This window comes from Lissotriton helveticus, chromosome 12, assembly GCF_964261635.1.
Source record: "Lissotriton helveticus chromosome 12, aLisHel1.1, whole genome shotgun sequence".
Lineage (NCBI taxonomy): Eukaryota > Metazoa > Chordata > Amphibia > Caudata > Salamandridae > Lissotriton > Lissotriton helveticus.
The window spans coordinates 33,383,514-33,960,229 of NC_136073.1; the positions used below are offsets into that span (position 1 = coordinate 33,383,514).

General features: G+C 46.7%; 1 protein-coding gene and 1 pseudogene across 1 annotated transcript; one reads left to right on the forward strand and one right to left on the reverse strand.

The window, feature by feature from the left end:
• The first annotated feature begins 10,675 nt into the window (after positions 1 to 10,675).
• On the forward strand, positions 10,676 to 340,975 carry LOC144797795 (cysteinyl leukotriene receptor 2-like). Its single transcript, XM_078668578.1, has 2 exons — positions 10,676 to 10,780; positions 339,765 to 340,975. Exon 2 carries the CDS (start codon positions 339,786 to 339,788, stop codon positions 340,836 to 340,838), a length of 1,053 nt encoding a protein of 350 aa, XP_078524704.1. The 5' UTR covers positions 10,676 to 10,780; positions 339,765 to 339,785; the 3' UTR covers positions 340,839 to 340,975.
• Positions 340,976 to 500,253: 159,278 nt separating this feature from the next.
• Positions 500,254 to 522,388, reverse strand: LOC144799323 (beta-1,3-galactosyltransferase 5-like; annotated as a pseudogene).
• Between the last annotated feature and the right edge of the window lie 54,328 nt (positions 522,389 to 576,716).

Sequence of the window (576,716 nt, forward strand, 5' to 3'; positions counted from 1 at the left end):
GTTCACACTCTGCACCCGAGCCCCGAGCCTGGGTTCACACTCTGCACCCGAGCCCCCCAGCCTGGGTTCACACTCTGCACCCGAGCCCCGCAGCCTGGGTTCACACTCTGCACCCGAGCCCCGCAGCCTGGGTTCACACTCTGCACCCGAGCCCACAGCCTGGGTTCACACTCTGCACCCGAGCCCTCCAGCCTGGGTTCACACTCTGCACCCGAACACCTCAGCCTGGGTTCACACTCTGCACCCGAGCCCCACAGCCTGGGTTCACACTCTGCACCCGAGCCCCCCAGCCTGGGTTCACACTCTGCACCCGAGCCCCCAGCCTGGGTTCACACTCTGCACCCGAGCCCCGCAGCCTGGGTTCACACTCTGCACCCGAGCCCCCCAGCCTGGGTTCACACTCTGCACCCGAGCTCCGCAGCCTGGGTTCACACTCTGCACCCGAGCCCCCCAGACTGGGTTCACACTCTGCACCCGAGCCCCCAGCCTGGGTTCACACTCTGCACCCGAGCCCCGCAGCCTGGGTTCACACTCTGCACCCGAACACCTCAGCCTGGGTTCACACTCTGCACCCGAACACCTCAGCCTGGGTTCACACTCTGCACCCGAGCCCCCCGCAGCCTGGGTTCACACTCTGCACCCGAGCCCCCAGCCTGGGTTCACACTCTGCACCCGAGCCCCGCAGCCTGGGTTCACACTCTGCACCCAAGCCCCGCAGCCTGGGTTCACACTCTGCACCCGAGCCTCGCAGCCTGGGTTCACACTCTGCACCCGAGCCCCGCAGCCTGGGTTCACACTCTGCACCCGAGCCTCGCAGCCTGGGTTCACACTCTGCACCAGAGCCCCGCAGCCTGGGTTCACACTCTGCACCCGAGCCCCGCAGCCTGGGTTCACACTCTGCACCCGAACCTCGCAGCCTGGGTTCACACTCTGCACCCGAGCCCCGCAGCCTGGGTTCACACTTTGCATCCGAGCCCCCCAGCCTGGGTTCACATTCTGCACTCGAGCCCCCCATCCTGGGTTCACACTCTGCACCCGAGCCCCGCAGCCTGGGTTCACACTCTGCACCCGAGCCCCCAGCCTGGGTTCACACTCTGCACCCGAGCCCCGCAGCCTGGGTTCACACTCTGCACCCGAGCCCCGCAGCCTGGGTTCACACTCTGCACCCGAGCCCCCAGCCTGGGTTCACACTCTGCACCCGAGCCCCGCAGCCTGGGTTCACACTCTGCACCCGAACACCTCAGCCTGGGTTCACACTCTGCACCCGAGCCCCCAGCCTGGGTTCACACTCTGCACCCGAGCCCCGCAGCCTGGGTTCACACTCTGCACCCGAGCCTCGCAGCCTGGGTTCACACTCTGCACCCGAGCCCCGCAGCCTGGGTTCACACTCTGCACCCGAGCCTCGCAGCCTGGGTTCACACTCTGCACCCGAGCCCCGCAGCCTGGGTTCACACTCTGCACCCGAGCCCCGCAGCCTGGGTTCACACTCTGCACCCGAACACCTCAGCCTGGGTTCACACTCTGCACCCGAACACCTCAGCCTGGGTTCACACTCTGCACCCGAGCCCCCCGCAGCCTGGGTTCACACTCTGCACCCGAGCCCCCAGCCTGGGTTCACACTCTGCACCCAAGCCCCGCAGCCTGGGTTCACACTCTGCACCCGAACACCTTAGCCTGGGTTCACACTCTGCACCCGAGCCCCGCAGCCTGGGTTCACACTCTGCACCCGAGCCCCGCAGCCTGGGTTCACACTCTGCACCCGAGCCCCGCAGCCTGGGTTCACACTCTGCACCCGAGCCCCCCGCAGCCTGGGTTCACACTCTGCACCCGAGCCCCGCAGCCTGGGTTCACACTCTGCACCCCAGCACCCCAGCCTGGGTTCACACTCTGCACCCGAGCCCCGCAGCCTGGGTTCACACTCTGCACCCGAACACCTCAGACTGGGTTCACACTCTGCACCCGAGCCTCGCAGCCTGGGTTCACACTCTGCACCCGAGCCCCGCAGCCTGGGTTCACACTCTGCACCCGAGCCCCGCAGCCTGGGTTCACACTCTGCACCCGAGCCCCGCAGCCTGGGTTCACACTCTGCACCCGAGCCCGCAGCCTGGGTTCACACTCTGCACCCGAGCCCCGCAGCCTGGGTTCACACTCTGCACCCGAGCCCTGCAGCCTGGGTTCACACTCTGCACCCGAGCCCCCCAGCCTGGGTTCACACTCTGCACCCGAGCCCCGCAGCCTGGGTTCACACTCTGCACCCGAGCCCCCAGCCTGGGTTCACACTCTGCACCCGAGCCCCCCAGCCTGGGTTCACACTCTGCACCCAAGCCCCGCAGCCTGGGTTCACACTCTGCACCCGAGCCCCCAGCCTGGGTTCACACTCTGCACCCGAGCCCCGCAGCCTGGGTTCACACTCTGCACCCGAACACCTCAGCCTGGGTTCACACTCTGCACCCGAGCCCCCCGCAGCCTGGGTTCACACTCTGCACCCGAGCCCCGCAGCCTGGGTTCACACTCTGCACCCGAGCCCCGCAGCCTGGGTTCACACTCTGCACCCGAGCCCGCAGCCTGGGTTCACACTCTGCACCCGAGCCCCGCAGCCTGGGTTCACACTCTGCACCCGAGCCCCCCGCAGCCTGGGTTCACACTCTGCACCCGAGCCCCCAGCCTGGGTACACACTCTGCACCCGAGCCCCGCAGCCTGGGTTCACACTCTGCACCCGAACACCTCAGCCTGGGTTCACACTCTGCACCAGAGCCCCCCGCAGCCTGGGTTCACACTCTGCACCCGAGCCCCGCAGCCTGGGTTCACACTCTGCACCCGAGCCCCGCAGCCTGGGTTCACACTCTGCACCCGAGCCCCCCGCAGCCTGGGTTCACACTCTGCACCCGAGCCCCGCAGCCTGGGTTCACACTCTGCACCCGAACACCTCAGCCTGGGTTCACACTCTGCACCCGAGCCTCGCAGCCTGGGTTCACACTCTGCACCCGAGCCCCGCAGCCTGGGTTCACACTCTGCACCCGAGCCCCGCAGCCTGGGTTCACACTCTGCACCCGAGCCCCCAGCCTAGGTTCACACTCTGCACCCGAGCCCCGCAGCCTGGGTTCACACTCTGCACCCGAACACCTCAGCCTGGGTGCACACTCTGCACCCGAGCCCCCCGCAGCCTGGGTTCACACTCTGCACTGAGCCCCGCAGCCTGGGTTCACACTCTGCACCTGAGCCCCACAGCCTGGGTTCACACTCTGCACCCGAGCCCCGCAGCCTGGGTTCACACTCTGCACCCGAGCCCCCCGCAGCCTGGGTTCACACTCTGCACCCGAGCCCCGCAGCCTGGGTTCACACTCTGCACCCGAACACCTCAGCCTGGGTTCACACTCTGCACCCGAGCCCCCAGCCTGGGTTCACACTCTGCACCCGAGCCCCGCAGCCTGGGTTCACACTCTGCACCCGAGCCCCCAGTCTGGGTTCACACTCTGCACCCGAGCCCCCAGCCTGGGTTCACACTCTGCACCCGAACAGCTCAGCCTGGGTTCACACTCTGCACCCGAGCCCCCCACAGCCTGGGTTCACACTCTGCACCCGAGCCCCGCAGCCTGGGTTCACACTCTGCACCCGAGCGCCCCAGCCTGGGTTCACACTCTGCACCCGAGCCCCCCGCAGCCTGGGTTCACACTCTGCACCCGAGCCCCGCAGCCTGGGTTCACACTCTGCACCCGAGCCCCGCAGCCTGGGTTCACACTCTGCACCCGAGCCCCGCAGCCTGGGTTCACACTCTGCACCCGACCACCTCAGCCTGGGTTCACACTCTGCACCCGAGCCTCGCAGCCTGGGTTCACACTCTGCACCCGAGCCCCGCAGCCTGGGTTCACACTCTGCACCCAAACACCTCAGCCTGGGTTCACACTCTGCACCCGAGCCCCGCAGCCTGGGTTCACACTCTGCACCCAAGCCCCGCAGCCTGGGTTCACACTCTGCACCCGAGCCCCCCGCAGCCTGGGTTCACACTCTGCACCCGAGCGCCCCAGCCTGGGTTCACACTCTGCACCCGAGCCCCCCGCAGCCTGGGTTCACACTCTGCACCCGAGCCCCGCAGCCTGGGTTCACACTCTGCACCCGAGCCCCGCAGCCTGGGTTCACACTCTGCACCCGAGCCCCGCAGCCTGGGTTCACACTCTGCACCCGAGCCCCCCAGCCTGGGTTCACACTCTGCACCCGAGCCCCGCAGCCTGGGTTCACACTCTGCACCCAAACACCTCAGCCTGGGTTCACACTCTGCACCCGAGCCTCGCAGCCTGGGTTCACACTCTGCACCCGAGCCCCGCAGCCTGGGTTCACACTCTGCACCCGAGCCCCGCAGCCTGGGTTCACACTCTGCACCCGAGCCCCCAGCCTGGGTTCACACTCTGCACCCGAGCCCCGCAGCCTGAGTTCACACTCTGCACCCGAGCCCCGCAGCCTGGGTTCACACTCTGCACCCGAGCCCCCCAGCCTGGGTTCACACTCTGCACCCGAGCCCCGCAGCCTGGGTTCACACTCTGCACCCGAGCCCCCAGCCTGGGTTCACACTCTGCACCCGAGCCCCGCAGCCTGGGTTCACACTCTGCACCCGAACACCTCAGCCTGGGTTCACACTCTGCACCCGAGCCCCCCGCAGCCTGGGTTCACACTCTGCACCCGAGCCCCGCAGCCTGGGTTCACACTCTGCACCCGAGCCCCGCAGCCTGGGTTCACACTCTGCACCCGAGCCCGCAGCCTGGGTTCACACTCTGCACCCGAGCCCCGCAGCCTGGGTTCACACTCTGCACCCGAGCCCCCCGCAGCCTGGGTTCACACTCTGCACCCGAGCCCCCAGCCTGGGTTCACACTCTGCACCCGAGCCCCGCAGCCTGGGTTCACACTCTGCACCCGAACACCTCAGCCTGGGTTCACACTCTGCACCCGAGCCCCCCGCAGCCTGGGTTCACACTCTGCACCCGAGCCCCGCAGCCTGGGTTCACACTCTGCACCCGAGCCCCCCGCAGCCTGGGTTCACACTCTGCACCCGAGCCCCGCAGCCTGGGTTCACACTCTGCACCCGAACACCTCAGCCTGGGTGCACACTCTGCACCCGAGCCCCCCGCAGCCTGGGTTCACACTCTGCACCCGAGCCCCGCAGCCTGGGTTCACACTCTGCACCCGAGCCCCGCAGCCTGGGTTCACACTCTGCACCCGAGCCCCGCAGCCTGGGTTCACACTCTGCACCCGAGCCCCCCGCAGCCTGGGTTCACACTCTGCACCCGAGCCCCGCAGCCTGGGTTCACACTCTGCACCCGAGCCCCGCAGCCTGAGTTCACACTCTGCACCCGAGCCCCGCAGCCTGGGTTCACACTCTGCACCCGAACACCTCAGCCTGGGTTCACACTCTGCACCCGAGCCCCCAGCCTGGGTTCACACTCTGCACCCGAGCCCCGCAGCCTGGGTTCACACTCTGCACCCGAGCCCCCAGTCTGGGTTCACACTCTGCACCCGAGCCCCCAGCCTGGGTTCACACTCTGCACCCGAACAGCTCAGCCTGGGTTCACACTCTGCACCCGAGCCCCCCGCAGCCTGGGTTCACACTCTGCACCCGAGCCCCGCAGCCTGGGTTCACACTCTGCACCCGAGCCCCCCAGACTGGGTTCACACTCTGCACCCGAGCCTCGCAGCCTGGGTTCACACTCTGCACCCGAGCCCCGCAGCCTGGGTTCACACTCTGCACCCAAGCCCCGCAGCCTGGGTTCACACTCTGCACCCGAGCCCCCAGCCTGGGTTCACACTCTGCACCCGAGCCCCGCAGCCTGGGTTCACACTCTGCACCCGAGCCCCCCGCAGCCTGGGTTCACACTCTGCACCCGAGCCCCCAGCCTGGGTACACACTCTGCACCCGAGCCCCCCGCAGCCTGGGTTCACACTCTGCACCCGAGCCCCGCAGCCTGGGTTCACACTCTGCACCCGAGCCCCCCGCAGCCTGGGTTCACACTCTGCACCCGAGCCCCGCAGCCTGGGTTCACACTCTGCACCCGAACACCTCAGCCTGGGTGCACACTCTGCACCCGAGCCCCCCGCAGCCTGGGTTCACACTCTGCACCCGAGCCCCGCAGCCTGGGTTCACACTCTGCACCCGAGCCCCGCAGCCTGGGTTCACACTCTGCACCCGAGCCCCGCAGCCTGGGTTCACACTCTGCACCCGAGCCCCCCGCAGCCTGGGTTCACACTCTGCACCCGAGCCCCGCAGCCTGGGTTCACACTCTGCACCCGAGCCCCGCAGCCTGAGTTCACACTCTGCACCCGAGCCCCGCAGCCTGGGTTCACACTCTGCACCCGAACACCTCAGCCTGGGTTCACACTCTGCACCCGAGCCCCCAGCCTGGGTTCACACTCTGCACCCGAGCCCCGCAGCCTGGGTTCACACTCTGCACCCGAGCCCCCAGTCTGGGTTCACACTCTGCACCCGAGCCCCCAGCCTGGGTTCACACTCTGCACCCGAACAGCTCAGCCTGGGTTCACACTCTGCACCCGAGCCCCCCGCAGCCTGGGTTCACACTCTGCACCCGAGCCCCGCAGCCTGGGTTCACACTCTGCACCCGAGCCCCCCAGACTGGGTTCACATAAACCAACTGTGCCCCTGTGCTCCAGAGACCCTAAAGAACCGAGCCCCCCTTAAGGTTCTGGCAGATTTGTCCCAAGTCCTCCCTTACAACTGTTTTTCCAGGTATTTCTCCCATAGACTTTACCATGTAGTGCTCGAGGCTACCAACACGACCAGCACCTCTGTACCCGGACACACCTGGGCAGGTAAAACCGAACTGCTGGAGGTTTCTTGGAGCACCTGAAGTCCCAAAATCCGCCCTTTAAGAACCGCTTGCAAGTCTATGTATGCAGTATACGTTTCTCCCATAGGATAACAATACCGCGTTCGAGGCTCATACATCAAAACCCTTGTTCAACTGTAATTTTCTATTTCTACAAAAACCTATAACTCTGAAACTACTTACCTGATTCCGGTGATCTTGGTGTCTAAAACTCTATAAAAATCTTTGTTCTTTTTTTAATTTGGTCTCCATTATCTTCTTGAGTGTGTGTCTCATTTATTGCCTCTGTGTGTATAGCAAATGCTCAACACTCCCCTATGATAAAGCTAAGCTGCTCGACCACACTACCACTAAGAGAGCACTTGGAGTTATTCATTTAAGCCCTGTAAATAATAAAGGTCGTTTGAACTTCGGATGGTCCGCCCTTACATTGGCACTGCCACACAAAAAGTCATCTTCCTTCACGTGAAATTTGTCATTTGCTTAATATAAGCATGCTATGATATGCAGCTGAAAATCTAAATATTTAAATAGCCACGTGAGTCTGAGTCCCAAAATGATGCCAAGAAGAAGGGTGTCGGAGCACGAGCAGCAGCCAGACTCCGCCCAGCGGGTGGGGAGAGAGGGAGAGTCACCTCTCCGAGGTCTGGAAACTGAAGGTGAACACAGCTGTGGCGGTCGCACGCATACGTTTCTTATTTCTTCCCAGATTCCGACCCTTCCTCTCTCCTCCTATTCCCCTCTCTCCTTCTCTTCCTTCTCTCTCTCCTCCTCTTTCTCCTCTCTACTCCTTTTCCTCCTTCCTCCCCCTCTTCCTCCTCGCTCCTTCTCTTCCTTCCTCCCCCTCTCTACCTCCTCTCTCCTTGTCCTCTTCCCAGATCTAAACGTTTACATTGACACAATGCCAAGGCACCCCTGGGCATTCGTGTGCTCTACAAATTTGCAAATCAAATTAAATCAAATCAAATCTTATCTCCTTTTCTTCTCTCCTTCTCTTCCTCTTCTTCCTCCTCTCTCCTCCTTTTCCTCCTGTTCTTCCTCTCTCCTTCTATTCCTTCTTTTTCTGTTCCTCTTTCACTCTCCTCCTCTTCTTCCTCTCTCCTCCTCTTCCTCCTCTCTCCTCCTCGCCTCCCTCTTCTCCTCTTCCTCCTCCTTCCTCCTCTTCCCCCTCTCCACTCCTCGTCCCCCTCTCTCCTTCTATTCTGTTCTCTCCCTCCTTCTCTTCTCTCTCTCCTTCCCTCCCCTCCTCTCTCCTTCTCTTCTTTCCTTCTCTTCCCCTCTCTCCTTCTCTTCTCTCTTTCCTTCTCTTCCCCTCTCTCCTTCTCTTCTTCCTCTCTCCTTCTCTTCTTTCCTTCTCTTCCCCTCTCTCCTTCTCTTCTCTCTTTCCTTCTCTTCCCCTCTCTCCTTCTCTTCTTCCTCTCTCCTTCTCTTCCCCCTCTCTCCTTCTCTCCCCTCTTCTCGCCTTCTCTTCCCACCTCTCCTTCTCTCCCCATCTCTCCTTCTTTTCCTCCGCCCTCCTTCTCTTTCTCCTCCCTTCTTCTTCCCCTCCTCTCTCCTTCTCTCCTTCTCCTCTCCTCTCTCATCCTTCCTCCTTCTATTCCTCCTCCATCCTCCTTTTCCTCCTCTCCTTCTCTCCCTCCTCTCTCCTTCTCCCTCTCTCCTTCTCCCTCTCTCCTTCTCTTCCTCCTCTCTCCTTCTCTCCCCTCCTCTCCCTCCTCTCTCCGTCTCTCTCTCCGTCTCTCCCTCCTCTCTCCTCCTCTCTCCGTCTCTCCCCCTCTCCACTCCTCTCTCCGTCTCTCCCCCTCTCCACTCCTCTCTCCGTCTCTCCCCTCCTCTCTCCGTCTCTCCCCCTCTCCACTCCTCTCTCCGTCTCTCCCCTCCTCTCTCCGTCTCTCCCCCTCTCCACTCCTCTCTCCGTCTCTCCCCTCCTCTCTCCGTCTCTCCCCCTCTCCACTCCTCTCTCCGTCTCTCCCCTCCTCTCTCCGTCTCTCCCCCTCTCCACTCCTCTCTCCGTCTCTCCCCTCCTCTCTCCGTCTCTCCCCCTCTCCACTCCTCTCTCCGTCTCTCCCCTCCTCTCTCCGTCTCTCCCCCTCTCCACTCCTCTCTCCGTCTCTCCCCTCCTCTCTCCGTCTCTCCCCTCCTCTCTCCGTCTCTCCCCCTCTCCACTCCTCTCTCCGTCTCTCCACTCCTCTCTCCGTCTCTCCCCTCCTCTCTCCGTCTCTCCCCTCCTCTCTCCGTCTCTCCCCCTCTCCACTCCTCTCTCCGTCTCTCCACTCCTCTCTCCGTCTCTCCCCTCCTCTCTCCGTCTCTCCCCCTCTCCACTCCTCTCTCCGTCTCTCCCTCCTCTCTCCGTCTTCCTCACCTTTCCCATCCACTTTCCACCTCTTCTTTTTTTCTTATCGCCCCCCCCCTTCCTTTGCCTCTTCCGTTCGCTCTCTCCCCCCTCTGCCCCCTCCTCTTCTTCCTCCACGCTCCCCGCCCCCCCTCTCATCCACCTGTGATCCTCTGCATACCTGTGTGCAGGGTACCGAGCCCGCTGCCTGGCGCGGCTCCACGCTCCTCGAGGGTGTGTGCCGAGGATCAGCGCCGCGCATATAAATGCAGCTCCTCCCGAGGGAGCCGCAGACCAGCGCCGGGATCGGTGGCTGACGGCTCGGACTCCTCCAGCTCCAGGGAGCCTGACCGTCTATACCGCGTGGGTGTCTTTGCATTTCAGCTGATGGCTCGAGCCCCGTGGCTGCCCGACCCCCAGGACTGAAGTCTGGGCTCCCAGGGTGTCTGACCCCCCCTACCGCTGAAGCGTCAGGCCCTTTGGGTGTCTGTCCCTATACCCCTTGGGTGTCTGTCTCTGTACCCCTTTGGGTGTCTCAGCACTTCAGCTGACGGCTCGAGCTCCCGGGCTGTCCGACACACAGGACTGAAGTCTGGGATCCCAGGGTGTCTGACACCGCACCCCCTCCCCCCCTACCGCTGAAGCGTCAGGTCCTTTGGGTGTCTGTCTCTATGCCCCTTGGGTGTCTTAGAACTACAGAGGGCGGCTCGAGCTCCCGGGCTGTCTGACACCCAGGGTTGGGGTCTGGGCTCCCAGGGTGTCTGACCCCCCTTCCGTGGCAGCGTGAGGAACTTTGGGTGTCTGCCTCTATACCCCGTGGGTGTCTCAGCACTTCAGCTGACGGCTCGAGCTCCCGGGCTGTCTGACACCCAGGACTGAAGTCTGGGCTTCCTGGGTGTCTGACCCCCCCTACCACTGAAGCGTCAGCTCTTTTGGAGTCTGTCTGTATACCCCTTGAGTGTCTTAGCACTTTAGCGGGCGGCCGGGGTGTCAGACACCCAGGGCTGAAGTCTGGGCTCCCTGGGTGTCTGACCCCCCTACCACTGACGCGTCAGCTCTTTTGGAGTCTGTCTGTATACCCCTTGAGTGTCTTAGGGGCGGCCGGGGGTGTCAGACACCCAGGGCTGAGGTCTGGGCTCCCTGGATGTCTGACCCCTCCACCGCTGAAGGCTCAGATTCTTTGGATGTCTGTCCATGTCTGTCAGTGTCTGACCCTACTGCTGCGGTGTCTGCTCCTGGGTGTCTGTCCTTAAGGTTAAGGCCTCGGGGTTATTCGGCGCCTGACCCCTGCAGCACAGGTCTATAGCGCCTTGGGTGTCTGTCTCCTTTGGGTGAGGTCTTGGGGTTATTCGGCGTCTGACCCCTGCAGCAGAGGTCTATAGCGCCTTGGGTGTCTGTCTCCTTTGGGTGAGGTCTCGAGGTTATTCAGCGTCTCACCCCTGCAGCACAAGTCTCGACAGCCTTGGGTGTCTGACCCCTACGTATGTGGCCACGCCCCTTCGGATGTATATATCCCAGCTGATGAGGACGCGCACAGAAGAGCCCGTGGTGTGTAGGGAGGTCTGAGCAGCGCCTCCCCGCGGAGATGTCTGACCCGCGGACCCGGACGAGTCTCAGGTGAGGGGCTGCACTTTGATATCTTACCTGTCCTCTGAACTTGCGTCACCTCCGTCACTGCACACAAGCGACCGGAGCCCACGGTACACTGCACACAAGTCACCTGTCCGTAGCTAATTTATCCATAAATACATCTAAATATATGGGGGCAGATTTACAAGCCCCTTGCGCCACTTTTGCGTCGCTTTTCCCCATGTTAAAAGTGACGCAAAAGTGGCGCATATCGCCACTTTTGCGTCACTTTTAACATGGGGAAAAGCGACGCAAATGTGGCGCAAGGGGCTTGTAAATCTGCCCCATGGAGTGAAATATATCGGAGCCGGATGTGAGGTGTGTATGTCGATGAATGCTCATGGATGAAATTCTGTCAGTGATAAAAGGGGGGTCCCCTCCCATGCTCTGCATACGATGCGATACGTTATTTGTGAGAAAGGCAGGCTAGGACGGCTTTACTGTAGTGCACGGTGCACACAAGTGTCACTCCCGAGAAGTAAATGAAACCACCTTTTAGTGCAGTGGAAAAAACTGTTCAGTGCTGCAGGTTGCTTGGGGCAAACTTCCTTCACTGTACCCGGGCCACTGGACTTATGCGGTTTAGCAGACACAGGCTTTTCTGCGAATGCATTGCTATAACCGCGCCGCGCCTGTCGCATAATCTCGAGTCTGCAGCATTATTTGCACATTTCAACCAAAAATAGCTCAAAGGGATCAAAAGCTCATGAAAAGCGCTACAAGCGGTGTAGCTCAGTATAGACTTTAGAAAGGTCCACTGTCTGCTGTCAGGTGCTGGTTTCTGTGTTCACGTGTTATGGCGTGAGACCTGCCCAGCCTCTATTAATATGTGTTAAAATTAAAATTTGGAAAAGAAAATAATAATGCTGTCACAGGCCATGCCATGTTATGCCATTTAATTTTGCCTTTTCTTGCCACATAATTTAGTCAATCTTGCCATAATCTGATTATCAATAACTGCACAGTTGTGGTGTCCCCGACTATGTCTTTCAACACCCTTTGGGTGGGGGTAACCTTCCAGGCCTTATTGTTGGTAACCCGGCCGTACCCTTCAGTTATTCAATGTCAGCCACTCCTTTTCTTTAGTCTCACACTATGTAACCTCTCCTGACGAGGCCGGCTCTAGTAGCCTCAGTTGCAGTCTCTGTACTTTAGACTCCGGGGCAGATTTACAAGCCCCTTGCAACACATTTACACCGCCGTTGCGGAGCAGCTGCGTAAACCATGTGCCACGTTGCTCCTTATTTACAAGGTGACGCATCTAGCGAGATGCGTCCCGTTGGAAAGCCCTGCGCCACATGAAACCTGCGTTAGGTTTCATGTGGGCGTTCCGGCGCATCGTGGGCATTCCGTCGCAGGAACACCTCGTAAAAGTGATGCAGTGAAATCTAAAAGATTTCACTGAGTCACTTTTACGTCCATGCTGTGTCAAAACCCTGCGCCTGTTAGCAGCAGGCGTAAGGAGTGACGCACCATGTTAGGCATAGGGCACCCACGAGCCTTGCTGGAGCTGCGTTGCGTTTATGACACGATTCCAGCATTGCGCCGCCCTTACGCCACAGATTGCGGCACAAATCGCCCTATCCTTGCGCCACGGTGCGCCGCATCGTAAATGTGCCGCATTCGTGGTGGCGCAGGGAGGGAATTACGTGTCGCATCTGTTCTGGCGCATCCCTGCTGATTTGCAGAGATGCGCCAGAACTCGTGGATCTGCCCCACCGTTCCAATGTGTTCCATTTTATGCCTCAGCTCCTAGAAGCAACACATTCTAGCAGTGTGCGCAGTACAAGCATATGAACCTTACACATACCAGGGCCGGCTTTAGCGCTGCTGGCGCCCTGTGCGACAATGTTTGTTGGCTTGGCACCCACTCATTAGCCACCTCTGGCACGGATTCCCTCACGAGCACCCTTCAACAGTGCCCCTCAAGTCCCCATAACCACTCTCTCTCTCTCTCTCAGATTCCATTTAGCTTTATAGCGCCACTCAGACCAGTGTGAGGTGTCAGAGCACTTTACATCACACACACGGCAGGAACACGGCAGCGGGCACTGTTAAACCCATAATATACGTGCAAACATGGCGCCCCCATGGAGTGTGTGTGTGTGGGTGTGGGGGGGGGGGGGGTGGAGACCTGCCCGACTCGTGCTTGTGATGTATGACTCAGCAGAACAAACGTTGGTACATTTCAAGTCTTTTTGCAATTTTGTTCATTCTTTATCTCGGCATTTTCTCAAATCACTATTAATTCATTTGGGTCACCGCAGATGCAGAGACGCGTTATTCCATCTGCACGTGTCGCGCAGCCCGGGCTGGGGGTCGGCTCGCTTCTGAAGGCCGCAGTGAGATGCAGAGGCCAGTGGAAGGCTCTCTGTCCGGCGGCCACACCCTCGTCAGTTCTCACATAGAATGGTCCCACCTTTACTAGCAGCACTTGCGGGTGGTCTTTCGTCCCCAGGCTCTTTTAAAACCCTTTCTGATTTATGAACAAAAAAGCACGGTACAGATTACATATCGATTCTGTAATACTTCTCATCCGCACGCGCCTTATGATTGTTATTTTAAATTTGCCATTGCAATGCTCGGAGTGACCGGTCGGTTGTTCTTTCTTCACGTGTTTACTTGTTAACAATGCTGCTATACCAGCTCGACCGGACCCTGTGGTTTATTCCTGATTTTAGTATTTATTTGCACTACTCGTATGTTTTTATCAAGTTTTGCATTTTCGTTCCTGGTCGTATAAAGATCTATTGGATTGAATCGAATTAAATACCGTTCAGAGTGGATTTTAAAATGAAAGGCGGGGTCCTTTATCAATGAGATGACATCACAAATATGAATGAAGCCAGGTGAAGTCACACACATCTGCACACATCTGCAAACAGTGAGATTTAAATCATGGATTTGATTTGGGTGAAATGTTTGCCATCAATCAGATTCGAATTGTGCACTTTACCAAAATCAAGGGTATTTATGTTGTAAACAACGGAAGCATGACAGTGAAACAGGGCAGGAAAGTGAGGAGAGCTATCTGTGTTCGCTTATTTACACACGCTTGTGACGGTGATACAGAGCATGCAAGTGTGAGCTGCTTGTGCTCACCTATGTACACACGCTCGTCACTGTGATAAAGAACATGTAAGTGTGAGCTGCTTGTGCTCACCTATGTACACACGCTTGTGACGGTGATACAGAGCATGCAAGTGTGAGCTGCTTGTGCTCACCTATGTACACACGCTCGTCACTGTGATACAGAACATGTAAGTGTGAGCTGCTTGAGCTCACCTATGTACACACGCTCGTCACTGTGATACAGGACATTTAAGTGTGAGCTGCTTGTGCTCACCTATGTACACACGCTCATCACTGTGATACAGAACATGTAAGTGTGAGCTGCTTGTGCTCACCTATGTACACACGCTCGTCACTGTGATACAGGACATTTAAGTGTGAGCTGCTTGTCTTCACCTATGTGCACACACTCAACACTGTGATACAGAACATGTAAGTGTGAGCTGCTTGTGCTCACCTATGTACACACGCTCATCACTGTGATACAGAACATGTAAGTGTGAGCTGCTTGTGCTCACCTATGTACACACGCTCATCACTGTGATACAGAACATGTAAGTGTGAGCTGCTTGTGCTCACCTATGTACACACGCTCGTCACTGTGATACAGGACATTTAAGTGTGAGCTGCTTGTCTTCACCTATGTGCACACACTCAACACTGTGATACAGAACATGTAAGTGTGAGCTGCTTGTGCTCACCTATGTACACACGCTCATCACTGTGATACAGAACATGTAAGTGTGAGCTGCTTGTGCTCACCTATGTACACACGCTCGTCACTGTGATACAGGACATTTAAGTGTGAGCTGCTTGTCTTCACCTATGTGCACACACTCAACACTGTGATACAGAACATGTAAGTGTGAGCTTCTTGTGCTCACCTAAGTACACGCACTTGTCACTGTGATACAGAACATGTAAGTGTGAGCTGCTTGTGCTCACCTATGTGCACACACTCGCCACTGCGATACAGAGCATGCAAGTGTGAGCAGCTTGTGTTCACATATGTACATACACTCGCCACTGCGATACAGAACATGTAAGTGTGAGCTGCTTGTGCTCACCTATGTACACACACTCGTCACTGTGATACAGAACATGTAAGTGTGAGCTGCTTGTGCTCACCTATGTACACACGCTCATCACTGTGATACAGAACATGTAAGTGTGAGCTGCTTGTGCTCACCTATGTACATGCAGTTGTCACTGAGATACAGAACATGTAAGTGTGAGCTGCTTGTCTTCACCTATGTGCACACACTCAACACTGTGATACAGAACATGTAAGTGTGAGCAGCTTGTGCTCACCTATGTACACACACTTGTCACTGTGATACAGGACATGTAAGTGTGAGCTGCTTGTCTTCACCTATGTGCACACACTCAACACTGTGATACAGAACATGTAAGTGTGAGCTGCTTGTGTTCACCTATGTACACGCACACTCGCCACTGTGATACAGGACATTTAAGTGTGAGCTGCATGTGTTCACGTATGTACATACACTCGTCAGTGTGATACAGGACATTTAAGTGTGAGCTGCTTATGTTCACGTATGTACATACACTCGCCACTGCGATACAGAGCATGTAAGTGTGAGCTGCTTGTGCTCACCTATGTACACACGCTCATCACTGTGATACAGAACATGTAAGTGTGAGCTGCTTGTGCTCACCTATGTACACACGCTCGTCACTGTGATACAGGACATTTAAGTGTGAGCTGCTTGTCTTCACCTATGTGCACACACTCAACACTGTGATACAGAACATGTAAGTGTGAGCTGCTTGTGCTCACCTATGTACACACGCTCATCACTGTGATACAGAACATGTAAGTGTGAGCTGCTTGTGCTCACCTATGTACACACGCTCGTCACTGTGATACAGGACATTTAAGTGTGAGCTGCTTGTCTTCACCTATGTGCACACACTCAACACTGTGATACAGAACATGTAAGTGTGAGCTTCTTGTGCTCACCTAAGTACACGCACTTGTCACTGTGATACAGAACATGTAAGTGTGAGCTGCTTGTGCTCACCTATGTACACACGCTTGTGACGGTGATACAGAGCATGCAAGTGTGAGCTGCTTGTGCTCACCTATGTTCACACACTCGCCACTGCGATACAGAACATGTAAGTGTGAGCTGCTTGTGCTCACCTATGTACACACACTCGTCACTGTGATACAGAACATGTAAGTGTGAGCTGCTTGTGCTCACCTATGTACACACGCTCATCACTGTGATACAGAACATGTAAGTGTGAGCTGCTTGTGCTCACCTATGTACACACGCTCATCACTGTGATACAGAACATGTAAGTGTGAGCTGCTTGAGCTCACCTATGTACACACGCTCGTCACTGTGATACAGGACATTTAAGTGTGAGCTGCTTGTGCTCACCTATGTACACACGCTCATCACTGTGATACAGAACATGTAAGTGTGAGCTGCTTGTGCTCACCTATGTCCACACGCTCATCACTGTGATACAGAACATGTAAGTGTGAGCTGCTTGTGCTCACCTATGTACACACGCTCATCAATGTGATACAGAACATGTAAGTGTGAGCTGCTTGAGCTCACCTATGTACACACGCTCGTCACTGTGATACAGGACATTTAAGTGTGAGTTGCTTGTGCTCACCTATGTACACACGCTCATCACTGTGATACAGAACATGTAAGTGTGAGCTGCTTGTGCTCACCTATGTACACACGCTCGTCACTGTGATACAGGACATTTAAGTGTGAGCTGCTTGTCTTCACCTATGTGCACACACTCAACACTGTGATACAGAACATGTAAGTGTGAGCTGCTTGTGCTCACCTATGTACACACGCTCATCACTGTGATACAGAACATGTAAGTGTGAGCTGCTTGTGCTCACCTATGTACACACGCTCATCACTGTGATACAGAACATGTAAGTGTGAGCTGCTTGTGCTCACCTATGTACACACGCTCGTCACTGTGATACAGGACATTTAAGTGTGAGCTGCTTGTCTTCACCTATGTGCACACACTCAACACTGTGATACAGAACATGTAAGTGTGAGCTGCTTGTGCTCACCTATGTACACACGCTCATCACTGTGATACAGAACATGTAAGTGTGAGCTGCTTGTGCTCACCTATGTACACACGCTCGTCACTGTGATACAGGACATTTAAGTGTGAGCTGCTTGTCTTCACCTATGTGCACACACTCAACACTGTGATACAGAACATGTAAGTGTGAGCTTCTTGTGCTCACCTAAGTACACGCACTTGTCACTGTGATACAGAACATGTAAGTGTGAGCTGCTTGTGCTCACCTATGTGCACACACTCGCCACTGCGATACAGAGCATGCAAGTGTGAGCAGCTTGTGTTCACATATGTACATACACTCGCCACTGCGATACAGAACATGTAAGTGTGAGCTGCTTGTGCTCACCTATGTACACACACTCGTCACTGTGATACAGAACATGTAAGTGTGAGCTGCTTGTGCTCACCTATGTACACACGCTCGTCACTGTGATACAGAACATGTAAGTGTGAGCTGCTTGTGCTCACCTATGTACATGCAGTTGTCACTGTGATACAGAACATGTAAGTGTGAGCTGCTTGTCTTCACCTATGTGCACACACTCAACACTGTGATACAGAACATGTAAGTGTGAGCAGCTTGTGCTCACCTATGTACACGCACTTGTCACTGTGATACAGGACATGTAAGTGTGAGCTGCTTGTCTTCACCTATGTGCACACACTCAACACTGTGATACAGAACATGTAAGTGTGAGCTGCTTGTGTTCACCTATGTACACGCACACTCGCCACTGTGATACAGGACATTTAAGTGTGAGCTGCATGTGTTCACGTATGTACATACACTCGTCAGTGTGATACAGGACATTTAAGTGTGAGCTGCTTATGTTCACGTATGTACATACACTCGCCACTGCGATACAGAGCATGTAAGTGTGAGCTGCTTGTGCTCACCTATGTACACACGCTCATCACTGTGATACAGAACATGTAAGTGTGAGCTGCTTGTGCTCACCTATGTACACACGCTCGTCACTGTGATACAGGACATTTAAGTGTGAGCTGCTTGTCTTCACCTATGTGCACACACTCAACACTGTGATACAGAACATGTAAGTGTGAGCTGCTTGTGCTCACCTATGTACACACGCTCATCACTGTGATACAGAACATGTAAGTGTGAGCTGCTTGTGCTCACCTATGTACACACGCTCGTCACTGTGATACAGGACATTTAAGTGTGAGCTGCTTGTCTTCACCTATGTGCACACACTCAACACTGTGATACAGAACATGTAAGTGTGAGCTTCTTGTGCTCACCTAAGTACACGCACTTGTCACTGTGATACAGAACATGTAAGTGTGAGCTGCTTGTGCTCACCTATGTACACACGCTTGTGACGGTGATACAGAGCATGCAAGTGTGAGCTGCTTGTGCTCACCTATGTACACACACTCGCCACTGCGATACAGAACATGTAAGTGTGAGCTGCTTGTGCTCACCTATGTACACACACTCGTCACTGTGATACAGAACATGTAAGTGTGAGCTGCTTGTGCTCACCTATGTACACACGCTCATCACTGTGATACAGAACATGTAAGTGTGAGCTGCTTGTGCTCACCTATGTACACACGCTCATCACTGTGATACAGAACATGTAAGTGTGAGCTGCTTGAGCTCACCTATGTACACACGCTCGTCACTGTGATACAGGACATTTAAGTGTGAGCTGCTTGTGCTCACCTATGTACACACGCTCATCACTGTGATACAGAACATGTAAGTGTGAGCTGCTTGTGCTCACCTATGTCCACACGCTCATCACTGTGATACAGAACATGTAAGTGTGAGCTGCTTGTGCTCACCTATGTACACACGCTCATCACTGTGATACAGAACATGTAAGTGTGAGCTGCTTGAGCTCACCTATGTACACACGCTCGTCACTGTGATACAGGACATTTAAGTGTGAGCTGCTTGTGCTCACCTATGTACACACGCTCATCACTGTGATACAGAACATGTAAGTGTGAGCTGCTTGTGCTCACCTATGTACACACGCTCGTCACTGTGATACATGACATTTAAGTGTGAGCTGCTTATCTTCACCTATGTGCACACACTCAACACTGTGATACAGAACATGTAAGTGTGAGCTGCTTGTGCTCACCTATGTACACACGCTCATCACTGTGATACAGAACATGTAAGTGTGAGCTACTTGTGCTCACCTATGTACACACGCTCGTCACTGTGTTACAGAACATGTAAGTGTGAGCTGCTTGTGCTCACCTATGTACACACGCTCGTCACTGTGATACAGGACATTTAAGTGTGAGCTGCTTGTCTTCACCTATGTGCACACACTCAACACTGTGATACAGAACATGTAAGTGTGAGCTGCTTGTGCTCACCTATGTACACATGCTCATCACTGTGATACAGAACATGTAAGTGTGAGCTGCTTGTGCTCACCTATGTACACACGCTCGTCACTGTGATACAGGACATTTAAGTGTGAGCTGCTTGTCTTCACCTATGTGCACACACTCAACACTGTGATACAGAACATGTAAGTGTGAGCTTCTTGTGCTCACCTAAGTACACGCACTTGTCACTGTGATACAGAACATGTAAGTGTGAGCTGCTTGTGCTCACCTATGTGCACACACTCGCCACTGCGATACAGAGCATGCAAGTGTGAGCAGCTTGTGTTCACATATGTACATACACTCGCCACTGCGATACAGAACATGTAAGTGTGAGCTGCTTGTGCTCACCTATGTACACACACTCGTCACTGTGATAAAGAACATGTAAGTGTGAGCTGCTTGTGCTCACCTATGTACACACGCTCGTCACTGTGATACAGAACATGTAAGTGTGAGCTGCTTGTGCTCACCTATGTACATGCAGTTGTCACTGTGATACAGAACATGTAAGTGTGAGCTGCTTGTCTTCACCTATGTGCACACACTCAACACTGTGATACAGAACATGTAAGTGTGAGCAGCTCGTGCTCACCTATGTACACGCACTTGTCACTGTGATACAGGACATGTAAGTGTGAGCTGCTTGTCTTCACCTATGTGCACACACTCAACACTGTGATACAGAACATGTAAGTGTGAGCTGCTTGTGTTCACCTATGTACAGCACACTCGCCACTGTGATACAGGACATTTAAGTGTAAGCTGCATGTGTTCACGTATGTACATACACTCGTCAGTGTGATACAGGACATTTAAGTGTGAGCTGCTTATGTTCACGTATGTACATACACTCGCCACTGCGATACAGAGCATGTAAGTGTGAGCTGCTTGTGCTCACCTACGTACACGCACACTCGCCACTGTGATACAGGACATGTAAGTGTGAGCTGCTTGTGCTCACCTATGTACATACACTCGTCAGTGTGATACAGGACATTTAAGTGTGAGCTGCTTGTGTTCACATATGTACATACACTCGCCACTGCGATACAGAGCATGTAAGTGTGAGCTGCTTGTGCTCACCTATGTACACGCACACTCGCCACTGTGATACAGGACATGTAAGTGTGAGCTGCTTGTCTTCACCTATGTGCACACACTCAACACTGTGATACAGAACATGTAAGTGTGAGCTTCTTGTGCTCACCTAAGTACACGCACTTGTCACTGTGATACAGAAAATGTAAGTGTGAGCTGCTTGTGCTCACCTATGTACACACACTCGTCACTGCTATACAGGACATGCAAGTGAGAGATGCTTGTGCTCACTTATGTACATACACTCGTCAGTGCGATACAGAACATGTAAGTGTGAGCTGCTTGTGCTCACCTATGTACACACACTCGTCACTGTGATACAGAACATGTAAGTGTGAGCTGCTTGTGCTCACCTATGTACACACGCTCGTCACTGTGATACAGAACATGTAAGTGTGAGCTGCTTGTGCTCACCTATGTACACGCAGTTGTCACTGTGATACAGAACATGTAAGTGTGAGCTGCTTGTCTTCACCTATGTGCACACACTCAACACTGTGATACAGAACATGTAAGTGTGAGCAGCTTGTGCTCACCTATGTACACGCACTTGTCACTGTGATACAGAACATGTAAGTGTGAGCTGCTTGTGCTCACCTATGTACACACACTCGTCACTGCTATACAGGACATGCAAGTGAGAGATGCTTGTGCTCACTTATGTACACACACTCGTCAGTGTGTTACAGGACATTTAAGTGTGAGCTGCTTATGTTCACGTATGTACATACACTCGTCAGTGTGATACAGGACATTTAAGTGTGAGCTGCTTGTATTCACATATGTACATACACTCGCCACTGCGATACAGAGCATGTAAGTGTGAGCTGCTTGTGCTCACCTATGTACACACGCTCGTCACTGTGATACAGAACATGTAAGTGTGAGCTGCTTGTGCTCACCTATGTACACACGCTCGTCACTGTGATACAGAACATGTAAGTGTGAGCTGCTTGTGTTCACATATGTACATACACTCACCACTGCGATACAGAACATGTAAGTGTGAGCTGCTTGTGCTCACCTATGTACACACACTCGTCACTGTGATACAGAACATGTAAGTGTGAGCTGCTTGTGCTCACCTATGTACACACGCTCGTCACTGTGATACAGAACATGTAAGTGTGAGCTGCTTGTGCTCACCTATGTACTCGCAGTTGTCACTGTGATACAGAACATGTAAGTGTGAGCTGCTTGTGCTCACCTATGTACACACGCTCGTCACTGTGATACAGAACATGTATGGGTGAGCTCCTTGTGCTCACCTATGTACACACACTCGTCACTGTGATACAGAACATGTAAGTGTGAGCTGCTTGTGCTCACCTATGTACACACGCTCATCACTGTGATACAGAACATGTAAGTGTGAGCTGCTTGTGCTCACCTATGTACACGCAGTCGTCACTTTGATACAGAACATGTAAGTGTGAGCTGCTTGTGCTCACCTATATGTACACACACTCGTCACTGTGATACAGAACATGTAAGTGTGAGCTGCTTGTGCTCACCTATGTACACACGCTCATCACTGTGATACAGAACATGTAAGTGTGAGCTGCTTGTGCTCACCTATGTACACACGCTCGTCACTGTGATACAGGACATTTAAGTGTGAGCTGCTTGTCTTCACCTATGTGCACACACTCAACACTGTGATACAGAACATGTAAGTGTGAGCTGCTTGTGCTCACCTATGTACACACGCTCATCACTGTGATACAGAACATGTAAGTGTGAGCTGCTTGTGCTCACCTATGTACACACGCTCGTCACTGTGATACAGGACATTTAAGTGTGAGCTGCTTGTCTTCACCTATGTGCACACACTCAACACTGTGATACAGAACATGTAAGTGTGAGCTTCTTGTGCTCACCTAAGTACACGCACTTGTCACTGTGATACAGAACATGTAAGTGTGAGCTGCTTGTGCTCACCTATGTGCACACACTCGCCACTGCGATACAGAGCATGCAAGTGTGAGCAGCTTGTGTTCACATATGTACATACACTCGCCACTGCGATACAGAACATGTAAGTGTGAGCTGCTTGTGCTCACCTATGTACACACACTCGTCACTGTGATACAGAACATGTAAGTGTGAGCTGCTTGTGCTCACCTATGTACACACGCTCATCACTGTGATACAGAACATGTAAGTGTGAGCTGCTTGTGCTCACCTATGTACATGCAGTTGTCACTGAGATACAGAACATGTAAGTGTGAGCTGCTTGTCTTCACCTATGTGCACACACTCAACACTGTGATACAGAACATGTAAGTGTGAGCAGCTTGTGCTCACCTATGTACACACACTTGTCACTGTGATACAGGACATGTAAGTGTGAGCTGCTTGTCTTCACCTATGTGCACACACTCAACACTGTGATACAGAACATGTAAGTGTGAGCTGCTTGTGTTCACCTATGTACACGCACACTCGCCACTGTGATACAGGACATTTAAGTGTGAGCTGCATGTGTTCACGTATGTACATACACTCGTCAGTGTGATACAGGACATTTAAGTGTGAGCTGCTTATGTTCACGTATGTACATACACTCGCCACTGCGATACAGAGCATGTAAGTGTGAGCTGCTTGTGCTCACCTATGTACACACGCTCATCACTGTGATACAGAACATGTAAGTGTGAGCTGCTTGTGCTCACCTATGTACACACGCTCGTCACTGTGATACAGGACATTTAAGTGTGAGCTGCTTGTCTTCACCTATGTGCACACACTCAACACTGTGATACAGAACATGTAAGTGTGAGCTGCTTGTGCTCACCTATGTACACACGCTCATCACTGTGATACAGAACATGTAAGTGTGAGCTGCTTGTGCTCACCTATGTACACACGCTCGTCACTGTGATACAGGACATTTAAGTGTGAGCTGCTTGTCTTCACCTATGTGCACACACTCAACACTGTGATACAGAACATGTAAGTGTGAGCTTCTTGTGCTCACCTAAGTACACGCACTTGTCACTGTGATACAGAACATGTAAGTGTGAGCTGCTTGTGCTCACCTATGTACACACGCTTGTGACGGTGATACAGAGCATGCAAGTGTGAGCTGCTTGTGCTCACCTATGTTCACACACTCGCCACTGCGATACAGAACATGTAAGTGTGAGCTGCTTGTGCTCACCTATGTACACACACTCGTCACTGTGATACAGAACATGTAAGTGTGAGCTGCTTGTGCTCACCTATGTACACACGCTCATCACTGTGATACAGAACATGTAAGTGTGAGCTGCTTGTGCTCACCTATGTACACACGCTCATCACTGTGATACAGAACATGTAAGTGTGAGCTGCTTGAGCTCACCTATGTACACACGCTCGTCACTGTGATACAGGACATTTAAGTGTGAGCTGCTTGTGCTCACCTATGTACACACGCTCATCACTGTGATACAGAACATGTAAGTGTGAGCTGCTTGTGCTCACCTATGTCCACACGCTCATCACTGTGATACAGAACATGTAAGTGTGAGCTGCTTGTGCTCACCTATGTACACACGCTCATCAATGTGATACAGAACATGTAAGTGTGAGCTGCTTGAGCTCACCTATGTACACACGCTCGTCACTGTGATACAGGACATTTAAGTGTGAGTTGCTTGTGCTCACCTATGTACACACGCTCATCACTGTGATACAGAACATGTAAGTGTGAGCTGCTTGTGCTCACCTATGTACACACGCTCGTCACTGTGATACAGGACATTTAAGTGTGAGCTGCTTGTCTTCACCTATGTGCACACACTCAACACTGTGATACAGAACATGTAAGTGTGAGCTGCTTGTGCTCACCTATGTACACACGCTCATCACTGTGATACAGAACATGTAAGTGTGAGCTGCTTGTGCTCACCTATGTACACACGCTCATCACTGTGATACAGAACATGTAAGTGTGAGCTGCTTGTGCTCACCTATGTACACACGCTCGTCACTGTGATACAGGACATTTAAGTGTGAGCTGCTTGTCTTCACCTATGTGCACACACTCAACACTGTGATACAGAACATGTAAGTGTGAGCTGCTTGTGCTCACCTATGTACACACGCTCATCACTGTGATACAGAACATGTAAGTGTGAGCTGCTTGTGCTCACCTATGTACACACGCTCGTCACTGTGATACAGGACATTTAAGTGTGAGCTGCTTGTCTTCACCTATGTGCACACACTCAACACTGTGATACAGAACATGTAAGTGTGAGCTTCTTGTGCTCACCTAAGTACACGCACTTGTCACTGTGATACAGAACATGTAAGTGTGAGCTGCTTGTGCTCACCTATGTGCACACACTCGCCACTGCGATACAGAGCATGCAAGTGTGAGCAGCTTGTGTTCACATATGTACATACACTCGCCACTGCGATACAGAACATGTAAGTGTGAGCTGCTTGTGCTCACCTATGTACACACACTCGTCACTGTGATACAGAACATGTAAGTGTGAGCTGCTTGTGCTCACCTATGTACACACGCTCGTCACTGTGATACAGAACATGTAAGTGTGAGCTGCTTGTGCTCACCTATGTACATGCAGTTGTCACTGTGATACAGAACATGTAAGTGTGAGCTGCTTGTCTTCACCTATGTGCACACACTCAACACTGTGATACAGAACATGTAAGTGTGAGCAGCTTGTGCTCACCTATGTACACGCACTTGTCACTGTGATACAGGACATGTAAGTGTGAGCTGCTTGTCTTCACCTATGTGCACACACTCAACACTGTGATACAGAACATGTAAGTGTGAGCTGCTTGTGTTCACCTATGTACACGCACACTCGCCACTGTGATACAGGACATTTAAGTGTGAGCTGCATGTGTTCACGTATGTACATACACTCGTCAGTGTGATACAGGACATTTAAGTGTGAGCTGCTTATGTTCACGTATGTACATACACTCGCCACTGCGATACAGAGCATGTAAGTGTGAGCTGCTTGTGCTCACCTATGTACACACGCTCATCACTGTGATACAGAACATGTAAGTGTGAGCTGCTTGTGCTCACCTATGTACACACGCTCGTCACTGTGATACAGGACATTTAAGTGTGAGCTGCTTGTCTTCACCTATGTGCACACACTCAACACTGTGATACAGAACATGTAAGTGTGAGCTGCTTGTGCTCACCTATGTACACACGCTCATCACTGTGATACAGAACATGTAAGTGTGAGCTGCTTGTGCTCACCTATGTACACACGCTCGTCACTGTGATACAGGACATTTAAGTGTGAGCTGCTTGTCTTCACCTATGTGCACACACTCAACACTGTGATACAGAACATGTAAGTGTGAGCTTCTTGTGCTCACCTAAGTACACGCACTTGTCACTGTGATACAGAACATGTAAGTGTGAGCTGCTTGTGCTCACCTATGTACACACGCTTGTGACGGTGATACAGAGCATGCAAGTGTGAGCTGCTTGTGCTCACCTATGTACACACACTCGCCACTGCGATACAGAACATGTAAGTGTGAGCTGCTTGTGCTCACCTATGTACACACACTCGTCACTGTGATACAGAACATGTAAGTGTGAGCTGCTTGTGCTCACCTATGTACACACGCTCATCACTGTGATACAGAACATGTAAGTGTGAGCTGCTTGTGCTCACCTATGTACACACGCTCATCACTGTGATACAGAACATGTAAGTGTGAGCTGCTTGAGCTCACCTATGTACACACGCTCGTCACTGTGATACAGGACATTTAAGTGTGAGCTGCTTGTGCTCACCTATGTACACACGCTCATCACTGTGATACAGAACATGTAAGTGTGAGCTGCTTGTGCTCACCTATGTCCACACGCTCATCACTGTGATACAGAACATGTAAGTGTGAGCTGCTTGTGCTCACCTATGTACACACGCTCATCACTGTGATACAGAACATGTAAGTGTGAGCTGCTTGAGCTCACCTATGTACACACGCTCGTCACTGTGATACAGGACATTTAAGTGTGAGCTGCTTGTGCTCACCTATGTACACACGCTCATCACTGTGATACAGAACATGTAAGTGTGAGCTGCTTGTGCTCACCTATGTACACACGCTCGTCACTGTGATACATGACATTTAAGTGTGAGCTGCTTATCTTCACCTATGTGCACACACTCAACACTGTGATACAGAACATGTAAGTGTGAGCTGCTTGTGCTCACCTATGTACACACGCTCATCACTGTGATACAGAACATGTAAGTGTGAGCTACTTGTGCTCACCTATGTACACACGCTCGTCACTGTGTTACAGAACATGTAAGTGTGAGCTGCTTGTGCTCACCTATGTACACACGCTCGTCACTGTGATACAGGACATTTAAGTGTGAGCTGCTTGTCTTCACCTATGTGCACACACTCAACACTGTGATACAGAACATGTAAGTGTGAGCTGCTTGTGCTCACCTATGTACACATGCTCATCACTGTGATACAGAACATGTAAGTGTGAGCTGCTTGTGCTCACCTATGTACACACGCTCGTCACTGTGATACAGGACATTTAAGTGTGAGCTGCTTGTCTTCACCTATGTGCACACACTCAACACTGTGATACAGAACATGTAAGTGTGAGCTTCTTGTGCTCACCTAAGTACACGCACTTGTCACTGTGATACAGAACATGTAAGTGTGAGCTGCTTGTGCTCACCTATGTGCACACACTCGCCACTGCGATACAGAGCATGCAAGTGTGAGCAGCTTGTGTTCACATATGTACATACACTCGCCACTGCGATACAGAACATGTAAGTGTGAGCTGCTTGTGCTCACCTATGTACACACACTCGTCACTGTGATAAAGAACATGTAAGTGTGAGCTGCTTGTGCTCACCTATGTACACACGCTCGTCACTGTGATACAGAACATGTAAGTGTGAGCTGCTTGTGCTCACCTATGTACATGCAGTTGTCACTGTGATACAGAACATGTAAGTGTGAGCTGCTTGTCTTCACCTATGTGCACACACTCAACACTGTGATACAGAACATGTAAGTGTGAGCAGCTCGTGCTCACCTATGTACACGCACTTGTCACTGTGATACAGGACATGTAAGTGTGAGCTGCTTGTCTTCACCTATGTGCACACACTCAACACTGTGATACAGAACATGTAAGTGTGAGCTGCTTGTGTTCACCTATGTACACGCACACTCGCCACTGTGATACAGGACATTTAAGTGTAAGCTGCATGTGTTCACGTATGTACATACACTCGTCAGTGTGATACAGGACATTTAAGTGTGAGCTGCTTATGTTCACGTATGTACATACACTCGCCACTGCGATACAGAGCATGTAAGTGTGAGCTGCTTGTGCTCACCTACGTACACGCACACTCGCCACTGTGATACAGGACATGTAAGTGTGAGCTGCTTGTGCTCACCTATGTACATACACTCGTCAGTGTGATACAGGACATTTAAGTGTGAGCTGCTTGTGTTCACATATGTACATACACTCGCCACTGCGATACAGAGCATGTAAGTGTGAGCTGCTTGTGCTCACCTATGTACACGCACACTCGCCACTGTGATACAGGACATGTAAGTGTGAGCTGCTTGTCTTCACCTATGTGCACACACTCAACACTGTGATACAGAACATGTAAGTGTGAGCTTCTTGTGCTCACCTAAGTACACGCACTTGTCACTGTGATACAGAAAATGTAAGTGTGAGCTGCTTGTGCTCACCTATGTACACACACTCGTCACTGCTATACAGGACATGCAAGTGAGAGATGCTTGTGCTCACTTATGTACATACACTCGTCAGTGCGATACAGAACATGTAAGTGTGAGCTGCTTGTGCTCACCTATGTACACACACTCGTCACTGTGATACAGAACATGTAAGTGTGAGCTGCTTGTGCTCACCTATGTACACACGCTCGTCACTGTGATACAGAACATGTAAGTGTGAGCTGCTTGTGCTCACCTATGTACACGCAGTTGTCACTGTGATACAGAACATGTAAGTGTGAGCTGCTTGTCTTCACCTATGTGCACACACTCAACACTGTGATACAGAACATGTAAGTGTGAGCAGCTTGTGCTCACCTATGTACACGCACTTGTCACTGTGATACAGAACATGTAAGTGTGAGCTGCTTGTGCTCACCTATGTACACACACTCGTCACTGCTATACAGGACATGCAAGTGAGAGATGCTTGTGCTCACTTATGTACACACACTCGTCAGTGTGTTACAGGACATTTAAGTGTGAGCTGCTTATGTTCACGTATGTACATACACTCGTCAGTGTGATACAGGACATTTAAGTGTGAGCTGCTTGTATTCACATATGTACATACACTCGCCACTGCGATACAGAGCATGTAAGTGTGAGCTGCTTGTGCTCACCTATGTACACACGCTCGTCACTGTGATACAGAACATGTAAGTGTGAGCTGCTTGTGCTCACCTATGTACACACGCTCGTCACTGTGATACAGAACATGTAAGTGTGAGCTGCTTGTGTTCACATATGTACATACACTCACCACTGCGATACAGAACATGTAAGTGTGAGCTGCTTGTGCTCACCTATGTACACACACTCGTCACTGTGATACAGAACATGTAAGTGTGAGCTGCTTGTGCTCACCTATGTACACACGCTCGTCACTGTGATACAGAACATGTAAGTGTGAGCTGCTTGTGCTCACCTATGTACTCGCAGTTGTCACTGTGATACAGAACATGTAAGTGTGAGCTGCTTGTGCTCACCTATGTACACACGCTCGTCACTGTGATACAGAACATGTATGGGTGAGCTCCTTGTGCTCACCTATGTACACACACTCGTCACTGTGATACAGAACATGTAAGTGTGAGCTGCTTGTGCTCACCTATGTACACACGCTCATCACTGTGATACAGAACATGTAAGTGTGAGCTGCTTGTGCTCACCTATGTACACGCAGTCGTCACTTTGATACAGAACATGTAAGTGTGAGCTGCTTGTGCTCACCTATATGTACACACACTCGTCACTGTGATACAGAACATGTAAGTGTGAGCTGCTTGTGCTCACCTATGTACACACGCTCGTCACTGTGATACAGAACATGTAAGGGTGAGCTCCTTGTGCTCACCTATGCACACACACTTGTCACTGCGATACAGAACATGTAAGTGTGAGCTGCTTGTGCTCACCTATGGACACACACTTGCCACTGCGATACAGAACATGTAAGTGTGAGCTGCTTGTGCTCACTTGTTTACACACACACTTGTCCTTGTGACACCGGATATGTAAGTTCAAAGTGCTTCTGCTCAAATATTTAAACACTCTTTTCAAAACACTTCTATGTTATGTTAATGAGATTAAATCACAACTACTAATTAAAATAGTGATTGTCGGAAGCTGGCTCTTTATATATTATACCAAAAAGAGGTACACTGGGCAGAAAGTCCAGATATCCCTTACGAGGGGACAGGGGCTTCCCCTAGCAATCCCAAGGTGCTCTTCTAGGGGGTACTGTGGTCGAGTAGCCCGAGGCTTATCAGAGAGGAGTGTTTGGCACTTGTTGCACACACAGGGTCAATAAATGATGCACACATTCAAAAAGGAGATCCACACCCATTTAGAAAAATAACAGTTATTTTAAAATATATTTAGAACATAGAACTTCATAATCAGGTAAGCCCTTTTTCGTAATTGCCTTTTTGCAGTTTTAGCAATGTTAAACAACAGTGCCTTTTTAAGTGTAATGCTTTCCTCTGGGAGAAAGGATAACATTCACTGCATACATATACTTGCAATACATTTCCCTGGGACCCCTTTCAGTCGTGAAGTGGTTGAGGGACCAGGGACAAAGTTCCACCAGCAGCGGGGTCATATCGGCCCTGGTGAGTCCGGGTGCAGAGGTGCTGGGCAGGTTGGTAGCCTTGCACGCTATGCTGTAGAAAAGAGGGTGGGATATGTTAAAAGGGGGCATTTTCGTACCCACCAGGGGTACCATTTACTAGGGACTTACAGGGGTGCTAAAGGTATTGCCAATTGGGGGAACAATTGTACAGTCTGAGGTAAAGAGATCTGGCCCTGGAGACCTGGATAGCAAGAACCCAGTGCACTTCTATCAAAATTGCGTCAACTCAATTACCAGGCAAAAAAGGGGGGGGAAGACCATGTCAAAAAGGAGCATTTTCCTACAGTGATAGAGAACGATAAGGTGAACCACTTCTGTTCACCAGTTCATACACACTTGTGACTTTGACACTGGACGGTAAGTGTGAGATGCTTGTGTTGACCCGTTCATATGTAGTCGTAACAGTTGTGTATGACGGTGTGAGTGAAAAGCTCACCTATTTACACACTGTGTTAACAGTGATACAGAACAGTAGTAGTAATATTTATTGTTTAGATTACTTAAAATCACATACAACGAAAGAGTACAGAACAAGATCCATATCCATCTATTAAAATATGGATATGTGTACTGTAAATCATCATTTACAGTACACAATAATAGTAATAAATATAGATCAAATGACATACTTAAAACGTTCATAATAAATATACATTTCACCACACATCCAATTGCTTTTCCACGACATCTTCGTAAAACAAAATCTACATAGCTTCTTTTCTTGAATGACACTAACGACATAACATAGACTGATTCATTATTTTATTCCATACACCCTCGGATTGAATCAGTGATATATTTAAAACATATATATATAACATAGCGCCTTTACTCTCCTCCTGAAACCGATCATCCTTAGCAAAAAGAGAGCTTGTCACTGAGCCTTCTCTGGTGCTGCCCCAAAAATATGGAACTCTCTGCCTCCGGAGAAGTACGCAGACTCTCCTCGGCGACGGCTTTCAAACTGGAAGACAAAAAAATTCTTAATGAGCAAAGTCTTACCATAAGGGACGGAGGCACTCATAATGCGGTTGTTCTTGGTTTCTATCTCTATGGTACACCTAACAGTCACGGATCGTCTCTTCTGCATAATAATCTATTCTATACGTGTACCACTGTTACTGTTTATTGTATTTTCACAATTGATGCGTATATTTCATTTTTGTCCTCCCTTCCAACCTATTGTAAAGTGCTCTGATATCCTTCGGGATCTTGTTCGCTCTATATAAAAATTTATAAATAAATATATATATATATATATATATATATATTACCTACTGGCGGTCGCCAGTAGGTATATATAGTTAGGATTTTTTCTCTATGGGATTTTTGAAAATTCTATGTCTAATAACTTTGCCGTTTGTGGACGGAATTGGCTGAAATTTTCAGGAAAATGGCACATTTTGTTTCTGAGCAGCCTTTGAAAATTTGGGGGGGGTTCGTCAAGGGGGGGCCGAGAAAAAAGGGGGGTCCCAAAACGCGTTTTTCCCATGTTAATTTCCATAGGGCGGTTGGCCTCACTTTTAGCCCGAACGGCTGAATGGATTTGCACGAAACTTGGCAAAATTGTAGGGACTGGTAGCCCGATGTGCCTTTTGTAGGTCTCAATATATGTGCTCCAGTGGATTTTGAGAAATTAACGTTTAAAAAAAGATATATATCTGTAAGCGCGGACCGGGCAGCGGCCTAGGACGCGTACTTTTCGCGCAACGGAGCTTTGTGAAGCGAAGCTGATTGGTTCTCCGGCGTCTGTCAACATTCCAAACAGTCCGTAGTGGCCGCAAACAGTCCGTAGTGGCCGCCATCTTGTCTCTCGGTAGGATCGAGAGACAAGAGGAGGCCAAAGCGAAGGGGCAAATGACCATAAGGGGGAATAGTAGATCCTCGCTGACCCCCTAGGTTTGATGTGGAGGTTTTAAAAGGGCCCCGCGGGGCAAAAAAAAAAAATTATAATAATAATCTTACGGCTGAATGGATTTGCACGAAACTTGGCAAAATTGTAGGGACTGGTAGCCCGATGTGCCTTTGCTAGGTCTCAATATATGTGCTTCAGTGGATTTTGAGAAATTAACGTTCAAAAAAAGATATATATCTGTAACAGCGCACCGCTTCGCGTACTTTTCGCGTTACGGAGCTTTGCGAAGCGAAGCTGATTGGCTCTCCGGTGTCTGTAAACATTCCAAACAGTCCGTAGCGGCCGCCATCTTGTCTCTCGGTAGGATCGAGAGACAAGAGGAGGCCAAAGCGAAGGGGCAAATGACCATAAGGGGGCATAGTAGATCCTCGCTGATCCCCTAGGTTTGATGTGGAGGTTTTAAAAGGGCCCCGCGGGGCAAAAAAAATAAATAATAATAATAATCGAACGGCTGAATGGATTTGCACGAAACTTGGTAAAATTGTAGGGACTGGTAGCCCGATGTGCCTTTGCTAGGTCTCAATATATGTGCTTCAGTGCATTTTGAGAAATTAACGTTCAAAAACAAGATATATATCTGTAACAGCGCTCCGCTTCGCGGAGATAAAATTATATCTGTATTACCTAGCTGTTGCTAACACCAGTTAGCGACGGCTAGTAGGAGATAGCGACCATCTTGGGCCCCACTTTGCATGTGAGTGATATTTATCACTAATGACATGCAAAGTGGGCATGCCAAGATGTTAGCGACTGGAAACAGTCGCTAACATCGCTATCTCCTATTATCAACTTTTGGAAATATTCGAGATAAGCGCGAATATCTCCAAAAAGTAACAGCTGCCCTGAGCAGTTCTTAGCCATGTTATCCTATGGGAGGTGGATAACATGGCTAAGAGGATTAGCTCGGTAATGCATGAATATCGCTGAGTTTTCAGCGATATTAATGCATTGCGGTCGGTTTTTATCGTATTTGCGATAAACTTTGATAATAGCAAGGTTTATCTGCGATAATTTCTGACGGTAAAAAAATCTTTGCAATGCATCGTTAGGGATAAATATCGCTTAACTTTGGTAATATGCCCCAACGTCTGTTAACGTTCGATTCGAAGGAAATCAGGAAGTGTTGAAAAACATTGTCTGCGCCATCTTGTCTTTTTTCAAATGCCACACTTTTGTCGTGCACGGCAGCCATTTTAGATGCCTTGACCAGACCCACTCTGTGCACGCTGTCGATCCTTAGCATGGCTCCCCACCCTCGCAAGCATCTCCCCCAGGCAGTGGTCACCCCCGCTCTCTGTCTTATGCATGGGTAATAAACCTCCCCCCATCTGCGCTGCTCTTTCCTGAGAATCACACCCTGTGCCCGCCCGACACCTCCCTTTCGCTCTATTCACTACTGCACCCTCTGACACTCCTTTTCCTCTGTGTCCGATTGTCCAGGCTGGTCCTAGGGTATCAGCTAGCCCTGCAGATGTAGTTTATGGCCACAGCTGTAAAGATTCACCCCTCTTCAAAGGAGTTATAGTAGATCAAGGCCCACACTCGATGAGATCCGTCACAGCAGAAGCGTTGCTATTATCTGAAAACCATCCTGTATTGTGATTGGGGAGGGGACCGAGCGTGAAGCGGAAGATTCCAGGGATGACTCTTTGTACATCAAAGTTTTTACAATTATGTGTCACATTAAAAATATATAGCACTCCGACAAAGTAGTAAGATTATAAAACTTTAATAATTTATAAATATATACAAGAAAACAAAAATAGTAATAACATATAAACATTTTTAGGGAAAAACAACGAAGTAGCGGTCGGCTGTGCGAATAGTCCCAACGCAGCACAACGTCCAGATTTCCGGCGTGGGGCGGGTCATCAGTAGCAAACTGTTGTGCGAATAGTTCCAAGGCAGCAGAACGCGCTGAAATCTAGATGACACGAAAGTGATGTCTAGTAAGTTGCCGCCCAGCAAAAAACGGCGTGGGGCGTCGCGGGGGGTGGGTCTTCAGTAGCAAACTGTTGTGCGAATAGTTCCAAGGCAGCAGAACGATGGCACCAAGGTGATGTCCAGTAAGTTGCCGCACTGGTTTTGGTATCCTACAATGCTGCTCCGAATAACGGCGTGGGGCGCCCCGGGGGAGGCGGCGTGAACGGGCCTCTCCAGGTGGAGTGTCATCTGTTGTAGTGGGGCGCCCCTTTACCGTTTCAGTTGCCATTCCGTCCGTTTTTGGTCCACTGTGTCAAAAGCCGCAATTCAGCTGAGTTGCGCCCACTCTTGCGGTGCAGCGATAGGCGGCTGTCACAGGACTCTCAAAATGGCGGCAGGCTCTTTCCTTTTTGGGCCTGGTCCACTGAAATGGCCCTGGGACACCTTGGAAATCGGATGCTTGTCTGCTAGGTCTTGGACCCCATTCTCGAAAGCGTCCCCTCCGCCTTGAGAATTCATCAAAAGTTTTGGGGGCCCCGACTCCTGCAGGCTTCTGGTGGGGAGCGGCTGCCATGATTGCTCGCGGAATGACTACGACGGAGCTACGAGATGGTGGTGCTCTCATGCTGACGCCAGCTTCAGTCTGAAAGATCCAGAAACAAGGTGGGGCTTTCATCGTTTGGAAAAAAAAAAAGTTTTCATCCAATGAAAAGTGTTGTTTTTAGGTCATATGATCAAGCCTTCCATCATTAGGAAACCAAAAGTAAAATGAACCAATGAAAAGTTTTATAAACAAGTCACATGACCTGTTATGCGGCATAGGGTATAAAATGCGGAGAAAATACGTTGGCACGTGAGGCGGCGTCAGTAGCGGACCGATGTGCGAATAGGCCGAAGGCAACACAGCGCGCCAAGATCCGGATGGCACCGAGGTGGTGTCCAGCAAGTTGCAGCACTGGTGTGGCCATCCTACAATCTTGAAAGTCGGCGTGGGGCGCCTCGTTGGCCTGTGAGTTTGCGTCAGTAGCGGACCGATGTGCGAATAGGCCGAAGGCAGCACAACGCGCCAAGATCCGGATGGCACCGAGGTGGTGTCTAGTAAGTTGCCGCACTGGTGTGGCCATCCTACAATGCTGAAAGTCGGCGTGGGGCGCCCTGTTGGCCTGTGAGATGGTGTCAGTAGCGGACTGATGTGCGAATGGGGCCAAAGGCAGCGCAACAATATTTTCTGACTGACACCACAAGGCGCTGAGATGCCAAGATCCGGATGGCACCGAGGTGATGTCTAAGTTGCGGACTGATGTGCGAATGGGGCCAAAGGTAGCGTAACAATATTTTCTGTATGGAAGATACCACTAGGCGTTGAGATGCCAAGATTCGGATGGCACCGAGGTGATGTCTAGCAAGTTGCTGCACTGGTGTGGTCATCCTACAATGCTGAAACTCGGCGTGGGTCGCCCCATTAGCCTGTGAGATGGCGTCAGTAGCGGACCGATGTGCGAATAGGCCGAAGGCAGCACAACGCGCCAAGATCCGGATGTCACAGTGGTGGTTTCATAGTTGAGAGGCACTTCATCTGCAGTGGGGCGCCGAGATCCGGATGGCACCGAGGTGATGTCTAGCAAGTTGCTGTACTGGTGTGGTCATCCTACAATGCTGAAAGTCGGCGTGGGGCGCCCCATTAGCCTGTGAGATGGCGTCAGTAGCGGACTGATGTGCGAATGGGGCCAAAGGCAGCACAACGCGCCAAGATCCGGATGGCACCGAGGTGGTGTCCAGCAACTTGCCGCACTGGTGTGGCCATCCTACAATGCTGCGCCGAAAGTCGGCGTGGGGCGCCCCGTTGGCCTGTGAGTTCGCGTCAGTCAGTGGGGGCTGTTTGAGGATCTGACTGCATTGGAAAGCAATGTGATGCTGTGCGTCGCCCCCAAGATGGAGGTTCCTCGGCTGCAGTGGGGCGCCCCTTGGTGTTTCACTCGCTATGCAGCTGAGTTGCGTGCGCACTTGTGGCGAATAGGCCGAAGGCAGCACAACGCGCCGAGATCTGGATGGCACCGAGGTGGTGTCCAGCAATTTGCCGCACTGGTGTGGCCATCCTACAATGCTGCGCCGAAAGTCGGCGTGGGGTGCCCCGTTGGCCTGTGAGGTGGCGTCAGTAGCGGACCGATGTGTGAATAGGCCGGAACCAGCACAAGGCGCCAAGATCCGGATGGCACCGAGGTGGTGTCATAGTTGAGAGTTCTGAGCAGCGCTTGTAACACTGTCTGAAGCTTATTTGCACCTGCTGCAGCTTCACTATTGCCCTGGTGTGGCCTAAGATCGCCCATGACATAGGCGGCCACCTCCCGGGGTCCGGCGGAACTTTTTTCCTTTTCCTTTCTGCATCTTGTCCCAAATTCGTTTGACCTGAAGACACGACCAGGTCCCTGAATGTGTGCAGGGGGACGCTATTGATTGAATCAAAATGGCGGCTTTACACAAAGCTGACTCAAGCGTTTTCTGGTGGTTTCATAGTTGAGAGGCACTTCATCTGCAGTGGGGCGCCGAGATCCGGATGGCACCGAGGTGATGTCTAGCAAGTTGCTGCACTGGTGTGGTCATCCTACAATGCTGAAACTCGGCGTGGGTCGCCCCATTAGCCTGTGAGATGGCGTCAGTAGCGGACCGATGTGCGAATAGGCCGAAGGCAGCACAACGCGCCAAGATCCGGATGTCACAGTGGTGGTTTCATAGTTGAGAGGCACTTCATCTGCAGTGGGGCGCCGAGATCCGGATGGCACCGAGGTGATGTCTAGCAAGTTGCTGTACTGGTGTGGTCATCCTACAATGCTGAAAGTCGGCGTGGGGCGCCCCATTAGCCTGTGAGATGGCGTCAGTAGCGGACTGATGTGCGAATGGGGCCAAAGGCAGCACAACGCGCCGAGATCTGGATGGCACCGAGGTGGTGTCCAGCAATTTGCCGCACTGGTGTGGCCATCCTAAAATGCTGCGCCGAAAGTCGGCGTGGGGTGCCCCGTTGGCCTGTGAGGTGGCGTCAGTAGCGGACCGATGTGTGAATAGGCCGGAACCAGCACAAGGCGCCAAGATCCGGATGGCACCGAGGTGGTGTCATAGTTGAGAGTTCTGAGCAGCGCTTGTAACACTGTCTGAAGCTTATTTGCACCTGCTGCAGCTTCACTATTGCCCTGGTGTGGCCTAAGATCGCCCATGACATAGGCGGCCACCTCCCGGGGTCCGGCGGAACTTTTTTCCTTTTCCTTTGTGCATCTTGTCCCACAATCCGTTTGACCTGAAGACACGACCAGGTCCCTGAATGTGTGCAGGGGGACGCTATTGATTGAATCAAAATGGCGGCTTCACACAAAGCTGACTCAAGCGTTGCTGCTGATGCTATACAGAGAAAAACTGGTTTTCAGTTTGTACATTCTTCAGGATTTTTCCATCCAAGGCTGGTTGAGAGTTTGTATAACAATGGCTTCAGATTTTCAACATACTACTCTTCAACATTCTTCCTAAATGTAACAATGTGAGACTCACTAGGAGAACGGTGTAGTGAGGGCCACAAACGGCTGTTTGTCTTTCCTTTCAAAATGCTGCCAACAATATTTTCGGAATGGAAGACAACACAAGGCGCTGAGATTCGGTTGGCACCGAGGTGGTGTCCAGCAAGTTGCCGCACTGGTGTGGCCATCCTACAATGCTGCGCCGAAAGTCGGCGTGGGGTGCCCGAAGGGGGGGGGGGGAGGCGGCGCAAACGAGCCTCTCCCGCTTCTCCATGTGGAGGCAGTTCATCTGCAGTGGGGCGCCGAGATCCGGATGGCACCGAGGTGGTGTCTAGCAAGTTGCCGCACTGGTGTGGCCATCCTACAATGCTGCGCCGAAAGACGGCGTGGGGTGCCCGAAGGAAGTGTCCTTATCCAGGGCATTATCGCTGTATCATGTCCTCCACTAAAATGGCCCTGGGACACCTTAGAACTCGGACGCTCGATTTTTTTTTCCTTTCCTGTACATGCAAAAAAAGGTAAATGCCCGGTACGTTACACGCTTCATCTGCCACGATGAACTCTCCAGAGGAACCGAAAAAAAATATAGTTGTGGTAACTATACCATGCATCGTCATATGGAGAGGTGGCACCAATTAATTATAGTGCTGCATAAAAGAGAGATTTGGAGGAGAACCCCTGACCTGCTAGTACATTCATCAAAGAAGTGGCACTGAGAGCTTCAGAGGCAAGGGAAACGGTCCCAAATTTTTAGAAGAACTTTGGAAAGATTAAAATGACATGTTTAGATTGTGGCAAATTAATTTCATGTGGACAGATGAGTGTTACTCTAATAAATACAGCATATGAACATCATCATAGTCGATGGTTGGTAGAGACATTTTGACTATATCCTGGACCTGCCCGTCCTCGCCCAAAATGGCGCCGGAATAAATGGGACTCGTAACTCCTTGTTGTGTACTGGTTGCAGAACCTTGAAATCACGAGATACGTATGCAGTTTTGAAGCACATGGCGGGCGGGGACGAGAATTGATTGAATATTTCGACATCCCTATTGATATTAAGTTCTGATGTGTTATTGATTACTGTACTGTTGAAAGTTCGAATTAACGTCACCCATGGTACTTGCCCGCAAATGTATATCTAGATAATTTTATTGTAACTGGCCCTGTCGTATTTTAATTATAAAATGTACGTCCACCGATTCCGTAACTGTTAGACACCTTAGTTCTTGCAACCTAATGGCCCGCCCGTTACGTTCCTCTACAGTGTAAATGTCTACTCATCACATACGATTACAGTTTGCTCCGTGGCCGGCCCACGTGGTTATAGGCTCGTATTTGTATAATGAAATTTTCACAATAAAGGTTTTTAAAAGAAAACATGGTAGTAGTATATACATTGGTAAAGTTTGTAATAATAGTCACTGTTTTAGAATCATTAAAAGGCAAGTGAAATAAAGAAGACCAATTACATGAAGGGTAAAAGGTATAATACGAAGGAACGCAGTAAAGATAAATGGTCAAGGGCTGTTGTGTTTTCTATTCCTGCAACATAAAGTGATCGATAAGAATCTCATATTCAGGCGTATCGGCGACTAAGACAGCAGGTCGACCCTCTTTTGCTCAACGGCTCCATCATGGGACGAAGAAACGCTCTTTTTCTCGAAAAAAGAATATATTTTACTTGCAGGACAGTTGTAAAATTTCCGGGAAAGTACATTAGTCTGGAACATTATAACATATATTTAAGAAAAAATAATGTTCGGAAGTAATGAAAAGCGTAATTTTTAGGTCATATGACCAAGCCTTTCATCATTACAATAAGAAAAGTAAAATGAACCAATGAAAAGTTTTATTAACAAGTCACATGACTTGTTATGCTTACGTTACGCGCTGCGCGCCCCGGATGACTTCCGGATGCGCTAACGCGGCGCGTCATATGACGCATTACGCGACAACGCAGGTCCAGAATATAGTCAAAATGTCTCCACCAACCAGCGGTCGGAACACAACCCCTTTCAGCAGGCTAAATAGTTCTGTTAAATGAGAACAGAGGGGACAGGCAACAAGAACCATCAGTCAAAGAGGGGAGGGCTAGTTCTTCTCTACCGGGTTACATTGGGGCGCTACCGGAACTGATCGAATTGGTAGTCTACAGTGTTTCTGGATGTTTCAGACTGAAGCTGGGGTTAGCATGAGAGCAGCATCATTTCGTAGCTCCGTCGTGGCCATTCCGCAACCAATCATGGCAGCCGCTCTTTATCGTTATTTTGGGCGGGGTGGGTGGCGGAGCCGAGCTGTTTTGCAGCCATCATTGTGTGGAGTTCAGTTCATCTCACTAGTTTTGTATTTGTCATGAGGGGTTGTTCCTAATGTTTCTATTTTAGCGAGGTCAAAAAGAGATCCCATTAGTGGCCTACTGATTTTGCTCGATTCCTTTTCTTTTTTTTACACGATTTTTCGTTATCTGCAAAGACTAAACAGAGTATTGCGACTCTGTGTTTGTTTGTAAATAGAGAATGAACCAAAGAGAACTAATTCTAAAACAGTAAATACTTGGATAACAATCAATCAAATGGAGAGAGAAGCAGGCACGACGGATTACAACGGGGGCAAAGGCCTGCGTTAACTACCTTTCACTATCTGCAAAGAGAGAGTACTCCTAATAGAAATGAGGGGGGGGGTACCATTCAAAGCAGATCAGTGTGCATAAACACGAAAATGTTTTCACTTACCACGTACTTGACATTCGACAGCTTATGATATTTGCTATTAAAAAACCATTGAAATTCACTGAAAAAACCATAGGTTATAGACCATATATAGTTAGGAATTAGCATTTACAAAACCTTGAAAATTCACTGAAAAAACCATAGGTTATAGACCATATATAGTTAGGAATTAGCATTTAAAAAACCTTATTTTACTCACACAAAACCATTGAAATTCCATATATAGTTAGTTGCACTAACTATATATTGCGCACCCGCAATCCACTGCTGATCATGTCACATATTACATCATTCATGACATGGTCAGTGACATCACTGATGACATCACTGATGACATCTCAAATGACATCACTGATGACATCACTGATGACATCTCATTTGACATCAATGACCACATCACTGATGATATTATTCATGTGACAATACAATGCATCTCTTCACATTTTAATATAACCTCTGTTTCACCCAGTGTTAAAAACAGAGTATAATTTTTGAAACCATTGACACACCAATACTAGTTACTACATACGTACTCACTGATTCCTACGTCTACACACACATTCACTCATTCACCCATACAATCATTCATACATACAATCACTCATGTTTACAACACAATCATATGCACTCATACACCTATACAGACACTCACACTCTGCCACTCATCCATGGAGTTACTCACACACCTAGTCAGTCCTGTAAAGAATCAATCACACTTCCATTTTCTACTCTATACAGTTAAACATAGAGCACCTTACGTTTTCAACCATATACTAACACATACTTACTCTCTTATACAATCATTGATACAAGTACACATTGATCTGTACAGAGTCACACACCTCCCATCCAGCCACACACACACTCAGTCTCCCATGCAAATACTTGGGCAATCAATCAATAACCCATATAGTTACTCATATAGCTACTGATCAACACATGCAGCAGTTTACAGAACAACAGACATAATGATGCACAAATTAAGACAGTTTAGTCACTAACCCATGCACTCAGTGAGACACATTTAATCACTCACTCATACATTCAGTCATGCACCTACTAAATCCTTCGTCCAGACACTTATACATCCACTCATTCTTCAATATGTAAGACATATTTTAACTTTATAGAAACATACAGTCACTGGATGTTGTCATCAGTGATGTCATCAGTGATGTCATTTGAGATGTCATCAGTGATGTCATCAGTGATGTCACTGACCATGTCATGAATGATGTAATATGTGACATGATCAGCAGTGGATTGCGGGTGCGCAATATATAGTTAGTGCAACTAACTATATATGGAATTTCAATGGTTTTGTGTGAGTAAAATAAGGTTTTTTAAATGCTAATTCCTAACTATATATGGTCTATAACCTATGGTTTTTTCAGTGAATTTTCAAGGTTTTGTAAATGCTAATTCCTAACTATATATGGTCTATAACCTATGGTTTTTTCAGTGAATATATATATATATATCCAAAGAATCCTCTCGTTTTCGATCAAGGATGACAAGCCACACCATCAGGTACTTCAGAAGGTTGTTTATTTGGGCATAAACGACGCGTTTCGAGCTCACGGGCTCTTGGTCACATGTATATATATATATAAAGATGTTTTCATCCTCAAGGAATCAATTGATAAATCCAGATAATCGTACCTTGGTAAATTTGTAAGAGTCATGAACATAACTACTATTTTTGTGCCATGAATAAACCTCCATATCAGCTTCAAATTGAGATAATGAAATCACCTGCTTTATTACCGTGTTACGCGGCAACCTTTTTATATCAACAAGAACATTTAATGAAGTGAGATTATAGTTTGTCAATAAAGTGGATACATAAGAGTTCGAAAACTGATCTTTCCACAAAGTGTTTGAGGATAATTCTAACCAAATAAAATGTTTCACAGAATTTCCTTCAGCGGACACACAACCACAAATGTAAGTTAGCACATGAATATTATTCTGAGACAAAATAGAGGGTAGAACGAATTCCAGTCTCATCCTAGTGTGAGGAGTAGATTGTATAAGGTTGAGCGTCTTCCTCATACAATTGTACCTAATAATCTCTAATTTACTTAAAGACAGAGGTCATTAGCATACATCCCATAGGATGTATGACATTACAACGCATGTTTTTACATCGCATGCCTTTACAACGCAAGTATTACAACGCAGTCCATTACAACGCATAGTGCTTTGGGGTGATGGATAGTGAATAGTTTAATTTACTATTCCAACTCCAGTCCCCGTGGACACTAGGGAAGGTTATTGGATAGTAAATTAACCTATTCCCTATCCTAGAGCGCCCCCCAGAGCAATGCGTTGTAATAGTTTGCATTGTAATGGTTGCGTTGTAAAGGCTCTGTGATGTAAAAGTTGCGTTGTAAAGGTTGTTTACCCATCTCATACTATTTTCAATGTAACTGCAGTAATGGTTGAACCTACAGCCCCCTCCATATCTAGAATCGAAACATTGATTGCCATAGCTGATTTATTACATTTACTTTTCAAATTCTAAATCTGCTATGACTATGGTAGCTTGTCCTGTATAATTATGCCTAGAAAGGGACAACCTTTAACAACCTCGTTTTTTTGCTCATCTATGATCCACTTAAAACAGTCTTTAGATTTTCCAGACCATAATTGTGGCCTTATAATACATGTTTTATGTTGTTCACTCGATTGTAATCTTGCAAGCTTATTAACTGACGTTGAAGGCCCATCTGGGTTTTGGAGAATAACACAGCAAAGGCCAGACATGGTATACTGGGCTGCCCCAGTTTTGGACAGCGCCCCTCCTTATTATCCAAAGTTTTAGAAAGATTAGCAAGATGTAGAGTGAATAATAAAGAGATGAACACACATCTTGTTTTAATTAATTTATAGTTTTAATCCATGGAGTCAAATCTCTTTTATCACCTTCTTTGAGCTGAACCCAGGTATGCAAATAATGCTCTTGAATTAAATTAATTGTCTTCAAAAGGCAGATCTGCATCTTCAAGTTTTCCCCAAACCCTACCCACTCCTTCAATGAACTAGATCACATTGTGTAACTTATTGAGCTCGTGGTTACACCAAGGCTTCGTGGTGGTAAAACGCTACAGTCCAAAACTTCAGCCAGATGCGAACCAGACAACTCGATCCAAGGAATTGAGGGGCTTTCTAGGGTAAAATCAAGGGGTAGCTTTACCAAAATATGCTTAGCTCTGGAGGCACAGAGCAGTGCAAAGCCATATTTACAAAATGTGACCTGCTGCTCCTCTCTACCCATGGCAAAAACAACAGATGATGGACAGAATGCAGAACATTGTCATACATTCACCCCAGTACAGAGATCTGGGCCTAAATCCATCGTTTTTTTGCACTCCACACCACCCCAGGTCAGACATGGCCATATGCAAATCAGCCTTGACCCTGTGCCTCATGGGAACAGTCCAACCCAAACTGCCAAGCCATGCCTTCCCTGGACCGGAATCAAGCATCCAAGGACCGGATTTTGGCTATCAGCCGTCATCAGCCTGAATAGATTCTGGTCCAGGAAAGACATGGCTTGGCAGTTCGGGCAGGACTGCTCCCATGAGGCACAGGGTCAAGACTGATTTGCATATGGCCATGTCTGAACTGGGGTGCCTTGGTGAGCAAAATAACGATGTATTAAACCCAGATCTGTGACTGGGGGCGAATGTTTTGCCATTGTGCAACATTCCGTCCATCATCTTGTGTGTTTTGCTCTTCACCCTATGTGGGAAGGGTATGCTCAGACGTGGGTCCCTTGCTCACTAAGCCACTGGAGTCAAGCTATCTTGGCTGAAGATGGCTGATAGCCAGAAACCGGTTCTAGGATGCTTGATTCCGGTCCAGGAAAAAAATGGCTTGGCAGTTCGGGCTGGACTGTTCCCATGAGGCACAGGGTCAAGACTGATTTGCATATGCCATGTCTGAACTGGGGTGGCTTGGTGAGCAAAATAACGATGGATTAAACCCAGATCTGTGACTGGGGGTGAATGTTTTGCCATTGTGCAACATTCCGTCCATCCTCTTGTGTGTTTTGTTGTTCACCCTATGTGGGAACGGTATGCCCAGATGTGGGTCCCTTTCTCACTAAGCCACTGGAGTCAAGCTATCTTGGCTAAAGATGGCTGATAGCCAGAAACCGATCCTAGGATGCTTGATTCCGGTCCAGGAAAGACATGGCTTGGCAGTTCGGGCTGGACTGTTCCCATGAGGCACAGGGTCAAGACTGATTTGCATATGGCCATGTCTGAACTGGGGTGGCTTGGTGAGCAAAATAACGATGGATTAAACCCAGATCTGTGACTGGGGGTGAATGTTTTGCCATTGTGCAACATTCCGTCCATCATCTTGTGTGTTTTGCTGTTCACCCTATGTGGGAAGGGTATGCCCAGACGTGGGTCCCGTGCTCACTAGGCCACTAGAGTCAAGCTATCCTTGCTGAAGATGGCTGATAGCCAGAAACCGGTCCTAGGATGCTTGATTCTGGTCCAGGAAAGACATGGCTTGGCAGTTCGGGCTGGACTGTTCCCATGAGGCACAGGGTCAAGACTGATTTGCATATGGCCATGTCTGAACTGGGGTGGCTTGGTGAGCAAAATAACGATGGATTAAACCCAGATCTGTGACTGGGGGTGAATGTTTTTCCATTGTGCAACATTCCGTCCATCATCTTGTGTGTTTTGCTGTTCACCCTATGTGGGAAGGGTATGCCCAGACGTGGGTCCCGTGCTCACTAGGCCACTGGAGTCAAGCTATCCTTGCTGAAGATGGCTGATAGCCAGAAACCGGTCCTAGGATGCTTGATTCCGGTCCAGGAAAAAAATGGCTTGGCAGTTCGGGCTGGACTGTTCCCATGAGGCACAGGGTCAAGACTGATTTGCATATGGCCATGTCTGAACTGGGGTGGCTTGGTGAGCAAAATAACGATAGATTAAACCCAGATCTGTGACTGGGGGTGAATGTTTTGCCATTGTGCAACATTCCGTCCATCATCTTGTGTGTTTTGCTGTTCACCCTATGTGGGAAGGGTATGCCCAGATGTGGGTCCCTTGCTCACTAAGCCACTGGAGTCAAGCTATCCTTGCTGAAGATGGCTGATAGCCAGAAACCGGTCCTAGGATGCTTGATTCCGGTCCAGGAAAGACATGGCTTGGCAGTTCGGGCTGGACTGTTCCCATGAGGCACAGGTTCAAGACTGATTTGCATATGGCCATGTCTGAACTGGGGTGCCTTGGTGAGCAAAATAACGATGTATTAAACCCAGATCTGTGACTGGGGGCGAATGTTTTGCCATTGTGCAACATTCCGTCCATCATCTTGTGTGTTTTGCTCTTCACCCTATGTGGGAAGGGTATGCTCAGACGTGGGTCCCTTGCTCACTAAGCCACTGGAGTCAAGCTATCTTGGCTGAAGATGGCTGATAGCCAGAAACCGGTTCTAGGATGCTTGATTCCGGTCCAGGAAAAAAATGGCTTGGCAGTTCGGGCTGGACTGTTCCCATGAGGCACAGGGTCAAGACTGATTTGCATATGCCATGTCTGAACTGGGGTGGCTTGGTGAGCAAAATAACGATGGATTAAACCCAGATCTGTGACTGGGGGTGAATGTTTTGCCATTGTGCAACATTCCGTCCATCCTCTTGTGTGTTTTGTTGTTCACCCTATGTGGGAACGGTATGCCCAGATGTGGGTCCCTTTCTCACTAAGCCACTGGAGTCAAGCTATCTTGGCTAAAGATGGCTGATAGCCAGAAACCGATCCTAGGATGCTTGATTCCGGTCCAGGAAAGACATGGCTTGGCAGTTCGGGCTGGACTGTTCCCATGAGGCACAGGGTCAAGACTGATTTGCATATGGCCATGTCTGAACTGGGGTGGCTTGGTGAGCAAAATAACGATGGATTAAACCCAGATCTGTGACTGGGGGTGAATGTTTTGCCATTGTGCAACATTCCGTCCATCATCTTGTGTGTTTTGCTGTTCACCCTATGTGGGAAGGGTATGCCCAGACGTGGGTCCCGTGCTCACTAGGCCACTAGAGTAAAGCTATCCTTGCTGAAGATGGCTGATAGCCAGAAACCGGTCCTAGGATGCTTGATTCTGGTCCAGGAAAGACATGGCTTGGCAGTTCGGGCTGGACTGTTCCCATGAGGCACAGGGTCAAGACTGATTTGCATATGGCCATGTCTGAACTGGGGTGGCTTGGTGAGCAAAATAACGATGGATTAAACCCAGATCTGTGACTGGGGGTGAATGTTTTTCCATTGTGCAACATTCCGTCCATCATCTTGTGTGTTTTGCTGTTCACCCTATGTGGGAAGGGTATGCCCAGACGTGGGTCCCGTGCTCACTAGGCCACTGGAGTCAAGCTATCCTGGCTGAAGATGGCTGATAGCCAGAAACCGGTCCTAGGATGCTTGATTCCGGTCCAGGAAAAAAATGGCTTGGCAGTTCGGTCTGGACTGTTCCCATGAGGCACAGGGTCAAGACTGATTTGCATATGGCCATGTCTGAACTGGGGTGGCTTGGTGAGCAAAATAACGATAGATTAAACCCAGATCTGTGACTGGGGGTGAATGTTTTGCCATTGTGCAACATTCCGTCCATCATCTTGTGTGTTTTGCTGTTCACCCTATGTGGGAAGGGTATGCTCAGACGTGGGTCCCTTGCTCACTAAGCCACTGGAGTCAAGCTATCCTTGCTGAAGATGGCTGATAGCCAGAAACCGGTCCTAGGATGCTTGATTCCGGTCCAGGAAAGACATGGCTTGGCAGTTCGGGCTGGACTGTTCCCATGAGGCACAGGTTCAAGACTGATTTGCATATGGCCATGTCTGAACTGGGGTGGCTTGGTGAGCAAAATAACGATAGATTAAACCCAGATCTGTGACTGGGAGTGAATGTTTTGCCATTGTGCAACATTCCGTCCATCATCTTGTGTGTTTTGCCTCTCTACCCATGAGCTGGCACACAAACAGGCTGCCTAGCGCCACACACACACACGCACGCACGCACACACGCACACGCACACACACACACACACACACCCTTTGCACCACTTTGCAAAGGTGTGCACGCACTGCCTAGCATAGGTTTTTGTTGGAAATGGGATCCCCGGCTGACCAGGGCTTTCGCCAAAGTCAGTCAGAGACCACCACACCCAAGTCAGGGCAAGGGAGTTACACGCCAAGATAACCCCTACTCACCCTCTAGGTAACGTGGCGCGAGCAGCAAGGCTAAACTTGGAGGCGATGTAGGCTAAGTATTTGCGCACGCACCCCAGCAACAACAACCAAAGGCCCACCACAAAGGAAACTCCACACAAGGTTATATAAAAATAGCCTTTGTATTACACCAAAACACATTAGATAAAACACACACTTTACAATGTGCCAGAGGCACGGGCAGAATTTACAAGGGATTATTTACAAGACAGGGCCACCTGGACCACTGTCAGGAATCAGAAGTAACACTTTCAGAAATAGCACTTAGTACATAGAATATAGCACAAAATAGCACACAACCAGTAATTACTGGTAACCAGGACCTCACTAGCACCACCTGTACTAGGGAGAAAACAACCACCTATGTATCACAATACCTGTAGGGGTGTAAGAACATAACACATGATGCAATGCATAACATTCATTCAGAGGTGTAAGGAGGAAAACACATGATGCATCACAATACATTCAGAGGTGTAAGGCACATGACGCATAATCAATACATTCAGAGGTGCAGAACAAATACCAATTTCCCCAAACTCACCAGTCACCACCTGTGACTGTCCCGGTGTCCCAATGTCAGGGCCTAAACGTGGCAGTTGCCCACAAAGTGCTGGGCAACTGGAGCAGGGAAAGTTAGCGCAAAGTTGGAGCCTCTCTTAGGCTCTCTCACCAGCAAGGGGGGGGGGCTGCTGAGCCTCTCAGGGCTCCAGCAACAGAAAGGTACAGCCTCGCTGGGCTGGGGGGGTCCCTCGCTCTGGGGACCCAAAGCAATAATGCTGGCCAAGAGCCTCGCTGGGCTCTAACGCTACTGGTGCCCCCGGGGCACCTCGTGGCTCCACAAACGCGGAGGTGCTTTCTCTCGGTGGAGCCTCTCTGGCTCGGGTTGGAGTCCCCCTCTTGGGGACTCGGGTCGCTCACAAGTGCCCCCTGAGCCCTCAGGCTCAAAACACAAAGGCGCGAGGTCGCGCTACAGAGAGGGGGCGGGGCGGACACCGGCAATGTGTCCCGACGCTCCCCCCTCTTCTGCAGGCACCTACCGGGTTCGCGCTGGGCTCTCCAGCGGAGGCGGGTCTCTCCCGCTGGTCCCGGTGCTCTCCTGGGCGGCGGGGCTCTCCACACCGCGACGGAGCCTTGCCGGCACCTTTTCTCTGCTCTCCTCGCTGCTGGGCTCTCCTCTCCCGGCGGCGAGGCGGAATTTCCGGTTGCTTCTCCCGGGGCCGTGCTCTGATTGGCCGGCCGGCCGGAACACTTCCGGGTCGTCGCGGGCAGCGCGGCGGCCCGTTTTAGGCAGGCAGGCGGGCTCCCAGATGATCCGAGGAGTGGGCTCCCTCGTAGATCAATAAATCGGCACAACACCACAGCAATAAGCGGGGTGGCACCCGCGCTGTCAACTCGCCACACGGGGCGATCGGATGCCGGGTGGGCACCGGCCTCTGTAGACCACAGCGCTCCCAAGCGCTGCAGGCACAAATAAGCGCTCGTAAGCGCTAAACAGCAGCAAAAAGCGCTCCCAGGCGCTAGGGGTAAAATCCAGCGTTTCCAAGCGCTAGGCAGGCAATCTCAGCGCTCCTAGCGCTGAAGGGCAGAGAGCAGCGCTTTCAGGCTGCAGGCAACGAAGTCCTCAGTGCTCCCCAGCACTGGAGGACAGGACAGGGCTCCAGCAGGGGCTGGAGGCAGGCAGGGGGGGCAAGGCTGGGCCAGAGCCAGCACACTGGGTCTCCAGGCAGGGAGACAGTCCAAGTGGCGGTCCTCCTGGCCCCAGCAGCAGCAACAGCCCCCTCTGGCAGGATCCAAAAGCAGAACAACTTCAGTGGGGACACAGCCCCATTTTTATACAGTGCACTCCTTTGTTCAAGGGTGCAGAGTGGGGGCGGAACCAGTCGCAGCTGGTTCTTGAGTACTCTGTTTACCTCAACCACCCTCTCTATTCACTGGCAGGGCTTGGGTCATTAGACACACCACAGGGGGGCGGAGCCAGCATTGTGTGGGGAAAACCCAGCCCATCCAGGACACAGGTACACTCCTCCCACACATCACTCATGCTAATCTCCCACTCACCACCGGGCAGACCCATCCAGACTTCCTGGAGCCTGGCATGCCAGCCAGCTCCAGCCAATCACACGCCAGCACCCTCACAGCACACGTACAACCATGTCTAGAAATGGCGCTTCGCTACTAGACACATACATGCTGCATACACCGTTGCGCAGCATTCACTCACACGAGTTCACACATACCAGACTCAAGCCTGTACACCCCACGCATCAGGAACTACCAGGGACACATACATTCCCCATGCATTCCTATGGGCGGGCAGGCCTAGCTCAGCACATGCACTCAGAGTGCGCACGCACTTTCCACTGGGACACAGTGAAAGTGCGCAGAATCCCAAAATCACCATCTCCAGGTCACCATTTCAAGCAAAAAGTCTCGGGGTGAACCTGCCCTAAGGGCCAACGTCCAACAGTTTTGTACTGGAAGAGCACCATTCCAGTGCGAAACCCTGCAACAATTTTTATTGTCACACATTAGACGTGTGCTGCCCAGTGTGGTACACATCTAGCACATGAAATGTTTAGATACATTTAAGCATTTCTCCTACTTAATGCCTCCTAAAGTTGTGCACTGAAAAGTAAATACTTTATCAACCCTTTGCATCACTTTGTATGACCCTGCCACAGCACAAAGAGTGGCTAATTCTGCCTCCAAGGCGCTAGGTTTCACCAAATATCCAGTTGTGACTGCTGTTGTGGAAGAGAAAGCAGCAGGGAGTTTGAGTTCCACTCCTGGCATCCCAAAAATGTGTGGCCTCCTAATTGGACCAATGACATCTAATGGTGAATTTTAAAGGGTCCCGAACATATATGTTTATGTGTAAACTCGCACTCACACACCACACACACTAGCAATGCCCAATTTAAACACTTAAAGCAAACTAAAAACTTAAAAGGGTTTATTCAGGTGGGATGCAGCACTGTCAGATTTAAACGTTTGGGCCTCCTGGACTTCTATTTGAAGACCATCACTCTGTGCCTTTAAAACACATTTACATGGTTGCTGGTATTAAGTTACACCTACATGTCCTTCTTGTTCGTCTCGACCTTTCATGTAACTATGTCGCCATGCTCTAATAACTGTGTAACCTTTGTAACGATGTAACCTGCAACTATGGTCTGATACTCATGTAAAGCGCTCTGATACCTCCGGGTCTAGCCAGCCGTATATAAAACCTTTAAAATAAAATAAAGAAATCTTTTCCGTTGGCTTACTTGGAGCAATGTTGTTTTCCCCCTTATTTCTTAAATGAGTAATCTTTCTTTAACCCCTTGCATGCTCGTGACGGAACCATTCCGTCACGAGCCACGGTGGTGCTGTGCTGGTGACGGAATGGTTCCATCACGGCCCGGCCGCCGCGCTTGCGCAGCGCGTTCTATTGAGCGGGCGGGGCCGCGATGGAACCATTCGGTCACAAGCACAGCGCCACCGCGGCTCGTGACGGAGTGGTTCCGTCACGAGCATGGCGGCGCCGCGCGGCCCCCCCTCTCCCCTATCGCCGCGGCGGAATTACCGTGGCGGCAAAGGGTGTTAAGTAGGGATACACTGTTTCAATGTTGAAAGACTTTGTGTCCTTTTCAAACTTGCTGGTTTTGAAATTTATAGTATTGTCCTTAAATGTTTGGATTTCTTTATCAATTTTCTCAAGTAAAGCCTTTGCTTCAGATGTAGAGTGATTGTTTTTGATGGTTTGAGTCAGACTTTCAAGTTCTTCTAGTTCTTTTTGGCAAATTCGTGCAGCAGTTTCTAGGGTGTGGAACATAAGGTCGCGACTGCATTTGGTGCTTATAAAGCTAAACCTTTTCTTGTATTGTGGGTCCTCAGTAAAAATCACTGGAACATTTTTAACCTGAAGGCCCCAGGGGATTGTGCCCGCTTTTAAGTGTTCAAGCAAGAAATGTCCGAGGAGTTCCGTCCTAATATGTTTTTTATTTAAATGGATGAGTTTCTCTGACTCGTATCCCGCCTGGATAAACCCTTTTGGGAACATTCAACAGCCCAAGTAAGCAATTTAAACATACACGAGACATTAAATACACCTACTATTAGAGAGTACAGAATTAGATGATTTATATCAATTCCCCTTTCCAAAGGTACCTGAAATATCAAGGCTTCCTTTGAAGAAAAGTCCAGTCAAACCCATTGGATAACTGCTTCTAGATACAGGTATAATAATTTCCACGTATGAAGAAAAAAATAACAGAAGAGAAGCCCATTAATGATTCTAAAGAATCTTCCTTTTTAATTTTCAGATTACATCGTGGTTCAGCCCTGATGATAATCCCCAAAGTAACATGGGGATTGGAAACGCGTCGGCTTTTTCCGTTTGCCCTATGAGGGATTGTTACTAAATAGGACTCTTGAGAGGGTAGGTAGGACAAATTAACCCCGGGAGGGACCTCCAAACTCCTTTTCCCCATAGGCAGCTCGCCTTTAGTGAGTAATAAAGCACAAGGACTTATTTAGAGAGAGCTCATGTATAAACAACATCGACTGGTGTAATTGTTTCGTAATGTTATATACACAAAAATTGTAATGTTATGGACATATTTGTTACATTTTCACATTAATGTTCATATGTTTGTTCTATTTAGATCTGTATAATGAATAATGTATCTTTTGAATGTTCCATTGAAAAGTAAAATGGTTATATAGTATGTTCAAAATAATTCCAACTAATGAAGTAAGGTACAGCGACAAAATGCATTGCACCTTAGTCTGCTGAAATAAACAGCAGCCAGGGCCGGACTGGGAACCACAACCGGCCCTGGCTAAGTGCTCGGCGGGGGGGGGGGGGTTGGAGTTACCGCCGAGCTCTTTGTCGGCGTCGGTCGATTTTGGTACAGGGCCGATGCTGCAAAAACGGCCCTGTAACAAAAACGGCCCCCAGGGGCCCAAAACCGGCCCAACCAGTGTAGCGCACCGGGGGATTGCCCGGTGCCCGCTATGGCCAGTCCGGGCCTGCCTTGAAAACTGGTGGCAGGTTCTATTTTTTATAAACTTTTTCACGTCTTGCCGGGCCACCGAGATGGACGTAACCCCCTTTGGTTTAAACTTCATAGGAACAAAGGGGTGGAGTTACTGTCTGAGATGCGCTATTTAGATGTGGCAGTTGGGATTGCTCGGTTTTTACGATCTGTCAAACAGAATTTTAAAGATGAAATGTAATGGGTCAGGGGTGGGGTAGCAAGTTGTGGGCTCTTTTAAAGGTTTTACTGGTCAAATGTGTTTTAGAAGTTTTATGGACAAATGTCTAAATAAACTAGTCTCTGAACCTTGCCTGGAGCAGGACCTTCCACCCGCCCGCCCCCCATCCAACCCTTCTGCTTTCTTGCAGTGTGAGAAGCAGAAACATAAAATGGTATTTATAATACCATTTTATGTTTCTGCTCCTCGCACTGCGAGAAAGCAGTGGGGCGACGCTCCTCCGTCCACATGGAGGAGCCGCCCCTGAATATAAGCACATTTATCAGTTTTGAGATTGGATCACGCTGTTCTTGATTGTATTGGCTACTGCCACCTCTGAATCTACACTGTCCCCTCTGGTCACACACTGCCCTCTCTGCTCTCGCCACATCTGCAGACACACTGCCCTATGGTCACACACTGCCCTCTCTGTTCCCACCCCATCTGCACACACACTGCCCATATGGTAATACACTGGCCTCTCTGCCCCTGCCACCTCTTCACCCACACTGCCCCTATGGTCATAGACTGCCCTCTTTGCTCCCAATGCCTCTGAATATGCACTGCCCCCTCTGGTCACACACTGCCCTCTCTGCTCCTGCCACCTCTGCACCCACACTGCCCCAATGGTCATAGACTGCCCTCTTTGCTCCCAATGCCTCTGAATATGCACTGTCCCCACTAGTCACACACTGCCCTCTCTGCTCCAACCCCATCTGCACACGCATTGCCCCCTCTGCTCCTGCCGCCTCTGAATATGCACTGTCCCCTCTGGTCACACACTGCCCTCTCTGCTCCTGCCACCTCTGCACCCACACTGCCCCAATGGTCAGAGACTGCCCTTTTTGTATCCACTGCATCTGACTATGCACTGTCCTCTCTGGTCAGACACTTCCCTCTCTGCTCCTGCCCCGTCTGCACCCACCCTGCCCCAATGGTCATAGACTGCCCTCTTTGCTCCCACCACCTCTGAATATGCACTGTCCCCTCCGGTCACACACTGCCCTCTCTGCTCCAACCCCATCTGCACACGCATTGCCCCCTCTGATCCTGCCGCCTCTAATTATGCACTGTCCCCTCTGGTTGCACACTGCCCACTCTGCTCCTGCCACATCTGCTCATGCACTCCCCCCTCTGGCATCATTCTGCTTTTTCTGCTCCCGCCACCTCTGCGCACTCACTGCCCCCCTCTGGTCACACTCTACCCTCTCTGCTTTGCTCCCACCACCTCTACACATGCACTGTCCCCTCTGGTCACACACTGCCCTCTCTGCTCCCGCCACCTCTGCGCACTCACTGCCCCCTCAGGTCACATCCTGCCCTCTCTGCTTCTGCCCCCTCTGCGCACTCACTGTCCCCTCTGGTCACACACTGCCCTCTCTGCGCCCACCACTTCTGTGCATGCACTGCCCCCTATGGTCACACACTGCCCTCTCTGCTCCCACCACCTCTGCGCACTCACTGCCCCCTCAGGCCACATCCTGCCCTCTCTGCTTCTGCCCCCTCTGTGCACTCACTGTCCCCTCTGGTCACATTCTGCCCTCTCTGCTCTTGTCACCTTTCCACTTGCACTGCACCTCTTCACTTTGCGCCTCTCCACTCTGCGCCTCCCCACTCTGCACCTCTCCACTCTGCACCTCTCCACTTTGCGCCTCTTCACTCTGCGCCTCTCCAATCTGCGCCTCTCCACTCTGCGCCTCTCCACTTTGCGCCTCTCCACTTTGCGCCTCTCCAATCTGCGCCTCGCCACTTTGCGCCTCTCCACTCTGCGCTTCTCCATTTTGCGCCTCTCCACTCTGCACCACTCCACTTTGCGCCTCTCCACTCTGCACCACTCCACTTTGCTCCTCTCCACTCTGCGCCTCTCCACTCTGCACCACTCCACTCTGCACCACTCCACTTTGCTCCTCTCCACACTGCTCCTCTCCACTCTGCTCCTCTCCACTCTGCGCCTCTCCACTCTGCGCCTCTCCACTCTGCGCCTCTCCACTCTGCGCCTCTCCACTCTGCACCACTCCACTTTGCTCCTCTCCACTCTGCGCCTCTTCACTCTGCGCCTCTCCACTCTGCACCACTCCACTTTGCTCCTCTCCACTCTGCGCCTCTCCAATCTGCGCCTCGCCACTTTGCGCCTCTCCACTCTGCGCTTCTCCATTTTGCGCCTCTCCACTCTGCGCCTCTCCACTTTGCGCCTCTCCACTCTGCACCACTCCACTCTGCACCACTCCACTTTGCTCCTCTCCACTTTGCGCCTCTCCAATCTGCGCCTCGCCACTTTGCGGCTCTCCAATCTGCGCCTCGCCACTTTGCGCCTCTCCACTCTGCGCTTCTCCATTTTGCGCCTCTCCACTCTGCGCCTCTCCACTTTGCGCCTCTCCACTCTGCACCACTCCACTCTGCACCACTCCACTTTGCTCCTCTCCACTTTGCGCCTCTCCAATCTGCGCCTCGCCACTTTGCGCCTCTCCACTCTGCGCTTCTCCACTTTGCTCCTCTCCACTCTGCGCCTCTCCACTCTGCACCACTCCACTTTGCTCCTCTCCACACTGCTCCTCTCCACTCTGCACCACTCCACACTGCTCCTCTCCACTCTGCGCCTCTCCACTCTGTGCCTCTCCACTTTGCGCCTTTCCACTTTGCCCCTCTCCACTTTGCGCCTCTCCACTCTGCGCCTCTCCACTTTGCACCTCTCCACTCTGCACCACTCCACTTTGCTCCTCTCCACTCTGCACCTCTCCACTCTGCGCCTCTCCACTCTGCGCCTCCCCACTCTGCGCCTCTCCACTCTGCGCCTCTCCACACTGCTCCTCTCCACTTTGCGCCTCTCCACACTGCTCTTCTCCACTCTGCACCACTCCACTCTGCACCACTCCACTCTGCACCACTCCACACTGTTCCTCTCCACTCTGCTCCTCTCCACTTTGCGCCTCTCCACTCTGCACCTCTCCACTCTGCGCCTCTCCACTTTGCGCCTATCCACGCTGCGCCTCTCCACTCTGCACCACTCCACACTGCTCCTCTCCACTCTGCGCCTCTCCACTCTGCGCCTCTCCACTTTGCGCCTTTCCACTTTGCCCCTCTCCACTTTGCGCCTCTCCACTCTGCACCACTCCACTTTGCACCTCTCCACTCTGCACCACTCCACTTTGCTCCTCTCCACTCTGCACCTCTCCACTCTGCGCCTCTCCACTTTGCACCTCTCCACTCTGCACCACTCCACTTTGCTCCTCTCCACTCTGCACCTCTCCACTCTGCGCCTCTCCACTCTGCGCCTCCCCACTCTGCGCCTCTCCACTCTGCGCCTCTCCACACTGCTCCTCTCCACTCTGCGCCTCTCCACACTGCTCCTCTCCACTCTGCGCCTCTCCACTCTGCGCCTCCCCACTCTGCGCCTCTCCACTCTGCGCCTCTCCACTCTGCGCCTCTCCACTTTGCACCTCTCCACTCTGCACCACTCCACTTTGCTCCTCTCCACTCTGCACCTCTCCACTCTGCGCCTCTCCACTCTGCGCCTCCCCACTCTGCGCCTCTCCACTCTGCGCCTCTCCACACTGCTCCTCTCCACTCTGCGCCTCTCCACACTGCTCCTCTCCACTTTGCGCCTCTCCACTCTGCGCCTCCCCACTCTGCGCCTCCCCACTCTGCGCCTCTCCACTCTGCGCCTCTCCACTCTGCGCCTCTCCACTTTGCGCCTTTCCACTTTGCCCCTCTCCACTTTGCGCCTCTCCACTCTGCGCCTCTCCACTTTGCTCCTCTCCACTCTGCACCTCTCCACTCTGCGCCTCTCCACTCTGCGCCTCCCCACTCTGCGCCTCTCCACTCTGCGCCTCTCCACACTGCTCCTCTCCACTTTGCGCCTCTCCACACTGCTCTTCTCCACTCTGCACCACTCCACTCTGCACCACTCCACACTGTTCCTCTCCACTCGGCTCCTCTCCACTTTGCGCCTCTCCACTCTGCACCTCTCCACTCTGCGCCTCTCCACTTTGCGCCTATCCACGCTGCGCCTCTCCACTCGGCTCCTCTCTGCGCTGCAGACAACGTACACACTTGTGAAATATAAGCAGTAGCGGCCGGCATGACTCATGGGTGGGGAGTCGGACGATCACGCAGGAAGAGAGTCACGCGGGGGTGTTCATTTTAATTACATTTTAAATGTAACTTGCCTTCGTGGCCCGCCCCGGTTTGGTCCGGCATTGTACCGCGTCCTCTCCACACAGGAAGCAGCCATGCAGGCAGCGCCTTTTATCTCGCAAATCGAATCAAGTTTTTAAGACCTCGGTTTTTTAAGTATGATGCTCTTTACAGGAACAAGGCGTGGAGTTATTGTCTGAGATGTGGCAGCTGGGATTGCTCGGTTTTTACGATCTGTCAAACTGGATTGTAAAGATGAAATGTAATGGGGTGGGGTAGCTAGGAGGGGGGCTCTTTTAAATGTTTTACTTGTCAAATGTGTTTTTAGAATGTTTTATGGACAAATGTCTAAATAAACTTGTCTCTGAACCTGAAACCTGAACCTTGCCTGGAGCAGGACCTCCGACCCCCCACCCCCCATCCAACCCTTCTGCTCTCTGGCAGCGCGAGACGCAGAAACATAAAGTGGTATTCATAATACCATTTTACGTTTCTGCTCCTCGCACTGCGAGAAAGCAGTAGGGCGACGCTCCTCCGCCCACATGGAGGAGCCGCCCCTGAATATAAGTAGATTTATCAGTTTTGAGATTGGATCACGAGGTTGTTGATTGTATTGGCTACTGCCACCTCTGAATCTACACTGCCCCCTCTGGTCACACACTGACCACGCTGTTCCCACCTCATCTGCAAACACACTGCCCCTCTGGTCATACACTGGCATCTCTGCTTCCGCTACCTCTGAGTATGCACTGCCCCCTCTGGTCACACACTACGCTCTCTGCTCCCGCCACCTCTGCACACGCACTGCGCCTCTCCACTCTGCCCCTCTCCACTCCACTCTGCCCCTCTCCACTCTGCCCCTCTCCACTCTGCCCCTCTCCACTCTGCACCTCTCCACTCTGCGCCTCTCCACGCTGCGCCTCTCCACGCTGAGCCTCTCCACTCTGCGCCTCTTCACTCTGCGCCTCTCCAATCTGCCCCTCTCCACTCTGCGCCTCTGCGCCTCTCCACTCTGTGCCTCTCCCCTCTGCGCCTCTCCACTCTGCGCCTCTCCACGCTGCACCTCTCCACGCTGCGCCTCTCCACGCTGCATCTCTCCACTCTGCGCCTCTCCACTCTGCACCTCTCCACTCTGCGCCTCTCCACTCTGCGCCTCTCCACTCTGCGCCTCTCCACTCTGCGCCTCTCCACTCTGCGCCTCTCCACTCTGCGCCTCTCCACTCTGCGCCACTCCACTCTTCCCCTCTCCACTCTGCGCCTCTCCACTCTGCGCCTCTCCACTCTGCGCCTATCCACTCTGCGCCACTCCACTCTTCCCCTCTCCACTCTGCGCTTCTTCACTCTGCGCTTCTTCACTCTGCCCCTCTCCACTCTGCCCCTCTCCACTCTGCCCCTCTCCACTCTGCCCCTCTCCACTCTGCGCCTGTCCACTCTGCGCCTGTCCACTCTGCGCCTCTCCACGCTGCGCCTCTCCACTCCGCGCCACTCTGCGCCTCTCCACTCTGCGCCTCTCCACTCTGCGCCTCTCCACTCTGCGCCTCTCCACTCTGCGCTTCTCCACTTTGCGCCTCTCCACTCTGCGCCTCTCCACTCTGCGCCACTCCACCTGGTGCCTCTCAACTCTGCGCCTCTCAACTCTGCGCCTCTCCACTCTGCACCTCTCCACTCTGCGCCTCTCCACTCTGCACCTCTCCACTCTGTGCCTCTCCACTCTGCGCCTCTCCATGCTGCGCCACTCCACTCTGCGCCACTCCACCTGGTGCCTCCCCACTCTGCGCCTCTCCACTCTGCGCCTCTCCACTCTGCGCCACTCCACTCTTCCCCTCTCCACTCTGCGCCTCTTCACTCTGCACCTCTCCACTCTGCCCCTCTCCACTCTGCGCCTCTCGACTCTGCGCCTCTCCCCTCTGCGCCTCTCCACTCAGCGCCTCTCCACTCTGCACCACTCCACTCTGCGCTTCTGCACTCTGCACCACTCCACTCCGCGCCTCTGCACTCTGCGCCTCTCCCCTCTGCACCACTCCACTCCGCGCCTCTGCACTCTGCGCCTCTCCCCTCTGCGCCTCTCCACTCTGCGCCTCTGCACTCTGCGCCTCTGCACTCTGCGCCTCTCCCCTCTGCACCACTCCACTCTGCGCCTCTCCACTCTGCGCCTCTCCACTCTGCGCCTCTGCACTCTGCGCCTCTCCCCTCTGCGCCTCTCCACTCTGCGCCTCTCCACTCTGCGCCTCTGCACTCTGCGCCTCTCCCCTCTGCGCCTCTCCACTCTGCGCCTCTCCACTCTGCGCCTCTCCACTCTGCGCCTCTCTACTCTGTGCCACTCCACTCTGCACCGCTCCATGCTGCGCATCTCCACTCTGCGCCTCTCCACTCTGCGCCTCTCCACTCTGCGCCTCTCCACTCTGCTGCACTCCAGTCTGCCCCTCCTCACTCTGCGCCACTCCACTCTGCACCTCTCCACTCTGCGCCTCTCCACGTTGCGCCTCTCCATGCTGCGCCTCTCCACGCTACGCCTCTCCACTCCTCTCCACTCTGCGCCTCTCCACGTTGCGCCTCTCCATGCTGCGCCTCTCCACGCTACGCCTCTCCACTCTGCACCTCTCCACTCTGCGCCTCTCCACGTTGCGCCTCTCCATGCTGCGCCTCTCCACTCTGCGCCTCTGCACGCTGCGTCTCTCCACTCTGCGCTTCTCCACTCTGCGCCTCTCAATGCTGCACCTCCCCACTCTGTGTGTCTCCACTCTGCGTGTCTCCGCTGTGCACGTCTCCACTCTACGCCTCTCCACTCTACTTCATATTACTCTATGACACTCTGAAACTCCACAACACTCTATCCTACTCCAAGATACTCTATGCCACTCTAGTCCACTCTACGCCTCTCCACTCAGTCATTCTCCTCTACGCCACCCACTTGTAGCCAGCTGAACAGCCACATTGGTGTACAACATGACTAAAACACATTGGCAAAGCCAATAGCTTTTGCATAGGCGAGACCTAGTGACTTTGCCATTGCTTGTTTTCTGTGTTGCCACCTGGCATGAGGCGACATTCAGCATCTGTGGTGCTGATGCCCAAAGGGGGCAGACGGGGCCCTATCTGCCCCCTAAACCCTTAGATTCCTGTACTTTGGACTTTTTGAAAAAGTCATCCTTGGAGGCAGCTTTGTCTTGCAGGCATGGGAGCCCTGCTCCCAAATGTATTTGTGTGGCCCAGGTCACGTGAATTAATTTTGAATGACATTAGTTAGAATTGCAAGGGTTGGCCAGGAATGCAGACAACTTACACACTTGTGAAATATAAAAAGTCGTGGCCGTCATGACTCGCGGGTGGGGGGTCGGGCGATTGCGCAGGAAGGGAGTCATGTGTGGGTGTTAAGTTTTAAATACATTTTAAATGTAACTTACCTTCGTGGCACGCTCCGGTTCTGTCCGGCACCGTCCCGCGTCCTCTCCAGACAGGAAGCAGCCAAGCAGGCCGTGTCATTTATCGTGCAAATCAAATCAAGTTTTTAAGACCTCGGTTTTTTAAGTATGATGCTCTACACTAGGAACAAAGCGGTGGAGTTACTGTCTGAGATGCGCTATTTAGATGTGGCAGTTGGGATTGCTCGGTTTTTACGATCTGTCAAACAGAATTTTGATGATGAAATGTAATGGGTCGGGGTGGGATAGCTAGGAGGGGGCTCTTTTAAAGGTTTTACTTGTCAAATGTGTTTTTAGAATGTTTTATGGACAAATGTCTAAATAAACTTGTCTCTGAACCTGAAACCTGAACCTTGCCTGGAGCAGGACCTTCCACCCGCCCGCCCCCATCCAACCCTTCTGCTCTCTGGCAGCGCGAGACGCAGAAACATACAGTGGTATTTATAGTACCATTTTATGTTTCTGCTCCTCGCACTGCCAGAAAGCAGTGGGGCGACGCTCCTCCGCCCACGTGGAGGAGCCGCCCCTGAATATAAGCAAATGGATCCGTTTTAAAATTGGATCACGCTGTTGTTGATTGTATTGGCTAAAGCCACCTCTCTATCTACACTGCCCCCTCTGGTCACACACTGCCCTCTCTGTTCTCACCTCATCTGCACACACACTGCCCCTCCGGTCATACACTGGCATCTCTGCTCCCGCCATCTCTGAGTATGCACTGCCCTTCTGGTCATGTACTTCCCCCTTCTGGTCAAGCACTGCCCTCTTCTGGTCATGCACTGCCCCCTTCTGGTCATGCACTGACCTGTCTGGTCATGCACTGCCCCCTTCTGGTCATGCACTGCCCCTCTGGTCATGTACTTCCCCTTCTGGTCAAGCACTGCCCTCTTCTGGTCATGCACTGCCCCTCTGGTCATGCACTGCCCTGTCTGGTCATGCACTGCCCCCTTCTGGTCATGCACTGCCCTGTCTGGTCATGCACTGCCCCCTTCTGGTCATGCACTGCCCCTCTGGTCATGTACTTCCCCCTTCTGGTCATGCACTGCCCCCTTCTGGTCATGCACTGCCCTGTCTGGTCATGCACTGCCCCCTTCTGGTCATGCACTGCCCTGTCTGGTCATGCACTGCCCCTCTGGTCATGTACTTCCCCCTTCTGGTCAAGCACTGCCCCCTTCTGGTCATGCACTGCCCTGTCTGGTCATGCACTGCCCTGTCTGGTCATGCACTGCCCCTCTGGTCATGCACTGCCCTGTCTGGTCATGCACTGCCCCCTTCTGGTCATGCACTGCCCCCTTCTGGTCATGCACTGCCCTGTCTGGTCATGCACTGCCCCCTCTGGTCATGCACTGCCCCCTTCTGGTCATGCACTGCCCCCTTTGGTCATGCATTTCCCCCTTCTGGTCATGCACTGCCCTGTCTGGTCATGCACTGCCCCCTCTGGTCATGCACTGCCCCCTTCTGGTCATGCACTGCCCCCTTTGGTCATGCATTTCCCCCTTCTGGTCATGCACTGCCCCCTTCTGGTCATGCACTACCCCCCTCTGGTCATGCACTGCCCCCTCTGGTCATGCACTGCCCCCTCTGGTCATGCACTGCCCCCTTCTGGTCATGCACTGCCCCCTCTGGTCATGCATTTCCCCCTTCTGGTCATGCACTGCCCACTCTGGTCATGCATTTCCCCCTTCTGGTCATGCACTGCCCTGTCTGGTCATGCACTGCCCCCTTCTGGTCATGCACTGTCCTGTCTGGTCATGCACTGCCCCCTTCTGGTCATGCACTGCCCTGTCTGGTCATGCACTGCCCCCTTCTGGGCATGCACTGCCCTGTCTGGTCATGCACTGCCCCCTTCTGGTCATGCACTGCCCCCTTTGGTCATGCACTGCCCCCTCTGGTCATGCACTGCACCCTCTGGTCATGCACTGCCCCCTTCTGGTCATGCACTGCCCCCTCTGGTCATGCACTGCCCCCTCTGGTCATGCACTGCCCTGTCTGGTCATGCACTGCCCCCTCTGGTCATGCACTGCTCCCTTCTGGTCATGCACTGCCCCCTTTGGTCATGCATTTCCCCCCTTCTGGTCATGCACTGCCCCCTTCTGGTCATGCACTGCCCCCTCTGGTCATGCATTTCCCCCTTCTGGTCATGCACTGCCCCCTCTGGTCATGCACTGCCCCTCTGGTCATGCACTGCCCCCTCTGGTCATGCACTGCCCCCTTCTGGTCATGCACTGCCCCCTCTGGTCATGCATTTCCCCCTTCTGGTCATGCACTGCCCCCTCTGGTCATGCACTGCCCCCTTCTGGTCATGCACTGCCCCCTTCTGGTCATGCATTTCCCCCTTCTGGTCATGCATTTCCCCCTTCTGGTCATGCATTTCCCCCTTCTGGTCATGCATTTCCCCCTTCTGGTCATGCACTGCCCTGTCTGGTCATGCACTGCCCCCTCTGGTCATGCACTGCCCCCTTCTGGTCATGCACTGCCCCCTTTGGTCATGCATTTCCCCCTTCTGGTCATGCACTGCCCCCTTCTGGTCATGCACTGCCCCCCTCTGGTCATGCACTGCCCCCTTCTGGTCATGCACTGCCCCCTTCTGGTCATGCACTGCCCCCTCTGGTCATGCACTGCCCCCTTCTGGTCATGCATTTCCCCCTTCTGGTCATGCACTGCCCCCTTCTGGTCATGCACTGCCCCCTTCTGGTCATGCATTTCCCCCTTCTGGTCATGCCTTTCCCCCTTCTGGTCATGCACTGCCCCTCCGGTCATACACTGCCCACTCTGCTCCCGCCACCTCTGGTCATGCCCTGCCCCCTCTGGCCGCATTCCGCTTTCTGCAAGCAAGCGTGTAACTCACTGAGCTACCTTCTTTATGTAACGCCACCTCGATGTAATATCCGGGCCCCTTTGCTCCTTTCTTGGACAGGGCTTGTGCGTGCAAAATCCAAATATTTTTGGAGAACAAAGCGGTGCTCACCTACTGTTGGCACAGCTCTTTTTGATTGCAGTCTCCTCACCCTGGAGTTATGTTTCCAGCGCTTGGACTTCTCAGCTCATGAAAGAAAAGGCGGACAAAACAGCGGCCGGTGGTACTTAAGGGTCATTGTTAAAACTGGTAGAACGAAGCTAGGAGCTTTACCACATCCGGCTGTTTCTCAAGAATTAAATGTATGACATTTCAGTTCCTTATCAGTCAAATCAAATCAAGCTTTATTCGGGTGTAAATAAAAACAACCATAAAAGCACAATATAATGCATTCCAATTTGAAAATTTGGTTAAAAAAGATAATAGCCAACGCAGATAAAATGCTAAAACAAATAACACTCTTATGTTTACATGTTAATTCTTTGCACATTGTGCGATCCCACCCGTATGCAAGCTAATAAAAAAAGATAAACTCAAAAGCTAAAAAAAGAATACAGAATTGACACAATTTAATAACCGCTGGTCTAACATTCATTCATTGATCTGAAATTCATAGGGTAACACAGCGCAGGCTATTTTAACATTGGCAGTTTAGCCCAAATTCTGCCTATGTTTAATAACTATTTTCAGAAATATTGCTATCAATCTGACAAAAGGTTCAGCGTCTAAAAATTGTAATGCCAGATAAGCTGGTCGGCACCTGCGTAAACCCATTACTTTAAGGATAGGCAAAAGCCAATGATACCTCAATTCATTGTCAAACTTACAGAACAATGTAATATGTATTGTCGTTTGGGGTGAGCTGTCGTCACAAGGACAAATCTGAAGAGGTTTTTTCCAAGAGTTGGTTTTCGGGAAAGTAACCAGATGGTGAAAAATGTCCAGTCTAAACCTGGTTTGCAAGAATCTCTCGTAGCCCGTCGAGTTGTAAGTTAGATAGGGCTGGATTTTAAGAGATGTTTGTATCTGTAGTGAGTGCTGGACCGTAACTTTTGAAACCTCACTAACAAGTCGAAGAGATTCTAAATGAGCCACGCAGATCTTTTTAAATTTCTTTCTCGGGATGACAGCTATTGAGGTGGGTGAAAGATAGTACTGAATCATGTCAAGGTCGGCAAAGAATTTTCTAACGTAAGCGATCCAGCCAATCTTTTGAGCCATAGCTAGGGAGAGACACTCCTCTATGATTCCCCGGCAAAGGGTGGTCTCACGTTATGTTATGTTATGTTATGTTATATATTTCTTATAACGCGCACTGCTAGTCGAGACTGTCCTGGCGCGAGAGAAGATTCGAGTGTCAGAAAAAAGAAAAAAGAAAGCATGTGGATTACGTGACTTGCCTGAATAAAAAGGTTTTTAAGTGTTTTTTAAAGTAAGCAAGGTTTGTCGTGTGTCTCAGATGGTCAGGGAGGCTGTTCCATAACTGGGCGGCTCTAACCGTCATGGATTTTCCCCCGAGGCGAGCTCTCTTAAATCTGGGAGTGACCAGATGTCTGAGGGAGGCAGATCTCAATTGTCGCGGGGGATGGTAAAAGGCAAACCTAACACTGAGGTAGGGTGGGCATGGGCCGTGTAAGGCCTTAAAGGCCAGTGTCAGGATTTTGAAACGCACTCTGAGAACAACTGGGAGCCAATGAAGTTCCACAAGTTGTCTTCGTACACTATGACATCTGGGGATGTTAAATAGAAGCCTCGCTGTCGCGTTCTGGACTACTTGAAGTTTGCAAAGCAGGAAATCAGGGGCGCCCACATATAATGCGTTGACGTAGTCCAGACGCGAAAGGATGAGTGCTCTGGGCACTGTTTCTTTCGCTTCCTGGGGTAGAAGTGGAAAAAAAATGCCGTCCAAATGCGATGCCACAAAAGAAGAGGCTGGATCCGTATCAGATCTACTACATAAGACATACCTACTTCCAAGTGGGTAGCATAACTTGATGTACCCTGAAGCACTGCCAGAAGAAAACGTAGAAAGGTGTTTTCCACTTTTTGCAGCTCCTCGACCTTGGCATGACCCCAAACCCCCGCCCCATAGAGTGCACTTGATATGCATTTAGCTCTGTATATTTCTGATAGTTCCACAATGGGCCGCCTGCCCAATTTGTTCGCAAACTTGCATAAAGCAGCAGTTGTTCTAATAAAGGACAGTTTTCTTGATTCTACGGCCGGTTTCCAAGAGCCTTTGTGATCAAATGTAATACCCAAGTAAGGATACGTAGGGGTTGTCTCTAGTTTTTGTGAATCTAGGTACATAGGCTTTATATTGTTAATTCTTGGCCCTGCAACCATCACAAAGGTTTTCTTAATATTCACCTTTAGGTCAAGAGTAGCCATAAATGTGTGTTATCTTGTGAGGGCGCGCTGTAACTCCATGGGTGTACGGGCCAGTATAACGGCATCGTCCGCGTAGAGTAACAGAGGGATTGGACGCTTATTTATTATGGGGAGGTCCTGGCTACCCGACAACATGGCTTTTTCCAGGCCATTAGTATAGCAATTAAATAAAAACGGGGCCAGGACGCAACCCTGTCTTACTCCTCGCTCAACTTTAAATTACTTTGTTAGTTCAACCCCCATGCCGTATCTAACTTTAGCTATGGCATCTGAGTATAGTTCCCGCAGAAAGATTAAAGGAGAGGGATCTATACCCATGTCTGCTAAAATAGTCCACAGCTCGTTATGGTTAACGCAGTCAAATGCTGCAGAGAGGTCGACGTATGTCATGTAAAGGGCCCCGCCCTTAGCACTTACATATTTTTCCTATCAGTAAGGACAAATTGAGTGCTTGCTCAGTGGTTCCCATACCCTCCCGGAACCCAAATTGTAAATCAGAAAGGACTTTATTATCAGAAGCCCATAGTTGAAGGCGCTCTAAAATAACACGACCGGCCACTTTCCCCGGTGAATCTAAAAGGGATATTGGGCGGTAGCAAGATGGAAGTTGGCGGTCCCCTTTCTTGAAAATGGGAACAAGGATTGACTGGGACTATGATTCAATAAGCCCGAGATCACATGTTGCCTGAAGGACCCTCGTTAAAATTGGGGACCATAGATCCATACTGTACTTAAAAAGATCAACAGGGACCCCGTGAGGGCCTGGCGCCTTGCCGTTCTTGCTAGCTTTTAGTGCGTGTTCTACCTCCTCGTGGTCAATGTAGATTGGCAACGGGAAGTGTCCTTGTTCTAGCCCAGTTGGAGCTGGTCGGTTTACAGCTAAGGGAAGGCTGTATATTCACTCGAAATACTCAACCCCCGCCTGCTCATCACCGCGACTTCAATACTAGGGTTATCCGATGTGACTAATAGGAAGGGAGACTTCACGACTCTCCAGAACGCGGTACTATCTCTTAAAGTACACGATCTGTGGAGTTGTGACCAAAGTTCTTGTTTAAGGCTATTCTTCCTAATTTTTATTGCCTGGTTATAAGTCCTTCTGAGAGCTGCGATTTCCTTTGGATTTTTGTCCTTACTGCTTAAGGCTACTTTCAAATTCCGGTGGGCTTTGGTGCAGGGACCGTCAAACCACCCCTTAACGCTAGGTTTACCGGCTTTCTTTTTAATAAAAAGATTATTCTTAATTGCTATCAGCAATTTAGAAAAGTTATCCTGTATTCCCTCGCTTGTAGTTGTTGGGTCTAAACAATTGGTGAACTCTTGCCTAAAGGTTGTAATCAAGGTTCTTGTAATGGCCTGTGGGTCCACTTTCTCCCATCTCAATGAATAGCCATTTAATCTGTCCATTGTAAGATTATTCTGGTTCAGATGAATTTCAATGTTAGGCCTCTCGTGGTTCTTGGGAGATTTTAAAATGATACTATTCGGGTAGTGGTCGCTGATAGCTATGGCATGTGTTTTACAGTTTAAAAGGACCGTTCCCACGGTCCCAGAAATGAATATAAAATCTATTCCTTATCGGTCATTCCATAACTCCGAGTACCTTTACTGCTTTCAGGAAGGGACTCTTCGACTGAATCACACAGCACAGCGCCTAGATCCCCTCTCGCTGATTAGTAGCGCTTTATAAGTACCGCCTGATTGATTGGTTGACCTTTTCACCTGGATGACATACTGAGGTCTCCACGGCTCTGAGACACACAGGGGCAGATTTACAAGCCCCCTTGCGCCATTTCTGCGTTACTTTTAACATGGGAAAAGTGACGCAAAAGTGGCGCAAGGGGTTTGTAAATAAGCCCCACACTATTCAAATAAAAAAACAGTGTACAATCTCCTCCCACCCTCACCACTTCCTCTTTTAGTTGGCTCAACTAAAACTAAGATCTCCCTTGAAACTAACTTTAGTTGGTTTCAAGGGAGATCGCTTCCTGACATCCAGGGCCAAAGGGAGATCCCAAGAAGGGTAGGCTGGTCCAGACAAAGGTCTCAGGTTAGGGAACACCTTAAATAACCTCTCAACCAATCAATCAGGATTTGTATAGCACGTCTGATTCACCTGTAAGGGTCTCAATGCACTAAACGAGGTCTGCCTCATTGTGAAGTTTACCCCAAGAGGTTCTAAAGTCCATTGAGTCTTAAGGGTAGAAACCTTCAGCCCTAAAGAAAACCCTTCCTGAGAATATTCAACACCCTAACCCATTCTCTTGCAGTGGGATTGGCTGTCAGTATGAGTGGCTGCTGAGGTGACTGAGAGAGCACAAGTTTGAAAAAAATGTATAAGTACGCCATATTTACAAGCACGTAGTTAGTTTAAACATGTTTTGCACACGAGTGTTTTATATTCAGTAGTGAAATGTATAGAATGTTAAGTAGAGTAACTATAATTATAACGGTGTGAGATTAAGGTAGAAATGTTGGAATATATGTGAAAACCTCATGTTCTCATGTTAAAAGAGTCATGTCCGAATTAAATGTAACTTTGAAAATCCAGTATAATGTGTAGGCCTTAGGGCAATTCACAGCAAACCTGAACGTGCTGCTAAATTAATGTGAGATAAGGTTGACATGGTTCTTCCAAATGTACTATTGAACTTAGGGTTAAAAGTATATGCTTTATAGATGTGTTATTTTAGAAACGTATGCTAGTTAAGAATGTTTGCTGTTTAAATCAAGTTAACGTTTTAAGAGTGCAGGGACCTGCTGCATGTAAATCAAGTAGGCCAGAGCCGATAATGTCATGTAGTTTAAATTGTCATGTGCTCGTTAGGGAAGAGGTCGAGAGGTGTCCAGCACAGAGCTTTGAGAGTGTTTTATGACTAAAGATATGGTGGAGTCTGGAATTTGAGGCCCACTGCAGGATGAGCTGTATGCAGGTGCGAGGGTCCTAATCAGCTCGAATGAAAGGGACTTTGTTCAGTGGCGCCTTGCGCAGGCCTGTAGGAGTTTCCAGGAATTTCAGGGGGTACCAGCGCACTGAAGAAGAAGCCTGGGAACCAAGGTCAACTATAACGAGGGTCTTCAAGAGTACCATCATGGAGTTTACCGCGCAAAGATGTACCACGTGAGGGGCGTCCCAAGGGGCGTTCCTATCAGAAATGTGATTTGGTATTAGGGAAAGAGACCCGGGAGGAGAGCAGAGCAGATGATTTTGGGAGCCTAAGGAAGCGGATGGGTAGGCAGATAGGCTGATCAGGAGAGACCCATTATCAGAGAAGAGACAAAGAGAAGTGCGTGATCTTCTTAGGAAGTCACCACGGCTGACACCTAGAGGGTTAAGATCTTGCTAAGTAGGGATGTCATTTAAAATAGTGTAGGGACAGACTAACCTAAATTTTCTTTTCTGTAATGACTTTGAGATTGCAACTTATATCTATTTTGACAACCCTTATGGTCTTTGAGCTTGTACTTATTATTTTGTTCTTCAGACTTAGATTATTCAAGAAGTTCATGTTTATAGTGATACCAATTTACCTTTTGAATCTCATTTTGAGAAGTTTGTATCTTCAGTTATCTTTGACTTTATATTAAAACTTTAAAACTTAAATTTGGTCAGTGGTCATTTAGAGTGGTGTAAGTTCTTAAATTGATTGACTTATTGCGAGATTACCTTTTACTCAAAGACAGGTACCAACGATTCAGTCGACATAGTTTGGGATTTGGTAAGATAATTAGTAACCAGTAATCCCGCGTTAGCAGTTGGTAGCAGAGTGAGGATGGTTATCTTCTTGAGGAAGGTAATCTAGAGAGGTTAGTTTACCCCAAGGCCCGAGACGCCGAGAGACGAGCAGCGGAAGAATCGTGTGCCGAAAGGTGCAGACGGTGCGAGAAAAGCAGCAGTATCGGAGAGTGAGTATAAAAAGGGTCACGCGTGAACAGATTGCGGTGTTTTGTGTTGTATTTGTATTGTAATGTCTTGCGGAGTTGAATGCCTGTAGTGTGAATGAGAGAAGGTTGTGAGCGCGCGCAACCTGGTAAGCTGGTAACCTGGTAAACGGGTGAACTGGTGAAATCTTAAGTTCAGGCCAGAGCTTAAGTGGTTTTGGGTGTATCGAACATCCAGGGTAGTTGTCGACCATAGTACGGAGGTCACGAGGTACCATTGACCGCCGTGGATCCAAGATAGGGGGAGTGTAAGAGTGAATGTATGAGTAACGGACGCTGGTCGAAAGTTACTGCGTGTGAGTAACCTATCGGAGAAGGCGATTGTCTGGAAGTAAACGGAAAGACATCTTGCCAAGTTAAGGTGACAACTACAGAAAGACTGTGGGCGTACAGTCAAGAAAGGTGATCGCTTGGACGGAAGTAAACATTTTTCAGAGTATGAATGGGATGCGTGCATGACCGAGGAGACGAGCTGAGAAAGGAGGGGAACTGCTGCGAAGGGGGACGGGTGACGTCGGCTAGAGCCGCGCTGTGATTGAGCGGTTGGTGTGACGTTAGCTAGAGCCGCGCTCTGGTTGGGCGGCTAGCGTGACGTCGGAGGAAAGTCGCGTACGGATAGGCCAGTTAGTGAGAACGGCGCTGAGATTGGTGGAGTGTCATCAGGAAGTAAACAAACGCGGAGAAAAGAGAAATCATGAAGTGTTTTAAGTGTTTGAAAGGGATTTTTAAACGTAAACGAAGTGAACATTATTACGGGGAAGAGGCTCCCCCAGAGGGTACGCCAGCTCATTATATGGCAACGAATGTTGGGCTGCATACCATATTATGGATTGGGGCTTGGAATAAGCTTACGGAAGGGAATGAGGAAATGCAGTTCCCGAGGTACGGGACGTTTAAATTAGAGGTGTTACATCGGCTAAAAGCAACCATGTCCTCATTGAAACCCTCGCCCAGACCAACACAGTTTGAGGCTCTTAATGCATGGATTAAGGCTGCACACGACCGAAATTTGAACAGGCGTCAACAAAGACTGACGCGATCGGTAAGGGCAGTGCGAGATTCCAAATGGGATGAGGAGGAAAAGCGTTAGAGGGTACAGACTATTGAGGTGGAGAAAATGTATCCGATGAGGGAGGTGTCAGGAGGAGGAAATCTCATGGAAGAAGACGAGGAAAGCGAGTCGGAGGACAATCTAATAAACAGATTGTTAATGGATAGACCACCTCCGAGAGTGGGGTTAATAGAAGATAGAGGGCTCGCAAGGGAAGATGGAAATGACATAGAGGGATATACACCACTCCCTATATCGGAATGGACACCTATCAAAGGCGGAGAAACACCTCCAAACAACACTGTACAGAGTGTAGTGGGAAGGTTTGTGGTGCAGAAAACGCCAACCACAGAAAGGGTTGAGTCTGTGGGATTGCCAGACGCTCTTCAAGTGCCTGTTACCATAGGACCCATAGTTTCGATCTATAACTCTGAGAGAGATAGAGGGGAACAACAAAGGCAATTGGATAGGGAAAGGATTGAGATGGAAAGGAGGAATAATGTGACAAATGCATGGAAACAATTGCCAGGTTCGGTAACATGGAACACCCCATTAGACACAACTGTCGGTCCCAATTCAGAACAGGGAGGTCCGAGAGGACCAATGGATCTAAGGGGACCACGGCCAAGATCTTTTTCAGAGTTAAGAGCTGATTTGAGGGAATGGGACGGGTCCATAGTATCCCCGAGTAACAGGACAAGGACGGAACCAGAGTGGGATACCAGGGGCAATGGGACAGTATCTCATTGTGGGGCCAGCGAGAGTAGTCAGGGCCGGGAAGGCCAAAGTCAGGAGAATAGAGGGGATGCATGTCCTACAAATCAGAGAGAACAGCCGGAACAAAATACTAGGATTGTAGAATGTGAGGAAATGTCCCGTCTCTGGGGGAAAGGAGGAGATGAGGCGGTACGGGCTTTTCAGAATAGGTTTAGGTGCCTTCATCATACACTCGGGGAAGATGTCCAACATTGGAGGAAGGAGAATAGTGACAGGTCCCGCCATGCTTCGAGTAACCAAGAATCACAGGGAATCAGTGAAGAGAGGGGGAGCAATGGGATGCCTTACTATGCACCTGGAGAAAACAGGCAGATCGGGGAAGGCGGAAAAATGAGAAACAAGGAAGTATTTCATCATCCACCCCGAGAAGATGGAAAGGCATGGGACCTAGAGAGATGGGAACAGGGGAGGACTCCCTTTAACTCACCAGTGCCTAGGCGCAGGGCTAGGAGCTGGGACGGGAGGGAGGCAGAAGGTACTTCTGGACCAGAGGTGCTGAAAGCTGCGATAAAGGTTAAAAGGCTTGATGTCTCCAGCCTAAAATCCGATCTTGACGAGATTATAGAAGGAACGGTGCCTTTAGAAAGGATCGATTTGTACGAACAAGATGAGTTGCTGTTCATAGCGAAGGATACTACCAGGAGAGCTAGAGCATTCCACGAGAAACTGTCTAATTTGGCCGACAGATATGCTGTAGATTTATCTAGGACAAGGGCACTACAGAGTAACCATAGGTTACAATACTCAGATCAAGATCTAGATGAGAAAAGGACTACTGGATTGAAAACTCACATAAGGGAGTTGATAGCTGGGATACGAGTGTGGAGAGATCTGGATAAATGGGAAGAAAGGTGGTCGAAAAAGGGCACGGTTAGGCGAAGTACAAATGTGATGACCCCTGAGGGAAGGGTAATGCAGATGGAGGCATTCCCTTTGCGAAAAATATCAAATGGAAATTATGTACATGTGCCCTGGAGTAGAGGAGACTTAGCCGCATTTACCAACTCATTTCCGAAGTTGCGGGACAATCCAGTAGAGTGGTATAAGCAGGTAGAGAGGTTTGTTAAAATTTCGAAGGTATTGTGGATTGATTTGAACACGTTGTTTGACATCGTGGTCCCATCTGATCTGTGGACCCCTTGTAAGACTAGTGTCGAATGGCCAAATGCTGAACCATTGAGGGATGCTCGGACTAATGGACCGTCTGAGATTGTCATGCGAAAGTATGAAAGGGTAATAGCATGGCTGAAAGATAAGGTACCACCACAGGACATAGATTGGGTAAAAATAGACCGAACAAGGCAGGAACCCAAGGAGACAGTTCACGAGTTTTATGAAAGATTATTGAAAACATTCAAGCAATACAGTGGACTAGATGTAATGGATCCCAAAGATATAGGGCAGTTTGTGTCAAAGTTTGTCTTGGGGTTGAGACCTGATATTTGTTTGATGATACAGCAACATTTAATCTGTTGGCAGAACAAACCACTAGATGAGATTTTACGATATGCGAGGTACTGCAGTGACGAGATAGATTCTAAAGCCAAGAATCTAAAGGAGAAATTGATGGTGGTGCAAATGCAGTCCGCTGGGAAGGGTGGCCAGCAGAAGCAGGGGATGGGACGAAAACCAAATGGTCAGAGCAAAGATAATGAAGAAGGGCAGAGACCTAGGATAGACTTTGCCACTTTAAAGAAAACGACAAAGTGTCATCAGTGTCACCAGGTGGGGCATTGGCGACGCGAGTGTCCCTTTAACCCTGAAAATGAAGAGCTAGAAGTAGAAGAGCAGGTCCAAGAAGTCCCAGTGCAAAAGGTGACAGTCCCAAGTAGTAAGGTGGCCAAAGGGGGGACTTCGGCTCCACGGGCCCAATTCCCACAGCCACCGAAGATAGCGACAGGGGGAAAGGTCTTTAAACAAATGCCTCTGTTTATCGAGGAAGAAAAATGTTATTACATTGATCCATTGACAGGACAACGGGTGAGCAGTGAAGAGGACTGTACCCTCGGGGCAGTTCTAGAAGTGGATCAGAGAGGGCCATTTGTTGAGGCAGAAGTGGCAGGGTGTCCCACTACGTTCTTAGTGGACACTGGGGCTACTCGTTCGACTCTGAGATCAGCGGTAGTTCCAGACTTGCCAATGTCAGGGGAAACAATTCAAGTGGTAGGAGTCGCAAATAAAAGAATGACTAGTCCCTTGACAGAACCAGTGTCTGTGAAAATTGGAAACCACATGAACGAACATCAGTTTGTGGTTTGTGACTCGAGTCCGGTATGTCTGTTAGGAAGGGATTTGTTGTGCAAATTGAACTGCACCATATACTGCACCCCGCAAGGAGTGGAGGTACAGACTACCGACGAAGATGCTACTTTTAAGGTGGCCAATTCCAAATCTTGTGTAGAACTATATCCTACTCTGACAATAGAAGATCTTCCCCAAGACCTACGAGATGCAGTGGCGTCAGAGGTATGGGATTTCACAGGAGAAGAAATAGGATTGATTAAGGGGGTAGAACCGGTAAAAATATTGGTAAAACCAAATGTTGAGTTTCCAAGAACGCCTCAATACAAATTGTCCCAGGAAACGATTGCGGGAATAAAACCTGTGATCGAGTCAATGATACAGCAGGGAATACTGAAAGAAATCGTGGGTAGTCCTTGTAACTCCCCGATTATGGGTTTGCAGAAACCTAGTGGGAAATTCAGGATAGTACAGGATTTACGAAAGATTAACAACATAGTCGTTTCATGTTGTCCCGTGGTACCGAATCCATCAGTGATATTGTTTCAAATACCATGTCAAGCAGAATGGTTCACAGTGATAGATCTTTGTCAGGCTTTCTTTTCAATCCCATTGGATGAAGAGAGCAGGTATCTTTTTGCTTTTAAAATGGAAGATCGCGTTTTAACATGGTGTCGAATCCCACAAGGATTCACAGATAGCCCATCCATCTTTAATCAGTTGCTGAAGAAGAATCTTGAGAATCTAGTACTGCCACAGAACTCGGTTCTGGTACAGTACATAGATGACCTACTTGTTGCGTCAGAAACAGAGGAAGCTTGTAAAGCAGATTCAATTGCCTTACTGAATCATTTAGCTGAAAATGGACATAAGGTATCTCCGAGCAAGTTGCAGTATTGTTTGACAGAAGTACAGTATCTAGGGCACAGGTTAGAAAAAGGGAAACGTAAGGTGTCCCCGGAGAGGATTGAGGCGATAATGAAAATGAATGCGCCTACAACACAGAGAGAAGTTAGAATGTTCCTAGGAATGGTGGGTTACTGCCGACAGTGGATAGTTAACTTCTCACTGAAAGCAAAGCCCTTACAGAAACTGACGCACAAGGAGGTGAGTGATCCGGTACCATGGGATGAAGAATGTCTGGTGGCGTTTTTACAGCTGAGAGACGATTTATGTCGTGCTCCGGCTCTGGGAATGCCCGATTACGAAAAGTCATTTTCACTCTATTGCTGTGAGAGAGAGGGATGTGCTTTGTCAGTCTTGGCACAGACCCACGGTAATGCCCGTAGACCAGTTGCATACTTTTCGGTTACATTAGATCCAGTAGCCGCAGCGTTGCCCGGATGTCTCAAATCCGTTGCTGCAACGGGTGTCAGCATTGAAAGGAGCGAGAGTATTGTGATGGGACATCCAGTAGTGGTGTATGTACCACATTCAGTTGAATTGTTAATGACCAGGACGAAGACGCAGCATCTGACCAATAGCAGGCTCACGCGTTACGAGCAAGTTATACTTGCCGCAGAAAACGTGACTCTCAGGAGATGCTCTGTCTTGAATCCTGCTACTTTGATGCCATTACCTACTGTAATAGAAGGCGAAGGATGTGAAGACCACGATTGCCTTGATGTGACTGAACTATGCACGAAACCCAGACCAGATATTGTGGATGAGCCATTGTCTGACCCCGATGAAATTTACTTTGTTGATGGCTCATGTTTAAGAGACGATACTGGTCGGTTGAGAGCAGCTTATGCTGTTTGTACCATTACTGGAGTTGTGGAAGCCGCTTGCCTGGAAGGAGTACATTCCGCACAGGTAGCAGAAATTATTGCCCTAACTCGTGCCTGCATAGCAGGAAACGGAAAAAGAGTCACCATCTACACGGACAGCCAATATGGTTTCGGTGTGGTTCATGATTTCGGGCAGTTGTGGTCTCAGAGGGGTTACATGACCTCCTCTGGTTCGCCCATTCGAAATGGAGAATTTGTGCGATTGCTGATAGAAGCATTACAAGGTCCTGTTGACATCGCGGTAGTGAAGTGTGTAGCTCATACTAAGAATACAGATTTTGTGTCACAAGGTAATAGATATGCTGATGAAGTCGCACGCTATTGTGCGGAACAAAGTTATTCTTTCTCAAAGGTGGAAATAGAAGGTGCAGAAGAAAAGACTGAATTAAGTATGATGTTAGAAACTGTAGACACTTGGGAGGATTTAAGAATAATGCAGGAGAACGCACCTGAAACAGAGAAAAAGGCATGGGAAATAGCAGGTTGTGTGCGAAGTGAAATGGATTTTTGGGTTTCAGCAGATGGGAGAGCCGTGTTACCTGAAGAATTAGCTAATCCCATGGCGAGAGAAATACATGGTCCAGTACATCTAGGAAGGGATGCTATGATGAGAGTTTTTAGGCAGACTTGGTATTGCCCGAAATTCAGAATAGCAGCAGAATCAGTATGTAAGCGATGTGTTACTTGCCAACAGCTGAACGTAGGCAAACGAACACCAGTCACACTGAGTCACATTGGGAGGTCGGGGGGGCCTTTCAATAGAATGCAACTAGATTTCATCGAAATGCCAAGAGTCAATCGCCTTCGGTATGTGTTGGTGATTGTATGCGTATTTTCCAGATGGGTTGAAGCGTACCCTACACGTAGGTGCGATACACTCACAGTGGCTAAATTGTTGCTCAGGGAGTTGATACCGCGCTTCGGGGTGCCTGCCTCTTTGGAATCTGACAGAGGAAAACATTTTAACAGCGAAATAGTGAAGATGTTGTGCTCCACACTGAATATCGATCAAAAGCTGCATTGTAGTTATCGACCAGAAGCTTCAGGAATTGTGGAACAAGTGAATGGCACTTTGAAGAATAGATTGGCTAAAGTAGTGGCATCCACATCCTTGAGTTGGCCAGATGCTCTTCCTTTAGTGCTCATGAGCATGCGCAGCACACCTGATAGGAGGACAGGTCTCTCTCCCCACGAGATCCTGATGGGGAGGGCCATGAGACTTCCTACAGTTCCAACTACTGCTCTATTGAATATTACAGATGATCTGATCTTGGATTATTGTAAAGGACTGTCTGACGCCATCCATTCTGTGTCCCTTCAGGTGCATGCGGCTGAAGTTCCAGCAGCGAGGAACCTGTGTCATGACCTGAACCCAGGGGACTGGGTCTTAGTTAAAAAACACGTCCGGAAGAACTGCCTAGATGTTCGCTGGCGTGGGCCCTTTCAGGTAATCCTGATAACGAACACCGCGGTGAAGTGCGGGGGGCTGCCAAATTGGATCCATGCTTCCCATACTCGAAGAGTTCCAGCACCTCTAGAAGGAACAGCTCCCATCCCAGACGAAAGCCCTGAAGTGGAAGAAGAGTCGCAAGAAGGGATTGAGGCAGCTGAGGGGGTGTCAGAAGAAGTTGGGAACGCAACGGATTCAGAAGAAGAGCAAAGGCAGGACGGCAGTGAGACGGAAGACGCAACTGAAGGAGAGAGCAGAAGTGAATACGACTCAGACTCAGATCCGTATCGGAGCGACCAAGAACCAAGTGAGAGGACAAGAAATAGGAGAATAAGGCTTGGAGCTGCCACTTGGCCAGCAAGGAGAAGAAGGCTAAGTTTGAGGTCGGCCCAGGAAGAAACGCTTGCTCCTATATCCGAAGACTCAGATCCAGAAGAAGATATCCAGGATCAAGCCGAGGAGGGTCTTAGAAGATCAAGAAGGGTGCGAGTGCCTAGCAGAAGATACTCTACTCCCGACTGGACCTACCTTGTTGCAGATGTCTGGGAGACACAGAACAGGGAGGATCAGGGAAGTGGAACTGATCAGAACTGACCCGATCATCACAGTGCAAATAAGGTTTCTACTACCAGGAGCGGAGACCGAAAGGTTGCTGACACTCAACATCGTTCATCCTGCTCTCCTGAGTGGAATAAGAAAATTGATTTTAGAGACAGTTGAGTTTCCAGTTTGCTGTTCACGATATCCAATATTGGAGGGAACTCTTCTTCGTTTGGAAATGCTTGAGCGAGTAGTAGAAATGCTAGGAGCGCTTATTGTTGTGGATTAATACCATATTGTGAATGTCTTCAAAGGGGCGCAGAACTGGAAAGGTGAAGAAAGTGATCTTGATTAGAACGGACCCCTTTGTAATTGTGGATGTAGAACTGATAGTACCAGGAGTGGAAATTGAAAAAACGCTAACTCTCAATTTTGTCCGTCCACTTGTCTTGAGCGAAATAAGGAGAATAATCCTAGAAAAAGTTGACTTTCCATGTTGTGGGACGAACTGCCCAGAACCTGAGGGAATGATACTTCGGATGGACATTTATGAAGACGTAGTGTCACTCCTTGAGTCATACATAACTTCAGACGAAAATAAGACTGTTGAAAAGAAATTGTAAAAACTTGTTGCAAGATAACCTAGCGCCGAGTGGAAGAAGAAAAGTGATAGGGGTTTCATTTTAGTGGATGGAGAAGGGCTAGGGTTGTCTATTTTCTACGGGACTTTGAACTGTTTTGCGGAAACAAATTGTCAAGCTTCCAAGTGTTCAAAGAAAGACATTGCAAGAGAGAAAGACTTTGTTTGAAAAGAAGAGGAAGTGAATGCTGGAAGAAAGTCAAAAACTACACTGTTTGAGAACATGGAGGCTGGCAACCCGAACCGCAGGGCAAAATGTATAGCTGTTACACTTTTAGGAGTAGTGGTTTCTCTTATAATTTTAGTGGTAACTGTTTCATTCCTAGCGGGACACGAAGGGGATGAAACCGCAGTTAAGGAGGATAAGGGAGTATCAACACCGAAAACTACCATTATTAAAGAGAAGGGAAACATCAATGAGAAAGACAAAGCATTGTTAGATGCAGAAATAAAAAGGCTTCACACCGACGAGTCACAGGGAAATTACAAGTCAAATGCTTATGCTAAATTGCTTTATGAATATGTTGATGCCATGGAAGTAAAGGATTGTTACGTTTGTATGCAATTACCAGCTTCAGTGGAGGAGGGTATCAGATACCATCATCTTCCGTTGACATATGGAATAACGTGCAGTTTATTGTTGAGCATGTTTTATGGACGAGAAGGATTCGAGTATTATTTCTCGAATTTCGACTCGACATTGCCAGAGGTTCCGAATTTCAAGCATTTGAACAAATGGGACTACTACAAAAGCGAAGACAGACTACACAAATGGTTTATTCCATGGAAAACGTTAGATACTTCACATGCTCGAAGGAACAATCTGACTTGTCAAATATCAGAAGTTGAGAAAAAGTTTATAGCACAGGTAGATACTAGATATAGGAGGCAGAAGATTTTGAAAGCATCAGGACAATGGGAAACAGATTGGACCAAGGAGGAAAGGGCACATCAAAGAAAGGGTAGTATTGGTCCAATTGCTTTGGATAAGGAGAAAAGGGGGAAACTGTGTATTCACAGGAGTCACTCCTATTATGAGAACTTTTATGTAGGTCAAGTCAATTGTGAACATGCCTTTCAATTGGAGTATTACTCTAAGAACTTTTTGAAAGGGATGCAAGCAATACCAAATGTATATTTTGTATGTGGAAGAAATGCCTATGTGAAGTTACCAGATAATTGGTATGGATCATGCTATCTGGCTGTTGTCTTTCCTAAAATATATCATGTTGAGAATTTAGACACGCCTAAGAAGGAAATATCAACTAGATGGAAACGAGGGCTGGGTGCAGCAGAGGTAGTTGGAGATGTACTAGGTGCTGCATTCCCTTTCTTAGGATTGATAATGACTGACATTAAGATCAGGAGGTTAGCTACAGTCGTAGATAGGCTATCTGCCAGTACTGCAAGATCCTTGATGCTGATAGAAGGGGAGATGCAATCGATTAGGGCGATGGTTCTTCAGAACCGACTTGCTTTAGACGTTCTGTTAGCAAAAGAGGGAGGAGTCTGTAAGGCTTTGAAGGTCCAGGAATGCTGTACTTACATTCCAGACAATTCAAAACCTCTAGAGAAGTATATACAAAACATCACTGCCATACACTACGAAATTGAGGACCTGGCAAAGGTAAATGTGTGGGAAAAAGTAGGCCATGGAATGGGTAAAGTTGGAAGTTGGTTTGCCAACTTAGGAAAGGGTATCGTTTGGTACATACTGAAACCCATCATCATAATAGTGATTTGTGTAATCACTTTGTGGGGATTGGTGCGTTTGTATCAATGTTATAGAGCAAATAGGTTGCAGAGAACTATGAGGAAACAGGAGGAAGAGTTGACAGCAATGCAGGATTCTCAATACAAGAGTCTGAAAGCATTGGAGAGTATGAAAAGAGGTGGCACAACCATGACTTCACTTTGAAGGGTTCTACATTTTTAGTGTCTTGGTGATGATGACCCCTGAAGGTCATCAAAGGGGGGACTGAGAGAGCACAAGTTTGAAAAAAATGTATAAGTACGCCATATTTACAAGCACGTAGTTAGTTTAAACATGTTTTGCACACGAGTGTTTTATATTCAGTAGTGAAATGTATAGAATGTTAAGTAGAGTAACTATAATTATAACGGTGTGAGATTAAGGTAGAAATGTTGGAATATATGTGAAAACCTCATGTTCTCATGTTAAAAGAATCATGTCCGAATTAAATGTAACTTTGAAAATCCAGTATAATGTGTAGGCCTTAGGGCAATTCACAGCAAACCTGAACGTGCTGCTAAATTAATGTGAGATAAGGTTGACATGGTTCTTCCAAATGTACTATTGAACTTAGGGTTAAAAGTATATGCTTTATAGATGTGTTATTTTAGAAACGTATGCTAGTTAAGAATGTTTGCTGTTTAAATCAAGTTAACGTTTTAAGAGTGCAGGGACCTGCTGCATGTAAATCAAGTAGGCCAGAGCCGATAATGTCATGTAGTTTAAATTGTCATGTGCTCGTTAGGGAAGAGGTCGAGAGGTGTCCAGCACAGAGCTTTGAGAGTGTTTTATGACTAAAGATATGGTGGAGTCTGGAATTTGAGGCCCACTGCAGGATGAGCTGTATGCAGGTGCGAGGGTCCTAATCAGCTCGAATGAAAGGGACTTTGTTCAGTGGCGCCTTGCGCAGGCCTGTAGGAGTTTCCAGGAATTTCAGGGGGTATCAGCGCACTGAAGAAGAAGCCTGGGAACCAAGGTCAACTATAACGAGGGTCTTCAAGAGTACCATCATGGAGTTTACCGCGCAAAGATGTACCACGTGAGGGGCGTCCCAAGGGGCGTTCCTATCAGAAATGTGATTTGGTATTAGGGAAAGAGACCCGGGAGGAGAGCAGAGCAGATGATTTTGGGAGCCTAAGGAAGCGGATGGGTAGGCAGATAGGCTGATCAGGAGAGACCCATTATCAGAGAAGAGACAAAGAGAAGTGCGTGATCTTCTTAGGAAGTCACCACGGCTGACACCTAGAGGGTTAAGATCTTGCTAAGTAGGGATGTCATTTAAAATAGTGTAGGGACAGACTAACCTAAATTTTCTTTTCTGTAATGACTTTGAGATTGCAACTTATATCTATTTTGACAACCCTTATGGTCTTTGAGCTTGTACTTATTATTTTGTTCTTCAGACTTAGATTATTCAAGAAGTTCATGTTTATAGTGATACCAATTTACCTTTTGAATCTCATTTTGAGAAGTTTGTATCTTCAGTTATCTTTGACTTTATATTAAAACTTTAAAACTTAAATTTGGTCAGTGGTCATTTAGAGTGGTGTAAGTTCTTAAATTGATTGACTTATTGCGAGATTACCTTTTACTCAAAGACAGGTACCAACGATTCAGTCGACATAGTTTGGGATTTGGTAAGATAATTAGTAACCAGTAATCCCGCGTTAGCATGACGATTGTACTCCCCTACGGCTGTTCAATGATTGCACCCACCACGACACTTCCTTTCTCAAGTCTGCTGTCATGGGAATTTTAATTCTGAAAATTAAATATATAATAAATGTAAGGTTGAGTCACCACTCGGTTGTGACCCAAATAGGGTGCTTGTAAGACACAAAAGAGGCAGTGCTGAGGTTGTGAGGAGCTTTAATACTTTTAAATTTGAATATGGTATGTCTTTGTGGTGCAGCTGTCTTAGAATGTAATTAACTGTGGTGAAAATGCTACAAGGATGTGTATGTGTGTATATCTCTTTCTCACTGCAAAGGACCAATGGTGGGCTTGCCAAGACCTTCCAGTGGACTTGTAGCTTTCCCGTTGCTTCCTATCCGTTGGCCTTGTCACTCTCGTTTTCTTGCTTCTCATTGGACAGTCTGCCTTCCTCTCCTTGTGTTTGTCCCTCCCGTGCAGCATGGCCTCTTTACCATCCTTTTGATTACCTGACTTGTATCCTTCCACGGCTCACTTTTAGGGAACTCCTTGTGCATTTGTTTTCCCGCTCTCTCCCCCTCATGTGATTCTCCCCCCTGCTCCATGATGCTATCTCCCTCCTGTGCTTGTTCCCTAGGGTTTCGTGTCATTCATGTGCTGCTTTTGGGGAACAGCGTTTACAACGCAACTTTTACCACGCAACTTTTACAACGCAAGTCGTTACAACGACTTGCGCTGGGGGGCGCTCTAGGATAGGGAATAGTTTATTTACTATCCAAAACCTTCCCTACTGTCCACGGGGACTGGAGTTGGAATAGTAAATTAAACTATTCACTATCCAGCGCCCCCCAACGCAAGTCGTTGTAATGACTTGCGTTGTAAAAGTTGCGTGGTAAAGGCATGCGTTGTAAAAACATACATCCGCTGCTTTTCCCCGCCTCAGCTTTATTTTGATTTTATTATCCACCGCTCCAGTATGTTTTACAATATGTAATTCTTTTGGAGGGACAAGCAGTAAGTTGCTGCAAACCCTCTCTCTGCCTTGCATTTAGTGAAGCGCTTATGTGCTGGTCACATTAAAAACATTTTTGTGGATCCATTTAGGATCGGTGAATTAAAAAGAAAAAATGGTGCCCATGTCATCGCGTAAGCACACAGCTGGGTGATGCATGCGAGCGCATACATCCTTAATGTATGTCCCTATGAAGAGAAAAGGTGATATCACAACTTTTTTTTCAAAAATGTGCCTGATGCTGAACAGCATTAGTAAAAAATGTTGATGCTGAGAAGTATTGTTAAACATGACTGGCTAAGCCAATAGTTCCAAATGGTTAGCCCTTTTTGGCTTTGCCAATGCTTGTGTTTACAACAGGCTTCACCTCCCTCATACCTAATGTTTTATGTATAATTCCCCACCTGCTATTGTTTCATCTGGAGGTGAAGTGCAGGTGAGGAATTTTCTGGTTGCACGTGGAAGGCGCTGGCAAGGCCATGTACCCAGATCACTGCAGCATACCCCCAACCACCTGAGCTTTCTTATTGGATATGGAGCTGTATCCTGCAGATGTTACCAGTTCTGTTGCATGATCTCACCCCAGGACTCAATTTATTTTCAGCTTTTTCAGGCTCTTGTTTTTTTTTACAATCATGTAGAGACCTCCATGTTTGGCTATATTTGTTCCTAGTGTTTGTTCCTACCGCATCCCAGTCCATTGTTGTTATGCACACCATGCCACCTCAGTGTGGTCCCAGCTATATGCAAATCAGCCTTGGCCCTGCTCCAATGGGAACAGTCCAGCCCACACTGCCAGGCCAGGTCCTCCCTGAACTGGAACACAAGCCAGCCAGGACCGGTTTTGCCCTGATTAGAGCTCCTCAGCCAGGTACAGCTTGGCTTCAGTGACACAGTGTGTATGGAACCCACATCTGGACAAAACTCATCCCATCTAGGGCGACTCACTGAAGTATACAAAAAGTCATGGATGGAATGTTTGAATTAATCTCAGCCACTGGCAATTACACGTACCACACCCCAGTCTATCGTTATTTTGCACACCATGCCACCTCAGTTTGGACCCAGCCTTATGCAAAACAGTCGTTGCTGTGCTCCAATAGGAACAGTGCAGGCTTCCAAATACTTAAGCCTTCCCAAATAATACGCTTCCACCTGCCCATCCCCAACTCGCCTCCCACTTCAGCTTCTTAACAAAATTTAGCTGCTTGAGTGTTTGCACTGCAGCTCCAGACCTTGCTGCCTGCAGTTTAAGAAACTCTAAATCTGAACTCGCTACCCCTGGGCTCAGCAGTAGGGGCTCCAAGCTGTGATGTGCAGGCCCCACACAGCCTCCTGCAGTAGGCAACCTGTGGCCCTGGGCCAGCCCTCTGGGGTCCTAACCTGTCAGCTACAGGTGCTTTAGCCCCCTGGGCTATCTTGCTAGGATGGGACCCCTGCCCTTTGAGCTACACACAACTTCAGAACAGGGGTGTTGTGAACACCCCCACCCCACAATTCAGCAGCTGAAATGGGGGTGGGTTTGTTTATGGGCCTCTTCTGTCCTCAACTGGCAACTGCTCATTATTAAGGTTGGGATACGAGGGTCTCAAGGCTATGGGGTTTGGGGGTGCACAGTTCCGTTAAGTTGAACAGCCATGTCTTGCATTAAGAGAAGAGCACCCCAAGCAAGGCAAGCAGCAGATGGGTAAATAGAACAAGGAGAGAAAAAATATATATTGGAAGGTATAATGGATGAATGAGTGAGTGGGTGGCTAAATGAGTATCTGGAAGAATGAGTGGGTGAAGGGATGACTGAATGACTCGTGGGTGGACAGGTGAAAGGATGGCAAAGGGATGTCTGCATGGATGAGTGAATGAATGGATAAATAGATGGAGAGGTGAATGGATGGTAGAGTAGATGGCTGGATGAGTAAATGGATAGATGGATAAACAGGATGCCAGAATAATGGGATGATAGATAGGTGAATGGCAAGTGAAAGAATGGCAGAGTGAAGGGATGGATGGATAGATGAAGGACAGGTAAAAGGAAGGCAGAGTAAAGTGATGATGGGAGTGAGTAGATAGATGTATGGACAGGTTAAAGGATGGAACAGTAAAGGGATGGATGGATAGAAGGAAGGACAGGTGAACGAATGGCTGAGCAAAGGGAGGGATGGATGAGTGGGTGAAAAGATTAGTAAATGGATGGTAGGATGGATGGATGACGGATAGGAGGGTGGGTGAATAGATGGCAGAGATGAATGCATGGATGGATGGCAGAGTGGATGGATGGAGAGATGGATGAATGGTAGAGTGGATTGATGTATGGAAGAGTCGGTGAATAGATATGGATGGATATATGAGTGAGGGTAGAGGGGATGATTGTCAGGGTGAATGGATAAATAGCAGAATGGATTGATGGATGGCAGAGTGGAGAATGGATGGGCGGCAGAATGAGTGTATTGATGCATGAATGGCCGGTTGGATGAATGGTAGAGTGGGAGGGTGGGTGTATGGTAGAGTGAATGGATAAAACGCAGACTGAATGAATAGATGGCAGAGAGGGTGATTGGATGACAGAGTGGATGGGTGGATGGATGATGGATGGATGATGGATGGCACAATAGATTGATGGATGACAGAGCAGATGAATGGGTGGATGGTTGACCGAGTGGATGGATGGCAAAGTGGATGGATGGATTGATGGCAGAGTGGATGGATGGCAGAGTGGATGGATGGATGGCAGAATGTAGGGATGGATGGCAGAGTGTCTAGATGGATGGATTGCAGTGGGTGGATGGATAGCAGATTGGATGGATGGCTGGGTGGATGGATGAATGGATGGCAAAGTGGATGGATGGTAGAGTTGTTGGATGGCAGAGTGGATGGATGGATGGCAGAATGTAGGGATGGATGGCAGAGTGTCTAGATGGATGGATTGCAGTGGGTGGATGGATAGCAGATTGGATGGATGGCTGGGTGGATGGATGAATGGATGGCAAAGTGGATGGATGGTAGAGTTGTTGGATGGCAGAGTGGATGGATGGGTGATGGATGTCAGAGTGAATGGATGGGTGGCAGATTAGGTTAATGGATGAATGGATGGAATAGGAAAAGATTGAATGAAGGATGAAAGAATGAATGGATAGCAGAATGTAAATGTCAGATTGTGAATCTCAGCCAGTAGATGGAAGGGTGAAAGAATGAATGGATATACGTCTGGATGGAAGAGACAAGGGATCTGTTGGTGAAAGGGTTCGGCTCCCTTGCTTGTTTTGCATGGTCAAATCAGCGCTATAGTTCAAAGTGAGGGCTATTTCAATTTTCTGGCTACTCCCATGCTTCAGACCTTTTTGACTGAGATGGACACAAGTGACATACAGTTCACGCAGAAGTGCCCTGTGTTCCCTTTCTGTCACTGGGTACTGTGCAGTCTGAATGCCCTGGAAGGACTTAGGAGAGAGAGGTACATAAGGAGGAAGAGAAACAAGAAACAAAAAATGCAGGATTCAGGGGGGGGGCGGGATTCACTAGAGGGGGCAGATGCGGCCAGTGCCCCAGCTTAATTTGTCGTGAACCCTGTTCCCCATCTCTACAGCTCTTGACTGCTGCTCTGCGCTAGGACAACAAAGGGAGAAAAACAAGCACTGCACCTTGTAACACACATTAATATGCCCAACTACCTGTCACTGCACAGCAGCAAGTGTTAAATGTGAGTGTACCTGCTGCTTATCTAAACACATATATATGCAAAATTACATTTTAATATTTTAAGCAAGAACATTGATATATGTATGCATATATGTAAATGTGCATATACATGTATGCACACACACACACCCACGCAAGCACACACACACGCACACACACGCACACACACACACACACTTACCACAGTGCGATTTGTAGGTACCTCACTAGTTTCATCTGTGGCCCAATGTGTGCCCCCCAAAAATTACTCCTGGATGTCACGGCCGGGATTAGTTGCAGACCCACCACCCACCAGCATGCTCTGTGGACGAAAAAACAGTAAAGCACTATGTTATACTATGCATGTAAAATACTAATCCCGAACAGCAAATCTTCTCAATCAAAAAAAGCTGAGAGGGTGGGCTGCTCTGAGCCAAGAGCTCAGCATGTCTCGAGGCTCACACCAGGCAAGGTTTACACTGGTGTCCATACCTCAAGCACTCACTCACCCATTCATCCATGTATGCCCTCAGTCACTAACCTGCTTATCCATAAGAGCTCAGCACGTCTCGTGGCTCACGCATGCAAGGTTTACTCTGGTGTCCATACCTCAAGCACTCACTCACTCACCCATTCATCCATCCACGGCCCCAGTCACCAACCTGTTTATCCGTAAGACCTCAGCATGTCTTGTGGCTCAGGCATGCAAGGTTTGCTCTGGTGTCCATACCTCAAGCACTCACTCACCCATTCATCCAACCACAACCCCGTCACGCACCTGCTTATCTAAATTCAACCACCTATCGTCGAATTCTTGCATTTGTTCGCTCACCAGAACTGACACAAAATGTTATGTTAGTGGTGATTTATAACGCGCACGGCTACTCGGAAGAGTGTCCTGGCGCGAGCCCAGAGAGAACATGAACAGGGTACAGAAATAGAGGCAGAAGGAAACAAGCTTAATTGAATAGGAATGTTTTGAGTTTTTTCCTAAACTGAGTAGGGTTTTGCAGGCAACGGAGCTCCGGGAGAAGAGAGTTCCAAGACTTAGCAGCCAGATAGGACAGGGAACTGCCCCCCTTTCTTTTCAGACGACTTCTGGGTGTGCAAGCCAGGCACATGTTCGATGGGCGCAAGAGTCTGCCAGGGACATAAAACGAGAAACGTTTCCTCAGATACGCCGGGCCATACTCATAGAGCGCTGCGTGGGCCGTAACCAGAGCTTTGAACATGACCCTAGCTTTTATCGGCAGCCAATGCAAGTTGCGTAGATGTTGCCTCACACTAGTGTGTTTGGGGAAGTCCAGCAGCAGCCGCACAACGTCATTCTGCACAACCTGCAACCAGGGCCGGACTGAGAACCAAAACCGGTCCCGGCAAAGTTCCGGCCGGGCCCCCTGGGGGTGCGAACGTGCACTTTCCCGGGGCCGGTTTTCGGCCGATTTTGTTACAGGGCCGATTTAGCAGCTATGCTGCAAAATCGGCCCTGTAACAAAAACGGCCCCTAGGGCCCAAAACCGGCCCCCACCCTTGCGGCGCACCGGGGGATTGCCCGGTACCCGCAGCGGCCAGTCCGGGCCTGCCTGCAACTTATCCGCTAGGTAGCCCGGAAGGGCCACATACAATGCATTAGTATAATCGAGACGGGAGGTGACTAAGGCCCGGACTACCGTTTCTTTGGTGGGGAGAGGCAGTAAGGTAAAGAATTTTTTAAGAAGCTTCAAAATACCGAAGCAGGTGCCTGTCAGTTTACGGATCTGGTTGACAAAGCTGAGTTTTTCGTCAAGCCAGATCCCAAGGTTTTTCCCTGGAAGACCCGAAGGGGATGGACGAGGGGCATCAGCAGGCCAGCAGTCATGCCAAAACAACGAAGGGAACTCCCCAAAGAACAGGATCTCTGTTTTGTCTTCGTTGCATTTCAGCTGGGCAGACGTAAACCAGCTGCACACAGCAGACAGGCAGGTTCGGACATGAGAAGCAGTAGTCTCGTGCTTTTACCAGGTGAATAAAAGCTGAGTATCATCAGCGTAAGCTACCACTTTAGCGCCAAGATCCTCGGCTAGCTGGATTAGAGGGGTCATATACAAATTGAATAACAAAGGGCTCAGTACGGATCCCTGAGGGACCCCTGTTGGGGATCCAAACTTTTGGGTTCTACCATCAAAGAAGGACTCTAACTAACTAGTGGAGAAGCGTGGCTCAGTGGTTAGAGGCGGCAGACCCGGAAGCTGAGATCGGCCGTGGACCAGGGTTCGATTCCCCGCCTCGGTGGGTCTCGGGCTCAAAATTCCACGGACTCGACAATTCTCGCTCCGGTGCCTACTCGACTCACAGGTTCACACTCTGCGACTCTGGGCAATAGCTTGCTTAATCTCCACTACGGCCCCTCGCGGCGGGATGCCTGGCTTTCACCTTGTGGATACCCTGCCGGGGTATCTCACAGGGGAATACCAGGACGGGTTCCCTAAGCAAGCGCCTTGATACCTTCGGGTGATACGTGCGCTATATAAGTCGCAATACATACATTTACATTTCCAAGCGGCCCCACCAATACCTAGCCCCTGTAATCGGGCCAGGAGAAGAGCGTGGGGGGACAGTTTCAAAGGCGGCAGATAGGGCCAATAGGATCAGACCTGCCCTGCCCCCAGCATCTGACGTCTCCCGGGTGGCCTCCGTCGTTTCCACCGAGGCACACTCAGGGCTGTACGAGGCGCGGAATCCAGATTGAGCTGGATGCAGCAAACCCTACTGTTCAATGTAGGAAGTCAGCTGTTTATTAACCAGTTTCTCACATACACTGGCCACTCCCGGAAGTAAAGGGATAGGACGATAGCTGGACGGGATGTAGGGATCTAAAGTTGGCTTTTTTATGAGAGGCACCAGCATGTACATGTACATGTATTTATATAGCGCAAATCACCGACACGGTATCTAAGCGCTTGCTTAGGGAACCCGTCCTGGTATTCCCCTGTGAGATACCCCAGCAAGGTATCCACAAGGTGAAAGCCAGGCATCCCGCCGCGAGGGGCCGTAGTGGAGATTAAGCAAGCTATTGCCCAGAGTCAGAGTGTGACCCCGTGAGTCGAGGAGGCACCGGAGCGAGAATTATCGAGTCCGTGGAATTTTAGAGCCCAAGACCCGCCGAGGCGGGGCAGGGCCTGCTTCCAAGCGGTAGGATAAGAGGCCGAACCCAAAGATGCGTTAATCAGCTGGTTCACCGGAGGGTTGATGGCTACAGCTGCGTGAATTAGCACTTTCACTAATAAACAGGCAGCTCTGTTGGCTTTTTCAACTCTTGTTAATGATCCCTTATTGAAAGTACTGTTGTTCTTTGGAGTTATGGCACTGGCTGGGCATTATCTGTTCTATTGTTTGCTATAGCGCCTTGATGTCCAGCTTTGCTCCTGATAGAGAGACAGGCGCCTAGAATGAGTAACTGGGTCATCCTATGCTGGTGCACCAGGTTTGTGGCCTTGGGGCATCAGTGCCAGCATCCACACAAGATACTGCCCAGTACCATCTGCAGCCCCAAGAGAATTGGGCACTGGTGGCACCCGATGAATGTAGCTCCTCTGCAACGGATTGCAGTCATGTAGCGCAGCAGCAATCCCCACAAACGCATATCTGATGCGATTTATTACACGGGTTGCAGATATCTGGCTGGATGCCTCAGTGAGATGAACACTTCCAGCTGAAACATCAGAGCCAGGAGAAAGCCACCTGATCCTTTCATCCTTTTGAAGTAGATACACTGAATATAATGAAATGATGTAATGGTAGCACGTTAATTACAGCGCATAGAAACCACTGAAGTGTAGCATGGAGCACTATATATTGAAGCAGCATCTTTTTGAATGAACACGTCACGCGCCAGCTCTTAACCCCCTGGTTCTTGGCAGAAGACACAAAGGAAGAACGTAAAAACTGCCATTTGCTAAATATAAACTCGATCAAAGGATAAAGACAGCACAAAGAGGAGGAGAGAAAGCGCTAGCAGGAGGAACGGGAGTGTAAGAGACGCGAGGCAAGAAGAGAGACAGCCAGTGGGGGAGAGTCTGAAGAAAAGGTAAATACCAGGGGGGGTGGGGGGAGGGGGGTGCTCAAAGATGGGTGGGAAATGAAGACACATGAAAGTGGCGACGAGGAGTGACGTGAAAAGAGGATGCCAGCTTTTGGTGAGAGCGTGAGACAACATCCATGAACTAACAGTGGGGAGAGAGACATGAAGGGGTATGGCAACGAGGCGAGATGAAAGAGAAGTGAGGGGTAAGAGGCGGAGTTGTCCTAGAGATGCAGGGGCAGATTCACAAGCCCCTTGCGCCACTTTTGCGTCACTTTTAACCAGGGCTCGAGTCGGGATACCACGTGGGTGGACGCCGTCCACCCACTTATTTTACCAAATAGAGCCACACATTCACTCTTTGGCCTCTCTGGGGCGAGATCGGAGCCATTCAGAACGCTGCATCTAAGGGGTGAGTGAGAGGAGGCAATGAGTCTGATGGTGCAAGCCACCTTTCGTGACGTCACTTCCTGTCGTGATGTCAGCGTCCCCCACTTCTTTTTTTAGGACTTGTGCCCTGCTTTTAACATGGGAAAAGTGACGCAAAATTGGCGCACAGGGCTTGTAAATCTGCCCCATAGTGAGAGGGTAAATGAGGTGCTGATCCCAGAGAAAGGTGAGGTGCAGACAGAAAACAAGAGGGGGCTAGGAACCGGGCCGGGGGTCCTGTGTGCGTGCTTGATATAGGGGATCCGTGTCCCCTCTAGTTAAAATTTGCCAGCGTGGGCCGCTCGAGACATGTTCAAAGTTTGTATTGGTATTAACTACAATGGCGCCCTGCAGAGCGAGGGCTGGAAGGAGTCCTGCTTAGAACCGCAGGGGAAAGCTATGGTCTGCACTGGAACCTCCAGCTCTTACTCCATGGGACCAAGGTGTGTCGGATTTTTAGGTGCCGTCTCACGGGGCTAAGGGCGTTACTTCCTGCAAGTTAAACGGATTACAGACCTTGAGCCTTATAATATGTGCCGGTGGCAGCAACACTTAGGGGCTCATATACAAACCCAATGCGCCACTTTTACATAATTTTTCCTATGTTAAAAATGACACAAAAGTGGCGCAAGTGGCTTATAAATCTACCCCTTACTGTTTCGAGTCTGCAGCGGGCCCCCACATGGGCGACACCAACGTGCTGGCTTCGTTAGGTCACTAGTATTTATAGTGGTTGGGTTGTAGACACTTCTTTGGCACCGATGCCAGATCTTGGGTAACACAAATGCCTGGAAACTCTAGAATGTGCCGGGGTTGGCTGACCTCCCAGGCGGCGGGGAGGCTCATTAAGTATTCGAGGGCGAGGTGTGCAATAGGTAGAGCAATTATTCGAGTTTGAGCTATTGACATTGCAAATAACAATGCCTTTTTTTTTTTTTAAACATGAATAAAAGGCGTTGTCATTTACAATGCCAATAGCTTAAACTTGCGTAAATACGAGAGCTATTGCATTGCAAATGTTTGTTCACTGTACCCTTCCGGGATCTCACTTTCTGTAAACATGCCTTTAAATCTTGTTACATTTGCTGTGCTTTTAAACATAAAGGTCAAATGTCAGGCCCTGTTTACCAAAGAACTTGGAGCCAGATTTATGACAGTGTTGCGTCAATCTTGTGCCACACAAGGGGATGCAGAGGTGACTCAACGCACAATAATGATTTATTATTGAATTATCACTGGACCACAGCAGCATATTTAGTTACTTCAAATCAAATGAAATCAAATCAAATCAGGATTATTTATTGAGCGCACATATCACCCAAAGGTCTCATGGCACTGATGGACAGCTCTGACTTTCCGGCTAGAGAGAAAATATTACTAATTTTAATGATCGAACAGCCATGTTTTTAGCTCGCTACGGAAGCAATTGTGATGAGTTGCAGTGCGTAGGTGGGGGGGGGCAATTTGTTCCAGAGGGTGGGCGCCAAGAAGGAAAATTATTTTCCGCCATTTTTAGCAGTGCGGACTCTAAGAGGGGTAAGGAGACATTTGTTGCTGGACCTTAATAGCCTGAAAGGCTGGTACCAGCTAAGTATCTTTGCCAAGTAGCTGGGGCACCTACCGTACATAATCTTATGTGCTTGGCAAAGAGTTTTGAACCTGGTTCTCTTCCTTACAGGAGGCCAGTGAAGGAGTTTTAAGCTGGGTGCTGAGGGCGATCTAGACGGAAGATTCAGCACTAGCCTGGCCGCAGTGTTTTGCGGAACTTGTAGCCTAGACAGCAGATCTGCATTTATTGGTGTCAACAAGGCATTCCCATAGTCCATCCGGCTGATGATCAATCCCTGTTCCAAAGGTCTCCTTGCCTCTATCGGGATCCATTTAAAGATTGTGCGTAAACTGCGCATGATGCCAAAGCAGGTGCCTATTGTTTGTTTTACCTGGTTCTTCATTGATAGTTGCTCATCAATTAGAATACCAAGATTGTGCACTACTGGCCTGGGAATTGGACAGAGGCCCAGTTTGGGGGACCACCAGTCTTTTGTCCATTGCTCATGCGCCTTCCCACAGAGTATCACCTCGGTCTTGTTATCGTTTAGTTGCAGATGATTCGTGCTCATCCATCTTTCAAAGTGCAGCATGCAATTAATAAAGTGTGTTTTTGTGTCCATGGGGTCAGGACCCAGTTGAGGACCCAAAGTCACCAACTAAACTTTAACACACACTACGTACGCCACAGCACACTTAAAATATATTTCACTTTCTTGCATTATCACCTCAAACGTACCCCAATGTGTCCTTCGGAATGAACAACAAACCATCATTAGTACTACTCTATAGTCTATCCCTAGGCTTAGCGCTCTCCAATGCACACTTTTTGCTACCGTAATTCCGTGACGATAAATTTGGCAGCTGGGCAGTCGCTTATACACACTTTGGCCTCAAGGACCCATTGCAAATAAAATAATGCTTAATTTTGGAGTACACACAGGACACAAGGCACATGGGGCATATGTATGTAATTTACATTTTGCGATTCTCAAATAGCGATTTTTAAGGAATCTCTAAAATTCCTTAATTACGATTAGCAAAAATGCGAATCGCAATTAAGGAACGAGTGTCCCATTCCTTCCTGTGGGCCAAGAGGCCCATAGGAATGAATGGGGATACATTCTCAAATTGCGATTTTCTATGAGAAATTCGCAATTTGAGAATCGCAATTCCAAGGGTGCCAAGGTGACCAAAGGACATCTGTTGCACCCCTGGAATGTGCATGTAAGTACATGTGGTGCACATACATGCCCTAAGGGCATGTCTTGAAGAACTGGGATTTCAAGTACCCAGCGGCGCCAGGGACACGGCCAAAGTCCTCCTGGTTCCCTTGCCTTGGTATACAGAGACACAGAATACTTCTAGGTGGCGTCAGAGATCAAATTTATTAGCTGCAGCTAGTAGCAGAAATCCCAGTAATACAACACGGTATACAACTCAAGAAACTGCTCAATTTTACTAGGGCGAGACATCCCTATTTATACACAAAAAGGTACATTTAAAATGCACGCCCCTGCACCAAAATTCAACCAATAGAAAATACATGACATCACACAGCATCATATAGTAAAGCTCATTTTACAGTGTCCCAACCCACAAGTTAATATTTAGGCATATCTAAATAATAATCTGGAAGGCCCGGACAAACCCTTAATTGAAAGCGTAACCCATGAAATGAAGAAACAGTAAAAAAAAGTAGTTTCAGATAATGTGCAAGATAACAGAAACGTAAAGAAACTTAAAAGTTAACAAATGTCTTGAATGGTGATTGGGAAAGTGGATAACGATCTTGCAGGGAAATTGGCTTGGCAGGGTCAATTCCAGGTGAAAGGCCAGCTTCTGAAATTAACTCCAGCGCACGAAGGAAACCTTAGTTAATGTACACATGACCCACAAAAGGTCAGACTGCTTTGCTCGCAGACTAACTTCTGAGGCCTACGTAAAAGGCAACACCAGATGGCAGTCACGACGCATGGCAAAAACCCATGTTTAGAAAAGAAAGTCGTGCACTTTAAAAGCACGCAAAATCACAGAACCTCAGTCTGTGCACCACATGGCATTTTGATTTTTTTTTTTTTAAATGCATTTTAACAGGAAATCGCAAAATACCATCTACTTGGAGTAGGCGGTATTTTGCCATTCCTTAAGCCAAAATCGCAATTTGCAAGGCACCCCTACATAGCATTTAAGGAATCGCAAAATTGCGATTCCTTAAATGCTTGAGCAAAATAAGGAATCGCAATTTATGCGATTCCTTATTTTGCTATGTGGCCTATACATACCAAAACGCCGTTTGCGATTCGCAAACACCGGAATTTCGGCGTTTGCGAATCGCAAACGGCTTCTTACATATGACCCCATAGTTCCATCCATGCATTACGAAACGTCACACAGTGCCTAATGCAATGCACAAAACAAAGCATTTGGAAACTCACTCCACTGTTGAGTAACAAAGATCCTCTCTGGTGCCTGTGCTCTTATAGCAGCACTGCCCTCCTGTCCCCTTTGGTGCACACATACTCCCCCTCCCCACTAATCTCAGTATTTCTCTCCAGCCCATTGACAATATTTACTAGCCCAATGCTTCTTTCTGTGCAAACACTGCACCACCAATGTACCACACACAACCCATCAAACGCACACTGCAACATTAATCACCCACCTACATATTCATCTCTTATCCATACAGTGTGCTCCTACATATTCAAGGGTGTATCTTCCATTGGTGCAGCAGGTGTAGTGACACCGGAACCATTTTCCTGGTAACGTACACTTTTAATCTGTACGGAAGTTGTGTGTTTTTTTGCACCTGTGTTACTTTTAAACAATCACAAAATACCATCATTCTCCTTCTGTAATCCTTAAACCACTTCTCAACTTACCTTCATTTTCTTTTGACTCTATTATATACATGTGAAGTTTCAGCCTCCTTTTCAAGACAAAAATATAGGAAATGCTGTTTTCACACCCCCTTCCACTACACATACTCAAACAGGACTATCCGTCTTCCTTGCAAATCACTTAATCTCCCCGTGCCTAACAAAAATAAATGTGTTCTCATGTAATGCAATTGGTGTTATGCAAAGCGCTCTGATACCCGATTCGGGTTCGTGCTGTATAAAACTCTGTTAAAATTTTTTTTAAAAAAAGGGAAACACATTCTTCAAAAACAACAACGCCCCATCACTGCTCTTCTAAGCACATCAAACCACCTGTTTCTTTTCGATTGTTTGTACACGCACTTCCAGGAACTCCTGGAAACCTTAAACCTACGCTAATGCTTCAGGTTACTGTTGGAAATGGGATCCCCGGCTGGCCAGGGCTTTCGCCAAAGTCAGTCAGAGACCACCACACCCAAGTCAGGGCAAGGGAGTTACACGCCAAGATAACCCCTACTCACCCTCTAGGTAACGTGGCGCGAGCAGCAAGGCTAAACTTGGAGGCGATGTAAGTTAAGTATTTGCGCACGCACCCCAGCAACAACAACCAAAGGCCCACCACAAAGGAAACTCCACACAAGGTTATATAAAAATAGCCTTTGTATTACACCAAAACACATTAGATAAAACACACACTTCACAATGTACCATAGGCACGGGCAGAATTTACAAGGGATATGTACAAGACAGGGCCACCTGGACCACTGTCAGGAATCAGAAGTAGCACTTTCAGAAATAGCACTTAGTACATAGAATATAGCACAAAATAGCACACAACCAGTAATCACTGGTAACCAGGATCTCACTAGCACCACCTGTACTAGGGAGAAAACAACCACCTATGTATTACAATACCTGTAGGGGTGTAAGAGGAAAACACATGATGCAATGCATAACATTCATTCAGAGGTGTAAGGGGGAAAACACATGATGCATCACAATACATTCAGAGGTGTAAGGCACATGACGCATAATCAATACATTCAGAGGTGCAGAACAAATACCAACTTCCCCAAACTCACCAGTCACCACCTGTGACTGTCCCGGTGTCCCAATGTCAGGGCCTAAACGTGGCAGTTGCCCCCAAAGTGCTGGGCAACTGGAGCAGGGAAAGTTAGCGCAAAGTTGGAGCCTCTCTGGGCTCAAAGAACCACCACTGTGGCACTGGTGAGCCTCTCTTAGGCTTTCTCACCAGCAAGGGGGGCTGCTGAGCCTCTCAGGGCTCCAGCAACAGAAAGGTACAGCCTCGCTGGGCTGGGGGGTCCCTCGCTCTGGGGACCCAAAGCAATAATGCTGGCCAAGAGCCTCGCAGGCTCTACGTAAAGAAATGCCCCACTGGTTGGGGCGAGCACACAGGGGGGGGCGGGCACCGACAATATGCCCCGACGCCCCCCTCTCTCGCAAATGGCCGCCGGAGCCCTTCGTGGACTCAATCCAGAATGCCCCCCAAGAGCCCTGCAGGCTCTAAGAACAAATGCCCCCTTCTGGAGCCCTCGTGGCTCAAAGAAAGACTGCCCCTCTTTGTTGGAGTCCCACTCGGGGGACTCTAGAGACACCAATGCCCCCAAGGCGAAGCCCCACTCACCGGGACTCACGAGGCAGCTCCTCTCGGTGGCGGTCTCCTCTCCACCCGGTCCTGCTTCTGGGGGCCGGGTGCTGGTAGTGGCAGCGGGCGGGGCTCTCTTCCTCACACGGGAGCCTCGCTCCCTGAAGCACTTCTCCCTCTCTCCTGGGCTCTCCCTCGCTTTGGGAGCCCGGGGGGTGGGGGAACAAGGGAAGACGCCGGCTTCTTCCTTCCTTGGCCTGAAGTCCCGCCTACAACCAGGCGAGTCGCGGGCACTTCCGGGTCGCGCTGCTGAGGGCAGCCAGTAGTAGCGCGGCCCTGGAGACGTGGAGGCGGCACTTCCGGGTCGCACAAGGCAGCGGCCCGGCAACGATTCAAATGCCCCTGGGCTGCGGCGGTGATCTTCGAGGGGCAATGCCGGGTGGGCACCGGCTCTTCAAACACAGCGCTAGGTGGCACTCGTTATGGCGGCCAGGTCCCTGGCGAGGTGGGCACTCGCCAGGGGACTTCAAAAATCGGCCAATCAAGCGGGCACACGCCGGGTGGGCACCGGCTGAAAACAACAGCGCTCCCAAGCGCTAGGGGGTCGCAATAAAGCGCGCTCAGCGCTATAAGCAAAACGAAGCGCTCCCAGGCGCTAGGGAAATCAGAAAGCGCTCCCCAGCGCTAGAAGTAATAAAAAGGTCCAGCAAAGTCCCTTCAGGGGGGGCAGGGGGCAAGGCTGGGCCCAGAGCCAGCACACTGGGTCTCCAGGCAGGGAGACACCCCAAGTGGCGGTCCTCTGGCCCAGCAGCAGCAACAACAGCCCCCTCAGGATCCTGGAACAAGAACAACTTCAGTGGGGACACAGCCCCATTTTTATACAGTGCATTCCTTTGTTCAAGGGTGTAGAGTGGGGGCGGAACCAGTCGCAGCTGGTTCTTGAGTACTCTGTTTACCTCAACCACCCTCTCTATTCACTGGCAGGGCTTGGGTCATTAGACAAACCACAGGGGGGCGGAGCCAGCATTGTGTGGGGAAAACCCAGCCCATCCAGGACACAGGTACACTCCTCCCACACATTACTCATGCAGATCTCCCACTCACCACCGGGCAGACCCATCCAGACTTCCTGGAGCCTGGCATGCCAGCCAGCTCCAGCCAATCACACGCCAGCACCCTCACAGCACATGTACAGCCATGTCTAGAAATGGCGCTTCGCTACTAGACACATACATGCTGCATACACCATCTCGCAGCATTCACTCTCACGAGTTCACACATACCAGACTCAAGCCTGTACACCCCACGCATCAGGAACTACCAGGGACACATACATTCCCCATGCATTCCTATGGGCGGGCAGGCCTAGCTCAGCACATGCACTCAGAGTGCGCACGCACTTTCCACTGGGACACAGTGAAAGTGCGCAGAATCCCAAAATCACCATCTCCAGGTCACCATTTCAAGCAAAAAGTCTAGGGGTGAACCTGCCCTAAGGGCCAAAGTCCAACATAACCCCCTTCCAGCCAAAACGCAGGGGAGACCAATCACCACCGTGATGGACTTCCCTGCTTGGGGCGATAGAACACGGACGCGGGCCCACAACTGCAGGGACACCCTCCTGTTCTATGCCATGGTGAACCCAGGGGATTCCTTCTAAACACACTGTCTGGACCAACTGGGCTACCCCACTGGTACTCCCAAGTTGTCCGCGGCCAGGACCAGGCCCTGGGCCACCCAGGTGCCACTGGTCCATGCCAATTCGCAGAGCGGGGGGTAGTAACCCCTGGCACATAGGAGCCATTCTCCACTCTTCCTGTCTGCAAGACAGGACTAGACTGCCACTGGTTCTCCAGCCTGGGGCCTACAACCTCAGGCGGACCAGGAGTCTCAGGGAAGGCTCTCCTCCCCTTACCTCTTCTCCTAGGGTTCCTCCTCCTCCGATGAGGGGTACACCTAGAACGCCATTCCAACCCAGGGCTTATCCACTCAGGTTGCACCGGGGTCAGAGGTGGGCTCTCCCACCCTCTGCACCCCCTTCCAGAGGTCTGCCCTCTCCCACCTGGAGAAGTTCCTCTGGAAGAAGAACCGGTCAGGACACTGGTTACAGTCGTCCTACCCTTCAGGTCAGGCTGACCCTGAACCTGGCCTTCCAACCTCTGGTCTAAAACCTTCGGTGGAACAGTTGCCTGGCACTCCAGGACTTCTGGGGACTCACACACAATCCCCCTGAGGCTGACACATGGCCCATGTGTCGTGTGACTGTCTGTCTGGCGCAGATCTCCCGCTCCCTGTCCACCTGACAGTGCGCGAAGATCCCCCAGACCAGAAGTGGTGTCACCATGGTCACTACACGGGAACCTAGCCCAACTGGGTAGTCCCTGACCCACTGGTCCAGCCACTGGGGAACTCCCCCAATCACTCCTCACTCTGGACTCCTGTACCCTCCCTACCGGAGCGGTACTGCCAGCATCTAGAACCACAGGAGCTCTGGTTACAGACACTCCAGGTCCTCTACTCACTAGGAGATCTTCCTCAAGTGGACTAACAGGACAGCCTAGGTCCCCAACCTGGTGTTCCCTCAAGAAACCATCCAAGTCCTGAGGCAGGGCTTCGGGCGTCTGGGGAACCTCGGTCTCCCCCTCACTCCTGCTCCACTGAGCCAGGCAGTGAGCCCCTACACCCTCCTCGCTATCCTGGGACCTAGCTGGGCTACACTGAGCCTCCTCCACCACGCTGGGCTGGAGGATACCTGAACCACTACTTTTGGAGTCACTCACTAGGGACTCTAGAGAACCTCTAGCCTTCTCCCAGCGGTCTGCTTCCCTTGCCAGTAACTCTGGATCAGTAAATCCAATTTGCAACAGGTGTTGGCGCAACTCTGGCGAACAACCACTGAGCACCTGCTCTTTGACAATAAGATCAAACAAGACTTCAAAATCAGAGTCAGTGTGAACCTCTACCCAAGCCCACAGTGTATCACCACATTCATCCTCAAAATCTACCCAAGACTGGTGTGAGAGTTTCCTACTGTCCCTGAACTTCACCCTTAACTCTTCCTCTGGGAAAACAGGTACCAGACTGGGGGAACTGGGACTGGGATTTCCTACACTGAAATCTAAATAGCTGCCACCACTGGACTCAACCCTCCCTGGGGGATCCAGAAACTCAACACTGCGCGCAGGGGATAGTCTACCCTCCAGAGCTACTTTGCCTCTGGTGGCGGCCCTCTCAGCCTCCTCTATCCTGTCCTGCGCTAAGACCCTCTCGGTCTCCAGCTGTTGCTTCTTAACCTCCAGCTGTTGCTTTCTAATGCCCAGCTGTGCCATAGCCTGGGCATGCTCCAACCTGAGCTTTTCTAAAGCCAGCTGGTGCTCCCTTTCTCTCCTCCTATCTTCCAGCTCCTCTGGGGACAGGAAAAGGGATGAGGCGCTGCCTCCTACACTGGACCCAGCAAGGGACTCCCTATCTATGGGGTCCTCACTATCTGCTGGCGTCCCTGTGCTATCATCTTCTTCCTCCTCAGACTCTTCAGGGCTCCCCTCTGACCCACCACCCTCATGGTGTGAGACCCGGGCCCTCTCCGCACTGTGCTCACGCTCCCAGTCATCCTTCTGCCATTGGATCAGGTTACCCCTAAGTTGGGACTGGGTGTCTGACTCATTCACTTCAATGTCTCTCTCTTCGCAAAACTCTCTCAGTTCATGCAAAAACAGACCCCAGACATTAAAAGCAGACTCCATCTTGGCAAGATGCTCACAGACACGTGCAACACAGGGGACTTAACAATCTGAAGTAAGAGGACACAATTCCAAAACTTCAACAATCTCCTTATCAAAGAGAACTCATACTCATGCGTCCAGGAAAACACACCATTCATCCACACACACCCTCCCCTCGGATCGGTAAGGCAGTTTCTACCACCCCTGACTTCTCAACCTGACCAAAAGCGACACAGGTACCAAACTCTGGAAGCAGGGCGGGGGACAAATGTACTGAACACAATCAAATGACACTCTTCAGGAGAAGAAACAATGGAATTTCAAAGACAATCCCCTAAAATGTGGTCATCTAAAATGCAGAGTTTTGTGGTGCAGCCAGCTGCTACTAAGGTACAAGGCAAACACAAATCCTTATCCCACCGCTTGCCGCCAATGTTGGAAATGGGATCCCCGGCTGGCCAGGGCTTTCGCCAAAGTCAGTCAGAGACCACCACACCCAAGTCAGGGCAAGGGAGTTACACGCCAAGATAACCCCTACTCACCCTCTAGGTAACGTGGCGCGAGCAGCAAGGCTAAACTTGGAGGCGATGTAAGTTAAGTATTTGCGCACGCACCCCAGCAACAACAACCAAAGGCCCACCACAAAGGAAACTCCACACAAGGTTATATAAAAATAGCCTTTGTATTACACCAAAACACATTAGATAAAACACACACTTCACAATGTGCCATAGGCACGGGCAGAATTTACAAGGGATATGTACAAGACAGGGCCACCTGGACCACTGTCAGGAATCAGAAGTAGCACTTTCAGAAATAGCACTTAGTACATAGAATATAGCACAAAATAGCACACAACCAGTAATCACTGGTAACCAGGATCTCACTAGCACCACCTGTACTAGGGAGAAAACAACCACCTATGTATTACAATACCTGTAGGGGTGTAAGAGGAAAACACATGATGCAATGCATAACATTCATTCAGAGGTGTAAGGGGGAAAACACATGATGCATCACAATACATTCAGAGGTGTAAGGCACATGACGCATAATCAATACATTCAGAGGTGCAGAACAAATACCAACTTCCCCAAACTCACCAGTCACCACCTGTGACTGTCCCGGTGTCCCAATGTCAGGGCCTAAACGTGGCAGTTGCCCCCAAAGTGCTGGGCAACTGGAGCAGGGAAAGTTAGCGCAAAGTTGGAGCCTCTCTGGGCTCAAAGAACCACCACTGTGGCACTGGTGAGCCTCTCTTAGGCTTTCTCACCAGCAAGGGGGGCTGCTGAGCCTCTCAGGGCTCCAGCAACAGAAAGGTACAGCCTCGCTGGGCTGGGGGGTCCCTCGCTCTGGGGACCCAAAGCAATAATGCTGGCCAAGAGCCTCGCAGGCTCTACGTAAAGAAATGCCCCACTGGTTGGGGCGAGCACACAGGGGGGGGGCGGGCACCGACAATATGCCCCGACGCCCCCCTCTCTCGCAAATGGCCGCCGGAGCCCTTCGTGGACTCAATCCAGAATGCCCCCCAAGAGCCCTGCAGGCTCTAAGAACAAATGCCCCCTTCTGGAGCCCTCGTGGCTCAAAGAAAGACTGCCCCTCTTTGTTGGAGTCCCACTCGGGGGACTCTAGAGACACCAATGCCCCCAAGGCGAAGCCCCACTCACCGGGACTCACGAGGCAGCTCCTCTCGGTGGCGGTCTCCTCTCCATCCGGTCCTGCTTCTGGGGGCCGGGTGCTGGTAGTGGCAGCGGGCGGGGCTCTCTTCCTCACACGGGAGCCTCGCTCCCTGAAGCACTTCTCCCTCTCTCCTGGGCTCTCCCTCGCTTTGGGAGCCCGGGGGGGGGGGGGAACAAGGGAAGACGCCGGCTTCTTCCTTCCTTGGCCTGAAGTCCCGCCTACAACCAGGCGAGTCGCGGGCACTTCCGGGTCGCGCTGCTGAGGGCAGCCAGTAGTAGCGCGGCCCTGGAGACGTGGAGGCGGCACTTCCGGGTCGCACAAGGCAGCGGCCCGGCAACGATTCAAATGCCCCTGGGCAGCGGCGGTGATCTTCGAGGGGCAATGCCGGGTGGGCACCGGCTCTTCAAACACAGCGCTAGGTGGCACTCGTTATGGCGGCCAGGTCCCTGGCGAGGTGGGCACTCGCCAGGGGACTTCAAAAATCGGCCAATCAAGCGGGCACACGCCGGGTGGGCACCGGCTGAAAACAACAGCGCTCCCAAGCGCTAGGGGGTCGCAATAAAGCGCGCTCAGCGCTATAAGCAAAACGAAGCGCTCCCAGGCGCTAGGGAAATCAGAAAGCGCTCCCCAGCGCTAGAAGTAATAAAAAGGTCCAGCAAAGTCCCTTCAGGGGGGGCAGGGGGCAAGGCTGGGCCCAGAGCCAGCACACTGGGTCTCCAGGCAGGGAGACACCCCAAGTGGCGGTCCTCTGGCCCAGCAGCAGCAACAACAGCCCCCTCAGGATCCTGGAACAAGAACAACTTCAGTGGGGACACAGCCCCATTTTTATACAGTGCATTCCTTTGTTCAAGGGTGTAGAGTGGGGGCGGAACCAGTCGCAGCTGGTTCTTGAGTACTCTGTTTACCTCAACCACCCTCTCTATTCACTGGCAGGGCTTGGGTCATTAGACAAACCACAGGGGGGCGGAGCCAGCATTGTGTGGGGAAAACCCAGCCCATCCAGGACACAGGTACACTCCTCCCACACATTACTCATGCAGATCTCCCACTCACCACCGGGCAGACCCATCCAGACTTCCTGGAGCCTGGCATGCCAGCCAGCTCCAGCCAATCACACGCCAGCACCCTCACAGCACATGTACAGCCATGTCTAGAAATGGCGCTTCGCTACTAGACACATACATGCTGCATACACCATCTCGCAGCATTCACTCTCACGAGTTCACACATACCAGACTCAAGCCTGTACACCCCACGCATCAGGAACTACCAGGGACACATACATTCCCCATGCATTCCTATGGGCGGGCAGGCCTAGCTCAGCACATGCACTCAGAGTGCGCACGCACTTTCCACTGGGACACAGTGAAAGTGCGCAGAATCCCAAAATCACCATCTCCAGGTCACCATTTCAAGCAAAAAGTCTAGGGGTGAACCTGCCCTAAGGGCCAAAGTCCAACAGTTACTTTGTAAACAGGCAAGAAGGACACAATTCCTTTACTTGACCCTGGCTTCATGTTAAAATACAAAATATGCTCTTTCATGGCTATTGTTTACTAACACCACAATTTACCACCTTTCTTCGGGGCACACCCACCAGTAACACACCTCTGTCCTTATCTGATATTTTGAACTACACTTAACAGACCATACATTATGTTTGTGCAGCAGGTACAGTGGCACCATGTCCAACACGAACACAATGAACCTAAGCCAGCAATTCATTTCACCCCTCTACATATTCCTCTTCTGTCCCTAGCCTCACCTCTTTTATGCACAAGTGTGTAAACTGTTACATTTAACTTCCTGCTACTTGTAAACAGACACCCCAATATTAGAGCCACTGTGAGAATCCCCCCTCCACCCACTCTCCATTCTAATCACCCCCAACGCTCCTCTCCCTCTTCCTTTCCACAATCCACCTTTAGGTTCTTTTAACACATTGGCGACACGAGGCCATATGTATCAAAAAGTCATTTTGCGATTCTCAAATAGCAATTTTTTGAGAATCGCTATTTGAGAATCGCAAAATGCTATGTATGTAGGATTTGCAATACATTTTGCGAATCCTACATAGTCCTTAATTGCGAACCGCAAATTGCGATTCGCAATTAAGGAATACCTCCGCAATTAGCGAATTACAAATTGAGAATGCAATTTCAAGGGAGCAGGTGTGTCAAAAGGACACTCTGTTGCACCCCTGAAATAAGCATGGGTGCACATGTGGTGCACACACATGCCCTAAGGGCATCTATGTGCTTGATAGTGCACTTTGAAAACTGCAAAAAAGTGCATTTTTCAAATAAATCGCAAATTAACACTAACTTGAAGTTGGTGGTAATTTGCGATTCTTTAAGGCCAATTTGCACTTTTTTGGTGCTTCTTACATTGCATTTAAGGAATCGCAAATTTTGCGATTCCTTATTTTGCCTTAATACATACCATTTGGCAAATTTTCATTCGCAAACGCCGATATTCTGTGAATTTCGGCGTTTTCAAATGCAATTTTGCTTGATACATATGGCCCACTGTGTCTCCTTACACCTCTTTTGATCACTACACCCTCTAATAACAATTAAGCTGCCCTTCCACACTGGACAGTGTAAAACATATGCTCTTTCAGGCCCTGTCCTTCACTTACTAAATCACATAAGTAAAATCTTGGTGGCATTCAGAAAGCTTCCCTGGGAATGCATTCCGCCTCTGCTTAAAATTGGCTTTGTGGTTAGTAACTCACATTTCTTCTCTTCCTTATTGCTGCCTCTATTTGTTTTAGGCGGTGGAGCTTCAGTTACTCCCTTCTGTTGCCCAAACCCTATTTATTATGGGGCATATTAACAGTGATAATTATATTATCGCAGGCTATCTCTGGTATTTATCGCCCTGGTAGCGCGTAATCAACAACGCGTTACTCCAGGGTGACAAAAATTCCAGAGATGGTAAGGTCTTCGGCCTTTTGCAGGGGACATCACTGGTTTTCCAGCGATATTCCCTGCAAAAGGGCGATAACCTTGCTGATATGACCCACAGGGTCGTATCAGCATAATCCACACCCATTGTTAGGGATTGCTAAATCAGGATTTTAGCAGACGTTACATTTTGGCGAAAACTGCCGTTTTTGCCAAAATCGAATGTGTGCTAAAATCATGTGGGCTGCGATGTGAACATCAACGATATTTGCAAGGTTGTCCATCCGGAGTACGCCCAGTGACGCCCACTTTGCATCTCATTGGAGATGCAAAGGGAGGCGTTGGGGAGAAGGGCGCTAACATGAGATTATGCATGTTAGCACCCTCTTGTAAATAGGGTGCTGGTTTCATCTCCGCAATTTTGGCTTTGTAACCTAAAAAGCAGAGATAAAGCCCTTGTAAATATGCCCCTGGGTTCTTACACAGCCCTGGCACTGCCCCAGGTACCCACAGCCCTGGCACCGCTCCCAGGTCCCGTTTGAATCAATATCACATATAACCGGAAACAGAGCAACAAATCTGGCTTACACGACGGGTCAAGCCTCAGAGATCTGTGCACTTATACAAGAGGTCAAATTAATGATATACCAGGGGGGTCATTTTCCCAACCATCGGATGTTTGATCTACCCCTATACTTCATGAAATTGTTTTTAAAGGAATGTTTTTTGTGTTTTAGGATTGACCCTGAAGAAGGGACTTAATTGTCCCGAAATGCATTGGGCATTAATCACCCAGGTTGATAATTTAGATGTTGGATTGCGAAAGATAAATTGTATAATTGCAATGTAAAATAACCTGATGAAAATTCATGAACGTTAATGACTTTTATGGACTGGTACATTATGTATTGAAAGTAAATCGAATTCATAAAAAAACAAACATCAAAACAGAGATTAAAAAAGTGATGTAAAATAAAATGATTGGAGTATTGTGATTAATAATTATACATTTATGCATGTGAACAGTGCACACTGCATTCGAGTCGAATGGCCTGATATATTATTGATGTACATGATTGACATGTGCTGACAGCACACGTAGCAGGGTAGCAGCTTTGGTTAATAGTGTTAAAAAGTACTTTTATTGTAGAAAAAACAGGAGTGCTGTGCACCCCTGATTGAACTATTATCACTAATAAAAGAGAGGGATGCTTTTTCGAGGCTCGGACACCCACATATCCCGCTGTACCACATATACAAGCAGACTGCGGGCGGTCTAGCTCCTTATGGGAGTTCCATACTACCCTTTATCTCAGGTGTTCTCGGACGTAGGAGGCATTATTGCAACGTAGTTTTACGTGTAACGTCCGCAAACTTCGCTTTTTAGAAACACAAGGGTCCGAAGTGGCTTTACTATCGAGTTTCCCTGTGATGAATTTTAATTAACACATAATAGAGTGCTACTCAGTGCGGCCAACCTACTAAGGAGGTTTGGACCAAGTTTTAGAAGATTCGGGAGTACCATTTGTCCCGAGAGAGAATTACCGTAAAATGTGGGAATTTATATTTTAATCCTGAGGAAGGTGTTGGCTTTTAAATCAAGTTGCCAAAACCGAAACGCGTCGATGCCAGTTTGAATTGTGACACGCTAAGTCATTGGACTAATTAACTTCTCCATCTCAGAAGATATATGTACAATTTGGAGTTTGATTTAACTATGTCTGACTATTGTATCCTTTTCTATTTTAATTAGAAATATTTTCTATGTATTATTCCCATGTTGTCATTATTGTCTGTATACTGATTCCTTTTTGTATAGATCTTCATTTTACTGTAGCTTTGTTCTTATGAGTGTTATAATACATTGTATACATATTTTTAATATCATTTTCACTTTTCATCATCTTTGCTCTTTGCTAGACTGTATTGATTTAATGAATTTTGTTTGATGAGGTTGTATATGTAGTATCCAGTTTGTAATTTGTCCAAAGGGGATTTTGTGTTTGACTGAACTATTATCACTCCCAGGTGCCCACAACCCTGGATTTGCTCCAAGTACCCGCAACCTTGGCACTGCTCCCAGTACCCTCGCTGCCGGCACTGCACCAAGTACCCGCACCCCTGGCACTGCTCCAAGTACCTGCACCCCTGGCACTTCTCCCAGTACCCACACCCCGGCACACTGCTCCAAGCACCCGCACCCTGGCAATGCTCTAAGTACCCGCCCCCCGGCACTGCTCCAAGTACCCGCACCCCTGGCACTGCTCCAAGTACCCGCACCCCTGGCACGGCTCTTAGTACCCACATCCCTGGCACTTCTCCCAGTACCCGCACCCCTGGCACTTCTCCCGGTACCCGCACCCCTGGCACTGCTCCAAGTACTCGCACCCCTGGCACTGCTCCAAGTACCCGCACCCAGGCACTGCTCCAAGTACTTGCATCCCTGGCACTGCTCCAAGTACCCGCACCCTGGCACTGCTCCAAGCACCCACACCCCGGCACTGCTCCAAGCACCCGCACCCCAGCACTGCTCCAAGTACACGCACCCCTGGCACTGCTCCAAGTACCCGCACCCCTGGCACGTCTCCAAATACCGACACCCCTGGCACTTCTCCCAGTACCCGCCCCCCTGGCACTGCTCCAAGTACCCGTAGCCTTGGCACTTCTCCAAGTACCCGCAGCCTTGGCACTGCTCCAAGTACTCGCACCCCCGGCACTGCTCCAAGTGCCTGCACCCCTGGCAATGCTCTAAGTACCCGCACCCCTGGCACTGCTCCAAGTACCTGCATCCCTGGCACTGCTCCAAGTACCCGCACCCCTGCACTGCTCCAAGTACCTGCACCCCTGGCAATGCTCTAAGTACCCGCACCGCTGGCACTGCTCCAAGTACTCGCACCCCTGGCACTGCTCCAAGTACCTGCATCCCTGGCACTGCTCCAAGTACTCGCACCCCTGGCACTGCTCCTAGTACTCGCACCCCTGGCACTGCTCCAAGTACCTGCATCCCTGGCACTGCTCCAAGTACTCGCACCCCTGGCACTGCTCCAAGTACCTGCACCCCTGGCAATGCTCTAAGTACCCGCACCGCTGGCACTGCTCCAAGTACTCGCACCCCCTGGCACTGCTCCAAGTACCTGCATCCCTGGCACTGCTCCAAGTACCCGCACCCCTGCACTGCTTCAAGTACCCACACCCCTGGCACTGCTCCAGGTACCCACACCCGGCACTGCTCCAAGTACCCGCACCCCATCACTACTTCAAGTACCTGCACCCCGGGCACTGCTCCAAGTACCCGCACCCCTGCACTGCTCCAAGTACCCGCACTGCTGGCACTGCTCCAAGTACCCACACCCCTGGCACTTCTCCCAGTACCCGCACCCCTGGCACTGCTCCAAGTACCCGCACCCCTGGCAGGGCTCTTAGTACCCACATCCCTGGCACTTCTCCCAGTACCCGCACCCCTGGCACTTCTCCCGGTACCCGCACCCCTGGCACTGCTCCAAGTACTCGCACCCCTGGCACTGCTCCAAGTACCCGCACCCAGGCACTGCTCCAAGTACTTGCATCCCTGGCACTGCTCCAAGTACCCGCACCCTGGCACTGCTCCAAGCACCCACACCCCGGCACTGCTCCAAGCACCCGCACCCCAGCACTGCTCCAAGTACACGCACCCCTGGCACTGCTCCAAGTACCCGCACCCCTGGCACGTCTCCAAATACCGACACCCCTGGCACTTCTCCCAGTACCCGCCCCCCTGGCACTGCTCCAAGTACCCGTAGCCTTGGCACTTCTCCAAGTACCCGCAGCCTTGGCACTGCTCCAAGTACTCGCACCCCCGGCACTGCTCCAAGTGCCTGCACCCCTGGCAATGCTCTAAGTACCCGCACCCCTGGCACTGCTCCAAGTACCTGCATCCCTGGCACTGCTCCAAGTACCCGCACCCCTGCACTGCTCCAAGTACCTGCACCCCTGGCAATGCTCTAAGTACCCGCACCGCTGGCACTGCTCCAAGTACTCGCACCCCCTGGCACTGCTCCAAGTACCTGCATCCCTGGCACTGCTCCAAGTACCCGCACCCCTGCACTGCTTCAAGTACCCACACCCCTGGCACTGCTCCAGGTACCCACACCCGGCACTGCTCCAAGTACCCGCACCCCATCACTACTTCAAGTACCTGCACCCCGGGCACTGCTCCAAGTACCCGCACCCCTGCACTGCTCCAAGTACCCGCACTGCTGGCACTGCTCCAAGTACCCACACCCGGCACTGCTCCAAGTACCCGCCCCTGGCACTGCTCCAAGTACCCGCATCCTGGCACTGCTCCAAGTACTTGCACCCCGGCACTGCTCCAAGTACCCGCACCCTGGCACTGCTCCAAGTACCCGCACCCCGGCACTGCTCCAAGTGCCCACACCCCAGCACTGCTCCAAGCACCCGCCCCCCAGCACTGCTCCAAGTACCCGCACCCCTGGCACTGCTCCAAGTACCCGCACCCCTGGCACAGCTCCAAGTACCGACACCCCTGGCACTTCTCCCAGTACCCGCACCCCTGGCACTGCTCCAAGTACCCACAGCCTTGGCACTGCTCTAAGTACCCGCAGCCTTGGCACTGCTCCAAGTACTCGCACCCCTGGCACTGCTCCAAGTACCCACACCCCTGGCACTGCTCCAAGTACCAGCACCCCTGGCACTGCTCCCAATACCCGCACCCCTGGCACTGCTCCAAGTACCCCCACCCCGGCACTGCTCCAAGTACCCGCACCGCGGCACTGCTCCAAGTACCCGCATCCCGGCACTGCTCCAAGTGCCCACACCCCTGCACTGCTCCAAGTACCCGCACCCCTGGCACTTCTCCCAGTACCCGCACCCCTGGCACTGCACCAAGTAGCCGCACCCCTGCACTACTCCAAGTACCTGCACCCCTGGACTGCTCCAAGTACCCGCACCCCTGGCACTTCTCTCAGTACCCGCACCCCTGGCACTGCACCAAGTACCCGCACCCCTGGCACTGCTCCAGATACTCGCACCCCTGCACTGCACCAAGTACCCGCACCCCTGGCACTGCTCCAAGTACCCACACCACTGCTGTTAGAGATGGGATTTCCGGTTAGCTAAGGCTTGCGCCAAAGCCAGGCAGAAACCACCACTCTAGTCAGGGCAAGGGAGTTACACGCCAAAGATAACCCCTGCTCACCCTCTAGGTAACGTGACGCGAGCAGTAAGGCTTATCCCGGAGGCAATGTAGGTTAAGTGTTTGCGCGCGCACCCAACAACAACACCCAAGGCCCACCACAAAAGAAACTCCACACAAGGTTATATATAAAAATAGCCTTTGTATTATACCAAACACATTAGATAAGAAACACACACTTTACAATGTGCCAGAGGCACGGGCAGAATTTCCAGGGGATTATATACATGGGACAGGGCCTCATGGACCACTATCAGGAATATGCACTTTTAGAACTAGCACTTGTTAGGATTAGCACTTTGTAGAACATAGAATACTTGTAGGAATAGCGCTTAGAACATAGCACATATAAGAACTGTAGCACCAAATAACAAATGTAGCACACAACCAGTAATCACTGGTAAAAGGTAAGTACCACCTACACAACCCTAACCACCTTAAGTAAATATCACCCAGGGAACCATGAACTCACTAGTATCACCTATACTAGGCAAAACAACCTCCTAAGCATCACAATACATTCAGAGGTATAGGCACAAAGATATTACACATGATGCAGCAATGACATTAGGCAGGCATCACATTTGCGCAAAATATCACAGAGGGCATGAATACGTAACCCACTCAAGGGCACAACACTAGAACTGTCCCCCAGGCCAATTGGCCTCTCAGGGCTGAAACGCCCTTTGTCCAGCAAAGTCGGGGCAGACTGCACAGGCAGCCAACAGAAGAAATGTGCAAAGGGGCAAGCCTAAACGAAGCAGCTGCCCACTTAGTGCTGGGCAGCTGGGGATCTCCTCTGGGCTCTGAATACCACTGGTGCCCAAAACAATCGTGGGAGGTGGGGAGCCTCGTGGGCTCTCAGCAATAGAATGCCCCCAATCACGTGGAGTCCCGCACTGGGGACTCGGGAAAACAATGCCCCTCTTGGAGCCTCGTGGGCTCTGAAGAAATGTGCCACCACTGGGTGAGCGGCCCGCTGCCAACCGGGGCTGCTATACCCTCGAGAATGCCCCCAAGACGTTGGAATCCCCCCTCTGGGGACTCGTGATCACAAAATGCCCCCTAGAGCCTCTCGTGGGCTCTCAGCAAAATGTCCCCTTTCGTCGTAGGAGTCCCGCTCGGGGGACTCAAGCTACAATTATGCCCAGGAGCCTCTCGGGCTCTAATTAAGAAGGTGCCCCGCGGTTGGAGTCCCCCTCTCTGGGGACTCGAAATTAGCAACTGCCCCCGGAGCCCTCGTGGGCTCTAAGTAAACAACTGCCCCCAGGACTGCCAAAACGGAGCCCCACTCACCGGGCTCTCCTTCCAATGCGGCCGGCAGCGGGGCTCTCTCTCACGCTGGGGAGCCCCGCTTCTCCCGGTCGCGCTGCGGCTGCCAACTTCCTCCTGGGGTCGCAGGGGCTCTCTCCCTCACCCGGTCCTGTGGCGGCAGCTGTGGGCTACAGCGTGGGGCTTGCCGGTGAGAGACACACGCAGGGCTCACACCGCCGATGCGGGAGCCCTGCTTCCTGTCTCCTCCACCGGCCGGACTTCCTGCTCCTTGCTCGGGCCCCGCCCTCGTCTCAGCGAGGGCTGCTTGACTTCCGGGGGCCGCGGCGGTGATTTCCACACGGCAAAGGATGAGGGGTGGGCTCCCTCGAATTAACCCCTACAGCGGGGTAGGCACACTATGCAGGGTGGGCACCTGCCAGTGATAAAAACGCACAGCCAATAAACGAGGTGAGCACCCGTGGCTAAAATCAAAAGGGAGGGGATCCCCACACCGGTGGAATCCCTCAGGACAGGAAGCACAAAATTGGAGGGCACTTCAGAAATAAGGGTACAGCGCTCACAGGGCGTTTAGAGGCACAAAAGTTTAGGAAAGTCCTTAGGCAGGCAGGGGGGGGCAAGGCTGGGCCCAGGGCTCAGCTCACAGGGCCCTCCAGGGCAGGGAGGCAGTCTCCAGTGGTGGTCCTCCTGGCACCCAGCAGCAGCAGCCCCCCTCAAGAAAGGATCCAGGAAGAGAACACATTCATTGGGACACACCTCCTTTTTATACAGTAAATCCCTTTGTCTGTGTTTGTAGGGTGGGGGAAAAACCAGTTGTAGCTGGTTTTGGAGCACTTTGTTTTTCTCAGCCCCTCTCCCTATTCACTGGCCAGGCTAGGGTCATCAGTCGCTCCACAGGGGGCGGAGCCAGTATTGTGTGGGGAAAGCCCAGCCCTATTCAGGTCCCAGGTGCACTCCTCCCTCACATCACTCATGCAGATCTCTCCACTCACCACCGAGGCAGACCCATCCTGACTCCTGGAGCCAGGCTCACCAGCCAGCTATAGCCAATCACAAGCCAGACAGCCAATTCACGTAAATTACACCTACATGCCAACTTCTAGAAGTGGCACTTCCACAATGGACACATGAACGCCGCACACATCATCGCGCAGCATTTAATCACACGAGTCCGCACATACCGAACTCGAGCCTGCACTCCCCTAGCATCAGGAACTACCAGGGATACATACATTCCCCATGCATTCCTATGGGAGGGCAGACCAACCTCACTACACGCACGCACTTTACTAAGCATGGGCGTAAAATCCGTTCCGCTCGCGGATTTTTTGGATTTTTGGCAAATTCGCAATCCGCGAACTTGCCGAAAATTCGCAAATCCGCGCGAAGCGGATTTTTTGCTTGGTCGCACTTGCCAACTAGAATACTATACAATTTTGCGGCGCGCAGCGTTCACTTACCGTCATTCAGCGTTTGCAGAGTTGTTTTTCTCCATGTTTGCGAGTGCTGCGCCATTTTGGATCTTGCTGCGGGATCCCGCGGGAGTTTGTCGACGTCATCGCGGCTTGCCACCTTGCACAGCGAGAGTTTGGCAACGCGAGTACATCATAAAGGCCCGTGATCACGCATCGCGGGAGTAAACACTTGCGAACACGTAGATGCGGCGGGAAGCGACAATCTCGCAATTGCGAGATTGCAAAATTTGCAATTTCGCACAAGAAATCCACCAGCAGGCAGCATAAACCTTGAAAATTATGATTTTTATCAGAATAACTCCTCAGGTTGACATTTGCCTGCACTTTTTTTTGCAAGGAGTCCATTTGTGGGGGGAGGGGGGAGAAAGGAAGTGCCCCACAGTCTCCAACTTCCTGTTCCTGTCCAGCAGGCTCCTCCCAGTGCTTTCTTCATGTGCTGGTCACTTTGATTTGGATCTTGACCTGGAAGGATTACTTTTTGTGGATGCTGCTGGATATTTGGATTTTTGCAAAACTGAAAGCACTCAGCACGTGCAAAAGTTCAATCTTATCATTAGTAACCATTCCCTGTAGTGCTTCCTGAGGGGCCCCTTCAGAGTTCAGTTGCCTACTTGCAACTATTCTATGACCCTGCTCTGACCCTCACAGCAGGCTCAGAGGATAGCTACAAGTATGCCACAAAGGTCCTGCTAAAAAAATTACACTGCAACAGAAAGCAATTACAGATAAGGAAGCAGGTGCCAGACTGGAAGTTCAAATTCAGTGACACATTAATCAATCAGCTCCTAATTCATTCATGTCAGTTGAGGCAGGGCAGGTGTGCTTTTCCCCCCATAATCTACAGTGATGAAACAGAGGGTGGTATGGGTAAGCCAGAGGGTGGCATGGGTGAGCCAGAGGGTGGCATGGGTGAAACAGAGGGTGGCAGTGGTGAAACAGAGGGTGCTGTGATGAACCAGACGTACAAACAACATAGTCGCGACCGTTGCTACTCAACAAGTAAGTTCGCGTTTGCGAACTGGTAAAAAACCCTTGCGAAATGGCAGAAACACTTGCGAACACAAAAAAAAAAGAATCCGCAAAATTCGCAAGAGTTCGCGGATTTTGCGGATTGCGAATCCGTAAATAAGCAATTTCGCGGATTGCCAATTCGCAAAATCCACCCATGCTTATACTTTACCCTCGGACACAGTAAAAAAGTACGCAGAAACCAAAAATCACGATCACCAGGTCACCATTAAAAAGCAAAAAGTTTAGGGGTGAACCTGCCAGAGGGGCCAAGTCCAGCAACTGCACTGCTCCAAGTACCCGCACCCCGGCACTGCTCCAAGTACCCGCACCCCTGGCACTGCTCTAAGTACCCACACCCCTGGCACTGCTCCAAGTACCAGCACCCCGGCACTGCTCCAAGTACCCACAGCCTTGGCACTGCATCAAGTACCCGCACCCCCGGCACTGCCCCAAGTACCCGCACCCCTGGCACTGCTCTAAGTACCCTCACCCCTGGCACTGCTTAAAGTACCAGCACCCCGGCATTGCTCCAAGTACCCACAGCCTTGGCACTGCACCAAGTACCCGCACCCCCGGCACTGCTACAAGTACCCGCACCCCCGGCACTGCTCCAAGTACCAGCACCCCGGCACTGCTCCAAGTACCCACAGCCTTGGCACTGCACCAAGTACCCACACCCCGGCACTGCTCCAAGTACCCACAGCCTTGGCACTGCTCCAGTTACTCACACCCCCGGCACTGCTCCAAGTACCCGCACCCCTGGCACTGCTCCAAGTATCCGCACCCCTGCACTGCTCCAAGTACCCGCACCCCTGCACTGCTCCAAGTACCCGCACCCCTGCACTGCTCCAAGCACCCGCACCCCTGCACTGCTCCAAGTACCCGCACCCCTGGCATTGCTCCCAGTACCCGCACCCATGGCACTGCTCCAAGTACCTGCATCCCCGGCACTGCTCCAAGTACCCAGAGCCTTGGCACTGCACCAAGTACCCGCACCCCCAGCACTGCCCCAAGTACCCGCATCCCTGGCACTGCTCTAAGTACCTGCACCCCTGGCACTGCTCCAAGTACCAGCACCCCGGCACTGCTCCAAGTACCCACAGCCTTGGCACTGCACCAAGTACCCGCACCCCCGGCACTGCTACAAGTACCAGCACCCCGGCACTGCTCCAAGTACTCACAGCCTTGGCACTGCACCAAGTACCCACACCCCGGCACTGCTACAAGTACCCGCACCCCTGGCACTGCTCCAGGTACTCGCACCCCCGGCACTGCTCCAAGTACCCGCACCCCTGGCACTGCTCCAAGTACCCGCACCCCTGGCACTGCTCCAAGTACCCGCACCCCTGCACTGCTCCAAGTACCCGCACCCCTGCACTGCTCCAAGTACCCGCACCCCTGCACTGCTCCAAGTACCCGCACCCCTGCACTACTCCAAGTACCCGCACCCCTGCACTGCTCCAAGTACCCGCACCCCTGGCATTGCTCCCAGTACCCGCACCCATGGTACTGCTCCAAGTACCCGCACCCCTGGCACTGCTCCAAGTCCCCGCACTCCTGGCACTGCTCCAAGTACCCACAGCCTTGGCACTTCTCCAAGTCCCCGCACCCCTGGCACTGCTCCAAGTACCCGCACCCCCGGCACTGCACCAAGTACCCGCACCCCTGGCACTGCTCCAAGTACCCGCACCCCTGCACTGCTCCAAATACCCGCACCACGGCACTGCTCCAAGTACCCGCACCCCTGCAGTGCTCCAAATACCCGCACCACGGCACTGCTCCAAGTACCCGCACCCCTGCAGTGCTCCAAATACCCGCACCACGGCACTGCTCCAAGTACCCGCACCCCGGCACTGCTCCAAGTACCCGCACCACTGGCACTGCTCCAAATACCCGCACCACTGGCACTGCTCCAAGTACCTGCACCCCTGGCACTGCTCCAAGTACCCGCACCCCTGGCACTGCTCCAAGTACCCGCACCCCCGGCACTGCTCCAAGTACCCGCACCCCGGCACTGCTCCAAGTACCCGCACCCCCGGCACTGCTCCAGGTACCCGCACCCCCGGCACTGCTCCAAGTGCCCCACCCCTGGCACTGCACCAAGTACCCGCACCCCGGCCCTGCTCCAGGTACTCACACCCCCGGCACTGCTCCAGGTACTCGCACCCCCGGCACTGCTCCAAGTACCCCCACCCCCGGCACTGCTGCAAGTACCTGCACCACTGGCACTGCTCCAAGTACCCCCACGCCCGGCACTGCTCCAAGTACCCCCACCCCTTGCACTGCTGCAAGTACCTGCACCCCTGGCACTGCTCCAAGTACCCCCACCCCTGGCACTGCTCCAAGTACCTGCATCCCTGACACTGCTCCCAGTACCCGCACCCCTGGCACTGCTCCAAGTACCTGCACCCCTGGCACTGCTCCAAGTAATCAATCATTAATCAATCATAGGCATTTATACCGCGCACTACTCACCCGGAGGGTCTCAAGGCGCAAGTACCCGCACCCCTGGCACTGCTCCAAGTACCCGCACTCCTGGCACTGCTCCAAGTACCCGCACCCCTGGCACTGCTCCAGGTATCCGCACCCCTGGCACTGCTCCAAGTACCCGCACCCCCGGCACTGCTGCAAGAACCCGCACCCCCGGCACTGCTCCAAGTACTCGCACCCCTGGCACTGCTCCAAGTACCCGCACCCTGGCACTGCTCCAGGTACCTGCACCCCTGGCACTGCTCCAAGTACCCGCACCCCGGCACTGCTCCAAGTACCCGCACCCCGGCACTGCTCCAAGTACCCGCACCACTGGCACTGCTCCAAATACCTGCACCACTGGCACTGCTCCAAGTACCTGCACCCCTGGCACTGCTCCAAGTACCCGAACCCCTGGCACTGCTCCAAGTACCCGCACCCCCGGCACTGCTCCAAGTACCCGCACCCCGGCACTGCTCCAAGTACCCGCACCCCCGGCACTGCTCCAGGTACCCGCACCCCCGGCACTGCTCCAAGTACCCCACCCCTGGCACTGCACCAAGTACCCGCACCCCGGCCCTGCTCCAGGTACTCACACCCCCGGCCCTGCTCCAGGTACTCGCACCCCCGGCACTGCTCCAAGTACCCCCACCCCCGGCACTGCTGCAAGTACCTGCACCCCTGGCACTGCTCCAAGTACCCCCACGCCCGGCACTGCTCCAAGTACCCCCACCCCTTGCACTGCTGCAAGTACCTGCACCCCTGGCACTGCTCCAAGTACCCCCACCCCTGGCACTGCTCCAAGTACCTGCATCCCTGACACTGCTCCCAGTACCCGCACCCCTGGCACTGCTCCAAGTACCTGCACCCCTGGCACTGCTCCAAGTAATCAATCATTAATCAATCATAGGCATTTATACCGCGCACTACTCACCCGGAGGGTCTCAAGGCGCAAGTACCCGCACCCCTGGCACTGCTCCAAGTACCCGCACTCCTGGCACTGCTCCAAGTACCCGCACCCCTGGCACTGCTCCAGGTATCCGCACCCCTGGCACTGCTCCAAGTACCCGCACCCCCGGCACTGCTGCAAGAACCCGCACCCCCGGCACTGCTCCAAGTACTCGCACCCCTGGCACTGCTCCAAGTACCCGCACCCTGGCACTGCTCCAGGTACCTGCACCCCTGGCACTGCTCCAAGTACCCGCACCCCGGCACTGCTGCAAGTACCGGCACCCGCGGCACTGCTCCAAGTACCTGCACCCCCAGCACTGCTGCAAGTACCCGCACCCCTGGCACTGCTCCAAGTACCCGCACCCCTGCACTGCTCCAAATACCCGCACCACGGCACTGCTCCAAGTACCCGCATCACTGCACTGCTCCAAATACCCGCACAACGGCACTGCTCCAAGTACCCGCACCCCTGGCACTGTTCCAAGTACCAGCACCCCTGGCACTGCTCCAGGTACTCGCACCCCCGGCACTGCTCCAAGTACCCGCACCCCTGGCACTGCTCCAAGTACCCCCACCCCCGGCACTGCTGCAAGTACCTGCACCCCGCCACTGCTCCAAGTACCCGCACCCCCGGCACTGCTCCAAGTACCCGCACCGCGGCACTGCTTTAAGTACCCGCACCCTGGCACTGCTCCAAGTACCCGCACCCCTGACACTGCTCCTAGTACCCGCACCACTGGCACTGCTCCAAGTACCTGCACCCCTGGCACTGCTCCAAGTACCCGCACCCCCGGCACTGCTCCAAGTACCCGCACCCTGGCACTGCTCCAAGTACCCGCACCACTGGCACTGCTCCAAATACCCGCACCACTGGCACTGCTCCAGGTACCTCCACCCCTGAAACTGCTCCAAGTACCCACACCCCCTGCACTGCTCCAGGTACCCGCACCCCCGGCACTGCTCCAGGTACCCGCACCCCGGCACTGCTCCAAGTACCCGTACCCCGGCACTGCTCCAAGTACCCGCACTCCTGACACTGCTCCAAGTACCCGCCCCCTGGCACTGCTCCAGGTACTCGCACCCCCGGCACTGCTCCAGGTACTCGCACCACTGGCACTGCTCCAGGTACTCGCACCCATGGCACTGCTCCAGGTACTCACACCCCCAGCACTGCTCCAAGTACCCCCACCCCTGGCACTGCTGCAAGTACCTGCACCCCTGGCACTGCTCCAAGTACCCCCACGCCCGGCACTGCTCCAAGTACCCCCACCCCCGGCACTGCTGCAAGTACCTGCACCCCTGACACTGCTCCAAGTACCCCCACCCCTGGCACTGCTCCAAGTACCCGCATCCCTGACACTGCTCCCAGTACCCGCACCCCTGGCACTGCTCCAAGTACCCGCACCCCTGGCACTGCTCCAAGTACCCGCACCCCCGGCACTGCTCCAAGTACCCGCACCCCCGGCACTGCTCCAAGTACCCGCACCCCTGGCACTGCTCCAGGTACCCGCACCCCTGGCACTGCTCCAAGTACCCACACCCCTGGCACTGCTGCAAGTACCCGCACCCCCGGCACTGCTCCAAGTACCCGCACCCCTGGCACTGCTCCAAATACCCACACCACTGGCACTGCTCCAGGTACCTCCACCCCTGGCACTGCTCCAAGTACCCGCACCCCCGGCACTGCTCCAGGTACCCGCACCCCGGCACTGCTCCAGGTACCCGCACCCTGGCACTGCTCCAAGTACCCGCACCCCGGCACTGCTCCAAGTACCCGCACTCCTGACACTGCTCCAAGTACCCGCACCCCCGGCACTGCTCCAGGTACTCGCACCACTGGCACTGCTCCAGGTACTCGCACCCACGGCACTGCTCCAGGTACTCACACCCCCAGCACTGCTCCAAGTACCCCCACCCCCGGCACTGCTGCAAGTACCTGCACCCCTGGCACTGCTCCAAGTACCCCCACGCCCGGCACTGCTCCAAGTACCCCCACCCCCGGTACTGCTGCAAGTACCTGCACCCCTGGCACTGCTCCAAGTACCCCCACCCCTGGCACTGCTCCAAGTACCCGCATCCCTGACACTGCTCCCAGTACCCGCACCCCTGGCACTGCTCCAAGTACCCGCACCCCTGGCACTGCTCCAAGTACCCGCACCCCCGGCACTGCTCCAAGTACCCACACCCCCGGCACTGCTCCAAGTACCCGAACCCCTGGCACTGCTCCAAGTACCCGCACCCCTGGCACTGCTCCAGGTACCCGCACCCCTGGCACTGCTCCAAGTACCCACACCCCCGGCACTGCTGCAAGTACCCGCACCCCCGGCACTGCTCCAAGTACCCGCACCCCTGGCACTGCTCCAGGTACCAGCACCCCTGACACTGCTCCCAGTACCCGTGAGGAAAGTCAGGAAACTGGTCAGGCGATTTAGTCGATGATTCTTAAGTAATTTTGCCCGGCGTTAAACGCCTCTAATACCATACGAAGATTATCAATAAAGAGGCAGGCGCTGGAGACAGGAAGACAGGAAACACGTTTTATTCCGACGGAGCAGAACACATCAGATCGGACAACAAAGTATCGTCTCGAGGTGCTCTCTAACAGCCTCTCTGAGACCTAGCCTTTTATACACTGGTTTGTGACTTGTGACCGTTCTTTATTACAATAAAGACATTGTGAAGTAGCGAAAGATGACATCCCCGGTACCCCCCCCGCCCCAGTTCCGTCTCACTCCAACACGTGGCTACAGAAGAGGTCCTCACCCCCCATACAATAAGAGGAGGCTATCACGCAGCTGAGTGTTCCGCCGATTCCTTTGGAATGTGTGCGCCTGATCGAATCTCAAGGGGTGGGGAAGCCATGATTAATAGTAGCGTCTTTTGAAAAGGGTCGAGTGCATACAGTAGTGGGCAATAAACTGTATCCTCAGGCCAAGGGATGACTAGCGGTCCGTACAGACAATCGGGCTCAGAGGAAGGGGTCATCAAAGGAGAGGTATTCATGAAAGAAAGGATCAGTGTGGATAATCGAGCGTAGAGGGAGGGTTTATCAAAAGAGGGGTATTCATGGAAGGAAAGGAGGTGTTGGTCAGGCGCGAGGTGTGATTCCCAAAGACAGAGTCATGCGGAAGAGGAGGGTTCATGACTTGCGCATGTGAGTGCGGGGTCAGCCAGAGTGCATGGGGGAGGCTTGCAGGGTCAGGGAAGTGCGCTGATGATCGATCGTGAACAGGGAGACCATGGTACCTAAAATGGCTATCGTGTATGTTCATACGTGGGTCTGAGGAATGGACAAGATGGCGCAGATGATGTTCAGTTCACGAACTAAAATTCCACAGTCCTCCCTTTTAACATGTCTCGCCAGTTTGTCAATTCGGATCTATCCCCATAAGACCACGTATTTCTATCTCATAGCGGGGGCTCATGTGCTCAGTTCTAAAGTCCAAAGTCTTGGGGCACACACAATTAGAGATGAGTGAACACAAAGGTGGCAAACATTGAATACCTAAGCAACACCCACACAGTATCACAACTGGTATCAGTATAAATGTAAACAATCTCCATCCCCAGTCCTTCAAAATGTCCCAAAACCAGCTTCCAAGCGACCATCCTTCTTGCTCCTGGTGAACCTCTGAGGATAGTCTGTGAAGGTGTTCGATTGCTTTGTAGACTGAAGGTGAGTTATCTGGCACGTAGGTGCAACAGCTGGAGCCGATGATGCGACATGCTCCTCCACGGTCGGCCAGAACCACATCTAGGACAAGGCGGTTCTGAAGAGCCACCAGGCGGACTGCCTGGAGCTCAGCCGTGTTGTTAGCGAGGATGCCAGCCGTGATGTTAATGGTTGTTTCTACTGCCTCAGTCAGGTGTCGGATAGCACGGCTATTTGCCATTGGGCCCCACAGAGGAACAAGTCCCTTCACTGCATCCAGGAACTGTGCTCTGGTGGAGTCGGCTTGTCCAATGTCTCCGGCACGCTTTTGCCGGTGGTGGTAGGCTTGGGCCACATACGTGGGGGGAAGGATGAAGGCGATGTAGCACGTACCCCTCCAACCTTTCGGGAGCCAAGTGTAAGCTTTGATGCCACAAACAAAGTACATATTCGGAGAAGCAACAAAGGAGGGGGGATCCACTGAGACCAATGTTCTGGTGATGCGGCAAGAACTGTGACCCACCAGCTGTGTTCCCTGGCCTTGGAGGCACACGAGACCTGTGACATTGATGACAGACAGGGCCACAGTCAGAGTGGCAGCCGTTCGCTTCCGTAGGTGGGAGAAGGTGGGTCTAGCTGGATTGTGGAGCACTTGCACCTCGACTCGTTCTTTGGCAGGGATGTTCATAGGAAAGGCGGAACCTAAGGTCACAGGACAAAAGGGGGCAGATGTCCTTCCTGTTTTGTTCAGCCAGAACCCATAGTAGAAATGTGACACTGTTTGACCAGAAGCGGCGTTGACCTTGTGGCTTTCCTGCAGGAGGATCAACCAGGCGAGGCAGGAGCCGTGAACTGAGAAAGGAGAAGGGATGAAGGGGATGGAGTGTCCAGTGGCATGCGGGAGCAACCCGCAGATCCAGCAGTTCGTGGCATTTGCAGCAAGGTTGTGCTGGTGCAATAGTTGCACGAAGGAATTGTTCCAGAACTCCCTACGCCTTTCTCGGAGCTGAGGCGAAAGGGAAATCAGGTGATGCTCTTTCATGGTGGTTGGCTGTGCAGTGGCCAGCGATATCTGATGAGCGGCTGTGCTGTCCTCCAAGATCCAGAAGGAAGTCATGAGGAGGAGGCAAACGAGGAAAAGAATGAAGAAGGCGATTCTCTTTGATTTGTGCAAATTGTCAGTCTTTGGGTTCCTGTAGTGGGTATTTCCTGTTGCTTTCATCATCTTCTTATCTGGCGCTTCCATCATCTTCTTATCTGGCGCTTCCATCATCTTCAAGGTGCTCGGTAGTGGGCAGAACCACAGACTTTGTTTAGCTTCTCTCCGGGTAACCCTTGGTTGTTTTAGGTCACCGTTCTGAGATTTTAACTTAGTCCGTGGTCTACTTAGCCGAAGCTCCCTCCTTTCGACGCAGGAAATAACCTTCCCGGGATGGCACAGTGGGATCAGAGAATTTTGCAAGTTCAAGTGCCTCGGTATCAGGATGAAACCAAAAAACAATGTTGTCCCCCGGAAATAATTTTCTCTCGCAACTTTGAGATTACAAACAAGGGAAAAAAACCTATTGTTTGTATGGGTTATTTTATTCAAACCCTTTTAGAAATTTTTATTAAACCATTTTGAAAGGCATTTTGAAGTTGAGAAAAACACTACTTACAAACATTTACACTATTTACAACTATCATACAAACAGTTCTAAACACCAAACAATAACTATGTACAAATGAATCCACAGTTATAAACAAGCTTCTTTTACAATAAGAAAAAACAACAATTATGTTTGCACAAATAATCAATCTTTGTGACAAATACAACTTATTAGAAAGCCCAACCAGGGTCAAAACAACAGGAAGAGGCAACAGAAAAATCACTTTGTACTCAACAATCAGTTACAGTTAACAAATGACTGTTACTTTTGCTCAATCGATAGTGCCTATTCGCCGTTATGCCGACGCGTTTCAAATCTGGATGGAATCACAGATTCTCTTCAGGGCTCTGTCAGTGTGATATTCTATAAAATAAAGGAAGCTTGATTTAGCCACTATTTGCAAGGTTAAGACCCCCTAGAACACAGGGACAGAAGTCACAGATTTTTACCTTTTCACATGGATAACGCGATCCCGCGGTCCAATCATTCGAAATAGAGAGGGGCCTTTTATTATGCAGAGGTTCTGTTTTAAAAGATTGTGAGAAAGGATTTTTAATACCAAGCCTATCAGAGACATGCAGGTCGGTGGTCACATAACTTCAAAACAAACGTATCGTACCTTATCTTATTTGAAACGGAGGCGCCGCTAGCTATTTTCTCCACACATGGTTCATACGCTGTATGCTCATGAATGCTGCCGCCTGAAAAGCCACAAACATGTGCTGTACTTAATGGATGATCGTTAACTTAGCTAGCTCGGTCTAAAACCGCGGATATCAAACCCTTTAGCGTACCTGGATTTCTTTCTGAGGGGCAGTGGGTGGGTTAGCTGTTATCCCGGACTCTCGCTGGTAGGCGGGGGTGCCTCCGCAGTGTAACGCTGCGTGCTTCAATCTTGCTTCAATCTGCAATAGTTATGTTAAAGTTGTGAAGCGCGAAGAAGCTACTTGTCTGCTGTCTGCAGGAGACTCGCCGACACTCACCTCTCTTTCCAACCACGTGTCAGGAAATGCGAACTCATTGGTGGAAAACCACCATGTGAGGTAACTACTTCATAGCCAATCCGCCGCTAAGCATTATGGGCTTTGTAGTTAAACAGATACTTCGGGTTTATAGGCGGGAAATCTCAGATAAAGAGTTTAGCCCCGTTTGGGTACTATTAAATTTGAGTATCAGATACGCTTCTTTTCTCAGAAGCATTTCATCGCTGTTTCCACCCAAATTAGTTTGATTCAAGTTAAACAGCACAGTCCACTTGAACTCATTCTCCCCATGATTTTGATCAATAAAGTGTTGGACAAGGGGCGCTGTGAGCACTCTATTCTTGATGCGTGACCTATGTTGCGTCATGCGTGTATTGGCCTGTTGGTTTGTTTTGCCTATATAAATTTTAGGGCAAGGGCAGATGATGGCGTACACCACGTTTTTAGTTCGACAATTCGTGAAGTTCGAATGAGTCCACGTTGTAATGGAATGGCAGAAAGTTTTCCCTTCAATCGTTGTATCGCAAGCGATACAATTCCCACATCTATGGTGGCCCTCAATAGGTTTCAGTCCCCATTGCGACAATAAGTCGCTTTTTGGTTTTGGTATTCTAATATCTGCGCGAACTAATTGCTGTCCAATATTCTGGCTTTTTTTAAAGGCAAATATTGGACGGGGAAATGGCATTTCCAATTGTTCTAACAAATGCCAATGTTTCAAAACCATCTGTCGAATTTTGTGAGTTTCCGCACAAAACGTGGTAACGCAAACCAAGCTTTCAAGTTCACGCTTCTGTTTTTTCTCAAAGAGACAATCTCTTGGTGTATAACGGGCCCTCTTAAACGAATGCTTAAGTAGTTTACCTGGATAGCCTCGTTTGACCAAATCATTGCAAAACTGTTGGCCATGTTTCTCGAACTGGTCAACTTCTGAACAATTTCGCCGAATTCTGAGCAGTTGTCCATAAGGCAAGTTCGCCCTCAAATTTCTTGGGTGCGAGCTGCCATAATGAAGGATGGTGTTTTTATCCGTTTTCTTCCTAAAAAGTGATGATTTCAAGATACCTCCCACATTACTCATTTCAACATCAAGAAAGGTCATTTTAACATTACTTGAATCTAAAGAGAATTGTATGTCACGATGTCTCGAATTTATCCATTGGTGAAAGTTACTCAAGTCGGCGGTGCTCCCCTGCCACAGGAGCCACACGTCGTCGATGTAACGATACCAATGGATAATATTTTGTGAGTAGGGGTTATTTGTCTCTATGAATCTTTTTTCATAAGCCGCCATAAAAAGGACGGCCATCTCAGGAGCATAAGGGCACCCCATCGCGGTGCCCTTGACTTGCATGTAAAAATCGTCATTGAAACGAAAATAATTCTTTTTCAGAGTAATCTCTGCCAATCGCAGTATAAAGGATGTGGGGACTTTGTGGGGTCTCTCTCTAGAGTCCAAATAAAGTTCAATCACTTCTAATGCCTCCTCCTGCGGTATTTGGGTGTAGAGGGACGTGACGTCCATTGTCACCATTAATTGTGCTGTGTCATCAAATACAGTACCCTCTACTTTTAACAGAAAATCCGTTGTGTCCCGTAGATATGCCTTAACCTCCATAACAAATGGCTTCAAAAAGAAGTCAACAAATTTGGACAAGGGCTCAAGACACGAGTCACAGCCCGAAACAATTGGTCGCCCGGGGGGATCCGACGAGTTTTTGTGAATTTTCGGCAGAAAGTATGCCACTGGAGTTCTGGGAAATTTTTTGATTAAAAAATCAGTTTCCTTGGGGCCTAAGAACCCACTATCTTTGCCATTTTGTACAGCATCTGCAATCAAAGATTGAATTTGCTGTAAAGGGTCTTCCGACAATTTTCGATACCAATCTTGATTGTTTACATGCGAACAACCTTCAGCTAAGTATTTGTCTCTTGGCCAAATGACAACGGCACCGCCCTTGTCAGCCTGCTTTATCACTAACGATGAGTCTTCCTTAAGATTTTTTATTGCTGTCAATTGTCCCTTCGTGATATTGGGTTTTACAAATTTCTGCTGATATTCCAATTTATTTATTGATGACAAGAGAATTTGTTCGAATGCAAGTACTTGCTTAGGTACATTCTGGGTGGGTATGAAAGTGGATTTATTCCTAAGCCCCGTTGTCTCCATGTTGCTACTTGAAGGTTGATTGGCAAAAAATGCCTTTAGACGAATTTTGCGACAAAATTCTAATGTCTCAAGTTTTAATTTGGTGAAGTCTGTACGTCTCGTTGGGACAAATTTTAGCCCCAAGTTCAACACAGATTCTTCATCTTTTGACAATACCCGAGTTGATAAATTAACTACGGTGGACGGATTTTCTATGACTTGTAATAATTCCTCCGGGTTCGCATTTCCCATTGTGGTTTGAACCTTACCTTTTGCTGCTGGCCTTTGTCTAAAAAAGGAGTTTGTTTCTTGTTATTCCCTCCTCTTGAGTCCGAACCAGATGACTCAGAGGACGAAGTTTCGGAAAAAGTCTTATATCTATTTCTCGATCTACCTTGAAAATTTGAAAGTGCTCCTCTAGATTCTGGTTGGGAGTAGAAGTCGTCTTTGAGGAAGGGGTAAGCTCTTTCCAATGTGAAGGATTTTGAGTCCCTTTCGTACTGTGCTGTCTTATTGTTGATTGTGTTGTCTTTGAAAGATTGGATCTCTTTATCGATTTTCTCTAAAAGAGCTTTGGAATCAGTGACCACCTGGTTATCTCTGATGGCTGTGGTGAGTTCTTCAATCTCTTGTAGTTCTTTCGCGCATATTCTTTGGGCAGTTTCAATGGTATGGACCATGAGGTCCCTGCTGCACTTAGTATTTATGCAGCTGAAGCCCTTTTTATAATCTGCATCCTCAGTAAAAATGACTGGGACATTTTTAACCTGGAGCCCCCACGGGATGGTCCCACCCCTTAGGTGCTTCAGGAGAAAATGGCCGTGAAGTTCCGTACGGATCTGTTTCTTTCGGAGTCTGGTAAGTTTTTCGGTTTCGTTCTGCTGCTGAGCTGAAGAGCTCAGAGTGACTTCTGAAAAGGGGGATGTGGCTAATAAATTCTTAATATGATTTTCAGAAAAAGACAAAGTGTCCTTCTCACCCATTACTCGGGAAAGACGGGGTAGTCTTTCCGGGTAACGAACCAAAAAATCACTTAAGACACATAAAAAATTTCAATGCCCTTGAAACTCTCGCGAGTGTGCACTCGCTCTAAGATTTACAAAAAAACGGAGTTTGGTCCTGGGACAGGGGGTCAACTGGACCTAATATAATGAAACCAAAAAACAATGTTGTCCCCCGGAAATAATTTTCTCTCGCAACTTTGAGATTACAAACAAGGGAAAAAAACCTATTGTTTGTATGGGTTATTTTATTCAAACCCTTTTAGAAATTTTTATTAAACCATTTTGAAAGGCATTTTGAAGTTGAGAAAAACACTACTTACAAACATTTACACTATTTACAACTATCATACAAACAGTTCTAAACACCAAACAATAACTATGTACAAATGAATCCACAGTTATAAACAAGCTTCTTTTACAATAAGAAAAAACAACAATTATGTTCGCACAAATAATCAATCTTTGTGACAAATACAACTTATTAGAAAGCCCAACCAGGGTCAAAACAACAGGAAGAGGCAACAGAAAAATCACTTTGTACTCAACAATCAGTTACAGTTAACAAATGACTGTTACTTTTGCTCAATCGATAGTGCCTATTCGCCGTTATGCCGACGCGTTTCAAATCTGGATGGAATCACAGATTCTCTTCAGGGCTCTGTCAGTGTGATATTCTATAAAATAAAGGAAGCTTGATTTAGCCACTATTTACAAGGTTAAGACCCCCTAGAACACAGGGACAGAAGTCACAGATTTTTACCTTTTCACATGGATAACGCGATCCCGCGGTCCAATCATTCGAAATAGAGAGGGGCCTTTTATTATGCAGAGGTTCTGTTTTAAAAGATTGTGAGAAAGGATTTTTAATACCAAGCCTATCAGAGACATGCAGGTCGGTGGTCACATAACTTCAAAACAAACGTATCGTACCTTATCTTATTTGAAACGGAGGCGCCGCTAGCTATTTTCTCCACACATGGTTCATACGCTGTATGCTCATGAATGCTGCCGCCTGAAAAGCCACAAACATGTGCTGTACTTAATGGATGATCGTTAACTTAGCTAGCTCGGTCTAAAACCGCGGATATCAAACCCTTTAGCGTACCTGGATTTCTTTCTGAGGGGCAGTGGGTGGGTTAGCTGTTATCCCGGACTCTCGCTGGTAGGCGGGGGTGCCTCCGCAGTGTAACGCTGCGTGCTTCAATCTTGCTTCAATCTGCAATAGTTATGTTAAAGTTGTGAAGCGCGAAGAAGCTACTTGTCTGCTGTCTGCAGGAGACTCGCCGACACTCACCTCTCTTTCCAACCACGTGTCAGGAAATGCGAACTCATTGGTGGAAAACCACCATGTGAGGTAACTACTTCATAGCCAATCCGCCGCTAAGCATTATGGGCTTTGTAGTTAAACAGATACTTCGGGTTTATAGGCGGGAAATCTCAGATAAAGAGTTTAGCCCCGTTTGGGTACTATTAAATTTGAGTATCAGATACGCTTCTTTTCTCAGAAGCATTTCATCGCTGTTTCCACCCAAATTAGTTTGATTCAAGTTAAACAGCACAGTCCACTTGAACTCATTCTCCCCATGATTTTGATCAATAAAGTGTTGGACAAGGGGCGCTGTGAGCACTCTATTCTTGATGCGTGACCTATGTTGCGTCATGCGTGTATTGGCCTGTTGGTTTGTTTTGCCTATATAAATTTTGGACTCTAGAGAGAGACCCCACAAAGTCCCCACATCCTTTATACTGCGATTGGCAGAGATTACTCTGAAAAAGAATTATTTTCGTTTCAATGACGATTTTTACATGCAAGTCAAGGGCACCGCGATGGGGTGCCCTTATGCTCCTGAGATGGCCGTCCTTTTTATGGCGGCTTATGAAAAAAGATTCATAGAGACAAATAACCCCTACTCACAAAATATTATCCATTGGTATCGTTACATCGACGACGTGTGGCTCCTGTGGCAGGGGAGCACCGCCGACTTGAGTAACTTTCACCAATGGATAAATTCGAGACATCGTGACATACAATTCTCTTTAGATTCTGTTGGAAATGGGATCCCCGGCTGGCCAGGGCTTTCGCCAAAGTCAGTCAGAGACCACCACACCCAAGTCAGGGCAAGGGAGTTACACGCCAAGATAACCCCTACTCACCCTCTAGGTAACGTGGCGCGAGCAGCAAGGCTAAACTTGGAGGCGATGTAGGCTAAGTATTTGCGCACGCACCCCAGCAACAACACCCAAAGGCCCACCACAAAGGAAACTCCACACAAGGTTATATAAAAATAGCCTTTGTATTACACCAAAAACACATTAGATAAAACACACACTTTACAATGTGCCAGAGGCACGGGCAGAATTTACAAGGGATTATTTACAAGACAGGGCCACCTGGACCACTGTCAGGAATCAGAAGTAGCACTTTCAGAAATAGCACTTAGTACATAGAATATAGCACAAAATAGCACACAACCAGTAATCACTGGTAACAGGACCTCACTAGCACCACCTGTACTAGGGAGAAAACAACCACCTATGTATCACAATACCTGTAGGGGTGTAAGAGGAAAACACATGATGCATCACAATACATTCAGAGGTGTAAGGCACATGACGCATAATCAATACATTCAGAGGTGCAGAACAAATACCAACTGCGCCAAACTCACGTAAGTCACCACCTGTGACTGTCCCTAGGCCAACTGGCCTCTCTGGGGCTAGGACGCCCTGTGTCCAAAGTCAGGGTCCTAAACGTAGCAGTTGCCCACAAAGTGCTGGGCAACTGGTGCAATTGAGGAGGATGTGGCCACCCACTTGAGCCTCGTAGGCTCTGGCAAATAGAATTTCCCCTAGAACCTCTCTGGGCTCAAAAGGAATCACAGATGCAGCCTCACTGGGCTGTGGGGGTCCCTCACGGGGGACCCGGAACACTGGTAGTGCCTCAAGCCTCTCTTAGGCTCATCGAACACTAAATGCCCTTCTTGAGCCTCTCTGGGCTCAAAACACAAAGGGGGGGGGGGGCTCACGAGCCTCTCTGGGCTCTGCAAAACAACTGGTGCCCCCGGGGCACCTCGTGGCTCCAAGAAAAATGCCCCTGAGCCTCGCAGGCTCCAACAAACAAATGCCGCCGTTATGAGCCTTTCTGGGCTCTTGAAGCAAGACAGAGGCCCCCGTGAGCCTCCTCTGGGCTCAGAGAACAAAGAGCGAGGTCGCGCTAATGAGAGGGGGCGGGGCGGACACCGGCAATGTGTCCCGACGCCCCCCTCTCCTTTCCCAAGCACCAGCACTCACCGGCTGCTTCTTAGACGCTCTCTCCGCTCCCCGGTCAGCTTCTGGGGCGGCGGTTCCTCTCACCGGCTCCTCTCTCCACCGGCGGGACTCGTCTTGAGTCGTGGTGCTCTTCTCTCGTCCCGGGGCTCTCCTCTCCACTCGGGGAGCCTCGGGAACCCGGCCGGCAGCTTCTCTGCTGCGGGGGGTGGGACTTCCGGGTTGCCTGTCTCGGGCCGCGCTGCGATTGGTCAGCCGGCCCAGTGCTTCCGGGTCGCCGCGGGCAGCGCGGCGGCTCGCTTTTTAGGCAGGCAGGCGGCTTCCCAGGATCCGAGGAGTGGGCTCCCTCGTGAATCCAATAAATCAAACAAATAGGCGGCGTGGGCAGCCGCTCGAGCCGCGAAGTGCAGGGTGGGCACCTGCCTTACAGAAGCGCTCCCAGGCGCAAGGACGAAATAAAGCGCTCCCAGGCGCTAGGAGGGATCTGCAAGCGCTTCCAAGCGCTAAGAGGCAATTCCAGCGCTCCCAGCGCTAGAGGACAGCCCAAAGTCCAGCAAAAGTCCTTTCAAGGGGCAGGGGGCAAGGCTGGGCCCAGAGCCAGCACACTGGGTCTCCAGGCAGGGAGACACCCCAAGTGGCGGTCCTCTGGCCCAGCAGCAGCAGCAACAGCCCCCTCAGGATCCTGGAAGAGAACAACTTCAGTGGGGACACAGCCCCATTTTTATACAGTGCATTCCTTTGTTCAAGGGTGCAGAGTGGGGGCGGAACCAGTCGCAGCTGGTTCTTGAGTACTCTGTTTACCTCAGCCACCCTCTCTATTCACTGGCAGGGCTTGGGTCATTAGACACACCACAGGGGGGCGGAGCCAGCATTGTGTGGGGAAAACCCAGCCCATCCAGGACACAGGTACACTCCTCCCACACATCACTCATGCTAATCTCCCACTCACCACCGGGCAGACCCACCCAGACTTCCTGGAGCCTGGCATGCCAGCCAGCTCCAGCCAATCACACGCCAGCACCCTCACAGCACACGTACAGCCATGTCTAGAAATGATACTTCCCCACTAGACACATACAAGCCGCACATACCGTTGCGCAGCATTCATTCTCACGAGTTCACACATACCAGACTCAAGCCTGTACACCACACGCATCAGGAACTACCAGGGACACATACCTTCCCCATGCATTCCTATGGGCGGGCAGGCCTAGCTCAGCACATGCACTCAGAGTGCGCACGCACTTTCCACTGGGACACAGTGAAAGTGCGCAGAATCCAAAAATCACCATCTCCAGGTCACCATTTCAAGCAAAAAGTCTAGGGGTGAACCTGCCCTAAGGGCCAAAGTCCAACATAACCCCCTTCCAGCCAAAACGCAGGGGAGACCAATCACCACCGTGATGGACTTCCCTGCTTGGGGCGATAGAACACGGACGCGGGCCCACAACTGCAGGGACACCCTCCTGTTCTACGCCATCGTGAACCCAGGGGATTCCTTCTAAACACTCTGTCTGGACCAACTGGGCTACCCCACTGGTACTCCCAAGTTGTCCGCGGCCAGGACCAGGCCCTGGGCCACCCAGGTGCCACTGGTCCATGCCAATTCGCAGAGCGGGGGGTAGTAACCCCTGGCACATAGGAGCCATTTTCCACTCTTCCTGTCTGCAAGACAGGACTAGACTGCCACTGGTACTCCAGCCTAGGGCCTACAACCTCAGGCGGACCTGGAGTCTCAGGGAAGGCTCTCCTCCCCCTACCTCTTCTTCTAGGGTTCCTCCTCCCTCTGCGAGGGGTACACCTAGAACGCCATTCCAACCCAGGACTTATCCACTCAGGTTGCACCGGGGTCAGAGGTGGGCTCTCCCACCCTCTGCACCCCCTTCCAGAGGTCTGCCCTCTCCCACCTGGAGAAGTTCCTCTGGAAGAAGAACCGGTCAGGACACTGGTTACAGTCGTCCTACCCTTCAGGTCAGGCTGATCCTGAACCTGGCCTTCCAACCTCTGGTCTAAAACCTTCGGTGGAACAATTGCCTGGCACTCCAGGACTTCTGGGGACTTACACTCCATCCCCCTGAGGCTAACAAATGTCACATCTGTTGTGTGACTGTCTGTCTGGCGCAGATCTCCCGCCCTCTGTCCACCTGACAGTGCGTGACGATCCCCCAGACCAGAAGTGTTGTTACCATGGTCACTACACGGGAACCTAGCCCAATTGGGTAGTCCCTGACCCACTGGTCCTTCCACTGGGGAACTCCCCCAATCACTCCTCACTTTGGACTCCTGTACCCTCCCTACCGGAGCGGTACTGCCAGACTCTAGAACCACAGGAGCTCTGGTTACAGACACTCCAGGTCCTCTACTCACTAGGAGATCCTCCTCAAGTGGACTAACAGGACAGCCTAGGTCCCCAACCTGGTGTTCCCTCAAGAAACCACCCAGGTTCTGAGACAGGGCTTCGGGCCTCTGGGGGCTCTCAGCCACCCACTGACTCCTGCTCCACTGAGCCAGGCAGTCAGCCCCTACACCCTTCTCACTAACCAGGGACCTAGCTGGGCTACACTGAGCCTCTTCCACCACGCTGGGCTGGAAGATCCCTGACCCACTACTTTTGGAGTCACTCACCAATGACTCTACAGAACCTCTGGTCCCTTCCCAGCGGTCTGCTTCCTCTGCCAGCTCACATGGTTCAGACAATCCACACCCTAACAGGTGTTGGCGCAACCCTGGTGAACAACAACTGAGCAACTGCTCTCTGAGAAACATATCGAGCAATAGGTCCCAATCACATTTCGTGGGCTCCCGTACCCAATCACACAGGGCTCTACAACAGTCATCCTCAAAGTCTTCCCAAGACTGATGAGACGGTTTCCTAAGGTTCCTAAACCTCAACCTATTCTCCTCCTCTGGGGAAACAGGAACCATACTCTGGGAACTGGGACTTTCTAGACTGAGATTTAAATAGCTGCCACCACTGGACCCAACCCTCCCTGGGGGATCCAGACACTCAACACTGCGCGCAGGGGATAGTCTACCCTCCAGAGCTACTTTGCCTCTGGTGGCGGCCCTCTCAGCCTCCTCTATCCTGTCCTGCCCTAAGACCCTCTCGGTCTCCAGCTGTTGCTTCTTAACCTCCAGCTGTTGCCTTCTAATGCCCAGCTGTGCCATAGCCTGGGCATGCTCCAACCTGAGCTTTTCTAAAGCCAGCTGGTGCTCCCTTTCTCTCCTCCTATCTTCCAGCTCCTCTGGGGACAGGGAAAGGGATGAGGCGCTGCCTCCTAAACTGGACCCAGCAAGGGACTCCCTATCTATGGGGTCCTCACTATCTGCTGGCGTCCCTGTGCTATCATCTTCTTCCTCCTCAGACTCTTCAGGGCTCCCCTCTGACCCACCACCCTCATGGTGTGAGACCCGGGCCCTCTCCGCACTGTGCTCACGCTCCCAGTCATCCTTCTGCCATTGGATCAGGTTACCCCTAAGTTGGGACTGGGTGTCTGGCTCATTCACTGCAATGTCTCTCTCTTCGCAAAACTCTCTCAGTTCATGCAAAAACAGACCCCAGACATTAAAAGCAGACTCCATCTTGGCAAGATGCTCACAGACACGTGCAACACAGGGGACTTAACAATCTGAAGTAAGAGGACACAATTCCAAAACTTCAACAATCTCCTTATCAAAGAGAACTCATACTCATGCGTCCAGGAAAACACACCATTCATCCACACACACCCTCCCCTCGGATCGGTAAGGCAGTTTCTACCACCCCTGACTTCTCAACCTGACCAAAAGCGACACAGGTACCAAACTCTGGAAGCAGGGCGGGGGACAAATGTACTGAACACAATCAAATGACACTCTTCAGGAGAAGAAACAATGGAATTTCAAAAACACAATCCCCTTAAAATGTGGTCATCTAAATGCAGAGTTTTGTGGTATGGCCAGTTACTACTAAGGTACAACGCAAACACAAATCCTTATCCCACCGCTTGCCGCCAATGTTGGAAATGGGATCCCCGGCTGGCCAGGGCTTTCGCCAAAGTCAGTCAGAGACCACCACACCCAAGTCAGGGCAAGGGAGTTACACGCCAAGATAACCCCTACTCACCCTCTAGGTAACGTGGCGCGAGCAGCAAGGCTAAACTTGGAGGCGATGTAGGCTAAGTATTTGCGCACGCACCCCAGCAACAACACCCAAAGGCCCACCACAAAGGAAACTCCACACAAGGTTATATAAAAATAGCCTTTGTATTACACCAAAAACACATTAGATAAAACACACACTTTACAATGTGCCAGAGGCACGGGCAGAATTTACAAGGGATTATTTACAAGACAGGGCCACCTGGACCACTGTCAGGAATCAGAAGTAGCACTTTCAGAAATAGCACTTAGTACATAGAATATAGCACAAAATAGCACACAACCAGTAATCACTGGTAACAGGACCTCACTAGCACCACCTGTACTAGGGAGAAAACAACCACCTATGTATCACAATACCTGTAGGGGTGTAAGAGGAAAACACATGATGCATCACAATACATTCAGAGGTGTAAGGCACATGACGCATAATCAATACATTCAGAGGTGCAGAACAAATACCAACTGCGCCAAACTCACGTAAGTCACCACCTGTGACTGTCCCTAGGCCAACTGGCCTCTCTGGGGCTAGGACGCCCTGTGTCCAAAGTCAGGGTCCTAAACGTAGCAGTTGCCCACAAAGTGCTGGGCAACTGGTGCAATTGAGGAGGATGTGGCCACCCACTTGAGCCTCGTAGGCTCTGGCAAATAGAATTTCCCCTAGAACCTCTCTGGGCTCAAAAGGAATCACAGATGCAGCCTCACTGGGCTGTGGGGGTCCCTCACGGGGGACCCGGAACACTGGTAGTGCCTCAAGCCTCTCTTAGGCTCATCGAACACTAAATGCCCTTCTTGAGCCTCTCTGGGCTCAAAACACAAAGGGGGGGGGGGGCTCACGAGCCTCTCTGGGCTCTGCAAAACAACTGGTGCCCCCGGGGCACCTCGTGGCTCCAAGAAAAATGCCCCTGAGCCTCGCAGGCTCCAACAAACAAATGCCGCCGTTATGAGCCTTTCTGGGCTCTTGAAGCAAGACAGAGGCCCCCGTGAGCCTCCTCTGGGCTCAGAGAACAAAGAGCGAGGTCGCGCTAATGAGAGGGGGCGGGGCGGACACCGGCAATGTGTCCCGACGCCCCCCTCTCCTTTCCCAAGCACCAGCACTCACCGGCTGCTTCTTAGACGCTCTCTCCGCTCCCCGGTCAGCTTCTGGGGCGGCGGTTCCTCTCACCGGCTCCTCTCTCCACCGGCGGGACTCGTCTTGAGTCGTGGTGCTCTTCTCTCGTCCCGGGGCTCTCCTCTCCACTCGGGGAGCCTCGGGAACCCGGCCGGCAGCTTCTCTGCTGCGGGGGGTGGGACTTCCGGGTTGCCTGTCTCGGGCCGCGCTGCGATTGGTCAGCCGGCCCAGTGCTTCCGGGTCGCCGCGGGCAGCGCGGCGGCTCGCTTTTTAGGCAGGCAGGCGGCTTCCCAGGATCCGAGGAGTGGGCTCCCTCGTGAATCCAATAAATCAAACAAATAGGCGGCGTGGGCAGCCGCTCGAGCCGCGAAGTGCAGGGTGGGCACCTGCCTTACAGAAGCGCTCCCAGGCGCAAGGACGAAATAAAGCGCTCCCAGGCGCTAGGAGGGATCTGCAAGCGCTTCCAAGCGCTAAGAGGCAATTCCAGCGCTCCCAGCGCTAGAGGACAGCCCAAAGTCCAGCAAAAGTCCTTTCAAGGGGCAGGGGGCAAGGCTGGGCCCAGAGCCAGCACACTGGGTCTCCAGGCAGGGAGACACCCCAAGTGGCGGTCCTCTGGCCCAGCAGCAGCAGCAACAGCCCCCTCAGGATCCTGGAAGAGAACAACTTCAGTGGGGACACAGCCCCATTTTTATACAGTGCATTCCTTTGTTCAAGGGTGCAGAGTGGGGGCGGAACCAGTCGCAGCTGGTTCTTGAGTACTCTGTTTACCTCAGCCACCCTCTCTATTCACTGGCAGGGCTTGGGTCATTAGACACACCACAGGGGGGCGGAGCCAGCATTGTGTGGGGAAAACCCAGCCCATCCAGGACACAGGTACACTCCTCCCACACATCACTCATGCTAATCTCCCACTCACCACCGGGCAGACCCACCCAGACTTCCTGGAGCCTGGCATGCCAGCCAGCTCCAGCCAATCACACGCCAGCACCCTCACAGCACACGTACAGCCATGTCTAGAAATGATACTTCCCCACTAGACACATACAAGCCGCACATACCGTTGCGCAGCATTCATTCTCACGAGTTCACACATACCAGACTCAAGCCTGTACACCACACGCATCAGGAACTACCAGGGACACATACCTTCCCCATGCATTCCTATGGGCGGGCAGGCCTAGCTCAGCACATGCACTCAGAGTGCGCACGCACTTTCCACTGGGACACAGTGAAAGTGCGCAGAATCCAAAAATCACCATCTCCAGGTCACCATTTCAAGCAAAAAGTCTAGGGGTGAACCTGCCCTAAGGGCCAAAGTCCAACAGATTCAAGTAATGTTAAAATGACCTTTCTTGATGTTGAAATGAGTAATGTGGGAGGTATCTTGAAATCATCACTTTTTAGGAAGAAAACGGATAAAAACACCATCCTTCATTATGGCAGCTCGCACCCAAGAAATTTGAGGGCGAACTTGCCTTATGGACAACTGCTCAGAATTCGGCGAAATTGTTCAGAAGTTGACCAGTTCGAGAAACATGGCCAACAGTTTTGCAATGATTTGGTCAAACGAGGCTATCCAGGTAAACTACTTAAGCATTCGTTTAAGAGGGCCCGTTATACACCAAGAGATTGTCTCTTTGAGAAAAAACAGAAGCGTGAACTTGAAAGCTTGGTTTGCGTTACCACGTTTTGTGCGGAAACTCACAAAATTCGACAGATGGTTTTGAAACATTGGCATTTGTTAGAACAATTGGAAATGCCATTTCCCCGTCCAATATTTGCCTTTAAAAAAAGCCAGAATATTGGACAGCAATTAGTTCGCGCAGATATTAGAATACCAAAACCAAAAAGCGACTTATTGTCGCAATGGGGACTGAAACCTATTGAGGGCCACCATAGATGTGGGAATTGTATCGCTTGCGATACAACGATTGAAGGGAAAACTTTCTGCCATTCCATTACAACGTGGACTCATTCGAACTTCACGAATTGTCGAACTAAAAACGTGGTGTACGCCATCATCTGCCCTTGCCCTAAAATTTATATAGGCAAAACAAACCAACAGGCCAATACACGCATGACGCAACATAGGTCACGCATCAAGAATAGAGTGCTCACAGCGCCCCTTGTCCAACACTATATTGATCAAAATCATGGGGAGAATGAGTTCAAGTGGACTGTGCTGTTTAACTTGAATCAAACTAATTTGGGTGGAAACAGCGATGAAATGCTTCTGAGAAAAGAAGCGTATCTGATACTCAAATTTAATAGTACCCAAACGGGGCTAAACTCTTTATCTGAGATTTCCCGCCTATAAACCCGAAGTATCTGTTTAACTACAAAGCCCATAATGCTTAGCGGCGGATTGGCTATGAAGTAGTTACCTCACATGGTGGTTTTCCACCAATGAGTTCGCATTTCCTGACACGTGGTTGGAAAGAGAGGTGAGTGTCGGCGAGTCTCCTGCAGACAGCAGACAAGTAGCTTCTTCGCGCTTCACAACTTTAACATAACTATTGCAGATTGAAGCAAGATTGAAGCACGCAGCGTTACACTGCGGAGGCACCCCCGCCTACCAGCGAGAGTCCGGGATAACAGCTAACCCACCCACTGCCCCTCAGAAAGAAATCCAGGTACGCTAAAGGGTTTGATATCCGCGGTTTTAGACCGAGCTAGCTAAGTTAACGATCATCCATTAAGTACAGCACATGTTTGTGGCTTTTCAGGCGGCAGCATTCATGAGCATACAGCGTATGAACCATGTGTGGAGAAAATAGCTAGCGGCGCCTCCGTTTCAAATAAGATAAGGTACGATACGTTTGTTTTGAAGTTATGTGACCACCGACCTGCATGTCTCTGATAGGCTTGGTATTAAAAATCCTTTCTCACAATCTTTTAAAACAGAACCTCTGCATAATAAAAGGCCCCTCTCTATTTCGAATGATTGGACCGCGGGATCGCGTTATCCATGTGAAAAGGTAAAAATCTGTGACTTCTGTCCCTGTGTTCTAGGGGGTCTTAACCTTGTAAATAGTGGCTAAATCAAGCTTCCTTTATTTTATAGAATATCACACTGACAGAGCCCTGAAGAGAATCTGTGATTCCATCCAGATTTGAAACGCGTCGGCATAACGGCGAATAGGCACTATCGATTGAGCAAAAGTAACAGTCATTTGTTAACTGTAACTGATTGTTGAGTACAAAGTGATTTTTCTGTTGCCTCTTCCTGTTGTTTTGACCCTGGTTGGGCTTTCTAATAAGTTGTATTTGTCACAAAGATTGATTATTTGTGCGAACATAATTGTTGTTTTTTCTTATTGTAAAAGAAGCTTGTTTATAACTGTGGATTCATTTGTACATAGTTATTGTTTGGTGTTTAGAACTGTTTGTATGATAGTTGTAAATAGTGTAAATGTTTGTAAGTAGTGTTTTTCTCAACTTCAAAATGCCTTTCAAAATGGTTTAATAAAAATTTCTAAAAGGGTTTGAATAAAATAACCCATACAAACAATAGGTTTTTTTCCCTTGTTTGTAATCTCAAAGTTGCGAGAGAAAATTATTTCCGGGGGACAACATTGTTTTTTGGTTTCATTATATTAGGTCCAGTTGACCCCCTGTCCCAGGACCAAACTCCGTTTTTTCGGTATCAGGATAGCAGTTCAATGATGGTCGGTCTTTGTTCAGGAGCTCTTCTTGGGTGTAGACGTTTTCTGTCGTGGCCAGGGTCGAGGAGATTTTCTTGCAATGGTGGGCGTGCAGCCAGTGCCTTTTTCCCTCCACTCGAAGAGCCGTCCGAGTGGTGATCAGTACTTGCCAGGGGCCCGTCCACCGGGGTTCCAGACTCTTTGCCCGTTGAAAGTTCCGGACTAAAACATAATCTCCCGGTTGGATATCGTGACCGGGGCCCCTGGAAGCATCGGGGATGGCCTGCTGCACCTGTTGATGAATGACAGACAACGTTTTAGTTAATTTGCACAAATAATCTGACAGCAGGACGTCGGGGACGTCGTGAATGGAGGTTGGTTTGGGGGCAGTCCAGAGGTTCATTGGTCGCCCAAACACCACCTCGTAGGGGGTCAAGTGGTGCTTAGTGGAAGTGGAGCGCATCGATAGCAATGCCAGTGTGACGGCATCTGGCCACTTGAGTCCTGTGGTGGCCACTATCTTTGACAGTTTCAGTTTCAGTGTAGCATTGTGTCGTTCAACTAGGCCAGCGGATTGGGGGTGGAAGACCGCATGGAACCTTTGCTTTACCCCTAGCCCCTTCAAGATTAGTTGGATAACTTCAGCTATGAAGTGGGGGCCATTGTCGCTCCATAAAATTCGACAAAGGCCGTAGCGAGGGAAAAACTCTTTTAGTAGTACTTTGGCAGTAGTCATGGCAGTGTTATCACGGGTTGGATAGGCTTCCACCCATTTGCTGAAGGCACATACAATGACTAATACGTACTTCAAGCCATGGCATCTCTCCAGCTGGATATAATCCATCTGGAGGATCTCAAAGGGGTGATCGGGGATCCCAAACCCTCCCCGGGGTACCACAGTTCCTTTCCCGGGGTTGTGTTGTAGGCAGATAAGGCACTGCTGGACCAGGCGTTTGGCTGAGTCGGGGATTTTGTTGTTGGGCCAGACTTTGGAAATGAGTTCAATCATGGGGGCAGAACCTATGTGTGCAGGGGAGTGTACCATAGTCAGCATGGGAATCAAGTATGAGTCAGGCAGCAACCTTTTTTTAGAGTGTTTTGTCCGCCAGCAGCCTTCATCGTCCTTCAGACCCACCCGTGCCCATTCAGTCAGTTCGTGAGGTGTGCTGGCCGACTGGATGTCCCTAATCGTTTCCCTAGCGTCAGTCCATTTTTCTGCTTGTGACCTGGTCACATATATGCGTGTCGTTGTCCTATTTTCAGCTGTGGTTCGGGCAGTGATGTCGGCCAGTGTGTTTCCCTGTCCAACTAAGTCCGTCACCTTCTTGTGTGCCTGACATTTGATCACTGCTAATCGTTTGGGGAGGAGAACTGCTTCAATCAGGGTGGAGACTAGATCTCCGTGAAGGATGGGCGTGCCGTGGGACGTCAGGAATCCCCTTTCCCTCCACAAGAGCCCAAAATGATGAACCACCCCGAAGGCATACTGGCTGTCCGTGTAAATGTTCGCCGTGGTTCCTGCTGCTATGATACATGCTCGTGTGAGGGCAATTAGCTCTGCCGCCTGTGCGGATCGTTGCGTGATGCGGGCTGTTTCAACTACTGTTTGGGCTGTTGTCACCGCATAGGCAGCTGAAGTGGAACCGTCTGGGAGTTTGATACAAGAGCCGTCTACCCATAGCTCTCCATCAGGGTCTGTAAAAGCAGTGTCTCTAAGGTCAATTCTACTTCTGGTCTGTTCGTCCGTGAGGGTCACACAGTCGTGTATAGGGGGCACATCGGGGTCATTTTCAGGCAAGGGCAACAGTGTAGCAGGATTCAAAGTCGTGCACCTCTTCAGAGTGATGTGGGGTGCAAGTAGAGTCAATTCGTACCCCGTCAGTCGCGCACTAGTCAGGTGTTGGGTCTTGGTCTGGTTCAAAAGGGTGTCAACTGCGTGGGGTACTAACACCGTGAGAGAGTTCGAAAGTACAATTCCCTCACTCTGACGGATAGAGACAGCAGCGGCGGCTACTGCTCGAAGGCAGGCAGGTAAAGCTCTGGCGACTGGGTCAAGAGTGGCAGAGAAGTAGGCACAAGGGCGTTGTTTGGAGCCGATGGGCTGAGTTAGAACAGACAATGCGCATCCCTCCCTGTCGTGAGTGAAGAGAGAGAAGGGCTTGGAATAATCTGGCGTTCCTAGGACAGGTGCCGAGCAAAGGGCATCCCGCAACTCCTTAAAGGACGCTTGGCATTCGGGGGTCCAAGGGAGTGGGAAGGGAACATCTTTGGCCAACAGGGAGAGCAGGGGCTTTATAATGAGACTGAAATTAGGTAACCATTGTCGGCAAAAGGAGGTAAGGCCCACCAATGAACGGACTTGCTTCTGTGTTTTTGGGATGGGGGTGTCTAGGATGGTTTGGATTCGGTCGGGTGTAAGTTTCCTCCCTTCTTTGGACAGGAGATGGCCTAGGTATGTCACTTGAGGTTGGCAGAACTGCAGTTTCTTTTTGGAGACTTTGTGGCCATTCTCCGCAAGAAAGTGCAAGAGTTGGATAGTGGCTGTGATTGCGAGAGGAGTGGTGTCGGCCGCCAAAAGGATATCATTGACATATTGGATCAACACCACTCCATCTGGTAGCTGGACGGCGTCCAGCTGTCTTTTGAGGGCCTGGCTGTAGATGCTGGGACTTTCAGTGTAGCCCTGGGGAGCTCTACAAAATCGATACGAACGGTTTTTTAAGGTGAAGCCAAAGAGATAACGGCTGTCTGGATGGATGGGGATAGAGAAAAATGCATTTTTGAGATCAATAACGGTGAAGGTGGTGGCAGTGGATGGGATGAGGGTCAGAATGGTGGTGATGTCTGAGACTACGGGGTACTGTGGAATTACCACTTTGTTGACTTCTCGCAGGTCGATGATGAAGCGGTACGCTTTTTCATCCCCCTCACCTTGCTTCTTAACAATGGGTAGGATAGGGCTGTTGCAAACATTACTAACCACTTCCTCTACCACTCCTGCATCTACCAGGGACTGAATAATCGCTACCAATACCTTCTCGCCTTCGGGCGATATCCGGTACTGTGGGAGTTTCGGGAGTATGGCGTCTGGTCGAACAGTTATGTGCACAGGATCGATCATCATTCGTCCTACATCCGAGTCGTTTCTGGCCCACAGGTACAGGGGTAGGGTGTCGAGCAAGGTTAGGTCAGCATCAGTGATAGAGTACATATGTCGTGCAGGGCAGGATCTGGACATGCTCGGGTTGTCGTACAGGATGACTCGGACTCCATCTGGGGATCACCTAATAGTAGCTCGGAAATGTTTTAGTAGATCGATACCCATAATGGCGTCAGGGGAGTTGGAGGAGAGCAGAAATGTTGTGTCCGTGGGGTTGTTTCCTAGGTCAAAGGAGATAGGTACAGACAGGGGATTAGTGGAGGGCGTTCCATCGAAACCTATCGATGTAATGTGTGAGCCAGACAAGGGTGCCCTTGGAATCAGTCGCTTTGATAATACACTACGTGTTGCTCCAGTGTCTACCAAGAATGGAGACTTTGTACCCAGGACCTTAGCGGTGACGTAAGGACCTTGCTGGTCAACACAGAGCTCGACTGGATCCCTCCCTTGCCCCTGGCAGTCCTATGCGAAGTCGGGGGTGTTCTCACTGTCAGATAGTTGGTACTGGTTTTGTCGGGGACGGTCAAATGTGTTCGATCTTCCTGGTCTGTCGCTGTTGGTGTCGTTTGTGTACCCCCGTCCCTGTCCTCTAGTCCTGGGACCATTTGTCATGTCCCTCGTTTCTTTATTTTTAATTAGTTCCAGAAGAGCCGGACATTGAGACTTCCAATGCCCGAATCCTCTGCAAAATGCACACTGATTATCTTCTATGTCCCTACGTCCAGAGTAGGGAGTGGATGTGCGGTCCTTTGGGGGTGGATTTCTAGGGGCAATTGATTGATAGCTACCCCTGTGTAGTTCTTTCCCGACTGCCACCCCTTGGATCTGGGCTATCATTACCCTTTCTTTCAAATCTTTCTTCTTTCTCTCGGTTGCCCTATCATTCTCATTCTTTTGGTGCTCATAGTACTGAGCCATTTGGAGGATAGCGGCGGGTTTGGAGGCCCCCCAACTACTCTCGCTTGTTTGTAACTTTTGAGAAACCTCTTGTGTCAGACCCTTTACGTAGTTTTGCACAAATAGGTGTTGTCCGGTTGCGGTGGTCATGTCTTGGCCACTGTAGTCGGAGAACACTGTTTCAAATCGGGAGAAGTATTCTGATACGTCTTCCTGGGGTTTCTGACGGCAAGCCGTGACTATTGACCAATCTACCTTTTTCTCTGGGATGAAGGTTTTTAGCTTCTGAACTATTTTGTCCGGAAGTTCCAGTATGTCTTTTATCGGTTTCCTTCCGGGCTCTTGTCGTCTATCTAGCTCACTGAGTTGATTCCAGGTATGTCCGAACAGATCTGTGTGTTCGGCTTTCCGGATTTGCTTCCACACGTCAGCTGGCAAACATAACCCGAAAAACAAATCAATGTCTGCTAGAGTCATTATCGTCGAGCCCAAGGCTGTGCCTAATTCGGTGTAAAATGCTGTCGGGTTCTTCCTTAAATCAGGCAAGGTTTGCCTAAAGGTTAAAATATCTTGTCGATCCCATGGTTGGTAAACCCAATTGTACACAACCCTTCCTTTTGCGTCTGCGTGGTTGATATCGTCATTTGTTCCCTGACCTCTTGGGGGAACCCAGTAGGGGGCGGCTTCTCTGATAGGCATCATAGTGTTGGCTACTTCTAATGGGGGCTCAGCCGTTTCAGAGACTGTGATCTTGACCTCTGGTTTCTGTTCAGTGAGATGGCGGAAGACCTCAAGCGTTTGCATGAAGAGGTCCGTCACATCATGCTCAGTCCCATCGCCAACATCGATCTTTCTATATAGAGCCGTCAGCTTAGCAGGACCCTTAGTTTGATACCTATCCTCATATGCGTTCAGGGTGTGGAAGCTGAACCGTAAAATGAAATGCCGTCTGTGGCTACCGGCATGTGAATTGTACATATCCATCGCATATTCCTCGCTCTCTTTCCGTTCTACCAGTGTCTTTGCTATCTTATCAATCCCATCCCGCTCGTCTTTGCTCAACCTATTTGGTCTTGCCGTTAGCTGCTTGCTAGTCTCGAGTTCATCTGATGTTGTTACCAATGTGGCTGGTGCGGAGGCCGTAAGAGCCGGGGCACTAGCGCTAGGGTCTCCCTCGCCCGCACTCAGGACTGGTAGGTGCTGTGCCAGTGGCTGGCAGGGGGCGTAAGGAGGGGGCATGTAGATGATCGGAGGACCTAGCAGTAACTCGTCGTTTGCCCGTTGTTTGGAGGGCATCTCTGGGTAGAGCGTAGAGGGGGTCCTAACAGGGCATTGGCCTGTCGACCCCGATTCTTGCGTTTGTCTAACTTCCTCTCTCCTTTTTATCTCTTCATCTAGTTCCTTCGCTGCCAGGTGGGCTGCCTTTCGCAACTCTTTCCCTATTCTTACTTCCTCTCTTTTCCTTCGTTGCTCTGCTTCTTTGCGCCACATGCCGATACTATCCAGCATGGTGGGTGTTACTTTATTTATTCTAACAGCTGCTTCTAGTGCTTTTATTTTATGATCATCAAAGGAACCTATCAGTGGCCACTGACTTTCGGGGTCCTTTTTTGTATATTTATGCCATAACTTACTATAAGCTATAGCGACTAGTCCTTGTTTAATGAACATGTCTTTATTAGGGGTGCCCTCCAATGGAGCTGGATGGTTCATCTCTAATAAGCGGTCCGGGTTGTTCCAACTACCAATCAGTGGGGAGAAGACAGGCATGACAGATTACAACGGGGGACTAGTATTTCAATCAATCAAACAATCAATCAATTCGCAATTCGTCGTGTGTCACGACCTTACCCGGACCGCATGGACAGTTTCTTGTCTTCCGCTTCCAGCGCCCGATCGTCCTCTACTCTCTGCTGCTACCGTGGCACTCCTGATGGTTCCCAGTCAGGACCGTAGATCACTCGGGGGAGGTCTGCTTGGAACCAGTGAAGTTCAGATGATCGGCTGTCAGACGAGGGTCTATCGGAAGGAGCTCTTCCGATCGTTGCAGTCGTTCACTGTGTCGTTGGGACCTCTCCCACTGGATCCACGTGTCGCTGATGGGCCCCACACGTTGGGACGCCACTTGAGGAAAGTCAGGAAACTGGTCAGGCAATTTAGTCGATGATTCTTAAGTAATTTTGCCCGGCGTTAAACGCCTCTAATACCATACGAAGATTATCAATAAAGAGGCAGGCGCTGGAGACAGGAAGACAGGAAACACGTTTTATTCCGACGGAGCAGAACACATCAGATCGGACAACAAAGTATCGTCTCGAGGTGCTCTCTAACAGCCTCTCTGAGACCTAGCCTTTTATACACTGGTTTGTGACTTGTGACCGTTCTTTATTACAATAAAGACATTGTGAAGTAGCGAAAGATGACATCCCCGGTACCCCACCCCCCCCAGTTCCGGCTCACTCCAACACGTGGCTACAGAAGAGGTCCTCACCCCCCATACAATAAGAGGAGGCTATCACGCAGCTGAGTGTTCCGCCGATTCCTTTGGAATGTGTGCGCCTGATCGAATCTCAAGGGGTGGGGAAGCCATGATTAATAGTAGCGTCTTTTGAAAAGGGTCGAGTGCATACAGTAGTGGGCAATAAACTGTATCCTCAGGCCAAGGGATGACCAGCGGTCCGTACAGACAATCGGGCTCAGAGGAAGGGGTCATCAAAGGAGAGGTATTCATGAAAGAAAGGATCAGTGTGGATAATCGAGCGTAGAGGGAGGGTTTATCAAAAGAGGGGTATTCATGGAAGGAAAGGAGGTGTTGGTCAGGCGCGAGGTGTGATTCCCAAAGACAGAGTCATGCGGAAGAGGAGGGTTCATGACTTGCGCATGTGAGTGCGGGGTCAGCCAGAGTGCATGGGGGAGGCTTGCAGGGTCAGGGAAGTGCGCTGATGATCGATCGTGAACAGGGAGACCATGGTACCTAAAATGGCTATCGTGTATGTTCCTACGTGGGTCTGAGGAATGGACAAGATGGCGCAGATGATGTTCAGTTCACGAACTAAAATTCCACACCCGCACCCCTGACACTGCTCTAAGTACCCGCACCCCTGGCACTGCTTCCAGTACTCGCACCCCTGGCACTGCTCCAAGTACCGCACCCCCGGTATTGATTCTCGGTGCCCTCAGCCCGGGCACTTCTCCCAGGCCCCTCTCGGGACGATTCCAGAACCCTCCACTCCGAGCACATTGAGGCAGCAGCCGCCGAGGGAGAGTTGAGCTGGAGGGCAGCGCTGGGCTCGGTGGCTGACGCCTCGAGCTCCTACGGGTGTCTGAAGTGAACCCGGGGCTGATGGCTCGAGCTTTTGGGATGTCTGACCTCATAATCGATGTCTCGATCTCTTAGGCTGCCTTACCCCTGCCTGATGTCTGACCCCATGGCTGATGTCTGACCCCATGGCTGATGTCTGACCCCATGGCTGATGTCCGACCCCTGACCCCCTGGCTGATGTCTGACCCCCTGGCTGATGTCTGACCCCCTGGCTGATGTCTGACCCCCTGGCTGATGTCTGACCCCCATGGCTGATGTCTGACCCCATGGCTGATGTCTGACCCCCTGGCTGATGTCTGACCCCCTGGCTGATGTCAGACCCCCTGGCTGATGTCGGACCCCCTGGCTGATGTCGGACCCCCTGGCTGATGTCTGACCCCCTGGCTGATGTCTGACCCCCTGGCTGATGTCTGACCCCATGGCTGATGTGTGACCCCCTGGTTGATGTCTCGTCCTCTTAGTATGTCTGAGCCCCACTGTTGCTGAGATCTCGCTCTCTATGGATGTCTGATCCTTGCGGCTGAGGCCCCCGCCTCGGTTCTTTGGGTGTCTGACCCTTACTGTTGAGATCTCGGGCTCCTCGGGAGTCTGACCTCAAGGGCTAAGCACTCGGCTCTTGCGTGTTTGCACCTGAGGACATGCGCTCACGTCACGTGTAAAAGGTGTATTAGAAGAGCTCAGCAGAGCCCGGCCTGGTGCAGATGTCTGACGCCCGGCTCAAGAGTCTGCCAACGCCACAGCGGAGTCTCAGGTGAGCCACTTACAGAACAGCAGTCGAACCTTGAAATGGTGTAGGTTTGCCCACTTCACTCACAGTTATGTTATCATAGACTTATATGACGTGCCTTAAGCACTCGGGGCCTCATTTATGAGAAGTGACGCGCCTGCTTAGATGCGTTACTTTGTAAATAGGGTGCAACAGGGGGCATGTTTCACGCCGCCGATGCGTCACAATAAGTGATGCAATGGAAGTGCAAAACTATCGCAAAGGCCTCATACATAAGGCCCTTGGAGAACGCTTCAAAGCGCATTCGTGGAGGGCGTCTTCCACACTCTGTTGTTTAGCCTTAAGCTCTCTTAAAGAGCCAACTTTACACCAATTTCTAAAGCTTTGGAAGTTTTCAGTAGCCTTGATGCCAGAACCTTTCACAGTACAGCGCCTTGAGAGACTACCCTAGCGCTGCCCGAGCAACCGCAAAGACCCTTTGTCGGTCCAGAGGGCCGGGCCCCTGAGCCTCTCTGTGGCCTGGCCATGCGAGCTTCTGATTGGCGGAGCTCAGAGTGGCTAGTGCCACAAGCTGGGGGATGTTCTTTGCAGATTGAACCTTAAAGTTGCAGCTATTGCCTCCCACAGTAATCTGTGAACACATCACTAGTTAGTGTTCCTGATAAGCTCCCAGGTTCTTTGCACCAGGACTAGTTAAAGGCAGTGATCCTAGCCCCCCGCTTAGGGAATATCCCCTCTGAGGTGGGAAATGTCTCTTGTTTGTCACCGTTGAGGGCTAGCGGGAGGACTAGCTTGATAGCTAGCTTGAGGGCTACCTTAAAGTCAAGCATGAGGGCCGGCTCCACAGATATCTTGAGGACTGGCTCCAGGGCTAGGTTGAGGGCCACTTTGAGGGCTAGCATGAGAGCTAACTTGATGGATAGCTTGAAGGCTGTCCAGAGGATATCTTGAGGGCTAACTGGAGGTTCAGCTTGTGGGATACCTGAGGCTAGCTTGAGGACTAGGGTGCTTGTGGGATACCTTAAGGGCCAGCCTGAGGGGTACCTTAAGGGCCATCTTGGGGGCCGGCTTAAGGGCCAGTTTGAAGGCCAAATTGAGGTCTAGCCGGAGGGCCAGCTTGTGGGATACCTAAGGCTAGCTTGAGGACTAGTTTGCCGGGCAGCTTGAGGGTTATCTTGAGGGCTAATTTAATGGCCAACGTCAGGGATAATTTGAGGGCTATTTTGAGACCTTAGGCGAGGGCCAGCTTGACGGCTACCTTGTAGGCAAGCTTGAAGGCAACATTAAAGTCTGGCTGGAGGGCCAGCTTTTGGGGTACCTTAAGGGCCAGCTTGTGGGGTACCTTAAGGGCCAGCTTGGGGGCCGGCTTGAGGGCCAGTTTGAAGGCCATATTGAGGTCTAGCCAGAGGGCTAGCTTGCCGGGTACCTTAAGGGCTAACTTGAGGACTAGCTTGCAGGCCAGGTTGAGGGCCAGCTAAGGGTCAGTGTGAGGGCGAGCTTGAGGGCGAGCTTAAGGGCCAGCTTGATGGCTGGCTTGAGGACCAGCTTAAGTGTCAGTGTATGGGTGAGCTTAAGGGCCAGCTTGAGGAGTAGCTTGAGGGCCTGCTCGCGGGAAAGCTTGTGGACTAGCTTGCAGACCAGCTTGAGCGCAAGCTTGAAGGTTAGTTTGAGGGCCAGGTTGAGGTTCAGCGTGCTCTCATGCACCCAGCAATAAATCTCCTGTACATGGGGCCGAAAGCGATAGTTAGCCTTGTAGCCTCCTGGCTAGAGCTGAGGCTCACCTGATAGGTCCTAATTGCATCTGTTAACAGGGGCGTAGCTTTCAATAGTGCAGCAGGTGCAGTGGCACCGCGGTCTAGGGGTTTGAGGGGCCCACTGCCCTCCATTATAGCGTGTTTTTTGACCCAAAGAAGGGGATGGTAGTCACATTTTGCTTGTTTCCACCAGGCCCATGACACCCTTGCTACACCCCTGTCTGATGAGGGAAATTTACTAGGTTGCTCTCTCGGGGTCACAGCTAAGGTCCCTGGCTTGAAGAGGGAATGTTCAGCCCCACGTTTTCCAGGTGCCTGTCAGGTCCTGGCTTCTCCTGGTAGCCCCAGCCTCTGCCCTGCTCTTTCCCTGGGGTAAAGTGCCCCCCCCCCCCACCTCTAGTCCTGTGTGGTCCCCAGAGAGGGAGATGAACTGTGGTAAACATGGCACATTTATATATAAATACAACCATTTACAAATGGAGGTAAAAATAATTGTGTATAACATGAGTAGTCGGTCTGGCAGATACCTAAAGATTAGATCTCAGAGCGATAAAAGGCGCCCCCACCCGGTCATGGGAGGTCACTTCTAGAGAAGCACAGCTGGCACACTGTTCATCTATTTTTAAACTCCTTCCTGGTAAGCCTGCGCCTGGCTGACCCGATTAGTCTTCCAGACACGGGTACAGGACCATGTAGTGGCTGCCCGCCAGACTCTGAAATAGGAGTGGCATCGCTTGCGTTATGTCGGGTAGTGTAATTCGGCAACATTACTGGAAAATTACACAAAGTGATGCATAATTCCACCCTGCAGCAGTCCATTCGGGTAAAAATTCAATCCGAAAGTGTAATTTCGAGTTGCTTTGTAGTTGCTCACATTCAAAACATTGCCTCTCACTTTTGTATTTGCAGTTTTGTAATGTGAGCGCAGGAGAGAGGGAGAGATAGAGAGAGAGGGATATATATATATATATATGTATATATATATATATATATATATATATATATATATATATATATATATATATATATATATATATATATATATATATATATATATATATATACGTGTGTGTGCGTGTGTATATATATATATATATATACAATTGAAGTACAATAAGGTGATTGATTGCTTGTGCAAAAATGTATTACTCAGTTGCTACGCGTTTCGACAGTGCAACTGTCATGATCACACCTGAAGAAACCGGTCCTAGGATGCTTGTTTCTAGTCCAAGGAGGACCTTGCCTGGCAGTTCGGGCTGGACTGTTCCCATTGGGCGCAGGGTCAAGACTGATTTGCATATGGCTGCGTCTAAACTGGAATGGCATTTGTCACTCTGAGTGGGACGGGTATGCTCAGACGTGAGTCCTGTGCTCTCCATGCCACTGGAGTCAAGCTATCCTGGCTGATCAGGGCTGAAAGCCCAAAACTGGTCCTAGGATGCTTGTTTCCAGTCCAGGGAGGACCTGGCTTGGCAGTTCGGGCTGGACTGGTCCCGTGGGGCACAGGGTCAAGACTGATTTGCATATGGCTGGATTCAAACTTGAATGGCATGGTGAGCAAAAAAACGATGGATTTAGGCCCAGATCTCTTTACTGGGGTGAATGTATGACATTGTTCTGCATTCTGTCCATCATTTGTTGTTTTTTCATTGATCACACCTTTGACATACATTTTGTTAATTAGCCACCCCCCACCCCCCACAGAGAACAGACCTTGAAGTGCTTGTTTTCAGAAGCCACCTTCTTCCTACAAATACGTTTTGACCTACCCAATAGAAGCTTAAAGGTAGCACTGCAATCACCGGCCAATAATACCTTGGCTGCTTTAAATGACTCAACTACTACATGTAGATACCCCAAGAAATTATCTTATGAGTCATTGGGGGACTACACGTACATAAGAAGATGACCAATTACACAGGATTAATTTTTAGTTCTTACATACTGCCTTGGCACCTCCAAGGACATATCCACTAGTCTGCAGCAATTACATTAAAGGTGCCAGAGGCCTATAAGAAAGTTAATCTAGATGCAAGACAGTGAATAGAGCATTCCAATATGCATGGGGCATCAGGTCATGCACCACTGCAAGCACACAATTCAACAAACCTTGCATCTGTGGTATGCAAAAAAAAAATAGAAGGATCACTAACTCTAAGATGAGAGCTTATGTCTTGTGTATCCTGAAAAGCTGTCAAGTTGATTGCAGATGTGTATGTCTCCCCCATCACCTTTCCCATACTGTCTCAAAGACACAGTTGTCTGTGATGTATGCATCAAATCCTGCAGCGAAGACAAAGAAGTGATGGGTGGATTGCTTGATTTAATCGCATCCCCTGTATTTACTTGAAACTCGTCAGGTCTGGAAATAAGAGAACAGGCTTTGGGTGAGCACCCTTCACCCTATTGGCTGTTTGGGTGAGCACCCTTCACCCTATTGGCTGTTTGAGCGAGAACCCTTCACCCTATTGGCTGTTTGGGTGAGCACCCTTCACCCTATTGGCTGGTTGGGTGAGCACTTTTCACCCTATTGGCTGTTTGTGTGAGCCCCCTTCAGCTATTGGTTTAAAACATTGTCAATTTCTTTTTATGTTAGCTCAGAGGATTGTTCTAGTCTCATCAACATACCACTGACTGCTTCTGTGTAACCTCCAGCCTCCTAGAAAGTGCTTCAAAAGAATTAAACAAGGAGGCTAGTATTTACATTTGAAAAATACACTGAGTCATCACATTATATTTTTGGATCTGACTTAGCTGTGTAGACCTCTGCATGACCTATTTTTACTAATACTATAAAATATACAAAGAGTGGGCTTTGGTTCAGACCTGAGGAGTATTTCTGTCTCACCTCATGCTATTGGCTGTTGGGTGTGTGTATCATTCAGCCATATAGGGAGTGGAGCCTGGACCAAGTACTCCTTCCTGTTGCAGGGTTCATCTGCCATATTCGAGCTTCTTTTTTCTTTGTCATGCCTCAGCCATTTAATGACACACCTTACAAAAGAATTTGCGTTGGGCATTTTCTAAACAACCAATGTTGTCATAGCAGTATTCCACATAGCGCTGCAGCATGAAAACGTCTTCTTAGCTCGGGCCTGGGGAGCGTATGCGCTGCTCTGCGAGGTATGGTGTAAGTGAGTATGGAATACAAGTCCCGCCCACTCTCCACCTACATTTGTCATTGGCTTGTGTCATTGTCCTTGGTAAAATGTTGACTTCTGATTCATTAATAGGCTTGTTAGTCCCTCCTTATTACCACCTTGTCTTCATTCGTAAACTCCCATGAGGACCGGACCTTTTACGTCGATAGTTACACGGTGTGTCTTTATTTAGTCTGTAAGCACTCTTTTCTTTCAAGAGTTTTTCTCATTCTGTAGGCATGACATGCTTTCCTACAGCATGCGCTGTGCGCGGCTTGAGATGGTAGGTTTTTGTGAACTGTTGTTATTGTTGTTATTGTTATATGTACTTCTAAAGCGCAACACTCATCCAACAAGGATATCACGGCGCTAAAATTAAACAGTAAACCATAAGCAAATTTCCAGGGACTACTATCATTCTATTTAGGGAATAATGCAGTTTTTAGTTTTTTTCTGAAAGTGAGGTAACAATCAGTACATCGTAGATCGATAGGCAAGTCATTCCAACACTTAGCGGCAAGGTGCGAAAAGGCACGTCCACCCATCCTGGATAATTTTATTCGTGTGGTGACTGCTTTAGCTGTGGCTTGTGAACGTAAGTTCCGAACTGGGGCATAGAGCTTGATTCTGTTCCGCAGGATGTAAGGACCAGTATTATGCAAAGTTTTATGGGCAATGCACAGCATTTTGAAAGATGCTCTTTGCCTCATAGGCAGCCAGTGTAACGCTCTCAGGCAATTTGTGGCCGAATCGTACTTTTTCTTATCGCAGACAGCTTTGGCTGCCGCGTTCTGGACCAGCTGTAGTTTTGAAAATAAATAATCCGCCACACCAACAAACAGCGAGTTGCCGTAGTCCAGCCTACTAATCAGTAAAGATTGAACTAAAATCTGTCTACATTCCATCGGGATCCAGGGAAAGACACGTTTCAGCATTTTTAGTATGGCGAATCCTTTGCCACATATTGTGGTAACATGGTGCTTCATGGATAAAGTAGTGTCCATATGGATTCCCAGGTTTCTAGCGGTCAGGGTTGGGTTTGGTGGGGTGCCTAAAGTATTTAGCCACCAAGAGTTGTCCCACAGCTGTTTGGATCCGCCGAATAGAAGAATTTCTGACTTGTCAGCATTTAATTTCAGGTAGTGACCATGCATCCAGTTGGATAGCTCTGACAAGCAGTTATGTAACCTATTTTTGGCGTCCTCTTCACCTTTGAGGGTTACCATCAGCTGAGTATCATCAGCGTAGGAGCAGATATTAATACCCCATTTTTTGCCTATAGACGCCAAAGAAGAAACATAAACATTGAACAATGTAGGGTTCAATGTTGCTCCCTGCGGCACCCCATATTTGATCTTCCGAGGAGTGGAGGTGAAGTTTCCTAAACAGATGGACTGGGATCTATTCGAAAGAAAAGACTCCAGCCAGTTCAGGGCTTTACCTTGTATTCCTTTAGCAGCTAGCATATTTATTAGCAGTTTGTGGGAAACGGTATCAAACGCCGCTGATAAATCAAGTAATATCAGGACGACCGTTTTGCCTTTATCAATCAGCATTCGAATATCGTCCATCACAGCCAGGAGCGTTGTCTCAGTACTGTTGTTCGATCTAAAACCAGTCTGAGAAACGTCCAGCAGGTTATTAATTTCCAGAAAGCTTGACAACTGTTTAGTTACCAATCGTTCTAAAAGCTTTGCTAGGTATGGAAGCTGTGAGATAGGACGGTAATTGGCTGGATCGTTTATATCCGCGCCGGCTTTTTTTAGTAGTGGGATTACAGCTGCGTTTTTCCAGACTTCTGGAAATTCGGCTTGCTCCAAGGAAAGATTAAGAACTTTTGTAACTGCTGGACAAATTACGGGAGTAAGTTGGGAAAAGATATAGTGTGGACAGACATCCCATGGTGATCCTGATTTAATGTCTGACATAGCCTTGCTAACTTCTTCTTCAGAAAAAGGGCCGAAAGTAGAGCAACTGGCCTGCAGAGTGGGATCATCATGGTACTCTACATGGTCCTGGCTATTATTTACAAAGGAAGCATAGATTTTATCAATTTTATCACTAAAAAAATCACTAATTTTGGAGCAGTTTTCATGTGAAGGAGTCAGGTTTGAGGTGAGACTCGGAGGGTTACAGAGTTCTTTTACTATTTTAAAAAGCTCCTTCGAAGAGTTTTTGTTGTCTAGTATTCTTAGGGAAAAATAGTCTTTCTTTGCTTTACGTATAGCTGTGTTGTATACTTTCAGCTGATGTTTATAAGTAGCTCTGTCTTCGGGCGTTTTACTTAGTCTCCATTTGTGTTCCAGTGTGGTACATTTTCTTTTTTCAACTTTTAGGTCTGAGCCGTACCATTTCTCTGAGATTTTTCGTTTAGGTCGATCTATTGTACGGGACAATGAACAAATGATCCAACGCTTTCTCAATGCTAAGCAATTGACGAATTTCTTCCTCATTGGAAGTTCCAGGACTAAAATTATGATCGAAATCTTCTTTACATTTTTCCACAGAGAAGTTTTTCCAGCATTTTGTGGAATTTGTCGACTGAACAAAAGGTCTTTTATTCTTTATGGGTAGGTTCAAATTAAATTCGATCCTATAGTGATCATTGTGGAAAAGTCAGCCCATAACGCACCTGATGCCCAGGCTGCTGGCGCAGGACGCCTCTTAGTTTCCATCTTGAACAATTACCAGATCAAGAGACGGGCGCTGGAAGCAGGAAGACAAGAATAGAGTTTTATTTCTCATGAGGAGAGCCTGTCATTTCGGACACTCGCATAGTGTCTTCAGGAGGTGCTCTAACAAGTTCTCTGAGGCTTCGTCTTTTATACACATGTTTATGATGCACAAACATTCCTTATTACAATAAAGACGCTTTGAAGTAGAAAAAGGCATGCTTGGAATCCCAGCTTCAGGCCTATTCCCATACCAGTCGCTCAGATGTCATCCTCCCCTCCTGAATGTAACAAGAGAGATTGTGATCTCTCAGCCGGACATTCCTACAGGACACGAGGGCAGGAGGGGATGATCAGGTCAAAGGTTGGTCAGGTGATAAGGTCGGACACTTCGGTTGGTGTATCACGGTTTTGTTATGCTGGGCAGAGAAAAGGGGGATGTACATCCACAAGGCTTGGTCTTAAGACTTGGGACCGGGTCGAGAGGCCAAGTGCAGCCGGGGGGGTTGTCAGCTGAGGGGAAGGGTGTTCTTGGGAGGAAATGGGGGGGTGTGGGTCAAGCAGGAGTGCTACTTCTAGAGCAGGGTCACGCAGAGGGAGAGGGTCTTGTGGCTGATGCATGAGCAGTGCGCGCGGGGAGGGGTGCCGGGGACAGATGGGCAGAGAGGCCATGGTGTCTAAAATGGCTGTCATGTACGTGTGTGCATGGGTCTATGCTGGCGGGATAACACAGTAAGTGTTTAGCGATATCCGTTCTGCTTACAACAAGGGGTACAGTGAACACAAATGAACGCCGCTTATGTACATATATATTGCCATTTTCAACAGTCGCCGCTTTTTTACATAAGCAAGTTCAGTTCTAAACAGTCGATACGATTGGCGGAATGCGGTACATATCATTTTACATTTGTTGGGTTATTCATACAAGTCTAGAGATCGGCATAATACTTAGTTGGAGTCAATCAGGAAAAATGTTCCGAAACATTATAGAATCAAGTTCAGACTTTCTCTCCGGTGACATCAACATACAGTAAAAGTACTCTGATACCTTCGGGTCTTATTAGTGCTATAAGAAACTTTTGGAAAACTAGATACGTGAGTGACCGATGAAACATTTTAGAAAGCAATACAAAAAATGGTTGAGGGAGGAATTCAATTCGATACAAGCACTTAGTCAAGGGGTGGGTAGAAAGTTCAGGAAGGGGGTTTTCGTCACAATGTCTTTTTAACAGAGTCCGTCTTCTTTTGTTGGCGCTGTTGAGCACCGGCGGTGGAGCTATAGGTCCAGCTCGGATTCATCCTTACGCGTTGCAGGGTGCGATCAGTCCTCTGCTGTTAGATCACAGTCCTGTTTCCTAACTGATTTTCTTAGGGGTGCCTCATGCTGGGCACCTGCGCGTCTTTCTTTTTCCGTGGCAAAAACCTTATTCTATAGTCAAAAGTTATGCGAAAAGGGTGATGTTGTTGAATAATCAAGGGAAGAGAGGGCGGAGTGGGATCAGATCTTTGAGCACACCAAGGGACCACAAGGAGCAAAGGATGGCGAGCAGGCAGGCCCATCAGTCGGGCTAAGAGGGACGGGGACTTCAGGCACGAGTGGGTCAGCAAACCGAGGGCTTCAAGGTAGCCCTTCATTCCTTAATCTGCCGAGTTTGAGAGTGGTGCCTCGTCCCGCGTCTCGTTGCTCTGTGACTCCACCTTTGGTCGCGGTCACACGTGCTTCATGATCTGTGGCCAGGCTGTGCGTCACGTCCAGCTCCTCTCCTCCGGTGCTTGTATCTTTGAATGGGTACGAAACAAGAATTAGAAAAACTGACAGGAGAAGACATTTATATATTTCAATTCCGTCCCCACTCCTAAGTAGGTGGGGGATAAGTTCATCGGTCACAGTCAGAAGTCATCACTTATGGAGTATGTAGGAGGGCATTATCATTGAGGTCATAAACCTGTTTGGCGTTCATTCGTGATGTATGTGGAGAGAAATTGGACTTTTATACACAGTGTATTATATCAAACTCAAAATCGAGTCCTTATGTAGAGACTCGCCCTTTTTCTTTTTAACCCAAGTACCGACAATCTTACATTTCCCTTTGGGGTCGGCTAACTCTTGCAAGCAGGAGCGTTATCGTCAGGAAGAAGGAGGAGGGGGGGGCAGATGTTAAACATGCCTTTCTTGGGGAATGACCGTTAATCAAGGTCATCAATTACGCTTCGAGGGTAGCTGACATGGAGCTGGGGTTAATCGGGGGAAGCGGGGACGCTTTGGACAGGGAGCTGGGGTCAATCGGGAGAATCGGGGGGGCACTTTGAACATCCGCACTTAAGTGCAGAGGGGTGAGGTAATCTGGGCGGTTGGAATTGTATTTCTAACGAGCTGGAAAACAGAAGACCATTGACGTTATAGTCCCCCTATGAAAAGGCCAGATTAGGGGACATCAGTCGTTTTACCTGTCCTTTCCTTCATTACCAACTCGGGTTCTATCGTTTTGCAGAAAGGAGAGGTAGTAATATGGCAAGTCACAATCGTTTTAGTTCCTGTCAATTTTGCCGAACACCTTTGTGTTCGAGGAGACCCAATTACGTTGGTGCCGGAGGGGCACAACGCTACCATACAAGGGAGGAGGGACCAGGGGGGCTTTTAGAGAGAGAGAGAGAGAAAGTGAGAGAGAGAGTGAGAGAGAGAGAGAGAGAGAGAGAGAGAGAGAGAGAGAGAGAGAGAGAGAGAGCGAGAGAGAGAGAGAGAGAGAGAGAGAGAGAGAGAGAGAGAGAGAGACCGCACTCTAAATGGTCCATTTGGTACACGTATGACATGGAGAGAGAAAGAGAGAGAGAGAGAGAGAGAGAGAGAGACGTGTACAATAATGGGTCATTCAGTGCGCGCACAACACAGAACAACAGGGGTTAAGTAATACGGAAACACAGGCAGAGGGATGACGTAGATCCATACATTACGTACACACATACTCAGGTGAGGGAGACAGTACATGTATTATATACAAAAATCCAAGACAAGACATATAACCGTTATTGGACATAATGATCTCTTCCTGTATGCTGCGCATCCTTAGCATCCTAAGCTCTTTTTACCCTTTTCTTTCCTTTTATTGTCGGCTGCCTTTACTGGTCTTTGTGGTTGTACACACTTACGCCTTTGGCAACCAGTCAAGAACTAACCTGGTCGGGCTAATGTGTTTCCAGACTGAGGCAACAGTGGGCGTCAGTTGGGAGAACAATAGGGCAGCTCTGAGTTTCCGGTCCATGAGGGTGTGGAAAGGATGTAGTAATTTCTAAACACTGACAACATTCCTAGTCCTCCAAACGGAGGGTTCTAGAGTAAACCTCACCTCAGAATATTCTTTTAAACTTTCCCTATTTAGTTAAGTGTAGAATGCTTAATCATAAGTGCACGTCATTTTTGGTTGTATTATTCGGGGTGCCAAGCGAAGTCACATTTTGTATTTTTTCGCTTCAAGCTGTCCTTTCAAGCGCTAAGTTCAGGGTATTGTTCGCTCATCGTGTGTAGGTACCATAATCAAACGCCTTTTTCCCGTCTCTTCGTCCGCTAGATCACCATTTTCTTTTTCGTATTTTAATCGACGTTTCAATGTGACCTGCAGAAAGAGGAAAAAGAAGGGAGCGGGGGCAGCATTTAAAAAACACATCAGCGCGCATAAACCCGAAAAGGCTTTTACTTACTACATACTCGGCCTATCTCCACGGAACGCAGTCCTTGCCAACTCGGCATTTAAGCCCAGATGGACCTTTTAGTGTAGGAGAGATGATTATCGGAAGCTGATGGATAGCATAGGTCACCCAAGTGTGGTATTACGGATCGTATGTAGGGAGGCCAGGTGGCACTCCTTCGGGGCGACTTAGGGGTATTTTTAGCACAATTTTCCTGATACAGGTAGCATATAAAGTATAGGCTGAATTCCAGGGTCTTTTAGCGGTTGCTTTAGGCTGTACAAAAATGTGCAAAGTACATACAACAAAAACCTGGACCATTCATATTTGCAGTATTTCTGCGTACTATACTTTTTAAGCCTTAACTAATCGAGCTGAGCCATTTCACTTGTAATTCAGTTATATCGGAAACAGTGGTCATTTATTCGAAACTTACCAATTTACACCTGACAACTACGTACGTTTTTCTCCAAAAATCTTTAATAAAAAATGTCGGTGCATAAATACAGGCCTACAACCCCGTGGGCCGGCCAGAACTGTACAGGTGGGGATACTTATTAGTGGAAAACCTAATGGAGTCGGTGGTCGTTGATTTCATAATAAAAGTGCGACAAGTGCAATAAAATCATATCGAAACTTCAGTGTGAGCAAGTATCATAAGTGTTGAAATTCGAACTTTCAATAATCATGATGCGCCAAATTTAACAATTATTTATTGTCCGAATGTTCAATCAGCACCCATCTCACTTCAATTCATTGTCCAAACACATAATCAGTACCCATCCCATATCAATTCATTGTGTTTAAAAACTGTATACATATTTCATGACATCAAGGCTGAGCAATCGGGGTACAACAAGGAGTTGAAAGTTTCATTTGTACCAGCGCCATTTTGGGTGCAGCCAGTCAGATCCAGGCATAGTCAAAACCTCTACCAACTCGTGGTTGGCCCAGAGCCTCTTTCGGCAGTCAAAAAGGTTCCGTTAAAGGGCAACAGAAAGGATCGGCAGTATGAACCATCAGTCAAAAGAGGGGGGAGGGAGGCAAAATTTTTCCCTACCGGGTTTTTCACCGGAACTGATCCGAACTGTAGTCTGCAGGATTTTAGTCATTCAAATTGAGGCTGGCGTCAGCATGGGAGCGCCGACGTCCCGCGGCTACATTTTCATCGTTCCGCGGGCAATCATGGCAGTCATTCCCCATCGGGGGTATCTGCGGGAGTCGGGGACCCCCGCGGCTCCTATAGAATCTTCAAGGTCGAGGAGAACTTTTATGATGGTGGGACTCGTTTCTTAATCAACAAGCAACCGGGCCATTCCTTCATGCTGGGCCCGCTCTTGCAGGGTCGACCGCCATTTTGAGAGTTCGGCAGCTATCGGCAATCGCGGGGTCAAATGAGCAGACGGGCTCCAACCTGTCGGGCGAGGCGTCGCAGCACCGCCACAGTGGACGAGACCCTGCTGGGTGAGTGGAGCGTCGCTGCACCGTAAGAGTGGACGAACCCTTTGCCGGGTGCGAGGAGCGTTGGGGGTGCAGCTGGGGAGCCTTCACCTGGGGAGGTGGGAGAGGCTTGTTCGTGCCGCCTCTCCCTCCCGGTGCACCCCACGGCGTCTCGCTTGACATTTGTTATGGCCGGACCAGGCGATGAGGACGAGGGGGGGGTCGGAGGCATGTGCAAGACATCCCCCCCCCAGTGTTGTCGCAGCCATTATTGAAGAAGTGGGGACGCCTGGCACGTTTCGGGCCGGGCCTACAGCCGATGGCGGCCGGACGCTTCTTCGCCCTGGCCCCAGGAACGGGTCCCTTCGTTCATCCGGGGGACAGGCCTTGGCGCGTGGTGCCGCCTTCGGGCTATTCGCGTAGTGGTCCTTCCACCCCAGGCCGCCCCTGACGGTTTTTGTAGACTTTAAAACGCCCAAAAACTACTAGAAAGTAGCCCAAAGTAGCCCAACATTGCTACTTTGGGGAAGGAAGGACTGGAACGGCGTCAGGCAGACGGCGAAATGCATTGTGGGTTTCGTTTGTCGATGCAGCCGTGTGTCATGTAAATAGTTGCTTAAATGTTTTTTTTGTTTGTTAAAAAAAATAAAACGTGTTCACCTGTTACTTCGCTATAGTGTTGTATATTTTCTATTATTCGCCTAAGGTTTGTCGTTAATTGGGCGGGGTGGGTGGTGGAGCCAAGCTGTCTCAAAGTCATAGCGTTGAGTTCGGCTTTCCTCACCAGTTTCATATTTCCTGAGGGGTTGTTCCCTATGTTTCCATTTCAGCGAGGTTGAAAAGAGATCTCATCAGCGGCCTACTGATTTCACTCGATTCCTTTTCTTTTCCCTAACGATTTTTATATATATATATTTTTCTCTCTTCCTTTTTTTTATTTGCTAGCACGATGCAGCGGCTAATCCGCATTTTTTTTCTTTATATTTGTCCTTTTGTATTAGGGGTGCCCTCCTGGCCGAGCCAGATGACCTACCTCTAATAAATGGTCCGGGTGGAACTAGTTTACCAATCAGTGGGGAGTAGATAGGCATGACAGATTACAACGGGGGACAAAGGTCCGCATTACCTACCCTTCATTACTTGCAAAGACTAGACAGAACATTTCTATTCCACGTTATTTGCAAACAGAGAATGCCTCAAAAGAACTATTCCTTGAACAATAAATGTCCAGACAATCAATCAATCAGTGGGGAGAAAAACAGGCATGACGGATTACAACGGGGACAAAAGTCTGCGTTACCTATCCTTCACTATCTGCAAAGGGGGTGGCAGAATATTTCTATTCCTCCCTGTTTGTAGGCAGGGAATATCTCAAAGAACAATAATCGATAAAAATCGATGACAAACAATCAATGGGGAGAAAGATAGGCATGACGGATTACAACGGGGACAAAAGTCTGCATTACCTACCCTTCACTATCTGCAAAGGGAGACAGAATATTCCTATTCTGCCCCGTTTGTAGACAGCGAATGTCTCAAAGAGCAACAGAGCAACCAATCAATCAGTGGGGAGAAAAATAGGCATGGCGGATTACAACGGGGGACAAAAGTCCGCATTACCTATCCTTCACTATTTGCAAAGAGAGAGGAACGTTCCTATTCGTCGCTGTTTGCAAACAGAGAATGTCTCAAAGAGAATCAATACTTCAAGTAGCAACCGAGGCTAAATGAACCAATCAATGAACAATACCAGTATTTTAAATACTGATTCCAAAACAATCAATCAATCAATCAATCAGATGGATAAAGCCATCCTACCAATCGGACGTAAAGACGTCCTTCTTAACCTTACCCGGACCGGACCATGTGGGCAATTCTTCGCCTTCCTTTTTCCAGCGCCCCATCGTTCTCTTTCTCCATGTTTCTACCGCAGCATTCCTGTGGGATTCCAGTCAGGACAGTAGGTCACTTGAGAGAGGTCCGTTCAGAATTGGTGAAGTTCATTCAATCGGCAGCCGGACGAGGGCCCTCTCAAGGCAGGTATACTCCAATCGTTTAGATGTTCACCCCATCATCTGGACCTCTCTTACCGGACCTTATGTCGCTGATGGACCCCGCGTTGGGGCGCCAATTGTGGAAAAGTCAGCCCATAACGCACCTGATGCCCAGGCTGCTGGCGCAGGACGCCTCTTAGTTTCCATCTTGAACAATTACCAAATCAAGAGACGGGCGCTGGAAGCAGGAAGACAAGAATAGAGTTTTATTTCTCATGAGGAGAGCCTGTCATTTCGGACACTCGCATAGTGTCTTCAGGAGGTGCTCTAACAAGTTCTCTGAGGCTTCGTCTTTTATACACATGTTTATGATGCACAAACATTCCTTATTACAATAAAGACGCTTTGAAGTAGAAAAAGGCATGCTTGGAATCCCAGCTTCAGGCCTATTCCCATACCAGTCGCTCAGATGTCATCCTCCCCTCCTGAATGTAACAAGAGAGATTGTGATCTCTCAGCCGGACATTCCTACAGGACACGAGGGCAGGAGGGGATGATCAGGTCAAAGGTTGGTCAGGTGATAAGGTTGGACACTTCGGTTGGTGTATCACGGTTTTGTTATGCTGGGCAGGGAAAAGGGGGATGTACATCCACGAGGCTTGGTCTTAAGACTTGGGACCGGGTCGAGAGGCCAAGTGCAGCCGGGGGGGTTGTCAGCTGAGGGGAAGGGTGTTCTTGGGAGGAAATGGGGGGGTGTGGGTCAAGCAGGAGTGCTACTTCTAGAGCAGGGTCACGCAGAGGGAGAGGGTCTCGTGTCTGATGCATGAGCAGTGCGCGCGGGGAGAGGTGCCGGGACAGATGGGCAGAGAGGCCATGGTGTCTAAAATGGCTGTCGTGTACGTGTGTGCATGGGTCTATGCTGGCGGGATAACACAGTAAGTGTTTATCCGTTCTGCTTACAACAAAGGGTACAGTGAACACAAATGAACGCCGCTTATGTACATATATATTGCCATTTTCAACATCCGTCTAAGTCAAAGGAGTTATATTTGTAATAGTAATATTAGATATATTAGTAAAGATAAGATCTAGCATATGCCCCGCTCTGTGTGTGGGGTATGCTATTTTCTGCGTCAGTTGCATAATTTCCATATCGGTTGCAAGGCGTTTAGTTAGGGGATTGTCATGGAGATCAAAATGAACATTAAAGTCACCGAGGACTATAATGTTTTTATGTTTGAGACAAACAGGAAGAATTTGTTCCAGGAGTTGGGTGCTAAAATCAATCGTACTACTAGGGGGGTTATAAATAAGTGTGAGAGAACAAAAACATTTGGTATATGAAACATCATATATATTTTAAAAAGATGTAGGTTAATATTTTTTTGGGTATTTGTTGTTCTCATTCGATATTTACATTTCTTCTGCACCCTCACTTTTAATGTTATGCTCTTTTTTTAACAGTTTGTTCCTTAGTTTCGTCAGAAACCTTTTTTGGTTCATCATAGTGTTCGTTCCCGACACTTTTCGGGTATGGTTAGTCCCTCATTTATTTCAATGTCTTAATTTAATGGTTCTTGGCTGCTTGTAAACTTTTATTTTGGTAGTCTTTCACAATCAGCTCGATTTTCTGTGACTTCAGCTTACCAGTGTGTAGGCGAGTAGGATCTGCTTACTATGGTTACCCCCACTTTTTGCTGATGTTTCACTGTTTTTCGACTTTAGTCTGGCAGGGGCCCTGCTATCCAGGACCCCAGCCAAGCTGCTTCCTCTCTAAATTGATTCCATGTACTATAGGTACACTCCTGTTTGGTTACTGGGGTACCCTTGTGAGTACCTAGTATATAGTACACTAGGTACTAAGGGCATAGGTACCCAAGAGGCCTACCAGGGGCTGCAGCATGTATTATGCCACCCCTGGGAAGCCTTCCAAAATGACACCACAGGACTGCTACTGCAGCCTGGGTAAAGTGGTGCATGCACCCCATACTGAGATATAGGCTACCTATATCTACCTTAAATCACTACACATAGAGACCTATCAATCACCCCTACAGCAGGCCTTATCAATCCTGAAGACAGGGTGCTTGGTTTTGTGTGATAGGGTGCCCATGCATGAGCAGAGCCCCTCTGCAGCCTTCTGAACCTATTCTCTGGGGCTGTTCTGTGATGCAGTCAGACCATATACGCTTAAGTGCATTATATCCTCGTGGTAAATGCTAACTTTGGGATGGCTTCACAGAAACATGTCGTGTTTGGTGTCAAACACTTTGGAATCCTACCCCTCCCCCCTACCTATCCTGGCGGCGAGGGGTAGAATTCCACCCTTCTAGAGGGAGAGACATGTACACACCGGTCTGCCCGGTAACTGTTTACATGAGCACTGGCATCACAAAATGGATGCTGCAGCCACAGACACGAGTCTGGCCTCCAGCTGCTGACCGAAACTCCGGCAGGGGAGGCCTGGACAATAGGATTCCTGTCACAGGGAGGTGTAACCACCTCCCAGAAAGGCCTTAGTGGATTAGGGCTCGGTGGATGCACTCCAGGAGTGCTTAGAAGTCTGCACTTGGAGCACATTTGGTGTCCCTGTGCATAGCACAGTTCAAACTGGTTGCAGGGGCTACCAGTCCCTGCTCTGGATTGAAACTGGACAAAGGAAATGGGTGTAGCCATCCCTCTTTCCAAACCTTCCCATAGGTGGGTCCCCAAAGTTAGTCCAACCCCTTTCTTAGGTATTAGTAAGGAAACCCTGGCAACAGGACTTTAGATATCCCTGGACAAAACTCTGCACCTGAATCCTGGAACTTCAACGCTGTACTAAAGACTAGAGGATGGAAGAAATCTCCCTTTGGTTGAAGGGGTGACACCCCTGCTTGGCAGGCATCAACAAAGCAGTTGCCGGTCTGCATCTCCCAAGCTCCTGACGGACTACAAAGTACCTGCAGCCAAGGAAGAGGATTTTCAGACTATTCAGAGGTCGACCCGAGTTCCCAGCAAAGCTGAGACTCGCAGCCCTTGTGAGTGATGTGGAACTGGAACTCCTGGACACCGTACACATTTGCTAGTGCAATGACTTCTCTTGAAGGTGTGCCTTGGGTTACTTGTAGCCCAAGCCCAGAGCACCGTCTGCACCGAAGATTGTGGGCCTACACTCCACGAGTGTTCCGTGAGCTGGCTTCTTGCATTTCAGCTTGAAGCTCCTTTGCGAACCCTGGTCAGTCGACTGGTGGGTTCCTGTGAAGGCAACGCTGATTTTCCTCGGATTTTCCTGATTGCGCCAGACGTGCCCTGACTTCCTACTAAGGGGTGAGTCCCTCGGACCTTGCTGGTCCACACCAAAGCATTTCTTTACTTTTTGCATAGGTTGCTGTTGCTAAGGCATGTTGGATCCAATCTAGGCACCGACACATCAGCACTGGACATCCTTTGTGGGCAGTTCGATTCCAGATTCTGGTTGTCATTGACGCCTCCTGGTCCTCGTGGCTGAAGAGTTAAGCTTCACCTTCTCCACCTGAAATCACCCGACATTGGTGAACATTCATCTACCGTGCCCCTGGTCACTGGCTAGTGACCCAGACTCTGTCCCCTCTGCTCTCAGGTTCTTCTCATCTTCGATCCAAGCTTCGATCACCCAGGACACTTTCCTCAACGACGGCAGCAGCACTTTGAAGCAGATCGCCATTGGAAACAATGACGATTCCCGACACCAAAAGTCACCTATACACGCGGTTTCCCTGGGTGAGGTAACTCGAGTACTCCAGTGCTCCCGTGGGTGTTGGCCCTAGAACCCCTTAAGTCTAAAGGAGTTTGCTCAAAGTCCTCCTCTAGGTGTCCCTTTTTAAATTTCCGACCGCGACTTTCTTCATTGAATTTAACAGCGATACGCGTCTGTGTTTAGACACTGCACGCTTCCCCTGTGGGTCCCCTGTGTCACTACCTTGAGTGGTTCCTTGTGGCCGCAGCACTTCTACAGGCTCTAGGCCTTGTGTCTAGTCAAGTGGTGGTTCTTATACCATTTTCTTAATATATGATTTGGTACGCCCCTAGGCCTCAACGTATATTGTGCTAATTTACTGTGTGCTGTTCAGTTTACTGTGTGTACTTTTGCCTCTAGCCTCATAAGGAGACTAGTGGGATGCGTTTAGAATAAATACATATATTTTATATATATACATGGTGTGGTTCTCCTTTCATTTGGTCATTCACAAGATTATAGACTGGTAAAACAAGCTGCTTTACATTCATTCAAGACTTAGCCTGAAGGCTGCTCTCCATGGCTACCACTAGGATAGTTTTCAATAAAGGTTGTCCTTAACCTATCATCAGTAAGGGTTGTTTGGACTGGTGCAAGGTGCCCACTAGAATAGTGGACAGCATATGCCAGGCCAACTTCTCACATTGGTGTGCAGCATTTAGGATTCCAGCTTGCTATTGTTTTATCAGATAATCTCAAGTGATAGACTAACTGAAAACCACTAAAGGTACCAGAGGTACATATAATACAAGCTTCAAATACAGTAAGTTCTACTGAACTTAGAGTTGTGTGTCAAAGGCTTAGCACACTCTTTCTACAATTCAAGAGAGTTTAGTAGGCCGCACTAGACTAGGTAGCTGCATACACCACACCTCACTAGTAATGTCTTCAAAGTCAGGAACCAGTGGGTCCCTGCCAGATGTCGGTATATTACAGGCATCCAAGTATGCCACATTCCCATTCTTAGAAATGAGGGCCTTGTGTACTATGAGGAAATTGAAGACAGGCAAAATTGCCAACACCCAATGCTTCAAGGAGGTACTACTTCTGGATGATCTTAGAAAGGCTTCAGAGCCGGAAGGGGAAGGCAGTGGGGTTGGAGCAGCAGAAGAGGAAGAGCCCATTGGTGAAAACCACCAGGACCAAGACTCTAATGCTGGCCAGGAAGGTGACAATGATCTTGACCTGGACAATGCAGCCCCTGTTGGAAATGAGGATGAAGGCCAGGAAGGCCCCATCTTTGTGTCCCAGGAAGGGTTGGGGGTAGGCCTAGAAGGCCCAGACCTCCTTCTGTGGAGTCTAACCATTCTGGTGTATCTAATGGGACCTCTGTCTCTACTCACAGGAGGGACACCTCCCAGGACAGGAGAGAAAGGCAGCTGAAGTATGAGGAAGCTCAGGTTAGAACCAGAAGACAGCAAGTAGCCTTAGAAAGAGAGGCCCTAGAACTAGAGTCCCATGGTGGCAGCAACTTCCCTAGTGGTAGAGAGAGATCTCATGACCATAGGACTTTAAACAAGATTGTCCCTCCCTATCAGAATGGGGATGACATATACAAATGGATTACTGCACTGGAAAGGGTATGTAAAGTTCAGAAGGTCCCCCAAGAGCAGTTGGCAGCAATCTTGTGGCTCTCCTTGGCAGACAAAGGTAGAGACAAGCTCCTCACTGTTAGAGAAGAGGATGCTGATGATTATACGGTCATGAAGAGTGCTCTGATTGAAGGGTTTGGCCTAACTACTGAACAATACAGGATAAAGTTCAGAGATACCCAAAAGGCTCAAACTCAGGACTGGGTTGACTTTGTTGATTGTGCTACTAATGCTCTGGAGGGCTGGTTACTTGGCAGTAAGGTGTGTGATTACACAGGATTGTACAACTTTGTTATGAGGGAGCAGATCCTTTATAATTGTCAAAATAAGCTGTTGCATCAGCACCTGGTAGACTCTGATCTGACCTCTCCCCAAGAATTAGGAAAGAAGGCAGACCCATGGGTCAGAACCAGGGTAAAGCAGAAGGTTCAGAAGTTCCAAGGTGGTGACCAGAAGAAGCAAGATTCTAATAACTCTAATAAGGGGAAGGGTAAAGACCAGAAGTCTTCTTAAGGCCCCTAAAAGTCTTCAACTGGTGGGGAATCCCAATCTTCCAAAGGAAAATGCCAAAAGAAGCCATGGTGTAAAATCTGTAAACAGAAAGGCTATTGGACCAGTGATTGTACTAAGTCCAAAGACTGAACTCCAGCCACCATTGCCCCTAAGGCAACTGTTTCCCCTAGTTCAGCTCATAATGGTGGCACACAGAATAAGGGTGTGATAGGGTTAACCCTGGGTTCTGAGATGGACTCTGGCCTAGTCAGAGTTCCAACTCAGGCTGTCCTGATCTGTGATGGAGGCATGGATATGTCCTTCTTTGTGAGTCCCAGTAATATGGGCAAATACAGACAGCAGCCCTTAATCAATGGAAAAGAGACGTTGGCATACAGGGACACAGGGGCAATGTCACAATGGTGACATAAGACCTTGTGGCTCCTGAGCAGCTCCTACTTGGTGAAATGTACCAAGTGACCAATGCTAGCAATGTCAGGACCAACCATGCCCTGGCAATTTTTAATTTCTCCTGGGGAGGGGTAACTGGCCTCAAGAAGGTTGTAGAAAGTGCAGACCTCCCTATTGAATGCTTGCTTGCAAGTGATTTGGAAACTTCAGCCTGGGCTGAAGTGGAGCTCAGGACCCAAGCAGAAATGTTAGGAATCTCTGCACATGTGTTTGCTGTGACTAGGTCACAGGCCAACATGTCAAAAACTGAACAGGCCCTGGATTCTGGAAAAATAGACCAGGTCCCTTTCAAGAAAAGGAGCAGTAGGGTTAAGGCTGAGCCTTCCTCCCTGACTCAGAAGGAAGATCAGTCTCTTGAGGGGGATGATCTCAGTCATGATGAAGGAACTGTCCCAGATGAGCGTGAGCCTGACCAGGTTGACTTATTGTGGACAGGAGCAGCTGAGGTGCCCTTCTCTTGAACCCCTCAGAGAATGTATGATGATACAACCCATACCATCAAAACCCGGTATTTTACATTGCGGTTTTGACAATGCAGGTCTTTACATCGACTTGTGTTGGAGGGAGCTGGACTTAGGAATAGTGTAAATTACTATTCCAACTCCAGTCTATGTACAGTATGGAAGGTGTTGGAATAGTAATTCACACTATTCCTTAGTCTAGAGCGCCCTCCAGTGCAAGTCGATGTAACGACTTGCGTTGTTAAAACCACGATGTAACCATTACTCGTTGTAAAGGTTGCTAGGTAAAGGATTCTTTCCCCCCTCAGACAGCAAGCTACTGCTGAGGTTGCTGGGAATGCTAGTGGTGCCCATAAGATCTATTGGGATGATGGACTCCTTTACTCAGAGAATAGAGACCCCAAGTCTGGTGCAGCCAGGAGGTTGGTTATACATCTGATGTTCAGGGGCTTCCTATTAGCACTAGCCCATGATATTCCCTTAGCAGGTCATCTGGGCCAAAACAAGTCTTGTGACAGATGTGTCCCTCACTTTTATTGGCCCCACATGTCTGAAGACACCAAAGAGTTTTGTCGCTCCTGTCTCACCTGTCAAGCCAGTGGTAAGGCAGGTGGTACTGCAAAGGCCCCCCTGATACCACTACATTTGGTGGGGGTTCCGTTTGAGAGGGTTGGGATTGACATAGTTGGTCTCATGGATCCTCAGACAGCATCTGGGTACAGATTTATCCTGGTGGTGGTGGACCATGCCACTAGGTACCCAGAAGCCATTCCCCTTAGGTCTACTACAGCACCTGTGGTGGCAAGGGCCCTCTTGGGAGTATTCTCAAGGGTGGGCTTCCCTAAGGGAGTAGTTTCAGACAGAGATACCAACTTCATGTCTAGTTACTTGACTGCAATGTGGAAGGATTGTAAATTGAACTACAAATTCACCACACCCTATCACCCACAATGCAATGGTTTAGTTGAAAGGTGCAACAAAACCTTAAAGGGCATGATCAAGGTTCTCCCAGAAAAGCTTAGGCATAGACAGGATATCCTATTGCTCTGCCTTTTGTTTGCATACAGAGAGATTCCTCAGAAGGGGGTTGGTTACAGCCGTTTTGAACTTCTGTTTGGGCATCCTGTAAGAGGTCCTTTGTATTTGGTGAAGAAGGGATGGGAGTTACCTCTCAAACCCCCTAAACAGGACATAGTGGACTATGTATTTGGTTTCCGCTCCAGGAAGGCAGAGTACATGAGAAAGACAACCAAAAAACTTGCGGCTAGACTGGTATTGCAAAAGGCCTGGCATGACCAAAAGGCTGTGCTGACTGTTTACCATCCAGGACAGAAAGGGTGGGTTTTGGAGTCTGTGGCCCCCTCAGCTCTCCAAGGCAAGTGGATTGGCCCCCATACAATTGTTGAATAGAGGGGAGAGGTTACCTACTTGGTGGACCTTGGAACTCCCAGGAGCCCCCATAGGGTGCTTCATGTCAACAGAGTGAAACCTTATGTTGACAGGGCAGACATGGGCTTACTGATGGCTACTGATGAGGGACAGGAGGAAGAGAGTGATCCACGACCTGACCTGCTCTCACAGAACCGTGATGATGGGCCAGTTGATGGTGTAGCCTTGGCAGGCAGCCTCACTGCTCAGCAACAAGCTGATTGTAGACAGGTGCTCAATCAGTACAGGAACATGTTCTCGCTGACTCCAAGTCAGACTACCTGGTACACTCATGAAGTGGACACTGGGGACAGTCTGCCTGTTAAAAATAAGATTTACAGGCAACCTGATCATGTCAGTGACTGTATCAGGACTGAAGTCCTGAAAATGTTGGATTTGGGAGTTATTGAACCCTCAGATGGCCCTTGGGCTAGTCCAGTGGTCTTGGTATCAAAACCTCACACCCAGGGTGGTAAGAGAGAGATGAGCTATTGTGTTGACTATAGGGGTCTCAATGCAGTCACTAGGACTGATGCCCATTCAATCCCAAGAGCAGAAGAGCTTATAGATACTTAGGCCTCAGCTAAGTTTCTGAGCACCTTTGATCTTACAGCTGGCTACTGACAGATCAGGTAAGCTGATGATGCAAAGCCCAAATCAGCATTCTCTACCCCTAGTGGGCACTACCAATTTGTGGTGATGCCCTTTGGTTTGAAGAATGCACCTGACACTCTTTAAAGTTGATGAACAAAGTCTTAACAGGCCTGGAAGCCTATAGTGCAGCATATCTAGATGATATTGCTGTCTTTAGCTCCACCTGGGATCATCACCTGGTCCACCTGAGAAATGTTTTGGAGGCCCTGCAGAAAGCAAGTCTAACTATCAAGGCTACTAAGTGGCAGAAAGGGCAGAGTCAGGTAGTGTACATGGGCCACCTTGTGGGTGGAGGCCAGGTTCAACCATTGTAGAGCAAAATCCAGGCCATCATGGACTGGGTTGCTCCAACCACCCAGACTCAGGTCAGAGCTTTCTTGGGCCTGACTGGGTATTACAGAAGATTTATCAGGGGGTATGGATACATTGTGACACCCCTGAATGACTTAACTTCAAAAAGTATGCCTAAGAAAGTTCAGTTGAGTCAGGTGTCAAAAAGCATTTAATGGCTAGCTTTGGACAGAGGCCAATCATCTATTCTCATCCTGCTAGACCTATCCGCTGCCATCGACACCATCTCCCACAGCATTTTAGATCTAAGACTCTGGGAGATTGGTGTCTGTGGGAAAGCCCTTAAATGGCTGAAGAGCTATCTACCTGACCAAGTCACAGCTATCAAGATCAATGACATTGTTTCCAACAATAGGCCAGTAAAGATGGGAGTGCCACAAAGCTCTATCTTGAGCCCAACGCTTTTTAATCTTTACGTAACTCCACTGACCAAAGTGATCAGATCCTACGGTTTGACGTAGTGTCATACGCCGATGATACTCAGATTCTGATCCCCTTGGGCCCAGATATAGCCAACACTTAGTTACGTTTTCAGAACTGCATGAGCCACATTGACAGGTGGATGAATTTAAATCATCTGCAACTAAATGGAGGTAAATTTGAAATAGTCTTCTTTGGCAAAGCACATGAACACTGGTCAAAAGACTGGTGGCCTCAAACCCTGGGACTTTGCCCAGTGCCAATAAAATCAGTTTGGAATTTAGGCATCCAAATAGACAATCAATTGTCTATGAAAGATCAGGTCAACCACCTAATTGGCTCCTGTTTTGGCATTATGCGAAATCTGCGTAAAGTTTTTAAATGGCTCCCGATGGAAGCCAGGGAGCCACTATTCCAAGGCTTGATCATTAACCGTATGGAGTACGGTAACGCTCTGCTGTCCTCAATAAATGAAGATCTTCTTACTAGACTCCAGGTCCTGCAGAATACTGTCACCAGATTGGTGTTGAACCTCCCCCATGAGCCCCACTGGCTGTTAGCTTGAGACTGGCTTCCTGTCAGGAAATGGACCCATTTCAAGATTCTTTGCCTAGCCCACAAGAATTTACATGGCAAGGGTCCTAGATACTGGAAAAAGAAACTCATCCGGTACCACTCATGCAGGACTCTAAGATCCAGCAGCAAACTCCTTCTAACATCTATTAAAATGTGTGCCACGAGAATGGGAGGGAGATCTTTTTCTTTTCTTGCCCCCGCTCTCTGGAATAAATAACCCTTACGCAGCGCCATCTCAGATCACAACTGTTTCCTCAGGGAACTAAAAACCTGGCTGTTCGAGTCTTAAATGGCTTATGTCTAAACCAAACTCCTGAGCTTTCGCAAAGCGCCATGAGACTTTCAGGTGATATGTTACGCTAAATAAATATTCCTGATTTGATTTGATTTGATTTAGAGTGTGTGTAAGAGTGGCATATAAATCATGTACAAATTTGATACACTTTTTTTTTATTTCAAAGGGTTTGTATTTTTTCAACATGCAGTAGCTTTTCCCCACATTACATCGCAATGTAATCCTGGGCTGAGAGTGGCATTTATTGAAAGTGGTTGTTTTCGAACATGAACTTAGAGAAGTTCCTGACACCCCGTCCTGACTACAATGCCATTTGTGAACTAAGAGGGTCGTCATTTGTCATGTGTACCTGATATGTGGCCTAAGTTGCTAGTGAACATGGAGTAACATTGTAGTCTATCAAATCAAAAACAAAAGTTTTTTGTCCAGCACTCTACTGAGCTCAAGTATTTGAAGGTGCTTTCATATGTGATAACGAAGAGAAAGGTGGCTCAGTGAAATAAAATATCTGCCTAGGATTACACAATGCGGTCAAGTGGGGTAGCCATGGTTGATTCCAGGTTTTCTGGTTCAATGTTATACAATTTATCCTCTTCTTACCTATCTCTTTCTCTCATTTTTAACATCAAACGTTTATGCTTTGTTTTTCATTCTTGGTGTATGAGGGTGCAGTGTGGGTGGTTAGGAAAAACTGCACGAAAGCTCATCACATTTGGGCTCAAGGGTCCAAGAGTTCCTTGAGCTGCTCCAGGGGCTTGAACCAGGCTTGAGGCTTCAGTGGCAAGCCCACATCTAATGCACATACATCTGACATACTTACAATGCATGTATATTTCTTGCATGCTAAGTTTAGAAAACTCAGGGGCATATTATCAAGAAAGGGCAATACATTATCGCCGCTTTTATCGGCAGTTTCCTGTCGATAAAAGCGGCGATAATGTATCGCACTTTCTTGATAATATGGCCCTCAGACCTGCCTACAATCATATTTTTTCTTTTAAAGAGTTGCAAAGTGACAGCAAGCTGAGCGTCTTTGTTTCCTGTCATAAAGGTGTTAAGCTCAAGCTAGCACCCAGCCAGGAGGCAACTCAAACTAAACAAGTACTGATGGCCATTTAAGTGAGGCACTTGTGTTGAACCCCGCTGGAACCGAAAATAAAAGGCGTATCCCACCCAAATAAAAACATACAAATTGTGAGGTTGCTGAATGTGCCTTGGATTTGGCCTTGGAACAAACTTATCACATTTCACCGTGGCTTGCAGAATTCTGCCAGATCCTCGGGCCAAGATAGAGCTCCCACATTTCCTGCACTGGTGGCAGCAGTGATATTTTGCAGTATTTTACAGTTATCCCATGATGTGTGTGGCTCCTTCAACCAGTTATTGCTTTGCAGTCAGCCTCAGTTTCCACTCTGCAATTTTGCTTTTAGAAAAGTAAGCACTCAAAGTCCCAGGAAGCAAAGTGCACAGCCAGGACTTGCTAAAAGTGTTCCCAAGACATGGGGGTAATTTTGATGAGGCATGCAATTTGCGAACCCATTGAGAATCTCTAACATTGTCTCTGACACTGTTGTACATGTCATTTAGCAACTCGCAATCGAGCGCAATTTGCGACTCGCAAAATGACACGGCCGTACATCTGGCCCTTGGAGATATTGGCCTTGTAAATGACAATGTCTTTTACCTATGTGTTATGGTTTCGAATGTAGTGGATGTTTCCAGGGTGTTGAATCAGATCAATCCGGTTAAGACCAAACCTGCTGAGATCCTTACACTGTCCACTATGCTCCTGACCCTGATCTGGAGGCGATTCTTCAAAGACAACCATGCTGTTCGAGAGTTCAGATAGGCACAGTACAAAGGTTTTCCTCACAACAAAACACAAGCAAGCATTGGCATAGCCAATAGGTCCCGCCTTTGGGACCTTATAAGTATTTAGCTCTCAAAAATGCGAGATCCATTGTATTGCAAATCCTTGTTTACTAGAGGAAGATAGCGATCCTCCTGTTTTATTAGCCCTAAGGAAGAACTGGTGAAAAGTTTAATGAAAATCATACTGAAAATGAAACATCATTTTAACAGTCCATGTTTTAATATAGTAACTAACTCCAGTTGTTTTTGCAGTAGATGGAGGTGCTACTGCTAACATGACTCGTATTATTTGAAGGATGAAAGCCTGAGTCTTCTCTGTCCAAATTCACACCTGTGACTTGCAAGTTCAAAACATGTTTAAACAATAAATGATTAAGCACTAATAGACTTAAGTCTGGAATGGCTGATTGACTCGGTGCTGAGTGACTCAGAACCCACTGACCAGTGCTTAATTTGAGCCGGTGGCTTCCAGTGCTCAGCACCGGCACTTAATCATCAATACTGGCAATTTTCATGAGCACCAGAAATGGACACATTCATTTAAGCAAGGCACAGGGAGATTATGGGCCATATGTAGGCGGCCCAATACCGGTCGGTAATGGCCGAAATTACAGAATTTCGGCCGTTACCGACCGGTATTGGGCATTTGAGATGTAGGGGCTAAATTAAAGGATTCGGTAATTTACCGAATCAGTAATTTAAGGAATTGGTAAATTACAGATTCCTTAAAATACCGATTTGGTAAATTACCGAATCCTTAATGTAGGGAGCACTCAAGTGAGTGCATTTCTGAGTTTAGGATTCGGTATTTACCACCAACTAAAAGTTGGTGGTAAATATCGAAAACCTTAGAAAAAGCAAATTTGTGCTTTTCCAAGAGTGCCATGTGGCAGACATACATGCCCTTAGGGCATGTATGTGTGCCACATGTGCACCCATGCACTATTCAGGGGTGCAACAGGGTGTCAATGTGACACCCTGCCACCCTTGTAAGTCTTTCCCCTATTACTGATTCGGTATTTACCGATTTGTTAATTCCCATTCATTCCTATGGGCTTCCAGGCCCATAGGAATGAATGGGAATTAACAAATCGGTAAATACCGAATCAGTAATGACCGAATTTTACTGATTCGGTAAAATTTACCGAATTATTATCTACATCCCATTTACCGATTCTAAAATACCGAATCAGTAAAATTCAGTATTTTAGAATCGGTAAAAATGGATTACCTACATATAGCCCCAAGTGATTTGCCCAGAATCATAGGTTGTTGAGCCGACACCGAGACTTAAACGTAATTCCCCAGCTCTGAAATCAGCAGCTCTGACCATTATGCCACATCATCTCCCCACTTACATGGTTAGGAGTTGGTTCTGTTTTAGGCGGCACCACCAGGAGAAATCGGCTGGTGCAAGCTGTGTCCATGCGAGAGGCCCAGCACTTTAATTTTTTTAACCAAATTAACTACTGCCACTGACTAACTCTCAGAGCCCGTAAATTACGCATCAACCCTCAGAACCTGTAAATCACACATCAATAACCAGCTATGGGTTTCTGGGCATTAAGCTGTTTTCCTGGGCTTGTACATTGCTATCTCTGAAACTGAAAAAGACCAACAGTGTATTTCTAGGAAACAGTGTGATGTAGACAACACAGAGAACATGTCTATGAAAGACACAAGGGATTTGCCACGAACATTTAACAATTTACATCATTGTCATGAAAAGGTTACACGAAGGACTTGCTTTTGGTACACACTCGATGCCCCTGCAATCTTAACGTGCTCTTGAAACCAATGTAAGTCCTGTCTAGGAGCGAAAGATATAGCGATTTACACATTAAAAATCACTGATTCCGGAAACAACACGAAGAGAGGGAGGATAAAGCATACCAAAAACTTACCTACTGGGACACCCCCGCGCCGCACGGCCACCAGCTGCTGTGTGTGCCCCTGCCCGCCCTCTGCCTCGCTACTGCCTCGTTTTGCCGGCTGCCGGCTGCCCCCGCAGTAGGGTTGTTTTGACAAACATTTGTGCCTGTTTTCTCTCCTTAACTCCGTGCATCTCCTTTTTTCTTTCCTTATTTTGCCTGTTTTGTCCAACAGTTGTGCTTGTGTAGTATTCTCCGTGTATCTTGGTATCTTTCCCCCTCATACCCCTTGTTTTGTTGCAGATTTGTGCCTGTTTTGTTCATCCTTCGTGTTGTCCGCCGCCCTCCACCCTCCCTTCCCGCCACCGCCGCTTGTCCCCGCCCCTTTCTTCTCTTCTGTATCCCTCCCCGCTCCCGCCTCCCAGCTGCTCCGCCCACCCGCGCACTTGGCCTTAAATGGCGACCGTGCGACGCAGGTGAGTGTGACCCACTTGTGGGACACCCCCGCGCCGCACGGCCACCAGCTGCTGTGTGTGCCCCTGCCCGCCCTCTGCCTCGCTACTGCCTCGTTTTGCCGGCTGCCGGCTGCCCCCGCAGTAGGGTTGTTTTGACAAACATTTGTGCCTGTTTTCTCTCCTTAACTCCGTGCATCTCCTTTTTTCTTTCCTTATTTTGCCTGTTTTGTCCAACAGTTGTGCTTGTGTAGTATTCTCCGTGTATCTTGGTATCTTTCCCCCTCATACCCCTTGTTTTGTTGCAGATTTGTGCCTGTTTTGTTCATCCTTCGTGTTGTCCGCCGCCCTCCACCCTCCCTTCCCGCCACCGCCGCTTGTCCCCGCCCCTTTCTTCTCTTCTGTATCCCTCCCCGCTCCCGCCTCCCAGCTGCTCCGCCCACCCGCGCACTTCGCCTTAAATGGCGACCGTGCGAACGCGCAGCGGTCACGCGCAGTGGGCGCGCCGATTGTGCGCCGAAGGCGCGCCAAAGGTAAGCCCGTCTGCGACCGGACCGCGACCAGCGCCAGGACCCCTGGCCCACGAAGACCCCGTCCGACCCGCCTGACGTACTCCGCCGCCTCCCTCACCGCACTCGACACCGGCCGACGCCCAGAGTGCTACCAAGCCACTCCACGACGCACCCACGGACCTTTCAGCTGCCGCGCCTGCAAGTTCGCCTGCATCCGGACCTGCCTCACACCAGCACCCGCCAAATCGAACACCAGCAGCACACACCTCAAGTGCATCCTGCTCAACACCCGTTCCGTCCACAGACACGCCGTAGAACTCTGGAACCTCCTAGACGCCACAGCCCCTGACGTTGCCTTCCTCACGGAGACCTGGATGAACGCCTCTTCAGCTCCCGACATCGCCATCGCCATCCCAGAAGGCTACAAGATCGTCCGCAGGGACCGCAACGCCAACCAGATGGGAGGAGGCATCGCCATCATCCACAGGAACACCATCCGTCTCACGACCAGCACCGACAACACCCTGACCAGCGCCGAACACCTGCATTTCCAGATCCACACCAACCCGAACACCACCCTCAGAGGCACCCTGATCTACCGACCCCCCGGACCACGCACACATTTCAGCGAGGACATCGCCGACTTCGTCAGCCCGCATGCCCTCCCCTCCGCTGACTACATCCTCCTGGGAGACCTCAACTTCCATCTGGAAAACAACAACGACCGCAACTCCAGCACCCTGCTCGACAACCTCGCCAACCTGGGACTCAAGCAACTGGTGTCCACCCCCACCCACCGCGCCGGACACACACTCGACGCAGTCTTCTCCTCCAGCAAAGACGTCAGCTTCAGCCACGCCACTGAGCTTCAATGGACAGACCACAGCTGCGTCCACTTCACCTTCAAGAGAACGACGACCCACCACCACCAGCAACAGACCGCCCGTAGAAGCTGGAACAAGATCACAGCAGACCAGCTCGCCACGTCCCTGAGCCAGCACCCTCCTGCCAGCTCAGCAGACCCCAGCCAGGCCGCCGACAACCTCACGAAGTGGATCAGCAACTGCGCGGACGAGCTCGCCCCTCTGAGGACCCCGCCTAGCAGACCCGGCAGCAAGAAGGCCCCATGGTTCACCGACGAACTCAAGAGCTCCAAGAAGAACTGCCGAGCCCTCGAGAAAGTCTGGAAAAGGGAACCGACACCGGACAACAGGACCTCCTTCAAACTCGCCACCCGGAAACACCACCAGCTGATCCGCGCCGCCAAGAAAACAGCTTTCAAGGACCGGCTGGACAACAACGCACACAACTGCAAGGAACTCTTCAACATCGTGAAAGAGCTTTCCAACCCCAGCGCAGGAAACAACGACATCACCCCATCGCAAGACCTCTGCAACTCCCTCGCCTCATACTTCCACAACAAGATCACGGACATACACAACAGCTTCAACAACCAACCAACGCACACCATGACCGAACAACCACCCCCCACCACCGCCCTCCACGCCTGGACCCCGATCAGCACCGAAGACACCATCCGCTCGATGAACTCCATCCACTCCGGATCACCAACCGACCCCTGCCCTCACCACGTCTTCAACCAGGCCGACGCAGTCATCGCACCCCACCTGCGAGACATCATCAACACATCCTTCGACACCGCCACCTTCCCGGAGAGCTGGAAGCACGCCGAACTCAGCGCTCTACTCAAGAAACCAACAGCGGACCCCACCGACCTCAAGAACTACCGCCCCATCTCGCTCCTCCCGTTTCCAGCCAAAGTCATTGAGAAGAACGTCAACAAGCAGATGGCCGCCTTCCTCGAGACGAACGGATCCCTCGACCCCTCACAGTCTGGCTTCCGAGCCAATCACAGCACCGAGACCGCCCTCATCGCCGCCACCGATGACATCCGAGCCCTGATGGACAATGGAGAAACAGCGGCCCTCATCCTCCTTGACCTCTCCGCGGCCTTCGACACGGTCTGCCACCGCACCCTAGTGCAGCGCCTCGACAACGCCGGAGTCCAGGGGAAGGCACTGGAATGGATCATCTCCTTCCTCGACGGAAGAACACAGAGAGTCCGCCTACCACCGTACAAGTCAGAGGCCACCGAAGTCATCTGCGGCGTCCCCCAAGGATCCTCTCTGAGCCCAACCCTCTTCAACGTCTACATGAGCCCCCTCGCGGCCATCGTACGCAAACACAACCTCAGCATTATCTCCTACGCCGACGACACCCAGCTGATCCTCTCCCTGACCAACAACCCCGCCGCCGCCAGAGCCAACCTGCACGAAGGGATGAAAGAGGTAGCCGAGTGGATGACGACCAGCCGCCTGAAACTAAACTCGGACAAGACGGAGGTCCTCATCCTGGGCTCCTCGCCCTCCGCCTGGGACGACTCCTGGTGGCCCCCCGCCCTGGGTACCGCACCCAAACCGACGGACCACGCACGCAACCTGGGCTTCATCCTGGACTCCTCCCTCTCCATGACCAGGCAAGTCAACAACGTCTCCTCGGCGTGCTTCAACATCCTGCGCATGCTACGGAAGATCTTCTGGTGGATCCCCACCGAGACCAGGAAGACCGTCACCCAGGCCCTCGTCACCAGCCGGCTGGACTACGGCAACGCCCTCTATGCCGGGACCACCGCCAAACTCCAGAAGAGACTCCAGCGGATCCAGAACGCCTCAGCCAGACTCATCCTCGACATCCCACGAACCAGCCACATCTCCGGACATCTGAGAGACCTGCACTGGCTCCCCGTCAACAAAAGAATCACGTTCCGCCTCCTCACCCACGCACACAAAGCCCTACACAACCAAGGCCCGAGCTACCTCAACAGCCGAATCAACTTCCACGCTCCCAAACGCCACCTCCGATCAGCCAGCCTCGCCCTCGCCGCTGTCCCCCGCATCCGAAGAGCGACATCAGGAGGAAGGTCCTTCTCCTACCTGGCCGCCAAGACCTGGAACTCCCTCCCGACCGACCTGCGCCTGACCCAAGACCACCTCTCCTTCAGGAAGAAGCTGAAGACCTGGCTATTCGAGCAGTAGCGGCACCCCCCCCCCCCCAGCGCCTTGAGACCCTTCGGGTAGGTAGCGCGCTCTATAAGTGTCATTGATTGATTGATTGATTGATTGTGTGCTCTTGGCTAAAAGACATTAACATTGAAGTCAATAGCCCTTGCATCGCCGAGACCGATTGGCATTGCCAATGCTTGTTGTCCTCGTGGAGATGCAGCAGGAACGTAAGCATTGATTACAGAAACAGATCATAAGCACAACATATTTCAGTGAGGCGGTTTCTCTGTATCGTTCCCTAATAATGTTTACTCTCGCTTCCAGCCAACATATACGAACACCCAGGGGCATATGTATGAACAGAATTTTTACTCGCAAACGCTGCGAATCGCAAAAAAGCAGCATTTGTGACTTAAAATTCACAAAACGGGATGTAGTAGGAAAATCGCATCGCAAAATTAAGGAATCGCAAAGTTTGCGATTCCTTAATTTTGCATACGAATTTAAGGAATCGCAAATTGCGATTCCTTAAATGTTATGCAGCAAGCACTCAAGTTTTGCGATTTCTTAATTACCACCAACTTCAAGTTGGTGGTAATTTGCAATTTCTTTCACAAATGCTCTTTTTGGAATTTGTGAAGGTGCCATGTGGCGCACATACATGCCCGGGCATGTATGTGCGCCATATGCGCACACATGTTCATTTCAGGGGTGCATCAGGGTGTCCTTATGACACCCTTGAAATTATTCTCAATTTGCGATTCTCAAATTGCGAATCGCAAATTGAGAATGACTTCCCATTCATTCCCAGGGGCCTCCTGGCCCATAGAAATGAATGGGAAAGTATTCCTTAATTGCGATTTCGCAATTTGCTAATCGCAATTAAGGAATACTAAGAAATCGCAAAAACATTGCGATTTTTTACATACATCCCTTTTTACAATTCTAAAATAGCGATTCTCAAAAAATCGCTATTTGAGAATCACAAACAGGGATTTTCATACATATGCCCCCCAGTGTCAAAGGCATTTTTTTTAAGAGAGCGTTTTTCAAAATGAAGAAAATGTAGCATGGCTAACTCGATCGATATTATTTTGTGGGTGTCGCTCTTCTTGGTCTTCTCTTCTAGCCAAACTAGCAAAACCCTTTCTCTTGTGACTTGAACGGAATCACCTCTCCGAGAACTCTCCTCGCCTTCAATAAAATCTTTAACATAATGTATACATATTACAGTGGCCTCGTCCAAAACATCTCTATTTCCACATTTGAAGAGCTGAGAGGTATTTATGAGCGGTTTGTTTAGTTTTGTCTGGCTGTAAAATGTCCCCTTATTGCATCCATAAACCTAACAATGCATTCATAATGCACATTGTGTTGCATTAGCCAAGGTCCTGCCAGTGCCTGATGTCTTCCATCTGCTCAGTGATTGATGGGGCCTTAAATACCATCTCACGAGCAGAAGCCAAACCGGCTCTCACCTGCATTACTTCAAGGGCTGTTTCAATACAATCTATGAATCTAAAGTGAAACTATCTTTCTGGGGCAGATACAGGACAGAGAGCGCTGTATACATGCATTGAAACAAGGCAGATGTTACAGATGGGGATTGCAACATTTTTTCCCCATAGATTTTAGAAGGGAATTGCATGCAACTTTTTTACGTTAGACAGTTAAGCTGCTATACCACATGGCTTAAAGTGAAAAACCAATCATCTTTTTTAACATTAAGCCAAGGTACACAGCAACTCGAATAAGGTGTACTTTTAAAAAAAAAAACTGGCAAAAAAGCCATTAGGTTTCACCTATGCAAAGTCTATTGGCTCTGTCATTGTCCGTGTCATAGCACTTTTATTTTCTTTTATTTACTTTAAGTTATATTGTGCAGCAGCTCTACTGCTTTCCAATATGTAAAACAATTAACAAATCCAAAAGGATTTGCTTAGGCTAAACACATTGGTTTTGCCGGTGCTTGTTGTTTTATGTTTCCCATAAGCAGGCTTTTTTTCTGTTTTAATCAAGACTCAAAATGCAAGCCGGACCTGCTGGCTTTGCCAGTGCATGTTATTCAATGCACGATAGACTGGTTCACTTTAGAGCAAAGCTAATGGATTACTAGATATGCCACAAGGTTGTTCCTCTAATGATTTCCATTAGAAGAAAGTCCCTCTGGCATCCACATCCAGGAGCTGGGCCTCTGCTCAGATTCTGCATGCCTGACAGCTGCCCTGTCTCTTCCAGCAGGCACTTGCAGAAATACAAATGTATCGCTCCTCGCGGCTTCAGAAATGGCAGCGGGTCAGGCTTCTTTCTAACTGAACATGCAAGACAGGAGTGATTAGCTTTGCCACTGCTTGTTTGCAATTGTCTTCCCACGCAAACAGCTCTGTTAATCAGGTGCCAGCTAGAGACAAGGAGGTCCAAAGATTTTGAATGTAAAAGTGTGCAACACAATCAGACCAGTGCATCCAACCCTTTGAAATTCTGCAGACGCAAAAATACGCCAACGCGACTGCTCATCACAGGTGCAGCAGCCTCAGCAGTTACTGCAGAGACATCAGGGGTCTGGGGCAACCCAACATTCTATGTAGGAAAAACTCAGTCCCCAGTACAGCTGTGACCCTGTGTCATGATCTCTCCCAATGCTTAATATGTGAAGGTGTTTGTAGGTGTCAGCATTGGCCCTCAATTATAGGACCACCATGGCCAATTCTCCACATCAGACTTTGGTCCAGATCATGAAAGGCAGAAGAGAGAGCAAGAAAGAGGAGGATACAAGATAGAGAAACAATGACAGCGGAAAGAAGAAACGGCAAGAGTGCAAGAAAGAAATAGGGTATGAAGGGTAGTGAACTAAAGATGTGTGCGGTGGAATCAACACCAGGTAGCCTTGGCACTCATAAGCTCTAGATACAGGAAGTGTAGAGTGCTGAACTAAAGATGCCTGAGGTTGAATCAATACTAGGTAGCCTTTGTAATAATAAGATAAAGATACAGGAAGTGTAGGTGATGAACTAAAGATGCATGAGGTTGAATCAAGACTAGGCAGCCTTTGTAATCATAAGATAAAGATACAGGAAGTGTAAAGTGGGAGAGGTGTGGCGCCTCGGCCAGGGCGACTGACGCTGGAATCTAGGGATCACGGTTCGATCCCCGGCTCCGGCGGCAGGTTAGCCCAGCACCGTGTGACTCTGGGCAATAGCTTGCTTAATCTTCCCGACGGCCCCCAGCGCCTAGAGACCCGTACGGGTGATTGTGCGCTTTACCAATGTGGATTATTATTATTATTATTATTAACTAAAGATGCATGAGGTTGAATCAAGACTAGGCAGCCTTCGTAATCATAAGATAAAGATACAGGAAGTGTAAGGTGGTGAACTAAAGATGCATGAGGTTGAACCAAGACTAGGCAGCATTGGCGTTCATGAGATAAAGATACAGGAAGTGTAGGTGGTGAACTAAAGATGCATGAGGTTGAATCAAGACTACAACTACCCTTCTACAACTTGCTGAAAAATCTCTTGCTAAACTGAAGCATTTTCAAAACTCTCTAGAGACAGACGACAATGTGACAAAAACTATCCCCCTGACATTAACCAATCGACACTTGCGCACACGCAAACTCTCCAACTACATAACGGACCAGGAAATACAATCACTGCTACTACTATACGAAACTCTGTCCAGCCCTATCATAGACAAAGAGGAATATGCTATTCTACCAGTCCCCATCAACCCAAGCAGAACTTCCCATCCAATCCATAGAGGAATAATCCAGAATAACCTTCACTCTATAACCCCAAACCATGAGAATCAGGAGCCTACTTTAAAGAATTCCTCAAACCAGATCTCTTGCCGTCTACTAAACTGCCGTTCAGCCCTTAAACACGCCTCCGACATTGCCAACCTCATCCTTAACATGAAAATGGATATAATCATTCTCACAGAAACTTGGCTCAAGGAGTCATCCTCACCATGCCTAGACCTTCTTGTCCCTCCAGACTACATCATCATTAGATTAGACAGACCACACAAAATAGGCGGAGGCTTAGCCTGCATACATCGTTCTGACATCACCATCTCAAAGTTTCACTCGGAACCCCTGGCCTCCTGTGAATACTTTGGGATTACTGTGAAATCATCAAGTAACCACTCCCTCAAACTGCATATACTCTACCATCCTCCAGGTTTGAACACAATTTTCACAGAACAACTTATGTAAATCATTATTGCAAATTCTTCCCCGCATTTCAATGACAAATTCCTTGGCGATTTCAATCTCCACTGGAAGAACCCACAGGACAAGCAGGCTAACGCCCTCAAAACCTTACTTGCGGACCATTCCCTGATCCAAGCTATCTCAAAGCCTACTCAAACAAAGGGTGCTACTCTTGACTGGCTCATCTCTAAATAAAATACAATTAAATCGATCTCGATTACCCCTTGTGACTGGTCAGACCATCACATTATCATCTTCCAAATCCCCTCCGCTATCAAGAAAACTTTCTCGTAACAAATCAAGCCGAAACAATGGATAAGAAACACAAAGAATATCACCCGGAACAACCTTGCCTCCCATTGTGAGAAGGCGTTTACCCCCCCCCAATGACATGGCAGACGTCAATGCCCTCACTGCTCACTATAACTCCACGATGACAAAAGTTGTCAACCAAGCCGCCCCACCAAAACTCCAAAAGAATTCCGGACAAAGATAAAAACCCATGGTTCGGCAGAGCCCTGAATGATGACAGATACAAACTCAGATCAACGGAACAGAAATGGAGGCAACATCCCTCCCCCCTCCATCTTAAACTACTCCGGAAAGCCTGAAAATCATACAATAAAAGTGTTCTACAATCAAAAAAAGACTTCTTCAAATCAGAACCAGAGAATGCCTATAATAGACCAAAAAAACTCTTCCAAATTCTGAAACAACAATCGAACAAATTGGCCAAATCCTCACTCCTAACAACGACTTCGCAGTTGAGTAGCGAAGGATTTTCCTTATTCTTCGCAAGAAAAACAAATTTCCTCCAACTCGAACTTAGTACGGGGGCAATCAACTCAGCCACCCCAAAGATCATTCAAGCCACTAACCCGGTACAACATAAGCTAACTCTGCCCAAAAGTAACTCTCACTGGTACTGTCAAACTTTACGATCTCAATGACATCACCAAAATTCTAGCGACTACCTAACTCAACAACCACTTCATTAACCCAGTCCTATTAAATTGCCTACCCTACATCTACCATATCATCACCCCTCTCTGGACCAAAATCATCAATGCCTCGCTAACACAAGGTCGCATCCCAGACTGCCTAAAAACTGGCCAAGTCACCCCTATCCTAAAAAAACGGACAGCTAACACCTCCGACCCCCAACAACTTCTGACCAATAACCAACATTCCCATGCTAGCTAAGATCTTGGAAAAATGTGTTCAGCAACAACTGAACCAACACATCACAAACTTAAATCTACTGAGCATCCATCAATCGGGTTTCAGACTTGGCCACAGCACAGAAACAGTCATCCTGCATATAGTTGACAACGCCCTCCTAGCTCTTGACCGCAATGAAACCTGCCTACTACTCCTTCTCGACCTTTCATCAACCTTCGATACGGTCAATCATGACAAACTTCTAAGAAGACTTGAAAACAGGTTGGGTTTATCTGGCACAGTCCTTCTATGGTTCAAATCCTTTCTGGAAAACAGAATGCAATCATTGATGACCGACAAGATTCTTTCTCTCTTCTCACCTAACCTACTAGGAGTACCACAAGGCTCTACCCTATCCCCCACTCTATTCAACTTATATGTCAAACCACTTACCGATCTACTACAGCAGGCAAACATCTCCTACCACATGTAAGTGGACAATACTCAACTTACATTAAGATCACCTTCATTGAAAAGATAAAGACAATGAATCTAGCTCTCCAAAAAAAGTCCTATGGTTAACGACCAACTTCTTCAAGCTAAACTCACAAAAAACTGAATTTCTTTTAAACTCCCCGCAATAACTCCGGGGAAACAAAGGAATGGACCAAAATGATCACTGCTCTGAACTGCATGCCAACGTTGCTGGACTCCACAATATCACTTGGAATCACACTGGATAAAAACCTTAACATGCAAGCTCACATCAGCTTGATGGCTAAAAATACCCGCCTTCACCTCAGCTTTCTCAGAAAAATGAAGCCATTCATCGAGAACCCGGACCACAAAACTGCAGTTCAGTCCTTGGTCATATCGAGGTCGGAGTACGGATGTTCTACCATCTCAGGGCTTCCCAAAATCTCTACCGCCCCTCTAAAAGCCTGTCTTCACGCCGCAGCAAGACTCATAACAGGATCTAGGAAATTTTACCACATATCACCACACCTGAAGGCACTCAACTGGCTACCCTATGAAGCTTGTATTCAGTTAAAGATGGCTTGCATCACTCACAAGGCGTTACACTACAACAACACCCAGTACCTAGCCCAAAAACTTACCTTATCTGGAGGAAACAGACATTCTAGGATCGCCGATAATCTACTTCTGAAACCCTCACAGTTCAGCAAGACTAAAACCTCCAACAGAGCATTTTCTGGAGCAGAGCCAAGAATTCGAAACTCGCTTCCACCATTCATCAGAAAAATCGCCTCAACACCTCTATTCAAAAAGGAAACACAATTATTCTTGATAAGCAAATTCCTCCCTTCAAATCTGCACAAACACCACGCCAACGTACAACCTCAAACTTGCTTATCATCTCCATCCACTGATATTTCGCAGCTAAAACGTGCCCAATATCAAATTGATTCTTACTCCTCAGAACAATTCTCTAATCTGCTTTTATCCCCCGAACTCTGTCATGCTATGTTGTTACTTTGTATGTGTTGTTTTTGTATGCCATGTTTTTGCTATATGTGCAATTCATACCTTGCTCACTATGTAAAGCGCTCTGATACCCTACCTTGGGTCTGGTTCGCGCTATATAAACCTCTAAATAAATAAATAAAGACCAGGCAGCCTTGGTATTCATAAGCTCTAGATACAGGAAGTGTAGAGTGATGAACTAAAGATGCGTGAGGTTGAATCAAGACCAGGCAGCGATGGTATTCATAAGATGAAGATACAGGAAGTGTAGAGTGATGAAGTAAAGATATAAGATGAAGATACAGGAAGTGTAGAGTGATGAACTAAAGATGCATGAGGTTGAATCAAGACCAGGCAGCCTTGGTATTCATAAGCTCTAGATACAGGAAGTGTAGAGTGATGAAGTAAAGATATAAGATGAAGATACAGGAAGTGTAAGGAGATGAACTAAAGATGCGTGAGGTTGAATCAAGACCAGGCAGCCTTGGTATTCATAAGCTCTAGATACAGGAAGTGTAGAGTGATGAACTAAAGATGCGTGAGGTTGAATCAAGACCAGGCAGCCTTGGTATTCATAAGCTCTAGATACAGGAAGTGTAGAGTGATGAACTAAAGATGCGTGAGGTTGAATCAAGACTAGGCAGCGATGGTGTTCAGCAGTAGCAGGCTCTGAAGGACAACTCTGGGCTCCTGCACTATGTTTTTTGCAACTTAAACAATTTACTGTTTACACTATAAATCCTTAGAATTCACACTGGTTTTTAGCTAATTCTATTGACCACTATTACAGCCTTTCTCCCACAAGACTAATGGGTGAAAAATATTTAGTTAAAATAGTTCCCAAAAGACATTCTAAAGATGTTAGCTCACAAGACTCCTCGAAACAGAAGTCACCGATTGCTTCATAATTCCTATGAATGTAATTCCCATCCGGTCTAATCGCCTCCAGTGAAGGCCTGTCCAGAGGCAGGAACAGCTCTGCCTGGTGAGGCAGACAGACTGGGGTCTTGCACGACCACCTATCAGATGAGTGTGACCAGGATCACAAGGCCAGCGATGGCCCAGGCTCACATTCAGCTGTCTGCTCTCCTTCCGGATATACTCAAGGAAGACCATGGTGTGTTACACATGAACATGACCCCGGGAATCTGCAGCTACATACCAGCCAAAAAAAGGTGAACATGCTACGCCATTCAAAATACTTTAAAATACAAATTCTGAAAAGGTCAGGTTTTTAATATCATATTAGTCATTGGGGGCTCAGATTCCGAAGAAAGGGATGAGACATCGGGCCAGATGTACAAACATTTTTTGTGGTTGCAAACACTCCGATTCAGAGTTTGGGACCCTGAAAAAAATGTTATTCTTGAGTTACTAACCATATTAGAAGTTGGTAAAGATTTAGACAAGGGTGCGTTTTAGGTGTCCCTTCCAAATACAGAATCAGTACCAATATATAAATGGCTTCATACCAGAATTCCGTTTGCAAACCATTGGAAAGTTATTGATTCCTAAGTTTAGGTGTAACCTATTTGAACAAGAATTTCAAGGCAATCGGTCTCGCCTTTGGCACCTTAAATGTATTTAGCTATGCAGCACATTAGCCTGGGTGCTGAAACATCTAGGGCCAGATATATGAAGCTCAAATGGGTTCGCAGACGCCGAAATTACCAGAATTTCAGAGTTTGCGAACTCATTTTCGCTAAATGGTATGTATGCAGTAAAATTGAGTGCAAAATAAAGAATCACAAATTTGGGATCCCTTATTTTGCGATAGCATTTAAGGAATCACAAATTTAGCGATTCCTTAAATGCAATGTATGAAGCACCCAAGTTGTGCGATTTCTCATTAAGAAATCGCAAATTACCACCAACTTGAAGTTGGTGGTAATTTGCGATTTCTTTCATAAAAGCACTTTTTTGCATTTGTGAAGGTGCCATGTGGCGCACATACATGCCCTTAGGGCATGTATGTGCCCCATATGCGCACACATGTGAATTTCAGGGGTGCATCAGGGTGTCCTTATGACACCCTTGCACCCTTGAAATTATTCTCAATTTGCGATTCTCAAATTGCGAATCGCAAATTGAGAATAACTTCACATTCATTCCCCTGGGCCTCCTAGCCCATAGAAATGAATGGGAAATGATTCATTGAATGCGATTCGCAATTTGCTAATCGCAATTAAGGAATTTTAAGAAATCGCAAAAAAAATTCGATTTTCTACATACATACCAATTTGCAAATCTCAAATAGAGAATTCTAAAAAATCGCTATTTGAGATTCGCAAATCTCGATGTTGATACATATGCCCCCTACTGTTCTGTAACATGAAGTGAAAGTAACCATTAAACTGCGTGACACACCAGGTATGGGAACACATGGAGAGAAATATTGTCTTTCAGCGAGAAATGGTATAGTCCACAGCTCTGTTTATTATTGTCTACGGGTGCTCGTGGAAGACAATTTCTATGGACTGGAATCTAGAGAATGCTAAAGCAATTCTGGTATTTTACTGACCTCTACTGGTCGTTTTCTATCAAGACAGTTAAATAGAGGCAGTTGCCAGAAAAACAAGCATTTACAATGCAACAGTTTCGCCTTTTCAAAAGTTAGAGCTATTGGCATTGTAAATGACAATTTTTTCGTTTATGTCTTGGTTTTGAAAACAGATAAATAAATGGCATTGTCATTTACATTGCCAATAGCTTAATCTCTCGCAAATGTGAGACCTATTTTACCCTACTGGACGAGCTCAGCAGACAGCAATTACTACCACACACACACTCAGAGCCACAGACACCCAGAGCCACACACACACATCCAGCCACACACACACAGCCAGCCACACCCACCCAGAGCCACACACACCCACCCAGAGCCACACCCACCCACCCAGGAGAGCAAGCACAGCGAGGGGGCAGGGAAGCAAGCACAGCGAGGGGGCAGGGAAGCAAGCACAGCGAGGGGGCAGGGAAGCAAGCACAGTGAGGGGGCAGGGAAGCAAGCACAGCAAGGGGGCAGGGAAGCAAGCACAGCGAGGGGGCAGGCAAGCAAGCACAGCGAGGGGGCAGGCAAGCAAGCACAGCGAGGGGGCAGGCAAGCAAGCACAGCGAGGGGGCAGGCAAGCAAGCACAGCCAGGGGGCAGGGAAGCAAGCACAGCCAGGGGGCAGGGAAGCAAGCACAGCCAGGGGGCAGGGAAGCAAGCACAGCCAGGGGGCAGGGAAGCAAGCACAGCCAGGGGGCAGGGAAGCAAGCACAGCCAGGGAAGCAAGCACAGCCAGGGGGCAGGGAAGCAAGCACAGCCAGGGGGCAGGGAAGCAAGCACAGCCAGGGGGCAGGGAAGCAAGCACAGCCACGGGGCAGGGAAGCAAGCACAGCCAGGGGGCAGGGAAGCAAGCACAGCCAAGGGGCAGGGAAGCAAGCACAGCCAGGGGTGAAGGGAAGCAAGCACAACCAGGGGGAAGGGAAGCAAGCACAGCCAGGGGGAAGGGAAGCAAGCGCAGCCAGGGGGCAGGGAAGCAAGCACAGCCAGGGGGCAGGCAAGCAAGCGCAGCCAGGGAAGCAAGCGCAGCCAGGGGGCAGGGAAGCCAGGCAAAACCTAATAAAAAGGGTATGCATGGAAAACTTGTGCAACACCCCGAGGACACACCGTATGAGCCGCCCAGGAGCAGCGCATGACCAAGTACACCCGCCTTCCCTCCAATGGAAGTCAGCCCATTCCACCCCCGCAAGAAGGACAATGAACGTGGCTCTCATGCCCAGCATGTCGCACAGACGGCACCGAAGTGCTCCCACAAATAAACAGTTGTGCGAGAGCTCCCCCAGAGTCCTTTGTGGTGGCGGAAAGACAAGTGTTCGAAGAAGATAAAGCCGTTGTAAATGTATCGGAGTGTGAAACCACCTTCCAGCCGGAGCCCTCGTGTTCAGCTGTAAGAGTGTCAGCGAACAAACATTACAAAAGAAGCAACCCCGCGCCGGAAGGGACCATAAACAAAATGCACAAAGAGGAACATCATCAGCAGATGTCCATCCTACAGCTGCAGCTCATACAAATGAATGAAGTGCACGTGGCCAAAATCCAACAAGTTGAACGTGAATGCGAAATAGCTGAAGAGGAACACAGGCTCAAAATGGAAATTCTAAATAAAAAAAAATGTACTGGGAACGAAAACGGCAAACCATCTCGAAAGAGTGGCCAGTGCCGCCATTTAACAGACCCTTACCAAGTTCATCCTAAATTCAGGTACACGTCAGAAGTGGAAGGACCTTCTGTAACAAAAAAGGTGTGTTATTGGCAAGAGGCCGTCCCAATCGGCCATGCCAGGCAACGACTGTCCAATCAGACCAATCAAATATTGACTAGGAACTGCACATAGGAAAGACGATGCAGGCACGAGAAATGTACATTGGGATGGCCGGAACTCGGGATAGGAGGAACGGGAGGGAAAGGGGAACAGGCACAATCCGATTGTCTGCCAGTGTGCCCTGTTACAAAGCCGCTCGGGTTTGTTGAGATGTAGGCCGCAGTGCTCCCTTCTTTACATGTTCAGACTTGGGTTGGTGGCATAGCCTCGTGCCCACGCTGGAGTTGGCTCCCACACCACATTGTTTTTAATAGGCCTACAGTACATTGCAGATTGTTTCTAATATTCCATGATCTGGGTGGCATTTTCGACTTGTCCTATTTTTTTATATCGGTGTGACGCTGGCAGCGTGAGGCTGCCCCTACTGTTGTGTTCTACTGCAAGCTAAAGCTAGTCCACCAGAAACAGACTATGCAAATTACTGCATTTTACTTGACTCGTGGCTATCGTCTACTTGCAAATATGTGACCGCATTCAAAATGATGAGCCAAAAATGTTATCTTTTTTTCTTATTTAAGATGTAACTCGACTTCAAAGGAAGAGTTATGACGTGGCATCGTACATGAGGGGAAATGTTTCTAATGAGCTGCACACGGACCTTTTAACATTCATGCCCATACCAACTGCCTCTTCATTTCCAAATAAGAAACATCTTTGTTCGTTTGATTGCGTAAGAATACAAGGAAAGGCACGGACACCGGGAGGGGGGGCGGGAAAGGCTCGGACAGCGGGAGGGGGGGCGGGAAAGACTCAGACAACGGGAAAGATACGGACAGCGGGAGGGGGGGCGGGAAAGGCTCGGACAGCGGGAGGGGGGCGGAAACGGCAAGAAAGGCACTCACCTGGACTTCCTACGGCGGCGGTCGGTCGCAAAATGACCCAAACAAACGTTGACGAGCAAAAAAAATAAACCCCGCCCACCGCCGCACTGACGTGACAAAAGAGGCAGGATGAGTAAAAATGGCCGGAACGCCCCCGAATCTGCTCCGCAATTGATGGACAGATCTTTGTTCCAATGGCTAGCTTCCATTTATGGAGCTAGCCAATGGAACAGAGGGCGGATTCCCAAGCCACTCTTCTGTTAACATGAGGTTTTCGCCTGCGCCGAAAAGCTGCGCGATGCGCAGCTTTCACCAGGCGAAACCTAAAAAGAAAGTCCATCAGCAGAAAGCAATTCTGGTATTTTACTGACCTCTACTGTTCGTTTCCTATCAAGACAGTTAAATAGAGGCAGCTGAACAGAAAGAAAGTCCCTAAGCGGAAGCAGACAAGTCCTAGGGCTGTTCTCCAGAGCCCACAAATTACATACATATATAAGTATATACTAAAGTATATACAAGAGGTCTCGAATGCTCAACCTAAAACTGGAAGGTGTTCCCTTTGAACTACTTTCCCATTGTGAATTGGTGTAAAAAAATCAGAGTTAGTAGGCAGTGGTACAGGGGACCACTGCCAATTCTCTTTGAAATTAAAAAAAAAGGTTTTGTTTTAAAAAATAAATAATAATAACAGCCCTCTTTCCTTTAAGGAAATTGGGCTGCCGTAAAAACAAGCATTGGCCAAGCCAATCGGTCTCTCTGTTTGTAAAAATAGGCTTTGCCAAAGCAGTGCAGCATAGACTAAAAAAAGAAACTAAAAAAAAATCCATCACCACATTTTATTTTCCCTTTAGTCAACAGAAAAACCTTAAATACGGGTTATTGGGGCATTAAAAATAATTATTTTTCAGACAAGCAAATTTGACTTTGCACCCCATGCTTTCATTGCATTTGCACAAAATCTCTGCTTTCCTTTTTTCCAAAATTAAGTGCCAAATCCACGAACCAAGAAATATAAATAGCCCCATTTTTTGAGAAGAGAATATTCTTCTCGTATGGTGGTACTAAACCCACCATGTTTTCGTTTGTGTGACGTGAGGTTGTTGCATGGGAGTGCTGTTCAAAAGCTCGGAAACATTTCTGCAGTTTGTTTTTGGTTCTGGCGTGCTGCGCCACGGCCATATTTGAAAGATAAAGGGAGAGGCAGAGACGGGCGCTTGAGAGAGAGGCAGAAATTGAATGGAATGGAAGAGAGAGGGTGGAAAAGCAGATAAGAAGCAGAAACAGGCGCTGTGTAAAAGTCAGAGAAACTGGGGCACAAAGAGAGGTAGAGGCAAGTTATGGAACAGATAGAGCTGCAGTCAGTGGAAAAGATTGTGACAGACAGCAGAAACAAGCATTTGCAATGCAATAGGGCTCGCATTAGGAAAGTTTGAGCTATTAGTATTGTAAATGACAAATTTTTTATTTATGTGTTGGTTTTGAGAATAGCGAAATGAATAGCTTTGTCATTTATAATGCCAATAGTTTTAACTTTCGCAAATGTGACATCTTTAGCATTTGTAATGCAATATGTGTTGTATTTACATGACTTAGATGTATTGATATTACAAAGAACAATGGCTTTTATTTTTTGCAATAATTAATAGTTAAATAAAAGTTATTGTAATTTATAATGGCACTAGCTTAAATTTTTGTAAATAACTTTTGGGAAGATTATGTTCTTGGATTTTCGTCACAATAAAATACAATGAACAGAAGTGAAATATTAACATTTTTTTGGTGACATTTGTAATAAAGCGTGAAACATTGAGCTAACATATTTGAACCAGTTGTTGCGTACCAGACTTCAACATCAGCCAATTGCGCTGATAAAGAGGTTTTAATGCGCACGATTCCAACGATTGCAAGTTGTGTACGATCGAATTTTGAGCAATATGTTCCTGTGACGTGCAGCAAGTTTTCCCTGTTGCAAAACACGATAATGGATGCCTATATAATGCGATATGTAATATTGCTCCGAGCTCAAAACGGGATTTTTGGCCCAATCATAAAGAGAGCGTCGGGGTTCAATTTTTGGAAGCGTGATTCTTTTGGGGGGAAAAATGAACTTCACCCGTAGATGTATTGTTATTTTTGGGTATAAAACTAAAATGTTGGGATTATTTATGTGTGTAAACTGAAACCATACATACATACACACTTCACCACCGCCCACGTCCTGTAAACTGGGCCCCAACTCGAAATCTATACTCAGGTCTGCCAAGTGTCACGCTTCAGGCGTGACGCTAACGCATTTCAGTGTGGTGTTCCCGCATCACCGCACTGAAATGCATTGTCACGCATTTCTGCCAGTGACAGCACTGAAACTGGCTGCCCGCTACACTAGGTGCTAGCGTGCACTGGCGCTCAGACACCTGTGTGCGCCCCAGGCCACAGCAGACTTCACTTGTGGCCAGCAGCAGAACAGTTAAACATCCCCTATCCAACAGTGTGCTACAAATGTTACAATCATCCCCGCCGCCTGCATTAACATTCCCGCCGGCGGCGCGGTAGTACAGTGAGTCACTGCCTCTGACTGCCCAATTACGGAGACCCGGGCGGGGCCTGACCTTAGCAGTCTTTGCATTACAGGCTGTGGCCCCGCGTGGGGGGCAGGTGATCAGATGTGACCTCACAAGACCTGGAACAGGCAAGGTCGGTCAGAAGCTGAGCGGGGCCGGGGCCTCGACTGGAGTCACGGGTCAAATTTAAAAATAATCAACATCATGATACCACGAGGACTGGACTGAGGGCCTGGAGAATCATGCTCGGGTGGCGCGGTTTGCCGCCGATGGACGAGTTATTGCGGCCACTGTAAAAACATTCCCACGTCACGTGATCCCGGAGCTGCAGCATATTCGCTCAGGAAGCCTTCGTGTGTTGAGTAAGTTATTCCCAAATCAATACTGCCGAGTCATCCTGCCAAGACACACGTTGTCTGTGAATCCCGTGCACATATAGGCTGTGGGAGAGCTGGGGCGGGCATAGTTTAAACTTTTGAAGCCAGAGCACGCAGCCGGGAGCCTGACTCTGCTGCAGCTCCGACTGTGTTGTGCTGCGCTGCTGCCGGGGCTCCCAGCGTGGTAATGAACACTTACTATAAAGCTACCAACCCCCGGCAGACTCGTGGTTGGCCGCCGCTGGAGTTGTGGCCTAGTGCCATAATACTGCAGCCTGGTCCCCAGGTATGTTAAACAAAACTTCAGAATTCCATGCCAGTCACAATGTATTTGCGTTTGAGTGTTAAGTATAAACATATGCTCGGTAGATTCTGCCTCAAGATGTCCTTTTACACACTCGTGAGCTAAATCGCGAGAGTATGTGTGTGCCTAGTACTCACTTATGAAAAGATGCTGCCACCACTTTTGCTCTGTGACCGCGGCGGCTGGGACACGCTAGTAGCCAGAAGGAAGCGTGCTCGCGACAGACTGGGGAGGGCGCGCACAGGTTCCAGGCAGCGACGGAGGCCTGGTGCGCCTCCCTGTGCGTGTCGCGCGCCGTGGATCTCGTCCCCTTTTCCTCTTCCCAGTGTGCGCACCGCGGGGGCCTGTTTCCTACGCTGGGGGCCTGCAACCGCCGCTTCCTGCGATGTTGGTGGAGGCTGGTGGGGATGCGCCCCCGGTCTGGGGGAAGCTGCCGGTTTTGCAGCCACTCTCGGTCCTTCCCCTGAAGCCGGGCCCGCCTTCCCACCACTGCCTCCTCCACCCGGAGCCTCCGGAGCTGCAGAGGAGCCTGACTCTTGCCGGCCCGGAGTTCGAGGAGGAAGAGGTGGTGATTCCGCTGAACGCTCCGGCGCCTAACTAGTAAGTACCGAGATTTCCCGATGCATGGGGCGGGGGTGTGTGTCTGTGTGTGCGTGCAGGGGGGGGTAGGGGGTGGCGGCGTGTGTATGTGTGCGTGTATGTGTGTGTGTGGTGGGGGGCGGCAGCGTGTGTACGTGTGCCTGTGTGGTGTGTGTGCAGGGGTTGGCTGTGTGCGCACGGGAAAATGAGGCACGAGAGGGGCACGGCGCCGTGCGCGCCCACGAGGTGAAATCTGCACTCGTGCCCCTCTCGTGTCTACATTCCCAAATACGGGCAACAATAGGTCTCGAGCAGACTCTGCTCGACCTAAAAACTAGCAGGTAAAGAAAGAAAGACGCCCTGGAAAACAGAGAGAGGCAGAGACTGAGGCTCGTGGAGAGAGGGACCGACCTTTGAAAAAGGCAGCGACAGACACAGTGGAAACAACAGATACTAAGGCACAGAGAGGTAGAGATAGAAGTGGGGGGATATCTGGTGAACGTCGTCACAATATATTTTACAACACAGTAATACATCATTTAATACACAATTCGACCCTATATTGCTGGACATTGTGGATGATTTAAGAGGGCAAGCTTTTTAAATTTTCATTGGATAGCCCCTTCGCTAGTGCAGCGCCACTCCAAGCGTCTTGAGCGGATTCATTTTATCCATGAAGCAAAGTTTCCGTATATTCGTGCATAGATTTTGAATCAGCTTTTGCTTTGCTGAGTCCAGATCCTGATAGGGTCTTGCCGTGCGGTTTTTATGTGAAAGGGCGAGGGGGCTGGCAAGAACCCAAGCAAAGAAAACTGCCGGCATGTGCTTTGGCTTACTCAGGTGCCGCACGGAAAGTTCTTCCTCTCCTACCTCCCCACTCCAGGAAGCTCCTTATTCAGGGCCTAATCCTTTCCAGGTTGGATTACAGTAATGCCCTATACCTGGGTGCCCCAGAAGCTACCATAAATAAATTACAACTTATCCAGAATTCAGCAGCGAGACTGCTAACTGGGTCATCAACCAAGCTCTCAGCCAAACCCGCCCTCAGAACTCTCCACTGGCTGCCAATACGGGAGAGAATTAAATTCAAATCCCTGTGTATTATGCACAAATCCTTACAGGGCAAGGCCCCCCCCATCTTGAGAAGTCCGGTGGGCCCCTACAAAGCCAACAGAGCACTCCGATCTGATCACCTGTACCTCGCTAATGTCCCTAGAATAAAAAAGGCACAAACAGGAGGACGTCGCTTCTCCGTCAATGCCGCGACACTGTGGAACTCTCTTCCACTTAAGATCCGCACTGAACTCAGTCTCCAGAAGTTTCGTAAACTTCTTAAAACTTTCCTCTTCCCCAAGGTTCCCTAACATCGCTATCCCTGCTGGAATCTCTACTCCTAGCACTGGGACGCCCACGGTTAGCCACGCGCTTTATAAATCCTCTTCCATTCCATTCCATTCCGTTCCAAGACATATGGAGGATTGTAATGTTAGATTTGCTGGTGAAAAACCAGGAGGGGAAGCAACAACAACTATAAAGAGCATTCAGTGACAAAAGACATCCCCTCTATTAAGTAAAGTCTTCTAAGGCCATCCTTCTGAGCGTTTGGAAGGTGGCGGACGCTTCTTTCAGTCCACTTGCTAACTTGCAAGTTTAGGCATTTGCTCCAATGGTACAACCACCATTTATTCACAGGTGTGATTCCTACGTGTGCCTGAAAAGTTCCCTAGAACATTCTCCTTCCTTCTTGACCCTCTAATGATTGTTCCTTTAAATGACTAAATAAATATATTGTAATAATACTTAGTGTTTTTTCTGCACATTTATTTTCACGATGTACAGACATTAGGGAGTTGAAATAAGTTGATGATTCTGTTAATCTAACTCTTGAATAATTAATCCAGGACCATTGTTTCTTTAAAATAAATGAAAGACAACAGACACGCGAGAACGAGAGGGCACAAGCTAATATGCACGCCAATGACAAACCGCTGGAGTGGGTGGGACCGCTGGCGGCACTAAAAGGGAGAAAGGGGGGTGGGACGAGAAACCAGCAGGAAAGAGACTGTGGCGTAACCTCCACAGCCGCTGACTTTGGACCTGTGGAACGAGGTTCGAGTCTCGGTGTCGGTAAAACTGAGTCAATAAAAAAAGTAGAATGTAAATACCTGTTAAAACAATGGCAGGAATGTGGATAAACTAGAAAAATAAAAAAGTATCTAGTAGGAGCAGCTGTGAGTTGTGCAGTTGGGACGACCAGGAGGAACCCTGAACGCAGAGGGGTTTTGGCCAGGAGTGATGACAGAGGAAGTACCAAACACAAACCAAAATAAAATTAACATTGCGGGAAGCCTGTAAAAGTTTAAATAAATGAAAAACAACAACCTGCAAAGGACCGTGCATCAGCCCTGAAGCAGAAGCACTGGTTAATGCTTCGGCTGGAAACCTTTCAGCGTGTGAGAAGTAAAGATAACCAGTACCCCTATAAACCAACAAACTGCTACGGTACTAAAAGTAACAAACATTTCTTACATTTAATTTAATAACAACTAAAATTTTTACTAATAAATAAAAAAACAATAATTATACCAAAAAATTACAACATATACATTAAATATACGTACCAAAATACATAACAATATTTAAAAATCGATATTGTAAACAGATATATTATTGTAATCTATAGTAATAACCTTGATATTTAAAAAAATTAATATTACTTACCTTAAAATTGATATTCTTGACAATGATATTCTTGCCGATTATATTGCCATGTCACAATATTTTTGTCTCTATATTTGTGTAAGTTGATATTTACATCTCAATGTTTTGTCTCATCACCTGTAAACACAAATAAACTGATGCATCTCTTAACCTCTTGAGTGCTTCTGTCGGCCAATGGCCGTCGCACGCACTATCTTCGTAGTGCTGCGCACGTCCGGTGGCCGACGCGGCCACGCCCACTGCGCTAAACCGCCGCACCGCATCGGAATTACAGCCGCGGTTAAGCAGTTAAGGAAATCAATGATAACAAAGGAAATCTCTGCAGCAAGTATTAGTGAACCTAATGCATTAATGTGTGGAGAAGTGTGGCTCAATGGTTAGAGCGGCAGACCCTGATGCAGAGGTCTAGCCCGGGACCAGGGTTCAATTCCCTGCCTCGGTGGGTCTTGGGCTCAAAATTCCATGGACCTGATAATTCTCGGCTCGGTGCCTATTCTAATCATGGAGTCCCACTCTGCAACTCTGGGCAATAGCTTGCTTAATCTCCACAACGGCCCCCACAACGCTAAGGATGCCTGGACTCCACCTTGGGGGTGCCCAGGAGTGGACACCTCACAGGGAAAGCCAGGATGGGTTCCACAGCGGTATTTGTACAAGCGCCTTGAGACCCTTGCGGGTAAGTAGTGCGCTATACAAGTATCAATTTACATTTAACCAACATCATCTACTCCACCACTTCAAAGCATTGAACTGCTCTTGTGCTCTAAGGTGCTGTAAGAAACTGCTCATGTCATTCACAGACTCATCCATGCCAATAGACCCAATTCAGGCAGCAGACTCCTGACTTTTTAAAGCCAAAAATAATTTCATTTTGGCTGTCTACTACCTGAAATCACCTCTGTGTCAATAGAAGTCAATTGGGGGGGATACATTCTCCTGGTTATTTTTTTTTAATCTTCCACTTTCCTGTTTTAAAATGGTGGCATGTATGCAAAGTCACATTTAAAGTTTTTGAAGAAAACAAAGAGGGATAGTTTCTGATCCCGTGCCATCATGTCAGCTGGAATGAAAAACTCTGTTTGCCAAATGTGTCCTCCCTGATACTGTTAAAAATATTTCCTTGGTTTACCTCTGCACAATACTCCTCTCCACACCCTTCTCCATTTATAAGTCTGGCATTAACCAGAGGTCTTTTTTTCATAAACCTGAAACAAAAAAAATATTCAGAGAAGGACTTCAGGTCAGACAGCTTTAGTTAATATGTGTTAGGCCAGTCCCTGTTCACATTCCAGATCAGCCGATAGAAGTGTTCCTGCTCCACCCTCCGGCATTTAATGGGTGGGTGTGGCGTATCAGACCACCCGTGGAGTACATCTCGCGGTGCATCTATTGTGAAAAGTGCTTGAATTGCAAAATAATCAGCCATGCTAAGTGCCACGCCTCAGGGGTTAGACCAGTGATGCTCAAAGTACGGCCCGGGGGGCGCATACGGCCCTCCTGACCTTTACATGCGGCTCCCTCCTCAACAGAAACACGGGCTGCTGTTTACTCGACTCAGCACTAACATCAAGGAAATGTTATGTACATAGGGAAGCATTTTTTAAATAGTAATTGAAGTTAAAGAATGGAAGTAACTAGGGTGTCCTGCTCCGCTTGGCTTTGAGAATCACTTTTATGCTTCCCCTCACCTGGACAAAAATGCCAGTAGTGAACTAAGAGGCAAGTCAGTTGTTATGTGCAATCTCAGGGTTGACTGACTTCCTATTATACATGAACAACATTCTAGTTTATTAAATCAAACACAGAAGAAGGTTTTGTATAGCGCAAATTCCGAAGTCATGTATTTCGATGTCTTCTTATAGGTGATAATGAAAAACAAGCATTTGCAATGCAATAGGTCTCGCATTTATACGAGTTTGAGCTATTGACATTGCAAATGTGTTGTGTATTTATTTATTCCATTGTGCATGCTAACCTTGCAGAGGGTGGGGAGTGTTGCCTATATAGGCACTATGATTTTATTAATTAGAACTTAGAAGCCAGTGCTCTCTGGGTCGCTTGACAGGCACAGCGGAAGAGGCGCTATATGCGTGACTTCGCATTTCAGTGCAGTGATGCTGACCACCACAATAAAATGCATTAGTCCCAACGCCTGATGCGTGGTAGATGGCAGGGCTGTGCTACCTGGCACCAGGAGAGGACAAGACTGCCCGCTGTCTCCTGGTCCTCAAAGATCGTTTCACCGGCCCTAATGCATTTAACATCTGTGCCCCTGGCACATGTGGAGGTCTCGAGGGCAAGGGCGCTGGAAGTAGGGGCGGGGGTGGGGGTGGTGCAGCAGCACTCCAAAATAAACTTACAAGGATGTCATGAGAAGAAAGAACATGAAATCGGCCTTTACATTTTGTTTTCATGTTGCAGTTGCTCTGCGTTCAGAGACAGAGGTCAAATGTCAGAAACAGAGTTTGGACAAACTACTGTTTATTCTTTTAACATGGAGATTGCAGTTTACATTTTCGGTAGATAAATTATATGGCTGCATAACCTCGACGTCCGTGGAGACTGGTGCCAATAATTATTTTTTTTTTTGCTGAGTTTTATATAGCGCAAACGTGACCCGCAACTGAATCGGGTATCAGAGCGCTTTACATAGCACCAGTTAAGTTACGGTTGTATGACATCACAACGCATACTTTTACCACGCATGCCATTACAACGCAGTTTTTACAACGCAAGTCGTTACAACGACTTGCGTTGGGGGGCGCTGGATAGTGGAATAGTTTAATTTTCTATTCCAACTCCAGTCCCCATGGATAGTAGGGAAGGTGTTGGATAGAAAATTAAGCTATTCCCTATCCTACAGCGCCCTCCAGCGCAAGTTGTTGTAATGACTTGCGTTGTAATGGTTGCATTGTAATGGTAGTGCGGGGTAAAAGTTGCGTTGTAAAGGATGTTCCCCTTAAGTTACAGAGGACGCACATTCATTTTTGTTAGGCACAACAATGCGTCCAGTCTCCACGGACATCGAGGTTATGCAGCCATAGGATTTATCTCCTGATAACCCCGTTCGGAATAATTAACACGGGGAGCAAATACACCTACCATGCTTGTGATAAGTGGAGCAATTAAAATGGGCTAGCCAGTGAATTTTTTCACTCGAGACAAGTGAAGGTGTGTAACCTTGTTGAAAAAATAAAAGAGCGCCTCTCTAGTTGTGTCGTGTCCCTGGAACCTTCCTGCATTTCCATACTCTAACAGCACCATCAGTGATTTCTAGAGGTTTCCTTTTTGCCCCAAGTCCTGATGAAGCATAGATGAAAAGGGCTGAAACGCGTCGACATTATTATTAAAAAAGAGAAGCCTGCAGAAATAAAATTGTTTAGTAAAGAAAAAATACAGTACCCCGCGATAGTGTATTGGGCGCCAGACTAATTATGCACCCGATCGGTGCTGTACTAAGGGCTATCTCTTTATAATGGGTTGCGAACCATAATTTATTAAAAGAAAGTGTTCCCTTGCAATCCCTTTAGAAGTTAGGGCTACAAGGATTTTTTATGTTTGTTTATGTTTATGTGATATTGTGTCTATGTATGTTAAATGTATGTATTGATGTATAACAAAAAACATTTTTTGTATCATGTTATGGTTTGTACATAATTGGTTTTATTTTGCCAAATATACATAAGATGATTTAAAACTAGTTCATTAACTGGTGTGTGTTCATGCATAGTAAGAATACATGTTTTTTTGGAGAAATGTTCTCGTTTGATGGATTAATTAAGGTTTCCTTCATTGTTAAAACGATTGTCCCTGATCGATTCCGCAGCATCCAAGTTGTTTCTTTACCGTACATATTGTCCAGGTGCTTGGGGAGTATCAGGACACCCCCCTTTTTGTATTCCAGACTTCAGTCGGGCGGCGCTGTGTTTAAAAATAGCTTATGGGTTTAAAAGCATGTGAACTTCCTCCTCCTTGTGCTTCTAGTAATGTCAAGATGACCCTAGTGATTCATTCTCCTGCTAGTGAGAGATCAGTGCTTTGTCTAGTGGCAGTTCTGACTCATCAGAAAGTAGTGCAGAGGGTTAATGTGCCTGCTGCAAAGAATGTGTACCACACAGGTCACGGCACTGAGTGTGAGTGAACTAGGAGTAGCCTTAAAAAAAATGAAATGTATGTCAGAGTGGGGCTGTGGGGAGATGAGTGGCACTGTTGAAGGGGGCAGTGAAGGAATTCATGGAGATGGAGGTGATGTGGGGCGGGGGGAGTTAGGTGCCAAAAAAGAGACAGTCGCACAAGGTGCCACCAGCAGGCCGGGTCTGTTGGCTCAGTGGACTAATGCGTCTACTGCAGAGGCTTGTGTTAGATCTCATTGTCACAGGTTCAAATCCCGGCGGGTCCACTCAGCCTTTCATCCATCTGAGGTCGTTAAATTGAGTACCATTGAGTTGGATAACAACAAACATCTGTTGTTCAGCGCCAAGATACCCGTAGTGGTGAACGTGTGCTTTACAAATACACGTGTTATTGTGACAATCGTGCTAAGGTACAGAGAGCCCGAAAGAAAAGGTTAAAGGATGTCAGAGGTTTTCCAGCACACAATACAATTTAAAGAGTTGCAAATGAAGTATACAAATACTTCAAAATATACCAGCAGCAAGGAAAGTGCAAACTACACATATTAGGTTTTTTGTAATTCTGAAGTGCAATGGAAAGAAATATTTTAACAGGATCAAAATAAAAATGAGACTTTACTTGTGTGAAGTGCAAATGATACACACGTTCAGAATCCCGATTTCTACAGGTTTCTGCTCCGTATACGTTAAGCAGTAAAACTGCATGTCTGATGCCAATTTAGTGGCCCCTTTGGGAGACCAATTCGAGAGAGAATGTGCTATTCGTAAATGTCAGTGCTCTACCACACCATGCTTTAATCGCATTTTCGGTACAATATGCTCCAAAATGCACCTATGATTTGTTAGATTGATTTGTAAAGCGCACTAATCATCCGAGATGGTATCCAGGCGCTTGGGCGGGGGTGTAGGTTTGTTGTCCCCATGGTGCTTATATGAAGAGCCAGTCTTCAGCTTCTTGTGAAACATACTGCTCCCATGCCACTCTCCTGGTGAACGTGCGTGGTTCCTATGCAACATTTGTTCAGTGTACTATGACTTCCGTGACGTAACATAAATTGCAGCGTCTCCGCTCTGAAAGCTGTTCCTCCACTAGGGCTAGAGGGTTTCCTCTCTGGCAGGTGTGGTTAAAATTACCACCGCCGGCCAGCCTTGAAATTGGTGTACTCCATGTCACTGGAGGCAAGCTATCCTGGCTGATGAGGGGTGAAAGCCCGAAACCGGTCCCAGGAAGCTTGTTTCCTGTCCACGGAGGACCTGGCCTGGCAGTGCGGGCTGGACTGTTCCCATGAGGCACAGGGTCAAGACTGATTAGCATATGACTGGGTTTGAACTGGAATGTCATGGGGAACAAAAGAATGAGAGATTTAGGCCCAGATCTCTGTACTGGGGTGAATGTTTGACATTGTTCAACATTCTATCCATCAATTGTTCTTTTTGCATTTGAAAGTGGTGCACAGTTGAGCTCTGTGGCAGCTCAGAACTTGATGACTAGCGACTTTTCTGAGCCTAATCAGCCCTTCCTACTCCTGCAGCCCGTGGCCCTACTGCCCAGCTTGGAACACCAACACTCTGAAGATCAGCCTGGCAGGCACACTCCCCTACAGTCCAGACATGTGAGTCATGCACTCTGCAGTGAACTACACTCATCTCTACAGTAACAGCACGTGCGTTAGCCCACTAGGCCTTCCTTCCAGTTTACATTCCACTGACAGCCAGAGAGAGCCATGTTTATCTTAATTTAGAAATATTTTCTAAAGGACACAAATTCCAGGCGTTGTTCCATGTGTTTAATATTATGCAAGCAGTGTGGTGCATGCAAGACGACTTGCAGGCTTGCAGAAGGGAGTGAGTACAACAAAGAGTCCTGCCAAACATCTGTGCCACAAATCTGCAACAAAGGACATTGGCCTCTAAAGCGTCCTTGGTTCTATTGCACAGTATAGATCCACGAATTATGTCTTCAAGAGCCATGCATATGTCTGCACAGGCCCACTGCACACTTCCTACCTGATGTTTTGTGGGTAACCAGAGAGATAAATGTGGGTCCTAATTAGCATGTTAGGGAATTGTGACTTCTTTATTATAATTCTACGAGGTCCAAGCATAAGACTGAGGGGCATATTGTCGAGGACGGCGTCAAAATTATCGCCGGTTTAGCGGCAGAAAACTGCAGCTAATGCGGCGATAATGGGCTTGAAAATATGCCCTGGAGAATTCCAATAGAAGCCCAGGTTCACACCAGAACATAGGCTTCTATTGGAATTCACAAGGGCATATTATCAAACCCATTATTGCCGCTTTAGCAGCAGTGTTCACTCTAAATGCCACGCATTTGGCAGTAGATTGTCACTCATAAGTGCACAGAATCCATTGGAATGTCACACATAAGCAATCTGAAAACTTGGCAGCTATGAAAAAGGCCGTCTTTTTTATTGTTATGTGTTTTATAGCTGCAGCTAGTTAATTTTTTTTAAGAGTGCAATGCTTGTTACATTGGTATCACCGTCCTTGCAGTAACTTAGCTCCCATGGTCTTAAGGATGAAATGCATTTCCTGGATTGAAAAAAGTCTAGTGTGCCAGCCGCTAAGGGCCGGCATTTTCTATGTAGTCCCTTTTCTATCTTAATCATGTGTGAATGGAATATTAAGAAGGCGGGTCCAGCCTTTTTCCGGGCATCTCTAACTCTGAACATGGCACAGCTCTTTCAGTCTTTTCTCTCCCTCTTTCGGTCTTGTGCATTCAGGGGCTCTGACTTGTGGCTGAAATAAAAGGGGTGATGGAGCAAAGACCAACTCTAGCCCATGGGCCTTCGGTCCCAAGAGGACGGCCATACAAGCCAGCATTGGGAAAGCAAAAGAGGGAGATTTTAATAAATTAATCAGAGGGGATGGAGGGGTTATTTATTTTACCCATTGACTTGCGTTGAAATGGGGGCAGTTTCAGGCTTTCAAAGTCAGGATTCATGCCAAATCTGGTCTGTCGGCATCACTCGCAATCCCCTCCTGAGGATTTCCAGGGTTGATTATCCAAGTGATGGTGTCTGTGGATGAGCCGCCAACTGTAATATTACCTGCCATCCCAATCGGAGCTGACCTCATAATCGGACACGCTGCCTCAGTGGCGCAACATTAGCCCCCAAAGTCCCCGCGGTGCGGGGGGTGGAGCTCCAGGGGTCCCTCTCTGGCATGGTGTATGGGGGCAGGACACTGGCCTGAGATCTCCTGACCAGTTCCAGAGAGTGGGGGGGACCCCTCCATGTACCACCGCGTTGCCCTCGTGTGTATTGCAAGAGGCACCGGAATCACTACGCGCTTTATCTTCAGAATGTGGAAATCACCCATTCTAGGAATGTTGTATGACAGAACCCCGCATGCAATTTACCCCACATGCCTTTACAACGCAGTCACTACCCCAACTGCAACGTTACCATGCATTACTTTACTGCGCAAGTCATTATAATGACTTGCTTTGGGGGCGCTGGACTTTGGAACAGTTTACATTATTTTTCCAACTCCAGTCTACGCAACAGTAGGGAAGGTGTTGGGCTTAAAATTCGAACTAATCCCACAACGTGCCCCTATAGCAAGTCCTTGTAACGAATTGCGAGTTAAATAATGCATGGTAACGTCACGGCAGGGTCCATGATATTGGTTCTAAAGATAGTAAGTAATAGCACGTGTCGCGCTTTACCACATCAAGTTCTCTCCTCTTTTGTGTCGCCTATTTTCAAGTGCTGCCGGGGACCGCAAATTGACAATGCGGTGCTGGCCGGCATGTTAAATCCTCGTGAAGACTTGAGGACATTGCGTCCTCGAGAAAAACTAGACCGCGTCGTAAAAAAACATGGCTGTCATGAATGGAACATCTATCTGATTCCATTGACGTATTCTTTGTTATGTGCATCCGCGTTCAGCATTTAAATGGCTATTATTGTAACTCTGTGTGAAAGTATTTTTCTGTATGGTGATTCCAGGCGGGAGATGAATAAAGAGATAGAGAATACTCTGGCGGGATGTATGACATCACAACGCATGTTACTCTGCATGCCATTACAATTCAGTTTTTACAATGCAAGTCGTTACAACGACTTGCGTTGGGGGGCGTTGGATAGTGGAATAGTTAAATTTTCTATGCCAACTCCAGTCCCCGTGGATAGTAGGGAAGGTGTTGGATAGAAAATTAAACTATTCCCTATCCTACAGCGCCCTCCAGCGCAAGTCGTTGTAACGACTTGTGTTGTAATAACTGCGTCGTAATGGTAGTGCGGAGTAAAAGTTGCGTTGTAAAGGATGGTCCCCCTCTGGTGTGGTTTAGTGTGGAGCGTATATAAGTGTTAAAAACATATGTAGATGGCACTCTATGAATTCAAACCACAAGGTTTTGCTTCTGTGCATGTGGTCCATTTGGTTTCAATTTGCCCCATGGAATATTGTCGTTTAGGCCCTCGACACATGTTTTGAGCTGAAAGACCCATTGTTGTTCCGTTTTCAATAATCTTGATTCTGAATTGACCATGTCAGTTATGTGTTCCAGCACGACCCACTGAAAGTCACGCTGTGTGCTTGCTTTCAATTTAGTGTGTTGACATTTTAGTTGTTGCGTGGCTACATCTCAAATTGCTGCAATGTTCACAGATTCTAGGTTTAACCTTTCTGGTTGTCATGCCTACATGGTGGAGATTGCAGGAGCATGTTATCAGGTACACCACACATTTTGTATTGCAGTTCGTGAAACGCCTTAACTGCCAGGTCATTTGGTTGTTAAAGACAATTGTTTTTGTTGGCTTAGTTAGGTAGCAGACGCTGCAGTTCCCACACGGGCAGTGTCCCATGATTGGTGTTATTGTGCCCTGTGAACCAACTGGAGTGTTTTGGTTGTTGCAGGGGCAAGTGTGGACAAGCATATCCTTGAGACTATTTCCCCTGCTACGGGAAAACATAGGGTGTGGTATTGATAGTGACCCACTATTCAGTATTCACCAGTGTTTGTTGCTGATTTTATGTCACTAGATTTGATGCTATATTAAAAGTAGTGACACATATGGACCTCTCCTCTTTGTCTTTCTGCACTGAGGGGCCCTCTATTATTATTGTTTTGCCCTCTTTTTGGCACAGGAAACCATCTTTTTGGGGTACTTTCCAGCCTCCAGTTTGCATGCAACAATATCTGCTTGTATTTTGTAGTCCATACGTTCAGAAAGGTTCCTCCTAATACAAAAGAAACTGTCCAAAAGGTAGGTTCTCTCTCAGATGTCTAGGATGAAAACTATTGTACAGATGAAGACAGTTTTTTTGCAGGTGGTTTTTCATGGGTCGTGGTTTTGAGGCGCCCCTGATCCACTAATATGTTTAAGTCTAGGAATACCAGTTCCTTTCTACTCATGGAGTTGGTAAATTTCAGAAATTCGTTCTGTGTATTTAGCCCGGTCAGGAAACGTATTGACGTGACCTCGTCACCCTCCAAAATCACCAAGACATCATTGATGTATTTTTTCCATAACTTTATGTGTTTCAAAAAAGGGATATGGGGGTTAAGGATTCTGTGTGTTTCTAGATGATGTACATAGAGACCAGCTATACTTGGGGCAAAGGTGGTCCCCGTGCTGGTACCATGCTGTTGTAAGTAAAGAGTGCACTCAAATCTGAAGAATTTCTGGGTGAGGGCCCACTTGCAACACTCCATCGCCACATTCCTGGGTGTCTGGAAAACCCATTATTCTTCAAAGAGTACTTCTTTGAATATAATCAGGGTTTCTTCATGTGGGAGGGTTGTATATAGGCTCTCAATATCCATGCCCATAAGGATATGTAAATCTGGGTTGCATTGTTTGTCCCTTAGCAAGCTCAGTACTGCCTTGAGTCCTTCAAGTATGTATTGATCTTTTGGACAATGGGCCTAAGGAAAGTGTCCGCGAACCTGGATAGAGGTTCCAGGATGGAACCTATCCCTGATACAATTGGTCATTTGGGGAAAGTGTAGAAGTAAGGGGTTGTTGGGTTCTTATTGTTAAGAAATTCCCATTCTTTCAGTGTAATCCAATTGTGCGCCAGTGCTTGTTCAGTCATACTCATAACCCATATTCTCTGAGAAACTTTGTCAGGGCTATGGTTAAAGGTGCATAGTTTCTCCTATCCCCCAGCAGTCTTCGGCACTCTTTTCCTTAGAACTAGAACTCGGTGGATGTGATAACAGTTGCTCCACCTTTATCAGCTGGCTTGATCACCGGGGTTTTGTCCCTTGTTAGCTCTTGTATTGCTAGCTGTTCTTCTTTTGTTGTGTTACGAAAGACTCATATGGTCCTGGATTCTATCTCCCCAATGTCCTTCAGAATTTAATTCTCAAAAGTGAGGATCTCTATCGGGATGACGGAGGCCGGTGGAGTAAAAGTCGATGTAACTCTTAGCCCTGTGTGCCCTGTCTGCTCATCCTGCTGTGCTTTATCTATGAAGATAGTAATCCGTTTAATTCTTCTGATACATTTGTTTCCCTCACAACTGTGTTTAAACTTGTCCAGACTAGCAGTGGTTACGAAACCCAGACCCTTCTGCAATACCTTTTATTTGTGGGGTCGAGCAGGTTTTTCCGGAGAGGTTCATCACTAGGCTGGCTGATGGCTCGGTCCTGCCTGGTTGTTCACATGCCTCTGTGCTCATACTCCTGGTGGTCATTCTGACCTGTTCTAGTGTTGGGCCCACTGGACCTGTGCTCCCTTCTTCATCCTGCCCCTTGGCCGTCACTGGCCCTGTCCTAAAAGAGACCTCTGTTGGTTGTGTGTGTAATTCGGAAATGGCCTTGTGGTGGGCCCCAGTATTCTGGTGGTTGTTGGTGAATTGGTGGGGGTGGAGCTGGGGGGGCATACTAATATGGCATGAGGTATGTCTGGGGACCATCGTATGGGGCCCAACCCCTTCCTTCTACACAACCTTGGTTCGCTGTCCTTCTGTAGTTCCTTCTGCCTCTGTGGTCCCCAGGCGTACCTGCACTTGCATCTGAGCTGTTGGATCCGGTATCGGAGCCATCGTGTCAGTGTTGTATCCCGGGTTTCTCCCAGACATGGCATTATCATCCCTAATGTATGGGTATACCCATCCATGGGTAAAGTTACTGGCATCTTATTTACAATTTCTGCATGCTACCCAGATCTATGTGTTTCAACTTTTGCTACACATTCACCATGGGTACCTATTTTGGACTGCCTTCCACTGCCACAGTACTTGTAGAGTTATTAGCCCAGGCACACTGTGTATTCTATACATATGTATAAGGTGTTTTACTGGTACATAAATAGACAACCAGATGTGTACACCCACCTTTTTACTCTTTGAGCATTTTGCATTTACTTTCTAGCTGGCCATTGGACTGGGGGTGGTACAATGCTGTTCAGTGGTAGTTTATACCTCTGTCTTCCTGGTGGAAACCATGTCCTGTGACATGAAATATTTCACAATTAGCTTCTCATACAAAAAACGCCCTCAAACATTTGAAAACATGCTACATCACATGATGCAACAAACTCCATCACTGCTCATTTACTGTAAAAAATGGATTGCAAGAAAGATGAATATCAGTTGCTAAGGCAATGTATGTTCTGCCCAGTTGATTTCACCGACAGGTCCGACAACCATCTAGATCAGGTGTCTCCAACCAGTCGATCACTAGTAGTTCGTTGACACCTTCAGAGTAGCTCACAGCCTTAAGTTCATTTTTTTAAAAAGGGCAGGGTCACATTTTTAATTTTAAAGTTAAGGAAAGTCTGTGTTTGTTTTACATGATTATCTCAAGGCTGCAGATAGCAGGGTCTAATAATGGGCAGTGCTGGAGTGAAATGTATGGCCCCGGGCACCGAAGTGAAGAACTGAAGCACTGAGGTATTTAACCCTTAATTAAGTACGTGTCTTCTCAATATTGGAGTGCGAGAAGAAAATGATGTTCCTGATTGCTTTTAAATGGTAGAAAATGAAAATGAAAAGTTACCTTAATGATTAAGTTAACTATTTACATACATTTTCTCCCACTTCAAAGTGTCCCATTTACAAACAGAAGTTCTCTTGCCCCCAGTAGACACTGTGTTATATTTATTACTGAAAAATACAGACCTCTTTTTTAAATCGGAGGAATTTAAAGGGAAGAAAAATATTTCTTAGAAACATTAAGTTTTAATGTTTTTTCCACTTTAAATTAAGCCAATTACGTCATAATGTTTAATGAAGCATGTTTTTTCACTTTAAGTTCCTCCTTCTTAAATGAATGGCTGTATTTTTCTGTTATAAATATGGCTCAGTGTCTACAGGCAACTGGGAGCAAGATGCTTGGTGTGTGTAAATGTGACACTTGGAAATGGGATTAAAACTAAATGATGAGCTTTATGAAATCCATATTAATAAAGTTAACTCTTCAGTTTAATTTTCTCCCATTTCAAAGTGTCACCGTTACACACAGCAGGCATCTTGCCCCCAGTGGCTGGTAGACACAGTACCATATTTATAACTGAGAAATACAGACAGTATTTTAATTTGGAAAGATGTAAAGTGCAGAAAAATGTTACATATCATGAACATTTTTGCAGAACATTTTCTACACTTTAAATTTTTCCTATTTAAAAAAATGGTTATATGTTTGTATTATACTTGTTACGGTTTCACATATGACGAAAGGTATTCCAGTGCCCCAAGCACATATGATATAGGCTCCTAGTGACCCATACACATTTATCTCATTCATATGCACACATGTTCATACATCCCCAAAGACCACATTCTCCTTGACACACAGTCCTGTCGTATTCACCCTAGTCAAGGTATTTTGTTGAAACCATCGTATCTGCTTTTATGGACATTAGGCTTAAAGTCGATGGAGCTGGGCGGGAGGGTGTCTGGAAGCAATGGGCGAGTTGCTTAGCCTTCAGTAGCTCAAAAATAATGTTCACTGATCAGAAGTAGCTGTCAGTACAGAAAAGGTTGGAGACCCCTGGTCTAAGTAATTCCATTTTCCCCCACTGATACCAGGGGTTTTGAATATGTCGCCACTGTCATTGCCAGGGGCGTAACACAGGCCCCCGCAGCCCCTGCGTTGCGGGGGGCCCCCAAGCTCCAGGGGGCTCCCTCAGTACAGCACTCTGGCCGGAGAGCTCCTGATTGAGCTCGAGGGGGCCCCTTCACGTACCTTGCAGGGAGCCCCCCTCAAGTTTGGCTACTCCAGTTCTCATTGCAGCATACACATCGTCTCACCATAATCTCCACATCTTCCCCCACATTAGGACAGCAGAAGTCCCACCTAACCATGTATTTGTTAACATCATTACAAGATGACTCCTATGTGCATCTACTACAAACTCAAGATGCTCATTCAATTGAACTCAGGGGAAGAAAAGTAGAGTTGGCCCTATTAGGCATCACATATGTGAGAAACAGGGCAAAGAAAGGGACACAAACACACCTCTCTTCTCAGCCCTTCCTATAAAGCTTTGAGCTAATTTATCAGATGTAAAGATGTAGGACCTTGTCATACACACAGATATAATCTGATACACACTTACCTGCCTCTCAAATAGTGGTGCTTTTCTTACATCTATCTCCTATCTTGCTGCATTTTTACAACCCTTATCTATGTATTGTTCTGCCAATGTCAACACAGGGTCTCTCTCCATATTTTAAATTGATCTCACTTACACAACTTACCAGCAGACATTCCTCATCCGCCCACGTCAAGCTAACCATCTGGACTCTTCCCACGTGATACACATAATCTCCAACTAATAACCTTGCAATCTCATTGTTATCTCTGTCTATATTGGAATTACCTTATTTGCCTCGCCCATGGAAATGCAACGAATTACTTGTCATCTGTGTGCAACTCAAGTGTATTTCTGAATTGCAGATGATAGAGTGTTACCTAGCCCATAAATACATCCCAACTTTGCTACCTATAGTTCTAAGCAATATGTCCTCCAGAGCTCTCAAAGTATGTGCATTAGCGCGTACCTTGCACTATCACCATGGAAGAGCCATTCACAGAATCCATGCGTTGGCATTGATTGGTCTGCTGCAACAGGTTAGAAGGTAGCCTCCTGGAAATTCAAACTCCCAAGATTCCACAGAGCTGATCAGTGCCACAAGTGGACACAACCTTAAACCTGCTCATCTACCTCTCACACATCCCCATCCATCACTCCACCAAGAGTTGCATCCCCCGGCGACATAAAATCACCTATCTGGCCACCATAACACTTTTCCACATAGGCACACAACTAAGATAGCACTCTCCCAATCCCACCCTCCCAAGCAAGTAGCTCTTGCCTTATCCGGGAAGGGTAGGGTGGTGCCTTGGTAGAGTAGGGTGGTGCCTTGAAGAGTAAGGTGTTGGCTTGAAGGGTAGGGTGGTTCCTTGAAGTATAAGGTGGTGCCTTGAAGGGTAGGGTGATACCTTGAACGGTAGGGTGGTTCAGTGAAGGATAAGGTGTTGCCTTGAAGGGTAGGGTCATGCCTTGAACGGTAGGGTGGTTCAGTGAAGGATAAGGTGTTGCCTTGAAGGGTAGGGTGATGCCTTGAAGGGTAGGGTGGTTCAGTGAAGGATAAGGTGTTGCCTAGAAGGGTAGGGTGGTACCTCGGTAGGTAAGGGTGGTAGCATCTTGTCCCAGGTCTTGTGCTTTCTGAGGCCACACTCTGCTTCAGCAAAAGTTATGTTTAGATGTTCAAATGAAAGCAATCCTGCCATCTTCATTAATAAAGGGACAGCTTAACTGGCAATAACAGAAGATTGCACCGGATGCCTTTTTTTCTTTTTGCCTAGATTTTTTATTTTTAATACCTACCTGCCTCAAGCACCTGACTGAAAATGAACTGGCGCCCAGAAGGCCATGCATTGCATTTTCTCCCATGCTGCCGCCTCGCACAAACGTCTAGCAAGCCTGTGTGTATTGGTGGCGCTATTTGTGCGGTAGTGACGTAACATACCTAAAAACAAGCATTTGCAATGCAATAGGTCTCGCAATAGAAAAGTTTGAGCTTTTGGTGTGTAAAATGTAAACATTTTTTAATTTTTGTTTGTTTTTCAAAATATAAAAGTATTAATTTTGTTATTAGAAATGCAAATAGTTATAAAGTTAGCAAGTGTTACATCTATAGCATTAGTAAAGGTACATGTTTAGTTTTCAACAAGCAACTGAAGTGACTCCCTCTTGACCTATACATACATTTATCACTGGAGTAATCTCTCAGACACAGGGCACATACCAACAATGTCTACACCAAATGTGAATTATTTTTCATTTTATTTCATTTTCAAAGTACAAAAATCAGTTTTTTTCATTTTTATCACAATTTTCGAATATGTCTGAGAGATTACTCCAGTGATAAATGTATGTATAGGTCAAGAGGGTGTCACTTCAGTTGCTTGTTGTTTTTTTTCCCTTCTACTCCCTGACCTGAAAGTATTTCTTAGAGGGGGTCCCTTTTCCTTTACTATTCACATGTTTAGTTTTCCCCTGTCTTACATGTATTGATCTGACAAATCACAATGTTTTAACAAGAACAGAAGTGAAAACATTTAACATCTTTTTATGACATTTGTAATAAAGCTTGAAACATTGACAGAAAATATTTGAACCAGTTGTTGTTGAATGGTTGCACAGATTGATGCTGTGGTGGCGCTGAGTGATGTTGTTTTGGGGACAAGTGATGCTGTGGCGTTCAGTGATGCTGTTGTAGCGCATAGTGATGTTGTGGTGCCCCGAGTGATGCTGTAGTGGTGCTGAGTGGTGCTGTGGTGGTGCTGAGTGGTGATGTGGTGGAAGTGTGCACTGCTGGCTGGTGGTGTGTGTGCCTGGTGGAAGCGTGCACTGACGGCTGGTGGTGTGTGTGTGACTGGTGAAAGCGTGCACTGATGGCTGGTGGTGTGTGTGTGCCTGGTGAAAGCGTGCACTGACGTCTGGTAGTGTCTGCCTGGTGGAAGTGTGCACTGACAGTTGGTGGTGTTTGTGCCCGGCGAAAGCGTGCACTGATGGCTGGTGGTGTGTGTGTGGCTGGTGAAAGCGTGTACTGATGGCTGGTGGTGGTGTGTGTGACTGGTGAAAGCATGCACTGACGGCTGGTGGAAGCGTGCACTGACGGCTGGTGTTGTTTGTGCGTGGTGAAAGTGTGCACTGACAGCTGGTGGTGTTTGTGCCCGGTGAAAGCATGCACTGACGACTGATGGTGTCTGTGCCTGGTGAAACTGTGCACTGACGGTGTGGTTGTGTGTGTGGTTGTATGTGTGTTGTGCTTGTGTGTGGTTGTGTGTGGTTGTGTGTATGGTTGTGTGTGTGATTGTGTGTGTGGTTGGGAGTGTGGTTGTGTGTGTGGTTGTGGGTGTAGTTGTGCGTGTGGTTGTGCGTGTGGTTGTGTGTATGGTTGTGTGTGTGTGTGGTTGTGTGTGGTTGTGGTTGTGTGTGTTGTGCTTGTGGTTGTGTGTGTGGTTGTGTGTGTGTGGTTGTGTGTGTGTGTGTGTGTGGTTGGGTGTGTGTGGTTGTGTGTGGTTGTGTGAGGTTGTGTGTGGTTGTGTGTGTTTGTGTGGTTGTGTGTGTGTGTGTGTGTGGTTGTGTATGTGGTTGTGTGTTTGGTTGTTGGTTGTGTGTGTGTGTGGTTGTGTGTGTGTTTATAAAGACGTTTTAGATTTCAGAAGTAAGCAGCTCCACGGCAGAACGCCTTTCTGTATAACAACTGTATCACATGTCGGATATTGAACAACGCAGGGTGTCACATATCTAATATCAACAAGCATGCCTCTGATCGCATTAATTAATGTATTTAATGCAAGGCACAGGCAGTCACAGAGTTCTATATTAACGTCAACACAACACGGCTGTCCGATAGCAAGGTCCGAGGAAATGTGTTCAAACTAGTGGATGTGGAGACAAACAGGGAATGATGCGTGTTATCACCTATTTAAATGGCACTCACCTGTGGAAGGCACCTCGAGAATGGTGTAATCACTGTGAGTGCTGAGGGTCTTGCATATCAAAGTGTACAAGATATCTATCTAAGTCTTCAGCTACAAAAGCAAACTAGAATAGGAAAAAATGGTAAATTGCTGTCCCATTAGCTAGCATTCTTTTGTTTTCTGTAATGAGGAATAACGAGAGCACAAGATGACTATATATACAAGCTACTTTCACCCGATGTTAAAGATCGGGCCTTTGAGAGTCAGCATTTTTAATGATCGGTATGCTATGATAACAGTGGCAGGCAGTGGTAGGATGCACCAAAATCGATTCGCCAACGCCACAATTGTAAGGTAATTTAAAAATCCAAAAAGACAGTAAAGCTATTATACAATTATGCTTACATTTACCAGAATGTATTGTTTGCATGTATTTGCTGTTGGCCATATTAAGTGTGTCGTAAGTCACTCGGGTGCCTTTGTGTTACCAGAAGCCATTACGATCTACGCACTACGATCGCTGGGTGTGGTGGGCACTGGCAATTTCCTCGGCTCACCTTTGGGTCGTATTACCACCCATCGCTGATGCTCAGTGGCGGGAGTAGATGTGTGCGCTGGGAAGACGAGGCAGGGACGCTCTTCTGGCACATTGCTGCACAAGAGAAACTAGGGTTTGCACCATTGAAGCGCTGTGAAGATATACCCCAGAAGTCCACTCCCGCCCCGACATTAGGACTCTGGCTGAGTGGGCGGCTGTCAAAACGGTAATGTAGAGAACACTGTCTGTGCAGCAGGGGGTGGCGCCCCAGCGGAATGCGTGGGATGTTTACATCGATAAACTGCAGGCTAAAGCACACGAGAGACTCCCTGAGAGCTAACTTGGTGAAAGTACGGAGTGCTAGCAGAAGTGAACAGCACAAGCAATATGGCCGCATACAATGCAGCGATCGTAGTGCGTAGCGTATGCCACTCTTGTGTACATGCCGGAGCAACAGGTCAGCAGTTTCAGTGGGTGATGGGTAAAGCACTCACTTGGATATAGCCTTTCTCTTTACGTAATGTGACTTTGTGCGAGTTATACTAACAGCACTTAGCAGCAGAATAAGGGTGGCAGAATAAGCCTGTTTAGAAAGTCTTAAGGGCATTCTTGTTTAAAGCAAGGTCATTGAGTAACATTTCGTCAAACAAGACATGCATGGGAAGTGGGGGGCGGCCGGGAAACTGAAAGTACGGCCGGCCATGAATAATTTTGGGAGGAGAAGCCGCAGAGCACGGCTGGCCGGCCGGCCATGAATAATTAGGGGAGGAGAAGCCGCAGAGCGCACGCTGGGAGAAGCCCTTTAATGTGGTGTCACAGCCTGGCGGCCGTGAACAAATGCAAGAATAGAGAACAAATGGGAGGGGTGGGGGGAGTGCACGCGCATTGAGAGAGGGGGAGCAGGAGGTGAGCATGAGAGTGGCTGAAGCAACATTGGAGGGCAGAAGTAAATGGGTACCAGAAGCTAGAGAACAATATAGATGGTGCAGGGAGAGCAAACATGCAATAGCAAGGTGGAGCTTGAGAAGGACGCAGACATGAAAGCAGCGTGGGTTGGGGGAGCACACTAGGGAGAGCGCATCATGGAGGGGTGCAGGGGAGAGCCACACGGGCGAGATAAGGCAGGGAGGAAGAGAAGCATTACTAGGTAGGCAGATGAACAAAACGTGCACTTTGGCGAGCTAAAACAAACAGAAACATGCACTGGAATATTGTGCAAATCATCGCACACTGTCAAAAAATAACCACGGTGCACATTATGTGGTGGGGCAAGCTCGTATGTGGTGTGCGAGGCGGGCAGAAAGGACGGCCGTGGGAGGTGGGAGGGGGAGAGATGCTGATGTCAGATTAGCTGCGGAGCAGATCTCTTTCAAGTAGCTCACGGCCTCGAGGCCGTGAAAGTTAAAGCAATAAGGGGGGAGGTGGGAGGGAGGCTGATAGGCAGAAGGCTCGGGCAAGCTCGTGCACGAGGACGTGCACTTCTCGAAATCTGCTTTTTGGGAGCCTTTTGAGAGCCTTGGGTTTAAGTAGTGGTTTAGCTGCATTAGACTCGCATACTCATTCCTGCGGAATGGAGTAGGCGAGACCTAATAATTAGTGTGTCTACAAGTCCCCATGTTTAGCTACTGTCCAAAAATACACACAGAGCAGGAAGCACTCCTTACACAAACAGCAGAGCAGGCAGCAGTAAAGGAGTCAGCAAACATTTGTTTGTTAGGCTGGAGTTAATAGTTATATGATGTTACTGCCTCTACTTTGTTTCCCAATAAAAGGCTACTGTACGAAAACAAAAGGGAAGGGAACTAGACACCCATGAGTGTGATCATAAGACACACCTCTATTCTGTTAACAAGCGTGCTTTGAGAACTTAATGTGGCTGCCTCCAGGAAGAACTGGTGAAAGAATATTTTTAATAACAACTCTCCAGGTTATAATAACAAAGGGTAAGGAACATACCGACTCTCCAGAATACGTTAAGACATTATTTATTGCCATTGCATTACATCGGAAGTGCTTGGTTACTATTTGCTTTTCTTGAAAGTCACAACATGCAGTTCAACTGCAAAGTAGAAATGCAAACAAGCACTGTCAAAACTAGTAGATCACTTCTGTGAGAGCTAATGGAATTGCAATGGGTTTTAGCCAGTGTGGCTGCTGTTCAGCATGGCTAAAAGTTAGTGGCATGGAGTGGCATAGGCTGGAGTGGAGGGCAGGTGTGGCTGGTGACATTTGAAAGTGGTGAGGCGTAAAACATTTGTCCTACAACACTGTAGCGAGCGAGCATAGCAAGCTAGCCCGAACCCCCTACGTGGGTTTGGGGGGATTCTCCCCCTAAGAAAATTTTGAAAAAAGATTGGGCAAATGGTGCATTTTGTAGCAAATTTGAGAAAGCAGGAAGGTTAACAAAGCAATTGTGAATCTATTCTAACAAAGACAGTGACTGGCAAAACTGTCAGTCCAATCGAATGCCTATCAGACGCCGGCCTACCACGTGTTCTGTCCATCTGTGCCACCGTGTTCTATTCTTTCACAAGTGATGGTTTGTACTAAACTGAGCTGGTATTCCTTGAATTCCACAAATGTCCGTAGTATTCCAAAGAAAATGTCAACTAATCCATCAAAACAGTGCAAGACTGAAATTGACAAATGAGATAAACTCTAGAGCCAGCCAGTCATGTGCAAGGGGCTGACTTAAACCCACTTTAAGTTCATGTCATGAATGGAGTCGAGAAGTTTAGGCCCTTTCCATACCAGTAGGTAAAGCTAAATGTGTAAACATTCCTATGGGCAGTGTCCACCTTTTTGTCTGAAAAGTTGCATTTGGTAGCAGCACTACCACCCCTTAATTTGCTGCATATTTTTTGCTGTTACAGAAAAATAAAGGAACAGGGAGCGTGAAGGGTGAAACCTTTGACCTCCCACAAGACCCTGTTTCAGAGCACCAGCTTAGTCCACATCTGTGTAACAAATTCTCATCTGTGTAACAAATTCCCTCTGACTCTTGAGGGATCCAGGGACGGTCCCCTTGACAATAAATATTACCCCCAACATCCCCTGGAAAGGACCATGCCAAAGGCAAATAATTTACATAGCACTTCTGAACAGTTACTGTCGCTGTTCACGAGGACGTTTGTGATTAGTGCCACGTGCAACCTTCAGTACAGATTTATCATAAACAGAAGTAAAGGGCACGGCCCCCAACACAACCTCTGAGAATCTCCAGCAGTAGAGCATATGGCAAGAAAATGGGGAAGCTCGAAGCACTCAAGCCAATAACTCCAGGCCGTGCAAGGCAACAATTACAAGCGGACAAGCATATTACAGCTTTTTTTGGCCTTTTTTAGGCAACTGTATTTCACCAATAAAGCAGCGGCTTCTCAGGCATTGCTGGCCATCTCTTTCTTGCCCCTTCTCTGCTCTATTGCTTGCTCTGCTGACATCCGAGGCACGCAAAAAGAAACCAATATACTCTATGGATTAGCCAACAGCCCAGATTCGAAAGATTAAAATGCAATTATGAGGAGAGTGGCAACTATAAATTAGACAGAAAAGTGAAGTGTGTTGGGTGCCACAGAGCTCAGGTCATCAAAGTGACTGCTGAGGACAGATAACAACGGGGCAAAGTTTGCCACGAGCTCGAATGTAATAAAGGCAGTCTCCGGGCAGATAGTGGGAACATTTTAGACACCATCGTCCTGACATATTTAGAAAGGAACTGGAATATTCATGTGTTGCCTGTGAAATGTAAACGCATCATTAGATTTCTCCTGTTTGACATTGCTTTTTAAAATTAATCCAGTATCAAATGCGCCAGGCTCTATTTATCTTAAGTATCCAATGCAGGTTGTTCTAGAAATCTCTCCCCTTTATCTCTATTGAGGGAGGTTTGTTATGAAACCGAATTCCAGCACGGGAGCGGTGAAATGACCAATTAGCATCCGAAATATTAAGCATGTGGTGGGTATGTAGATGTGTGACTAATTTTGTAAAATCATATCTTATCTTCCTAAACATGATATTTCAGCTGTAAACTCTTATATATTGATGTAAATCCTTCGGTGTAAAAAAAAACAGGTATGGCAACAGGTTGGAGATGTTACATTTGATATCACAGCGGGGGCTGTCATTTGGGGTCCCACGGGAGAGTAATTTCGCTCCCCCGCCTTTTAAGAATGCATAAACAAATTGAGGCTGATGTGACTTCAGAGGCTGATTTTTTTTCCACTTCGAAAACAAACACGCATATTTCATATTTTAACCCTTGTGTGCTTCGGACGGCCCCTGGCCGCCCGACGTCACCGTGGGCATGCACTAACGATGGGCGGGGGTCATTCGAATCTCTCCCACTTAATAAAACCCCAGCACAGTGCGAAAATTCATTCAGCGCGGAAGTGGTTAAAGTGATGTTGTTTAAAAAAAAAAAAATCTATGTTTTTATGCGAAGGCTGTATCACAGCGTACTATTTACTTGCCGCGGAAAGCTGTACTAACGGTCTGAACCTTCACGGTTGTCCTCCCATTTTATGATGCTTATAGAAAATGTTTAATGAATATAAATTCATAACCAATAAACCTTGAATAGATAAACTTTATGTGCTTAGAAAAGTGCCTTTTTTAATAATAGAATTAAGTCGAAAAAAATGAACGAAGGAGCAGTGATGACATGCATTTTTTTTAGGAAGCAATATTTTAAAAGCTCCTTCGATCTAAACCCTAATTCTAATTTTGTTTGAAATCAACGTAGCGGGTGGAGCTGTTTCACTTAAATTCGAGATTTGTTTTATCCTCGGATCTAGAAGATGAGAATGCACGTTTTCAAAAGAATGGTGAGCTAATGATATGCAACATCCAATTTTCCCTCTCCTGATTTTCAGTCGCGGCCGGCGAGATGGGCTGGTGGGGGGTGAGCGGGGGGGGGGGGGCGAGCTGGACTGTAATCAAAATAAAATTAAAAACTTACCTTACTCCTCACGCCCCCCTGCCTCAGCTCAGGTCTTCTGCAACCAGTTATACCATTATGCAAACCACGACCCCTTTTGAGTTTGAAGAAAAGTGTCCCACTTTACTATGTATAGCTTTTAGGAATGTTGTGTGAATTCCTGCACGTTTGTGTCCAAAAAACGCTTTCATGAATAGGGCCCAATGAGCTTCGCACACAAGCCACAATTTTATCCCGGTCACTGGCAATGAAGTATTGAAAGGGAATTTAAAGAAAAGCAAATTTAACTATAGATTTGGTCACAGAAGTCTAGAGCATCTAACCTGGCCACCATTGGCAAATTCAATCAATCAATCAATCAATTAATCCGGAGTATGTATTGTATTGTATTGTATTGTAATTGCATTTATATAGCGCTTACTACCCTTGACGAGGCGTCAAAGCGCTTTTTCGGTGAGTAGCACGCTACTCCGGGACCCATAGAGGATTAGTGTTACATTAGTATAGTGAAACATGCTAGTACATTTTAAGTGGTGGATAGGTTAGTCAGTTATTTGGATTTGGAATGATAGCAGGAGGATAGAGGAGGACAAAGGTTTGTATTTATATAACGCTTGTTCACGCACGCTATTCAGGAAGCCCATAAAGGATTAGTGGTGAATTAATATGGTGAAATATGAAGTAATTTCAGTGGTGGATATTTAGTCAGATTATTTGGAGTGAGAAGGATAGCGGAGGGATAAAAGAGGAAGAAGGGTTTGCATATATATAGCACTTGTTACCCCTGATGAGTGTTGAAGCGCTTTTCTGGCGAGTAGCACACCACTCTGGAACCCATAAAGGATGAGTGTTGAAAATTAGTATAGTAAACTATGAAGTAATTTGAGTAGTGGATATGTTATTCAGTTATTTGGGTAGAGAAGGGTAGGTGGCAGGATAGAAGAGGGAAAGAGGTTTGTATTTATTTAGTGCTTGCTACCCCTGATGGGGTTTTGAAACGCTACTCTGGAACCCACCAGGATTAGTGTTGAATTAGTATGGTGAAACATGAGAGTAATTTTAGTGGTGGAAATGTTAGTCAGTTATTTGGATTGAGAAGGGTTGAGGAGGGGTAGAGAAGGAAAATGGTTTGCATTTATATAGCACTTGTAACCCTGATGGGGTGTTGAGACTCTTTATTGGCGAGTAGCACGCTACTCTGGAACCCAATAAAGTATTAGTGGTGAATTAGTATAGTTGAATATGGAATTTGAGAAGTGAACATGTTAGTCTGTTAATCTTGATTGAAAAGGATAGTGGAGGGATAAAAGAGTGACAGATTTGTTTTTATTTTTTTAGGTCTCAGCAGTAGGAGGAGGCTTTTGGATGAGTAAAAAGGAGTTTTGAAGGGGAGGAGTCAGAGGGAAGAGTTTAGAAAGGTTTGTTTTAGGGGATCGGTATAGTAAAAGAGGTGTCAGGGTCATCCTCGACTCCAAGCTCAGCATGACCAACCAAGTCAACGCAGTCTCCTCTTCATGCTTCCACACCCTCCGTATGCTCCGCAAGATCTATAGATGGATCCCAACTAACACGAGGAAAACAGTCACCCATGCCCTCCTCAGCAGCCGACTCGACTATGGAAACGCCCTCTACGCCGGAGCCCCATCCAAACTTATCAGCAGACTCCAAAGAATCCAGAACGCCTCCGCACGCATGGTCCTAGACGTTCCCCGCAGAGACCACATCACCCCGCACCTGAGAGACCTGCACTGGCTCCCCGTCGACAAAAGAATCACTTTCAAACTCATGATCCACGCACACAAAGCACTCCACAAGACCGGCCCAGCCTACCTCAACAGCGAGACTCTCCCTATACGTACCCAAAGGAGCTTCCGCTCCGCCGACCTATCCCTGGCCGCCGTCCCGCGCATCCACAGAGCCACCTCCGGGGGCAGATCCTTCTCCCACCGCACCGCTGTGACCTGGAACGCTCTCACTCTACACCTACGACAGACCACAGACCTCCCGACCTTCAGTAGACTACTCAAGACCTGGCCCTTCGACCACTAGCTGCAGCTCCCCCCCAGCGCCTTGAGACCCTAATGGGTGAGTAGCGCGCTTTATAAATTGACTGATTGATTGATTGATTGTTTGGTGATTTTATTCCTGATGAAGAGTGGTCCCATTTCATGTAGTGCTTTGTATGTGATACAAAACAGCTTGAACGTGGATCTTATGGCAACCGGTAACCAATGCAGGGCTTTCAAGGCAGGGGAGATGTGGTCTCGCTGTTTGATATGCAAGAGTAGTCTGGCAGCCAAGTTCTGAATCAGTTGTAGTCTTTACATGGTCGTTAAAGGTGATCCGTGGTAGATGCTATTGGCGTAATCGAGTTTGGACAGAACAAGGGAGATGGTAGCTTGACCTTGTGTGGAAATCCCAAATGAGGGAACATTTGTTGCAGTGTTTTTATAGTGACAAATCTTGATCTTGCTAGTTTATCCACTTGTGCATTCATCGACAACTTGGAGTCCATAGTCATTCCAAGGTTTCTTGCTTCCTTCGATACTTTGGGCAGGGATCCCAGTTCATTAGGCCATGCGAAAAGCGGGTTGTTATGTTTCCAATCGCCACATGTGAGTATTTCAGTTTTTGAAGCATTTACTTTGAGATGGCTCCAAGTCATCCACTGATCCACAGCTCTGAGACAGGTGAAAATTGGTGATTTTCCAATGTCTTTGGGGCATTCCAGTTGAAGGAGTATTTGCGTGTCATCTGCATAGTTATAGCATGTGAGGTGAAATTTATTGATCATTTCAGGTAATGACTTCATGTAGATGTTGAAAAGCATGGGCGAGATGATAGAACCTTAAGGGACCCCTACTTTTGTGGAGTACGGTTTGGACGAAAAAGGTGGGGTATGGATGACATTAGTTCTGTTTCACAGGTAGGACGCGATCCAGTCTAGAGCAGTTCCCTCTATGGCGGCTTCCTAGAGTCTTTCTTTCAGAGTGTCATGGTCAACCGTGTCAAAGGCAGCTGAGAGGTCCAAGAGGAGAAGCGCAGCAACCCTGTTGTGGTCAACTGTATTCTTCAGGTCACCCCAGATGGCAAGGAGGGCAGATTCAGTGCCTCTTCCCGGACGGAATCCTGTTTGGAAGTCTGAAAGTATGTCATTCTCTTCAATGAATTGTGACATCTGGGCGAACGCTGCTCTTTCTATCAGTTTGCCCAGGAAAGGTCCATTTGAAATGGGTCTGTAGTTGTCAGGGTTCAGCAGGTTCAAGTTTGTTTTCTTCAGTAAAGGGAGTATGTATGACTTTTTGAGTTCTTCTGGAAATATTCCAGTAGTTAAGGAATTGTTGATGATTCTTCTTACTGGAATGGCAGCAGAGGTTGCTAAAAGAATTGTCTTGAAAGTTTGTGGCAGACAGGGGTCAGAAAGGCTGCCGGCAAGCCTGCTTGCTTTGACCAGGTCCATAAATTCATCATGTGAGATGTGTTGTAAGGAACAGAGATTAGAGCATTCTTGGATTGTTGTTTTGTACAAGGGTTAGTACTGGTGCTTTGTTTCTGTTTTAAGTACGAGTCCAACGTGTCTGCTTTGTCCGTGTAATGATTTGCCAGTTTGTCTGTGAAATCTTGAGTAACAGGATGAGTTCCTTCTAAGCAATTTGGTTTGCGAAATTCATTGAGCATTTTATAGAATTCTTTATTTGCACATTTAGCTTTTTGAATTCTGTCTGAATAGTATCTTTTCTTAGCTTTTTTGATAGCCGACTTGTATAATCTGTTCATTTTCTGTAGGTGAAGTTTGTCTTGTTTGGCGTTTGTTTCGAGACAGGTACATTGCAGCTTTCTAATTTGTTGTTTTATGTCTTTTATTTCTATGTTTTTCCAAGGCACTTTTTTTCTTTTGTTCTGTTGTGTGGTTTTGAGTGGTATCAGGGTGTCAAAAGCTTCCTGTAGCCACTCATATAGATTTTAAACAGAATTTATGGTTTCCAGATTTGTACTGGATGTTAGTTGTGTTTCTAAGTGTTCCAAATTGAATTTGTTCCACGGCCGTAGGTGGATGGATATAAGGTAGTTTTAGGTGAGTCGCTTAGTGTTGTATTATGTTGCAAAGCAAGCAAGTTGTGGTCTGACCATGTGACTGGAGTTATAGTTTGAAAGGTAATTAGTTCAGTATTAGCAAAAATTACATCTAGGATATGTCCAGCGGTGTGTGTCAGATTGTGGACAATCTGATGCAGGTTCAATGCGTCTAGGCCAGTGATTATTGTTTTTGGATGGGTCATATTGGGTCTATCAAACCAAGGGGGCCATTAGGATGGCGGGCGGACTTTGCCCGCCCGCCATACTTGGGACCGCCCGCCATAACAACGGGGGTCCCGTGGGGAGTATTAGGATGCGTCCGCCACAGTGGCGGGCGTATCCTGCATTTTTAACATTGAGGCGGGCGGTGCTCTCAGCACCGCCCGCAACAATGCTAAAAATGCATGTATGCATTTGCATACACAAAGCGGCAGGCACCGCTCGGTGCCTGCCGATTTGTGTATGCAAATGCTGGGGGGTACCACAGGTACCCCCCATGTGCATCCCCCATCTCGCCTTAACTCCGGGGGCCCGCAGGGGGTCCCCAAAGTGAAGACCGCCTGCCTTTCCGTGGCGGCATCGCCACCACGGAAAGGCATTTGTTGCAGCTAGCCCATACTAATATGGCTGGCGGTGTCTGATAGACACCGCCACCATATTAAACCTTTTGCGACCGGGGCGGAAAAGCGGCAGATGATCTTTCCATCCGCTGCGGCCCCCCAGCCATGCTAATATGGCGGGGGTCATTCTGGTTAGGATGGCGGGCGGATTGTCCCCGCTAGGTCGGCGGTGGCTACCGTCAGCCTAGCGGGGGCAATCCGCCCGCCATCCTAATGGGCCCCCAAATGTTAAGGTCGCCCAGAACGCATAGGTTGGAGTGTATTGTTATCAGTTTTGAAACTGTGTCTAGAGGTATGTCTGGGAATGTTGCCTTGCTAGGTGGAGGTCTGTAAAGGAGCAGGAAGTTACAGGAGGAAGACGGTGCAGGATTGCGTCTTGTTAGAAGAGCCTCACAATTCTTTATGGAGATGTTGTCAATTTTAATGATATGTATTGTTTGCCTGAACACAACAGCTAGACCACCTCCTTTTTTGGCTATACGATTTTGGGTGATTGTTTGATAGGCTAGAGGAATGGCTTCATGCAGGCCTGGAGCCACATTCTCTCCCAACCATGATTCGGTTATGAATAGTATGTCTGGTTTTGCATCGGTGAGAAGATCGTAGATGTGATGCTTGTTTTTAGAGAGGGATCGAGCATTTATTAGTAGACAGTTTAGTGAGTGGCCTTTGGTGATAGTGGGACTTTTTTGTAGAAGAGTGATCAGTATTTTGTGGGTGTGTAGCAGGTGTGTTTTTAGTGATGGTATTAGCTGTATTAGGATAGCAATCGTATAGCTGTTCTGTATCGTGTTCCTCATCCAGCATGCTAAGAAGGTACTTTGATGGGTCTGCGTGTATGTGTTGGAGATGGTGTTTGAGAGTGAGTTGGAGTGCTGTGTTGCTTTTGTGGTGTAACATTGTTGTGAAGTAGACATGGGGAAGCAAAGTTGTGAGGTGTGGCATGTTGCTTATATTTTTTGCGTGTATTTAAGGCGGAAGGGGTATGAGTCAGGGGAGGTGGTGCAGTATGTGGGTCATGTAGTAGTGTTCTAAATTGTCCAATGGATGAGAGGCGGCTAGATGAGAGTTGCTGTAATGCTGTATCTGTGTGAGGTGTGGTGGAAGAGCGAAAGCTTGGCATTGGAGTTTGTTTCTTTGTGTGGTTTGAAAGGTGGGTATATGTTTGTATTTTGTGATGGTAAGTATTATGAGGTGTTGCGCTTTGAAGATCTTGTTGTGCTGGTGTGTGTGATATGTTTTGCTTTTGAGGAGTAGTGAAAAGGGGTGCTGATGTATATGTTTCATGCAATGGATTTGGTTGTATAGTATTGTTTGTGAGAGGAGGTTGTGATGTAGAGGGGGTGGTGATGTGTTTATGAGTAGAGTGTATGTTGTGTGTAGGAGGGAATGAAGTAGAGGTGAGAGTGTTATTCTTAGACTGGTTTGTTGCAAGAGTTACAAAGGGTGGTGGTGTGCAGTGTGTGTGGTGTGCGTTAGTGTTATTATGGTAGAAGGGAGAGGAGGGTGTTTGTTGGACAACTGATGGAAGGATGATTATATGTATGTTAGTGATGTGATAAAAGGTGGTCCATTAGGTGTAAGTACAGCAGGGAGAGTGTGTCTGAATGGGATGTAGTTATGTATGGTGTTGATTTGCATTGTGTTAGTGATTAGTGTATTGGTTAGTGGTATAGGATAGAGTTGTGTACTGTTTGTAGGTGATAGTGGAGATGTGTGGTAGTTGGGATAGTAGGGTGTGTAGATGTGGTTTGGTTGGGTTTGTAGTGCATGCTGGTACATTAATCTGTGCATAGTGTTGTGCGTGGTGTACATTTGTGTGAGTGTGTTGCTCTGTTTGTGTATGTGGAGGGTGTGGGCTGGGTATTGCTAAATGGGAAAATGGGCAGCATTTCTGGCCCTGGACCCAACCAGTCTCGAACAGGCTCAAACAGGCAACTGCCCTTATCCTCTCCGCCCTTAGCCTCGACGCCCAGGCTGAGACGCCCTAATCCAGGCCTTTTATAGCCCTAGTAATCAGGTGACCCCTTCAGCCAATGGTAACCCTAGCCCTTACGCTATTCAATCACAACACTAGCACTAAAATCTAGAACCAATAGGAGACCAGGACCTTACATCCAATCTTAGCCCTAGTCCAAGCACTCAATCAGTTCAAAAACACTAATCTCTACGTCCAATAAAGGCCCAAGCCCTACCAGTAGTCCCAACCCAAGTCCAAGCAACCAATGGCACAGGTAGCCCTAGTCCCTACTTCCAATAGAAAGCCTAACCCTACTCTGAGTCCCACAAACAGTCCACCAACCAATCACACCAGAAGCCCTAATCGCTACTTCCAATTAAAGGTCTAACCCTAGCTCTAGCCCCACCCTATTCCCAACAATAAATAACATAGGAAGCCCTACTCCCTACTTCCAATAGAAATCCTAACCCTAGCCCTAGTCCTAACCCTAAATTGATTGAATCACAGACCCAGAAACCAATAACAACCCTCAAATACCCAACCAATGAGGACATTAACCCTAATCCAATAGAAACACCATATACAACCACCAATCAGTGTACACATGTACCAACCACAAGCAGACCATATAAGGTCCCAGCGACCTCAGACAAGGTTTGCTGGCCAGGGAGTTGGAAGCTTCTTCTCCTGTTCAGATTCTCCTAGGAGACAGACCGTCTCAATTCACACTTTGGACTTCTGCCGGTAAAGGCCTCACTAACTTGAAATCTAACAATACTGTTTGAATAAAACTTTACTCCCTATGCCGGCCAAAAAACGAAGTGCACAGGCCCTAGTAAACACAGTTTAAACAGCTCACAGAAGCACCCTCTGATGTAGAATATCCCTGTTGCTGGGGGGTCGGGAGGGGGGCAGGTTTCACTGGCTTGTGAACTGTTTTAACATACAGGTCTTTGCACAGGGCAAAGGAGACATTTGGAGGGAAAACAGAATTGTCACTAGGAATGAGAGGGACAAACTACAGAGGTTGCACTGCAAATCCCACAATTCAACACGTTACTTGGAAGCAATCTTGGGCAGGGAAAACCACAAGTTTAAAACACAAAACAGGTGATAAAATATGCAATCACGGTCAGGTTAAAACTGCAATTTTAAACTGTAACAACCACAGGCAAAGACAGTAATCACAGAAGGGAAAAATTGTTTTTTAAACAACTTTTGTTTTGGGAAGAGACATCACTAGTCTTTCTCCTTACCACTTCCTGGACTCTGCTCACTGCAATCTGGGGCACAGGTAGGCTGCAACTCACAAGATGGAGGAGAATGATTTGGGGTGCACCCAGCAAGGCTTTAAGGGCCCTGGGCAGGTGTGAGAGGAGGGCTCAGAGTTGCCTGGTAACTGAATAGCCAGTGGTCTGCTGGCCTGGGGGTGGGGGCTGAGGAGCTGCGTTTTCTGTTCAGAATCTCCTAGGAGACAGCCAGGCTCAATTCACACTTTGGACTTCTGCAGGTAAAGGCCTCACTAACTTGAAATCTAATAATACTGTTTGAATAAAGCTTTACTCCCCCTGCTGGCCAAAAAACGAAGTGCACATGCCCTAGTAAACACAGTTTAAACAGCTCACAGAAGAACCCTCTGATGTAGAATATCCCTGTTACGGGGGGGGGGGGTGAAGAGGGGGGGGAGGCAGAGGGGCTGGTTTCATTGGCTTGTGAACACAAAATGGTGGCTGGCGGTGCACTGTTTTAACACACAGGTCTTAGCACAGAGCAAAGGAGAAATTTGAAGGGAAAACGGAACTGTCACTAGGAATGAGAGGGATAAACTCCAAAGGTTGGACTGCAAATCCCACAATTCAACACGTTAAATGGAAGCAATCATGGGCAGGGAAAACCACAAGTTTAAAACACAAAACAGTTGATAAAATATGCAATCACAGTTAGGTTAAAACTACAGATTTAAACAGTAACAACCACAGGCAAAGACAGTAATCACAGAAGGAGAAAATCGTTTTTTAAACAACTTTTCTTTTGGGACGAGACAGCACTAGTCTGTCTCCTTACCACTTCCTGAACTCTGCTCACTGCAATCTGGGGCACAGGTAGGCTGCAACTCACAAAATGGAGGAGGGACCCGTGAGGGACTCAAGGTGCTGTATTTATGTCCGTCCTGAAAAGATTTGTTTGTGATGCCTGAGGCGAGGGGTCCTCTTCCCACACCACTTCCCTTGGCCAGCCAGTGATGCCCTTGGGGATGAGGCCGGGTGAGACCGCCCGCTTGTAATCTGGGCCGGTTCTTTATCAGAAACAGAGGAAAGACTTCGGGATGGGTGGGAGATTTGGTCAAATCTTTGAGAAACTGACTGATAAGAAGCTTATTTCCTGATCACTGTTATCACACTGAGTGAAGAGGAAATCAAAGCAAGGAATGTGTTTATTTACCAAATGCACTCTTCAAGTGCTGCTCGTCTGACTCTCAAGCGACCATTAACTGAGGGGCAGCGGAGAGCGCTTTCTTCATTTAACCCCTTGCATGCGGCCGCGATTTTGCGCATGTGCGGCAAAATCGCAAGTGAGCATGTTCACGACGGCCCCCAGCCATCATCAGCACAGGAGCACCGCGGTGCATGACGGACAGGGGCCGTCATCAGCATGTTGTTTATAGAATTCACGACTACGAATGTTTATCTTTTTAAAAGAGTAATATCCGTGGACTCATCTGTTAGTAAATCATACTATAGACTTTGTGCACTGGAGGAAAGAGAGTCAGCTGCGGCTCCCTGGTTTATTTTCATTCTTTGTTTTAATTTACAGCTAAGTTTAAGCTGGTTCCGAGTGGTGTTGACTTGATCTGCCGTGCGTGAGGTGTTTCGTTTAGCATGTTATTTAGACAAGGTGGGTTGTGGTGTTCTGCCAGCCTTATTATAAGATAAGAGGAAAGCACGCTTATTTATTTGTTTTATTGGAGTCATTCACGAGTGACTGGCCGAGTGTACTATGAACTCTCTGAATTCTGGGCCTGCATTGCTCCCTCCTGTAGGTTCTGATTACAACGCGGTGCAGAGCACTGCTCCCGGGCGCAATGCTGCTTTTTACAAGCATCAGTGGCTTGCAGGGCACAAGCCCTAAAAAAAGAAGTTGGGGGACGCTGACGTCACGACTGTGAGTGACGTCACAAAAGGTGGCTTGCACATCACACTCATTGCCTCCCCTCCCTCACCCCTTAGATGTGATTGCATTAGAGAAGCCTGCGCGTGAGCAGCGTTCCGAGTGAGCTCCGATCTCGCCCCAGAGAGGCCAAAGAGTGAATGTGTGGCTCCATTTGCTCCAGTTATCGAGCTCCTGGTAAAATAAGTGGGGGGACGTCATCCACCCATGTGGTACCCCGACTCGAGCCCTGGTGGTTTGTGTTCCTACACACAGTTTTCCAGGACATGGGAACTGAATACCACATCCAATTTTGCCAGCTGGAAAAAATGTCCAGTAAAGCCACTTTGGAAAAGGTGCGCCTTGAAGCCTGAATCCATCTTCAAGCCTCTGCCCGACCCCCAGCCAAGGCCCGGGAGCAGCCGGCGAGGCTCCTCGCCGGCCAGCAACATCTGTTCTCGCGGGCAGTGACGTGTTATATACATTAAGGTTCCTCATACCATTGATGGTTTTCAAAGGAGTCCACTTTCGTAAATGTGAGAAAAAAATAATTTAAAATACATCAAGAACTTTTTATAGTCCCATTATTGGCAACACACCCCACCCACACCACAACAGAGTATGCATGCATAAATAAATACACAACACAACTTTTGTTTGGGAAAATATTGCTGCAGGTTTATTCCCTATAAAAGTATGCAATATGGCGTGCCAGGCGCCGAAGAGGACCCAAAATGGAGGGGGGGAGGCCTAAAACCCTCCCTACCCCACGGCGCGCCGGAAATGACGTGCCTAGTGCGCCTGGTAGAGGGACTCCTCCTAGAGTCACGTATTAGTAGGGGCGGTGTGAAGTGCCCAAATGACACTAAAGGGCCGCCTTTTTAGGGTGGCCCCCTGCGGGGGCCGCGGGCAGACGCAAATATTCATTTTTCACTAGTCCTACTTCCATTACCATGCTCCCTCTCCTTCACGAGCCACAAACTCAGATGTAGTTGCATGCCTTCAGAAAACAACTAGCCCTTCCTTTCTCTCACTCTGCCTCTGTCCCATACAGTTCTGTGTCCTTATAACTGAATACACACATTGTTTTCTTCACTGCAAACTCTGCCTCCACTCCACCATATGCAAAGTGTCTTGTCTATTTTTGACAAGCTTTTCTATGACTGCTCGTGCCAAAAACTGCTTCTGAAGGAGACCCAGCCTCTGTAGGGCAAAATAAATAAAAAAAGAACTTCCGGAAGTGGGGCTTGGAGCCAAGTGTAAAAGAACAGGTGCCAAAAAAACTCACTGACGCATTTTCGCTGGATCTGCTCCAGAAATATGGAACTCCCTACCACCCTCATCGAGAACAATTCCCTCACTCAGGTTCTTCAAGAAGGAAGTTAAAGCCCTACTACTTGAAAAACATGTCTTAACAGAACTACTTTGAAACTGTCATTCACCCTATTTTATACTGTAGCCTATTGTTCTAGAGGGGTTAGCAGGGAGGAACTTAGGTAATCAGCCGTATTTACCTCAGCAAAACTATTATGTTCACTGCTGAGACTAGCCTTCCCTCTACCCCCACGATGTCATAAAGACACCGATTAGGAGTCCTTTTTTCCCTCTTTTCTCTCGCCTAGTCAGGCTTGCAGATTTTTGCAATTCTGGCACCAAGAATCTAGGATTGGATACACGTTAGAGGGAGGAGACCATCCATTTTCTTGCCCTTCGGTCCTGATGAAAACCTGGAATTTACCACACATAGGTTAAAACATGTAGACCACTCACATAGATACTCATGGTCATAATCACCTACTAGTATCTCAACACCATTTTTTAACATTGTCCAGTAGCTTGCGAATAACGTTTTTTCCTCCAAGTTATACCAGGACAATGTTTAACATTTTCTTTGCACCTATCACTCACAATAACCCGCTCCACTGTAGTTCAGGTGTCGCAGCACACCCTGATGGCTAATGATGAAGCATGTCACCACTAGGCTGGTGAGTGAGGGTTTTTTATAGAAGGAACATTTTCCTTTTTTCAAATACACATCCCATTCAGAATCTACGATTCTCTCTGGTGAAACTCCTCTTTTTGTTACTCAGATACCTAGCCCAGGGGACTTGGAGTATACTCCCTTCACATACCATGAATAAATCCCTTACTCTCTCCCTTGTTAAGAACACGCCTATTGTTCTACACCTTGCACCCTGAACTCTACATACAGCGTTCTTTATTTTACGTTGTTTCCTATATTATTTATACCTTCATCCAAGTACTCTTTGTACAGATTACCATATTGTGTCAGGTGTTTTAATGCTACAACCCTCTCCGGCTCTCTCATTGTACAGCGCTCTGATACTGTGATGGTCATGTTCACACTTTACAAAACACAATACATAAATTAAGTAAAATAACAGATTTCTATAGTTTTCAGCACTAGGCCAACACTACCAGGACAACAGTTTTGATATTTTAGAAGACTAACCAAGATTTTATCATGTTTTTCATTCATTCTTTTCCATTTCTACACTACACGTTCTATACATTCCACAAAATTCAAAAGTATTTTTCGCACTATAAAACAAACCCATTCACTTCTTTCACTGTGTGACTCTGTCCACATCTTTCTGGTCCTCCGTGCACATTTCTATGTCCATGAATGCTGTAAACAACAAGCATTGACAAAGCCAATAGGTCTCGCCTATGTGAGCTGTACTGGCTTTGCCAATGTTTTCTTAGCCATGTTGCACAGCAGTGTAGCCGCTGTGCAAGGTGGCTGAAAGTAAAGGAGATAAAAGAGCTATGAAGAGTTAAATGCTGGGCGCATCATAACACTTTTTTTAACTTTCAGCCCTGTTGTACAGCAGCTGCTTTGCAACATCTGAAAGATATTTTTTAAGAAGTGCTATGAAATAAGTTGTGACTGGGGTAAGATGGCTGCCTCATTCAAGGGTCTGGTTCAAGATGATAATCTTGGGTGGAGATTTATACTTAGGGAGATTTTGGTTGGAGATGAAGAATAGCGCGTCAGTAAAGGTGTGAATTTGGGGGTGAGTGACTCCAGTTCGCCAGTCACCCTAGTGGTGCTGGGACCGGCCGCCAGGGGTGTGGCGGTCCTGCACTGCCAATTAGGATGTGACAGCCTCCCTGGCAGTTGCATCCCGCATATTAAACATTGTGGCGGGCGGTGCTGTAAGCAGCAGCCGCCACAATGCAATGTATGCATGTTGTGCAATGGCATTCACAATGTGACAGGCACCACGCGGTGCCTGCCACCTTGTCCATGCCAAGGTTGGGGGGTACCATAGGTACCCCCTCAGTGCAGCCCCCATCCCCCTAACCCCCCTGGAGGCCCGCAACGGGCCCCCAAAGGAAACACTGCATGCCTTTCCAGTCTCCGCCATGGAAAGGCATAAAACCGCCACCATCCTAATATGGAAGGCGGTGCCTGCAAGGCACCGTCACCATATTATGTGCCTTTTCCGCCCAGTAGACAATCGTGACAATTGCCTACCGGGCCGAAAAGTGGCAGACGGTACCCCTGCCATGCTAATGTGGCAGGGGGTAATAGGCCGTCCGGCGGGGTGTTTTGGTGGGCGGATTTCCACTGCTGGTAGGGCGGTGGCGATCCGCTCACCATCCTAATAGACCCCAAAGTATTTCTAGTGTGTTTTTATAGATCACTAATTAAAGGTGTCATGGCGCTGAAGGCTTGATGGAGAAATGCAAGGAGTAGACATGCACCAGTAATAGATCGTTGAGAGCACGCTTAGCGAGGAACAATCAGCACCATGTTCAGAGCAGAAGTCAATTCCATTGAACCGCTGCGGCCACTGAGGAAGCCCCGCCTCAACGTGTGCAATTTTGAACTTGAGGGCTGAGAGGAGGCCCTGGTCAGAAGCTTGCACACCCTGGCTGAGATGCGGGGGTGAAGCCTACATAGACCAGGTTGGGTTTGAAGGACATAGGCTAGCTAAGGAGTGTCTGCCCCAGTAGCATCTTCAGAAGAGCAAGGAGGTCTGCATAAGATGCCTCTTGGTTCTAAAGGTAGAAGGCGTCGGAGCAGGAGAATGGATGAACTTCAATGAGTAGGAGGAATGGAGAGTATTAGTAGGCAAGTAGAAGGAGGAATACCCAGATTAAAGTGGGATAGCTCTGGGAATCCAGCAATGTTGCTAGGCACAAGTTCAACAGTGTCAATGACCCATGCAATAGGGAATTTGCTTGGAGTATGAAATTAGGGGATTCAATTGGGATCCTGGTATTAAAGATGGGCCCATGAAAGGTCATGAGTAGTGTAAGTGAAGAGAATAGGGTAAAAAAAAAATCCTCTAACCGGGTTGGCACTAGTTTCTCCATCCCAGGAAATAGTCCCGGCCTGGTGGTTTTATTTTGGGAGGGAACTCATATACCTATAAGATTTTAATAGTGATGTACTTGAACCAGCCCCTTCATCAAATGTTGATATTGATATCAGTACAACGAATGCGCCGGACATTGAACAACATGCGGACAGCGAGTTAGATGCACAGGTTGTCATTGAGGTTGTAGATAATGATGAAAAAGAGGAAGTGGTGGATGAAGTACCTGCAAAGCAGTCTGCAAGGGCAGTTAGAGCCTGTCGCAGATTACAAAACAAACGTGGAGGGCCACGCTCGGGAAAAAGCAAGGCTATACAACAGCAAAATCCACAAAGTACCCATCAGAACAATGAGGAGAACAATTCGAGGGAAACAATGGACGAGGACCTATTGTCACGAATAGCGGAGCTGTTAGAAATTAAAATTCAGACAATTATTAAACCACTTATTAGCAAGATTGATAAACTTTCTGCAGAGATAAAGAAATTGGGAGGTACCCAAAATGTATTATCAGATGCCATAGGAAATGTTTTAAGTAATGTTAATAACGGCCATGATTGCTCAAAGGAAGATAATGAATCTGGGTCAACATCAGATATTATGCCACCAGGGCCAACTCTTTTAGAATGCCCACAAACCAGCCATATTGTTCATGACTTGCCACTAGAAGCCCCCCCTGTTCAATTAGTTGAGCCATCACATGACACAGTGCCCCTGGCGATAGAAGATAACTCTACACAATTTGTAGTTGAAGCATCACCACTAGTGTTAGTGTTAGCTAATACACCCATCTTACCACCGGGTCAAATTGAGTCAGCCTCGTCGCTAATAAGCAAGGCATTATACTGGCTGTCAAAAAATCTGCGGATAGCCCAGGGGGGGGAACAACGGCTGGCCGACGAAATTAAAATGGCAAGGAGGGTTGGATGGATAGGGAAAAAACAAAAGAAATGGAAGGGCGATTGTGTGATATTAACTTTCACAACTCCATCTGCTCTTCCTGACATTCTATCCAACATACTACCACCACAAAGAAGAAGTAGTTCCATAATCCCCCTCACATTGGAATTCTTTTATAATGATTCGCAAAAAGTCAACAACTATAAGCCCTTGAAACCAGCTTGGATAGCGAGAGAAAATGGATGGGATGGGGGACCTACAATGTGCGATACAAACCATGTCTCTAAAGATAGGACTGGCCCATGGCATGTCAACCAACACAATATTCCCCGTCATATTACCCCAGGACAAAATTTGAATTTAATGGGTAGACGAGGGCTTGGTATACCACCAAACAATTGTGGGATTTTAGGTACCGTTGGTTACAATGGAGGATGGCCAGGTATGCAACAGCGTCTATTGTACCCTAATACCCCAGCATGTGTAGGTAATGGTAATTATAATGGAGGATGGCCGGGTACTTACCTGAACCCACCGTTCCCTACCACACCTACACCTAGATGGAATGCACCTACAAATGGTTGGGGTTTTGGGGCTCCATCTTACAAATGGGGAGTTAGTACCTCTAATAGGTTTGACGCTCTAGCTGGTTTATCTGATTGCGATTGACTTGATAGAGGGGTTTTGATAAAGTCATGTGGTGTAAATCATATACATTCTGGTCTGCCCCCTGTAGTTGTACCAAAACAGATTGCACTTGCTGAAAACCCTCAACAGCCAATGCACTCTGTAGACTCAATGGTGCGAACACTACATTTAGATGCCAATGGATCAACAACTCCGCAACTGGTAACAATGGAATCAGGGGCTTCGGATTTAACTAAAATCATCTGTTGGAATATTGCAGGCCTGAAAAAGAATCTTTCAGATCCGGCCTGGCATGATTATCTGGCTAGTGGGGATTTAATTATGTTTCAGGAAACCTGGGGGCTTGAGAACTTCTTTAAGGTTAATTATAGATCCTTTTTCATCCCCGCAGTAAATACAAACGGGGGAAGACCTTCTGGCGGCCTAACAATTTGGGTAAAAATTACAAGAGGCCTGTCTTTTAAGCAAATTGATACAAATAACCCCGACCTGTTATTACTTGAGTTAAAAAACACTATGGGCTGCAGCATTTACGTGATCAATATCTATAGTAGACCACATCGATCATGTACAGAATCATCAGTTGTAACCCACTTGAGTAATATTGTGACAGGGTTTGATCAAAATGCAAGAATAATTATAGGAGGTGACTTCAATAGAGGGTTTGAACCTATCATAGGTTTAGAAGACATCTATAAGGATGAGGACGGTGCCAACAACATTCCTTTAGTTGATACAAATCATAAAGCACCCTGTACAGTGAGTGCTTTACAACTATTGAATTTAACTCTAGAATCAGGCCTACGTGCCTGTAATGGGCGGTTGCCATCAGACTCCCCCAGTAAACCAACATTTACTAGAGGGGTGACCTACAGCCATTTAGATTATTTGTTGGTTTCTTTAAACATATGGCCTATGATCATCGATTTAATGGTGGATGATCGTACAGAGAGTGATCATTATCCCCTGATTCTATCTGTACAGACCCAGATTTTTATAACCCCCGATAAAAGGGTTAGTAACACAGTACCCTTGTCACAGGACCCTCTAGTGGCAAACAACCGTAGATCCCTGAAATGGCCAGTGGTATTAGACAATACAAAAATTATTAGCCAAATCTACAACGTATTTGTGAGGCACATGTCTGCCCTCTTAGGGAATAGTATTGTCATCCAAAGTCCGCTTTTGGTAAAATCCCATGAATATCTAATTACCCAACTTGGCGAGATCTTGAGCAGGGCGGTAAAGAGATCACAAAACGCCCAGAAAGGTAAACAAGCCGGGATTACTTGGTACAACCAGAAATGCCGGAAAGCTAAAACAGATCTAATCAAAGCGGTTAGGGGGGACTCAGCGGATATTGTGAGAACTAAGAGAGCTCAGTATAAAAGAACCCTGCAAATGGCCAAAAAAGAGTGGGATGAAAGGGTTTGGTCAGATCTGTTAGATGCATGCAAGTGCAGAGACCAGACTTCCTTCTGGAGCCTCATTGCTAGAGGTACCAGGGGGGCTACGGAATGCAAAGATAAATTTCTAGAGGAGAAAACATGGGTTGAGCATTTTACTTTGCTTTATTCTTGTGAAGGTCAAAGCGTGACTGAAAGCTGGGATAGTTTACAGCCTCCCTTTGTAGCCCATGACACACCTCTTGTCTTTTCTTTGTTAGAAACAATTTCAGCAATCAAGGCAGTTAAGACAGGGAAAGCCCCAGGCCCTGATAAAATACCAGGTGATCTATGGAAACACGAAAATTATATTTGGGCTCCTTACATCAATTTACTATCCAATGAAATTGTTTGTGGAGCTCCTGTCCCAGAAACCTGGAAGGGGGCGGAGATTGTAACACTGTTCAAAAAGGGGGATAGGTCAAATCCTTCACATTATCGGCCTATCAGCCTAATTGACGTGTTGCAAAAAGTTTTTGCCCGACAAGTTCTGGGTCGGCTTACCTCTTGGATTGAAGAACACTTTATTTTTACAAAATATCAGGCAGGTTTTAGATCAAAGATAAGCACTATAGACCAGGTTTTTAGATTTTTATGTTTAGTCTGGAAATACACGATTATAAGAAGTTCCCATATATACGTGGCATTTGTAGATTTGAAGGCAGCTTTTGACATGGTTCCAAGGGAAGCCCTATGGAAGACACTAAGTAAGATGGGTGTCCCTGCAAATATCCTTCAAATTTTAATTAGACTTCACGAGAATAATTATGCACGAGTCAGATGGGGACCTAATGGTGAAGTTAGCGAGAAAATAAAAATAGCAAAAGGGGTAAGGCAGGGGTGTGTAATGGCACCTACCTTATTCTCTTTGTACGTTAATGACATCCCCGAAACTCTTTTGGGCTGCGAGCATGACTCTCCCAAATTGAGCGGGCAAGCCGTTCCGGCACTGTTGTTTGCAGACGACACGATTTTAATTTCTCAGACACCTAGGGGACTCCAAAACCTTTTAAATACTTTTAGTTTGTATTGTCATGACAAGGGATTAGAAATTAATTCCTCTAAAACAAAAGTCATGACAATCAACCCTCATAAAGGTTTCAATAAGGTCTTTAAGATAAATAATGAACTTATTGAAGAGGTCCCCAATTTTAAATACCTGGGCATTATTTTAGACAGCCACGTCACATGGAAGACGCAATTGGAGAACTCAAAACTAAGGCTGACCCAAAATCAGTGTCCGATTTTAAAGAGGCATAAGAATAGCCATTTTAAAGCAGTCTCACCAGCTATTGAACTATTCAAATATAAAGTACAATCATCCTCACTTTATGGTGCGGACCTTTGGGCTTATGCCTCAAAGGATACTTTTCGAGTGAGGGAAAACTCGTTTATTAGGCAACTTCTACGGATTCCAGGGTCAACACCACTGACACCAGTATTATGGGACCTTAATTTTAGACGTACAGATGACTATGCTTCTCTTCGTCCGCTCCTTTATTGGATCCGTTTATGGTCCGTTGAGGAGCTGACAGATTATAGAGAAGCATTGAAAGAGATATTGGCCATAAGGAATAGTACGCATTTGCCATGGTTAGAGTACGTCAAGAAATGGTTTGAAAAATTAGGGCTAAGTGACTTCTGGTTCGATCCTGATTCCCTCACAAATAGTTCAAAAAAGATTTTGAAGCAAAGGTACTGGGATTATATTAGAGACTCAGTGTTATTAAACCCCAGAACAGGGACCCTAACTTCGAAATTTTTCGAAATTAAAATGACTATGTATTTAGAGCCCCATATGGATGAAATTTACCCCCCACTTGCCAAAAGCCTATATCTAAAGTTCCGGTATGGTATCTTACAATTAAAAGAAAGGACAACCAGCTGGACTTGTAATAAGGGGTTGGCCGGGGCCGCTGGCTCTGATATATGTGAGCTATGCGAGATGAGGTTGAAAGAGGATGAGTCCCATGTTTTATTTATATGCCCAGCTTACCTAAGAGCCAGGAAAAAATGGCTCAAGCCAATCTGTAAAAGGCTAGGCTTCAGACAAATTAAGGTTGGACTTAGAATTTTTAAGGGTGACACTGCACAAACGATTGTGTTCAGCCTAAGTCGTTTTCTCTTATGTGTAGCCTTGATTAGGAGGATGAAAAACCTAAAAACTTAAAAACCTAATGGAATAGACTACTTTACCATGTTTTTACGTTATTGGTCAGCTGCTATATGTCGTTGTTTACTGTCCTGATGTGTACTCTCCTTTTTAACAAAACAGTTAAATTTTTTTTTTTTTATTAAACTCGAATATTTAGTGTTCTGTATACTGGAGGGGCCAACCACGATCTAGTCAATCAAATGGATGGCTTGGAAAATGAACTGAATTTTAGGCATTTTATGCAAAGGAAATGTGTTGATATTCTACCCGCTGCTATTGTTTCATTATGTATTATGATGTGTTTATATTGTTACATGATGTATTATGATTGTATGTTTGTATCTTACAAGGTTTTTTAAACCGAATAAAGACTGAAATTGAAATTGAATATACCTACAAGCATGGCGGATGGACGCAAAACTTGTTTTTTTTCTTAAATGTATGAAAATAACCCAAATAACTACATTTGGGTAATGCCTAAAAATAGTGCCTTGTAAGAAAGGCCTTCGGTATCAGTCCCCTTGATTCGTCAGGACTCTGAGAGCCAACGTCTCTGTTAAAATTGCCAAGATTGTTCAAAACGTTCAGCCCGGCATATCTTAGTTGAATTGTATTGTAAAATATTTGCATTTCAAGTCCATGGCAATGGCCTGAATCGCCCATTTATTAACCACGTTTTCATTCTTAAGCCTTTCTGCCAAGCAGCACCGTTACTTTTGATGTACCAAAGACATGTATAGCACACTGGATTCAAATACTCAAGAATATGATCGACATCACTCCTTACTTAGGGCTAGTAAGTTTCTGTTTTGCAAGCTGTGTTTCAGGGCCACATTTCGGAGTGCCCTATGAGTCGCACCAGTAACCACAATACAGCTGCAAACGGTGGCTTGCACCAGAATCACGCTTACAACCGCTGCACTTAGAAATTGTGGGGCATATTACCAAGGGCATCATCGCCGCATTAGCGGGACTTTTTCCCGCTAATGCGGCGATAATTTTATCGCCCTATTACCAAGCTGTCGCTAACACTAGTTAGCGACAGCTTGTAGGCGATAGCGGGCATTTAGGGGCCCACTTTGCATGTCAGCGATAATTATCGCTAATGACATGCAAAGTGGGCGTGCCAAGATGTTAGCGACTGGAAACAGTCGCTAACATCTCTAACTCCTATTAACAACTTTTGGAAATATTCGCGCTAAGCGCGAATATCTCCAAAAGCTAACGCCTGCTAAAAGGAGTTCTTAGCCATGTTATCCAATGGAAGGTGGATAACATGGCTAAGAGCATTGTCACGATAATGCAAGAATATCGCAGATTTTTCAGCGATATTCATGCATTTCGCAGGATTTTTACCGCTTTTGAGATAAACCTTGATAATATCAAGGTATCTCAGCGGTAAAAATCCTCGGTGCTCGGCTATATTTTTTTCCCGCTAACCAAGCAATAGCGATTATTATCGCTATTGCTTGGTTATATGCCCCTAAATTTTCTGTGCAACGTTTGCATAGAAAGCAAAAAATTGGTTAGAGACGCAAACATGAGGTATTGTGTGCGTAAACCACCATAGCTCATAGGATGGCTCAGATGAGTCGTCACTTTCAAGCTAAGAAATGTTGCACCCCCACAGTACTGGCATTTCCCCAGGCGCTGTCATACACCATTATACCAGGACACTTGTAAAGAGGACTTTTGTTGAAACCACGACTGTGCCATCGGCACCCTGGGGCATATTACCAAGGCGGGTGATAAGAGATTATCGCCGCTTTAGCTGAAAGCAGTCGCTAACATCGCTATCGCCTATTATCAACGCAGGCGTAGCGATGGAAATATTTGCGCTAAGCGCGAATATCTCCAAAACCTAACGCCTGCTCAGACCACTTCTTAGCCTGTATATCCAATGGGAGGTGGATATTCAGGCTAAGTCCCTATTAGCGATAATGCCGAATATCGCTAGTTTTCCAGCGATATTCATGCATTTCGCCGCTAACGCCGGAAATGTTATCGCTTTAGAGATAAACGTTGCTAATAGCACATTAGCTCTGTGATAAAATCTGGCGATGCGCGGCAATAATTTTTTTTTGCTAAGCCTATTTACCGATAAATATCGCTAGTTGTTGATAATATGCCCAACTATCATTTAAAAGATGTATTGCCATGCCCAATTCACAATACACAGTACACAAACTCCCTGGCACAGATGACTATCTCCTCAACTACCAGTTCACTCTTGTAAAATGTGACATGTGGCATGGCAGCCTATTGTGAGTCTCCAACCCGTACAGTAAGTTTGATGGAATTATCGCGATACAGACCAATAGAGGCACTTCAACTCTTGCCTGCCCTGGCCCAAACATCTAGAAAGACCTGGTGTGACCTTCTTTGTGTTTCATCAGTAGATTAGCATACAAAGCATGCTGTCTTTCCAGCAAAATGAATGTATTATTATTATAATACCGTACATCACACAATATCAGTAAAAAGCCAAAAAACATCACCCAAAAATCCTTTCTATGGAAAGGGTATTGAATCTCAAATCAGTTCTCTAAATCTCTACCCTGTAACAAAGTTTATTACAGGTTGTTAACGAGCCTTAATTATATAAGTACCACCCTATATACAGCATAGCACTGTAGTGATCAAGAAAACCTGGCACTGTAACTCAGTTCAAGGTAGCTAGATGCATGCTTGGTGAAGAGATAATAACCAAGTAAACAAAGCCTGACTGAGGAGATTCCTGTGAAAGTGCAGAGACTTCAGTTCCTTGAGGGAGACACCAAAGAAAGGGGCCTGAACAAGTACTCAGGGGAGTGTACAGCTGAAAAGTATTGGGGCGCAGTGGCATAGCTAGGCACTTTGCCGCACACCCTCTCCCCTTGCTATGCCACTGTTGGGGCGGGATCCTTCTGGGGCTGCCGGGAGGAAGGCACATTTCCTACATGATGGCTACATGCCGCGGATTCGCTTCATTTAATTTTTTTGTTGTCTTCGTGTTGGGCTGGGTTGATGATTTGAAGATGCCTCTGGTTGACACTATACGTAGGGCTCCCTGTTTTCCATTTTTACAGATTTTTACAGATAAATACAGACAGAAAACACTGTCTTTTTTTCTATTTTTAAAAGCGGAAAAATAGAGATAATTTGGCTTTTTTGGAGTGACTCTCTATGCTGAGGTAAATGACTATCAGGCCAAGAACTGTACATATTGGCTCCATAGAAAATTACAAAGCCCAATGAGATGTGCTTAAATTACTGCGTATCTCAACATGCATATGTGCTATTATACTATTTTTTTAATGTGGGTTTAATATTTTATTATTTTTGGCTGTGTAATGTGCTAAAATCTGACTGGCATCAAAGCGTGAGCGCAGGTTATCCTTTAAATAAACGTAGAAATATACGAGTTATCACCTCATCTGTTCACAAAACACACAATAAATATGGATAAATACCAATAAGATGGACAAAAAATAAATATGGATGAATACAGACGGAAATATTCAGAATGTAAATACCAAAAATCTGGGAGCCCTTACTTTAAGATAGACTAGGATAAGATATAAGATGGACGTCATGCCTGGTGCAGCTAGTCCGGATGATTAATTGTAGAACTCTTTCGTGCCACTCTGTGCCATGCAGGGTGAAGAGAGTTAGGGCTGGTTTCAAGCTGCCTGTTGGGAGTTGGCATGGGCAGGCCTGGACAACACTAAACCTTGGACAACCAGTTTAAGGTCTGGATGTTGAAGGTGATACTGGGCCTCCTTGAACGCCTTGCTTGATGCCCCAGTCCCTTATTCTTGCACGGTCCTGAAACATAGCGTGTCTTGTGCACCCACAGCCACCCCAAAAGTGTTACACAATGGGTGGGTTACACCTGTAGACAAAAGGCAGGTTACAGGTAGGGCTATTGCCTGAATTTAAGTGGAAGATTCATCTGTAGTTCTTACCAGGATACTGGGGGTAGGAATGCAATGTGTGTTTGGAGTAGTAGCAATGCTACAACTTATGTAGTTGTGGTTTGGAAACAAAAGAGCATAGTGTAATTATGGCTCTGGCTTGATATGGGGAGGTAGAATGCACCTAGAAGGGTGGCCAGGATGCAGGTTGTAAGATATGTCTGTAGTAGTTACTTGGTACATTGTGGTAAATAAATAAATAATACCTCTCTTTTTGACTAGACATATATCATAACAGATAGCTCAATAAATAAGAGTCAAGATTCGAGGTAGTAGGAGTTTTGCAGGTTTAATACAGCATAAGGACAGGAACAGGACAACCTGCATAGGAATAGGATGACAGGGCCCAGCAGCTGCTGGGGCTGGATCTGGGATGAGCGCGCTGACTTTTAATAACAATACATGAGCATATATACATAACGCAAACACATAGCATTACATTGCAGTAGGCGTAGCAGTGGGTGGAGCAGAAGGCGTGACGCGTAGCAGTCGCGAAAGATAAGGGCGAAAGTAGGTGTAACTGGGCGTATACATGGACATGTGATGCAAACATAACAGAATATGTCATGAATGGGGCGGAAACCATGGAGGGGGCTACCTAAGGAGCCGGGACCTCTAACCTGATGGTGCGCGCAAACTAGCAATGACGTATCACTAGGAGAAGCTGGGGGCTATGAACTCTGTGCTAGGAGCAGAGACTGAAGTCTGGAGAGTCAGGGCGACATGTACCTAAACAGTATCTAGTATCTGATGTTTAGAGAACATGTTGATATAAACTAGAAGTCAGGAGAGGAAAGGCTAACTTGATTCTAAGACTGGACCATGCATTATTCTACATGTAGTGCGTGATGAAGAATATTAAATGACCATTAAATGCAGTATTTCTCTAACGTGGAGACGTGAAGGCTAGACAATGACGGAAACTATTGATGCAGTTCAGTAGCTTAGGAATGCAGAGAAGGAGGACTGAACTGATAACTGGAATCATAACATATTCTTGGCAGACTCAGAGACTGAGCCAGGCTGGGCCGGGCACTGCGAGGCAGGAAGTAAGTGAAGGGTCGAGGATACAGGTGGGGGCTGTATCGCTCCTCAGCGAAGTTGCAGGAGACAGGAGCTGAATCTGGTGTCCAGGCCCTTTTGAGGCCTAGAAACGGGGACTTTATAATAGAATAACGTGCACACTGAGAAACGTGGCAACGTAGCTTTACATAGGCCTGATATTCGTAGTATTCACGAGGACTGGAAACTGGCATACTAGAGGTGGACACAACTGTAATTGCGTCATTAATCGGACATGGGGAATGCATATGCATATTTAATCATGCACACATAACATATGATGGATGACACGTAGGGACACAGAACATGGCAAAATTTACTTTTCCACATTCCCTCCTTGTCACTACGTTTCCATCAGGAAACATCAATATTCATGATACCGTCTATCATTTCATACAGTATCATTTGCTCGTCTCGAATTATCCTGGAACGGGATGTAGAACGGGGCTTGGGACTAGGAATACAAGAGGTAGCACAAATGCCGCAAATCGCAGGGCCACATTGTATACAGAGGCAGCAGCTGAATATGATCGCTACTGCAATACCTAGAAAGGACAATATTTTCCATCCCCATGCGGAAATTATATTCCAGAACCAACCGGACCATGTCCAGGTGCCTGGATCTTGGTGTATCAGATGGGCAATTTTATGGAGTCTGGTTATAGCTGAATAAACAGACGGCGCGTTATTTGGAATGAAAATGCAGCAACTAGATCCGATGACTCTACAGGCCCCGCCCCTATCGGCCAGTATGACGTCAAGGACGAGACGATTCTGTAAAACGACAAATCTCATAGCAGATTGCTCTTCAGTTAAGTTACCTAGAGCAGAGGCAGTCTCATTTACTACAGCTTCGAGGGTTCTGGTTAACCTACGGATCAGTTTACTATTCTGGATAGGTCCTATAAAGAAAAAGAAACCTCTGTTGAAATCTGTATACTGTTCTAGAGCAGTTTCAGTATAATCGACAATTGGGGACTCCCTTTTATGTCTAATGTGTACTAGATGTGTATTTCTATGATAATCAGGTGGGGCTAGAAAAACTGGTGGCAGTAGGAAGGCAATGTAACAGGTTCCCTCCCAATCGAGGGGCAGACGAACATATGCGGTTTGACCACAAATAAAATAAGAATGACGTGAAGCTTTGAAAATAGATTTCCCACTGTCACTATACTTGACAATAGTAGTACATTCACTATGTCCTACATGTACAGAACCATAATTTCGGACACATAATTCACCTCTGACTGACAGTACTGAAATAGCAGGTAAGTCTGGAGTAGTATCAGACTGAACATTCAGGACCATGAAATTCGACGAATAATTACCTAAATTATACACTTCATTTTCTAGATCTAAACCTGTTCGGTGGGGAAGACCTTGTTTGTCTGGAAAACATGTACTGTTAAGAAAAGACATATCTGTTGAGGATGACGTTAACGTGGACCATGCTCCACACGAACCATTATGTGAAAATGGATAAGGAAAAAGTGGCAGGACTCCCTTCGGTATCTGGAAAGGGGGGAGTCGACCACACACCCAACAATTAGTGGCATTGCTGGACTGGTGTGAGTAATGTAACATGCGGATAAATGAGTTATTTCGCATGGCGAGGCGGTAAGAGAGTTCATGAGGAGGCAGATCACTAAACGTGTGCTCTACTGTAGCATTAGCAGACTTATTTACATGTGAAACTGGGAAACATAGGTAAAATGCATAACTGGTGCAGGAAATCATAAGGCTGGAAAACAATATGAAACATAGAAAAACGATACATCGGATTGAGTTTTGACTAACTCTCTCACTATGGGGGTCTATTTTATACATGTCAGAAACAGTCTAACCGTTTCACCTAGGGGAGGACTTAGACAATCAAACTGACTGACTTATTTTACTAGACCGGAGTTTTAGCTTGTACTCCTGTTGTGGAGTTTTCTCTAACAGGGGAGGGGTTGTAGCAATGTCTTTTGCGGGACAGTCCTTGAGAACAATGCTTTGGCAATCCTTCAAATCCTGGGAAATGTTCTTTAAGACGGGTTTCAGTCCATTAAAAAGTTTGACATGAGAAAGGTGCACCCAGCCTTTGCGTCCTTCCAATTTCACGGCTGTACGGGTGGTGAGGAGGACCTGTCGGGGCTCTTTCCAACGAGGCTCCAGCGGACTTGATCTGTCAAAGTTGCGGACCATCACCATGGATCCTGGAACGATTTCATGCGGTGCCACCTCGGTATTGTCTGGAAATGCGGCAGCAACCTGTGAACGACATGAGTTGAGGGCAGACATCAAGGAAGCTAGGTAATCTGTCAGCATATTACTTGAAACATCGGTAATACTTCGGGGTCTAGGAGTACCCCACATATTAGGGGGGCGGCCGAAAACGACCTCATACGGGGACAGACCTGATCTGGAATGTGCGACCATGCGCATATAAAACAAAGCGACTGGTAGAGCTACTAGCCAGTCCACACCTTTTTCTTTACACACTTTTGCAATACGGATTTTCAGGGTCTGGTTATGTCTCTCTACGAGACCGGCTGCTTCAGGATGGCGTACACAATGAAACTTCCACTGGTACCCTAATAACAGGGAAACATGCTTCATGAGTTCAGATGAGAATGGCTGGCCGTTGTCAGAATATACGACTCTAGGGAGTCCATAACGGGGGAAGAACTCACGAACCAACTGCTTGGCAGTGGTCGCGGCTGTGTAATCTGGGACTGGATATGCTTCTGTCCACCTGGACAAAGCGCATACAACTACAAGGACATACTTGAAACCTCGACATCGCTCCATCTGAATATAATCCATCTGGAGGACTTCAAAAGGGTGGTCAGGGGGCTGGAATCCACCTTGTTCCACCGGGACACTTTTACCTGGATTAAACTGACAACATATCATACAGGTACGGACTTTCTGCTTGGCTGCAGCTCGTAAATGCTTGTTGAACCAAATGTTCTGGATACTGTCTAACATAGCTTTTTCTCCTAAATGTGCTGGACTATGTGCGGTATTAATAATGACTTGAACCATAGAGTCGGGGAGAAACCATGTGGCTTTACCCTTCGTTAACCATCCTTGATCTGTCTGGACCCCTCCTTGTTCGGACCATTTCTTGATTTCTTCAGGAGTAGCATGTAACTGGATATCTATGACATCTTGTGTAGGGTCCTTAACTGTCATACATGTAGTCGGATCTGGAGCATGTGTCTGTGTCGGATTAACTTGAATGTCTGGAGTCTGTGCTGTAAGCTTGGCTGTGCGATCTGCTAGATCATTACCTTGGGAAATAATGTCAGTAACTTTCGTATGTGCTTTGCACTTCATGATAGCAATAGATGTCGGCAAGTGTATGGCATCTAACAGAGCTTGAATAAGGAGACCATGCTGAATCTTGGTTCCATGAGAAGTCATGAAACCTCTCTCCTGCCAGAGCACTCCGAAGTCGTGTACAACTCCGAATGCGTAGCGTGAATCTGTGTAAACATTAACTCTCTGGTTCTTGGCATGTATACAGGCTTGTGTCAGAGCAACTAGCTCTGCTGCTTGAGCGGACAGGGTGTCAATACGGTGTGTCTCAATAACTTCAGTGTCAGTAGTCACTGCATACGCGGCGACTAGATCTCCTGTACTTGTTCTCATGCATGAACCATCCACATAAAGTGTCAGGTCAGGGTCTGGTAATGGAATATCTGTCAGATCTTGTCTTGGCTTTGTCGTAATGTTAATTACTTCCACACAGTCATGTGTGGCAGAATTTGAATTAACTGATGGTAACAGTGTAGCAGGATTTAAAATGTTGCAGCGTCTGATTTCTATGTGTGGCTGGAACAGTGTCAATTCATAACCTGTTAAACGTGCAATTGTCAAGTGCTGAGTTTGTGTTCGGTTTAAAAGAACTTCCACGGCATGTGGAACTTGTACTGTCAAGGTATGTCCTAAGACTATGGAATCACTTTGTCTGATAGCTAGGGCTGTGGCTGCAACTGACTTGAGGCACGCAGGCAGAGCCTGGGCTACAGGATCTAATGTGCTCGAAAAATAAGCACAGGGCTTGTATTGTCCTGCTTGATCTTGTGTGAGAACAGATAATGCTGTACCTTCGCGTTCAGTGACGAAAAGTGTAAAAGGCTTACTGTAGTTCGGTGTTGCTAGAACTGGAGCTTGGCATAGGGCTTTCTTTAACTCATTGAAACTAAGTGTATGTTCAGATGTCCAAGGGAGGACAGTCGATACGGCTGCCTCCTGTGTCGTTAACTGTATCAGTGGTTTGGCTAGAAATGCATACTGGGGAATCCATTGTCTGCAGTAAGAAGTAAGGCCGATAAAAGCACGTACCTCCTTCTGGGTCTTGGGCTGAGGAAGACTCGCTATTAACTGGATACGGTCTGGTGTCAACTGCCTACCCCTCTTGGACAGTAAGTGTCCTAAGTATACCACTTGCTGGACACAGAATTGAAGCTTCGAAGGGGACACCTTGTGCCCCATCTCGGCTAGGAAATACAAGACTGTAAGTGATGCTCGCTCGCAAGCACGTTCAGAACGGGCTGTGATCAGTAGATCATCGACATACTGGAGCAGGGCAGTGTCAGTTGGCATGTGAATGTTGTCTAGTTGTCTCTTAAGTGCTTGACTGTAAATACTAGGACTTTCTGTGAAACCTTGAGGAGCTCGTGTAAACATATAGCTCCTTCCATTTAAACAAAATCCGAAAAGGAACTGGCTGTCTGGATGAATAGGAACACTGAAAAATGCGTTCTTGAGGTCTATGACAGTGAAGAACGTGGCTTCGGAATCAATGGCTGTCAATAGGGAAGAGATGTCTGGGACAACTGGGTACTGCGGAATAATACATTTATTAAGCTCTCGTAGGTCAATCACTAATCGATATACTGGGGGTGCATTTGGATCAGTACGTTTCATGACTGGAATGATCGGAGAATTACATACATTGGAGTCAGTTTCTACAACCACTCCTTGAGCCATGAGCTCGTCAATAATTTTGGATAAGGCTGCTACAGCCTCAGGTGGCAATCTGTACTGTCTGATTCGTGGTAACACTACACCTGGCTTGAGAGTCACACGATAGGGTGTGATTTGCATGTAACCTACATCAGTTGGACCTTGCGCCCATAAGTGCTGCGGAACATTAGACAGTCTTGAATCAAAATCTCGTAATACATAGTGACCCTTAAAGTCACGTAGGAACAATCGTATTCCCTCTGGGGAACAGCATATAACTGCACCTAACTCTTTCAGTGTCTTAATACCTAATAGATTTTCTGGACATGACTTAGTAAGTAACAGATCAGTAGTGCGGGACAATGGACCTACTTCTAGAGAAACTGGTTTTGAAATCTCATTTACGATAGGTTTTCCTGAAAATCCAAGGGAAACATTTCTTGAGCCTGAGAGCGGAGCCCCTGGAACTTCGGCATGACTAATTGTGGTCCTACTTGCCCCTGTATCGATCAAAAACTTTCTGTCTTTCCCTAATACTTGACTGTGAACATAGGGACCTTCTTGATCTACAGGTATCTCGATGAGAGGCAAGCCTACCTCCCTCTCTAGGCTGTTTCATGAATACTGCTGGTACTCTGGATACTCAGACTGTGCATACTGGTACATCTGCGATGTAACATGCTGTGTTGCAGCAATAGGCTGCGGTGCGGTAACTGTCTGTGGTGCATTCTGTGACTGAGGAATCTGGGAAACTTGTTCTTGTCTAGGCGGACGTGGTCTTTCTTTAGTCTTACCAGTAGCTATGTTGTGTTTCAGAACTGCACACTCATTTATAAAATGACCTGGCTGTTTACAATAATTGCAGTTCCCTTTAACGGGAGCTGCAGGATGACTGGCTTGATTCGGACCCCTCTTCTGACTGTCTTGAGGAACAGATTGTGCAACTAGTACTTTCATTTTCGTGTCTTTCATACGTTTTCTTTCGTGTTCTTGTTCTTCTCTGATTCTATTCTGATGATATTGAAGCATCTGCAACATCTGGGACGGGGTATTAGCTTGCCAGGTACTTTCGACTTTCAGAACTCGATTTTTAATTTGTGGACTTGAATTCTCGACTAATTTGGTAACAAAAAGGTGAGGGTATGACTCACTACTTGTCTTGAGGCCACTGTTGATGCTAAAACATTTTTCAAATCTAGAATAAAAATCACTAATATCCTCATCTTGCTTCTGTTTACAGGCTGAGATTGCATCCCAGTCTTCTTTTCTAGTTGTCAATAATCGGGGTAAAACTTGTATTAATAATTCTGGTAATTCTTTACATTTATCTCCAAGACCGGTACCTGGTACTCGTGCCTTATCTTCAGCTTCTAGGACTGCCCAATCGATCTTTTTCTCTCCCACCTCCCATTCTTTTTCCTTGAGCTTTTCATACACCCCTGCGGGCAGCAGAACCTTTAACATTTTAATTATATCTGGGTATGTGTATTCTCCCATACGGAGCATGTCTTTTAATTCTCTATGGAACCCTGCTGGATCTTTGTCATGACAGGGAATTAATTTCTTCATCTCGAGGAGTTCCATCTTTGTAATCGGAGTGTATACAAACACTCGCTGCATTTCGCCACCCGTTCCTTTAACTGGGTGGACTTCTCGTAACGGATTCTGTCTCTCCATGTAAAATGGTTTACTTTCTGGGGGTGAGGCATGAACAAAATGCGGGTTCAGAAACGTTCTATATTTGTGACGCTGTTCTAGAATGACACTAATTAAATCGGTACCTAGACCTTTCCATCTATACTGGAGTAACTCGTTCAGGACATCATGTAACGGACCTGGATCAGAGTGTTGACCCTCATACAAAGTAATGAGGTGCTGAATCATATACATACCCACCAGTCGTTGTTCGGCTGGGGGCATTTTCAGAAACATTTGTGCCACTATTTCGTCTGGAAAAGTGGTAGAATCAGTAATCCATCAGACTGCTGATCGGGCTAGTTCTTGTTCATGCATGGTACTTAACTCACTGTAACCGATTCGTGATTTCAGAATGTGATCGGTAGCTTGGAATACTTGTTCTAGTGAACCTTGTTCTGGTGCTGGAGAATGAAAAATAGACTTGTGTTCTAGGCGTAAATGGCGATCTGGAAATCTAGATTTTCCTACATACGCTATTCTGGCGGGATTCTCGTCCTCTACCTCTTCAGTATCAGAGTTACTTTCTTTCTCGCTTACTTGTGCTGCTTTACGTTGTTCGTGTATCTTTATTATTTCTCTACGGATTTTCTTGTACATACTCTCCATAGCACCGACGGTCTTGTGCTTACCCTCGGCTATATTATCACTCCACCTTGTCAGGGTTTTCATTTCAGCTTGATCTTTAGACGGATAATCTTGTTCTCTTATTAGACAATTGATCAGAAACTTTAATATCATGAGCTGGATCTCGGCTTTCCTTTGAGACATGGCCTCGCTAATACTTTCTGGATCATCCCCTGTACGGATGAAACGATATATTCTGTCTAGATCTTCTTTCATATTCGGTAAGGTGACTAGATACTCGGCCACCTTTCTTACGCGGAATGAATATAAAACCATATTATCCTCGCCTGGGACTGGATCATAGCCGCATTCGGCAAGGGATTTTCTTATTTCTGCTACAGTCTGATGTCTAGGCGTACGCTGTGACGCTTGTGCATGTAATTCGGATAACGTTAAACGCTTGTGTGGCGGCGGGGTTTGAGGAGTACCTCCCCCTGCGGCCCCTAAACTGGAGTCTAGGTCTACTGAGGCTCTTCGTCCCGGCAGAGTGGGAAATGGAAATGCAGGCTGGACTTGTATGGCAGACTGGACCGGGGGTACCGTAACAGGTACTCCGGTGTCTGGAGGAGCGGGAAGTGCCTGATTTACAGGGACTGGTGGAGCGCGAACAGGTTTTGCATATTCTGGGACTGTGTCGTCCAAATAGGACGAAATAAAAATATCAGCTGCGGTCTGTTTGTGACGTAGCTTGGTCGGAACTAATGGTGGCGGGAAATTACTGGATGCCTCTGGGGTCGCTTTTGGCAAGCCCTCGGCAAGAAGAGGATACATACCCCTAATAAGGGCATGCCTCTGTCTGTCTGACTGTTCGGCTTTGACTTGTTCACCAATCTCGATTAGTTCTTTTTCTTGTGCTCGTTCTAAGGATTCTCTACTTAATTCTGACTTTCTGATTTCCTTTTCAGTTCTTTTATGAGCTTCTTTGCGCCATAACTCGATGGCATCTTTCTGTGACTGTCTGGCTTTCTTTTTCCATAATGCTTCTTCTACTCGCATGATGCATTCGGCATCCCATGTACCCGATACGGGCCATCTATACTTTTCTTCTAACTGTTTGGTATACTCTACCCATAAATCTAGATACAATATGGCGCTTATGCCATGCTTCTGATACATAAAATGACCTGGACTGTCCCTAGGCGGAACAGGAACTGCTTCTTCTAACAAACCCTTTCTAGTTCTTAGCTGACGTAATCTCGAAAAGAGAGACATTGTAAACTTGAATCGGAACACAATACAATACACGAGAAACAATAACAATTTGGAGAACAATTCAGGCATACCACGACATTGGAAATACATTGAACAACATCATAACATAACAGTACGGACAGAATATTACCTGGAATACTGAGAACAGAAACACAAGAATTTCTCGAGAACGGAACAGACTAGAGTTACTGGATGCACTGCTGAAACAGTACGGAACATACCGGTCCCATAAAGGGACGCATCAAGACCCGTATCCACCTAGGTGAACACTTCGTTTGTGAGTCTGTGTACCACCAACCCACGGACCAGAGTCAATTTAGATTGACCCTGTCTAGATACTACCCCAGTAATGGTACTCACCGGGCAGCAAGAACGGAAAGCCTCGGACTGGACTGGACTGCTACGACGACGGACGACGAACTTCGGACTTCAGTTACGGGTGGGCCTCCGGATACCTCGGACCTTGGACTCTTGGCTTGGGCTCTGGTCGGGACTCGCCGCGTTCCTCCACCGTCTCGTTTGGATGCTGGACCGCCTCCTCCGTCTCCTCCGCGGGCCTGAGGGATACTTGAAGCAGAAATATCTGCCGGTGCGCAGAAGAGTTCCGTCACGACTGCAGAGGGTCAGGGGGTCGGCGTGGCTTCACCGACGCGTGGGGAAAGGGCAAGTCCCTATTCGGGCGCCACTATGTGGTAAATAAATAAATAATACCTCTCTTTTTGACTAGACATATATCATAACAGATAGCTCAATAAATAAGAGTCAAGATTCGAGGTAGTAGGAGTTTTGCAGGTTTAATACAGCATAAGGACAGGAACAGGACAACCTGCATAGGAATAGGATGACAGGGCCCAGCAGCTGCTGGGGCTGGATCTGGGATGAGCGCGCTGACTTTTAATAACAATACATGAGCATATATACATAACGCAAACACATAGCATTACATTGCAGTAGGCGTAGCAGTGGGTGGAGCAGAAGGCGTGACGCGTAGCAGTCGCGAAAGATAAGGGCGAAAGTAGGTGTAACTGGGCGTATACATGGACATGTGATGCAAACATAACAGAATATGTCATGAATGGGGCGGAAACCATGGAGGGGGCTACCTAAGGAGCCGGGACCTCTAACCTGATGGTGCGCGCAAACTAGCAATGACGTATCACTAGGAGAAGCTGGGGGCTATGAACTCTGTGCTAGGAGCAGAGACTGAAGTCTGGAGAGTCAGGGCGACATGTACCTAAACAGTATCTAGTATCTGATGTTTAGAGAACATGTTGATATAAACTAGAAGTCAGGAGAGGAAAGGCTAACTTGATTCTAAGACTGGACCATGCATTATTCTACATGTAGTGCGTGATGAAGAATATTAAATGACCATTAAATGCAGTATTTCTCTAACGTGGAGACGTGAAGGCTAGACAATGACGGAAACTATTGATGCAGTTCAGTAGCTTAGGAATGCAGAGAAGGAGGACTGAACTGATAACTGGAATCATAACATATTCTTGGCAGACTCAGAGACTGAGCCAGGCTGGGCCGGGCACTGCGAGGCAGGAAGTAAGTGAAGGGTCGAGGATACAGGTGGGGGCTGTATCGCTCCTCAGCGAAGTTGCAGGAGACAGGAGCTGAATCTGGTGTCCAGGCCCTTTTGAGGCCTAGAAACGGGGACTTTATAATAGAATAACGTGCACACTGAGAAACGTGGCAACGTAGCTTTACATAGGCCTGATATTCGTAGTATTCACGAGGACTGGAAACTGGCATACTAGAGGTGGACACAACTGTAATTGCGTCATTAATCGGACATGGGGAATGCATATGCATATTTAATCATGCACACATAACATATGATGGATGACACGTAGGGACACAGAACATGGCAAAATTTACTTTTCCACATTATTGATAAAGATGCATCTGTATACAAAGGGTGGCTTACGCCTAGAGTTATGGTGTTGATACAGAGAGTAGGTATCATCTGCATACAAAGGGTGGCTTACACTTAGATTTATGGCTTGTATAAAGAGAGTAGTTTGCATCTGGATACATGGGGGGGTCTTACAACAAGAGTCATGGCATGGATGTGGAGAGTTTGTTGCATCTGGATAGAAAGGGTATCTTACACCTAGAGTTAATACTTGGATATGAAAATAGGTTGCATCTGAATACAAGGGGTGGCTTACACTAAGAGTTATGGCTTGGATGTGGAGAGTAGGTTGCATCAGTAGTTGTGGCATTCTTTCAAGCCACAAGACACAACTACAGCTCATTCTGCAACACAAGATAAAAGAAAGGTTGCGATCGCTGAGAAAGATGGCACACTCTACCACATGAGTAAAGACACATTTCAAAGTCTTATTAGATCAATATCCACATGTCTTCTGGTGATCAGGAGAAGGAAGAGCCATCCATTCTTCCTCAATCAGGAAAGCTTCCAGAATCAATTACAAAAATTCTCCAGGCACACAGAGATGAAATTGAGATCGTGGTATAGTAGTTCTTTTATTTCTTTGTGAATATACGAGCTCCGTACCAACACGTGTTCCGTCTCAAGCTGTTCTTGTTACAGCAGACTTCCTCAGGACAAAATATCTATAACAAAGTCACAATCAAAATTTTAGACGAAGTGTTAAAGGAGTTGTATATAAGGCCCATAACCTGGGTCAGGTGACCCCAGATATGCCATGTGTGGTTGGGGAATATATAATATGTTTCTACAGAATAGTACGTAACGGTTATGTGAATAGGAACACCATGGGGGATATGTACAATGAAGTGGCATAGCGTGTTGTTAGCCTCCTGGGCTTATCGACACGATACGCCACTTTGGAAACGCAAGGCTCCGTATTTACAAGAATGTGGTGCAGCCTTATGTTTTCTCCTGCGATGGTGCTAAGTTTAACAACTTAGCGCCAACGCAGGCACCTGAGTGTCAAGGTGTCTGTGTGCAGGGGAGGATTTGTTATGTGTAGGAAGGTGTCCCTTCCAGCCCATAAACAATCCTAAAATACAATTTTGTAACTTTCATGTGTTGCTGCTTCATGCAGCACACATGAAAGTTACCCCATTCCCGCTAAAAATAGCGTGAAAGGATGTCTTATGTACAAGGCAGTGTTAAGCCACGTTAAGTGGCTTAACGCTGCCTTGTACATAAGGCAAAGCCCCTATCACCATGGGAACATCACAAAAAGAGATGTTCCCATGGCGATAGGGGCTAGTACATATGCCCCTATGTGTCATGCTAGGGGATTTGACAAACCAGTATATGATTTATCGTGATACTTCCTTACTTACTAGGTGGCATGTACAGTGGTATCGAAACAGTTCAGGTTAGAAAGATCACTCACTCTGTCTCTTTGAATGATCCTGTACATTTGGGTGAAGTGGTGTAAGTAGATGTGTGCCTGGAGAATTGTTGTTATTGATTACAGTTCACTCTGTGTGTGTTGGTCTCTACAGCATAGTTTAGGTCTGGTAGGCAAGCACAGCTGTCAGCCTACGTAGTGTCAGTAATACCCTTCAGTGAAAGAAGCCATGCGTGGGCAGCCATTGACTCTTATTAGAACATTGGAATGTTGGTGTTGGGAGATCAAATACAATGGAGTGCTCCCGGCTTCTATGGGCCGGTAAAGGCCCGCAGAGCAACATTCCAATGTTTTACAAAGGCTTCTCGAAGCTCAAGGAGATTTTAATCCCCTCGAGCCTCGAGAAGCCTTTGTTTTATTTATTAGAACATTCTGCCCTCTAGAGGCAGAATTTTCTAATAGCCTTAAACAGCTAGATTCATCAAAGAAAATTCGTCTCGCAAAGGGCCAGATTCTGAGAATCTGGCCCTTTGCGAGTGCAATTTTTGCATTTGGGATTCATCATCCCAAATGCAAAAATCGTTAATTGCGAAATCGCATATTTGCGAGGAATTGCATTTAAGGAATCTCTATTTGAGATTCCTTAAATGCAATTCATCAACCATTTTCAATTTGCGAATTCGCCATTTCTGGCCGCTATTTACCACGAAGTCAAACTTCGTGGTAAATAGCGAAAACTTAGAAGAATGCACTTTAGTGCATTTTTCTGAGTGGTAACATCTGGCTACATTTGCTTTTCAGGGGTGCTACAGGGTGTCCTTTGGACACCCCTGGCACCCTTGAAATCGCATCCTTATTTGCGATTAGCAAATTGCTAATCGCAAATAAGGAATAACTCCCCATTCATTCCTATGGGCCTTCAGGCTCATAGGAATGAATGGGGAGTGATTCCTTATTTGCGATTAGCAATTTGCTAATCGCAAATAAGGAAGATGTAGGAATCGCAATATTTTTTGCAATTCCTACATGAATCCCGTTTTGCAAGTCCTTAATAGCGATTCCTTATGAATTGCTATTAAGGACTCGCAAAACTGGATAATGATGAATCTAGCTGATAGTCCTTCGTAGCAGAGCTATACCGGCTATTAAAGTCCCGTCCCTTGTTAAGGGCCTTTAACGCGGGAGCGGGCCTTTAATAGCCGGTATAGCCCGCTACGGTGGGCTGTAAGGCTATATTAACAACCCCACCCGCAGTCATACTTAACTGCTTTAATGAGATTCTTTTTTAAAAGCAAGTTGCTTCATGTGTTTTGGCCTGTGTCAAACTATTGATTGCCTCCCAAAATGGCCTCTGTGTTCTGAACGCAGGCTTCGTCATCTACATGCGGAAAGTTTGACTCCCATTGTATCAATTTGCCCCAAGCTGTTGATCGACCGTAAGGCGCTGTTGCATAACCTCTTTAACAGAACAGCATCAGAACCTGGCAGGATGCCTCTCTCTTTTGTCTAAAGGGTGAAGGCCCCCGATTGGCTGCAGCTTTCATAACATTTATTACAAAAGCCGAGAGACAAAGGTTCAGATGCGGCAGAGTGAAGGAAGCACGAGCAATACCTCTAGACTGACACCCGTCAATGCTTTCAACGTCACCGATGCATTTTATAGCAGCTTTGCACAGTTACTCCTGCACTTTACACTAGGTGTAGTGGAAGTGGCATAAAGGACGTGATATGGAGCAGCAAGGATCAGGGGAAAATGAGGTGAGGCTACGAGGAAAATGCTGGTCTGATTTTGCTTAATATCATCTTTTGCACTTAATTGCGAATTTTGCACTAACTGTTAAAAGTGGACAGGTCATCGTTTGGTAAAATGCAAATTGGAGATGTTGCAGTATGGGGAGGGTTGAGTATTTTTTTTTTTGCTTGCTTGATGTCTTTTTTCCATTTTTATCACATTTTATCTTGTCACACCTGCACTTTTATATTTGGTTTTATGGAATAGGCAGTGTAAGAGGTTAGGTAAGAATGTGGAACAAGAGAACATGGGGCGATACTGCTGCCCTAGGAGGAGTTTACCTTTTCCTTGATTCTCTTTTTTGCTCCGCTTGCACTTTTAGCATATCTTGCACTGTCACATTTGCACCAAATATCCAGCTTTATGGAAGAAGTAATGCAAGATAAGATGGGATACTATGTGAAACAAATGACTTTGGGGTGATTCTGCTTCCCTGAAAAAGGTTATTGTTTTATATTTCAGTGAATCTTTTTAATCTATTGTTTTGTGATGTGTACATTTACGGTTTTAATTACCTAAAATAAACTTGTCAGAGTGTTAATAATATCCTCTATATTTATATATTAATTTTTACTCACTGGGGGTAAAAAACATCCTTTCAGCCTCTGCCCACACCTCACCTTTCTGACTCATCCCTAACCTCTCCAGCTACCATGGACTCCCAAAACACCCATTCCAAACTCTGCTCCCTTTATCCACTTCATCCAACTAGCAGGTGCTCATGTCCACCACTCCCAATAACAACTCACATCTTCCCTTTACTAATCCACTTAAATTAATTAATCCCTCTCAAAACACTAAAGTAAATGCACGAGTCTTCAATGGGCACTAACTTAACCCACTTACAACTAAATCCACAAAGATGAAAAAACTCACTCTTTACTAATCTATTAGCATCTTACCTCTAACCTTATGTTCTGGAGTAGCGTGCTACTCACCACACAGCACTTCATCACCTTGTCAGGGGTAGTAAGTGCTATTTAAATACAATTTGCAATTACATATATTTCAAACCTCCAAGCACATTCATTGCCCTTCTCTAGGAGTGAAGTGTTTTACATTTTTTAGATATATTTTATAGGTTGAACGCTGAACCAATAGGGGTTTCACAGCGCTTTAAACAAAGTGGAGGAGGGGTTAAATCCTGAATACATATACACTTGGTATTATAAAAAAAACTATGTAGGGATGTGACTACAAATAGTGTAATGTACTGAGACATAATGCGTAGTTTAAAATTTCAGTTTACGTTTAAGTACAATTTTAACTTTCTTACATACAGGTTTATATGAAAAGGAATAATGTTTTATTTGTTTGCCCTGAATTAAATTCCCCCAAATACAGTTTCTTAAATCCCCTTTTTGTGAAATATGGTATTAAATCAGCTGGAACAGCTTCCCAGTTGTTATACAGCCCGGCTAATGAAATAATTTGCTGTAGAATGTTGCCATTTTTAAAAAGGTTTTGAAAAAATATTTTAAGTTCTGTATCATGCAGATTAATTCGTTTAAAATTGCTATAGACGTACCTTTTATGTATTATGTCTTGAATCTTTTTATGCTACATTACTGGTAATCTTTTTATAAATGTAAAACTTTAATAACATTTTTAAATCTTGAAAAAGGATAAAAATATTGTAACTTCACAATTTATTTTTGCATTTTGTGCACATTTTGGACATCTTTCACGTGCTTTGGCTTTGAGGTCGAGGTGCATTTGCCATGAACACTTTCCTACTTTGTTTCCGGTCCCTTTACCACACAACATCCTCATCTTCTAAGTGCTTCATGACCCAAGGAGGTAGTTCTCATTTTAGTACAGTTGCCCAGTGTCTCTGTGGTGGAATCTAAGGTAATAACAGCAATTCTCATCGGGGGTTTCGTAGGGGTGTGAAAAATGTGCACAATTTGCTTTTGCATAATTGTGAAAATCATTAAAAAATTACGCCTAATGCAGAACTGCCATATGTCGCTATTTGTTTAGTATAACATGCATCCTCTCATCCGTTTTGGATGTTTTTTTCACAAAGTTAGCGCAACAAATACAAGTCCTGCAAAGTACAGCTGCTTACATTCTGGCCGTTCGCATTGTCCCCCTGCTCCTATGATTTAATTTTGCAGCAAACAAGCGTAATGCAGAATTACGCGCGATTACGCCGGCGTAACGGAAACGTTTCCTTGCTCTGTTACGGTCTTGCGATGGTCTGGAAATGAGTCTGACAAGGATCATGGGTCCGGATACTTGTTTTTTGGCCATCATTGTGCAGCTTCGTCTCACCTGCATGTGTTTCCAAGGCAGGCAGTTTCCTTTGTAAACCTACTATTTGTAAATCAGCTGTACTCCCCTCTGGTTCATTACTTTAATAAAGATAAGTGCTTGTTTGCAGCCCCAGGAGCTTCGCTTCCGACTGGAAGAGGCCCCTGGCTGAACTGTACACAAGGCTCCTTATCTGCATTCATTGCTGAATGTTGACTGTTCCCTGGAAGGGCTGCGGGCTGCATGTGGCTTCCTCATTACACAACCCACACCCTGACAGGCACCTCTGCTGCTCACACGACGATTGTTAACCTGCTTCACCTAAGAATGAGTTCCTGGCAAGAAAAAGAACTGCAAAAATACACCCAGCTCGGTGGTACTGCTCCTATCAACCTGAGAAAGATGAACAGCTGAGTGAGCCCACCGGGATTCCACCTGTACATGTCTGTACTCAGCTGTCTTACCAGAGACATCTGCTTATGGAATTCATGCTTCTAGGCTAGTACAGCTTTGATCAATCGTGGGACAAGGTGATGAAGTGAGTTGCCTAAGATCACACTGTGAGATGACGTGACAAAGCCACACTTAGAAGCCAGGGACCTTGGTTGCTAAGTGAATCGTTCAGTCAAGGAGCACATCTCTTAAGACAGCTGAAGACTTCAAAAACAGTGGTAGTGTCAAAGGATGGGACTGTATTTGATGCCCCATCTGACTCTGTCCCCTCTCTATGCTCGCACCTGATTTCTCGTTCACCATCAGTGTTGGTTAGTATTTTCACTTTCAGCCAATGATTTATCTTTCACTCTAATATTTCTTGCACACACACACACACACTGTTATAAATGGGGGTCTCTAGCAAGCCAATGGCTTGGCTTGCACCTTCGTCCAAATATGGACCCTTGCTTCTAGTCAGGGTAAGGGGGTACACTCCTAAAATAACCCCTGCTCACCCCTTTGGTAGATTGGCACGAGCAGACAGGCTTATCTCAGAGGCAGTGTGTAAAGCATTTGTGCACACATACAGTAATACAGTGAAAACACTACAAATGGACACCACACCAGTTTAGAAAAATAAGTAATCTTTACTAGACCTAACACAGGACCAAACAACAAAAATCCACAATACAATATCAAGAACATGACTTTAAAATGGAAGAAGTCGCTTAGTTCAATGTAGATGGTAAATGCAACACTTTACTCTCAAAGTACCTTGGATGCATCACGGAAAACAAACAAAAGGGTCGTAGGGAAGGTGATGCGTCGGTTCCTTGCTTCAGGGGAGGTGATGCGTCGGTTCCTTACTGCATCGTAGGTGAGGTGATGCGTTGGTTCCTTACCGGAGAGGAGGTGATGTGTCAGTTTCTTACTGCGTTCCGGTAACCATGCAACAGGATGGGGTCTCGATGCGATGCGACGATTGATGTGATGTGACAAAATGGCATCTCAGATGCGATGCGACAATGTTGGATGAGATGCGTTCATGCCCGACGGCTGTGCTGTGAAATCAATGAACTTTGGAGCCGCGACAAGCCCTGCGACACGCTTTTCCGGTGATGCGATGGTGACCTCTGCGGCGGGATGCTTCTCCGGTGATGCAACGCGCTTCATCTGCGATGCAACAGTGAACAGCTTTGGCACGCTTCTTCGGCGATGCGACGGCAACTGCTGCGGTGGCAACACGCTTCTCCTCGTTGTGTCGTGCTTCCAGCTCCCAGCGACACGCAGTCTTTCAGAGGGCCCAAACAACAGCAGGCCCCTCACTGCAGGTAGAATTCCCAGCAAGGGAATTCAGGAGGAGCTAGTGGTGAAGTCTTTGTGGCCCTGAGACTTCAGAACAGTAGGCAAGATCAACTTCAAGCCCTTGGAGATCTTCCTCAAGATAGTAACAGTACACACAAAGTTCCTTTTCTCCTTTCCTTGGCAATAAGTAACCACTGCAGGTAACCTCAAAACAGCACACAACACAGGGGTAGTCTCCTCCTTCAGCCTCCTTGGTTTCTCTCCTTGGCAAAGGTTTGTCTTAATTCCCAGAAGTGATCTAAAGTTCTGGACCCAATATTTATACAACTAAATCTTTTATTCTCCGAAGGCAGAGAGTGTCTGTGCCCAGCCAAAACCAGTTCTGTCCTCCAGGGTGCAGCTTCCTGGCAGGAGGTGGAGACAGCATTGTTTGAGAGCAGACCTGGCCCCGGTCGCTGAAAGGAAACCCCCCCACCTACTCTCTATTCTATGAGGGCTCAGGTCAGTGAAAGGAAATCTCTGCTCCCTACTCTCTATTCTATGAGGGCTCAGGTCAGTGAAAGGAAATCTCCTCCCCCTACTCTCTATTCAATGGAGGTCCCATTCAGCCCAGCCCTTACCCATCAGACTGTTGGAGCCAAGACCCTCTCCAGTTACCTGTCACTCACAAACCAGAGATGGGATACACAAACCTAGCAGAGAAATGCTGAATGGTAAGGCAAGAAAATACCTACTTTCTAAAAGTGGTATTTTCAAACACAGAATGTATAAATCACCCTCACTAAAAGATGTATTTTAACATTCTGAGTTCAGGCATACTCAACTCAAATTTCTACCTTGTTCCCTGGGTTAGTTAGGATTATAAAATGTTGTAATCAAACTGCCCATTATGACCAATGGAAACAGGTAGCCTTGCAATAGAGAAAAACAAAATAGGCTGTAATTCACTATCAGGACATGCCACACACATCAGGGCATGTCCTACTTTTCACATGCAATGCACCCTGACCATAGGGGTGAAAAACATGTAGAAAAGGGATGGTTTAGGCACTGGCAAGTGGGTGCACTTACCAAGTCGACCTGGCAGTCCCAGACTGCAGAGAACAAGGAAGGTACGGAGTTCCTAGGAGGCAATTCGCAACCTGGTGTGTACTCGAGGAAAGTAGGAGGTGGGGAATAGCTCCTTTTGGAACTAGGACCCTCACACACCCAGCAAGCTAGGTGTCATGCTTCATCATGTGGGTCTGCTCCTCGTCGAGCCGGCGCTGCAATGCTCGACAGGCACCCATAAAGGGGCTCTTTGTCGGAGATCTTTTGTTCCTTGCCGTATAGGTGCCGTGGGTGTGAGGGGCCTAGAGGGATGTAGATGTGGTGTGTGAATTAAAACAGTTAGGATATTCCTCTATAATTATTTTTATTCTGAAGAGGTCTCGACCTGACTTAAAGGAGAAAGTGGGGAGGGCGACTATTTTGTTTTAATATGACAAAAGATTCGCTATATCCCCAAAAGTCCCAGACTGCACACAGGCTTTGCAATGGCAGGCCTGAGCCATATTTTACTAGGCTGCTGCTGTGGGTGGCACAACCAGTGCTGCAAACCCACCAGCGTCATTTGATTTACAGGCCTTGGGCACACATGATGCACTGTACTAGAGTCTGATAAGTAAATCAAATAGCCAATCATGGAGTCACTAATCCATTACAATAATTTACACAGAGAGCATATGCACTTTAGCACTGATCAGCAGTGGTAAAGTACCCAGAGTCATAAAACCAACAAAAACAGGTCAGAAAGAGTCTAGGAGGAAGGCAAAAAGTTCAGGGATGACCCTGCAAAAAGGGCCATGTCCAACACACACTCTCTGATTTTTCCTGTAATACAAGCATTGTTTTGTCTCTTTCATCTCCTCGTTTCACTTTCACATTCAGATTCATAATTGTACACTTATTTTTCATGAATTCTCTGAATCTCTTTCACTATCATTAATGGTTTTTCATAACCTCTGTCACCCATAATTTCACTTCCACTGCCCTGAGTTCTTTCCACGGTCACCCTTTGATTTCTGTTTCACAGCCTCGTGTGAGCTTTCTTTCACTATCTTCTGTAATTTCTCTTCAACTCTCACACCCTGGTTTATCTTTCACTGCAGTCCTCTCACATTCCTTTCTCTGTCTCCCCTTAGTTTATCTTTCACAGTCAGCCATGATTGTTCTTGCACTGACACCACCTGGTCACTCTTTTAATCTGACACCCTGATTTCTTTCACTACTTCCTGTTGATTTCTCATTCACCGTCTCCTGCTGAGGTGATTGTTTAGCTAGATTTGAGGTTTGCAGGGGATTCTGGGAAGAAAACGTTAGGGGATCTACGCAAGCAGCACCTCTCTGGACTCCCCTGGATGTCTAGTTTTCAGAAATATCTTGGTTTGGTAGGTTTCCCTAGATGGCTGCCAAATCCAGGACCAAAAACGCTGGTCACCATTTGCAAAACCAATTTGCTTTGTGAATGATAATTTGATGCCTTCACAATGTGTTTTGAGCCCTTCCTTGTGGCGGTACTTGGCCCACCACATAAGTGAGGTAGCATTTTTAGTGGGAGACCTGGGGGAATGCTGGGTGGTAGGAAAGTTATGAGGGCCCAGTGATCCCACAACTTTCCCACACAGAAATATGAGGAAAACGTGATTTGTTTAGCTAAATGTGAGGTTTGCAGGGGATTCTGGGTAAGAAAACTTTAGGGGATGCATGCAAGCCACACCTCCCTGGACTTCCCAGGGTGTCTAGTTTTCAGAAATGTCTGGGTTTGGTAGGTTTACTTAGAAGGCTGTCGAGCCCGAGACCAAAAGTGCAGGTCCACGCACACATTCAGCCAAGCGCAATCCACGCACATCCCCAGCAAAGCGCCATCCACCTACATATCCAGCTAAGCAACAGTCCACACAGACCGCCAGCCAAGCGCCCTGCCAGCCAAGCGCTACTCCACACACAAGTTCACATACACCCCAGCAAATTGCCAGTGCACACACAGCCAGCCAATCCCCAGTGCGTGCCAAAATCGTCAGCCAAACTCCCGTTCACACATGCACAGAAACTTTCATTAGTGTTCAGTAGTTTTCTGCCCCCTATGGAGGCAGATGAACCTGAAAATATCACTGATCTGCCCCCAAGGGGGCAGAAACGGCCAAAATGTGTGCCTAAATGAAAGGGGCACGACCCTTGCCTAAGGGGCTGCTCCCTGACATGCCCATAAACATATCCCTTGTGCCTAGTTGGCTTTCTGCCCCCCGGGGGGGGGCTGTAAAACTGTGCCCATTTCTTTTGGGGGAGTGGAGGCATTGGCATGCCCATTCTGGTCAGCCCCCATCTGTACACTATGAACAAAAAGAGTCCCTGGTGCCTAGTGGGCTTTCTGCCCCCTGCGGGAGCAGATTGGCGACTATTGCCCCGTATGCCCTCCAGGGGGGCAGAAAGACATTGCCTATTATTTTTTTGGGAGTTGGGGGCATTGGCATGCCCATTCTGGGCAGCCCCCTTCCCCATTCTGGCTTACAAAAATACTCCCTGGTGACGAGTGGAGTTTTTGCTCACCCGAAGAAGCAACTTGTGGGCCTTTGCACTCACCTTCCCCAGAGCATAGACTGTAGCCTTGTTATGGGAGGGGGGGGGCATGCCCATTCAGGGCCGCCCCCACCCCAAGATATATATAAAAATGAATCCCTGGTTCCTAGTGAGCTTTCTGCTCCCCAGGAGTGCGGGCGCAGAAAGACTGTTGACATTTGTGTCTAGGGGTGGGGGCAGAAAACCTGCACCAATTGTTGGGAGGGGTGGGGGCATTATAATGCCCATTCAGGGCAGCCTTCAACCCTAGATATCTATAGAAGATAAATCCCTGGTTCCTAGTGGGCGTTCTACCCCCGAAGGCTTCTGCCCTCCCCCCCTGTCTCCATCCGACCCCCAGAGGGGGCAGAAAGACTGAATATGGCCATAATTTAAAGCAGGGAACAAAGGCCATCACCCAAGGAGCTGCTCCACCCTTCCTGGTGTCTAGTTGGTGGATCCCTGCTTGGGGATTGCTCTCCTTCAGCGATACCCAAGTAGGGATCCACTAGGGAAGGGTACCATTGGAATGGGGTGATTCTCCCCCTTCCAATGATACCTCTCCCGTCTGCCTGCGTGGTTGGGGGCTGAGATAGCCCCGCAAGCACGTCGACAGTGAAAGTGAAAGGAGCCGGGTGGCTCATTTCAGTTTCTGCTCCTTTTGTATATTTTGTGTATCCAGAGTGGAGTCTATTGCCCACTTTTTATTTGAATGCCCGGCCTATAAATCTCCAAGATCTAGGTGGTTAAAACCACTATGCAGGGGGCTGGCCACCAGACACCATAAAGACGCTCTACGAATACTAATGTCTGATACCCGTCCGCTGTTTGCCTGTGGTATGGCTAAATATTTAGGTTGGGCATGGTCAATTAGAATTAAGCGGCTAAAAATTATTGTTTAATTGTGGTTATGTACTAGGACCATTTTACTCAATTTATTGAAAAGCATTTTTATCTTAACTGTTTAGCCAATGTTTTTAAATCATGGTTTTTATTGCTGTTTTTTTAATGCTTTTAAGATATTCTTTTATCGAAATAAAGCTAATTGACTCACTGACTGACAGATTTCAGTTTCACTTTTAATGTAATTATGTCAGCGCGCCATGCATGTGATCATTATTACATTAAAAAACAAATGCCGCAGGAGGTTGAGGAAGCTCTCCCCAGCTCTCTAGGCAGGAAAACAAACAAGCATTGGCATAGCCAACAAGCCTCGCCTTTGGGACCTTTTAAGTGTTTAGCCATGCAGCACATTATCCTGGGTGCCGCGCTGCCAGGGATTAAAGCATTGTCGGGCTTACCGGCATCCCGTTTTGCATCTTGTGCAGTAGCTCATTGGTGAATATTGCGATCAGATTTTTCTGACTGGCATTAGGGCAAAATGGAGAAAGTAATGCAATAAAAATATGACACAGCAGTTTATAAAACGATTCTGGTGTGTAATATTATTCTAGCGCAGACAAATTCAGATCCATGCGTAACTTGTGAAAAAACGAATGCAACAGATTTGGCAACATTTATGCTGTTTGTTTAATAAGGAACAGAACAAACATTGGAAAGATGATGAGGGGCAAATTAAAAAGGTCAATGACAAAATCCGTGTGATCGTAGTTACGTCCCGCCGAGTGGTCCAGTGTTACATGTGCGACCCGGGGCGGCTCTAGGCTCATGACGGCCCTGGGCAGGGAGCGTAGGTAGGGGGCCCCGGAAGAGGGGGTCCGGGCGGGGCGGAGCGCGGAGGCCAGTGAAGAGGGGGGGTTCAGTGTGTTTGGAAGTGGAACAGAGCCGGAGGCCGCCAAATCCCTGCCAGGGGCTGCCATGCAAATATGTATCCATACTCAGAAGATTATTATATTAAGGATATATATTGGCATGGTGGCCCCTGGGGTTTGGTGGCCCTGTGCCGGTGCACAGCTTGCACATGCCTAAGGCCGCCCCTGGTGCGACCTTCAGCCTACAATGGAACATGCCTCTCTGATTGGCACACGCTTGAGTACTTGGGTGATACATGGGCACGGAGAAGCACCAACTCCTGGCTGCTGTTCGTGGAGAAAGGGCGCTATAGAGGAGAGGCTACAACGTGCCCTGGCATGGAATGTGCCCTAGCGGCTATGTTATCAGAACCCCGCTTACCAGTTGCAACAAACTGTGATCCTGCACAAGTCACTGTCTCTGCACTGAGTTATTTTATGCGCCAAAATGAGAAGCATTCAGAAACTGCCTAACTTCCAGTATTTAGTGCTGAATAACTTGCCTGATTAGCGCTTTAATTCCCCATACTGACTCAAGCCTCAGCTCACTGGTGACATCCAATAAGGCAGAAAGGTGTCCCTGTTCACATGGGGCGTGGCCTAACTCTTCCAGCTGCACTATCCCATCTGGGCCTGAAACTGGTCTCGTTTGCATGTGGTTGATTTCTGTCCACATTGGCTCAAATAAGCTAGAAGCAATGGAATGGAATGTGCTTAGTGTAATTACCAGTCCTTCCAATGTATTCAAGCATTTCTATTCATCAGGTTTGTGCTACTCTCCGAGTTGTTGTATGCCTCCCATGTCAGCCTGGCATAGGTCCCCAACATTCCTTGCCTTCTGATTTTGGGGGCTGTGGGTGGAGAGGACAAGTTCCATCTCAATCATGAGGCCCAATATGGAAATGCATTTGCAGCCTAGTAGTTTAGCCTGAATTGGGACAGTGGGGCAGATACCAGGACAGAGTTATTGTTTTTGTGTAATTACACAGACTTGCAAGAAAATTATGTGATATGCATTACACTTAATTACACGAAATAAGGACCCGTTATTTAACGCTTTATTTTAGCACAAAATGATTCCAGCGCAATACACAATTGTCAAGCAACAGCTGGTTGTTTGCATTCTTTTTAGCCTCCCTTGCTATAATTTGGATGCGAACTGCAGCGTAATAATGTGACATGGTGCACTGGCGTAATTTATGGTTTTTCCTGTCGTGGGTATACGGCGAAATTTTGTTGCTGTACTTTAAATTTCACCTGGGCTTAGTTGTTACCAATGGTCAAAGTTAAGTCTAACATTCTCATTACTTACTCATTAGGCGCAGCCAGCACGTATCTTCAGATTCACTGGACAACCGGCCTGGAGAGGTTTGGTTTCATCTTGTAAATGCTGGGTGAGGTGGGGCACGTGCACAGAGTGCCGACCTATGTGTCAGGAGCCATCATGGCTACACACATGCAGCGTGCAAACGCCGCTGTCTGGAAATGGTTGTCATTGAAATGGGTATCCCGCTAATTACCATCTGACTAGCGCCTAGAGGTATTCAGGTGAACAGGCAATCGATAAGTAAATTACCAGAAGTGCTCCGTGGCGTGCACCCTGGCTTTACACCCGCAAGCACAGTTGTTTACAAGACTATTGTTAACCCATCCTCCAAGTGTTTTGTGACCGACAGGTCGTGCGGTTTGAGGAGCACCCGCATTAGCGAACCAGGGTTTCCAGGCTCCAGTGTCAGCAGAAGAGGCACTTGTCCTCACAATAACCTTTTTTACTTGTTCAACTTTATATCACTCGACGGATTCACCCCTGAAAATAAGAACTTTTTATATAGTGCTCCAAACCACACTCCTGCCACTTCTAAGCACTGTAAATAGCAGGTGTTATTGTCACCCCATGTAATGGAGCTCAGTTTGCCGACCTCAGAAGGATGAGATGCAGAGAGGCCTACCTGAGAAGTGAACCTGTGGCTGGCATGCTATGTAGAAGTTTCTGCGGTGCAGGCATTAACCCACTGAGCTCTCTGCAACTTCCAGATCTTTCCCCGTGCCTTGGTCTGCACAGGACCCGGGCTTACTTCCCCAAAGGGTCCATTAGAGTGCAGCTGACTAGTTTACTCGGCAGCTGCGCGGTGTCACTCAGCCGTTTGTCACTCTTTAATTAAAAGATCACTTCTGCTGTCTCCTGCCAGGGAGGCACTTTGTTAGCATTAAGGGTCTTCACTGCCTGGGTCTTTCCTGCGTCTTCCTCCCAGCCCCCTGAACATTTTAAGAAGCGGTGGGACATGCACCGACCTTTGGCCAATTGCGTGCCTTCCTTTTTTGAAAGCCAAACAAAAAGGCCAATTGATGTGACAACCACATGCACGAGCTTTCTGAATGTCTGGAGTAATTCCAAGAGGCCCTCTCCTAGAGCAGCGCATTCGCGCTGCGCTAGGCTCGAAAAGGAAATCCTTCTGCTGTAAACTGCAGAGGGATTTCCTGGTTGTGTGCAGAGGACGGAATGGTTCTGTCCTCTGCACATGACCATCATTCATGGCTAAGGACGGAATTGGTCCGTCCTTAGCATAGAAGGGGTTACATAATAACACTTTTTTAATACTTCCTGAGTGTGCCACCTTAAGTGAGATGGTTGTGTCCAGACAGGGGTCCTGTGCACACTGTGTCACCGGAACCAAGCTATACCCAGCTGATGAGCTCCAATAAGAGCGGAACCCGTCCTGGGTTGCTTGTGCTCGTTCAGGGAGGTCCTGGCCTTGTAGTTTGGCTGGACTGTTCCCAGTGAAGCAGGGTCCGTCAAGATCTAAATTAGGTCCTACGTCACATGCTTGCTCCTACCTGATGTGTCTAACTCTACGCTAGCCCAATGAGATTAAAAGTCACTAATACGGTCCTAGCTAATAGATTGATCACCATCATTGGTGAACTGATACACCCGGATCAATCCGGTTTCATCCCGCATAGGAACACCGCCCTGAATCTTCGGCGCCTACATGGTGTTCTCGCGAGAGCATCGACATTACGTGAGCCGGCCATCTTGGCATCGCTGGATGCCACTATGGCCTTTGATACCGTGGAATGGTCATATTTATGGGCCGCGCTGTCTAAGTTTGGGTTCTGACCAGGTTTTATTGGTTGGGTTAGATTGCTCTACGAGAGTCCCCTGGCGCAAATTGTTGTTAATGGCCGCATCTTAACTCCGTTTGGTCTCAAGAGAGGGACGCTTCAGGGCTGTCCTTTGTCGCCTCTCCTGTTCGCCTTGGCCCTTGAGCCCCTCGCGGCGTGGATCTGGTGGGAACCTTCGATGAAAGGTATTCGGTGGTCCTCTGAATTCGAAGATCGTATCTCGCTTTATGCGGACGATATTTTATTGTATCTGACTTCGCTGCGGAAATCATTGATAGTGTTATGCGATGTCTTGAATTCATTTGGTCGGAACTCGGGCTTCATTATTAATTGGACGAAATCCTATTTATACATCCTTTCGAGCGACGTCCCTCTTCTCCCACGCAACTGTTCCATTCAAATAGCACACACGGGGTTTAAATACCTCGGTATTTATCTCATTGGACCCCACAGTTCGGTACGAAAGTAATCTCCTTCCGCCCTTGTCCAGATTGAAGCAAGATGTCGCGGGTTGGCGTGGGCTTCCACTTTCACCACTCGGTCGTGCTGCCCTTTTCAAAATGATGTCTTTACCACGTTTTCTCTATGCTCTTTAGAATACTTTCGATATCGTTCCCGCTAGTTATTTTCGGGCGATAGAGGATCTTTAAAGGAAATTGATATGGGACGGCAGACCTCGTATTTCGCTCGCTAAACTAACACTCCCGTGGTACGACAGAGGTATTGCTCTCCCAGATATCAAGCGATACTGTTGGGCATCCCAATTGGGAGCGATTAATCATGGTATGTTTGGTCCCGACCTGAACCCCGCCTTCGCTATGGATAGGTGGCTTCTGCCTGGTGGCAACTATTATAGGGCATTATATTCTAAATCGGTGATCAGGGCTTTGTCGGGGCCTACGAGGATAGCAGTACGTCTGTGGCAGGACGCGACTAGCGCGATGGGATGGAAGGATCGTTTGACTCGGGCGACCCCGCTATTTGGTTCTGATAAACTTGGCAAACTGTGGAATACCAAGGGGTTCGACAAATGGGACATGATTGGTATTAGTAAGGTTGGTGACCTCTGGGTCAAGGGTCAGGTGAAATCATTTGAGTCTTTGCGGGAGGAATTTGACTTAAGCAACTCGGAATACTTCCGCTATATCCAGGTTCGCCATGCTTTGAGGTCGGTTTTCCCGGTCGGGGAGGTACTTCCAGAATCGTCTCCACTCGAAGATAGATTATTGGATGGATAAGTACCCGATAGCACCATCTCCCTAGTCTATAAAAAACTAAACAACGATAGATCAGACCTCTTATTGCATCTTTGAGAATTGTGGACACGTGACGGTCTTGAACTGGATGACGAGGACTGGCAATCTGTGATCTCCTCTCCAAAGGAGGTCGCGATCCCAGCTCGACTCCGGTTGGTTCAACTTAAGATTCTGCATAGGATTTTTGTCACGGGCCCTCGCTTGGCCCACATGGGTTTCTTCGAGGATGGTCTGTGTAAGCGAGGATGTGGGCAGGTGGGGACATTCCTTCATATTATCTGGGTATGTCGTGAGGTCGCGACCTTCTGGAGCGAGGTACATGAGGTGATGAATGAGGTGACGGGGATTGCCCTCTTGCCGGAGGCTAGACGCTGTATACTGAATGTTTGGGAACCGACGGACCACAATGCAGCGCAAACACAGTGGGTGACCCTGGGGGCCATGATTCCTAAAAAGGGATATTGCTCAATTGTGGGGGTCCTTGAGACCACCTACGGTTGCGGCTTGGAAAGACAACATGGACTGGTGCATGTTTAGGGAAAAGACTGTGTACTTGGCCCGGGGCCGACCCCGGAAATGGTGTAAAATGTGGGAACCCTGGAATGGCTACCGTGGAGATATATGTATGCCACCTGTTGTTGATGTCCCAGATGTCCCTATTTCCCCCTAACCCCACATTCCACTTACTGTGCTGTATATGCTTTAACGTTACCTTGCCCTCCCCCCCTCCCCCTCTCTTACATTGATTGCTGATTTCTTTGTATTTCTTTTTCTTCCCCGTCTTGGAATCGGTACTGTATGTAATATATTTTTCTGCCTTGCTGTTTATATAAAAGTTTTCAATAATAATAAATATTTTTTTAAAAAGTCACTAATTCATTTTCCAGTATATCCGCCTGCCCGTGATTGGCTGATATCCATCCCCTATGTGTAGCAGGGAGCGGGTGTGAACAGGCCAAACGCAGAGCAGCGGAGGGTGGCATTTTTAGCCCTTACTCCATACTCAAATCAGTTTATCAGAAACCAGTGTTCACTCTTAATGTGAGCTTCTCATGTTCGCACCACAGACACCCCCCTCCCTTGAAAGATGAATAGTTTTTACTATTGTCAAGCACAGCCAGCACATCATGGCGAGATATGCCTTGATATTTTGGTACTATTGTGCAAAACCACAGTTTACTTTAGCGATTTAAAAAGTAAATATTATGAGTAACACACTTGATGAACCCTATTGCGCAACAGCAGGCTTTTTCCTATGCACAACAGCATTATTTTCCTTATGCACAACAGCAGGCTTTTCCTGGAAGTGAAGAGGCTAGGGCTTGAGCATTGAGCAGTCAGCGCCAGTTTTCCCACGTGAAAACTCTAAGTGGATGGTCCAAACGCTAGAAGTATCTCACGTCAGGCTGCTTGAGAACTGCGACCGTTCCCAGGCAGGGAGCCCATTCCATCATGGCTGACACACGCTCTCACGTGCAGCACGTTCGATTCTCCCAGTCTTTTGGAAGAAGGGGATTAGATGAGGGAGTTTCTTGTTAAATTGAGGGCAAAATACTCGGCCTGACCATTTGTTTACACTCATTTTCAATGCAACAAAATTATCATTAGTTGTAATAATTCCTTTAATCAGAAGCATTTTAATGAAAAGTCCAATTAGGACCAGCATGTCCAAGTCAGAGGAAAGGACCCTTGCTAAAACTGTCAGAGAGGTGAGGCAGTGAGTGACACATGTGTGGAGTGCAGGAGCGGCAATAAGCATGTGTGTGTTGACCCAGGGCGGCCCAGATGGGAAGCTGCCCGGCCTAGAGGGTGCAGGATATACTGTTGGTTTACTTTTAAAATGTAAAGGTAGGAATTTGTAAAGTGCACAGCTACCTCCACCGGAGGTGTCCCGGCACTGTTCGTATTCCGCTGTGGAACCCTTCCTGGCTTTCCTGGGAAATGTCCTCTCCTGGTCACCCCCCAGGTGCAGCCAGGCACCCCAGCGCTTTAGGGGCCGTTGTGGAGACTAAGCAAGCTATTGCCCAGAGTTGCAGCGTGGGGCCCATGATCAGAACAGGCACAGAGGCGAGAATATCCAGTCAGGGGAATTAATGAGCCGGAGACCTGCCGAGGCAGGAATCGAACCCTGGTCCCTGGCCAGAGCTCTGTATCAAGGTCTGCCGCTCTAACCATTGAGCCACACTTCTGACTGCTTAAGAAGTCAAGCGGCATGTAAGTATCTTTAACCCCTTGGGCGCGGCCACGATTCTGCGCCTGTGCGGCAGAATGGCGAGTGGGCGGGTTTATGATGGCCTCCAGCCGTCATCAGCACACGAGCCCCGTGATGCATGACGGCTGGGGACCATCATCAGCATCGAAGGGGATAAAGAGTTCTGCTAATAGGCATTCCTAATGGTGCAATATATTTATTAAATACAAATATCGTTTTGCTTAGCTGAATGCAGACGGTTATATTAAATAAAGCATTTTTAAACAAAGACACAGCACATATCCTCATATGGTTTTGATAAGCAATCCTCACTCTGAAAATCATTGCTGCAGTCCATCCTTTTTCTCACAGATGGTGCGCCGCACTCTCCCTTTAATCACGCACCTGGGACCACATGTATGAACGTGTTTTGCCTTCACAAACGGTGCGATTCGGTAAAATCAGCAGTTTCCGAATGCAAAATAGCTTTTCATGATGTATGAAAGGTTTTTTAGACACAATTTCACGTAATCGCAAAACTTGCGATTACCTAAAATTGCGACTACAAATAGGGAATCTCAAATTACGATTCCCTTAGCACATGTATGAAGCATTTTCCAAATGCAAACTGTGCATTTAGGAAAATTCAATTACCATCAATTTCAAGTCAATGGTAACCATGGGCAAACTTTGAAAAATGCACAAAACTGCATTTTTCAAAGTGCCATGTAGAGCACACATGCCCCTAAGGCATGTGTGCGCTTTACATGTATACATTTCTTTTTCTTTTTGGGGTGCTTCAGGGGGGCCTCAGGTCCCTGGGCACCTTTGCAGTACCTAATTTGCGGTTACCAATTAGGTAATCGCAAATTAGCTAATGCAAAACCATTTGCACCTATGGGCCGTTCAGCCCTTAGGAACGAGTGGAGTAATATTACCTAATAGCAATTCTCTTTACCGAATTGCTATTAGGTAATATTAAGAAAACTCAGAATCTTTGGAGATTCCTTACATACATACAGGCACATGTATCAAGAAAAGCTTTTGCGAGTCCTTAATTGCGATTACTAAGGAATCGCAATTAAGGACTCTCAAAAGCCTATGCATGTAGGAATCGCTATTAAAATAGTGATTCCTTAACATACCTTAATTGTGACTCGCAAATTGCAATTAAGGAATGCCTTGCCATTCATTCCTATGGGCCTACAGGCCCATAGGAATGAATAGGAGATTGCATGCGCAATTTGTGAGTACCAATAGGTACTCGCAAATTGCGAATGCAAAATTTAATGGTGCAAGGGTGTCCTAAGGACACCCTGTTGCACCCCTGAAATTGCTCTGTGCACACATGTTGCGCACACACATGCCCTAAGGGCATGTGTGTGTGTAACCTACAACTTTGAAAAATGCACTTTAGTGCATTTTTCAAAGATTTTGCAAATTACCATCAAGTTCAACTTCATGGTAATTTGCGCCCCCTAATTGCGAAATTGCTATTTTAAAGTGGCTCTTGCACTGTATTTAAGGAATTGCAAATTGCGTTCCTTAAATGCAATCGCAATTTGAGAAATCCGAATTATTTGCGAATCCTCAAATTGTGAGTGCCTTGAACCATGATGCTTCGCAAATGCCCTTTTTGCAGGTTCAAATTGCAGATTTTTGCGAATCGCACCGTTTGTGCTCGCAAAAATGGACGATGCATGTGCCTGTTAGCATTTTGCGATTACCAAATAGCGATTCTGTAAAAATCGCAATTTAATAATCGTAAAATGCCTATTTGATACATGTGGCCTAAGGTCCGAACCTCTTTCCCATCTTTGGCTGCGCTCCTTCAGCGCCCTGTATCGAGACTACCAAAATAGGTTTGCCTGTAAAAGTGCGACTCACAAATGAGCTCTCTCCTTTGGCACCCTGCTGGCCCTTCCATGACCCTACTTGCCTGGCATGTCTCTGCAGCTCATGCTGTAAACTAATGTGGAGAGGCCCTGGCAGCTGGGCAGGTGGGTGCTTCAAGTCTCCCTCTCACACTCTAGCAGGGAGACATCCTGGGCTGGGATGTTTATCCAGAGTGATGCCAGAAGGTAGAGAAGACAAAGCAGATGAACACACACAAAACAAAATCTTCTAGGAGAAGCTTAAATACATGAAATGCTTTTGCCATCCAGTAGTTCTCAGGGTAAGCTGCTGTTTCTACAAAGTAACTTCCTTAACTCTGTAAACATTTGTTTAAGCTTCCCCACCCCTCTTCTTATCACACTGCATCAGTTCACAGTGCTGGAACACAAGGGGCAGGTAGAGATCAGCAAAGATATGAAGGGGGCGGGGTCGGTCGCAGCCCCTACACCCCTGCACTACCCCAACAGGCCAGTATGCTTAAGGGGCAAAGTGTATAACTGAGTTTATCATTTTGTGGTGTTTGGTTAGCAATTTTTATTGATGTCCTTTGTTGGGACAAGCATTTTAAGCACTCCCACACAAACAGAACTTTGTCTCCTGGTTTACTCCCTTTCCACTGGGAAAATACATTTCAAGCCTTTTGCTATAAAAAATAATTAAAACATTTAAAAATCACTACCAGCAGTGGTGGCTTGCACTCATGGGTGCCAGCTCTCCACCCTCCTTGTTTTTCCATTTCATAACTGGTGAACATAAACTACTATTAGATGTTAGTAAAGTCGAAGAAGTAGTGATCGCCCTCCCCCCTCAGGTAGCCCAAGGCAGATAGGTAGGTCTTTGTGATGGCCAGCACACGATGCATCAAACACACAAAAGGTGATAGGAGGAATGCTTGCAATAAGTCTAACCACTGGTAATGGCTCAGGGTGGCAGAGTGGGTCCAGACGCGGGTACTGTGTTCACTGTGCCACTGAAACCAAGCTACACCCGACTGAAGAGCCCCAATCAGGACAAAACCCTTCCTGGCCTGCTAGCTGCCCAGCTCAGGGAGGACCTCGCTAGGCAGTTCGGCTGTACTGTTCCTATTGGAGCAGGATCAGGACTGATTTGCATATGGCTGGGTCCAAACCGCAGTGGCATGGTGGGCAAAAGAATGATGTGTTGGAATGCAACGGCGAGTGATTGGCAGTGGTTAGACTTATTGTACGCATTCCTCCCAGCACTTTTTGTATGTTCGAAAGCAAATGATTGATGTGATTGCAACACCGATCAGGCAGATACTCTGGGGCTGGCTGTGTCCCAGCCCTGGCCTCAGACGGATGCCACACCTCAGTACCTCCCCATTTGTGTGACTCACTGCAGCGTAACCCTGGGTGCTTTGGGTTTCCGTCTGCTGGTTCCCTAAGCTAAATGTCAGTCAGCCTGTCACCCTACCCTTTCCTGGTTCATTTCAGAGTTTAGAAAGCTGGAGGTGAAAAGGCGAGAGACTGAGAGCTGAACCCTACCCGGTGCATCAGCATGGAGTTGGCGGTGCCAACTCCATTATGATAGAGTGCACGCATTCCAGCACTCAGCCCCCAGCCTGAGTCCCTGAGGTGGGATCCCAAATGGATCCCCATAATGCTGAGGAGCTGAAGCAGAACCCACACAGGCAGCTGAGAGGTGAGTAACAAATGCCTTTCAAAGGCTTCAGTGTATGGATGTGAGAGACAGTGGGCCAGGCGTACGACGCACAAAATAACGCTTCGCAAATTGCGAGTCTTTTGCGGCTCGCATTTTGCAAAGCGCTATTATGCATGTAAAACAGTGTTAAAACACTGTTTTGTGATTCCCAATGAGGTTGCATATAGAGAGGCTCATGAATATTAATTAGCCTCTTGCAATTTGCGGCCCGATTGGGAATGGCAGGCCCTCCCAGGTATGGTGGCCTGCTGGGCTCAGCAGACCACCATGCCTGGGACTGCTTTTAAATAAAGCAGTTTTTTCTTCAATGCAGCCCGTTTTATTTAAAGGAAAATGGGATGCATTTAAAAAAGAAAAAAATGAAACGTTTTCGTTTCATTTTTTAAGGGCAGGCAGTGGTCCCTGGGACCACTGCCTGCCCTTAAAAATATTTTCCACTGCTTTTGCAAAGGAGAAGGGGTCCCCTGGGGACCCCTTCCCTTTTGTGACCCCATTACCACCCTCTTAAAGAGGGTGGTAATTTGTGAGTGTTTCGCGACTGCAATTGCATTCACAAAACATTCATACATTGAATTGCGGACGCAATTAGGAAGGGAATGCCCCTTCCTAATTGCGACTCATAATTTCAAAATAGCGAGTCACAAATAAATTGCGACTCGCTATTTGGGAATTGTACATGCCAGCAGTGATTTTGCATGTGCAAACGGGTTCGCAAACCCGTCTGCGCATGCAAAATCACGTCGTACATCTGGCCCTGTGTGTGTACTTGTGAGTGAGTGAATGTCAATGAGTGACAAAGAGAGTGAGTGAGAGTGGGTGAGTGAGCATGTGAATGAGACTGGAAGTGAGTGAGAGTGGGTGAGCATCTGAGTTCTTCTGAGTATGTGAGTCAGCATGTGAGTGAGACAGTGAGACTGTGAGAGTATGTGAGTGATACAGTGACCATTTCAGTGAGCATGGGAATGAGCACGTGTTTCAGCGTTGTAAGTGAGCATGTGAGTGAGTATGTGTGTGAGCATGTGAAACATTGTGAGCATGTCAGTAAGTGTATGATGAGGCATTGTGTGAGTGAGACAATTACTATGTGAGTGAAACTGAGTACGTGACAGAGACTGTGATTGTTTGAGTGAGACATCATAAGTGAAACAGTGTGTGAGTGAGACAGCTTGTGAGAGTGTGTCAATGAGAGTGTGAAAAATACAGTATGATTGAGAAACTGTGAGTAAGACAGTGCATGAGTGAGACAGTGTGAGTGGGACAACGTTCGAGCATGTGGGTGAAACAATGAGTGAAACAGTGTGAGTATCTCTGTGAGCATGTGAGTGAGACAGTGTGTCAGTATGTGAGAATGAGTGAGCATGTGAAGAGTGTGTGTGTTACTCGTGGCATAAGGCAAAAGGAAAACCATTCTTCTCCGCATATAATAAGAGAACTATTCTATAACTGCGTTGTTACCACACATGGCTTTACATCGCAATTCGTTTCTACGATTTGCGCTAGATGGCGCGCTGGACTTAGGAATGTATAGAAAAACGTAGAAACGACTTGCGATGTAAAGCCACGCGCGTGGAAACTGCTGTGTCCTGTATCATACATGCCAAAATGTTCAAACTGGAAAGTGGAAGATTTTTAAAAGAAATCAAGGAAATATATTTTCCACATTGGATTGGATTGCAGAAGAGGCGATTAATAAATTGTGATCCTCCGGCCTGAATCAGGTCTACTTGCATGTCTCCAATACTGAAGACCCCAAGAATGGCGTACACTGCACAGTGCCCATTTAAAAAATAAAATTTCATTTGAGTTTTAAAAACAAATTAACATTACAATTCCTTAACTTGGCCGATCCCTTTCCCCCACCACTTAAACAAGGAGATAGATTTGAGTCACACCATGTGCAAATAATAATAAATCCATACATGACATGGGATCACTTAAACAGCATAATTGGTACTATTGCATCAAATTACAGCTGATCAGCATCACAGACACCCCCCCCCACAGCAGAACGATCCCTTTGTTCCCTAAATTCAAGAACCTACTCAAAGTCCTTTTGTTAGATCGCTCTCGAGCGAAACGATAAGAGCATGGGATACACCTGAAACGGTTCGACACTTTACTGCAATTTTTGGACAGTCGACACAGACCCAGAAAACTTCTGGGTCACCCGTCTTGCTTGAACAAAGAAACCTCTTGGATGCTCGTCTTGATTGATTGACACCCTACTCGTTCCTAGCACGTTCGCTCCTTTGTCTGATCTTTTCCCAGCCCGAACCCTCATGTTCTACCATATTATGTGTATTGTATTTATGCCTATAATGCTCTTAACTGTACATGCTGGGAAGTGCTCTGATACCCTCGGGTCCAGCTAGCGCTATACATAACTCCTAAAATAAATAAAAAAAATAAAGAGTATTAATCAACTGTCCCCTCCACATCTTGTCCCGGTTCAGGGTCTCTCATCATTTCCTGTTGTATCCGGACCTCTACTAAGTCCCATTACATCCTTCCTCCCTGTTCCACTCTGTTGTAAACCAACCTATGGGGTACCCCATATTCAGCTTCCACCCACCTCGCAAATTCCCATAAGCATTGCTTTCGTGTGGGCAGTGGTTTGGACTTCCATCTTAGTGATATGCACTTCTTTGCCCCAGTAAGGTCTAGTTCCTTCTCCACATATTTGGTGACTTTATTACGAGTGATTAATCCCAGTAAGCACATCTGTTTCATTGGCTGTATTTCCAATTCGGTCGGTGTTCCTAAAGTCTGAAATACTCCATCCCAAAGGGCACTCACACCGGGGCATGCCCACCACATGAGAATATAGGTTCCCTCTGTTATTCTGCAAGAGGGGCACAGTTCTGATCTGGAGGAATCTAGTCTGTGCAGCCACTGAGGAGTGATGTAATCCCTAGGTATCAGGGCCAGACTGGGAACCACAAAGTGCTCGCCCCCCCACCAATGGGGGCGGGGGGGGGGGGGGTGGAGGTGCCACCGAGCTCTTTGCCGGGGCCGGTTTTCAGCCGATTTTGGTACAGGGCCGATTTTGCTTCAAAAACGGCCCCCAGGGGCCCAAAACCGGCCCCCACCCTTGCGGCGCACCAGGGGATTGCCCGTTGCCCGCTATGGCCTGTCCGGCCCTGCTAGGTATGCATTTATAATGTATACGTTTCAGTCGTGCATTACGTGTAACTCTCCTGCAGTTACCCAATATAGATGTCTACTTTCCTTAAATTTGGGGAGAGGATGTAGCCTTACGGCTAGAGCGATCGACCTCGAAGCTGGGGAACTAGGTTCAGCAATGAAGCTCAACATCCTGTGATTCTGGGCAAATCATTTAATCTCCCCGTGCCTAACAAAAATGAATAAAAACCTAATCTAAATCATTTATAAACATGAAATGTAAACCAAAAATTCCCTTGATAACTCATTGCCATTCTCCACTGTGATGGTGATTGTTAACCACCTCCATCACACGGTTTGTATACTTACCTTTTGGCTTTTGCCTTACCGCCTTTTTTTTTTTTTTTTACAAGTTATTGTTAATTCCTTTATTTAATTTTTAACAGTGTTACTTTAACCAACCCTCGCCAAGCTGCCTTCAACCATTAAACCTTAAACCCTTCGGTCGTGAAAGCTTCACCCCATAGCCTTGTAGGTTGTATCTTTGCCATATTTCCCAGCAGTATCTCGACTTTATGTCTCATCAGCAGACACATCTCCATTGGCTCCCACAGAGATCCTTCATGCAGATGGGAGCCGTTCAGAGGTTGTCTGCACCAGTTACTCAAAGGAGAACATTTATACCTACAGCATCGTGCAGCAACCTTACTGAGGTCAGACCCAATGCGCTGCCTCCATTCCAGACCCTGCAGCTAAACTATGTGCTCTGCAGAACACGCGTCTGCCAAATTTCCCAAAGTCTGCCAAATTTCCCAAAACCTGTATGTGACTCCATGATGAGGGCCAGGAGGCCTTATGCAGGGAGCATTAGCAAAACCAATAGGTCTCGCCCACAAAAGTTATTGGCTTTGACAATGTTTATAGCCATGTTGTGTAGCAGTGCAGCTCCTGTACAGATTACTTGCTATCCCCTGAGGCGGAAGCCGGGGGCATCTTTCTTTCTTTGTACTCTGTGATTTTAACTCTGATTGAGAGTGTGCGTGTGACGTTACATCGACTGTCTGTATGCCAGATGATTACTATTTGGGCTATAGACGCCACGCTGATCTGCCGATTTTAAAACTTGTGAATATTTTAAAAGGTGCATTTTAATTGTTAAGACAGAGCTCGCTGTTGGTCCGGACGACATCTCTACGTCCCAGGGGCCCGACCTGCTCTCTCTCCCCCGGCGCAGCTGAGCACAGCGCTCTCGCCGGCCGGGAGATCGCGGAACCGCCATCTTGGGGGGAGGCAGGGTAGCGCTCCAGCTCCTGGACGCCTCCCGCCCTCCCTCACTATTTAAGTTCCTCCGCCCCTTGCCTTTACAGATTACTTGCTATCCCCTGAGGCGGAAGCCGGGGGCATCTTTCTTTCTTTGTACTCTGTGATTTTAACTCTGATTGCGAGTGTGCGTGTGACGTTACATCGACTGTCTGTATGCCAGATGATTACTATTTGGGCTATAGACGCCACGCTGATCTGCCGCTTTTAAAACTTGTGAATATTTTAAAAGGTGCATTTTAATTGTTAAGACAGAGCTCGCTGTTGGTCCGGACGACATCTCTACGTCCCAGGGGCCCGACCTGCTCTCTCTCCCCCGGCGCAGCTGAGCACAGCGCTCTCGCCGGCCGGGAGATCGCGGAACCGCCATCTTGGGGGGAGGCAGGGTAGCGCTCCAGCTCCTGGACGCCTCCCACCCTCCTCCCACCGTCTGATGGATATGGATATAAAGAAGGGACCTACCCGTCCGCGCAGCGGGCGGGCGCAGCGGGCGCGCCGATGGCGCGCCGAAGGCGCGCCTAAGGCAAGCCCGTCTGCGCCCGTCCGCGCCGGACCCGCGCCCAGCGCCAGTCCCCCTGCCTCTCACACCCCAAAATCCTCCTGGACCTCGGAGCAATTGCTCCTACTTCGCCCGGGCACTTGTATTTCCTTAACCCGCTGTAATCCCCATGATCTGGACTTTACGGCATACACCTGCCTTCACTGCAACGTCACCCTCCCTATGATATCTAAAACTCCTTTAACTCCCGAGACTGTCAAAAACCAGCCTCCTACCATTTTAAATGCGGCATTAATCAATTGCAGATCCCTCCCAGCTCACGCCTCTGATATCTGGCTATCACTCGTCACCCATAAATGGGACATTTTGTTTCTTACTGAAACATGGATTAAAGATTCTTCTAAACCAGACATCCACCTTGCCACTCCCCCCGGCTATTGTTTTATTGGTATTAACCGAGACAACTCTAAGTCCGGAGGAGGTCTTGCGGTTATTGCCAAATCACATTTTAAACTTAATCTTACGAAAATTCCTAATCTCGGCCTCATTGAAGCCGCTTATTTTACGGCTGCGGACTCTGCTCGCACTATTTGTGCAGGCATATTGGTCTACAACCCCCCCTCTGCGACTTCCTCCTCTCTTCATGCTTTGACGCATTCTATTGCAGATTATTCTCTCAAACATTCCCATTTTACTGTATTAGGTGATTTTAACCTCCATATTGATAACCCCTCCTGCTCACTAGCCTCTTCCCTGATAGAAACTTTACTTGGACTTACCTTGCCCCAATTAGTTATTGGTCCCACCCACATTGCTGGCCATACACTTGACCTCATCTTTTCCAACCACCCTGGCATCACCTCTTCTCCTCCGATTCCCATTACTTGGACTGATCATTTCCTGATTCCTTTTTCCATCACGGTCCCTTCCCCTTCCTCCCCCACCCCTCTTAATAGAACCAGAGGTCGGAAATGGGCCAAGGTAACCTGTGATTCCTTGGAAAGTCACTTACATTTCCAACTCAATCAGCTAGAAGATCTCGATTCAGAGACCACTAGATTCAATTCGACTCTTTGCACCGCTCTTGACGCTGTTGCCCCTTATGTTCCACTCACTTCTTCTAGATCTCGTCCCTCGGCCCCGTGGTTCTCTCCTCTGCTTCGTGAGGAGAAAAGCAAATGTAAGCAATTGGAACGTAAATGGAGACAAGATTATGATCCTTTAGCCAAATTGGCTTATAAGTCTGCCCGGAACCATTTTCACAAACTGAAACGCTCCTCTATGAGAACTTTCTTCTCCACCCTCATCCAACAGGCACATAACTCCTCCAAAACCCTTTTCTCTATTGTGAAAGATTTTGTAAATCCCCCGGCTGTTAAATCTCAATGTATCCCCACTCAGGATCTGTGTAATGGACTCTCGGACTACTTTCAGGAGAAAATAGTCAAACTCTCCTCTTCCTTTGCCACGGTATCTTTTAACCCCCTGGTAGATAATCCTTGTTCTACTCCCTGTTCTTTCAATTCTTTTAATGAGCTGACCCCAGACCTTGCGCTGTCTTTGCTACTCAGCGTAAAGTCTGGTTCCCCTCTGGACCCAGTCCCGGCAAAAATCATGGGCACTCTTGCCCCGGTTCTATTAAACCCATTTCTCTCCATCTGGAATACCTCCCTGTCCCTCGGACAGTTTCCTTCAGTGTGGAAGCAGGCCAGGCTAATTCCCATACTGAAGAAACCTGGTGCTGACCCCCTACTATTCAGCAACTATCGGCCTATATCGCTCCTGCCCAAACCTCCTAAGATCTTGGAGAAGGTGGTACAGAAACAGCTGGCACAGTATCTAGAATCTAACCAGCTCCTACATGACTCCCAGTCCGGTTTCAGAACTGGTTACAGCACTGAGACGGCGCTGGTAGAAGTCTCTGAGATCATTAGGGAATCAGTGGATAGGGGCGAGGAGGCTATGTTGGTCCTCCTCGACCTATCCGCTGCATTTGATACTGTTTCCCATAATATACTCACCACCCGTCTACAACAGTCAGGGGTAGGAGGTTCAGTGCTGGCCTGGATTAAATCTTTTTTGTCCAGTCGATCTCAGAGGGTTACTTTGCACCCTTTTGAATCTGAGGACAAACCCCTCCTGTGCGGAGTGCCCCAGGGCTCGGCTTTGAGCCCTTTATTGTTCAATGCCTATATAGCTCCTCTTGCCGGGGTAGTTGAGTCTTGGGGTGTCAGAGTGGTCTCTTATGCTGATGATACTCAGCTTGTTTTCTCCTTTAGAGACCACTCTGACTCCCACTTTTCCAACTTTAGAAACTGCCTTGGCAATATTTGCTCATGGATGGCATCTAACCACCTTGCCCTTAACACCGACAAAACGGAGGTTCTCTTTTTCAGTAAGAAATCCCCCCCTCCTGCAAATCTCTGGTGGCCCACTGTTTTGAATCCTCCCCCCTCTCCTGTTCAAGCGGCTCGTAATCTTGGTTTTACCTTTGACAATGCTTTGTCTGGAAGGGTCCAAGTCAACAAAGTGGTAGGTGCTTGTTTTTCCAAAATGCGAATGATCAGGAAAATTTTCCCTTACCTCCCGCAATCATCTCGCAAAACAGTCGTTCAGGCACTCATCACCACTCACCTAGACTATGTGAATAGTCTATATGCAGGTGCTCCCCTTTACCTAATTGACCGCCTGCAAATTGTCCAGAACGCGGCAGCTCGGCTCATTGGTAATATCCCCGCTCGTACTTCGATCAGGAAATATCGGGATGAGCTTCACTGGCTTCCCATAGCCCGTCGCATTGATTTTAAAATTCTGACCCTGACATTCCGAGCAATCCATGGTATTGGCCCTCTCTATCTGAGAAAACGTCTTATGATCTCTTCGTCAGTTAGACACCTAAGATCCAATAGTTTGCGTCTTCTGACGGTGACAAGATTTAGGCTTTCTCGTAGTGGCGGTAGATCTTTCGCCGTCACTGCGGCTAGGCTCTGGAATAGCCTTCCTCTTGATCTCAGGTTCTCTGATTCTGAGCCAGCCTTCCGTCGCCAACTTAAGACCTGGTTGTTTACTATTCATTAGGGCTGTAGCTCTTTTAAGTTCAGTATTTTCTTTCCCTGACTGTGATGTATCCTTGGTTTTGCTCTTTGGGGGACTCTCATGTAATCTTAGCGCCGGGACACTTCCGCTGGAGGTAGCCGTGCGCTTTATAAGCTTCAAATAAATAAATAAAAAATAAATAAATACAGGATGAATGTATGACGTTACAACGCATACTTTTACAACACATGCCTTTACAACGCATTTTTTACAACGCAACATCCTTTACAACGCATTCCATTACAACGCATGCCATTACAACGAATTGTCTAAAAACTACCTTTACAACGCATTCCATTACAACGCATGCAACCTATAGAACGCATACCATTACAACGCATACCATTACATTGCATGTATTGGATAGTATAGGGTTACAATTTACTATTCTAACTCCAGGGGGTGCAACAGTAGGGTAAGTGCTGGATAGTGTAGGGGTAAAAATTACTATTCTAACTCCAGGGGGTGCAACAGTAGGATAAGTGTTTGATAGTGTAAGGGTACTATGCGTTGTAATGGTATGCGTTGTAATGACTGCGTTGTAGTGACATGCGTTGTAATTGTGTCTGTTGTAGTGTCATGCGTTGTAATGGTTGCGTTGTAATGGCATGTGATGTAAGGGATGTTGCGTTGTAATGACTGTGTTGTAATGGTAGTGCGTTGTTAAAGTTGCGTTGTAAAGGTTGTTCCCCTACAGCATGGATGAAAATATTTTTTTAAGAAGCACTATGATATGGCCAGCTTTCTTTTTTTTAAATTTGTAGCTGTGTACTCCCCGAGGCAACACGGGTGGCAAGAGAGAAGGACGTGGGTGGGGGACAGAACAGGCGAGGGGGGCAAGCACACAAACTACAAAGAGTGAGCAGGAGGTGTTGGGGAAGACGCAGACAATGGAGCAGGCCTTTAGGGGCAGGGGCACGCACATGGACAACAGTGTGTGCATAAGAGAAGCTAGCACATACACAACAGAGGGAGGGTGGGAGGAAGGGGCTGGGAAGATGTGCACGAAGGAGACAGCTGAAAAACACGCACACACGCTCTCATAGAGTGCTTGAACAAATTGAAAAAAGTAGAGCCTGGAAAATGGAAGGACACAAGTAATGTGTCCCTGTTTCAGGGGAGGGAGAAACACACAAAGAGGAAGGAAGCCTAAGGAAGATTATGAATAAGAAGCTAGCAAAAGAAGGTGACAGGAAGCCAACCAATGGTAAAGAATGGGCGTCCTCCAAGTGCCCTGTCATGTAACAAAAGGTCTCCAGGAGACCGCGCACACATGGTCTTCAGCAAGACCTAAAAAGGAGTACAATCGTAGCCCGCTAGGTCGTTAAAGCTTGACTCATGGAGAACCATCCGTATTGTTTATTAAATCTTCACAATTCTGACATAATGCTCGGGCCCCGGGCAAATGCCTGCTGTGGTTGTTCATTAAAAGACCTTTAATGATTAAAAACCACATCTAAATATTTGTAAGAGGTACGAATTACCAGCTTTACACCCTTTATAAGCTGTGCAACTAGGAGATATTTTCTCCCTATGTGCATTGCTCGCGTCTAGTTAACCCCTTGCATGCTTATGACAAGCTCAGCACGTCATGAGGCACAGTGGCGCTGTGCTCATGACAAACTGAGCTCATCATAACTGCCGCGGAACGCCCACGCGCGGCTAATTCCCTGCCTGTGCGGGCGTTCTAAAGGAGTGGGTGGAGTCATGACGAGTCCAGCTCGTTATGAACACAGTTCCACTGTGCAGCTTGACGAGCTGGGCTCGACACGAGCACCGCGGCGCTGTGTCCGGCCCCTCCCTCCCGCACCGCGGGGGAATTAGCCCCGCGTGGAAGGGGTTAATATTAATAACCAGCCTGTTTGGTGTGTAATACATATCTAAGGCTGACTGCTGCCTCCGCAGTGCTCCAGGTGTGCAAGTTAACACTACTAGGCCCTCTACATCACACGTATTGCACATGCAGGAGACTTGTAGTGTGCTGAGATGTTTGAGAAAGTAAAATGTTTTGTGTCTCTGCTCTGCTCTCAGAAGCCTTGTGAGTTGTGGCAATGTCTCTCTGGCCAAGGACTTGCAGTCCATCTGAACTCTCACAGGCCTAGCCAGGATACTTAAGTATCCCAAATAAAACTGACACGTTGTTTCAAGTGGTTGTTCAAGGTCAGGGATCACACAGATGGTCCTCTCCTTCTCTTGCACCGATCACTGCTTCCGCTGATGCAATTCTGGGCTGGCGTCCATGTTAAATTGGGAGAAAAGAGCAAATGTCACAGAGTTACAGTGCTTGGGCTGGGCTCTGACCTCAACAGCTTGTTCACATCCTGCCGTGGACCACCCGAGTAGGGAAGGGTCCAACCAAAGTAAAAACCCCGGCACGGGCCACAGAAAGGCCAGTTGGCCCATGGAGCTGGGAGGGGGTCTTTCTGTGCAGGAAAATGCAGCACAGCTTAGCAGGGCCAATGGGATCAGGGCAAATAGTTGCATCTCTGCATGACATTGAGTTGTCTGCTGTGTGCATGCAGCCTTGTTATGTGTGGTACGGTCAGTTCTGATCAGTGTGCCCACCCAGGGACAGCTTAAGGATTTTGGGGGCCCTGGGCTAAATGCATTTTGGGGGCCCCAGTTCAGAACAGCTTTGATTTTATGATCCAGTTTCAGCTCTTTCAAGACCACTTTGTCCAGGTCACTGACAGTGCTCGGGCACACACCTCCAAGCTCTCATGTATGTTCAATATTGTAACACAGCAGCAGCTCACAAATATTACTATCAATAATCTCTGTGACATACTCCCATTTCTCATATGTGAGGTATTGTTTTGATCCAAAAGAAACTTTATGTATGTTGCATAAAATAAACATAAAATATAAAAACAATATTTATCTGTAAAATGTCTTCAATAGACTCTCACACATCACCCACAATAAATGTAAATGAAAGAAAAACAGTATTTAAAAAATCTGTCATCAGGGCAAGACTCTGCAGAACAGAGCTGGCTCTATCTAGTGCCCCCTTGGATGAGTGGGACCCTAGGCCAGAGCCCACTTTGCCAATACTTTAAAACGTCTCAATGCTCTCCCCTGAAAATCAATAAAGGTGCATGCAGACCGGTTGATTTATATTGTAGATACTGGTCGGGAAAAGCTAGACCCACTGACCAGAGCATTGCTGGTGTTACGCAGACATTGGTTGAATGCCCCTATAACCAGCTCAACGTGCTACCAGGTGGCTTATGGCCATATATGGAACCATCACCCATTGAGGATGCTTAACCAATGTCACTTTGAATAATGGACTTTCTGAATCTGCTCTTGCCGTGTGAAAAATGAAACTACAAGTCCCAGAATACAACTCGGTCTTGGCTAGTAATCCAGAATTAGTGGAAGTGTCGCCCATGGCGTGTGATATACAAATATAGGGCAGCCCAGTAACCCCAGAAAGCTGGGACAAGCAATATACCTGCAGAAAGTTGCCTCCAGAGGAATCTTTGTATATAATTATCCACCAAAAACTAGTGTTACACAATAAACTAGGACTATCAATGACTTAGTAGCCTGCAGTGAACAGTGTACAATGTAGTAATACCTTAATCTTAAATATAGTGAAAAGCCAGTTATAAATTACAACAAATGTAAGACAATAAAGAGGATGCCAGGGCATAAGAGAACAAACAACATAAAATAAATATTGAGAAAACAGACAGGACATGAAAGGTCTGCTACATAAACACGTCCATCCTGCTCTCCCTGGGTGATAATATCCAGTGGGCGAGGTAAAACCTTTACAGAAAATCAATAGGAAAACCATTATCGACGTTTCAGCCTCAATTTCTCAAACATGCACAAGACCTTCATCAGGACAATAGAGCATTCTTACATAACATTGTCCCGCATTTTATAATGCATTTTCCCTTTGACACAAAAGGAGAGCCCCCTTTGATACATCAAGTCATTGGTACCAAAAGCTGCAGGCAGCAAAGGACATTGTATGCACTTGGGTGTACGTGGTGCAATTATTTTGACTGCACCCAAAATAATTCCCATTCTACCAGCACCAACGCAAAGGGATATTTTAATACAGTATTTTTCACCAGTTAAAGCTTTTTTTCGCCAAGCCACATATTAAATAAAATACTTATCTCCATAGTGTACAACTCCATTGGTGGTCGTTAAGGAGAAACAGTGGCACAAACAAAAGTGTTTTAGGAATTACGCCCACACATATACACCTCATGGAAAACTCCACATTTACTGTGTTTTCCTGACACTTATTTTCATTTTAGGGTGCTTTTCTTTGCTTAGTTGATAAGATCCCCGGTTTCACATCTCTATGTGTTACAAAATCAGGGACCAAACCTAGGGGTCCATTAGGATGAAGGGCGGACTTTGCCCGCCCGTCATCCTATCGCAAATCGGGACTGCCCGCCATAAGGGCGGGGGTCCCGGGGGTGCCATTAGGATGTGCCCGCCACAATGGCGGGCACATCCTGTATTTTCAGCATTGTGGCGGGCGGTGGTCTCTGCACCGCCCGCCACAATGCTGAAAATGCAATTTCACATTGTCATTTGTAAAGCGGCAGGCACCGCGCGGTGCCTGCCGCCTTGCAAATGACAATAAAGGGGGGTATCACAAGTACCCCCCATGTGCACCCCCCCACTTTGCCCGCCCGTAATCCTATCGCAAATCGGGACTGCCCGCCATAAGGGCAGGGGTCCCGGGGGTGCCATTAGGATGTGCCCGCCACAGTGGCGGGCACATCCTGTATTTTCAGCATTGTGGCGGGCGGTGCTCTCTGCACCGCCCGCCACAATGCTGAAAATGCAATTTCACATTGTCATTTGTAAAGCGGCAGGCACCGCGCGGTGCCTGCCGCTTTGCAAATGACAATAAAGGGGGGTATCACAGGTACCCCCCATGTGCACCCCCCCACCTGTACTTCACTCTGGGGGCCTGCAGGGGGCCCCCAGAGTGAAGACCGCATGCCTTTCCGTGGCGGCAGCGCCGCCGCGGAAAGGCATCTAACACTGCCCATTGTAATATTGCTGGCGGTGTCTAATAGACACCGCCACCATATTAAACATTTTCCGCCCTGGCCGCAAGGCGACCGGGGCGGAAAAGTGGCGGGCGGTATTTTGGTCCACTGCGGTCCCCCCCGCCATTGTAATATGGCGAGGGGGAATTCATGGAAGGATGTCGGGCGGATTGCCCCCGCCAGGCTGGCGGTAGCCACCGCCAGCCTGTCGGGGGCAATCCGCCCGACATCCTAATGGACCCCTTAATGTTCTGGTTTAAAATCTAATATTGTAACTGGCATACAGTCCCTCTTTGCCAAGTGGCTCTGTATGAAATGAAATGAAATGAAAAGACCATTTATATAGCACAGTAGCTACCCTCAGGCGTCCTAGCGCTGCAGACATCACCCTTGAACCGCGGCAATCATGAGCTAATCAGGTTTGTTAAAAAGCCAATTTTTTAGGAGTTTGCGAAAGGCAAGCAGTTTGGGTTCTGATCTGAGTTGGAGGGGGAGGGAATTCCAAAGCCCGGCCGCGTTGTAGGAGAAGGAACGGCCTCCACACCTGGCTCTCTTTACCCTAGGTATTACGGCCAGGAAGGAGGAGCTTGACCTAAGCTGTCTGGTTGGATGGTAGGCAGTCATCAGAGGTTGGTTGATGATGGCACCTGTCCCCCTTAAGGATCGGTGCGCAATGCACATTGCTTTGAACTAAATCCTTTCCCTGATTGGGAGCCAGTGAAGCTCCTTGAGTCTGGTTTTGACAGGGAGACAACGGGGAATTTGGAGGAGGGTCCTGGCTGCACAATTTTGGATGATTTGTAGTTTGTTTAGAGTGGTCTGGGGTGCAGCTAGATACAGGGCGTTTCCAAAATCCAGACGGGACAGGATTAGACCCTGGACCATAGTTTGTCTTGCGTGGAAGGGTAGAAGTGGGAGGATTTTGCACAAGAGCCTTAACAGGCCAAAACAGTTAGCGGAGAGCTTGGCCACCAGGAGCGGGGGCAGCTCCTAGGCATGGGGGCCAGAGTGAATCAATGTTATTATTCATGGGACTGCCCAAAAGCATAAGCTCTGTTTTGTCCCCATGCAGCTTGAGGCAGGAGGATGTCATCCAAATGTGGACTGCTTCCAGGCAGTTCTTAGGATCATTGGGCGTGTTTTGTGAGGGGTTGAGAGCCACCACTAGCTGAGTGTCGTCCACGTAAGTGATGATTTTTACGCCGAAAGGGCGGACGATCTCAGCTAGGGGGTTCATATATACATTAAATAATGTAGGGCTCAGGGAAGAGCCCTGCGGCACACCACAGTCGAGGGACATGCTGGGAGATGTGTTGTTACCCTTAAAGACCTAGAAAGAGCGGTTGGATAGGAAAGATTTAAGCCAGGCGAATGCCAAGCCCGAGATTCCCTTGCTGCTGAGTCTGTGCAGTAGGATGTTGTGGTTCACTGTGTCGAAGGCGGCACTTAGGTCAAGGAGGATGATGGCAGCAGAACCTCCATTGTCTAGGATCCTCCTGGCCTCCTCCGTCACGGCAACCAGAGCGGTCTCGGTCAGTGAAGGGGGCGGAAGCCAGTCTGGGTAGGGTCTAGGATGTTATTAGACTCTAGGTAGTCTGTTATCACTGTGTTTACGTGTTTTTCGAGGATTTTGCTCAGCCAAGGCAGCAGGGAAATTGGTCGGTAATTGGCCAGGTTATTTTGATCTGGATTTGTTTTTTTTAAAAGGGCTTTGACCATGGCTCGCTTCCATGGAAGAGGTACGATGCCAGTGGAGAGGGAATTGTTCAGTAGTTCCAAGATGGTGGGTATACTGTGGGTGACGACTGAGAGTAGGATGCGAGGAGGTGCCGGGTCGTTAGGGGAGCCAGATTTTACCTGGTGCATGATGAGTTCTAAGGAGCTCGCATCTAAGGGGGGGAGGTGGTCGAGTGTGGTGTGAGATTGGGGTTCCGATTGTGCGGGGGTTTTAATATCAGTTGGGGGTTGGTGGATGGAGGTATAGATATTTTCAATTTTTTGGTTAAAGAAGCCGGCCAAGTTGTCGCAATGGGTTTGAGCATCTGAAATATCCTGCTGTTTTTCTGGTAATTGGAGTAGCGTTTTTGCGATACGGTATATTTCTTTGGGTTTGCACGCGGCTTCAGTGATCTTTTCCTCGAAGAAAGATGCCTGCGTGCATTTAAGGCTGGCTTTATAGGCTCTAATTGGTGCTCTGTAGTCATTTTTCTGGAGGGAGAGTAGTCGAGGAGCCATTTCCTTTCTAGTTTTTTGCAGATGCGCTTCAGGTCTCTAAGTTCAGGGGAGTACCAAGGGGCAGTCTTGTTGCTACGTTTAAGTGTGGTAAGTTTGATGGGGAGCACGGAGTTGAGTGACTCGGAGATCCAGTTGTTGAAATTCCCATTAGCCAGAAGGGGGTCGGAGGAGCTGGGAGGTCTGGTTGATTCGAGGCCTGCCCTCCACTCGGCTAGGGGGAGTCTCGACCAGTTGCGGCCTCTGCGAGCTCCCGGGGGTGTAGGAAGGCGTGGTTCGGAAGTACACCAGGATATCGGAATGAGGAAGTGGTCTGTCCAGGGAAGGGGGGAGGGTACTCCTACATGCAGATCTGGGCAATTGGAAAATATGGGGTCAAGGAGATGGCCCTTGTTGTGGGTCGGGTCGAGCACTCGCTGTTTTAGCTGCAGAGCCGAGAGGCTGCTGATCATTTCTTGGGCAATTGGGTCTGTGGGGTCATCAAAATGAATATTGAGGTCCCCTAGTAGAGTAAAGTTAGATGGGCTGAAGGCCATATTCGCAATGATTGACGGGAGGGTGCTGGGGAACTGCCCCGGTGGGCCCGGCGGGCGATATATGAGAATCCCCGAGAAGGTGCTGATGGGGGAGAACTCTATGGTGAAGAAAAGACTTTCGCAGTCTAGGATTGAGATGGAGGAGCTTCGTCATCCACACCCATTTTTGTAGATGACTGCTAATCCCCCTCCCCTTCCCCCTCTGCGGTCACCCCGGAGTATTTGGAAGCCTTGGGGAGGGGTTTGAACGAGTTCGGGCTCCGACTGATTATGCAGCCATGTCTCTGTAAGGAACAAGATGTTGGGTTTGAGCTCTTCTAGCAGCATTGAAATTTCTAGGGAGTGTTTAGGGAGGGACCTACAGTTCAACAGGTACATGCTGTGCTGTGCCACCTTGGCTGGGGAGGTGGGGTGGAACCGAAAACCACACTGAGGCAGGTGGTATGTTGGGCTGCTGGGTCCCAGGAGGGGAGGCAAGGGGCAGGGGTACCTCTTCTTAATTGGTGTAAGAACAGTGGGCTATATCTCCTGATAATAGGGGGTGGACTGGCAGGGGTTGTGGCCCCTAGCCCCGGCCAATCGCGGACGGGCGCAGACGGGCTTGCCTTTGGTGTGCCGCCTGCGCGCCCGTTGCAGGCGTCCGCTGCGCGCGGAGAAAGGCATCTGGTTTTTGAGGGCGGTGCAGGGAGCGGTGCGAGTGTAGTCAGCCAATAGCGCTGCGCCCTCCTCCCCTCTAACCCGGAGATGTTTTTACTGTTCCGCGCTTCCCTCCACAACAATCGGGAAGAATCCCGTGGTGGACCGGGGAGGTGCAGGTAGTCGAGCGTAAAAGGGTGCAGGAGTGCGGGTAGGTGCTGTTAGGCTTCGTAATTCCTATTACTTAAAAATGCTGCGATCAAATGATACAATTTGTAAACACACAAACTTTTTTAAAAGCTTCCGGAGGAGCGGAGACTGCTGTGCTCCGGCGCGCGTCAGCTGCGCGAATGATGAGCCTCTAGTTTTAAGGGCGGTGTGAGTGTAGTCAGCCAATAGCGCTGCGCCCTCCTCCCCTCTAACCCGGAGATGTTTTTCTGTTCCGCGCCTCCCTCCACAACAATCGGGAAGAATCCCGTGTGTTATGTGTTTAGTCAGCAGCAGATTGAATGCTGGGAAAAAAGTAATAAGAACTCCAAAGAATTCATGTTTTGTTGGATACAAAGCAGGTACTATCAAAAAGTGACACAGATGACATGGTCCATCAATTGTGTGTCCTTTGCTTTCTCGCCCTAAGTGCGCCGGGTATGCCCAGATTTGGGTCCCGGGCTCACTGTGCCACTGGATTCAAGTTATCCTGGCTGAAGAGGGGTGAAACCCCGAAACCGGTCTTAGGATGCTTGTTTACTTTCCGGTCCAGGGAAGACTTGGCTTGGCAGTTCAGGCTGGACTGTTCCCATTAGGTACAGGGTCAAGACTGATTTGCATATGACCAGGTCTAAACTGGAGTGGCATGGTGTGCAAAAGAACAATGGTTTAAACCCAGATCTCTTGACTGGGGGTGAATGTTTTGATTTGTTCTGCATTCCGTTCATCAATTGTGTGTCAGATAGAATGGTGGCATTTTTTTTCAGCAATGTCAGCCTAGCCTGATGCATTCATGACTCTTCTAAGCTCACACAACTCTAAACGTGTTCTTCCCCCTAACGATATGTGTAACCTGGACAGCATTTGTTTTCAGAGCAAACTTCCTGAATACATATTTGTTTAGACTGAGCCACTGAAAGGTCAAATGTAGCCAAGTTTTCAGAAGGTGCACGCTAAATAGGTATGAGACCAATTAAGGTGTAATCAATTTCCGTATACCTTATTTGCATGTTTGTTGGTCATTCTGAAATTCCAACTGGATTTCACATTTTGGTGGCTGGTGAAATCCAGCCTTGATCTGATACCTATCAGTGGCATCATGCCCTTGACTTGAAAATGTGCTAATAGCACAGAAACAGAAGCAGCTTACCTTTTCAACGCATACCTTAGACGACATACCTTTCACAATATGCCTTTCACAGCCTCAAGGTTTACTTTGTCCCAGTTAGTACACCTCCTTTTCTCCTACGTCCACTTAAGGGCCTTTTACAGTTTTCACACTGATGTCTCCTCACTACCCTGTCTGCTGGGAGGGTAATTGTTACCTAAATTCATATGTACACAGAGCATCTTTCATTAAGTCTGGTAAGTTCTGATCTCAGGTAGTGGGTAATTCATTTTTATGGTTAAACTGGTATATAAGTTAAATACTGTGAACATATTTGTTAGAAAGACGCACAGCGCAGAAAGTCATCTTGATGCGCTGCGTGACAGGGCGTATTTTAAAGAATACCGTGCATTACTCTGAGTTCAAGACCTCCCCATCACAGTCATTACACCCTGAGCTTCAGCTCCTCCTACCAGAATGATCACCAAGCAAAACAATGGAGCGTATGTTCAAGAAAGTGGCGGAGTGAGGCGTTAGCCGTCATGGCTTAACCCCTCCCTCTGCCACTTCAGAAACGCAGGTTTGCACCATATTTACAAAGATATGATGCAGCCTTCCGTTCCCCCCGCATAGGCACTACACGTAGCAGTGTAGCGCCAACGCAGGCACCCTTGCACCATAGTGCAAGGGTGCCTGTGTGCATGGGAAAGATTGTTTATGTACAGGAAGGTTCCCCTTCCTGTACATAAACAATCTTTAAATGCCATTGTGTCACTTCTATGTGTGCTGCTTAATGCAGCACACATAGAAGTAACAAAATGGCATTTTTAAAAAATATTGTATATGTACAGGCAGAAGGTCCTTCCTGTACATAACCAATCTAAGGCATTTTTCTTTTTCCAGGTGTGCTGCACAAGGCAGCACACACGGAAAAAGCAAAAATATGGAGAAATAATGCATTTCTTCTCAGTTCGCCAACTTAAGACCAGGTTTTCCCTGGTCTTAATTTTGGTGCTGCCTTCTATTTATGTTGCCTTGTAAATAGGGGGCAGAGACAACATCTATGGGTGTTGCGGTGGAACACCCACTGGCACACCCACTGCCCTCCCCTTTCACGCTAACTACAGCTTGAAAGGGTGCCTTATTTACAAGGGGGCGTTAGGCCACATTAAGTGGCTTAACTCTGCCATGTAAATAAAGCAATGCCCCTATCACCACCACAACGTCGTAAAAAGTGACATTGTGGTGGCAATAGGGGCTTGTACATATGCCCCGAAGTGTTTCCCATTCCTCCAACAAGGCGTTCAATTACCTCCTGGTTTTTTCTCTGCTGCAAGGTAACCCTTGTAATGGCTCTCTTCTCTTCACTTAATGTTTTATATTCTAACTTACTACAATAGCCTTCTTGAATTTCTGTAGCACCCAATCATCTTTATTTATTTTTTATTTTTTTATTTATTTAAGAGGTTTTATATAGCGCTGGCTGGACCCAGGAGTATCAGAGCGCTTTACAAGGTGTTTCCAACAGGTACAGTGTGTATAAGCACAGACAATGGAATAATAAAAGAGCAAGTCCACATAGGATACATGACATCTAGATAAGAGAGTAAAAACAAATTGCTAGACACTCTGATTAATACAAAATAGCGGTCACAGTTTGGCAGGAAGCCTCACTTAAGTATAAAACAAAAAACAAAAAAAAAACACAGGCAAGAGAAATGAGGGTCATGAGGAGGGGAGTAAAGGTGATCAGATAGACGGAAAAGGAGTTGGCCAGGCGGGTGGTCACAAGTCATATGCGGAGCAGCTAGGCGGGGTGGTGCAGAGGGGCGGGGCTACCAGGGAGTGATTAGAAACCCCAGTATTTATTAAGGAGAAGAAGTTTGAGTTCTTTTTTGAAGCTAGGGTAGGACTGGTTACAGCGGAGGTCTTTTGGGAGGGCATTCCAAATAAGTGGGGCATTCCCTGAAAAGGAGCGTGACTGAGTGGAATTCTTTTTCTGTAGGGGGGGGATAAGTAGGAGGGTGTTGGAGCTTCTCAGTGATCGCGTGCAGCCTGCTTTGGTCAGTTTGTTGGAGAGGTATGTTGGTGTGTTTTGGTGGAGGATTTTGTGTGTAATGCAGGCTGTTTTATATGTGGATCTACCTTCAATGGGGAGCCATTTAAGGGATTTAAGGGCGGGAGTGATGTGGTCAAATCGTTTGCAGTCCGTGATAAGCCTAGCCGCGAGGTTGAGCACAGATTTAAGAGGTGCCAGGTGGGTTTTGGGAATTCCGGTGAGGATGGCATTGCCATAATCAATGCGCGATAGAGCAAGCGATTGGACTGCCAGTTTAAAGTCATCAATTGGGATGAAGGGCTTAATTTTCTTAAGGTTACGGAGGGTAAAGAGGGCTCCTTTGGCAGAGTTGTTGATGTGTACGTCGAGAGTTAGGCGGTTGTCAAGGGAGATGCCCAAGGATTTGACTGAGGTGGCTAGGGACAAGGAGCAGTTGAGGGCGTTAAGGTCTGTGATCCACTTTTGGATGGGAAGCTGGTTGTTTTTTGGGGAGATAAGAATAATTTCAGTTTTTTTGGGGTTAAGTTTGAGATGGTTTGAGTGGAACCAGGCTTGAATTTTGATGAGGGTGTTGTTGAGGTGGAGGATGTCAGCATGGGTTTTTATCTTATGGTAGAGTTGTGTATCGTCAGCGTAGAGGTGATAGTTAATCCCTGCTTGTTTGAGAATGAGGGTGAGAGGTTCCATGAAGAGGTTAAAGAGAGAGGGAGATAGTATGGATCCTTGTGGAACTCCTAGTGAGATGGGGGAGGGGTTAGAAAGGCAATTGTGGATTTTAATTTGCTGAGCGCTGTGTTGCAGGTATGAGACAAACCAATTATGAGTCATGCCATTAAGGCCAAATCTTTGTTTCCTGAGGACCTGTGCTATTGTCAATCTTTGTTTCCTGAAGATTTCTCATTCCTGAAGTGTGGGATTCCTGAGCCAGCACTATTGAGTGCATCCTTGAACATGCTCTCTTTCTATAGTTACTCTTTTCCCAGTCTCTGCCTTTCTTTCCATTTCCCTTAGTTCTAGGTTCTAGTTTGCTATCTTCCTATTCCAGCTGTCTTCGTTTACATTCCCCTCATGTGGTTTGTTGCTTGTTTTCTGCCAAGTTTGTTCTTTGTTTTCCCTTCTTACCGGTTAAGCACCTCTCCTCGATAGCTCCCTGTCTATCGTGACTCTGTATTTACTCCTCCGCCCTTGCTGTTACCGCCTGTCATGTTTCTGTTTGAGTGCCAGGATTCATGGGAACAGTTGACAAACTAGGGGCCATATTACCAAGATGTGCCCTAAAAACCGCACATCGCACATTTCCCTATCGCCGGATTTTATCGCCGTGTTAGCGCGTCATTATCAACGCAACACGTAGGCGATACTAGATCCGGCGATAGGGAACAATAGCGCGTGAAAACAAGCGTTGTTGTCACACGCTAATGTGGGCGTTGATAATATGGGGGGGTGGATTCAGCTTTATGATCCACACCCCCATGTTATCAATGCCTAACACCTGATCAGAGCAGGCATTGGGAGATCTGCGATAAACGAGTTTATCGCAGGTCTCCTTCTCCCAACGCCTGCCTTGGTAATAGGGTGTTACCACCTCCAACCACATTTTACATGTGGTTGGATGTGGGAACGCCCACTATGCATGTCATTAGCGATGTTTCTCGCTGACATGCAAAGTGGGCTTGAGGCAGGCGTTAGCATGCCCTTGTTAATAGGGCGCTAGAAGTATCGCCGCTTTCTCGGCACAATTCGCCGAAAAAGCGGCGATACTTCACCTTGGTAATATGGCCCTAGGTGGTGTTTCTTCTCCACTGTGAGTATTTTCTTTATGTTACTTTAATACATTGCTCAAAGGTATCAGCCCCACTAACCCTGCTTTTGCGCGTATATCCTATATGTGCGTATTTGCAGTCAGTATCTGTACTAGCAGTTGTGGTTAAGGAACTTACTGAGCTTCAGTCTTACCGTGTGATGCTCCCAAGTGCTTTACCTCACACTCCCTCTATTGTTTGTGTTCTTATGTACATGTCTTCACATCTTGGGAGTTATGTGTTCTGAAAGCAGAATTACCTCTTGAGTTCCTGTTCTTTCTGAGCTTTGACTTTCTTGTTCCCTTGTGCAGAGTGTCTCCATTGGATCCCTTTTCTCCTCTGACTGCCAGTGTGTCCTTGGGCATATCTGTACCCAGCTTTCTGTTTACTTTGTCTACACTTGCTTTAGTCTTTGCCAGAGTCCCTGACAGTCACACTTGATGAGAAGGGCTAGCACCAGAACCATAAATGAAACTGTTCTGTGCTCTACTGTGTTCAAAGCTTGGGATGTTTCAGGAAGCCATCTCACTAAAGGGGCAGTCCTCCAGCAGACCCCTTCAGCTGATACCAGGAGCTGATTTGGAAACATCCACCATGTTTGCTAACCGAAAGCCTACTTTAGAGAAGATTCTGTGCTGTTTTATTCATTTTACGATTGTTTTTATTAGTTCACTACTGTCACCTCTACTGTTGTCATTAAGTTGTGTCACGTCACTTCCTGTGATGTCATCCAACATGCTAATTATTCTCACTCCTGAGAACGTGAGAGCTCTCCTGCACCAGACCAGAACAAACACATTAAAAGATGACTGTGCAAGGAAAAGAAGTCAAACAGTGAACTCGTAAAATTCCGTTTTCTAAATAGTTTATACGAACTCACATGCAAACAAGAAATAAAATACTTGGAGATTAGAAAAAAAAGACTATTAATTTCAGCTGATTACACCATGTGAACATGCCCCCACTCTCTCTCTTTCTTTCTCCTGCTCTTCCAGTTGTCCTCTGTGCTTGTTTCCCAGCCAAAGAGGCAGTGCCCAGTGAAAGAAGGGGGCAGTGCTCTGGGTGTTTGGCAACAAAGGGTGGATTGTGTCCACCATTCAATCCTGTGTCTGTGTTTTTCCCAGAAAATTGTCTCCCTGTGTATGCGGGACAGCCCTGTAAAACCTGTAACATTATCATAAAGGCTTTCTGAGGGGGATTTGAGGAGGGGCGGGAGAGGATTCAGGGGTGAAGGTCCCAGGTCCATGTGTGAGCTGTCTCTCCAGTCCAAGTTTTTTCTTTTTATTGTGATGATGAAAGCAATTTATAGCGCGCTCAGCTACTCCATGGAGTGTCCCGGCGTGAAAAGCATAGGTTGGAAGTTAAACGACTGAAGTTAGTCCTACACAAAAAGCCACGGAACTCCTGGGCATATTAGCAAGAACCTCGTTAAAATTATCGCCATTTTAGCGGCAGAAAACTGCAGCTAAAACGGCGATATTAGGCTTGTTAATATGCGTTATAGAATTCCAATAGAAGCCCAGGTTAGATGTGCAGGACATCTAACCGGGGCTTCTATTGGAATTCTATAACGCATATTAGCAAGCCCATTATTGCCGTTATAGCGGCAGTTTCCTGCTGCTAAAACGGCGATAATTTTAACGAGATTCTTGCTAATATGCCCCCAGTAATCATGTTTATTCTGTTATAAAACAGGGCTACAAGCCCATGAGGTCAAAGGCAAAAACCGGGACTGGAGTTGCCCATCACGCAAAGATCTGGGAAACTTAGCACCAATGGGGGGAGGGTGGGTTGGCACGCTAGGGATCTACGACTCTCTGAATAAGCATTGGCGAATGCCTCCTTGTGTGAAGAACTGCCTTGTTCCGAGACTCTGATTAACAGGAGTAGGCAGACCAGATGACTGTACGTGACCAGGACGCCACTTTTCCAATCCTTACCTTTGCCATACTTAGTGCATTCTGGGTGCTGTAGTCCTGGTTCATAATAATTGAGGAAATTGCAACAACGCACCTCATGAAATGATATACAAAGCAAAGTTTATGAATGGAAAAGTGATGTCCAGGTGACATGCACCCATCTGGCCACCTTAGACGGAGAGTCAGCCGGACTGTGCGAGAAACCAATCACTGTTATCCATGTAGTGGACAAACACTCCCGGTTGGACCATGGCAGACCTTGACTGACCACAGACAAAACACCTAGAACCATAGAGGCAGGAGATGCAGGTGGAAGGATGCTAAATGTACTGGTGTGAAGGAGGGTGATGGCTGTATCCTAGGAGCTAGAGAAGGGGAGGGTATTGTGGAATAACATGTGGTTTAGTTTACAAGTGTCATGCTGTTTACAGATATTATAGTCATTGGTCAGGGTAGTCCAGGAGCCATCCCTTGTTATCAGCTCCAGTGCTCTTCTGTCATGATATGCAAATGAGGAAGAAATATCATGGCAGGGCACTAACACCTCTTAACATAAACAAATATCCATGGGCCCGATTCACAGAACTAACTTAAGACAAAATCCTAACATACTACCATTTTGGTATTCACAGAAGGCACTTACTCATTTTGGTATTCACAGAAGGCACTTAGAGCCAGATGTTGGTAAATATCATTTACCGATTCTTAAATACCGAATTTTACCGATTCGGTTTTTTAGAATCGGTAAATGTTATGTAGCTAATGATTCGGTACATTTTACCGAATCGGTAAAATTTGGTAAATACCGATTCGGTATTTACCGATTCGGTTTTCCCCATTCATTCCTATGGGCCTATAGGCCGATAGGAATGAATGAGAATTACCCATTCGGTAAATACTGAATCGGTAATAGGGGGTAGACCTACAAGGGTGGCAGGGTGTCACATTGACACCCTGTTGCACCCCTGTAGAGTGCATGGGTGCACATGTGGCACACATACATGCCCTAAAATTGCGTTTTGTAAGGTTTTTGATATTTACCACCAACTATTATTTCTCAGTTTAGGAGTCCTAAAGTTAGGACTCCTAACTTCTGTGAATACTGAAATGAGTAAGTGCCTTCTGTGAATACTAAAATGAGTAAGTGCCTTCTGTAAATACCAAAATGGTAGTAAGTTTAGGATTTTGTCTTAAGTTAGTTCTGTGAATCGGGCCCCATGAGTCTAGTGAGCCTGAAATGACCCTACACATAAGCAGAGACCATACAACCTGTAAACTACAAAAAGGAAAATCCTAAAAATAGGACGGATTCCCATCACTCACCGAAGTGGCATGCTTCATCATCTGGGATCCCCTCCTGGTTGCAACCTGGGCCAATCAAGGGCTACAACCTCCACACTAAGGGGGGAGCTCACAGATGTTTTCAAAATGTTTAGTATTTACTAGGATAGTCAAGTTTAAATTTGTATAGCGCACTACGCACCCAGAGGGTCTCAAGGCGCTTGAGGGAGGGGGGGAACTTTACTTATCGAATATCCAAGCTTTAAGTTGTTTTCTGAAGGAGAGGTGGTTCTGTGTAAGGCGGAGGTGGGTGGGGAGAGAATTCCAGGTCTTGGCCGCTAAGTAGGAGAAGGATCTTCCCCCCATGGTGGATCTTTGGATGCGTGGGATTGCGGCGAGGGCTTGATTGGACGATCGTAGTTGGCGGGTGGGGGTGTAAAAGGACAGGCGCGTGTTGAGGTATTCGGGTCCTAGGTCATAGAGGGCTTCGTGTGCGTGGGTGAGGAGGCGGAACATTATTCTCTTGTTGACGGGGAGCCAGTGGAGGTCTTTCAGGTGACCGGAAATGTGAGCTTGGCGGGGGATGTCTAGGATGAGTCTGGCTGAGGCGTTTTGGATGCGTTGGAGTTTTTTCTGTAGTTTGGCTGTGGTTCCGGCGTAAAGGATGTTTCCGTAGTCCAGACGGCTTGTGATCAGTGCATGGGTGACCGTCTTTCTTGTTTCGGTGGGGATCCAACGGAAGATTTTTTTGAGCATATGTAGGATGTTGAAGCATGATGATGAGACGGCGTTGACTTGTCTGGTCATCGAGAGGGAGGAGTCCAGGATGAAGCCCAGGTTACGTGCGTGGTCCATTGGTATGGGTGCGGTTCCCAGGGCCGGTGGCCACCATGAGTCGTCCCAGGCGGAGGGGGATGATCCTAAGATGAGGACTTCCGTTTTGTCCGAGTTCAGTTTTAAACGGCTGTTCTTCATCCACTCGGCTACTTCTTTCATCCCTTCGTGTAGGTTGGTTTTGGCGGTGTTTGGGTCTTTGGTGAGGGAGAGGATCAGCTGGGTGTCATCTGCGTAGGAGATAATGTTGAGGTTGTGTTGGCGCGCGATGGATGCGAGGGGACTCATGTATACGTTGAAGAGGGTGGGGCTGAGTGAAGATCCTTGTGGTACGCCGCAGATGACTTCGGTGGCTTCTGATCTAAAAGGGGGGAGGCGGACTCTCTGGGTTCTTCCGGCGAGGAACGAGATGATCCAGTCCAATGCTTTTCCTTGTATTCCGATGTTGCTGAGGCGTTGTATAAGGGTGTTATGACAGACTGTGTCGAAGGCTGCGGAGAGGTCAAGTAGGATAAGGGCAGCTGTTTCTCCGTTGTCCAGTAGAGTTTGAATGTCGTCTGTTGCTGCGATGAGGGCAGTCTCGGTGCTGTGTTTGGCTCGGAAGCCGGACTGTGAAGGGTCGAGGGATTTGTTGGATTCGAGGAAGGCGGCGAGTTGATTGTTGACGGCTTTCTCAATGACTTTGGCAGGGAATGGGAGGAGCGAAATGGGGCAGTAGTTCTTAAGTTCAGTGGGGTCTGCTGTGGGTTTCTTCAAGAGGGCGCTGAGTTCGGCATGTTTCCAGCTTTCCGGGAAGGTAGCGGAGTTGAGGGAGCAGTTGATGACGTCTCGGAGATGGGGTGCGATAATGGAGTCTGCTTTGTTGAAAATGTGGTGGGGACATGGGTCGGTTGGTGATCCTGAGTGGATGGTGTTCATCAGGCGGATGGTGTCTTCGGTGGTGATTGGGTTCAAGGCGCAAAGGTTGTTGGAGGGGGTTTTTAGTTCGGAGGTGGGTGGGGTGGACTGGTCTCCAAAGCTGTTATGTATGTCAGCGATTTTGTTGTGGAAGAACGAGGCTAGAGAGTCGCAGAGGTCTTGGGAGGGAGTGATGTCGTTGGTGCCGGCGGTGGGGTTGGTAAACTCTTTGACGATGTTGAATAGTTCCATGCTGTTGTGGGCGTTGTTGTCGATTCGATCCTTGAATGCTGATTTCTTGGTGGATCGGATCAGTTGGTGGTGTTTGCGGGTGGCGTTCTTGAAGGTGGCCAGGTTGTCAGTGGTTGGGTTTTTTTGCCAGGCTTTCTTGAGAGTGCAACAGATCTTCTTGGATTTCTTAAGGTTATCATTAAACCAGGGGGCTTTTTTGCTGCCTTGTTTGATTTGATGGTTTTTCAAGGGTGCTAATTCGTCAGCACTATGGGTGATCCATTGTGTGAGGTTGGAGGCTGCTTGGTTTGGGTCCGATGATTTTGCGGGAGGGTTTTGGTGAAGCGATGTGAGGAGCTGGTCGGTGGTAATTTTGTTCCAGTTTCTCCGGGGAATTGGTTGTGGGTAGTTGTGGGTCGTGGTCTTTTTGTAGTTGAAGTGAACGCAGCTGTGGTCCGTCCAATGGAGAGCTGTGGTGTGATTAAAGGAGATGTGCTTGCTGGAGGTGAAGATTGGGTCGAGCGTGTGGCCGGCATAGTGGGTGGGGGTGTCAACAAGTTGTTTGAGTCCGAGATTGGGGAGGTTGTCCAGAAGGGTGGTGGTGTTGCTGTCGTTGTTTTTTTCCAGGTGGAAGTTGAGGTCTTTTAAATGGGCAGTGACACCGGCACAATCAGGCACAAATAATTAAGGCAGGCAAAGCGAGCAGTGCACAGTTCAATAATTATTTAAAAGCAGTCTGGCAGTAAAGCGCTACGAAAACGATATAATCAGGCACAGTAAATTGCAGTCAGCAGTGCGCAAATGAAATCAAGGCAATGAGCAGTCTGGCAGAAAGCGCTACGATACCAAAGAATGAATGAGCAGGGAGCAGCGTGAGGAGCGACCGCTTCTGAGAAGTCAGGACGGTCCAATGGATGTGAAGATTTGTGATGAATGTGAGTGATGGGCGCAGTGCATACGTGTATAAAGTGAGAATAAAATTGGGTAGCCAGAAAGAAGAGAGTTTATTAGTTATTTCTTGATAACTAAATTAAAAACAGTGCAAATGCAGTTTTAACATAATAACTGCAGAGGTGTATAAACAAGGTCTACATGTTTCAGCCATGCGGATTGCGTATGATCCATGCCTTCCTCAGGACCTCTATGCGATGCTAGTGCGTGATTAATAACTAAAAGTGAAAAACTAACAGCGGATAACTGTAAATATGCGGTTGGAATGAATACACCATCTGACCTGATAAGTAGTTCCTCTGTGGAATTTACAGAATGCTGATGGCACCTGCAGAAAACAAGAGTAATGTATTAGGAAACAGCAAAGAAGGTCAAAGCTTATGTATTATATCAATGCAAAGCATAGGTCATTGACGAGGTCGCTACAGAGAAAAAAACCGGAAGAAATAAAGATCAATCCCACCTTTATGGTAAGAGGATAAGGGGGAGTTATAGAAGGTCAGCCATATTGGAACAAGTTGTGGCCCGGCAAGTATGTGAGCACACTAGGAAGAGGGGCTTTGGCTCCAGCCGAATGTTGGGAGTCAGGAGTACATGTTTTGATTGGGCTGATGTTGTGTGCTTCCATAAAAATGTTCTTGTCTTCCAAACAGCTGGGATCATTTTGTTTATTAATCTAGCTGGATGATCTTGAACTTTGGGGTCACACACATGACATTGTAATGCTATTAAAGTGTCTTACATAACTAGATAATTTATGATGTTTTTCTCTGGCAGCAGCGTGGAGGGGGGGAGGTCGTCATTAACCTAAATGGAATTTTAGATCTGGCTTGTCAGTGCAGCTGTCACTTGACCATTTAACCTACACCAGTATTATTCTACAATTCTGTGCTTCCACACGAATACATATCCATTTCCCATGCTATGTACTTGTAACAGTTCACTCTACCAGACAACATTCCTTTAAACCCCCCACCTTCTGGCATTGCCAATGCTTGTTTGTTTAATACTTTATATGCAAAAGCTGTCCCAGTGCTAAGGAGAAGCTCATTATGTAAAGATTGGGACAAGAAAGATGGATGAGGCGGTGATGAGAGAAGGACACCTCCAATGCAGTTGGAGAGGGATAGAAAGGAAATAGTTACAGCTGTGGAGGGAAATGAAAGCCTTGAGAAGAAAGAGGTGAGTGTAGGGGGAATGGCTTAGCTCGTGATGCAGACATTGCATTATATTTGATGACTTGGTCAATGCTCTGGGAGGGAGGGCCCTAAGAAGTGTGTCCATTTGGGAGAGGGGTGCCTGTCGAAGGGCTGCAAGGAAGGGGACCTAGGACAGCTTCATACCTGCCAACTTGAACAAAAATCTCAGTGTTAGCAGGGTGGGGTGCTTGGAGAGGCCAGGGCCTCATGCTGAGAAGTACCTAAAAGGCACATTTTCCCCACCCTGCCCCCAGTCTCCCTCCTCCAAAAACAAAAACAAACAAGCATTTGCAATGCAATCGGTCTCAGTTTTGGGGCCTATAAGTATTTAACCATGCAGCACAATGTCTGCCGCTGGGGACCAATGGTGGTTCCACCGGGATAACGGGGTCCAATATTCTAAAAGAGAGGAAGAAGAACATGAGGAGATGGAAACCTATTTTTGGAGGGTAGGTAATTAGAGGGGCTCTAATATAAATGAGAGGATACAGCCTGGGTAGGAGTGCAGATGCAAAAGGAGGCAAACTTCTAACCTGTGGCAACACCATATGAAATTAAACCAACATGATGCTAGTGGGTTAGGTAGCTGAGTGGGTTAAACACATGCTCTCGAGAGCTGTGTGTGCATCGTGCACATTACAGGTTCGAGACCAGACTAGGAGTGACAGGGGCGCGTGCCCTTTACCACACTGCATAATGGCACCGCTGTGGTGGGAGGTTCTCAAAAATCTCACTATTTCAGGATGTAGACAGCAGACATGGGCAGATTTTACTGGCTCACAAAGCAGTGCTATTGTTTGCCGGCTTTTACCGCGCCTGCGCAACACCCCAGTTCCTGCTGCCATGGGCACTTACCTGCGTTTGCAGGGGTACAAACTAAAATCATGGGCTCCGCAGGCTCCTAGCCGCAACCCGAGCGGAGTAGCAGGCCAAGGTTTAAGCAGAAGGTGCTTCGAAGCGCATAGTAACCTACCATCCCCATGCCTGACCAAAGGCGGCTGCAAAATGTGGATGGGGACATATCCGCCTATTCAAGCACACAAGGCAGGCTTTTGGTTTTTACATAGCTATATGTGTTTTTGTCAGGTGAACTGTGTGGTTTGTCCACTGCTCTTGGCTGTGCTTCTGAAAATGTATCAGAGCAACAGGTAAATGGTTTGAAGCAGCGAGTGGTGAAAGTGCATTAAAAAACAAGCAACTGCTTCGATATTCATTTAGAAGCTTAAGGCTAGCGTCACAAAATGAATCTCGGAGTTCCGCCGTGGGGATGTCTCCGGGTACAGATAATTACCTCAATGTAACCCCATATATAAACAGGAGTAGACCTGAAAACACACCAACCAACACAGGCCTAGAAACAGGGCTATGGGGTGCTTGGTACATCAGTAGCCTATACCTAGCCGACATTGTAGGAAGATAGCACACAGTGCAGTCAATGCCCCATGTGCGAGGAAACTAAAGACGAGCAGGCAAGAAAAAAAAATAGAAAACAAAGGCAGGTGGCTGCCATGTTCCCTGGACCGTAAACAAGCATCCTGGGACTGGTTGGCAGGGTATGCCCAGATGTGGGTCCCTTGCTCACTTTGCCACTGGATTCAAGCTAGCCTAGCTAATGATGGCTGATTAGCCAGAAACTGGTCCCAGGATGCTTGTTTCAGGTCCAGGGAAGACATGGCTTGGCAGTTCGAGCTGGACTGTTCCCATGAGGCACAGGGTCAGACTGATTTGCATATAGCCATGTCTGAACTGGGGTGGCGGAGTGAGCTAAAGAATGATGATGGATTAAACCCAGATCAGTTGACTGGGGGTGAGTGCTTGCAATGTTCAACACTCCGTCCATCATCCCCTTTGGTTTTGCTTTGGAAGGAATTTATGGCTCGCCTCCTGCCCCGCTATAGTAAAGTCTGGATATATGCTGAACGTGGTGCCGTCATACTGTAGCGGTTTGTGCTCACAGGCCTTTTTTAATACTGCATTGCGGTCGCGATAATTCAAGAGCCGAGCTACGATGGGCCTAGGAGTCTCACCCGGTGGCGGTCGAGGGCCAAGGGAGCAATCGGCACGCTCCACCACCAGATGTGATGAAAAGGAGTCAGCGCCAAAGGTAGTAGTTAGGAGGCGTTCAAAATAGTCCTCCATACACCCCGTGTTTGTACGCTCAGGGGTGCCTATGATGCGAATATTGTTCCGGCTGCTCCTCGCTTCGATGTCTTCATTGTTGGCCGCGATTATTTGAAGAAGTTTATCCATTTGCGACATCTGTTGTTGCATCTGCGAGGTGGCATCTTCAGTCTCAGAAATACAACGCTCAGCTTCTTTCAACTGTCCATCGGGTTTATCAAGTTTCTGGAACAGAAAATCTGATTGAGTGTTCATAGTGTCCATTTTCCCGGAGAGGTCAGAGAGGCTGTGCTGAACGGCCAGGAGCAATGTCTTGACTTCATCTCCAGAGGACGGCAAGGGTGCCGGGGTCTGATCCGCACTGCTTGACCCGGAGTCTGCAGAGGTAGATCAGGTGGAGGTCTTTTTATTTTCAAAGGTGAGCCGGGGTAGTCGCCCATCAGGTTTCCCCATCTTTCTCTCGCGGCAACACAGGTGTGCTGGCGATCCAAAAGTTATGTCTGCCCAGGCAGGGGAATCGGACGTGGACTAGCAGCAAATAGATTGTCTGTGGACAGCGTCTCTAAGAATGCAAGACATGCAATGACAACATGCCTGAGGTCTCCTCCACAGGGTCCCACGTCAGTAGAGGCTATGGCGCTATGTGTCTCTCGGGTGTGCAGGCAGGCAGGCAAATTCGCTAGATGCAAAAGACGGCAAGGGGCAGAACTGGAATGTAGTATGTTAGTAGCAGTCAGTCCACAATGCAGTATATTTTTATTCCGTTGCGAGTGGCGCCACTATCTCTGTAATACGTTGGGCTGTAGTGCTAGTTTGTATTGGCATTTTTAGCAGTGAACAATCAATGTAGGCCTCACTGGATGTGGATCAGTGGCAAATTGGTTCTTTGTGGGCAGCACAACAAGCATTGGCAATGTGACCGACTCCGTTTCTCTACGGTACAAGGCGGCAAGACCGGTAAAGTCTATAGCGATTGGCTCATGAATGCATAGGCAGGCGAGCAGGGCTACCAAATGCCACAGGAGAAATGCGCCAAAACTGCAGCACAGCAAGCCAGCAGAGCCCTGTCCACAATGCAGCAGCCCTACAGTCCCTCAAAAAGGGGCCATCACTGCTGAAACAAACGGAGCAACAGCTTCCATTCAAACCAGTGCCCACAGTGCTGCAAAGTCGGTAGTGGCCTTTTAGTAGGTCGCAGCAGGTATCAGTTTTCACACGCTTAAAGATCAGACCTTCCCAAGTAGGAGCTTGCTTGGCAAAGTAGCAGCTTAAGGGGGGGAGCAAAACTTTGTGCCACCTCCAGCCAAAAACAACCCCCCAGCCTATGGCGAGCTCAATTCCCCCTGCCTACGCATGCACCAGTAGAGATCTCCCCGCTTTTAGTAGGTCGCAGCAGGTATCAGTTTTCACACGCTTAAAGATCAGACCTGCCCAAGTAGGAGCTTGCTTGGCAAAGTAGCAGCTTGAGGGGGGAGCAAAACTTTGTGCCACCTCCAGCCAAAAACAACCCCCCAGCCTATGGCAAACTCAATTCCCCCTGCCTACGCATGCACCAGTAGAGATCTCCCCGATGTAGGCAAGCGTAGTAGGATGACAGTCTGTGCCTGCGAGAGCGGAGAGACGGCGGACCGGTATTGGCAGGGCCCATAATCATGCAAGAAATCCCCAGGGTGGTAGTAGTGGCAGTGGCCAGGCGGAGCTGACGGTGGGCACCCCCGCAGCTGTCCTGTGATGTGGATGGCTGTTTCAGATTGCCCTTAGGGTAGAAGGGTCGCATTGGTGCATTGGACCCTAAGAAGGCTCTGCAGGCAGCAGCTACCTAAGAGAGAGCACCCGAGCCAGCCCCGGTGATGACGCGCGAGATAGAGGGAGAAGATGGAGGAATGGCGCGCTCCCACCGGCAGGCAGTTATCTTCCAGGTTCCTGGCAGGCCATCACGTCGCTCCCCATTGGCTGCGGTGAGTCTCTTCGTACTATAGCTGCAGCCCCAATGCAGGTGGAAGCGACAGGGAGCCTTTCCTCACAAGTGATATCACGCAGGGAGCGTGCCTAGCGAAATCCGGGCCCTGGACCACATGGAAACCCCGAGACTCGGGTGAGAGTGGCGGCCGCTCAGGTCCTTAGGCGTATTACTCCCACAAGGCGGCAAAGTTTTGAAGGTCAATCCGGATGATCTCCGAGGCTAGGAGAGATGCGTTTTTCCCCCCAGACGTTCCAAAAGGTGCTGGGAGCATGAAGCCAGTAGCATAGCGGTAAGTTCTCGGTAGAAGAAAGGATAATTGGCAGATAGGTCCACCAAGCTTCCCGAGCCTCACAGGTGTGCGGCCATCTTGGATGTGCGCCACATAGCACCCCCCAGATGTAGGACGAAACCATGCGTTATAGTTTGGCAGACATGATACTCTACCGCAAACGCGTCAGAATACCCTGTATGCCAAGCAGATGGCCCACGCACCCTATTTAGGGTCAGGAGGAAGTCAGCTTTCTGTCGAAGGAGTCCCCATTGGATCCAACAACTAAACAGAGTAGGGCCTGTAGGAGGAAGGACATTACACCTCCTACCCTAATCAGGGTGAACGGACTGATGTCAATTTTTTTGCCCCGTATCGCCAGGTAGGCGGCGACCGACAAAAACAACGCACAACTGAATCTCCCCCCTCCCCACCCCCCACCCCCCCCAATGCAATGAAAAAACTACCAGGGTGTGAGGGTAATTAGTTTCTTGTATTTAAATAACATATTCCAACTTTGGGAGTTTGTTTTTGAAAAACAAAGCTTTGTAAAGGTTTGGGGCCGCCCACCAAAAGTTTTGTACCTTGACAGGAAGCACCATGGCAGCAGTTCCTGTCCAGGTACCAAGGTGGGCGGGGCCAGAGGTGATCCCTAAATTTGAGGGAGGATTGTCAGTCTGAAAGCTTTAAGTAGACTTTAAACGGGGGAAGGGGCTTAACGCATACATAATGTCATAATTTAGTGATGTCAAATGAAGTGGTGCCACACCCCTGACATACTCTTCACTTTAATACATATGGATCTCTTTCTTTTAATCAAAGACGAGGTGCAGTTTATATACCCGACATTTAAAAGAAAAACAGTACATGCTTTCATAAACATTCAGTTATACCATCCATAGAATAAAACAGAAATTAAGGAATTCAAATATTATTTTCAAGCCTCTGTACTCCTATGCTCTCATCAGGAATATTTAGAGCTCATTAGGTGAACATAAAAAAAACATGAATTATTTGAGGTAGATTGAAGAAAGTGTTCTGCGGGATATGAGTGTGGTTTCCATCAGGTGATCTTGCTATGTTTATATAGTGCTGTGAAGCGCCTTCCTTTCTGCATGAGCGCTATACAAAAACAAGAAGTAAAAGGAATATCAGCAAACTCAGAAATGGGATTAGAACCTTTAACCATGAAGGTTCCCACTGTAGACCGCATTGACCTTTCAGCATCTAAGAGATAGCTGAAAAAATAGACGACTGAAAGTGACAGAGGGGCATATTAACAAGGGCTTTATCTCCGCTTTTTTGGCTTTAAAAGCCCAAAAAGCAGAGATAAAACTAGCGCTCTTTCAGCAACAGGGTGCTAACACGCAAATTCGCATTTTAGAACCCTTTAACTCTAAGCTTCCCCTTGCATCTCTAATGAGATGCAAATGGGGCATTCCAGAGAAAAAGAATAGGAGAAATGTCGCTAAGCGACATTTCTCCTATTATCAAGGATATCACTAACCCTGTTAGCGATTAAAAAAAGCAGTGCTAACCGCGGTTAACGCAGCTTTTTTACATCTGGTATTTTTCTGACTTAGCCATGATATCCTATGTAAGGTGGATATCATGGCTACGTATGTCTATCCCTATCAGCAACCTATCACCAAACCTTGTGGGATTATCGCTGTATTTCCAGCGATAATCACACAATTGGCAGCTTGAGCTCTGAATTGTATTGCTTTGGAGATAAGCGTTGCTGATAACATGCTATCTCCGCTATAAAATTCAGAGTTGGCCGGCGATAATTATCCTAGCGCTAAGTGCGCTTAGCGATAATTATCACCAGTCCTTGTTAATATGCCCCACAGTTTTCATATAGCAAAGGGCGGCTGGCGTGGGTGATGCTAGAAGAAAGAGCTGTCTCCAGTGAGTATATTAAATGGCCCCAGTGTATTGTCTCGATTGGGACTGTCCCTCAGAGATGACGTCCAATATGTGAGTCACAATTGTCCTTTGTGGCTCTAAAGCAGCGCTGACCTTTGTTAGTCTCCCTTGTTAACACCTTTGCTTGATCTTTCTAAAAGCCCACAGCCTGGGAATAGTCCATTCAGCTGGAGAGGAAAGGGTCCTGTCTTTTTTTCTTCTTCATCTGCCCCACCCCCTCCTCCTTGGCTTACTGGGCATGGGCCATCTCCTCATCCTAAATTCGGACCTCAGGAAGTCAGGCCAGGGTTAACAAAGTGAAAGGGGATCCACAACTTTGTTATTCCTGGCCCGCCTGTGAGAAGTTGGCCTGATGTGCAGTGCTCACTATTCTAGTGATCACTATATATCAGTCCAAACGACCCTTATTGATGATTGGTTGTAAGTCAACCTTATAGACCAGCTATCCTAGTAGCATGGATACGAGCAGTCTAAGGCTAAGACTCTAGAGGGCGTGTTAAGCCAGCTGTTTTACCATCACATTACCCCTTGAACACCCAGTGAAAGGACACCACACAAGTGTTATGAAAATAAACAGTGTATTTATTAGAATCACAACAACCCTGTACTCTTTATGAGGACAGGGTGCTAGGCACACAACAAAACTCTTACGAAAATACTTAAGTTAGCACAGTATATACAAATGCCCGAGGGGCACGAAAAACCATATACTCTAAAAGTGGAATGCGAAATTACTAGCAGGTAAGTACAGTACTAATAGGCTTTGGAATCGCTAGGACTTGACTAGGGAATCATTAGATTACTTCTAGGAGGCCTAGGGGACTCGGGTGCAGAGTGTGCACTCTCACGCGGGATGCGGGACAAAGTCTATGGAAGCTAGTAAAGTTAAAGTTAGTGTTCACGGGCGAACCCGACCTGGTAGGGAGAAAGCGACAGTGGATCCTGACCCTTGGATAGTGAGGCTATGCTGGGACACCGAAGTGCCGAAGTTACCTAGCCCAGGGGCTGCAGCTGCATAGGTCTCCAAAGACGTCGGGAATCCTCGTTGCCGGACCAGGAGCCTGGAAGAAAGATGCTGGCAGGCGACCAGTTGAAGATAGTTCGAGTTGATCCAAGCCTGGATCTGGAAGATGGATGACACCTGAAAGCAGAGGGGACCAAGTTCGTGACTACTAGCCAGTAGTCAGTGGGCACCAGGAGGGCACCGGATGGTAGTCACCTCGACTAGGTGAGTGGGCGACGCTGGCTCTGCAGATCTCACGGACCAGGAGGCGTTGTCGGCGACCAGGATGGAGAGGCGAGCTGTCCCACGATGGATGAAGCTGTCGGCGTCGAAGTTACCCAGGATTGGGCAACAAGCCTTGGCTAATTCAAGCCCACGCGGTGGACTCAAAATGGCGTCTTGAGTGGACCAGGAGGGTCCGGGGGGCTCCTCTTCTGGAAGGGAGCAAGGGCCAGTCTGGAGCAACCAGACCAGCAGCAGTGATGTCGTCGGGCGTCGTTCAGAAGGCCTACAAGCCAGCGGGCTAGTAGCCAAACAACGCGGTGAGCAGCAAAAAGCAGAAGGGCCCCACGCAGATCGTGGAGATGCTGGGAGGCTGCACTTCGGTGCTGGAGCTGCTCAGGGTCGGGGCTTCTCGGACCCCAAAGCACTCACCAGGAAATTACTCGGCGGGCTTGCTGTGCAGAAGTCGTGCAGTCTTGCAGATGGCCGGTCCCTCGAGGTCTCGTCGCACCCACGGTTCTCAGCTGGGCTGTAGAGGTGGGTAGAGGTCAGAGGTGCCAGGGAAGCCGGTTCTCGTCGAGCTGGGCAGTCGGATTCCGGAGGAAGGACTTGCAGCAGACCGCAGTGTTCTTTAGATGGTGCCTGCGGATGCAGGGTGACTACTCCTTAGTCACAAGGGAGAAATCTTAGGAAGAAGTCTTGAGTTCCTTTCGTGGAAAGTAGTTTCAGGATTCAAAGATGATCTGATTTGGAAGGGGGCCAGTCTCTACCTTTATCTGGGAAAAGGGGGCTGTCACGCGACTAGGTCCTGCCCTATGGGTGGGACCAGGAGGGGGGTGGTTACACCCACTTCCTTGGCGGGCTTTTCCCCAGCACAGGGTCTGGAGTGTCCCTGGAACTGGTTCAAGCCAGCCTATGCACAGTGAGCACCGGGGTGCCACGTGCAGTCACCTTCCTCTGAAGCCCTGCCTACCTACAATACACAAAATCCTGTCTGGGACGGTGCTGGCACCGCCCCTGGCAGGAAACCCTTTGTCCTTATCTCCTGCTCTGGGAGGACTCCCAGCAGCAGGAGGGCAGACTTGTGTCTCGGTGGCAGCATCCATTTTGTGGATGCTAAGGCTCTGTCTGACTTTAACCAGGGTTAGGGGTTACATACATGCCGTGTCCCTCTAGAAGGGTGGAATGCTAACCCCGTCGCCAGAATTGGCGAGGGGTTAGTATTCCAATTCGTATGACACCTTACTCGACATGTTTTGATAAAGCGATACCAGAGTTGGCATATAACCGCGAGGATTATAATGCACTTAAGAGTATATGGTATGCGATATCATGGAAACGGCTAAGGGATGGATCCCGAAAGCCGCAGACAGGCTCAGCTCATGCCAGAGCACCATCTCACACGATTCCAAGCACTCTGCCTTCAGGATTGTTAAGGCCTGCCATAGGAGTGACTGATAGGAGATCTGTGTGTCCATTTTAGGGTTAGATATAGGTATACTATATCTAAAGCAAAGGGTGAGTACACCACCTTGCCCCAGCTGTCGTACAGCCAGTTGTGTCAGTTTAGTTAGTCAGCCCAGGGGTGGCATAATACATGCTTCAGCCCCTGGGAGACTTCTGGGTACACCTCAGCCCTGGGTACAGGGACTTGGAGAGGGCCCAGTGCCAATTCAGTACCTGAGTACAATTTGGATAGAGAGAACAGCTAGGCTGTGGGTCTGATTAGCAGGCCCACAGCCAGGGAAAGTCGTAAACCAGTGCAGCAAAAAGCAAAAATCTGGGTGATCATAGGATTGCAGACCCTAGTCTCCTACATGACCCCCCCCCCAAACTTTGGGACAATAAACTAACCTTGACCAGGTGAGTCTTCTTGCTCTAAGTGGAAATACCTGGAGAGCCCATCAGCATTGCTGTGATCAGTACCAGGTCTATGCTCCACTGTAAAATCCATCCCCTGTAGGGAAATGGACCACCTAAGCAGTTTGGGGTTTTCACCCTTCATCTGATTTAGCCACAAGAGGGGCTTATGGTCTGTCTGAATGGTGAAGTGAGTGCCAAACAAGTAGGCCCTCAGCTTCTTCAGGGCCCAGACCACAGCAAAGGCCTCCCTCTCAATAGCTGACCAATTTTTCTCTCTGGGTGTCAACCTCCTACTAATGAAAGCAATAGGCTGATCATTACCATCAAAATTCAGTTGAGACAGAACAGCCCCCACACCCAACTCAGAAGCATCTGTTTGGACAATGAATGGCTTGGAGTAATCTGGACTCTTTAGGATAGGTGCTGTGCACATGGCCTGCTTTAGGTCATTGAATGCTTTCTGACAGCTTGCTGTCCACTGAACTTTCTTTGGCATCTTTTTGCTTGTCAGGTCATTAAGAGGGGTCACTATGGACCCATAATTTCTGACAAACTTCCTATAGTACCCAGTCAGGCCCAAGAAAGCTCGAACTTGAGTCTGGGTGATGGGAGGAGTCCAGTCCTTGATGGCCTGTATCTTACTCTCCAGTGGCTGAACCTGGCCTCCACCTACAAGGTGGCCCAGGTATACAACCTGTGTCTGCCCTATCTGGCACTTAGTGGCCTTGATAGTGAGGCCTGCCTTTTGCAGAGCCTCTAACACTTTCCTCAGGTGGACCAGGTGATCCTCCCAGGTGGAGCTAAAGACAGCAATATCATCAAGATATGCTGCACAGAAGTCATCCAGCCCAGTGAGGACTTGATTCACCAACCTTTGGAAGGTGGCAGGTGCATTTTTCAAACCAAAGGGCATTACCACAAACTGATAATGCCCACCAGGGGTAGAAAATGCTGTCTTGGGTTTGGCCTCCTCAGCTAACCTGATTTGCCAATACCCAGCTGTCAAATCAAATGTACTTAAGAATTTGGCAGAAGCCAATTTATCTATAAGTTCATCTGCTCTTGGAATTGGGTGGGCATCAGTCTTAGTGACTGCATTGAGGCCTCTGTAGTCTACGCAAAACCTCATCTCTCTCTTACCACCCTGGGTGTGAGGCTTTGGCACTAGAACTACTGGGCTAGCCCAAGGGCTATCTGAGGGCTCAATGACTCCCAGCTCCAACATTTTCTGCACTTCAGTTTTGATGCAGTCTCTAACATGATCAGGCTGTCTGTAGATTTTACTCTTGACAGGCAGACTGTCTCCAGTGTCAACATCATGGGTACACCAATCAGTTTGGCTGGGTGTCAGAGAGAACATATGTCTGAAGGATTGCAGAACTTGCCTGCAATCCTGTTGCTGATGTTCAGTGAGGCTGCCACAAAAGACAACACCATCAACTGATCCATCATCAGGATTCTGAGTGAGCAGGTCTGGGAGAGGGTCACTCTCTTCCTCCTGTCCCTCATCTGTGGCCATGAGCAAGCTCATGTCCTTCCTGTCAACATATGCCTTGAGCCTGTTAACATGGAGCACTCTGAGAGGGCTCCTGGGAGTTCCAAGGTCCACCAAGTAGGTAACCTCTCCCTTTTGCTCAATGATGGTGTGGGGCCCAGACCATTTGTCTTTCAGAGCTGCTGGGGCCACTGGCTCCAGCACCCACACCTTCTGTCCTGGCTGGTACACAGTCAGAACAGCCTTTTGGTCATGCCAAGCTTTTTGAAGTTCTTGGCTGGCCTCAAGGTTTTTAGATGCCTTTTCCATATACTCAGCCATCCTGGAGCGGAGACCAAGTACATAGTCCACTATGTTGGTTGCAGGCTTTTTGAGAGGTCTCTCCCATCCTTCCTTCACCAAACACAGGGGTCCTCTTACAGGATGCCCATACAGAAGCTCAAAAGGGCTGTAGCCAACCCCCTTCTGTGGGACCTCTCTGTAAGCAAACAAGAGGCAGGGGATCAGGACATCCCATCTTCTCCTAAGAGTTTCAGGTAGTCCATGAATCATCCCTTTCAGGGTCCTGTTGAATCTCTCAACAAGCCCATTGCATTGTGGGTGGTAGGGTGTGGTGAACTTGTAGTTCACACCACACTCCTTCCACATTGCAGTCAGATATCCTGACATGAAGTTTGTACCTCTGTCAGAAACGACCTCCTTTGGAAAACCCACTCTGGAGAACACTCCAACTAGGGCTCTTGCCACCACAGGTGCTGTGGTGGTCCTCAGGGGAATAGCTTCAGGATACCTGGTGGCATGATCCACCACCACCAGTATAAACTTGTGCCCTGATGCTGTCTGGGGTTCCATTGGACCAACAATGTCAATCCCCACTCTTTCAAAGGGAACCCCCACCACAGGTAGTGGTATGAGGGGGGCCTTTGTTGTGCCACCTGACTTACCACTGGCTTGGCAAGTGACACAGGAGCAACAAAACTCCTTGGTATTCTCATTCATATGGGGCCAGTGAAAGTGTGAGACAAGCCTGTCCCAAGTCTTTGTCTGACCTAAGTGACCTGCAAGGGGAATCTCATGGGCCAAGGTGAGAAGGAAACCTCTCAGAGACAAGGGGATGACCAGCCTCCTGGTTGCACCAGGCTTGGGGTCTCTTGACTCAGAGTACAGGAGTCCATCTTCCCAGTATACCCTGTGGGCACCTGTGGCATTCCCTGCAGCCTCAGCAGCAGCCTGCTGTCTGAGGGGTTCAAGGGAAGGGCAGTCTAACTGTTCCTTCCCCAGGTCTGCTCTGGAGGGTCCCCCTGAGCCCAGAAACTCAACTTGATCAAGTTCAAGCTCTTTAGGCTCAGTTTCCCTCAGCTCTCTCAGATCAGCCTCCTCAGAGACTTGATCCTCAACCTGGGGCAAGGGGGAAGGCAAAGCCTTAACCCTACTGCTCTTCTTCTTGGGAGGTGTCTGGTCCATAATTTCAGGACCCAGCACCTGTTCAGTGGGGCATCTTCTCTCCTGTGACCTAGTCACAGCAAGCACATGTGCTGGCAAGCCTAACATTTCCATGTGAGTCCTCTGCTCCACTTCTGACCATTGTGATGACTCCAAATCATTGCCCAACAAACAATCAACTGGGAGGTCTGAACTGACTACAACTTTCTTTTGTCCCTTCACTCCACCCCAGGAGAAAGCCACAATTGCCACACTATGACTAGTAGTGACATTGCTGGCATTGGTCACCAGGAAATCAGTACCTGGCATGATCTGTCCAGGGTCCACAAAGTTAGGTGTCACCATGGTGACACTGGCACAAGTGTCCCTATAGGCCTGAGCCATTTTGCCATTTATCAAAGGTGTCTGCCTGTATTTGCCCAAAGTATTGGGACTTATCTCAGGGGACATATCAATATCCCCTGTACAGACAAGGACAGCCTGAGTGAGTGTGCCAACTAAGTTGTCAGACCCCTCAGTACCCAAGGTTAACCCAACTAATGCCTTGGGAGGTACACTACCACTACTGACTGTACTAGGGGTTGCAGTTGCCTTAGGGGCTGTAGTGGCAGGAGTTTGTCCTCCTCTTTTGGTGCACTCACTAAACCAGTGAGATTTACTTTTGCAGTACTGGCACCACCTTTTTGACTGGCCTTCCTGAGTCTTCTTCTTCTGGGAAGCCTGACCCCCACCCTCTTTGGTTTGTTGGGGACCTGGTGAAGACTTCTGGTCATTTTGCTCATTCTTAACATTACCCTTCTGGTCTGCTTTCTTCTGACCACCCTGGTTCTGGTTCTGGTTCTGCTTGATCCTTGTCCTGACCCATCTGTCTGCCTTCTTTCCCAATTCTTGGGGAGAGGTCAGATCTGAATCAACAAGGTGCTGGTGCAACAACTGGTTCTGACAATTGTTTAAAATTTGTTCTCTCATCATTAGATTATACAATCCTGTGTAATCTGTAACCTTGCTACCCAGCAACCAGCCCTCCAAAGCCTTAGTGGCACAATCCACAAAGTCAGACCAGTCCTGAGACTGAGTTTTCTGGGTGTCTCTGAACAGCAACCTGTACTGCTCAGTGGTTAAACCAAACCCATCAACCAGTGTATTCTTCAGGACCTGGTAATTGTTAGCATCCTCCACTCTTGTAGTGAGGAGCTTATCTCTACCTTTACCATCAAAGGAGAGCCACAGTATAGCTGCCCACTGACTCTGGGGAATGCACTGCACAGTGCAGGCCCTCTCCAGAGCAGCCATCCATTTCCGGATATCATCCCCTTGCTTAAAGGGGGGCACTATTTTTGTCAGGTGTTTAGTATCTAAACCCTTCTCTCTATCTCTTGGGAGATTGCTGCCACCAGTGGGAGCTAACCCACTCATCTGCTGCTCTCTAGCAAAGGCAAGCTTCTCTTTGGCCAGGGCAAGTTCTTCCCTTTCAATCCTCAGTTCAGCTTGTCTCATCCTAGCTTCATGCTCCATTCTCTGAGGGGAAGTAAATCTCCTCTGTGGAGGATTCCTTCTCCTCTGGGAAGAGGCATTAGAGTGCAGAGATCTATTGGAGTCCCTAGAAAGAGATCTATCTCTCCTAACTCCAAGGTTAGGCCCACTTTGGGTTAGTACTGGGGGGCCCCCAGATCCTAGCCCAAGTAAGTCTAAGTTGGCCCTGGTTAGCCTTCTGACTACCTCACGACCTTTGTCTACCTCATCCCCAGAGAGTTCCTCCTGATCCTCCTCCTCCTCAACTGCAGTAGCAGTGTTGGGGAGGTCTGGATCCCCAGAGGTTCCCTCTAAGGGTGGCATATTCTCATGTAACTGAGAAATCTTTCTGGCATCATATGTCTCTAAGAGACCTATCAGAAAGGGAATGGTGGGGTTAGACCCCTGCTTCAGTTTCCTGGAGACACAGATTTGTCTCATCTCCTGGAAACTGAGAGCTGCATATCTTGAAGTGACCTGTGGAGGGTCAACACTGACCAGGGGAGTCTCAGTAGATTCTCCCTGGGTAGACATGCTTTTCTAGTGAGGTGTAAGTGGTGCACTTACCTACACTATGTGTTTGCCTACTGATCCCTTGCTAGAGTTGTAGTTTAGGGTGTGCTAGGCCCTAGGAGCTACAACAGCTGGTTCAGTAGAACTCAGAGTATTCTAAGCTAAGTTATATGTACCTTTAGTACTTATGTGATCTTTCACAAGATATTCTTAGGGCATGTGTGGTAAAACAACAGCAAGCTCAAATCCCAACCGCTGCCCACCAATGTGAGAAGTTGGCCTGATGTGCAGTGCTCACTATTCTAGTGATCACTATATATCAGTCCAAACGACCCTTATTGATGATTGGTTGTAAGTCAACCTTATAGACCAGCTATCCTAGTAGCATGGATACGAGCAGTCTAAGGCTAAGACTCTAGAGGGCGTGTTAAGCCAGCTGTTTTACCATCACATTACCCCTTGAACACCCAGTGAAAGGACACCACACAAGTGTTATGAAAATAAACAGTGTATTTATTAGAATCACAACAACCCTGTACTCTTTATGAGGACAGGGTGCTAGGCACACAACAAAACTCTTACGAAAATACTTAAGTTAGCACAGTATATACAAATGCCCGAGGGGCACGAAAAACCATATACTCTAAAAGTGGAATGCGAAATTACTAGCAGGTAAGTACAGTACTAATAGGCTTTGGAATCGCTAGGACTTGACTAGGGAATCGTTAGATTACTTCTAGGAGGCCTAGGGGACTCGGGTGCAGAGTGTGCACTCTCACGCGGGATGCGGGACAAAGTCTATGGAAGCTAGTAAAGTTAAAGTTAGTGTTCACGGGCGAACCCGACCTGGTAGGGAGAAAGCGACAGTGGATCCTGACCCTTGGATAGTGAGGCTATGCTGGGACACCGAAGTGCCGAAGTTACCTAGCCCAGGGGCTGCAGCTGCATAGGTCTCCAAAGACGTCGGGAATCCTCGTTGCCGGACCAGGAGCCTGGAAGAAAGATGCTGGCAGGCGACCAGTTGAAGATAGTTCGAGTTGATCCAAGCCTGGATCTGGAAGATGGATGACACCTGAAAGCAGAGGGGACCAAGTTCGTGACTACTAGCCAGTAGTCAGTGGGCACCAGGAGGGCACCGGATGGTAGTCACCTCGACTAGGTGAGTGGGCGACGCTGGCTCTGCAGATCTCACGGACCAGGAGGCGTTGTCGGCGACCAGGATGGAGAGGCGAGCTGTCCCACGATGGATGAAGCTGTCGGCGTCGAAGTTACCCAGGATTGGGCAACAAGCCTTGGCTAATTCAAGCCCACGCGGTGGACTCAAAATGGCGTCTTGAGTGGACCAGGAGGGTCCGGGGTGCTCCTCTTCTGGAAGGGAGCAAGGGCCAGTCTGGAGCAACCAGACCAGCAGCAGTGATGTCGTCGGGCGTCGTTCAGAAGGCCTACAAGCCAGCAGGCTAGTAGCCAAACAACGCGGTGAGCAGCAAAAAGCAGAAGGGCCCCACGCAGATCGTGGAGATGCTGGGAGGCTGCACTTCGGTGCTGGAGCTGCTCAGGGTCGGGGCTTCTCGGACCCCAAAGCACTCACCAGGAAATTACTCGGCGGGCTTGCTGTGCAGAAGTCGTGCAGTCTTGCAGATGGCCGGTCCCTCGAGGTCTCGTCGCACCCACGGTTCTCAGCTGGGCTGTAGAGGTGGGTAGAGGTCAGAGGTGCCAGGGAAGCCGGTTCTCGTCGAGCTGGGCAGTCGGATTCCGGAGGAAGGACTTGCAGCAGACCGCAGTGTTCTTTAGATGGTGCCTGCGGATGCAGGGTGACTACTCCTTAGTCACAAGGGAGAAATCTTAGGAAGAAGTCTTGAGTTCCTTTCGTGGAAAGTAGTTTCAGGATTCAAAGATGATCTGATTTGGAAGGGGGCCAGTCTCTACCTTTATCTGGGAAAAGGGGGCTGGCACGCGACTAGGTCCTGCCCTATGGGTGGGACCAGGAGGGGGGTGGTTACACCCACTTCCTTGGCGGGCTTTTCCCCAGCACAGGGTCTGGAGTGTCCCTGGAACTGGTTCAAGCCAGCCTATGCACAGTGAGCACCGGGGTGCCACGTGCAGTCACCTTCCTCTGAAGCCCTGCCTACCTACAATACACAAAATCCTGTCTGGGACGGTGCTGGCACCGCCCCTGGCAGGAAACCCTTTGTCCTTATCTCCTGCTCTGGGAGGACTCCCAGCAGCAGGAGGGCAGACTTGTGTCTCGGTGGCAGCATCCATTTTGTGGATGCTAAGGCTCTGTCTGACTTTAACCGGGGTTAGGGGTTACATACATGCCGTGTCCCTCTAGAAGGGTGGAATGCTAACCCCGTCGCCAGAATTGGCGAGGGGTTAGTATTCCAATTCGTATGACACCTTACTCGACATGTTTTGATAAAGCGATACCAGAGTTGGCATATAACCGCGAGGATTATAATGCACTTAAGAGTATATGGTATGCGATATCATGGAAACGGCTAAGGGATGGATCCCGAAAGCCGCAGACAGGCTCAGCTCATGCCAGAGCACCATCTCACACGATTCCAAGCACTCTGCCTTCAGGATTGTTAAGGCCTGCCATAGGAGTGACTGATAGGAGATCTGTGTGTCCATTTTAGGGTTAGATATAGGTATACTATATCTAAAGCAAAGGGTGAGTACACCACCTTGCCCCAGCTGTCGTGCAGCCAGTTGTGTCAGTTTAGTTAGTCAGCCCAGGGGTGGCATAATACATGCTTCAGCCCCTGGGAGACTTCTGGGTACACCTCAGCCCTGGGTACAGGGACTTGGAGAGGGCCCAGTGCCAATTCAGTACCTGAGTACAATTTGGATAGAGAGAACAGCTAGGCTGTGGGTCTGATTAGCAGGCCCACAGCCAGGGAAAGTCGTAAACCAGTGCAGCAAAAAGCAAAAATCTGGGTGATCATAGGATTGCAGACCCTACTCTCCTACACCGCCCCTTGAGCCTCCCAACTGGAATGATGGCTGGGGCGTGAGGCCTACTGGCCCTGACAGCTTGAAGCCTGTTACTAGTCATGTCCACTGCACCAGCTGAGCTGATCTGCCCCAGGGGTCCATGTCCTGCCCATGGTAAGGATTACTGCATGATCAGGGCCAGACTGGGAATATAAACCAGCCCTGGCAAACTGCTCAGCTGTCCCCCCCACGGGGTAAGGGGATTGCAGCCGAGCAGTATGCGAGGACCGGTTTCGGCCAATTTTTTTACCGGGGGCCGATATTGGCGACCCCCGGTAACAAAAACGGCACCCCAGGGGCTAAAAACTAGTCCTCACCCTAGCGGCCTACCGGGGAAACACCTGGTGCCCGCTATGGCCAGTCCGGCCCTGTGCATGATGATAGCTGTGAATGCAGCAGAGACTGAGACCAGGGCAGGAGAGGGGCAGGACGGTTAAGGGTAATGCATAAGACCATGGAATCTCCATGTTTAGAGAGTAAGTAAAGTAAGTAAGTAAAGTAGGTTTATAAAGCGCTCGATTGCCGCGGCATTTTGGCGCTAGGGAGGTGTGAGGGGAGCTGCTAAATTCGGATGTGAACTTAGTTTGGGGGAAACAGCCAAGTTTTAAGCGTTTTCCTAAAAAGCTGCCTATTAGGCTGTAGCCGGCCGGCATCTTGTTCCACAATTTAGCTGCAGAATGGGCTAGACTCCTGCCGCCCCATCTTGCCCTACGGATTTTAGAAATTTGTACCAAACCAGAGTTGGTAGATCTGAGGTTTCTCTTGGCTGAGTACCAGAGAAACAATTTCTGCATAACCAGGGCCCCTCCTCCATACAATGCTTTATGTACCAGACAGAGGGCCTTGAATTCCACTCGTTGTTGGGTTGGTAACCAATGTAGTATCCTGATACCAGCAGAAGTACGATGACCTTCAGGAATATTCAATAGTAGTCGCGCAGCGGTGTTTTGTAGAGATTGTAATTTAGCCATCTGCACCTTGTCAATGCCCAAAAATATGGCATTACAATAGTCTATTTTGGAGAGGATGAGAGCTACTACCACAGTTTTCCTAAGTTCCTGTGGAATGAAAGGGAAAATCTTGCGTAGAATCTTCAGTAAAAAGAAGCAAGAGGACATCAGGCGGTTGACTTGACCACCGAAATTTAGCTGGTTATCGAGGATCACTCCTAGATTCCTAACCTTGGTTGTCGGGCAGGGACATTCAACCGCCTCTGTTGGTCACCATGTTTGGTTTCGCAGGGTTAGTCCCTTGCCAAACTCCATAACCTCCGTTTTGTCGGTGTTAATTTTAAGAAAGTCCAAACATCTTGTTGGCTCGGAGGGAGCAGGGTAAATGCGACAGTTGCACTACGTCCAATCTCTCTTTGACGTCCAATCTCTCGTTGACGTGCGAGCGGTGAAGCTCCCAAACAATAGACACTAGTGGGAAATGAGAGTTGAGTCGAAAGCCCTTTTAATTAAAGAGCAAACAGTGGAAGCCCTTTCGACTCCACTAACTCATTTAGTTTCTTGTCAGGTTTCCAGTGAACTCTCTTATCAGCCCCAGGATGGGGACCCAGCAGATCCAAGAGTCAATATTGTCTCAGAGGTTAGTTTCCCCTACAGTAGGCACAAGCCTTCTCCATCGCCCTTTAAAAAAAAGCTATTTCCTATCTACCTCGCCCAAACATTTATTTAGCCTACTTTAGAACCTCGTCGCCATAACATACCTTTCATACTGTGGGATACAGTAATTTATGACTCTAGTTAATTATTTTTCCACAGAAGAAGACTCACACTTCTTTAATTGATTGTAGAAGGAATACTTGACATTGATTTGCATACAACATGGATAGACATGTAATATGGTCTATTAATGATTCCACAGGGGTTTTGGTGTCAGGAAACATATAATTATATAAACTGGTGCCCGGGACCAGTTCCAAGTGTAATTTGGTCCAGTTTCAAGTGTAATCAACAGTTTAAAGAGTCTGCAACAATTATTTTGTGAAAGTTTGCCATTGATCAATGTGTATTATGATATAAATGTGTTGTTTTGGGTTCTCAAACGACAGTATATGTTGCGTATTGACGGCGGATCAGTTGTGCACACATTATGGATGGGAGTAGGTTTGCCCTGTCTTACAGGATCTGGTTGAAGTAGCAGAGGTGATTTCAACAATATGTAAGGGGAGTTCCTTCAGTGGCCGTATATTTCAATTGTGTGTATGCATCTATGAAATATCAAAAATAGGTGACAGAAAGAAAGTTAATTCTAGACAGAAATCATTCAAAAGTTCTATGTATTTTATTTTCCTTTTTTATAAATATAAGTTCATATAAATACTGTTTTAAATCGGAGAGTTGCATAGAAAATACATCTATTAATTACAAAATTTCACAAATAACACAGAACGGTCATAAAAATAAGCAACAAGAATAATACCCCTTGGTAACAACCATACCAATCAACTTGCTCACGTGCTGCCAGTCATACCACAATCAAACCACATACTCAGATAGAAAAAGGAACTGGATTGTAGTTAGCTAGATCACAAAGCTATTGTTGTTCTAGGGCTCCGAGATGTAATTGTCGGCCCTTGTAGCAGGTCTACGCGTTTCGGCGGCTCTAGGCCACCTTCATCAGGACCTTATTCATCATATAGTGCACATACCAGGGGATCAAACAGGGAAGAAATACCTAAAAGAAAAGGCAAATCTGTCACCATAGCATCATCAAATAAAAATATACACAAAAACCAATTTTTCATTCACTGTTAAGCTAAACTATGTGGGCTCATCAACGTGACCATAGTGGAAAAGTAGTAAACCTCTCAGAGCATATTTGTTACTGAATTTTTGGGCAAGGATTAGGAATAAAGACAGTTATACTAAGTCCATTATAAAGAAACACAAAAAGAAACCTTAGTGGAAAAAGTCATATACCTCTCAGAGCATATTTGCAATCGAATTTTTGAGCAAGGATTGGGAATAGAGACACAGATTTGCTAATTCCATTAAAAAAAGGGAAAAAACCTAATCATGTGATGAGAGTTTAAGCTCATAGTGGCACACCATGCCTAGATCCTAAAATACTCACAGTGTAACGCAAGAATATCTTTTCATTTGTAATTTTATCGATGAAGTCAGGGGTAAGATAAAAGCAGATACCCAGCATCTACATAGGAATTAAGAAAGGCTGTAAGTTGAAGTATACTGGAGGGTCTAGCTGAAACTAATTTGTTTTCCAAAGTTGGGAGACTTACCAATGGCGCCACTCACGATGAAGACAAAAAACGTGTAAGCTTCAGAGCTTCATATCATGGGTAGGTAAACGCTGTGTTCCGTTTTGATAGCTACAGGGAAAGTTATAAATACCACGATGTCATAACTGGTGTTAGAATTATAAGGAAGATGCTACAATTAAGTCTGTGCATTCTGTCGCAAAAAACCTTTTTAATAATGTAGATGAGTAAGGCCCTGATTGACATACCGGAGTGGTCGTGGAATATCCGTATTGTCAAATTTTCGGAGTATGCACCTTTATGTCCGATTATCAAAGAGAAGATCTCTAATTTATGCGGACGGCGAGGGGACTGAGTTCTGTTGTTTCAGGATCTATTATTAAATAAAAAATAAAGGAGTCCTGTTTAGGCCGATAAAGTGCACATAATTTTAGTATCCAAAGTAAAATCCATTCAAAAGGGTGTGGCCTTACTTCTATAGGCGACGACAGTCCATTCCATGGATAAAATGCATTACAACCACCAGCGACCCTGAAAATGTTAAAATATATGAACGTTATGTACGTTAAACAAAGAACAAGGGTCCACTAAAATAAGGTACACGATGTTTCTAATGTTTCAGCTACATGATAGCACAGGAAAGGAACACGTCTTATATCGTGCAAAAGTCCATGACTGGATAGAAAATGGTTACTTCGGACTTCTAATACTGCAAGATAAACTAAGTGCGTATCTAGTCGGCTGAAAGTACGGCAGATATGACATTACTAGTTTAAATTGTCAAAACATGCTAGCCGATGGTGAAAACCGGTCCTGTTATACGGCGTAAAGGAGATGGCTGCTACGGACGCCTACGGTGATAATGTGCCTGTTGCTCGCCTACCTTGTGGTCCGTAATGGTACGACGTGATCCCTCGCCGTAAACGAGACCCTTAGCAAACAATCGCGGGGGCCCGCTATGTCTTTTAAACCGTCCGACGAGGCTATAAGTCACGCGGGAAGTTGCAAGGTACGTGACGAAATGAGAGAATCTCTCATCATGAGCATAAACATAGGACTACGAGGTAACGTCCATATTACTAGTACAGAACGGTGGAAACTAGTTAAACCGCAAGTATAGATAAAAGAAGTACGTGTCTTTCAAAAAAGGCCATCAATTTAAAGATATCTATTTAGCTTGGAAGCACGTGCAACCTAAACAAGTAAAATAAAAATTAATAATAAATAATATAAAAAAGATTTTAAATAAATTAACACATATCCAGGTCATGTATGCAAAATGCATAAGAAAATGGGCAAAGTTCCTCCATAACGCGATTAATACTACACCAATTACTGTAATGAAGTCTCCTACTAGCAGGAAGCAATAGACAAGCTGTGTTTCCTGTAGGTTTCCTGTCGGTTTACCGTAGGTGACGCATACTGAGATATACTGAGTCAAGAGAAGAAATCTTTACTTGGTCACATACCAAGATAGTTCTTCATTTAACCCTCGTTTCACACTGTCCAAAAAGTAGATCCAAAAGGTTTCACGTTTTTTTCGAGTAATATCACTCGATTGCCCCGTTTTAGGTGTAACCTTTTCAAGGATAGACCATTTGATCTCATTCTCCTTATGGGATTTCTCAATACAATGTTGGACTAACGGGGCTGACAACTTTTTGGTCCTAATGGCGGACTTATGTTCACTGAAACGGACGCGGAACTCACGACCCGTCTCACCAACATAAGCCAAGCCACAGTCACAAAATAAAATGTACACGATGTTGCTACTACGGCAGTTTGTAAGAAATCGTAGTTTGATCTGTTTTTCATTATATGTAATCGTGTCAGATGTGATCGCTGAGTCACAGGCGTGGCAGGAGCCACACCTGTGGTTACCTACAACCACTGGAAGTCCTGTAATGGAGAGCTGGTTATTGAATTGAGAATTTCTAGTGGGAGGTCTGGTATGAACCAGCATGTCCCTCAAATTTCTATTCCTCCTATATGCAAGCATTGGGAGAGGAAGTGGAGAAATGTTCTCATCCGTATTCAGAATTCTCCAATTTTTATTGATAATGTTTCGGATCTTATGATTCAATGTGGAGTGGTTAATCACACATGTGATCCGATTTTGTTTAGCCCGGGTATTGCCTTGTAGGAGTGCTGATCTATCATAGTATTTAGCCCTTTTGTAGGCTTGTCGCACAAGGCGGTGTGGATAACCCCTCTTAAGCAGCCTTTCTTTGAGTGCATCTCCATGTTTATGGAATGAGCCAATATCCGTACAGTTCCGTCGAATTCGTAAAAATTCACCGAAGGGTATAGATTCCCTTTGGCAGTTCGGATGGTAACTGCCAAATTCCAGGATGGTATTTTTGGCAGTGCTTTTCCTGAATAGACTGACTGTTAAATGTCCATTGGTGCCTGCAATACTGATATCTAAAAAGTCTACTTTTTGAGTGCTCAGGTTCATGGTGAACCTCAAGTTGGTATCACTTGCATTGAGCCAAAGGTAGAAAGCCTGCAGTTGTTCTTCCGGTCCATTCCAAATAAAAAAAATATCATCAATAAAACGCTTCCAAACAAAAATATTCTCCAAAAATGGGGCCAGTTCGTTGTAAATGTTTTTAAGCTCCCATTCTCCCATGAATGTGTTAGCCACACTTGGGGCACAGGAAGCCCCCATAGATGTACCCTTGATTTGTTTAAAAATCTTCCCATTGTACTCAAAGTAATTGTTCATCAACACAATCTCCAAACAATGGAGAATGAAGGTATTAGGGCGGTCAGACGGGTATCTCATCAAAAGGTCTGACACCGCCTGTAACGCTCGACACTGAGGGATGTTAGTGTATAACGCCTCAATGTCGAGCATCACCAGTATGTCTGTATCAGGATTGAATGGCAAACCCTCTATTTTGTTAATTATATCCCCGGTATCGCGGATATAAGAGGCATATTTTTGGGTTAAAGGACACAAAAACCTGTCCACATACTTTGACAGTGGTTCAGTACAAGAACAAATGGTCGAAATTATAGGTCGCATGGGTGGATTAATTTCTGATTTATGTGTCTTAGGAAGACCATACAAAACTGAAGTAGTGGGGGTTGTTTTGTTAAGGAAGACATACTCATCTTCGCAGATGTAACCGTCTGAGAAGGCCACCTGGGTCATTTCTTGAATGTGTCCGTTAAGGCGGTCCAATTCCTTCCGCTGGGCCGGTCTATAGTGTTCTGTCACAGCTAGCATTTCCAACATTTTGTCATCATAGCTTGCTCTATCAAACACAGTAATACCCCCGCCTTTATCACAAGGCTTGATGACTATGGAGGGATTGGTTTTTAGTTCATTCAAAGAGGTTGTTTCTAAACGGGAGAGATTAGATTGAGGTGTATAGGGGTTTTTTATAACCCGCGCGATATCTTGAAGAACATTCTGTTCAAAAATACGTACCTCTGTGCCCACCATATCCAGAGTCGGTGTAAAGGTCGATGCTGGTTTACAGCCTGACAGATTGTTATCTTCCTCAATAGGTGGACGGTCAGTAAAGAATTTGTTTAATCTGACTTTGCGGAAGAAGGCAAAAAGATCTTCATGTAATTTAAATTTATTGAGGTGGATACTAGGAACGAATGACAAGCCCCTACTGAGTACTTTTAAGTCCTCGGATTTAAAAATCATAGAGGACAAATTGTAGACGGGTAAGTCATTAATAGGTGTAACATCCTCTACACCTTCTACCACCAATACTGCTGGTTGCGAGTCCTTACATATTGTTGTGGAGGTTGAGGGTTCATTTGGGCATGAACCGCTTGGTCTTGCCAGCGGACGTTCCTCCCTCTGTATTGGCCCCGGGGTAAAAAACCCCTCCCATTAAATGGACGTTGGTTAGGTCTCCCCCTAAAAGGCCCAGGATTCGATTGGCCGTAATTCATATCTTGGTAATTATCTCCATCCGAGCCCGAAGAACCTGTATCAGAGAAGTTGGTGTACTTCCTCCCTGGGTAACCATTATAGTTGGAATTATGATTACCTTGTGGTGCCTCCTGGTAGTAACTAGGGGTGAGGTAAGGATAAATCTTCTCTTTGGTAAACCACCTCACATCTTTTTTTAATTTATCCATTTTTTTATTTGTGAGGTAGGTTTCAAAATCCTTCATCTCCGTTCTGATTTTTTCAAGACAGATCTTTCCTTCTTCTACAGCTGTTGATGCATTCAATTTTTCCTCGAGATCACTAATTTCCTGCAAGAGTGTGGATGCTACATCTTTGGCAGTTTCAATGATTAACATCATCCAGTCCCTGGAGCAGCGGTTGGAAATAAGTGACCACCGCTCCAGGAACTTTCTGATGTCAATAAAGAGTGCAGGGGCATTACGTACTCTCAGGCCTGTGGGAATGACGCCCGCTTTTAGGTATTCAAACATGTAAAAGGCGTGAGATTCTATGCGTTTTAGTCTCTTCCGCATATTCAGGAGATTCTGCCACTCACTGTTACCCAGTTGTTGGGGAGGGATAGGACCACTATCGCCAGCTAGCTTCCCCATCAGGGTATTGAAGTCATCATCTGTGAAGCCAAACGTCTGGAAAGTATCAATTTTATGGGGGAGATAATTACTGTGCGCTGTTCAGGAAATGACTATACACTTCTCTATATAAAAAGAGCAATTATATCCAGAGAACCTATTATTGAGGGAAATATATCACTTCTGTAGTATCAAAAAATTCAATATAATATAGTCACGTGAGAACACCCCAAGAATAACACAACAGTGAAATAATTCATAAAAAAGCAACAATCAATATTCACAACACTCTAGGAACAAAAATCCCACGGTTGAAGAACCGCGAATGTGAGCAACATGTAAGATGGGACCCCCTCAAAAGTACAAATTATGGCCAAGGAACAGAGGGGAACAGAAATAAACAATATGTAAGGGGAGTTCCTTCAGTGGCCGTATATTTCAATTGTGTGTATGCATCTATGAAATATCAAAAATAGGTGACAGAAAGAAAGTTAATTCTAGACAGAAATCATTCAAAAGTTCTATGTATTTTATTTTCCTTTTTTATAAATATAAGTTCATATAAATACTGTTTTAAATCAGAGAGTTGCATAGAAAATACATCTATTAATTACAAAATTTCACAAATAACACAGAAAGGTCATAAAAATAAGCAACAAGAATAATACCCCTTGGTAACAACCATACCAATCAACTTGCTCACGTGCTGCCAGTCATACCACAATCAAACCACATACTCAGATAGAAAAAGGAACTGGATTGTAGTTAGCTAGATCACAAAGCTATTGTTGTTCTAGGGCTCCGAGATGTAATTGTCGGCCCTTGTAGCAGGTCTACGCGCGTTTCGGCGGCTCTAGGCCACCTTCATCAGGACCTTATTCATCATATAGTGCACATACCAGGGGATCAAACTAGGCATGGTGTGCCACTATGAGCTTAAACTCTCATCACATGATTAGGTTTTTTCCCTTTTTTTAATGGAATTAGCAAATCTGTGTCTCTATTCCCAATCCTTGCTCAAAAATTCGATTGCAAATATGCTCTGAGAGGTATATGACTTTTTCCACTAAGGTTTCTTTTTGTGTTTCTTTATAATGGACTTAGTATAACTGTCTTTATTCCTAATCCTTGCCCAAAAATTCAGTAACAAATATGCTCTGAGAGGTTTACTACTTTTCCACTATGGTCACGTTGATGAGCCCCCATAGTTTAGCTTAACAGTGAATGAAAAATTGGTTTTTGTGTATATTTTTATTTGATGATGCTATGGTGACAGATTTGCCTTTTCTTTTAGGTATTTCTTCCCTGTTTGATCCCCTGGTATGTGCACTATATGATGAATAAGGTCCTGATGAAGGTGGCCTAGAGCCGCCGAAACGCGCGTAGACCTGCTACAAGGGCCGACAATTACATCTCGGAGCCCTAGAACTACAATAGCTTTGTGATCTAGCTAACTACAATCCAGTTCCTTTTTCTATCTGAGTATGTGGTTTGATTGTGGTATGACTGGCAGCACGTGAGCAAGTTGATTGGTATGGTTGTTACCAAGGGGTATTATTCTTGTTGCTTATTTTTATGACCTTTCTGTGTTATTTGTGAAATTTTGTAATTAATAGATGTATTTTCTATGCAACTCTCTGATTTAAAACAGTATTTATATGAACTTATATTTATAAAAAAGGAAAATAAAATACATAGAACTTTTGAATGATTTCTGTCTAGAATTAACTTTCTTTCTGTCACCTATTTTTGATATTTCATAGATGCATACACACAATTGAAATATACGGCCACTGAAGGAACTCCCCTTACATATTGTTTATTTCTGTTCCCCTCTGTTCCTTGGCCATAATTTGTACTTTTGAGGGGGTCCCATCTTACATGTTGCAGAGGTGATTTCAACCATAGATTTTATTTATTTATGCGTTTTTATATAGCGCGGACTTTACCCGAAGGTGTCAAAGGGCTTCACAATAGGAACAGAACTGATACAAGAGAACATTACAAGTGAACATATTACAAAAGCAAAAGTTACATTACATGAGGCAAAAGTGACAATCGTGAGCAAACTTAAAACAAGAGGTAGCAAACGGTGCATTACAGGAGGAAAAGTGACATGTGTGCAGGTTACAAAAAGCGTACAAAGTATAAGTAGAGGTATAATACTGCAATAAATGGAGGACACTCAAACACAAGAGCAAAGTTACGTAGGCAATGGTGGCACTTGTGCAAGTATCGAAAGCAAACAAAAAGTAAGAGGTAGAAAACAGTGTGTTACAAGAGAAAAGTGACGTGTGCATGTTACAAAAGAGTACCAAACACAGGTAAAAGGGTAGTACTGCAATAAATGGCAGTCTCTCAAACCTCAAGAACACACTGGGAAGGCACTTCCATAGTCATGGAGAATAGAGATTTTCTACACTAAAAGGTCTTCCTTCAGATAATAGAGAGGGCATGAATTAACTTTGGAAGTGTCTTTGAAGGAGGAGAACTTTGAGGTCAGTTTTGAAGGCCTGAGAGGAGGTGGTGGTCCGGAGCTGAGGCCGAAGTGAGTTCCAGATTCTCACTGCGTTGCCTGAAAAGGATTGGGCCATCGATCTTTCCTTCTTGAAAGTGGGAGGTTCAAGCAGTAGATTTTCCGCATTTCGTGATGGTCTAGAGCATGGGTACTCATAGTACGGCCCGCGGGCCAGCTGCGGCCCGGCAAGCCTTCCCTGGCGGCCCGCCGACCTTCCAGACATTGTACCCGTGCATTAAAAAAAAATGTCATCGTGTCTTCAAACACTGCTGGTTGCAGCCGCGCAAGTCTAAGAGACTCTGCTGCTCTGTGGGGGCCGGCCGCCGGGTGATTCCAATGACAGTCACAGTGGAGCTGCAGGGGTCTAAGAAGAGGTTAAATACAGCAAGGCCTCATTACCATACAAATGGTCTTGTGAAGTGCTCGGGTGGGGCTGTGTGTGCCAGGAGGCTGTCTCAGCCCGGGCTGACACACAGCAGGGTGAGGTGAAGAGGGTGACGGAGGTAATGGGACGGAGACAAAGGGAGAGGGAGGGAGGGAAAGAAGACTAACACCGGGGCTTGTTCCATTAAATATGAGAGCAGCAGCAAGTGCAGAATCCAGGAACACCGTCTGGTGTTCAAATCCAAAAGGTTTCTGAGTTATGTAGACGCATTCCAAACTTGCCTGTAGTCAGCACATGTTGAAGCGCTGGTGTGTTTTGGTTCGAGTAATTATTAAGTTATTGCTGGCAATTCCTGCAGTGCAGGAGTATTGGGACCACTCAGTCCAATGCAGGTAAGCAATTGAAGGTGCCAAAGTATTGCGGTACTTCAGACAAGCAGCGCTAGAGCTTAGGGCAGTGTCTTTAGAACCCACATTGTTTTAAAAACAGGCAACGTTTCTCAGTCCTGGCGTCGCAATGAACAAGATGCAGGCACTCCCGTTTAAGGGAATTATGGTAATGGCAGCCCCTCACAGATAAATGTGCTGGGGCACTGGGAGTGAGGAAAAGGGGAGGGAGACAGAGGGGGAGGGAAAGGGGGGGAGAGGGAGACCGAGAGAGAGACAGACAGAGGGAGGGAGACAGACAGTGGGAGGGAGAGGGAGGGAGGGAGAGGGAGACAGAGAGTGAGACAGAGGGAGGGTGACAGACAGGAGGGAGACAGCCAGAAAGAGGGAGACAGCCAGAAAGAGGGAGACAGCCAGAAAGAGGGAGACAGCCAGAGAGAGGGAGACAGACAGTGGGAGGGAGAGGGAGGGAGGGAGAGAGAGACAGAGAGTGAGACAGACAGGAGGGAGACAGCCAGAAAGAGGGAGACAGCCAGAAAGAGGGAGACAGCCAGAAAGAGGGAGACAGCCAGAAAGAGGGAGACCGCCAGAAAGAGGGAGACAGCCAGAGAGAGGGAGACAGCCAGAGAGAGGGAGACAGCCAGAGAGAGGGAGACAGCCAGAGGGAGGGAGACAGACAGTGGGAGGGAGAGGGAGGGAGGGAGAGAGAGACAGAGAGGGAGACAGCCAGAAAGAGGGAGACAGCCAGAGAGAGGGAGACAGCCAGAGAGAGGGAGACAGCCAGAGAGAGGGAGACAGCCAGAGGGAGGGAGACAGCCAGAGGGAGGGAGACAGCCAGAGGGAGGGAGACAGACAGTGGGAGGGAGAGGGAGGGAGGGAGAGAGAGACAGAGAGTGAGACAGACAGGAGGGAGACAGCCAGAAAGAGGGAGACAGCCAGAAAGAGGGAGACAGCCTGAAAGAGGGAGACAGCCTGAGAGAGGGAGACAGCCTGAGAGAGGGAGACAGCCTGAGAGAGGGAGACAGCCAGAGAGAGGGAGTCAGCCAGAGAGAGGGAGACAGCCAGAAAGAGGGAGGGAGACAGAGGCAGGAGGGAGACAGACAGAGGAAGACAGGGAGAAGGAGGGAGACGGGGAGAGGGAGGGAGAGGGAGACAGAGAGTGAGACAGAGGGAGGGTGACAGACAGGAGGGAGACAGCCAGAAAGAGGGAGACAGCCAGAGGGAGGGAGACAGCCAGAAAGAGGGAGACAGCCAGAAAGAGGGAGACAGCCAGAAAGAGGGAGACAGCCAGAAAGAGGGAGACAGCCAGAGGGAGGGAGACAGCCAGAAAGAGGGAGACAGCCAGAAAGAGGGAGACAGCCAGAAAGAGGGAGACAGCCAGAAAGAGGGAGACAGCCAGAAGGGGGGAGACAGCCAGAGGGAGGGAGACAGACAGAGGGAGGGAGACAGCCAGAGGGAGGGAGATAGCCAGAGGGAGGGAGACAGCCAGAAAGAGGGAGGGAGGGAGACAGAGGCAGGAGGGAGACAGACAGAGGAAGACAGGGAGAAGGAGGGAGACGGGGAGAGGGAGGGAGAGGGAGACAGAGAGTGAGACAGAGGGAGGGTGACAGACAGGAGGGAGACAGCCAGAGGGAGGGAGACAGCCAGAAAGAGGGAGACAGCCAGAAAGAGGGAGACAGCCAGAAAGAGGGAGACAGCCAGAAAGAGGGAGACAGCCAGAAAGAGGGAGACAGCCAGAAAGAGGGAGACAGCCAGAAAGAGGGAGACAGCCAGAAGGAGGGAGACAGCCAGAAGGGGGAGACAGCCAGAGGGAGGGAGACAGCCAGAGGGAGGGAGACAGCCAGAGGGAGGGAGACAGCCAGAGGGAGGGAGACAGCCAGAGGGAGGGAGACAGCCAGAAAAAGGGAGACAGCCAGAAAAAGGGAGACAGCCTGAAAGAGGGAGACAGCCAGAGGGAGGGAGACAGCCAGAGGGAGGGAGACAGCCAGAGGGAGGGAGACAGCCAGAGGGAGGGAGACAGCCAGAAAGAGGGAGACAGCCAGAAAGAGGGAGACAGCCAGAAAGAGGGAGGGAGACAGAGGCAGGAGGGAGACAGACAGAGGAAGACAGGGAGAAGGAGGGAGACGGGGAGAGGGAGGGAGAGGGAGACAGAGAGGGAGACAGAGAGGGAGACAGAGAGGGAGGGCGACAGACAGTGGGGGGGGAGACAGAAAGAGGGAGACAGACGTGGGAGACAGACAGTGGAAGACAGATGGAAGGAGACAGACGGAGGGAGAAGGGAGACAGAGGGAGAAGGGAGACAGAGGGAGAAGGGAGACAGAGGGAGAAGGGAGACAGAGGGAGGGAGAAGGGAGACAGAGGGAGGGAGAAGGGAGACAGAGGGAGGGAGAAGGGAGACAGAGGGAGGGAGAAGGGAGACAGAGGAAGGGAGACAGAGGGAGGGAGACAGAGGGACGGAGGCAGAGGGAGGGAGGCAGAGGGAGACAGGCAGAGGGAGACAGGCAGAGAGAGACAGACAGAGGGAGACAGAGAGGGAGGGAGACAGGGAGGGAGACAGGGAGGGAGACGGAGGGAGGGAGACAGACGGAGGGAGGGAGACGGAGGGAGGGAGACGGAGGGAGGGAGACGGAGGGAGGGAGACGGAGGGAGGGAGAGGGAGTCAGAGGGAGTCAGAGGAAGGGAGGGGGAGACAGAGGAAGGGAGGGGGAGACAGAGGAAGGGAGGGGGAGACAGAGGAAGGGAGGGGGAGACAGATGGAGTCAGTGGGGGACAGAGGAAGGCAGGGGGAAACAGAGGAAGGGAGAGGGAGACAGAGAGGGAGAGGGATGGAGACAGGGAGTGAGACAGGGAGGGCGACAGAGGGAGGGAGAGAGAGAGAGACAGACAGAGGGAGACAGAGAGGGAGTGAGTGAGACAGAGGGAGAGAGAGGGAGAGAGCTAGAGAGAAGGAGGGAGACAGAGAGAAGGAGGGAGAGAGAGAGAGAGAGAGAGAGAGAGAGAGAGAGACAGAGACAGAGAGAGAGAGAGAGAGAGAGAGACCGAGAGAGAGAGATGTGTGTATGCCGGGTCTGGTGGCTCAGTGGACGAAGGCGTCCGCTGCAGGGACCTGTGATCAACCTCATGGTAAGAGTTTTTTTTGTTGCTCTAGCCCCGCCCCCTACCCCACTGACCCCGCCCCACCGGTGCGGCCCTCGGACACAAACCACACTATAATTTTGGCCCCCGAGAGAAAGTTTGTGAGTACCCATGGTCTAGAGCCTCCAGAGAGTTTCAGTTTATTAGCCAGATAGCGAGGAGAGGAGGAGTGCAAGGCTTTGTGGGTGATGCAGGCAGTCTTGTAGATAGATCTTGGGAAGCCAGCGGAGGGTGGATAACATGGGTGTGAAGTGGTCGCTTCTTTTGGCCCCATAAATGAAACAAGCTGCTGAATGGAGAACAGACTTAAGGGGGGACAGGTGGGATGTGGGGAGGCCAGTAAGAAGAGAATTGCAGTAGTCCAGTCTGGAGAGGACAGGAGTGACACCTAGTGGCTGGTCACAGTATGGAATGGTCTGTGTTTCTGGATTAAAGAACGGATGTTGAACAGCATTGACCCCTGGTGGTCAGTTGGTGTGTGGCAGTGAAAGAACAGCAACTTTACTCATACGCCCAGTTTGCTATTGAAGTTATCTGTCAAGGCGAGAGAAGTTGAAGGCTTCTGAGGGAGCGAAAGACATTTGAGAAACTTTGCACCACCTGTAAATCCAGTTCTAAACATACTTAAAAAATATATGAGAAAGCTTAGAAATTGCTGAAAGTGATTATGCATCCTGTTGATTGGTCTGACCTCTGCTCCTCTTGCCCCTCCAGGTCTCAGTCGGATGCCCGGTGATGGGTCTGATAGCGTCAGGCATGGCCAACAATTCATCCTTCCATTACTGCGACAGTGAGGACTTCAAGATCCCCATCTACACGACCTGCTACGTGGTCACCTTCATCATTGGCTTCACTTCCAACATAGTGGCGCTCTACGTCTTTCTACGCATCCTCCCCAGCAAGGCCCCCAGTTCCATCTTCATGACCAATCTTGCCATCTCAGATATGCTCTTCACCTTGACCCTGCCGCTGCGTATTGACTATTATCAGAGGAAGGAGGGCTGGATCTTTGGCGACCCCATGTGTGGTATCAGCATATATGCTTTTTACGTGAACATGTATACTAGCATTCTCTTCCTCACCGCGGTTAGCATCTCCCGCTACGTGGCTGTGGTTCACCCTATGAAGGCTAGGCGGGTCTTCAACTGCAGAAGGTGTGTGGTCATTTCTATCGCAATATGGGCTCTGGTCTCTTTTTTGACGTCGCCATTCCTAGTTTCCAGGTCGTACTCCGTGAACGAAACCATAAAATGTTTTGAGCCACGGAACCCTACATACCTGGGGCGTGTGCTGATCATGAACTACTCTGGCTTGGTGATTGGGTTCCTCCTGCCGTTTATAGCCATCACAGTGTGCTACATCTGCATCATTCACAAACTTCGGGGGGTCACGAAGGAACTGGGGGAGAACGGGCCCCGCCGGCGACGTTCGGTGGCCCTGGTGAGCGTGGTCCTCACCGTCTTCCTCTTCTGCTTCTTCCCATACCATGTGGTCAGGACAGTTCACCTCCACTTTGCATCCACCTACCAGAGCGACTGTACGGTGACCACCCGTCTGCAGAAAATTGTGGTCCTGAGTCTGTGCATGGCAGCCTCCAACAGCTGCTTCAACCCTCTTCTGTACTATTTCGCTGGCACCAGTTTTCGGCGCGCCCTCAAAAAGTCCTTCCGCAACAGCAGGTCTGTCTCGTTCAGGAAGTCGGTCCCACATAGCATGTTGGAGGCAACACCAAATGTTGAGAACTCTCTGTTTGTGTGTGAGGACCAGACGGCTGCAGTCCAGAAATGAGACCTGCATCTCTCTCATGGAACAGATGCCAAAGGTTTGGGAAGGGGAACAGAATCCACACAACTTTGAAAGTTCAAGAGTCCACAAGGGTGAGGCTGGATGGTTCTGGGGCGAAGGTTACTATGTAGCAGATACATCAACATGACTCATAGGCGTAGCTCTACTTTATTGTAAAGGAGGCCATTGAGAAACCAAATGCCTTGAGTGACACCTGGGCAGATGAGGACTTGATTAAATATGACAAACTGTCTGGAACCAGTAAATGTGACTGCACTGATGTTTGTACTGTGTTCCCGGTTCGTCAATACATTTTTTTAAATATGTATATTTAACAGACTGATAGGGAAATGGAAATTACGTATGTGGGACTTAAACCCAAAGAAACAGGCTTGAGGAAGCAGAAAAGTTACTTGCAAATCGTGTGGATATGGAGCAACCAATGCTTTTAAATTGAGAGCTATGTAAAGAAAAGGCAGCATTTATTTTTGTAAAGGCAGCACTTTTTCTGCATGACAGTATGCAGTTTATGTTAAATTTACAAGTACTGCACTTTGGATAATCATTCAGTGACGTCGGAACTTTCAATGTATAGATTGCATACATATCTGGATGAAGGACGTCTGCCTATAGGGGGAGGATGGACATCATGGGAATATTTTGTATGAAAAATAAATACAACTATTTATAACAAAGATTTTCTCCTGGAGGTGAAGGCCAGAGAAGGAGATATATGTGTTTTAATATATATGTTCTTGTAAATAACCCTTAATATCTATTATGTTTTGAATACCGTTTGATACAAATAAAAATAACAAACAATGTTGATTCCCACACTTTAATTGCCTTACCTAATTCAAAAGGGTAAAACTCTAGGTGTCACCTTTGACTCAGGCCTTCGTTTTGATAATGAATTAAAGAAATCATCCAATATGGCAAATGTTATCCATCATTGCTCAGGGGAAGAGGGCCAGTCTTGGAATCCAGACTGGGAACAGAGCTTGCAAGAGTGTTTCCCTGATGGACACTGCAGCAAAGCCCACCGAAAGACCTCAAAACAGACTCCAGCAAGGGTGGAGTCCAGCAGCCAAACTCAGTCTCAGGCTTACCAGACAGACCCACAGCAGACTGACCCCCAAAGCCCTGATTGGTAGCCCTTGGAACCAACAGTAAAATTAAAAATCTGGCAGGGAATTTGGGGGGAATATTACAGTCTCACAAGTGAATAATCTAATGAGGGACACATTGTCTTATTTGGAGGGGTGCTCTTGTGGGGTTTGGGGGATTGCGCTGTGTCGATGGTTTCATTATGAGGTTAACCAAAAACCAATGAATTTATTACATCTAAACAAATCCAGGGTCAGATTTACAAGGAAGTGCCACGCTGCAGCACTTTCAAAGCACAGGAATGCCACATATTTACAATAATATGTCGTGCTCTCCCCGGCGCCTGCGCAGGCACCCTTGCACCATGGTGCGTGGATGCCTGCGTCATGGGGAGATGTTCGTGCATCGTTTTATGTTTCATTGCTGGCTCTTAGCCAATGCTGTACGGAGGGGCAGGGCCAAGGCATGAGGGGTTAGGAGGAGTCCTATGTGCACTTCCTAAGTGCTCATGTGTATTTGGCCGGACGTCTCAGGCTGACCGAAACACACATGTGCACTTAGGTTTCTCCAACCCGGCTAGATTGAGCAGCCGGGCTGGAAAACCCCCCCACAGACTCCCTGGTCTGAGCGGTCTTTCTAGCCCGCTCAGGCCAATCCCTGCACTACTCTGCAGCACGGGATTGGATGGGAGTCTGTTCCAGGGGCTGCTGGGACCCAGGAAGAGGAGAGGTGGTGCGACGCGATGTTGAAGGTGGCTAAATGTAAGTTTTTTAAATCTTTTATTTGAAATGAAATGAAATGAAATGAAATGAAAAAGGAACTTAATTAAGCGCACTGTGGCCAAGCGGCTTCCTGGCGCTGGGGGGGAAAAGGGGGAAAAAAGGGGGGGGGGGGGAAGGGAAAGGGGAGGGAAGGGAAAAACGGATTCAGCACTGCAAACGATGGAACTAACCAGGGAAGGCCTGAAGAAAGAGAAAAGTTTTTAATGCTTTTCGGAAAGCCGGGTAAGTAGGAATTGATCGGATGGAGAATGGGAGGCTATTCCAATACTGAGGGGCCAGAACCGAGAAACGTTATTTCTAACACCCCCTTGCGCTCCCCCCCGCTGTGTTCCCTCCACCTGCCCTACCACCCTTTGTTTGTGGCGGCCGCCACAGAAGACACTTACTACAGGCCTGAGGGCAACCATGAAGGAACTGGAAGAACCAGGCAAAACACGGCCACAGTTTTAAAGCTCTTACTTCAGGGCGTCCATGTTGGAACTGGGAGAACCAGGCAGCACACAGCCCGGACACAAGGCGGGTATAAGCAGGCATTGAAAGGTGTCAGAGTCTGACACAATGATCTATTGGACCACCCTTGGCCCTGATTGAGGGTCTGCAGCCTCCAGTCCTAGTCGAGAAGTTGCTGGCCACCTCCGTCCCTCCAGCTCGGCTCACAACCCACCTTCTGCAGTGACCACAGTTGCCAGCCCTACCTCTAGTAAAGATAGAGTTGTAGGCATGAGCCAGCCAGCAGGGTTGAGGCAGGCACCGCCTTCTTGGCAGCGTGAGTCCAGTCCCCAGGTAAGAGGGAAGAAGGGTCCCTGAGATGCAATGCCCCCCCCCCGTCTGCAGCAGATGGTTTTCTTCCTCGTGGACATGGTTGCTTCTTCCTGGCGATCCCCTGTTTGCTGTCAAGGACGCCTTTCAGGAAGGAAAGCTGGCTCTGCAAAGAATTCAAGTCGTTGATCCCAAAATAAAACAAGCATTTGCAATGCAATGGGTCTCGCATTTACGCAAGACCTATTGCATTGCAAATGGGAGTGCGGGGGCTGAGAAGGCACGATGAACAGGAGTGGGGGGCGGGAGAGAAGGCACGGACTGTGGGAGGGGGGCACAGGAAGAAAATAGTGCTCATGCAATACGAAGTAAAAGGGCCAGTAGCCATGGAAGGATAAAAATGACGACATAGCTGTCATAAGGAGGGACTAACAGTCTATAAACCAATCGGAAGGCAGCATTTAGAAAGGACAAAGACACAAGCCAATGAAAAAGTGGGTGGGGGAGTGGGCGTGGCTTCTCCCCCGTACTCTACTACTACAGATCAACCCCAGAGCAGCGCTTGTGCGCTGGCTCAGGGCTCGATCTAAAAAGGTAAAATATGAATTTGAAAACCTTTCAAAACATGTTTTCTTCAGATGTTAGGAAACAGTTGAGTCAGGCCCATAAAAATACACTGTACTAATTTACCCCTTTTTTTTTATATGTGCCTGTCACTTGTGCAGCAGCAGGCAGATAAGGATGTTTTGTTGTTCTCAAAGGGGGGATGCAGGGATCAGACTTGCAGATTTGAATTTTAAGCCCCCCAGGACACCACTCACATGGTGGACCCGTAAGCCTTACGTTTAAAGGGAAAAGAAAATACGAGTTCCATCATTCAACGCGCCGCTGGCAAGGCCAAGATACCAAGAAGGACTGTGAATAAGTTACAAGGCTGGCAGGCGCGGTTTCAAAGCTTTCTCCGGGGAGAGCAGGATTGCGACATAACTCACTTTTATTACAAGAGGTCCTTCTCCATCTTTGTGTGACCATCTCACAGCGATCAGGGGTGATGCTGGACACTTGAGCCAGGTTCAAGAGATGGTATTAAGTATGACAGATCTGATGACATAATATTCATATATGAAAAGGTATTCCAGTACTTTGAACCCGTGATGTGAAGAGTTGACTCAAACCTCGAGGATGGAAGCTAGAATCTTGGCTGGGCCTACTCTGCCTTTCATCCGAGAACAAGCAGAACATTGCTTTTGATCGTGCACTCCCAGGTGATGTCACTGGAAAAAGAATGACCCGACCTCAGGACTAATTTAGCAATGTACTGTGTTCTGTGAACCTAGTCTTGGGTCACTACATTTGCACAAAAGAACCAGATCACAGTAGTTTAGATGCCGAAAAACTGTCGATCGCGGGACCTAAATTTCGCATAAGCAAGCTGAAAAAAAAATTACATTGAAAATTAACATATTTGAAATTAACATATTTAAAATTAGCCTATGTGTGGGTTATGAAGATGAAAAGGAAAGGATAAGCCTTTTACAGTGACTCGCGAGACTAATGCCTTTGACCAGTCCATGTATTATTGCCAAGGTCACTTTTCATTCTGAAATTTTATAGGTGTTTGTAGACCATTACATTGCACAATTAGGGTATTTCTAATGTTTACCTCATTACATGGACACAACCTTCTTGTACTGCTTAGAATGACGTGTCACTCAATGTGTAGCACATATGAGATTGAAATTTCATGGATAATAAGTACCGGAAAGAATCAAATGTCACACATAGTCAAAATCAGTACTTGTCAGCTATGCATTTGGACAAAGGGGCCTATTAGGATGGCGGACAGACCTGCGTCCGTCCGCCACCCCAGAGGTGGAGGGACCGTCCGCAAGGACAGCGGCGGTCCCTCCGTTGGAATTAGGATGTGACGCCAACCTGGCGGTCACATCCTGTAACTTCACCCTGGTGGTCACATCCTGTAACTTTAATATTGCGGCGGGTGCTGCTTCAAGCAGCACCCGCCTCAATGTTAAAACTGCATGCATTGCATTTGTATGCACAAAGCGGCAGGCACCGCGCGGTGCCTGCCGCTTTGTGAATGCAAATGCAGGGGGGTACCATAGGTACCCCCATGTGCACCCCCACCCCCCTTCACCCTGGGGCCCCCAAGGGCCCTCCAGAAGCAAAGGTCCACATGCTTGTCCACGGCGGAAAAACCGCCACGGAAAATCATGTTTACACATGCTTCCTAATTTGGCTGGCGGTGTCTTGCAGACACCGCCACCAAATAGCAGGCTACACCCCGCAGATCAGCGGCGGACAGACCTGCCGTCCGCCGCTGATCCTACCGCCATCCTAATCTGGCGGGGGGTCTTTGTAGCCACCGCAGCGGTGAATCCGCATCCTCCGGGCCGGCGGTTGCTTCCGCCGGCCCGGAGGATGCGGATTCACCGCAATCATAATCGGCCCCTAAGTTTGGGCGGTGAACTCCACTCCATTTGCGGAGTTTTCCACACTCCACGTTACGCGGACCTCATGGAGTTCCGAACAGTTCTGCGGTGCGTAGCAGAGCAGAATTTTTTCCTAGTTTGCGATCGTCAAGGTCAAGTTGACGAGCGTGGAAAATCAACCTCCCAACGAGATTTCTCAGGTGGTTGGATTTCTCATTGCGGGTGGTCGCTTACGCTCACTACGGATTGCATTGAGAAACTGTCCATTCGCGTTGAGAAAGCTGCTGCTCAAGTAAAAAATCTACTCGAGCAGCAGGAAGGAAGCAACGCATGCTTGCGCTGTGCATGGTGCCGTTCGCGATGATTGCACAGTGCAAACAAACACCCGGCGCTGAAAATCACAGTGAAAGACATTTATCTAACGCACACCGCCACTTGCAGTGCTCTGCGTAGCGCAGCAGAGTTTTTATTGCATTTCGCGGAGTTCCGTGTAGCAGAACTCTGAAAACTCTGCCCAGGCTTAATTGGGAGCTTAGGCCAGGAATGTTCTCCGTCTGAAGCAGAGAGCAGAGTCTACTCAGGTTTGATTCTGGAAATCCTGATGCTCTTTGAAGGGCCAACCACAGCAGATTAAACAAAGGGCCCGTCATCCCACAGACCTCCTGCCTCCAGTCTCTACTGCCCCAGAGCAGCAGTCTGGAGACGGACCAAGCCTCAGAGCTGGGAGCTCAAAAGAAATCCTTCACCTAAGCTGACTTTTGGAACTTGCTTCTTGTTCATTTAAGGTCCAACCCTTCTCTAGTGTCCTTCAGGTGATCTCTAAAAGCAAGATTGAAACTATCATCTTGTGGCTGTAGCCAACCTCACTCCCTTCCTCCTGAATCCCTGCTCTGCCATGGAGTAAATACTGTTTCTGGTTGTTTTTTTAGGAAATCAATCAAATACCCCTTTGGCGCTGTAGTGCTATGCAAATGTTAAACAAACAATAAATATTCATGTTGCACAGAAACAGTCCATTGGGTCTCAACTAAAGGAACAGCCATGACTAGAAATCTATATCAAGGCTGGTGCTGACAAGGTGAGGCCAAGCCTTGGGAACATCAAAACTCAAGCATGAAGAACGGCACTCAGCGACACATGAGAGCCAAACAGAAACTCTGTTTCAGAAGTGCTCCGGTACTGTGACTACCCCTGGTTGGTGAACAGCACGCAGCAGCTGATGAAAGCCAATCAAAAACTCTGTCTCAGATATGCTCCGGCACTGTGACTACTCCTGGTTGTTGAAGGAGCATGCAGTGACCACTGAAAGCCAATCAGAAACTCTGTCTCAGATCTCTGTCTCAGATATGCTCCGGCAGTGTGACTACTCCTCGTTGGTGAACAGCACGCAGCAGCCGATGAGAGCCAATCAAAAACTCTTTCTCAGATATGCTCCGGCACTGTGACTTCTCCTGGTTGTTGAACAGCATGCAGTGACCAATGAAAGCCAATCAGAAACTCTGTCTCAGTTATGTTCCAGCACTGTGACTACCTCTGGTTGGTGTACAGCATGCAACAACCGATAAAAGCCAATCAGAAACACTGTCTCAGATATGCTCCCCACTGTGACTACTCCTGGTTGTTGAACAGCACGCAGTCACCACTGAAAGCCAATCAGAAACTCTGTCTCAGATATGTTCTTACACTGTGACTACTCCTGGTTGGGGAACAGCACGCAGCGGCCAATCAAAGCCAATCAGAAACTCTGTCTCAGATATGCTCCACACTGTGACTACTTCTGGTTGTTGAACAGCATGCAGTGACCACTGAAAGCCAATCAGAAACTCTGTCTCAGATATGTTCTTACACTGTGACTACTCCTGGTTGGGGAACAGCACGCAGCGGCCAATCAAAGCCAATCAGAAACTCTGTCTCAGATATGCTCCAGCACTGTGACTACTCCTGGTTGGTGAACAGCACAGAGCAACCGATGAAAGCCAATCAGGAACTCTGTCTCAGATATGTTCGCACACAGTGACTACTCCTGGTTGGGGAACAGCACGCAGCGGCCAATGAAAGCCAACCAGAAACCCTGTCTCAGATATGCTCCAGCACTGTGACTACTCCTGGTTGGTGAACAGCACAGAGCAACCGATGAAAGCCAATCAGGAACTCTGTCTCAGATATGTTCGCACACAGTGACTACTCCTGGTTGGTGAACAGCACAGAGCAACCGTTGAAAGCCAATCAGAAACTCTGTCTCAGATATGTTCGCACACAGTGATTACTCCTGGTTGGGGAACAGCACGCAGCGGCCAATGAAAGCCAACCAGAAACTCTGTTTCAGATATGCTCCAGCACTGTGACTACTCCTGGTTGGTGAACAGCATGCAGTGACCACTGAAAGCCAATCAGAAACTCTGCCTCAGATATGTTCTTACACTGTGACTACTCCTGGTTGGGGAACAGCACGCAGCGGCCAATCAAAGCCAATCAGAAACTCTGTCTCAGATATGCTCCACACTGTGACTACTTCTGGTTGTTGAACAGCATGCAGTGACCACTGAAAGCCAATCAGAAACTCTGTCTCAGATATGTTCTTACACTGTGACTACTCCTGGTTGGGGAACAGCACGCAGCGGCCAATGAAAGCCAACCAGAAACCCTGTCTCAGATATGCTCCAGCACTGTGACTACTCCTGGTTGGTGAACAGCACAGAGCAATCATTGAAAGCCAATCAGGAGCTCTGTCTCAGATATGTTCAAACACAGTGACTACCCATTGTTGGGGAACAGCTGACAACATCACAGCGAAACACTCAGCGAACCACACAGCCAAAGGGGAAATGTGGGCAGCCCTAGACTCACACCTTGGAGCATATAGACCCCCTTAAACCTACAAACCCCCCTCAGGCCAACAAAGGCCAGGGCTCAACCGCACCCCCTCCCCCCCTTCTACCCCCTTCTACCCCCTTCTATCTCTCTTCTTTCTTCTTTCTCTCTCAGCCAAGAGAATTTAGGGGCAAACGCAACAACGCATCACCTGCCACACAAATCAACAATCAGCACCAAATGTAACTACATACAACAAATGCCTTGAGATCATATGTCTTTGCCCCTGCAAAACTACTGTACTGTATTGTATTATTGTATTATACTTGTAAAATCAATAAAATAATTTTGAATTAAAAACAAATTCGTTATTAAATATGCTCCACACTGTGACTAGCCCTGGTTGGTGAACAGAGTGCAGCAACCAATGAAAGCCAATCAGAAATCCTGCCTCAGCTATGGTCCCATACTTTGATATCCCCTGGTTGGTGAACAGCATGCAATAATTGATACAAGGCAATCAGAAACTCTGTCTCAGATATTATCAGACACTGTGACTACCCCTGGTAGCTGAACAGCACACAGCGACCGATAATAGCTAACCAGAAACTCTGTCCCAGAAAAGCTCCCACACTGTGACTACCCCTTGTTGGTGAACAGCATGCAACGTCTGATGAAAGCCAATCAGAAAATCTGTCTCAGATATTCTCCCATAATGTGACTACCCCTGGTTGGTGAACAGCATGCTGCATCTGATGATAGCCAATCAGAAACTCTGTCTCAGATATGCTCCCGCATGGTGACTATCCCTGGCTGGTGAACAGCAGGCAGAAACCGATGTAAGTCAGTCAAAAACTCTGTCTCAGATATGCTCCCACACTGTGTCTACCCCTGATTGGTGAACAGCAGACAGCAACCAATGGAAGCCAATCAGAAAACCTGAAGCTGCAGAAGGGTGATTTGTAAGGCAATAGGTCTGGCTTGCTTGAGTTGTGTTTGTTTTTATTGTGCTGGGCGTATGTTGTGTGATCCGTTTGGAAACTCAATAAGAAAACACACATACAAGGAACCATAACCACACAGATCACACCTAGGTGTAAATACACACACACAACACACATACTGAGACACTTGCAGTCAGCCAACACAAATGGCGGCACATGCAGAAACAGAGGGGCATTTGCAATATGTGTAGAGTGATGGAGCGATGGCTGTGTAGTTGAATACAAGAATACCAGATGGTTGGATGGTTGGGTTGGAGTTGTTGCAGACAGTGGTGTTTGGGTGCATGCATGAGTGTGATAGCAGCACTGGATGGTAGCAAGAGAATGGATGGATGAAAGTTTGTTTGTGGGATGATGACAGCATGCGTGGGTGTTGGTGGGAGGATCTTCTTGTGTGAGGGGGAATGGTGTGAAGATATGAGTGGTCATGTATGGTTAGGTTTGTGTAGAGGGGTAGATGAATGTCTGTTGATGGAAGGATATTAAGGTTAAGTGTGAGGGTGGATAATTGTGAGTAGAAGGGTGAGTAAACTGATTACTGTACGTGGCTAGAAGGGTGCATAGGTGAGGGTAGAAGGATACATGCAAGTCATTTATTGGGAGAAGAAAGGGATTCCCCTTATGAAAATGATCTGCAAGTGAGTAATAAATCTATATATATAAAAACAAAAGTATGTCCGTTTGTCATTTATGCATTACTACACCATTCATCCGATCGGCATAACATTTTGGGAAGTTGTTGAGTACACTCCCGCGAAGGTTTCTGGCTAAAAAAAAAAAAAGAAAAAAGAAAATTGTTAATAGTCGTTGAGTACACTACCGCGAAGTTTTCTGACAAAAAAAAAAAAAGTTAAATATTGGCCCCCCCGCCACCCAGGGCCCTCATAATCTTTCCAATACTGAACGTTTACACTTTCCGGTGCGGCTCGCTTTTGCAATGACCATCAACAAAGCACAAGGACAATCGCTGCAAGTGTGTGGACTAGATTTGGAGAATCCGTGCTTCGCAGATGGACAACTGTATGTGGCCAGCTCACGCGTAGGAAAACCTTCTGATTTATTCGTCTACGCACCAGACGGAAAAACAAAAAATATCGTGTATCCACAAGCACTCGAATAAAAAAACAGAAGTAAAACAACATTTTCAAATGTTTTCCATATTAAAATGAATAAGTTTCAATAAAAATGACACAATGTAAACTGAATGTTATCATAACAATTTTCCTTACATTTCCTTTCTTCTGAGATCGCAGCAACGCGCGACGGGTAAGCTAGTATTTTATAAACAAGAAATCCAAATATGCTCTGACTTTAGGTATGACAAACATAACATTACAATTTGCCTGCCTGGATGGCTTTCCAAGCCTTATTGGCTCAGGGCTGGCAGCTCGGCGTGCCAGCTGTTTCCTGTGCACTTGCACCACTGCCACTCTCCACAGACTGTAGTCACATGCAAAAATGTTTGTAGTTACAGGACAAACTGACAATACTTTATCGTTTACGTTTACGAAGGAAGTAAAGTAAAGTGCTTTTGCACAAGGTACTTTGGGGTGAATGAGCCTGACTATCTCCAGAATGTGTAACTTATTTTATTCCATCCAGGGATAAAATATGGAAGGGATGCCAGTGCAGAAGACCACTTACAACCTCAGGAGAACATCTGTGGAACATGATGAAAGAAACTATGCAGCCAACCACAAATCCAAGCTAGGGAAAATGGCCATCAGAAATATTTAGGGGCTTATTTATGAGTCCTTGTGTCACTTTTGCGCCGCCGGTGCTTCACTTTTTGTCACGCACCAGCAGCGTAAACAATGTGCCTTGTTGCACCATATTTACAAAGTGATGCATCTAGGTAGATGCGTCACTTTGTAAACCCCTGCGCCACATTGTACCTGAGCCAGGTATAATGTATGCGGGGGGCGTTCCGAAGCAAGAAAGAGTCATAGAAGTGACGCAGTGAAATCTATAAGATTTCACGGCATCACTTCTAGGACGCAAATGTGTCAGTCAATTACGCCTGTCTCATGGCAGGCGTAAGACTGACGCAGGCACATTTCGCAGGGGAGTTGCCCATGTGTAATGACCCATTGCTAGAGTTGCGTCACTATTGTGACACACTCCAGCAATGCGTCATTTTTGCGCCTACAAATATGTCAGAAATACTGACGTATCTGTAACTCCTTGGGACACGATGCGTCATACTGTAAATATGATGCATCATTGGTGTTGCAAGGAGGGCGCAATGAAAAGTGAAGCATCCCTGTTTTCTCGCAGCGATGCGTCACTTTTCATAAATGAGGCCCTTAGAGTTTAGTGGACCACGTACTCCAACAAAAACATGGTGGAATACAATGTCTTCCTACATCACGGTTCCCACGCTCTATTTAGAGCGGGGCGCTCCAACCTTCTGTGTGATAAGACTCACTTATGTACGATGAAAATCATTGCGAATACTAATATTATTAGTGCTATGAAAGTGACTACATCAGACAAGATTACATTAGTGGTCACCATATGCAAGAATACCAGCAGCGATCACCTCAGTGCCACATTGCCAGCGGTAATATAAAAAAGGGAATGTGGAATGCCTCTGCGTAGGTGATACAAGCCAGTCACAGCTGCAGTGACACTGGCACAATGTGATATATCACAAAAAAAAACAACTTCAAATGTATTTTGGAAATTCAGACATTTTTTCACAAACATCAGCGTCTGAGTTCTGAAAATCCACACATTTTCATCTTGAATTCACAGTTTTTGCACACATATTAACCCCTTCGATGCTGGCCCGTTTCCGCCACTGGGCGGTAAACAAACGAACAGGGCGGGGCCGTGACGAACCCCAGCCGTCATCCGCACACGAGCACCGCGGAGCGTGACGGCTGGGGTTCGTCACCAGCATGCAAGGGGTTAATTCAAACAAGCAAAAGGTTTATACTTATTATGCTGGGCTGCACTCAAGAGAGCTACTTACAAGTTGCTGAAAAGCTACCAGAAGCTCATGAGCTACTCTTTGGAAAAGCCTGATTTAGAGTTTGGGCAGCTGCCATGTTTCTGACAGTGGACCTTACACTGGCTCTGCCACCAGAAACCTTTGCCATACAGCCGGACTTTGGGCCATCAAAAAAATGTCCAGCCTATCAAAAGCAGCCATTCTGACACAACTTTATTCTGTTGGAACCATTGGGGAAAGCCTGATGGTACTTGATAAGAAAACAAAGTAATAACCCTAACATACTGTTAAAAAACCTCTAGATTGTTAGGACCATTTGTATTTGGTTTTTTAATGAAAAACACTTGCTTTGGAAGTTTGTTTTTGAAAACCCAGAAACTTTTCTGTTCAGGTACAGTGAACATGGTGCCTGAAAAGCAAAGCTTCAGTCCCTTCAGTGGAGTTGTGGTGATGGCTCTGCTGAAGGGGCAGAAAAATCTGCCTTTGTGGCAGAGATCCGTAAATGCAGTGGGCTGCACTCCTCCAGGGGAGCAGCGAAGATCCCTCCGCACCTGGCGGAATAGAGTGTAGCCTGCCAAACAACAAATAAGCCCCAGATCTTGTTATGACAGACTTCCACCACACAAAGATGATTGTAGAGCATCTCCTTCGGTTGTATGACATTACAACGCATGCTAATACATCGCATGCCATTACATCGCGGTTTTTACAGCGCAAGTCGTTACAACGACTTGCGTTGTAGGGCGCTGGACTTTGGAGTAGTATAGTTTACTATTCCAACTCCAGTATACATACAGTAGGGAAGGTGTTGGATAGTAAATTATACTATTCCTTGTCCTAGAGCGCCATCCAGTGCAAGTCGTTGTAACGACTTGCGTTCTAAAACCCGCTATGTAATGGCATCGCGATGTAACGACCGCGTTGTAAACGATGTTTCCCTCTCCTTCATATACAAAAAGCACCAATCCCACAAAGTGACCGTAAAAAAAAGCTTAGTGCGGACAAAAAGGCACCAAACCATCAAACCCTAGCATGTAACATTGTCCACAGTGATCCCCACTCAATAAGGTTGATGACATGTACCCCAGCAACAAGCCAGTGTCCGAGCACGAACCAGACTATGAACAAGAGTAAGTGTGGAACAGCAGGACTGCACATGGAACGCTACAATGTGCCTAGATTTGTGACGTTCTGGGAATTCACAAAAGTTTAATATGCAAGTATTTCTTCAGACCATCCCTGGCCTCAAGTTTGTTTTCCAACCTGTTGATAATTCCTGACATTTCTTAGAGGACCAGGAGCAATGATGCCGTCCATGGGTTCAGCTTAAGTTTCATATTTACCATTCAGTTTTGAATTTTCTTAAGGGAAGGGGTTAAGCTTTCCGGGATCACAATTTTTCTCTTGGTGTAGGTTCACAGAGTGGATCAAGTATCATCTGGTCTTTTTTGACAATGTCTTAGAGATCTCTAAATTTCACATTTTCTTCCTACAGATTAGCACGAGAAGGGGGCAGGGATCAGCTACGGTCTGTAGAAGGAAGACCAAAATATCACATCTAAAAACATTTGTGAGATCTCTGTCAGATTCTGAAATCGAAGACTAACTATAAGAATTTTAACAATAGAAAGGCAGTGATCTAAGGCAATGCTTCTTGTTTTCATTTCAATCTTTTTTTATCTCCCAGAAGACAAAAAACATACTCACCCCAGATCCTCGAACTATACAACCTGAAGCACTAAGGGCCTCATCACGAGATCCCTGGAGTTTGGGAGCAGCTCCTCCTGCTTGATGTTGCTGACGTGCTTACTCATCTTCTCTTAAACTTCCATCTAACAGGGAAACATCTTCAGCCCTCATTACTAGTCGAGCAAAGCTTTTATTTAAAACAAAGGAAAACCATCAGAACCAACCCATTAAAAATATTGCCTCTAAGGGTAAGCTAACCCAGCCTCTGCATTCCTTCAAACAAATATCACAAAGTGGATTTATGGATCTGGTCAAGGCAAGCAGGCCTGCCGGCAGCCCTTCTGACCGTCGCTCACAACAAATTTTCAGGAACATTATTTAGCTACCTCTGCTGCCACACCATTAAGAAGAATCATCAATAATTCCTTAACTACTGGAATCTTTCTAGAGGACCTGAAAAAGGAATACATACGCCCATTAATAAAGAAAACATACCGGGAGCTGCTTGACCGTGACAAATACAGACTGATTACAAATGGACCTTTCCTGGGCAAACTGATAGAAAGAGCAGCATTCGCCCAGATGTCAAAATTCATTGAAGATAACTCGATACTCTCCAACTTCCAAACAGGATTCCATCCAGGCAGAGGCTCAGTATTTGCCCTCATCACCGTATGGGATGATCTTAAAAACACAATAGACTGGAACGGGGTTGTTGCACTACTTCTCTTAGACCTCTCGGCTGCTTTTGACACGATTGACCATGACACTCTGATACAAAGACTCTATGAAGCCGGCATAGAGGGGGCTGCTCACATCCTACCTAACAGAACTAATGCCATTCATACCCCCTTCCTCATCCAAACTGTACTTCACAAAAGAAGGGGTCCCTCAGGCTCTATCATCTCACCCATGCTTTTCAACACCTACATGAAGTTATTACCTGCAATGATCAATGAATTTCAGCTCACGTGCTGTAAGTGTGCAGATGATACAAAAAACACTCCTTAATTCCTTCCATGCTCATGAAGAGCCTAGCTCGTCATGAGTCAGAGTGGAGCAGTGCTCATAACGAGCTGGGCTCGTTATAACGGCCGCAGCCCGCCCACGTGCGATTGATTCCCCGCCTGTGCGGGAGAATTAATCAGTGGGCGGGGTTGTGACAAGCCCAGCTTGTCATGAGCACAGCTCCACTGTGACTCATGACGAGCTGGGCTTGTCATGAGCACCACGGCGCTGCAGACTCCCCCCCCCCCGCCCCCACCTTCCCCCCGCACCATGGGGGAATTACCCCCACTGCGAAGGGGTTAAACTGGAAAGCCCCAAAGATATTGGAAACTCACGAATTTTCAGTTGCCTCAGAGCCATTGATCAGTGGATGACATGGAGCCATCTCAAACTGAATGCTTCCAAAATGGAAACACTCTTGTGTCGATTGGGAAAATTACGACCCACTCACTGCCTGACCTGATGATCTTGGAACACCACCTAAAGTATCTAATGAAGTAAGAAAAGTTATAATTGCCATGGAATCCAAGCTATCAACAAATGCCCAAGTGAACAAATTAGCAAGATCAAGCTTCATTACTATTAAGACTCTGTGACATATCTCCCCTCGCCTGGTATATTCACGCAAGGTTCAGGCTACCATCTCCCTTGTTCTGGCCAAATTCGATTATGCCAATAGCCTCTACCACGGATCACCTTTAACGACCATGAAAAGACTACAATGGTTTCAGAACTCGGCTGCCAGACTACTCTCACATATAAAGCCGCATGTCACATCTCACCTGCCTTGAAAGCCCTACATTGGCTACCGGTTGCCAGAAGATCCACATTCAAGCTGCTTTGCACCATCCAGAAAGCAATACATGGAACAGGACCACTCTTCATCAGGAATAAAATCACCAAATATATTCAACAAAGGAACTTTCGCTCCAGTTTGGCACCTCGCCTCAAATTCCAACCATACAAGAAAAAAAACGTAGGTGGTACATCTTTCTCTGTTCAAGTAGTCAAACTATGGTACTCCTTACCCCCACACATAAGTTCCACAGTTAACTATCTTATCTTTAGAAGACTTCTTAAGAGTTGGCTCTTCCCTACATGACTACCATGGTCAAACACAAAATTACAGCATATCCCTGTATATATAAGCATTTCTTTTGATTAAATGCATGTATCTAGATATATGTATTTCTTTGTATAAATATGTATAATATTTATGTTTATACATACATAGATATTCTTTAGGTCTGCTTAACAAATGTACATATTACTTATGGTTATAATGTTTTATGCTTAAAATGTATACAGGTCAATGCACAATTTTCATATAAGTTATTTGATTTTATGGTTCTCCATTTATTTATCTATCACAATATGTACATTTTATCATAACGATTTATCTACAATTGCTTTCACTGTTGAATTACTAAAAAATCACAAATAAATTAGCTTGAAGTAAAGCAACACTTGAAAGTCTGGTTTTATTAAACACAACTAAAATCTTGATATATTACCTTCCATATACATGTATACCTTCCATGTACTTATGTATCTATATATGTATTATTTTACTCCTACTGTAAAAAAACAAATTTGAGTCTTCCAATGTACTACCCTATGTTCACCCTATACCTCTCCTCTCTCAATATAACCTCTACCTCCAGTCTACAACTCATCCCAAACCTCATTCTACTACTATGATCTCCCAATAAATATTTTCTAGACTCTTCCCACTTCTATCCCTCCATTATCCCTTTCAATCCAACTAACAAACTCACATGTCCGCCACTGAAATTACCTCATATTTTACTATACTAACCCACCACTAATTCTCCAGGTTCTGGAGTAGCGTGCTACTCACCGAAAAGTGATTTGATGCCTCGTCCGGGATACTAAGTGCTATATAAAACCGATTGCACTTAAGTCTGGACAGTGAACTCCGCTCCTCTCGTGAAGTTTGCACAGTTGTCTGCACTTCGCGCTACGCGGAGCTCGCGGAGTTCTGAAAAACTCTGCTCCGTGTCGAGGAGTTTTTTCCATTCGTCAACATCAAGTGGCGAGCACGAGCGAGGAAAATCCATCTTCCAGCAAGATTTTTCCTCATTCGCGATCGTCAACATCAAGTTGGCGAGCGCGAACGTGGAAAATCAACCTCCCAGCGAGCGGTCAGATTTCTCATTGCGAGTGGTCGTGTATGCTCACGATCGCTCGCGTTAAGAAACAGTCTGTTTGCTTTGAGAAAGCTGTTGCTCAAGTAAAACTCTACTTGTGCTGCAGAAAGAAAGCAGCGCCCGCTGCCATTCACGATGATTGCACACTGCGAACAAGCACCTGCCACTGATAATCACGGCAAACGTCATTTATCTAACACACTCTGCTGCTTGCGGAACTCTGAGTAGTGCGGCTGAGTTTTTTTGCACTTCGCAGAGTTCCGCGTTTCCGCTAAGGCGTAATTACAATTACTATAGATTGACCAATGTGTCTGTCAGGAGGACAATGAGTTTCCTCAAGACGTAGCAGTTATGTACTCAAAAGGCCACTAGGTGTCAGTGCTGCATATGACTCAGCACAACTACACCACTAAATAGACCCCAGTGGCTTCTTTCCCTGAGCACTGTGAATGCTGTTGGAACTTCCAGGGGTCAAGACCGTCAGTGGAATAAAAGTGGCAGCTCCTGCCTGGGTGGCACAGCCCACCGAGCACACTGGCACAGATACTGGCAGAAAGAGAGGGCGTTCAGTTGTTGAAGGGGTGCAACTTTCATTCCACTCGCGGTGCATGAATTATTCAAACACTGAGAGCTCTGAGGAGGAAAGACAGGGACGTGTGCGCTTTACTGTAACTAGCGGGTGGCAGCGCCAAACAATTCCTGTTCCTGCCACACATGGTTGTTGGGAAGTGACTAGTGCCAAAGTCCCTAAAAGGAAGCGCTGATCTGACGTGTTCAGTTAGGTAAAGGGGGTTTCCACCTCATAAAACAAAGCAAGCTGAATTTATACACAGTGCCCCTCGTCCTTCTAACCGTAACTCTGTAAAAACACTACACAGCCTTCCTTTCTTAACGACTCACGCCTGTGGCCTTTTACACGTCATGGAATTTATAGAAATTCCCTTCAGGAAGTGCTATATTTTATTGGGCTGACAGAAGGAGTACAAAGAGCGCCTTGTGCCCTGGGTGTCTCGTGCCAGCCTCTTCCGGGGATGAAAGTGTGAAACTAGTCTACAGGCTTAGAACACGCGGGAATGAAAGTGTGAGACTAGTCCACATGTGTGAAATATACTGGAATAAAAGTGTGATACTAGTCCACGCATGTGGAATATACTGGAATGAAAGTGTGATACTAGTCCACACGTGTGGTATATACCGGAATGAAAGTGTGATACTAGTCCACGTGTGAGGAATACACCGGAATGAAAGTGTGATACTAGTCCACGTGTGTAGAATATACCGGAATGAAAGTGTGATACTAGTCCACGTGTGTAGAATATACCGGAATGAAAGTGTGATACTAGTCCACGTGTGTAGAATATACCGGAATGAAAGTGTGATACTAGTCCACGTGTGTAGAATATACCGGAATGAAAGTGTGATACTAGTCCAAGCGTGTGGAATATACAGGTATGAAAGTGTGATACTAGTCCACACGTGTGGTATATACCGGAATGAAAGTGTGATACTAGTCCACGTGTGTAGAATATACCGGAATAAAAGTGTGATACTAGTCCAAGCGTGTAAAATATACCGGAATGAAAGTGTGATACTAGTCCACGTGTGTAGAATATACCGGAATGAAAGTGTGATACTAGTCCAAGCGTGTAGAATATACCGGAATGAAAGTGTGATACTAGTCCACGTGTGTAGAATATACCGGAATGAAAGTGTGATACTAGTCCACGCATGTGGAATATACTGGAATGAAAGTGTGATACTAGTCCACACGTGTGGTATATACCGGAATGAAAGTGTGATACTAGTCCACGTGTGTAGAATATACCGGAATGAAAGTGTGATACTAGTCCAAGCGTGTAGAATATACCGGAATGAAAGTGTGATACTAGTCCACGTGTGTAGAATATACCGGAATGAAAGTGTGATACTAGTCCAAGCGTGTGGAATATACCGGAATGAAAGTGTGATACTAGTCTACAGGCTTAGAACACGCGGGAATGAAAGTGTGAGACTAGTCCACATGTGTGAAATATACTGGAATAAAAGTGTGATACTAGTCCACGCATGTGGAATATACTGGAATGAAAGTGTGATACTAGTCCAAGCGTGTGGAATATACCGGAATAAAAGTGTGATACTAGTCCACGCATGTGGAATATACTGGAATGAAAGTGTGATACTAGTCCACACGTGTGGTATATACCGGAATGAAAGTGTGATACTAGTCCACGTGTGTAGAATATACCGGAATGAAAGTGTGATACTAGTCCACGTGTGTAGAATATACCGGAATGAAAGTGTGATACTAGTCCACGTGTGTAGAATATACCGGAATGAAAGTGTGATACTAGTCCAAGCGTGTGGAATATACAGGTATGAAAGTGTGATACTAGTCCACGCATGTAGAATATACCGGAATGAAAGTGTGATACTAGTCCACACGTGTGGTATATACCGGAATGAAAGTGTGATACTAGTCCACGTGTGTGGAATATACCGGAATGAAAGTGTGAGACTAGTCCACGCATGTGGAATATACTGGAATGAAAGTGTGATACTAGTCCACACATGTGGTATATACCGGAATGAAAGTGTGATACTAGTCCACGTGTGTAGAATATACCGGAATGAAAGTGTGATACTAGTCCACGTGTGTAGAATATACCGGAATGAAAGTGTGATACTAGTCCACGTGTGTAGAATATACCGGAATGAAAGTGTGATACTAGTCCAAGCGTGTGGAATATACAGGTATGAAAGTGTGATACTAGTCCACGCATGTAGAATATACCGGAATGAAAGTGTGATACTAGTCCACACGTGTGGTATATACCGGAATGAAAGTGTGATACTAGTCCACGTGTGTGGAATATACCGGAATGAAAGTGTGAGACTAGTCCACGCATGTGGAATATACCAGAATGAAAGTGTGATACTAGTCCACGGGTGTGGAATATACTGGAATGAAAGTGTGATACTAGTCCACACATGTGGTATATACCGGAATGAAAGTGTGATACTAGTCCACCCGTGTGGAATATACCGGAATGAAAGTGTGATACTAGTCTACAGGCTTAGAACACGTGGGAAAGAAAGTGTGAGACTAGTCCACATGTGTGGAATATACTGGAATAAAAGTGTGAGACTAGTCCACATGTGTGTAATATACCGGAATAAAAGTGTGACACTAGTCCGCGCATGTGGTATATACCGGAATGAAAGTGTGATACTAGTCCATGTGTGTGGAATATACCGGAATGAAAGTGTGATACTAGTCTACAGGCTTAGAACACGTGGGAATGAAAGTGTGAGACTAGTCCACATGTGTGGAATATACTGGAATAAAAGTGTGAGACTAGTCCACGCATGTGGAATATACCGGAATGAAAGTGTAATACTAGTCCACGCATGTGGTATATACCGGAATGAAAGTGTGATACTAGTCCACGCGTGTGGAATATACCGGAATGAAAGTATGAGACTGGTCCACGCATGTGGAACATGCTGGAATGAAAGTATGAGACTGGTCCACGCGTGTGGAACATGCTGGAATGAAAGTGCGAGACTAGTCCACGCGTGTGGAACATGCTAGAATAAAGTGTGAGACTAGTCCACATGTGTGGAACATGCTAGCATAAAGTGTGAGACTAGTCCACACGTGTGAAGCATGCTGGATTGCCAACTGGATCCCAACCATTTCCTGGAGGTTAAGTCATCCGACGATTTTTTTTCCCTTCCCAGCAGTGCAACATTTTTGTAACTGATGGTGGTAGGGGTGATGTAATACCGCACACCTGCCAATTATTTCTAGATTTCTTTCATGCCCTCTTTCGCTGCTGGGGATTGATGCACAAATGACTGCTGGTAAAAATTCCAGGGCCCTGTCTAAATCCAGCAGAACCAGCTGACAGTGGCAGTGTTTGGAACAGCCCCCAGAGTGCGGGACACCAACGTCATTCCACTATGTCACAGGAAATACGAGAAATCCATGTGCTACCTAGAGAGCGAGTTTAGCACATGAGACAAACCTGCTCAGGAGGAGACTGGGGAGGAGCAGAATCTGGGGGCTAGGGGTGTATTTTCATCAGTGTTTGTCTGAAAGACTTATTCACACTTTCATCACCTTCTTTACATCACCTAATCACTACATTGTCTGGCATTACATTACTAATCAATCAATCAATGAGGGGGAATTGTAAGCACACTACTCACCCGTTAGGGTCCCAAGCCACTGAGGGGACGGGGGCGCAGATCCGTCTAGCCGAAGAGCCAGGTCTGGAGGGTCTTCCTGAAGGTGTTCTAGGAGGGGGCGCGTCTGATGTCTGCCCTTAGCTTGTTCCAGGTCTTGGCTGCATTGTGAGAGAAGGATCTTCCGTCTGCTCTGGCTCTGTGGATGCGCAGGGTTTCTAACTAACCACCATTAACCATTTCTCTCTCCAACCATGCTTGCTCAGGGTCAAAAACCTTTCAACAAAATATCAGGATTGACAATGCAGGGCAGGAACCAGCTAATTGGACTCTGATCATAAGAAGTACCGTTATTGACCCGCCTATGCCTTGGCATTTTTCATACTAGGGTAACCTTCCGAAAAACCAACGACTGGTCCCGCACCTTATGTCTATGCCCATGTGACAAGATCTCTGTTCAGTCGACAATCCATGTTATGTTTTTTTGCAAGTTTTATTCTATGCCCAGGACAAAAATGGATTTTACCAATCTTAATGAGTCATGACTTGAGACAATGTCACCCCGCCCTTCTAAAGCTGCAATAGCTGAATGACAGATCCGTGAATGATCACATTGTTAAATATTTGAAAGGACAACGGCTGTCAATGGATGGTCCCACTTTTTCCTAAAACATCGCTTGAATTTCTATTTTGTATATTTACTTAAAATGTATGTTTTTATCTTTTATTATGTATTGTGCTTTTATGGTTTAACAACTTTTAAATCGAATAAAGCGTATTCTGATCTGATCTGATCATAAGAAGTACCATAGAGGGACCTGCAGAGCTGCTCAAAGCTTCCAGCTCACTGAAAAACCATCAACTGCTTGTCTCTCACACCCCTTTATCCACCACACTGCTAAGCGCTACATCCCATAACATGATTACTGTGCCTCAGTGGTCATCACACATGACATGGAGACACTTCCCACATAGGATTACAAAACAAAGACAACACCCTTTCAACCACACACCCGGCATGGCGTGCCTCCCTGCTCATGTAGGAAAGCGGTTCAGTGTCGCACATAGAGGTATTGAACACAGTGTAAACACTGCATTACAATGCACTACGCACCCACGGCTTGGAGCTTTAACCACTTGGCTGCTAAGGGGTTTTCCCCTCCCGTGCTGCAGATTTATGAATCCCATTATACATGACGAGTTGACCTTGTCATGAGCACAGATTCATTGTGCCTCATGACGAGTTCACCTTGTCATTAGCATGCAAGTGGTTAAGACACACCTTACAACTGAGTTCCCTAATATTAGGGAATGCCTTACACAGGTCACAAGGTTTTATTCTGACACGTGAGCACCACAGGGCTACACAGCTGCTTGCCAGCCCTGCAGGGATGTTTTCAAAATCCTACATATGTAAAGCCACACCACGAGTTGGCCTACCGGCTAGGACGCTCGACCTCGGACCTGGGGATCTGGGTTCGAGTCTCGGTAACGATGCCAAAACCTCCTGTGATTCTGGGCAAATCACTTAATCTCCCCGTGAAAAATGTGTCCTCATGTAACGTAACTGGAAAATATGTAAAGCGCTCTGATACCTGATTCGGTTCGGGTCTAGTTCGCGCTATATAAAACTCTGCAAAACAAAACCAAAAAAAAAACATCCCACATTGGGCATTTGACCTTTATGACCCTGGGGCATATTTTGCACACTTTGATGATGGACTTACTAAAGCTAAACATTCCAATTGGATTTTGTCACATACATGCCTTGGTTAGTGGTTCGAACCAATTCAGTTAAGCAGCCCCCTGATGCCCAGAATGAAAATGTACCAGCTAGTCAGTCCAAAAACTTGGAAACCCTATGTAAGAGATGTACTTTCCTACAACCTCCTGAAAGAATTTCTACATGTAGCAGTTCCCCTAGTCACTAAACAACGTACATTTGACCATAGAATGCTTTTGTTTACTTCACCTAAATGGTTACCATAGAAATTGCAAGATGACTTTAAAGCAGCCTTCCCAACATATGAGACCACCCATCTACTTCAGTTCAGCTACACACCTTGTCGACAACATGACGACATCATGAGGCTCACCGAATATTAAAAGAAATGAAACCTCAGGCGAGCATTCCTCAGGCACAAGGACAAAAATCGAGCACACCAGAAACGTCTTGTGTAACGCACCTAAAATGTGAAATGCCCAAAAAGCACAGGTAAGGCTCGCTTCACCTCTGCCCCTCCTACAAAATGTCACCTTCAAATCAAACATTGTGGTAAGAAAACACCTTCAATCTCCCACCTCCTGGCCTCTTTTTAAACCCAAGGGCAGATTTACAAGCCCCTTGCGACACTTTTACGCCGCAGTTGCGTCACTTTTGTGACGCAGCGGCGGCATAAACAATGCACCACTATGTGACTTATTTACAACGTGATGCATCTAGTGAGATGCGTCACGTTGTAAAGCCCTGCACTACATTATACCTGCGTCAGGTATAATGTATGCAGGGTGAGCGTTCCGTCACAAGGAAGCCCCGTAAAAGTGACGCAGTGAAATCTGCAAGATTTCACTAAGTCACTTTGACATCCCCGCTGCGTCAAAACCTTAAACCTGCTTGTAGCAGGTGTAAGGAGTGACGCAGCACAGCAAGTATAGGGAGCCCCTGAGCAGTGCTGAAGTTGCGTCGTGCTTCCGACACGACTCTAGCACTGCGTCACCTTTATGCTGTCAGATGCGTCACACATCTCTCTATCCTAGCGCCACGGTGCGCCGCATTATAAATGCAGTGCATCCATGGTGGCACAAGGGGTTTCAACCGTCACGCAAAATAACGGGCGCATCCCTGCTGATTTGTAGATATATGCCAGTTATTGTAAATCTGCCCCCCTGTATTTAAAAATTGTGAGAACTCTATGAGAAGAATATAACATTCCATTTACTTCTGTTTTCTTGATCTGGATGTCTGTTGTTATAAATATGCCCCCCCCCCCAAAAAAAAATTTGTTTTATACACTCTTTATTACTGCATGTTCTTCTATGGAGAATTGCCGCCCTACCACTAAAGCACACTGTCAACCTTCGCCTGGGCCTAATCTGCAGTTGAGAAAACTGCAAAAAAATAAAATACATGACATAACATGCTCACCATCTTTGATGGCTCAGCACACCTGCAGCCAGGGCAGCAGCAGACTGGCGACAGAAATGCAAAAACGGGGACAAAACAAGGTGAGAGGCCTTTTCCGCCTGTGCACCCAGGATGTCGAGCAACACCCCCGTATCCATTAGGGCCGCCCCAACGTCGCTTTCATTCAGGAAAGATTTGAAGACTCACCTCTTTAGAGAATAATGCATCATGACGCAGTACTGGTCCACATAGGGTGACCAACTGGCATGGGTGCAAATTCAGGACAGTGAGTGTAAAAATTCAGGACAAAGGGTCAAAATTCAGGACACAAATTCAGGACAAAAGGTCAAAATTCAGGACAAAAAAATTGGGACAAAAAGTACGTTTTACAGACACATCAGAGGAGGTCGCGCAATAGAAAATAATTCAGATGAGGATGAACTCCAGAATGGCATCATCAGCCCATGGATTCCGACTGAGGGAGAGAAAAGCTGTGTGAACTAGTGTGAATTTCTGTCTGGACGAGCACTGACTATGCCAGCGGAGAGATATAAAAGAGGACATATGAGGAAAAGGCCAGAGAGTGCTGCGAGACCATAGCAGCCTTTCAGGGTGAGTGCCACCCAAAATCAGCGGCAATGTACTGCAAGGGGCTAGGATGTGTGTACCTCTTATGACCCTTCAACAAAAAGGACATATCGCCCCTCACCACAGAGGGCATATCATTACATATGAGATTGGATTCCACTGTATGTAATATACATGAACTCTCTGCCCAAGGGGGACACCGAGGTGCCATCTCACAAAGCCTAGTCTAAACCAAATTAAGGGCAATCTGTCTCGGTTTATCCTCCCACTCAAGATACGGCTCCAAGGATGGTGAGGTTTGTAACATAACATACTCCCTAATAGTAGTTTTTGAGATTTCGGGTTCCTCCCTTTGGCAGTGCAAAGTGCGTTAAATTTTTTTTTAGCCCAGACTATATCTGATTTAGTCATGGCGGTTGGATTAGAGAAGAGGGCCGGCCTTCCAAGATTCGTCTGTTCTAGCTTGATATATTTAAGTCAGGGAATCTTCAATCCTTTTTAATATACCAATCTATGTACTGATCTTTTTTTTTTTTTTTTTGGCAGTGGCTCCCTCCATCTTAGGACCAAGCTTTCGCTTAGCCATCCAACAATGCTAGTGGGCAGAAAACAAGATAAGCTAGGGTGCTTTTAATAGACAATGACATCTGATTAAAGTCGCAGGTCACGCTAATTACAGGCTTGTAGTCTGAAATTACAGTTCCCCTAGTAGCAAAACCACGGGCGATGGCCCAGCGCAGCCTCTTCCAGGCGCAAACAGGCCCACTTTTGGCCCAGTCTTTGCCTGGGAGTATCCTGCGCAGCGGGTGAAAGATCCGTTGTTTATGCGCCCGACTGGTGCAAATTTCAGGACCCTGCTTTCTGGCCTCAAGTGTGCTGGTGCGGGCTGAAGCTTCCAGTCCTGCCCCCACAAAATCTGGCGTGTCAGCCACTTCAGCAACTACAGCAAAGAGCAACAAAGAAAGCACATGAGAACGCAACAAAAACAAATGTGAGGTCTAAGTAGAAGGCCAGAACTTGATGGACAAAATTACTCCTCAGGTTGTAGGAAAAAAATCTAATACTTCTGCTTTCAGGTGGCACTATTACGAGATGACCAAAATTAAATGGTAATGTGGTACATAAATGAAAATTTACACCTTCATGTCAAAGGGTGGCAATGCCAGATGCAGGAATCAGAGGAGATACAAAAAAGCTGGTAAAAAATACTGCAGAAGAAAGTTTACGTTTCTAAACAAATTGTTGAAGTTCCTAATCAAACAAAGGAAAACATCAGAATATCCAAGAAATAATGTATGCTGAAGTGACACAAAACTGTGCTCACTCAAACTTTTATGGTGCTATTGAACACTTTTGCATAATGTGCCATAAAGTAGGATAAAAAACTTGGAGGACTATATGCTCTTTGCCAAACTTCTAAGTGGCTATCCAACGCTTGCCACCCAGCAGTTGAAAATAAATTAAACAGCACCTAGTATTGAGGTGTTCGATCTTGGTGCCCTTTTCTTTCTCAAAGTTTGCAGCATACTTCTCTGTGTGTCCCGAAATCCCCTTCCACAGCTTGCTTTGCCCTAATCCAGTGGTTCCCAAACTTTTTCGACCCATGGCTCCCTTGACCTATTGGCTGTTAGCTACGGCTCCCCATTATGTCACTTTTCTTGACGTGTGGGGGAATGTAAGCCTGGCCTCAGGTGTACTTCGTTTTTCTTCCTAAAAATAATTGGGATGATGCTTTTATAATCACAGATGTAATCCTATCTTATTCACTGCAGAGCCCCATGGGGTGTCAATGACTTATTGGAGGGATACCGGGTTCTTAGATAAGGGAACTGTGAAGGAATGCTTCATGCTAGGCTCCACCCCTAACAATACCTAATTCTAAAAGGTATATGCATGGGTGCTACATGTTATGGCTGCTGATAAACTGTTTTGTGTGCCAGATGCTGAAATCATGGAAGGAGGTATATGCCAAGGTTTGAGTGAATTTATCGATTCTGCCTTTCTATAGGAGTGGTTTTTTCACTCCTCCCAAGCCCCTCTCATGGCTTATCCTGTCACTGTGGCCTGTCACTGTGCAATACACTCAGAAAACCCACCCATGCACAGGCACTGTCACTTTCATCCCATTAGATCCCAATACAACAGCTAAGGAAATAGCTTACAGCCAATGCGTTTTAACGTGCTACTTATTTACCATGACACATAGGAAGGCCAGCCACAAAAAACATAAATGCCAAATACCTTTAAATGCCCTGTGTAGCATTTATTGTGTCACCGTACTGGTGCCGTAATCAAGCACTTCCTTTATCAGCAACAAATACTCGCCTAACCTCTTCTACTTTTAAACTCCAGGCCTTGAAGCCTTCAATATCAGCATCTTGCATCATACCCTGTATATCACTGAATGCAAATCCCTGCCAATCCTTAGCAACAAAACAGATGCACAACCTGAGCATATGCAGCCAATTTAAACATTTATTTTAATGTTAAAGGCCAGAAGTAAAATAACAGAACCACCATTCTTTCCAGCACTTCTGATTGTGGTGGGACACTGTTTAACCCAACAATCAGACTGTTTTACATGTCCCCCAGCCAAAAAGATCCCCCTGTTCAATAAAAGCCCAACAGAGACAATACCTTCCCGGGATTTTATCTAAACCTCCCTCTTATCTCTTTCCAGATATTGGCATGCACGTACTTGAATTTTATAGTCAGATTAACCAGCGGTTCCACCTGCTATTCAGTGGAAAAGAAATAGAAGATTAAAAAAGGCAGACATTTCCTAAGAACATAGGGGTTTCAGCAGACTCCAAAACCTGCACGCCCCTCTCCCCTGCCCCCCACAGCACACCTCGGCACGAGGATTGGAAAATTGTTTATTATTTGCCACGTATGGCATACCTGGCTCAAAAGACAGCCTGTGGCATTACGTCAATCCTACCTTCGTGCGTTTTAAATAGCTCTGGCAGTCAGAGAGAGGATAAACATAATGCAAACCTCAGTGAGGAGTGTAGTGAACGTGGACTTGGCGCTGGTTATGCACATCACGCTGGAAGATGGTTTGGTAACGCTTCCTAGTTCAGCAAGTGTCTAGAGTGAAGTCGAAGCTGCCTGCGCTTTGTTCACAGTCATTGCCTTTTTGAGCGAAACATTTTTTTCCTCAGCTAAGCTTTTATTTTTTGCATCGAGCTGCATGCAGTGGTTCACGAACTGTGTGCTTGGTGCGCGGCGCCCCAGGCTACTTTCTATCAGCAATTAGCGCCTCTCAAGCGGTCTTTACATTTGCCACCTACCCATTTACACACATTTGCATTTCTTTGGGGAAGCAGACACCCTGGTCTTATTTCTTTTCACCGTCTGCCCCTCCCTCCGGAATGCAGCAGAGGAGGCTCCCTTGCACGTCAGCTGGGGAATCTGAATTGTGCAAATCAACTTTTGTTATTTATCCGAGTAGCTAAAATTACGGACAAATGCCGTCCGTTAAGACCTTCATAACGGACAACGGACAAAAGCCCTAATTTACGGACTGTCCGTGAAATTTACGGACGGTTGGTCACCCTAGGTCCACAGCCCAGCTCCTCTCAGTCGCTCCCAGTCGCTGGCTGACTATGCTAGCCCCCTGATCTTGTACAGCTCTCTGTTGCCTTTGGACAGATGTGTGCTATTCGGATACGATACCACATGCATACATACAGGGCTTTAAGTGAGCCGGGTCTCGAGGGGTCTGAGCACCAGCAGTTTTTTAAAGGGGGCCTCGAAACGGGTCTCTATCGAGCTCTGTTTTGTGCCCTGGCACAGGCGGTCCGTTTTTTCCGGACTGCAGTGACAACAGGCACATCCATTTGCACTGCTCACACTGCTCACTTCTCACTACTGGAGAAGTTACGGCATGACGTCATGCCAGGTGAGTGTTGTAGGGGAAGGGAAATCCTTTTGAGAGAATTAATTTCTCTCTGGATTTCCCTTCTCTTTTTGAAACTCAGGAGCAGCAACATTGCCGTGGTGTCACCAGAGTTTTAAGTGGAAGCTTTTTCATTATTACATACTTGTCATAGTTTCTGCTTATTTATCTTATGCAACTAACAACCATTGACGAAGCCAATAGTTCTGACTTGTTGTAGGTATATGATATTACTTGTTGTATTATATATCTGGATGCAAGGACAGAAACAGCAAAATACAAGTTGGGCGGCACATTATGCTAAGCACAGATTTTTAGCTTACGTGTTTTTAAGCCACACCCTTAACTACATTGGCCACGCCCCGTTGCGAGACCCCCCAGTTTTTTCATCCCACTTTAAGCCCTGCCTACATATGTACTCCTAAGGTCACGGTTCTCACCCCAGTAGCTTGACCCTTTTTGCCGAGAGGCGCGCAACAAGCTACTCCAAGACACAGGTAGTTATGTACTCAAAGGCCACTAGGTGTCAGTGCTGCGTAGGAATCCGTCTGCTCACCTATAACATGGGTAGACTAAATTGACCCATCTTTACCTTCTAGACCAGTGTTTCCCAAACTGTGGTCCGCGGACCCCCAGGGGTCCGTGACACATTCCCAGGGGGTCCGCAGGCAACAGTTTTAAAAGCACAGAAAAGTTTCTTGTATAATTAGCAGCTTTCCAGCAGCAATAAAAGTGTCAAGATAAAGCCAGTGATTAATGTACCTGCTGGAGCGTGAGGAGAGTTTTGTTTAGTGGCAGCTTTGACTTAACTAATGTAGCACAGAGGGTTAATGTGCCTACTGCAAAGAAGGTGCAACATGCATTTTAAAAAGCAGCATTTTATGTGCATAGGTTCGTGGTCACTGCTTTTGTCACAGAGATTCTTTTGTTACTGTGCACTTCATAAGTAACAATCGTAATGTGGCAGAGGGACCTATAAACTGTCATCAAAGAGCAGCTTGCAAACTGCATGGTACCAGTTAGTAACTTGTTTTTTCCCAGTTATTAATTATCCTGATGCTGCTAAAAAGATGTATTTGGGTGGAAATACATTTTTAATGTTAAAGTCAGTGCTAGCCACTGTGTTATGTTCTGAATCCTGAGTTTGTGCTTTTCCAGACCAAACACTCTTTAAACGTTTTATATACACACTGTTTTACATGTACGATTCAATGTCTCTATATGTGTGTGATGTAAAGACATCCTACAATGGTATGAGAGATGCTATAAAACAAATGAAATACATGTGACAGAGGGGCTATTACTTCAATATAAAATACTAAGGGCCAGATGTACGATCCGTTTTTATATTCGTGAACAGGTTTGTGAACCCGCTTTCACACGCAAAAAAGTATTGGGCCATGTACATTGCCTATTTCGCGAGTCGCAATTTGTTTGCGACTCGCTAAATAGGTTTTGCAACTTGCTATTTGGAAGGGGCATTCCCTTCCAAATAGTGAGTCTTAAAACCATGTACAAATGTTTTGCGGTCGCAAACCACTCACAATTACCACTTACTTGAAGTACGTGGTAATGCATTTGCAAATGGGAAGGGGTCCTTCCCCTTTGCAAATGCATGCAAAATTATTTTTTAAGGGCAGGCAGTGGTCCCAGGGATCACTGCCTGCCCTTAGAAAAAGAAACGAAAATGTTTCTTTTTTTTTTTTTTTTTTTTTTTAAATGCATGGTAAATGGGCTGCATTTTTTTTAAAACTGCTTTATTTAAAAGCAGTCCCAGACATGGTGGCCTGCAGAGCCCAGCAGGCACCATACCTAGGTGGGCTGGCATTCCCAATAGGCTCGCAAATTGCGAGAGGCTCATTAATATTAATGAACCTTGCAATTTGCGACCCCATTGGGAATCCGAAACAGAGTTAAACACACTGTTGTACATTTCATTTAGCGACTCGCAATTTGCCACTTGCAATGTGTCGCCAATTGTGAGGCGCTAAATGAAATGGTCGTACATCAAGCCCCAAAATCCTTAGGGGTAGATTTACAAGCCCCTTGCTCCTCTTTTTACGCCACCGTTGCGTCACTTTCGTGATGCAGCGGCGATGCAAAAGATGCGCCATGGTGCAGGGTATTTACAATGTGACGCATCTGAGGGATGCACCACGTTGTAAAGCCCTGCGCCAGAAATGTACAGGAATTTTATATAGCGCAAATCACCGAGCGGTTTCTAAGTGCTTGCTTAGGGAACCCGTCCTAGTATTCCCCTGTGAGATAACCCCGGCAGGGTATCCGCAAGGTGAAAGCCAGGCATCCCGCCGCGAGGGGCCGTTGTGGAGATTAAGCAAGCTATTGCCCAGAGTCGCAGAGAGTGAACCCGTGAATCAAGTAGGCACCGGAGCGAGAATTGTCGAGTCCATGGACATTTTAGGACTCAAGACCCCGCCGAGCCGGGAATTGAACCCTGGTCCCGGGCTGACCTCTGCTTCCAGGTCTGCCTCCTCTAACCAGTGAGCCACACTTCTCGGGGCAAAAAAGCACAGATGCATGACGCATCTGTGCCGTAAAGGTGGCGCATTGCTGGAGTTGCGTCGCAAGCGCGACACAGTTCCAGCAATGCTCTGAGGGGCCGAATCTTGTTAATGCTGCGTCAATCCTTATGCCTGCTTCAAGCAGGCGCAGGGTCTGACGCAGCATGGGCCCCAAAGTGACTGAGTGAAAACTTGTAGATTTCACTCAGCCACTTTTAGGAGGCGTTCCTGCGCCGGAACGCCTACTTCTTTTTTGCCCCATGAGGCGCAGCATTGTAAATGCGGCGCATCAATGGTGGCGGAGGCATGGCGCACAATAAGTGGCGCATCCCTGCTGATATGCATGGATGCGTCACTTATTGTAAATCCGCCCCTAAATACTTTGAGTATTTGTTTTGTGTGCACACGTGTGTATTGTTTTTGAATTACTGTTTTAACCCCTTATTTTTTGCGTGGCCGTGGTTCGGACGGCCCCCGGCCGTCCTCCGCACACGCCCACCATGACGTCGGACGGCCGGCGGCCGTCCGCACGCAAGGGGTTAATATTTGAAATTTAACTCATACAAATTGCTTGTAGGTCCCCGGCTTCCAGTGGTGACTCAATGGGGGTCCTCAGGAGTCAAAAGTTTGGGAACCACTGTTCTAGACAGTGCACATGTTGTAACGTGCCAGCTCCTGCCTGGGGGCACAGCCCACGAGAACACACTGGCACAGCACACAAGGACGTGGCACCGGCAGAAAGAGAGGGCGTTCAGTTGTTCAACGGGCGCAACTTTCAATCCTTAGGGGATGCATTCATTATTCAGACAGAACAGAGCTCTCAGCTAGAAAGACTTTTCGTACCAGGGGCGCGTGCATTTTACTGTAAATACTACCTGGGGGGGAGGAGGGGGGGAGAGGGTGTTTAATAATGTATGTTCCTGCACACATGGTGTTGAGAAGTGAGTCATTGCCAAAGACATAGAAAGGAAGCGCTGTTTTGAAATGTTAAGAGGGGGATTCCCACCTTATAAAACAAATCAAGCTGACACCTGCTCATCCTTCTAACGTGAATTATGTATAAACACCACCAATCACACCTGAGGCATATAATACGTCATGGAATTTATGGAAATTCCCGTCAGGAATGGTATATTTTATTTGGCTGACAGAAAGAGTGCACAGAGCGCTTTGTGCCCTGGGTGTCTCGTGCCAACCTCTTCCGGGCCGAGCAGTGCCTAATTTGTTTAAACACACTAGGTGCCAGGGCCCTCGTCACGAGATCACTTCCGCTTCACCGTCCGCAGGAGTGTGACGGTTATTAATAGTGTTTTTACTGTAACTGGCAATACTGATAGGGGCAATCGCTGTCCGCAGTGCCAGTTACAGTATAAACACAAAAAATACCTGTCACACTCCTGCAAGCGTGGTAATCGGGCAATAAGCACGTCCGAGACCCAAATTTGGGGTAATAAGCCGCTTTATTGGATAGATAGGCAGTACGATACATATTTATATACAGAACATATTTCAAAACATCTTCCACACTAACACCCTCCGCCCCTAAGCAATCTATCCCGTAACAACGATTACCCAACCTTGTTCTGCCTAATCCCCAAACCCCTATCTACCACTTCTGCCTACCTCTTGCCTCCAACCTCTCGCTCCCTTGCTTCCCCTCTGTCCGAAGCTATTCCTAAGGCCCCCAACCCTTCCTGCCTGTCTTGATCTCCTCCAACTCTGCCACCAGGAAAAACCCATACCCAGGAGTTTTCCTGTCCCCCCCAACTTTACTAGAAATTGACATTGTACACTGGATATTTGTCATCAGAGTAAAAACATACCACCCATGTCGCCAAACATGTGAAAAAACTTTATTCATTTATTAAGAAATGCCATATCTGTAAGCACACACACACGCTGTCGCCAAACAGGTGATACTTTAGCCTCAATATAACAAGGAAACTACCTCCTATATTTAATAGAACATTGTTTTTTGGAAGGGGCGAGTTGGGAAGTGGGTGGGGAGGGTGGGAGAAGGACTATGCCATTTGTTGAAACTTAGTCCATACTAATATAATAAAGAGAGAGCCCAAACCTTTGAGGCGGGTAATCTCAGGAACCACAGCACCAATCACAACACCCAATACAGCGTTGGAAAGGGCAGCTGCGCAGAAGGACATAAGCTATGCAGACGCCCACCATATACATTTAAAAGGTAAAAGAACCGTGCCAGCAAAGTAGTCTCTTGTGGGTGTGTCTGCGTTGTGCTGTGGGCGTGTGCTGGGGGCGTGACAAACACTGGGGGCGTGTGGTACGTTCCGCCCTTCATGCCATGTCTCATATCGTGTGCTGTGGGCGTGTGCTGGGGGCGTGGGCTTGTGCGGGGGGCGGGATTACGGAAGAAAAAAGCGAGCGTTGTGCCCAATATTTCATTGTTTTTTCTTCGCAGGTTCTGTACATTCCAGCTCCGGGTGTCCACCCTGCTCCCTTTAAATACCCCTGCTCCCCATAATCATAACCCACCATTACTCCTTAAAATACCCCAACACCCTTAAACACTAACCCATCTTAACCCTATAAATATACCCTGTACCCCAAAACCCAAACCTATCCCTAAACCCTAAAAATACCCCTGTACCCCAGAAGCCAAGCCTAGCCCTGAACCCTATAAATACCCCTGTGCCTTAAAAACCAAACATACCCCTGAACCATAAAAATACCCTTGTACCCCAAAACCCAAACCTACCCCTGAACCCTAAAATACCCCTGTACCCCAAAACCCAAACCGAGCCCTGAACCCTTAAAATACCCGTGTACCCCAAAACCCAAACCTACCCCTGAACCCTAAAAATACCCCTGTACCCCAAAACCCAAACCTAGCCCTGAACCATAAAAATAACCCTGTACCCCAAAACCCAAACCTACCCCTGAACCCTAAAATACCCCTGTACCCCAAAACCCAAACCTAGCCCTGAACCCTAAAAATACCCCTGCACCCCAAAACCCAAACATAGCCCTGAACCCTTAAAATACCCCTGTACCCCAAAACCCAAACCTACCCCTGAACCCTAAAAATACTCCTCTACCCCAAAACCCAAACCTAGCCCTGAACCCTAAAAATACCCCTGTGCCCCAAAACCCATACCTATTCCTATTTTATTTATTTATTTATTTTTGAAATGTATACAGCGCACTGTTACCCGTAGGTGTCCTGGCGCTAAGTAATACTTCAGCACGGAAGCCATGAAGAGATTAAAGAGCAAACAGCCAGGTCTTTAGACTTCTCCTAAAGGCCATCAAGTCAGTCACCTTTCTAAGAGCCAGGGGCAGGACATTCCAGGCTTTGGCTGCACCCAGCACGAAGTGTAGTGTAGTTCCTATATTCCCAATAGGCTCTGCGCATTGGAATAATATAAACAGCAGTGTAGACGTAGGACTGAGGTTGACTAGGTCTCTACTGACTATATTAGACTTAAGGTTTGCCAGCTAGCTCAGAGGTCACTAGAAACGTTCTCGAATAAACAAGGAGGAGTTTAACTTCCCTGGATAGGCAAGAAGGGATTAGCTTCTGACAACCATATAACATGACAACTTTGCTCCCTCAGAATAAGAGTGTATCTCTAGAGTCGTGTGAAAACAATAGACAGCTATTTCACTCAGTCAAGTGTGCATACTTAGTTTCACCAGAGTGCAGAGAAAAGAGAGACGGGCGTTTTCAATAAAAGGTGTTATTTATTGAGCAGTCTTCTTTCTCATGCAAGAGAAATGAATTGCCACAATTGCAATACTTAGCATAAAGTAAAGTGCATACAGTAAAAGGAGTATTATGAAATAATACTGTAAAAGCATTGATATGGTTTCTTAGCCATATGATACTTTAAAATAGATAAAATATATACATACATATATACATTGACTAACATACTCAACTGGTGCTTCTAAATACGCCTACCCCGGTGTACCTGACCTAAGCCTAATACGTGGGAAGGAGTAAGTAAGTAGCAGTTTAAGTTAAGTTGGTTTTTGCCAAGGAATCTGAATCAAGAATTCTCTTTAAGGGTTAAGTCAGCTCCGTACCTGGGTAATAGAAACCAGCAGGTCTGGTATCTCTCTCTCAGGACTCGATATCCCAGTAACCCGCGAGGGTATCTGGAAACACCGGAGCTGGAATTCTCGGCAGGAGAAAAGACAGCGTCTCTCTCAGTGCGTCAAAGGGGAGGGGCGGCGTCCGTGGGCTCTCGCATCAGCTGGGCTCTCGGGCAAGTAGATAGCCGCTCTGCCCTAAAACCACTGTATGTTTGCTTAAGGCAACGTTGGTATATTTATACCTGAAAGGTGCCGGGTTTGACGTAAGGTTGGACATAAGACGTCAATAAAGATGTCACTAAGAACTGGCCGTTCTTACAGTGCTCATAGGAGTTCTAGGACGAAATCAAAACAAAAGCAATGGGGAATTCCCAGGTTGCTGGAGGTTTGTTTTGTTTACAGAACTCGTTGTACTTTCTAGGAGCCGGGGGAAGTAGCCTTGCTTAATTTGGACAGCATGGGCTATCACTAAATATGGATATGATTCTTATGACTTTATAAGGATATTATTTATTATAACCACATAAGGGCATGAATCAGGAATATTGAATTAGGGTCCTAGATAGAATTACAACAGAAGCTTCTGCCCCCCCACCGAGCTTTCCTAATTCGAGGTACCACAATCAGCCCTGCCTCAGATGATGTAAGGCGTCTAGCAGGATGATACCAACGAAAATACTGCTGGAGAGATGGCGGACCTAAACCTCGCAAGGCCTTGAATATCATACAAAGAGCCTTGGAGGAGATCCGTTTATGCACTGGGAGCCAGTGGAGTTTCACAAGCTCCTGGGTGACAGAGGCGTACTTGGGAATGCCCGTAATCAGGCGTGCTGCGGCATTTTGCAGAACCTGCATTTTGTTCAGAATGCCCTGTTGTGCATTAAGAAACAAGCTGTGATAATAGTCCAAGTGTGATAGAACCAGCATAGTAACTACTGTTTTCTTGCAGCTTTCTGAAGGAAGGGAATGATTTTACGGATAGGCTTGAGCAGGAAAAAGATGGAGGAGGACAGTGCTTTGACCTGCGGTCCACAGGAAAGCTGGTCATCAATCGATACCCCTAAGTTCTTAACCTTAGACACAGGGGTAGGAACACTGCCCATACCTTCAGGCCACCAATTTGGACTCCAGAAGTTGGCGTTAGAACCAAACACTATAACTTCCCTTTTTGCCGAATTCAAATTTGGTACGCAGACATAATATCGAACTTTTAATATCGAAGTGACATAATATCGAAGTTTAAATATCGATGATGAAAAATATCGGAATCACAAATATCGATTACAAAAATATCGTAATAAGTATGTGTGCTGAAATATCGATAACAAAAATATCTAAGTAAAAATATCGTTGTAAAGAAATATCGATAAATAGTAAAAATATCGAAATAAAATATATAGTAATAATTATGTAGTAATATGTGTTATTGTTGTGTAATAATTAATAATATTTAGAATTTATTAATAGTAATGTGTACCTATAAAATATAATTTAGGAGCGGGATGTTGGGTTAATAGGGGATAAGGGTGGGGAGTGTATTAAAAATGTATATATTATAAATATAAAATTGCAGAATTTTCATTTTAATTAGAAAATATAAAAAAAAAAACATTAAATATACATTTTTTATAAAAATTAATTAATTGATATATACATTTAGGAGCGGGATGTTGGGTTTATAGGGGATAAGGGTGGGGAGTGTTTTTAATTTTTTTTATTTTTTATTTTTTTTGTAAAAATATAATAAAATTACAAAAATATTTTGAAATTAAAAATTTATAATTTACAAAACAAAATTTTATTTAAAAAATATGTTTTCAAATATATTTTTTACAAATTTTGATATTTGAAATAGATGTTATTTTTACAAAATTATTTTAAATTAATATAATATAAACAATGTTTATAAATAAATATATTTAAATAGGAGAAAAAAATTAAAATGGTTAAATAATTCTGCATAAAAAAGTGTTTTACATTGTAAATTTATTAGGAATAAATTACATAAATACTTCAAAATATTTTTCTTTAAAATATATATTTTTTATAAAAAAAATTATAAAATATCTAAAAACATTTATTAAACAAATATGTACTTTAAAAAAAAAAATTTAATTTCGATTTTCGACAAAATTTTTAAATAAATTGCGCATTTTTTACCAACGCAGGTACCTTTACAACGCATACCATTACAACGTAAGTATTGGTAAGTATATAATTATTATTTACATTTTATATGGTTTATTTTTTTAAAGGGATATTTTTAAGGGTCCAGGGTCAGTTTTCAGTTTTTGGGTAAAGGGGTATTTTTAGGGTTCAGGGTCAGTTTTCAGTTTTTGGGTAAAGGGGTATTTTTAGGGTTCAGGGTCAGTTTAAGGTTTTTGGGTAAAGGGGTATATTTGGGTTCAGGGTCAGTTTTCAGTTTTTGGGTAAAGGGGTATTTTTAGGGTTCAGGGTCAGTTCTGGGTTTTTGGGTAAAGGAGTATTTTTAGGGTTCTGGGTCAGTTTTGGGTTTTTGGGTAAAGGGGTATTTTTAGGTTTCAGTGTCAGTTTTCAGTTTTTGGGTAAAGGGGTATTTTTAGGGTTCAGGGTCAGTTTTCAGATTTTGGGTAAAGGGGTATTTTTAGGGTTCAGGGTCAGTTTTCAGTTTTTGGGTAAAGGGGTATTTTTAGAGTTCAGGGTCAGTTTTGGGTTTTTGGGTAAAGGGGTATTTTTAGGGTTCTGGGTCAGTTTGGGGTATTTGGGTAAAGGGGTATTTTTAGGTTTCAGGGTCAGTTTTGTTTTTTTGTGTAAAGGGGTATTTTTAGGGTTCAGGGTCAGTTTTCAGTTGTTGGGTAAAGGGGTATTTTTAGGGTTCAGGGTCAGTTTTCAGTTTTTGGGTAAAGGGGTATTTTTAGGGTTTAGGGTCAGTTTTCAGTTTTTGGGTAAAGGGGTATTTTTTGGGTTCAGGGTCAGTTTTGGGTTTTTGGGTGAAGGGGTATTTTTAGGGTTCAGGGTCAGTTTTCAGTTTTTGGGTAAAGGGGTATTTTTAGGGTTCAGGGTCAGTTTTCTGTTTTTGGGTAAAGGGGTATTTTTAGGGTTCAGGGTCAGTTTTCAGTTTTTGGGTAAAGGGGTATTTTTAGGGTTCAGGGTCAGTTTTCAGTTTTTGGGTAAAGGGGTATTTTTAGGGTTCAGGGTCAGTTTTGGGTTTTTGGGTAAAGGGGTATTTTTAGGGTTCAGGGTCAGTTTTGGGTTTTTGGGTAAATGGGTATTTTTAGGGTTCTGGGTCAGTTTTGGGGTTTTGGGTAAAAGGGTATTTTTAGGGTTTAGGGTCAGTTTTGGGTTTGTGGGGTACAGGGGTACAGGGTTAAAATAAAATTTAATTTACATTATTTTCATTAAATTAAATTAAATGACATTAAATTAAATTAAATTATATTATTTTCAATTAATTTTAATTAATAAAATTATTATATATTTACCAATACTTACGTTGTAATGGTATGCGTTGTAAAAGTATGAGTTGTAACGTCATACATCCAAATAAAATATACTGTTTGAAAAATACATATACAATGTATATATTCAAATACATGTTGTTAGTAAACCATAGTTTAGTATTTATATTAATATAAATATATTAATATTACATTTTGTAACAAACTTTTTAATTGAAGAAAATATTGTAGAATAGATTTATTTATATACATTTTGTTAAACATTTTGTTAATTTTTTTTACACCATTTCAACATTTTTACAATTATAATAATAAATATTACGTATTTTATAATATTTATTTTTATAATTTTACAAATTGTGTACTTTTTTCTAAGTAATTTAATACAAATAAAAAATTACTATTTTTTCATAGTATTCCTTGGTTTTTTAAATTGACAAATACTTTGCTTGCATTAAATAATAAGTGTGTAATTTCTATCATTTTCTTTACTTTTGGGTCCTTTATTTTGTAACCGGTTTAGGTCGTTTTGTGTCATTTTGAGGAAGTTCAGCTAGCGGTTGGGAAACACTTCACGTCTCTGAAGGTAAGGTTTATTTCATATGTTTTAACTGTGTTTTACATTACTTTTGAGAGTAGTTTGGTCGTATTTAGTGTTGTTAGAAGTAAATGTGTTGTATTGGAGATTATGATATGTTGTGTTTGCGGATGTACATGTAACGTACTTTTTAGTGTTGTATTGGCTTGTGTGTAGAGTTAGTGTTTCGATGTTTAAGTTTATTATTCGAAATATTATGTTGCTATTACTTTTAGTAGGACTGTATGTGTTATTTTATGTGGGTGAGAATATTTCTTTTATGTCTTTCACTTGCAGGAGTTCCTGATGTCCGAAGGAAGCGTTTTTTTTTGGGGAGAAGTGTTTGTTAGTTTTATTAACTAATAGTTTGTAGACACTTCTTCACATTTTTCGGTTTTCCTGGAGCGTTTTTTCTACATTTTTACATTTTTCGGGTTTTTTATGGTATTTCGAAAGAGCTTCGTGGAATGGATTTATCTATTTTGGGACACGTGTATTTTTTCATTTTTTTTTGGGTAACTGGTATTCGAAACTGGATTATTTTGGTGGAAATGGATTCTACATCATTTGGAATATCTTTGGTAAGTTATTTTAATTTTTTAGATTTGTGGGTGGGTAATGTTTTCATGATTATTGTTTAGTTTTATTTATTTCAAAAATAATTAATGTGTGTATATATATTTAATTATATAATATATATTCCATACATTAATTTTTTCCGAAATAAATTATATGAATGTAATCTTATTGTATTACAACATTTTTCTATTGAGATTGTTTTTGGATTACAGTAGTTTACAGTAGTGTTTTGGCTATTATATTGAGGTATTCCATGCCTGTTGTGCTAGGGTACAGCTTTACTTGTTGCTCTAGGTATTTGTGCATTTGTTTTGTTTGTTTGGATGTTTTTGGAGTTAGTTCAGTAATGGATTGCTCCATTCTGAATTCCTGATAACTTTGCTCTTTTTGGAGGCATGTAATGAATTTTTCTAATGTTGGTTTAGTTCGGCCTGTTGATTGGAGGAAGGCATTGTGCCAACCTTCAACTGCGTTGTTTGTTTTAGATTCTCCATTTAAGGTGGTTCTGTAAACATTCCACCAGGGTATTAAGATTTTAGGATTTCTCCTGTGGCCAGATCTATGGAGTCTACCTATCCAAGTGTCCTCAAAGTAGTCTAAGAGAGGACTTAACTTTGCTTCATTTTGTTTGTAAAATTGGCTGTCTATTAAAAGGTTGTAGTGTTCGGCCACATCTGTTTCAGGGACGTAAGCTAGTGCTATCAGTTTTTTTATTTGATATGCAAAAGATGAGCTTGTAGCATATTCTATGCTTAGAGTAGTTTTTTGTAAATGCCTCCAAAGACACTGATTAAAATGATAATAGCAGCCTTGGATACAAGTATGGGGGTGTATTTTTTAAATAGCTGAGAGCATTGCTTGTTCAAAATCCAGTATAATTTTTTCAGGGGAATGGTCATTTGTTTTTTGTTTGATAATGTTTAATAAATCCATATATGTTGAATTAGTTTTATTTGGAAGCAGTGTATATAGTAGAGGTATGTTACAGTTTTGATATAAGCCATGTATTGTGTAAAGTTGGTAGAAAGGTCTGGGACAGATGTTAAAAGTACCGTCCATCATCCAAATTTGGCATTGTTGGAGTTTTATTAAATTTATAGCAGTACCAAAGATTATCATTCTTTTCTCATTGTTTTTATTGTCGTAAATTATAAAAGGTATTTTGTTTAAAGGTATAGTTTGGCCATGAGTTAAATTTATATCACTATATGTTTTAGGTGGTGGAGTGGTAGTAGTTGTTGCTTTTTTGGTACGTGATATTGTTCTTTTGAGAGAAATTATATTAGGCATTTGGGTAGTGGCTGTTTTTGGGATTTGTGGAATTTGTTCTTTTAAAATTAGGCTTGTAGGTTTTTGGGAACCTGTACTAGCTTCTTTAATGTTTTCTAATGCTGTTCTGACTTCTATTTCTGTTACATTTGGAGGGTGGTTGTGTTCCCTGGTGTAAAGGACAGTTGCTTCTCTAGTTGTTGCTCTTCCATAACATTTGTTAGAGTAATATTTGCAACATTTCCAATTTACTTTCATCCCAAATTGTTTCTCTTGGGTATAAGTATAACCCATGTAGTGGAGAAGCGTGGCTCAGTGGTTAGAGGCGGCAGACCCGGAAGCTGAGATCGACCGCGGACCAGGGTTTGATTCCCCGCCTCGGCGGGTCTCGGGCTCAAAATTCCACGGACTCGACAATTCTCGCTCCGGTGCCTACTCGAATCACGGGGTCACACTCTGCAACTCTGGGCAATAGCTTGCTTAATCTCCACTACGGCCCCTCGCGGCGGGATGCCTGGCTTTCACCTTGTGGACACCCTGTGTTTCTCACAGGGGAATACCAGGACGGGTTCCCTAAGCAAGCGCCAGGATGCCCTTTAGGTGACAGGTTTGCGCTATATAAGTACACCTACATTTACATCTAGCAGAGTAATAGTTTCCCTTTTTGACTGGTAACAAATTCAGCTCCTTCTGTCATTTTCTCCTTTTTAAATCTATAAGAAATATATGGTATAGTTATTATAGTTCTAGTTATATGTATTTTAAGTGGGAATTATCAATATTTATCTTGTGCATGCTTACCTTTGGTTGAAGTTTAGTCTGTGATTTTGATGTTCTTTACTCTTTTTCTTGTGGTCTGTCTTTTCTGGTGTTTCTTTGCTTGAAAAAAAACATTTATATGTGTTAATTGTTTAGTTATATTTTTTTGGGTAGCTTTTACATGTTTTCCTATAAGTTAAAGCTTTTACTTATTTTATCTTTTGGAAAAGTTTTTGGATATACTTACTTTGGTAGTTGTATCTTTGTTTCTTGAATTCTGTTCTCAGATATTTGTTGTTAGTGGATGTTGTAGTGGTGCTAGAAAAAAATAAGGATATATGCATAAATTATTACAATATGTTAGCAATTTTTAATTCTTTAGGAGTTACTGTTTGTCACATCATTTAATTGACTTACTTTGTATTAGTTGCTTGTTATGCTGAGTTTTAATGCTGTTGTAGGTGTAAGGCAATCTGTTCACTTTTCTGTTGTGGCCTGTATTTTCTTTGATGTCTTTATCTGTAAAAAAAATATATAAACATTAAAATCCATATTTAGAAACATATTTTTGGTAGCAGGTCTGTTTGCTGTTTTAATGTTAAAGCTTCAATTAATTAATGTTGTTCGAGAAAAAATAGAAAATAATTACTTTGTTAGTAGTTTCGTACTTTTCTTCTTAGGTTTTTCTGTTCTTTAGTAGTGAAGATTTCTGTAGTGGTAGGAGATAATATACAATACATATGTATGAGTAATTAGTCCTTTTTACTAACTGTGTAATTTTAGCAGTTCTTTTAATTAAGTTACATTTTGTTACTTACTTTCAATCCTCTTAATGGTAGGTTGAATCTTAGTTTTCTTGTAGGCGTCCTCAAATGTATCCACAGTATTCTTTCCTGTCTTCTACTTTTCTCAGGTAATTTGTTTGTTGGATGTAATTGTTTATATAGTGTTTTGGAGTTAGTAATTAGTTAGCTATTGGTGAGTTTATGTTTGTACTGTTTTGATTCGTTGGTTTGTATTTTTGAAAAACTGTTGGTGTAATTAATTACCATATATGGTAAACGCTAATTAATGTTGAGCATACATACCTTTATATAATATGTTAAAGAAATAATTTATAAATGTGTAAATCATTTATTTTACAATGTGAAAATATTTTTATTTATAAATTGTTGTAAAATGTTAGTTCTAGTGCTAATAGTAATTTTTTAATGTTTAACAGTGTTATAGAATAATAATTAAAAAGTTCGATATTGCTTAAATAACGATATTATTGTAGTCGATATTTTTACTCTCGATATTTTTAACGTACTGTTTATAAATTTTAATTATCGATATTTAAATATTGCGATATATATGTGGTCGATATAATTGATATCGATGTTTATGTATTGCGATATTTTAATTTCAATATTTGTGTATGTGTTTAAATAAGTATAGGATGACGATATATTTGATGTCGATATTTTTGTGTCGATAATTTTGTACTACGATAATGTGTGTTCCGATATTATGTCATAGATTCATTCAATTTAAGGCAATTTCCAGCCATCCAGTTTCCCACTGCCAACATACAGTCCTGAAATTTATTTGCTACACCTTCCTCTTTGCCTGGTAACAATGACACCACTAACTGTGTGTCATCGGCATAAGAAGTAAGTTCAAAGCCAAAGGATCGAATTACTGGGGCAAGTGAGGTAACATAAACATTGAACAGGGTGGGGCTCAGGGATGAGCCCTGAGGCACCCCACAAGGGAAGACGAAAGGTTTAGAATTGTAGTCTCCAAGTGCCACGCTCTGAACTCTGTTGGTAAGGAAAGTTTCTAAGATGTTAAGTGCTTTCCCTTGTACCCCACATGCCTGCAGACGGTCCAGCAATATCACATGGTGGACCGTATCGAAGGCCACGGAGAGGTCCAGAAGGACTAACGCTGCTCTACCACCGGCATCTGTTACTGCTCTGATTTCCTCAGTCGCTTTAATTAGTGCTGATTCAGTACCATGGCTGGGTCTGAAGCCGTGTTGCGATGGGTCTAACGCCTGAGTGGCCGTTAAGAACGCACTAAGTTGTGCATTCATAACCTTTTCTATAATGTTGGCTGGGAGGGGGAGTCTTGCTATCGGGCAATAGCTATTAGGGTCACTGGTATCTAAATTTGGCTTTTTTAATAGAGGCAAAATTGAAGCTCGTTTCCAGCAAGACGGAAAGTCTCCGGTCGCAAACATGTTATTGAACAAGGCAGTCAATGAGGTGGCGATCGGGGAAGAAGCCAGCTTGATCACAGCTGCAGGACATGGATCTAAGGGTGAACCTGATTTTACAACTTGAAGCAGACCCCTTATGTCCTCAACATTCACAGGGGTCAAACAATCTAAGTTTGCCCCCATGGGATGATCAGTAGTATTTTCCACTCTATTCAGTGGACGGTTTGATATGTCCAGGCCCGAGAAGGCCTTGAAGATGGTCTCTACCTTGTCCGAAAAAAACCTCGCTAACTCCTCACATAGCTCGAGGCTAGGAGGGGTAGCTGCGGGTTTAGGGGAGGCCAGACAGGAAACCGTTTTAAACAGTTCTTTAGCCGAGTTTTTAGCTAGGTCAATGCGGTTGGTGAAAAAACCTTGTTTTGCCGCAATCACCATTTTTTTTATAAACTAACAGGCTTTCTTTAAATAATCTTTTTTCAGTTTCCTTATACTCTTTGCGCTATAACCTTTCCAGTCTCTTACAACCCTGTTTTTGTTTTCTAAGTTCATCAGAGAACCAAGGAGCTGAGGGCTGCGACCTGGTTGGGAGGCATAGTTTGAGAGGAACAAGAGAAGCACATGCTTCCTCAATCCATTTTGTATAGGCCAAAGATTCCGCCTCCACCTCCAGAGGGAGTACCTCTATAGAAGCAGTCATGAGGTCTTCCAGTAATGTCCCATCTATTTTATTCCAGGCCCTAAAGATCTTGGCGGTTTTAGGCAATCGATCAGACCTCTGTGGCCTCAGCACCGAGATAGTAAACACTACGGCTGCTTGGTCTGACCACGTAACTGGTATTGTGCTTGTGAATTCTAGGGCAGGGTGGTTAGAAAAAATACCATTCAGAGTATGACCTGCGTTGTGGGAGGGTCCCTTCACCAGTTGCTTTAAGTCAGCGCCGTCCATCAAGTCCATTAGTGCTCTGGTGTCTGCATCCACAGTATTTTCTAAGTGGAAGTTAAAATCCCCTAACACCGTAAAAGCCTTGGCACATAGGCCCTCCTCCAATATACTTTCTACTGAGCTTAAAAAAAGTAATTTTCAGCCCCGGAGGTCTGTATACTAAACATCCTCTAAAGGAATGGTGGTTGAAGAGAGTGAAATTAAAAGCCAATGCTTCGCACGCGCCCAAGACTAAAGGTTGAAAATTGACACTGAGAGAATCATGGTATATCACTGCCAATCCCCCCCCCTTTCCTCTGAGGTCTATCCAATGTGAAAATGAGATAACTTGGCGGGGTGGCTTTGACTAGGTCCGGGCCAGAGGCCGCATCAGTCCAGGATTCAGTGACGAAAGCAATTTTAATCTCTTCATCCTGCATTAGCTCAGCGCAGTCCAAACTACGCTTCACCAATGATCTAGCGTTCAATAGGAGGCACTTAAGATTTTGCACTGTTCCTCCAACTCCCTTTTCTTTGGCTTTAAGAAAAGCCTGGATCGGGAGCATCAGAATTGTCAGGATAGGCATCCTGCAGGCTGGGCAGGTAGGATAACTAAACATAGAGCCTTTACCTGGTTCCAGGCAGATACAGTTTGTTTCCCTTCCCACGACATTTAGCATTTTGCGTCATAGGTGATAATGGAAGGCTTCCAGCGATTGCCATCACCAGGGGTCCTGGCGCTGGGCGCGAGTCCGGCGCTGACGGGCGCAGACGGGCTTGTCTTTGGTGCGACTTCGGTGCCAGCGGCGCGCCCGCTGCGCGCGTTTGCACCAGCCCTGCTTTTAACTACTTCTGGGGTGGAGGACTAGAGCGCGGACCCTGGACCACCTCCAAAATGGCATCCGTCCGGGTAGCTATCTGCCCGAAGTCCTTCCCCCTTCAAGCCCCAAGCGCTTAATGGGACCGTCTTAATAGCACACAGCTCAGGTAAGTTTAAAAACATGCAGTATAAATTTTAAAACGAGCAGAAGTCTAAAAAACGGCGAAATGGTAAATTGTGCAAATTAGCCTTTAGGAGAATTAGCAGTTGCAGCCTAACCTCTTCCAGCTCACGCCTCAGGAGTATACAGGGCTGCGCATTCGCGCCAGCCCTGCTTTTACCTAGTTCTGGGGTGGAGGACTAGAGCGCTGACCCTGGACCACCTCCAAAATGGCGTCCGTCCGGGTAGCTATCCACCCGAAGTCCTTCCCCCTTCAAGCCCCAAGCGCTTAATGGGACAGTCTTAATAGCACCCAGCTCAGGTAAGTTTAAAAACATGCAGTATAAATTTTAAAACGAGCAGAAGTCTAAAAAACGGCAAAATGGTAAATTGTGCAAATTAGCGTTTAGGAGAATTAGCAGTTGCCGCCTAACCTCTCCCGGCTCACGCCTCAGGAGTATACAGGGGACCCTAAAACCCTAAAACTACCCCTGTACCCCATAACCCAAAACTATATCTGAACCCTTAAAATACCCAAACACCCCAAAACATATACCTCAGTACCTCAAAACATACACCCCTATACCCACACTTACCTTATCCAAACATTAAAAAAAAAACATGCTTTTACCATTCATGCATTTACAACGAATTTCGTTGTAAATGTATGCGTGGTAAAGCATATAAAATGTAATGCCATGTGTTATAATGGCATTGCGGAGTCATGGTACTTTCGTAATGAAAGTATGCGGAGTGATGGTATGTGGAAAGAAAGTTGCGGAATGATGGGTGCTTACCCTCCCCCGGTAAGTACATTGGTGGCACGGCGGCCCACATCTCCAGCAACATACCCACATTTTTTCACCACCGATTTGAAAAATGCACAGGTCTCTCTCATTGATGGCCATCACCGACATACACTTTTAGACACACCTCCCACCACAAGTTCTAGAATTGCGAACTTTAGAGCTGGGGAGCTACGTTTGAATCTCGGCATCAGCTCAACATTCTGTGATTCCAGGAAAATCGCGTTGTCTCCCCGTGCCTACCACAAATGAATGTGTTCTTCTGTAATGTAAATTGTGCTCATGCCATGTTGTCGAGTTCGCGCTATATAATATTGCAAGGAAAAATAAAGTAGGGAAACTCGAGTTCACACACTACTGAACGCGCACTCTTAAGTGCATCAGCAGTGCACTGTGAATCGGAGCGTTTCACAGGTCTGTCACAGATAAGAAATGCTATCAAAACGAAATCCTACAAAACAATATACTACTGGCCGGCAGCAATTCATACCCGGACAACGTCGGGACGGGCTGCTAGTCTATGTATATAATGAAATAAACAGTAAATGCTGTTGCTTCAACAGCGTTTTTTCAACACCATGCTTGTACTTCAAGAATTTTGGAAACCATCTCTTTTATGTTTAGAATATAAATTTCATTGACAATAAAGGAAAAATGAACCCCATCATGCCTAAAAAACAGGTCATCTTCTTTTGTTATTTCATCGTGAACTAACCAAAATATTCCATTAGTATAACAAATACGATGTAATTATCTGTTCACTTTCCTTCTTGCTCTTTCCACTGCAGTAAATCTCTCTGCCCCCCTCCAAATTCTGCGTGGCATCAGTGCTGTTAAGACGAGCTGTGTTTTGGACCAAGTCTTTGAAAAAAGTTCCAAGTCTGTTTTCATCTCTATCAGTAGCCCAAGCCCCGATAATTGTACTAGGTAATTTTCCCCAAGGTGGAACAGATCGCTCATTAAAGGCATGAACTGGCCCCACCTCATGCCACTTTTCCCAAACCATGACACTGACACTTCTTCAGAACTAAAACCTAAATCCTTCCCGAAATGCCTTTTTTCTGCCTGTTTTGCTGCCCATTTGATGAATGAATGTCCAATTATCTACACTTGGCGCTGTGGCACTGATAAACTTGCCACCCAACCTGAAAAGAGAAAACAATTAATATCTCTGCTCCTAAACTTCGTATTCTAACTCTCTAATATAACGTAAACAACAGTCTGAGGACCAACGCCTCAGTTTCTTAACATCACTAATGGAAAATCCCCATCTGGCAGCTTGTGCAGCCGCCCGATGCGGAATGAATGTGTACCAATATTGACAGAATTCTTCCCACTTTTCTTTAAAGATTTCCTCAAAATTGACAGCAACTGGGAAGCTTGTAGCTGAGATTAGTGGCGTCACTAGGGTTGGTGTCACCCAGTGCGGTAACTCATGGTGTCACCTCCTCAGGACTTACCCCATGATAGACCGCCTCCGAATCCGCCAGTGGCTGGCGGACTCGGAGCAGGTCCATCATGCGGTAAGTCGTGGCCAAAGCTTGCTGACCGCCCTCCTTACCTTTATTTATTGAATGTTTAAGTGTTTAATCAATAATTGTAGAAATATAATAGAAAACTGTTTATAAGCATTTGTAAGTAAGGTGGGCTCAACAACAAAGGCGTGGCATATAAATGTTTTTTCGCCACTGTGTTCTTGACCACTCTGTCCACCCCGCCCCCCCCACGCTTTGAAGTGGACTCTCAAAGAGACTCATCTTTAGATCTACCGATCTGAAAGCTCACTGAGAACTGGCACTCTGAGAGGTGTGGACGGGATTACTTCCTAAGAGTATTGTAGGTGAAAATAAAAACAATTTATTAGGATTGGCTAAACTCTTCTAAACTTACACTTTCATGGATGCGAAAGCATTTTAGCTTTTACCAAAAATCTCTGGAAAAATCCCTACCATCAGTCAATCATCGAAGGGCCTTTCAATACTGACTATCTTGCTCCTCTTGTGACTAGGAATGCAAAGAAGTTCGGGCAGTTAGAGAACCACACAAAGACTTAATTTTGATAATTGTAACTGGTTTTGTCTGAACGATTCATGCAGTCCATGTTAAGTAAAAACAAGACTCCCTTCCCTTGCAAATGTGTAATGCAGGATCTGTATACATGATGGGAAGTGTTCTATTGTCCACTTTATGAAAATACTTACCTTTGTATTCTGTACATACAACTTGTGGAGATTCTTGATTAAATGTCAATAAAGAAATATAAACAAAAAAAATTTAAAATAACCCTCAATGAATCCGAATGAATGACTAAAAATCAGCCTGCAGAGAGTCTAAATAAATGAGAACAAATAGGATACCAGTAAACTCATGGCACTACAACTAACAGTTCTACCCCCATTGACCTTCTGTACTTTACTTGCCAACCCAGCTATGTTGATGCAGATTACATATACGGATCTCCTGGCCCATTATATATAGTGCCCCGGCGTTTTTAGGCTTTATTGCATTAATGAGTCAAGCACAGATTAGATTTGCATTACTTGCTACATGAACTCGGATAACTCACAACTTATTATTATGCACAGTAAACATTACCAGTATCTTTCCACTTGATCACATGACAATTCGAAGTTATGATTAATCTATGCAATAGTGTTCCTTCCTGTGAAAGGACAGAAGTAGAGAAACCTGCCACAGATCTTGACAAGGTTTCTCTTGACTGTATGCACCTTTTCTGCAAGAGGAAGGACTAAGGTGTGAGGTTAATGATCTGTTCTCGAAAGACTCTTATGGTGCACACAAGGATTAAAATCTAAGATGGGCTGCACCGGAATTTCTCTCTTTGTTATTTAAATGTTACCCACGGGCAATCACGCAAGGCCAACACAGGGAACCTGCATGTAATAGAAAGAAGTGCACACTTTTGGAGCAAAAACACACCGACTCCAATTGTTCCACTGCCACTGCCAGGCAGTCGTACTTTGAATCTTACCATTGAATCTTACTACAAACCCAGTTACTGGCTGCATGGAGAAAGCAACAGTGCTTAAACAGAACCTTGAGTGGTGCTGACTGTTCCTGCCATAGTAATATTTCTGAGGAGTGAACTTCATGGTTGCCCTCTGAGGCTTTGTCCAGAAGTCGACAAACAGAAGCACGTTACCTTTCTGCGCGCACAGTATCCAACAAGCACATCTCCTCTTTCAAAGCACAGGGCAATCTCCAGGCATCTTCTTATGTAAAAGGAACTCAAATGCGCTCCTTTCGACAACACCCTTCACGCGCGTTGAAAACGGCGGGTCCGGGAGCCACGTCATGTGAGTGACGTTGGGACGCCGACGTCGTATAGCTGAGCTAATTGGCCAATTAATTTTGCCGGCGGCCGGGTATGGAGATTGCATGTTAACCCCTATAAATCTGTGCCCGTTGCAGATTAGACTTCTGTCAGAATGATAATGATGCCCTAGAGACTTTAACACGCGCAATAGACTTTTATCAATTTTGAACACTGACTTTTTTACAACAAAATAATAAACCCTTTATTTCAAATATATACTATATTATTGCATTCTTTCTATAGTTTCTGGTCATGCACTTCATTTAGCACGCCCTAAAACCAGGGGGCGAGTACACAGAATGCACTGCTGCACTGCCTGAACATCTTTGCATTACATTGCCGATTAGCAAATGCAAAACCACGTGTGCACCACCTGACCAATGCCAATTCGGTATTTTATACTAGCGTTTAGGTACAAACACCGGCGGAAAACTGCACAGGCACCAACGCAATATATAGCCGGGTGCATTACCGGGGAGCTCAGAGGTGTGGATACAGTGGCTTATTACGGATGTTTGAAGCTGTGCACGGTAAACTCGAATATTTCACACCGTTGTTCTCTGTGACACGACACCCGCAGTATTATGGCTGTTTTCAGTGTGTGTAAGAGTAACAAAAACCGTCATTGTGAATAAACGCCACCTCCCAATCTGATTGATTACGGCATGGAAACGATTGGGACCACCCACTATGAAAAGAACGCCTCAAGCAAGGCTCGAGACCACTGACAAACAAGGGTTTCTCATCACGTGGGGTGACACCGTGAGTGAGCCTCTGCTTTAAATTGCTACATAAAGCAGATTTATGCGGCGATTTAAAGCAGAGGCTCACTCATGGTGTCACCCCATATGAAGGTGTCACCCGGTGCGGTCCGCAACCCCGCACCCCCCTAGTGACGCCACTGGCTGAGATCCATCCAAGTGTTGGAAAATAAAATGTGAAGTTGCGCCTCCTATTGCTAGAAAATCTAACCATGCATGTTTAGGGCATAAAGGACCGCCTATGGTTTGTAAAGTTACTCTTGAACCTTTGCCTGTCTGGTCAGTTTTTGAGTGTTCAAAAATAATTTCTATATCTCCATGAACCAGAGATGCATTCTGTACTTTTAAACCATCATTATTGGAAGTGCCCAGCAATTCAGATATACTGAAGGCACCAAAAAAGAGCCAAATCATGCATAGCTTGTGCAAATGGTATTTAAACATAGAAAAACAAATATCGTATAAACTTGGTGTCAACCTGTACAATAACTTTAGAGATATTGGCTCCCTCTTATATAACCCTTTCTTTTTTGTTTTTGCCCAGCCTTGCAAGATCCTCCTGCCCATTTTGTCTGCTGAAGGCTCGTATCCCCCCAAAAACTTCCCATAGAATGATATTCCAGCTAGCTTTCCAGCTATTGTTGTAGAGGAAATGCTCCTTTCTTTATTTAGCATAATGAAATTAACTATGTCTTCTCTGCGCTGCCGTAACCCTGCCGTAACCCTTCACTATCATAAACTCTATACAGTGCACCTGAATCTAAGAACTCCAGCCAAGCTCTTCTGTATGCCAGTTTGGTACTCTTTGCTAATGAGTTCTCGATGAGTTGAGGAGCATTCAAATCCCATATCTCGTTGGGTACCTGAGTCTTCCGTATATCTGCTCCTGGCGCCAAAATACAGAATCTCTCCCACTGAAAATGAGATAGGGCATCTGCGATGTTATTTTCAATATGTTTAACTTTGAATATTATGTTACATTTTAAACAGCCTAGCATGAATATTTGCAGTAACTTCAACAACTGTTTGTCCTTTGCCCTCTGACCATTTACCAAGTCCACTACAGTTTTATTATCTACATTAAAAAGTACTGTTCTATTCGCCAGCTTTGTTCCCCAAACAGCTAGAGTCACTATCAATGGAAATAATTCCAGAAGAGCTATGCTTTTCTTGTCAGCTACCCACCTGGCTGGCCCTTTTTCTGCGCACCACTTTTCCTCCCAAAAGAGGGCAAAACCGCTGCTGTCAGAAGCATCAGAGAATAACTGAATCTGCCAAACGAAATCTTCTTCCAATGAGCAGAGTGTGACGCCATTAAAATCTTTCAAGAACCTTGACCATACCTTGAAATCTGCCCGCATACTAGCAGTTATCCTTATTCTATGATGTGGCAACTTAATACCAGCCATGGAAAAACCCAAACACCTGCACAATGTTCAACCCGCACGTATGACCTTGCATGCGAAATTAAGGTGACCTAACAAACATTGAACTTCAAACAATGTTAATTTGTCGGCCCTAACTGCATATTCCGACAATCTGATTATTTCAACGATTTTCTTCTCAGGGAGTCTAGCTTGCATTCTATTGGTGTCTATTTCAAAGCCTACATAAGTGAGACAACAACTGCGGCCTTCCATTTTGTCCTCTGCTAAAGGAACTCCCATTTCTTGTGCAAAATCTTTGAAATCCTTCAATACCTTTTCGCACTGTTGGGAACCACCCCTTCCCATGAATAAAAAATCATCAAGGTAATGTGTATAACTGCATGCTTTCCCCTACACTTTGAGCACTCGTGCTTATATTTGCAAGGGTTCCTTGTACAGAATCCTTTATTAAAATTTCAGCATGCACCGAATACAAGGGTTTGTGGTCTGTTCCAAGTACTCACCTCCCCCCCCGGGTGGGTATGCTCTGAAAGGGCCTATTAGGAACCGCTAAACCGCTAGCTGTATGCATGGATGGGGAGGCCATTGAGGGTACATCCATTGGACCCGAGTTCATTGTTTACCTTCCCCCACGGTTTCTCCAGCATTAAAACTATTCTGACTCTAAACTCCTTGTCATAGTGTAACCAGGCATAATCCCCAAATTCTGTAGCAGCCTTCCAAATTGTGTCCAAATATTTAAAAATGGACACTGACCTATCAGGAAACTTTTCACAGTATACACTGGCGAAAAAAAGAAAGGCTGACGTCCATGTATCTATATTAGTAGGCACCCGTGGCCTCTTCACCAATTCCCACGCCTCTTCTTTTGATCCTTCTTTTGCTTGTATTTCCCTGTGGAGTAGTGTAATACGTCGATAAACTCCCCTTTCTATATATATTCTTTCTTTCATAGCCACATTTAATTGCACACCTAGTGGCATGGACAAACCCACATACAGTAAAAGTCTCAAAGTTGATGTACTTTGAACCTCTGACTCTGCTTAATTAATGTTATCTGACCTTACCATAATTTTTACCTTATCATCTGCCACCGCACCTTCTTTAACTCCCTAACTGTCTTTATCTTGTACTGTGACCATAGTATGTTCACTGTTCCTACTCTCTTATCCACCCGCAAACGTTTGTGACTAAACTGTATTTGTGCCTCAACTGGGTTTTTAGATGTTTGTTCTTCAGTCAAAGCTCTTTTCTTCGCCCCTTTGTTTTGAGGTCCTGAACTGAGTATGCCCCAGGTGCCTCCACTTTCTCTGTCCTGTGAAAAATAAATTCTAGAAACATCTTTAGTACATCCCCCCTTTTCCCCTGTAAATTCTTGAAAACCCTTCAATATTTCTCCTTCCTCCGCAATTTCTCCTTCTTCCAAAGATTCATTCTCTTCCTCTAGTAACTCTGACACTACCACCCCGCTCTTCCCTACACTACCACCCCCTCTGCTACCGCTTGGATGTTCCCCGTCCCCTATACCCTTGTCATAAGCTTTCCAGTTAATAGCTTTTTTGTATTTAGAAACTCGTTTGCATCCAACGGTGCCGGAAATTTCGCTTGAAAATCCCCCTCCTCACTGTTTCGTACGTTGCAGGACGCTAGATCCCTGACCGGAAAATCTTTACCGCCCCTTTTTGTGCTTGGCAGTATCTCGCTCACGTCGGGTTGCAAAACGCTTGAACTTGCAGCTGTTATACATCTGTTCTCTTTCAAGTTTAAAAATCTACTTTCATTATTTATCTCCTTCGGTATCCACACCCACTGTCCATCATGCTCAGGTACAAAAGAACGGTTAACCTGACTAACCTCGCTCTGTCTGGTAATATGAACAACGAGGCACTGCCCTTATCTGTATCTGCACTGAGCAAAAAATAACACAGATCATGAGTATTTTTCTGAGGTGATGTGTCCAAAACATCAATTGGGCTTGCAGTTTGTTTTGACATTAAAATAGTGTCACCCTTCTCGTTAGAGATAATGGGAGACAAGCATCTGTCAGTCAACATATCCCCCGACAACTCAGTATTTTTAAACTGGTTTTTACCAAATATGAATATGTCTTTCTTCCCTCCTAACACCTGAGGTGTATTAATAGCTGGGCTTCGCATTTGCTTAAATTGCCCACGAGTCGAGGTATTTTCATCACTTTTCCCCATAAACGAGTCTTTCTGGCCCAACTCGTTTGCTATTTCTTTTCTTGGCTAAAGCAGAGCAAGGCACTGCGCGTGTGCGCGGCCTGCCCCTCCTACTTCTTGAAGTGCTGGGCAACTATTGAGCAGACGGAGACTGAGGGAGCTGCCGGCTGACATTAGGTGAGGCGCCTGCCAGCGAGTGGCTCATATTAATAGAAGGCGTTGGTGAGCCTTCACTAGACATACACGCGGTCACAGCCGCTGACACACAACCCGCAGACGGCCGTCTACACTGCTTCATACCCACCCACGCCTTAGCCAGAACACCGGGAACTATCAGGTCCTCCCTACCGGCCTCACACAATGGCCGCATCGCTTCACGAATGGAAGCGGCTGCCTCCATTATCAATAACCCGGCCAATTAATTGGAAAATTAGGAGCCAAGAGACAGAGACTCAAAATGTTTGTTTACCTACCTTCACACACTTGAGAGCAGGCGCGCAACACCCATTGGGCTCACCGGGCTTTAGCCCCCCCCGTCGTATTCTCCAGCCCGGGCTAATTTGACGCACACTGAAAGGATAAAAGAAGGCTGCGCATCGGAGCCGAGAATGTGATTTTTATGATGCTTTCTGAGGCCCAGCAGCCCGAGCCAGCCAGCCTCTGAACAGTTTCAGTTAACCTCTTGTTTTCCTTTACTGGCCCCGAGGTGATATCATTGCCTGAAGGCAGGGATGTCACCTAAGCACTTGATGTGTTCAGCATGGGGTGGGGGTGGGAGTGGGAAGATGCACACAGCAGGGGGAAAGGGCTGGCCAGTGCAGGTGACGCTTTTCCTTTGTATAGGAATTCCTGCTGGCGACAAACCCCAGGGTTTGTTGTCTGTGCACTTGTATGGATGTGTATTCCATACAAGTGCACAGACAGCAAACCCTGGGCTATGACGCCAGCAGTAATTAATTTACAAAGTAAAAGCATCACCTGCACTGCCATCCCTTTGCCCCTGCTGTCTGTGCCCTTGTATGGAATTCACATCCCAGGCCCTGCTCACCAGTTAAATGGTGAACAGGGCCATGGATCTTTCTCTTTTTGCACCCGAGGGCACCAACGACACAGAAGCAGAGGAGGCCCTGGCAAGGAGAAAGCAGGAAACATTTGACACACACCTATCTACACTGTGAGATCTTCGGGAGGGGCTGGATGCCAGGACGCAGTGCTACTGATCAGCCCAACTCAACTGAACAGTATCAGGAGAGCAGGCAGCCGTTTTTTATGTAAGTTTCAGTAACTTTAATGAATTCTTCAGCACAGCATTACTTACTGCCTGCATTTCTAGGTTACTCTAAGGGAATGTTGTTTTTGACTTACATACATGGAAACGTCAGAGGAGAGTCCCCTCCGAATATGCACATGTAGTGTAAGTTTGTAGTGTTCATTTTTTGGGGTGCTATGTGGATAACTTTAGGGTTCAGGGTGGGTGAGGGTTTTAGGGTGCCAGCGAGTAATTTTAGGGTTCAGGGTGGGTTACGGATTGGGGTGCCAGGGGGTAATTTTAGGGTTCTGAGTGGGTATGGGTTTTAGGGTGCCAGGGATAATTTTAGGATTCAGGGTAGTAATGGGATTTGGTGTGCCAGGGGGTAATTTTAGGGTTCAGGACGGGTATGGGCTTTGGGGGCCAGAAGGGTAATTTAGGGGTTCAGGGTGGGTGTGGGTTTTGGGGTGCCAGGGGTAATTTTAGGCTTTAGGGTGGGTATGGGTTTTGGGGAGCCAGGGGTAATTTTAGGGTTCAGGGTGGGTATGGGTTTTGGGGGCAAGGGTGTCATTTTAAGGTTCAGGGGGTAATTTTGGGGGTCAGAGTGGTAATGGGTTTTGGGGTGCCATGGGGTTAATATTAGGGTTCAGGGCTGGTATGGGTTTAGGGTGGGTGTGGTTTTCGGGTGTCAGGGGGGCAATTTTAGGGTTCAGGGTGGGTATGGGTTTTGGGGTCCCAGGGGGTAATTTTAGGGTTCAGCGTGGGTATGGGTTTTGGTGTGCCAGGGGTAATTTTATGGTGGTTAAGGGTTTTGGGGTGCTATGGGGTTAATTTTAGGGTTCAGGGTGGGTATGGGTTTTAGGATGTGAGATGAGAATTTTAGGGTTTCAGGGTGGGTGTGGGTTTTCGGGTGTCAGGGGGGCAATTTTAGGGTTCTGGGTGGGTATGGGTTTTGGGGTGCCGGGAGGTAATTTTAAGGTTTAGGGTGGTAATGGGTTTTGGGGTGCCATGGTGTTCATTTTAGGATTCAGTGCGGGTATGGGGTTTAGGGTGTGAGGGGGAGCATTTTAGGTTTCAGGGTGGGTGTGGGTTTTCGGGTGTCAGGGGGCAATTTTAGGGTTCAGGGTGGGTATGGGTTTTGGGGTGCCGGGGGGTAATTGTAGGGTTCAGCTTAGGTATGTGTTTTGGTTTGCCAGGGGTAATTTTAGGGTTCAGGGTGGGTATGGGTTTTGGGGTGCCAGGGGGGAATTTAATGTTCAGTATGGGTATGGGTTTTGGGGTGCCAGGGGTAATTTTAAGGTTCAGGGTGGGTATGGGTTTTGGGGGGCAAGGGTGTAATTTTAGGGATCAGCGCAGGTATGAGTTTTGGGGCTCCAGGGGGGTGATTTTAGGGTTCAGGGTGGGCGTGGGTTTTGGGGTGCAAGGGGGGTAATTTTGTGGTTCAGGGTGGTAATGGATTTGAGGGGCAAGGGTGTAATTTTAGGGATCAGTACGGGTATGGGTTTTGGGGTGCCAGAGGTAATTTTAGGGTTCAGGGTGGGTATGGTTTTGGGGGGCAAGGGTGTAATTTTAGGGATCAGCGCAGGTATGGGGATTAGGGTTCTAGGGGATGATTTCAGGGTTCAGGGTGGTAATGGGTTTTGGGATGCGAGGCGGTAGTTTTAGGGTTCGGTGGTTATGGGTTTTGGGGTGCCAGGGGTGTAATTTGGAGGTTCGGGTGGTAATGGATTTTGGAGGGCAAGGGGTAATATGCGGGTTTAGCGTGAGTATGGGTATGGGTATGGGTTTTGGGGTGCCAGAGGTAATTTTAGGGTTCAGGGTGGGTATGGTTTTGGGGGGCAAGGGTGTAATTTCAGGGATCAGCGCGGGTATGGGGGTTGGTGTTGTATTGGTTTCATATCAGGCCTACATACTCTGCTAAACTCTCGAACTCCTTAGTATAGAAGTTGGCACGGACACTGGAAAGGGTAAAAGACAAGTTTATTAGGACCCCATGGGGTGGTGGTACATTCCTACAGTACCCTTCGGCAATGTAAGAAGTAGCACACCGAACATCGGTGCGCGACCTCTTTTATACAGTTTAATAACAATAAAAAGATAGGCGGTTACAAGTTACACATTTTAGGTACATATAAGGTCATTTTTGGAACACAGCCAGCATGGGGGAGGAGTTCAATAGCACTGGTCAGTTAGTACTAACATTCCTAAAGAGTGACCAGTAAATGCATGATGCGCATGTGCGCTTGACCAGTACTAAAAATAGCCTGTTGCCGAGCAGAATAGGGACCATGGGTATCAAGAAAGGACAAAAGGGCATACTGATCACGAGGCAGCGTGTTCATAGAAAACGGAAGTCAGAGGGAGTCAAAATGGCCCCCGTTCGTTTTGGTCAAGTTAACAGAAAAGACCGTGTAGCTGTGCTAAACGCTAACTCAAGAGCTGCCAAAACACGACAGACGGCCCTTTTAGCGTTTAGCAAAAGCTACCTCATAGTGAACGTAGTCAGAATGTTCATCCTCAATGTTAATAGCCATTATTTTCAATACTTCATCATTGGTCAGTTTCTCTTGCTTAAAAATAGCTCGTTTAGACGGAATACAGGCTGTGATACATACGGAACATAATGTAGGGCCACATTGAACACATAGACAAAGGGAAAATAGTACTCCAATAAAAACACAGAGAATCGTTAATAATTTCCAACCCCAAGTACTAAGCAGGGTCCAGAACCAACCAGAAAAGGTCCATGTTCCATTTTCTGGGTGGATCTCAGCAGCTATCTTATGTAATTTTGTAATCGAATCATATACGGAAGGTGAGTTATCTGGTACGTACACGCAACAACTACTTCCGATGACGCGGCATGCTCCGCCCCTATCAGCTAATATCACATCTAGAACCATTCGGTTCTGGAGCGCCACAATTCTGGTAATTTGCAATTCCTCAGTAATATTCCCTAAAGCAGAGGCAGTTTCATTAGCGACAGCTTCCACCACACGTGTAAGCCGCCTTATCTTCCTGCTATTCAGTGCAGCTCCTACGAACGAAAATAACCCCAAATTGAAATCTACATATTGTTGTAAAGTGGTATCAGTCTGGTCTATTTCATCAAGATCTACTGTTCGTTTAACTCTGTTCAGTATGAAATCATGGTACAGAATGTAATCATTGTGGTACATGGGAGGAGCAATAAATACAGGTGGTAATACAAAAGCTATATAGCATGTTCCTAACCATCCCAATGGTAGACGATGGTATCCCTTACTTCCACAAATGAAATATGTGTTACGTGAAGCTACAAATGCAATTCCAGTTGGTGTATCAAAGGTAAGTGTAATATTACATTCACTGCGGCCTACAGGGATTGTACCTTTATTTCTAATACACAAATCTGCCTTTGTCTCAATGACTGTTATCATATGCGAGCTCGTTACATTTATAAGTCTTTGATTCGTATATACACGAGGTGTAGAAACATTGTCCGGACGATACTCTTCCCATTCAAATTTAGTTCCTTCAGCGTGTGGATAGCCATCTTTGTCGTTATAGCAGATTTTATTCAACCGAAAAAGTAGTCCACCTTTCGTTGGCCATCGCAGAGTAAAAAGAAGAGTGTACCAAGCATGACAAGAACCATTATGAGAAAACGGGAGAGGAATGAGTGGTGTTCCTCCCTTCTTCTGATGTCCGGGCAACATTCCACATAGCCAACAATTGGACGTGTTGGTCATGTTATGAGTATGATGCAAAATCTGAATAAAGCTGTTATTCAAATAAGTCTGTCTATGTCTTTCTTCGTGAAAAGGCAAAGTAAAATGAAAATGTTCAGATGGACTTGGAGTGGTGGACAGCAAATGTTCTCGTACGGGAAACAATAGTTCTATAGTCCAAGCTAATACTGCAATCACCACTACGGTCAAGACAAACAAAACAGCACCAAGAATTCTCCCTTTTCGTGTCGAAGGAGATGCCATAGTTCACAAAACAATACTCTTCAAAAGCAACACTAAGCGGAAAAATAAAACGATGGTTCTGGACCGAGGCTGCCGTTGATTTGTTCTCCGGGATTCAAGACGGGTGTCGCTACACTAGGCAGAACTGATCCCCCCCCCTTGATATTCCCGGCTTCCGTTTCACAAACCTCGGAGCGGTTACCAACCAGTTTCAAAAACACAAAAGGAATATTATTTCCTGGGACGTAGATTGTACTTCACTTTATCAGAAACAACGTGGTCCGGGAAGGCTCCCTCCAATTCATCAGGCGTGACAGCTGGGCTCTTTTCTGTATCCAAAATCTTTCTGTAGTCGGATAGCACCACAGGGCTCACCAGATCCGGAGAGACACGTCGGCAGTGCGTTGAATGTATCCACCGCTTCTTGTTGGTGACTCTCACAGCAGTTCGCGTAGCCAGCAGCACTTGCTCAGGGCCATGCCATCTCGGTTCCAAACTGCTGGATCGCTCAAATACTTTGACCATCACGTGATCCCCAGGGCGGAGATCGTGAGCCTCACCAGTGGAGTTATCAGGGAGCGCCTCTCGAACCTGTTGATGAATAGAAAGCAAATCATTTGTTAATCGTGCCAAATAATCGTTCATCATTATACAAGGCATATCATGTATCAAACGAGGTTTTGGAACTCCCCAAATATTCATCGGCCTTCCGAACACCACTTCATAGGGTGTGAGGCCAGATCGTGAATGTGGCACCGATCGAATGGACAGCAATGCCAGAGGCAAAGCATCCGGCCATTTCAGAGATGTGGATGCCACTATCTTTGCTAGCTTCAGCTTCAGAGTCGCATTGTATCTTTCTACCAAACCTGCTGACTGCGGATGAAAAACAGCGTGGAATCGTTGCTTGATTCCCAATCCTTTCAGGACGTACTCCACTACTTTCCCAATGAAATGAGGGCCATTATCACTCCACATAAGTTTACAAACACCATAGCGCGGGAAGTACTCTTTGAGTAACACCTTAGCTGTTGTCAATGCTGTATTGTCTTTCGTAGGGTAAGCCTCAATCCATTTGCTGAAGGCACACACCACCACTAGGACATACTTGAGATTATTACAGCGCTCCAGCTGGATGTAATCCATTTGTAGTACTTCGAATGGTGCAGTAGGTGGAACAAACCCTCCTTTAGGAGTATGAGTCCCTTGTCCAGGATTGTGCTGTAAACATATCAGACAAGTCTGTACTACTCTCTTAGCCGTGCTAGCAATGTCAGCATTGTCCCAGACTCGTGTAAGCAATTTAGTAATTGCGAGAGCTCCAATGTGTGCCAGCCCATGTGTCATGTGCACCATTGTTTGTAAGTAGGCCATGGGTAGTTTCCATCTCTCCATATCTTTACTACGCCAGCAACCCTCATCATCCAGCATTCCTTCAGTGGCCCATTTCATAAGTTCCGCCTCAGATGCTGACTTCTGTATATCTAGTATTTCTTCTCTAGCATCATGCCACCGCTCGGCTTGTGACTTCACCACATATATGGGGAAATTATTTTGCAGCATAGCGGTCTCTTTCGCAATGCGATCTGCGAAAGCATTGCCTTGCCCTATTTTGTCCGTCACCTTTTTGTGTGCGCTGCACTTGACTATTGCAACTTTCTTTGGGCATAACAGTGCATTCAGGAGATCGCGTACCAATTCTCCATGCATGATGTGTATTCCGTGTGAAGTCAAAAATCCTCGTTCCTTCCAGAGTAGGCCAAAATCATGCACTACTCCAAAAGCGTAACGACTATCCGTGTAAATGTTCACACATAGTCCAGCACTTAACTCACATGCTTTCGTTAAGGCTATCAATTCAGCTGCTTGAGCCGATTTCTGGGGTATTCGTGCTGCTTCTACCACTGTCTTAAGTGTCGTGATCGCATAAGCTGCAGAAGTCGTACCATCTGGTAACTTCACGCACGATCCATCAACCCACAGTTCCCCATCTACATCTGGAAACGGTGTATCCTGTAAATCGATACGACCCTTTGTCTGTTCCTCAGTCAGAAAAACACAATCATGTTGTTCTTCCTTCTGGGTCTCAGCAACAGGATCCGGCAGTAAAGTAGCAGGATTCAGTGTCGCACATCGTTTTAGTGTGATGTGCGGCGACAACAACGTTAGCTCATATCCCGTCAAACGGGTGCTGGTTAGATGCTGTGTTTTCGTTTGATTCAATAACGCATCTACCGCATGGGGAACTAACACCAGCAATTTGTGTGACAAAACTATTCCCTCACTTTGTCGTATCGCAACTGCTGTTGCTGCAACTGCTCGAAAACATCCAGGCAATCCTCGAGCCACAGGGTCGAGTACCGCCGAGAAGTATGCACAAGGCCTCTGTTTGTCTCCGTGCGTCTGCACTAACACTGACAATGCGCACCCATCCTTCTCGTGTACATATAATGTAAAGATCTTCGTGTAATCAGGTGTACCCAACACTGGTGCAGAACAAAGAGCTTGTCTCAATTGTTCAAAAGCATTCTGACATTCATCCGTCCACTCAATGGGGATCGGCGCATCTTTAGACAACAATGCTAACAATGGTTTAACGATATGTGAAAAGCCCAATATCCATTGCCTACAAAAAGACGTCAAACCTATAAAGGCACGAACATCCTTCTGAGTGCGAGGAACTGGTGTGTCTAAAACTGCTTGAATTCGATCTGGTGTCAATGCACGGCCCTCCTTAGACAAAAGATGACCGAGGTAGGTCACCTTGGGTCTACAATATTGCAGCTTTTTCTTCGAAACCTTATGATTATGTTTGGCTAGGAAGGAAAGCAAGGAAAAGGTACTCTTCTCACATTGTTCTGGTGTGTCTGCAGCAAGTAAGATATCATCTACATATTGAATGAGAACCACTCCATCTTGTAATTCAAAGGAATCAAGCTGTCTTTTTAATGCCTGACTATAAATGCTAGGACTTTCAGTATAGCCTTGAGGAACTCGACAAAATCTGTACGATTTATTATTTAATGTAAAGCCGAATAGATATCGACTGTCGGGATGTACAGGGATCGAAAAGAAGGCATTCTTCAAATCGATGACTGTAAAAGTAGTTGCCGTCGATGGAACCAACGTAAGCAACGTGGTGATGTCAGACACCACCGGGTACTGAGGCACTACTATCTTATTTATTTCCCTCAAATCAATAATGAATCGGTAGACCTTAGCATCTGTGTCTCTTTTAAGGATCGGTAAAATTGGGCTATTGCAAACATTGTAGGGGACTTCCTCAACTACTCCTGCCAAAATCAAATCGTTCACAATGTGTATCAAAGCAAGTTCGCCTTCTCTGGAAATCTTATATTGTGGGACACGTGGTAAAGATACTCCCTCCTTCACAGTAATACGTACTGGAGGAATTACCATCTGCCCTACATCAGTATCAGAAGTGGCCCACAACGTTTGTGGTAAGGAGGCCAATACTTCAGTTTCATGGAGAAAACACACTCGCTCTAATTCTGGGTAATTCTCGTTCAACACAACTCGCACTCCTTCTGGGGCACAGCGAATAGTAGCTCGAAAGTGTTTTAACATATCGAGTCCCATAATATTATCTGGTGTGTTCGGGGACAACAAGAAGGGACAAGGGGCAGCAAATTTATCAACATGAAATGCAACTGGTTGAGACAATGGGCTAGAAGTAGGTGTTCCATCGAACCCTATCGCTGTAATTACCTCGCCAGACAGGGGAGCCCTTGGAACCAAGTATTTGGACAAAGCGCTACGAGTAGCTCCTGTATCGACCAGAAATTGATCAGTAGAACCCAGAACATGTGCTTCTATATATGGACCCCTTTGATCAACTGGTGCCTCAACCGATTCCACACCCCATCCTACGCAATCCTATGCATAATGCTCATCCCGTGGTTCAGCAGAACCACCCTCATTTATCTGATATTGATTGCGATTATCAAACGTATTATAATCTGCCTGACCACGACCCCTTGCTCCATATCCTCCGCGATCATTCATGCCATAACCTCCTCTTGACCCCTCATAATTATTTCTAGACCTCCCACTTCCACGTCCCCTCAAATTACGCTGCTCTCGAAACACCGGACAGTCTGCAATCCAATGTCCAAACTGTTTGCAGTATGCACATTGATTCACAGAAATGTCAGAACGAGGGGGAGGAGCATTACTGTATGATCCTCGCCCTCCTCTATTGTTTCCTCTCGTAGCCTGAACCTGAGCTAACATTACCTTCGTCTTCAAATCCTTCGCCTTCTTTTCACTACTTTCTTTTGCCTCCAATTCCTGTCGTTCATAATATTGAGCCATAGTCAATAAAGAAGCAGGGGTTGCTGTGGTCCATGAACTTTCACTCGTTTTTAATCGTTTCGCAATCTCCGGTAGGAGATTAGTCACATACTTATCAACGAATAAGTGCCTGCCTGTATCTTCTGTCAATGATTGACCACTGTAATCATGGAACGCTTCCTCGAAGCGAGAGAAAAAATCAGAAACCGATTCATCCGCCTTCTGCTTACAAGAGGCTAATATAGTCCAATCAATCTTTTTAGCGGGAGCAAGAGTCTTTAATTTTGTTAGTATGGCCTGTGGAAGGTCTAATATTAATTGACACGGCTTACATGCTGGTTCCCTATCCAAGTCAGCCTGAACAAGATCTTTCCAAGTGGCCCCGAGAGTCGTGTGGTCATCAAACCTACGAATCGCTCTCCACATATCAGGGGGCAATATCAACCCGAAAAATAGGTCAATATCAACTAACGTCATGATACACGAAGAAATTGCACTTTCAACATTTTCATAAAAAGCCGCACAATTTTTACGGGGATCAGGTAAAGCATTCTTAAGTGCCATAACATCTGCTCTATTCCAAGGCGTGTAAACCCAATTATATACAAAATACCCTTTCGCATCTTTGGATCTTTTATCATCATCTGTGCCATCCCCTTTATGAGGGACATATAAAGGCGCAGCTTCTCGCATAGGTCTAACATTAATCGCAGCGATCTTATCTGTTTCAAAGATAGGGCATTCTTTGGATATCCCCGTCGCTCCGGACGCAGACGAATTCTTCGACTTTGCCAACTCCCGTAGTCGTGTCGCCTCATTTCGCAGTTGAATCAAACGCTTGAAGAAGCCGTCCGCATCTGAAAGAACAAAAAGACCTTTACGAAAATTCTCACGACCCTCGGATATCTCCTTTGGTTCTAACTCGAGAGAATATTTTCTGTACCGCTCAACAACTTCATCTCCAAAATGATCTAAAAAATACAGTCGCTCCTGATCAGACCACTGTTCCATTTTTGCAGTAATGTCAGAAACAGTAACAGTATTAATATTTAGTTTTCGTGCAAACGAACGTAATTCCGCAGTTCGTTCTGCATGTAACCTGGTACGCTGTGTTCGATCACTATCCTCGTCTGACTCCTCGTTCGGAGCCGTAGGTGCGACGTACGGAGGCGGACAACGATCTAGTAATGAAAAATCATCTGTTTCATTAGTAAGGACTGGATAAAGAGGACGCCTGATAGGGAATTGACCATTAACCTGTAAATTACGTTCTCGTCTCTCCCTCTCTTCCTTGTCCTGTAATTCCCTCTCCTGTAGCTGTAAAGCTTTGTCATGTGCAGCCTTCCGCTGCACTTTCTCCGCCAAGGCTTCCTCACGCTTCGCTCGTTCACGCACCTCTTTCTCCCACATACGCACACAATCAAACATATCTTGTCTAGACCTTCGCTGAAACAGACACTGCTGTACATATTGTACCTTTCGAAGGTCAAACGACCCATATAGTGGCCACCGTAATTCACAATCAGTTTTAGTATACTTATGCCATAATGTGCTATACATTATTGGTGGAATACCGAATTTGACATACATTTCACGATTTGGAGTCCCCTCTGGGGGAGCCGGCTGTTTTTTACTTAATCGATAATTGGTACCATTTTCAGAACAGCACATCCTTCGGAGTGTGCTAAAAACAGGCATGTTTCAAAAAGTACCACGAGGTGTGAGACTACAAAAATGACACCTAACGTGGTGTACCGTTCAGATCAAATAAATCAGGAAAATATCCCTACATGCCTGTCTATGTGAGGTGCACTTCACATATTCAAATTCAAATTCAAAGATTCAAACGTTAGCTAACAAATTCAAATTCAAATTCAAAATTCAAAAAGCCACAGTAAGTGTCAGTAGACTACCTCACCAAGCAAAAGCTTACCAAGTATTTTTCAAACGTCCAAAGTCCAACTGCCAAGTTCTGTGGTCAAATCAGCCAAAACGGCACATCACGACAATCCAAGATCAGAATCTCAGTCGAAGACCGGCACCACCTGGAAGGTCGGATCGGAAGGAAGGAAAAAACACACCGTGGGTGCCAAGACTCGGGTCACTCAGTGGCAGCGTACGCGTCCATGGCGAGTTTCCTGACCTTCGTCGCGACCTCTCCTTCGGGCATCCGAGTCGCCGATGAGTCCCTTCGTGGTCGCCAATTGTTGTATTGGTTTCATATCAGGCCTACATACTCTGCTAAACTCTCGAACTCCTTAGTATAGAAGTTGGCACGGACACTGGAAAGGGTAAAAGACAAGTTTATTAGGACCCCATGGGGTGGTGGTACATTCCTACAGCACCCTTCGGCAATGTAAGAAGTAGCACACCGAACATCGGTGCGCGACCTCTTTTATACAGTTTAATAACAATAAAAAGATAGGCGGTTACAAGTTACACATTTTAGGTACATATAAGGTCATTTTTGGAACACAGCCAGCATGGGGGAGGAGTTCAATAGCACTGGTCAGTTAGTACTAACATTCCTAAAGAGTGACCAGTAAATGCATGATGCGCATGTGCGCTTGACCAGTACTAAAAATAGCCTGTTGCCGAGCAGAATAGGGACCATGGGTATCAAGAAAGGACAAAAGGGCATACTGATCACGAGGCAGCGTGTTCATAGAAAACGGAAGTCAGAGGGAGTCAAAATGGCCCCCGTTCTTTTTGGTCAAGTTAACAGAAAAGACTGTGTAGCTGTGCTAAACGCTAACTCAGGAGCTGCCAAAACACGACATTGGGGTTCTAGGGGGATGATTTCAGGGTTCAGGGTGGTAATGGGTTTTGGGGTGCAAGGCAGTAGTTTTAGGGTTCGGTGGTTATGGGTTTTGGGGTGCCAGGGGTGTAATTTGGAGGTTCGGGTGGTAATGGATTTTGGGGGGCAAGAGGTAATATGCGGGTTTAGCGTGAGTATGGGTTTTGGGGTGCCAGGGGTAATTTTAGCGTTCAGGGTGGGTATGGGTTTTGGGGTACCTGGGGTAATTTTAGGGTTCAGGACGGGTATGGGTTTTGGTGTGCCAGGGGGTAACTTTGGGGTTCAGGGTGGGTATGGGTTTTGGGGTACCAGGGGTAATTTTAGGGTTCAGGGTGGGTATGGGTTTTGGACTTGCAATGATAAACATTTCGCAAGCACATTGTCCTCCTATAGAAGCAATTGTTGACGAAATGGCGAAAAAGGGTCGTCGCCTTGAAATGGCATTGTGAAAATTGGTTATATTGTGTTCCTAAAGTGCTTTGTAGTAAAATATATTGAATTGGCCTTTTAATTCAGTACATTCTGTTCCTTTTTCATAAGACAATAGGACATAAATGCATCAAATTAACAAAAATGTGTGCTCTAATTGTCCAGTTTCAAATGCAGAATTCATCACGTTTTCTCCGCTTGACCTGAGCATTAATCGATCCCGATTATCTGCCATTTTAGCCCCGCCCCATTGATTAACATTAGCCACGCCCCTTCATTTGCCATGTTAGCCCCCCCCGAAATGAAGACCTAGTTGCGCCCCTGCTTGAGAGCAAGTGCGCCACAGCAATTTTGCGCTCCTCAGTTCGCGCTGATAAACGCCATCCAATCAGCATAGCCTCCTGTCCTGGGCCATACTAAGCTGCCATACTAAGCTGCGAATGCCACCCCCAGGAGCCCTCATTCTTACTATTCCAGCACCCTGAAGCTAAATGAATGGCTTTGGCGGTAGGTATTACTCATTCAGTATTAGTCACTCTTAATGTATATTTAATTACTAAAGAACTGTTGTTGTGCTTGTATCTAAAAAAAGCAACCAGCGCCACCATGTGATAGGCTGTCATAAATGCAGGTGCAGATGTGAGCGCCGGAAACCACTAGTTCACATTAAGCCCTGGAGGCGAGTCCATGCTGTGGAACATGAAAGTGTGAGACTAGACTACTTGTGTGGAACATGCTGGAATGAAAGTGTGAGACTAGACCACTCATGCAGGACATTCTGCAATGAAAGTGTGAGTTTACTTTACACACAGCTCACAAGTTTTAATTTTCCTTATGTGACACTTCCATATTTTCAGTTTGTTTATGTGTGACATTTCAATTCTTATGTGTGACGTGTCTCTATTTCTTTCCAATTAAACTATGGTCCATAAGCACTGCGAAGAGCTACAATACTGAATTAATTTGCATCCCCTTTCTTCCATACCACCTTTGCACCTTTTACTTTAGAAGTTGTGCTTTCACATCTGATTTTACTATGTGCTGCCTTTCTATACTCTAGTCTATTGTACAAATTTTTTATTGCATTTGATCATGTATTGTCTCTTTTCATATGAAATAAAATAGTTCTAAATCAAAAAAAGTGCTCGCTTAATGCTTTAAGTGGTAGGGACTCGATTAACACCATATGGAAACTGCCTCAGTACAGACCCTTACAGCACTTTGAAAGAAGTCAGATAAATAATGTGCATTTAACATAATGCCACCCCCAGCGTGAGTATCAAGAACCCTACAGCTTGTTCACTCGGCTACCACCAAGGCTGAGCAGTCTGTGGTTACCCACTCATCACCCCCAGAGCAGTCTGGCGTTGCTGCAGTGCTGAGTTTGTAAAGGCCAGGCCCACTGCAGGTGCTGTGGACTTCCATTACTGGTACCGCATACGGTGTACTGCTCTAGGTTGCTAAGACCCTGGGGCCTCATTTATGAGGCCTTGCGTCAGTTTTGCGCTTCCGATGCGTCACTTTTTTGTGACGCATCGGCGGCGTAAAACATGCCTCCTGTTGCGCACTATTTACAAGCTTAGATGCGTCACTTTGTAAACCCCTGCGCTACATTATACCTACGTCAGGTATAATGTATGCAGAGGGGGCGTTCCCCCCCAAAAAGCCTCGTAATAGTGACGCAGTGAAATCTATGAGATTTCACTGCGTCACTTTTGGGACGCTGTTGCGTCAAAATCTTGCGCCTGCCTCACAGCGGGCGTAAGACTGACGCAAGCCCTTTCACATGGGGCTTTCCCCATGTGAAAGGACGCATTGCTGGAGTTGCGTCACTTTTGTGACACACCCCAGCAATGCGTGACTTTTGCGCTTACAGATACGTCAGAAATACTGACGTATCTGTAACTCCTTGCGCCATGATGCGTCATACTGTAAATATGACGCATCATTGGTGTCGCAAGGAGGGCACAGTGAAAAGTGACGCATCGCTGTTTTCACGCAGCGATGCGTCACTTTTCATAAATGAGGCCCCTGCTGTCTTGTGGTCCTGCTGGGGGAAGTAGATCATTAAGTCTTGTTTTATAAGAGAGTATCAGGAAGCAGGAAAGTATAAGACTGGACAAGGTATGTAACAAAAAGAACAAAAAGAAGCTACAGCCTGTACTGGTAGACTGCTCCTTAAATAAGCTGCTTTCTGATTGGATGCAGCAGATTGGATGTAGCAGCACGCCTAACTGCTCAAGCCTGCACTGTACTGGTTTCAGAAAGTAAAACACAACGTGCAGTCCAGGAGCAGTGATTGAACACACAGAAAAGTGACCAGTTCACTGCAATGCAAGCTGTTGTAGCATTTTCTTGGAAAAGATGTCTTCACATCCACCTTCTATAACCACAGCTCAACTAGTACCACTTGAAGATGACTCATTTCTCACTGGTAATCTCTACTCCTGGTCTTGTTGTCCTCAACCCATTCATCAGTAATGAGATGTATTCACCTCACTAGACAGAAAAACCGAACAAGAAGAATGCGCCAAGTACACCCCTCCTTCCTGGCAGGGAGCCAATAAAGGCTATACTTACCCAGATATCCTCCTGCACTTCCGAGCCCCCAGGAGGGCGGACAGTCCAGTAGGAAGGGAGGGGCATAATGATGTGACGGGGACAACAGGATCAGGAGTAATGAAGATTACCAGCAAGTAATGAGACATTCCCCCCAGGTATCCACCTGTCCTTGTCCCCGTCATCACAAATGAGGAATAGCGACAACATCCAGCCCGGCCTTCATAGGAAAACAGGCCCAGAAAAGAAATCACACAAAACCACCATTGACTGCAACACCCAATATTGATTTATTAAGAACAACACAACTGGTTTATGAGGCAACCAAACTCAGTACACCCATTCCAAAGTTAGTACTGTCATGCAACACATTTTGCAGCCTGTAATGTTTTATAAAAAGTGTTTGGAGTTGCCCAAGTGGTTGCTCTACAAATCTCAGCAATAGACACTGTTCAACCCCACCCAAGTAGTGGGCACTCGCCTGGTTGAATGATCATGAATTCCTGCCAGAGGGGAGAGCCTGTTACAGAATACCGCCAATACTTCTAGCGGCTGTTCTGCCGTGATATCGGCAATATCCACCCCTGGCGATAACACCTCAAGATGGCATCCGAGGTGAAACGGAGGTAACTATGTGGGGGCCGCGACATCAGAAGCGGGCCCCCTTTTGCCCTTTCATCTTCCCAGGCGGGCACCCGCGGCTGGGGCTGCACGTGATTGCCGGATCTGCAGCCTCCATCCGCCTCAGTGGCCCGACCACAGTGTGTGGATGGGGGCCCGTGGCCACAGCGGACGGGCGGGACAGGTTACATGACCCAGAGAGGAGTTTAATTACATCGCTCACCCCCTACAAGCCGCTAACACCCCCCTGGGAGAGCCAAGATAGACATCAATTTTTTGTCGAGCATGAAAGCTGGGCGGAGACCTGGGGATTTGTTTTAACACCCCTCCAGCTAATGACACGGGTGGACTGTGGTGCCCAGTAGAGGAGTGTGGGAGCATTTAGACCAGGGATCATGTGTGTGCAGCAGTAGCGAAAGGAGGTGCAAATACTGAAGATGCTCCTCCTTTTGACTATCTGGCTCCTTTTCCCCTCTTGTTCTTCCTCTGTTTGGTCGGCTCCCTGGTTTTTTTGGGCATGGCCCTCGTAACTTTTGGACTGGAACTCATGTGCGCCCCGCCATTATGGGACCCTCTCCTGTTGTCGCTCTTGCCCTGGGTGCATCTTGCCATGTTGAGATGGTTTCAATAGATACTCATGACCCGGGTCCGCCATTTTGTTGATTCTTGTCCTTTCCTTTGGTCCCTTAGATTCCATCCTGCTGACCTTCAGACATTTCACTTACACTGGACTGCTTTATCTCTTTCTCCCCCTCAGGTCCCCCTCTCTCCTCTCACCAATCTTAGCCTCCAACTCTTCTCCCCCACATACTGCTCTCTACCCCTTTTTATTTAAATTGTTTTTTTTTATTTCTCTTTCCACTCTGTAAATATGTGATATATACTTGTCCAAGCCGAATCGCTGGTAAAATGGAATCCTGAGAAAATCTGCTATTTGTATATATATGTATATAGAGATAACTCTAACCACTAGTATATGTAGTAGACCTTTGCACTCACTACCATTCCTATGTGATTCTTAGAGTTTATCCATTTGTTTCTTTTCCTTGAGTGACTTTACAACTTGTACATTTGCAATTTTTTCTATTTGAATCTCTTCCCTGCGTGACTTTACAACTTGTACATTTGCAATTTTTTTCCTGTTTGTATCTTTTATGTAACTCGTGTAATCCTAAGTCCTTATGTATCGCAACTGGTTCAAATGTAAAGCGCTCTGACACCTTCGGGTAATGTTCCCGCTATAGAAAATCGCATTAAATACATGTGTGCACATTTTCGAGAAATTACAAAGAACCATTATCTTGCAAGCGAGGCCCAGTCTGACTATCTCAGTAAACTGGGTTTTGTGTTATAAGTACAGGCGCTTGTGCTAAACTGCCCACGTTACACCAAGTACCACTCCCTTGACACAAAGCATCACAAAGTTCTATTTACTCGGAGGTGGTCACCTTTCCAGTGAGAAATTCTATTTGAGCTGGAATGTAAATGCCTTTGTAAGACTCCCTGCTACTGTGTGCCTCTTTGCGTGAGATGGCTCTTGGCCAAACAATTAGAATACATACCTCTAGGTTTCTGTTAAGCATTCTCGGCTGTCAAATTAAAAAAGACTATGTTGTTTTAAGTAACATTGTTATGGCAGGAATTTCGACTTTTCCATTTCATTTACCAGAAGGCCCCTTAGACGTTGAGGCCCCTGGGCATCTGACCACGCCTTAAAATCTCTTGCCGATAAGTTACACATGGGTTCTAGCAGTTTCAGTTTCTGACATATGGGGTTTGAGACAAGTTGTGAATTGCTAGCATGAGATTCCAGTTGGCTTCAGGTGCACCTTGGGACTAGTTACTGGTGTCCAATAGTGTCTCATGGTATTTTTCTATAACTCACAATGTTTTCTTTTCCTTCTTTTACACATTAAGCAAAACAAATCTACTTTAACCAAATCCAGTGGAAAGTATTTGGAACTATGTAAATATGTGATATATACTTGTCCAGCTTAATCGCTAATAAAATGTAATCCTGAGAAAATCTACTATTTGTTTATATATGTATATAGAGATAACTCTAACCACTAGTAAATGTAGTAGACCTTTATACTCTCTGCCATTCCTATGTGATTCTTGGAGTTTATCCATTTGTATCTCTTCCTTGAGTGACTTTACAACTTGTACATTTGCAATTTTTTCTATTTGAATCTCTTCCCTGTGTGACTTTACAACTTGTACATTTGCATTTTTTTCTACTTGAATCTCTTCCCTGTGTGACTTTACAACTTGTACATTTGCAATTTTTTTCCTGTTTGTATCTTTTATGTAACTCGTGTAATCCTAAGTCCTTATGTATCGCAACTGGTTCTTTTGTAAAGCGCTCTGACACCTTCGGGTAATGTTCCCGCTATAGAAAATCGCATTAAATAAATGTGTGCACATTTTCGAGAAATTACAAAGAACCATTATCTTGCAAGCGAGGCCCAGTCTGACTATCTCTGTAAACTGGGTTTTGTGTTATAAGTACAGGCGCTTGTGCTAAACTGCCCACGTTACACCAAGTACCACTCCCTTGACACAAAGCATCACAAAGTTCTATTTACTCGGAGGTGGTCACCTTTCCAGTGAGAAATTCTATTTGAGCTGGAATGTAAATGCCTTTGTAAGACTCCCTGCTACTGTGTATTTTGCGTGAGATGGCTCTTGGCCAAACTATTAGAATACCTACCTCTAGGTTTCTGTTAAGCATTCTCGGCTGTCAAATTAAAAAAGACTATGTTGTTTTAAGTTACATTGTTATGGCAGGAATTTCGACTTTTCCATTTCATTTACCAGAAGGCCCCTTAGACGTTGAGGCCCCTGGGCAACTGACCACGCCTTAAAATCTCTTGCCGGTAAGTTACACATGGGTTCTAGCAGTTTCAGTTTCTGACATATGGGGTTTGAGACAAGTTGTGAATTGCTAGCATGAGATTCCAGTTGGCTTCAGGTGCACCTTGGGACTAGTTACTGGTGTCCAATAGTGTCTCATGGTATTTTTCTTTAACTCACAAGGTTTTCTTTTCCTTCTTTTACACATTAAGCAAAACAAATCTACTTTAACCAAATCCAGTGGAAAGTATTTGGAACTATGTAAATATGTGATATATACTTGTCCAGCTTAATCGCTAATAAAATGTAATCCTGAGAAAATCTACTATTTGTATATATATGTATATAGAGATAACTCTAACCACTAATAAATGTAGTAGACCTTTATACTCTCTGCCATTCCTATGTGATTCTTGGAGTTTATCCATTTGTATCTCTTCCTTGAGTGACTTTACAACTTGTACATTTGCAATTTTTTCTGTTTGCATCTCTTCTCTGTGTGACTTTACAACTTGTATATTTGCAATTTTTTTTCCTGTTTGTATCTTTTATGTAACTCATGTAATCCTAAGTTCTTATGTATCGCAACTGGTTCTTTTGTAAAGCGCTCTGACACCTTCGGGTAATGTTCCCGCTATAGAAAATCGCATTAAATAAAATAAAATAAAATAAAAGTATTTCAAAGAAATTGTTTCTTTATGCCAACAACTTATGGACAATAAGGAAGCTCTTTCCCTTCTGTTAGAAATCCCTTAAGGTTACAAACAAGGAATCCGACTTCCCAAAGTGTTTAGATCATTTCACATGAACCACCAGAGGTCTCTTCATATCCAACAAATGCCACTAAACACCTAAAACTGAATCTATCTCGTCTGACAAAGCAGGGAGAATAATTTCTTGGTGAAATTGAGAAGCCATCTTTGGCACGAAAGAAGGATCCAATTTGAGCACCACTGCTTCCTCATAAAAGGAACAAAAGGGCTCTCAAAACAACAATGCCCCAGCTCCCCATTTCTCCATGCTGAAGTGATAGCCACAAGGAAGACTACTTTGAGTGTCAGAAATGTGAAAATCCACAGACTCCAAGGCCTCAAAAGGGTGATCTATCAAAGCTTTCAGAACCAAAGATAGGTCTCCCAAAGAATAGAGAGGGTGCACAACAGGCCTGGAAGGGATGTATGATGTTACAACGCGATCAAAATGATCGCGGTGATAGAGATCGCAGGTCACCCGGCCAATACTTTCACCATACACGTACCAGGCCCATATTTTTCCAATTTATCATATACATTAATCGGGTGACCTAACAACTCTACTACCAGTAACCCTGGTTCCTTCCTATTTATTTCTATTGTACCCGACTTACCAATCCACCGTTACGGGTACCTATGACCACAACGGATCAGAGAGCTAGCTGTAAAAGAAAGGCAGGCAAAATACAATACCGACTTTTATTTCTTCTGTATTCATCAAATAACCACAGACTACTGGGAAGTTTTAAAAGTTTATCTTAGAAATCAGATTCTGAGTGTATGCAATTTACAACGAGAAGGCAATCTATAGTCAGAATAATGAAGAGCACATAACCATATAAAAAGAAGACTAAGGCAACCATTTATGAGTCTATAGAAAAGTAATAACAAAGCGATATGCTAAATAGATTTCGGAAATGGATCACGAACTAGACTTTTACTGTTTAGAAAAAATACTGCAAAGTAAAGATTGGAAATCCTATACATCGGTAGGGGGGGGGAAGTGGAACACGCTATAGTTCTAGCATCATTACGTCAAAATCAGATTGCAGGAGAAAATTATATACCACATTTATGATTCATAAACAGGATGGAGAGATTGTGTTCTAAAAGGTAGGGAAACATAAGGACATGCTAAGGAAAATATACTGCATGACTTTTATAGTAGGTTGCGGAAAACATGGAAAATTTAACGTATGCAAGGAATGTCTTTATTTAAGCAAAGACAGAAAATAGAAAGTGCAGTATAGAGTTTTTCGCCCTATATTTACCTAGAAAGGTGTGCAGACCAACCCTGGCCACGGGTCAGTTAAGGACAGGAAATACCCCAAGGAAGGACAGTCATCTATGGGACAGCAGGTGCAGATTGGACACCCCAGGACAGGACAGGAAAACCAGATTAGGATCAGGACAGGACCACCAAGGCACGACCAGCACCCGCAGTTCGGAAGCAACGCCTGCGCTCCGCCATCTCTGCAGCTATCAGTCAGAACCCCGATTGGGTTAGCGGACTCCCCAGCAAAGTGCTCCGCCAGCACGTAAGGTTTAGTAAAACCCTTTGAGTCTAGGGTCAAATTCGGACAGAGTGCTCCGCAGCGCACTGTATTCAGTCACCTATTGAGTGCGTTGGGTCAGTGACAGGTCAGCTATTCAGACAAGTCGGACAAATTCTCTAGCTAATCCTAGGCTAGTTATACTGTTTTCGGGTCAGTGTACCACCCCCCAAATGTTGCAAGTGTTAGAATCCCCAATTTCGATTGGTCCCCAAGTAGGATAGGTCAACACACCAATCAGAACAAACTTCTACAAGCCTAAATTACCATTTTCTGAGACCGCCTAGCAGGTTTGGGGTTCTCACGATAGAAATGACAGACTACAATAAGAAATAACAATTGTATCGAGTTAGGAACGATTCAGCTCCATCTTGCTGGGTCAGAGGTTGCGTTCACAGGAGCCTCTTGACTGGGGCTGCCAGCTGGCTGAGTTCCACTGCTCAAGGTTGCCTTCTCTCTGCCTGCGCGACATGCGCAGTAGAGACTTTCAAGATGGTTCGCGTCTCCCTCAGACCCCAAATATCGCGGTACATGAAAAGTAAGCGAAAACAAATTAAAACATAGAAATAAATGAATTCACTGCATACTATGAGTAGCTACTTTATACTCCTTAAATTGACTATGGCATTATAATTAGTGCAACAGACAATAACACGAGAGCATCTGCACGAGCTTCACCACGTTAGAACACCGACAGCCATTTTAGACGCAAGCACGCATGCGCACATTTTCCCACCAGAACTGCAACTACGTCACGTCACGTGAGTGTGACTAACGCATGCGCAGAAGCAAACCCTCAAGCGGCGGCCATTTTAGGGACACAAGTTATTCGTATTAGTAAACACATAGGCAAGCATCACTAAGATACATGCATATCCAAAATAAAAGGAAATTAGTAAAACGTACAGATTGAATTATAGGATTATAATGTGATTCGAGGTTCTTGATTTAAGCAAGTCGCGTAATATGCGAAATCTTGCTTCATCAATCCCCTCTTTGATGATATTTACTATCATCACAAACTAATGGAACCAGATGCCAACTTATCTCACACTTTGTGCATCTCAATCTCTTCCAACAGACGATTCAATTTCTCTTTCACATCTTTGTTAGGGTGAGAATTTTTCACCCTTTTGTAAATTTGATTATTCAAGTCTTCCAATTCAAGTTCATCCACACTCCGTTTCACACCTCTTTTATTCACAGCGTATTTCTTTGTGAGTTTGCGGCATTTGCAACAGACAAATATGAGAAATATGATGAAACCTATCACTCCAATTGGCATCAGTACCTTAAACAATAAACCTTTACCTAAATTAGCAAACCAATGACCTACAGCGGAGAGACCATTAGTAAGTCTCTTCCAGGCACTATCAACCTCCAGTGGTTTGAGTTCCTTTTCCAAATTAGTAATGTTCTTTACGTACTTTTTGATTTGTACACTTCTGTCCGGTATGTAAGTGCAACAATGTTGCGCTTTCAACATCCGGCAGACTCCGCCCTCTTTTGCTAATAAGGTGTCAAGCGCAAGTCTGTTCTGCAAAACCATTGATCTGATCGCAACCATTTCGGTATTGACCAGCAGGAATCCATGAGCTGTGTCAGTAGACAACACATCCACTATTGTGGATAATTTGCAAATTCTGTGTGTGTTCAGAACCACTCCCACTCCAGGTATCAGTGCACCAAAAATACTACCCATTATTTCACCTAAGCTTTCTCTTTTATTACGCACTAAGCCATTAGTGTTTTCATTGCTTCCAGCAATTTCCTTCACATGGTATATTTTCGGGAAGACAATGCCAAAGTAGCAGCTTCCATACCAGTGATCCGGCAATTTGAAATAAGCCTTGTTTCCACATATATAATAAATTCCGGGAAACACAGGTTCTGACCCATTTTTGAAACCCCAACCTCCAATTACCTTGTAATTATGCTCACATTGACTGGAACCAATGAAAATGTTATTATAATAACTAGTCTTCTCGCGGTGAAGACAGAGTTTCCCTTTTCTTTCGAAATCCAGCAACAAAGCAGGACCACTCCCACCATTTGAGGTGCTTTCCATGTTATCAGCCCATTTAGGAGTTTTCTGTCTCTTATCATTTGCCTTTCTTTGGAAACTCTCCCTTCTTTTCTCTGCCATGTTTAGAATTTTTTTTTCTTGTTCATGTAATGAACAGGTCAAGTTATCTCTGTGTGCTTCATTTAAGTCTATGGTACCTATAGTCAGAAAATATTCTCCCATATAACGTGTAACGTCACTTTTAGTATGTACAGGATTCAGATTTCCACGTATTGGAAGCTCAGAAAATATCACGTCAGAGTTAGAGTAGTAGTACTGTAACGGTCCTCTTTTGTAAAATAAACTAGCTAGAATGCTACAGGAAATTCCATAGGTCAAAGGTAGGTGATGATAAGTCACGCCTTCAGCTACAGAAGTAGGTAGCTTCATGCAGACATAACAGTCTTCTATTTCCATAGTTTCTACATAGTGCACTAAAAGGTTAGCGAATACATTTAAATGTGTCTGATTTTTAACTCCATGATAGTGTAGTCCTTCCTCATCTGATGCTTCTAAGTCTCGTTTTGTTTGTCTGAGTGCTTTTTCAAGTCTTTCTACACTTCGTGTAGTCAGTTCTTCAATGTCAGTAGTCACAGTCTGAGTACGGTCAATATTAGTATTTTTGCTCACCATATAAGGAATGAAAACTGTTAGTCCTATCCAAATTATTAACACTATAGCTATGCTACATATACATACTCTGCAGCATGTTTTACAACAACTGCGTCTAGGCCTTCCATTCACATTTGAATCAGACATCTTCCTTCAGAAGATTTCTCAACCCCTCTTAGTAACTTTGCACAGGTAGCTTACCCTGCGCAACTTCAGGTTGGTTCGTCTTCTTCGGCAGAATAATCAGCTGTCTGTTCTTCGTCACTTTCGTCAGTTATATCAAGATCCTCAAACTCCTCCAAAATTAAATATGTCCATTCAGGATCTTGGTATTTTTCGTTCAGTCTTTTTATTCGGTTACTCCTCCTTTGTGAACTTTCTAAAATTTGCTCTGCAATACGAGGACTTTTCCTTCTTTCTGCAAGTTTCTCCTCTACTGTTTTTACTCTCAGTCTCAGTCTCTTAATATATCTTAGTTCGATATGTTTCTTTTTCTTGAGTCTTTTAGTTGGCACTGTGATTTGGCTTTCTTCTAATGCTCTTTTATTTTCGTTTGTTTGTGGCACTTCTGCTTTTGTTTCTTCCCTTCCTGTCTGACTAGTTCCAGGTCTTATTTCTATTTCTTCTGCCTGGTTACTAAGCTGGCCTTGTTCAGGTGTATTCTGATTTTGACTTTCGAGCGTCTCTGTTTCTGTGTCCTGAACACGTTCTCCTAGTTCTATCTGATCCTGTTCAAGCACTTCGATCCCTTCATTTTCTTCTGCTTGAACCTTTTCACTAATTCTTGTCTGTCCCTTTTCAATTTCAGGGGTTTGTGGAGGTGTGTCGATCACTTGCTCTGTCCCTGTCTGACCTTCTTCTTCCTCAGACTTGACGTGAATCTCAATAATCTGAGGATCTTCGCCTGTGCCTATCTCTTCCTCTCTATCCCACTCTCTATCTGCATAGGTTTGACTTCTTGTTCTGATCGGGTCATTAGTCAGGTCGATTATGGGTATCCAATCATCTAGACTGGTGCTCGGTTGTTCATCATCAGCTACTTCAGGACCAACTTCTGCAGACCCCTCAGCTGGACAACCTTCAGCGTTAGTTTTCTCGTCTGGAATCACCTTCTGTGTATGGCTGGCATGGATCCACTTTGGAATGCCGGCACACTTCACCGCTGTCGTGGTCACCAGTATTACTTGGCGTTGTTTTCCCCACCTCGGTGCAAGGCAACTCGAACGAGTATGTTTCTTGAGTACAACCCAGTCGCCAGGAACCAATTTGTGGACTGGAGTTGTTGGATTGGCGACGGCGACTTCCCCAATCTGGCGAGAGATAGAACGCACTTAGTCACCTAGTTGCTTGCAGTACTCAAGTACCAAATCATCAGAAATGTTTATCAGTTTATGTCCTGGTACCCATGCTTGTCTCATCACTCTTCCCATCAGGATTTCATGAGGGCTCAGGCCTGTTTTTCGGTCTGGAATACTTCTGAGTCCCATCAGAATAAGAGGTAAAGCATTTATCCAGTTCATGCCCGTAGAGTCACACATCTTTCCTAACCTTGCTTTTATAGTGCCATTTATTTGCTCCACCACTCCAGAAGCCTCTGGACGATATGCACAGTGCAGCACCTGTGTGATCTTGAATGCTTTACAGAGTTGCTCAATTATCTCATTCTGAAAATGTCCGCCTCTATCTGATTCAATAGTGACTGGAACCCCGAACCTAGGTATTAATTCTCGTAGTAACAATTTTGCTACAGTTATGGCGTCATTCTTTCTAGCAGGGTAGGCTTCCACCCACTTTGAGAACAGACAGACAATGACAAGGACATATTATAAAATATATAAAGACATAAGACTAGGGGTGAGATACTGGGTCTTAGTTCGGGTCAGTAAAATTACAACTGCATGGGGAACATACACAGTTACAGGATGTCCCATGACAATAGATTCACTCTATTCTAAACTCGTGCAAGTTGCAGCTACTGCTTTCAGACATCCGGGTAATCCAGCAGCCACTGGATCCAAAGTGGCAGAAAAATATGCCACTGGACGTCTAGTCAGACCATGCTCCTAAGTTAAGACTGACAGTGCACAATTGTCTCGTGTGTCACAGAATAGTGCAAATTCCTTGGAATAGTCAGGCATCCCTAAAGCAGGGGCTGTACACAGACATTCTCGTAATTTAGTAAATGCGGTTAAGCTTTCGTCATCCCATTCCACGGGGTCTTTTGCTCCTTTCTTTGTCATTTTTATCAAAGGTTTTGCCAGGACTGCAAATCCCACAATCCATTGCCTGCAGTAACCTACCACCCCAAGGAACATTCTGACTTCTTTCTGTGTACGGGGTAACTGCATGTTTCGAATTATCTTGACTCTCTCCGAGGTAACTTTTCTGATGCCTTTTTCTATCTGGTGCCCCAGATATTTCACTGACTTTGTACAGAACTGCAATTTGTCAGGGGACACTTTATGTCCTTTTTCACCTAGGTGATTCAGTAAAGCAATGGTGTCAATCACACAATCTCTATGACTTTTAGACGCCACCAAAAGGTCGTCTATATATTGCACCAAAACAGATTTTCCTGGTAACACTAAAGATTCAAGGCACTTTTTTAGAATCTGATTAAAGATTGAGGGACTCTCAGTGTACCCTTGAGGGACGCGATTCCAAACGAACACGTGACTGTCGAAAGCAAATGAGAAAATAAATTTGCTATCTGGATGTAATGGAATCGAAAAGAATGCGTGACACAGGTCTATTACGGTAAACCACTCAGCATCCCAGGGAATCTGATACAGGATCCCTGCTGGGTTTGGAACAATAGGACAACAAGGAACTACAATTTTGTTTACCTTTCTCAGGTCCTGCACTACCCTGTACTTGCCCCTAGGTTTCTTGATTCCAATTATGGGTGAGTTACACGGACTACTCATCACTTCTTGTATGATGTTTGCTTCTAGCAGTCTTTTTATTTCAATGGCAACTCCTGCTCTCACTTCTGCACTCATTTTGTATGACTTGGTATTGGGATAAACTGCATTTTCTTTCATGGCTATTTGTATCGGGTCTACATTTGCCATTAATCCTACATCCTTTCCTGTAAAGTCCCATACTCCTGGTTTCACTGTCTTTCGGAGTTCTTCAGGTAAGTCTTGTATAGTCATTTGTTTAATTTCTGAGTCTGGTCTAATTAACATTAATTTGTATATGCCATCCTCGTCTGGGGTTTGAATTTCGACGCCTTTTGGTGTGCAAAAGATGGCGCAGTTCATTTTGCACAACAAACCACGTCCCAGTAAGTTTACTGGACTGGTATCACAAACTACAAATCTATGCATTTCTTTGAAATTCCCTATTGTGATCTCCATTGGCTCAGTAACTGGGGTACTAATCAATTGATTAGACACACCCACTACTTGGATTGCTTCTCCCGAGAGGGGTAGGTTTGGAACGTCCGCTGTTCTCACAGTAGAACGGGTAGCACCAGTGTCCAATAGAAAGGTGACATCATTTCCATCAACCTCTCCTTCAATGTATGGCCCTGACTGGTCTACCAGCAAGGAGGCGCCAAGAACACACTCCTCGTCCTCCCCTCTCAGGCCCCGTCAGTATTGGTCGTCACAGAGAAAAGTATCATTCAACAAAAACTGCGAAGTTGCTGCATTTCTATTCTCATTGCCTCCCCAGATCTCTATGTCATCACCCTGTGGTGATTTTCCCTTATAAATTGGTTTTGGCGCTCGGGGCAATTGACTTGCCTTTAACTGATGCTGAGTCTTTCTTGGTTTTTCATTCTGCGTCTGTGGAGTTAAATCAGGGGTTTGGGTATTATCATGCTGTAAATATGGACACTTGTCTCTCCAGTGCCCGATTTCTCCGCACTGGTGGCAGGGAAATTTCTTTTTAGCTTCCTCTCTGCTCATTTTTACCTTGGGCTTCCCCCCACCCCCAGAGCCTTGATTTTGGGTATTCTTATTCATTTTATTCATTTGCTTTTCCTGTTGTTCTGCTAGTTTCACTTGTGCCCACATGACCTTTTCCTTTAGTGCCTTTCGCTTATCTGCCATCTCGTCCTCACAGTACTTTGCGTACCGTAAGACCTCATCCATTTTCTTAGACTGCCAACAAATCTTATTGTCTTTGATCCACTGGCAAATTTCGGGTCTTAAACCGTTTACAAACCTGTAAATGAAGTGGGTCATATCCTTCATCTCGATGTTATCTATACCACTGTAAGTTTTGAACACCTGTAACAGTCTTTCATAAAAGGAGTGCACAGACTCATCCCTTTCCTGCGTGGTTCTATCTATTTTGGTCCAATCAGTTTCCTTTGCAGGCACCTTCTTTTTCAGATGTAACATGACCTGATCATATTTTCTCATCACCTCATCAGAGGGAGGACCTGTTACCGGGTCCCTATCATACTCTTTGTTGGGCCAATCAATGGCAACCTTGCATTCGGTCCATAAATCCACAGGAACCACAATGTCGGAAAACCCATCCAGGTCTTTCCACAAGCACTTTTGCACCTTTACAAACCTTTCCACCTGCCTGTACCAGTCCACAGGCTTTTCTCGTAATTTTGGAAAGTCATTGGTAAAGGACACAATATCCTGTCTTGACCATGGAACGTGCACGTATTTTTTATATTATAAAGTATTAGGGTATAACTGCTCAGGTTTGTCAGCTTCCTTTAGAACGAACTCAGAAGGCGTCTGTTTAGATCTGGCCTCATCTTTCTTCTTTGCCCACCTGGCTTTCCACTTTTCTACGTCTCCCCATTTTTGCAACACAGTCAATAATTCTTTAACCTGCGCCTTTTTCCCTGACACATTCACATTTTCCAGATCTTTGTCTGAAAAATCAGCTCTATAGGGTTTCTGCAGTGGCTTTGATTTTGAAATATCGATTCCCATACTAGCTGCAGTGTCTGTTAATTTTTCATGGAGCACTCTGGTGTTTCGGGTAAAACTCTTGCCGATAAGCAGCAACTCTTCTTCAGAATAGGTATTTAATCTGTCTAAACCTACATTTCCTGCCATTAGCTCTTCCATTTCTATTCTCAGCTTGAAGATGTCTAAAGGTTTCGACTGAGGAGTTTGTTTTTCTAACTCTCGACTCCATCTTTCAATCTCTTCAGGAGTCACCAATGTGACACTCTTGGTAAACGAAGTCGATTCCATTTGAATCTCCCTCGTGTTGAAAGGATTATGTCTTTTCTGTAACCTTTTTCCTGCACCCCTAATGGGCAGATGCATTAGCGAGACCTCGGACTCACATTCACTGGTCTGGTCATCCACAATTAAGGGCTCCGGTCTTGGCTGTGCTACAACCAGAGTAATAACTGGAGTCTTCGGACTCCCTGTCTATCCCCATACAGCGGAACCACTGGTCCAATAGTTACCGGGATTGTCAAGGCTTCAGGACTTGTATTTAACTGGGAGATTTTCTGAATTATCTCGGCTCTCTGCTTAGCTAGAGCCTCTCGTTCCCTGTCCTCCAGTATCCTTTCTAAGGAATTGTCATGTAATACCTGCGGGGTCAAAGTTGGGGCATAACTCGGGGCAGTGGGATGTGTCTCACTTGGTCCTTCACCGTAATTAGATTTTGGGAACAGACTTCCTGTGTCTAGGGATCTTGGTTCCTCCTCAGACGGAGGTCTTGAGAACGGAATTCCTGACGTTGAAGGCCTTGCCTCACCTTCGTAGGGCGGTCTCTCGTATATCTTGACTCCCCACTAAATGGTGTTCTTTGACAGATATCTCTAGCACCTAGAGGTCCCAAACCCTCATTATACGGAGGTATTTGACAACCCTCTCCTACACTTACTGATCTGGCCTCTTCCCGGGGAGGAGGTCTCCGAGAATTATCCCCTTCACTAGAGGGTCTGTGTCCTTCATTATAAGGAGGCGGACTTCTCATAAACATGTCATCTAATAATTCATCATCCGACTCCCCAATGGGAACCCAATGTTTGCATTTTTCTGTTCTCTTCTCTCCTGCAGGAGGACCACCCATTGACATCATTGGAAACAGCCCTTCTACGATCATATTCTGTCTCCACTGTTTCATCTTTTTGTCTCTGGTCTCTTGTTTCAGTTTTGGATAAAATTTTGTTAACCCGTTATCCATTCGGGGCTTATCTCTCTCAAAAACTTCGATCTCCCATTCCTCTAAAGCTTCGTACTGCGTTAATCTAGGTCTGGGATGTAAGTCATTCATTCGGGTTCTCAAATTAAATAGAATTCTGCCATTGAATGTACCTTCTAAGGGAAAAGCCAAAATTCCGTCATCCTTGGTGTATTACGCCCAGTTTTCCAACCATACACACGAGTGGTACCCTTTATCAAACATCATGAAAGATGCGGGAGTATTAGGTGGCGGAATGACAACACCTTCTCTGGTTTTAATCGGCTTGTCCTTTTTAAAATAATTCTTTACTTTGTTTACAAGGGATAGTTTTCTCTTATTTCCGTACATAATGTCGGTTTTATGCCCTTTCCACTGATCGTTCTCAAACCCTAAATGTCGTGGATCAGGTCTAGTATGCGGTCTATACGAGTGCCACATACGATTTTCGGCTAGTGACTCTGTTTACAAATCACTTCCAATCCAAGTGCGTTTTTTATTTGCGTGCAACCAATGAAGTGCACGGTTTCAAATAATCTCGACCAATGGGTGTGCGGCCTTTCGCGAGACAGCTTCTCACGCTTCGGCACTCACCCCTCCTTTACAATTCCAGCTCCGCTACACACGCGCAGCGTCTACCAATCCCAGCGCGGCACAGAGAGACGTCAGAGCAGCTCCGCAACTGACTCCCTCCCTCACAAGGTAACGGAAACTTAATTTCTCTATAAAAGTGCAAGTGCTTTGTTATTTTACAAACTAATACACATTCGCCACTGTACCCAAGTGTCTAGACAGCAAAGATTTGTTTCACTGCAAGTAAACTACTTCTATTTACTTTTCACTCACTACGGATAGATCTCTTCTGCCTACCCTTCACTCAAGCATTAGGAACCTGCTACTTCTTCCTCTCATCCACTTCTTTTCGGGATATATATAGAGCCTAACGTTTCACCAGCGAACCCCTTTGCTATCACCCAAGCTCCGAAGAACCTGCTACTCCTTCCGGTGTGACCCTTACTAGGTTATATGACAATAGAGGTTTTGCCAGCCAACTCATTGCTATCATTTATTTAAACATACATTCAGAAAAAACCCTAGTTAGTGCTTCCAGTTCTGCCTAACCTGCACCAACTTTCCTTAGGCCAGTGACCTCAAAGCGAAGTGGATTCTCTTCACCACACGCTATTCAATTCCCCGGGGATTCCCAACAAACATATAAACACTTTACTAACGAGTGGGTTAATACATATATCAGTACAATAATAAGAAAAACAATTTAAAACATTTCATAATTTTTCAAAGCAAACATTTCACGTGATTGATCAAGTCACACAAACTGTTTACCCTTATAGCAGCAAAAATATTAGCAGCATCCACCCTATCTAGCTTAACTAGTCCTACCTAACTTTAACTAGTCCCTAACCATAGCTCTGCTACCAGAAAATTACTGATAGAGATCGCAGGTCACCCGGCCAATACTTTCACCATACACGTACCAGGCCCATATTTTTCCAGTTTATCATATACATTAATCGGGTGACCTAACAACTCTACTACCAGTAACCCTGGTTCCTCCCTATTTATTTCTATTATACCCGACTTACCAATCCACCGTTACGGGTACCTATGACCACAACGGATCAGAGAGCTAGCTGTAAAAGAAAGGCAGGCAAAATACAATACCGACTTTTATTTCTTCTGTATTCATCAAATAACCACAGACTACTGGGAAGTTTTAAAAGTTTATCTTAGAAATCAGATTCTGAGTGTATGCAATTTACAACGAGAAGGCAATCTACAGTCAGAATAATGAAGAGCACATAACCATATAAAAAGAAGACTAAGGCAACCATTTATGAGTCTATAGAAAAGTAATAACAAAGCGATATGCTAAATAGATTTCGGAAATGGATCACGAACTAGACTTTTACTGTTTAGAAAAAATACTGCAAAGTAAAGATTGGAAATCCTATACATCTGTAGGGGGGGGGAAGTGGTACACGCTATAGTTCTAGCATCATTACGTCAAAATCAGATTGCAGGAGAAAATTATATACCACATTTATGATTCATAAACAGGATGGAGAGAATGTGTTCTAAAAGGTAGGGAAACATAGGGACATGCTAAGGAAAATATACTGTATGACTTTTATAGTAGGTTGCGGAAAACATGGAAAATGTAACGTATGCAAGGAATGTCTTTATTTAAGCAAAGACAGAAAATAGAAAGTGCAGTATAGAGTCTTTCGCCCTATATTTACCTAGAAAGGTGTGCAGACCAACCCTGGCCACGGGTCAGTTAAGGACAGGAAATACCCCAAGGAAGGACAGTCATCTATGGGACAGCAGGTGCAGATTGGACACCCCAGGACAGGACAGGAAAACCAGATTAGGATCAGGACAGGACCACCAAGGCACGACCAGCACCCACAGTTCGGAAGCAACGCCTGCGCTCCGCCCTCTCTGCAGCTATCAGTCAGAACCCCGATTGGGTTAGCGGACTCCCCAGAAAAGTGCTCCGCCAGCACGTAAGGTTTAGTAAAACCTTTTGAGTCTAGGGTCAAATTCGGACAGAGTGCTCCGCAGCGCTCTGTATTCAGTCACCTATTGAGTGCGTTGGGTCAGTGACAGGTCAGCTATTCAGACAAGTCGGACAAATTCTCTAGCTAATCCTAGGCTATTTATACTGTTTTCGGGTCAGTGTACCACCCCCCAAATGTTGCAAGTGTTAGAATCCCCAATTTCGATTGGTCCCCAAGTAGGATAGGTCAACACACCAATCAGAACAAACTTCTACAAGCCTAAATTACCATTTTCTGAGACCGCCTAGCAGGTTTGGGGTTCTCACGATAGAAATGACAGACTACAATAAGAAATAACAATTGTATTGAGTTAGGAACGATTCAGCTCCATCTTGCTGGGTCAGAGGTTGCGTTCACAGGAGCCTCTTGACTGGGGCTGCCAGCTGGCTGAGTTCCACTGCTCAAGGTTGCCTTCTCTCTGCCTGCGCGACATGCGCAGTAGAGACTTTCAAGATGGTTTGCGTCTCCCTCAGACCCCAAATATCGCGGTACATGAAAAGTAAGCGAAAACAAATTAAAACATAGAAATATATGAATTCACTGCATATTATGAGTAGCTACTTTATACTCCTTAAATTGACTATGGCATTATAATAAGTGCAACAGACAATAACACGAGAGCATCTGCACGAGCTTCACCACGTTAGAACACCGACAGCCATTTTAGACGCAAGCACGCATGCGCACATTTTCCCACTAGAACTGCAACTACGTCACGTCACGTGAGTGTGACTAACACATGCGCAGAAGCAAACCCTCAAGCGGCGGCCATTTTAGGGACACGAGTTATTCGTATTAGTAAACACATAGGCAAGCATCACTAAGATACATGCATATCCAAAATAAAAGGAAATTAGTAAAACGTACAGATTGAATTATAGGATTATAATGTGATTCGAGTTTCTTGATTCAAGCAAGTCGCGTAATATGCGAAATCTTGCTTCATCAGCGGTACATCACAACGCATCTTTTACAAAGCAAGTCGTTACCACGACTTGCGCTGTAGGGTGCTGGACTTAGGAATAGTAAGATTTACTATTCCAACTCCAGCCTACGTACAGTAGGGAAGGTGTTGGAATAGTAAATCTACTATTCCTTAGTCTAGAGCGCCCTCCAGCGCAAGTCGTGGTAACGACTTGCGTTGTAAAAGACGCGTCGTAAGGGCACCGCGGTGTTTTGACCGCGTTGTGAAGGATGTTTACCCCTGGAAGTGGAAAAAGTCTTCAACAATCGAACTACCAGATTTTTTGAGTTTGAAAGGTTAATCCAAGGAGCTCGAAAAGCTCTAATAACTATTCATTGGGCTTTCAAGGTACGCACAGAGAGATGTGTCTGAAATCCTTCACAAAGAAATTAAACAAAATTAATCAAACTGCAGTACAAAGGTAAGAGATGTAAAGGGATACAGCATTTTTTTAAACTGCCCCAATGCCTTCTAGAAGATTTTAAGGTAGAAATCTTTCGAATGTATGACATTACAATGCATACATTTACATGGTGGTACATTACATCACGGTATTTAACGACTTGCGTTGGAGGACGCTGGACTTAGGAGTAGTACAATTTACTATTCCAACTCCAGTCTACATACAGTAGGGAAGGCGTTGGATTGTAAATTATACTATTCCTTGTCCTAGAGTGCCATCCAGCACAAGTCGTTGTAATGACTTGCGTTGTGAAAACCATGATGTAATAGCATTGCAGTGTAATCCCCGCGTTGTTAACAATATTTCCCAGGCTTTCAGGTCTGATGACTTGCAACTGCTAGATGTCTAAGAAGGCCTTTCCTCTGTAACCCCCACTTCTCAGTTTCCACACGACAGATGAAGACTCCGGGTAGAAAGAGCATGGGATACTCGCAGAGGCGAGGGACTCTGTGGAGGGAACCATGGACCTTGAATTGCCAGGAACATCTGAAGGGGAAACCATGACCTTCTCGGCAAAAAGGGAGCTACTACAATCATTTCCCTGAACTCCCCCAACAAGCGAGCCAACAGCTTGGGAATCTGAGATATCGGAGGGAAAGCATAGAGGGGCATATTAACAAGGCCAGGCGATAATTATCGCTAAGAGCACTTAGCGCTAGGATAATTTTATCGCGGAGCAACGCTTATCTCCAAAGCGATAAAATTCAGAGCGCAAGCTGTCAATTGTGAGATTATCGCTGGAAATACAGTGATAATCCCACAAGGTTTCGCGATAGCTTGCCGATAAGGATAGACATACTTAGCCATGATATCCACCTTACATAGAATATCATGGCTAAGTCAGAAAAATGTAAAGAAAAGAATGGGGTCCGCTGCACTCCAAAGTAGTCAGTATGTGGGTATTTGAGTGATCAATGGTTCAAATGTCTTAGGGTGCTCAGGGTGACCCCTTCTGTTCGGAGGGGCAGTGTATCAGTACGAAGTAAAGGACCTTACAGGCGTAAGGTGGAGATCCTGAGCACTCCTTTGTGCTGAATCTATGCTAAAAAGCAGACAGGGTATTTGAATGTTCAAAGTTTTTAGTCACTTTGTTGTTTGAATCAATTGGTCAGAAAAATACCAGATGTAAAAAAGCAGCGTTAATCGCGGTTAGCGCTGCTTTTTTATCGCTAACAGGGTTAGCGATTTCCTTGATAATAGGAGAAATGTCTGTTAGCCCTTAGTAATATGCCCCAGAGAAGGCGGGGCGGCCAAGGAATTGTCAATGCATCTACTCCACCTGCCCTTTGCTGAGGACCCCTGGTGCAAAATTTGGGAAGTTGGGCATTGTGCCTTGATGCCGACGGAACTAGGGCATGAACCCCAAATTGCTTGCAAATCTATAGAAATACTGGTTAGGTTAGAGACATTTTGTGCGATGGAGTGAACTCTCTGCTAAGGGAATCAGCCACCACATTGGCAATCTCCCTGATATGTACTGCCAGGACACTAAGGACCCACTGAAAAAGCTGGACCGTTATCTGATTCTCGGACCGGGACCTGGCCCCTCCCTGATTTTTCAGATATGCTCCTGCAACCATATGGTCAGTCCGAACCCCCACCTCCAGTTGGAACCTGAAAACTACATGGAGGACAGCCGTGACCAACAGTGACCACCTCTCCTGGATTGACTGGGACCCCACAGAAGCCACCCAATCCAGGTAGGGAGCTGGCTTCTGTTGTTAGAACCTGAAGGAGGATCTAGCTACAGAAACACCCCTTTTGACAGAGAGTCCGGAAGAGTCCACAATAGGAGCTCTCTTTTTATCTTAGTGGTCAGTGGTACCTTGTTGTCGAAATCTCCTGAGGAGGTGCACCAGAATGCATGAAGATGAGCCCATAGGGGCTGTAGATGAAACTTGGCCCATGGGACCATGAAAACTGATGACAACACATGACCCAGTAGTTTTAACCAGTGATGCACTGGAAGCGAATGGCTCTTGATCACATGAAGAGCCAAACTCCTCAATGTTAGAGCCCGGGGCTCAGGCAGGAAAGCTTTGATCAAATCTGTGCGAAATCGGGCCCCGATTAATGTAAAATCCCTTGTTGGCAGCATCTTGCATTTGGCCACATTGAGTAGGAAACCATGATACTGAATGCCCTTGAACACCACCGCCATCTCTCGCAACAGCTGCTCCTGAGACGGTGCTTGGAGAAGCCAGGCATATAGATAAGGATCAATCCATATCTCCTGTAGATGGAAAGAGACTATCAAGGGAGCCACCACCTTGGTGAACACTCTGGGATCCGTCTTCAGCCTGAAGGGAAACATCTGAAACTGAAAATACCTCCTCTCAGGTACGTCTGGTCGAAAGGGTGAATGGGCACATGATAGTAAGCATCTTGCAAATCGAAAGTACACATGAAATGATTCCTGGCCACCTAAGGAGTTACCTTTTGTAAGGTCTCCATCTTGAACTGCAATGTCCTCACAAACTTGTTGAGCGCATTCAAGTCCAGCACTAACCAGAATCCCCCCATCGCCTTATCTACTAGGAAAATTATGGAGTAGAATCCCTTGCCTTTCTTTGAAGCGGGGACTCCCACAATGGCACATTTGTTGAGGAGAGTCTCTTAGCATGATTCCGAGGCCACGTGGTCAGCCTCACTCTGTAATCCCTCAAAGGAGTCTCTAGTTCTATCCTGTAGCCATTTTTAATGATGCAAAGCACCCACTCACCTGAAGTAGATGTCTCCCAGCTGTTCTGAAACATCTGAATACTGCCTCCAACTGCACATCGGGAGAGAAGTACCATATAGTCAGGACCTAGGTTTTGGGGGAGACTTGGATCCCTTGTCCTCACCTCTTTAAGAAAATCCTTTGCTCTGTGGCTGTTATTGTTGTCTTCTAGAAGGCTGGTGAAAGTGCCACATGGTCCATGTGGGCATTGTCATTTTCCCTATGTTAGCATGAGTCCGTGACCGACTGTCTTTATGTTTGCGCACATTACTACATGAACGTATTTTGCTTTGTGCCACACTGCAACGTTCACAAAGGACATGCTGTTGTTTTTGCATTCTGTTCTTTCCTGGGATTTAGTCTGAACACTGCAGACAAGGTCGAACAACAATGCCCCTTGTTATTCTGTTCTGGTCAGGCCCTAGCACTGTGACAAAACATGCAGATGCAGCGGGTGTTTTGGAACGTGTTCTTTGGTCATATAGGTATACACAGGAGGGTAAACTTGCGTCAGTTACTGAGGAAATAGAACAGTCTATATGTACTGATAACCACTCCAGTCTCCTACATTTTATGAGGGGACAATTCACTGCACTGCGCCCAGGTTCACGTTAAAAAAGCCCATCTTCCTTGACAGATACACAGAACAACAGGTTGTCTGACCCATCTAGGTCAATGACAGGGATCCACACCCTCAGTGTTGGACCAAATACTTCTTAGAAAAAATGTGCGAGAAACAAGTGACACCTCACGGAAACACCACCAACGGGGTAACTGGTATGTAATTTCCAGACAAGCCCCTGTCTCATCATCGGTAGTCACTTTAGTCTCAAAGAAAGAAGAAGGAAAGTGTCCAAAACAAACAACCAAAAACGTGTAACGAACAGTGGAAAGCAGAAAACATCTGCTAGTGACAAACACACAACATAAATAAGTGCATAAAACACAGCATCCAGTTACCTTAGCCAACTTTATTCGTAGGGAAATGAGTGTATGCTGTACCAATAAAAAGGCTGGTAGCTATTCATGCATACCATTACCTAATGCCAGTGCCGACATGTTTCACTGCCACATCGATTTAGGCAGTTTCATCAGGGCTGCACTATATGCTGCCACTCCACTCTTGGACACTTGTTCTGTGTTAACTGCCAAGGAAAACAGGCACATAAAACCAATTAAAAGCCTTTTGCGTTGTAATGACATGCGTTGTAACTAAGGCTCCCTGCTTTCCGTTTTTACTGATTTTTACAGATAAATACAGACAGAAAACATTCATTTTCTTGTATGTATTTATTTTTAAATGTGGATAAATACGGAAATTGGGTTGCTTTTTGAGTAATTCTAAATACTGAGGACCAGCACATTATAAATTATATTGTGCTGGCCCTCAGCCCAATCCATTAATCGGCTGAGGGTAGCCCTCCCTAAGACCTTGCTAACACATCTATTAGGGAGATTGGTCTGTAAAAATGTGGGCTATCTTTATTTCCTTCTTTGAAAATGGGGACTATCGTGGCTGTTGACCAGGATGATGGCATTGCAGTGTCGAATGCTGCATAGATGACTCTGCCCATAGATCTACCTTGCTCAGAAAGAGATCAGGTGGAATCCCATCGGGACCTGGGGCCTTATTTCGGGTCAAACCTTCAATCCCTGCCTTGATCTCACCCAAAGAAAATCTTACCTCGGTGATGTTCCGTTCCCCCCAATTACCCTCTGCCTGGGTCTTATCTAAGCAATGGTTGTAGAGCCCAAAAAAGTGCTCTTGCCATTGCCCTGGCAGAATGTTGTCAGCAATCCTAGGTTTATTTGCCTCTTGGAAACTGGAGTTATTTGTGACTTTCCAGAAGACAGTTCATTCTTTTAACTCCATCGCTTCCCTCAGGTCCTCCCAGGCTTGGTGTTGTAATTTTATTTTACGGCCTTTAACCCCTTAAGTGCTTCTGTCGGCCGTTGGACGTCGTGAGCACTACCTTCGTAGTGCTGCGCACGTCCAACGGCCGACGCGGCCCCTCCCGTTTTTGAGGAAGTGCCGCACTGCCGCGGAATCGCGGCTGCGGCCAATGGGTTAACAGCTAACTTGTAAGCTTGCCCTGCAGAAGATCACCCTGCCCGTATCTCTTGGGGTAGATTTTAGAGTAGCTTTCAGCTCTTTTGAGGCACGAGAGCATTGTTGGTCAAATCACCTTGGATCTTCCGATTTAGTTCTGTGTGATGTTGATCTCAGCAGACCATCAATTAATTAGGCGACACCCTCGAAGGCCCTGACTAATTCAGTCCCCTCCACCTCCGGGTCTAAGCAACTCGAAATGGCTTGTTCACCATCTTTCATCAGTACTCTATAGAAGACTTCCCCGTTAGCCTGTGACCATCTCAACCTCCTACCTTGATCTGTGGCACTTACCGTCCCCCCCCCCCAAACAGGTGTCTTCTTACAGAGATTTAACTCCGCAAAAGACAGGACTAGAGGGTTATGGTCGCTAAAAATGCTCGAGCAAATTCTGAAACCTAACACCCATTTTTTTAGTGCCATCGAGACAAAGATGAAATCAATGAATGAAGCACATCCTCTGCCTTTAAATGTGTGGTGGATTGTTTTATCCTTGCCAACTTCGACCAGATTCATGGTATGTGTGAGGGCATGCACAATTAATAATCTACTAAGTGCCTTTCCCTCCTTGGTATGTTCCATGTGCGGGCCCTCTTCCAATGTGCATGCAGACCAATTCCCACACTTAGCTCTGAGATTTGGGCACAGGTGGCAATTGAAGTCGCCAGCTAAGACCAGATGGGGAGCCATCCCCCCTCGCTCTTGTGTTTGGGTGAGCCTGCTGTCTAGCTCTTGCAAGCTTACAGTGCCCTGATGGCATTGCATTATAAAAATGTATTAAAATTAACTTATGACCTCTATTGTAAACCCTAAGCCCCTGCACAATGTCTGAATTCCAGTCCAAGTCAATCCATCTGCCCAGTAACCTGAGATCAACGAATGTGACCAACCCTCCCCTAGCTCTCCTGGATGGTGCCTTGTGGGCTGGGACAAAGTAGGTCTTATAACCCTCTAGATAGAAGGAACTGTTCACCACTTCCCATGTTTCCTGTAGACAGATAATTTGAAATGTCCTTATATAGCGTACCCAGTCTTCATTCTTGAATTTAGGCGATAAACCTGCTATATTCCAGGAAACTAACTTGACTTCTCTCTCTTTTTGCCTGTCTGCACTGACCAATGTCAGATGGGTGTGGGGCCCTTTGTCCTCCATATTTAGGTCGCTAAGCTCTTGCAATCGTGCTACGTTGGGGTCTGAACCGGTTTGACTTACTGCTCCCCCAGCTGTGATCGCTACTTCTGTCCTTCCCGGTACTATGATGCCTTTGCTTGCACGGGCATGAACATCTTTGACTTCCCCGGGCAGGCCCAGTCAATCAATGTCATTAAAACTCTGGCATTACTGAGGGGGGCGTTCAAGTTGAATGTCGGGACTCTAAAATTTCCCTCATACTCTCCCACCAGATACCCCATATGTTCCTGCAGGTTGTTCGAGATCATCGCGTGTCCATAAAAGTAGCCCAGTGGGACCATTTTAATACTTGAGCCCCCCTCATCTCGATAGAGCCCCTTACTCTGAAAGAGCAACTTACGTACGAGCTCGGGGTGCCTTAAGGTCACAATAACACAGTCCCCTGAGAACGCTTTCCTGGTGCTGCCAATCCAAGATACTCTCCTGGCCATCAGAATATGCCTATAGTCAGTAATGTTGAAACCTACATTCCTACCCAACAATGAGCTGTCTTGTTAATCAGCATTAATGTAGATTCTTCTCAATCATTCGTGCGGGCTGGAACACCTGTCAGAACCACAGTATATGGGCATGAGGCGGGGGGTAAATCTAAAACTGGCAGAACTATGGTACATTGTGCACTTTGTGTCGACGACTCCCTGCGATGTTGGTATGGGGTGGCTCTATCCACTGTGTTAATGTGGGCTGTTTGATGTGCTGCAATGTTACCTGCAGTCCCCACCCTCAGGTCCCTGTGTCCCCTGGTGGTAGTACTTGTGTTATTTCTATTTTCAGCTGGGGGGACTGGGTTTGACGCTCTGGTGTCCCCATCCTGTGAACCTGTGGGCTGTTCGTTAACCCCTCCCCCCCATCTCCCACTGATACTACAGGTGCTACTTGGAATTTAGGATGTTCCACTTCATACTGACTAGCATCATTAGTAGATGCCTTAGTCTGGGCCAGGAGTAACGACAATTTTTCCTCTATTGACCCTAGTCTGCTTTATAAAGGCCCCAAAAGGACAGTTATCAGTGTTTCAGCACTTTTCCAATACTCAAGATCAGCCCCCAACTCTACGCGAACACATTCACCACTGTCGGGCGTTCGACTGGCATCTAGGTCTACTGTATCCCAGGGCCTAGTTACTTGTGTCGCTGGCTTGGTTTTTTGTTTCTTATTATGTGTTGATTTGAGAGACTCCCCACTCCTTGTTCGCTTTGCTGGCGGCTCATCGCTATTTAAGGGGTTGGCGGTACTGATACTGCAAGGTTTAGCGACCCTCTTCGAGTGGGTAATTGCCTCCCCCTGCCTATTCATAGTGCAATTGCATTACTTGTGGTACACGGTGTCAACGTTGTGACCCCTGCCCCCTTCCCTGCATCATTCTGGGCAAGGCTGATACAAACAGTTTGTGCCTCTGTGAGTTCTTGTGACGGGCATACTAACAAAGGTGGCGAGGCGCTAATAATGGCTCTTTCCCTGTTTGTGCTACTACCAGATACGGCCAAACACGAATGGTCCATTCCATTAGGGGATTTGGTCACTGCTATACTGCCCATGGTCAAACGTTTATGGGCCACAAGGGTGTCATGGGAAAGTCTTTTTTCTGTGAGCTGAATCTGGTGGCTCAACAATGATTCAGCTCTAGTCAGAAAGCATCCAAGTCCCTGTGACCCCACAACTTACCAGAGAGCCCGTGGCCTTGCTATTCTCATTCTACTCTCAAACTTATACACAGAGGTATCACAAGCAGTACCTTAAGAGTCCTCCCTGAGTCCAACTCCGTAATTGCCTTGTCGCCCAGATGTTAGGGGCGTGGCACAGCCCTGCCTCGACCTGTCGCGGACAGGCGCAGATGGGCCCGTCCTTGGTCCGGGCTTCGTCCGGGCTACGTCCCGCGCTCGTCCAGCCTTCGGGGGGGGGAGAGGCTGCACTATAAGCGCATTGGCCACGCCTCCCCCTCACTCGCGGCAGCTGTGGTATGGAGCAGTGCACTCTGGGGGCTGCAGTCCTCCCCTGAGTGTGAGTGACAGTGCAGGTATCACTGAAATGGTGGCATAGCCCCTGGGATCCTTGTCCCACCAGGAGTTCTTCAGGAAGCAATTGCGGCGTTACAGGCAGCAGGTGGGCACAAACAAACAAGCAGCTATGGTAACCGGAAAGCACAATAAAAAGGGCCATTTCCAACAAGACATTACCACTCTCACAGAAGGCAAAACAGGAGGCTTGTTTCCGGTCCAGGGAAGACATGGCTTGGCAGTTCGGGCTGGACTTTTCCCATGAGGCACCGGGTCAGACTGATTTGCATATGGCCATGTCTGAACTGGGGTGGTGGAGTGAGCTAAAGAATGGTGATGGATTAAACCCAGATCAGTTGACTGGGGGTGAGTGTTTGATTTGCTCAAGCGCTCCATCCATCATCCCCTTTGGTATCGCTTTGTTTGTCCCTTGTTGGCAGGGTATGCCTGTGCAGGGTATGAGAACTGTGCAACTCACTAGCCATCTTCTTCCCCTGCAAGATCGCTGACATCCATGATAGCTTCAACACCATGACCGCCCCGACTACGCCAGACCCCACCTCCCCTGTGAACACCACCAGCGCCAACCGCCTGACCTTCTGGTCCAACATCAATGACGACGAGACATGCAAGGTCATGAACTCCATCCACTCAGGATCTCCGTCAGACCCGTGCCCACACCACGTATTCAACAAAGCAGACCCAGCCATCGCACCCCAACTAAGAAAGGTCATCAACATCTCCTTCGAAACAGCGACATTCCCGGAAAGCTGGAAACACGCCGAAATCAACGTCCTCCTCAAGAAGCCGAAGGCGGACCCCAAGGACCTCAAGAACTTCCGGCCGATTTCTCTGCTCCCGTTCCCGGTGAAGGTCAACGAGAAAATCGTCAACATGCAACTGGCCCGCCACCTGGAAGACAACAACATCTTGGACCCGTCCCAGTCCGGGTTCAGACAAAACCACAGCACCGTGACAGCCCTCATTGCCGCCACAGACGACATCAGGCGCCAACTAGACAACGGCGAAACATCAGCCCTCATCCTCCTGGACCTGTCAGCCGCCTTCGACACGGTCTGCCATCGCACTCTAAAGACACGCCTCCTAGAAGCCGGAATCCAAGAGAAGGCCCTTGACTGGACCACGTCCTTCCTCTCCGGCAGAACCCAGAGCATCCGCTTCCCGCCCTTCCGATCCGAAGCCACCGACATCATCTGCGGCGTCCACCAAGGGCTCATCTCTCAGCCAGATGCTGTTCAATGTCTACATTGCCCCCCTCGCACAAGTGGCCCACCAACACGACCTCAACATCATCTCCTACTCTGACGACACCCAGCTGATCCTCTCCCTCACCAAGGACCCACACACCTCCAAAACCAACCTCCACGAGGGAATGAAGGCAGTCGCCGACTGGATGAGCAACAGCCGTCTGAAGCTAAACTCGGACAAGATGGAGATACTCATCCTCGGATCCACCCCCTCAGCTTGGGATGACTCCTGGTGGCCGACCACACTTGGAACAGCACCAACACCCACCGACCATGCACACAACCTAGGATTCATCCTCGACTCCTCCCTCTCCATGTCTAAACAGGTCAATGCCATCTCCTCCTCCTGCTACAACACCCTCCGAATGCTCCGCAGGATCTACAAGTGGATCCTGACTGAAACAAGAAGAACGGTGACACAGGCCCTCGTCAGCAGCAGACTGGACTACGGCAACGCACTCTACGCAGGAATCCCAGCCAAACACCTATGACAACTACAACACATCCAAAACGCCTCCGCCCGACTGATCGTCAACGTCCCCCGCCGCAGCCACATCACCCCCCACCTAAGAGTCCTACACTGGCTCCCCATCGACAAGAGGATCACCTTCAAGCTCCTCACCCACGCACACAAAGCACTCCACAATGCCGGACAAGCCTACCTGAACAGCAGACTCAGCTTCTACACCGCCAGCTCCGCTCTGCCAGCCTCGCCCTCACCGCTGTCCCCTGCATCCAAGAACAACCTCCGGCGGCAGATCCTTCTCCTACCACACAGCCAAGACCTGGAACACCCTCCCTACCCACCTACAGCAGATCCAAGACCTACTCGCCTTCAGAAGACTCCTCAAGACCTGGCTCTTCGAGCAGTAGCGGCACCCCCTCCCCTCAGCGTCTTAAGACCCTTACAGGTAAGTAGCGCGCTTTACAAGCACTCTGATTGATTGATTAGTTATGCCCAGATGTGTGTCCCTTGCTCACTCTACCACTGGATTCAAGATAGCCTGGCTGATTTGGATTATGAATCCGAAACGGTCCCAGGATGCTTGTTTCCTGTCCAGGGAAGACATTGCTTGGCTGTTCGGGTTGGACTGTTCCCTTTAGGCACAGGGTCAGACTGATTTGCATATGGCCATGCCTGAACTGGGGTGGTGGAGTGAGCTAAAGAATGGTCATGGATTAAACCCAGATCAGTTGACTGGGGGTGAGTGTTTGATTTGCTCAAGCACTCCGTCCATCATCCCCACTTTGGTATCGCTTTGTTCACCCTATGTTGGCAGGGTATGCCCAGACGTGGGTCCCTTGCTCACTCTACCACTGGATTCAAGATAGACTGGCTGGTGAGGATTATGAATTCGAAACCGGTCCCAGGATGCTTGTTTCCGGTCCAGCGAAGACATGGCTTGGCAGTTCGGGCTGGACTGTTTCCATGAGGCACAGCGTCAGACTGATTTGCATATGGCCATGTCTGAACTGGGGTGGTGGAGTGAGCTAAAGAATGGTGATGATTAAACCCAGATCAGTTGACTAGGGGTGAGTGTTTTATTTGCTCAAGCGCTCCATCCATCATCCCCTTTGGTATCGCTTTGTTCGCCCTATGTTGGCAAGGTATGCCCAGATGTGGGTTCCTTGCTCACTCTACCACTGGATTCAAGATAGCCTGGCTGATGAGGATTATGAATCCGAAACCGTTCCCAGGATGCTTGTATCTGGTCCAGGGAAGGCATGGCTTGGCAGTTCGGGCTGGACTATTCCCATGAGGCACAGAGTCAGACTGATTTGCATATGGCCATGTCTGAACTGGGGGGGTGGAGTGAGCTAAAGAATGGTGATGGATTCAACGCAGATCAATTGACTGGGGGTGAGTGTTTGATTTGCTCATGCGCTCCGTCCATCATCCCCACTTTGGTATCGCTTTGTTCGCCCTATGTTGGCAGGGTATGCCCAAACGTGGGTCCCTTGCTCACTCTACCACTAGATTCAAGATAGCCTGGCTGATGAGGATTATGAATCTGAAACCGGTCCCAGGATGCTTGTTCCCGGTCCAGCGAAGACATGGCTTTGCAGTTCGGGCTGGACTGTTCCCATGAGGCACAGCGTCAGACTGATTTGCATATGGCCATGTCGCTTTGTTTGCCCTATGTTGGCAGGGTATGCCCAGACGTGGGTCCCTTGCTCACTCTACCACTGGATTAAAGACAGCCTGGCTGATGAGGATTATTATTCTGAAACCGGTCCCAGGATGCTTGTTTCCGGTCCAGGGAAGACATGGGTTAGCAGTTTGGGCTGGACTGTTCCCATAAGGCACAGGGTCAGACTGATTTGCATATGGCCATGTCTGAACTGGGGTGGTGGAGTGAGCTAAAGAATGTTGATGGATTAAACCCAGATAAGTTGACTGGGGGTGAGTGTTTGATTTTCTCAAGCGCTCCGTCCATCATCCCCATTTTGGTATCGCTTTGTTCGCCCTATGTTGGCAGGGTATGCCCAGACGTGGGTCCCTTGCTCACTCTACCACTGGATTCAAGATAGCCTGGCTGATGAGTATTATGAATCCAAAACTGGTCCCAGGATGCTTGTTACCGGTCCAGCGAAGACATGGCTTTGCAGTTCGGGCTGGACTGTTCCCATGAGGCACAGCGTCAGACTGATTTGCATATGGCCATGTCTGAACTGGGGTGGTGGAGTGAGCTAATGAATGGTGATGGATTAAACCCAGATCAGTTGACTGGGGGTGAGTGTTTCATTTGCTCAAGCGCTCCTTCCATATTTCCCTTTGGTATCGCTTTGTTCGCCCTGCATTGATTGATTATGCCCAGACATGGGTCCCTTGCTCACTCTACCACTGGATTCAAGATAGCCTGGCTGATGAGGATTAAGAATCCGAAACCAGTCCCAAGATGCTTGTTTCCGGTCCAGGGAAGACATGGCTTGGCAGTTCGGGCTGGACTGTTCACATGGGGCACAGCATCAGACTGATTAATATATGACCATGTCTGACATGGGGTGGTGGAGTGAGCTAAAGAATGGTGATGGATTAAACCCAGATCAGTTGACTGGGGGTGAGTGTTTGATTTTCTCAAGCGCTCTGTCCATCATCCCTACTTTGGTATCGCTTTGTTCGCCTTATGTTGGCAGGGTATGCCCAGACGTGGGTCCCTTGCTCACTCTACCACTGGATTCAAGGTAGCCTGGCTGATGAGGATTATGAATCCGAAACTGGTCCCAGGATGCTTGTTTCCGGTCCAGCAAAGACATGGCTTGGCAGTTCGGGCTGGACTGTTCCCATGAGGCACAGCGTCAGACAGATTTGCATACGGCCATGTCTGAACTGGGGTGGTGGAGTGAGCTAAAGAATGGTGCTGGATTAAACCCAGATCCGTTGACTGGGGGGAGTGTTTGATTTGCTCAAGCGCTCCTTCCATCATCCCCACTTTGGTATCGCTTTGTTCAGCCTATGTTGGCAGGGTATGCCCAGACGTGGGTCCCTTGCTCACTCTACCACTGGATTCAAGATAGCCTGGCTGGTGAGGATTATGAATCCGAAACCGGTCCCAGGATGCTTGTTTCCGGTACAGCGTAGACATGGCTTGGCAGTTCGGGCTGGACTGTTCCCATGAGGCACAGCGTCAGACTGATTTGCATATGGCCTTGTCTGAACTGGGGGGGTGGAGTGAGCTAAAGAATGGTGATGGATTAAACACAGATCAGTTGATTATGAATCCGAAACCGGTCCCAGGATGCTTGTTTCCGGTCCAGGGAAGACATGGCTTGGCATTTCGGGCTGGACTGTTCCAATGAGGCACAGGGTCAGACTGGGGGTGAGTGTTTGATTTGCTCAAGCGCTCCATCCATCATCCCCTTTGGTATCGCTTTGTTTCCAAACAAAGTAGAGGGATTCTGCCTGTCAATGACATGGCCACCACGCCAAGCTTTTGTGTAGGACAATTTCCCCACCAGTGCTGGGCTGCTCCTCACTGCTGTTCACTTTCTTGCCATGAAAGCTTTAAGGGTTCACCAGTTGCTTAGAAATTCCCACAAACAAGGGGGCTGATGAAGAAGGCTCAATTGGTACAGTCTTCTTTTGCTCTAGCCAGGAGAAGCAGGTAAGTCATGGATCAATAAAAGGGGCAGGCCCTTTAGCCACTGTGCTGGGCAAGGTGACTGTAAACGCCTCACTTGCAGAGGGCTCAGATTGGCTGGCACAGCAGACCAAAGAACATCATGCCCCTACAGCTGTGAGTAGGCTTTGTATCTCTCCTCCGGTGCAAGCCATGAGGAGCCACCCTCTCCCTCTACATCACTTCATGCAAAGAAAGAGAAGAGGTAGAGAAGACAACATCTTCCCAAGAAACAATCTCTGCAATGTGGAGGCACCACTGAGCTCTAAAGTAAAGTAGCCATTGTGCCTGAGGCCAAGCATCACCCTCAGATAATATATTTTGCAGTGGAGTCACTCAAAAGAAATGTTAACATTAATGCATGTAGTTTTTGAGATTGTTGAAAAAAGTTAAATATCTTGGAGACTGGCACGCATAGTTGAGCAGTTGTTGGGAAGAAAGTTAACAACATAGAAGCATCAGCATCATTAAGCTTTATTCGATTTTTACAATCATAAAAGCAATGTGCAAAATAACAAAATCCCGATTTAAAAACATGTGTCACAGTACAAAAATTATGCACATAGAAGCAGTCAGCTCTGAGAGTTGGTATCATTTGAAATGTGCAACAAATTGAAAATTTGGTCCAACAACCCTTTGAGAATAAAACAAACGTATGATGCTACAAAGCATAATTGTTCAACATCGACAAATCTATGAGCTTGATTTAGAGTTTGGAGGATGCATGAGGGCTATGAAAAAAAGTCTATTTGCACATTCCACCATTTGCAGTTCTCCTCCAGTGAGTGTCTGGTGTTGGAGATAGAGATTCTGTCCTACATTTGCCTCCTCTGTCTCATGCTTGTCATCTGAACCAGTGCTCCAAGCACCTGGAGCTCAACCATAATTATTTCATCCACCATCACAGTGAACTATTTTTCAGAGAATATGGATCTGTTCTTCCAGACATTTTCACAATGAACGAAGATGTAGGTCTACTACTGGTGGTTCGTGCTGTGAGTAGTAAATGATTTGTGTGGTTAGAAGATTGTCTATTGCAGCTGAAACTGGTTATTGTTTGCAAAAAAACAAAGTTCGTCCGTCATCAGGGTTTAGCCACCCTGCGCTGATGGCCGTCAACTCTTAGGGGCATATCATCAAGGCGAAGCGATAAAATTATCGCTGCTTTAGCGTCCGTTTTCGGGTGAAAAGTGGCAATAATTTCATCGCACCATCAGCCTCTTCGCCGGTTTCCCTAATGACTATCATGGTAACGCCAACGATATGCAAAGTGGGATTACCCGAGTATAATAACGTGGGAAATGTCGCTAACTGTGCTATCTCTTATCAACAATCTTGTTGCTAAGCTGCCTAGCGACGAGAAAAGTATCGCTAACCGCGCTTATCACAGGTTTCATTATGCCTGCTTTTATTTTTACTTAGCCATATTAACTTATGGTAGGTGGATTGTGGACATAAGCACACCCTGCTCTATTAACAAGGAATCACCTATCGCTGTGCAATTATCGCTGGATTTCCAGCGATAATCGCACATTTTGCAGCTATCGCTTGGATGTTTATCGCTTTGGAGATAAGCGTCTCTGATAGCGTGCTATCTCTGCAATAAAATCCAGCGATAGCTGTCGATAATTATCCTCGCGCTAAGCGCGCTTAGCGATAATTATTGCCGGCTGTTGCTGATATGCCTCTAAATATGGCTGACAGATGTCCACCATACCAACATTGACAGAGGTGTCTGTTGACAGTGGATGGACGGACCAGTGACAGAACTGAAGGACAGCCGGCGGACTGTCCTTCAACATGACAGACGGCGGTCTGTCAAGCCAAACCCGAAATAGGGAGAACAGATAACCGCCAGCCTGACAGACAGATCTAATCTGCCACGAAGGAGGGAAGACGGTCCTTCCACCAAACTCGAGATCATGTCCTTTGTCTTTTTAAGCAGGATATCTACTTTTTGGGAGTAGGTGTAAAGTTAGGGTTTTAATTTTTTGATTTCAATAGGAAGTGACCTTGAATCCTAAATCAGGTATAAAACATATTAATTAAACTTGCCACTTAAAATAAAAGTTAACATTGTATTGAAAAAAAAAGTGTATGCAACTTTTTAAAGTTGTTGTTTACAAAATACTTCTCTGTACAAAAATGTAATGGTAAAATAAATGTCCAAATTTCATTTTAGCAATAATTTTGCAGCAAGTGTTAATGTAAAGTTAAAAGGCTCTGGAGAATTAAAAATGAGTAAGCATTTTGTAGATGCTGTGACTCTATAAACTGTGATTTTATTATCTCTAGAAAATGCAGTATTTTATCTGTGAAAAAACAGAACGTGCACATTTCTGATGATCATATCCTGACTGGGGCATAGTATGTTAAAAACACCCCTCTCATCAGAGGAAACACTAAAGGAACAAACATTAGCAAGGTTACAACATCTGAACTTGACAATATGGTGCAACGTATTCTAAAAATATGACTAAACGTGACTGCTATATTCTTCTAATAAAAAATTGTATAGTAAAAAAATGACCATTGTATATAACTAATATTATAATAGTACAGGTGCCTCCTAGAAAGCAGATTTACTTACATTGGGTATATAATCCATTTTAGTTTTAATTCACATTACAGGGTAATAAGAATCTTGTAGACACAATGACATTTTTTGAATTACGTAATTTAAAGGCATAGTTTAAGCGCATAAGGATGGCTAAAAAAATAAAAGGGATAAAAACCAAAAAGGAAAGAATTGGCATAGTGAAAAATGGCGGACTGATACTGAAATGCGCTTATTTTTAGGCAGATATGAACGTAATTAAGAACATGCATTTGCAATGAAGTCGGTCTCGCCTTTGGGACATTATATGTGTTTAGCTATGCAGCACATTAGCCTGGGTGTTAAAACATCTACTGTTCTTTAACATGGAGGGAAAGTAAGCACCAAACTGCGTATGGGAACAAATTGAGATAAATGTTGCCTTTCAGAGGATAATGGTATAGTCCAAAGCTCTGTTTTTAATTAAAAAAGCAGGGCCTTCAGTGGTCATATCACTTAAAATACAAGATTTGAAAAAAATATTATTCTCTACGGGTGCTCGTGGAAGACAATTTGTATGGACTGGAATCTAGAGAATGCTAAAGTGATTCTGGTGTTTTACTGACCTCTGCTGGTTGTTTTCTATCAAGAAAGTTAAATAGAGGCAGTTGCCAGAAAGATTAAAAAAAGAAAGTCCCTCACCAGAAAGCAAATCTGGTATTTTACTGACCTCTGCTGGTCGTTTTATATAAAGACAGTCAAATAGAGGCAGTTGAACAGAAAAAAAAGTCCCTAAGCAGAAGCAGACATGACCTAGGGCTGATCTCCAAAGCCCACAAAGTACATACATATATAATAATACTAAAGTATATACTAAAGTATATACAAGAGGTCTTGAATGCTCAACCTAAAAATGCGCTCACCCAAAGTGTGAGAGCGCTGATGCCTGAAGTGGACTGGCCCATTGCCCCATCCTGTATGCTGGGATGGAAGGAAGAAAAATGCATTGACTGCTGAACAGACAAATGGATGAGTAGTGCTGACCCAAAGGCCCTATTTGTCTGTTTATGTGCATTTTTATGTATGAATTTATTTTGAATTATTGGGGCTGGTGAGACAACTCAAGCAATCTCTAGGCCAGAACTAAAAGACTTAAAAAGAACTAGTGGAACAAGGCCAAATTCTCCAATACATGAGAAAAAATGGGCCTAAACACACAGACACACACACACACACAGTCACACTGACCCATCTTCATGCACACTCACTCATACCCATCCAATCTCAAGCACATACATATACACACCTTCACAGCACATGCGCACAAATACATATGCATTCATACATACACATAAGCAAGCATACACCCATCTTTAAAATGAAAAACATTAAATTACTGTGTTGCAGCAGTGATCTCGGGTGGCGGGAGGGAAACCTCAGTGATTCCTGGAGGATTGGAACTGCCGCCTCCTCTCATTGGGTGACCTTGTTTTTGGTCAGCCAATGAGAGGAGGTTTTTTGTCAGCCAATGAGAGGAAGTGGTAGTCCCTTTGCTGTCACACAGTGGGATGGGGTCAGTGAGAATGCTGACCCCACCCCACTCTGTGACAAGGGGTCACTGAAGGACACTCAGCACTGTGTACTCCAGGGCTTAAAACGTAAGTGCAAAGGTCTGAGTCTTTCTGCCAGAAAGAGGGTGAGAGCACAGTGCCTCACATCCCAGCACCCACATTGCCCCAATGCATCATGGAAAATTCAGTGCATGATAACACTTACTTCAGTGGCATTCTTTAGTTTTCCCTTTTGCTGCAGCCAATGCTGTGTATCTTTAGACACATATTCCAGGATAGTTGTCCTTCTTCAGCAGAGCGCCACACATTGTTTGGAGGTGTTGGGAGTGCTGTGGATAATCTTCTCAGGTCTTTTTAACACCTTGCATGCTCATGACGAGCTCAGCACGTCATGAGGCACGGTGCTCCTGTGCTCATGACGAGCTGAGCTCGTCAAGGGCCGTGGAATGCTCACACGCGGGGATAGTTCCCCTGCTGTGTTGAACGTTCCACGAAAATGGGTGCGGCCGTGACGAGGTCAGCTCGTCATGAGCACAGGAGCACTGTGCCTCATGACGAGCTGAGCTCGTCATGAGCATGGGGGCGCTGTGCGCGCCCCTGCCCCCTAGCACAGCGGGGGAATTACCCCCGCAGCGAAGGGGTTAAAACTAACTGGGCACAGGTGTATCACCTAGAGCTCATCAGCCCAAGGAAGTCTTTTTAAATAAAAGAGGTTGGGGGCACAATGCCTCACATCCCAGCCATCAGTTTGCCCCAATGCATCGCAGTAAATGCATGTGAGGCAGTGTGCTCCCATCCTCCTGTTTGAGTCTATCTGTAAAGTGCCCCCTCTTCATGTGCGGAAGGGACCTCCAAGCTCTTTGCTGGTATGTGAGGTCAAGCACACAGGGATGTGAAATCTTCAGCCTAGGAAAGTTTGAATCAGGCATCCAGCCACCTGACCATTTAGCGCATGTAGAGCACCTAACATGAAGAGTGTCTGTCAAGCTGACCTTTCCTCAGCCTGATATACATTCTAATTTCTAATTTCTAATTTAAAACATTTGTAGAGCGCAGCGTATACCGTACGGTTTCTTGGCGCTAGTAGTTCGTTTGACACCTGAAGAAAATAAGACCAGTCTTGGGTAGGGAGGGGCATTATACAGGGAAGGCTTGTTTGAAGAGAAAGGTTTTTAAATCCTTGCGGAATGAAAGATAATGGGTAGAATAGCGGAGATGATCAGGGAGGGAATTCCAAAAAGTGGGGGCAAGGGTGGCAAAGTTGGTTCTGCCCCATTTTTTACGTTTAAAACGTGGGGTTAGGAGGAGGGAGTTGGAGGAAGAACGAAGCTCTCTAGAGGGGACGTATTCCTTTAGTAATGAGGCAATGAAGGCAGGGGCAGTGCCTTGTCGGGCCTGAAAGACCATACACCCGGTCTTAAACAGGGAACGTTCTTTAACCGGGAGCCAGTGAAGCTCTTTGAGGAGGGGTGTGGAATGGTGGTACCGTGGGAGACCATAGACCAGACGGGCCGCCTGGTTCTGAACCAACTGGAGTCTCCGCAGGCTATATACATTCCAAAGATGGCTGAGTGAGGCTCACTCAAAGTGGCCAATGGCAAACATAACAATGAAATTCGCCCTTGTACCCAGCTATGCAGTACTCATGACCTCTGAAGACGTTAAATTGCATCACTTATTACATCATCTTGGATACTGTGAAACCTATCAGTAAATTTCAATTTTTTAAAGGTTTTTTTTATAACCAAAACGACAATTTAAATGAGTTTCAGCAACATTTTTTGTAAAAAGAAGTCACAATAATTTGTGTTCTAAACTTGTTACTTTAACTGTGCTCAGTGAATGGTGGCGTGGCTAAGATGGCAACGGAGGCGGATCCGTGATAGAAAAGCTCCGCGCAACCCTCCACTAATCCTGAAAATACCACCACTGCCACTTTTTGAGGGGCACATGAGGTGCTCCCACCATGCCTATGCAGCCCTGGTCCCTGAAACTGTGAGCGGCTGCACTCGGTTGGCAAATATTTGACGGATTGAGGTCTCAGACGGTTGAGAACACCCTGGTACAAATCTACTCGGACTACACTCGAGAGGTTCAGAGATGCAGATCCTCCTTCCTTTAGTTTAAAGAAAATTTTATTGAATAAAGAGATTGCAATAAACAAACTTACGTTACATTGTCAAATGGAAGTTAAATGCAATCAAAGTAAAAAATAATATTATGCAAGAAGAGGAGGGAGAAAGAAGAAGAAAGAGAGAAGACAATAAAAGACAAAAGGAGAGAGGGAAAAAGCATGAAACAAAGAACAATTGTTATACAAACTGTGTAATAAGCAGAAATATAAAATCTTCCATGTAAAGTATCATATAATATCAAAAAAGATCTAATTATCTACAATAAATGAGTAAAGTTATGAAAAAACACATCAAGGAGGTTTGGGTACTTCCTCAATAGAAGGGGTATGCATTGGACGAGATTGAGCAGATAAATCTAAAAAATTGATAATTGGCAACCATAACAAATCACGTTTAACAGCAAGTGTAATAGGATAAACATATGCCCTGTCTAGTCTATGATTGAAACAGACACCATACCACCACGCTTGAAAAGAGACGCTAGATGCATTTTTCCAAGATTTAGTGATTTGCTGAAAAGCCACTGCTAAAAGAAGGTCAATAATGGAGGTTTTAGATTCAAGGGAAGACCAAATGTCAGATAGGCTACCTAGAAAAATATGGGAGAGTGAAAAAGGAAATTGGGTGGAAAAATAGTATTAATTTGTTTCCATACTTTGGACCAAAAAATATAAATTAGAGGACACGTAAAAAGCATGTGTTTGAGATCTGCATGTGTATTTGAGCAGGACCAACATGTGGAAGGGATAGAAGGATCTATTGTATGCAATTTAGAAGGAGTGATTAAAAGTCTATTATATACAAAAAATAAAGTTTTAGTAGTATTGGCTGCCCTAGAAGATTTCCTTAATTTATTCCATATATTGTGCCATAATGAGATAGGGAAAGACTCTCCTAAATCTGCCTCCCAATCTTGTTCAATTTTAGACTTATCTCTAACAGCAGGTATGCCGTGTAATTGTTTATAAATTTGTGAAGCCGAGGAAGAAGCTAAAATAAAAGGAATAGTAAGAGAAGAGGACACCTTGGAAGAGGAGGAGTCATTGAAGGAATCATAGCCAGTCTGAACAGCAATGTACAATAGATTATAGTCATGAAGGAAGGAGGAAGGGAGAGAAAAACGAGATTGTAGAGAGGAACAGATCCTCCTTCCTAGAGGTGAAGAAAAACCTACGTGAACATAATGTGAAATACACCCTGCAGTTCCCCGCTATGCTCCCGTTGTAGCATGAGGGCACAACCATTTTCTGTGAGTCTCCGGAAGAGCCCTGGACCTGGCTGGAGCAAAAGAGTCATCGCAGGACACTCAACAGGGTCCTCAGGGCGGTGGGGGATGTGGAGAAACATGCCACAACACCTTTTCAATCAACCTCAGAATCGGAGGCAGACAATCTGCACGAGGATGCATCAGCAATGACAGACTCTCTGCTTGCGGCGGTGCTGGGCGGGGGCCTGACCGTCACCATGTCAACATCCAAAGATTTGATATGTTGAACTTTGAATAGGTTACTGGGGGCTTGAATAAGTGAATAGGAGTGTTGGTGCAGAGTAGAAATATTGCCGCAAAAATATTGTGGGACAGAAATATCGCCGCAGAAATATCGAGGAGAAAAAATATCGAGACCAAAAATATAGTTGACATGAATATCGACTGACAGGTAAGTAATATCGATTCATAAATATCTTTGTAATAATTATCGTTTACAAAAATATATTTTACAAACATTTCGATTTATTAATAATTGTATGTATGTTGTTTTTTTTAATGTGAATTGTTTCTTATTTTATTATATGTTTTAGCGTTTTACTAGTTATTCATTTATTTTAAGTTTAATTCTACGTTTTTAGTACCGTAGCGGGTTGTGGCTTTATAGGGGAATAGGGTGGGAAGTAATTTCATTTTATAAAATTTATTGAATAATTATCGTGTTTATTGATTAATTAATAATAGTTTAATAAATAGTTGTTAATTTCAATTAGTCAATTAATAAATAATTAGGTTAATTGCTTAATTAATTTTAGGTGTCTGTTGTGATGTTTATTTGTGTAAATTGTGTGAAGGGTGCTAATTAATATTTTTTTATATTGATTAATTAATAAATATTTTAAAGTTTATTACCATCAATTAATTAGTAATTATTAATTGTAATTGTGTAAGTAATTTTAGGTGTAAGTTTTGGTGTTAGAATGTGTAAATGGTGTGAAAGTGGTAAGTAATACATTTTCTATTGATTAATTAATAAATAATAATAATTGTAATTGTGTAATTAATTGCAGGTGTGTGTTGTGGATTTTATAGTGTTAAATAATGGGTAATTATTTTTTTTATTATCTTTTCAGGAATATAGATAAATAACAATAATATTGCATACTTCTACAATGTAGACCCTAACTAGATGCACCTACATCTACCTATCATGTGTGTAGGTGTGAGGCCAAGAAACTCCTTAGGATAGAGCCAACCCCATTACCTGATTTGGGAGAGCAAAGGACCCTGTCTTGGTCTCGAAATGGACACAACACCAGGGCAGTTAGACCACGGCATTCTGGAGTGTCTGCATGCCTAGACCTCAGCGTCTCGCGTCAGCATGTCAGCATGGTAGTCATTCTCCTCTGGTTTGTCCAGCGAAGATCAAAACACACAAGATGATGGACGGAAAGTTGCACAATGGCAAAACACTCACCCCCAGTCACAGATCTGGGTTTCATCCATCGTTATTTTGCTCACCAAGTGATCCCAGTTCAGACCCGGCCATATGCAAATCAGTCTTGACCCTTTGCCTCATGGGAACAGTCCAGACCGAACTTCCAAGCCATGTCTTCCCTGAACCGCAATCAAGCATCCTAGAGACCGGTTTCTGGCTATCAACCTTAATCAGCCAGGATAGCTTGACTCCAGTGGCGTAGTGTGCACAGCACCCACGTCTGGGGATACCCTTCCCACATAGGGTGAACAGCAAAACACACAAGATGATGGACGGAATGTTGCACAATGGCAAAACACTCACCCCCAGTCACAGATCTGGGTTTAATCCATGGCAGTTCGGGCTGGACTGTTCCCATGGGGTACAGGGTCAAGACTGATTTGCATATGGCTGGGTTCAAACTGGAATGGCATGGTGAGCAAAAAAACGATAGATTTAGGCCCAGATCTCTGTACTGGGGTGAATTTATGACATTGTTCTGCATTCTGTCCATCAACTGTTGTTTTTGTATTTGCCCAGCGAAGATGCAGAGCTTATATACCTGAAAGGTACCCTTAGGGGTTCTACCTAGAAGTGTACTGTGGGCATGTCGGGCAAGGATGACGATAGAGGTAACCCTTATACAGAGTTGTTATGCACAAGATGATAATCCTGCTGAGATACTGAGAAAAATAGCCCTCAGCGGTGAAAACATATAAACACTGAAAAAACACCTGGACAACCACAAACTAAATGCCATTCAAAGAAAGGAAAAAGAGTGAAAGAGTCATTTTTTTCTTCCTGAAGGGGTTAATACAATGTAACTTTTTTATACAAGCTAGCAGAAAGAAAGACTGGCTAACATTATTCTGCATGAGATTTGTTCTTTAGGATGCCACTAAAATATTGTTTCTTCTTCCTTTTACTTTTTTAGTTTTGTGGCCTTTGGTCTAAAGATGCACGGTTTAGTTTCATGTTTTAGGTCTAGTTTAATTAGTTTATAAACTATAGAGAATCAGGAAGTATCAAACTCATATTTGATATTTTGGCTGCATTTGATTCTTTCACTGATAGGTAAAATGGCTGGTTTTATAAACATCTTTCCTAATATGTGTCATCACATTTACCCACAGAATGGGTAAAAACCCTTAATACATCAGACCATAGTTTTTAGTGGGTTAGTATTGATAGTAGGTGAATTGCCAACACCTCAGGCTTTAAACATTCAATGCAAGGTATAGTGACAAGTATATATATTAAGCATGGGTGAATTTTGCAAATTCGCAATTCACAAATTTGCGTATTTGTGAATTCGCAATCCGCAAATTCATGAACTTTCGCGAATTTGCGGATTTTTTTGTGTTCGCAAGGGTTTCTGCCTGTTCGCGAGGGTTTTTTACCAGTTCGCAAACGCGAACATACTTTTTGGGTCGCAACAGTCGCGACCATGTTGTTTCTACGTCTGGTTCCTCACAGCACCCTCTGTTTCACCACTGCCACCCTCTGTTTCACCACTGCCACCCTCTGGTTCACCCATGCCACCTCTGGTTTATCACTGCCACCCTCTGGTTCATCACTGTAGATTATGGGGGGAAAAGCACACCTGCCCTGCCTCAACTGACATGAATTAATTTGGGGCTGATTAATGTGTCACTGAATTTGAGCTGGCACCTGCTTCCTTAGCTGTAAGTGCTTCCTGATTAATGACGAGCTTGAACTTTTGCACCTGCTAAGTGCTTTCGGTTTTGCAAAATTCGTTAGCACACCTGTCCTGCCTCAACTGACATGAATGAATTAGGGGCTGATTAATGTGTCACTGAATTTAAACTTCCAGTCTGGCACCTGCTTCCTTATCTGTAATTGCTTTCTGTTGCAGTGTAATTTTTTTTAACAGGACCTTTGTGGCATACTTGTAGCTATACTCTGAGCCTGCTGTGAGGGTCAGAGCAGGGTCATAGAATAGTTGCAAGTAGGCAACTGAACTCTGGAGGGGCCCCTCAGGAAGCACTACAGGGAATGGTTACTAATGATGAGCTTGAACTTTTGCACCTGCTGAGTGCTTTCAGTTTTGCAAAAATCGTTTTTCTGCAATTTCGCGCGATTCGCGAATTTGCGCGAGATCGAATTCGTAAGCCGCGAATTCGTGCGAATATGCGATTTGTTTTTTGCGGCGTGTTAGTTCCCGTGGTTTTTTGCGTTTTCGCGAGCCGCTTGTAGCACAACGAAGCGAAGTTACCCTAGCGGTCGTACATGGGCGCAGCCATCTTGTTTGCGTGACGTATTTCCGTTTCCGGGCGCTATGTGTAATCTTGCAAAGTGTGCGGCTCGCTAGTACAAGTTCGCGTGTGATCGCGGGGGAAATCTCGCGCGAACTTACCCACGCGGTCGTGAACGGGCGTGGCCATCTTATTTTTCATTCATTACTATGGTTCTGGGCATCCTTTCTGTATCCTCTCTCAATCTCTGCCATCCTTTGCTTGTTTGAAGTTTTTTTTAATCTATTTTACTTATTATCTATCCCTCTATTTTTCTAGCTCTATATTTTTTTGTTTTCTGCTACTTTTGGTTAATTTTAAACTACTTTTTTAAACTCTTTTCTTTTCTTCTTCCCTATTCTATTTCTTATTTCTTATTTACCTTCCTTTCTGCCCAGACCATGGTAAAGGGAGCCGGGAAGCAGCCCGAGAAGGGGAAGGGTCCCGCACCCCGTGCCCGGCTCCCGTGCGGGCGTTTGAGGGGGGAGCTAGTGATGCCACGGGAGATCTTTAGCGCGGAGGAGGTGGCCGCACTGGTGTACTGTGTACAGCGCCTCCTCTCCAGGACCATCGCGGCAGGCGGCAGGATCGCAAGCGGCTCCGGGAGCGCCGGGAGCGCCGGAAGTGGTGGGAGAAGGTGTGCCGGGCCATGTATGAACACTCTCGGGTCCGGCGCACCTACAACCAGGCCACCCACCGTTGGACGGATCTCCTGGACCGGGAACGTGACCTGCTCGACCTGCTCGGCGTCGAGATCCCCGGGCTTGGTGAGTAGTAGTAGCTATTTCATCACTACTCTGTTTTCTCCTGCTCTGTGTGTTATTATATTGCAAATTTTTGTTTTTTTCCAAGAGCACTAATGCTGCCGATTACATTGTAGGTAAATTATATTTCAAAATCTTCTGTGCATTTCAGGTGCACTGCTCTCCTTCTCAGTAGCGTTGCAACTATGCTTATTTGTTTTTCGATTTTGTGTTCATTTCATTGGCCTGAGAAATTATGTATGAGTGTAGTTTACAGAACTGCGTAATGCTAGACACTAAGGGGCAGATTTGCATTTACCGGCGCATCCCTGCAAAGTAGCAGGGATGCGCCAGTAATTGTGCGCCATGCCACCACCACCAATGGTGCGCCGTATTTACAATGCGGCGCACCATGGGCCCAAAACGTCACCGGAGTGTTACGCATCTGTGCCGTAAAAGCGGCGCATTGCTGGAGTTGCGTCGCAACGATGGCGCATCTCCAGCAATGCTCTTGGGTGCCCTATCTCCCCAATGCTGCGTCAAGCCGTACGTCTGCTTCAAGTAGGCGCAGGGTTTGAGTGACGCATCATTGTCCTAAAAGTGACTGATTGAAATCTTGTAGATTTCCCTCAGCCACTTTTAGGATGCGTTCCTGCGCAGGAATGCCCTCCCTTGCGCCGGAACGCCCCCTGATGGAGCCGGGCTTTACAACGTGATGCATCTCCAATATGCGTCACGTTGTTAATATACGCCGCACCATGGCGCCTCTTATGTTCTGCCGCTGCGTCACAAAAGTCACACAAAAACGGAGCAAAAGAGTCGCAAGGGCTTGTAAATCTGCCCCTACAGACTCAAGTCCAGTCCTTCCTTTGTACACCTGGCAATAAGAAGAAATAGTGGGGGTGGATTGATAGTTTGAGTATTTTAATAACTGGTTAATGTAGTAGGAAACTTTTTAGTGTTGTCACTGATCTGCAATCACGATGGAGTTTGTCTGTCACTTCGCGTGCTGCGGACTGCTGCCTGCCAGTCCTATGCAAACCGTTTTAGTAGTTTGTTTAGTGAGTTACATAAGTTTCCAAGTCGACGGTCCGCAAATCAAGCAATACTAATATCGTAGTAGACCACATGAGATAGGTCAATATATCCAGTGGAATAGTTGTCTATTTGCTATTTTGCCAAAATATTTTGTTATTGTTCTTTTGAAATGTTTGATTTGGTTGACAACAATCATCTATGTTTTCGGGTCTTTCTTTCTTTCATGTTGTACATCAGCTCCCCCCAGGGGCAAGAGGACAGAGGAGGTGGTATCGGCTTCTGCTGCTGTAGAAGGCCAGGATCGGTCAGGCGAGGGCTCCTTTGATGGCCCCGGTAAGTTTTCATTTTAATATAGAGTACCTATTTTTTCCTAGCGTTCCTCATTCAATCTTTTCTAAATTGTCTTTGATCTTCTTGTAGACTGTATCTAAATTCTTATCCTGCCTCTACTATGACTCCCTGTGGTATTACTAGATTATTCTTATTAGTCTGTCTTTGTAGCTAACTGAGATTGCACAGTTGGCAAAAGGTGTTAAACGACACTCCCATTCTAGTCAGCAAGAGCTCTATGCACTGAGTGCAGTCCTCTGGGATTGTCCATAATGTCTTTTTAAGTCTTCTAAATGTTTATGCTTTGACAATTCCCAACAATAAAATGTGAATGACCACCAAGAAAGAATAAGATACTACTTTACTTTTGGTTTGGATAGGAGGACAATCCATACTACCACAGTTGCAGGGACAAATCTGCACAAACAGAACTATGGACACTAAATAGTGCATTGTTTATCAATTATAATAGGCGCAGGTAGACTTTCCACATACCTCAGTGATAACAGACTTTGAAGAACCCCCAATCTCCTTACTGACTAGATAGTGTGGCAGAGTCATTTAGCTCCCGAATTCATCGATGATTGATCCCCAATGATGATTACCCAACGCAGGGCAAGAGTACGGAGTCTGAGTCCAGAAGTGTCAGAGGCACGGACTCATGCTTGCAAATTGCAAAACCTTTTGCTCAGTCACTCTTGACCAAAAAGCACAGAGTCTATTTAAGTTTTAAAGCTTTATTAAAAGTAAAAACATTTATTAAAATCAAGTTTGTCATAAAACATAAACGGTTGATTAAAAATGGAAAAGTGCTTAGTGATTTATTTCACACATTTATTGTGGGCGAGCCGAGCCCTCACCTGGTTTGAACTTTAATTTTTCTTTTTGGTGCTGAATCGTTGGTCACTCCGTCCTAGTGATGATGATCTGATCTTGCTCTTGTTCTTAGAAGTGAAGCTTCTGTCTGTTATGCGAAAAATGGTGCGTGTTAAAAAGCAAGCATTCATCAGTTGTGCCAAAAAGTGCAGCAAGACAACACCCTTCCCTGGAAAAAGGGGCATTTTTACTTTAGAGTAGACAGTCACAAATTATTAGATTGGTTTCTGTATTCACATTTCTTCATTCCTAGACAAAATACTAGTGAGTGGTGTATGTCTATGACATCTAACATTCTTAAATGTACTTTGTAGGTGGAACATCTGGTGCCGGGGCCAGCGTGGAGGTGGAGGAGGACACTTCTTGGGAGGAGGCGGTGCAAGTGCCGGAGGAAACTGCTGTGAGGGTTGCCACGGTAGTGGCGGGCAGTGGTAAGCTCTTATATTCCTTACTTATTGAGATTGCAGACTGCAGAGTGTGCTCTCTGCATGGGTGTAGTATATATGTTGTACAGTTAAGTTACTATACTGTTAAGAAGGCTTTCAAATTTAGAACAAAGTTTTTATCAACCAGGTAGTAGCCTCCTCTAAATTTACTTCAACTCAGCGGTGAATTTTTTTTCGAGAATCCAAATCAGATCTGAGATGAACTTGATGGATGGGATGAACGAAAAGCGAAAGAAGGGTGTAAGTAAGTGTGGAAGGACGAGCAAGTTAAAAGTAATGATGACTGACAAAGAAGAATGATACGTGTTTGATTGGTGCCCGAGGTGGCTGGGAAGGAATATGATGCATGGCTGGGTGAAGGATGAAGCAAGGATGGGTGGAAGGAGAACAGCCTGGGTGGGTGAAACAGAAACTGTATGTGTGCGCAATATATCCTTTGGTTGAAATTCAAATGCAAGTCAAGCACTGATGTATGGCTTGCGGTTTCCCAAATAAAATGAAAAGGTTGTTTTCCCGTGAGAAAACGTAAGGTTTGTCCAGATGAGAGACATGAAGAAGAATGATTGACATATAGTTTGAATGGGTGGATGCCTGGATCATGGTACTATCTGACTCTTAGATAGCATATGTGTATCTAGAGAGAGTAGACGGTCACTGGATGAACTGAGTGTTACTTTGAAGAGCATGTAACACCGCACCCGCACGTCCGTTCCAGTGTAGGAAAGGCAAGGAAAAGAAGTTTTAATTTTGTCCGAATACTACCATGAATAGTAGCAGTAGTTTGTATTGCAAGCACAGCATGTATCCGGCTATTACGATGGCCACTCACTACCTCTGTTAATAAGTTTAGTAGAACTTGGTCATTCACGTGTGGATGTATCACTGTTCACTCAATAAAAAGCAAAGCACCTAAAGTCATCCCATATGTAAGCAAATACATACCATGTGCAGTGATAGATAATCAGATTATTTATCTTCTTCATTTTCCTTTTCTAGTATTCATTGGCACTGTAGGGTGAAAGTTAAATTAATTAAGCAGTAGCCCTTGTAACAGAGTATTCTCAGTGCCACCCGCAATAGAAAAGTAAGAGCATCACCACCTGCATGTACTGGACCGGTACAGTAACGCAAGTCTGTCTCACTCATCATGGCGGGTGTCTGTTTTTCTCGGGTGCAAGTTGACTGCGCTGGCATTATGCCGGCTTGCAGAAGTTAACGTACCAATTTTGCTAAACAAGAGAGAAGAAGAAGAATAAGACTGGTGTACTGTCATAGTCGACTCTAATGGAGTGAGTCCATAGTGCTCGTAGAATTGATTCCTTAAACTCCCACTAATGTTAGAGCAAGGATGAAGAAGTGGGAGGTTAGATAGATACTGGCCACAATAGTTATGTACTGCGCTTGCAAGTTGCTAGTTCTACTGTGACACAACTTTCTGCTGAATCATTTTGTATTAATCTTAAAGAGCATTGGTTACAGACTATGTCTTTCTTTCTTCATATAGATGCTCCTTCCAAACCAACACGGAAGGAGCTGGCTAAAAGGGCCCGGTAACGGAGGCTGGAGGCGACTGTCGCCGAATATCGGCGGCTGGTGGCCCAGAAGGGTGGGGACACGCAGTCGACCACAACATCGACCGGGACAGCTGCATCCTCCTACGCGCTCCCTGGGTCAGCCAGTCAGCGCAGCAGGTCTCCAGCGGTACGGAGCCGGGGTACCGCAGCCACCCGCCACCGCCGAGCAGCAAAAAAATCAGCTGCCCCCCACAGCAGTACCAAAAAAAGGTTGCACTGCCTTTCACTCAGGGTGTCCTATCTCGAGCAGGAGCTGTTGAACACCAAAACCCTGCTCGAGACCCTCCGCAAGGAGCATGTCGACCTGGCCCGAAAAGTGAACAGCAGCCAGCAGTAGGAGGAGACTGTCCCTTGCCCCTTTTTTAAAGACTTCTGGGGGGTGGGAATTGGGAGTTGGGTTTTTTGGACTTTTCATGGACATTCGTTGGGGTTTGGGAGGGGGGGTGGGTTGGGTCTTGTGGGAGATTATTTATGTTAGGGATATAAATATACTTTAAACTTTATCTTAGCATACGTGTTTTTTACTGCTTTTGAGGCTGGTGGGTGGGGGTTTAACAGTAAGTTTGTTTTCCTGAAACTTAAGTGGCATCTTGATTCAAGTTGTGTAAGTAATTGCCCAAACAGAGTAAGTGAATTCAATAGTCCTAGGACTTTACTAGTACTACCGTCAGTCTCTCGTCTCTCCTAATACTCCATTATACTACCTCCCCCCAAACGCTTATCTTTCCTATAATTTGTGTTTGGAAATAGGGCTTGGCACAGGGCTGGCTGCACGGGAAATGGCGATTAAGGTTGGCAATCCTAGGCGGATGAAATGTCATCATTGCGGTGGTACTAGTGGTGTTACACTGTGGCAGATGCAGCATATGAAAAAAAAAAAGAAACCTTGTTTGTCCTTACCGTAGCATTAGAATGGTACGATAGAGAATATAGCAGGTGACAGTACACTAGAACAGTGCCACAATGTAGCCTAACAAATGGTAAAGTATTGAAAGTATAACTACTACTTGCGTTGAATTTCTTTGACATTGGCTACTACTACAAGAAATAGTACTGAAGGTGAAGGACACAGCAGCGTAATCATTTGCCACGTCGAGGAGGAGGATGTTCTTGATGATCAATCAAGTTGATGGCGCACATGAAAATCTGCTTTCATTTGCCAATAGTCATGGGTCTGTGTCAAGCTGAGTAAGAATATATCCTCGGATTCCTTCACCAGCCTGTTGCTATGACCTTATCCTCCCTAGCAATTGTGTGGAATTATTGCTGTCATTTAGTCACACATCAATCAAAACCACACAGCCCGGGGGAAGAGGGTTAGGGTTTGGAAAATGGATGGGAATGCGGGTTTTTGGGAAAGTTTTGTTGAGAGAAGAAAAAAAAAGCACAGCATGGACAAACAATAATTGAAGATAAACAAATCCTTGGGTACAAAGCTATCCATAAATCTTTTAAGTGACATAAAGGAAGTGCATGCACTACTGCATGCATGGTTACTGAAAAGTAAGTGGTACTTTCGACAACCGTGAATGAAAGAATGCGACAGTACAGGGCTGCAGTAATTATGCGTTTTCACTTGCCTATCTCTGCACTCAGAGAAACACTTCATACATTAAATTAGGTTTGAAAAATAGCAGAAGTAAAACCTATACAATGGCTGTAGGGATGAATTTAGAAGCAGAGATCAAAGAAATGCAGAGTCACACTCATAGAAGTTCACAGCAATAACATTACTTAAAAGATAATTAGAAAAGAACGGATACTGTATCTGTATGTTGTTGTAGTTGTCCTGTTGAATTTGGGAAGTTGCATGCATCCAACCATTCTTCTTATTAGCGGGACTCCTCCATTCCATCTGACGCTCAGTCCATCAATGTTGGTGACCAGAAGACACCCTGTCCACTGCCTGCCTGGCGGATGCTGAATTGCGGCTCGCTAATGTGAAGCCTGACTTCATCCATTGCACAGGCTGAAACCCGGCCTGTAATTATTGATGGAAAAACAGGAAGTGATATTAGAACACCACTGACAAATAAATATAAGGTATGTACGCTGTGCAGTGCAAAAAGTCACACTTTGAGTTTCCTAATAGACAGTACAATATTTTTGAAAGTGCGTACTCTGTCTGAGTCTCCTTTTGAAGGATAAATAAGTATGGGCGAATTAATTTAGCGGATCTTTCCCCTCAAGCTAGGTGTACTGTAAACTGTGTTTTAGAACAAAATTAGACCTTCCCAGCAGTGCTCCCAGACCCTTACTAAACCCAGTCGCAAAAATGTAGAAGACCCCCAATCAGATCTCAAAAACGTAAGATACTGCTACCTGTCAGAGGCCTAGTAGAAAATGGTGACAAAACGTACTTTGAAAGTAAAGTAGGCCCAAATCCCCCCTTACCCACAATGGATTGTATTCAAACCACTTGAAAGCAAGCAAAAGTATCCATACCCAGCATTGCTCCAAGACTCGCAAACCCCCCCACAAAAACCAGGAACCCCCACAAACAGTCCCCCGAAAACGGTAGGGTCAGCGAAATCTCAGAAAATGCAAAAACTTTTTTCCCAGGGATTGTCTCCAAAACACTTTCTTTCGGATATTAGACCTTCCCAGCAATGGCCCCAGAACTGTCAACCCGGGCGCAAACAAGTTTAACACCCCCAACAAGCCAGAAGGCAAAACCCGGGAAAAGCCACACTTAGAAAACTTTGGGCCTACCTGGAATTCAGTCCAAATGCGCTCTGCAGCTAGGCCTCAACTCCCCTTTTCCAACATGGATTTCCTGTAAAACAAATGCAATCAACATTAGAATGTGCCAGCAGTGCTCACAGACCCCAAAACCCACCCCCAACAACCTAAAAGCCCCCCAAACAGCAACCCAAAGACAGGCAAGTAATCAAAAGCGCAAAAACTTTTTCTGCTCCGATTTTCTTCAAACCACTTTTAGCCGGTATTACACCTTCCAAGCAAGGCCCCCAGACCCGTGAACCCGGGCAAAAACAAGTTTCACGCCCCCAAAAAGCCGAAAAGCAAAACCGGGAAAAGCCACACTTAGGAAACTTTGGGCCTACCTGGAATTCAGTCCAAATGCGCTCTGCAGCTAGGCCCCAATTCCCCTTTTCCACCATGGATTTCCTGTAAGACAAATACAATCAACATTAGTATGTGCCATCAGTGCTCACAGACCCCAAAACCCACCCCCAACAACCTAAAAGCCCCCCAAACAGCACCCCAAAGACAGGCAAGTGATCAAAAGTGCAAAAGCTTTTTCTGCTCCGATTTTCTCCAAACCACTTTTAGCCGGTATTACACCTTCCAAGCAAGGCCCCCAGACCCGTGAACCCGGGCAAAAACAAGTTTCATCCCGCCAAAAAGCCGAAAAGCAAAACCGGGAAAAGCCACACTTTGGGCCTACCTGGAATGCAGTCCAAATGTTATTGTTATTGTTATTGTTATTGTTATTTTTAATTTATACCGCGCTCAATCACCTACAGGCCTCTAAGCGCATGGGACTAGATGGTAAACAACAACTTGGACAGTACAGAAGTCTCCACTTAACCTGAAGTGGCTCAGAGGGCTCTCCTGAATAGTAACGTTTTCAACCCCTTTCTGAAGCGTAGGAGGTTTCCTTCCTTACGTAATAGCTCAGGTAGTGTGTTCCATAGATGAGGAACCAGCACCGAGAACGCTCTTCCTCCCTTGGTGGTAAGTTTGTAACGGGGACACACCAGTAGCTGAGAATTTGAGGATCTGAGAGCTCTCTTTGGGCTGTATACTGCTAGACGATCTTTAATGTATGCTGGCGCCATGCCATAGATGGCTTTATGGGCAATGCACATATTTTTAAATTCCACTCGCTCCTTAATAGGGAGCCAGTGGAGACTCTGCAGCAGGGGGGATGCTCTAGTACGTCTTGGCAGCCTGAAAATGAGACGAGCAGCATCGTTCATCACCACCTGTAGCCTGTTTATCAGGGTTTGTGGTAGGCCAAGGTAGAGGGCATTTCCATAATCTATGCGTGAGATTACAGTAGCTGTGACGATGGAACGTAGCATAGATTGGGAAATGATAGGCACTAATTTCCGCAGCTGTCGAATAATATTAGTACAGCTACCCACTACAGCGGAGATTTGGTTGACCATAGTGAGGTCACAGTCCAGTTTGATTCCCAAACTCTTCACAACCAGGCTGGGTTTTGGAGCTGGACCCAGCTCTGCGGGCCAGTAGAGGTCACCCCATGGTGAGGTGGTAGATGAAATCACCAGGACCTCAGTCTTGTCTGGGTTGACTTTTAAGAGGTTTCCTGTCATCCACTGGACCGTGTGTCTCAAAATGTTCTGAGTGTGGAGTTGGGCGGTGTTTGTATTATCAACACTCAGCAGCAACTGCGTGTCGTCTGCGTAGTTGTATACTGTGCAGCCCATACTCGCCAAGGAGGCAATCAGCGGCTGTAAATATAAATTAAACAGCAGTGGGGATAAGGCCGAGCCCTGGGGCACCCCACATTCTAACTCTCCCACTACGGAGAGTTGTTCTCCCAGTTGTATTCTTTGTGTCCTTCCTGACAGAAAGGACTGCAACCAACTAAAAACCAGGCCCTTGATACCAAAGTCACCCAGCCTTTCCAATAGTAGCGCATGGCTGACGGTATCGAACGCCGCTGAAAGGTCTAATAAAATCAGGGCGCTCGGTTTTTTTCCGTCAGCCAGGCCTCTCAGTTCATCCAGCACCGAGAGCATCACCAACTCGGTGCTGTGATGTGCTCGGAACCCTGCTTGTCGTTCATGAAGCAGGGAGTTGGACTCCAAGTACATAGACAGGGTTTTCAGTACGTGTTGTTCCAGTACTTTTGAGAGGAATGGTAACTGGGAGATCGGCCTGTAATTTTTTAGTATTGCGGGGTCTGCACCAGGTTTCTTCAGTAGCGGTCTAACACGCGCTTCCTTGAAGTCTGTCGGTAATTGTCCTGTTTCCAAAGATCTATTTAGGAGAGAGATGACATGCTCCTCCAATAGAGGGCGGGCTGCCTGAAAGACTCTAGGTGGACACGGGTCCGCTAGGGATCCAGACTTAATTCTACCCATCAACTGCTGCAGACTCAAGCTGTCAATCACTGGAAACAGTGTGATGGAACAGTCAGTTTGAGATCGGGGGCCAATGGATGTGGGCATCCCGTTTGGCATCCCACTTTTTATGTCTTGGATGATGGTTTTTACTTTCTCCAGAAAATATTCCTGGAAGGAATTACAGTTAATGGAGGACTGAACACTGTCCGACTTTTTAGTCAGCTCCGACAGGATCTTAAAAGTCTCTTTCTGCACGTTGGCTGCCATACTTAAGCGGGATTCGTAGTACTCAGCTTTGGCCAGCGTAATATGTTTTTTGTATGCGGTCAAGGAAGTTCGATAGAGGTTTCTAGCTAAGTCATGTTTAGTTTTCCTCCATCCTCTTTCTAAGGCTCTTAGTTTCTTTTTGTGGTCCCTCAGAGCTGGCGTGAACCAAGGGGCATCCTTACCCGGGCCTTTTAACACCTTCATTTCCATTGGTGCTATCTGGTCAATAGCTGATATCAGACAATGCGTTAAATCCGCGTATTGCTGATCCAGAGAGTGATCTAGGCTCAGGAAACAGTCTCTTGGCGGGAATACCTTGGACAGGGTCCTCAGATCGACCTCTGCCCATTTACGGGTTTGTCTAGCCGCCAATGTTGGTCTAATTGTTTGGCCCTTAATACGTATCTCACAAGAGATTAGATGGTGGTCGGACCAAATACATGGGGCTACTTCCTCCAGTGTTAAGGAGGGATCTGTAGTCCACACCAGGTCAAGAGTGTGACCTTTGATGTGCGTGGGGACCTGCACAATTTGTTTAAAATTTAATGCTGACATCAAGGTGTCCAAATGACGCATAGGGGCATCCCAGTGGGGATTATCCCAGTGCAAATTAAAATCTCCAGTGACCACAATTTTCGTATAACGAGAGCAAAGGTCTGATATAATGGGGGCAAATAGGTCCTGGAAGGTTGGGGTTGCATTGGGAGGGCGGTAAACCGCTAACACCACCCAACATAGGCTATTTACTGTAATTTTCACCCCAAGCAAATCAGCCAAGTCAACAGTCTCAGAAAGTAAAATTTCTACTGACAGCATTTTTTTAAAAATCACCGCTACCCCACCTCCCCGTGTGCTTCCTGGTCGATTTTGCCAAAAAGCATCATAACCATTAGGAAGAGCAGCCAGAATGTCCGGCATTGAGCTCTCACTCATCCAAGTCTCAGTTAAGGTCAGTACATCGGTATCAGTATTTTGCAACAAATTATAGACCTCAACGTGATGACAGTGGAGTGATCTGGTGTTTAGGCTTACTACTTTCAGGGTGGAGTATGGGTCTAAAGATATCGTGTTTCGCGGTTTATATAATGCATATATTTGTAGTTTCTTCAAGGTATCATTATCCAGGCAGGTCTCACCTTTATCCAGGTTACGCAAGTCTTCCGAGGTATAGGAGCGCATTTGTCCGGGGGCCCCAGCCCCCGCGCCCGTCCAAGCGCGGACGGGCGCAGACGGGCTGGACTCTGGCGCGACTCCGGCGACGCTCCGGCGAGCCCGCCGCGCGTGCCCGCTGCGCGTCTGCATGGATGCCTTAAGTACTGTTCTAGCGTCCTTCTGACGACTAGAGCAGCCAATCCTTGCCCTCACCAAAGATGTCCGCCGTTCTGGCGGTGTGGTGCCCTTCCTAGCTGACAGTAATCCGCTCTAAACGCGGTAGTGTGGCGATTTCGAGTGCAGGTATGCGGTCAGATTCAATTTTAAAATCAGGGTACAATGTAAAAAATAATTACAACATAAACTGACAAAACGAGGTTATTTTTTAAAAATTCAGTGAATAAGTCTCAATGAGCGCGCAAATAAACGGAACACCTCTGCGTTGTCCAAGAGGTTGTCCCAAGTAGTTGGCCGCCTAATTTGCCTGCCTTAAGTACTGTTCTAGCGTCCTTCTGACGACTAGAGCAGCCAATCCTTGCCCTCACCAAAGATGTCCGCCGTTCTGGCGGTGTGGTGCCCTTCCTAGCTGACAGTAATCCGCTCTAAACGCGGTAGTGTGGCGATTTCGAGTGCAGGTATGCGGTCAGATTCAATTTTAAAATCAGGGTACAATGTAAAAAATAATTACAACATAAACTGACAAAACGAGGTTATTTTTTAAAAATTCAGTGAATAAGTCTCAATGAGCGCGCAAATAAACGGAACACCTCTGCGTTGTCCAAGAGGTTGTCCCAAATGAGCTCTGCAGCTAGGCCCTAACTCCTCTTTTCCACCACGGATTTTCTGAAAAACAAATGCAATCAACATTAGACTGTGGCAGCAGTGCTCCCAGACCCCAAAACCCACCCCCAAAAACCTGGAAGCCCCCCAAACAGCACCCCAAAGACAGGCAAGTAAGCAAAAACGCAATATACTTTTTCACCTCCGATTTTCTCCAAACCACTTTTATCCGGTATTAGACCTACACAGCAATGCCCCAGACCTGTCAACTCACCCGCAAAGAAGTAGAACACCCCCACAAGTGCAGAGTCTTTCTTCATTGGGCGTAATCCAGCCATCTACTTTGAGGGAAATAGGAGTCTGGAGGAGGAGGATAGAGGACCATGTTCTTGTGAACTTGTGAACCTGAGGAATGCAGACTGCGGCACCTTCAAATCAATAAGCAAATAAGTCAAGACAGTTCTTCTGATGGGCTTGTTTTTATGATTAGGTGATTAAAGGTTTTTTTTATATAGATTTTGCAAAACAAAGAAAGACAGACACACAGGAATAAAAGTGAATAAGGACGAAAAAGAAAGTTAGTGATTCATTGACTAATTTTCAGGGCTCGGTGTCAGGGAAGAAGAGCTCGTCCTCAAACTCTGCAAATTCAGACGGGAGTAGGTCAGTTAACAGAGAAGAACTTCCCTCATCTAAGTTGGTGTCCTCCTCGTCTTCTTCCTGCGTGCATTCTCGTATTTTGTAATCTGGTGGTATGAAGTGCTGATTCATCTTGATCATTGTTAACCGCTCCACATTTTTGGGCGAGAGGCCGGTCCTTTTGGAAGTTATAACGCCACCAGCAGCACTGAAACACGTTCAGAAGACACGCTTGCAAGTGGGCAAGACAAGTAATTTATAGCCAGGTTGGTGATCTCTGGCCACACATCTCTTTTCCCATGCCAGTACGCCAATGAGTCATGATGAACATAGACCTCTGTTGAGTCATTCAGATAGGCCTGCACCATCGACGCAAGGTTCTCCAGGGTTCCTCCACTTTGCTTACTTTTTTCTGGGACCTTTTGAGAAGCAAACCCAAGCTGAGTTAGCCAATCCTCTTCTTCACACAATATTACTGTTGTGTCTGGTGCAGATAATACGGTTGCTGGTGTTGTTAATGGCTGAGATGGAAAATCACTCACTTCTGCCACAGCCACAGATGCAGAAGTGGATTTTTTTGACTCCGCATGGCCTGCTGATGCTGATGTACTGCCTTTTCCTTCAATTGCCCGCCGTTCTCTTTCAAACCGAGTCGCTGACACAGCTAGACAATGTTTGTACTTTGTAACATCTGCGTCATCAAAAGGAAAGAATGCTCTGCCTGCCACGGCCTTTTTGTACCGTGGATACAGAATAGTAGCAGAAATGTAATGCTGTTCTGTGTGGATCTTTTGAAGACGTTCATCGCGAAGTAGGCGCTGTAATAACTTCTCCGCCAACTCAAATGCTTCTTGCTTTCCATCTTTTTGAAACGTAGAAGACACCGCCTTCAGTTTGTCCTCTAGCATGCGCAACAATGGGATAGCTTTTCCCAAATTACAGTCCTCCCTGCTGACTGCACGCGTGAAGACCTCAAAAGGACGAAGCATGTCTGTCAGGCTTTTAACTAGCTCCCATTGCTCCACCTGTATCCTCAGGTCTATCATAGGTGTACCCAGTTTAAAGAAATACTGATCGACTATCGCATACTGCTCGTACAGACGCTCAAGCATGTAGAAGGTTGAGTTCCAATGTGTTACCACGTCCTGGATGAGTGCTTTCACTGGCACTTTACGTTCATGTTGCAGGCACCTCAGCTGCTTCCGGGCCTTAAAAGAATGGTTGAAATGTGTGCACATTCTGTGGCAGGTGGTCAGTAACTCGTAGACTGGACTTTCTTCATGCAAGAATTTTTTAACAACCAGGTTTATACAGTGTGCCAAACACGGCACTCTGAAATAGTTACCCATATCCATGGCCTTAACTACATTGGCGCCATTATCCGTGGAAACATAACCAATCATGCGTTTTCTTGGGGACAGCCATTGAAAGACCTTTGTGTTAAACTCATGCAAAATGTTTTCTGCTGAATGAGTTTTCTCCATGGCAAACATGGCTACTGTTGCATGTTTCCGAGCAGCTTTATAAACTCTGTCCGTGTCAACACCTGCGTTTAGCTTTGCTTTCACCCCTGAAAAAGAGACCCAGTGTGCAGTGATGCACATGTAATCAAGGGCTTGGCAACTGGTCCACATGTCTGTTGTCAGATGTATAGTGTGAACAGCACTCTTCTGCAAAGCTGCCCCAATCACCTCCAGCACATTTTCATGTAGTGCTGGAACCGCAACTCTGGCAAAATAGAACCGGCTAGGAACCTTCCATTTAGGGCAGAGCATTGCCACCATTTCAAGAAAACCCACCCCTTCCACAAAAGAAAAAGGGAGAAGGTCCAGCGCTAGCATTTTACCCAGCTTAGTGTTATACAGACGCGCCGTTGGGTGGTTGCGTTCAAATGACGCATCTGAAAACAACATGCTTCTAATGGTGGGCTGGACCATTTTACGGGATGATGATGACTTTTTCGACCCAGTTACGCTCAGTGATGATGATGAACTTTTTCGCATTGGTGTCTCACTCTCTCCCACACTCTTAGTGTGGCTAATATATCTTGCAGGGGGTGTGCTGCTGACAGGGGTACTGGGTGTAACTGAAGAAATGTTTGACGCTTCTTCCTCCTCATCATCATCAGATGAAACATCAACGGATACAATTTGTTGACTTGCAATTCGGGCTGCCTTGATCTCCCTTAGGTGCGCATGCCATTTGACAGTGTGCTGTCTTTCAAGATGACCTCTCTGGCCTCCCGTATCATAGTTGGTACCAAGCTTACCACGACTAACTCGAACCTTACAAATGGTACAAATGGCTATGTTTTCCCTTGTTGGGCTAACACTAAAGAAGTCCCAAACTGCGGACTTCAAATGTCTGTGGGGGGCGGAGGAGGCGATACTGGGAATGCTAATGCCAGATGAAGTGGAGGATGTGTGTTGCCGAAATTTACTACGTTGTGCACTTACAGCACCACTAATTGAGGAAATGGAGGTCGAGGTGGATAGAGGTCCCTTCTGGCGAGAAAATATGGAAGCTGTAGGTGGTGGTGTACTAGTTAACTGCATTGGTGGTGGTCCCATTGACACATCGCCAACATCACGCTCAGCAGCATTTTGGGATAGGGTAAAAATGTCTGTTTGCTGCATGCCCGCTGAGGCTGGAGTGACGTCTATGATAACTGCGTCGTCGTCATGAGAGTCTTCATCAGCAGGATTATACGCCACTTCTTGTTCAGCGTCATCATCACACTCCATAACTATGAGACTTTCGGGGACCTTCCTTTTACGCTTAGCTACCTTTGTCAGATCATGGTGTGCCTCACTCTCAGACAGCACTGGTGGTTCCCAATTTTCATACATATCATCAGAAGGAAGGGGGCTTGAAGAAGATGTAGACACCATCCTTGATCTTTTCCTTGCTGGGGATCTGGAAGACAATGAATCATCAGGAGGAGTGGCTTCCTCAGATGATACCTCGGCTCGAATGTCGATTTCCTGATGTGCCCCTACTTCGGGAGGAACAACTATTGTGGGCACTTGTGCCGCTCCATGCACCTCTGCTTGCGCCTCTCCTTGCGCCGCCTCTCCTTCCACATGTACTTGGGCTTGTACTACTTGCACAGGTGGTTGTTGTTGCGGCTGTGGTGGTTGAATACTCGTCAGATGAGTTACAACAACCTGTGTTGATTGAGGGATGCTGCTACTTTCTTGCGATGAGCCAACATCACTGGTCGATGGTGATTGAACAACTATACTGGCTGCCTCTGCAGCACTCAAGGGCTTGGACCTAAGTTGGCGTGGTGGTGGTGGCACTGAGCCCAATGGAGCGGAGGTGCTGCTCCCAGCTTGGTCCCCAGCAGACCCCGCTGCTGCTGCAGGCGCACTTTTTTGTTTCCCCAAAAATGTGGCGGGCGTCACACCAGTCTCCTTGGTAAGTGGTGCCACTTGCTTCTTCTGCTCCTTACTGGCAACTTTCTTGCTAGAGGAGCTACGGGCTACTTTTTTTGGAGCCATCTTCTTCAGATGTCAGAACAGCAGGCCGCAGTTGCACAAGTTGCAGAGTTGTCTGTGGCCACACGTGACGTCGTGCTGCACACACCGCAGCAGGACTTCTTCCTGGCACTGATGAGGAACAATGAGGCTGATGATTCGTCTTTCTGCACCTAAAAGCAAACAAAGCCAGAGGAACATCAGTTAAATAAATGTTGCATATGTAGCGCTTCAATTAATAGTTTGCAAGTAAGCATTTTTATTATACCCACCCCCCAAAATGGAAAGACCAATAAAATGCACCACTGACAGAGTACCCCTGGGCATAATGGATGAAAGCATGGCAGACTGGGTGCAGGCCTATGGCACAACAAAGCACACTGCCTGGCTTCAAAATGGCCCCTAGACCCCCACCCACATGGCCAGGCCCTGTCTGGACCAGGCCTCAAAATAGCCCCCACCCACATGGACAGGCCCCCACCCCACCCCAAAAAGTCGAAAAACACACAAAAATCACCACAATCCAATGCCATCCATGCCCTCCATGATGTTTACATTCAAGAGACCCCACAAAAAGACTCAGTCCATGCACCACCGAGAACCCCTGGGCAAAAGGCCCCAACAACAGCCCAAAAATTGAAAAACACACAAAAATCACCACAATCCAATGCCATCCATGCCCTCCATGATGTTTACATTAAAGAGACCCCACAGAAAGACTCAGTCCATGCACCACTGAGTACCCCTGGGCAAAAGGCCCCAAAAACAGCCAAAAAATCGAAAAACACACAAAAATCACCACAATCCAATGCCATCCATGCCCTCAATCATGTTGAAATTCAAGACACCCCACAGAAAGACTCGGTCCATGCACCACTGAGTACCCCTGGGCATAATGGATGAAAGCATGGAAGACTGGGTGCAGGCCTATGGCACAACAAAGCACACTGCCTGGCTTCAAAAAGGCCCCTAGACCCCCACCCACATGGCCAGGCCCTACCTGGACCAGGCCTCAAAATGGCCCCCAACCACATGGACAGGCCCCCACCCCACCCCAAAAAGTCAAAAAACACACAAAAATCACCACAATTCAATGCCATCCATGCCCTCCATGATGTTTATATTAAAGAGAGCCCACAGAAAGACTCAGTCCATGCACCACTGAGTACCCCTGGGCAAAAGGCCCCAACAACAGCCAAAAAAACGAAAAACACAAAAATCACCACAATCCAATGCCATCCATGCCCTCCATGATGTTTACATTAAAGAGACCCCACAGAAAGACTCAGTCCATGCACCACCGAGAACCCCTCGGCAAAAGGCCCCAACAACAGCCCAAAAATTGAAAAACACACAAAAATCACCACAATCCAATGCCATCCATGCCCTCCATGATGTTTACATTAAAGAGACCCCACAGAAAGACTCAGTCCATGCACCACTGAGTACCCCTGGGCAAAAGGCCCCAAAAACAGCCAAAAAATCGAAAAACACTCAAAAATCACCACAATCCAATGCCATCCATGCCCTCAATCATGTTGAAATTCAAGACACCCCACAGAAAGACTCGGTCCATGCACCACTGAGTACCCCTGGGCATAATGGATGAAAGCATGGAAGACTGGGTGCAGGCCTATGGCACAACAAAGCACACTGCCTGGCTTCAAAAAGGCCCCTAGACCCCCACCCACATGGCCAGGCCCTACCTGGACCAGGCCTCAAAATGGCCCCCAACCACATGGACAGGCCCCCACCCCACCCCAAAAAGTCAAAAAACACACACAAATCACCACAATTCAATGCCATCCATGCCCCCCATGATGTTTATATTAAAGAGAGCCCACAGAAAGACTCAGTCCATGCACCACTGAGTACCCCTGGGCAAAAGGCCCCAACAACAGCCAAAAAATCGAAAAACACACAAAAATCTCCACAATCCAATGCCATCCATGCCCTCCATGATGTTTACATTAAAGAGACCCCACAGAAAGACTCAGTCCATGCACCACTGAGTGCCCCTGGGCAAAAGGCCCCAACAACAGCCAAAAAATCAAAAAACACACAAAAATCACCACAATCCAATGCCATCCATGCCCTAAATGACATTGAAATTCAACAAAACAGTTGTATCATGCACCCATAACTAACCCTGGTGCTACTGGATACTGTGGCTACCCACAATATATTTTATTTAATGTTCTGAAAAAGTTGCAAAATTGTAGTTGCAGCAACTGTAATGCCCCAAACAAACTTACTTGTGAAATTTCTAATCCAAAAGTGATCCAAAGAAAGTCAAAAAGGCCTCAAATCCAAATATCCAGCAGCTCCACAAAAAGTAATCCTTCCAGGGCAAGATCCAAATCAAAGTGACCAGGACATGAACAAAGCACTGGGAGGAGCCTGCTGGACAGGAACAGGAAGTTGGAGACTGTGGGGCACTTCCTTCCTCCCACCCCCCCCCCAAAATGGACTCCTTGCAAAAAAAAGTGCAGGCAAATGTCAACCTGAGGAGTTATTCTGATAAAAATCATCATTTTCAGAAGGTTTATGCTGCCTGCTGGTGGATTTCTTGTGCAGAATTGCAAATTTTGCAATTTCGCGAGCGCGAGATTGTTGCTGCCCCCAGCATCTACGTGTTCGCAATTGTTTACTCCCGCGATGCGTGATCACGGGCCTTTATGACGTACTCGCGTTGACAAACTCTCGCTGTGCAAGGTGGCGGGCCGCGATGACGTAATCGCGGTCGACAAACTCCCGCGGATCACGCAGCAAGATCCAAAATGGCGCAGCACACGCAAACATGGAGAAAAACAACTCTTCAAACGCTGAATGACGGTAAGTGAACGGCGCGCGCCGCAATATTGTATTTGTCAAGCGCGATCAAGCAAAAAAATCCGCTGCGTGCGAATTTGCGAATTTTTGGCAAATTCGCGAGAATTTGCGGATTGCGAATTTGTCAAAAATCCGCAAATTCCGCGAGCGGAACGGATTTTACGCCCATGCTTAATATATATCACCAAGCATCTGGGAAAGGGGTGAGAACATGACACCAGAATTTCGAAAACATGGAACGCAGTGTCACTTGTAAAGCTCTGCAAAAAAGGTTCTTTCCAAGTTCAACAAAGATTGGAGTGATATTGTTTGTATTTGCAGTGATTCAGCTACGTATATAAAAAAGTTGTGTGATGACCTGTCAAACTTGATACCCGAGCTGAAGTGATTCCCTGTAGTAGATCCTTGCCACTTGTTAGATGGTATGCTGAAAGCATCTTTACAATCTTAAGAGTTAATGAGGGATGCTATCAACTTTTTAGTCCATTCTGGTGCACTGTTTTCTTATGCACAGGAACTAAAACGCAAATATTTATCATTTCGTGCTTTATGTGGCATCAAAGAAAGAGTCATCCCAACTGTGCCCCTTAGCTGATGGTTACACTGTCAATATACTTTGTTCTTTCAGTGCAGAAAGCAATCAATAATACAAGTAAAACGTTCCATAAACACCGGAAAAACACTTTTTCTGTTGTTTTTAGTGGTGCGAAAATGTGTAACCACTGATAACAACTGTTTTTTAAGATATTGAAAACACTGAAAAACAAACATCAGTATTTCCCAAAAATAGAAACTGAAAACCGGAAAGCCTATAAATGCCCTAGCGAGACATTATGAAAATATTTACACCCCAGAGACCTCTGCCACGATTGAGGAGGCTCTGGCATTCCTCAAAGATATTAAAGTGCCCACACTTATGCTGGAAGACACCAAAGCCCTTGAGACAGACCTAACTGCAGACAAATTAGCTCTAGCCATAGGCACTATAAAGTTGGGAAAGACCCTAGGACCTAATGGCATACCCATTGAGTTCTACAAAAAATCAGCGAGTACACTAACACCACATTTACTGAATATGTATAACACCAGTCTGACAACCGGAGTACTCCCAATAGTAGCTATCTGCAAGCCCGGGAAGCATTCTGTGGACTGTGAGTCATACCAACCTATATCACTGCTGAACGCAGAGGCGAAAATCCTAGCAAAAACATTGGCAGCTAGGCTGACACCATATCTCACTAACTTAATACATCCAGAACAATCCGGATTTATGTCAGGTAGAAATCCAGCACTCAATCTAAGACACCTGCATGGTGTAATGGCTCGTATACCCACTATCCAGGAGCAGTGGCCATCCTCTCCTTAGACGGCGGTATGGCTTTTAATATGGTGGAACGGCCTTTCCTGCTCGCTGTCCTCAAACATTTGGGCTTTGGCCCTAAATTCTGCACCTGGTTTTGCCTCCTATGTACAAAACCCTTAGCACATGTAGTGTTTAATGGCCGAATTTCAGACCGACTTCCCACTTGGGCGTGGCACACGTCAAGGCTGCCTCCTATCGCCTCTTTTATTCGCTATAGTACTAGAGCCGCTGGCAGGCTGGATACGAAGAGATCCAATCATTTGAGGCCCCAAATGGGCGGAGGGATGGGAGGGGCATATATCTCTATATGCAGATGTCATGCTATTGTATGTAGCCTCCCCCAAGCAATTCATTAGCAGGCTCCTGGACATATGTGAAGAATGTGGAAAATTCTTCGGGTACACTATCAATTGGGCCAAATCGATCCTGTACATACTGCATGGTCCCTCGCCGCAACATCCGAGGGGATGTACTCTGCAAACAGTAGAGGGAAGCTTTTAATACCTGGGGATTTATATCACACCAATTTCAGAGGAATTTACAGAAGAACAACCTCTTAGCACCACTGGAAAGACTACGTCAAGATACAAAGCAGCGGCGGTCCCTACCTTTGACACTGCTCGGGAGAGCAGCACTTTTCAAAATGACGGCACTTCCCAGATTTCTCTATGCCCTTCAAAATACCCCATTTGTAGCCCCCCAAACTTATTTGAAGGCAATTGAGGCTGAAGTAACTACCCTACTATGGGATGGAAAACCGGCCCGTATAGCCATGAATAAATTGGTAAAGGAATGGTATGATGGTTGAAACGCTCTCCCGAATATACAACTATACTACTGGGCTTACCAGCTGATTGTGCTAAATCAGTGGCTTGACACCCCCCAAATGGACCCAGCATTCCATTCTGACAGAAACACATTGGGAGAGGGAGGAGTAATGAGAGCACTATACAATAAAATCATAAAACATCATTACTAGGACAGTTCATATATGGCACATGGCACTCCATCAGCTAGGCTGGGACGGTTTTATAACACAACTGACTACACTCTGGGAAACTCAAAGGTTGGGTAGGCTCAGTTCTAGTAAAGGCTACAAACATTTGGGACTCAATCGGAATTTCAACAGTAGGTGACCTCTGGAGGAAAGGGGAGGTCGTCACCTTTGCGCAACTCCAACAGCAATACGAGATGGCACCCACGGAGCGGTTTAGATGTTTCCAAATTAGGCATGCACTCACAAAAGCCATTCCAGCGGGCACTGTACTCCCAGAGGCATCCCCATTAGAGGATAGGCTACTAACAGACCAGTTGGACGAGAGGGCCATTTCCCTAACATACCGTAAAATTATTAACAATTAGCAGGATCCAACAAAAGCGCTCTATGAGAAATGGCAGATGGAGGTTGGAGAACTAGATGAGACAGATTGGCAAGAGGCCATTTCCTCCCCCCGAGCAGTGGCAATATCCTCAAAATTAAGATTAATCCAGTTGAAGATTCTCCATCGTATACACTACACAAGACTAACCCTGCATAAAATAGGGAAGGGAGATAATCAGTTCTGTTTACGACAGTGCAGGGCAGTTGGTACCTTCTATCATACATTGTGGGAATGCCCTGTAATAGTGTCCTACTGGGAAAGAATTATGCACCCAATTACACACGTTTCTGGAGTGACGGTCCCCCCGGAACACAAGAGATGTCTCTTAAATATATGGGAATCAACAGACCTTAACCATGCAGCGCAAGAGTGGACAACGCTATCTATAATGTTTGCCAAACACAACATAGCTAAGCATTGGGGGGCACAATTGGCTCCGACATACCAAGAATGGAGTGGGGATATGGACAGAGCAGTGGTGGCAGAAACGGCGGCATATATACATTGGGAGTGCCCTAAGAAGTGGGAATGAATATGGGGAAAATGGAACACATAGAGAGGGAACATTTGTACCCCACCCCGAGTGAGCCAACAATAGACTCTAGTTGATACTATTAGGGGCCAGACCATATCAATCAATTTACTATTATAACAATTGAATGTACTTATGTAGCCACATCGGATGACTCAATTGCATTAGAAAGTGTAAATGGAACAACAATATCACGTTATGTAACCCTGCTATGGAAAGTTGAACCTGTATTCAATAAAAAGAATTTGAAGAAAAAAAAACTACAAACATAACGGCCTTCCCGGACAGAATCAACGCCAACACACACAACGGCAAAGAACTCTCCAACATCATTAAGGAGTTCAACAGTGAGACCACATACGTCGTACGTCGTACTCTCCGAAGACCTCTGCAGCAAACAAAGCTCCTTCTTCCACCCCAAGAGCAGTTAGATCTACGACAGCTTTGATGCCCTAGACCTTGCCACTACGCCCACTATGCCCACCACCAGACACAACCACGTCACACCCCAACCGACCGTGCTCAGCTAGACCCTGCTTACAACAGAAAGTACACTCAAGACCATGAAGAGCATCCACTTAGGAGTCCCGTAGGATCTTTTGCCGTACCACAATTTCCACAGAGCAGCCGCCACCATCGCCCCAGCTTTTCAGCACTATCAACTGCTCTATCAAAACTGCCACCTTCCCCAATGACTTGAAACACGCAGAGAACATCTCCCTGTTGAAGAATCCATCCTCAGACCCGACAGACCTCAAGAACTTCAGACCCATCTCCCTCCTCCCCTTCCCAGCCAAGGTCATTGAGAAGGCCATCAGCACCCAAATCTCTAAGGGCCTCATTTATGAGGCCCCTTGCACCAACCAAACAACACTTTTTGTGACGTTCCCTGGCACAGAAGTCTGTGTGATATTTATCAGGCAGCACTAAGCCACTTTTTTGTGGCTTAATGCTGCCTGATAAATATCAGTCCTTTTAACGCAGTGTTCTGCGTTAAAGGGGCGTGCAATGGGTGTTGCTGGTGGCCTTCCCAGCAACATCCATGGCTTTTTGACACTGCCCCAGATTTACGAGTAATCGTAAATCTGAGACAGTGCCAAAAACTTTACGCCTCCCGAGGGGAGGCGTAAGGGAGGCGCAAGGGGGAAAAATATCTTTATTTCTCCGGTTTCCCTTCCTGTACAAAAATAATCATCCCCGCAACGCAGGCACCCTTGCACCATTGTGCAAAGGTGCCTGCGTTGGTGCACAGCAGCTCATTATGCACTGGCACAGGAGAAAAGAACAGGAATGCGCCGTATCTTATAGATGCGGCGAATTACTGCCTCTTTTTTTTTGCCGTAGGGAAGTGCAGCCGGAAGACCTGCTGCGCTTCCCTACGGCAAAACTTCATAAACGAGGCCCTAAGTTCATTGAAGTTAACCACATCCTAGACACCTCCCTATCTGGCTTCCGAACCAACCACAGTACGAAGACCGCACTCTTTGCGGCCATTGATGACATCCGCTCCCTCCTCGAGTTGAGACAGAAACCCTCAACCTACTGGACTTCTGGGCTGCCTTCGACACCGTCTCCCACCGCACCCTAATCAGTAGACTCCATGACATCAGCATCCGCGACATGGCACTGGACTGCATCCACTTCTTCCTAACCAACTGGACTCAGTAAGTTAGAATACCCCCATTCCTCTAAGAACCTACAGAGATCAGCTGCCGAGTGCCCCAGTGTTCGTCCTTAAGTCCCCCCTCTTAAACGTCTACATTGCCCTCCTCCCAGACATCATCAGAAGCCATGGACTTAACATTGTCTCCTACGCCGATGACAACCAGCTTATCCTGTCCCTCACCAATGAACCCACAACTACCAGCACTAATTTCCACAGTGGAATGGAGTCTGTTGCCACCTGGATAAAAGACAGCTGCCTCAAGCTCAACTCGGACAAGATTGAAGTACTCATCCTGGGCCCCACCCCTTCAGCATGGGATGACTACTGGTGGCAAGCCGCTCTGGGACCCATCCCATATCTACAGACCATGCACGCACCCTTGGCATCATACTGGACTTGTCACTCAGAATGAACCACCAAATCAATGCAGTATCCTAAGCCTACTTCTACACAACCTGCCTGCTTCGAAAGACCTTCGGATAGATCTCCACAGAATCCAGAAAGACTGTCACCCATGTACTCATCACTAGCAGACTCCACCACGGCAACACACTCTACTACGGTGTCACCCAGAAACAGCTCAAGAAACTACAGAAAGTTCAAAACACCCCTGACAGACTGATCCTTGACATCCCACAGCCACGCAGCACCTCTGACAACTCCTCTGGCTCCGAGTCAATAAGAGAATCACTTTCAGGCTCCTCACACATGGCTACAAAGTGCTTCACAACATAGGACCAGCATGCCTGAACCACGCTTTGCATTCCACGTACACACCAGACAGCTCGGTTTCACCCATTGCGCTCTAGCCTTCATCCCCAGGATCCACAAGACCAGAACTGGAGGAAGTTCATTCTCCTACCTTGCCGCCAAGACCTGGAACACCCTGCCCCTCCAACCCAAGGAAATCCACGTGGCTGACCCAATTAAAAAAGTACCACAACACCTGGCTCTTCTAATGATTCTCCACACCCAGAGGGACCAGCAGCCACCCCCCAGCACCTTTAGACCCTCAATTGTGAGTAGTGGTGAGTTGATGAGGTGGAGGTAGCAGCACTGTTTTTTTGTGCAGAGCCATCTCCTCTCCATGCTTGCAATAGGCTCGGCAGTGGGTAACCCCTGCAGGAGCATCGGCTCTGTTGGGGCAGGGTGTGTAAGTATGTGGGGCGCACCAGTCAAGTCCAGTGCACCAGCCAGCAGCTGATGCAATGCTGGGCAAATGTCTTAAACTGAGAACAGGAGCTGCCCAACCTGCTAGGCGTCGAGATTGTGGGGTTTGGTCATTATTTATTATTTGTTGTGTTTGTGTCCTAAAATGCTAACATTTTTTTTCCGAATAGCACGCTACTCACACAAAGAGGTAAGTAATGTTCAGTTTATGGTAAGAATATCATTATATGATTCAGTTTGAATTAGGTAGGTGCTCGGTGCTACCTAATCATACTCATTGGACCTCACTATGGCTGATTATTTAAGAAGCCATTGCAGACTTCTCTGTCAGTATAGTGAAATAGTGATATCAGTTAGCTAGTGTTTTCTCTGACCGTCTTAATATAGTTCGTACATTATCAAGCAATTTCACAGTGACGTGTAGTACTAGCATGCATCTAAGCTTTGCAAAAAGGGAGACTAGGTTGGTCCATAAAGGGTATTGAAAAATCAGAATAGACTCATAGATATTTCATTGCAATGCATTACTTCCAAAAGTAGATTTTTTTTAAACAAAATTCAGAATGAGGATTTTAGGATTTATATGGCCAACTCAACAATAGTCGATACTAGTACTGTAGGGGATCTGGTACAATCTGCTACAATTTTACTGAGCCTGTCATAATAATTTTATGGTGATTAACTGTATCACTAATCTATTTTTTTATCTTCTGTATTTTGTACATCAGCACCTAAGATAAAGAAGAGGGGCATCGCACAGGTGGGTACAAGAAGACCTGGGGAGGAGACACCGGCCAGCAGCTCCATTGCTGAGGGCCCTGCCCCGCCTCAGTCCTATTATCTAGTATTAATATTATTTCCTTAAATTTTGCCTCTGCCCACTATTACACTACTTTTAATTTTGCTCTGTTTATCTTTTTTTTTAATACTGTCTTCATTGTTTTCCATCTCCCCTATCCAATCGTGTTATCCCTGCATTTTTCTTAATTTCATGTTTTTATTGTTTTTTTAGCTGACTTTTTCAGGTCTGTGATATTTTGTAGTTTTCTTCTGCTTTGTAGTTCATGTTTCCCTCTCTCTCCTATATCCTCTGGTACTGTAAGACTAAGAACATACAGATTTTTGGTACTCTACTGTCCTACTGTGAAGAGGGAATGTCCATGTAAACTAGTATTATAAATATTTACCATATTTGATGAGATGTGCCTTTCTTTTTCGTGCTCATGCTCTAATAGTTAACAAAAGAATGGCCATTGCCAGGGACCAGCCGGCAGCCCCCAATGTTGTGCTGTGCAATTCATCTACCATGCAGTTCCCATGACAATGCAGCACTGGCTGGAAAGTATGAGATCCCATTGCATTGGCCAAACAACACCATATGTCTTTCAATTAACCTTTATTATTCCACCGCGTCATTGCTCTTCAATGACTCAGAGTCATCATCATCATAGATCATAGCTCTGACCCTCCATTATGAAACATTTTTGGTTGGGTTGACTATCAGGCATTTCTAACATTGTGAACCAACCAAATGCCCAGAGTGATATTTTTGATAAAAGATTCTGCAGTGCTAACCGAACTGTAGTTGGAAGTTGTATTTTTTTGACAAACAAATTAAGGGGAGGCATATCTGGCACCTAAAAAATATATAATGTTGTTTTCTAGCCACACAGAGTGCCAATGGCTAAAGTGCTGCTGCAGCAGGAGAAAAAGATTTGGTTGGAGGGAGAGAAGGGGTGGCTGGGACAGGCAGTGGTAAGTCACATTGCTTGCTTATTGACAATTACTATTATACTCACTAGTTACAAGGGCATCATTGTGACGTGATTGTGAACCCCCGATTTTAACAGCTGCAGCAGTGGTTGAATTATGGTCAAAACTATCTGCAATTTAGCAAATGCTCACATAATCTACGCTTAAAAAGATGGCTATTTGGAAACGGGAAAGAGTGGAAGGTTAAAAGAAAGGATTGGTGAAATGGTTTATGAGTGTAAGGAAAAGATGCATGAGTGGGTGAAAGAATGCGTGGGTAAGTATTGGATAAATGGTTATATAGGTGAAAGGATGATTAAGAGAAAGAGTGGAGCTGAATGGATGGATTGGAAAATTTGGTGAAAGACTGGATGAAAAAAATTAAAGCTTAAATCATGGTGGCTATGGGTGAATATAGTCGGAAATAATGAAAGGATGATTGAATAAGTGCTTGGTCGAATGAACAAGGGAGCTCTTCTGGGAAGAGGCATGCTCTTCACCTACTTCATGTACTTTGTTTTATGGTTATCAAAGTTATAGTTCAAAGTGGGAGTTATTTCAATTTGTATTCAAATCCCTTGCCTCACTTTATTTGATAAACAAGGCAGATATGTATCACACCCATCATCATTCATCACCCCCCTCCAAGCCCATGGCGTTTCGCCAACCATGACCAAAGTACAGTATGGTTCAACTCATGGCTGCAGTATTAGCTGTGCAATGTGCATCTGCTTCAGTGAATGCGGCATTTACAAAGTTTTCAATGCATTGCAAACTGAACACACAAGGAGCCAGATGTACAATCCTTTCATTTTGCGAGTTGCAAATTGCATTGTTTTGCAACTCGCAAAATGGAATGTACAACAGTGTCTTAGACACTGTTTGCGATTCCCAATGGGGTCGCAAATGACCTGCCTCATTAATATTCATGAGGCAGGTCACAATTTGCGAGGCCATTGGGAATGGCCATCACTCACATGGATGGTGGCCTCCTGGGGTCAGCAGACTACCATGTCTGTGACTGCTTTTTAAATAAAGTAGTTTTTTTCAAATGCAGCCAGTTTTCATTAAAGGAAAATGGAATGCATTTAAATAAAAAGAAATTAAATGTTTCTGTTTCGTTTTTTAAGAGTAGGCAGTAGTCCTTGAGACCACTACCTGCTCTTAAAAAAGATTCTTGCTGGCAGTCACAAAGGTGAAGGGGCCCTGTGGGGACCCCTTTCCATTTGTGAGTGCTTTATCACCTTTTTGAAGTTGGTGGTAAACTGCGAGAGTTTTAGGACTGCAATTGAGGTCGAAAAACAATCGTATGTAGAAGTGCGACTGGTTATTACAAAGGGACGCCCTTGGAATTTTTGAGTCGCAAACCCTATTTTCCGAGTTGGTAATAGGATAAACAGTAGCAAATACCCGAAGCACTGTCTAGCCTGCCTCCATTAATCTGGCACAATAACCTGTACTTCATAGTGCATAATGCCTTTCTCATTAATGAGATGTAACTTACTTTTATTTTTCCACTCAAAGTGTACGTTTAGTTACTAGAAAAGACTTTAATGGAAAAAAAAATCAAATCATTGTTTATTTAATTTGGCTTTACTCTGCCTTGAGTCTTTTTTTATGCCTAGGCAGACAGTACATTATTGGGAGTCATGTGTGGATAAAAAATAAAATTGACCTGGCCACTCTCCTAATCATAATCAAATCAAATTCCAATGGCATTTGGGGACCAGGACTATACTGTTAGTGTTCCACTCACTACAATTTTAAACAAATGTTAGCAGAGAGCATTGCTTACAATTTGCCTTTTTTCTTTTTCTCAATAGAGCTACTCCTGCTGGACCACTCATACTACCCAGGAGGCAAGAGATAGCGGTCCATCTGCAGAGGCTGGACACTTTTCAGCTGGAATATAGGCGGCTGGTGGCCCATGTGGATGAAGAAGAGGCTTTCACTTCTCCCTCTAAGAAGGGCTCTAGTGCAGCCAGTCGCACACAGCCTTGAGCCTCCTAACCATTCCATCGTCAGTGCCGCCGCCACCTGCCAGGGTCCCTGACTAGAACTGCTGACCAGCCCCAGATACAAATGGACATTGCTCTTTTTTAGCCCTTTTTTAAATGTTTTGTTTTGGTAGGAGGGACTTGTTGATGGTGGGGAAGGTGGGAAAGGAGTTGGGACTGGGTGTTTGCCTCCTTTTTCTTTTGCTTGGACATTGGTTGGGGATGGGTTGATTTGTATGGGGATAGGGGTCGGCCTGTTTTGAGTGGAGAAAGTGGGAATTTTTATCAAAAAATAAAGTGACAAATTCAATTTCTGACAACCTCTTGACTTCGAGTAACTCTGTCCCAGTCCCAACTCCCAACTTGTGCAGGAAACACATGTAGTGCACTGCTTTTGAAGATCAAGTAGAAAAACAGAATTTTAATATTTTGTATAGGTTTTTGTTTATTCACCAAAGTGACTGCTCTGGTCTCTAAAGAAACAGAAAAAAAGGAGTTGACCCTGCTATTAAATCTGGCTAAGTGTGAAAGGGCCCATCACCTCCAGGAAACATGATCACCCATCATTCAGTCCACAAACATTGGAAAATATCTCAATCAAGTTTACAAATTATAATTGCACACCCTCCCTCACTGTCTGCCACCACATGAATCATCAGTCATCATTCACAATCACTCATTAATATATAGGGCTCCTGTATTTTTTAGGGTATTTGTTTTTTACATTTCCGTCTGTATTTAGCAATATTTATTTTTTGATAATTTTCTCTGTATTTTTCCAATTTTATTTTGTGTTTTCTATATAAATGAAGCTGCAATGGGTATTTTTCTACATTCACTTGATTGATAAATGTATACTCACATTTTAATGTCCAAAGGGATTCAGCAGCATGCAGCGCAAATGCGTTATTTGAAAACACTTGCATTGTAGAATAGCACAAATAACTTTAGATCTACACTGAATTAAGCTCAATAAGGAAATCTATTGTCTATTTTCATCTTACCTACTTCTCATTTGGTACCCCTACATACCTAGCACTCATGATTGATGGTAGAAAAAATCATCCAAAGACAGGAAAATAGAAAGTTTTATGTCTGTATTTATTTGTGTAAATGGAAAACTGGGAACCCTAATAATATATCACTCATTGGTGCAATAGTTATCTGTTCCAATCCAAGCACGGTGGTAGGTACATAATTGTTTCTCCTTTTTGCAGAATGGAATTTGGCAGCTGTTTTAATCAAATTATCTTCTGGAGCAGCCTTTCTAGGCAATAAAAAAAAGAACGATCACAGGAGTGGACCGTACTGGTTAATTCACACTAAGTACGTCTGTAAAGATCAATCACCACCAGGAAAAATAATCATTCAGGCCCAAACATTACAAATCATCTCAATCAAGTTTACAAATTACAGTTGAACACCATCCCTCATTGTTTGTCACCATATTTAGCATCAATCATGTCTTTCAATCACTTACAATCACTCTTTAGTGCAATAGATACCTGTTCCAATCCAAGCACAATGGTAGGTACACAATAGTATGCCCTCTTTGATGCAAGCAACAGATTTGAATTTAGCAGTCTTGTTAATGAAATGATCTGTTGGGGCAGCTGTTCTAAGTAACACAAAAGAAGGATCATAGGAGTAGACTGTTGTAAAGAAGATTCTTGACACCAGATTTTTATTTGCCATGATTCATTTGAGCTCCCTCAGTGTGTATATGACTTTAGAAATTTTTAACGTACTAAACTTGTGTCTAAAGCAAATGATAGAGATCATAGGGCTTCCGTGAATATATGGATTTTGTGATTGTTTTTTAGTGGTTTTTAAAATTAGTGCTGTCAAAATGCTTTTAATTGTATTATTAAATGTGTTAAATGTTGTTAATTGTAAAGATTTTGTATTAACAAAGGAATGTTTTATTAATTATGCTTTTATGAGTTTTTATCTCGAATAAAGCAAATTTGACTGACTGATTCTTGACACCAGGAGAAGGTAAGAACAACCTTTATTCTGTCACCCACTCTCTGGACTGCCTGGAGAAGCTCAACATTCTAAAGCAGCCTCCAGTAGAACACACCAACAGGTAAGGGTCCAGAGGGGGGACGGAATGTAGCACTGTGAATACATTACAGAGTGAGCAGATTACAACACATCTCCCTTCGCTAATTAAAGGGAAAAAAGGGAGATGGGGGGAAGGAAACAGGACAAAAGGAATCCCCAGGCCTATGGGGAACCGGCCTGTGGAAGGAAAACCAGAAAAGAAGATCATATTAAGATGCCGCAGATAAGGTGTATGTGCACCAACTATAACAATTAATGGCAATAATATGTGGACCTGAGGAAGGAAAGGTAATTGGGTTACACATGCATTTACAAGGCTGGAAATATGTACAATTGTCATGTCGCAGGCCCAAATACCACAGTGCACATGCTCCCTGGTACCAGAAAAAGGAATAAAGCACCAGAAGAACGGAGCTGCCTGTACTCCTGGTCTTACAGCTAAACATAAGATGACCTGCCATTCTTTAGAACACAGATTTGGGAGTCTGTTCCTCTTCATTATGTACCACCTTTACCTGATTCATCTCCCCTTCTTTGCACACTCTAGCAAAGTGGACCTTTTGTATTGCACTTAATGCAGGTGGAATTTCGTGCGGTGCAATGAACGCTGTTTGCAAGGTGATTGCTGCTCCCGCATCTGAAACACTTCAACCCTTCAGTAATGCTGATCGGTTTCTCACCTTTGATATCCTTAGACCTGATCTTGAGAACTTCCCCCTCTCTATACTCTTCTAGATCATTGCATTGGATTTTGTTCACCCCACTCACAGGTTCTTTAGGTAAATTAATTTCCAGAATAGACTTCGCAGTGTGTTCGATGGACTGAGCCACAGCATTGGCTTCTCTCAAAAAGGGATTCTTAGCAAGCAATTTCTCTTTTATTCGCGGGTTGTGTGTACACCTCACCAGATGATCTCTGATAAGGGAGTCATTCAAATCTCCAAAATCGTATATCTGAGTAAGACCCCAGAGTGCGGCTACATAATTGGTGACTGACTCATGCTTAACCTGCACTCGTGAAAAAAACTTATGCCGCTCTGGGACCACATTAACTTTGTCCCCGAAGTGGGTCTCAAGTTTCAACATGGTAATCCTAAACACGTCTAAATTCAACTCATCATCCTCCAATTCAGGATTTGGAAGGGTGTCATAAATGTTTTTCCCTGAACTCCCAGGTTATGGAGTAACACATGTTGATTACGCAAAGCCGAAAATTTCTCCCCCCCCCCCCATGGCAATGAGGTAGGAGTCAAATAAGTTGACCCAGTCTTTCCAGTGGATATCTGGATTCCCAATGTCATTTAAAAAGGAGGGGGGTTTCATGGATGAAGCAGCCATGGGACAGGAACTACCTTGTTTTACTACGACTACAATTAAGGCAGAGGCCGGGAAATGTAGACTTAACTAGGTTCAGGAAACTCACACAAGTTACTTCCAAATAAGCCTTACAAAAAGTACCTGTATTGCTGGACAGTGTGTTAACAAGCGCTGTAAGGATGGAATGTGGCACCCTAGAGGTCCCAAAGGCTATGAAAATGTACAGAGGAACAACTGGACTGAAAACACTGAATGCTCACACTAGGCAGTGACTCTACTGCGCTGAAGTAGGTACCTGGTGTACAGGGTTATTACTATACTCCCTTATGCTTGTACTTGGTCACAATGCACCATATAACTACACACCAAGTTTGTACAGTGCCACAGAAGGCACAATCCCCCACCCGAGAGATAATATACCTGCAGAAAAATGACAGGGGAAAGCTGAACACAGGATACAGTAATGTACCTAGTAACTATGGTAAAACACAGCAGCAATTTGTAACCACAGGAAGATATCTGGTCTCTGCAGGGTGAGGAGGGAAACAGGGGTGAGCTACAGGGGTGCTGAGGGGCGCAAAATGGGGAAAGTTTAGCACAAATAAATCAAGGGGAGAAAATTCCTTCCAGAGGACTAAAAGGTTGGAGGCTAGAACAACCAAGCACCGTCTAACGGGGACTAATTGGTATGGGAGGCGTGACAGTCTTGTGGCAGTCTTACTTGGAAACCGGCAGTCCCCCACGTCACCCAACCATAGTCTTACTGAGGACCAAATAGTAAGGGAGACGTGGCAGTCTAGTGGCAGTCTTACTTTGAAAACGGGCAGTCCCAAAAGTCTCCTTCTTCTACAGGAAACGTGTAACTGGTAACAAATAGCCGATCACTCAATGCCCCGGTTAACTCTCACAGGAGCTTCCAAAACTGAATTACTGCCCAACCAGGAAGGTATGAAGGCGAAATGTACAGCGGCCCTGAAGCGGCTGGAGCGCCGGAACTCACGCCTCCTCCGTCAACTGCAGGGCTTCCTGACAGGAATTACATGCAACGCTGATGCGCAGGCCCGGCCAGCAACACGACATAGGAGAGAAGTGTCTCAGCACGGCGCCTGCCCACCGCTGACAGGAAATCCCCTCAGAGTTGACACGCTGGCGGAAGGGAAACTGACGAGGTTGCTCAGAGAAGGATGGAGAGCGCCTCTCCTATGACCGGAATGACTGCCGGGCTGCCCCCCCGCCCCAGGGAGATACTGCGCGCTACTGTACTGGAACTGGCGGGACTCTCTGAGGAGAGCTAAACTGGGCACTCGGCAGGCAGTGAGGCAGCGTGGAGCAGCGATGGCGGCCGGCCGGAAGAAGAGTCGAACTGCAGAACTAAAGAACGTGGACCAGAGCACATAGGGAACGGAGGGCTAGAAACGGCACCTCTGCATTCTGGGGTGAGAAGCACCGTCCCCAATCACTGCCTCCTTAACCCCACAGCGTGGCGCAACGCAGGCGGTCCCGATGCAGGAGAGGGCTGGACACTCTGCCGGGAATCCGCAACCTGCACCTAGGACACAGGAACTTCAAGGATCACCAGACTCACTAACCATTCCCTCGTAGTGCCAACAAAGCCAAGGATGGTGTACCTCAGGAAGGCAGTCTCTGACCAGGCAAGGACCACGCCACAGCCAGCCACTCCGTGTGAGGCTACGGTCCAGCACCGGCAAAGATGTACTCACAAGTTCTTAAGTGGCTTCCACCTTTCCGCCTGAGTCCTCACCATCCGCTTGCTTAGGCACAAAGTAAATGAGGTACTTTCATTAGGGACACGAGTCTGTCTACACACTAGTGACACTGTCCGAGTTTCCTTCAAATGGCACATCAGATTCACCTGACAGAGAGGCCCCCTTCGCCAATTTCGTCGCCAGTGTTGTAATGAAGATTCTTGACACCAGGAGAAGGTAAGAACAACCTTTATTCTTTCACCCACTCTCCGGACTGCCTGGAGAAGCTCAACATTCTAAAGCAGCCTCCAGTAGAACACACCAACAGGTAAGGGTCCAGAGGGGGGACGGAATGTACAACTGTGAATACATTACAGAGTGAGCAGATTACAACATAGACCTTACAGGTTCATTTTTGCTAAGTAAGTTTGTAAAGCCAATCCCCTTAAGGATAATTTTTCACCCTATATTCAGGCCCCAAACATTGCAAAACATCTCAAACAAATCCACAAATCTCTCTCTCATCATTGCAATAGTTGTAAGTACCTTTTCCGAACCAAGCATGGGTAGATTAGGTAGTAAGTGCACAATTGTAGCTTTGAAGTAGGGAATACAATAGAATTAGGTGTTAGCACTCTTTTAAATCTTCGATCTTCTGGGGGAGCCCTGCTAAGTGATGCAAAAAAGGATAGGCATGCGAGGGAGGCAGGCATTGTCTCAAATGTCATGAAAGAATTGTGACGGCTTCTTCACTGAACACTGTTCCAACTGTAATCTGGCAATATATGTTGATAAAAAATGGTGGGGCATCATAAATCGACACAAACAGAATGTTCAAATTGCTACTTTTTTTGCAAAGAAAGTAGTTCAACAAGAAATAAGTTTACGGTGGCACTGACATGCTCAGTCCGAGAAGTAGAATTTGTCCTCAAACGCAGGTAACTTTCCCAGAAGTTAGTCAGTCAACACAGATGATTCTGACCAATCCTCCTCCTCCTGTGCTGTTTTAGGAACAGTGACATTTTGTGGTATAAAATGTTGGTTTATTTTGATAATAGTCACTCTTTCCACATTGTGAGGTGAGAGACTGGCCCTTCTCATTGTAAAAAGTGCACCGGCTGCACTGAACACACGCACAAGAGACACACTGGTTGCAGGATAAGCCAAATACTTTTTTTCCAGCCTGTTGAGCTCTGGCAATTGGCGAGACTTCCCATACCAATACAATAATGGGGTTTGATCCATATATATCTCTTTTAGATCATCCAGATACTCCTAGAACATCCTCAGGAAGGTCATTGATGCTGCCATTTTCTCAACCTCTTTTGCCATCACCTCTGCACTGGACTTAAGCCCTACCGATTGATACCAATTTAATGCAGAGGTTTGGTCCGGTTCTTCTATAGCTGTTGTTGCTGGTGTTCTGGTTGCTGGTGTTGTTGGTTGATGTGAGACAATACTGCCCTCTTTGGAAGATGAAGGTGGCACACTAGAACTGTGGGGTGGGACTTCAAGGTATAGCCATTGACCACACATGTCGCCAGCTTCCTCAACAATCCACCTCTTGTATTTTGAAACATCTCCTTGAGAAAAAGGAATGAAAGTGGGAACAATTTTGTTTGTACAGTGGTTTGAGTAGTGTGACACAGATGTACTGTTTCGATGAGTGATGTTATCTTACAGTCATCAATTGGAAGCCAATGAAAAGAGTAAGCTCTCAACCAGGGCATGTGCTTCTGTGTTTTCATTCCCACCTACAAGGACAAACCTTTCTGCCATGTTGCTTAGCTGGTCCTGTAGCAGATGCAACAATGGGATAGCTTGGCTCATCATACTGTCCTCCTTGCTAACTACCTGTGTGAAAACCTTAAAAAGGAATAGCATCTGGTTCAGGCAGGCCTAGGTCCCATATGTCTGCATCCATGGTCATAGCTTTCCCAACTGCATCCCCTGCCCTTCGAATGACATAGTCATCGATCTATTTGTCCTGCTTAGACAGATGTTGCAACATGTAAAAGGTCTAGTTCCAACATGTTGACACCTCCTGTATCAGGACCTTAACTGGTGCGCTATTATTACGCTGAATAATCTGTTACTGCTTCCAGGCTTTAAAAGAATGGCCGAAATGAGTGCAGATTCTTCTGTAGGTGGTCAGTATGTTGCTGACTATGCATTACTTTTTGAGGAAGTCCTGAACTGCCAGTTTGATGCAATGGCTAAAAAGAGGACCATGAAATATCCTCCATCTGACTTGGCCTTTACTATGTTACTGCCATTACCCATGGCAACAAATCCAATTTTGAGACCTCTGGGTCATAGTCATTCATACACCTTGCTGTTAAATTCCTCCAAGATGTTTACATCTCTATGTGATTTCTCCGTGGTGAACATGGCCACTGTTGCATGCCGCCAAAGTTGCTTAAAAATTTCTTCAGTGCCAAGACCTGAAGATATCTTTTGTTATACCCCTGCAAAAGAGATACAGTGTGCAGTGATGCTCATGTAATCAGTCGCCTTGAGAACTGGTCCACATGTCTGTCGTCAGGTGGATAGTGTGAATAAGACTTTGCTCCAAAGCTTGTCCAACCAACTACAGCACATTGTGATGCAGTTGTCGAACAGAAACTCTGGTAAGTTTTGGGTAGATGGCTGCAACAAATTCTAAGAATGCCACTCTTTCTACAAAAGAAAAATGGAGGAGGTTAAGTGTTAATATTTTGCCAGCTTCCCATTGTAAAAACGTGTGGTTGGGTGGTTGTGCTCTTAGTGCCCCTCCTGCCTAAATATGTCCATATTAGTAGCCTGGAATTTCTTATTTTCTTGGGGCACTGATACAGGCATCTTTTGAGTAGTAGATGGTAGTGGTAGACTCAATGTGCGTTGTGGTGGGTCAGTCATTGTATGCTGTTGTGGCTCTATCTCACTCAGAGTCTTGTGTCTTTGGGAAGAATCTGCTAGTACATTTCTGGGGACAGGGTTGCTTTGCTTGAAGATGTCACCCTCTTCTTCCTTATCAAACCTTCTACCATGATTAGACTTGTAGCTAATGTTCCCCGGCTTCCCCCACCACCACAACAACATTCAGAAGTTTTCTTAAAGTGCTCCTCCCACTTGATTGCATGGTGATTTTTCATTTGGGTCGACTGGCCTGCAGTTCCATAATGTGCGTCAGGCTAACCTCGAGAAGCATTTGTGTGGCAAATGGTGTATACTGCAATGTGCTCTTCCTCTTTGCTAACTATAAAAAAGTCCCAAACTGAAGAGGAGTACTAGAACTGTAGGTAGGTGGCATTGATTGCCTCTATGCTTCTCCTGAGTCAGGGGTTGGTGCAAGTTTCAACTGGGGCTTTTCAATAATGGGAGCAGGTGGAAGTGCTAACTATGCCACATCCCTCGGAGCAAGTTGAACAGCAATGTCAGACTCCTCTGTGTCAGTTTCCAGCATGACTACCTCGTCGTCATCATCCTCCTCACTATCCCCTTCCATCATTTTATCTTTAGGGAAATGTTCTTATCCCTTGCCTCTCCTTGTGTCTCCTGGTCTTTGCTGGGGTCCACTCCATATACCTATCATCATCATCATCATCAGAAGTGGTGCTTGGAGAAGATGGCGCAGTAATGCCCTTCCTTTTCCTTGCTGGAGATCTGAGACCCAATGATTCTAAAAGCGAAGGCTCAACTACTTGCTGGGAAGGAAGCTCAAACAACGGTTCTGCTCCAACATCAGACAAATGTACTATTGCTATTACAGCTGAAGGAGCATTGTATTATTCAAAAAATTTCGCAGGTTCAAAATTGTTGATTCCCAAAGTTCTTTATTGAAGTCAAGTTCATCAAATGATGGCGACAGCGTTTCATCAAAATCAAAGGTTCCAAATTAATCCAAAAGCATAACGTATACAGATCACAATACAGCCAACGCGTTTCGTCCGGTAACGGACATTATCAGTGCTCCAAGAACAATAACTGTATAAGAGTAGAATCAATGCCGATCTGTATCACTGTACTGTACAGCAACTGCCTCCGGCCTCCCAATGAAAGTGTGAACATCTCAAAAAAGAAACACTTGACCCAGTGGAAAGGAGGCCAGTTTTATGTTCAACAGTTCAATAAATTCTTCATTTCAATATTGTAAACCCTTATCAGGCCTGGATACACAAATTAGTCCTATCTTTTCAGCGTAGAATCTCAAAAAAGCCAATATTCTTCTGTGCCTTATTCCAAACGGGTATTCTCCCAAGCGTGATCCAGACCGGCGACACTGGGCATTTCAACATACAAACTGAAGAGGAGTACTAGAACTGGAGGTAGGTGGCATTGATTGCCTCTATGCTTCTCCTGAGTCAGGGGTTGGTGCAAGTTTCAACTGGGGCTTTTCAAATATGGGAGCTGGTGGAAGTGCTAATTATGCCACATCCCTCGGAGCTAGTTGAACAGCAATGTCAGACTCCTCTGTGTCACTTTTCAGCATGACTACCTCGTTGTCATCATCCTCCTCATCATCCCCTTCCATCATTTTATCTTGAGGGAAATTTTATTTTCCCTTGCCTCTCCTTGTGTCCCCTGGTCTTTGCTGGGGTCCACTCCATATCCCTATCATCATCATCAGAAGTGGTGCTTGGAGAAGATGGCTCAGTAATGCACTTTCATTTCCTTGCTGGAGATCTGAGACCCAATGATTCTAAAAGCGAAGGTTCAACTGTTTGCTCGGAAGGAAGCTCAAACTATGGTTCTGCTCCAACATCAGGCAAATGTACAATTGCTGGCTGCGGCTGCTGTTTCCTAAAATGAATAAGTTCTACTTTGTGAAAGGGACAAATCCAGTTCAACATTAATACTCATCGAAGTCGACATGATTGCACTGGCTGCCTCACTGACAAACCTGGTCCTGGGCTTAGGTTGGGTGGGGGGGGGAGGTGCTGTTGATGAGGGAATGCTGCTCTAACTTGCTCGCCAGACTCAGTGAGGCAGGCACAATTTTGCCAAAAAAGGTTATGGTCAGCACACCAATAGTGGAAATCTGCGTTTTCTCCACCCTACTGGCCAATTTCTTGGCAGCACCTTTCTTTGCGGGCCTTCTTGAAGCTGTCAATTGGCAGTGGCACTTAGCTTCACAAGCTGAAGACTCGGAGATCACCGTATGGAGTGGTGTGGCTCACTGGTTAGAGGCGGGAGACCCGGAAGTAGAGAATGGCCCGGGACCAGGGTTCAATTCCTGACGTGGCAGGGTCGTGGACCAGGGTCAGCGGACTCGACAATTCTCGCCTCGGTGCCTACTCTAACCAGGGATCACACTTGGCAACTCTGGGCATTAAGCTTGCCTCATCTCTACAACGGCCCCCCACAGATGCCGGGGATGCCTGGTTTCACCTTGGAGATACCCAGAAGGGACCATCTCACAGGGAAAGCCAGGAGGGGTTCCCCAGCGGTCTCCAGCGCCGGGACGCTTACGGGCAGCTGTGCGCTTTACAAGTCCAATACATTTACATGTATTGCATAGTCAACACACAGATGTAACATTTTGCTTTATGTGCATCATGTTGGGATGTGGAGCTCAGGAAGGTGCAGGTGACAATAGGATAATCATTAGACAATGAATGATGTTGTGCAGTGCACCTATAGCAGTCATTGGGTTGACCACAGATGTTAAGAACATGGGGATAAATGTAAATGTAGTTGAGCTTATATAGCGCACAGCTACCCGCAGTGGGTTTCCCGGCGCTTGCTTAGGGAACCCTTCCTGGTATTCCCCTGTGAGATAGCAGGGTATCCACAAGGTGAAAGTCAGGCATCCCGCCGCGAGGGGCCGTTGTGGAGATTAAGCAAGCTATTGCCCAGAGTTGCAGAGTGTGAACCCGTGAGTCGAGGAGGCACCGGGGCGAGAATTATCGAGTCTGTGGAATTTTTAGCCCAAGACCCCGCCGAGGCAGGGAATTGAACCCTGGTCCAGGACCAATCTCAGCTTCCGGGTCTGCTTCCTCTAACCCCTGAGCCACAATTCTCCAAATGTAAATCAATATTAAAAATACATAAATGTAAAAAAAGCCATTTTTTTCAAAATGTAATTTTTTTTAAAATAAATTATTTTTTAAAATATATTAAAATAAAAAATACAACTAAAACAGTTTAGAAGTAAAAAAACGAAAATTCTAAGAATAAAAATAAAAAAAAGATAAGTGACATTATCCACAAGGATATTAATTTATTAAACTGCTATCATTCTCAACCATCCATACAAGCCTATGGCAATGGGCCACACTGGCTGGATGCACAAAATGGCTGGCAGCCAGTGCCACATGGTCATCAACAATAACTAACACTGAGCAAGGAGGCATGGCCACAAACAAATAAGACATGCAGGCCTTTGCCAAAAGCACACTGGCTCGCCAGCCAGATGGTTAGAACAATAACAACAACCTGCAAGAAGGCATGGGAACAACAACACAGACATGCATGCCTATGGCAAAAGCATACTGGCTGGCTACAAAAAATGGCCGCCAGCCACATTTTAGAACAACAAGAAGGCATGGCCACAACAATGAAGACATGGAGTATTATGTTAAAAGCACACTGGCTGACTACATAAAAGGTTGCTCACCATGAGACATAATCTCAGCAGGTATAGAGGCCCAGTGGCACCCGGGTCTGATGAATTTAAGCTGGTTATGCTCCACTGAAGTAGGTGTGTGTAGTAGTGCTTGGACTGTAGAACTGGGCAAGCCTTGCATGGGGATTTACCTGCGCTAGAGCACTGTCACAAAGCATGGTTTTGGCATAGTTGTTGGTAAGTGATATCACTGTAAATAGACATGTGTGGTGGTTCTTAAAGGATATATTATCTTCTCTACTTGGTTTTTTAATTGTACTATATTTCTCTGTGGTGGTCACTATATGCCGGATTCTATTCCCCTGCATGTGCATGAGACGATGAATGGGCGCGACATTGCATCTTGTTCAATATATGAACAAAGTGTAAAAGTCCTTTTAATTGTGTTATGTTGTTTTGTAGGGATTTCTTGTGTTGAATTGCGTTACCCTTGTCCTGCGGAGGTCCGACGTAGTGGGCTAAAACGCGTCGACATATGAAGAGGAAGAATCTATCTAAATGAACTATGATTTTTGAATAATTTTGTTACACGCTATACATGTGATCAAATAGAGAGGGTATATCTCTCTGTTTAGGTAGTGTGTTAAAAGGATTACATCCCCCTGGATTGCTGTGATATTTATCTGTCTGTAACCAGGTCAAAACGGATGGGTATTACAAAAAAGTCTAAACAAAGTATAGGCGGGATTTTATGTCGCTGTATATATATTGTCTGTTTCTTGTTGTAAGATTTATAATCGTGCAGATATTCATATCTAAAATAAAGAAAAGATATGTTAAAGAATTGAAGACACCCTTTTTAGTTCTTCTAGTAGTTGACAATTGTTAAGGTGGAGACTTGGATACCATGCATGAGACCAATTTGCTTGTCTCTTTGCAATAGTTGCTTGTGTGTATTTATCCCTGGACATACCCTCTTGTTCCTTGTGCATTATATAAAATGGTCAGCAGCCAAATGGTCAGAATAATAACAACCAGCAAGAAGGCATGGACACAGCAAAGAAGACACACAGACCTATGGCAAAAACACAGTGGCTGGCAAAACAAAATGACCGCCAGCCACATGGTCATAACAACAAGCTGGGGGCCTAGAAAACAAAGAACAAATGCAGGCCTGTGGACACTGACTATACAAAATGGCCCCTGACCACATGGCATGGAGAACAAAAACAAATGGTGGTCTATAGTGCACCAACTCACACTCTGGCCAAACAAAGGAGTCATGGTAACACAGAGAACACATTAATTTAGCAATGCCAAAATCAAAAATTAACAGGGCTAAACATGTTTACTACAACATACATCCTCCAAAGGCATTAACCCACATATACACTGTCTGCAAGGGCAAAAAGGGAAATTCCACAAAAAAAACGAATTAGTATTTTAATCCAGTGAAATCCATGGCCTAAATTATATTTAAATTCAACCGACACTATAGAAACAATTGTTTCATGCATCCTCTGACTAGTACAGGGGCTACAGGCTGGAAGACCCATTGGCAGAGGAGGCCACATAATGAATTAAATCAATATTGCTAATTTATTAAAATATGTGGAGAAAATGTAGTAAACTGCAACATTTTTTCTTTACAAAAAAAAGAAAAATTACATCTAAAACATAACCAGGCCCCTTCTGAAACTGCAGGCCACCACAATACATGTAAAAAATCAAATAAAAGTACAGATAAATCCAGGTGCATGCCCCCAATCAAACATACAACACCCTTATACACCAGTTTTGAATCTTAACAGTGAAATCTCAAATGCAAAGTCCTTAAATTCAGTGGTATGTAGGCAGCAGACAAGGAGAGTGATCCTTCCAGCTTCACATTCCAATGAAAAGTGACCAGGAGAGGCACAAAGCACTGGGAGGAGCCTGCTGGACAGACAAAGTAAGTTGGAGTCTCTGGTTACTTCCTTACTGTTTCTAAAAAAAAGTTATCAAAAATGGCTTCTTGCAGAAAAAACAACTCCTACTGTTTGAGTAGAAAATCCACTCTAAATGCCTCTCAGCTGCATTTCCAGCAGAAAAGATGCTCAGCCGCTCCATTTGTGATCATGATCTGCAGTAAGAATTCTAGATTGGCGGAAGCTGTGTGAGTGAGCGCAAAGACTTGCAGAAGCATGCTAGCGGTGCAAGATGTATAGTGCGCATTTGCGAGCGGTCTAAGACTCTAGGCACTGGTGTATGAGAGCCAAAAGAAAACCTGAGCACGTGAACATAAGAAAAACTCCACTTCGTGCCCGAATGGCGGAATTCAGGAACTCCGCGCTCCTCCGTGGAGTGCGGAGTGCCCAAATTCTGGAAACTCCAAGAGCGAAGCGGATTTTACTGCCTGCCTAGGCCTAACTAAAACCCCTTTAATCATATAAACGAGTCCTGATATTTATTGTGGAGTCACATAGGCTTTACATGTTAGAAATGTATTGTTGAAGGTTTCTCCCTTTCAATGTTTTACATCAGCTATCAAAGGTCCATATAACCAATGGGGAAAAATCTTTATTGTCATGACTAGGAGATTGTCTTGCAAGGCCCAGGGCCCCAGTGTTGTTGTCGCATGATACGAAAAAAGGTCAATCAGTTGAATCAGTTTACTGAACTAATCCTGCCAAATTATACCATCTGAAAAAAGATTCCTGAGACCTCTTCTAATCCCTAAATATGGTGGTGTGTGACCAAGTGGGACGGAAACATACCTCATGTGACCAAGAAGTCTGGAGTGACACCCACCCAGACTCCTTGCAGGAACTGAGGGCATATTACCAAGGCGGGCGATATGTTTTTGTCCGCTAAGCGGCGATAACTCTATCGCCCTATTAGCAAGCAGTCACTAACAGCAGTTAGCGACAGCTTGCAGGTGATAGCGAGCAGTTTGGGACCCGCTTTGCATGTCAGCGATATTTATCGCTAATGACATGCAAAGTGGACGTACCCAACCTATTAGTCGCTAACGTCGCTATCGCCTATTAGCAAGGCAGCCGTAGCGATGGAAATATTTGCGCTAAGCGCAAATTTCTCCAAAAACTAACGCCTGCTCAGACCAGTTCTTAGCCATTATATCCAATGGGAGTTGGATATTATGGCTAAGTCCTCATTAGCGATAATGCGTGAATATTGCTGGATTACCAGCGATATTCATGCATTTCGCCGCTAACGCCAGATATTTTATCGCTTTAGAGATAAACGTTGCTAATAGCACGTTATCTCTGCGATAATATCTGGCGATGCTTGGCGTTAAAAACACCTCGCTAAGCCCATTTAGCGATAAATTTTGCTAGTTGTTGGTAATATGCCCCTTATAGACCTGCCTCCTACATAGGGACGCATATCTGCTGCACCTTCTGCCCACATAGCGAAAACAAATCTACAGCGGTATCGCAGCATCTTCTCCTCCTCTCGAGTAGCCAGACTCTTCTTCCCTGTGTAGGCTGCTTCTATCAGGGAATACCTTTATGGGGCTGGCACCTCTTTAGCTTTCCTAGCAGTACATGCTGGATGGGTGCAGTGTAGTAGCTGGCAGCAGCAGCTCTCAAGCATCAGACCTCAGGAAGTAGAAACAGCACAAGCATGTGGCAGGAACCAAGAGCATGCTAGCAGCAGATCATTTGGGCTGTGTCTACTGCCAACCTTCTCCTATCCAGGTCATCTTACTGGTTTTGGACAAGCTACAGTTTTTATCTGTTGACATGTGTAGAGTAGTGTTCATAAGCAGGTAGAGGATCACCAAACACCCTGCCAAGTCTGAGCACCTGCAGTTTATGACTGTCACATTGTTTGTGAGATACAGGCAGGCCACAAGGGCAAATCCCACTGTCACCTTAGGGGTGTACAAGAAGAAACTGAGCCCAAACTGAAGGGAGGGTCTATGGCTTTTTATTACTGAAACAAAGTCAGCGACTATCACAAGGCACAGTTCAACAACAGTAGCTTGGCGGGATGTTGGTAGAACGGGTGAAATGTCTTCCCAGCGCGGCGCCTTCGTCTTCTTCCTTTTCTCGCTCGCCAGCCCAAAACAAAGGAAAAACATGCGGCTGTTAGTTCACAGCTTAAACGTAAAAAGGACCTGCAGGGAGGGGAGTGAGGGCAACACGCGTGAGGGGAGAACAGACTACCGTCACCAGGGAAGCAGACCACCCAAAGAGTGTACGTGAGTGCTCAGGAGTCTCCGTGCCCCTTCCGACCTCCCTCCTCCCGCTGCTGCCCCTTCCCGACTCGCTTAAAAGGAAACGGGGTACACAAACGCTCACGTACCTGGGGTAGCCACGCGTCTTCCTGCGCGTGGCTGGGCGGTGCGTGGGAACGGTGGCCTCCTGGCTTCTCCGGTGTCCTCGTGACGTCTTCGTCCGCCTGGTCAGGAAGCCAATTGCTGGTGTCTGTGCCGTCTTCCTCCTTCGCCGCTCCTCGGTCTCGACCTGCTTCCGCTGTCCGGGTCTCTTGGTGGGTGATTTCTCTACGGGGCTTCGGTGCCAAAGAGCTCCGCACCATCCACACCTCGGCGTCTTCCGGCTCTTCCTTTTCTTGCCCTGATCCGCTCTCTGATTGGCGTGACGGCGTCCACGTCATAGGAGGAGGGAATTCCTCCTCGCAGGACTCCCATTCGTTAAAGGGCCCGCGCCTCTCCTGCAAGCGAGACGTAGAGTCCGTTACGGGGCAGGATTGGACCCCGTGACACCCACTTTATGTTATTACATTTACATCTTAAGGACATCTTAGGTCATAAGAAAATCATTAATTTCTTCTAATCTGGATCCCATTTCATGTCATGTGATTTTTTGGGGGAAGTCACTGAAGGTCAAAGGTCATGTGATAATTTCTTGTAATGTCATCAGTATGGTAAGTAGTGGTTTTTGAAGCATAAAAAACTCTACCTCTTTTTGGTCAGGGAAGGGCAGTCAAGCAACAGCCTTTTAATCAAGGCCTACTAAGTGCATAACAATTCCTAATGTGCAGCTTCAAGTTGACTCACAGGCGCCTGGCGGTAACTTTAAAAAAAGCAACTAAAAACTCAGGAAGCAAAGCAAAAATAATCCAAACACAAAGTCCTAAAAGGTTGGGGAGTAGACAAAAATCTGTCACAACTAAAACTCTGAATAAGTATTAAACCACTGAGTCTAATGAATGATTGATTGATTTAAGAATGATGTTTTACCAATGTAGGTTTCACAGACGCTCACAAGGTGCTCCCTGGTGATATTAATTTTCAATCTATTGGAATTTTCTGTCCACCATGATTTTGCTACCATAAGACTTTATTTTGAATATAAACATTTAAAAATTACATCTTTCCAACAGTCCCAACAATCTTGTCACATGGCACAGGAAAGGATCAAAGTCTTAACTTCGGATCCCAGCGTCACCGCAGACTACTCGTCATCATTCAGAGAAGTTGAACTGGAGTTACTTAAAACTTTTCCACTGAATCTTCACAAGTTTTTGTAGGTTCAAGCGCCTGGAGGTTAGTTAGTAAATAATATGAGATGAATACATTGCTCATCCCCTCACCCTACCCTGCATAAAACCCTTCTTGCCCATTTTCTTTTCCCAGCTAGCCGGTGCTGCTGCAGCCAGTGCCAGAGATGCATTTTTCACCCTGGGTTTGGTAGTCAGCAAGGTACCTTGAGCATGTTCCCTGAGTATGTTCTGACACCGCCTCCTGAAATAGATGCACAGGTTTTACCAAACAAGTCCCGCTCCTTCCTCATGAAGCAGGTGGAGGAGTTAATGACTTCACAGAAGACTTCTGAGGGCTTGCACATCAACGTAGTGTCTGGTATGCCATTCTCGCTATCCATCCTGCTGACCAATAAGAATCAACCCCCCCCCCCGTTTTAGGTATATGTTTTGTTCCACTGGAAAACATTGTTGCAGTCTGTCTCCTGCACTTCCTTCCAGATTTGTAAAAGATCACCCGCTTCAATTCCATGGACAGCGAGTGCCGCCTTGTAGGGACAGGTCTCATATTTCAAACCAGCAACGTAAAAGTGACGGCTGTGCCGCAGTTTGATGTTGGCTGCCAGGGCGAGCCTCCCCAAATAGACGTCATCCAGTGGGAATACTGGCAGCTTGAGAGAGGCATGGTGGAGAGCTGTCACAGAGGCCCCTGGCACCAGGAAGCCGCCACCAGACAGAAAAGGTGGATAATGGGGGAAAGGGAATAGGGAATCTGTGACCTCATACTTTCCACTGCGCATCACAGCAGATTGGAGCTGCACCCATCCGTGAAGGCAGCAGGCGGCATTGTTGATGGTCTTCACGTACTGCACCAAGGCATCTGGGTTAACCAACATATCATCATCACCTGTAGACAATAGCAAAAAAAGCAAATGGTGACTGACCAGCAGTACATGAATATGATGGAAGAGACCAAATGGGATATGTGTGCGTAGTATAACATTCGTTTGTACCCCTATATCCTAGCTTTCACAAATCAACAATCCATATAAAAGTTAGACCAAATCAATAAAAACATTACTTAAAATTCCATTTGAGTAAAGTCACACAAACAACTCTTGATTAATAAGTAAGTTTAACTAAAATGAGTTCATTATTATATTATTTACTATTTAATATCAGCAATATACTTCATAAGATGATGGAACATGCACGCACCCAACCTAATAATACTTTATGCTTAAATGCTCCCTTATTGTACATATGTTTACAAAGCATCTGATTAGGCTAAACCTTATTATGTTTAATTTCAAACTATAATCTCATTTCTTTTGGTACTGTTCGAATCTCCTATTCACTCAGTCTTAAGAAATCATTCCAATGAGCCCTGGAGTAGAGAATGAATAAATGGTAGGTATTGTAAATTATCAAACTAACCCAAAGTTCCAGTGTATATTCCAAAAGGCTAATTTCGAGCCCAGCCTCTCTTGGGAAGAGGTTATAGGATGGTCCTCAGACAGATTCTAAATTCAACCAATTTAGAACACAGATAAAGATACCCAATTAAAATGTCTGCTCTCAAACGTTTGGTGATCTTGCTTTGTCTATTTTAGGGGATAAGTAGTGGAATTCCTTGCCCTTACATCTTCTGCAGATTGCTGGCCTGCTTCTCTGGGATGATTATAACAGTTTACAAAACACCTAAATTAAATTAAAATGTATCTAAACAATGTCACAGACGTAGTCCGTTATGCAATACATCAACATAGACAAGCGAAGGCTGTTGGTGTGGTGCTGTTGCACTGCCTCTAAATAAGGGGTGCTCAAAGCCTTTTTCCAACCTCCTCTTAGGTCTGTAGGAAACTTGACAACCTGGCTCACTTAGCATATGTTTTCAATGTGGGACATGCATTTGAAAATATTTCAATTTTGCTACAACGTATGTCGCGTGTATCCTTGTTTGAAAACTAGAAAAACTCACACACGACCTCTATTTTTTCTATGTAGGCCTGTTAAGGCTCCATGGGCTGACCAAATACTGAAATCAATAAATCATGAACCTGTACTTACTGTTTTTTGTCTTTTTATTTGATTGTAAAAACTTATTTATATGTTTTTCTGAAGGTAATTTCTTTTTCCATTTGATAATACAAAATTACATAATTAAAACATATTATGAAACCGCATCTACACCAAAGACAATATTTCCACATAAGGACGTTGGAGACGATAGACCATGTATCACCACCATTTGATGCGTGATTAAAAAAATCCTTCCTTGCATGTGCCACCTTAAATGCCAATATTGCAACAATAAATTCTTTCTAGCACAGAACGGCCGTGATACGTGGTAACATAAGGATCCCAATATCATCCTAGGTTATAACCCAGAAGTACTAGCTACTGACCGAATGGGTCCCCACAGCTCACTATAGTCGACCTTATAGGGTTTAAATGTGTCCACCACACGGTCAGGAATTCTACCTCGATTTTTCTATACATAAGTGTCCAGTTGATGGCACTGATATCCATGATTTACAACTTAGGAAGATGCTAAAAAATGACATACAAAAGAGACTGAGTATCTGAAGTGATAGTCACTAATATACATGTATAGAGTATAGAATTGCGTAATGTAAGGTGCCTAGGTCTTGCTTCGATGTGTATGCATTCAAGAAACTTATGACCAGATCTCAAATGCTCCAACTGGGGGGTGTTTGCTAAGGAATGCTATTGAATCACAGAGGCCTGTAGAATGGACGGAAAGGGTATGAGCTGTCATACAAATAATATATGCGTGTGTGATTTCCTAATAAAATGTTCATAGGTCTCTGAAGGCTGATACATTGCAAAGCAGCGTAATGCATCCAAGTTTCAAAAAACGTATCCCAGTTACAGACTCTGACTCTGACCTCCCGACCAAGGAGGGGCGTCTACTGAAAGAATGATTATGTTTAGACCGCTGGCATGATTGTGACATGCTCTCCTGGCTAATTACACTCATAAGGTGTATCCTAGCTAACGAAAATTGTTTCTCAATAAAATGAGTAGGGATAATGTTAAATGGTCAATTAGCAAGTCAACTAGAGCTATCCCAATGAATTCTGCATTCTTCAGGAAAATTAGGCTCAGAAAATATTTAAAGCAAAATACCCAAGAAGATCTAGATCTCAATTTTTCGGAAAGTATACCAAAATCTGATTTCAGTCCCACACTTGACAAGGTGGATCCAGAAGTTGCCACTTTCTTAAAAAGCGCCTCTTAATGATCTCCAAGGTGTCACAAAATATGTTCCCCCAGTTACACCAAATGTATTGAGAGATAAACTGATTGCCCTCAAGAGATTGCAAAGCAATGTGGATATTACCATCAAACCCTGCGATAAGGGTGGGAGTACAGTTGTTATGGATACACGTGTATACAACTAAAATACAGACCATATTAGTAGTCTCTGAACTCTACAAGCGAGTCAATTCAGGAGTTTTTGCCAAACTCAGTAATCAGATTGAGAAAAACACAAACAAGCCCTGCAAGAAAGATGCATTTGTAAAAAAAGAATATGAGTTTTTGAACAAAGCTAATTCTGTAACTCCAGCCCTCTATGGAGTGCCTTAAAACTTACAAGGATGTCAGAGATCTGCATTTGCGACCGATTGTTTCATCCATTAATGCCAGCACTGAACCATTATCCAAGTATGTGGATACCTTTTTGTGCCCTATGACTAGGAGTAGGAACGATCAGTCATATATTAGGGATACTGGCGATATCACAGCCAAAGTAGAGAATGTGCCCTTTAATTCAGAGCGGGAAGTATAAGTCCTCCTTGACATTGAAGGGCTCTATACTAATATCCCTTCGAAGGAAATAGAGGCAGTGGCTGCTCTTCTTGCTAGAACTCCAGCGACTGTCCAGATCTTTTCATCTTAAATTGTCTAGAAATAGTGCTTCAGAACAACTTCTTTGAATTCAAGGGTAATACCTACCAACAAGTCAAAGGCACCAGCATGGGAGCATGATGCGCCCCCAGTATAGCGAACATCTATATGGGGGAGTATGAATGCAAACATATCTTCAATGAGGTTGTGCCATTCTTTGAAAATGTCAATCATTGGTTTCGATTCATTGATGATATCTTTTTTGTTTCGTTAGGAGTGGAGGAAGCCTTACAAGATTGTATTTCATGGATTAATCTAAGCAATAAAGAACTTAAAATTCACAGCTAAATACAGCAAAGAGAAAGTTGAATTCTTAGACATCTGGATCTCTGGAATCAACGAGGTACTATAGGTCAGTTTCTATAGAAAACCTACAGCAAAGAACATCATTGCAACATGATAGTTACCATCCTAATTGTAAAAAAAAAAACCCATTCCCTTTGGGGAATTTTTAAGAATCAGGCAAAATTGCTCTAACATACAGGAGTATGGCATGCATGGTGAACAATTCAAAAAGAGACTCTTAGAGAGAGGATACCTGAGACTTTCAAAAGATTAAAATACTACAACTGTGATGCTCCTATACTGGGTAGGGACTGGATGAAAGAAGATAAGTTGGTTTGTGTCATCAATCACACTATTCTCAATTTTAAGATCAAAACGATATTTGACAAACATTTGAAGCTTTTTTTTTAGTTTAGAAAGCTTTATTAAATACAAATATACAACGTAAACCATTATTACAGAAGTAAGTGATACTAAAGGAAATAGAGCAGCATATAAAATAAGAACAATATAAACTCAAACCCCAAAGGGGTACATGAACTGTACCAAGAAACAGATCTTTTAAGGGTATTTTGTCATAAGGGAAAGGGGGGGAAAGGAAAAGGAAAAAAAAAGGAAAGGAAAGGGGAGGCAACCTAGAGAACAAAATCAATACTAATAATTACCATACAACAATAAGAGAGAAAGGGAAAAAATAAACCATTCAGGGAGCATGTCTGGAGAGGAAATCAGTGAAAGGTAACCAAAACAAGTAAGGGTACAGTGGTGGCAAAAGCACGGTCAAGTCTGTGGTGATGACATAACAACATTGGAAGCTTTTAAACATAATGAAGAGGAGGAAAAGCTTCCATGCTGGCATACAGGAGGCCAGCCCATTTAAGAGACAAACTGGGTCATACCAGATTGAAGCAAGAGAACAGTTCTTTGCAAAGATCCATCATGGGTCTATCTCCTATTAAAGACGATCACAAGTGTAGCACTTGCCATGCATGTGTATCAGCCCTTACTACGGAGCAATGGGAATACAGAGGTCGCAGAGGTATTTTAAAGGACACAAACCACTGCAAAAGCAAAAATATAGTGTATCTTATTATATGGCAATGTTTCCTAGGCTATATTTGTGAAACTGTTAGAGAGTTTAGAACTTGTTTCAGTGAGCACAATTCAGCTATTAGGAACAAGAAGCTTCGGGCTCCTGTGATCCAGAATTTCCAAGACAAACAACACACAGAATATTATCTTGAGTGGCTAATCTTGGAAAATGTAAGACCTAAACAACGGCGCCCCACCTGTGAAATACACAAGGAAAGGGAAACCTATTGAATTTTTTTGCTGAATGTGGTAAAATATGGCCTTAATGAAGAAATACATTGGGACATTTCTTGATTGCTCCATAGGAACTTAGGACAGTAGGAGTGCACTTAACCTCAGGCAGTCTTCCTGACTGTTCCATTGAAATTTCAGATACTTGAATCGCAATTCACTCCAGGCAGTTTTTTTGCATGAAGGTAAGTAGCTCATACTACGTATTTTCCAACATGGCATCCCTAATAGGTTGAGAGTGTCTTCTATTTACAATTGTATTTGTTCTTAATTTCATTGCTCGTTGTTGTTGGTGTCTTTTTAGTCCTTTATAGCTCCTTTGTGGCCTGTGTCACTCTAAACATTGATATGCGATATCGGGTCCAATAGGGACAGAGTCATCCCCTCTTATTCCATCTAGAGGGCCGGGTAATAATATACACATGCATGTCACGAGCACTTTAGTGCTTTGTACATGAATATCATTAGCCACGGATTCAGGCTCTCTCCTTTTGATCTACCCTATTTTACATTGAGGCTCTTCTTCTCCAAGGGGAAATCCTAGCATCCATAGAGGCAATTGTACCAGCTAAAACATCCAGACCGGATAGAATCCCGGGAGATCTCTTCCACTCTGACAAGGACAACTGGGCCTCTTATATAATGACACTTTCCAATGATATTGCCAGGGGGACTCCATTCCCGAACCATGGAAGGGAGCTGAAGTGATCCCTATTTACAAAAAGGGCGACAGGGGCAATCAGGCCAATTACCGGCCTATTAGTTTGATCAATTGCTTCCAAAAAGTATTCTACCACTCCCTTTTAGTGAAGATCCAAGACCTGATGGCTGAGAACCATATTCTGTTCCCATTTCAAGCATGGTTTCGCCAGAAAACTGGAACAGTTGATCAGGTTTTCCGCTTTCTCCTTCTTTATTGGAAGGAGGTATTACTGGGCAAAGGGAACATTTACGTTACTTTTATAGATCTGAAGTTGGAGTTTGACCTCATACCCACGAACAAGCTTTGGCAGGTGTTGATGGGTATGCCCTTGGAAATTCTGACTCTACTTATAAATCGCCATGCAGAGAACTACACCAGGGTGAGATGGGGCGGCCAGGGCCAAGTCACCGATCCTATTAAAATCATGCATGGGGTTCGCCAGGGCTGTGTCCTGGCACCAACATTGTTCTCGCTATATATCTACCAAGTGGTTGAATTTTTATCAGCAACTCCAGCAGATGCTCCTTCTTTAGGGAATCAGAAAATCGCAACTCCTCTTTTTGCAGACGATACCCTTCTCGTGCCCAAAACACCTACGGGGCTGCAACGTTTATTAAATCGATTCAAGATCTTTTGTGACGAGAGGGGCCTTGAAATAAACACCTCAAAGACAAAATTGATGATGCTGAAACCCCACAAATCGTTTAGAGGATGCCTAACCTTAAATAACATCCTTTTAGAGACAACAAGTTGTTTCGACTATTTGGGCATTAAAGTGTCCAAAGGTATGGCATGGAATCAACACCTCAAGAAGGCCTACCTTAAATTCTCACTGGTAACTGGGGCTCCAAGGAAGGAACATTGACGTTCTTGCACCAATCCAGTTGCCCCTCCTGTCGAGCTAAACAATAAAACGGCTGTAAGTAGTGCCCTTTTTGGGGCAGAGCTCTGGGGCATTGAAAATCTGAATGACCTCACAGTGATTGGTATTGCGTTTCTTAGGAATCTAGTGTCACTTCCAGGGAACACACCACTTCGCCCCCTAAAGTTTGATTTGGGTATAAAACCAGTCAAGGACCTTGTGAAGCTTTGCCCGCTTCTATTCTGGCAGAGGCCTGTTTCTACCCCAGAATTGTCCTTGTATGCAGTTGCCTTTGATGAGGTTTGCTCTCTGGATACATTGCGGTACAAAAGGGGGTGGTGATGGATGGAGCATCCGAACCAATCAAACACTCACACCCAGTCAAAAGATCTGGGTTTAATCCATCACCGTTCTTTAGCCCACTCTGCCACCCCAGTTCAGACATATGCAAATCAGTCTGACCCTGTGCCTCATGGGAACAGTCCAGCCCGAACTGCCAAGCCATGCCTTCCCTGGACCGGAAACAAGCTCCCGAGGACCGGTTTCTGGCATTACAGCCGTCTTCAGCCCGGCTTGTTGAATCCAGTGGCACGACCCCCTTTTGTACCGCTCTGGATTGAGAAAAATGGGATGGATTAAACACATTAGAAACCTCATCACTAGCATTGAGTTAATGGGGTACACAGTTAATTGTCCACCACCCTTCACCAAGAAACAAATCAAAGTTCTGTATTGGGAGTGGGCAGAGCAGAATGAATTTAGGGTAAACAAGCGGGGCAGACTATCTGTGGAATTTATGGATTTTAAACTTAGCTGTTCCCTGGAAGGTTATCTTGATATGGTAAAGGCGCGGGCGAATCGAAAAATATATATACAATTTAGGCATGGCTGTTTGCCCGTAAATTCATTCACAAACTTGCTGCTATGGAATGTTGCCACAATAAAAGGCTGCCCTTGCTGTTCTGCATTGACTGAATCCATAGGCCATGTCTTCTTTGCTTGCTCTGCATACACAAAACCTAGGGTTAAATGGTTAATTCCCATTTGTAAGCAATTTGGAACTCGCGACTCTGGTTTTGCCTTGTGCATAATAAAAACAGATGCCAGACCCTTATTTGTGTGTGCAATCGCAAAGTTCCTGGGTCACATGTGAGGAATTGGAAGGAAGGCCCAGAGCCCAATTTTGACCTAATCCCAATATGTCCAGAATATGCGGGTGAGGCAATTCAGCCTGATTATGATAAAACGTTGCCACTGTGTGAATTGTTTAGATTCTGATTTTATAGTTTTTTATGGCAACAGCAGCACAATCAAATTGGTCTACTTTCTAATAAAATTCTTGTAACACAACTTTAAACAGTTCACTGCACCCTTATATTAGGTACTCTGAATTGATTAGTTGGCAGTTTTAATAACAACTATTGCACTATTTTAGGACAGAAACAAAGGGTTATGCTTTTAATGATGAACTGCTGTGTTTTTATGTCTTGTGATGAGTGTTTGAAAATTTTAGAGGACTGTATACATTAATCTGCACTTTTATGGTCTGTAGACCGAATACAATTTATTCAATTGCATATATACATATAAATACATACATTTGGGTCCTACTCTGTTTACATCTGTTCCGCTTTGTGTAATATGAATTGGTAGCCATACACTATAAGATGGCGTCCTTGATACCCCTATAGAAAGAGGTAATGTATCGCGGCAATCATGACTAGTTCAGTAACTTTACAAAGATGAGGAAGGGGAGGAGTTAGTTTTTCACATGCCAAGAACTTATAGTGGAAGCTAGATATGAATACATCTCACTTCCTGCAATAGTTAGCCCCATACAGAGTGGCCTGGTGAGGAGCACTTCTTCTCAATGTAGATCACTTTGTTGGCAAATTACATAAGTATCCGGTAAGTTTAGTTTAATGTAGGTATTTCATTTGGTAGCCCCGTACAGACTGGCCTGGTGAAGAGCACCTTATTCTTTCTTCTTTTTTAGGTAGATAACACTGTTGGCAGATCACATAAGAATCAAGCTCATTTTGGCCAATGTAGGCATTTTGCTTGCCCCGTACTGCACTTCTTTTAAGAGCAGCAGGTAAACATCAATATGGGGCGCATGATATCACTTGCTATTCCCGGCGCCTGAAGTAGCGGGATATATGGTATTGCACGACCCACGGTGCCCTCTTACATCTCCTGCGACACATGCCCATTTTCAGATACTCAAAACATGCCACCATTAGGACTGGAGAGTGAACTTTGCATCGTTCGCGGAGTTTGCAGAGTTTTCTGCACTCCGCGGAGCTCGCGTAGTGCAGAAAACTCCCCTTCGCAATGTGCAGTGGAGTTTTTTCCCTACTCGCGATTGCGAACTGTAAATTGGCGATCACGAATGTAGAGTGCGCGAGCCGCTGCTGGGGTAGAATTTCTACCTGAGCAGCAGAGATACCAGCACAAACTGCAGTTCGCACTGCACTCCGCAACTCGTGAACTTTGCAGAGTTTTTTTGTTCCGCATAGCAAAGCTCTGCAAACTACGCCACAATCATGCCAGCGATCTAAACATAATCATTCTTACAGTAGACGCCCCATCCTGGTCAGGAGGTCAATGTCAGAGTCTGCGACAGGGATACTAAGTCCTAGGTGCCAATAGTTACATACATGAAGTTTTTCATTTTTTGAAACTTGGATGCATTATGCTGCTTTGCAATGTATCAGCCTTCAGGGCCTATGAATATTTTATTAAGAAATCACACACGCATATATAGGTTGCATGACAGCTCATATACCCTTTCTGTCCATTCTACAGGCCTCTGTGATTCAATAGCATTCCTTAGCAAACACCCTGCAGTTAGAGCATTTGGAGATCTGGGCATTAGTTTCTTGAAGGTATACACATAGAAGCAAGACCTAGGCACCTTACATTATGCAATTCTATACTCTATATATGTATATTTAGTGCCTATGACTACAGATACTCAGTCTCCTTTGTATGTAATTTTTTTGCATCTTCCCAGTTTTAAATCTTGGATATGAGTGCCACCAACTGGACACTTATGTATAGAAACATCGGGGTAGAATTCCTGACCGTGTGGTGGACACATTTAAACCCGAAGGGCCCGATTCACAGAACTAAATTAAGACAAAATCCTAAACTTACTACTTTTGGTATTCACAGAAGTTAGGATTTTGTCTTAAGTTTGTCTTAAGACAAACTTAAGACAGACTTAAGTTAGGATTTTGTCTTAAGTCTGTCTTAAGACAAACTTAAGACAAAATCCTAACTTCTGTGAATACCAAAAGTAGTAAGTTTAGGATTTTGTCTTAAGTTACTTCTGTGAATCGGCCCCTATAAGGCCGGCAATAGTGAGCTGTGGGGACCCATTTGGTCAGTAGCTAGTACTTCCGGGTTATAACCTAGGATGATATTGGGCTCCTTATGTTACCACGTATCACGGCCGTACTGTGCTAGAAATAATGTTTAGTTGCAACATTGGCATTCAAGGTGGCACATGTAAGGAAGGAATTTTTTTAACACGTATCACACTGTGGTGGTTTATGATCTATCATCTCTAATATATGATAGTGTGTTTGTGTCTATGCTCTGACAATGGTCAGGTGTGGTTCACTACAGGGGGTAGACTTTTTGTAATAATAGACGCAAGTTGTCTTATATTTGTATTTTTGTCAATTTGTTTTGTCTGTACATGATTATAACTTAATGTGTCATTATGTTGAAATATTGTCTGTGGTGTATGTGTATACGCGGTTTCATAATATGTTTTTATTAAGTAATTTTGTATTATCAAACGGAAAAAGAAATTACCTTTGGAAAAACATATAAATACGCTTTTACTATCAAATAAAAAGACAAACAACAGTATGTTCAGGTTTATGATTTATTGATTTCAGTATTGGCCAGCCCATGGAGACAGAGCAGGCCTACGTAGCAGAAATACAGATCGCGTGGGAGTTTTTCTAGTTTTCATTATTTCCCCTTTCTCCTAACCCTAAAAGTATTCCTAGGGGGTGACTTTTCCTTGATAGTAATGTATCCTTGTTTCACACTGAAGAAATGATTCTGCCATGGTCCCCTTTGCAAGTGCTCTTTTACTTTGCAGTACCACAGTGCATTCTATCCGAAATAATCCCTGCGTTGCGTATTACACAGTACGTGCTATGTTTTACTATGGCTAGGCTCTTTTATAATTATAAAATTAAATGTATGCACCAACATTTTTTTTTATGGCCAACAGAAAACTGGAAATTTTGCAAACATGAATGGCAATATAATGAACTTTGCAAACCTGTGCCAAAAAAACCTTTGCATACCCCTGCTCTAAATCTGACTTCCATGCTGTTATACTTGTTGAAAAAGTCAGACATTTTAATTGGAAACCAGAAAACAGATTCACTTGCAAATATCACATCACATATTTATTTTACTTATACCTGCCTCACTCAGACATACTTTCTAGAACAAGTGGCATCTGAATTCCCCAACCCTTAAGGCAGTGCTTCCCAAACCTTTTAGAACTATAATCCAACTTTTAGAATGCCAAACGTTTGCATCCCACCTAGCTTTTAAAGCTAATTGTAAACATGCTTTCAAAAAGCTTTGAATTACCAAAGTAACATACTCTTTACAATTTTTCATGTTCCTCTCTAATAGAAATTATGTTTAAAAGTGAAAACCTTGACCAAGTCTTTCAATATGTCTTTGAATATGTGAACTGTGGCCAAGGTAGTTATCTGCCCATAAAAGTGGCAGATGGTGAACTGCACTGGAACTGAAACACTTTTCAGTGTTGGGTGCTTACCTGTGGCATCTTTTCACCAAAATTACAAGGCTTCTGATAAAGTTTGGTTTTGATACCAGTGAATTTAGCAATTTTGGCAATCCTTTTGCAGCAGAGTATGGGCTAAATCCTTTTTTGGTGTTAAAATTAGGCCCCATTTTGCAGTTTAATACAGCACAAACACAGCCAAAAGGCTTTGGGGCTCTTTACAACAACTCTGATTATATTACATAAAGTCAGATTCATTTTATTTTAAGCACATTAGATTAAGTGATTTGCCCAGAGCCAACATCAGGACTTGAACATCGGCAGCTCTGGCCGCTTGACCACATTCATATTTTTCAGTTCATGAGTGAAAGTCATACATAAGTGGGATGATTGTGTATGATCATGCATAGTGAGCACATTCTCTGTTGAAATAGCTTTTTTAGTGGAAAAAACATCAGCAAAAAAATACTGAAAGCTTCTCATTGGGGCCTTGCTTGGGAATATTTGCAAAGGTTTAAAATTGGACTTAGGAACCTAGGGCCTGATGTACGACCATTGATGTTTGTGACTCGCAGATTGCATTAAATTGCTAGTCACAGTTTGTGAGAAGCAAACATCAATGTACAAGAGCGTCAGAGACACTGTTTGCGATTCTTAGTGGGGTTGCAAATTGAATGCCTCGTGCATATTAATGAGGCTGTTCCAATTTGTGACCCTATTAGTAATTGCTGGCACTCCCAGGGATGGTGGCCTGCTGGGGTCAGCAGACCTCCATGTCTGGGACTGCTTTTAAATAAAGCAGTTTTTTTTTTTTAAATGCAGCCCGTTTTCCTGGGGCCACTGCTTACTTCCCCAACCACGGCATCTGAATTCAATGAAGCCTCACTGTGGTACTCGGCGCAAGTTCTACATCCCTTCCATTAAGGGGAGTTTTTTCCAGACTTTGAAAAGTACTGCTTCATTTTTGATAACTTCAAGAACTCTCAGTGCATATGCACCCAGTTCAAGGTATATGTTGCAGAACCTGTCCCAGAGAATCACAGACTTCAGGTACACCAGTATTGGCATGGAAAGCTATGACAGTGGCCTGAGTTAGCAAATTGTGTACTGGCTGTTTTTGGCAAAGTCCGTCCGAAGTGCCAATGTTAAGACGGCCTTTTCACAGATAAAAGTTTACATGGGAAGAAAAGAGCGAGAGAACATGACCAAAGACTCACTGAAGAAGTACTGAATGGTGTACTACAATAAGTTTGATTTGTAAAAATGTATTTGGGCCTCATATACACTGTACGTACCCTCGCTACATACCATACACTTTTAGTGCAGAAATTAAGTAATAATAAAAGCAAAATGTTTCATAAACACTGGAAAAACACTGTTGCTGTTGTTTTTAATGGAGCAAAAATGTGTAACCACTGATAACCACTGTTTTTTAAGGTATTGAAAACACTGGAAAAAACACCACCAGTATTTACCAAAAAGGGAAACTGAAAAGAGGAAAGCCTAGTTATAAGCACTGTGGCCCCCCATTACACTGAAGCCTGCAACATGCCTATCTGCCTAAACCCCACGAAGCTGTGGTTAGGAGCGGGTCACATCTCGTTGTGGCGGGCAACAGCTCGGCAACCATGCTACTCGGCCGAGCGTAACGAGGGCTAGGGAAAGCCATCCCTTATCACTCTTTCCCTCTGACTCCGCCTGCAGACGTGAACTTGTGGTGGAGACACACCAGGCAGGCCTGCAGATGGTGTGGCCCTCGTGCCCCGACCCTAGAGGTACAGTGAATAGAGGCCCCTAACCAGCATAAATGAGTTGGCCACACCCTTGTGGTGATGAATCGGGGCAATAACACACAGACGAAGTGCTTAATACCCACAATACCCTCACAACACGTAGTATTGGGAACTGTCGCCATAATCACCTTCAACAACGAACAGTGAACACTGTATAAAGCCATACCAGGCCCAGCCCAAGGAGGGTTAATGCGCATTAAATACACCTTGATGGCCTGGACTGCATTTCATCCACTTTCTGAGCTCTTTGCCTCTGAGCTTTACCCACCCGCTGCGGTACCTCCCCGAGGCACAATACTGAACTGGTACCCAGACCCTGCTAGACAGAGGAGGTGAGTCCTGGGTGGCTTCTCCCTACTGCACTGCTACCTGTACCCAAGTGGGGTGCCCAGACACAGTTGTAACCCTTGAATCGTAACCCCCACTGACAGCCACATTGATACTACGCAAAAGTCCGTTAAGTGGTTCAATTCAATTCAATTCTTTCTTTATTCGTCCTTCCGAAGAAAGTCATAAAAGATACACCATATTAAAAACATCCAATAAAATCATACACGTCTCAACAATACAAAACTCATTTTCCATTTAAAAAGAGAACAACAGCAAGCAGATACTGGATTTTTTTCTCTGAACTAAAGTGCCAATGCAAAGCGACTAGGTACATAAATAGCACCAGATATTATTGAATAGTGCAAAAGACAACAGCAGCCATAGATAGCAGCAAATAAATAACCAATAGTACATGAATAATAAAATCAATCCTATGAAAAGATTAGCAGCAGGGGTAGACATTTTAGCAGCAATACAGATACAATCCATGCAGGAAAATGGTAACGTGATTGGAATTAAAACAGCATGCTTCTTCTCTTTGCTAAAATACACTTCAAAAAGCTCCCCACAGCAAAGCAAACATCACGGTTATTGGTTTACCTGCAGAAAATACAAAGCCCCTTTGCACTTGAAGTGGTTAAAATACTCTGCCCGCTAAGCTGAGTTCTGCTGGCAAGTTGAGATTTCCAGCACACCCATTCGCTTTGCATTTAATGTCAAACCCAATGCAGAGTATGTCCTCACAAACAAAATGGCACGCAAATTGTAATTGTATTGTATTGTACTTGCATTTATATAGCGCTTACTACCCCTGACGAGGCGTCGAATCGCTTTTTCGGCGAGTAGCACGCTACTCCTGGACCCATGGAGGTTTAGTATTGAATTAGTATAGTGAAACATGCACGTAAATTTTAAGTGGTGGATATGTTATTCAGTTATTTGGATTCAGAAGAATAGAAGAAGCATACAAGAGGAAAAAAGGTTTGTATTTATATGGCACTTCTTACCCCTGATGGGGTGCTGAAGCGCTTTTTTGGGGGAGTAGCATGCTCTTCCGGAAACCCATAAAGGATTAGTGGTGAATTAGTATGGTGAAATATGAAAGTAATTTGAGTGGTGGATATTAGTCAGTTATTTGGAGTGAGAAGGGTAGCAGAAGGACAGGAGGGAAAGAAAGGTTTGCATTCATATAGCGACTGTTACCCCTGATGGGGTGTTGAAGCGCTTTTATGGCAAGTAGCAGGCTACTCCGGAACCCATAAAGGATTAGTGTTGAAAATTAATATAGTATATTAGATTAATGTTACCAAATCAAACTAAGGCTGCCTACAACCTTCATGGAAGACAGGATCGTTACACAGTAGTGTGGGATGTCACTAAGGAGAAGATGTGTCAGGCTGCAGGGCCCATGACTGGAATAGAGTAACCTGATGGTCTGAAAGAAATCTCTACTCTGCAAGGCCAAGCATATGAAAGTAAGCTATCACCAGGACCAATTTTTTTCACAGTTTTGGTGCTTTGTGTTAGAACGTGTGCAAGCTAAATACCTTGCTAAGCGCAACTGATTTTTGAAACCCAACCTCCACTTTTGATACCTGAAAAAAATCATAAATCAATAAGTTGCACTTAGATATTGCTGGGATGATTTTGAATAGACAAAACCATGCCATTTGGGGGAAAGTAATCTACTCTGAATCAAGGTTATTGAAGGTGGTGTGCCCTTCTTACATAAAGTTGATGATTTGGGTTAATTATTATTATTATTATTAAGCGTTCTTATATAGCGCTCGATTACCCGTAGGCATCTCGGCGCTTGCCTTGGGAACCCGTCCTGGTTTTTCCCTGTGAGATACCCGTACTGGGCATCCCCAAGGTGAAAGCCAGACATCCCGCCGCTGGGGGGGCCGTAGTAGAGATTAAGCAAGCTAATGCCCAGAGCTGCAGAGTGTGAACCTGTGACTCGAGTAGGCACCAAAACGAGAATTATCGAGTCCGTGGATATTTGGGCTCAAGACCCTGCCGCGTCGGGAATTGAACCCTGGTCCCGGGTCTGACCTCTGCTTCAGGGTCTGCCGCCTCTAACCAGTGAGCCACACTTCTCCACCTGGGTATTTCCATCGATAATAGTCTAACTCTCAAAAACTCGGCTAAAGGAGCCCTCTTCACTCTTCATCATTCAAAGAAAGAAAATTAAGTCCTTTATCCCTACTGATGACTTTAAATTAGCTGTCCAATCTCGTGTCCTTTCGCCCTCTTGCCCCGACCCTAGAGGTACAGTGAATAGAGGCCCCTAACCAGCATAAATGAGTTGGCCAAACCCTTGTGGTGATGAATGGGGGCGATAACACACAGACGAAGTGCTTAGTACCCACAATACCCTCACAACACGTAGCACCGGGATCTGAGCAAATCTGTCGCCGTAATCACCTTCATCAACGAACATAGAACACTGTATAAAGCCATACCAGGCCCGGCCCACAAGTGAGTCTGCATATTCCCACAAATTGCTAATGTCCAAGGACACAAAGAATTAAACAAACATGCAAGAGTCTGTTCTTATAACGTACCTCTATTCTGTTAGCCAACAAGGGTACTCAGTCACTTCCATGCAGGAAGTGCCTGCATGTGTTGAATTAATAGGCAAAATGAAATGTTCCCATGCTGGTGGCTCTGGATCCATTTTGGCTGCAATATTTAATGCCAACCAGTTCTTTCTTCAATGGGTCACAAGTAGAGGCCTGATATGAGAATCTTGGCCTGCCGCCATTATAAAACCAATTCATGAGAAAGGTAATAGTTCCAAACCTGCCAAATATTCATTCTAAATCCTTTTATTATGACTGGGAAATTGGAGTTTGAATCAGGTATCATCCAAAGAGAGCAGGGGGGTTTTAGGGAAAATTATTCCACATTGGAACGCTGTTCAGCCCTTTGGACTGCGGCAAGGCGGTTGATAAACTCTATTCGCAAACTATGTTGCGGCTTTTAAACTATGGAGGTGCGTTCGATCTGGTAGACTGGTTACACTGTGCATTAAATTAAAAGATCACAAACTGCCTCCTGACCTCTTGCTTTTGATCCAAAAACTCAATTTGTAAAATTAGGTGCAGGTAGACTTAAATGGAAATGGCATACTGACCAAAAGAATTAATATTAAGAATGACCTTCATCAGGCATGTGTTTTAGATCCTCTTGTTTTTAGTGTATTCCTTTTATGTCTCCCAATTAACCTTGCTGTGACCAAATCTTTCTCCCCTAAAATCATAGGATATCACGTTTCTTTACTTATGTATGTTTTGTCCTCATGGACTATACTGCTATCGGTCTGCAGCATATATTCAATGCCGTCCATGCATATTGTGAGATCAATTAACTGACAATTAATATAGATAAAACAAAAAATGTAGTCTTCTCACTAAGACCTAGGAAGTTTGTATGGTTTCTTAAAAACTCCTTTGAGGCATATAAGTATCTTGTGGTGGGCTCCCCGGGGCCTTTGAAGCCTTGAGTAGGGGGCAAAACAGCCCCCTCCCCTTTATGAAATCAGCCCAAGGGGTAGGCTCCTAAGGGTATAAGCTATTTAAGCGCAGCCTAGCCACATTTCTTTTTCTTCGATTCCATGATAGTCCTGCAGGATCCCTGAATTTTTTGCCCTTTTCTTTTTCTTTTTTTGTCCTTGGGGGTCTTTCAATGGGGCCTAAGGGGTCAGGGTACCTCTACCTGCCCCATCATTTTATTCTTATTTTTTAACTTCAGGACACGGGATTAAGGGCCAGATGTACAACCCTTTCATTTAGCGCCTCTCAATTTTTGACTCATTGCATGTCACAAATTTTGAGGCGCTAAATGAAACGTACAACAGTGTAATTACACTGTTTTGCGATTCCCAATTGGGTCGCAAATTGCGAGGCTCATTAATATTAATGAGCTTCACGCAATTTGCGAGCCCATTGGGAATGCCAGCCCTCCCATGGTGGCCTGCTGGGCTCAACAGACCACCATGTCTGGAACTGCTTTTTAATAAAGCAGTTTTTTTTTCAAATATAGCCTGTTTTCCTTAAAGAAAAACGGGATGCATTTAAAAAAGAAAAATGAAACTTTTCAGTTTCATTTTTTTAAGGGCAGGCAGGGGTCTCTGGGACCAATGGAGCTCTTAAAAAATATTTTCAGACATACTCGCAAAGGGGAAGGTGACCTCTTCCCCTTTGCGAGTGGTTTTCCACCTACTTGGAGTAGGTGGTAAACTGCGAGTGTTTTGCGGCTGCAAATGCGGTCGCAAAACACTAGTACATAGCATGTTGACTCGCTATTAAGAAGGGATGCCCCTTCCTAATAGCGAGAGTCGCAAAAGCTATTTTGCGAGTCAGTGACTCGCAAAGTAGCATTTGTACATGCTATTACCCTTTTTTTGCGGCCGCAAACGGGAGCTTCTCCCGTTTGCAGACACAAAAAAGGGTTTACATCTGACCTTAAGTCCCTGAGTCCTGTAACGGCTGCCAGCAACAAATTTGTCATGTTTCTGGCAGCTAATCGGAGCGCTTGCTCTCGCAGGAGTGTGACTCTTGTGGGAACGAGATGGCCCAAGGAAATTAAGCTCCCTGGGCAGTTAGAATGCGTTATTTGTAAATTGCCACTCACACAAGAGTCTTTCAAGGCTTTTGTGGAATCAATTGCCACAATATACAATTATATTTTACCCTAACTTTTTCAAAAACTAACGATTTACACCAAATCATGAAAAGTCCAGTCTGTGGACCAAGATCTGTCTTCCTGCCAAATTTTGTTGAATTCCTTTCAGCAGTTTTTGCTGTAGTTGTCTCTAAAAAAGTCAAGGTAAAATGCATGGGAATTTTGTATTTTGGAACACCCCTTTGTTATCTGCCCCCACTTGATGGACCACCCCCAAACTTTAACTCTCCACTGTGCCATGCAGCGTGCTCAGGCAAATGATTTGAGGTGTCATAAATGTTGTTATTAATGCATGGATTCCATGCTGTAATATGCAAGGGCGTATGTAGGTAGTGCATGGAAAAGGGTTGAGTTATAGTTAATATGGTATGGCAAGTTATCTGAATTTTAAGGTGGTGCATAAATATAAATGGGAGTTATAAGTATGACTTGTAATACTTTGTAAGTGGTGCTTAAATGAGAATTTAAAGATGTAACTATAACAGTAGAATTTCTAATGTTTTTGTAGTTTAAGTTGGGTTTGTATACTAAACATTAAGAAACAACATCATTTACCTTTGTTTTCGTCTTAATATAATTTGTTTTTCTAATCTTAGTAACTCATTTGTAATAGGTATGGGAAAAATATCAAACTTAGGGCTCATTATGATTTTCCGCCCGACACCATCTTGGATTCGGCCATAGCACAAGCTCCTATGGGGAAATGGGGTGTGTGTCCTAAACCCTGCAACCTGTCTCAGGCACCCCATGGTGGATTTTACTTGGCCACCAACCGTAGGCCGGTGGGGAAAGGCAGTTGGAAACCAACATTGTAATCCCGACGCCGGAAACGCTGTCCATAGGGGGTTATGGTGCGGTTCCGACCAACAGGAATACTCCACGAGTCAGTCGGAACCGAGTCAGAATGACCAGCTGCTTTACGTTACGATTGCGAACATCGTAATCAAGCGGTTGGACAGTAACCCTTATTGAGTCAGTCAGAAGTGCACAGTCATGGGGCCTGATTCCTATCTCGTTCGGAAAGCATACCAAATGACTCGGGTCCTGAATGCTTTCCATATGACTCAGATTGGGGGAGTCTGACCGAACGAGTATGATGCATTTGAAAGCATCCGGATACGATTCGGTCGGACTCCCATTGACTTCAATGGGAGCCTGTGTACTAACCAGGTACACAGGCTCGCATTGACAAAAGGGGTGATTGGGGATAATCGTGCACCCTGTGGGGGGCACCCCTTGGTGCCTGCCACACTGTGCATGGTTGGGAAGAGGGGACCCATGGGTACCTCCACAGGCCCGATTCAGAGGGCCCCAGGTGAAAGGGACACTGCTACGGGCCCCCAAAGACCCAGCAGCTATTTCGTACCGGTCAAACCGAAAAGGAAAGGCTGACAGAATCGCTCATCGTACTCACACGTTCGGAAACCAAGTCCATAGAGCTGCACAAATTGGATCAGAAAGGCTTGTCTTGTCCGAATGCCTTCAGGAACCAATTCAGTCAGCGATTACGGTTTCCAGGCATCGTGCTTGATCGTTCTGAACTGTGAACAATTCGGTCAGAAACAAGGGCTCCGGATTGGTTTAGGCAATTCGGAATCTGATTTGGAGCCCTTCCAACCGAGATCAGAATCGGGCCCATGGTCGAAAAGAATCCAACTGTTGGGGGGAGGCTTTCCTCCCTACATCCTAATGAGCCACTTAATACTTACCTACATTGAATGGCATAACCCAGAGCACAGGGAACTCAAACTGAAAACAAAAAGGCTGCCTTTAGCTTTTGGTAAAGGCAGTCAGTAGTCAATCAGCTAATGGTCTACCATTGCTATTTACCACAGGAGAACCACGGTACTACACAGCAACACATATAGTTAAATTAAAAACACTTAAAACTTATACAATACTTACCTGCAGTACTCCAAAGAATCATCTACTCATCATAATAAAGAATCCTTCCAAATTTTTTGAAACTCGAAAAACTATTTTTTGCACCTCTTTGATGAAAAGCCGCAAAACGTTCAGGACTTCAAGAAGGAAATGGGGACAGCAGGTCTGAAAAGTTTCATGGACATTTGAAACGGGTGTAAAGTTATTAAGGGACAGAAATCCTAAATATAAGTTTTTCCGGTCACCTGAACTGTACCTACCGAGTGGCTGATGCTACTCTGTAACATATATTTATAGTACCTCTATCAGAATTCGGTGTGTGCACTTTTGGATTTCTACAAATGTAAAATAACCTTTACCATATTGAAAATGTGTGACACTCAGTGTTATATATCCATGCAAGATGAAGTCCTGTTGCATCCCTGTCTGCTACTTGCACTTAGGTACAGATTTCACCACAAATGCATTGTGCTAATACCCTTTAAAGCTTATGCTTCATCTTTTTGTGCTTGGTATACTGGAACTGGGGTCAAGCAGTTCAGATGGGTTTCCCTACTAATCACTCTTTGATTGCATCTTTGCCTTTGATCCTGTACAATACTCCACTCCCTTGGAATCTGGTTGTGCTATACAAATATCACATACATATATACATACATGCATACATACATACATTTTCTCTCCTAGTGTACAAGATAACCAGAACTGCTTCTCTCCTATTTCACCTTCAGGTGCTGCCCTGTAAGATGTATGGGCAGAGTGCACTAGAGGTCATATTTTCAAGAGGACATCTGAGTGACCATGCAAACATATTCTCTATCTGATATTATAACATTGGAAAGTTGGGAGCTCTATTGAAAACAATGGAGTGCTCCGGGATTTTAATGTCCAGTAGAAGCCCGGAGCTCCAGTGTTCCAATGTTTGTTCACAGCTGTTGCTATGAACAAATGTTTCATGGAGCCCAAGGTGACTGTAATCCCTTTTTTTGACTTGACTTGGGTGTCTGTGAGGCCCTTGTTTTATTTGTTAGAACATTCTTCCCTCTAGTGGTGGAAATTTCTAATAGCCTTATAGCCCTCTGTAGCTGGACAATAGCGCTGCATTAAAGTTCTGATTGCTTATTAGAGGCTTTCGCCTTTGGCTTGTGCCTTTAACTGTGGAGCAGGCCTCTAATGGCCGGTATAAACTGCTATAGTGGGCTATAAGGTATTATCAGACCCCCACCGCCCTAGTGCTGTGTTCATTATTCTTCGAGTTCCTATATGTGGTGTTAATTCTACCCCTAACATCGCTTTTGTGTTGATGGTGACTTTTCTCTTTTGAAGATCAATTGCTTGCTAATTTATTTCTCGTTCTCAGACTTCTGTGTAGAACGATAGATCAAGAGTAGGGAAAAACCAGATGTGTGTGGCGTACCTTTAAATATAAACTCCGCCTCCTTGCAGTTGTAGTGCAGCCATTCCAGGAAGCAGCGCTCCTTCAGCGACAGGTTGTGGTGGCTTTCTGTGAAGTCCCACAGCAGGATGTCTTGGAGCTCCTGGACCTCTTCTGTTACCAGTGCCATGTGGCCCCGACTCGGAACTGTGGCCATCAGGAACAGATGTTTGACCTGGTAGCCCGACACCTCTCTGTCCACTGCCCAGGTCTGACGCAGGGCCGATCTTCTGTCACTCGATGCCGGTGGGACTTCATGGCCAGCATCAGCAGTGGTTTCCCGCCAGGGGAGTGGCAGTACTCAGGCTTGTTGACCAGCAGGGTACAGTTGTAGCTCTGAAGGTGTGGGAACTCCGCCTTGTACTGGGTTAGGTTGAGGTGGTAGGTGGAAAAATCATCTTTCAGCGTAAAGGAGCGTCGTTGAAGTTTGAAACGGATGCCTTTAGGACGGGCTGCATGCAGATTGCTTAGCATGAGGACCCAGAGGGCAGACACTGCGATAACAAAGAAACCAGCAAAGGACAATCTCCTGCCGCATATCTTCATCTTCTTCAGAATAGTTTTACCTGTTGACAAGAAAACACAAAAGGTTAATTTCCAAAAGCCCATTACAATGACATTCATTTTTGATATGGTTACAAATCTATGGTGCTGACACTTGAGTTATCCTATGTAAACAATAAATTACTAAGATTAGCTGTTTTCTGGGTTTCTGAATAACTTGAACCAGTCTCAATGTGATTTGTACCACTAGCCTCAAACTAGACAGTTGTTACATGATTGAAAAGCTTCTTGCAAAGCAACCAAATTCAGTCATAAATAAGAGTAGGAGCAAATGTTCCTGGAATTCTTATCCCCCTCAAGAAAAACTTAAGCCTGCCTTTTTGTTTTAAGAAAAAATCTATTTCCTTTCTTCAGACATTCTGCCAAATTATGACATCGCTGTAGTAAAATATTAGAATTTCCATCTGCTGCAGGACTGGAGGGCATTATTTCTAGGATTTATTTTGGAACCAAGGGCGTGTGACATGATTTATTATACAATCACTTATGGTGGGGAGAATAGACGGTCCAATAATAAAATCAGATGATTTTTTAAATGGCCAGTAGAGCTGGGTCAGGGTTAGCAGCATGCATCAAGTAGTAGAACAAGAGTGGGTGACCTCAGTGATTCACAGCAGATAGACCTGAGAAGAAGGAAAATGTAATACAAGCAATAAGGAGGGGATGTAAAGGTTTGAGCAGTAGGTACAGAATGGTGGTCATTGGCTGGAGCGGAGGAGGAAGACTGGTGGGGGAAATACATTTATGTACTAGGCACTACAAGAGCAATCATCCAACCAAAGCTAAAGTGAATCTATGTGATAAATAATCATTTTTAAGAGTTTGCAGAATTGGTGAGTTGGTAAATACTTGTCTTTCGTCCGGATAGTAATATTGGTTGTTATGTACACCACCTTTAAGCTCATTCCTACCGACTGCTGCTCTAAATCTTGTACTGCTGCTGCTCTTGAAAGGTTTCCTGAACTATATTGTCAACATACAAACCACAACATACAAACCACAGCAACAAATATTTTGTTCTGCATTTCTCTGTCACATTTTTCCCTATGTTCACGAAAATAATATCAAAATATAGGCTACTGTCACATATATTGGTAAGCCAAAAATATCAGCCCACTAAGCACCTGAGCTCAGGGTCAGGGGACTGGAAGATGCATGGCATCCTTCAAATATACTTGCCACAGATGGGCGTATTTACAGGAGAAGTGATGGTGCATGGTGCTAGCCTCCTTGGCTTAAAGCTGTGCTACGCCACTTCTGAAACGCAGGACTGCATCATATTTACAACAATATGGTGCAGCTTGCATTTCCCCTGTGCTGGGGTTTTATTAAAGTTTTATGCAACAAAAGAAATAAACAAGTACAATACAGAAAAAATAATATGTACATGCGTAAATGAATAATTGATAAATATGATATGCAATAAACCAAAAATGAAGAAGAGGGAAGGGAGGATAAGGGAATGAAGAAATCAGAGAATCATAAAAACCATAACAAATAGAGTTACAAATTGATTAAATATAACAAAGATGACAACTAAAGAAAAAGTAATCATCAAGAGACAGAAAAATATATTAATCACATCATTGTAGAACATACGAATCAATAGGCGACCAAAAAGATTGAAATGACTGTGAATTATGAGTAACGCCTTTAAGAGACAGTTGAGCTCCTCTTCTTGTAAAGGTAATCCAAGACCACCAAGCATGAACTGAAAGAGAAGAAGCGTCTTTCCAACAAAAAGTAATGGATTTTAAAGCAGCTGTAATTAAAAAATTAAATAACTTTGCCTCCGAATCACTAAGAGGATGAGAGAGGGCAACCGACTTACATATTAACATAGCATCAGAAATATCGTCATGTAAAGGTAAAATTTGCAGAATGACATTCCAAACATCCACCCAAAATTTCATAATGATTGTACAATCAAATAACATATGACGCAGTGATCCAGAAGCCGACTTGCAGTGCCAACAAACATCAGATGGTATTAGTTTTGCATGACTTAAACGAGATGGGGTCCATAAAGCGTTAAATAAAATATAAGCATTAGTCTGATAAAGGGACACCGGAAGCCAACCGGAGATGCTGCTGAGCCATATGGAGGACCATGAGTCATCTGATAGTGAAATAGAAAGTTCTGTGTTCCAAAAAGATGATATTGCACCAACATTGGACCCCTGGAATGTAGAAAGTTTTTTTATAAAAAACAGAGACAGCTTTGGAAGATGACGTAACAGCCGTAAGATAAATCAAAAGGCCATTAGAGGTGGACGAGGGAACACCATTGGGAAAGGAATCCAAAATAGAATTACATAAAGATTGGTATTTTGAGAAATCAGAAACTGGGATACCAAACTCTAACTGTAGTTGCTCAAAAGGAATAAAGGCATTGTTACAAAAGACATCTTTAAGATATAAAATTCCTTTTGATATCCATGAGGACCAAAAATTAATGTTTCTGTTTAATTTAAGTAGAGCACTGTGCCATAAAGACAAGTGAACTGTAGAGAGTAGGGGTAATTCAAAATTAGAGTCTAAGTCACTAAGTATTAATCTAGAAGATTTAATTATAGATGACCGATGAACAACCTTAGAAGCAGAGGACATTGACATCAAAGAAAGCAATGTAAAGGGGCGTATAATTGAGGTTTCAATATCCAACCATATTGGAGGCTTGACCACATGTGATTTTAAAAAGCACAAGGAACTTTGTTTTAAGATAAAACCTTTATGGTAAAGGTAAAAGTCTGGAAGGGCAAAACCTATCTGGGACTTGGGGAGTTTTAATTTTCTGTAAGCAATACGAGGAACTTTATTAGACCAAAGGAATTTAGATAGCAGTTTATCAACATCTTTATAAAATTTGAGAGGAAACTGAGTGGGAATCATAGCCAAAGAGTAAAAGATTTTTGGTGCAATATTCATCTTTACAGCCTCCATTCTCCCCCACCAGGTGAGATGAAGGGGAGACCATTTGGAAGTCTTGTCTTTGATGTAATCAAGTATAAAATCCGTATTAAGTTTTAATGTAGCAGGCAATGAAGAGGCAAATAAAATACCCAATTACTTAAGCTTAACGTTTTGCCAAAGAATATCTGCGTTTGGTAGCATATCTGGTGTACAAAAAGCATTTAAAGGAAAAAATTCAGTTTTACTTACATTTAACTTGTAACCTGAAACTATAGAATATTGCGTAATAATGTCTAAGAGGGAGGGAACAGAGGAGAGAGGTTTGCTAATAAACAACAACACATCATCTGCATATGCTAAAGTTTTAACAGTGACATCAGTTATCGCAACACCTTGAATAGTATCACAGCATCGAATATAATTAAGAAAAGGTTCAATTCCTAATAAAAATAACAGTGGGGAAAGGGGACAACCCTGCCTAGTACCTCTAAAGAGTGGAAATTGAGTAGAAATCTGACCATTAATAAACAAACGAGCAGTAGGGGCAAAATATAAGGCAGAAATCAAACGAATAAAGTGAGTACCAAAATTAAAAGACAATAACGTTTTAAATAAAAATTGCCAATGAATTTTGTCAAATGCTTTCTCAGCATCTAAAGCCATCACTCCTGCAGGAGAAGTAAGGTGAGAGCTCTGTTCAATAACGTGCAAAAGCGTTCTGGTATTATTCGCAGAGTATCTGTTTTTCATGAAACCAGATTGATTTGGATGAATGATGGAATGAAGGATAGGAGCCAATCTCGTGGCAAGGATTCTTGCATAAAGCTTACAGTCCCGGTTTATTAGGGAAATGGGACGATAATTAGAAACCAGGGTAGGGTCCTTATCAGGTTTTGGCAGAACAATGATTAAAGCATCTGTAAAGGAGCCTGAAATAGTGCCGGAGGAACCAAAATGGGAAAAAAGGGTACTTAAATAAGGTAAAAGGTGAGAATCAAATTCTTTATAAAACTCAGCTGGGATACCATCCGGGCCTGGGGATTTATTCTTAGGTAGGGATTTAATAGCCAGTAAAATCTCATCACAAGTAATTGGGGAATCTAAAGTCAATCTATCGGAGGGAGAGATTTGAGGTAAATTACATTTATTTAAAAATGAATCAATTAAAGAATCATCACAGGTATCAGGTTTACTATATAAGGTAGAGTAAAAAGATAAAAATTCTTGGACAATGTCATCATGGGATATAGCAACTTGGCCATTAGCACCGCGTATCGAGGTTATTTGGGTCTTATCCTTCTTGATTCTTAAATAATTTGCAAGGAGCTTCCCAGACCTGTTGGTACTAAAGCGAAATTTGGCATTGGACTTTGCAAGTTGAATCCCTGCTCTAGTACTAAGTAGAGCGTTAAATTCATAACGAAGCTTTTGTAGAGTAAATTTGTGTGTAGGATCATTGGAAGAAATTAATAAACGTTCATATTTGGCAATTTGGTTATCCAAAAGTTTAACTTTAGAGTTAAATTGTTTCTTTGCATGGGCCATAATAGAAATTGTGGTACCCCTAATGTAAGCCTTAAACGCATCCCATTAATTAACAAGAGAAGTTGAACCTTCAGGGTTAAATAAAAAATAGTCCCGAACAGCTTGCAAAAGTTTAGGTTTATGCGTGTCATTAAGTGCAACATTCGTGTTCATACGCCACCTATTTTGTTTGGAAAAATTAGAGGAGACATTTAAAACAAAGGAGATTAAAGCATGGTCCGAGATATCAATATTACCTACAACAGGATTGTCAGCAGATTGGATTAAAGAAGGCGAAAGTAAAAAATAATCAATCCTTGAATGAGAGTTATGGGAATTAGAGAAAAAAGAAAACCATTTATCAGTAGGAAAGTGTATTCTCCAAACATCAGCCAACTTGGTGGATCTAAGGAAAGATTTAAAGGCATAAAAAACTTTAGGAGGGCGGTATTTTGCAGAAGAAAGCCTATCTAATAACGGGTCAATAATCACATTGAAATCCCCCCTAACAATCAAAGGAACTTGTCCTTACTTCAGAACTTCAGTAGTTATAGCAGACCAAAACGAAGGGTCATCAGTCGTAGGGCCATAAATATTAAGCAGATAGAACGTTGAGTCATAAACTTTTACCTTAACCAGAATATATCTACCTTCTGCGTCACTAAACTTACTAAGAATCTGACAGTGTAACCGTTTTGCAAAGAAAATCGCAACCCCATTTTTCTTCCCCAATGCAGGCGAGGAAACAATATTATCAACCCATTTTTTCTTCATATATTGCAAAATCTTATCATCAACATGCGTTTCTTGAAGGAAACAAATGTCAGCTTTGTAGGCACCTAGGTAATCCAAGATTTTCGTGCGTTTTACTGGATGCCGCAGGCCCTTAACATTAAGTGAAACAAGTTTAACAGAGTGCGTATTAGCCATTAGGAGCTAGAAAGAAGAAGAGAGGAAAAGAATCAAAGGAAGAGGAACTGAAAAACAACCACAGAGAAAAAGTAACTCTATGTAGAGAGTAATAAAAGGAAGGACACAAAAGGGAGAAACACAAAGGAAGGGAAGAAAAACAAACAAGAAACAGTGACATAAATAAGAAGATAGAGACGCACACACGTTCCTCAAGCATGGCCATATAAACCGGTGGAGCCCGTGAAGAGAGAGAAGTATAGATGTCAGGAGAAATCATAGCAGACGTCTTCAAGTAACTGAATCTTGAGTGTCCATTGACGGTGAAGCTTGCTGCGCCAGAAAGAGTCTCAAATCTTCAGGACGATGAAAAGATTTAGAAAAGGCATCTTTCCAGATTCTCATCGTAGAGGGATCAAATAGCCCATACTTAAAACCAAGGCTTCGCAACTGTGGACGAAAAGAGGAAAATTCCTTGCGAATAGCAACTGTTTCCTTAGCAAAATCTTGATGGATAAAGATTTTACAGCCATCGAATAAGAGGGAGGGAATGTCTCTTGCAGCTTTCCTGATAAGGACCAAATGATGGTGTCGCAGAACCTTAAAAATCATCTGCCTGGGCTTCGAGTGGCGAGGATTCCTGTGTGAGGGAATTCTGTGAGCCTTATCTATTTCAAATTTTTCGGGAAATTTGATATTTAAGAGACCAGGAAGCAATAATCGGCAATCAGATCCCTCAACTTCTTCAGGAAGATTGAAAATACGAAGATTGTATTGTCTATTACGGTTTTCCAATTCCAGCAGTTGAGTATGCATTGGTACTATTTGACTCACCAAAGGAGTAAAAGCGTCTAATTTATGTTTATTGTCCTGAATTTTGATAGAATTATCAGACACTTTCATGGAGATAGAAGCCATATCTTTGCGCATATTTTTCACTTCAGTGGCAATAGAGTCTGTATTCAAATGCAGCGCTTGAATTTCTTCAAAAATCAAAGCAAGGGAAGGTTCAGAAGATTCAACAACCTTAGACTTAGTTGGAGGAGGTGATATCTGCTGTTTCCTTTTATTAGTAGGCATATTTTTATTTTCCATCTTGAGGAGAAAAAATAACTTTTTGTGTCAAAAAACAGCAAAAAAGTTAAAATCACCTCAAATTTTAATAAATATGTGGGAAAAAGGATGCAAATGCCCCAAAAGTACTGCAAAAAGGCTTGGTGCAGCAGCTAAACAAGAGCGTGGGCGTGGCCAGGCCAAAGCCAGGCCCTTTCCTTGTGTTCACTCCGCCCCTCAAGCAGAGCAAGCCGGCAGAAGCTGGTGCAGAGGCAGGGGAAAGGACCGAGGAGCGAGCAGAAGCACTATCCCTCGAAGAAATTGCCCAAAAACAAAGCAGCAGGTAGGAGACGGTGAAAGTAGACAAGCGCCGCTATAAATTGTTAAAACCTGACAAGAAATTTGTCGTTTTCCGGCTAATTGGGCCGGTAGACTTACGGAGCCCCGGCGGTGGCGGCCATCTTGGTCGACGCGCTCGCGCGACTACCCTGGTACTAAATTTAGCTGCTTAGCGCCAATGCAGGCACCCTTGTATCGTAGTGCAAGGGTGTCTGCCTTGCAGGGGAAGATTTTTATGTGCGGATGGTGTCCCTTGATACATGTGAAGCAAGCAGGAGTAGACAGATGTCTACTTGCATTATTTTCTACTTGCATAATCCTGCCAATCATACATTGATTGCTTTCTTTATTTGGCACTTAAATATTTTTTCTCCATTGTCTAAAAATGAAGGTTAAGATCACATACCCTAATACTATTCGTAACACTGCACGGATCAAAGATGGTTCAGTGGGGAAGAGAGAGAAAGATTCTGTTGAATAACATAGGGTGCCTGGTGTGCCCAGTAAGGGCCTGACAGACATTCAGACAAGCAGGAGGAGCAAGGGGTGCCAAGGTCTTTACTCATAAGGATGGGACCCCGTTAAATGCAGCACAGGTGCTAAGCGTTGTGTGGAAGATAGTGTCAAAGAGGGGAGATGCAGCGGAAGCTTTCAGCACACACTCCCTTAGAATTGGAGTGGTGTCAGAGGCCAATAGATTGGGGTTTTTGCTCTCCAAGAGATGATGAGGTTGGGGAGATGGTCCTCAGACTTCTGCTTGAGATACATTAGGTATAGCTAAGGCTTGTAGGAATGCTCCACTAACAAGGTTTTCTGTTTTTCAGCAAGCATTGCAGGACCCATGGCAGCTTCTTTCTCCATTTGTATTATCAGGCTTTTATTCGCCAAGAGGACAGCGAAGCAGGCAGAGGCTCGTCCGTGTGGTAGGAATTTGGGTCTCCAGTTATCTGAGTTTAGAATTGATTGGTGGGGGACAGGTGGTATGAAATGGGCATTTGCTGCCATAGCTTTTATATCTTGTGAAACTGAGACCCTGCCCAGATGTGTTGAACATCCACCTAGGTGAGAATGATTAAGTGCAGATGTCAGGCCTTGGTTTGATCAAAGAGATGAAGTGGATTTGGAGGCAATAAAACAGCCACGTTCAGGCACCTATGTTTTCTGGACAGCGCTGGCTGCTTAGAGACTTTGGTATGGAGCAGTTAAATATAATTAGGGCTCCTAGTTTTATGGTATTTATTTTTTAGATATTTCTGTCTGTATTTATCCATATTTATTTTTTGTCATCTGTATCTGTATTTATCCATATTTATTATGAGTTTTGTGAAAAAAATAAAGCTGAAACTGGTATATTTCCACATTTATTTAACCAATAAATATGCAGTCATGCTTGAATGCCTGCCATGTTTCAGTGATATGAACACCCGCAGGAGATAAATCAGTGCACTTATATGAAGATATGCAGATTTCAGTATCAGCCTTGTGCATATATACTGCTGTGTAAGCATCTTTTCTAAAATTCCTTTTTTTTTAAAACTACCTTACCTCTCAATCCACACAGTTATTAGCCTGGCAGCCATAGCAAAGTGTATTTAGAATCACTCAAAAAGCACCTCATTTCCATTTTTATCCACATATAAAAATAAATACAGACAAGAAAATAAATGTTTTTCTGTCTGTATTTATCTGTAAAAATCAGCAAAAACGGAAAACAGGGAGCCTTAAATATAATACAGTTAGGAAAACTAGACCCAAAGGTGTGATTGAACGTGAACACCTCAAAAAATAGGTTCTTACGCTCTTTCATAGGGATGGGGTACAGTTTCCATTTCTGGGCAATGAATTCTAGTTATTGAAGTAAAGATGTAGTTGGCTAAGAAGCTACCAGTTAGGAGGCGGTAGTATTCCAGAGATGTTTTAGGCACCAGCAATACAGGTGTTGGTGCATTGACTATTGGGCAAAAGCCTGCAGACTGGATGGTGCAAAGGGTGTTGGGGTGACAGACATTTCATATGTGAGACAAAGGGGGGGACAGGAAAACACCTATACATGACTCACGGATTAGGCTGGGAGGGCTGGGGCTCGCAGCGGGGGTCATTTAGCAGAACTGGGGCCAGGTCTGTACGAATGGTGAATGGAAGAAAAGGGGAGAGGGGTTAAGTATTGGGAGCTTCTGTAGGTTTTTTTTTGGTGGGGGGTGATTTTAGGGTGGAGGAGGTGATTTAAGGGTGGGGGGACAAGACAATTTATTGTTTTAGTGAGGTGGTAGTAATGGTTCAGCTTCATACCTGTCCTTTTAAAGCAGCCTTTTGCTGGATGTTTCATTTTTGCAGTCTTGCCCGATGACGAATAGTAAACAACTTTTGTTCATATCTTTGAATCATATCAATCTACAGATCAAGCTTTTGTGTTAAATTCTTAACAAGTTTTGTTGCATTATTTCTAAAATAGTTTGTACGCATCTAAAACAGGCTGATTATTTGACAGCTACTTGACAACAATCGATCCACGTCAAGGCACCCACATTCAGTGTTTTTGAAAACTTTTCCTCTTTTCTTTGTTGCATTTTGCCTCTAGGCTTGGCGCCTCTACTTCCTCCTGAAGTCTCTGGTGTTCTGGCATTTCACACCTGGCCAATTCATCCTATCCACCATTGGCTGGACTGCAGAGCACAGAGACCAATAGGGAGCAGGATAAAGGGGGCGGCTTAGTAGCCGAATCCTACCTCTGCCCGCCTAAAGTGTGCAAAAAATATACATAAAAGGAATGTATATAGAATCAGAGCGAGGAGACGATGTATGCTATGTTATTATGTGCAGCAGCACGGTACACCTTCAGAGCTGTATAAGAAAGAAAACATATTTGAGAATAGTAGAGAAGAGAATGACACAAAATCGAGATGCCGACCTCCGGCCACCAACTTTTGACAGAACAATATTAAAGCCAAAAGGAAAAGAGTTGGATGTTGCCAAACAAATATTTTGCACTCATTTTATAGTTTTTTTGTAAACTGTCTTAAACTATTTTTTTTTTAATTGTAATTAAAAAATGAAATGCTATGAGATATTCCGTAGCAATGGTTTTAAGTAACTATGCTAAATAAAATACTTGACTTGAAGAAAGACATAAGGGCAGGTTTACAAGCCCCTTGCGACACTTTTGCGTCACTTTTCCCATGTTAAAATGACGCAAAAGTGGCGCATGGCGCTTGTAAATCTGCCCCATAATGCTTCAGGGGCAAAGTAGTACCACAGTGTGCAGATGATGAAAGTCAGTATAGACCCTTCTCTAGGGTGTAAAGTGAAGGCTTTCACAACTAAGGAGTCCTCCCATGTGCCCCCTTTCTCCTATGCCCGCAGTGCAAACTCAGGGCAGTATTGAAACACTCTGTCGCACAGATCGAAGTCCACCCACCAACAGGCGTGCATTGATCAAAATGGCAACCACACTTCCCATGACCACCTCACAGCAACAGGCCGGCTCTTCAGGGAGAGCAGTGAAATCCATCCTGGCATAGGGGAGACGGTGAGAGTGTGAGGGAAAGGCTGTAAGGAGACAGACTAGGCCTCTGGGGGCATGCACGGTTGGACTGGGAACTCCTGGCAGTCTTGCAGTGGCGTAGAAAGCAGGGTGCCGTGGCTGCGGGCCGCCCCAGGTGACATAACCAGAGGGGGGATGACAAAATGGCAAAATAATATTATTTAAAACAAGTTTAATAACTTTTTCTGACAATTAATTTACCTCAACAAGACTTTTTGAGGTTCATTATTTGTCAGACGAAGTTATGAAAATTTCCGCACCGGGTATCACCTGACCTTGCTACGCCACTGGCAATTTTCTCAGACCAGCCCCTAGGGAAGCCCTGCCTGGCCAATGGAGGCTGGAAACGCTTGCTTGCTGCTTTTGTTACTGGGGCTGATATTGCAGCACTACTGTAAAACTGGAGTCCTGTTACAAAACCGGCCCCCACTGCTGCAAAGCCGGCCTCCACCCTTCCAGCCTCCCTGTGAATGGCCGATACCGGGTGCGGCCAGTCCGACCCTGGTGGCATGGTGAGAGTGAGATTCTGGGAGAAGTAGTGAGGGGCTCAGGGCAGAGAGGAGGTAAGCCAGGGCCAGGTAAAGGCTGGTAAGGAAGTGGAGAGAGGCGTATAAGAGGGAGGGGTGAGGGCACACAGATGGCATGGCAGGGGTGAGAGTCACTCCCATGGACCAGCTATGGCCTCCCAGTTTGGGTCCTCCTCCATCCCCGAAGGAGGACATTAAAAGTCTGGGAGTCTGGCTGGACAAAACCCTCCCCTTCAATACGCAGGCAACTAAAACAGCAGCAACTTGCTTCGGGATTATCCGAATGCTGAGAAAAATCCTGCATATCCTGCCTCTAGAAGCTAAACAGGTTGTTATTCAGGGCCTCATCCAATCTCGGCTCGACTTCAACAATGCCCTCTACTTGGGAGCCCCTGACTACGTGCTGCAGAAACTCCAGCGCACACAGAACTGCGCAGCTCGCACGCTACTCCAAATCCCACGCAGAGAATCAGCTAAGCCAGGGATCAGGTCACTGCACTGGCTCCCAGTCAGGGATAGAATAAAATTTAAGACTCTGTGCATATCGCACCAAGCCTTCCACAGAGCCAGACCTGAGATCAACCACACACTTCTCACTCCCTACTGTCCCGGTAAGTCACTTCGCTCAGAGAACGCATTCCTTGCTGCAGTTCTCAGAGTCAAAAGGTCCAGAGCAGGAGGCAGGTCCTTCACGCTCAACGCTGCTAAACTATGGAACTCCCTTCCCCTCTCACTTAGGTCCAACCCTATCCTTTCATCCTTCCGTAAAGAGCTAAAAACAGATCTTTTCAGAAATTAGCTCCCCACCTGGATCTCTCCCCTCTTCCCTCAGAGCTCTGCTACCTTTACTTAGCGCTTGGACGCCCTTGGGCAGCAGCCGCGCTTTACAAAACTCCTTCATTTCATTTAAGTTCATTTCATATCGAGTCATTCATATCGTGGGTCAGAAATATCAACAGGAAGAATATCGTGGTCAAGAATATCAATTTAATGTAAGTAATATCGATTTTAAAAATATCGAAGTGTTTAATATTGTTTGCAAGAATATACTTGTTAAAAATATAGTTGTTTAATATTGTTATGTATTTTAGTATATATTGTACATGTATGTTATGCATGACTTTTTTAATAAAAATTGTTTGTATTTTTAATATATGTGTTTACATTTTTAGTAGATTTTTTTAATTATATAAAATATGTTAATTTTTATTTTATTTGAATTTTACGTTTTTAGTTCCACAGCAGGTTGTGTGTTTGTAGGGGGATAGGGTGGGAAGTAATTTAATTATATTAAATGTATTTGTTTTTTTTATTCAAGTTTTGCGATTTTAGATACGTATCGGGTTGTGGGTTTATAGGGGAATAGGGTGTGTAGTAATTTAATAATGTTACATTTATTGATGACTTTTTATTTATTAATATTTGTTTAATTGAGATGTTATAGTGTTAACTGTGTAAAGTAATTTATTTGTAATTAATTATTAGTTGGCTGTTAATTAATTTTAATTAATTAATTGGTTATTAATTGTGGTACTTGTGTAATTAATTATAGGTGTGTGTTGTGTTTATAGGTGTAAAGGGTGGGAAGTATTTTATTTTTAATTTATGAATTATTTTTTAGTTGTTAAATAATTTTAATTAATTAATTTGTAATTATTTGTGGTAATTGCGTAATTTATTTTAGATGTGTGTTGTGGTTTTTATATCTGCTCAGGGTGGGAAGGAATTTATTTTTAATTGATGGATTATTAATTGGTTGTTAATTAATTGTAAATATTTAATTGGTAATTAAGTATGGTAATTGTATAATTCATTTTTGGTGTGTGTTGTGGTGTTTATAGCAATAAAAGGTGGCAAGTAATTTGAGTTTAATGAATTAATATATAGTTGTTAGGTAATGTTAATTATTTGTTATTTATTTTGGGCATTTTATTTTAACTTTTAAAGGTGTAAAGGGTGGTTATTACATTTTATTTATGTTATTGTTAGTTGTTAATAGTAATAGTTTTTAATTTTAAAATCAATCAATCAATTAGGGAGTTATGAGCACACTACTCACCTGTGGGGGTATCAAGGCTCAGAGGATTAGCAGCTCCGGTCAGTTGAAGAGTTAGGACTTGAGGGTCTTCCTGAATATGTGCAGGGTTGGGGTGCATCTGAAGTCTATCGGGAGCTTGTTCCAGGTCCTGCCCACAACGTAGGAGAAGCTTCTTCCACCTGTTTGTGCTCTGCGGATGAGCGATGGTTTGAGGAGGGCGAGGTTGTTGTATGTTTTAATTGTGTTTTATTATTTTATAGTTTAATTTAGGTGTGTGTTGTGTATATTATAGTGTTAACGTTTGTGTAGATAATTATTGTTTATTAGTTATTTTTTATTAATAATATTTGTAATTGATTATTAATTATGTTAATTATGTAAATAATTTTAATTAAACATGTTTAAGTGTTTCGTTATTGGTGTGGTGTTATAGGGTAGAAATTAAAATAAATGCATTTATGTTTTAATTAATGTTTTTGTTTCTAAATATGTTGTAGGTTAAAATATTTATTTTTTATGTAAATACACTTATTATTTTATTTTATATATGTTTTGTTTTTTGTTATATGTAATTAATATTGTAATATATGTTATTTTTATGTTTCATATTATGTTTTTTTTTAAATATTGTTCTTTTAATTTTATTACTTTATTTAATTTGTAATTTTCTTAAAAGTGTTTGACTGTGAATAGTAATTTTTTTTGTCTACACTATCCAACACTTTCCCTACTGTTGCATTCACTGGAGTGGAAATGGTCCTTTTTACCCCTCTGTCATCAAGCACTTTCCCTACTGTTGCACTCATTGGTGTGGGAATAGTAAATGTACCTCTCCGCTATACAGCACTTTCCCTACTGTTGCACTCTCTGGAGTAGGAATAGTAATTTTTACCTCTCTGCTATCCAACACTTTCCCTACTATTGCACTCACTGGGGTGGGAATACATATTTGTACCCCTCCGCTATCCAACACGTATACTACTGTTTCATTCTGTGGAGTGGGAATATTAACTTTATCCCTCCGCTATCCAACATTTTCTCTATTTTTGCAGTCTTTGGAGTGGGATTAGTACATTTGATCCCTCCATTATGCAACACTTTCCCTACTGTTGCACTAACTGGAGTTGGAATTGTAATTGTTACCCTTCCGCCATCCAGCACTTTCCCTATTGTTGCACTCACTGGAGTTGGAATAGTAAATGTAATCATTTTGCTATGCAACTCTTTACCTACTGTTTTCTTTATTGTATTGGGCAATTTAGGATTACATCATTTTTATAGTTTAATGCTTTAATTTATTGTAGAATTGTTTTGTTATATTTTAAATTATTTATATATATATATAATTGTAAACTTTCAAACTAAATTAAAGATAATAGTTTATTCTAATCAAGCCAATGCATCGCCGATAACACTCCTCACACCTTCCACAGTGATGTCACTGCTCTTGTTTGTGCCATTAGGGTGAAAATCATCACACTTGCTCGGCACATGTGCCGTCTGGTACTCCTACTACCAAACAAAAAGAAATTAAATCGTTTATGAAAGAGAAAATGTTAGCTTTTTGACTAGAGCTCCTTGTAGGTTTTCTCCCCTGTGATGGCAGAGCAATAACCCTTTCGCTCTTTAACACAAGGCGCCCCTGAAGTGAGGCATAAAAACTTTAGTGTGTCCAGGGTAGGGCTAGAATAGAGTGACACATTTCAGTAGCTATTTTCCTAAACTAAAGCTTCACCTCAAGAATAATCTAATTCCTTTTGTCCAAGTGGTGGGATTAGGAGCATTTGGGGGTCAAACTCCAGGATGTCTCTGGGTAACCACATGCTTTACAAATATATTTTATTCAATCAGACACTCAAAAATAAAATTGCTGAAACATCAGACCTGACAGCCACACCCAGCAGTCCATCAAGCGAAACAAACTCACAGGCTATAGTTTAACCTAATAGGTGTCTAAGAAACGAGCAGACATTTTAAAGTGTTTTTGCGTTTCTCAAACTGTGGGTCTCTTTAGGATACGTAGATCTATGCATACTCTGAAGAAATACCAGGTATGTTAATTTAAGTGGAGTAACCAACAAAATGTATATCTACGAGACATAATACAAACTTAAGGCAGGATTACGATCTTGACAAACAGGATTACTCTGTCACAAACGTGTCGGATGTCCCGTCCGCCAAATTACAATTCCATTATATCCTATGGAATTTATAATCCGTCATGTTTGTGACGGGGTATTGATGAAGCGAGATTTTAAAATAAAATTTGTTTTTGACTCGCAAAGTTAAACTTCCATAACAAAATAATTATACTAATGTGAATGAAGTGAATATTATTAACCAACCTAGATTAAATTGCAAATCATTACACGTGGGTATTAATATATGTGCTCATTTATGTGCTTTATGTTGCAAATGCTTGTTTGTGAAAAATAATAAACTAATCTTGTCTATTGTTTTGTCGGAATTAAATGCGGCTGATTTACTAATCGCATGTGCTTATTTGCGTGTGTTCATGTTTTGTCTTTCTGTCTTTATGTTGCACAATTCGGTTTGTTGCTTTATTTGCTTCTGCTAGCTAACATAGATTAATGGGTTAATAATTTGTAAAGGTGGGTGGGTAACAGAACGAATTCTATTTCTTTTATTAATTGATGTTTTGTGTTTGTTTATACATTAGTTTTACGAATGGGCCTAAGCAAGATGGCTGGCAGTGCTGCAGTTTTCAAGACTTGACCAGAGTGAAGCCTTCACTCATGCGCAAAGCATTTTGCTGAGCAGACAACGTTTTCTGCAGATAATAATTATGGTCGAGTCGGATGTGTTCTTCAAGTCATGGCCAAGGACAAGATACTGTATTGCCTGCCAAGATCAGGAAGTAAAAAGTTTATCCCCGGGAAAGTATCTTTTTGAGGAAGGAAAAAGGATGGTGAAACTAAGAACAATAAGGGCTATGATGAGGCCCCGGACTTGGTCAGGAGAGCATGACCTAACAGTGGACAGACATGGCTCAGCCAATCGAAAGTGTGGATTTTCAGAAAAACGTGCGATAAAGATACTTTAGTTAGTCAGAAAGGTATAAAAATTGACCCCTTTGGAGAGAGAGCGTCTCTCACTTTCCGAATCCAGATGGGCGTGACGTGCTGTCGGACTTTTGGAGCACATAAGGATTAATAGGGTTGAATGACTTTACTTCTATTTCTTTAGGCAAAATGAGTTTTTAGTCAAGGAAAAATAGGGCTTAGGTGATGGTAAACTGTTTATTCTTCATTTAACATGCTATTTGATTTTGCTTGGAACTGTCAGTCTAATTTGCTATTTCTTTAATAAAATGCACTTTTCTTGAATAAATAGTTAATAAATACATTTTGAAAAGACAAGCTGGTCTTGTTATTTCATGGTCATTACCATCAGCAGATCCATTTGCCTAAGTGACTTAATTAAATACAAAGCTTTACAAAAACCATGGTGAAATCATTATACTGGAGTTGTATATAAATGTATATAAATTTTGTGAATAGGTTTTATTAATTAGGTCACATGATTCAGTTGCTCAAAATATGTCACGTTAGTTTATGGGCCTTGTGAGTGTTTTATGATTAATGGTGAATATGGTGGAGTTGGGTAGCATTGCTATTACATATTTTCTTTAGGGGCGCTGGATCAGTATCCAATCCACCAAGATAGTAATCACAACCTTAATTTGGTGCTTAATAATACGTGCATGTCACTCAAAAATATTACTGTAGATCAATTCTCAACTTATCCACCTTAGAACAATGAAACAATAGAGTTAAAAACTGCAAAATGTAAAACGTATTTGTTGAAGGTTTCATAGAGTGGGTGTATAAGTAACTGAGCATTTTAAAAATAATTGTATCTTTGACCTGCACATAACAGCTTTCACTCACTGAGTTATCTTACATTACATGCAAATCGAAGACTTGCGCTTACGCTGACTCATGTCTGTGACCAGAGAGTGCACACAGATGTTTCCAGTAGATGCATTAACGCTCGTTCTATCTTATGTGTATGCTAGCTAGATCCTTGCTGGCAGTGGCGGCCTGCACAGGTAAGAGTGGTGGGTGGAAGGGCAGGGTGGGGGGAGACGACAGATGACGGGATAGGTAAAATTAAATTAAAAACAGCTATAACCACTTACCTTGCGCTGGCAACATTTAAAGCAACAGATAGTCAGAGGAAGACAGGAGGGGTCGTAGGACCCAAATGGGATGCCACCTGCACGATTGGGCGCCTTGATGCCCTTTGGGGTTAAGTTGCACATTTATAAGACTGTATTCATTCATTCATTCATTAACTATTCAAACAGGACAGCAATTATTGGTCTGAAAAGCTGACGCCAATTTTCCAACAGATATGAGCGAATGCTATAATCCCCTCCTTTTGGAGAAGATCCATCATTTCACAATACAGAAACATGGCGACAAAAGCAGCACAGAACATAACTGTCTTGTGGTGCCTATTGACAACGAGGCCAAATACTTTGCCTGAACTATTTTACAGGACCTAACATCATGGGCTGCTACTAATCAGATCATTCCATTAAACCCAACTGGCTTCTGTAAACACATGGGAACTATAACAAATATCATGGTCCTTTCCTTACTAATAGTTGTGTACAAAAATGCAAAACTTCCCCAGTACCCCTGCTTCATAGACTTCCTTGACACTTTTGATCATATTGATCGTAGAAAATTGTGGGTAAAATTAGCTAGTTTACATGCCCCACCGGCCTTTTCGAACTATTGATTTGGCTACACACAGACACATGGGTGCAAGTCAAGCTACGGTCAGGGACACACCTCTCAACACGCATCCAGACCACCAAGGGCCTCAAGCAGGGCTGCATCCTTGCCCACACCCTGTTCAATCTCTTTTTAGATGACCTAACAACACATCTGGACTGTGCAACTCTCACACCCCAAAGTTGGGTGGAGTAACCCTTTCCAATCTCCTTTAGGCAGATGACCGTGTGCTAATAAGCCATACCCGATCGGTTTGCAGCACTTTCTTGATGTCAACCAAGCATACTCTACAGGAAATGGCCTAATGATAAACTTTGAGAACACAAAAACAATGGCAGTGCACAGCCCAACATGAACAGAGTGAAGCTGGCACATCACCTGCCAACGCCTGGAGTCGGTGTCGGAATACAAATACTTAGTCATCCTGATCATTCATAAAAAGTGCTCTTTCAAACCGCAGAAAGCGGCCTTGAAACAAAAGAGGGATGCCCTAGCACTGGACATAAGAAATTTGAAGAAGAAAATGGCTGGACCAAAGCTAACACCACTGCTCTAGGTAATATAGGCAAAATTGATCCTGACAATAACATATGGGAGTTAGCCATTACGCAGAAGGGGTGCATCAACGTTGGACAGGATTATAATGGGATCCTATAGAATGATCTTTGGTCTCCCCAAATATACTCCTCCCACTCAGACCTGAATGGAGTTCAGACTTCAGAAACAATACCTTGCCAGGAGGGAGAGGCACAGTCATCAAGTGCTGACATAAAATCAAGAATGCAGAACCAAACACACTAAACGCTCATCTGTGGAACTGTTGACCTGGAGGAACTCTCCCTCCAAGGCCTATCTTAATGAATCTTGTGTTACAGCAAACAAATGATGGACGGAATGCTGACAATGCAAACATTCTCCCGAAGGCAAAAGATCTGGGTTAAATCCATCGTTCTTTTGCTCACCATGCCACCCCAGTTCAGACCCAGCTATCTTAATGCATCAGTCACACAACTAGGCCTTCAGAAACTTTGGGAAACATCTGCAACGCCCGCCAGCTTCAAAAAGCTAGTAAATAAAACCATCAACTTGGTCTTGTCAACTGAGGACAAATCATCAGTGGCGGGTAGAGTCCATAGCTAGTACATGCTACAAAGCTACGGCAAAGCAACACCTCACCCCTACTTTCAAACGGGGTACACAAACTCAATAAAAGAAACATTTCCGAGATACCGACTGGGCTTATCACCATCACTCCTACAACATCCACCCTGGAAACGGGCTACCACTATGACTGATTGCCGGCTGTGCGGTGAAGGGAAAGAAGACATGGTACACTTGGTGTGTATCTGTAAGGAGCTAAAGGCTGAGTGAAGATCTATGTTATGTCCACTCTTCGACCAAAGAAGCATTCGATCATGCAGACAAGTGGTCATGGCCTGTTTTTCGCCCAAGGACACATAGTTGAACTGACGTTTGGTGAAATTTTGCGTTAAGACAGAAAGTAAATTTCCCCCTGCACAGGCCGCCTGCACCTAGCTGGAATGACCACCTTTGCGAGCACAAGGATTCCCGAACGCTACTGCAACTTCTGTTTTTAGAAGTATTTCTACAACTACTGACCAATGAGTACAAGGGTCTCCTCAAGGTTAGGTGGCAAAGTTCCTGTGGCCTGAACATCTTGCTACTTTGCACACAAACAATCTGAAGAACCTTAGCACTTCCTTAAACACACTGATGACAGCTGAACTGCATCATACGATTTTATGGCCATCATGGCTGGCATAGCCTTTTGGTTAGATTATAAAACCTGCTAATCTCTTGCACTGGTAAATTAAAGGCCCATGCCTCTAACATTCTCACTGTGGCTTCGTTTTAACTCCTAGGCAATGTCAATATAGCAAACAATATACACAGTATTTATGACATTAAGAAGACCAAGAAAGATGGAAAAAATATATTCTAAGTTGTTACCGTTTTAAGAATTTCTTCTCATATTATCTAAACAAATGATATTGATACAAAACATTTAAAAAATGAAAGACAATATGTAACACATCACATATAATCAATCTGTATAAATAAACGGTTAAAAAGTGGCAATATCTTTATTAACTCGACGCGCTTTTCGGCGTATACAATGCCTTCTTCAGGAAAGCCACACAATTATAGATCCTGTTTCAATGTGATTAGTTCCTAGTGATTAAAACCTGCAACTCCATAGTTGGTGGATGTTCTTGATTCTAATAAATTTATTTATTTTAACACTTATAAAGCGCGCTGATACTAACCGGTGTCCTGGCGCTGAAGTGATAACTCCCTGAAGTTAAGAATCCACGGCTAGAGGGTGAAAAGCCATGTTTTAAGATGTTTTCTAAACGCTAACACATTGGTGATTGATTTGAGGGACAAGGGGAGGGAGTTCCAAGCCTTTGCCGCTCCTTGGACAAAACTCCTGCCCTCCCAGCGTGCCTTCCTGATCCGAGCTGTTTTTACCAGTCCCATACTGGCAGACCTCAGCTGTCTCTCAGGTCTGTACCATTGGAATTGATTTTGAAGAGACACTGGGCCCAATCCGTGCAGTGCCTTAAAGACAATGCAGAGGGCTTTAAACATAATCCTCTTTCGCATTGGGAGCCAGTGCAATTTCTCCAGTTCCTTGGTAGCTGAGGCAAATTTAGGCAGACCTCCAATAAGGCGGGCTGCCGCGTTTTGCAGGACTTGCAGCTTGTTCAACACTCCCTGTTGAGCCTCTAGAAAAAGACTATTACAATAGTGGAGGCGCGACAGAACAAGTGCCGTCACTACCGTCTTTTTGCTTCCCTCTGGTAAAAAGGGGAGCACTTTCCTGATGGTTTTCAAGAGCCAAAATATGGACGAGGTCAACGCCATAACTTGGGGTTTGAGAGAGAGTTGGCTATCTATGATGACTCCCAGATTTTTTACCTTCTGAGCTGGTGCCGGCGGGTCCCCCATATCTATTGGCCACCATCTTGGACTCCAGAGATTTGAATTGGACCCAAAGACGATCACCTCAGTCGTGGAGGAGTTTAGTTTTAGACAACTTTTTGCCATCCAAGAACTGACAGCAGACATACATTCCTGAAACCTGGCTGCCACCTCCAGCTCTTTCTCCGGATGCACCGAGACCACAATCTGGCTATCGTCTGCATACGAGGTTAATTCAAACCCAAAGGCTCTAATCACTGGAGCAAGAGAGGACACATAGACATTAAACAAAGTGGGGCTAAGGGAGGATCCCTGAGCGACCCCCTCGGGGAGTTCGAAAGGTCTTGATTCGATGTCCCCCATAGCCACCACTTGTACCCGGTCTTTCAGGAAGGCCTTCAAGATGTTAAGTGCTCGTCCCTGGATCCTGCAGCCCTCCAGCCAGTCCACCAGCAAAGCATGGTGAACCGTGTCGAAGGCCGCCGTCAAATTCAAAAGGATCAGCACTGCTTGGCCCCCATCATCGAGCACCTTCCGGATCTCCTCAGTTCATTTAATCAGGGCCGTCTCGGTGCTGTGTCCTTCTCTAAAACCGTGTTGAGCCGGGTCTAAACCCTTAGCTTGACGAAGAAAGGAGCAGAGCTGGGAGTTCATGATTTTCTCAACCAGTTTTGCAGGTAGAGGTAGTCTGGCAATGGGTCTATAACTGTTCGGGTCCATATGGCTGATAAAAATGTGGTGTGATTGAGTGCTGATGTTGGAGACTTCGATGCTGTGATAGACATTGTTGGGTGTGTATTGCTGTCCAAAGGAAAGCTTTGTGGAAATTACATATTTGTAGCATACTGATGCATTTCCAGGTTTATGATTCATCATAAATCTGGAAACGTGTCTGGTTCCATGGATGTTGCATGGGAACACCCACAGGAACACCTGCCTCTTTCACGCAAAGTGCTGCGTGTAAAGGGGCCGTATTTACAAGGACAGGAAAAGTCACGCAGGGTGGCTTTTTGCCTGGCTTGCACTTTAAGCTTAAGCTCTTTTATTGAAGAAACATTATGACAACAAGCTTCACACTCAACAGCCTGCTTTTTTGCCAGTGCTTAAATATAGGTCAGCCTAAAACGCAGTGGGACTCAAACTGAGAACTTCTGTTTTCAACCCTGTAAATAATGTGCGGTGAACCTGTTATCATTGCACCGTGACATTTTATCATGTTTTATCATTGTTCTCGGTTGCAAAGGTTTTAATTAACGAAGCAATACTATACAAACTTGAAACTGACGCACAGCAGAGACACGTGCAATTGCTTCATGGCTGCACTGACGCCTACTAGTGGGCGGAATTATTGCTTTAAAAAAATCCCCAAAAAACTAGAAAACTCCGCTTAGAGATGATACCAATGGAGCCAGCCATGACTGTTCGACTTCCCGACCCCTGAAACGCAAAGCACGCACGAAGCACTGGACAATTCAGCGAGCTTGCAATAGTACCTGACGTCTGTGGTTACTGAGCCAATAGCAGAGCATCTCACAAGGATCCCTAGCTGACCCGACATCACTGACCCTGGGTCCCTAGCTGCTCCCAACGTCACTGGCCCAGGGCCACTAGCTGCCCCCGACGTCACTGGCCCTGGAGATTTGGCCCTCAATAGGGCAATTAACAGCAGTGCATCTCACTAGAGTCCATTGCTGCCCCGACATCACTGGCCCTGGGTTCCTAGCTGCCACCGACGTCTCTGGCCCTGGGGCCCTAGCTGCCAAAGACGTCACTGGCCCTGGGTCCCTAGCTGCCAAAGATGTCACTGGCCCTGGGTCCCTAGCTGCCACCGATGTCTCTGGCCCTGGGTCCCTAGCTGCCCCCGACGTCACTGGCCCTGGGTCCCTAGCTGCCAAAGACGTCACTGGCCCTGGGTCCCTAGCTGCCAAAGACGTCACTGACCCTGGGTCCCTAGCTGCCAAAGATGTCACTGGCCCTGGGACCCTAGCTGCCAAAGACGCCACTGGCCCTGGGTCCCTAGCTGCCACTGACGTCTCTGGCCCTGGGTCCCTAGCTGCCAAAGACGTCACTGGCCCTGGGTCCCTAGCTGCCCCTGACGTCTCTGGCCCTGGGTCCCTAGCTGCCAAAGACGTCACTGGCCCTGGGTCCCTAGCTGCCACTGACGTCTCTGGCCCTGGGTCCCTAGCTGCCACCGACATCTCTGGCCCTGGCACCCTAGCTGCCAAAGACGTCACTGGCCCTGGGTCCCTAGCTGCAACCGACGTCTCTGGCCCTGGCACCCTAACTGCCAAAGACGTCACTGGCCCTGGGTCCCTAGCTGCCACTGACGTCTCTGGCCCTGGATCCCTAGATGCCAAAGACGTCACTGGCCCTAGGTCCCTAGCTGCCACTGACGTCTCTGGCCCTGGGTCCCTAGCTGCCACCGACGTCTCTGGCCCTGGGGCCCTAGCTGCCAAAGACGTCACTGGCCCTGGGTCCCTAGCTGCCAAAGACGTCACTGGCCCTGGGTCCCTAGCTGCCACTGACGTCTCTGGTCCTGGGTCCCTAGCTGCCAAAGACGTCACTGGCCCAGGGACCCTAGCTGCCAAAGACGTCCCTGGCCCTGGGCCCCTAGCTGCCCCTGACGTCTCTGGCCCTGGGTCCCTAGCCGCCACCGACGTCACAGACTCTGGGTCCCTAGCTGCCACTGACGTCTCTGGCCCTGGGTCCCTAGCTGCCAAAGATGTCTCTGGCCCTGGGTCCCTAGCTGCCAAAGACGTCACTGGCTCTGGGTCCCTAGCTCCAAAGACGTCTCTGGCCCTGGCGCCCTAGCTGCCAAAGATGTCACTGGCCCTGGCTCCCTAGCTGCCTAAGACGTCACTGGCCCTGGGTCCCTAGCTGCCAAAGCCGTCACTGGCCCTGGGTCCCTAGCTGCCAAAGACGTCACTGGCCCTGGGTCCCTAGCTGCCCCTGACGTCACTGGCCCTGGGTCCCTAGCTTCCAAAGACGTCACTGGCCGTGGGTCCCTAGCTACCACCGATGTCACTGGCCCTGGGCCCCTAGCTTCCAAAGACGTCAATGGCCCTGGGTCCCTAGCTGCCACTGATGTCACTGGCCCTCGGCCCCTAGCTGTCCCTGACGTCACTGGCCCTGGGTCCCTAGCTGCCAAAGACGTCACTGGCCCTGGGCCCCTAGCTGCCAAAGACATCACTGGCCCTGGGTCCCTAGCTGCCAAAGACGTCACTGGCCCTGGGTCCCTAGCTGCCACCGATGTCACTGGCCCTGGGCCCCTAGCTGCCAAAGACGTCACTGGCCCTGGGCCCCTAGCTGCCAAAGACGTCACTGGCCCTGGGTCCCTAGCTGCCACTGATGTCACTGGCCCTGGGCCCCTAGCTGCCCCTGACGTCACTGGCCCCGGGTCCCTAGCTGCCAAAGACATCACTGGCCCTGGGCTCCTAGCTGCCAAAGACATCACTGGCCCTGGGTCCCTAGCTGCCCCTGACGTCACTGGCCCTGGGTCCCTAGCAGTCAAAGACGTCACTGGCCCTGTGTCCCTAGCAGTCAAAGACGTCACTGGCCCTGGGTCCCTAGCTGCCAAAGACGTCACTGGCCCTGGGTCCCTAGCTGCCACAGATGTCTCTGGCCCTGGGCCCCTAGCTGCCAAAGACGTCACTGGCCCTGGGTCCCTAGCTGCCCCTGACGTCACTGGCCCTGGGGCCCTAGCTGCCAAAGACGTCACTGGCCCTGGGGCCCTAGCTGCCCCTGACGTCACTGGCCCTGGGTCCCTAGCTGCCAAAGACGTCACGGGCCCTGGGTCCCTAGCTGCCAAAGACGTCACTGGCCCTGGGTCCCTAGCTGCCAAAGACGTCACTGGCCCTGGGTACCTGGCTGCAAAAGACGTCACTGGCCCTGGGTCCCTAGCTGCCAAACACGTCACTGGCCCTGGGTCCCTAGCTGCCAAAGACGTCACTGGCCCTGGGTCCCTAGCTGCCAAAGACGTCTCTGACCCTGGGTCCCTAGTTGCCAAAGACTTCACTGACCCTGGGTCCCTAGCTGCAAAAGACGTCACTGGCCCTGCGTCCCTAGCTGCCAAAGATGTCACTGGCCCTGGCTCCCTAGCTGCCACCGATGTCTCTAGCCCTGGGTCACTAGCTGCCCCCGACGTCACTGGCCCTGGAGATTTGGCCCTCAATAGGGCAACTAACAGCAGTGCATCTCACAAGGGTCCCTAGCTGGCCTGACGTCTCTGGCCCTGGGTCCCTAGCTGCCACCGATGTCTCTGGCCCTGGGTCCCTACCTGCCCCTGACGTCACTGGCCCAGGCCAAATAACTGCCACCGACGTCTCTGGCCCTGGGTCCCTAGCTGCCAAAGACGTCACTGGCCCTGGGTCCCTAGCTGCCACTGACGTCACTGGCCCTGGGTCCCTAGCTGCCACTGACGTCACTGGCCCTGGGACCCTAACTGCCACTGACGTCTCTGGCCCTGGGTCCCTAGCTGCCAAAGTCGTCACTGGCCCTGGGTCCCTGGCTGCCAAAGACGTCACTGGCCCTGGGTCCCTAGCTGCCCCAATGTCACTGGCCCTGGGTCCCCAGCTGCCCCAACGTCACTGGCCCTGGGTCCCTAGCTGCCAAAGATGTCACTGTCCCTGGGTCCCTAGCTGCCCCAATGTCACTGGCCCTGGGTCCCTAGCTGCCAAATATGTCACTGTCCCTGGGTCCCTAGCTGCCCCAATGTCACTGGCCCTGGGTCCCCAGCTGCCCCAACGTCACTGTCCCTGGGTCCCTAGCTTCCCCTGACGTCACTGGGTCCCTAGCTGCCAAAGACGTCACTGGCCCTGGGTCCCTAGCTGCCCCTGACGTCACTGGCCCTGGGTCCCTAGCTGCCCCTGACGTCACTGGCCCTGGGTCCCTAGCTGCCCCTGACGTCACTGGCCCTGGGTCCCTGGCTTCCAAAGACGTCACTGGCCCTGGGTCCCTAGCTGCCACCGATGTCACTGGCCCTGGGCCCCTAGCTGCCAAAGACGTCACTGGCCCTGGGTCCCTAGCTGCCACAGATGTCTCTGGCCCTGGGTCCCTAGCTGCCCCCGACGTCACTGGCCCTGGAGATTTGGCCCTCAATAGGTCAACTAACAGCAGTGCATCTCACAAGTGTCCCTAGCTGCCCTGACGTCTCTGGCCCTGGGTCCCTCGCTGCCACCGACGTCTCTGGCCCTTGCTCCCTAGCTGCCAAAGACATCACTGGCCCTGGGTCCCTAGCTGCCAAAGACGCCACTGGGCCTGGGTCCCTAGCTGCCAAAGACGTCACTGGCCCTGGGTCCCTGGCTGCCACTGACGTCTCTGGCCCTGGGACCCTAGCTACCAAAGACGTCACTGGCCCTGGGTCCCTAGCTGCCAAAGACGTCACTGGCCCAGGGTCCCTAGCTGCCAAAGACGTCACTGGCCCTGGGTCCCTGGCTGCCACTGACGTCTCTGGCCCTGGGTCCCTAGCTGCCAAAGACGTCACTGGCCCTGGGTCCCTAGGCTGCCCCAACGTCACTGGCCCTGGGTCCCTAGCTACCAAAGACGTCTCTGACCCTGGGTCCCTAGTTGCCAAAGACTTCACTGACCCTGGGTCCCTAGCTGCCAAAGACGCCACTTGCCTTGTGTCCCTAGCTGCCAAAGACGTCACTGGCCCTGGGTCCCTAGCTGCCAAAGACGTCACTGGCCCTGGGTCCCTAGCTGCCAAAGATGTCACTGGCCCTGGGCCCCTAGCTACCAAAGACGTCACTGGCCCTGTGTCCCTAGCTGCCAAAGACGTCACTGGCCCTGGGTCCCTAGGCTGCCCCAACGTCACTGGCCCTGGGTCCCTAGCTGCCAAAGACGTCTCTGACCCTGGGTCCCTAGTTGCCAAAGACTTCACTGACCCTGGGTCCCTAGCTGCCAAAGACGCCACTTGCCCTGTGTCCCTAGCTGCCAAAGACGTCACTGGCCCTGGGTCCCTAGCTGCCAAAGACGTCACTGGCCCTGGGTCCCTAGCTGCCAAAGATGTCACTGGCCCTGGGCCCCTAGCTACCAAAGACGTCACTGGCCCTGTGTCCCTAGCTGCCAAAGACGACACTGGCCCTGGGTCCCTAGCTGCCAAATACGTCACTGGCCCTGGGTCCCTAGCTGCCAAATACGTCACTGGCCCTGGGTCCCTAGCTACCAAAGACGACACTGGGCCTGGGTCCCTAGCTGCCAAAGACGTCACTGGCCCTGGGTCCCTGGCTGCCACTGACGTCTCTGGCCCTGGGACCCTAGCTACCAAAGACGTCACTGGCCCTGGGTCCCTAGCTGCCAAAGACGTCACTGGCCCAGGGTCCCTAGCTGCCAAAGACGTCACTGGCCCTGGGTCCCTGGCTGCCACTGACGTCTCTGGCCCTGGGTCCCTAGCTGCCAAAGACGTCACTGGCCCTGGGTCCCTAGGCTGCCCCAACGTCACTGGCCCTGGGTCCCTAGCTACCAAAGACGTCTCTGACCCTGGGTCCCTAGTTGCCAAAGACTTCACTGGCCCTGGGTCCCTAGCTGCCAAAGACGTCACTGGCCCTGGGGCCCTAGCTGCCAAAGACGTCTCTGACCCTGGGTCCCTAGTTGCCAAAGACTTCACTGACCCTGGGTCCCTAGCTGCCAAAGACGCCACTTGCCCTGTGTCCCTTGCTGCCAAAGACGTCACTGGCCCTGGGTCCCTAGCTGCCAAAGACGTCACTGGCCCTGGGTCCCTAGCTGCCAAAGATGTCACTGGCCCTGGGCCCCTAGCTACCAAAGACGTCACTGGCCCTGTGTCCCTAGCTGCCAAAGACGTCACTGGCCCTGGGTCCCTAGGCTGCCCCAACGTCACTGGCCCTGGGTCCCTAGCTGCCAAAGACGTCTCTGACCCTGGGTCCCTAGTTGCCAAAGACTTCACTGACCCTGGGTCCCTAGCTGCCAAAGACGCCACTTGCCCTGTGTCCCTAGCTGCCAAAGACGTCACTGGCCCTGGGTCCCTAGCTGCCAAAGACGTCACTGGCCCTGGGTCCCTAGCTGCCAAAGATGTCACTGGCCCTGGGCCCCTAGCTACCAAAGACGTCACTGGCCCTGTGTCCCTAGCTGCCAAAGACGACACTGGCCCTGGGTCCCTAGCTGTCAAATACGTCACTGGCCCTGGGTCCCTAGCTGCCAAATACGTCACTGGCCCTGGGTCCCTAGCTACCAAAGACGACACTGGCCCTGGGTCCCTAGGCTGCCCCAACGTCACTGGCCCTGGGTCCCTAGCTGCCCCAACGTCACAGGCCCGGGAGATCTGGCCATCAATAGGGCAATTAACAGCATTGCGTCTCACAAGGATCCCTAGCTGCCTCCGACGTCACTGTGGCTCTAGAGATCTGGCCCTCAACGGGCCAACTGAAACTTTCAACCTTCTGAAGCCGATAAGAACAACTCAAGTGAATCTGGTTTAAATGGGCTTTAAAATGATTTGTATTTCATGCATGTATTGGAGTGTCTATACATGTAAAGAGCTGCCCAGAAAGATACGGGCTCACGAGTTGTGCACCTTCTGCAGTGGCCTGTGCGTAACCTGCAGATCAAGGGATCCAATCTGAATATGAAGGGCTTGAGTGTGCAGGTTCATCTTTAAATCCAACTCAGAGGGTACCTGCACCTGCTGGAGAGAGCTGGGTGTAACTTGCACCTCACAGTAAGATAGGTCAATGCGTGAACGTGACACTGTAGAGGTGAGTCTGTTCTGCAGGTTCCACTCAGGGGAAGGGAGCTCGGTATTAAACAACTTTTTGCAAAGCTCTTCGTGCAAACTGCAGGCCAGAAGTCCCACCCTGGTAGGGTAACTGAACGGGTTAATGTTCCTACTGCAGAGATCTACAGGTTGCCCGCATGTCTCAAGTGTAAGCCCCATTACACATCTTAGTTGGTTAGAGTGCCTGCTGTGGAGATCTGTTTGCAACCTGTTACAAGTCAGAGCTTGGAAACTGTTGTCACTGACTTGCAATGGCAGCAAAATGTTTGCAAGGTCAGGTAGAGTCCCATCTTTGATTCAAGTGGTGAGTACATTAGTTGTCTGACTCGTGTGACTGCAATCAGAATGTGCATTCTAGTGTATTTTGTGACCGCCCCAGGCTCCCCCGCCTCTGAGAGGTCGGTAGGGCTGAGAGCAGTCACATATCTGCTCAGATGAGACATCTGCAGCCTGCTCTTGCTCATTGGCAAACAGAGCTGCACGTGAGTGACGTAGGCGCCACACTTACCTCCTCTTCTCTACAAAGCACCTGCTGGCTGAGAAGGACCCACAGGACATGAGTACTCTTGGTGGATTGCAGCCACAGGCTTTGATCCTCTCTGGCAGAGGTCAGAGGTTAGGAACAGAGCCCTCTCATGCAGCATTCCCACTGGCAGGACCGAGGAACAGTCAGGTGCCAGGATCGCCTTGCAAAGCCAGTGGGGCTGGGGAAGGGTCAGTCATGTGACAGATTTGCCTTTGAAAGGATGGTAGGGCTGGTTCAGATAGAGCGACTTGTCAGACCAGTGACTGAATGATTCGTAGTGCTGGGTGCAATCAGTCACAGGTGATCACATCTGAAAGGCCGGCTGGGCTGGGATAGAATCAGGGATATATGATCCTTCAATCAATCAATCAATCATGCCATTTGTATAGCGCACTACTCACCCTGGAGGGTCTCAAGGCGCTTGGGGGGAGGGGTATGCTACTGCTCGAACAGCCAGGTCTTGAGTTGTTTCCTGAAGGCGAGATGGTCGTGGGTCAGCCGAAGGTGGATGGGGAGGGAGTTCCAAGTCTTGGCAGCCAGGTAAGAGAAGGATCTTCCTCCGGCGATGGCTCTTCGGATGCATGGTACGGCTGCGAGGGCGAGGCTGGTGGACCGTAGCTGGCGGGTGGGCGTGTAGAAGGTCAGGCGGTCGTTGAGGTACTTGGGGCCCAGGTCGTGGAGAGACTTGTGTGCGTGGGTGAGGAGCCGGAATGTGATCCTCTTGTCGACGGGGAGCCAGTGCAGGTTCCTCAGGTGGCTGGAGATGCGTCGGGGGACATCCAGGATGAGTCGGGTGGAGGCGTTCTGGATGCGCTGGAGTCTTTTCTGTAGCTTGGCTGTGGTTCCGGCATAGAGGGCGTTTCCGTAGTCCAGTCGGTTGGTGACGAGTGCCTGGGTGACAGTCTTCCTGGTCTCGGTCGGGATCCAGCGGAAGATCTTGCGAAGCATACGCAGGGTGTTGAAGCACGATGAGGAGACGGCGTTGACTTGTCTGGTCATCGAGAGGGAGGGGTCCAGGATGAAGCCCAGGTTGCGTGCGTGGTCGGTTGGCTTGGGTGCGGTGCCCAGGGCTGGGGGCCACCAGGAGTCGTCCCAGGCGGAGGGCGAAGATCCCAGGATGAGGACTTCCGTCTTGTCCGAGTTCAGTTTCAGGCGGCTGTCCTTCATCCACTCTGCGACGTCTTTCATCCCTTCGTGTAGGCAGGTTCTGGCGGTGTCGGGGTCTCTGGTGAGGGAGAGGATCAGCTGGGTGTCGTCGGCGTAAGAGATGATGTTGAGGTTGTGCTGGCGTGCGATGGCTGCGAGAGGTTTCATGTAGATGTTGAAGAGGGTGGAGCTGAATGAAGATCCTTGTGGGACGCCGCAGATGACTTCGGTGGCCTCGGAGCGAAACGGGGGGAGGCGGACTCTTTGTGTTCTTCCGGCGAGGAACGAGATGATCCACTCCAGTGCCTTCTCTTGGATACCGATGTTGCTGAGGCGCTGGACTAGGGTGCGGTGGCAGACCGTGTCGTACTCAGCGGAGAGGTCCAGGAGGATGAGGGCCACTGTTTCCCCCTTGTCGAGCAGGGTCCGGATGTCGTCGGTGGCTGCGATGAGGGCGGTCTCGGTGCTGTGGTTGGCTCTGAAGCCGGACTGCGAGGGGTCGAGGGATCCGTTCGTCTCGAGGAAGGCGGTCAGCTGTCTGTTGACGATCTTCTCGATGACTTTAGCAGGAAAAGGGAGGAGCGAGATGGGGCGGACGTTTTTGAGATCGGTGGGGTCCGCTGTAGGTTTCTTCAGGAGGGCGCTGATCTCGGCGTGCTTCCAGCTCTCCGGGAAGGTGGCGGTGTTGAAGGAGGCATTGATGATGTTCCGGAGTTGGGATGCGATGGTGGAGTCGGCCTTGTTGAAGACGTGGTGTGGGCAGGGGTCGGTCGGTGATCCAGAGTGGATGGTGTTGATCGTGAGGGCTGTGTCTTCGGTGGTCACCGTGGTCCAGGTGCGAAGGGTGGCGGTGGGGGGCATTGGTTTGACGGTTGGGTGCGTGGTTGGGGCACCGAAGCTGTTGTGGATGTCAGCGATCTTGTGGTGGAAGAACGAGGCGAGGGAGTCGCAGAGGTCTTGTGACGGAGTGATGTCGTTGGTGCCGGTGCTGGGGTTGGAGAACTCCTTGACGATAGTGAAGAGCTCTTTGCTGTCGTGGGCGTTGTTGTCCAGTCGTTCCTTCAGGGATTTCTTCTTGGTGGTGCGGATGAGCTGGTGGTGCTTGCGGGTAGCGTGTTTGAGGGCGGTCATGTTGTCGGTGGTCCGGTCGAGGAGCCAGGCTTTCTCGAGGGTGCGGCAGGTCTTCTTGGAGTCCTTGAGGTCGTTGGTGAACCAGGATGCCTTCTTGCGTCTGGGTCTGCTGGGAGGATTCTTTAGTGGCGCGAGGTCGTCGGCGCAGGCGGTCAGCCACTGTGTGAAGTTGCGGGCTGCTTCATTGGGGTCCGTTGTGTTGGCGGGTGGGCTCTGGCTGAGGGAGGTGGTGAGCTGGTCTGCGGTGATCTTGCTCCAATTCCTGTGAGGTACCTGTTGCGGGTGGTGGTGGGTCGTGGATCTTTTGAAGCTGAAGTGGACGCAGCTGTGGTCGGTCCAGTGGAGTCCGGTGGCATGGCTGAAGGTGATGTACTTGCTGGAAGAGAAGACGGGATCAAGCGTGTGGCCAGCGTAGTGGGTGGGGGTGTTGACCAGTTGCTTGAGTCCGACGTTGGCGAGGTTTTCCAGCAGGGCGGTGGTGTTGCGGTCCTTGTTGTTCTCCAGGTGGAAGTTGAGGTCCCAGAGGAGGATGTAGTCAGTGGAGGGGAGGGCGTGCGGGCTGATGAAGTCTGTGATGTCTTCGCTGACTTGTGTGCGTGGGGTCTGTAGACGAGGGTGCCTCTGAGGGTCGTCTTAGGGTCGGTGTGAATCTGGAAGTGGACATGTTCGGCTGCGGCGAAGGAGTCGTTGGCGTCGGTCATGATGCGGATGGTGTTCCTGTGGACGATGGCGATGCCACCTCCGGTCTGGTTGATGCGGTCCCTCCTGATGATCTTGTACCCGTCCGGGATGGCGATGGCGATGTTGGGTGCAGAGGAGGCGCTCATCCAGGTTTCCGTGAGGAAGGCCACGTCCGGTGATGTAGCGTCGAGGAGGTTCCAGAGTTCCACGGCGTGTCTGTGGACGGAGCGGGTGTTGATCAGGATGCACTTGAGGTGGTTGCTGCTGGTGTTTGTCTTGGCGGGTGCGGGGCAGGTTCGGAGGCAGGTGAACTTGCAGGTGCAGCAGGTGAAGGGTCCGTGGGTGCGTCTCGAGGTGGCTCGGCAGCAGGGGTGGGTCCGGCCGGCATTGAGTGCGTTGAGAGTGGTGGCGTCGTAGGTCAGTCGGGTCATCTTGCCTCGGCGGGGAGGGCCAGGGGTCCTGGCGCTGGGCGCGGGCCAGGCGCGGACGGGCGCAGACGGGCTTACCTTTGGCGTACCTTCGGCGCTCAATCAGCGCTCCCGCTGCGCGCGTCCGCTGCGCGGTCGCTCTGGGGGCGTCATAAGTAAGGAGCCGGGAGGGAGGAGCAGCTGGGTGGCGGGAGCGGGGCGGCGAATGGAATCACAGGGGGGCGGGGCCGCAGGGAGGCAGCGGCGAGAAATTCCAAGAAGCAGCGGGCAGCGGGAAATTCCCAGGAGCAGCGGGCAGCGAGCGAAGGAATCTGCAGGCAGGAGGCGGCAAAGGCAGGCAGGAGCGGCAGCAGTGAGTGGGGTGACCAAGCCCTGTGGAGGGCTGAGCGGTCACCTTGTATATAACAGGACAACAGGTTTGGGGCAGAATCGGTCATGTCACAAGCACCCAGCATTACTGCATCACATGATTAAAATTTAGAAGAAAAAAAAAACCTCACAGGGGAATTGGAAAAGAGCACATTTACTCCAAGGGTCTCTTGGAACTAACGAAAATCTAATGTTACACAATTCAATAGTACTAATTTTATCAACCTCAGAAGGATGTAAAGCTGGAAGAATTCACCACGATCTGAGTTAAGTATAATGGGTTCAAACAGTGAAATCCAGGCTGGCATAGGGGAGACGGTGAGAGTGTGAGGGAGAGGCTGAAAGGAGACAGAATAGACCTCTGGGGGCATGCATGGCTGGACTGGGAACTCCTGGCAGCACTGCAGTGGCGTAGAAAGCAGGGTGCAGTGGGTGCGGGTCGCCCCAGGTGACATAACCAGAGGGGGGATGACAAAATGGCAAAAATAATATTATTTAAAACAAGTTTAATAACTTTTCCTGACAATTAATTTACCTCAACAAGACTTTTTGAGGTTCATTAATTGTCAGACGAAGTTATGAAATTTTCCGCACCTGACCTTGCTACATCCACTGCAGCCCTGGCAATTTTCTCAGACCAGCCCCTAGGGAAGCCCTGCCTGGCCAATGGAGGCTGGAAACGCTTGCTTGCTGCTTTTGTTACTGGGGCTGATATTGCAGCACTACTGCAAAACTGGAGCCCTGTCACAAAACCGGCCCCCACTGCTGCAAAGCCGGCCGCCACCCTTCCAGCCTCCCTGTGAATGGCCGATACCGGGTGCGGCCAGTCCGACCCTGGTGGCATGGTGAGAGTGAGATTCTGGGAGAAGTAGTGAGGGGCTCAGGACAGAGAGGGGGTAAGCCAGGGCCAGGTAAAGGCTGGTAAGGAAGTGGAAAGAGGCGTATAAGAGGGCGGGTGAGGGCACACAGCTGGCATGGCAGGGGTGAGAGAGGACAGGCTACTTGAGGGAGCAGAAAGGCATGAGAGAGTGGGGAGATAGTAGAGAGATTGGGGAGAGGATGGATAGAAAGTGAGAGGGAGGAGATCAGGAGCAGAAAGGCTGGGGTGGGTATTTAGAAGAGATAGACTGGGAGAGAAAGGAAGGGATGGAAAGGGAGAAGAGAGACTTGGAGGAAGAGGAGACCGTCTAGGTGAGAGCCGATGGGGACAGTAGAGTAGCGTGCGCGGACAAAAGACAGACTGGTGGATAGGGGACACACTGGGCAAGACCGAGGAAGGGCGAGGGGAGAGAATGGGAAAGAGGGGGCATTCTGGGGTAGAGCAGGGAAATGGGGAGCAGTCAGTCCAGCAACAACAGCAGAGAAACTTGGAGAGAACGGAGAGGCTTGGGGGAGAGTGGACAAGCTGAAGTGGCAGAGGGCAGCAGAGCACCCCCCCTTCAACAACCCCACATACCCAGGACTAGTTAGTGCTGCTCCTGGACCCTCACAGCAGGACATGCACCACACAGGCAAACATAACAGATCCATCCAGTAGCATGGAGCAGTCTCTGCAGTGAAAGCGTGCATGAACTTAACATAGCAGATTCTCTTCTAAAATGTGCTGCAGCACAGCATGTCTGCATGTAGTGAATTTGCAGTCATCTAGCAAATATAGAACATTATCTTTTATTTCCATTATATAGCAAGTAATTGTTACAAAACAAAGCACTTACTAGTGAGATAACCCAGGTAGTAGTGATCCATGAAGGGTAGCTCTGCCACAGCCCAAAGCTGCAGCACTCTTTGTCCTAGGGATCAAAAGCTGCTGGACTCCACCCCTCAGACCTCACCAGCCAATAAAAGCCACACAAGAATTGAAGGAGGTGCAGCCTGTTTTACCTTGTAGACACCCACTTCTACAAGGTGCAGAGAGAGAATATCAAGTACAAAGTATCGAGTTGCACAAATATCGAGTCATTCATATCGTGGGTCAGAAATATCGACAGCAAGAATATCGTGGTCAAGAATATCAATTTAATGTAAGTAATATCGATTTTAAAAATATCAAAGCATTTAATATTGTTTGCAAAAATATAGTTGTTAAAAAAATAGTTGTTTAATATTGTTATGTATTTTAGAATATATTTTAAATGTATGTTATGCATGTATTTCTTAATAACAATTGTTTGTATTTTTCATATATGTGTTAATTTTTTAGTAGACTTTTTTTTCGGAATGTTGTTCTTTTAATTCCATAGCGGGTTGTGGGTTTATAGGGGAAAAGGTTGGTAAGTAATTAAATTATATAAAATGTATCAATTTTTATTTTATTTGAATTTTACGTTTTTAGTTCCACAGCAGGTTGTGTGTTTATAGGGGTATAGGGTGGGAAGTAATTTAATTATATTAAATGTATTCGTTTTGTTATTCGAGTTTTGCGGTTTTAGTTCCGTAGCGGGTTGTGGGTTTATAGGGGAATAGGGTGGGAAGTAATTTAATAATATTACTTTTATTGATGAATTTTTATTTATTAATATTTGTTTAATTGAGATGTTATAGTGTTAAGTGTGTAAAGTAATGTATTTGTAATTAATTATTAGTTGGCTGTTAATTAATTTTAATTAATTAATTGGTTATTAATTGTGGTACTTGTGTAATTAATTTTAGGTGTGTGTTGTGTTTATAGGTGTAAAGGGTGGGAAGTAATTTATTTTAAATTTATGAATTATTTATTAGTTGGTAATTAATTTTAATTAATTAATTTGTAATTATTTGTGGTATTTGTGTAATTTATTTTAGATGTGTGTTGTGGTTTTTATAGCTGCTCAGGGTAGGAAGGGTGGGAAGTAATTTATTTTTAATTGATGGAGTATTAATTGAGTGTTAATTAATTTTAAATATTTAATTGGTAATTAAGTATGGTAATTGTGTAAATAATTTTTGGTGTGTGTTGTGGTGTTCATAGAAATAAAGGGTGGCAAGTAATTTGTGTTTAATGAATTAATATACATGTGTTAGGTAATGTTAATTATTTGTTATTTATTTTGGGAATTTTTTTGTTTTACTTTTAAAGGTGTAAAGGGTGGTTATTACATTTTATTTATGTTATTATTAGTTGTTAATAGTAATAGTTTTTAATTTTAAAATCAATCAATCAATTAGGGAATTATAAGCACGCTACTCACCTGTGGGGGTATCAAGGCTCAGAGGGGGAGCAGCTCCGGTCAGTCGAAGAGTTAGGACTTGAGGGTCTTCCTGAATATGTGCAGGGTTGGGGTGCATCTGAAGTCTATCGGGAGCTCGTTCCAGGTCCTGCCTACAACGTAGGAGAAGCTTCTTCCACCTGTTTGTGCTCTGTGGATGCGCAATGGTTTGATGAGGGGGAGGTTGTCGTATGTTTTAATTGTGTTTTATTATTTTATAGTTTAATTTTGGTGTGTGTTGTGTATATTATAGTGTTAACGTTTGTGTAGTTAATTAATGTTTATTCGTTATTTTTTATTAATAATATTTTTAATTGATTATTTTTTATGTTAATTATGTAAATAATTTTAATTAACTATGTTTAAGTGTTTCGTTATTGGTGAGGTGTTATAGGGTAGGAATTAAAATGAATACATTTATGTTTTAATTAATGTTTTTGTTTCTAAATATGCTATAGGTTAAAATAATTATTTTTTATGTAAATACATTTATTATATTATTTTATATATGTGTTGTTCTTTGTTATATGTAATTAATATTGTAATATATGTTATTTTTATGTTTCATATATATGTTTTTTTTAAATATTGTTCTTTTATTTTTATTATTTTATTTAATTTGTAATTTTCTTAAAAGTGTTTAACTGTGAATAGTAATGTTTTTGTCTACACTATCCAACACTTTCCCTACTGTTGCATTCACTGGAGTGGGAATAGTACATTTTACCTCTCCGCTATCCAACATTTTCCCTACATTTGCACTTACTGGAGTGGAAATAGTCCTTTTTACCCCTCTGCCATCAAGTACTTTCCTTACTGTTGCACTCATTGGTGTGAGAATATTAATTTTTACCTCTCCGCTATACAGCACTTTCTCTACTGTTGCACTCTCTGGAGTAGGAATAGTAATTTTTACCTCTCTGCTATCCAACACTTTCCCTACTATTACACTCACTGTGTTGAGAATACATATGTTTGCCCCTCCGCTACCCAACACGCATCCTACTGTTTCATTCAGTGGAGTGGGAATATTAAGTTTAGCCCTCCGCTTTCCAACATTTTCTCTATTGTTGCAGTCTTTGGAGTGGGATTTGTACATTTTAGCCTGCCACTATGCAACACTTTCCCTACTGTTGCACTCATTGGAGTTGGAATTGTAAAGGTAATCATTTTGCTATGCAACTCCTTACCCTCTGTCTTCTTTATTGTATTGGGCAATTTAAGATTAAATCATTTTTATAGTTTAATGCTTTAATTTATTCTAGAATTGTTTTGATATATTTTAAATTATGTGTGTATATATATAATTGTAAACTTTCAAAATATAAGATAATAGTTTATTAATATTTTTTAAAGTAAATATATGTATACATTATTATGTTTGCGTGTGTTTTTTTAAGATTACGTTTATTTGTTATACGTTGTGAAAATGTATATTAAATGTATTTTATTTTGTTAAAATTAATATTAATATTTAATAGATTAAATATATATTATTTTATTGTGTGTGTATATATATATATCCAACATTTGGATATACACCCTTCCAATATGGCGCCCATAGAGGCACAAAGGGTCATAGTCCTATGTTTATGTCAACTTTTGCAGACTTTTGTATTTGTATGGGATGTTTTGAAACTAACAAGTGACACACTGACGAAGGCTAACGCCGAAACGCGTCTGTGCTTTTTTGTTCCTGAATAAATAAACTTGGACACCTCTTGGTTTGTGAGTGCTGCCTCTTTGAGCTACATGCGAAGAGTTTGAGCGTCATGTTATGCGGTTTTCCCGCGAACCGCTAGCAGCACCCGTTCACGTGTGCACGGCTTTCCGTGGGAGTTGAGCGTTTCCGAGGAGGAGTTACGCTGTGCACCATTGCAGCCGCTGGGTAACATTTTGAAAGGACAATTCAACATCGGCGGTGTATCGACTGAAGGGATTCCTGCGCTGGACTTGCTCCGGGCTCCTAGACGGAAGACGCGCCTGCCGGTAAGCTGACTTCTGCCTTTCCCTTTTCACGCATGGATGTGTAAGCGTGTAGCGGCAATTGACAATAGAACGTCCGCAAGACCGAGAGGTGTCCGAGTTCTAAAAGGGACAATGCACTGAGGGTTGCAGTATATCATAAGAGCAAACCCCACTGTGATTACTAATATTTAACATCCAACATCTACTAACAGTGCCCAAAGATGTTTTCTGATACGGAGCGTTTGAACGCTGCGAAAGACATGTTCAAGCGCAAGGGGCCAGCAGCGCAAGTGGCAACAAGAACAATAACGTCTGAAGAACGACCGCAGGATCATAAACTGAAAGAGACATTCTTGAAATTGGAGAAGCTACATGAGCGCGAAGTGCGCAAATGGTGGGAGGCTACTAGCCTAACCAATTACATTGAAGAAAAGAGAGTACCTAGGGGGCTAAGAGTGCACACGGTGCCCACATATGAACATCCGGATCCCGAACTCCTCACAGATTGGTTCGAACATACGCCATCCTACTGTGAGGGCACCCTGAAAATCTTAGTAAAGTACGCCTGGAGCGACAGGGGGAAGGCACTGGCGGAAATTGATCTGATCAACGAGGAACTGGGAAAAGAAACGGATGACGGTGCAAAGGCACTAATAACCCAGATGAGGGACCAGATGAAGATGAGGTTGGCAAAGTATGAACAAAAGATAAGAACACGCAAGCAAGAGAAATATGAGCGTGATGCCAATGACTACGAAACCGGGCGTGTACTCACCTACGCCAAGAAATATGATGCCCCACGGAAGGCTCTCCAGAAAAGAACTATGGTAACCACCACGAGCGGAACACCAGAGGTAGAACTTGTTACCTCTGAATCAGACCTGACGGAGAATGAGTCAGGAGACGAACAACGGAGGCAGAATGATCAGGATTCACAAGGTGCGTTGTATGACTTACAAGGGGCCCGCCCAAAGAAGACTCCTTTTCAGGAGGAGTACGAAGTGATCAAGAGCTCCTGGCTGAGGGGCGGAAAAAACAAACCACCCGATGCGGATGCAGATGCCACAACAACATCAACCAGAGGAGGAGGACGAGGAGGGCAGGTGGCGGCAAGAGGAGGCAGAGGAAACGCAAGAACCTCCTCATGGCAAAACCGCCGGACGACAAAGAAACAACAAATGTGAATTATGATGACAACACTGACTCTGCCAGTCTCACTGTAGTGAATCTGACATCAAGGGTACTTACAGATGCGGAGACTGAAGTGTTAAGTCTAGGTCTCACTTTTTGTCCAACGAATGACCTCGAGTACACACAGACTAGAATCGATCTGTTTAGATTTACCAGGAAGCTGAAGCTCCATAAACATTTTAAAATGCGCCCGCATTTAAAAGCCAATAAGAAAACTACCAAAGTAAGTGAATTGGATATACTCAGCACCAAAGATCTATCAGCTATCGAAGTACTAGAGGACTTACGGTTGGACCATGAGCCTGATCACGAACTGGCTAACTTGACCATTGCTCAACGAGCTGTTCTACAAGGGGTAGAACAAGTAAGAGAGGGGAGCTCGTTCAAACCGGCATCGACCTTCGTACCACAAGCAACATGGGACGCAGTCGATGTGTTCACAGAGGCAATGAAAAGAGACCTGACTAACTATAGGAAATCGCAACCAACCCATCTAACAAATAACATTACGGAATGTCAACGCCGAGCAATAAAGAATCTGATGGATGATAAACTTCTGGTAATCAAGCCCTCGGACAAAGGGGGTAACGTGGTCCTAATGAGCAGGGAACAATATCGAACTGAGGCATTAAGGCAACTTGCCGATAGAAATTCTTATCAGGAATGCACCAACACAGCGTACCAAAGAGCATCAGCTAGTATCATAGCTGGCGCAGAGTATGCCTGCATGCTGCTTAATACCAGATCAGCGTGCAGTCATGCGCAAGACATCTTTGAGCTTCTCGAGACAGAGAAGCCACTCTGTTTAATGTTGACGGAGACTTGGTGGGGAGAATCCTCCAACCCTGATGTGGCAATGGCTATCCCGCCTGAGTACAACATCTTCCGGAAGGACAGAGCGAGGGGCAGGGGCGGTGGGGTCGCTCTGGTGGTGAGGAAGGGCACGTTGTGCACCGTCTTGCCCACGGAGGATATCCGCGGATCGGAATCGCTGGCTTTTTCACTCACGCTAGCGCCGCACCAGTCAGTGAAGGGGCTGTTGGTTTATCGACCCCCTGGCCCGCTCGGAACTTTTTTTGCCGACCTCGATTCGGTGCTGTTGGGTCTGGCTCTGAGAGCAGAACACTGCTTAGTGGCGGGGGATTTTAACATCCGGATGGATGATCCGTCTGACCCTGCTGCCATAAAGCTCTCTGAAGCCATGATTCCACTGGGCCTCATACCTCATCTGCAGGGGCCGACTCATGCTAAGGGGCATACCCTTGACCAGGTCTTTTCTACATCCCCGTTGGTGGTGAAGGAAATGTTCCCGGTCTTGTCGTCGGATCACTGGCTTGCCAAATTTGTGATCAGTGGCACTGCCAGGTTGTCCACCCCTGTCCCACAGCAACGGGGACGAGCTTTTAGAGCATTTAGTAGAGTGACCCATGAGATGCTGGCTCAGGCGGCTTTGATTCACCCTTGTCCTCTCTCAGGTGAGCTGGAGAGGGACTTGGAGTCCTTGCAAGATTGGCTTACGGAGAGGCTTAATGACCTGGTCCCGATGCAGCCCCCCCGCTTGACATCAAAACGGGTGTCGGCCCCTTGGTTTACTCTTGCACTGTGGGCTATGCGGCAGCAGTGCAAGGTAGCCGAAAGGGCCTGGCGGGCTCACTATGACAGCTTGGACAGGTCTGCCTATAAGGCTGTGGTTAAGGTCTACCACCGGGACATCCGCCTCGCAAAGAAGGCCTATCTTGCGGGGAGAATTGAAGCGGCCGGGAATTCCAGCAAGGAGATTTTTACCATCGTAAGAGAATTCATTTCCCCTCGGACCATTACATCGGAAGAGGTGCCCTTAGGCTCCTGGGCGGCGGATCTTGCCTGTTTTTACTAGCAAGATAAAACTTATACAGGACTCTTTTTCATCTGTAGGACCTGTTAGGCCACCGGTGTCCGAGGTTGGTATGTTTTCTTCGGCTGCGCGGGGTGTTATGCTGGCCGAGTTTCCATCTTTGTCAGCCCCCGCCTCTCTAGGGCTTATGGGCAATTTAAAATCTGGTTCTCCGTTGGACCCTTGCCCAGCTAAACTTTTGGGTAAATTGGCGGAGGTAATCAACCCACTGGCGAACCCTCTCCTCAACCTTTCGTTGAGTTTGGGAGTGGTTCCGTCAGATTGGAAGAAGGCCATGGTTATTCCGCTACTTAAAAAACCTGGCCTTGACCCAAAGGTTCCAGCTAACTTTAGGCCGATTTCGCTTCTGCCGGCCTTGGTAAAAATCTTGGAGAAGCACGTTCAGTCGGTGCTCTCCAATTTTTTGGAGTCCCACGAGATTCTGCATGACTCTCAGTCAGGCTTTCGCTCTAATCGTAGCACCGAGACCGCGCTCCTTGAGGTTTCTGAAACCATCAAAGGGGTGTTGGATACCGGGGGCAAAGTCATGCTGGTGTTGTTGGACTTGTCGGCGGCTTTTGACACCGTCCCCCATGATGGCCTTCTCGCAAGACTCTTTGAGATTGGTCTTCGGGGGACGGTGCTCAAATGGTTTTCGTCTTTCTTAGCCGGCCGCCGGCAGACGGTCTGGACACCACCTGGCTCCGCCGTGATGCCGCCATTGGGAGTCGGGGTCCCTCAGGGCTCTAATTTGAGCCCGACCCTTTTTAACATCTTTATGACCCCACTGGCGGCGGTGGCGGAGTCATTTGGTGCCCGGATCGTGTCGTATGCCGACGACACCCAGCTCCTCTTCTCTTGTGAGAGGGGGGCTGACTTTGACGGGGAGAGTATCCGGAATTGCCTTGGGGCGGTGTTCACATGGTTCCAACTGAACAGCCTCAAGTGCAATTCCGATAAATCGGAGGTACTCTTCTTCGGGTGCGATATAGAGCCCAGCTGGCAGGCCTGGTGGCCCGTCGACATGTTCCCACCGTCCGGCTCCTCCCCTATGGCTAAAAACTTAGGGGTTAAGATGGACAAGGGGTTGTCGATGAAAGCCCAGATTCTTGGGGTGACCGGCACCTGCTTTGGCCTATTAAAAATGCTGCGGAGGTTTCTGCCTCTTCTGGCAGAGGAGCATAGGAGGCTGACTGTGCAGGCTCTGATAGGCTCCAGGTTGGATTATGCCAACATTCTTTACCTGGGCCTACCAGAGTACCTGCTACAGCGGCTCCAAGTTGCGCAGAATGCGGCGGTCAGGGCCATTTTTGGTCTAAATAGACGCAGCAGCGTCTCTGGACTACTGCGGGCGCTACACTGGCTACCCATCCGCAAACGGATTGCCTTTAAGGCTATGACCTTGGCCTATAAGGCGCTCCATGCGGTGGGGGCGAAGTATCTCCAAAAGAGACTGGCCTTTTACCATCCGGCTCGGTCGTTGAGGTCTGAATCTCTACTTTTGGCGGCGGTCCCTCGTGTCAAGAGGGCCCGCCTGGGTGGCCGTTCCTTCAGTTTGTTGGCCCCACAGATGTGGAATTCGTTGCCGCTCCCACTTCGGGGGGCTACCACTCTTCTTGAGTTTAGGAAAGGGCTCAAAACCTGGTTGTTCTCCCAGTAGGCCTCCAGGTTGTTCCTTTTTTTATTGTCGCTGTGCTGTTCATTTCTTTTAAACTGTGTTATGTTACTCTGCATTACTTCCCCTTACCTAAAGCGCCGGGACACTCTTTTTGAGTAACCGTTGCGCTATACAAAACTACAAATAACATAACATAACATAACATCACCAACTATGATGCACTGATACAAAAATGGTACATCCTGAATATGCTCGGGAAAGATGAGAACCTTTTCCTAAGGAACCACACCCCCATGCTACCTACCTTCTACCACCTCCCCAAGCTTCACAAGAACATGACTAATCCCCCCGGTCGTCCAATAATATCTTCGATTGGAAGCTTGACGGAGAACTTGTCCCGTTTCGTTGATAACGTTTTGTTTCCATTGGTGATCAAGCTAAAATCGTACATAAGGGATACGAAAGACTTCCTGACTAAGATCCAGGATTTACAATGGGACCCTGGATACCTACTAATGGTTTTAGACATCACAAGTCTATACACTTGTATAGATCACAAGCAGGGTCTCGAAGCAGTCGCATATGCCTTAGAACAACGCCAATTGAAATATGCACGCCACAACGAAATGATTTTAGAGTTCATTGAATTCTGTCTGTCTAACAACATTTTTCTCTTTGAGGACCAGTTGTATATACAAACCTCAGGGACGGCGATGGGTACCTGCTTCGCTCCCAGCTACGCGAACTTGTTCGTGGGCTGGTGGGAGGAGCAGGTGCCCAGGAGCTGTACAGTTGGCACAGACACAGGACAGGTCAAATGCTGGTATCGTTATATTGACGATTTGTTTATCGTGTGGGATGGAGGGATGGATACGGCAGCAGAATTCATAAAGATCCTTAACACCAACGGCCTCAATTTGCACTTCTCAGGTTCAGTGAGCCCGGTGGCAGCGGAGTATCTGGACCTGAGAGTGTACATTGAAGAGAACCTCCTACAGACTACTTTGTACAGAAAAGCAACTGTTGGTAACTCCACACTTTTCACCAGCAGCAGCCATCCCACCCCACTAAAGAATAGCATTCCCTACGGAGAATTGCTTAGAATCCGCAGGAATTGTTCCAAAGACTCTGACTTCGAGGCGGCTGCCTCGGAGTGCCTAGCGAGATTTTCAATGAGGGGCTATGGCAATACCTTATTGAAAAAGACCTTGAATAAGGTAAGGACGATACAGAGAAATACTTTATTGGCAACAGTTGATCCTAACGTGACAAGGAATAGAGACATCAACAAAGAGAGTGGAAAATTCAGACTAATCACTCCGTATTCCAGGGGGGCTAAAGATCTGAAAGCTATGCTCAACAAGAACTGGCATATACTGAAGACTGACAGTATATTAAAGGATGACTTACCCGTACATCCTTTAATTACGTTCAGTAGGGCAAGGTCATTAAATGACATGCTAGTCTCGAGTCATCTAGACAAACTTCCTCCTAAAACCAACTCCTTAAAACAGATGGCTGGTTTCTTTCCTTGCGGTCACTGCAAGGCTTGCAGTGGCAGCAAACGTGTACTGTCATACATCATTCCAGACACCGGCAAGAAAATGCTAATCAAGCACTTTATTACATGCAGCACACAGTTTGTAGTTTACTGCCTAGTCTGCCCGTGTGGCCTTAGCTACATCGGCAGTACTATAAAGGAACTCAAACTGAGGGTTCTTGAACACCAGCGAGCAATCGAAAAAGTAGATATTACATACCCGGTTGCTCGGCATTTTGCTGAGGAACATGACAAAGATCGCACTAAACTGCGATTCTTTGGATTGGATATTGTCCCACCTAATGCAAGAGGAGGCGACCGCTTAAGGAGACTCCGTAGACTCGAGTCCAGATACATTGTAGAGCTCTCGGCTAAATATCCGGGAGGGATGAACAGCGGTGAGGAGCTTTCATGTCATTTGGGGAAATAGAACAATGGCCTGTAGTAGGACTAATGATAAGCACCCCCTGTCCATTACCAGTTGGAAGACCATCTGTACATCTTGTAAACTGTATATTTTGTATATTTTGTGGATAGTGTAAATACTGTATCTGAAAAACACCAAAAGAAATCCAGAAATATCGACTCTCTTTGCTGGAACGATATTGATATTTAATCAACTGCATTAACTGCATTCCTTGTAAAAGACCACTAGACTGCGCTTTACCCGTTCCGCTTGAACGTTAGTTCAAATTAAGGACGTAACCATGTAGATATGTATATATTCAATATATGCAAATATGTATGTACGGAGTATGATTGGTTCAAATTGGAACCTGATAGGACAGAGAAGTAGGTTTTCCTTCTTACTCTGTTTTTTTTGCTGCTCCCCATCATGGGTCTTGAATAACCAGAGTAATGTGTAATGAACAGCAGCACAAGGATGATCTGACCATCCTGGATACATCGTACTTACATATGTAACTTTTTTCCCCTTGCGTCCCTGTATTTGAACGTTCTCTTTGTATGTTTGAGACAAGAGTTATTGTTATTATTTTTTGCACTGTTTTTCTGTAAATATGACATTTACTTTCAAACATAGGACATTAGCCGATCCACGGCTTTATTTTCAACTCACCTTAGCACTTAGGGATGAATTGTAACAGATCCAACATTTGGATATACACCCTTCCAATATGGCGCCCATAGAGGCACAAAGGGTCATAGTCCTATGTTTATGTCAACTTTTGCAGACTTTTGTATTTGTATGGGATGTTTTGAAACTAACAAGTGACACACTGACGAAGGCTAACGCCGAAACGCGTCTGTGCTTTTTTGTTCCTGAATAAATAAACTTGGACACCTCTTGGTTTGTGAGTGCTGCCTCTTTGAGCTACATGCGAAGAGTTTGAGCGTCATATATATATATATATATATATATATGTATATATATCCAACTATAAGGAAGCACGAAGAAGAGGGAAGGCCTCAGGAAGCTTAAATAAGTTCTCTTTATTAAAATCGGCAACTTGCCAGCAGTCACCTCACCCGGATTCTGGCATCACATTCTCTGAGCCATACGCGTTTCAGGATACTTCAATCCTTTCTTCAGTGGCATGTTTGCTGGAATGAGCCTCGTGCTGGAAACGCACAGTTGTAATTAAAAGCACCTGCGCATGTGGGCGTGGCACTCCCACTGCCTCATGGTGCTTGTAGTTTGCTTCAATTAGCAGTCACTGGCCCTGGGTCCCTAGCTGCCAAAGACGTCACTGGCCCTGGGTCCCTAGCTGCCAAAGACGTCACTGGCCCTGGGTCCCTAGCTGCCAAAGACGTCACTGGCCCTGGGTCCCTAGCTGCCACCGACGTCACTGGCCCTGGGTCCCTAGCTGCCAAAGACTTCACTGGCCCAGGGTCCCTAGCCGCCACCGACGTCACAGGCCCTGGGTCCCTAGGCTGCCCCGACGTAACTGGCCCTGGAGTTTTGTCCATCAATAAGGCAACTAACAGCAGTGCATCTCTCAAGGGTCTCTAGCAGCCAAAGATGTCACTGGCCCTGGGCCCCTAGCTGCCACCGACGTCACTGGCCCTGGGACCCTAGCTGCCCCTGATGTCACTGGCCCTGGGTCCCTAGCTGCCAAAGACGTCACTGGCCCTGGGTCCCTAGCTGCCTAAGACATCACTGGCCCTGGGTCCCTAGCTGCCACTGACGTCAATGGCCCTGGGTCCCTAGCTGCCCCTGACGTCAATGGCCCTGGGACCCTAGCTGCCACTGACGTCTCTGGCCCTTGGCCTCTAGCTGCCACCAACGTCACTGGCCCTGGGTCCCTGGCTGCCACCGACGTCTCTGGCCCTGCGTCCCTGGCTGCCCCTGACTTCACTGGCCCTGGGACCCTAGCTGCGAAAGACGTCACTGGCCCTGGGTCCCTAGCTGCCCCGACATCACTGGCCCTGGGTCCCTAGCTGCCCCAACGTCACTGGCCCGGGGTCCCAAGCTGCCCCTGACGTCACTGGCCCATGGTTCCTAGCTGCCCCTGACGTCACTGGCCCGGGGTCCCAAGCTGCCCCTGATGTCACTGGCCCTGGGTCCCTAGCTGCCAAAGACGTCACTGGCTCTGGGTCCCTAGCTGCCAAAGACGTCACTGGCCCTGGGTCCCTAGCTGCCAAAGACGTCACTGGCCCTGGGTCCGTAGCTGCCCTGACGTCACTGGCCCGGGGTTCCTAGCTGCCAAAGACGTCACTGGCCCTGGGTCCCTAGCTGCCAAAGACATCACTGGCCCTGGGTCCCTAGCTGCCAAAGACGTCACTGGCCCTGGGTCCCTAGCTGCCCCGACGTCACTGGCCCTGGGTCCGTAGCTGCCCCGACGTCACTGGCCCGGGGTTCCTAGCTTCCAAAGACGTCACTGGCCCTGGGTCCCTAGCTGCCAAAGACGTCACTGGCCCTGGGTCCGTAGCTGCCCCGACGTCACTGGCCCGGGGTTCCTAGCTGCCAAAGACGTCACTGGCCCTGGGTCCCTAGCTGCCAAAGACGTCTCTGGCTCTGGGTCCCTAGCTGCCAAAGACGTCTCTGGCCCTGGGTCCCTAGCTGCCAAAGACATCACTGGCCCTGGGTCCCTAGCTGCCAAAGACGTCACTGGCCCTGGGGCCCTAGCTGCCACCGACGTCTCTGGCCCTGGGTCCCTAGCTGCCATCGACGTCACTGGCCCGGGGATCCTAGCTGCCAAAGACGTCACTGGCACTGGGTCCCTAGCTGCCACCGACGTCACTGGCCCTGGGTCCCTAGCTGCCAAAGACGTCACTGGCCCTGGGTCCCTAGCTGCCACCGACGTCACTGGCCCGGGGTCCCAAGCTGCCCCTGACGTCACTGGCCCTGGGTCCCTGGCTGCCACCGACGTCACTGGCCCTGGGCCCTAGCTGCCACCGACGTCTATGGCCCTGGGTCCCTAGCTGCCCCTGACGTCCCTGGCCCTGGGTCCCTAGCTGCCACCGACGTCACTGGCCCTGGGTCCCTAGCTGCCACCGACGTCACTGGCCCTGGGTCCCTAGCTGCCCCGACTTCACTGGCCCTCTGTCCCTAGCTGCCCCCGACGTCACTGCACCTGGAGATGTGTCCCTCAATAGGGCAACTAACAGCATTGCATCTCACAAGGTTCCCTAGCTGCCCCTGACGTCACTGGCTCTGGGTCCCTAGCGGCCCTGACGTCACTGGCCCTGGGCCCCTAGCTGCCAAAGACGTCTATGGCCCTGGGTCCCTAGCTGCCACCGACGTCTCTGGCCCTGGGTCCCCAGCTGCCAAAGACGTCACTGGTCCTGGGTCCCTAGCTGCCAAAGACGTCTCTGGCCCTGGGTCCCTAGCTGCCAAAGACGTCACTGGTCCTGGGTCCCTAGCTGCCAAAGACGTCACTGGCCCTGGGTCCCTAGCTGCCAAAGACGTCACTGGCCCGGGGTTCCTAGCTGCCCCAACGTCACTGGCCCTGGGTCCCCAGCTGCCCCAACGTCACTGGCCCTCGGTCCCTAGCTGCCCCCGACGTCACTGGACCTGGAGATGTGTCCCTCAATAGGGCAACTAACAGCATTGCATCTCACAAGGTTCCCTAGCTGCCCCTGACGTCACTGGCTCTAGAGATCTGACCCTCAATGGGCCAACTGAAACTTTCAATCTTCTGAAGTCGATAAGAACAACTCAAATTAATTTCGTTTAAATGAGCTTTAAAATGTTTTGTATTTCATGCATCTATTTGAGTGTCTATACGTACAACGTGCTGCCCAGAAGGATTTGTGCTCACGAGTTGTGCACCTTCTGCAGTGACCTGTGTGTAACCTGCAGATCAAGGGATCCAATCTGAATATGAAGGGCTTGAGTGTGCAGTTACATCATTAAATCCAGCTCAGAGGGTACCTGCACCTGCTGGAGAGAGCTGGGTGTAACTTGCACCTCACAGTAAGATAGGTCAATGCGTGAACGTGACACTGTAGAGGTGAGTCTGTTCTGCAGGTTCCACTCAGGGAAGGGAGCTCGGTATTAAACAACTTTTTGCAAAGCTCTTTGTACAAACTGCAGGCCAGAAGTCCCAGCCCTGGTAGGGTAACTGAACGGGTTAATGTTCCTGCTGCAGAGATCTACAGGTTACCTGCATGTCTCAAGTGAATCCACATTACACATCTTAGTTGGTTAGTGTGCCTGCTGTGGAGATCTGTTTGCAACCTGTTACAAGTCAGAGCTTGGAAACTGTTGTCACTGACTTGCAATGGCAACAACATGTTTGCAAGGTCAGGTAGATTCACATCTTTGTTTGATTCAAGTGGTGAGTACATTAGTTGTCTGACTTGTGTGACTGCAATCAGAATGTGCATTCCAGTGTATTTTGTGACCACCCCAGGCTCCCCCGCCTCTGAGAGGTCGGTATGGCTGAGAGCAGTCACATATCTGCTCAGATGAGACATCTGCAGCCTGCTCTTGCTCATAAGCAGACAAAGCTGCACGCGAGTGACGTAGGCGCCACACTTACCTCCTCTGCTCTACAAAGCACCTGCTGGCTGAGAGGGACCCACAGGACATGAGGCCTCTTGGTGGATTGCAGCCACAGGCTTTGATCCTCTCCGGCAGAGGTCAGAGGTTAGGAGCAGAGCCCTCCCGTGCAGCATTCTCACTGGCAGGACCGAGGAACAGTCAGGTGCCAGGATCGCCTTGCAAAGCCAGTGGGGCTGGGGAAGGGTCAGTCATGTGACAGATTTGCCTTTGAAAGGATGGTGGGGCTGGTTCAGATAGAGCGACTTGTCAGACCAGTGACTGAATGATTCGTAGTGCTGGGTGCAGTCAGTCACAGGTGATCACATCTGAATGGCCGGCTGGGCTGGGATAGAATCAGTGATATATGATCCTCGTATCTAACAGGACAACAGGTTTGGGGCAGAATAGGCCATGTCACAAGCACCCAGCATTACTGCATCACACGATTAAAATACAGAAGACAAAAAAAAATCACAGGGGAATTGGAAAAGAGCACATTTACTCCAAGGGTCTGTTGGAACTAACGAATATCTAATGTTACACAATTCAATAGGACTCATTTTATCAACCTCAGAAGGATGTAAAGCTGGAAGAATCCACCACGATCTGAGTTGAGTATAATGGGTTCAAACAGATTTCCTTAGTAGGTGCATTAGTCCTCTGACTCATTAACCCTGGCATAGTACAATCACTTAGACAATTTTAAAAAAACAGACCTAAAATATATTTGACTTCTAATTTAAGAAATCAATGTTGAGTGGAGACCTTATGGTTGTAATAAAATTAACATACTCGGCCTGTAGTTCAATCGCAATTTGCCAATTTTTCAAGCATACAAGGTCTTTGTAACTTAAATCAGTGAGCAAAGTTTTGCGGTCTCATTTACTCCAACTTTTTAAAAATTCCCAGACTTGCAAAATTTAAAAATTTAAAAAATACAGAAAATGCAGAAGAAAAAAAGAATTCACTTTTTTTTAAAAGAGCGAACCCTAGCTTAACTTTTTACTATAGGAACATTCTCCTCCCCCAAGCAAATTTTAATTTTGGAAACAGCAGCAAGGGAAGGCTGGGCACAGTGCACAAACTTCAAGGGTTTTGAAAGTAGAAAAGTTCTGCATTTCCCCCAATCCCACTGGCTTCAATTCACCATCACCGATCACTAGCACTTAGAAACCCCCATCGTATCTTGATCCGCCTACTCCAATGTCTTCTTACCCTTGAGGTGTTTAAAGGTCTCTCTCTTCTGCCTCCTCAAATCTAGTTGTGTCATTGAGGTATACAAAGTTCTCTCCCAGCCCTCTTCCTCCTCACTGTATGAAGGGGTTGTTGAGACGTCTCTCCCAGCCCTCTTCCTCCTCACTGTGTGAAGGGGTTGTTGAGAGGTCTCTCTCAGCCCTCTTCCTCCTCACTGTATGAAGGGGTTGTTGAGAGGTCTCTCCCAACCCTCTTCCTCCTCATTGTATAAAAGGGTTGTTGAGAGGTCTCTCCCAGTCCTCTTCCTCCTCACTGTATGAAGGGGTTGTTGAGAGGTCTCTCTCAGCCCTCTTCCTCCTCACTGTATGAAGGGGTTGTTGAGAGGTCTCTCCCAGCCCTCTTCCTCCTCACTGTATGAAGGGGTTGTTGAGACGTCTCTCCCAGCCCTCTTCCTCCTCACTGTATGAAGGGATTGTTGAGAGGTCTCTCCCAGCCCTCTTCCTCCTCACTGTACGAAGGGGTTGTTGAGAGGTCTCTCCCGGCCCTCTTCCTCCTCACTGTATGAAGGGATTGTTGAGAGGTCTCTCCCAGCCCTCTTCCTCCTCACTGTATGAAGGGGTTGTTGAGAGGTCTCTCCCGGCCCTCTCCCTCCTCACTGTATGAAGGGGTTGTTGAGAGGTCTCTCCCAGTCCTCTTCCTCCTCACTGTATGAAGGGGTTGTTGAGAGGTCTCTCCCAGCCCTCTTCCTCCTCACTGTATGAAGGGGTTGTTGAGAGGTCTCTCCCGGCCCTCTTCCTCCTCTCTGTACAAGGGGGTTGTTGAGATTCTCTCCCGGCCCTCTTCCTCCTCACTGTATGAAGGGGTTGTTGAGAGGTCTCTCCCAGCCCTCTGTCTCCTCACTGTATGAAGGGGTTGTTGAGACGTCTATCCCAGCCCTCTTCCTCCTCACTGTGTGAAGGGGTTGTTGAGAGGTCTCTCCCAGCCCTCTTCCTCCTCACTGTATGAAGGGGTTGTTGAGAGGTCTCTCCCGGCCCTCTTCCTCCTCACTGTATGAAGGGGTTGTTGAGACGTCTCTCCCGGCCCTCTTCCTCCTCACTGTATGAAGGGGTTGTTGAGAGGTCTCTCCCGGCCCTCGTCCTCCTCACTGTATGAAGGGGTTATTGAGAGGTCTCTCTCAGCCCTCTTCCTCCTCACTGTATGAAGGGGTTGTTGAGAGGTCTCTCCCAGCCCACTTCCTCCTCACTGTACGAAGGGGTTGTTGAGACGTCTCTCCCAGCCCTCTTCCTCCTCACTGTATGAAGGGGTTGTTGAGAGGTCTCTCCCGGCCCTCTTCCTCCTCACTGTATGAAGGGGTTGTTGAGAGGTCTCTCCTGGCCCTCTTCCTCCTCACTGTATGAAGGGGTTGTTGAGAGGTCTCTCCCAGCCCTCTTCCTCCTCACTGTACGAAGGGGTTGTTGAGAGGTCTCTCCCAGCCCTCTTCTTCCTCACTGTATGAAGGGGTTATTGAGAGGTCTCTCCCGGCCCTCTTCCTCCTCACTGTACGAAGGGGTTATTGAGAGGTCTCTCCCGGCCCTCTTCCTCCTCACTGTATGAAGGGGTTGTTGAGACGTCTCTCCCGGCCCTCTTCCTCCTCACTGTATGAAGGGGTTGTTGAGAGGTCTCTCCCAGCCCTCTTCCTCCTCACTGTATGAAGGGGTTGTTGAGAGGTCTCTCCCGGCCCTCTTCCTCCTCACTGTATGAAGGGGTTGTTGAGAGGTCTCTCTCAGCCCTCTTCCTCCTCACTGTATGAAGGGGTTGTTGAGAGGTCTCTCCCAGCCCTCTTCCTCCTCACTGTACGAAGGGGTTGTTGAGAGGTCTCTTCCAGCCCTCTTCCTCCTCACTGTATGAAGGGGTTGTTGAGAGGTCTCTCCCAGCCCTCTTCCTCCTCTCTGTACAAGGGGGTTGTTGAGAGGTCTCTCCCAGCCCTCTTCCTCCTCACTGTACAAGGGGGTTGTTGAGAGGTCTCTCCCAGCCCTCTTCCTCCTCTCTGTACAAGGGGGTTGTTGAGAGGTCTCTCCCAGCCCTCTTCCTCCTCACTGTACAAGGGGGTTGTTGAGACGTCTCTCCCGGCCCTCTTCCTCCTCACTGTATGAAGGGGTTGTTGAGAGGTCTCTCCCAGCCCTCTTCCTCCTCACTGTATGAAGGGGTTGTTGAGAGGTCTCTCCCAGCCCTCTTCCTCCTCACTGTATGAAGGGGTTGTTGAGCGGTCTCTCTCAGCCCTCTTCCTCCTCACTGTATGAAGGGGTTGTTGAGAGGTCTCTCCCAGCCCTCTTCCTCCTCACTGTATGAAGGGGTTGTTGAGAGGTCTCTCCCAGCCCTCTTCCTCCTCTCTGTACAAGGGGGTTGTTGAGAGGTCTCTCCCAGCCCTCTTCCTCCTCACTGTACAAGGGGGTTGTTGAGAGGTCTCTCCCAGCCCTCTTCCTCCTCACTGTGTGAAGGGGTTGTTGAGAGGTCTCTCCCAGTCCTCTTCCTCCTCACTGTATGAAGGGGTTGTTGAGAGGTCTCTCCCAGCCCTCTTCCTCCTCACTGTATGAAGGGGTTGTTGAGAGGTCTCTCCCAGTCCTCTTCCTCCTCACTGTATTAGGAGGTTATTGAGAGGTCTCTCCCAGCCCTCTTCCTCCTCACTGTATTAGGAGGTTATTGAGAGGTCTCTCCCAGCCCTCTTCCTCCTCACTGTACGAAGGGGTTGTTGAGAGGTCTCTCCCGGCCCTCTTTCTCCTCACTGTATGAAGGGGTTGTTGAGATTCTCTCCCGCCCTCTTCCTCCTCACTGTATGAAGGGGTTGTTGAGACGTCTCTCCCAGCCCTCTTCCTCCTCACTGTATGAAGGGGTTGTTGAGAGGTCTCTCCCAGCCCTCTTCCTCCTCACTGTATGAAGGGGTTGTTGAGACGTCTCTCCCGGCCCTCTTCCTCCTCACTGTATGAAGGGGTTGTTGAGAGGTCTCTCCCGGCCCTCTTCCTCCTCACTGTATGAAGGGGTTGTTGAGAGGTCTCTCCCAGCCCTCTTCCTCCTCACTGTACGAAGGGGTTGTTGAGAGGTCTCTCCTGGCCCTCTTCCTCCTCACTGTATGAAGGGGTTGTTGAGAGGTCTCTCCCAGCCCTCTTCCTCCTCACTGTATGAAGGGGTTGTTGAGAGGTCTCTCCCGGCCCTCTTCCTCCTCACTGTAGGAAGGGGTTGTTGAGAGGTCTCTCCCGGCCCTCTTCCTCCTCACTGTGTGAAGGGGTTGTTGAGAGGTCTCTCCCAGCCCTCTTCCTCCTCACTGTGTGAAGGGGTTGTTGAGAGGTCTCTCCCAGCCCTCTTCCTCCTCTCTGTACAAGGGGGTTGTTGAGAGGTCTCTCCCAGCCCTCTTCCTCCTCACTGTACAAGGGGGTTGTTGAGAGGTCTCTCCCGGCCCTCTTCCTCCTCACTGTGTGCAGGGGTTGTTGAGAGGTCTCTCCCAGTCCTCTTTCTCCTCACTGTATGAAGGGGTTGTTGAGAGGTCTCTCCCAGCCCTCTTCCTCCTCACTGTATGAAGGGGTTGTTGAGATTCTCTCCCGGCCCTCTTCCTCCTCACTGTATGAAGGGGTTGTTGAGAGGTCTCTCCCAGTCCTCTTCCTCCTCACTGTATTAGGAGGTTATTGAGAGGTGTCTCCCAGCCCTCTTCCTCCTCACTGTATTAGGAGGTTATTGAGAGGTCTCTCCCAGCCCTCTTCCTCCTCACTGTACGAAGGGGTTGTTGAGAGGTCTCTCCCGGCCCTCTTCCTCCTCACTGTATGAAGGGGTTGTTGAGATTCTCTCCCGCCCTCTTCCTCCTCACTGTATGAAGGGGTTGTTGAGACGTCTCTCCCAGCCCTCTTCCTCCTCACTGTATGAAGGGGTTGTTGAGAGGTCTCTCCCAGCCCTCTTCCTCCTCACTGTATGAAGGGGTTGTTGAGACGTCTCTCCCGGCCCTCTTCCTCCTCACTGTATGAAGGGGTTGTTGAGATTCTCTCCAGCCCTCTTCCTCCTCACTGTATGAAGGGGTTGTTGAGACGTCTCTCCCAGCCCTCTTCCTCCTCACTGTATGAAGGGGTTGTTGAGAGGTCTCTCCCGGCCCTCTTCCTCCTCACTGTATGAAGGGGTTGTTGAGAGGTCTCTCCCGGCCCTCTTCCTCCTCACTGTATGAAGGGGTTGTTGAGAGGTCTCTCCCGGCCCTCTTCCTCCTCACTG

Excerpts from the sequence above, each read along its gene's own strand:
- LOC144797795 (XM_078668578.1), top strand. The coding sequence starts at position 339,786 with ATGGGTCTGATAGCGTCAGGCATGGCCAACAATTCATCCTTCCATTAC.